Raw genomic sequence first — 576,716 nt, forward strand, 5'->3', positions numbered from 1 at the left:
TTTTGATTTGTTGATGAAACTGATTAATTTCCTTCTAATAGTCGTATTATTTTTAGCATTTCTATTTCCCCAATTTTCTTAAGCATTTGAATTCTATGAACTTTGTGAAATGACTGGAAGGTACTAAAGACAAAGCATGGTAAAAGGTTAGCTTCCATCATCCAAATAGTTGGTACAAGATTATTTGTGGACCATCCCAAAATGAGGCTATATTAGAAAACAAGGGGGAATAAAGACGAAGATAAAAGACTAAATATTCAGAACTTTTGGTTGCATTGACAGAAAAACCAAATAAAACTGACATAAACAGCACAATGTATTATCAACCCACCATCGGCTATCTCATAGAAACTAAAGATGTGACTTAGGAGCAGTCAGAATCTAGGGTTTGAACAGTCAGGATCCTCTGATTCTCTGGATGTTCCGTCATTTGGCCAGAAGTCCCCTTCTGGAATAACCAAGATGGTTAACTGGGTTGATGTGATAACACAGCAGTTATCAGAAGACTATGTGAATGGTATGGGGAGAGTAGAACAGGAAGAAAATTCTGTTTTCAGAAGAGATTTGTATCAAATAAATCAGAGATGTCCACCTTATTGAAAAAATAGTGAAGAAGCTAGACAGCAAGAAAAAATGGCTTGTCAAGTTTCTTGACTGTTTATAAATAAATAAGATCAGTTTCAAGGGTAAAGTAACCCCCGCCCATTTAAAGGAAAATTTTCTTCATTTAAGGACATCCTTTGAAAGATGTACCAACAAATAGCAACCTGTAAGGCACCTGGCCTACTGTGCAATGCTTAACTACCGATCTTCACTGTGCACTCATCATATGCAAAGAACTTCTCTGGATTCTGAGCTATGGGAAAGAAGTTGCAAACATGACTAGGTACCTCCTTCAAGGAGTTTACATTTTAGAAATCTGGAGAAGGAAAAGTTTAAAGCAAGCAAGCTATCATTAACTAGGTCAACCTAACATAAGGACAGATTGCTATATCCCATATTTTCCTCTAAAAGAAAAAAAGAATTTGTGGTCTTAAAACATTACATGATGCACCAGATTCACAGCCTGAACTACATTTGAAGTCGGTCAGGTGTCCTCAATCATACCCTGCAGACTGATCACACACACTACCACCTGGATTAAGCTGACGATTTTCAAATGAAATCTTTTTCTGTGTCTTTGTTTCTCGCTGGCTTTTTAGAAAAAGACCAGAGAGGAAAGGAAACTGTAGGTTAGTTTTATAAGTATGCTTGTACATTCACCATCATCATTATCATCCACAAGCCTGGCTTTTAAAAGCCTGGGACTTCCCTGCTGGTCCAATGGCTAAGACTCCGAGCTCCCAATGCAGGGGTCCCAGGTTCAATCCCTGGTCAGGGAACTAGATCCCACATGCCCGCAACTAAGACCTGGCACAACCAAATAAATACATATTTAAAAAAAAAAAAAGTTTGGGAGGCAGAGGGGCGAAAAAGGAGCTGGTGAGAGGAGGTTTTGGCGGAGGATACCAGCAGGTGGCGCTTGTTCCCTCCTCCGAGATTAGAACTTTGAACTCACCCTAGAATCCTGTAGGAATCAAGGGCTACTTAGCCAGCGCGGTCAGTGCAAGTGACATGGATCATGCGGTACTTTAGATCCATCACCTTTCCGCATCACCACTTCAAACATAATCTCCCCCTCCATCAGGGGTTGAATTATTTTCTTATTTGACCCGCATCCTCTTCCCCTAGCTAAGTCCCTCACAAGGTCGCTGCTCAAGCCTTGGGTATAAAGCCTTAGAGAGTTGGAGCCGAAACTTCAGAAAGGAGGGGGACTTCATTAACCTCCCAACTTCCAACCTTCTTATGCTGTCAGGAGTTTCTGATGCCCCTGGTGTTGGTTTGGGCAGAAGGTGATTTCAACTGCAGACGGGACGTCAGCTCCCATGCCCCACAGGGGCTAGAAGCAGCTCACAAGGTCACCTTGACGAAACCTGTGCGCAGGCTCCAACCGGGACCGAGTTATTTTATAGTTGGGGTCACTGCCTTTCTGAGCCCTCCAGCTCCACCGAATTCCGGGCTCAGCCAGTCACAGCCAGCCCCTCTTCCTCACACGACAATGGGTTCTGTCCACCATAGAAACGACCTGCATCTTGAAAACTCCTTCCTTTCTGTGCCTGTATTTTCGGCCATTGCTCAGAAAACCCTCTGCTCCACTCCTAAGCTGTTCGCAGCGGCGTCCAGCCCCGGCGTTTACAGGAACGCAACCCTAGAGTCCGAAGGCTCTCCTTTTAAACCCAGCTCCGCCTCTGACTGCCTGGGTGACCTCAGACGGGTTTCTTCACTTCCTCTGTGGGCTGAGGGAAACAGTTTTTCCGCTCACGGGGTCCCCTGGATTCCTGAGATCACGAACGCCGACTATGGAGACCAGCGTCTGGCCCACTGGAGGTGCCCAAATGCTAGGGGCGGGGGTCGTCTGTTAGCCTGATCCTACCGTGAAACACTGCCTCTGGGGGTTGGGAGGGGACTTGAGGTCCAAGAATCCGAATAATTCGCAGAATTGAGATAGGCTCTCGCCTCCCCCGTGATCTCCCTGCGTTCAGCCCCAAGCGAGTACCCGGACAGCCCGGCGCGGGCGCGCGGCAGCAGCCGGGGCCCGCGCCCGGGGCGGCGGAGTCAGGCTCGGGGCTGGACTGACGGCTCCGCGGGAAGGCGGAGCAGAGAGCGGGCGGCGGAGGAGGGGAGAGCCGCCGGGAGGAGGGCGCAGGGGCGGGAGGAGATACATGCGCGCTGCCCGCCGCCGCCGCCGCCGCCGCCGCCGCAGTCCTTAGCTTCCCGGGGACAGGAAACCTTCGAGACCGCACTGCCACGGCCGCCTCCGCCTCTCGGCTCCCGGTTCCGCGCGCCTGCCACACCCTCCGCCCCTCCTCCGGCATCTCTCGGCGGAGCGCCGCGGGGACTCGGCCCCGGGCTGTTGTCTCCCGTTCCGGCGGGGGAAAGGTGTGACCTCCCCCCGCAGGAGCGGCGCGGCGCGGCGGGGCGGGGGGGCCCGGGAGAAGATGGCGACGCCGGGAAGCGAACCCCAGCCTTTCGTGCCTGCCCTGTCGGTGGCTACGCTGCACCCCCATCATCATCCCCACCACCACCACGGAGGAACCGGAGCCAGCGGCGGGGCCGCGGGAGGCGGCGGCGGCGGCGGCGGGGGCTTCAACCTGCCCTTGAACCGGGGGCTGGAGCGCGCGCTGGAGGAAGCGGCCAACTCCGGGGGCTTGAACCTCAGTGCCAGGAAACTGAAGGAATTTCCCAGGACCGCGGCCCCCGCGCATGACCTCTCGGACACGGTGCAGGCAGGTGAGAGAGGGCCGAGGGCGGGCGGTGGGTGTGGGTGTCTGGCGAGCTGTCGCGCCTTCCCCGACGCGGTGGCCAGTCTGAGATCTGGCCTGACCGGGGGGTCCAGCGGCCCGTGCTGTCCCGAGGCAGGGACCCGCGTGGGCGGTCCAGCCCGAGGAGAGCGGGGCTGCTCCGGGCCGCCGAGCCCGCGGGCGCGTGGGTCCCCCCCGCCGCGGCTGCGCCAGGGAAGTGGCAGCGGGGCTGGGACTTGCGGGCGCGCCGCGTGCGCGCAGTGGAAGTGGGAGGTTTCGGGCGGCTGCGGCCGCTTCCTGGGCCCGGCGCAGGGGCTGGGGACCCGGGCGCCGCGTCTGCGCCTCCGACCCGGGCAAAGCCCTCTTCGCGCCGAGGCGCCGCCCGTCCGGTTGGGAAGCCTCTAGACAAAGGTGGCGCGCCCTCCGCCGACCCGAGGGCACCGGCGCGGTGCCGCCGGGCCCCGCTCGGCGACACCACCGAGCGATCGGGCAACTTGTGTCCGCAGCTTCCTCTTCCTGCGTCTGTGCGAGGGGGGAGCGGCGGCTCTGGTCGCGAAACCGAATCGCAGCCGCTTCGCCGGGCTGTCGACTCGCTGGTTCTTTGCCTTCAGCTCACCACCGCCCACGCGGTTTGGTCCTGCCACCGAGGCTACCTCGTACTCAGTAATCCGATCTTTGCGGGGGCCCTGGAAGAGACGGCAGGGTATATTTAAAAAAAAAAAAAAGTAATTAAAGTGAGCCGGTTTCCATCCGTGAGCCCGACAAGTTGTAACTCGCGCCAATGAGCATACAGCGTTTTCAAGTTATGTCATGTGTTGACATATTTCTGAGAGGTCGGCTTTCCCTTTGGTAGTTGGAGTTAATGGAGCAGGATCTATAAACAGGAAGGAGGCTGGTGGAATGCGATTCGGGCCTTGGGGTCCTGATAGAACTGCCTGGGTTGCCCACCGTCTGGTTTCAGTTCCTTGGAGGAGGGTTTGTATCTTGGCGAGCGCCCAGCACTTCCCAGAGCAGTGGGTACCCCATTTGGGAACCACCGACCAGACCTCCTCGGTGTCATTGCTTGACGGGCCCGAGTGTCAGACCCCCAGGGGATCCTGGATGGCTTGACTGTCAGCTCCAGATCTCAGTTTCCTCTCTTGCGGGAAGATGGGAGTGGGGAGAGGGGGCAGACAGTGGCCTTTTGGAGCTAGATTCCAGCGCTCCCCTCTTTAATTCAATGCACATTTATTAAGAGTCCTGATGGATATTTAGACGAGTTCTGAGTTCACTAGAGGCAGAAAGCACTCTTTGGGGCCATTAAACTTTGTAATTTGGATCTGGGGATAGTCAGGAATGGGCAAAAAAGGAGGGAATTTCCAGAGTTGAGTTGTCAACAGCTGGGGAGGTTCTTGATCAGACCACTTAGATGCAGTTTCTGAAGTAGAAGTTATTCCAAGAATTGCCTGGATCATTAACTTAGAAAAAAAATCTGTTGTTAAGTTGGACTTCCCTTTTGCTGCAGATTGTAAGGTGAGCTATGGCAGGATTGGATATGACTGCCGAAAATGTAGCTGGCAGGATATTCATTTCATTGGATATGAAAATGGAGCCGGCAGGACCAGTAAAATTCTGTGTCTGTATGTTCAGAAGGTGGCACTGAATAATGTTCCTCTACTTCTGATGTTTGTTTCAAAGTTGGGTGAACTTGATGTGTCTGCCCTACTGGTGTTTTTTTAGAGAAGACCAGTGCTTTTAAAAGCAGAGACCACCTCTTTCAGTTCAGACCTAACTGTGTGAAGCATGGTGGCGTTTAAAACAAGATTTCCGTTTTCCTCTTTTTGCTTGTTTGTGGTGAGCTGTGGTTGTGAGTTCCGCAAGTTTTTAATTCGAAACCTCACTTGCACATGTTCCGTGTGCAGAAAATTCTAACTAGTTAAATCTTGGAGGCTTAACCTTAGTGACAGTGAACTGAAAATGTTAGTTCCTCAGTCGTGTCTGACTCTTTGAGACCCCAGGTACTGGGCCCACCAGGCTCCTCTGTCCATGGAGTTCTCCAGGCAAGAATACTGGAGTGGATAGCCATTCCCTTGTCCAGGGAATTTTCCCAACCCAGGGATCGAACCTGGGTCTCCTGCGTTGCAGGCAGTCTTTACCATCTGAGCCATCGGGGTTGACTCCCTATGGACAAAGGCAATGTTAGTTATGGGAGGAGGAATGTCACTGGAGTTTGTAGAAAGTTAGGAAAACTTATGAGGTAAAGAGTATTCAATGTAGACAGCTCATTTACGTGAAATTGCATTACCCAAATGTGTTAAAGAGTTGCTTTTGCAAAAACATTTTTGCCTCAGGTCAAAGCTGGGTGTAAACCAATTGTGTTCTGCCCTTTGCTCTGTTTACCCAGAGCACTGTTCCTTATTTGGAAGAGCAAAACTCGAAATAAAGCAAGAGTTAAAATTACCTCCAGCATGCCCAGTGCTGACAGTTCCTGCATATAAAGAGTTCTAGAAGAGTGGAGTGTCTGAGTAGTAACATATACAATAAAGACAGTGGATTCTCTGGGGTTCATACTTAGTTTACAGAACATCTCTTAAAATCAGAAGGGCACACAAAGATCCTTAAAGATCTGAGATGTAAAGTGGACTTTTTCATAAATTTTGTAAGACAGGGAGTGACAGAGAAAGCTTTATCTCCCCGTTCAGTTGTATAATTCAAGCCATTTGGTTTATGCCTTGTAAAAGTAACTCTTCTGGCAGCCACCCTAAGCAGAACTGCCCTCTTGGGCAATGTAGCTTATCTGGCCAGGAGTTGAAAACCCAGATGTAAACATAGAAATATAGAAGCCCAGGGCTGCTCAGTAGATGTTTAAGCTCTGTTAATCAAGTGCATACATCCCTTTCATAGGAAAAAAAAAAACAAAAAAACAACACTCTCAGGCCTTCCCGCTTACTTTGAGCCAATCAATTTACTCATATTTGAGTGCAGATAGTTTGGTTGTCAGGATCTAGACTTCTGGCCGGTGAGCTGGGGAAAGAAGGGCTGTGTGCTGGCACAGGTGACCCTGGCTGAATGGGAGAAGAGCCACGATGAGCTCTTGGACTGGGCTGTGCATCACCCTGCCGGGTCCTTGTGAGATGCCAGTTCAGATCCTCTTGCACAGCTGGGGAGAGTTGAGTTCATACATGCTCAAGGTCATCGCTCTACTTAGATGCTAAACCAGGGATGGAACCCTGATGATTTCACTCTAGCGTGTGTGTTCTTGACCATGGTGCTAGTGGTAAAGAATCTGCCTGCCAGTTCAGGAGACATAAGAGATGTGAGTTCAGTCTCTGGAGGAGGAAACAGCAACCCACTCCAGTATTCTTGACTGGGAAATCCCATGGACAGAGGAGCCTGGGGAGGGCTACAGTCCATAGGGTTGCAAAGAGTTGCACACGACTGGAGCGACTTGGCACATACACACACAGGGAAGGGGTGGGGAGGAGTAGAATCCAGGAGGTCACCTGGAGGTTCATTCAACCAACATTCGTTCTGCAAGTACCCACCAAGCACTTCTCAGCGCCAGGCACTGTTCTAGGCACCAAGGATACAGCAGGGACCAACAGAGACTCCCTTGACCCCTTTGATGGAGTTTTCATTCTCCTTGTGGATGAGGGAGGAGGTAATTGAAGAAATAGATTTTGAAGGATAAACTGGGAAGACTTACAGGAGACGTACGCTATCTTCGTTTAGAAATATACATGCTGCCTTGTTTTAAAGGTCACTTATAGTAGCTTGTAACAATAGCACAAATGGTAGTAATAAATACGAACTGAAGCAGAAAGTCAGGTCTGAGAAAAAAGTACACAAATACGTGCGTTGGGAAAGCAAACTTGTTGTTGTTGTTGTTCTAGTGCTGATTTATTAAATAGTGTCATTTGGGGATAAGGAGGTTCCAGAGGGTGTTTGTAGGACTGAAATGAAGTGAACTGAAAAGAGGAGTAAGAAAAGAAAGAGTCTGTCTCAGGCTGATTGCTGGAGGTCCTGGAAAATGACAAGGAAAATCTTGGATCCGAGGTACAGAACAGTGGTTGAAAGTTGGCCACATTAGGGAGAGAGTGGGGTGTGTTATTGCTGGTATCTTTTTTAGGGGTGGCTGGAAGCAGGAAAGGCGATATGGGAAATGCAGGGCTTGCCCAGGGAGGAATACAGACGAGAAAAGTACTCTGAGGTCCTGTATGTGCCAGTGGTGGTGGTGGAGAAGATGCAAAGAGTAAGACATGACAGGAGCACACGTGAGATGCAAAGTGATCTTTTTTTTTTTTTTTAAATAAAACCCCTGCATCTTCTTTTTTTTTTTAATATGTAATTTTTTATTTATGTGTTTATTTATTTTGGCTGTGCTGGTCTTTGCTGCTGCACGGGCTTTTCTCTAGTTGCAGCAAGTGGGGGCTCCCCTCCAGTTGCCGGTCGGGGGCGTCTCGTTGGTGGTGGCCTCTCTCGTGGCAGAGCACAGGTTCGAGGTCAGGCGGGCTCAGTCGTTTCGGCTCCCCGGCTCTAGAGCGCAGGTTCAACAGTTGTGACCCACCGGCTTGGTTGTTCCAAGGCATGTGGGATCGTCCCAGATCAGGGATCGAACCTGTGTCTCCTTCATTGGCAGGTGGATTTTTTTTTTTTTTTTTTTTTACCACTGAGCCACCAGAGATGCCCCCTATATTTTGCACCCTTTAATTTCAAAGCAAAATACGAAAAACATGATACACAGCCTTCAATCCCTCCTGTCAAATGTGGGAAGGAATAGGGCTTGAGGCCCTGGAGTCCTGCCTTAGACAGAAGGACGGAAATAAAACCACTGGACTTCAGCAGAGGGGAGCAGGTGGGCCACGCCGCCAGGGCTGCTGCTGCGGCGGCCACGGGAACCAGGAAGCCGTGGGGACCTCAAGGTGTGACGAGGGTGGGACAGATAGACATTGTCTGCAAAATTCAGAAAAAAAGGTCATTTTAGTTAAACTGGCTAGGAGAGACTCTCCTAGCCTGAGATGGGGTTTGCGTCAGGTTTTGTAGGCTGGTAAGATTTTGGATGGAAGTCCGCATGCACATTCTGTGGTTGGAAAGATGGTGTGAACGTGGGACGTGAGAACATGACAGCCTGAGATCTGCTGTGAATACAAGTGAGACGGGTGTTCAGGCCGGGACCTCTGGTCACGTCCTCTCACCCCGCCGTCCCCGTGCAATGGGGTGACGCGGCACAGGGCTCTTAGGACCCTGTAGGACACTGTGGATGGCTGGGGCCTGGGATATGTCAGCCTGTGGGACTAAGGCTGTCTGTCTGCAATACCACTCTCAAATATCTACAGAGGCAAATAATCTTCCCCGAGATTTGTGGCTTCTCTGCTGAAGCCTGAATCTCCCTGTCCCACTCCCATTCTGTCTCAACTGAATCCTTGGGATATTAGCTTCCTTTAGTCACTGGGATGCACCCAGGACTTGATGAAATCTATTTGGTCTCAAAAACTATTCCATAATTTTGGCCATAAAGATTTTTCATTATGAATGTAATGAAACTTGAAATCACACGTGCTTTTGTAGAACATTATGTTCTTTTGTAGTTATGCTTTGTTTCAAATTATGTTTCTGCTATTGAATTGACTAGTCACTGTGCTATAAGGATCATTTATAGTGGTAGTCACTCTCATTTAAATGGCTCTATTTATCACATATATTCTGACTATTAATACTTCAAAAACAAGGAGTCACAGCTTTTCCTCCCTATTATTATTGTTGTTGATCAGTTTCACTGTTGTTGTTTGATCACTAAGTTGTATCTGACTCTTTGCAACCCCATGGACTGTAGCCCGCCAGGCTCTTCTGTCCATGGGATTCTCCAGGCAAGAATACTGGAGTGGGTTGCTATTTCCTTCTCCAGGGGATCTTCCAGGACCAGGGACTGAACCCGTGTCTCCTGCATGGTCTCTAGTGGATTCTTTACCGCTGAGCCACCAGGGAAGCCCCGGTTTCACTGTGGTTTAGTTGCTCAGTCATGTCCAACTCTTTGTGACCTAATGGACTGTAGCTGCCAGGCTCCTCTGTCCGTGGGATTTCCCAGGCAAGAATACTGGAGTGGGCTGCCGTTTAGAGGACTTCTAGTAGTAAAAGCTGTTAGGCCTCCGACATCTCCGTGCACGTGGTGGCTCCGCACCGTACCCATATGTGCACGTCCACGTTTCTGTGTGTGGCAGAAACAGTCTCCACAAACACACCCGTATTCTCATTGCTTGCACTGTGGGCCGCTCCTTATTGAAAAGGCAGGAACACGACACTCGTGTTTCCAGAATAACAGCATACAACCATAGGCCGTAAAACCTCTGGGAATTTTTGAGCTGTGCCAGTTTATAAAGGTCAGCCCAGGGTTTGACCTTCATCATTGAAAGTATTCCACCGGCTAATTTGTTAGTCACTGGGACATCTTATTTGTTTTTTGATGAGTGTCAGTTATTAGGCAAAAATTTGGCACAACCCCACTATTTTAAAATTTTAACTTCAATTGTTGACTAAGAATTTTTTTTTTTTTTAGTTCTGTTGCAACTTAAATTTTTCATGCTGTGGTTCAGCAGTTCTTTGGTTTTAAGCATTTAAAGGGTGGATACCTTTTGAAATCCATGTGAGTGTTGATTGGTGCAGAGGTTAATTTCCTTTGCCCTTGCTGCCCTGCTGGTATGAACAAAGGCTTAGAAGTTGCTACTCAACTTCGTCATTACTTATCAATATTTAAACACAAGTTGCTTCCTTCTTTTGTGTGTACTTTTCTCTTTTTCCCCTTTTTCATATGTACCTATCTGTATCTGTCAACCTATATCCATAGATACAACTATTTACCTATACCTATAGGTGTATTTATATACCTGTATTAATCAGTATATATCTATATACTTGGACTTCCCTGGTGCTCAGATGGTAAAGAATCTGCATGCAGTGTGGAAGACTTGGGTTCAATCCCTGAGTTGAGAAGATCCCCTGGAGAAAGGAATGGCAACCCACTCCAGTATTCTTGACTGGGAAATCCCATGGACAGAGGAGCCTAGTGGGCCACAGTCCATGGGGTCGCAAAGAGTCAGACACGACTGAGCAACTCATACACACACACACGCAGATCTATGTACTTATATCTATATACATTTATATGTGTGTGACTTGCTTAGCCAAAAAAGAAAGCCCAACTATATTTACATATCCAATGCCTTTATTTATGTACAGTTTATAAGTAGTGTGGGGGCATTTACTATTGCTACAAATTTCTTGTTGTATGAAAGTTTTTTTGGCACCAAATTTTTCATTTGCTATATAAATTTCTTTGGCTAGAGATAAAAGGTATAAAGACTTTTTATATTTATGCTCGGCAGCATTTACTTTCTCTTAATATCTTCCCTGGCTCTGTGTTGAGTCTGCTTTTCCAGAGACTTGGCGATTTAAATGGCAGAAATGCTATGAACTCTGCTTAAGGTGCTTATGGGGGTCCTTGGTTGGGTCACGTGACTTAAACTTTTGTCTGTGCCTCATAGAATTCTGTTTGTGATGCTCCTTGCTAGATTTGGCTTAGCTTTTTGGAAAATTAGACTTCTGCCTTAGAAAGGCATCGGGGAAAACTGGCCTGGGCTTAGGTCTGGTACTGCCCACCACGATCACCGTTTGTGAGCTCTTTCAGTGATGATGTCACTTGTTGAAATTCAGATGATTTGGAGTTAACTGTGATGTTTATTTCAAATATAAAATTATGTGTATGCTCAGTCATGTCTGACTCTTTGCAGCCCCATGACTGTAGCCCGCCAGGCTCCTCTGTCCATGGGAGGATTTTCCAGGCAAGAACACTGGAGTGGGTTGCTATGGCCTTCTCCAGGGGATCTTCCCGACCTAGGGATTGAACCTGCATCTCTTGAGCCCTTTCAGATTCTTTACCAATAACACCCCCTGGGAAGTCCCTATCATAAAAGGCTTAAGGATGTAAGACCCCAAACCCAACTATATTTACATAGCTGATGTATAATTTATAGGATATCAATAGGCTTCTGTTTTATTGCTACTATTTTTCGTGCGTGGCGTGGAAGTTTTTTGCAGCAAAATTTTCAGTTGCTATGATATTTCAGATAAGTTTTTGTGTGTATGTGGTGTGAATTGTTTAACCAAAAAAAGAAAAAAGGCAAGAAAGAAAAGAAAGAAAAAAAATAAGAATGGTCAGGATTCCATGTAAGCCTTAGGCCTGCCAATAGAGACGCAAGCCTGAAGCACGTCTGTGTTCTCTTCATCTTAATTTCAGAGTTCAGTAGTATTGCTTCCATATACTGTAGTAAGAAGTCGTACATTTGGAAACCATCTGTTCCCACAAAGTAATTCAAAAATCGAGTGAGATTGTTTACATGGACAGAAAGTCGCAGAACTGTGAGAATTTGGCTTCTCTTGCAAGCAAGTAGAAGTGAGATGCCCTTCTCAAAGTCAGATTTCTGGGTGTGCTCCTACTTTTTCCTATCTGGGTCCTCCACTGGTCATAAAGGAGGGATACTGGGGCAAAAAAAAAAAAAAATTGGAGACAGGCAGTGTTTGGTTTGCATCATAGAAACGTTTTAATTTGGGGTTGCGGAGAAATTATTGCTCCTGTGTTCATAGGAGGTTGATACTGAGCCAGGTTAATTTATGGTACCTGGAACCCTTCCAGGCTGTTCCAGGGTCAGGCTTTATAATTTTGGAAATCTTCTTTGATACTTGCTTTCTTCCTTCTGCTGTGCTTCCTCAGTCTCTTTGCTGGAGGGGCCCTAAGACCTGTGACTTGAAGCAGAGTCGGTATCTCTGGCCCAGTGAGCCTTGAGGTTCCCCTTCAGTGTTCTCCCCAGAGGGGCAGAGGGAAGCCCCATCTTGGTTTTCTTAATCCTCTGGCTTCTCCTGTGGTCTTGCTTTTGACAGCGGACCTCTGCAGCTCTGCCCGTGGAGTTTTGCTACCCAAGGTATTCCTCTGATGTTCTTTTTTTTTTTTTTAATTCCATGCATTCATTTTATTGGCGCATAACTGCTTTACCGTGCGGTGCCGCTTCCTGCTGTATGCAGTGTGAATCAGGTCTGTGTACACACGTGCTCCCTGCCCCCGTCCCTCCCCTCGAGGTTGCCGCAGAGCCCTGGGGGGGGGCCCCCCGTGTGACACAGCGGCTTCCCCTTCGCTGCCCGGTGTGCTTGTCAGCGCTGCTGCCCCAGCCGTCCGCGCCCCATCCTCCTGTGCCCACACGTCCGTTTTCCACATCCTCTAACGCTCTTCCCTATTTTTTGACGTTGATGCTACACAGCCTTACAAGTAGCATCAATACACCTGACCTGGTTTCATCAGCCTGGCTCTGATGTGCCGCAGTTTCTCTCTGCAGGCAAAGGCCATGAGCTCCAAGATAGCACCTCCCCCTTGCAGACTGCCTGACTTGGCCTTCCTTTCCATTGCCTACGTTTCCCTTTTCCAGGTCATTTCCCTCGCTTCCCCCCCGCTCCCTCCCCACCTTCTGCCCTGGAAAAGTGTGAAAGTGAAGTCGCTCAGTCGTGTCCGACTCTTTGCAACCCCACGGGCTGTAGCCCACCAGGCTCCTCCGTCCGTGGGATTTTCCAGGCAAGAGTACTGGGGTGGGTTGCCATTTCCTTCTCCAGGGGATCTTCCCAACCCAGGGATCAAAACCAGGTCTCCCACATTGCAGGCAGACACTTTACTGCCTGAGCCATCAGGGAAGCCCTTCTGCCCTAGTTGAGTCTACTTAACCCTGCTCCCATTCTGGCCAGTCCCCAGCCTCCTCAGGACAGGGGCCTCCCTGGCAGCCCTTCCATGCAGATCTGAGCGCAGAATCAGGCGCAGCTTTAAGACACTTTGGCATTATTTCCTTGTGGTGCTTTTTTGTTAATTATTGCCTTCCTCTCTGGTGCTTTCCTCATGCTTAAACTCTTTCCTCCTTTGCTGGCCTGTGAGGTCTGGCTCAGCAGGGATTTTCCCTTGGTTTCGTGTGTGCCCTCCACACGAGGGACAGAAAGTGCTAGATCTCTTTCCTACTCACAGCCGTCTCTTAGTCCCTGCACTTTCAGTCTGTCATCTTGGATCTGCCACGATGCATTGTTTGCTGATCTGCTGCCGTTTTTTTGGCCTTTTTTTTTTTCCACACGGCATTTTTTTTGCTTCTCAGCCATCGTCCACTCTACTCATTGGCTCAGGCTGCTGTAACAAAATACCGCAGACTGGGTGTCTTAACAGAAATTTATTTCCTCACTGTTCTAGAGGCTGAAAGTCCAAAGTCGCGGTGTCGGTGGGGCTGCTTTCTCCCGAGGCATCGCTCCTTGGCTTGTTGATGGCCGCCCTGCCCCTGTGTTTGTGTGGCCCTGCCTCTGTCCTTGAGCATCCCTGCTGTCTCCTTGTGGGTCCGTATTTCCTCCTCCTGTGAAGACACTGGTCACACTGAATTAGGGCCCGCCCATAACCCACTCATAAAACCTTATGAGTGCGTATACGACTTGAGAGGCCTGATCTCCAAATAGATCATGTTCTGAGGATCTGGGGCTTTGATGCATGAATCTAGGGGAACACGATTCAGCCCAGCACACACTCCTCCTGGCCTGGATAAAGTGACTGTGCTGTGTAAGCCTGCCTTCCTGGTAGGCCTGGGCCAGGCCAGTCTTTTTCCCCATAGTAAATGTTTCTGAGTACCTGATGTGCTGTAAAAGGAAGGGGCCACACACACACTTAAAAATGGGTGACTCTGACTAAAGTCTGGGTCCCCCTCCTCCCCACCACCTCTCCCAAATTTAGAATCTTCTTTTGGGTGGTTGGTGGGTCCCTAGAGTTATTCTTTCTCAACAGCTAAGATTACTTTCTTCAACGTTTGCCAAGTGTTTGATAAGCCAGATTACATCCAGAGGTCGAGTTGTCATGACTTCTGAGAGGGACAGGTGGGAGTTTTATTGTATCAAATGTTGCTTGAAGTTAACAATTGAACTGAAAGTAAACAGGTCTTGAGCACCTAGCATGGATAGCAGCTGTGGATGATTAAAAAAAATAGAGACGTAGTTGTTGGTATAGATTTTGCAGAATTGGATGAGGATTAAAGTAACATTTGAAAGCACTGTTGTTGTTTCGTTGCTGAGTCGTGTCTGATTCTTTTTCGACCCAGTAGACTGCAGCCTACCCGGCTCCTCTGTCCACGGGACTTTCCAGGCAAGAATACTGGAGTGGCTTGGCATTTCTTTCTCCAGGGGGTCTTCCTGGCCTAGGGATCCAACGCAAGTCTCCTGAATTGCAGGTGGTTTCTTTACCCCTGAGCCATCTGGGAAGCCCCGAAAGTACTGTATTCTCAGTAACTGTCATTTTCTGAAAAAGCCTTTCAGTCCTTAGCCTAAGGGACTGTCTTCGCCTTTCTGTAGCTTAGAGGTTGAAAATCAACTCTCTTGAGCCTTAAAGACCAGGGTCCAAATCTTAGTATTGTCGATTATTAACTGTGTCACTCTGACTAGATAACTTAAACTCCGAGTATCAGTTTCTTGTGAACTGATGTCTTACCTATAAAATGGGAACAATGGGTCCTGAGTCATGTGTGAGGACAATGGTTATAACAACAATAGCAACACTATCGAGTGCTTTTCTGTGTCAGGCATTGCTCCATGTGCTTTATATGTAAATATATATATTAAATATATGTAATATATACATTTCCTCATTTAATTCTTGCTGAGCGTTCTGTTTTAACTGCAGTAGGAGCTCAATACCTCCTAACCTTCCCAACTGCCGGCTGGGTTCCACTCAACTTCTGATATCCAGTTGAAATCCATCTGCCTCTGAAATGCCTTTCTCTACCACTGTAGACGGAGGAGGGAGTTTCTAGATATCTAGAAATCACCCCTTCACATCTCTCCCTCATTTAATAGCTGAGGACACTGAGGCTCAGAGAGCTTAAGCCACTTGCCCAAGGTCACACAGCAGGGCGGTGGGCACCTCTCAGCCAGGAAGCTCCCTCCCTCCTTAGACTTCTCAGGTCAGCCCCACCCAGACCAGGCAGGAGGAAGGACCCTAGAAGAAAAAATAAGTACTGTGAAACCTTTAATAACACGTGGTCCAAAGCTGGGGAGAGTAAGATAGGAAACGAAGCGCGGTTACAGATTAACCGTGTTAGTTCAGGATTTTACGGCATGTGGTTTGGAGGACATGCTTGGGCTCCATGTAAATTGGATCCCAAAGTACTGACAGATGCATGGGGCAGTCCCACCCAGACTCAGGCCTGGAGGTCCACCGCCGCCTGTCAGAGCAAGACTTTTCTCAGCACTTGGAATCCATTTTCCTGTGGAAATAAAGTAGTAAGTGGTGGTTTGGTTCTCCCGCCAACCCTCCCTTTAACCCTGGCAGAGCTGGGCCTTTGTGTTGACCATGTTTCTTTGGAAAAATGCAGACTCCCTTCTGACATGGAATTCTGCATCAGAATGCGAAACTCTGGCCTCTTGGCGATCGCTCTCTCCCCTGAGGCCGTTCTGACCCAATGTCAGGAAGCCCACCTCCCTCCCAGGGCCCTTGGTCAGCGGGCCCAGCAGACTGGGCATCCCTTCCACCCGGTGCAGGGAGCTAGCTGTTGTGTTGTGCGTGCGTATTCAGTCGTGTCCCACTCTTTGCGAACCCGTGGATCGTACATAGCCCCCCAGGCTCCTCTGTCCATGGAATTGCCCAGGCAACAGTACTGGAGCGGGTTGTCATTTCCTTCTCCAGGGGAATCTTTCTGACCCAGGGATCGAACCCGCGTCTCATGGGTCTCCTGCACTGGTAGATGGATTCTTTACCCCTGAGCACCCTGGGAACCTCAGGTGGGCATAAGTCGGGGGTCAGCTCTGGGGCTTAGCGAGGCGTCCAGACCTGAGAGGAGCTGGTCTGGGAAATGCCCCCTGCAGGAGACGGCAGGGATGGAAATGCTTCTCTGCTTAGTTGGTGCATTTTTTACATATTATTCCCCCAAATTGTTTATTTTAGAATTTGAAGCAAATTACTGAGTCATGCTGAACTTCAGGTGGGTAATTTCTTTTCTTTTAATATTTATTTATTTGGGTGCATAGGGTCTTAGTTGTGCCATGCAGGATCTTTAGTTGTGGCACATGGGATCTAGTTCCCAGACTGGGAATCAAACCCAGGCCCCCGGCACTGGGAGTGTGGAGTCTTAGCCACTGGGCCACCTGGTAAGTCCCCAGGTTTGTAATTTGTTGACAGTGAAAATACTCTTTTCCAGATGCTCAATGTCACTCATTATCAGAGAAATGCAAATCACGACCACAATGAGGTACCATCTCATGTGGGTCAGAATGGCTGCTATCAAAAAGTCTACAAACAATAAATGCTGGAGAGGGTGTGGAGAAAAGGGAACCCTCTTACACTGTTGGTGGGAATGCAAACTAGTACAGCCGCTATGGAGAACAGTGTGGAGATTCCTTAAAAAACTGGAAATAGAACTGCCATACGACCCTGCAATCCCACTGCTGGGTATACACACCGAGGAAACCAGAACTGAAAGAGACACGTGTACCCCAATGTTCATCGCAACACTGTTTATAATAGCCAGGACATGGAAGCAACCTAGATGTCCATAGACAGATGAATGGATGAGAAAGTTGTGGTACATATACACCATGGAATATTACTTAGCTATTAAAAAGAACACATTTGAATCAGTTCTAATGAGGTGGATGAAACTGGAGCCTATTATACAGAGTGAGAAGAAAGTAAGTCAGAAAGAAAAACACCAATACAGTATATTAACACATATATATGGAATTTAGAAAGATGGTAATGATGACCCTATATGCGAGGCAGCAAAAGAGACACAGACTTTTGGACTCTGGGAGAAGGCGAGGGTGGGATGATTTGAGAGAACAGCATTGAAACATGTATATTATCACATGTGAACTAGATCGCCCGTCCAGGTTCAGTGCATGAGACAGGGTGCTCAGGGCTGGTGCACTGGGATGACCCAGAGGGAGAGGGGATGGGGAGGGAGGTGGGAGGGGGGTTCAGGATGGGGGTCACATGTACACCCATGGCTGATTCATGTCAGTGTATGGCAAAACCACTACAATATTGTAAAGTAATTAGCCTCCAATTAAAATAAATTAATTAATTTAAAAAAATACTCTTCTCCCCTCAGGGCTATTGTGAGGAGGTGAGATACAGTCCCCAGAGCAGAATTTGGGTTTGGCTTAAGTGAGTGATCAGTAGATGTCACTTGCTTTTGTAGATTCCCAAGGGTTGACGTGTCATAGTTTTTCTTCTGTAAGATAAATAACTGGTTGTCATCAGCCTGCCATTGGCATAGTGGCTAAGAGTACACAAAGCCGGCTCTCAGTCCTGGTTTCATAAGAACATGGCTGGTACTTAACTTCCCTGAGTCTCAGTTTCCTTGTCTTGCAATGAGGGATCATAATCATAGGATTATTGTGCGGAGGAAATGAATGAATATATGTGTAAAGTGCTCAGATCAATGCTTGGCACTGACATTTGCCATTATTATTATCATAGTCCGTTATCTTTAGAAAAGAGATTCAGTCTTCTAAAGGCCCAGAAAGACTAAATTCCTAGAAATATTGTGACATTAATAAAATGATTGCGATATCCAGAAAGCTTCAGTATACCTGGTTGCACTATGTATAAACATTATTTATATTCTTTTGACAGTCTTTGGGAGATGGTAGAGTAGGTACTGGCTCAGACTGTAAAGAATCTGCCTGCAGTGCAGGAGACCTGGGTTCAATTCTTGGGTTGGGAAGATCCCCTGGGGAAGGGAATGGCTACTCACTCCAGCATTCCTGCCTGGGAAATCCCCTGCAGGGCTACGGTCCATGGGGCCTCAAAGAGCTGGACAAGACCGAGCGACTTAGCACACAGAGAGTAGGTATTATTTATTCTTCCAGAGCTAAATATTCAGATCTTAGGTGTAAGGAAACCCGGGTAGATGGTGAAATGGTTTTCCTTGGGTTGTGTTACTAATAAGTGGTTGAGCCAAGACTATATCTTGTCAGTTTTTTATTTGTTTTCCATTCATTCCTCAAATACTTCTCCAAGGAGTGAGAACATGTCTGTGAGGATGCAGAGATTAAAGAATAAATATGTAGATTTCAACATGTCATTGCTTTTCTTACTTTCCTGGTGTCCAGCATTTGGTTTGAACTTTAATCTGAAGTCGTTACATCAAAGGCCTGCCGATAGGTTCAGTATCACCCTGAAGTTCCTGATAAGGGAACCAAAGGGGAGATGGCCTGGGTCCAGGGTCCTTCAGGCTATTTCCTCTTTCAGTCCTCCCAATGGCCTTGCAAGGCAGGTAGTCTCCTTGCAGCCCAGAAGGAACATCAGTTATGCAAATCTGAGTACGTTTGCAGAGCCAGTAGGGCCAAAGCTGAAGTTGGAGTCAGAACTCAGGATGAAGGGTCGGAGTCTCTTGCCATTAATAGGAGCAGAATCTGCCACCCCCAAAATAGGCCACTTTGGTGTATTGAGTATTTTGAACTTTGTTGTTGTTGTTCAGTTGCTAAGTCATGTCCGACTCTTTGCGACCCTATGGACTGGTAGCCCACCAGGCTCCTCGGTCCATGGGATTCTCCAGGCTAGAATACTGGAGCCGTTCCCTTCTCCAAGGGATCTTCCTGATTCAGAGACTGAACCCACGTCTCCTACATTGCAGGCAGATTCTTTACTTTCTGAGCCACCGTTTGCTCAAATTCATGTGCATGGAGTCAGTGACACTATCTAACCGTCTCATCCTCTGCTGCCCACTTATCCATTTGCCTTTTGTCTTTCCCAGCATCAGGATCTTTCCAATGAATTGGCTCTTTGCATCAGGTGGTCAAAGTATTAGAGCTTCAGCTTCAGCATCAGTTCTTCCCATGAATATTTAGAGTTGATTTCCTTTAGGATTGACTGGTTTGATCTCCTTGCAGTCCAAGGAACTCTCAAGAGTTTTCTCCAGCACCACAGTTTTTAACTAAAGTTACTTTAAAAACATTCTGGCCTCCTTTGTCTCCCTGAAAACTGGAACTAAATACCTTGTGTGAAAGAGATACCAAAGGAGACACAGAGATACCCTCCATACCAAAGAAGGAATAGCAGAATTCAGGGTGGAGATGGCTGTGTAAATAAACTTTACTTCTTCACTCGTTCCTACACCAAGTCCAAACTCATTTGTCTTGTCAATTTTTAACAGGTTTACTGTTTTTTGTTTTTTTTTTTGGTCTAAAATATATATAAAAGCTGTCTGTTTTGGTTACTTCTTTCAGTATCTTATATTTATGAGCTCCTGTATGTAGGAAATTAGTTTTTTCCCCATTGTTGGATAGCAGTTATTTACTAGGCCAACCAAGAACCTAGAAGGGAAGAAGGAATTAAGTTTTCTTCTCCTGTACTGTGATTTCTTGTAGAGTCACTGCATATTTAGAGCTGGAGGTATGGATCCGTAGATGAGAGTTTGCAATGAGAATCAAGCCCAGAGGATTTTGATAGGTAGTTCCTGGGGTAACTCAGAGACTGATGAGTCAGATTCCACTCCAGACTCATGTCTCCCGTTAAAAGGAGTGGATACAGAGGATCCAGGTGCATGCCTGGGGAGTTCTAGTCCTGATACTCACCGGTTTCCAGTGGCCAATTATCAGCTCCATTTCTAAGAACTGCTTTCCAGCAAGCACTGATACTCATTAAAAAAAATCCTCCAACATTTCTATTATTTAAAAATTTAAGTACACCTTCAGGTTTTTGGTTTTGTTATGAAATTTTGTTAAGACTTTATAGTCTGTAACTTAATTGAACAGCCTATTTAAAATTTACTTGATTTTATTCCCTCCAGTGAGAAATGAGTGAATAGCCATTGGGTGAGTCATCAAGTAATATACTTTCTAGAGCATTTCCTCTGCAATAGGAGTACTTACATTCTCAAAGTTGAGTTGATTTCTAAACGTGCATTTTGTTTTGTCATGAAGATCCTTCAATGCATTAATTAGTTGCTTTTATAATCTTATAAATGAAATAACACAGCAGCCCGTTTTGACTAAAATGGCAGCACAGCTTATGGCTAAATAACCAAAATTTTTTGTGTTAATGCAAATCTAATTCAAAGGAATCTGATTGTGCAATTGAAGGCAAACAGATCTTTCTTTGTTCAGTTCCCTTAGAGGTGAGGATGATAATCTCTGCATGCAATTTAAGGCAATTATGGGTAGTTTTCAGTCTTTAGAAAGCCTGGATAAATCAAAGTTAATTTTAGTTGTACCAGTCCTTCCAGTGGCTATCGTCTTGTAATAAACTTTCCGCCGTGGTTTGTTCAGATATTTGCAATGAATGCTTTCTTGCATCTGTGAAGTACTTTGAAGGGCACCGCGCTGTAACTTTATGAGTGTTAATGTGCCAAAGTCCGATCTATCTTATGAAATTCACTTGGCAGCTATGAAGACTTGCTGTTGCTCCCCCTTGCCCCCCTAACCCCTAAACTCCTTAGAATCAGTATGTTAATGAAGACTGGATATCTCAATATGAAATCTGCACAGTGGGAGTCCCAAGGTTATGTACCTTGGCAGTGCCCTTAATGTCTGCGTTTTTAGAGAGTGAATGACAGACAGGCTAGCCCAGCGCAGTGTTCCACCATCGGGCTGCCAGGGTCTTTCTAAGGGTGGTTCATGCTTTCAGTGTCTCAGAGGTCTCACGGGTTCTCTTTGAACCTTCCTCTTCTCTATCAGCCAGGTCTCCTTGTTTGTGATCTCTTAACACAATCAGGTTGGATAAGCCCCATCACCTTTTTTTTTTAATTGAATGAAAGATTCGTTAAACTCTGTAGTGCTTTACACTTTTCAAGTTTCATACCCATGACTTCATGTGATTCCATAATAACCCTTTTCTTCCCTACCCTTATATTCCCTCTCCCCAATGGGACTCTGCTTCTTTTTTGTTTTATTCACTAGTTTGTTGTATTTTTTAGATTCTCCATGTGATATCATATAGTGTTTGTCTTTCTCTGACTTATTTCACTTAGCATCATGCTCTTCAAGTCTATCCGTGTTGCTGCAAATGGCAAAATTCCATTCTTTTTTATGGCTGAGTAGTCTGTTGCTGACTTTCCTGCTGACTCAGTGGTAAGGAATCCTCCTGCCAATGCAGGAGACTTGAGTTTGATTCCTGGCTTGGGAAGATCCCCTGGAGAAGGAAATGGCAACCCACTCCAGTATTCTTGCCTGGGAAATCCCATGGACAGAGGAGCCTGGTGGGCTACAGTCCATGGATCACAGAGTCAGACACGACTTAGCGACTAAACAACAACAGTATTCTATTCTATATATATATATATATATATATATATATATATATATACCACATCTTCTTTATCCTTTCATCTATTGATGGACACTTAGGTTGCTTCCATACTTTGGCAGTTGTAAATAATGCCACTGTAAACATTGGGAACCCAGTCGCCTTTGGACAGAAGACTTCAGCTTTCAAACATATCACTTTGTATAGTTCTGTGCAACACTCATTTATCAAGAGAGCATTAAGTCACTGTGGACATCACAAGAGATGCTCTTATGGAATGCTCCTAATATCCTATAATCCAGGTTTTCTGGGGTCAGTCTGGTTGAGACCATTTGCCCTGGCTTGTATAATTAGTGCTAAGTCGCTTTCGCTTCAGTCATGTCGGACTCTGCAACCCTATGGAGAGCCTGCCAGGCTCCTCTGTCCATGGGTTTCTCCAGGCAAGAATACTGGAGTGGGTTGCCATGCCCTCCTCCAGGGGATCTTCCTGACCCAGGGATTGAAACCCACGTCTCTTACATCTCCTTCATTGGCAGGTGGGCTCTTCACCACTAGCACCACCTGGGAAGCCGCTTAAAGTATAATAGCACCTCCTTTTATGCATAATAGCACCTCCTCTTAATGCATCCTGATTTGGATGATAAATTATGTGATCACATTACTCATGGAACCATAGACACCGTGTTTTAAGATAAACTGAAATGGAGATGAGGTAAGTGACTTGCCCAGGCCCTCTGGTCACTGAGTTCAGATCAGGTTTAGGGTCTGAGTGGTTTATTCTGGTCATCTCCATCACCTGCTCAGACTGCTGCCCTTTGACGGAATGACAGTGCTTGGCTGGTTTCTCTTTTTTTTTTAAGTTTTTTTTTTTTTTTTTTGATGTGGGCCATTTTTTAAAAAAAGTCTTTTTTTGAATTTGTCACAGTTGCCTTCGCTTTTTGTGTTTTTGGTCTTTTGACCATGAGGCAATGAGATCCCAGCTCCCTGAACAGGGATCAGACCCTCACCCTCCTATTGCAACGCCAAGGCCCAACCACTGGACCGCTGGGGAAGTCCCTGGTTTCTCTTTTTAACTTTTACACCAGGGAACCCTCACAGGAAGGTCTTCGGCATTTGTTGTTAATCCTAGTGGGCAAAATACACACTCATTTTAGAATCATGAAATATAGCATACATAGGGAAGAGTCTATACAGAATGTAAGCGTGGCTTCACTAATGATAGTCAAATTGTCTTAGGGACAGAGCAGGTAGGAACCTGGGGGTAGGACTGGGGTGGGGACGTGATGATCTAGGGTGGTACAAGGGCTGATGCAAACAGTTTCTGTCTTGAGTTAGCAGCAAATGCACAGGTAAGTATGCATTTGTCAGAACTCATCGCACTCTGCACGTAAAAAGGTTGCGTTTTGTTATATACAAATTGTACCTCAATAAGGTAGACTAAAAATGCTTCTGTGTGCTCTTATCCAACTTGAGAAGCAGAACATCCAATTCCTCTTTAGCTCTCTACTTGCTGCACTGTCTCTGAATAACAATCTGTTGTTTTTTTTTAATTTTTTAAAAAATGTGGAACATTTTAAAAGTCTTTAATGGGCTTCCCTTGTAGCTCAGCTGGTAAAGAATCCGCCCGCAGTATGGGAGTCCTGGGTTCGATCCCTGGGTTGGGATGATCCCCTGGAGAAGGGAAAGGCTACCCACTCCAGTATTCTGGCCTGGAGAATTCCATAGGCTGTATAGCCCATGGGGTTGCAAAGAGTCAGACATGATTGATCAACTATCACTCACTCCCTCCCTTTCCTCTCTGCATGTGCCAAACAAAACACAACAGAAAACAGAACAATCAAAAAATCAGACTCGGGAGTTTCAGTCCCTGTCAGTCACCCCACACACAGTCTTAACACCTGCGTCATCTGTGTTGTCCCCAGCCACGGCCTCCCTCTCCCTGTTCACCCCTGGCTTTTATGTACTTTAGGCTTTTGGTGTAAGTGATTGAATTGATCCTTAATTGTTCTTTAACTTCATGTCCTTTCTCTCCAGTTATTGATAACAACAAGAAGAATGATAATAGCTTTTTTTTTTGAGTCAGGTATTAAGTATTTCTCTGATTTAATCCCTCGAGAAATCTTAGGATGTAAGTACATGCATTCTCCCTGTCTCACAGATTAGAAAATCGAGGCTCAGAAAAAATAGCCGCCTATAGCTACTAAGTGGAGAAAAGTGAAAAAAAGGGTTAGTTGCTCAGTCGTGTCTGACTCCTTGTGACCCCATGGACTGTAGTCCACCAGGCTCCTCTCTCCATGGAATTTCCCAGAATACTAGTGTGGGTAGCCTTTTCCTTCTCCAAGGGGATCTGCCAGACCCAGGGATCGAACCCAAGTCTCCTGCATTACAGGCTGATTCTTAACCATCTGAGTCACTAGGGAATCCCAGAAACTGGGATTCAAATCCAGTTTGACTTGTGTGGTCCCATTTTACCCTTTAGTGACCCCTAGAAAATTCCTTGACGAGCATAGAAAAGAAAGAAAATGGAGGACTTTTATTGTGCCTCTAGTATGGCATGTCCTACAGGTGGCTTACTGTATTATTCTCATGCTAAAAATTAGATATTGTGGTCTCCAAAAACTGAGGCTCAGTTTAAATAATTTCCTCAAGGTGAAAGAGCTAATAAGTGAGACGTCAAAATTAAAGCAGGTCTTTGGTCCCCTAGAAATACCACCTCTGTGCATGATGAACTCCTACTGTATGTCCTGTTTTTTATTCTCTGTAGGACCTAGCCTAGTGCTGGATGTTAGTGAAATTTTTTGATTAGATTGACCGAAAGCAGCATTTCCTTTTATTCTGTTGGAAGGGAGCATGTGAGAGAGAGTCCACTGGGGAAGAGTAGAACCTGCAAGGAATGTTCGTTTTAGAGAAGGGACAGTATGATAACAAAGGTGAGGCGGAATAGCTTCTCAAATGGCATGGTGCAACGGTAGAATTTTGTTTATCTCGGGAGACTGATTTTAAACCTTTCTGAATTTTACCCTAGTGGAGCAGGGTGGTCTGAAATTAAAGGACGGGAGAGAATGATATTGTATTTCTGTTCTGATTTGTTTTTTTCTTTTTTAAAAACAGGTTTATTTGAGATGTAACTCACATTACAAACAATTCCACTCATTTAAAGAGTGTAATCAGTGGTATTTGGCATATTCAGAGTTGTGAAGCCATGAGCACAACTTTCAAACAGCTTCATCACCTCCGAAGAAACCCTGTATCCACTCGTAGTCACTCTCCATTCCTCCCAAGTCCGTCCCCACCAGCCCGAGGCAACCCACCACATCTGTGATAGTGAATTTTGCCTCTTTTGGACATTTCGTAAAATGGAATCATACAGTATGTGTTCTTTTGGGACTGACTTCTTGCACTGAGCATCACGTTTTCAAGGTCATCCATGCTGTTGTAGTTAGCAGTACCTCATTCCTTTTTATTGTGGAATAATATTCTGTTATGTGCATACACCACACGGATAACATTCTTCAACTGATGGATACTTCACGTTTCCCACTTCTTTGCTATTGTGAGTAACACTGCTGTGAAGAGTTGTGTACAAGGTTTTGTTCAGAAGATCCTGTGTTGTTCGCTTTCTCTAATTCGCTGACTTCCTGCCCTTCTTAAGTACAGAATTAAACGCTAGTGGCCAACTACCCTGGTTTCTTTCACTGGTAGATTCAGAGACTATTGAAATTCTCCCTAGAGTTCATCTTTCAAATTAATTAACAATTAAAAAACTAAACAAGAAAGGATCCATTTATGTTCTAAAAATGTTACAATATGTTAGAATTTTGTTGATCAAAACACGCATCCTCTGACCACCCAGTACATCTTGTACATCTTATGGTTAGTTCTTGTTTGGTTGGGGCTTCCCCGGTGACTCAGATGGCAAAGAATCCGCCTGCAATGTGGGAGACCTGGGTTCGATCCCTGGGTCGGGAAGATCCCCTGCAGAGGGGAATGGCTAACGCTCTTCAGTTCTTGGTATTAATATAAGTAACCCAGCGTGTAGAGGACAGGTCTGCAGCAGATGTAGCTTCTGGCTCTTGGAGTTTGTCCTCCACGTTTGTTTTTGTCAGCAGTGTTTCTGCTTTCTGCTGACTGTGCTGCATGCCAAGGGCACAGTTGGTGGTGGTATTTGCAGAGATGTGTGTTAGTGTGAGGGACAGAGGAGACTCAAGTGTGGACTGTTGAGCGATGGGCACCCGATCTGCCCTCCACACATGGCCCTTTGTGCTCTCGGTAACTGGAGAAATGCTGGCTGTGTCGCTGGGTTTTCTCCAAGCCTGCTAGGGGTGGCATCTCCCAGGGCTGGATGTGAGCTGCTTAGAATTGTATGTGGTGGGCACACTCTTCCATAATGAACCGCCAAGGACTCACATCACCATGTCTTTGTCACTGGCTTCCATCTCTTTCTTGCTGTGACCATGCATGAGGTTTAAAACGATTATGGCTGTTTAGGCAAAGATCCAGGTCAAATCCCTGCTTTGTCAGTTACTAGTTGGGTGACTTGGGGCCAGTGCTGAGCTCTGATTTCTCATCTGTCAAGGGAAAATACTAAAACTTATCTCCTGGGGTTGCTGTGATGATTCAGAGAACAAATTCTCAACACGTGGTACTTGGCGTGTGTGTGTGTGTGTGACATTAGTAGTAGCTGTGTTTTGAGCTGTGGTGGCCCCACTGGAGGAGCTATTTTTAGACAAGAGTGATCTGCTCACTGCCTCCAGCCCCCATCCGAGCTGGGGACCTGCATCTGTCTCTGTCACTAGTCTGGGAACATACCTCTTGGCTAATACAACCTCTCTGCCAGTCCTCTGAGTCCTCTTTGCACCCCAGGCAGTGCCTCAGGGCTCCCTGCTGTATGCAGGGTGTCAGGGGTACCCCCAGCCTGCTGCTGGCTGCTAGTTGATGGAAGGACTTGGACTGTCTCGCACTTGGCTGCCTGGGCAGCTGCAGCTCCTCTGAGGCTGTGGTCCCCTGACCACGTACGTTTATCATCTTATATGAGCCATCTGGGGACTCAAGGCAGTACTCCTGTAAAGTCTGTGACTTTAATTTGAGAACCAGCGTGTGATGTGGCCTGGTGTCTTAGCTCTTGGTAAAGATAAAATGGGAGGGAAAGAGAAAGGGAGAGAGTGAGTGAGTGAGAGAGAGGGTGATGTAAAGGCCAATTCTGCTTAGAAATATGAGCATCTTAGGGTGAAGATGCTTGATCTGCAGGGATATAGTTTGGAAAATATATTTATGAGCATTATTTTCATTACATCGACTGAAGGAAAAGAGTGAAATCTTTCCAACCTTTGGGTCAGTGCAGGAGGCCGAAAGAGAAGGCGATGTTCCGGGACACTGAGTGTCCCAGTGAACTGAGGGTGAACCGAGGCAGGAAAACTTCGCAAGGACTTTAAAAGGCTTTTTAAGTTTTTTTTGTTTGTTTTGTTTTTTGCCGGGCCAAACAGCATTATGAGGTCTTAGTTCCGGGACCAGGGAATGAACCTGTATCCCCTGCACTGGATGCATGGAGTCTTAAACTTTGTAAAGTAAGAAATGCTGTGCTATTTTCTTCATTCATTCATCCAGCAAGTGTTTATTGTCCAGCACATGTGGGCTGCAGAGGACATGTGGGCTGGAGGGGCTGGCCCCTTCCTCTTGCTTATGTCCCTATGTGATGAGAACAGTGTCCCGCACCATGACTTGAACCTCACGGCCACGTTGAGGTTCCTGCTCTTCCACCTCCTGGTCTGGTGACCTCGGGCAAGTTCCATAATCCCTCTCTGCCCCGGTTTCCTCATCTGTAACTAGAAATGATAATAACACCTATTTCAGAGGGAGTGGAACATGTAAGTACTTAGAGCAGTGCCTGGCATGAGGAACAATCACTGTTAGCTATTATTTGATTCTTATTTATTTGTTCCCTTTTTTCTTATCATTCCCTCACTGTCATCAAGTGCAGGGAGAGACTGTATTTTTCTTTTTCTGTTGTAACTAGTGTCGCTAGTTCCCAGGATCCCTGAAATGAAGTGGAAGTGTTAGTCACTTAGTCATGTCTGACTCTTTGCGACCCCGGGACTGTTGCCCGCCAGCCTCCTCTGTCCATGTAATTCTCTAGGCAAGAATACTGGAGTGGGTTGCCATTTCCTTCTCTAGGGGATCTTCCGACCCAGGGATCAAACCCTGGGTCTCCTGCACTGTGGGCAGATTCTTTTCCAGCTGAGACACCAGGGAAGCCCCATATAACTATATATTGCAACCAATTGGAATTTATTGTGGCTACAGGTCCACGAGATTTCCCAGGCAAAAGCACTGGAGTGGGTTGCCCATGGTAGGAGCTTAGGAAATATTTGAGCTCAAGAAATGGAGTGAATGGATGAATGAATGAACACTGGGCTGGGCTGGGTGTTCCATCTACACTGGTGAACCACATATGGTGCTGGCCTTCATGGAGCTGGGGGTTAGTATAGTGAAGGGGAAACTGGAGATGTATAACAACAGATGGCGACGGGGCATGCCGGCTGAGGCCCAGGTGGACTATTTTGGATTATGTGGTCAGGGAGGAAGTAGCACCTTCAGACTATGTTGCATGTGGCACAGTGGTAAAGAATCCGCCTGCGATGCAGGAGACCCAGGTTCAATCTCTGGGTCTGGAAGATCCCCTGGAGGAGGGCATGGCAACCCACTCCAGTATTCTTGTCTGGAAAATCCCATGGACAGAGGATCTGGTATGCTACAGTTCATGGGGTCACAAAAAGTCAGACACGACTTAGGAACTGAGCATGCACGCACGCATGCATGGTTGACTAATAAACGGGACCTCTTTTTCCCTTCATCCATTTGGAGACCTAAAATAATCATTTGTGGGTTCCTTTCCTGGCTTTTAAAGCATTTGTACTCAATTATTCCCTCTCTTCAAACAGATAAACTATTATCTGCGTGTTCTAAAGTTCTTAAAAGGAAGGCAAACAAACTTTTATGATTTAAAAGATTTGAAAAAGTGAACCCATGTAGCTGAAAACTGATTATGAAACACTCACTCACTTGTTTACTTTTGGTTGCTTGGAATTAGTATATTTTTTTTTTCCTTCTATTTTGGTATACGGGATATTTGTTGGTTTTCCTTCATCTTTCCCTTGTCTGTTTGGATAAATTCAGCTAGCAAAATTCTTTCTAGGTGCAGTAATAGTAAAGATTTTGCTTAGTCTTAGGGTGAAGTTTACATTAGATATTTACAAGTACATTCTTTTTTTTTTTTAGAATTTAAAAATATTTATTTATTTTTGGCTGCGTTGGGTCTTTGCCGCTGTTCTACCTTTTTCTCTAGTTGTGGTGTGTGGGGGCTACTCTCTAGTTGCAGTGAGTGGGCTTTTCATTGTGGTGGCTTCTCTTGCTGCGGAGCTCAGGCTTTAGGCTTGCGGGCTTCGGTTGTTGTGGTGCGTGGATTTAGTTGCCCTGCAGCATGTGGAATCTTCCCAGACCAGGGATCAAACCCACGTGCCCTGCATTGGCAGGTGGATTCTTAGCCACTGAACCACTAGGAAAGCCCATAAGTACATTCTTGAATGTTAGTATTAAAGGTTCTTTTGGCCAGTGGATAGTGAGACAGCTGAAAAACATTAAACCAAAATATGCCTGATGGGCAGAAACCATCTTCTTTTATTAGATGGGAGTCCTCATTAGGGTGGACTCTTGCATTTCTGTCCTGCCTTAAGAATGACTGACTGTGGGCAGCAGAGAATCGGTAGAAGCGCTGGCTCCATGCTGCGTCTCCATCACCGCCAGCAAGAAGGACGGAATTCTCTGCTGCAGCCAGTACTTTTTTAGGTATGGAGGCTAGCTTCAGCTCTGCACCCCAAACTTTGGTGAAGACTGACCATCGTATGGCTTAGCTTCTTGCAAGCAGAAGAGGTGCATGCGGTTAGTTAAAGAAAGAACCATGCTGGGGAGGGCTTTTCATTCATCTGCTCTGCACACAGAAGGTTCTCTCTCCAAGCTGAAGGAGACATTGTTCTGTAGCAGAGACCTGCAAAACAGAAAGCTGTGCGTGTGTGTGTTTGGGAGGCGGGTACAGACCTGTCTCAGTCCCACGTGTAAAAATCATCAGGCAGGAATTTTCAAAGTTTTGCCCGGGCTGGTGGTTTTCACCTTCTTGTGTTGACTATCAGCAAAGTTTCTTGAACCCTGCCCAGTGCCTTGGAACAGTTGCAGATCAGTTTGTGCTCAGGGAGTCCATTTAAACTGAATTGAAAGAGTGGATCCATTTAAATGGAAAGATACAGAAACCATTGTCTGGTCTATATTTAGGTAAGTTTTTTTTTTATATATTTAGGTAAGTTTATATTTAGGTATTTATATTTTCTCTCTCTCTCTCTCTATTTACATTTTTCTTGAAATGCCTGCAGGAACCCCTTCTGGCTGAAATTAGAGAATGAAGCTGACTACTGAGCCCTTGAGCTCATGCCTCTGGTGAGATAGCAGGAAATCTGCTGGGGAGTTCAGAGGGCGTGAGGATAATTAGCAGAAGTTGAAGGAGGAAAACCCCTGTGATACAGAACAGTATGACATCCGAAAGTAACAAATATTTGACTTGGGAATGCACTTTTATTTTTGGCAGTGGATTTACCTCCCATGTTCAGCCTGGACAAACACTGGAATTAGTCCACATTCCTGAAGCACATGCTGATTGTGTGCTCAGTCGTTCACTTGTGTCCGACTCTGCAACCCTATGGACGATAGTCTGCCAGGCTCCTCTGTCCATGGGATTCTCCAGGCAAGAATACTAGAGTGGGCTGCCATGCCCTCCTCCAGGGGGTCTTCCCGACCCAGGGATCAAATCCCCCGTCTCCTTCGCAGGCAGATTCTTCACCACTGCCCACATGGAAGCCCACACGCTGATTTTGGCTGAAGTCTGAGGCATGCCAGCGACCAGGGGAAGGCCATCTGGGTTTTAGACATTTACCATGGACCTTGTGTTCATGTAACTTCTCCCTAAGCTGGAGAAATGAGAACTGAAAGGCATTTTCAGCGAGGTTCTCATACACAGCAGCCTGTTTTAATAATAGTGCTTCCTTAGTGTCGGCTTTAAATGAGAACATTGTTTTTCTTCTTCTGTAGGATTCAGGTTGTCAGTGTAAAACTTGTTAGAATTCCCCAGTGATCAGTCAGTTCAGTCGCTCAGTCGTGTCCGACTCTTTGCGACCCCCTGAACCACAGCACACCAGGCCTCCCTGTCCATCACCAACTCCAGAGTCCACCCAAACCCATGTCCATTGAGTCGGTGATGCCATCCAACCATCTCATCCTCTGTCGCCCCCTTCTCCTCCTGCCCTCAATCTTTCCCAGCATCAGGGTCTTTTCAGATGAATCAGCTCTTCGCATCAGGTGGCCAGAGTATTGGAGTTTCAGCTTCAACATCAGTCCTTCCAATGAACACCCAGGACTGATTTCCTTAGGATGGACTGGTTGGATCTCCTTGCAGTCCAAGGGACTCTCAAGAGTCTTCTCCAACACCACAGTTCAAAAGCATCAGTTCTTCAGTGCTCAGCTTTCTTTATAGTCCAACTCTCACATCCGTACATGACCACTGGAAAAACCACAGCCTTGACTAGACGGACCTTTGTTGGCAAAGTAATGTCTCTGCTTTTTAATATGCTGTCTAGGTTGGTCATCACTTTCTTTCCAAGGAGTAAGCGTCTTTTAATTTCATGGCTGCAGTCACCATCTGCAGTGATTTTGGAGCCCAGAAAAATAAAGTCAGCCACTGTTTCCACTGTTTCCCCATCTATTTGCCATGAAGTGATGCCATGATCTTGGTATCCATTTTCTGAATGTTGAGCTCCCCAGTGATAGATTACTTTAAATGCCCTTCTGATAACCTGGAAGTTGTGGTTGGTGTTGAACTCAACAGGAATCATTGCATTCTTTTATGCTTATTCTTTATATTTCGAGACCCAAGAGGGTTTTCACTACAAGGTCACAAGGCTGTGGTTGGTTAGTGCTCTGAGTTTTAAAAGGTTGTCAGGCTTCCCAGGTCACTCAGATGGTAAAGAATCTGCCTGCAATGTAGGAGACCTGGGTTTGATCCCTGGGTCGGGAAGATCCCCTGGAGGAGGGCATGGCAACCCACTCCAGTGTTCTTGCCTGGAGAATCCCATGACAGATGAACCTGGTTGACCACAGCCCATGGGGTCGCAAAGAGTCAGACACGACTGAGTGACTAACACTTTACTTTCAAGTTTGAAAAAGTTGGGGAGCAGCCTGCTTGTTCTCTACTTTCCCACAGCAGAATGAGAGGCTCCTTCACTGGTCCCATTGAGTTCTGTACTTACCCTTGATCATGTATATAAACATACATACCTCCCTTTGTTCCCCTTCTCTGTTTCTTTGTTCCAACACCCCAGCCAAGTGCCAGGCCCACATGGGCATTTGTGTAGGTTTTCTATTGCTTCATAAGAAGTTGCCACAAAAGCACAGTGGCTGAAAACAGCATGGGTTTATTATCTCATAGCCTCCCCGAGTCAGGAGCTAGGGCACGCTTTGCGAGGTCCTCTGCTCAGGGTCCGACAAGACTGTAATCAAGGCATTGGCTGAGGCTGCTCTCATCTGAGTCTCCAACTCGTCTTCCAGGTTCGTGAGGTTATTGGCAGAATTCCGTTCCTTGAGGTTGCAGAACTATGGAACTCATGGTGGCTTTTTTGTTTTTTTTTTTTTTAAAGAGAGGCCCTTCTTGGGTGGTCCAGTGACTAATACTCCATGCTCCCAATATTGGGGGTCCCTGTTTGTTCCCTAGTTGCGGAACTAGATTACACATGCTACAACTAAGAATTTGCATGCCATAACTAAAACAGATCCTGTGTGCAGCAATGAAGATTGAAGATCCCACATGCTGCAACTAGGAACCGGCCCAGCTGAAGAAATAAATACGAATAAATAAATAAATATTAGGGGAAAAAAGGGTCTAAGTCTTTCTTTTAAAGACATCACCTGATTAGGGCTAAATAGAAATAAATAAATAAATATTAGGGGGAAAAAAAGGGTCCAAGTCCCTGTTTTAAAGGCATCACCTGTTTAGGAAGAGGCCACTCCGGATTACCTTCCAGTCGATGAATTCAAAGTCAACTGTTGGGATCCTTAATTACTTTTGCAAAATCCCTTTGCTCAATAAATTAACATAATCCTGGGAGTGATATCCATCTTTTTCATGGGTCCTACCCACATTTGAAAGAAGAGGCTTATACAGGGTATATACATTCCAGGGCGGGCGGGGTAGATACCTTGGGGGCCACAGGTGGCATTAATGATAAAGAACCTGCCTGCCAATGCAGGAGACATAAGAGATGCGAGTTTGATTCCTGGGTTGGGAAAATTCCCTGGTGGAGAGCATGGCAAGCTGCTCTAGTATTCTTGCCTAGAGAATCTCTTGGACAGAGGAACCTGGCTGGCTACGGTCCATAGGGTTGCAAAGAGTCAGGCACGACTGAAACGACTTAGCACGCACACATCTTAAAGTTCTACCTGCCTGAATGCTCAATAATGTTGAAAGAATAAATGAATAAATTCTGATTGGTAGCACAGCAAGCAGCTTATGATAGAGTGAATGAGAAGGTACTGAATTCCTTATTGCAAAATGCAGTGGCAAGAAGTTTCGTTATTACTTGTGTGAGCTGTTTCCTGGGACTATATAAAGGCAGAAGGAGGAGAGAGGAAACAGCCAGAAAGGCAGGAAGGAAAAGGAGAGGAAGAAGGAAGCCACATCTTGGGCTGTTTTCAGAGGGCAGTCTCAGGAGCTCTATCCACCCTCCCGGCTGCTGACAATGATAGTGGGTCAGAGACCAAGGGCTGTGGGTCTCCCCTCGCTTCTGCTCCACGGTGCCATCCCTGTGGACGGAGAAGTGTGAAAGCACACTCAGTAGTTTCCAGAGATCAAGTCTCTGCCTTTTGCTGAAATGAAAACCTAGTGTGAGTCTTCCAGGGCTTCCCAGGTGCCAAAGAACCCACCTGCCACAGTGCGGGAGACAGAAGAGACATGAGTTTGATCCCTGGGTCGGGAAGATCCCCTGGAGGAGGGCATGGCAACCCATTCTAGTATTCTTGCCTAGAGAATCTCGGACATGACTCAAGTGACTTCATGCATGCACGTGAGCCTTTCTCTGATCCCCTCTAACTGCATGCACATGTTCTTCTTGTTGTTGTTTAGTTGCTAAGTTGTGTCCAACTCTTGTGACCCATGGATTGTAGCTTGCCAGACTCCTCCATCCATGGAATTTTCTAGACAAGAATACTGGAGTGGGTTGCCATTTCCTCCTCCAGGGAATCTTCCCAAGCCAGGCATCCAACCTGCATCTCCTGCATTGACAGGCCAATTCTTTATCATCTGAGCGACGGGGGAAGGCCATGCACATTCTGTATCCCCTTGGAATCCCCGGACTGTGAGATGCATTAGGTGTGGAAAGAAAGCCTTCCCTTCAGATCTCTGGGCTTCATTTCAGATCAGTTGGCTGTAAGAAATCACACTGAACTGTGGTCGTCTGTGTTTAATTTGGAAGAGCACGAAGGATGTGTGTTGTGTGGTGCCCACATGGTGTAAGAGTATCCATGACCTAATACCACTCTGCCCAGCCCTGGAAGCTTCCCTGCAGACAATGGCCCTGCTTCCCTGACAGTTCCCAGGCGTGGGTGCCACCTTGTGTAAACACGGCTGCTTTTAGTGCCTGCAGAAGCTAAAGGATGACACATTAATAACAGCTGGAGGATCTCATTCAAATTCAGAGGAAAATATATGAAGGCTAGAGTCTGGTAATCTCCAAACAGTCAGAGAGTCTTAGTCTCATCTGATTAACAATCGGATACATTTTGAGTGCTTTTCTGGATGGTAAGAACCAGCATTTCTGCTGGAAGGACCACATCATTCTTCTTCATGATAACCTACCCCTGTTTCTCAACTCTCCTTTCCCTTCCAACATTAATATGTCGGTCGTTTGGACTCCCTTGAGAACTGAAGTAGGTTGGTGGCCGGTCCCCATAAACTGGTGCAGAATTAGCAGTCACTCAGTTGGCTTTGGGAACGTCTGGAGTATGCAGTCAGATGCTAACATCCTGGGAGCTGGAAGCATAGGGCTTGGCCCTCCTGCCAGAAAGGGATCACACTCCTGGGGGTGGGGGAGTTCCCCAGGGAGAAGGGGTTGGCACTTTCACTTTTATTAGTGATTTTAATGGAGGGAGCCACACCGCACCCTCCCAACTCTGCAGGGACAAAACCCTAATGCCGGTGAAAATGCCCTTGTTCATGAGCATGCTGAGACATTTTTCCTAGGATGAAGGTGGGGGACTTGCTCTGTGCAGGAGAAGGACTGCGTTTTCAAGAATTTGTATGTAGAACTTAGAATAAAAAACAAAATACACCAAAGGACTGTTCTTTTGAAACCCTGGTCCGGTTGGCTCAGATGAACAGGAATGTCGTTGTATGCTTGCCTGCAGCATCTGATTATGGGCTGAGTTTGCAGCCTGAATGGCCACCTGATGTGAGCCTGCGGAGCACAACTTAACTGCCAGCCCTCATCAGTGTTCATTTCTTTAGCGCGTCAGAGAGATATTTATCACTATGGAAAGTGACTATACATTGTAGCCTCCTAGAACTCCATGGAACAAGATGTCAATCTCAGATGGATTGATATGCCCTATGTCTTTTTGCCTATGGTTATTTTTTTCTTTCTTGGTAACAGTTTTTTTCACATATGCCAACTTTTAGGTAGTGGGAAAGAAAATTATTTTCCCTTTCTGGCCAACTTTAGAGGGTAGGGGCGGCTCCTTTTCTGGGATTTATCATTATGGATCTGATGATGTGATCAATAAGGAGGTAATAATACCTCCATTGGCTAACAAAGTAGATAATTTGTACTTTCTTCCCTAAATTACCTTTTCACCACCTTCATATGTTTCACAGTTAATTTTTCTGTAGGTTCCGCCAAAGGCAGTTGCCTGCTAGTTTGTCCCTTTCGTACCGAAGCAATGTGAATATTGAAATAATTGTCAGTTAAAGAAGATCCAGTTTCAGAAACAGCTGTCCAGTTGTTCATCATCTGGCAACTTAAAATGCGAAAGTATGAGGTGCTTGATCTTAACATGCTTAGCATTAGAGGAGAGAATGTGGAGGCAAGGGAACCCTTTTGTACTATTGGTAATAGTACTATTTTTGTGCTATTTTTGTACTATTGGGAATGTAAATTGACGCATTCACTGTGGAGAACAGAATGGAGGTTCCTTAAAAAACTAAACACAGCGCTACCACATGACCCAGGAAACCCACAGAGAAAACCGCCATGCCAAAAGACACGTGCAACCCCGTGTTCATTGTAGCACTATTTACAACATCCAGGATCTGTGTCAACCTAAATGCCTATCAGTAGAGGACTGGAGAAAGAAGATGTGGTACATACACACAATGGAGCATTCCTGAACCATAAAACGGAGTGAAACTGGGTCATTTGTAGAGATGTGGCTGGACCTAGAGACCGTCATACAGGGTGATGTAAGTCAGAAAGAGGAAAACATGTTGACAAGTATGTTAATGCATGCATGTGGAATCTGGAAGAATGGTATAGATGATATTATTTGCAAAGCAGAAATAGAGACACAGACATAGAGCACAAACAAACATGGATACCAGGTGGGAAGAAGGAGGGCAAGGGATGAACTGGGATGTTGGGACTGAGGTGTATACATACATATATACACTACTGATACTATGTATAAAACAGATGAGAACCTAGTGTATAGCGCAGGGAACTCAGTGCTCTGTGGTGACCTGGATGGGAAGGAAATTCAAAAAGAGGGGATACACGTGTACATGTAGCTGGTTCACTTTGCTCTACAGCAGAAGCTGACATAACATTGGGAAACAACTGTATGCCAATAAAGATGAATAATAAAGAGTGTGGTAACATTGTTAATCTTGTGGGGCTTCAGGGTAATTTGAGAAGACTCACAGTCTATACCTGGGCAAGGCAGGTCTAGAAAGAGGCTTCACCAAGGAGTGAAACCTCTCAGGCAGGCGGGGTGGGCCAGCGAAGCTCCCGGAGCATTTTGGCATGGACATCTGTTTGCGTTTCTAACTCAAGGCCTTTTTATAGCATTTGTTCTTCTGCCAGGCCCTCCTCCAACTGCCTCCAATTTAAAAAAAAATCAAGTTCCATCTAACTGCCATTCTTGTTTGATTGTGAGTTAGCGCTGGAAAAGCTTTATAGAACTATTTTCAACAAAGAAGGAGTTTTAAAACTCATTCTATCACTTGTCATCAAATTATATGCTGACTCTAGACAGTATCTAAAGTTCTTAAATCATTGAAAGGGCTTCAGTTATTTCACTCTTTCTTATAGGGCTCTTCTCTTCTTACCTCTTTCCCAGAATTGTGTTTTTAGAGTGAAGAGATGAAATTATCCGAAGTGTAATTTGCAGTTTGCATCCTACGCGACAGTTGAAACAACACTAGCTAAACTGCTAAGAAAAAAAGCAACCCATGTCTTCTTGTAACGCCAGTGTTTACTGTTAGCATACCCTGCTTTCTGTTTCAGGGGGTACTAACATTGGAATTGGGGACTTTTTGGCCTGGCGCAAATCTGTAAAATTGGTAAATCACCTGTTACTTCGCATTTTGAAGTGGGGCTTGTTACACGAGCTTGTTTGTGAGACCAGAAAAAAAGTCCCTTCGTGTTTTGCTATTTTTGATTCTATAATGTGAGTTAATCAGTGCTGACATGGTGATAAAAGCTACTGTCGCCTGTCCAGCCTTCCTGATGTGCAGAGCGGATTGAGATGGAAAAGCTTAAATCTGTGGGAATGAGAGCAGAAGTGACATCTTTGGGGGCAAAGTTCTTTTTACCAAAAAAGAGCAGAATTCTGCAAACAGAATTGGTAAGAATTTTGTAGTTTTTAGCACTGGGTCAGTTCTGATGAAGCTCTAGGAAAGGGAATTTATGTACAAGGGCTGACTCTAGGCCTCTTTATTATTATTATTATTAATAGCAGCAGTAATATTTTCATGATACTTGGGGTCCTGAGGTATGTAGCTGGAATCCATCCTCGTGTTAATAGGTGCATCACTGGTAAGCATCTAATAAGCATGGGCTTTGCTTAATGAAGTAAAGGAAAACACAGCCCCCGTGGCACTCTTGTACCAGAAAGTGGGTTCATGTGTCAGCTCCCTGCTTCCCTGACGTTTGGAATCTTGCCGGTGGGGCTGTGTTTGCTTCTTTGGTCTCCTGATTCTCTCATTGTCTCAGTGAACCCCACTGCCGCTGGAGACCTTTTACTTCCTTCCCCGAAATCCCCATCCCAGCCTCCCAATCTTCTGGGGGCTGAATGGAATACAGTATTTTTTTTTTTTTTTTGGTGTGTGTGTGTTTTAGCTGTGCCATGCAGCATGCAAGATCTTAGTTCCCCAACCAGGGATCGAACCTGTGGTTCCTGCAGTGGAAGCAGGAGTCTTCACCACTGGACCACCAGGGAAGTCCTTGGAATACAGTGTTAACTGTGCCTCTGAAGCATCTGCAGTTCAGGAGAGGCAGGTTCCATCCCTGGGTCGGGAAGATCCCCTGGAGAAGGAAATGGCAACCCACTCCAGTATTCTTGCCTGGAGAATCCCGTGGACAGATGAGCCTGGTGGGCTACAGTCCATGGGCTCACAAAGAGTCAGACACGACTGAGTGACTAACACTTTTGACCTTAATTATTGACTTGTATTTTTGTTCCTGTTCCAACTAAGGTTTCTTGTTGTTTTAGTCACCTAGATTTTAAATTCCATGAAGTTGGGAAACTTGTTTTTCACATAATATGTTTTCCCTTTGTGGAAAAGGAAGACTAATTTCTAGGTATTCTGTAGAGATGATGTGGGTAGTGGCTAAGGATGTGACCTGTGAAATTTCCTTATTTTATGCAGATCTTGGCCTGGCTACTTGCTAGCTTGTGTGGCCTTGGGCATGTTCCTTAATAGCTCTGGGCCCTATTTTTCTGTTCTGCAAAATGAGGGTAACAAAGGGATGCTGGGAGACTTAAGTGAGACAATCCACCCAAAGTGCCTGACAGTCGACATTCAACATATTGGAACTCCTATTACTGTTTCTGTTAGTGGTTTTTTTTTTTTAATTAATAGCTTTTTAATAATAAAACTGACACATGTAGAACAGCACAACGATTTTCTGGATAGAGCAACTAAAATAGTGAAATAAATCAAAACCTTATTATTCAAAGAATAGTTGAAGAAAACAGATGTTAAGCGTAGAAAAAAGAAATACAGAAACTATGATAACTGTTTTCCAGTATCTTGGGGGAACACACTCCTTCCATTATAAATTTATTTTAACTATCAGATCGCATAAGGTCGGAAATGCATTACATTTGTTAGTAAAACTTAATCTATTCCTTTTTCTGAAGTATGTATGATTCTGAAATTTTAGGCAATGGAACTTGTACTCAAAGACATGAGAATAATAAAGATGCTTAAATTGTCATCTGTTCAATTCATCACTGGTGGAGTTCACATTTTAGTTATAGAGTGCCTTTCTTCCAGGGAACCGAAATTTCTTTACCCTCGTAGCCTCAGCTCTTCCCATAGTGTCCTGCTATGTTAATACTGTTTTTTTTTTTTTAACATTTAAGATCTTACTCCCCAGTGTATATTCCTTGGACCAGCCCCATTGGCATCACCTGGGAGCTCCCAGAGACATGCAGACTCAGTCCCCACCCCAGACCTCCGGCCTCAGAGTCTGTTTTTTGTTTTGTTTTGTCTTGGCCATGTGGCATGTGGAATCTTAGTTCCCCAACCGGGGATCGAACCCGTGCTCCCTGCAGTGGAAGCATGGAGTCCTAACCACAGGACCACCGGGGAATTCAGAGACTGTGTTTTTAACAAGAGCCCCTTATGATTCAAGTGCTTGTTAAAATCTGAAAAGCATCTCTCTAGACACCAAAGTTAACTGTTTGGAATCACATGGCAAGCAGATTTCCTGCCTAGTCAGGGTTTCGTAGCTTGTGCTGTTGAGAGAGCTGAGATACCCGGTCTTTCTCACAATGCCCTCTGCCGCCTTGGGGCTTCTGCGGGTTCCTATAGTTCATGTTTCTCTTGTTAGGCTTTGTAGCTATGCCCCTGTGTGTTTTTGCCCCTTAATATTTTGTCCCTTTGATTTCTTCATGTGCTTTTGAACTTTTAAGCTTTTTATTTCTTACTTTTAATACGGTATTTCAGTCAGGTGACAATTTTATGGTCAGAGCCCACATGGTACATATTTAATAATGTCTTATAAAGCACCACTTGTTATGAAAAAAAGCGGATGTTCTTGAGATGAGGCTATAGGTAAAATATGGATGGAATTTGTGCCTCATTTGGGAACTGATGGAGAAGTATATTTTGGTCTGCCATAAAAGCTCCTTCCTCGAACTTCCTCCGTACAACTAAGCCATGAAAAGCACAGAGAATTCGCAATTTGCTTCACTACTGAAAAGTAAAAGGAAATTTATGGGGTAATAGTGACATTGAGAAGAAGTAGTTCTTTAAGAGAACTGCATTTTTCATAGGTAACTGGAAACATTTCCAGCTTTTAAAACGAACAGATGTCTTTTTCTCTCATGATTAGTAAGGTTTTGGAAATGAGTAGGAACAACTTGGTAGCGTTCCTGACATATATTTCAAAACATTTTGGATCTACTTGTTAAGTACGGTGTTTTAAAAGGCGCTGGCACTTGTATTTCTGCTACTCATAAGAATACACTCAGCATTTCTTTTTTTTTCCAGCCTTTCTGTAATTTGCAACAGTTTTGTAGAAATGAGTGTGATCTGAAATGAGTGTTCTCGAATATGCTTTACCCACATAAGTAATTGTCGTTCTTTAGATTACATCTCTCTCTTCCTGGTTGTAACTGGATTTACTGGGGATAAGAATGAACATTGTCATTTTTCCCCCTAGGAATGATAAATGTAATTACAGTACTAAAAAAATCCTTTCCAGCTGAAGGAACAAACCATGAAGACTGTGGTTTAAGTCTTTGTAAATGTATTTTTCCCCCTTTTAAATCTAAACCATACATTTAGACTTGGTTGTGCTGTGCAGGTGTCCGATTTTAGAGTTTCCTTGACTTTGTGTTCTCCCAGTTCTCAGGCACGAATCAGTCCAGTCCTGGGGGAAAAACTGCACTTTAAAATTTATTTTGACTTTTCAATTTGAGTTTTCAAACCTTAAAAGTATTGTGCATTCTTCTCACCAGGATGACATGTTTATCGCCAGTCTAGCATCTAGAAATAGCTTGACTTAGAGGAGCTAAAAGTCAGTGGTCGCAAAAATAAAGAGATGGGAAGACAGAATGACAGACAGCGGGGAAGATCAGTGGGTATGACCACAGAGATGACACATTTTGCTAAACTCAACATTGTAATTGTTGCCCAGGACGGTCTGAGGAAGGGCCACACACAGGGTCCAAGGTCGCCAGTCGCATGTGGTCGGCAGCCAAGGACAGCTCCAGCAAAGGCCGAGGAGAACTCTGTTCATCTGTTTCTTCATTTGGCCAGCTTTGATTGAGTCCCTCCCTGGGCTTAGGAGTTATATTACAGCTCTGAGAGTAAGTGCTGGGGGTCAGGATAGTTCTTGCCATATTGTATGGTTTTGAGCAGGTTTTCCTAACTTCCAATCTTCCCAAGAAGCAGCCTTGGATCTCTCTTGGATGTTGTATATAATATGGTTTGTGTCAGCTTCAGCAGAGGGACTGTGGCTCTCACTGGGTCTAATTTCTTTATCAGGAAGATGAGGAGTTGGCCATTAAACGACGTCAGTAGTGGCTTCCAGCTCAGATCCTTGGGATGTCACGTGGCTTATTGAGGATAAAACAGCTCATGACAGATCCTGGAAGAGGCTTGCAAACGCAGGCCTTTCTTTACCCATCCAAGTTTCTGAAGTCATAAATTTCTAACAACAGCACCCTGAGGAAGCTGCCTGCTGAAGGTGAAGCTTCAGATCTCCATTTGCCCTGATTGTAGGCAGGAGTGACAAACCCACACGGTGTATTAAAAAGCAGAGACATCACTTTGCCTCATGCTGGGGAGGATTGGGGGCAGGAGGAGCAGTGGGTGACAGAGGATGAGGTGGTTGGATGGCATCACCGACTCAATGGACTTGAGTTTGAGCAAACTCCAGGAGATAGTGAAGGACAGGGAGGCCTAGTGTGCTGCAGTCCATGAGATTGCAAAGAGTTGAACATAACTTATTGACTGAATGATGAGAGAGAACTAGAAGTTTGGCCTTCAGCGCCATCTTAGTCCTTGGGTCTGTGTACCACACTTCCTTTGGTCAATGGAATGGTAATTCCTTGAAATGAAACACCATCCTCAAGTCTGCCCTGTGCCTTCACAAGAGCCAGATAGGTTGCACTGCCCATAGAATGTGCAGGTTGTAGTGCTGATTAAGTGAAAGCGTGTTGAGGCTGGCCAGGGATTTCTGGCATTGATGAATTAAAGCAGATTAGACAACCTTTCAGGACACTTTTAATAAACTTACAGTATGTTAAAGACATTTAAGAAGGATTGGAAGAAATTAAGAGAGTTGGAGCACATTATAGGTGCCTGAGAGAAAGTATTTCACTGAAGCCAAATTTTTGCTTGTCCTCAATTTGTGAATGGACCTCTTAGTATATTCTTTCTTTGGTAGTTTTGATTAGTTGGGAATTAGAGACAAATTTTGGGCTTCCCTGGTGGCTCAGTTGGTAAAGAGTCTGCTTGCAATGCCGGAGACCTGGGTTTGATCCCTGGGTCGGGAAGATCCCTTGGAGAAGGGCATGGCAACCTCTTCCAGTATTCTGGCCTGGAGAATCCTCATGGACAGAAGAGCCTGGTGGGCTACAGTCCATGGGGGCGCAAAGAGTCGGACACGACTGAGTGACTCAGAACAGCACAGAGACGCATTTTAGAGGAGTGCATCGTTACGGTCATTGTTTTATACCGGTCTTTTGGTGGTAAGTTTCAATAAATGACACTGGTTTTGTTAGTTAAAAGTTGAAACAAATCTGCTTTATTTTTAACGTCTGTGATAATAAAGACTCAAAACTATAACCTTAGCACAGATCAGAGAGCTGTGAGAAACAGTAAAAAATATATATATATCACTTTCATTATTAGGCATTGTGTGTGAAATTAATAATCTCTCTCCTTCCATATATGGGCTTCCCTGATTGCTCAGTTGGTAAAGAATCTGCCTGCAATGCAGGAGTCCCCGGTTCGATTCCTGGGTTGGGAAGATCTGCTGGAGAAGGGATAGGCTACCCACTCCAGTATTCTTGGGCGTCCCTGGTACCTCAGCTGTTAAAGAATCCGCCTGCAGTGTGGGAGACCTGGGTTTGATCCCTGGGTTGGGAAGATCCCCTGGAGAAGGGAAAGGTTACCCACTCTAGTATTCTGGCCTAGAGAATTTCATGGACTGTATAGTCCATGGGGTCGCAAAGAGTGAGATGTGACTGACAACTTTCACTTCACTTCACTCACCTCCTTCGCTGTGTCAATTGCTGAAATTAATCTTAGCATTTCAGTTTCATTTGTAGTACTACTGAGTAGTTAAGAAATGGTGGGGCTGTAATTATTAGTGCTATGGGGATATTTAAGTATAATTTGATATGAGGAAATTAAAGGTATGTGCAAACTTGAGGCTGTGTTTTTCTCTTTGGGGTGAATCTAGTCATATATCTCTGTTAGAATTGTAAATGCCGAGTTATTTGATCTTTCCTGGCTGACTTGTCTTGGAATAATTCACATTTACAACATGCTATGTATGAAAGCGTGAAAACCAGAACCATACAGTTTCACTAGCATCTGCAGTTATGAAATATTTTTTATGTACATAGTAAATCTGGGATTGATTATAGTAGATGAAAGTGGTAGATACTGAAAGTGGTAGCAACTTTCAGAGATAAATAAGTTACCTATTAGTCTGATTAAATGTTTTTGCTAGTTACATGATAAGTAATATATGTTTCCTTGTTATTTCTTCTGAGTTTCCTCAGAGATAGATTAACTTTCTTTTCACATATTTAAGGTCTTAGCAGCATTTTCCCCACTCCTGCCCCCCTAGATTTTTATTACAAAATATGTCAAACATAGAGAAATAGAAAAAACAGTACGTTGAACATACACTGAACTTGCCTAAGTTCCTTAATTGTTAACCATTGTTAACCATTATGCTGTATTTGCTTTATCTGTGTGTGTGTGTGTGTGTGTGTGTGTGTGTGTGTGAATGTATACATACATGCATATTTTTTGCTTAACAATTTAAGGCAAGTGGGTAGGCGAACATTATGATACTCACCCCCTATGTTCTTAAGTATCTATCTTCTAAAAATAAGGACATTCTCCTACATAACCATGGTAATATATTAAAATCTGAAAATTAACCATAATTATCTCGTGATTCTCGATAGCCAATCCATATTTACACCCCTCTCCCCCAGTTGTTTCCAGAATATCTTCTATGATTGTTTATTTTTTCCCTGAACTAAGATCCAGTCAACGTTCTTGCATTGCAGTGTTATGGCCCTAAGGGCTTATTTTTTCTAGTCTAGAAAAGCTCTCGTATTTTTTTCCTATGACACTGCCTTTTTTTTAAAGAGACCATGCCACTTGCCATGGAGAATGTTCCACACGGAGGATGTGTCTGATGGATTGTTTCACTGCGGGCCATTCAGTTTTCTTGCTCTCATATTTCCTGCAAACTGGGAAAAGGTTGAAGGTTATTATTTCTTTTAATCTTTTTTGGGGGTAGGGAAGTGATTAGGGGTTTCCCAGGTGGCACTAGTGGTAGGAACCCTCCCGCCAATGCAGGAGATGTAAGAGACTTGGGTTCAGTCCCAGGGTTGGGAAGATTCCCCTGGAGGAGGGAATGGCAACCCGCTCCAGCTTTCTCGCCTGAAGAATCCCATGGACAGAGGAGCCTGGCGGGCTGCAGTCCATAGTGTCGCACAGAGTCAGAAACGACTGAAGCGACTTAGCATCATGCATGGAGGAGATTAAGAAAACGTGAAGGTTGTCTGTTCAGAGGAAGTTTGCTTCACACCCAGGCCCCTGTGCTGTTGAGTAAAATGGAGAATAATGGCTTCATTGAAAGGTAACATATATGTTTCTAGTTTTCAGCTGCTCGCACGTGAAGTGATGTAGATGTGTTCATCAGTGGGTATCCTAGCTTCCAGGAGTTGATGTGTGTCTTCTCTGAGCAGAGTTTTCTGTTGCCTGTGGCATTTGATTTTCTGTCAGTGCTCTGCCAACTGTAGCTGTGAAAACACGTGGACTTAACTTTCACTTGCCCTGGTTAGATGACGTTCCTTCCTGCATGGACATTCCGATTGGCTCTGTGGCCTTAAAATGTCAAGTAAGCATCCTTTTCTGTGTGCCCTGAAACTCAGCCTGAGCTTTGCTATAAATGGCAAAGCTACTGAGGTGCTGTGGCTACAGGCCAAAGGCTGGAAATAATTTTAGGATCTAAAAACACAGTTTTCATATGAAAATGTTTATTTTACGGGCCGTTGATAAGCATGCATGTGTGCTGTTCAGTTTCATAATGAATTAGTTCCTTTTTTTTTCAGTTGTAAGAATAAACCTTCGTTAATATCTAATTTGTCGGAATGGAAATGATTCCAGTAGGGTTATGATGATTTCATTGTGACCTCCCTTCTGGAGAGGCATAATGAAATGGATACTTTAATCAAATTCGAAGGAAGATACATCTGAATGTGCACTTGATCAATAGGAAAGGTGGCTTTTGGTTTTCACTTTTAAATATTGTTTTCTCAGTGAGGGCTCCAGTCTAGGCCCCAGGTTCCAGAAGGCAGTTAAGAAGGGAGTCAGGATGTTACAGAGTTCTTAGTCTCCCAAACCTAATTAAATTGGAGTCCTTAGAAGCACGCGTCCATTTGGATTCATTTGGATGAGTGCTCCTAAGAGGGAATGTACAGAAAATTTAGAATATATTTATCATAAGTGAAATTCAGAATTAAGATTAGTAGTTTCATTCTTTATGCTAATGTGTGTTAATCAATGGACAGCTAAGCAAAACTCATTTGACAAGTTTTCATCTGGAATTTTTGCTTCAATGTCTGTTTCTTATGTATGAAGTCACAAAGCCATTTCATTTCCTTCTTATAAATTAGCAAGTGTATAATATATATATATAAAATTGAGTTCTTAGAGCTGAACGGGGCCAGAGCAAACAAGCAGTGCAAGACCCTTTCTTTTAGGCAAGTAATATATTAATTCCTGTTCCCAGGTAGGAATTTGAAAGCAAATGTTCTTTGAAAAAAATGAAGGAGCACAGGGGACTGCAGCCTGGGCTGTCTTCTTTTATTGCACTTTTTCTTCTCTAAGAATACTTTTATTTTCCATTCAGTCATAAGGCCAACATCAAGGAAAGTAATATTGACAATTTGAGAGATTAGAGGAGTTCAGTCATCTGTTTGCAGCATAGGTCTTCCCTGTGGAGTCCTTCTTGAACTTTGGATGGAATTGGGTGAAAAATGGCCCTGGTTTTCAAGGCTTCCCCAGCATCTCGTGGTATTTGAATCAAAAATAGAATCTTGTTTTAAAAACTGTCAGAATAGGCACAGTTCCCACCCAGCCGGGCTGTCCGTGGCTCAGTGCTTGTTTTGAATGCAGCAGTGCAGTGATGAGGCCCCTCAAAACTTTCGCCTGGTGTGCACCCACTGGATGGGCTTTTTTTTTTTTTGGTATTTTAAAAATTTTTTTAAAAAATTTTTGTTGGATGAATTTTTAAAGAGTATCATTGATTTTGTCAAAGCCTCACATAAATGGAGAATGAAGGTCTCCTGATTTGGGATTGCTAATTTATATTATAAACAGGAGTGTTTCTGTTTCAGAGTGAGCCACAGCTCAGAGGCAGCAGTTTTAGGGAGATTATATCCTCAGTTAATCACTTGGTGATATTGGTTTAGTCACTAAGTCATGTCTGACTCTTTGCGACCCCATGGACTGTAGCCCGCCAGGTTCCTCTGTCCATGGGATTTTCCAGGCAAGAATACTTTCCTCTGGGGGATCTTCCTTACCCAGGGATCGAACCTGGGTCTCCTGCATCGCAGGAGGATTCTCTAGTGACTGAGCCACAAGTTAATCACTTAGGGAGTTGAAAATATGATACCTGTGATGTGTCCCGGTGGTCCATGGCACTGCGTCCTTCTATCTCTTTCATTCCTGGCTTTACCCTTCCAATTCAGAACAGGCAGGACACGGGAGGGAAGAACTCTGTTACTTGCTCTGGACCTTGCCGGACATGAGGGTTCCCTGTGACAGTCATTGCAGGACTTTGGAGTCACTGTGATCTGGATATTTTAATCCTCAAAGTCTCATTTTCTTATCTATAAAATGAGATTAAATTGTTAGAGTATATCAAGCATTGAGCAAGTATGCTACAAATGGTATTTAACATTACTCTGTATTGACATTTGTCAAACTCAAACAGTCAGACTCAAAACCCCTCATTCGATCGCATCCTTCCTCTTCCCAATCCCTGGTCTTAGAGCTGAAGAACCTTTGGTGATTCTCTCCTGCCTGTGGGCTAAAGTCTAAACTCCCACCTAAAGTTCCCTCATCACCCGCGTTCTCATGCCCTCAGCCCCCCGCCCCACCATCCTAACGCTAACTCTAACCACTGATCCCTTCCCCTAACCCGCCATCCTGTCCCTCTCCAGTTGCCATCTGATCAAATTCCCTAGTCCTTTTTGAGACTTGTGCCCCCAAATAGCCTTTCTTGTTTCCTTCCAAATTGGAAATACTGCCATCCTTCTAACTCTATATTTATAGTTCTCTTAAAACCCTCGGAAAGTTTATTTAGAATTCAAGTCATTAGAAAAATTAAACAATGTTCTGGACTTCCATTTATGTAATATGAAAGTTTATCAATGTATTTTCAAACACTTTTTCAATGAGAATTGAAACAGCAATGTTTGTTTTTCCTTTAGGGCTTTACTTTACTTTAGGGGTTTGCTTTATTTACTTATTTTTTCATCCTCTTAAGACCTGAATTTGATGAGACAGGTATAGTTAAGTGGAAGATGCCATTCTTCAAACATTGCTGGGAATCTCAGTACTTGGTAGCTGACTAGGTCATGCTCAAAATAGAAAGGCAGAAATGAAAAATCTACCCAGAGAGTTGCTGGATCTTAGAGCCAGGAGGAACCAAAGTGACTTTCATGAATCATTATTGTGGTCTGAATCAAGCATAACCTCAGATGAGTGAGGCCGTGTTCTGAAGAAATCGGTTCTGCCTGTTGATCCGAATGGCTAGTTTTTCTGGTGCTGCCTTGTGAACCAGTGGGCACACCTCTGCTTTTGCAGGGGGCCCCTGAGTCCTGCTGCCCTGCCAGGAACATGAGCCTGGTGGGGACCGTTCTGTAGCTGGTGAGGCCCTGAGGTCAGGCTGGTGCCACCGCTGTATCAAGTCAGGGAGCATGGGATTTCCTTGCTGTGATTAGTGGCTCAGTCATGTCTGACTCTTTGCGACCCCATGGACTGTAGCCTGCCAGGCTCCTCTGTCCATGTGGATTCTCCAGGTAAGAATACTGGAGTGGGTTGCCATGCCCTCCTCCAGGGATCTTCCCAACCCAGGGACCGGACCCAGGTCTCCTGCATTGCAGGCGGATTCTTTACCAGCTGAGCCACAAGGGAAGCATGGGATTTCCTTGGGAAACCATGTAATTCCCAACCCCTATCAGCTTCTACTCCTGCCCTACTCACCTTGCTCTGATTTTGTACTTGTTTCTAGTTGTAGTTTTGGTTCAGTTGGCTCACCATAATGATTAGGTATTTTTGTCATCTATTATTGCACATACCTCATGTTATTGCTTTTGATTTATTTACAAATTGAAGGTTTATGGCAACCGTGCTTCGAGAAAAATCTATGAGCCCCATTTTTACCATTTGTTCCTTCGTGTTTTTGTGTCACATTTTGGTAATTCTTACTGTATTTGAAACTTTTCATTATTATGTTTGTTATGGTGATCGGTGATCTTTGATGTTAGTATTGCAAAAAGATTTTTACTCACTGAAGTCTCAGATAATGGTTATCATTTTTTAGCAGTAAATTATTTTTAATTAAGTTATGCACATTTTTAAGACAATGCTATTTCACACTTAATAGACTACTGGATAGTATAAACATAATTTTTGTGTGCACCAGGAAGACAAAAAACTTGTGACTTTTGTGGTAGTTGCTTCATTTTAGTTGTCTGGAATTGAACCCCACATGTCTCCTAGAAATACGCCTGTATAAAGCTAATTTTCATTTGACGTGGTAAAATATAAAGATATTATGAATTAAGTACTATAACTTCAAATGATACAGAATTTGGAATGCTAAGGTCATCATCATTATCTAACCCGCTTATAGTATTTACTATATGACAGGAACAGTTTTAAATGTTTTACATATTTAGTTTACCAGTTTAATTCGCACACTAATCCCATGAGGTCGTGGCTATTAGTATCTTCATGGAAGCACAGAGAGTTTAATTAACCTGACCAAGATCACGCAGCCAGTAAGTGGCGGCGTTGTCATTTAAACCTAGGCAGTCTGACTCCAGGAAGCAAGTCAAGACATTGATCGTCTTTCCTTTCTTACTGTAGTATAGTCTTACTGTTTGGCACTGGACCCCTCCTTCATTTTAGGGAAAAAAGTGGAAAATCTATATTTAACAGTTAAGCAAAATAAGCACAGGATGTAGTAAATTTCCAAGCTAATAGAAGAATATTTGCGGTTTTTAAGAAAGTTTTTAAGAAAGTCATAGGATGAGAATGGGACCCTTGTTATCTGATGCATGCTACTTACCCAGAGAAAAATTTAGTGAAGGGGTCCTTACGGAATAGCAAGTGATTTAAAAAAAATCTCCCCAGAGAAGTAAAGACCCTTTGATTTAAAACCACTATCGCGCTCTCTCCTTGAGGCTGAGAATGCTTAGGGCCGTGGGACAGGTAGACGAGAGCTGACTTCCAGCAGAGTTTACAGGAGAATTGAATATTTCAAGTTTCTCAAGTTGACTGAATTAGTCCATAGGACTTCATAAGTGACTGCTTCCCGTAGCTTTGATGAATAATAAAGTCACCAAATCATGCGGCTGCACATTCTAAAAAAGACATCCCTACTTTCAAGTTGGCACCTTTTAGAAATGAAACATATCTTGTCTGAAACGTGAAGAGTGCAATAAGATCAAATAACAAGGGTGTCATTTCGGAAGACCTGTTTGCCTTCAGATTCTGTGGCTACCCACAGCTGTGGCTACCTACTGCTTGTCCACAGCGGGCAAGAAAGTCTCATGAACAGATTTTATCTGAGTCCCATTCATACTGTTTCCAGTGCTGCTGCATTAACTTCCTCTAGCTTTACAGTTTCTGAGTTTTCTCCCAACCTTATTCTAAACTTGCAGTCTTCATTTAATTACAGTCTTCATGATGATTATTTTTAGGTTTGCTCCCCCCCTCCCCCACCCCAGTTCACTGCAGGTTTAACTTTATACCATCTCTGATCATTCCTAGTTGTGTTCTCTCATGTCCCCCAGTCTCCATAAGAACCACATAACCATATTCCCTTGTGGCAGATGGGAGAGAACAGAACAGTGGATTATACGTTTTCTCTCTCTGGGGAGCGAAGAGGATGACTAGGCCTGGTACCAGCTGTTAGGAGGAGCCGTAGTTTTCCTCGTGATTGTGCTGCCTATAAAACTGCCTCAGTTGTGTAATGCGCTCACTCCCTCTCGGAAGACCCGCTTTGTGTCTCCATCCCATTTCTGGATTCTGGTCCAGGTTGTGTCTGTCTGCACGTTGCACACTCGGGTTAGGTAGGAAACAACTGGGATCCGCTTTTAGATTCGAGTCAGCATTTTCACCTAGGACACGGGATGGCTATAAACCAACCCTTGTTGCTCTCTGAGGTTTATTACTGACATCCGTTCTGCCTGAACCATCCCCAGCTGGTGCCGAAGCCACATGTGCACTTGAAACGTCCACCTACCTTTTTGCTTTAGATGTAATGTTAGATTTTGTTTGTTTTTTAGTGGTGAACTCAGGAGAGAAAGCGGGGTTCCTGCTATGACCCAAGGTGAATTCCTATGTTCAAATTCTATATTTCTGGAGTGTTTTCACCTGACAGGAATTGACTCAAGGAAACAAAAAGAACAGGAAAGGCCCTAGGCTCATATTGGTTGACCCAGACATGGAATTTTGCTGGTGACCGGCAAAGTTGGCCATGTGAAAGCTAAACTATGGCTCAACATTTTTGTCTTTGAATATTTTATGTAGGAAAGGGGATGTTCAAGGTGGGAAAGTAAGAATAAGCACGTCTTTAAAATAGTAAGTCATAACTTTAATGCTGAAAAGCTTTTTCAAAGTGGATAGCCAATGGGGTCCTACTGTGCATTACAGGGAACTCCGCTCAGTGTTATGTGGCGGCCTGGATGGGAGGCTTGGGGGCGAATGGAAACGTGTGTGTATGGCTGAGTCCTTTTGCCGTCCACCTGAAACTGTCAGAACGTTGTCTGCTATACTGCTATACTCCAGTATAAAAGAAAAAGTTTAAAAAAGATTTTCTAGTTGTGATGTGAAAAAGTCTTTAAGCAACTTTAGAAAAGACTCTAAAAACCAGCCTAACTTCTGCCGTGAGGTTTGTCAAATCGTTGACTATTAGAAACAGGATGTCATTTTCTCCTTCTAGGCTTTTTGAGAGACTTCATCTTCTCCTGACCATTGATTTATTAGATTCCACACGAATAGAATGAAGGTGAATTTTGTTTGAAGACAAGACTTTAAAGAAGTAACAGGTTTTGAGATTTTTTAAAAGCAGAAGTTTTGGAGACTTGTGCTTCCTTTTTCAGTGTGACTGGAAGGAGGCGGAGCTGAGAACTGAATGGTGGTGATGGGGGTGGGGGTGTTGAAGTGAAAGTGAAAGTTGCTCACTTGTTTCCAACTCTTGGTGACCCATTCTCCAGGCCAGAATACTGGAGTGGGTAGCCTTTCCCTTCTCCAGGGGATCCTCCCAACCCAGGGATCGAACCAGGTCTCCGGCATTGTGGGCGGATTCTTTACCAGCTGAGTCACAAAGGAAGCCCAGGGATACTGGAGTGGGTAGCCCGTCCCTTCTCCAGGGGGATCTTCCCAACCCAGGAATCGAACCAGGTCTCCTGTATTGCAGGCAGATTCTTTACCAGCTGAGCCACAAGGGAAGCCCAGGAATACTGAAGTGGGTAGCCCATCCCTTCTCCAGGGGGATCTTCCCAACCCAGGAATCGAACCAGGTCTCCTGCATTGCAGGGCAGATTCTTTACCAGCTGAGCTATCAGGGAAGCCCAGGGGTATTGAGACAGAAACATGGGTTTCTTTCCTGAAGAAAACCTTGAGTTCTGACGTTTATTGGGCTGGTGAATTTTATACTTTCCCTGCGGCTCTGAAGAAATACTGTGACCCTCATGAATTCCCAGTGCACCTGGAATGTGTCTTATGCCCCCTGAAAATTTTCAGCCTCAGAGGCAGCACAGTTTGGTGTGGTCTGGTACGACGATGATCAGTTTAGAGTCATTACTTCTCTGGAGAGATAAAAAATCATGTGTTATTTCTCGAGGAGCCTGTATTAGTTCTGTCTGTTGTAGGTTTCCTTTTTTTTTTTTTTTGATGGAAGACATGTGGTGTGGCTGTGAAGAGTAAATAGGAAAAAACTGGGCATCTTTTAATCGTGGGTTTTATCTTAAGCATATGTATGGAAATGAAATATCCCAAACGACAGAGATATCTTTGTTGGAGTGTGAAAGAACGCCAGCGAATTCTAACTGGGAGTTATTTTCAGAGGAAACTTTGAAGCATGAATAGACAAAGGGAGTGATTTTGAGGGTGTGCCTGCTGGAGACAGTGGGAAATCCCGTTGTGGGCAGACAGGCGGCTGGTGATTGGATCAGAGTCCCTCAGACGTGGTGGCGGTAAATGCTGGTGGGCAGGCTGTTAGGTCCAGTGATCGGTGCTTTGCTTGGCCTGCTGAACTTGGGGGAACCAGGGGAGCATTGTCACTGCCTCTGGTAGGCAGTCACGTGTGTGAAGTATATGCAGCTCAGAACACCTGAATTTTCAGATGACTTTCAAATATATTTATTTATCTACTTGGCTGTGCCGGCTCTTAGTTGCAGCATGTGGGGTCTCTAGTTTCTGCATGCCAACTCTTAGTCATGGCATGCAGGACCTTGTTCCCAGACCAGGGATTGAATCCCAGGCCCCCTGCATTGGGAGTCCAGAGTCTTAGCCATTGAACCACAAGGGAAGTCCTTCAAATGACTTTTAAAAGGGCCACCATTAATATGTTGAAAGACTTTGTATTTATCACTATAAGTCTAGGAACATTCCTAAGTTGGCTGATACAGTTGTTATTGTTGTTTAGTTGCTTAGCTGTGTCCGACTCTTTCTGTGACCCCATGGACTGTATGTAGCCCGCCAGGCTTCTCTGTCCATGGGGATTCTCCAGGCAGGAACACTGAAGTGGGTTGCTGTTTTCTGCTCCAGGGGATCTTCCCAACCCAGGGATCGAATCCTCATCTCCTGTCCTGGCAGGTGGATTCTTTACCGGTGAGCCACCAGGGAAGCCTGGCTAATATAGTGGATGCTCCTTATTCAAGGATTCTGTCTTTGTGAATTCTCCTGCTTGCTGAGATTTATTTATTGTCCCCAAATCTGTACTCCAGAATAGTGCTGTTGGCTGTGAGTTCAGTGGTAAGGAATCAGCATCGTATATGAGATAAGATGTTTTTAAACCGAATCACATATAAAACAAGATCAGTTGACTAAAATGGGAGGACCAGAGATGTGGTATTCAAGGAGCCTAGTCCTTCTAAGTCCTCCAGTAACACCAGTTCCGTGTTTGGTAATTCAGTGTTCAAGGTGAGTTTTCTAGAACAGAACTACCACACATCCTGAGGGTTAGGTATCTGTAGGAGCTCGTCTCCTTCCCCTGCTGCCCTGTTTCTTCTAAATTTTATATGAATGAAATTAGATCTTAAGCCATATGACCTCATCAACAGCACCCGAAGTTCTGGGAACCTCGAGGAGGTTCTTTTTTTTCTCTTTTTTTTAAGTTTTTTTTTTTTTTTTGATGTGGACCATTTAGAAAAGCTTATGTATTTGTTTGGCTTTGTCAGATGTCAGTTGCATCATGCGGGAGCTTTCATTGTCAGACACAGACTCTCTAGTTGAGGTTCTTGGGTTCAGTAGTTACGGCACAGGGCTTAGTTGCTCTGAGGCATGTAGGAGTTCAGTTCCCCAACCAGAGAGCTAACCCGTGTCCCTGGCATTGCAAGGTGATTCTTAACCACTGGACCACCAGGGAAGTCCCTCTGCAAGGTTCTTGATACCATTTTATAGTTGGTCTGTCACTGCAAGTGTGGCTATATGTTGGTGTGCTGGTTCAGAACCACAGGTATGGTAAAGTCACAACAGAATTCCAACTTCACAGTTTTTGAGGCAGTTTCAAAGTCAGTGTCTAGTGCCTTCTTTCCTCCCCCAGTTTCCAGAAACACTGCTATTTCTTTATGTGTAAAATGGCCTCTTTTGAGCATCTCTGGGGTGGTTTCCTCTGGTCGTCTTGTAGCCGTGGTTCCCCAGTTCAGTGTACAATCAGAGTAAAAAGAGGCAAAACAGAAACTTCCCTGTCTAGGGGAGGGAGGTGGTTGCATATTTTTGGAAGTTTTTGCATCTGAATGGATGATATGCTACCAGCTCTTAAACCGATTTCAGAAAATTCAAGGGAAAAAGTTGTTTGCCTTTTTAGCTTCCCTAGGACTTTTTCTTTCATAGTCGCACACCCCATTCCCATCCCCGAAATAAAAAAGAAAAGACCCAAAACAACCCTTTTCTGTGTTTTGAGGAAATGGTTTTGCGAGGCTGTTTGGTTAGACAATGAATTAAAGACTCAGGACTTCCTGGATGGGCTTTTGGGAAGGGAAGTGTGTGCAGCTGTGAAGCCTGAGGTTCGCCTGCCTCAGGACACTTGAAAAGTTATTCTCTGCACCCAGAATCATGGATAATACTGTGGTGCACAAAGCCCCCAGAGATTATGTATATATATTTGTTTATTTATTTAAACTTTGTAAAATACATTTAAAAATTACCATCTTAACCATTTTAAGTGTACAGCTCAGCAGTGCTAAGTATATTCATGTTGTCATGCCACCAGTCTCCAAAATTCTTTTCATCTTGCAAAATTGAACCTCTGTACCCATTAAATACTAACTCTCCATTCTCCTTGGCTTCCCAGGTGGCTCAGTGGTAAAGAATCCACCTGCCAATGCAGGAGACACAAGAGACATGGGTTCCATCCCTGGGTCGGGAAGGTCCCCTGGAGAAGAAAGTGGCAGCCCACTCCAGTATTCTTGACTGGAAAATTCCATGGACAGAGGAGCCTGGCAGGCTATAATCCATGGGGTTGGAAAGAGTCAGACACGACTGAGCACATAAGCTCATACACACGCTCCCTTATCCCCACCCCTCTGACCTAAGAAATTACCATCTACTTTCTGTGTGAACCTGATTTCTCTCTAGATACCTCATACAAGTGAAATCATATAGTATTTTCTTGTGCCTGGCTTATTTCACGTAGCACAATGTCTTCGAGATTCATCCAAGTTGGAGCATGTGTCAGAATCTCCTTCATTTTTAAGACTGGGTAGTATTCTTGCCTGGAGAATCCCATGGACAGAGGTGCCTGGTGGGCTACAGTTCACGGGGTCTCAAAGAGTCGGACACGACTGAGCGACTTTATCTAACTAATATTCCCTTAGCTGGGTGCACTACATTTTGTTTATCTTTCATCTGTTGAAGGACACTTGAGTTGCTTCTACCTTTTGGGTCTTGTGAATCATGCTGCTTTGCATACGCGCGTACAAATATCTGTTTGAATCTCTGCTTTCGCTTCTTTGGATATATCCAGAAATAGAATTGCTGGGTCATAGAACAGTTCTGTTTTTAGCTTTCTGTGGAACCAGCATACTGTTTTCCATAGTGGCTGCACCCACCAGGGGTGCTCAGTTCTTCCAGTTTCTCAGCATCTCTGCCAGCATGTGTTACTTTCTGGTTTTGATCTGCGTTTCCCTCCTAGTTAGTGATGTGAGCATGTTTTCATGTGTGTGTTTGGCCACTTGTGTATCTTCATTGGAGAAATGTCCGTTTGCCCATTTCTTAATCGGTTTGTCGTGTGTGGTGTTGAATTGTGGTTTTCTTTTTTTAAATATATTCTGAATATTAACCCTTTGCAGATAAATGAATTTGGCATATCTTCTCTCATCTCCTGGGTTGCCTTTTTATTCTGTTAATAGTATACTTTGAAGTAAGAAAGTTTTCGGTTTTAATGAAGTACAATTTACCTATTTTTTTTTCTTTGGTTTCCAGTGATTTTGGTGTCATGTTGAAGAAATTATTGCCAAATCCAATGTCATGAAGATTTTCTCCTATGTAGGGTAAAAATGAGCCTGATAGAACTAGGTTACCTTATATTACTGTAGAACTGTGACTGATGCCTAGTAGATGTTCATTGAACTTCTATAAAACAAATGTCAGTGACCATGAAGTCAGTTGAGCTGTGTTGTCATGGAGATACATATTGAAGTTGGAAAAGATTTAGGATACTTTTTTTTTTTTAAACTCCTTGGCTATCTCAAAAACAAAAATGTTCACTTTAATTATTCAAAGGCAAACATTTAATAGATTTAAAAGAGAATTTTAGTAAACAGATCCCAGCTTTTCCCAAGGCTTCCCTGTGGCTCAGATGGTAAAGAATCTGCCTGCAATGCAGGAGACCTGGGTTGGATCCCTTGGACATGAAGATCCCCTGGAGAAGGGAATGGCTACCCATTCCAGTATTCTTGCCTAGAGAATCCCATGGACAGAGGAGCCTGGCGGGCCACATTGCATGGGGTCACACAGAGTCAGACATGACGGAGCGAATGATACACAGATGTATCCCAGTGGATACAAATGTAACCCAACGTTAAATGTGTTATGTTAAATGTGTTAGTTTTTTTAAATATAAATATGTTGGTGCTTTAAAAAATTACTCCATCCTGCTTCCCCACACTAGGACATTACCCATGTGAGGTTTATCTCTGTGGCATTCCCAGGGGGCCACCTTCATGCTTTTCAGCATGCATTGTCTGCTCCACCAGGCTCTTCAACGTAGAAACATAAACTTTTTTTTTCTAGTAATATCTTTATGGTTTGGGAGTGTGGCTTCCTGTCTTTTAAAATTTGATGTGATCCTTTGTGTATGCTTTCTAAACACCTGCATTTGAAATCTTTCAGGTGTTTTCCAATAGTTTTCTCAGATAGTTGGATTCCATCGAGCCAAGAATAATAGAAAGTCCAGACTGTGAACTGGATGGTCAGCCCTTCTAAGGAAGTATTTAATTCATTTTTGTTTGCCATTTCTTGGGTGCCTTTTGCTGCTCTTACACCAAGTTGAATTTTCCAAGCTGTCATTTTATGTCCTGACCAGTTTCAGACGCAAGTGAACCTAAAGTATTTGTTGTAGTACACACAGGTCTTCCTAAGGGTATACGTTTTCATTTTCTTTACGTAAAATGCCAGTCACTGAATTGATTTATCTCGTCATACACTTTGACAAACACGGAGCGCTGGCGTCGTAGACCTTTGCTATTCATATTCTATAGCAGTAGCCAGTCTTTCTGCGGGTGACTGACAGCCTGTTACTGTGGGATGCTGTCAGCCTTTTAAAGCAGTTCGATTGTCGACATCATGCTGGCTCTGGCCGTACATTCCGTTTTACCTGTGCAGGTGCTGCTCCACAGGAGATGGGACTCTCAGAGCAGATTGGGCTTTCCATAGAAACAGCTTTATACTTGGGGGCCAGGGCAGTGTTCCCAGAGGAAGACTCAGCAGGAAGGAGATCACATGTCAGCCCACTCTGGCCCTCCAAAGCACAGTTCCTGGCCACTAGGAATTGCATGCGCCACCTGCAATCATCTGTAATCACCTACGAGCATTTACTTCGCGGATGCTCTGAGCAGAGGTGCTGGGTCTGGTTTCTCTGTTATCCTTAGCACGGTGACTTGGGTGGAGAAAATGCATCAGCCTCATAGTAGAGTCTCTTCATTCTCCATCTTCTTTTTCTCCAGTGCTTTTTCTTCCTCCCTGCGGAAAACAGAATTATGTACAGGAAGAAATAATGTGGAATGACCTGGGGGGCGACTTGTTTGGGAGATGGAGACTGCTCATATGTGAAAGCTTATGTTTGAGGCATACTGGGGCAAAAGACCCTTATCAATTAAGAAAAAGTAAGATTAGAAACATTTTAAAATGCAGTAGTGAATACAGGCGGAGAAGGCAATGGCACCCCACTCCAGTACTCTTGCCTGGAAAATCCCATGGATGGAGGAGCCTGGTAGGCTGTGGTCCATGGGGTCGTTAAGAGTCGGACACGACTGAGCGACTTCACTTTCACTTCTCACTTTCACACATTGGAGAAGGAAATGGCAGCCCACTCCAGTGTTCTTGCCTGGAGAATCCCAGGGATGGGGAAGCCTGGTGGGCTGCCATCTATGGGATCACACAGAGTCGGACACGACTGAAGTGACTTAGCAGCAGCAGCAGCAGTGAATACAGGAGAATGGTTAATAGTTATCTCATCGGTTGTAGGTAAAGAGAGTCTTTTAAAAAGTTAAGTGACTTGTCCCTTAAGGTTGATTCAGTGTCCTGTTGCAATCTGAATTTTCTTATCCAATCCTTTTAAATCTAGGTGGGGCTTGGCTCCATATGAAGTGTCACAAAACCTTAAATGAATTAAGTCTTAGGTTAATAAGATTAATTGGATTTCCATAGCAGTGTTCAGGTGGCCCACCATCCGTACCTGTCAAGCCCAGCCCTGTGAAGATCCGGTAGGACTGTCGTGCTGTTTGGGGTTGGGCCATGGAGTAGCAGGTTCCCAGCAAGGTCACCAGGGCCTGAGACATTAGGGCCATAAGCTAGGCTTGCATCTTGGTGTCAGCACTGCTCCAACTCCTGAAATCCAGCTATGAGTCGGAGTTTTCATCTCCTCTCTTTTTTACTGGGAGGAAAGAGTCTGTTAGATAAACCTGGGAATTGATAGCTGGTGCGTTGTAGTTGGATTTGTAGGCTGGATGTTTTATGTTGATCAATTTGCACCATTGTCGTGTAAATCAGAGATGATGGATCCAGTTGTGGTTTAATGGTGACCGCTCTTGAATGTGGATTCAAAAGGCCAGAATTTGTGTCTTATTTCTTTCTGTTCTAGCTGTGTAGCCTCGAGGAAGGGTTAACCTCTTCACTCCTTAAAGGTGTCAGGAAGATGAAATGTGACTAGTACTGCTGAACCTATACTAGTTAATTTGCATCAAATGAATTTGGGGATCAAATTGAGTAGAGCCTGGATTCTGGATGTGAGAAGTCTTTGAAGATGAAGTAGTTTCATTGTGTAACTGAGAGTCAGAGAAATTTAAGTGTGTTTCCTCTGTTTACTCTGTCAGTGGTAGTGTCATGATTACCACCCAGAACACATTTACTCTGGGATGGGGTGTCCACTCAGGGTTAAGAGTGTGGGTCTTGGATTGGTCTACCAAGGATCTGAATTATTCCCTCAGTTTACTGTGTCTGGAACCTTAGAGAAGCTACTTACTTCTTGCACTTAGTCTTCCTATGAGGTTAAATAGAAGTAAGAATACTTATTTTTTAAAAGAAAATTTATATGCTTGTGATGAAGATTGAATGAGATAAGTTTATGCAAAGCTCTGAGCACTATGACGGCACCCAGAAGGCATTCAGTATCATTATTGTTTCTTTTTTTTCCCCATTTATTTTTATTAGTTGGAGGCTAATTACTTTACAGTATTGTAGTGGTTTTTGCCACACATTGACATGAATCAGCCATGGATTTACATGTGTTCCCCATCCTGAACCCCCCTCCCACCTCCCTCCCCATCCCATCCCTCTGGGTCATCCCAGTGCACCAGCCCCGAGCACTTGTCTCATTTATCCAACCTGGACTGGCCATCTGTTTCACACTTGATAATATACATGTTTTGATGGTGTTCTCTCAGATCATCCCACCCTCGCCTTCTCCCATAGAGTCCAAAAGTCTGTTCTGTACATCTGTGTCTCTTTTTCTGTCTTGCGTAAAGATTATCGTTACCATCTTTCTAAATTCCATATATATGCGTTAGTATACTGTATTGGTGTGTATCTTTCTGGCTTAACTCTGTATAATGGGCTCTAGTTTCATCCATCTCATTAGAACTGATTCAGATTTATTCTTTTTAATAGCTGAGTAATATTCCATTGTGTGTATGCACCACAGCTTTCTTATCCATTTGTCTGCTGATGGGCATCTAGGTTGCTTCCATGTCCTGGCTGTTATAAACAGTGCTGTGATGAACATTGGGGTACACGTGTCTCTTTCAGTTCTGGTTTCCTCGGTGTGTATCATTATTGTTTCTTAATCAAAGGACATTACTGTTGATCCCTCAGTGTGCTTCTCTGGATACTAGGCTGAAATTCTGCATTATGAGAAGGTTGGTTATTGATAGGCATTGCTCAGTACTTTAATAATAAGTAAGTAAATTTAAATAGAGTCTTACCTTGATGAATAAATGGCTGTTTTTGTTGTTGTTTTTTGACTGTCATTGGGGTGCACAGGCTTTGTCTCTAGCTGTGGATAGGCTTAGTTGTCCTGAGGAGTATGGGACCTTATTAATAGTTTCCCGACCAGGGATTGACCCCATGTCCTCTGCGTTGCAAGGTGGATTCTTAACCTCTGGACCACAGGGAAGTCCCTAAATGGCTGTCTTTTTAAAACAGAATGTCTGCATTCTGCAGCTCCATCTTTTAAATGATTTTGTACCTCTTGCACTTCCCATGGTGCAGGAGGCAGGAGGCTCCTTCTTTTTCATTATAGGCATCAAACAGAGATACGGACAATCTCCTGATTCCTCCTCTTTTGGCGTGGCTTTGTGTTTTGAGCTTGGCTGTGTCTGATCACTCAAGGAGGAACAAAGCCGCGCTGCGGAGATCTGAGGTGTTGGGAACCCATCCAGTTTCCTCCTCCTGACCCTGACTCAGGTCTTCCCTGAAATCTTCTGTCAATCCCATTCTCTATCAGCCGCCCTCCTTACATAACCCACATGGGTTTCTAAGTCTGAGGTCCGCAGAGGTGTTCTGTGTCTAGCAAGAGAATTTGGGGTGGAGGTGGGGGCCCATATGTGTCACCAAAGTGAGCAATTGGAATGGAAAGTGCTGGATGCTAACACTGAGAGAAAGCGTGAACGTGTTAGCTGCTCAGCTGTGTCCAGCTCTCTGCGACCCCGTGGACCACAGCCCGCCAGGCTCCTCTGTCCTTGGAATTCTCCAGGCAAGAATACTGGAGCGAGCAGCCATTCCCTTCTCCAGGTTATCTTCCTGACCCAGGGATTGAACCCAGGTCTTCCTCGCTGCAGGCAGATTTTTAACCATCTGACACACCAGGGAAGCCCAATGCTGAGTGCCATCAACAAATCTGAAAATTCGATCTGCCATAGACAACCTAGTTAATTGCCTTAGAAAACTTTTTAAGTATTGGTGAATTTTAAGCATTTGAAAACACTTCCTAATCTATTTCCAGCTTTTTAATCAGATGATTTGATATTCAAAGAGGTTATGTTCTGCAGACCCCAGTGCCTTGTTTGTTTTAAATAATTATAGGAAGCCCTTTAATTTCCATGAGATTGAGATTTTGGAGGCCAGGAGGGTACAGTGATTACGTCTAAAATCGTTTGACCTTGCAACTGTTGAAATCTTATTTATTTATTTTTCTAACCAGCTCATTGATCTTCCCTCCCCGTTTGTTTCATTGGCAGTAACTAATTTTTATTCTTTTATTGCAGACTACCATGAGAAGTAGTGAAAGGATTGGGGAAGGGGTTGCCAAATTTGGCAAAATAAATAAATAAATAAATTTCAGGACACCTCATCCTATTTGAATCTCATACAAACAACGAATTTTTCTGGTATAACTATGTCCCATGACAGAGTTAAATTTGAATTTTAGTGAAGCAAGGAAACATGTTTAGTTTAAGTATGTCCCATGAAATATTTGGGATATACTTAAACACTGAAAAATTTATTGCATCTAAACAAGAAATCGACCCATTTGTTTCTTAGTTAGGAAAGGCAGTTCGATAAGCCTCTGCACCCAGAAATGTGTGGAAGTCATAATCTCAACCTACCCTTTTCAAGTCTTAAGTCTTCTGAGTTTAAAGCACTTTTTTTTTTTTTTTTGCTCAGGAAAGTTGGAGTGACATAAAAAACACACGTGTCTGGAATTATCTCTGAGTCCTTTATAAACAAATGGCCAAGACTTGGGAGGGCACACCTTAGGTTACAGAATGTTTTCCTGGGCTGGGCTCCAAAGCTTCCTGACTCTGGAACAAGAATGGGTTCTTCCCATGCTACTTTATGTATTTATTTTACGGCATTCTTCTGCCTTTTATCCCTTCATAGCCACTTGGAAAACATATTTGGGTCCTGCAGGAGCAGACGTACAGAAATTGTGGAGTGTTTTTTGTTAGAGGCTCCATCTGCTGAGGATGAGGGACCCCTCCCCCCTTCTTCCCCCTCCTCCCCTCTCCCCCTCCTTTCTCCCATCCTCCTTCCTCTCCCGTCTCCCCTTCCTCCCTCCCCTCAGCCTTCTTTCTTTTTCTTTTTTAAAAATAATCATAAGAAAAAAAATAATCATAAGGATATTATTCCTCATTATGTGCTTGTAAAATTTTTATTGGAAATTTTTGACTGATTTCTAAACATCCTGATGGGGAAGTAGGGTATTTCTTCATGCGATAAATTCCTTAAGGAGAGATTTGAAGAGTTTTGACCTTTGAGTTTTTTTTTTTCTTTCAGTTTCCTTGCCGGCTAGAAAATCTTAAATTTCTGGTTAGGAGGCAAAAACAAAGCTATCACTGATGATAATGACTAAAACATGTGATTGGAATTCACATTTTAAGTTTAGTGAAGTGAAAGTCATTCAGTCCTGTCTGACTCTTTGCGACCCCATGGACTATACAGTTCATGGAATTCTCCAGGCCAGAATACTGGAGTGGGTAGCCTCTCCCTTCTCCAGGGGATCTTCCCAACCTAGGGATCCAATTGGGGTCTTCTGCATTGCAAATAGTCAAAGCTATGGTTTTTCCAGTAGTCATGTATGGATGTGAGTTGGACTCTAAAGAAAGCTGAGTGCCGAAGAATTGATGCTTTTGAACTGTGGTGTTGGAGAAGACTCTTGAGAGTCCCTTGGACTGCAAGGAGATCAAACCAGTCAATCCTAAAGGAAATCAGTCCTGAATATTCATTGGAAGGGCTGATGCTGAATCTGAAACTCCAATACTTTGGCCACCTGATGTGACGAACTGACTCCTTGCAGAAGACCCTGATGCTGGGAAAGATTGAAGGCAGGAGGAGAAGGGTACGACAGAGGATGAGATGGTTAGATGGCATCACCTACTCGACGGACATGAGTTTGAGTAAGCTCCGGGAGTTGGTGATGGACATGGAAGCCTGGCGTGCTGCAGTCCACGGGGTTGCAAAGAGTTGGACACAACTGAGCGACTGAACTGAACTCCTGCATTGCAGGAGGATTCTTTACCAACTGAGCTATCAGGGAAGCCCTATTTTAATAGTGACAATTCATTCATAAAATGTAAGATGTCAGAACTAGGAGGAATCTTACATTTGATCTAGTCTTAACACTTTCCTTATTAGAGGAAATAGAGACTCAGAGATGTGAAGTGACTTCCTGAAAGTCACACAGCAAAGTTAGTGGCAAAGATTGAGATTAGGTACCTGGGTTGCCTAACACGGCAGAGCTTTCTCCCAGCTGTTGAAGAAAAAGTTCAGCATTAAAATCAAAATACTCAAATGCCCAAACTCTGATTTTAACAGTTTTTTTTAGAAATCTTTCTGAAATACTTTATCTTCTGAAGTTGAAATGGACGGTGTAGCATGCACTTTAATCTTTTCTCAGTTTCACTGTTACCAACATTGTCTTTTGAACATCAGTTATTGTTTGTGTTTAACACCTAGATGCCCTTTGCTTCTGTGAATAAAGTCATCCCCCATAGCTGAGGTTTTGTTTTCATTAGCTTCAGTTACATGCAGTCAACTGGGATCCAAAAATATTAAATGGAAAACTCTAGAAATTAATAATTCTATTTTATTATTGTTACTTTATTATCATCATTATTGTTTTATTATTAATTATTGTTATTATTAGTTATTGTCCCTGCCTCGCAAGGTGGATTCTTAACCTCTGGACCACCGGGGAAGCCTTTGTACTTCTAATATGATATTTGCTACTTTAGCTTTTTCCCATGTACATCTTTTCTCTGTGAGGCATGGTCCTGTTATCTTATATCTTCCCCTTAGTGTCTGGTGCTGAGTTGTGGTGCTCAGTCTGTGCCCAGAGGTAAGTATTTGTCGAGTGACATCTATAGTGGCTTGTCATTGGCCATTATTACTTACCTTCTGGATGTCAGAGTTGTCTTGATAGTTGACGTTGTCTTCTGAGTGACTCCTGGGATGTAAGAAACTATGTGATACCCGTTAATTGGTCTAAATGTATAAAATGTTATCAGGCATTAGATAGGGCTTACTCACCATTTCTGGGTCTAGTGGGGGTGCTTCTGCATTTTAGAGGTAGAGTAACTGAGGCGAAGACAGGGAGTTTGAAGTGACTAAGGACATATAATGAAAAACATTGAGTCAAAAATACATCAACCTAATCTTATCCATGAGTAGGCAGAAATGATATTTTTCTTCGAATGAAAATCCCCAATGCCAAAGCCTTCATGAATAACACTGAGATGTAACTCATTAGTGTGGTAGGTCAAATAATGACATTCTCCTGCCCCCTGCTATCAACCCCCCATAGATGTGCAGGTCCTGATTCCAAAACTTGTGAATACTTTACCTTACGTGGCAAAAAGGACTTTGCAGATGTGATTAAGTTAAGAAGGTTGAGTTATAGAGGTTATGTTGGATTTTCCCAGTGAGCCCAGCATAATCACCAAGGTCTTTATTAAAGGGAAGTTGAGGGGGGGGTCAGTCAGAGGAGATGAGATGATGGGACAGAGGCAGGGGTTCGGGTAATGCAGGGCCATGAGCAGCTTCTAGAAGCTGGAAAAGACAAGGAATGAGCCAGGAATCCAGCTCTGCCAGTTCCTTCATTTGCGGGCCAGTAAAACCCATTTCAGATTTCTGACCCCCAGAACTGGGAACGGATACATGTGTGTTGTTTTAAGCTGCTGAGTTTGTGGCAGTTGTTACAGCAGCAGCCAGAAACGAATACAGTCGGCTTCAGAAGAAATTTGTAATTTCCCAATTCCTGTTGGGCTATGAGTGCCCCCAGATGCCTGGACGGAATGAAAAGAAGAGAATCTCACATGGTCCCAAGCTTGAAAACTTGATTTCTACATATTCTCAAAAGATCAAAGGAAGAGCTCTCACACAAACTCCCCCACACGCTCCGCAGCAACACACACACTCTTTCTTTCTTTCTCTCTCTCTGTCTCTCTCACACACACACATGCACACACGCACTTTAGAGGAAATGACTGAGAGAAGGAACGTATGTTTTAGTTGACGTTAATGGCTGAATGCCTCCATTGTGCAGATGCTGCCCAGATTCTGAAAGATGCTCTGGTAAAGGAGAGACCCAAACCCCAAACCTGTCATGCCCACTGTCAGCATTAGACATTTTCTGTCAGAAGTAACCCAACCCTTCCCTTTTAAAATGTCTGCTCTCCACACAGACATTTAAATGATGTTTGGCATGTTAAACACTTTTATCAGTATCATTTAAAGTAGGTTATGAAATGTCCTCAGATGCCTTAGGAAAATGATTGTCATTTCTTGTCTGCTAACCAGGTGAGCAATTTCTGTGCAAGTGAGGGGTGGGGTGAAAGGGCTCAAAGGCCTGGGGTTCCCAGAGAGGTGGGGTTCCCTTTCTAATGAAGAACTTTGGCTGTGGGAGAAGGCTACTAATTATTTGTTTTTTTTTAAAATATGCTTATTTATTTTTCAGCTTGTGTGGTCTAGTTCCCTGACCAGGGATTGAACATGGGCCCCCTGGACCACCAGGGAAGTCCAGCTACTAGTTAGTTTTGAAGCAGAGCTGAAGGCAGGGCCTTTTCTGTGCTTCTGGGGGCAGTCAAGAGATGAGGTACTAGTTTTATAGTCAGAGTGGAAGGTGATGAGTTACTTTCTGGGAGTTGCTGGTGGATATACTCTGACCATGTAGGGCATTAAAGAAGTCAGGGATTTGTGAAGAGGGGAGTCATAGACCACAGATGCTTTCCCAACGTTGCCAGAATGTGGGACCCAGTGGACATTTCATTCTTACTCTGAGTTCAAGTTTGTTTCCTGATCCTTTATTAAATTTGTTACAATAGTCCATCTGTTTTATGTTTTTTGGGTGTTTTTGGCCCTGAGGTATGTGGGATCTGAGCTCTCCAGATTGAACCCAGGGCCTGAACCTGCACTTCCTGCATTGGAAGGGGAAGTCTTAACCACTGGACCTCCAGGGCATTCCCCATATGCAGTGGATTTTTAAGGGCAGATTAGTTTCCCCCGTAATCTATCACAGTTGGTAATTCATGAAGTTATGGTCTAGTGACTTAAGTTCTTCAAGAAGTTACTACACATTGTATGTTGTTGTTCAGTCGCTAAGTCCTGTCTGACTCTCTGCGACCCCGTGGACTGCCGCACGCCAGGCTTCTCTGTCCTTCACTTGCTCCTGAAGTTTGCTCAGATTCATGTCCAGGGAGTCAGTGATGCCATCCAACCATCTCCCCGTCTGTCGTCCCCTTCTCCTCCTGCCTTCACTCTTTCCCAACATCAGAGTCTTTTCCAGTGAGTCTTTTCCCAACCAGAGTCTTTTCTTTGCATCAGGTGGCCCAAGTATTGGAGCTTCAGCTTCAGCATCAGTCCTTCCAATGAATATTTAGGGTTGATTTGCTTTAGGATGGACTGGTTTGATCTCCTTGTTGTCTAAGGGACTCTCAAGAGCCTTCTCCAGCACCACAGTTGGAATACGTGTGTCTTTTGAGCAAGATGGACAGAATGCAGTGTCCTTCTCTTTTTTGAACTTGCTGTCCCCCTCACTCACCCCACGAAAAGGAATGGTGTAGCATGTAATTGTGTGATCCCAGCCACGTAACCCTCGAGTGAACCAGGGAGAAGCAGCCTCTTCCCTGTGGTTTCTTAGTGTCCCCCGAGCCGCAGTGAGTTCAGGTTAGTTGTTGATGACCTTGACCTTGTCACCATAATTTAAAACAGGTCGATGACTTCTGCAAAGGGGGCACTGAGCCCTACCTTGTCTGCGAGGTTGGCCATTTGGTTGCATGCCCCACACTTGGGCATGCGCATAAGGTGTGAAGTCTGTGTGCCTTTCCTCATTTTTTTCTATCTTTCTTTTTAAAAAAAGATTTATTTATTGTTTTTAAATTTCTGACTATGCCGGGTCTCTGTTGATTCATGCAGGCTTTCTCTGTTGCAGTGAGCGGGGGCTATGCGCTAGTTGCAGTGTGAGGGCTTCTCACTGCGGAGGCATCTCTGGTTGTGGCTCCCAGACTCTAGAGCACAGGCTTAATAGTTGTGACACGTGGGCTTAGTTGCTCTGCGGCATATGGGAACTTCCCGGACCAGGGATCGAACCCGTGTCCTCTGCATTGGCGGGTGGGTTCTTAGCCACTGAGCCACCAAGGAAGCCCTCCCCATATCTTGATGTTTTTCTGGACTGGAGGTCTAGGTCTGTTGCCTTAAACAAGACAACTACACTCTTCATCCTTAGAGAGGGACGATTTTCCCGACAAGACCTGGACATCACTTTTCCCCAAGTTTTCATACTCCTTGTGTCCCCTTGCTATTCATAAGTAATCTTTAAGATTAAAAACTGCACCTTGAGAAAGCTGCAACAAGAGTAACAAGGGGGAAAAGTCATGTATTTTTATAAACACTCAGCTGCTGATCTTTTCTCTTTTATTTGAAGGTGAAAGCGTTACGTAAGGAAGGTCTCATAGAGAGTTTTAGAATTTCAGAATGAAAAGAGGTCTTAGATGAACTCACCAAATAGCCAATTAATTCATTCAACCAGAAAGACTTAGCGGACACCCACTGGGTGGATTCTGTGCTGGGAACTGTGCTTATTACACGTTGAACACCGCAGCGGTGGTCCCTGTCTCACGGAGCTCATACTTTAGGGGCTGATGGACAATATTCAAGTAATTGGGGAAGAAAAATCTCTAATCAGAAGCTTAAACAAACTCAGGCAGTCCACTGCAGGAGAGATTAGGGAGCTCTAAGAGCGTATGCGGGGAAGGGACCAGATCCAGTCTGGGGGGAGGGGGCGGTGGAGGTTTGAGCAGATTAAGAGGATGATCGGGGATTAATTGGAAGAAGGAGGAGGGAAGTGGGGTCTACCCAAAGGTTTGGCAGCCTGGGAGAGGGATCCTCTTGAAGTCTTAAACCAGTGTCCTTATAGAAGAAAGTCGAGTGAAGAAAGGAGAAAAAGTGATATTTTGTGAGCTGTGGTTGTCAGAATGTCCAGCAGTCAATTTAACAAGATGTCCATTTCTTTTCCCCTCTTGTTTACGGCTGCCAGTTAGACCTTTGTACTGTTCACTGGCTCCACAGTCACATCAAACAAAATAAGAAAGAGGAGGAAGTGACATGCTCACTTCTTAGGCTTTACTTTAAATCCTGGTATGGATTTATTTGGGAGGGAGTTTGAAATGGCAATCCAAAATGATCCCCACCTTGGGACATGCATAAAACTTAATTATTTGAACGTTGTTTTTAGCACTTTGCTGTATTCACTTTTTTTCCCCCATTGTTATATGTTCAAAGGCGTGCTTCCTAGGGTAGTAATTGATTTATTCTGCCACTTTTAGACTGTATCATTGTGTTGTTATTTTTTAATTTGTGAAAAGATATGGTCACCATATTTATATTTTTCTTTAAAATCTTTGACATTTTATTAATCTACCAAATCTCCATCCTGAGAAATAACACAATATCTTTCCTGATATGGGTTTATCTGACATGCTCTATGCCATTCACCACAGGCATTTAGGTATGCAGTGTTCACAGAATTGACTGGAAACAGCTTAGGAAAATGGCATGGAATATAATTTACCTCGTAAATCACTGATTCTGTTAACATACATGTTCAAGATGTGACTCTAAAACGTTATTTGGGAGGCAGTTTTTTTTAAAAAAAATTTTATTTTGTATGGGCGAATAGCTGGTTAGCAATGTTGTGATAGTTTTAGGTGACCAATGAAGGGACTCAGCCATAGATATACACTATAGATACCCACTTCCCCCCAAACTCTCCTCCCATCCAGGCTTCCTTGTAACACGGAGCAGAGTTCCCTGTGCTATATAGTAGGTCCTCGCTGGTTATCCATTTTAAACAGAGCAGTGTGTACCTGACCATCCCAAACTCCCTAGCTATCCCTTCCCTCATCCTTCCCCCCTGGGAAGCAGTTTTACAGCCAAAGATAGAACCCACTCTAGAGCTGCTAGGTCTAGGAGCCTTCGTTTTGGTCTCAGTTAACCACCTCATGCTTTAGGAAGTTTTAGGATAAGACTCTGGACCCACGGTCCTCTGCTGGCTTTGCCTCTCAGAGCCAGATTTACAGCTGTCCCCTAATGAAGTAGACCTCCAGCCTCTGAACACGCATGGAGGTCCTCCAGGGGCCTTACTGTAGAGACTATTTAGACTAATGTGCTCAGTTTTAGTACTTAGACCATTTAGACTAATGTGCTCAGTTGCTCAGTCTCGGGTGACTTTTTGCCACCCCATGGACTGTAGCCTGCTGGGCTCCTCGGTCCATGGAATTTTCCAGGGAAGAATACTGGAGTGGGTTGCCATTTCCACCTTTCGCAGCCTGCCCACATTGGTTTATCCTATTTGGTTTATCAAGCTACCATAGCTCCCTTCTTCAGCCTCCTTTGGCTGTTAGAGAATGAAATAAAATAAGTCTTTTAAGAAATAGCTTTTATGTTCCCTGCTTTTTAAAGTGAAGACCTTCATTAAAAATGTGTATTTTTCTAGAGCCTATTATGCAGAGTGAAGTAAGTCAGAAAGAGACAGATAAATATTGTATACTAACGCATATATATGGAATCTGGAAAGATGGTACCGAAGAACTTATTTGCAGGGCAGCAGTGGAGAGACGGACATAGAGAACATACTTACGGACGTGGGGAGAGGGGAGGAGACGGCGAGATGTGTGGAAAGAGTAGCATGGAAACTTACATTATCATACATAAAATAGATAGCCAATGGAATTTGCTCTATGTCTCAGGAAACTCAAACAGGGGCTCTGTATCAACCTAGAGGGGTGGGGAGGGAGATGGGAGGGAGGCTCAGGAGGGAGGGACTATACGTATACGTATGGCTGATTCATGTTGAGGTTTGACAGAAAGCAACAACATTCTTTAAAGCAATTATCCTTCAATGAAAAAATAAATTTTAAAAAATGTGTGTGTTTTATATACATGTTTATAAAGGTAGAGCAAGGCTTCCCTGGTAGTTCAGTTGGTAAAGAGTCTGCCTACAATGCAGGAGACATTGGTTCTATTCCTGGGTGGGGAAGACCCCCTGGAGAAGGGATAGGTTACCCTCTCCAGCATTCTTAGGCTTCCCTGGTGGCTCAGATGGTAAAGAGTCCGCCTGCAGTGCGGGAGACCTGGATTTGATCCCTGGGTTGGGAAGATCCCCTGGAGGAGGGCATGGCAACCCACTCCAGTATTCTTGCCTAGAGAATCCCATGGACAGAGGAGCCTGGTGGGCTACAGTCCGTGAGGTTGCCAAGAGCCGGATACAACTGAGTGACAAAGCATAGCATAAAGGTATGAACACATTAATGAGTCAAATAATTATGAACAGTTGTTTCTATCTTGTAGGGTTTTATTTTCACTTCTTAAAATATTTTATTTTTTAATTAAAAATGTCAAGAGTGAGCCTTTTATTTAATAAAGCACAGCTTTATCAGTTCATGACTTGCTCTTCTTTTTAAAAATATTTTAATTTATTTCTATTGAGGTATAATTGACATACAACAACACTATGTTTCTATTCTGTAGCTTTAAGCTGTATAAGAAAGAAGTCACTTGGCACACCATAATGCTTTGGAATTGGATCTGTTACGAAATTGGGCTCTGTGTGTACGTTCGTAAAAAGAGCCCACAGTTTTGTTGAAGCTCTCACCATGTAAGAAAGAGATGGGTCTGTATGTGTTGATTTTGAAGCACCGACTCTGCCAGAGACCAGGCAAATCACTCCAAAAACCACTCTGTTTTTAACCTTTGAGTTTTTTTGGAGAAAATGAATAGGCTAGCATGTTGGAACTGTTTGTTTTAAGTAGGTTTAGTTTTGTGTTTTCAAAGCAAGATCAGAGAAAAAGGAAAATTCTTTACCCCTTATGCATGGCTTCCTAGATAAGCAAATGATTTCTAAGAAACACTACAATATTGTTTTGAAGAATAAAGCTATTTCCTTATTCATCTTTAAGGCTGTGTATTTTTTGTTTGTTTATTTGGTCAATTAAGAACAGCAAGTTAAGGAAGAAAAAAGTTCATTTTTACCTATCATAGGTTTCAATGGCTAAGTAATTTGAAGGTGTCTGGTTAAGAGTATATATACATTGGTGGATCATACAAGTTGGTGAAAATCAGTATTTCCTACTCATTTCCAAGGCAATGTAATTTGCTATTTATGCACTTGTTCAATTATGAAGAATCATAATATAAGGAAGCCACTTTCATTTTAACCTATTGAAATCATACAGCATAATGTTTAAGTAATCTTAAGTTTTTCTGGTTAAGTGTATATACATGTATGTACATTGATGGATAAGGTAATTGTTAAAAGCCATTGAAAAGCTGCAGAAACCAGTTATTTGTGCATTAGTATTTCAGATCGGCATAATACATGTTGTCAGGTTTTCTGTATCCTTGGGTTGGGGGGAAGACACGTGAACCTCTACACTTTTTTATTAGTTATGTATTTTCTCTAGTTGTCGCAAGGGGGGCTACTCTTCAGTTGTGTGGGGTGTGGGCTTCTCGTTGTGGTGGCTTCTTTTATTGGGGAGCGCAGGCTCTAGGGTGTGTAGCCTTCGGTAGTTTTGGCACGTGGGCTTACTAGCTGTGGCTGTCAGGCTCTGGAACACAGGCTCAGTAGTCGTGGCGCATGGGCTTCATTGCTCCGCGGCATATGGGATCTTCTCGGGTCAGGGATCGAACCCATGTCTCCTGCGTTAGCAGGTGGATTCTTTACCACTGAGCCACCTAAATTAGGGAAGCTCCCTAAATTTTTACTTACCACTCTCTGCTCCTTCCCTCTCAGTCGTCTCTTCCCCCACCCCCATCATTTCTTCCTTGATAATAAAATGCCAACTTTGTTCAGACCTCTGCCCTCCATGCTCTTTAGGTAGGTGGTGTGATACCTGAGGGCTGAAACATGACTGGCCAGAGCTTTCATTGCTCGACTCTGTTCATTAGAATCGCTCTGGGAGCTTTAAATACAGATGCTTGGGCTCTGCCCAAGGAGATTCTGATTTACTGGTCTGGGGTAGGACATGTCTTAAGCCCTTTAAATGGGTTCTTTGTAACTTGTAGCTGAAAGCATTAGAATTGACACAGCATAAGTAAGGTAACCACAGAATTCATCATTCAACTCTGAAATGTTCCTCAATGTCCTCTGAATTCCTACCTCCCACTCTTAGGCTTTTGAAGTGGTTTGGGCCTAGCACACTTTTATTCCAGCGTGAAAACATTAGTGGGTTGTTTTGCTTCATCAACACTTTCTTAGGTAAACCAGGTTGTGTGTGTTTTAAGCTCTTGACACTGACTTCATTAATGACACCTTTGAGGTAACACAGTGTGATGGTTGTCGGTCACTGAATTCTGGGAAGCTGTTTCTGGTTCCAGAGAGATGAAGTTGATAAAGACCAGAGGGCAGAATATGAAAAGAGCTTAAAGATGATCTGTGAACAAATCATAAAACTAAAGTCATAAACATCTGCCAAACAAATCCACATAAGGAAAATATGTTTAAAAAAAAAGCAGTGCTGAATTCATAAAAGGCTAAATAAATAACCAAAATGTTCTTAGAAGGAAGAACATGCACAATGAAGAAAGCGTTTAAAAAAGAAAGTCTTGATAAAATCTGATCTCTGGTGGTAAATGCTATTTCTCAGTCACATCTAAAATTTTACCCTGAATTATGTGTTCTGGTCGACAGCTTTGTTCATTTTTTCCCTTGAAAATGAATAGTCAGTGCGTGCTAAGTTGCTTCAGTCATGTCTGCCTCTTTGCAACCCTGTGGACTGTAGCCTGCCAGGCTTCTCTGTCCACGGGATTCTCCAGGCAAGAATGCTGGAGTGGGTTGCCATGCCCTCCTCCAGGGGATCTTGTGGATTTTCCTTATTTCAACTCCCTTATGTGTTATTGTGTTAACTTTCCCTGCCACACTCAGATGAAAGGTATAATGGCATTCAAGATGAGTAATGATGTTAAGGAGAACTTCCTCTATTGTTTATCAGTGCAATTTCAAAACATTCTGTCCCAGGAAGAGATGACAGTGACTCAGAAAATCCTGTTGGAGTTGAATGATGTTGTAAGAAACCATTTGGAAATCACCGTCTGACATTTGGGCACCTGGGACTCTGACCTCATTCCATTGCCCCACTTCCTTATACATTTAATTTTGAGGGTGCCATTCTTTTTAGGGCTACGACTGGTTTCTTGTCCACACTGATGAATTCATTGCATAGCAATGAACTCAAGTTATCACTACTGATGGTTTGGTTCTTGCTCTTAGAAATGTTTCTTCCTTGGCTAAGTGGGCTCAAATGCACCTCTAGCAATTTTTGCTTTTTTAAAATCCAGCTTTCAATGTCCATCTATTCCTTCATCCAGACCTTCCTTGTGGGTATGTAGGGAGACTGGCTTTTGTCTTATTGTTTTCCAAGAATGAAAGGGGCTTCAGGCACAAGAGTTTCAGGAACGTTTTGGTTCCCAAGGCTGAATATTTTTCAGTTGTATCTTCTACAAGTATTTCTGATGTGTACAGACATGCCCAACTATGGTAGTCTGTGTGGACTGTCTTAAAAATGAATTATTATTATGAAGTGTTTGATGGAAAAACTTCCCAGGAACCCTTCTGCTTTGAATGCTGGTGAGAAGAACCCATTAGATGAAGCACACCAAACGTTGGTCCCTTTCCTCCCTTCCCTCTCTGTTGCACCTCCTGTGAGGCAACCCTGGTCCTAACGGTTTGTGAACAATTTGAGTAGCTCCCTCATATTTCTCTCCTGGAGTAATTAAACATCATTTCTTGGAAATGTAAACAAGAGACTTAGAATTCAGTTGCGGTAATGGATTTGGCAGAGGAATTGCGTGTTGGGAAAAGAAAAATATCCTGGAGTTTCAATTTTGCAGATAAGGAAACTGGCTTTATTTAGCCAATTGGAACAATACTGGACCTTGTACCCTGATGACAGACTTTCTCTTCCCAGAGTCTACCTGGGCTCAAGACCAACTTCCAAATAAAACTTGAAAGTAAATGGCACCAGACAGAAACCGAGCCCTGTAAACTAAGTTTTTATGCTACGGTTCCATAAAAATAATTTATTTGCCTTCAAAATGAGAACCATGGTCTGAGAGACAGCTTTGCCTCTGCCCTTAAGATGACAGCATCCTTCCACCTCCTGTCCTTGGTTGTAAGCCTGGCCTGTAAAAAAATAACAGGGAGAATGTGGGGCAAGTGCATATTGGGAGGGGACTGATGTTTATCTATTATTTAGTGAGCTTCTAAAAATGAAAGTTAAGTATAACTTCTTAAGTCACTTCCAGGTTCCTCCCAGAGAACTTTAAGTGGTACTGTATTGAAAAACAGAAGTGAACTATCATTTTTTAATTTATTTTTTAACTGGAGGAAAATTGCTTTACAATGTTGCGTTGGTTTCTGCTGAACAAAAACGTGAAACAACCATAATTATACATATATCCCCTCCCTCTTTAGCCTGCCTCCCTTCCCTCCCCCATCCCACCCTTCCGGGTCGTCACAGAGCTGGAGCTGAGCTCGCTGTGCTAGAGAGCAGCTTCCCACCAGCTCTCTGTTTTATACACGATAATGTGTATATGGCAGTGCTACTTTCTCCATTCGTCTCAGCCATAAAAAGGAACAAATTTGGGTCAGTGGTAGTGAGGTAGATGAACCTGAAGCCTATCATACAGGGTGAAATAAGTCAGGAAGAGAAAAAGAAATATCATATATTAAAGCTTATATGGAATCTAGAAAAATGGTACTGATAAACCTACTTGCAGGGAAGGAATGGAGATGTAGATGTAGAGACCTGTGGTCATTTTTTTTTTAATACCCCAGAATAAATCTCCTTTTCTGTTGTGAGAGCAAGTGATCTGAAATTTCTTGTTTTATACATGTTTTTCAGAGGTGGTGTCACGAAATGGTCAGACGGTCTGTTTCAGGTGAATAGCTTTCCAGGAGGGCTCCTAGGTGAGGGCATAGATGTCTTTGGGGTTGTTTGTATTAATACCTGAATGCTTTGGATGGGAAGTCAAGGGGTCATCCTCTCAGGCAGAGGACTGCGGAGAATTTAGACACAACTTTGGACCCAGGGCCAGGAGAACTTGGCTCTCATCCCAGGACCAGTGACCTACTAGCTGCGTGGGCAAGTCAGTGCGTTTGTCCAAGCCTCCCTGCTTCCTTCTGTGAAGTCAGGGTGTCGGCTCTTCTGTGTGGTCGCCTCCAACACTGTGTTTTTGTGATCTGGAGCTCACATTTGAAGCAGGAAGTCACAAAGGGTCATCTGAGCTGCATTCCTGTGCGGCTGGGGAGGCTGAGAGGGGCCGCCATGTGGCAGGGGCAGGGTCCTCGCAGGGCCAGTCTGGACTTCAGGTTCCCCAAAGGCTCCATAGTCTTAGATGTGCCTAACCCTCCTCTTTAAAAGACAGACTTCAAGCCTGCTCTCTGTTGCAGTTAGGTGGTCTTACTGTCTTAGACTTATTTACTCAGATTCTCCTTAGAAATTGATCATTTTAAGAAAGTTCCTTAAAGAAGATAAAAGCTCTCCTCCGAGATGGGCCCCAGAGATTTGTTTTTTCCAACCTGACAAATTGTCATTTTCTTCAGGGCAGCAATGGAGAAACAGACATAGAGAACAGACTTACAGACATGGGGAGAGGGGAGGAGAGGGTGAGATGTAGGAGAGAGTAACATGGAAACTTACAATGCCATATGTAAACTAGGTAGCCAATGGGAATCCTCTGTATGGCTCTGGGAACTCAAACGGGGGCTCTGTGACAATCTAGAAGGGTGGGATGGGGCCGGAGATGGGAGGGAGGTTCAGGACGGAGGGGACATGGGTGTACCTGTGGCTGATTCTTGTTGATGTGTGACAGAAAACCGCAAAATTCTGTAAAGCACTTATCCTTCAGCTAAACAAATGAATAAAGTTACAAAAAGATGTCATTTCCTCATATCATATTGGTCTATTCACTTATTCTTTCATTTTGTAGATAAAAAAAATTTGAAGTATAGTCAATTTACAGTGTTACGTTAGCTTCAAATATACAGCAAAGTGATTCAGTTTTGTACACACACCCACCCACACACACATTTTTTTTTATATTCTTTTCCATTATACAAGATATTGAATGTAGTTCCCTGTGCCATACAATAGGATCTTGTTGTTTATCTGTTTTTTATATAGCAGTGTATGTTAATCTCAGGGCTTCACAGGTGGCGCTAGTGGTAAAGAACACGCCTGCCAGTAAAGGAGACATAAGAGATGTGGGTTCAATCCCTGGGTGGGGAAGATGCCCTGGAGGAGGGCATGGCAGTCCGCTCCAGTATTCTTGTCTGGAGAATCCCATGGACAGAGGGGCCTGGTGAGCTATAGTCCACGGGATTGCAAAGAGTTGGAAAGGACTGAAGCGACTTAGCACTCGAGAATGTTAATCTCAAACTCCTAATTTACCTCTTCCCCCTTTTTCCCTTTGATTACCATAATTTTGTTTTCTGTGAGTCTGTTTCTGTTTTGTAAATAAGTTCATTTGTATCTTATTTTTTAGATTCCACATAGAAGTGATATCATATGATATTTTAAAAATATTTATTTAATAATAAATTGTTATTATTTAATAATAAATAAATATTTGGCTGCGGTGGGTCTTAGTTGCAGCATGTGGGATCTAGTTCCCTAGCCAGGGATCTAACCTTGGCTCCCTGCACTGGAAGTGTGGAGTCTTAGCTACTGGACCCACAGGGAAATCCCCCTCTTTTGATATTCATTAAGTATTTTTGAGAGTCTATGAAACTAGTTGGACATAAAGATAAATCAGACATAACCCCTCTCTTCTGGAAGCTTTATACCCTGCTAGTGACACCTCTGTATCCTATAGGCCATGTATATGAGTGTTGCTCTACTAAAATTGTGTGCGTGCCAAGTCACTTCAGTCCTGTCTTACTCTTTGTGACCGCATGGACTGTAGCCCACCAGACTCTTCTGTCATGGGATTCTCCAGGCAAGAATACTGCAGTGGGTTGCCATGTCCTCCTCCAGGGGATCTTCCTGACCCAGGGATTGAACCTGCATCTCCTGCAGCTCCTGAACTGCAGGTGGATTATTTACCACTGAGCTATGAGGAGGCCCAAATTATAGCTACTTCGAATTTTAGCAGAGCCTGGTGTATAGGAAAATTATTCTCTTGTGTTGGCTGCACTGAATTTTGCTTTGATATTTCCCCCTAAACTTAAAGAATAAAGACAAATTGTTGCCCAAATCATAAGTATAGAGGTGTCTTCTGCATTTGTGGTGGAGATGATGTTGAGGACATGGGACATGAGACTACAGCAGCCTTTCAGGAATGTCTCCCTGGGCATTTCTTCAAAGCCTATATTTAATAAAAAACAAAACAACGACAACAACAAAACTTAGTGTACCCTGAATACTTTATAGGGTTTCCCCCCTGTAACTGTTCATTTCCTATTTCATCAGTCATGCTTGTTTTTGTTTAATTTTAGTTTTGGCTATGAGGAGGTGCAGAGCTGAATTCCCCTAGTATACATGCAGAAACTCACTGCCTCTGTGGATCTTCCTCTATCATGTTTTCCCTGTGTGGGTTTTATTAATTTTATTGCATTGTTACTAGGTGAAATAATAACTGTTATATGTATGGTGTTTCACAGTTTACAGAGATGTTTGGGAAAATCTTAGCGGATTCTTGGGATTTTTAGCTTCATATCCTAAGTATCCATTTAAAATATTTTCTTCTGACTGCTTTTAGTTTAAGAAGTTGGGTTTGAAGCAGTGACCAAGTGTTCCCAGAGAATTAATTAAGGAATGAATTATTCAGCCAAACAGGCTTAAAATGAGGGCCCTGGTTTGAAAGACAGAGGCAAGGAGATGGTAATGTTATAGAAAAGATACGTCAGTATGGAAACCATCCTTGGGGTGATTTTTTTTCTTAAGAAAAAGATGACACACAAACAGCTTGGTGTTTGGTCAGAAGAAAGGAAAGCGAACATTTGGGTGAAGAAGGCTGTTGGATTGGCAGGAATTTTACTCCTATTTTTCCGTTGGAAGCTGGAGCAAATTGTGCGCCTTGTGGATTTCATGTGTTGAGAATTTTAGATAAAATAGATCCTTATGTTGAAACATTTCCTAAATCCTATACCCACATACTCAGGCCTGGTATTACTACTGGAAACACATTTTCCAGAGTGCTAGAATTGCATTTTATTTCTTTTAATATTAAATGAAATATATTTTTAAGAGAAAGAATACGTTTAGTTTCCTTTTGATTCAATAACAATTTAAATTATGAATGGAGATCCATGTAATTTTGGTGTCTGTGTTGGGTTGGTAAATTATTTGGTCTCAGTGATTCATTTCCACATTTTCAGATTTGACAGATACAAGGAGATACAGAGTGTGAACTCCTCACCAGATCTATCACCAGCCACCCAGTTCACCTCCTTCTAGGCAACCAGGTTACCACATTCTTGTATATCCTTACTTAGGCACAAACAAATGAGAAAGGTTATTATTATTTTTTCCTGTTTTTACACTAATGATGACATGCTGTTCACTCTTTTATGGTGTATGCATTTATGTTCAGTTAACTCCTACGGGAAAAAATGGCAAGTATAGAGTAAATTGCGAGTCTGTAATATTCTTCAGTAGGAACAGGTGCAGGACGCCAAGGACAGGGTTGTAATCATTACAGGAACCTTGCTCAGGTAACTCATCAGGTGTGGAGTGTGTCGCAGGGAAGTGATCTGTGGATAATCTGCCGTATTTTTCTAGAACAATGATGGGTTGTGCTGCTGGCTTGTTGCTGCAGGGACTTCTTGCTGTTGGTCAGTCGCTCAATCATGCACAACTCTGCGACCACACGCTCCGCACACCTGGCTTCCCTGTCCTTCACCGCCTCCCACAGTTTGTTCAAACTCATGTCCATCGAGTCGGCGATGCCATCCAACCATCTCATCCTCTGCCATCCCCTTCTCCTGCCCTCAGTCGTCCCCAGCATCAGGGTCTTTTCCAGTGAGTCGGCTCTTCCCATCAGGTGGCCCCAGGTTCCTGCATGGCAGGTAGTCTTACCATGTGAGCCACCAAGGGAAGGCCACGGAAGCTTACTTTTTGCCTAATTTTTGCCTTTGGAATTGGACATTTCTTTTCTCTTTCACACTGTAAACTTTTTATTTTGTGTTGGGATATGGCCCATTAACAATGTTGTGATAGTTTCAGGTGAACATGGAAGGGACTCAGTCATACGTCTACATGAATCCATTCTCCCCCAGACCCCGCTCCCATCCAGACTGGCACACAACAGCGAGTAGGCTTCCATGTGCCATAAGATAGGTCCTTGTTGGTTATCCATTTTGAATATAGCAGTGTTGGACTTGGACATTTCCGTGCCTCCTATTTAACTTTTATTTATGACTTTACGCAATTTGCACTCCCCCCCCCCCCCATTTTCCAGGGATATTGAGTAAATCATTAGTAGGTGATAACTTTTATTTATTTTGACTGCTGGGTCTTCATTGCTGTGTAGGCTTTTCTGTAGTTGTGGCGAGCAGGGGCTGCTCTCTAGTTGGGGTACGCAGGCTTCTCATTGTGGTGGTTTCTCTTGTTGCAAAGCACCGTCTCCAGGGTGCTTGGGCTCAGTAGCTGTGGTTTCTGGGCTCTTGATCACTGGCTTAGTAGTTGTGGTACCCGGCTTAGTTGCTCCCTAGCACATGGGATCTTTGTGGATCAGGAGTTGAGCTTGTGTCTCCTGCATGGGCAGGCACATTCCTTACCACAGAGCCATCAGAGAAGCCCCTTACTTTATATCACACGCTGAAATGTTGTGGGGAAACTTACTGTCTTTCCGGGCTTTTCTAAGAAATGGGTGATTCATTGGGTTCTGACTGCATTTAAGGGGAACTGGTTCTGGCATCGTGGGCTCTGAGAACAGCTTCTGTGTCCTGGTCAGCCATGCCCACACATGCTCCTTCTCCCCTAGACCTTCCTCTTCATGCTCTGCACCTCAGAACCCAAGAGATTTGGGGGGTCATTAGAGTAGAGCTACTTGTGAGCACATTTTCTTGGACCTAGCAGCCTTTTCACCCCGCTTCCTCAGCCCAGACAGAAGGTCTTCCAGGGTAAGTGCAGTCAATCAGATATTTCTCCACCTGCAAAATGGCCTCTGCCAGCCTGTGGGAGGCGCACCGCAGGTACGGTGTGGCCTCTGCACCTGTCCTTTTCCCACTTGGCCCCGAGTGGCTTCAGGGCCAGTGCTGCGCTCACCCCCAGGTTCCAGCCATGCACCTTGAGTGAATGGCGGCCAAGCTGACTCTCCAGAGGTCAGCTCTGAGTGTAGGCGGGTGAATGCCATACAAACAAGTTCGGACAAAAATTCTGTCTTCAGTTTGGAAGCCAAAGTAGGAAACCATAAAAGGTTATTGAGCAGGAGAGTGACAGGCTTCCATGTGCAACCTCTTTAGTTAATTCTCATGGCATTAGATGAGGGGAGAGGTTGGGGTGAGACTTTTGACAAAGTCTTGGTGAGCAGTGATGGAGCTCTGCAGTACGTACTTCCCATTGCTCTAACTAAATTTCTCAGGAAAAGATAAATCTTACATTAGATGTATACAATAAGTTTGATGTTATAATACCCTTCATAATATGAAGTTATAGAAAGCCTAGTATAGTAAGGGAATATACTAGTAAGGGAGTTAGTTACCACTTTATAATCAAAAAGGATAATATTTTTAAAATTAATTTATTTATTTTAATTGGAGGCTAATTACTTGACAATATTGTAGTGATTTTGCCATTGACATGAATCAGCCATGGGTGTACATGTGTCCCCCATCCTGAACCCCCCCTCCCACATTCCTCCCCATCCCATCCCTCAGGGTCGCAAAAAGGATATTATTTTTTAAATAATTGATACTTTTTACAGTGTCTTCTGATGGTAGAATAGGAAACTTACAAGTGGATGGGAGTGTTGCTTTGAGAAGTTTGCATTCATGAATCCTGCAGAACTTCATCTAATCCCTTCTATATACCTGGAGAGGGAAATGGCAGCCCACTGCAGTATTCTTGCCGGGAAAATCCCATGGACAGAGGAGCATGGTGGACAATAGTCCATGGGGTCACCAAAAAGTCGGACACAACTTGAGCAACTTTCATTTCACTTCACATCTTTATGCTCTTAGAAGCTGGAAGGGTTTAGAAGGTGGATAAGATGCAGGCTTATTTTACTTGTGTTCCAGACATTGGACTTGAAACGTAAAGCAAATGTTGCATTATTCTTCCTTAGGTAATAGAAATTTCCATTAAGTGTTGTGTATTGATCAGTCCTGAGTAAACTGAATTAAATGGAATGTGCTAACAGAAGCTGCTACTTAAAGAAGCCCTGTGATGGCAACTTCCCTGGCGATACAGTGGTTAAGACTGTGTGCACCTGATGCAGGGGCACGGGTTTGATCCCTGGTCAGGGAACTGAGATCCTGCATGGCATGCAGCCAAAATAAAAATAAACACTCTACAAAAAAATTAAGTAAAACGAAGAGGTGACGCTTTTGTGAAATAAAGAACTTTAAAACACTGAAATCTAAATAAGCACACTTTCACTTCTATGATTCTTCCCAAGGCAGGGTATCCTGTATCTTCAGTGTTGATTGAATTCTCGTTGGCCAACCATTTGCTTGGTTAAGAGAGTGTTTGTGTATTAGTCGCTCAGTTGTGTCCGACTCTTTGTGACTCCATGGACTGTAGCCTACCAGGAGCCTCTGGCCATGGGACTGTACAGGCAAGAATATTGGAGTGGGTTGCCATTGCCTTCCCCAGAAGAGAGTGTATCATTAACCAGCTCCGTGACACTGGAACCCTCCAAAGGATGTAAACCGTCCAACGCTGTACAATCTCAAACATTAAATAGATTTACATTCTCTTCAGCTTGGGTGGGTGTGATTTGCATCTTTCTTAACAGACAAGCATCTGCAAGTATTTTGCCTGCAGAAGCTCATTAAAAGTCAGTGCAAATGCTGCCAGTGTCTCTAGCAGCAGGCACCAACTTGCAGAACCCTTGTAAGTGGATCATGTTCCCAGGACCAGGGAAGATTCCACGCTTGCTTCATGCTGCCATGAAAGTTTCGTCCTGGAAGACATCCTGTGAGCACACCACTCAGGCAATGCTGATTTTTCATAAACCCCAGGGGAACTGTCAAAGAACCAGACAGCTTGTCACTTGAAAGGGAAATAAAAATTCTCAGGTTGTTAATTTGTTGAAATTAATTTATGCTATGAATTAAGCTAAGAAAATGTACTTCCGAATTTGAACAACCAGACAGCCTGCAGAAATTTCCAGCCATGTTCAGGAGCGCCATGGTAAAACTGGCATTTCTGTCAAGATCCTTTACCACTCCCTTTCATTTTTGTTAAAAAAAAAAAAAAAAAAAGTTTGCAATTAGTAATTTCAGTGAAGCCGCTTTCTTGTGTCGTATTGCTCATTGAGCCGAAGCCTTTTGGGAAAACAGAATTTGGAGAGAGACCCAGGGTGTCATAGCTGATCCCCCTGGCACGTGTCCCAGGGAAAGCGAGGCTGGAAGCTCTCAGTGTAGTTAAAAGATGCCGGTCTGTCATTTGCATCCATTGAAACTGAGCACGAGATTTTAGAGGGGGCTTTATATTCTACTTTCGCTGAGAGCAGCTGGTGAAGGGCTGCAGATTCTGTGTGAGCTGGGGACCTGTCATCTGGTGTGTTTCGTGCAATCCTGCCTCATCTTGGGAGCAATTTCTGGGACCTAATAATGATAGTAATGCATACTCTTGGGGAAGGGTAATGCTTGCGGTTATTTAGAATGTCCAGACCAAGTAGGGGCTTTGGCATAAAGGTGGTTAGTGGTGGGAGAAAGCAGATATTTAATAAAAGGATGGTGATGAGGAGAAGGCAAATCTTCTGGATAAGGAAAGCCACAAATACATGATTAAGAGCCTTTCAAAATGTTTATGAAGTGATAGCTTTTCAGTATCAGAAAGGCAAAGTGTCCAATCTTTAGCTTCCTTTATAAAAATCTATTTCATCCTTGGAGGGTGACTCCTTTTGTTGTTCAAAGTCAGCCTTTTTCTCCAGGGATATGTTTAATTAATCCCATCATCTTCCATTAGTGATTGTGCCAATTTGATCATTTTTTTCCTCTTCTGCTGCCCCACCCCCTCTCCTTGACTCCAAGAATAATTAATGCAACCAGGACTCTTTTTACCTTGCAATACATTTTCTGCAGGCTGAGTTTATTTAAGATTATAAGATAATCTGTGTGGGCGAAATAGAGCACACCATTGTAAGAGCTGCTTTCATTCGTTTTCGTTCTCTGATGTTGGGTTTGACTGCTGTGGAGTTTGAGGATGGATATGTTCTACATCTTATTAAAGAAAGCACTTTGAGAAGCCGCCAGGATCCACCAAACTGAGTTTCAGGATGACCTCCCCTTGGCAGTCCCTCAGTTTCTCCCCATTCCTAGCCCATCCCTGCTCCCTAAGACATGGCTGTTGCAGCTGATACATTTCCATTTTCAATGGAATTTTTCATTTTTTCCTTGGTAAGAGGACACAACTGCCTCTTAAAATGGTTTGGATATCAGGAGATCCACAGAGTTGGAAAATCTTGCAGGGAATCGGTGGAGCCTGAAGGGATTCTGCTGTAAGTAGTCCCAAACAGGTGCAGGACTGGGAGGGTGGCGGGGGGAAATTCCTTGCAAAGTTAGAATTCTGCTGCTTATCTTGGGGGCACAGTTTGTTTTAGCCAGCATGAAAGAAAAAAGAATGGAAAACACTGCTAACACCTTTGGAGTGACCTAGGGATATTATTGATGGGAAAAATCTCAATGTTGTGAGCCTAATACAGCCACTCCAAATCTGTGAATTGCTTTTTCAAGGAACAGTTTAACCTTTGTTGCAACAGCATTTACTTGTAGAGTGGAATGTTATAATAGGAAGATTTATTACAATCAGTGGTCTTCCTCCCACTGAAACTCTTCCTGTTACTTTCTTTTTATATTTATTTTTTTCATTTTGGCTGCTCTGGGTCTTTATTGTGGCACACAGGCTTAGTTGCCCCTTGGCATATGGGATCTTAGTTTGCCGACCAGGGATTCAGCCCACGTCCTCTGCATTGGAAAGTGGATTTTAAACCATCGGACCACTATGGAAGTCCTCCTATAACTTCCTTACTTAAAAGCCTTCAGTAGTGGACTTCTCTGGCAGTCTAGTGGTTAAGATTCTACACTTCCTGTGCAGGGAACATGGACCAGGGATTGAACCCAAGATCCCAGTTGCCTTGTAGCCAGAAAAACAAAAACTAAGAAACCTTCAGTATCTTCAACAGCCTCTAGGGCATCTTGACAATCTATTCACCCTCACGTTCGCCATTACCCCTGTTCTGACCGGGTTCTGGTCGTACCTGCTGGCTTTACCTGTCTGGATGCCCAGCCTTCTCCCTGCCCACATACACTCAGTGATACCCTGTTGGCACGTGGGGCTTAAGCTTAAGTATCTCCTCGTCCCCGTCTCCCTCAGTCCCTGTTAGGACTGCCTGCGTTCAAATGCCTCTCACATCTTCTGCTACCTCTGTGCTCCAGCACTCCACCACTCTGAACAGATCTCCCTGAAACAGCAGCTTAGATCAACAGCCATCATTTACTTTGCCCATCAACCTAGAGTGTTGACTGGGCACAGCTAGGGGGTTAGTGATGAGTCTGACGTGGTCACAGTCAGAGAGTGCTGGCTACTCACCAAAGAGGCTCTTTTGCTTGCAGGGCTGGTGCAGGGGCGGGGAAGGTCCCACCCATGGGGGCTGGAACTTCTGGGGAATCTAGGGCCTCTCTTTCTCAGTGTCGTTTCTCCACACGGCAGCCTCGGACAGTTAGATTTCTGTGGTGCACGCAGTCTCCTGGAGTCAGTGTCCCAAGAGAGCCTGGCAGAACCTGGCTGGCTTGAAATTCACGCAGAGTGACGTCTGCCACATTGAATTCATCAAGGGGGTCACAAAGGGGGCGGGGGTGCATAGATCCCATGTCTTAATGGGAGGAGTATCTTAGGACGAGGGAACATGCTTTTATTTTTAATTGTGAGAGAATATACATAGAATTTACTACCTCAACCATTTTTAAACATACACAGTTCAGTGATGGTAGGCACATTGACCTTGTTGAGCAGCCACATCCACCCACAGGGCTCCTATCTCAAAATCTGAAACTCTGTACCCGTTAAACTACCCAGCTGCCCACTTTCCTATCCCCCAGACCCTGGAAGCCACCATTCTGCTTTATGTTGCTATGAACTTGATGACTCTGAGTACGTCTCATGAGCGGAATCACATAGTAGTTGTCTTTCTGAGTCAGGCTGTTGTTACTTAGCACAGTGTCCTACAGGTTCATTCAAGTTGCAACGTGTGTTGGAATTTCCTTTCTAAGGCTGGTTGGTATTCCATTGTATGCATATACGGTGTATCGTTTATCCTCTGTTGATGGACACTTGGGCTGCTTCCACCTGTTGGCTCTTGTGAACAACGCTGTTATGAATATGGCTCTGCAATGCAGGACATGTTTTAAACTCACCAAGCTGTTATGGTTCATTCTGTCTTTTGAGGTCATTTTCTTTGGACTGGAAATACCTGAGAGCAGGAACACTGAGTGTCCGTCTTTAAATCCCTAGGGCACAGCATAGGCAACAGAAGTATTTGTCGGATGAGTAATGTATGGGTGGATAGATGGGTGGAAGGATTGGTGATAGCTACTCTAAGTGGAAGGTGGAAGGTTTTAATTTCCGAAGCCTGACAAGGGCCACATGGGGTCATACTGAAGATGGGGCCATCCCATAATGTGCCAAGTCCTATTCTGTTGTTTTGATAGACCTACTGGCTAGGGTCTGGCACAGAGTCAGCTTTTATTAAATACAGATTGAGTTGAGTTAAATTGCAATTGGGAAATGGGTGATGAACTCAAAAGGCTACGTTTTAATAATTTTTCATCATTATAGTCTTCCACTGTGCTTAATACATGGTCTTGTACTGAGAAATTTCCTGGGTAATTCAAGGAGTTGTAAAGCAGTCCTTTCCTTTGTTTGTTGGTTAGTTTCTACTTAATTTCGTTTTAAGCCTGGCAGCCTTGATAATGACTGCCAAACCGTGTGATGTTAGACTCAATTTTTATTAGATAAGTTTTTTTTGTGTGTGTGCTGACATGGATGGAAAAGAGCACATGTGTTACATACAAAATCAATAGCGACTCTTGCTTTTCTTTGTTTTCTTTCATTATTCGAATGCCCCTGTAAGTGGGTTTATGCAAAAAAAGAAAAGAAAAAAAAGAAATCCCCCCAAAACAAAAGTGAAAGTGATTGTAATATCCTGACTTTCTGTTTTATTGTAAATTAGATAACACAAGGCTTATCGTGATGGAGCAGGGCAAGCGCAGCCCTCAGCATGCAGCCATTGCTATGCATCGATGTTCAGCCGCTCGGTCGTGTCTAACTCTCTGCGACCCCACGGCCTGCAGCACGCCAGGTTTCCCTGTCCTTCACCACCTCCCGGAGTTTTTTCAGATCACCACCAGACACATCCACAGCTGAGTGTCGCTTCCGCTTTGGCTCAGCCGCTTCATTCTTTCTGGAGCTATTAGCAGTTGCCTTCTGCTCTTCCCAAGCAGCATATTGGACACCTTCTGACCTGGAGGGCTCATCTTCCTGTGTCGTTTCTTTTTGCCTCATCTTACTGTTCATACATTCTCACAGCCAGAATACCGAGGGGTTCGCCATTCCCTCCTCCAGTGGACCTCATTACTCCACACCATTACGGGGTAGTGGGTCCAGCCAGGACCCACTGCTGGTCCCCGCTCACTGGCAACCAGCTGTCAGAGATCCACTGTTAGTGGTCCTGTACCCTAGTGGGTCCCGACCGCTAACAACCAGCGGTGGAGAAACCACAGTGAGGGGGGATCAGACTACAGCCGAGTGGTGGTCGTGAGCTGGAGAGGGAGGTGAGGGCGGACCCTGCCATCTCCCTGAGGCCCTCCAGCTCACCCGACTTCCCGATGTTTTAGGGCAGTTTGGCCCCTGTTTGGCAGGGACTTGTGTTTTGGTAGCAGTACTTCCTTTAATTTCTTCATGTGTTCTTCGGATTAATGCTTGAGGAATTGGTTGGGAGTTTTCATTTACCTCACACATCTTTTATATGGACATGTGGTAAAATGAAATAAGCCTTGGATTTGGAGTCAGATGGGCTTAGGTTTGGGTTTTGATTCTGTCATTTACTTGTAAATATACTATTTGGAGTGCTTCCCAGGTGGTGCTAGTGGTAAAGAACTTGCCTGCCAATGCAGAAGTTGTAAGAGATGCAGGTTCCATCCCTGGGTCAGGAAGATCCTCTGGAGGAGGGAATGGCAACCCACTCCAGTGTTCTTGCCTGGAGAATCCCATGGACAGAGGAGCCAGGGGCGGGGGGTTGGGGGGTGGGCTATGGTCCATAAGATTACAAAGAATCTGACACGATTGATGTGAGTTTGTACACATACTATTTGGAAAAAGGGGGAAAGTAGAAATAATAATAGTTTCTCTTGGCCAATTGCAAAGATTCAGTTCAACTCAACTGGCTGGTATCTGAAAGTATATGTGTATATGTGAAATTTGAAAGTAATGTTTTGGATTTCAGCGTGCTTCTGCCTATACTGGTGTTTGTAAATGTAATGACAGGCCCATCTTTCTGGAAAGTAAGGTAGTGAGAAGGGATGGTTCTATTTCTGACTCTTTGCTTTTATCATGGAGCTTTAGATAAGGCTGGATTTTTATTTGACAGATGGGGAGATTGAGGCCCAGAGGATTGAATGAACCATGCAAGTCCTTGTAACATGTGAGAGGCAGAGCGGGGGAGCAGAGGAGTGAGAGGCAGAGTTTGTCCAGTGTTCTGTTGTATAGCTAGATTGCTGCCTGTCATACTGTTTTCCCAGTCTTCCCCTCCCCTTCTTCCCCCTTCTCAACCTGGTTCACCTTCCATTAGTGTAGGCACATGTGTACACACACACACACACACACACACACACACAGAGACACACACACACACACACACACACACAGACACACACACACACACGGCAAAGGTCTAGAAGGGTGTAGCCTCCAGTCTCCTTTCCAATGGGAACTGCCAACGCCATTCCTGGCTACCCATGCGCTATGGTTGTGGGTCACTTCTACAATAGCTTATTTTGAAGGGCTAATTCTATTAATAATTCTTTTTTTCTGGGTTTTCCTTTTCATTTGTAGTTTTGAGACCCATGTGATATCTTTGAAGTACCCGCATTATTTTCTCTTTCTCTCAGTGTCCATGGACCGAATGACCCATGCCAGGCATCTCAGTAAAAGCTTGATACACACATACCTGAAAACCTCCCATTCCACAAAATCACACATCGGAAAGAATATGGTTTACAGGAAATAGAGGGTCAGGGCACGTCTAAGACGCGGGTCTCCACATGCTCAGGCCGTGGGGGCATCTGGCATGGTGGGCCACTTGCGGCACGGTGGGCCACTTGCGGCATGGTGGGCCACTTGCGGCATGGAGCGTCAGCTTTGTGATACACTGTGTCCAGCTGCTGTCACCTCCAGGACCAATGCCGTGATGGGGCAAACCTGCATGAACAGCGTGACTCTTGTTTTATGCTGCAGCCAGCCCCCTATTGGCTGTCCATCCCATGTGACGGAAGATGTCGGGTAGTGACAGACAATACCTAGTGTTACTGATGCCACTGAACATCACTGAACATAGCCACTGGGTTACTCATAGAGTAATGAAGACTCTTGAGAGCCCCTTGCACTGCAAGATCAAACCAGTTAATCCTGAAGGAAATCAAGCCTGAATATTCATTGGAAGGACTGATGCTGAAGTTGAGCTCCAACACTTTGGCCACCTGCTGGAAGAGCCGACTCATTGGAAAAGACCCTGATGCTGGAAAGGTTAAAGGCAACAGGAGAAGCAGACGGCAGAGAAAGAGATGGTTAGATAGCATCACTGACTCAATGGACATGAACTTGAGCAACCTGCGCGAGATAGTGGAGGACAGAGGAGCCTGGCGTGCTACAGTCCATGGGGTCACAATGAGTTGGATATGACTTAGCAACTGAACAACAATGTTTACAAAATGTTTTGAATGTTTATTCATTTTGGACATGTCAGTGGCCTCCATTAAATATCCCCGAACACCAGAAAGTAAATATATCTCATTGGGTTTTCTCAAGAAATGTAATGCAATGTTCCTGGTAAACTATGGACACAAAAAATGGCCAAAGGCTACAGTGCAGAGCTTCTTGTGGCTTTTGAACCTGTGGTAAAATCAATGAGCTGAACTGCAAACTGTGAGGCCAGGATAGGATCCTTTATAGGAACAAAAAGACATCTTTCCCCATTTAATAAAACAGTGTGATGACAACTGTCTTCTCAGGACCTGTAGCCCATGTCTGTCTTTTACTTTTCGTAGCTCACTTGCTATTTTTATTAATCCTGTGGACATGTATTTTGTGTTATCTTGCACTCCAGTCATCATAAGATGACCCGTTTGTCTAATACTGCCTCTCTGGAGCCCCACCGTTTGATGAGAGCTCCACCCAGAAGTCTGTTCTATTTTTGCGTTCATTTGTTCTCTGCTTGGCTTCTGTGTACATTAAGGAGTTGGGAGTGGGAAAGGACCACATTGTCAAATGGAAAGTATACTCAGCACTGAGGCTTTGAATGCATGGGGAGAGGAGCGTTTTGACTTTCCTTCCTTTGTCAAGTGCTGTTGAACTGATACTCAGAACAATGATGAGAAAGTTCTAATTAACTCAGTATTTGAAACATGGTAAGATAAATGAGATGGGCAGTTCTTTACAGAAGACTTTTATGAACTTCATTCTGAAATTGCAAGCTTTGGGGAGTTCTGGTTTTCTCTGGTTTTCTGTGGCTGCCTTCCAGTTCTGCTCCCTAGGTTTGGGAATCTTTCTGTCCAAAGGCCACTGGGAGACCTCAGCACTGGGATCAGTTCCCTTCCTTCCTCTCTCTGAACTCTATTTTAGATCTGTAGTCAAGTTTTGAGGCTTTTTGCAAGCTTTCAACTCTGAGGTATTTTGGAAAACTGTAATTGTGTTTGTTCTCCGCTGTATGCGTGTGGTTTCTTAAAACACGAGTGTGATTATTTTCTGCATCCTTTCCATAGCAAACACTTCCCCCTAAACTACAGGTTTCAAAAGTGGGTTCTCCCTTGCAGTGCTCTCACTGAGAAACTGTCTCCATGACCAACAACTTGATACAATTTTGAGGCTTTATAAAAGGTGGCTTCCAACCTTGTGTTGGGATTTGCTCCTCAACAGGAGTTAGACCTGCCCAAAGCATTGTATTTTCCAGCAAGCCATGCAGTGCTATTGAGTGATTATGAAACTTAATTTGATGATGATCAGGGTGGTCTTTAAAATAGCACTTTGGGTAGTTTTTATCGTAAAATAACAATTTGTGGAAGACCATTAGCATGGAGCCTGGACTCTGAATCCCAGCTTTGCAACTTTTTTTTTTTTTCCCTAGTACTTTTATTGTTTCTTTTTCTTACTAAAATTTCAATCTACCTGGAATTTATTTTGGTATGAGGAGTCAAGTTTGGCTATTTATTCTCTTTTAAATAATATCTGATGTTGGGGGTAAAATATTACATAATACAGAGTTGACCATTTTAACCATTGTTCGATATACCATTCAGTGGCGTGAAGTACATTCACAGCTTTGTAGCCGTGTGTTACAGGTCAAGTTATTTTACTTCTTTTTGCCTCAGTTTCTTTATCTGCTAGTAGGTATCCCTGTCTCTATCCCTATGTACTGTCCCTACATCCCCATTAAACGTTTCCCTTAAATTACATTTTTTGGAGGCTACTTGGTTTGCGGTGCGAATCAACCACACGCACACATCCACTCCCTTTAGATCTCACTCTCACCAGATCACCACCGTGTGTCAGGTGCGGTTCCCCGCGTTCTGCAGTATGTTCTCCTTAGTCATCTCTTGTGTACGCAGTGTCAGCAGTGTGTCTGCGTCTTTCTCAACCTCACAATCCCTCCCGGCCATCCTCTCCCCCGTGGTATCCACATTTTGGTTCTCTGGCTCTGTGTCTCTCTTTCTGCTTCACACATAAGATCATCTACACTATTTTTCTAGGTTCCACATACGTGTGTTGTTGTTTTCTTTCTGGCTTACTTCACTCTGTACAACAGTCTCTAGATCCATCCACATCCCTACAGATGACCCAGTTTTGTCCCTTTTTGTGGCTGAGTGATATTCCGTTATATATGCACCACATCTTCTTTCCATGCCCCTGTGGATGGACATTTAGGTTGCTTCCATGTCCTGGTTACTGTAAATAGCTCTGGTATGAACAGTGAGGTGCATGTATCTTTTTGAATTATGTTTTTTTTCTGTGAGGTTTTTATGAGATGATAAGTTCATAGAAAACACTTGATGTGCCTGGGAGACAGCAAGTGCTGCGTAATGATTAGTGGTCATGGTGACTTGTGGTAACTGGCAGGGTCTGAGTGTGCTGGTCGGAACTAGTGCCATATGTGTGGTGGACTTATACAAATGTTTAATGAGGCAGTTTTTGCTCACTGACTCAGTGTGAAGACTAGAGCATTCTCACTGCAAACGCTGGATAATTTTACATCATTTTAGTGTCCACTGTAGCATGGGACTAACGGGTAGTTTGAACTTCAGGAGGACAAAAGGATTTTCTCAGATCTGGATTTCAAATTGTTTGCAAAGCCATTAATAGTGAAAAGATAAAATCTATTTTGTCATCAAGTTTAAGGCATAATTCAAGAGAGTTAGAGAGGGTAGACGTCTGAATCTATTCCATGCACACTAGCTCTTTTCAGAACCTTTGATAAAAGCTCTTGCTTTAAAAATTAGATGTGAGCAACAATTGTTTGTTATGCCTGAACTCTAGATGAAGTAAATCATGTGACCAAAATGAGAGGAGAAAGAGAAGTCACAAGAAAATAAGTGTGTTGTTTGCATTTAAGTCTTTCAGAAACCATATATTGGAAAATAATATACCAGTTTAACATATTTAACATACTTTCTTAAATAGTGTAAACTGTATTTCTGTTATAGTTGCTAATAAGTGATCAGGTGAAACAGTTTCTGTTTTATTATCAACAAGCCTATTACTTATTAGTTCAGCAAGAAGCTTCCAGCTAGATCTGTAAAAAAGGATACAGAAACCATCTGAAACAAACTATTTCTAGACTTAAAAACTCCATGTTCTTACAATGGAATATACTATATTCAGACACCGTCACAAAAATGCCTTTCTTATCAGTGCTGCCCTAGCTAAATGTGAACTTTAAAAATTGGAAATCAGGCACTTTGTAGACAGTTCGTGCTTTGTTTTATATATTTTAGCATTAAGGAAAAAAATTGCCCAAGGAAGTGTTTCTGGAAGGAGTCAAACTTCTCAATTCCCTTGGTGTGTAGCCTACAGTATTTTTGTTGTTTTAGGAATTGATCGTGACTCTGAGTATAACTGAAAGGATACTCATTTCTAAAGCATGGATCCTGATTACTTCCTAAAAAGTGAGTGATAATATAGCAATTAGATGCTGTCATCATATTACACACGCTTGGTCACGGTGTCAGTACAAAACCATCATTATCACTGAACTGTGTAATAATTTGTAGTGGAAATAACACTGGATTTTGGTTTGGTAAGTCTGAGTTCCAGAATTCATCATGGCCCCTGAGCCATGGGACCAAGCCATTAGGTTTCAAGAAGCTGTGATGGGAAAGAGCAAGGCATTGGCTTTATGGAAGCAGCTGCTAGAAAGTCCTTTGCTAGCTCATTTTCTTTCCTCAGTTTTCATGTTTTTCCTAGGATGATGTCATATATGAACACCCCTTATTTACATGCTGATGTCTTCCAATCTACATTTTAACCAAGACCTGTATCATGGGCTCCAGACCCAAAATCTCATGGCCAGCAGACCACTCTACTTGCTTGCTCCATAGATAACATTAAATCAGTGTATCGAAAACTAAACTCATCAATGGCTCTCCTCTCCCACCATTGCCCACAAATCTAGTTTTTCCTCCCTGCATTCCTTTTCAAGTAGCATGCTTCCGGGCATTTCCCCAAGCCAGAGACCTCAAGATGCCCTCAGCTTTTCTTTCTCTCTACTTTTTATATTTAACAGATCACTAAGCTCTGCCAATTCTACCTCTTAAATTCTCCCTGATCCATTCCCTCGTGATGATGATGACGATGGTGATGTTCATTCTTCCATTGCAGATGACTTCACCTTACTCCGGGCCCTTCTCATTTCTCACCTGGATTTTTGTGTCCACTCTCTCTAACTGCTGTTTCCATGCATGCCTGCTGAGCATCAACCCCATGTACCAAAGCCGTGATGCCAGTGACAGTTCCTCAGCGAGCTACCCCATCCCTCCTTTCTTCACCTGGGCAGCACCTGTTAGTCTGGAGTGAATTATCCGTTCTGCCCCCAGTGGTCTCCCAGACACCATCCAGAGACTCAGCTTACAGGTCAACGCCTCTCTGAAGTCTTTCTCAGCCTGTGGTTAAATACCAATACTGATTTATTTAACCATACTGATAAATATAGATCTTGTGTATGTATTGTACATTTTCATTGTACGTTTTTCTTTGATTTCTCTTCTTCCCCTGTTGGACTGTATACTTGAGGTTATGAATTGAGTCCTAAGTTCATGTCGCTCTATACACTAGCTGCATAATGTGCCGAGCTTATAGAGACCTCCTACAAATGACAGATTGAGGGTGGATGGTCTTCCTTGCGGCGGGAAGGCTTAGGGAAGATGCCGTTTAGCCTTGGGACTGCCCCTACCTCCTGGCTCACCCCTGCCAGCATCTGGGACTTACTGCTGAGTAAGCTCACCTGTGGGGGCTTTCCTTGGCTCTCCTCGCTTAGATCCCTCACTTGTATTATGGGATCAGAGCTACAGATGATAAGTCAATGCTGTTTTTTCGTTTCTAGACGACTTTTTTGATAGGCAAAGGTACTAAGGTCGGACATGACCAGAGGGACACAGGCAGTGTGCGCCTTCTCTCAGGCATCTGCTCGCACCGTGGTGATCCCAGCCACCCCACTCTCAGCTCATGGCCAGCCTTCAAATCGCCCAGCACTTACTCTGCGTTTGTCTGGTTTGGCCACTTTCCCTCTCTCCTATTGACTGCTGCATACTGCACCTCTCCTAAAACCTTGAACATCTCCTGCTTCTTCCCTCCCGGCTGGGGTTGGCGGCAGTCGTTACGGGACTTCACTGGCTGCCCACCACCCCGTCCACTCAGATATCTGCGTCTGTGCCTCAGTCGGCTGCCTTCTCTCCTCTCCTGGAGAGGAACCGTCCATGTCCCCGTGGAAGGCTACCAGCTCTGCCTTCTGAAGATCACCCTCGTGAGCCCCACTGGGTTCCCTGCTGTCCCTGCCGTATGCCCCCCTTCTCTTCTGTTCGCTGTTCATCCTGGAAAAGGTGCCTCCCCCGGATGTTCCCATGGCTTCCTGTCTTCATTCCTTCAGCTGTTCGCTCAGTCACTTTATTTGTGAATTCTTCCTGATCATCCTGTTCAAATTTGCAGTCCCCTGCCTCATACTTCCTTTTTCCTTATTCAACTTTATTGTTTTCTTTAGCATGAACCACCATCTAACATGCTATATATTATCCTTGCTAGTTTTGTGTAGATCACCCCTCTAGAATGTAAGCTCTAGAGGGCAGGAATTTTGCCAGTGTTCACTGCTGTTTGCCCACCATGCAGAACTATTCCTGGCACGGGTGCTCAAAAGTTATTTTTTGAGTGGTTCTGTCAAGAAGAAGCTTTCTGAAACAGAAAAGCACAATAAATTGTCTGTTTCCCTCTCTTAAAACTATAGGCTTCATCTGAAACTTCAAGGTTTTGTTTTATCCAAAAGATAACAAAGCTGAATTTAAAATTCCCCCAAACATTGTGTCTGTTTTTAAAGAAGGACATGAAAATAGCTTCTCTGAACATTTTTGTACACATAAAATGTCATTAGTGATTAAAAAAACCAGTATTTCTATTATGTATAAGAAGGTTAGTATGGATTTTCAAATGGACTGGTACATAAGATTGGCTTTCTTATAGAATATTGCATTTAAATATTATAGTAACTTTAGATTATCTGAATCATATCTACTTAAAAACATCACTGGTGATATCTTTAAGGTTTTTTTGGTCAAAAATAAAGTTTGTGGTAATGATTCCTTCTTTGACCTTGTAAGCAATATGGTGAAACTGGCTTACCACTTGTGGATAGCTTTTAAAATTTTGCTGCATTTGAGATTAATCACCATTGATATAATTGACACCATATGATACAAACTTTGAATTCTGTATGATTTCTGTTTTAAAGTGATGGCTATTACCCACACTCTACTTGATGTTTAACACAAGTATTTGGGGAACTTGAATAATGGATTATCTGGCTAGTGGACCTGTACTTTAGAATTAATAAAAGGAAAAATTCATTTCTTTATCTTAGAACTCTTTAAAAATGTACTAAATGGTGTTTTTTTTTTTCTTTTTATTGCCATTTAGAAAGTCTCTTGGAAGGTCAATAATTTTATCTTTGATAAAGATCTTACATGGTCTCATGCCTGAGATTATTTATAGCACTGTAAAAAATGATATTTGATTTGCCTCTAAAAGGGTTCCTTTTAATGAGAGACCAAATCAATAATATATGTGAAAGGGCTGGTAAACTATAAAAACATTCCATCCTCTCTACTTTTGGTGGGGGTAATGTTAACTTTCTTAATGTTTTTATTTGCTATTTTTAAAATTTACAGTAAAATAATCTGGGACTTCCCTGGCAGTCCAGTGGTTAAGACTGTGTGCTTCCAATGCAGGGGGCACAGGTTTGATCCCTGGTCGAGGAACTAAGATCCCAGAAGCTGTGTTGCATGGCCAAGAAAATATTAAATAATAATATCATCATCATCTAATTATTGGTGATTATGGTCATCTGACATTCACAACTGAGCACACACACACACAGACTCTTTTACCGTATATTTGATTTCTAAAGCTAACAAATGTAAAAATTCTGGAAAAAATTTATGATGAGGTCATTTTTATTATAAAGGGCTTTCTTTCCACCAAGTAACACTTCTTTTATGGTTGAAAGTTTTAATGTTTATGTAATCAAGTCACAACAGTGCATTGTTTCGTTCTTGGTAGTGAACCTGGAATGACTGTGAGTTCCAGCCAGGCTGAGGCCGTGGAGTTCACGGGGGGCTGCTCCGTGTTCCTCCCTGCTCCCTGCTCTGGTCACAGCAAGTCCAGTCCTTTCCTTTAACTCCACTGTAATCATGTGAGTTTGATCCATGAGGGCCCTTGGGACTCACCTTCTTTGCATCCCCATATTACTCATCTTGCAGCACTTGTCAGATCCCTTAATCACCAGTAACTAGTTTTTCTGCAGTTACCGTGTGACAGAGGCTGGCTGGTGAGTGATTGTCATCAGCCGCTCAGCTTTAGTCCAGCAGCAATCATGTGCTTTACCGAAGGGCCCCTTGAGCTCCAGAACCTCCCAGGGAAAGTTCCAGAGATTCTGTTCTCCCCCTTGCCATTCCAGAGAACCCAAGGTCTCCTCACAGCACCTGAGCAACTGCCCTGACTCTGACCTGCCAGGGGCCTGGCCCACACTATCTCCAGCTCCCCAGAGCCCCTTGCTGTGTCTCCCTTGGGCTCCCCTGCACCCTGGGGGACCCCATTCCTGGGAAAGTCTGTGACTGTGTCTCTTCTCCTCATGTCTGCCTCGAGATTAACCATCAGGCTCTGTGTCTCTGTTCCTTTCTGCTCTGCGAGATTGTTAAAGCCGAAGCCATGCCCTAATTTATTTCTTTGCTGACCTGTCATCTGTTGAGTTCCAGGCACTGCAGTTCACTCTTCTTTCCAGCGTTTATGAGGTCCAGGTGTACCCAGCAGGTACAGTGGTTGGCGCTGTGATGAGTGAGGGTATCTGATCGAGCTAGAGGACACTGTTAGGTAAGGTGGCTGCCGAGTCAGTGGTACTTGGTCATCAGTCCCTGGGTTGGGAAGTTCCCCTGGGGGAGGACTTGGCAACCCACTCCAGTATTCTTGTCTGGAGTCCCATGGCCAGAGAAGACTGGCAGACTGTAGTCCCTGGGGTCCCAGAGTCGGACACCACTGAGCTCCCACATGCTAACAGCATTTATAATGGAGATGTGCTGTCTGTCCCTGTGAGAGTCCCCAGAGCTGTCCCTTTTACTTATGCTCCCACCTGGTAGGGTTAGTAATTTCTGTTATTTTGGGAAATTTCAGGTTCCAGGATAATGTTTGTATTTTGTGATCATTTTTAAAAGCGTTCATTTTTTAAAAATTGTAATAACAACATGTCACATGAAATTTACCCTGTTAACTGTGTTTAATTGTCCACTTCAGTGGCAGTAGGTACATCCACGGTGGTGTTTACCGTCACCATCATCCATCCACAGAGCTCTTTTCACCTTGCGAGACTGAAACTCTCTCCCTACCACACAATTCTGCCTTTCCCCAGCTTTTGGCAACCATCATTCTACTTTCTGTCTGAGTTTGACTCTGTTAGGAACCTTTTCTAAATGGAGTCATACAGTATTTGTCTTTTGGTGACTGGCTTATTTCACTTAGCATAATCTCAAGGATTACCCATGTGGTAGCATGGGGTAAACTTTCCTCCCTTTTAAAAGTTGAATACTGTTCCATTGTATGTATAGTCGCATTTTACTTTTCTATTCATCCCTTGGTGAAGATTTGAATTAATTCCAACTTTTGACTATTGCAAATAATGCTACTTAAAGCATTCATGTTTCATAAGAAAATTAGTGTTTTCCCTTTAAATTGGTATTTCTCATTTTAAAGATGAGCTGTTTTTATTATGTCTCAGAGCCAAAATTCTCTTAAAGGAAGTGGGAAATGATTCATTAGCTAAACAGAATCACTAGGGAATGGGTCATTTCACAGAAGCTGTAACCATTTAAGATGTTTTGTTTTGAGTAATTTTACATGAAAATATTTTAAAAAATAGACACTGCCCTGCTCTCTTGAACATTTTAAAGTTAGTTTAATTTTCAAGTGTGTTAACTAGTCCCAGATTATTCAACATTGAGAGTATTATTTTGGTGCTAAAACTACATTGTGCTCTAATATATAGAAGGGTTTTGACCATTACATTTATAATTTTTAAGTTTAAAATACTTAAATTTTAAAATGTGCATGTATATTTTACTCTTTGTTAATTTTTTTTTTGTTGTTGTTGTTAGAAGCACACTTTCTTACGACTGCTTTTCTTTGTAGAATCTATTTGTTGCTTCTAAAACTCAGTGGTGCTAAAGAGGCATTAATATCATTTGTTAGAATTATGTTTAAGAGTAAACAGCCTCTGAGTGAGCCTTTTAGAGATAAAGTGAAATGATTATACTTTGGGACAGGAACCCTTCCCCCCACCGATTCTATCTATGGTGGTCTTTTACAATTTTATTTCATAATTTTTTTGGGCAATGCTTTGGATAGGAGAGGTACCATAAAGAAATCAATTTTTACTATCAACATTTCAACAATGCATTTGTTCTATAAAAGGCCGTGCATGTGTGCTGAGTCACTTCAGTCGTGTCTGACTCTTTGTGACCCCATGGACTATAGCCCACCGGGCTCCTCTGTCCATGGGGATTCTCCAGGCAAAAATACTGGAGAGGGTTGCCATGCCCTCCTCCAGGGGATCTTCCCCAACCAGGGATCAAACCTGCATCTCTTATGTCTTCCGCATTGGCAGGTGGGTTCTTTACCCATTAGCACTGCTTGGGAAACCCTTGTATGTAATTACCTCTTCAGTATTCTGTGGGCTTAAATAGGTATCCACCGTTAATAAATTCACCAGACCAAGAGTCTGGATCTGTCATATTTTTTTTGGCATTTACCAAAACTAGCTTCTATTTCTTATTTCCTTCTTCTGCTTGGGAAGGGTAATGTTCAAACCAACTTACAAATTTTTCACTCATAATGCACCATTGTTTTTGTCTATTGTTTCATCTCTGATTTATTGTTATGAAGCGTTTGTACATATGGGGTACTTCTTGTGCTTGTCGGCTAGATTTTAAACTCCTTTCCAGCCCAGGCCATTTTTTCTTGCTAGAAATACTGTATTCGGAACCCAGCATTAGCTAACATAATGACAGAGACTATTCTTAGAGTCCCTCCCTCTGTGTGCATGCTGCCATAAGGATTTGCGTGTATCATCTCATTTAATCCTTCCAGTAACTCAGCGAAGCCAAAACTAGTACCATCCTCATGTTACAGGCGAAGAAACTGAGGCATAGAGAAATTAAGTAATCATTTCCAAGTGCACACAGTAAGTGGTGGAATCAGGGTTTGAGCTCAAGCTGTCTGACCTAAGAATCTCCTTTCCTGCTACCTTCATTCCATGAATATTTATTAAACTCTTACTGTATACCAGTGAACAATGCAAAGATCCCAGCCTTCACAGAACTTACATTCTGGTTGAGGAAGAGAGAAAGTGAACAACAAAAATACATGAATAAGTGGTATGCTATGTTAGAAGGCTATCCAAGCGCTAAGACAGAAAGGAAAATGTGGAATGGAGGAAGGGGAGGTAAGACAGACAGGCTGACGTTTTAAGCAGATAATCAGGGAAAACTTCATGGTTCATACGGAGGAATTGTTGAACAATTCTCTAGTGTTTTGACAAGATACTTTTTTTTTAATTGATCTCTTAGAGATGTAGCCTGAGACCTTGACTGACTCACTCAAAACTTCCATGAATCCGTTTACTAGTTCTGCCTGTTTAACCCTGGAGGTGACATGTGGTCTCATCTCCAGAGTCAAGGACGAGGCAGCCCATGGACTCTGCTTCACTGCCTGCAGCAGGTCTTACTCCAGAGCACTCCCAAGTGTGCAGGAGTCTGGGGAGTGGGCTGTGGGTGCTGAATCGTGGGGCCGGGTGGGGTGTCTGTGCTGGAGTGGGGAGGGAGGCGTGATTAGACCCCTGGGACATTGTGCACTGGTTCTTTAGAGAAGGATATAGCTGAGATTCTTCTAGAGAGACCCCTGCCTGCCTAGGGGAGAATGGATACAGATTGTCCAGACAGGGCAAGTGGCCCCAGACTATCCTTCCATCCAAGGATTGTCTCTGAACTGTGGACCCAGCGAGGGGCTGAGCAAGAGGGTGAAGATGGCCTGGCCCAGAGGGTCCCTTCAGTATTAGGAAGACAGTGGGCCCCGTATGCTTGTCTGTGGGTCAGGGAGTTAGATTGATGTGTGAAGGACACACACTCCCCCAGTTGTTGAGGCATCATGATAGGTGCTAATGTGCCAGAATTAAACTTCCCTTCCCGTTGCTTGTGTTCAGTCTGTCAGCCGTGCCCGACTCCTTGCGACCCCCATGGACTGTAACCCGCCAGGCTCCTCTGCCCCTGGCATTTTCCAGGCAAGAATTCTGGAGTGGGTTGCCCACTCCCTTCTCCAGGGGATCATCCCAACCCAGGGATCAAACTCATGTCTCTTGCGTCTCCTGCATTGGCAGGCAGATTCTTTACCACTAGCGCCGCCTGGGAAGAAGCCATGCTCACGTATTTACTCTTCAGCTTAAAAGATGGATCATTTGGTTTTTCTGGACGTGGGCATGATTGGACTCCAACAGGCCTTTCCTTCAGACCAGAAAGCACAGACGTTGCAAATGAGGTTCCCAGCTGTCCTGGTCTGTCAGCCTTCTGCTCGTGGCCGTGGTGGCTGATAACTCAGGATGTTGTTGTTGGAGGGGTGCGGCCGGCGTGTGTGGGGGGGCCATCCAGCCCCTCCCAAGGCAGCACTTTCCTTTTTTTATACAAAAACAACACCGTGCCTCCGAGGGTGCTGACTGCACACCAGATTCCATTGACTGTTTTCCTACGCTCCTCTGCTTATTTTTATTCATTCGGCTACTTTATTTTAGGGTTTCGCAGAGCTTGTTTTGGCCAGGGCGAAACTTATTGTTTTATTTCTGGCTGCCCTGCTCTGATGTGAACGCTTCAATTAAGAAGCGGACGCGGGGAGGACGTGGTTCTGGGGTTCCGGTTTGCTGCCCCGGCTGTTTGCCCAGAGCTGCAGTCGACCCCGCTCCCCAGGGCAAGGCGAGGCCCCTGGGCCGGTTTCCAGCAAGGATGGGCTGAATCCGGCTCGCGATGGGCAACCAGGCCCTGATGACACAGGCTCATCTCACTGGAGAAGATATTAGGACCTGGTCAAAGACCACTTACTGCTAGTCCAGAGCTTTGACATCACTTCATGCCTCCTCACCAGGTATCAGAAATGGATTATTTTTTTAAAGAAAAAAATGGATCTGTTTTTATTATTATTTTTAAAATTAAAGATTCCCCACAAGAACAACTGACCTTCCCTAACTGCAGTCCTGCGAGGCTGAATCAGCAATGTTTGAGAACCAGCCTTTGGTGTCCTGCCTGCTGGTGTAGTTCTTGCCTCTGCTACTTACTAGCTCTGTGTCCTGAGGCAAATTACATAACCTCTCTGGGCCTCAGTATCCACACACAGTGGGGAGTGATCACCGCACTTGCTTTCCTAGGTGATGCTGAAGACTCAACAAGGGAAAAAACCTGATTTTCTATGATCATAGCCAACTGATGATATGTAAAACTCCATTGCAGATTGGATTTTTGTTGCTCCAATCGTATCCGGAACTAGTTGAGCTGGAATCAAGCTGAATTGGTGCGGTTTTCTTTCCCAAGACTGTTGTCTAAATCAGACTCTTCCCAGACCCAACTGCTTGCCCCTAGGAGAGCGCCACCTGTTGGTGGGTCTTGGTTTAGCTAGGAAGCTGAGAAGGTGGAGCACCTGGTTTCCCTCCGGATTGTTGTTCAGTCGTTCAGTTGTGTCTGACTCTTTGCGACCCCATGGACTGTAGCACGCCAGGCTTCCCTGTCCTTCACCATCTCCCGGAGCTTGCTCAAACTCATGTCCATCGACTCAGTGATGCCATCCAACCATCTCATCCTCTGTCGTCGCCTCTGCCTTCAATCTTTCCGTAAAAGTGAGAAGTGAAGTCACTCAGTCATGTCCGACTCTTTGCAACCCCATGGACTGTGGCCTACCATGTTCCTCCAACCATGGGATTTTCCAGGCAAGAGTACTGGAGTAGGTTGCCATTTCCTTCTCTAGAGGATCTTCCCAACACAGGGATCGAACCTGGGTCTCCCACATTGTAGTCAGGTGCTTTACCCTCTGAGCCACCTGGGAAGTCTTTCCTAGAGTCAGGGTCTTTTCTAATGGGTCGGCTCTTTGCATCAGGTCGCCAGAGTATTGGAGCTTCAGCTTCAGCATCAGTCCTTCCAATGAATATTCAGAGTTGATTTCCTTTGGGATGGACTGGTTTGATCTCCTTGCAGTCCAAGGGACTCTCAAAAGTCTTCTCCAACTCCACAGTTCAAAAGCATCAGTTCTTCGGTGCTCAGCTTTCTTTATGGTCCAGCTCTCACATCCATACATGACTACTGGAAAAACTATAGCTTTGACTAGACGGACCTTTGTTGGAAAAGTAATGTCTCTGCTTTTTATTACGCTGTCTAGGTTTTTTATAGCTTGTCTTCCAAGGAGCAAGTGTCTTTTAATTTCATGGCTGCAGTCACCATCTTCAGTGATTTTGGAACCCAAGAAAATAAAGTCTGAAAATAAAGGGATAGTGGAGATCAGCTAGCCATCCAGGGATGCCCGAATCACACCCTGATACTTCTGGCCATGGACCCCAGGCTTCAGGATTTTTAAAAGCCTTCTAAGTGATCCCAGTATACTAACGTGGTTGAGAAATACTAGGAAGATATTCTATTTAGGAAAAGATTTCGTAAGTGGCTTCATTCATAGCTCCATGTATTTATAACAGTTAGAGCAGCACACAAGAAAAATAAACACAGATTCTTCATCCCTGTTTATCTCGAGTTTAAGAACTGACATATTTCTGTCATTCAGAACTTACTGGACTTCTCACAGCGCCTGATTCATTTGCCCAAGGTGGTTTGGGTTGTATTTCAAAATAAAGATACAAATTGCGTTCTTAACACTTGCCTGTTACCTGTGAAGTCTTATTCTTCCCGTCTGTCTGTAATTATTACTACAACTGCCCGACTCCTGGTTAGTTTCTCTCTGCCTCCAGCAAGGATCTGCCCTGTAAGAGTCCCAGTTAGAGACATGCACGTCTGTGTGGGCACCCTGAACTGTCTGCTCACGACTTTAATTACAGCTAAATCCTAGATTTCTTTCTCTTCTTCCTTCTTGTGTGTTTTGTTTTTGTTTGTTTGGTTTTGGTTCTTTGTTTTGTTTTTAAAGAGGGATCAGACCATATTTTATTTCTTTGCTTTCAGCTGAGAGGAAAATTTTTTAACAAATTTGTATGACATTTTCCCCCATTGTTTATAATCGGATTACCTACTCTGGATTATCAAAGTCAAAATGTCTTAATCCAGACTGACTTTCCCAGCCTTTCTGGGCATCTTTCCCATGGTGAGTTAGTGGGTGCCCAAGGGTACAAAATAATGTCTTCAGGAGCCTCGGTAAATCATAGGAAAGCAAACCTGTTTCTTTTTTTTTGTTGTTGTTCCTCTTTCTTCCAATAAGAAAGTTAGTTGAGAATTAGATGATATTCAGACCCAAGTAGGAAAAAGTAAGTGATGTATTTGAAAACTCATTCTAAACTCTTCAGTGAAACAGAGTATTTATGTAAGATTAGGATAATTGGCAATTTAAGCCAGTTTCTACTTACCGAGTTTCCTTTAACCACTTCTGGAATTTAGTCCATCAGATGACATTGTTTTCAGTACTTTCTTTTTTGAACGTAATGTTTCTAACTTTCTTGTCCTCTGGGTTTTTACACAGAACATGTTGACTTGATTTTTACTGTATTTTGGACAAATAAAAATGCAGTGAAGATTTAATGGCCATATCTTCCTAATAATCTAGCTGTGGGATACATGATCTGGCCATTACTCCAAGGAGAAAGGGTGGGCCCTTGTGGGGAACTCGGTCAGCCTTGGAGTTAGACATACTTAGGTGTGAATATGGTTACTGATTCCTGTGGCTTTGGGCAAGTCACAGAAGCTTTCTGAGCCTAGTTTCCTCATCTGTAGGTTGGTGGTGCTCCTTGCATTGGTGTAAATGAGTTACTAGACTCAAAGCTCCAGATATGGTGTCTGGCTCAGTGGGAGTGCTCAAGGGGTGATAACAAATCCGCCCGGATTTTACCTCTTTATATCTTTTTTTTTTTTTAAGCCCAATTAGAACCTTTTACCTTATGGTTGAGGGCTTGCCTCCTTTTATCTATCAAATTATGAACTTTAAAAAAAGTAGTCCTCTGTGTTTTTCTTTTCTGCAGAAGCCATGTACTTAGTAAATGTTGATGAATCCATCAATAATTTATCATCTGGATAGTGAATCTAAACAAATAGGAAAGGAAAACTTGTGGTTTTTCTGTATTTCAGTTTTGTTTTAATTTAAGCTAGGCAACTTTTTCTCTATAGGGATTGAAAGAGTCTAAGCTCCGTGGAGGTTTTGTTATTTCTTCCCTATTAATGCAGAAACTGGAACCCAGACCCAGGATGATAAGGGCATGTTACATAGGTAAATTCTCACTAACTCAGTGGACACGGAGGTCTGTTCATTTGGTCTGTTCATTGTAGGCTGGGCATTCATGTGCCCACTGTCAACACCTTATAACTTTATTTATAATCAATAATACTCTCAAAAGAAAGAATTGGAAAAATCCAGAATAGCTCAGTTAAAGGATTAGGGTGACCCTGTAGGCCAGATCCTGGACAGCTAATAGTTTTGCATGTGACTTTCCTATTGAAACTCTCAGAGACCTTAAAAGATGTTTATTGTAATGTGAATCATAGGAGAAAGGAAGGAAAGAAGTTAAGAGATGATCATATACTATTTCATGTTTCAGTCTTTATTTGATGACATGTTTAATTTAGAAAATACTTATATTTCTAGAATGAATCCCACTTGATCCTAGTATGTTACTCTTTTTAGGTAAGTCTTTAATTCTGTTGACTCATTTTAAATTTAGATTCACACATATATTTAGAAAGGAGATTCATATGTAGTTTCCTTGTTGTGTACTTTTTTGTTAGATGATGATATCAATATCATGTTACTATTTAAATAAGAATTTGAAAACTTTCCTTTCTATCACATGGTTTGAAATGGTTTAAATACGATCAGAGTTGTCCCTTAAAATTTTCCCAGATTTCTTCCTCTGAAGGCATCTAACCTGCTTTTGTTTATTTATGTGTTTGTCTACTGGAAGGTCAGTTGGGGAGGTAGATTTTTGTTTTGTGTTTCATGAGTACACACACCATGTAGTGTGATTCCTTCAGTAAATCTGAAATATTATTTACTGAACATCTTCAGTTCATACTGATTAAGTCCTGCCTAACTAAGGGCGAGGTGATTTGTTGTTGCTGAGTTACTGTTTTCAAGAGTGGCAGCTCTTTTTTGTATTCAGTGCTCTATGGCGTTTTACAGTCGTGTACACCACTCCTAGATTTGGACGTTAAGGACGATTCCGTATTTTTATTGTCGAGATGGTGATACTGTCAATTGTATGTTTATATTACTGTGTAGACCATTATTACTCTTTATTTAAAAATTTTCTTTATTCATTTATTTATTTGGCTTCATGGAGTCTTAGTTCAGCATGTAAACTCTTAGTTGCGGCATGTGGGATCTCGTTCGCTGACCAGGGCTGGAACCCGGGCCCCCCTGCATTGGGAGCGCAGAGTCTCAGCTAGGGGACCACCAGAGAAGTCCCCGTTGTTACCGTCTTTGGCCAAGGGAGCCAGTTTTACTGCAGATCATGTAGCAGACACGGCATCCATCCTTAACAGACAAGAGAGTTATCTTTCTAGTACATTGTAGGTACTCAGTAATTCTAGTGAATGAAATATTTGTTTAGAATCTACTATGTGTTTGTTTGGAAAAGGTATAAAAGACATGTTCTGAGAGACAATATGTTATGAATGCAAAATTGAATTAAATAGTTTAAATATTAAGGCAAACATGTGTATTCAGATATATTAAAGGATTTGATTTACATACTCATCTGGGTGAGAAACCATTTTCAGATGGAGAAAAAAGTAAATATTGATTCAGTTACCCTATACCTGGCCTGAATTTACAAACTGATGTAGAGATCTAAAACTGTTTAAGTAGTATTTTTGTTTTTCCATATGAATTGGGCTATAATGCTAGAAATGGGAATCACAACTTTGTAGTAACAGTGGTACAAAAAATAATGTTGATCTAAATTTAGATTATAATATTTATTTTAAAATGTGTTAAAGAAAAGGTATTGATAGTTGAAAAGATTGTGTTGGATTATGTTGAAGATTGACAAAATATTCTTTCCTTTTCTCTTAGATTTATCTAAAAACAGACTGGTTGAAGTTCCAATGGAATTGTGCCATTTTGTATCACTGGAAATTCTTAATCTGTATCATAATTGTATCAGAGTCATTCCGGAGGCCATCATTAATCTACAGATGCTGACTTACTTAAACTTAAGGTAGGTTGACACCTTTAGGTAATCAAATTTAATTTAAAAAAAAAAAAAAAGATTGCTTGCATCTCTGTCAGTTTTTTTTCTCTCTGATCTTTTCTGATCACACTTTGAAATAAATCACATGAAGATTATTGAAGAAATCTCTTTTATAATACGCTTGCAGTGCCGTTAATATTGTTTTTGGTGCTCGGCTTCTCAGTGTCAATAGGGCAAGATGTTTTGGCTTCTTAAGATAATTGATGCAGGATCATTTATACTTTTTGTCTGTTTGATACTTGGAAGGTTGTTGGTCTATTTTCTTCAGATATTGACGTAGATTTTGGAGGAGGAGGAGGGCTGCAGGAAGTGAGAAAGGATTGATGGTTGAGGCAAATTAGGGCCTTCCTGGTTTTGGAGGTTATTGGAACCACGGGGATTTGCCACCCAGAATTGAATGAACCTGTTCACCGTAGGTCACTGGAGAAAGTTGAGGAGGAGCACTGAGCCACTCTAGCAAGATACGACTTTGCTGTCTTTAGCCCATTGAGTTAGGCCAGTGTTTGCTGAGTCTGGGTCAGTGGTCTGTATTGACTCTGATTAAGCACAACACGGTGTAACCTATTAATGTGCTGATAGCCCTGAAGTTAAGAAAACTAAGAGTTTTAAGGCCTGGCTTTTAGACTTTTGCTGCTGGGACTGTCAGCTTTTCTGGCCTGGTTTTTGACTCCTGGATACTTAAATCCTGACTCACATCTGGGATGTCAGGAGAGGGGGGGAGCTGTTTTATCAAATCTGTCTCTACTATTAAAACAAAGTTGCAGAGTTCAAGCCTGAATAGATATCCCTCTTGTCAGTTGCATGATCTTACTGTGCAAAGGATAGCACCTGACTAGCAGGGTTTGTGCTATGTAACAAATATGCCAGCCTGCAAAGTGCAAGATTCCCAGTAAACCAGGTATAGTGTTAATTTATGTAGCCAAAAATGTCATTTATATTTTAGGGTTTTGTTTGTTTGTTTGGTTTGGTTTACCACTGATAGAAGTCTTCTGCAGCTTTCTTTGTTGTCAAAAATGGGTTTCCTTTGCATTTCATTAGGACTGTATATCTTTTCCCTTGGGAGTGAAAAATAAATCTTAGTCATGTTTTTAAGTGGCCTTTATTTCATTTCTGGTAAATAAGATGTAGGCTATTATTATTATTACTACTAGAGGCTGAACAGAGTCAACTTTCATTTTTTCCAGGTTTCTAGTTCATTTGAGTTTCCTTGTGTAACAACCATTTATGCCGTTTCTGCTGCAGCAGAATATTAATTACCTGGAATTGCCTGATGGAGCCAGCATAGTGATGTCTATAGATATGGCTTATCTCCCTAAAACATCTGTCTTCTAGTCCCAGCCCACATAGGGGAAATAGCCCAAGAGCATATGTAGTTGGGGTGTTTATGTTACTTACCTACTCCTGATACTTTCACCTCCAGCAACCTGCTTGCAACAAGTAAATAGATTTAACTTTGTATTAAATATATATATACACTGGGAAACCTTGGGGTATAGATGACATATTTCTTCTGGCATGATATAAACTATAAAATTCTACAAATACTAGGGAATCTAATCTCAGCGTTTATATTTTGCTTTAAAAGCAGTAATAAAATTATTTTTGATAGGATGGTTTTTATGTTGAGGCTAGTTGAAGGTAGAATAATGTTACTGTTCTCAGATGGTAGAAAGACTATATTGGAATATGAATCTCAGGAGTCTTTCAGTTAAGAACAGAGAGAATTTATTGGAACTGTTAATGGTTGAAGTTGTGTTTGGCATATTGTAAACAGAGTTTTGTGATGTATTTCTAGGTAAAAGAAAGGAATGAAATAAAGGGGTCATTAAGCCCCCAACTTTTTAAACTTTATTTTCTTCTTGTAATGGTTTCATTTCTCATTTGATTTAATTTCTCTAATTTTGGTCCCATTTATATGGTGGTGGTTTAGTCACTAAGTCGTGTCTGACTCTTGCAACCCCATAGACTGTAGCCTGCCAGGCTCCTCTGTCCATGGGATTCTCCAGGCGAGAATACTGAAGTGAGTTGCCATTTCCTTCCAGGGGATCTTTCCAACCCAGGAATCATTTATATAGGTCATTTTTGTTTTGTTTTGGTTTTCTTTGCTCACATTTCCTACTTTAATATTACCATCTTTTAAGACATATTCTCTAGTGTTGAATCATAACTCTTCAAAGGAATTGATAAATAAATGGAGGAAATTAAGAAAAATATATCTCTTACTTTTCAGAGATACTCTTAATATGTCAAGGTATATGAAAAATGTATGTGTCTCCTCTAAAATCTTTGAAAGTCTGGTGCTATATATACATATGTGATTATCTTTAGTGACTTCTATCACATTTACTTTAAGAATATAACCTAAAATAGCAACCTAGAGCAATTTTTAATGTGAGCAGGAGATGGTCATCTTTTCTATTTATTTATAAGGCCTTTAACTCTTGTTTGATTATTAGATTTTTGAAATGCAAATTCTAGGAATAAGACCCTTGGAGCTGAGCTTTTCTTTGTGGGAGTGATTTGAGGTAGAATGTTAAATTTGCCTAAATGGTTTATTTGTAGCTTGTGAAATCGTGGGTGGCTGTCACATCTGTTTATCTATAAATGTGTAATACAGTAATATCTAGAAAATGCCAATGGCATCTAGTAAATTGTAAGTCTTCTAAGAGATGTTGAGTAATAACATCCCATGATAGTAGTGTTGTCTGTGTGAGTTCTGCCTGTCTTCAAGCTACCATCTCCACTCCCAACCCCCACCACCCCGACTCTGAAGGCAGCTGGTAACCAGAAGGAATTTAGAATGTTGTGCTTGTCTGTGATCATGACAGATGTCCCCTTCACAACAACCAGGGTTGGGCACTGTGGCCTTTCCGTGTCTTTCTCATGAAAACTTAAGTCAACAAAATAAAATGAATGGGTGTGGTGAAGAGGCGTGGTAGAATTCTATTGACTCCTGGCCTTCAGAGAGAAGCTGCCAATCTACTTGCTAGGAAAAGAGGCAAGGAGCTCAGGATGCTGCAAAAAGTACTGCTTTGTGGGGGAGCTGCTGATCCCCTTTCAGTCCAGGTTTGTGTGTGTGTGTGATAATTACAAGTTGAATATTATGCCAGTGAAAAAAGCTCTTTTTTAACAGTCCATCTAATTGAGTGATTATTTTTTAGTTGAAGTATAGTTGATGTACAGTATTAGATGTACATGTGTACAACATAGTGAGACACAATTTTTAAAGGTTATGCTCCATTTATAGTTATTATAAAATATTGGTTATATTTCCTGTGTGGTACAATATATCCTCACAGCTTTTTTATTTTATTTTTAAAAATTTGTTTATTTGGCTGTGCTGGGTCTTAGTTGCAGCATACGGGATCTTTGTTGCCATGGGGTTCGTAGGCATGTGAGGTATAGTTTCTTGACTAGGGATTGAACCCACGCCCCCTGCATTGGGAGCTTGGAGTCTCAACCACTGGACCACTAGGGAAGTCATGCTTATTTATTTTATACGTAATATTGGGTTGGCCAAGAAGTTCGTTTGGGTTTCCCCGTAAGATGGTGCAGAAGAGCCTGAATGAGCTTTTTGGCCAACCCAATAGTTGGTACCTCTTAATCTTCTATTCTTGTATTGCCCCTCCCCTATTCCCTCTTCCACTGATAACCACTCGTTTGTTCTCCATATCTGTGAATCTCTTTCTTCTTCATTATGTTCACTAGTTTTAGATTCCACATATAAGTGGTATCATACAGCATCTGAAAAGATATATTCTAGATGGAAGCATTTAATCAAATCAAGCATTTAATCTAAACTGTAATTTAGATGTGTTGGGGAAGTCAGTATCCATTTCAGAAAATTAAGAAAATACTGTAAATTACTTTTGAGTGCACAATGTAGACTGGGTCAGATATAGCATGATCTGAAATAGCTTTAACGGATAGGCAAATTCAGCAGACTGTATCAATAAATAACCCCAAACACTTTCTTTTCCATGGTACACTTAGGATTTTTTCTCTTATTTTTATTAACTAGGAAGAAAGAGCTGCTCAAGAAAATAGTGCAGAGAAGCTGCTTTTCAAATTCCACAGATTTCATGTTTCTATGATTAACATTAAACATGGTCTCACTGTATTTTTAATTGTTTTCTTTTTTAAAATAAATCACATGGAAAAATTGTTGATTTTGTGTGTTCCAAAACAAGAGACATGTCCTGTGAAGCCACTTTGAATGTATGGGAACCATTCAAAATTGATGACACCCTCTGGGATGCATTGCATATTCCAGCCAAGTAAACAGCCATAAATATTTGATGGTGTTGGTGATGATGACAATAGAGGTGATGGTTGGCGGTGTGTCACTGCGTCTGTAGCTTCTTGGCTGGTAGGGTCTCTCAGTGACATTATCTTTAAATGTCAAATGGCTGTTTGGTGCCGGCAACCCAATTCCCATCTTAGACTAGAGATGGGTTTAATTAGTACATGGAAAGAAAACCTTTATTGTAAAACACAGTTAAAAACACTTCAGTGTTTCCTATTTTTGCTCTCGCCGTAGAAATGTCCTGTTTGTGGAAAACATTCATTTATTGCTGTTTATGTAGTGTGTGTTTGAAGAAACTGGGCTTTTAATCTTTCCTTCTTGGTGTTTACAGCAAAAGGTTGTGTTGATTTAATATATGTGCCACTGTGTCTTTTCCTGTTAAAAAGTGTCTTAATCCAATAAATGTGGCCAAGAACAATATAAGTGATTAAGCAAGACTTGTTCCTATATCGGAACAAACACTTTGAACCTGGGTTTCATGGGAAGACCTCACAAAGTGTAAAATCTATTTTAAGCAGTTGAAGAGTTTGTTGTTGATGAGACTTATGAAGAAAATGTACCTTAGAAATTCTTTAGAAAAAAACAGAGCAGAGAGGCTTTTGGCAAGTGTCTGGGTGTTGTGAATGAAACTAAGAAGAGGGAGCTTAGCCTCAAAGTTTCATCTCAGAGATTTGGGGGAACAGAAGCTGCCCCCAAAGGCACGTTCTCCACAGCATTTGATCATAGTGTTTCCAGAACTCTTGGTCAGTGGTTTTACTTTTCTGGGGTGAAACGCACAGAGCCAGGAGCTGGTTTATTCATTAGAAGCCCCTTTCTCTGCCAGCATCTTAGGCATTGCCTGTAAAGAAGGGGGCCGCCTCTTGAGCAGAATGTTATCACACCATACAAGGAATCTTTTTTGGCCGCTTTTTCTGAAGCCTGGCATCCTTTTTGGCTGCTAAGCAATGTGCAGAAAGAGCCAACTTCCTGATGGCTGTATATAACCTGTCTCCCCACATTCCTTTGGGGGCTCATTTGGAGAATAATCTTTAATCCTCAGACTGTAGCTCTCCATTTGAAGGACGTGGGGGAAGCAGCCTGCATGCTAGGTTTGCCTTAGAAAGCATAGATTTTATAATTTAAAAAAAAGAAAAAAAGAAAAAAAAGAAAGCATAGATTTTATAATTTTTGTTATGAACAAAAACTAATTTCATTGTTTCTAAGAATCTTAATTTTATCCCTGAGAAATAACAGCTTCTCCTTGCATTGACCTTTCTGAAGAAACTCTCAATTATAGGATAGTATTTTTGTTTTTCTAGAAACAGAGAAAATGCATGATGTCTTCTTAAACTGGAAAAAGGAGAGGAGTTTTGCTCATTCAAGCTTGTATCACTCTTTCTTTTATGAAGATAAGAGGAGTTTTTCTCATTCAGACTTGTATTGCTCTTTCTTTTATGAAAATCATATCTGGTTCAAAGGGGAAAGGAGAACATTTAGGTGTGAGTGTGTATGTATGTGTGTGTGTGTGTATGTGTGTGTGTGTCTGTGTGTGTCTGTGTGTGTATTTGGAACTGGCCTTTGGTAACTAGGTTGTGCTTTGTGAAATGACTGATCAGCAGGAAGGCACCAAAATAAAATGAACCATGTTGGAATTTGGAAGTATCTTAAAATTTGAAAATATTTTCCATAGACTGCTGGAGTAGAAAGTGGTCATCAGAGTCACCCATTGCAGGAACAGCAACTTCGGGTTTAAGCCTTGCCTTTTCTAATGTGCTTACTGGGCATTTGTTTTTAAGGTGGAACCTTCAGGCAACAGCCCTTAAAAATTTTAGTTCATATTTATAAATTATTGTGCCGGGAAAGTTATTAGCATTGGTAGTTAAAGGGCTTTATTAAATGTGAATATGTTCATAATAGGTATTTCTTATCAGACTCCATTCCTTTTAATATAGTCTAAACTTGGCAAGACTTCCAAAAGGGATTTTTCCATTCTACATATCACCTGATCACAGATGTGGTTTTAGATCAGTGTTTATATTAAAAAAAAAAGAACAGAGGAACACAAAAGGGGCATTATGGCTTATGATAGCTAGACTGCTGTCAGAATTTGTTGGGTTTGTTTTCAGTTCTGCTTCTAATCTTAATAAAATCTTTAAGATCTTTGTGCTGCAGATTTGCTTTCTGAAAATAGGATGAACTCTCACTCCCAATGCACTGTATAAATTTTCTTGTTTATGTTCATTCTCAACATTTTTTCTGCAAGCCCCAAATGAACATGCTGCAAATTACATTTCTATTTCTCATCAGATGGACGAAAGCTCTTTGAAACATTGCCATTTCATCAACAACAAGCTTACAGTTCCTCCAAGAACATTACAGTTTACCAAGTCTTATAACAAGTGTCATAGATGAAGAGAGGAAAAGGAAGAAAAACAGAATGTAAACACGTGAAAGGAGGTGTGGAAGTCTGGAAAAACTTTTAGCATTGTCATCATCATCACTTCCCCCCCATCACTTCTTAATAGCTAAATATGATTGAGCTGTTACACTGTCATATTTGAGCCCTTCAACAACTCTTCACTTGAGATAGAAAATAGGAAAGTGATGTATCCCTAAAACACATTATTTCATAAATAAGAATAGCGGGAATTAGGGAAGCGTATTTACAAAATTAAGTAGTGGCCTTTCCTATTTGCTCAGCACTTTCCCCGTTGTCATCTTGTTTAACTGTGCTCTGCTGCATTCCATGCCCTTTGGACCATTTCAGAATCATAAACATAGTTTATAAATTAAAACATAGTTAGAGAATTTTCCAGTAGGCCAACCTAAATATTTAAATAAGGAAATTAAAAATATTCATGCTACCATATCCATGCTTTAAAAAATTTTAATGCCTATAAATTTGTGCCTTTCTTTTTCCCTTAATTTTTTTTCAGAAGTTTCTTTTTGGTGTATGTTTTAAAATTTCAATGACCAACTCTATTGATATTTTCTTTTCCATGAATTTCTGATACTGTCATATTTCTTTTGGTCTACTTTCTAATAGCCTTAGTCTTTTTTTAATTTATGGAGTTTCTAGTTATTGTTCTTTTCTCATAGGAGCATTTAAGGTCATAGGTTTCTCTGTTTTAAGTGTTTTAGCACTAAAGTTTAGGTGATTCCTAGAAGTTTTGACATATACTATTTTAAAAAATCACTCCTAAATCATTTCTGATTTCCCGTGTTTCATTTTTGACCCATGAGTTTTCTATAGAATAGATTTTAATAGTTGTCTTTTAAAAATTGATTTTTAATTGCATTACATTTGGGGGATGTTTTGTTTGACATTGTTTCTTTAGGTTGGTTGATATTTGCTCTATAGCCCATGCATAGCCCATTTAATTTTGTAAATATTCCTCATGAACTTGGAAAGAATGTATGCTAAGTGTTGTGGACTGGATTCTAGTAAATCCACTAAGTGTAACTAACTGCTGCTTTTGCATCTCACTTATTTTAGGGGTTTACTCTTTTATAACATGCATTCTTCAGTAGTGCGTTCCGTGAGAGTAAGTGCAGTCTTTTTCTGAAATGACTTTCTTTACTCATTTTTAAGATTCAACTATTTGTACAAAATTTTCATTTGTACTAGTATAAAGTTTTAAGTTGACAGCTCTTTTCTATTGTGTTTCAAAGATATTAGATTTTCTGGCCTCTGTTTGACTATGTTTTAAGTTTGTAGAAAATCTTCTATATTTTTGCATTTGATTTCTTCTCATATCTTTGTCTTTGGTGTTTCTGCACTTCATGCTATGATATGTACAGGGATATATTATTTTGATTTATCTGACTGCACACTTAATTTTGCTTCCTAAGTCTAAAGATTCATGTCTTTCATCAATTCTAAAAAAAAAAGAAAAAAGTTATTACCTTTTTTAATACTGCACCTTCCTCTATTTCTCTATTACTTCTGTCTTTTTTATGTACTCCCTATTGGTTATATGTTAGACCTCTCATTCTCTCTTTCACATTTTTAGTTTCTTTATTAGTTCTCATTTGTTTATATTTGGGTAATATTTTTAAAGCATGAGTATGCCTTTAACATTGAGTGGAAGTGCAGTAACACTGTGAAAGCAGGGAAAATGGTAGTGCCATGAGATTCCTTAGTGGAAAAGAGCCTCAGTGATTGAGATGCATGGCATAAGAGCTGTGCCTTTGACTCATTAGCGAGCTCTTATGCACTCTCTTCTTCGTCCAGTGGTATACTTTGTTGGTTGCCTAAAAGCGAATTGATACCGTAAGTTCCCTACATGCAAAACTTCAAGTTACGAACTTTCCGGTGTAGGAACTCGCGTTCACATGTTCAGCCACAGAAGTCTGTTTGTGTGTCTGGTGTCCATTGTCCTGTGTGTGCGTCCTCTGCGGACGGTTGCGGTTTTGTGTCCTGTATTGTATAGAGTGCATAGTACTCTACCGTCTCCCACCTCCCCCCCTCCTCTAGCCCTACCTCTTCTTTCCCGTTTACTCGATGCCAGCCCCTGTATGCCAGCTATTGTACTCTGCTACTGTACTTTTCAAGGCACTGTGCTGTAAGGTGAAAAATGTTCTCTTTTTGTGCTTGTTTCTTGTGTATTATTTATGTGAAAGGTATTGCAAGCCTATTACAATGAGTACCATATAGCCAATTGTGTTAATTGGGTACCCAGGCTAACTTTATTGGTCTTATGAACAAATTGGACTTAGGAATGCACTTTTGGAATGCAACTCGTTCATTTATGGAGGACTCTGTGGTACTGGATTTCTTTGAGGTTTTTTTTTTTTTTTTTTTTTTATAAAACTTGATGAGAACTAGCTTTATTCCTTTTGGCTTTAAATTGAAGTTTGTGACAGTTTAACTTCCTAATCTTCAATCTTGTCTTTGTTGAACTCTGCCCCCTCTCCCCCCACCTTTTTTTAAATCTTGTCAGCATCCTCCATACCTTCTTCCCTGAAATTAGGGTTTTAAGGAAGTAGGTCCTGACTGCAGTCTGGAGGTCTAGTGGCCAACCCAGGGTTTCACTTGGTTCTCTTTGCGTTCTTACTTGCTTGTAGTAACAATTACAGTAACTGGACAAATAAAGTTTTTGTAAAAGTTGTTTTTGAGAAAAAGAGACACAGTATTGGTTTCCTTGACTTCCCAATCCAGATCTAAATGCATCACTTTATGTTCAAAAGTAATAAAACATATGCTATAGTGGCTAGAACATTGCAGAATACAATGTTAAAAATATTACCCTATTTCTGAAAGAAATGCTTGTGCTCTGAGAATTTAGGAAGGAGAAATGTTGATAAAATAACGTAGCCAAGAGTTTCAGCGTATGTAATAGTCTCAAATGACATTTTTTTCAGGGATGAGAAATAAAGTCAAGAATAAATATGTATTCTGTAGTTCTTTATCTAGAAAGAGTTGAGGGATTGGGTGCTTAGGGTTCAGGAGGACTCCTGATGAAGGGAGCAGTTTATTCTGTAAGGCTTTGTTTCGTCCTCTGTCATTTCTTGGAATACCTTTATACTCTGGAGCAGGTGGATTGTCAGAACAGATGCTATGAGATGATCTTCTCTGAACAGTGAGATCCGAATAGCTAGAAGATTTGGGTCATTTTGAGAGTTGGATCATGTGGAATTGTGTTATCTCTTAATCTCAGCTTATCTACCTTATCCTCCTGAAATCAGGCAATGTTTTTCTGAAATTCCATTTGGCAACTGGCAAACCTGCGCAGAAAGGGATGGGAAAATGATATAAGAAAATTGATCCATTCTACTGAGTAGTCTTTCTGTTCATAAAAAGAGAATAAGAGAACCAGAGAAAATCTGCCTGCCAAATTCCCTAGGAGAAAAGAAGTTACTTATTTCCAACCACAGTGAATGCCATTAGCTCCATTAGGGTATAAGTAGAAGGTGGTGGTTGTTTAGTTCCTGAGTTGTGTCAGACTCGTTGCGACCCTGTGGACTGAAGTTGGCCACTTTTTTCTCTCCATGGGAGTTTCTAGGCAAGAAAACTGGAATGGGTTGCAATTTCCTACTCCAGGAGATCTTTCAGACCCAGGGATCCAATCCGTGTCTCTTCCATTGGCAGGTGGATTCGTTAGCGCTGAGCCGCCACCATTTCCTAAAAGTATATTCTATGGAAAAGCTTCTGTTGGATGATAATAGGTACGCCTACTTAAAAAAAGTCCATGTATTGTGCTAGCAGAACTCTTCTTCCTTCTTTGGTGAAAATGAAAGTGTTAGTCACTCAGTTGTGCCCGACTCTTTGCAGCCCCATGGACTGCAGCCCACCAGGCTCCTCTGTCCATGGGATTTCCCAGGCAAGGATACTGGAGTAGTTTGCCATTTCCTTCTTCAAGGGATCGAACCCAGGTCTCCTGCACTGCAGGCAGATTCTTTACCAACTGAGCTAGAGGGAAGCCCCCTTCTTTGGCGAGGTTTGTGTATGAGCATCTCCTAGAAAGTGCTTTTCAGAACATCTGTTTCTAAACACTGATTTAGCAGAATGCTGTGTCACCTAGAGAACCCTTTAGGAACTGACCTCATGCCTAAAAAAGGATGAGGTTAAAAAGCGTGTGCCTTCATGATGTCTTGTTCAGAGCCCAAGGAATCTGTATGGACTGGATGTGTTGAACGGTAAGATGAAATGTGAGTAGAGAAGAGAAAGGCCCTGGGAAACACTAAAGCATACAGTGTGTTCACAGAGCTACCACCCAGGCTGATTTATTCTTTATTTAGTGCATTTTAAATATGTATGTATTTATTATTAATGATTAATTAAAATAGGCAATTCACTTTGAGAAACAAGTACTTAAAAGTGCACAGGATGAAAAGTGCATCATCACTAGTAGTCAGGTTTAAGATTGCTTCCTTCTCAGCTCCTTATTAAGACTCAACTTAATCTGGAGTGGGGTGGAGGGAATATTTTCAGTTTCTGAGAGCTCTGTATTACATAATGAGGAAAAGAATCACCTTGACCAAAAGTCTGTGGCAGCTGTGTCTTTAAATTGAATTGTCTGTACTGAGATTTTATTGGTGAAACACCACCAGAGTTCCTCTCGTTAAAACTAATCACTTGTTAAAGATAATTCTTTTTTTTTTTTTTTTATAACTTAGATATATTTATTTATATGTGTATATTTTATATTCCCACATATAATAATATATGGGGCATACTTATATGGACCATATAAACATATATGTATAAATGTGTGTGTATATACATGTGCATATGTATGGCTATATATTACATATTTTTGTTATATATCTTGTTTGGTTTAGTTGCTAAGTCATATCCAACTCTTTTATTAGCCCATGGACTGTAGTCCACCAGGCTCCTCTGTCCGTTGGATTCTCCAGGCAAGAACACTGGAGTGGGTTGCCATTTCCTTCTCCAAAAGATAATTCTTTAAAAAAAGAAAATCATAACTCTCTTACAAATGTAAAATGTACATCTGTGAAAGATTCTATTTAACCCAGTAATTGATGGAGAACTGATTGAATGTTATATTTTGTTTGAAGGAAAATTCAGTGCACACACACACACACACACACACACACACACGGACTTGCTGAAATGAATTGACAAATAGTTACAAAGCTGGTCAGTATCCAGAGGGCAGAAATCAGTTGCAGCGCCTCTGCACTCATCATGATTCATCTATATTTCTATGAACAGAAATGATTTGCACTATGATCATTTCTACAAACACAGAGTTGTAAAATAACTTGAAGACAGTGAAAGAGAGAGATCATCTGGAAGGATGTGCTAGACAAGACCCCCCACGTAGTTTATGTCTGTATCAAAATCACTTGCAGTTTTTTCTGACATGCCAAGTAATTTATATTACCACGTGCAAGAACTGTGTCACTCTGTGAACTATTTGAACAGGACTGTAGGTAGAAGAGGGGCTTTCCTGGTGGCTCAGCGGTAAAGAATCTGCCTGTCATGCAGGAGACACAGGAGATGCGAGTTCAATCCTCGGATCAGGAAGATCACCTGGAGGAGGAAATAACAACCCACTCCAGTATTCTTTTTTATTTATTAATTTATTCATTTTAATTGGAGGCTAATTACTTTACAATATTGTGGTGGTTTTTGAAAGATGGTAATGACAACCCTATATGCAAGACAGCAAAAGAGACACAGATGTAAAGAACAGACTTTTGGGCTCTGTAGGAGAAGGTGAGGGTGGGATGATTTGGGAGAATAGTATTGAAACATGTATATTACCACTCCCACTCCGGTATTCTTGCCTGGAGAATCCCATGGACAAAGGAGCCTGGTGGGCTCTACAGTTCAGAAGGTTGCAAAGAGTAGGACACAACTGAAGCGAATGAGCACGTATGCACTCATAGGTAGAAGAAAAAAATAAAGAGGTGTTCAGTAGGGATTGGGAAACGTCTTTCTCATCCTGTATTCTAGACTGTGAGAGGCCACTTGCGTGTAGTAGGGGAAGACGGAAGAGATCGTGAGAGTGTTTTGAAGGCAGCGTATTGCTTTCACTGTTGTTTGGCCAGTCATGTAAATGGGTGATCTTCAGGGAGTTTGAGAAAACTGATACTCTGGTGCATTAGTCTCAGTAAGAGACCCCGTGACCTCAGTATCAGGAGAGAACAGCCTCGGGGCCTTGGCAGAGGCAGCCTTTGAGCATCTGCCAGCGGTGCCCAAATCTGCAGACACTTGTTTCAAGAGTTATTGCCAGCAGTCTGGAATCCTTCTTTCCACCTCGCAGGATAAGATCCATGCAGGATGTCTCGCTTTCTTCATTCCTGGTGCTCGTTGCTCAGTCCCTTCAGTCGTGTCCAGCTCTCTGCAACCCCATGACTGCAACCCGCCAGGCTCCTCTGTCCATGGGATTCTCCAGGCAAGGATGCTGGAGTGGGTTGCCATGCCCTCCTCCAGGGGATCTTCCCAACTCAGGGATCAAACCCAGGTCTCCCACATTGCAGGTGGATTCTTTACTGTCTGAGCCACAAGAGTCACTAATTTTTTTTTTATTAGTGCACACAGGGAGGCCTGGCGTGCTGTGATTTTTGGGGTCGCAAAGAGTCAGACATGACTGAGCGACTGAACTGAACTGATATGTGGAATCAAGAAAACTGGTGTAGATAATCTCATTTACAAAGCAGAAATAGAGACAAGAGACATAGAGAACAAATGTATGGATGGCAAGGGGGAAAGAGGAGTGGTAGGAGGAATTGGGAAATTGGGATGACACAGAAGACACTTTTTTTTTTTTTTTTTAATTTTTTTTATTAGTTGGAGGCTAATTACTTCACAACATTTCAGTGGGTTTTGTCATACATTGACATGAATCAGCCATAGATTTACACTTATTCCCCATCCCGATCCCCCCTCCCACCTCCCTCTCCACCCGATTCCTCTGGGTCTTCCCAGTGCACCAGGCCGGAGCACTTGTCTCATGCATCCCACCTGGGCTGGTGATCTGTTTCACCATAGATAGTATACATGCTGTTCTTTTGAAACATCCCACCCTCACCTTCTCCCACAGAGTTCAAAAGTCTGTTCTGTATTTCTGTGTCTCTTTTTCTGTTTTGCATATAGGGTTATCGTTCCCATCTTTCTAAATTCCATATATATGTGTTAGTATGCTGTAATGTTCTTTATCTTTCTGGCTTACTTCACTCTGTATAAGGGGCTCCAGTTTCATCCATCTCATTAGGACTGGTTCAAATGAATTCTTTTTGACGGCTGAGTAAAATTCCATGGTGTATATGTACCACAGCTTCCTTATCCATTCATCTGCTGATGGGCATCTAGGTTGCTTCCATGTTCTGGCTATTATAAACAGTGCTGCGATGAACATTGGGGTGCATGTGTCTCTTTCAGATCTGGTTTCCTCAGTGTGTATGCCCAGAAGTGGGATTGCTGGGTCATATGGCAGTTCTATTTCCAGTTTTTTAAGGAATCTCCACACTGTTTTCCATAGTGGCTGTACTAGTTTGCATTCCCACCAACAGTGTAAGAGGGTTCCCTTTTCTCCACAGCCTCTCCAGCATTTATTGCTTGTAGACTTTTGGATAGCAGCCAACCTGACTGGTGTGTAATGGTACCTCATTGTGGTTTTGATTTGCATTTCTCTAATAATGAGTGATGTTGAGCACCTTTTCATGTGTTTGTTAGCCATCTGTATGTCTTCTTTGGAGAAATGTCTGTTTAGTTCTTTGGCCCACTTTTTGATTGGGTCATTTATTTTTCTGGAATTGAGCTGCAGGAGTTGCTTGTATATTTTTGAGATTAATCCTTTGTCTGTTTCTTCATTTGCTATTATTTTCTCCCAATCTGAGGGCTGTCTTTTCACCTTACTTATAGTTTCCTTTGTAGTGCAAAAGCTTTTAAGTTTCATTAGGTCCCACAAAGACAGAAATATAGACCAATGGAACAGAATAGAAAGCCCAGAGATAAATCCACGAACCTATGGACACCTTATCTTTGACAAAGGAGGCAAGGATATACAATGGAAAAAAGACAACCTCTTTAACAAGTGGTGCTGGGAAAACTGGTCAACCACTTGCAAAAGAATGAAACTAGAACACTTTCTAACACCATACACAAAAATAAACTCAAAATGGATTAAAGATCTAAATGTCAGACCAGAAACTATAAAACTCCTAGAGGAGAACATAGGCAAAACACTCTCCGACATAAACCACAGCAAGATCCTCTATGACCCACCTCCCAGAATACAGAAGACACTCTTGAGCGCTACAGTTCCTAGGTGGGTTGATAAGAAGTCTGGGATCCCTGAGGAGGGGAAAAGAGTCTGGGGTTCTCAAGGAAGAGGAAAGGACAAACTTTTTTTCTCTACATTCCTTAGTGTTAGTCCCATAAAACGATTTTTTTCTTCAAGTCTGAAACTGATGATTACACAACAAACAACTCAGTTTAAACTCTGTACTAGGGATTATACAACAGCGGTGTATCCTTCTTGAGGACAGTTTCTCCTTCCCGAAAACCTGCTGGCTAATCCTGATATTTTAGAATGCATATTATAGGAGCGGGTCTAGTAGGATCTTTCTGTTGTTAAGTTCTAATCCTGTTATCCTGAAATGTAAATTGTGGGAGTGGGCCTGATAAAATTTTCACAAACTTGAGACATTCTTTTGGTTTATTGTAAATAACTCCCTTGCTGACTCTAGCGAGGGGGGCATTCTCCGTCCCCCTTCTGATGTCTATGTCAGAAGCTTTCTGTGTTTCTTTTTCAGTTTAATAAAACTCTGCTACACAAAAGCTCTTGAGTGATCAAGCCTGGTCCCTGGTCCCGAAGCTCAATCTTCGGGAGATCACGAATCCCACATCGTTCACCGTGAGCTGTCTCTATTGATCCTATGTATAAAAGAGATAACTAATGAGAACGTGTGTAAAACACAGGGAGCTGCTCAATGCTCTGTAGTAACCTAAATGGGAAGGAAATCCAACAAGAAGGGGATACGTGTATGTGCTGTCCTCAGTCACTTTGGTCGTGTCCAACTGTTTGCGACCCCATGGACTGTAGCCTGCCAGGCTCATCTGTCCGTGGGATTCTCCAGGCAAGAATACTGGAGTGGGTTGCCATGCCCTCCTCCAGGGGGCCTTCCTGACCCAGGGATTGAACCCGTGTCCTCTGCACTGCCGGCGGATTCTTTACCCACGGAGCTGCCTGGGAAGCCTGGATATATGTATACATATCGCTGACCCACTTTGCTGTGGAGCGGGAACTGACGCAACATTGTAAAGCAGTAGAATTTTTGTTAAGAGTCACTAAATTTTTACCTTAAGTTTGAGAAACCCAGTAAGAAATATTTGTCGCTCCAACACTTTTAAAATAACCTGATCCACGTTGAAGTCGGAGGTAGGGGATCGCAGCTCAGAGGGATGTGGCCTGTCTTGGTGGGAGTTCAGCTTTAGGATTCCTGTGTATTTCACGTTTTATCGGTGCACTCCGGCAGCAGAGCACACAGTAGGGGTGCTGGATTCCTTTCCACACGTGACACCATGGCTGCTTCTCTCCTTGGTTTGGTCATGTGCTTTCCTGCCCACTCTTCTCCTTTCTGTCTCTCCTCTATTCCTGTGTCTGGATCTTCTTTCTCCTTCTGTACCTTAACGCTAGTATTCCCCGAAACTCCGCTTTTGGTCCCTAAATCTTGTCTCTTAGACCTCATGCCTTATGTGTGTGTCCAGTACATTCTCTGTCACTCTGACTTATTTTAACACTAGTCCTCATTTTCCCAGTTGACTAAAATCCAGTTTTTCTTAGATGCCTTTCGACGACTCAAAATTCAACATGTGCTAAACTGAGCCTGTTCTTTTCTTCCCCAAATCAGTGTATTTGGAACGTTGTTCCTGGTCGTGCTCCTACTGTTTCTCTCCAGCCCCCACCCCCAGCTCGGAATCTCAGAGGTGATCGCTGACCCTTTGCTCCATTGCTTTTTATATAAACCAGTTATTGACTCACCAGCCTAGCACCTCACTCCATCTGGCTTGGAATTCAGAGGGCTTCTCCTACTGCTTTCTTGGTTTGCCTTTATTATTTTTTTACTTTATTAATTTTAATTGGAGACTAATTACTTTACAGTATTGTAGTGGTTTTGCCATACATTGACGTGAATCAGCCATGGGTGCACATGTGTTCCCCATCCTGAGCCCCCCTCCCACCTCCCTCCCCATCCCATCCCTCTGGGTCATCCCAGTGCACCAGCCCCAAGCTCCCTGTCTCATGCATCCAACCTGGACTGGTGATCTGTTTCACATATGGTAATATACATGTTTCAATGCTATTCTCTCAAATCATCCCACCCTCGCCTTCTCCCACAGAGGCCAAAAGTCTGTTCTTTACATCTGTGTCTCTTTGCTGTGGTTTGCCTTTATTTTTTATTCCAAAGTAAAATGAGCAGAGGCTATATTGTGTTGAGGGAAGACCACAGACTTTGACCTGCAGCCCAACCCGCCTGATTTTATATCTTAGCACAGAGTGACTCATTAGTTAGACAACTTGAAGCAAGTGATTTAAATCCTCTGAATAACCTCAGTTTTGTGTCTGAAAAGTGTGTGCGTGTGTGCTCAATTGCTCAATCGTGTGTGACTCTTTGCGACCCCATACACTGCATTCTGCCAGGCTCTGTCTGTGGGATTCTCCAGGCAAGAATACTGGAGTGGGTTGCAGGGGATTTTCCTGACACAGGGATCAGACCCGTGTCTCCTGTATCTCCTGGGTTGGCAGGCGGATTCTTTACCACTGAACCACAGGGGAAGCCCCCCGTCTGAAGAGTAAGGGGATTTTATACTTTTATTATAGGATTATTTTGAATATAGATAAGATGATGGTTGTCCTGCCTAGCACAATGCCTTATCCATAAGAACCACCCAAGAAAAGTCCATTGAATTGTTGAATGAAGTTTGTAGCATGCTTTGTCTAATGGGTTCCAATGTGGGTTAAGAAAAATAGTAGTAAGAGGTCTGGTATTTGAGTAAAGTAAGTGGATTTTATAGTATTTTTAGTAATGAGGCTATGCTGCTGATTTATTGAGCATTAGAGCAGTTAAGTGGAACTGTATTATTATTGGCTGTCATGAGGGAAGCTTTCTGAAGGCTCAGTTCCTTGGAAGGATACATGGGAAGAAAAGGGTGTACAGAGACTTATATTCCTACATGTCTGCCTGTATCTCACATTCAGAAATGCCGGGAAATAGATAGAGAGGCACACGTCTTCAAATGATAAACAGAGATGTTCAAGCACTTAAAATTTTATTACGAATATGTTTTGTTAACTCGGTTTCCCCGGGTAAAAGTTGATCTGAGCAGCCAGTTCTCATTTAAATCAGTGTCAATAGCCTTTTCTTTTTTAATAGGGAAAAATATTAAAGTAAAAAAATATGTATTTCCTTGGTTTTGGTGTGGAGAGGCACAGAGGAGAAGGCAGGTAAATGAGGCACACCTTCTTGGGAACAGAAAGGTGGTGTCCATTCTGCGTGGGAGATGGTTCTCGAAAGTGGGAGAATTTTCTTCAGTGCCGATACATCTTTCCCAGCCACTTAGGGATCATTTTCCTGTTTGCCAGCGACAGTGCTTTACAGAAGGCTATGGCCTTTACAGTCTTAATAGTTAAAACCTCGAATCTACATTGTTGCCTCTGGAGGTGTTTGGCCAATTAATATTCTTGCTAGTGTTAGGTTGTGGAATTCTTTTTGAAATTCAGAGCTTCCTTGGTTTTGAACATTTAGCTCCATTTTAGAATGAAGGAAGGACATGATCAATATTATAGAGGAAACTTGAAGGAATAGTTTTAAGCCTTGTCATTTTAGAATTGAAGAACTTTTAGAAAAAAAGGAGAGGAAATAACGAGAAAGGGACAAGTTATCAATAACTGTACTCTGAAATCTAATTACAGACATTGGTAGTGGTTGCTAACCATTAGGGGTGTCAGAAACCAGAATATTTTAAGCAAGGGTTTATTTATACTCAAGAGGAGACTGATAGGCTGTTATTGTGGGAAACCAGTTCAGTTGCAGAAGCCAAATATGGTGCAGGTATGCACAGCAAAAATGCACAGTGAAATGCCTGGTGCAGCAATTTGCCTGAATTTTGAACTGCGTTAGTTGCTCATTTTTTTCTTCCTTTTCTTAGTTTTCTAAAGTTCACTTTTACCTTCTCAAAGCATGGCCCTTATTGTGGAGGGTGTGAAATGGATTGGTGTAGTGTTCAAGAGCTGGTTTAAGATTCACTTGAAATGATGACTCTGTTTCTCGTTTTGCAGCATTTTAAGTTTTCAAATGATTGTCATCCTCACGTGGTAGGTAGCGGAACTCCTTTCAAAGTTAGATGTAAATACAGACTCCCAGATTTTGTGCACATACAGAGTTTCACATTTCTATCTAAAAATACCATATAAAATACTATTAAAATTAAATTGTATTGGTAGAATTTATATTTTTAAAATTCAAGTTGACCAAGATATCTCCAGGCAACTTAAGGCCAGGATCTGGTTGTTGTTGGTCATTGTCTGAGGCATATGAGGATGGTGGGAATGAAGGGGGCGGGCTGGTCAAGAGGGGAAGTATTAAGTCACTTGGGGAAGTGAGGGTGAGAAATTTTGCTGTGGTGGGTTTTCAGAATGAACCAAGCAGGAAAAAGGAAATCGTTCTCTATGGGTATTGTTCACTGTTGTGTGGACATGAACACAATTAGCAGTCAAGTGTCATATGCACAACAGAAAAAAAAGTTACTCTGCCTTTCATGAAAGGGGAACAGGGTATGCAGAAAGAACACAAAATTAAGAGAGGTATTCTGTGCAAGAGGAAGCTTACTTGGCTCAAGTGAAATAACTGCTCTTTACTGCAGTTTAGGCACAGACAATGCATTCAGAAAAGCAGTTACACAGTGGCTCCTGCGTCCTTGTTTATTCCTTTCCTTCACTGAGACTCAGGTAGGGTGAGCCTGGGGCATTATCACCATGAAACCGACCCTGCTTTTTTGTGCCTTTTAGATGCCTACTGTGACATTTTCTTCATAGGTTTGTGATGGTTAGTGATTTCACATCATTATTTCTGTTCCTTTTTGGAATGTGCCTGTATTCAGGCTCAGTGGTGTCCGACTCTTTGTTGACCCCATAGATTGCAGCCCGCCAAGCTCCTCTGTCCATGGGATTTTTCAGGCAAGAACGCTGGAGTGGGTCACCATTTCCTTCTCCAGGGGATCTTGCCAATCCAGGAATCGAAACCGTGGCTCTTGTGTCTCCTGCATTAGCAGGTGGATTCTTTACCACTAGTTCTGCCTGGGAAGCCCTGGAAACCAAGTAGTAATTAGATATGATGATTCCTGGGTATTCATTTTTTTTCCAGAGAAATGACAGGATCTTAGAGAAGATGGGAGAGAAAAGGTCAGTTGTGTGATGACATGTTCTAGTCCTGGTTCTCCAGACTGAAACAAGTAACGGGTTTTTTTGGCATGAAATTTTATAGCTCAGCCTGGTTCTCCACAGCATGCCTTTGAATGGTCATCTTTAATTGGCTTACATTTTTAAAAAATAGAACAAGAATCCATATTTTACCAGTGGCTGAGATTTTAGCAATCAAGGAATAAAATACATGGCTAAAACCTAATTAAGTTATTTTTGGTCCCTCCCATTGCTTTATCACATTAGTGGTGCTGGGTATAGTTTAACCTTTATGTACAGATTTAGTGTTGGGCCAAGCACTTTTATATCCATAAACTAATACCTCATATTAGGTAAGTATTATTATCTATGTTTTATGGATTACAAAGCCAGAGAGGTTAAAGTTACAGAGACGATTATAGTAGAGATGAGACTTGAACCCAGGTTTTCTCCACGGTTAGTGACCTCTTTACCAATTGAATAGGTGAATCTGTTATACAGATCTTTCTATAAATTATTTTCTGTTAAGTGAAAATTCCATGTTTCATTTTTAAGTGAACCCGTCCACTTACAGAAAAAATATATTCCAGTAGAATAAAAAATGTATATGCTACCTGGTAATAAAATCACGTGTGTATAGCCATGTTTTTATCATCACATACATTAAGGAAAATAACTGATAAACCAATAACAAATAATGTCAAATACCAAAATTAAATCTGAACGTATTGATATTAATAAGGAAGGCCATAGTCAAAATGTTATTAAAATAAGACTCTAAAAGAAACCATACGGAAGTGACTTGATTTGTGAATTCTTTAATTTAGGAATTAAATGAAGGGAGTGATACTTGAAGCGAAATTTAGCCTGAAGACTTAGGCTATCAAAAACATGCAGATTATGGTGAGCTGCCTTTTTTCATCCTGAAACGGGGAAACAGATCACTAAGTCTGGGAAGAAGTCATTCAGTTGAGGAAGATGAAGGCGAAGCCTGAGTCACCGACTCGCAGAGCCCACCGCCTTCCTGCTCCCCCCGTCCCTCCTCACGCCATCGTCCGCCTTCATCGTCTCCATCTGGGACCCCAGGTCCACCCAGCCCGGACAGGGAGAGAGAGAGGAGATGCTGGGCGGCCCTGGCACTGCAGTGACAGCAAGGCCCAGGCCACCATGGCCGAGTCTGTAATTTCTACTTCTGCATAAGTGGCCCTCTTTTCCCCCCACTAATTTACTCTTTTGTAATGAGTGAGTTTAAAAAACCTTTTTTTTTTTAATATTGCTTTCAGATGTGACTCAAGGCAGGGTTTGAAAATAAATGTTGGCCATTACCTTATCAGATGCTGTTATGGCCTTATTTTTAAACCTCCTTTCCTCCGAGGGCCTGTTCAGAGTGCAGAGGGCTGCTGCAGACAAGTGGGGGCCGGGAGGGTGGGTTGTTGGCCTGAGGCACTTATTTGCTTGAGAAAAATTGCTGCCAGATGAGTGGTTTTTAGAAAGCTCCGGCTGCTGATGCGGTCTTTAGTAGGGAGGGGATTAAAGGGAGTGCAGTTTCTCCTTGTCTTTATAAATATTTGCTGGAGAGCTAATGGGTTTTTGTGTGCCTGTGTATTTCCTTTTTCTATTGGGGAAATTACCAGTAATACAGGAACATCCTGTGATAAAATATACGCAGTACAGGCTGAGAGAATGGATGGATGAAATAGAGGAAATGTGCCCCGGGCCTGTGGCATGCGTAGTATGACTAGTCCTGGCATCTTGATTTGCTTACAGGTGATTAACGACAGTATAAATAGAGGAATGTGTAGGGCATAAATAAATAGGCTCTTCCATCAGCTGCTTTTAGCAGAAAAACCATTCATCCCCATCAAAGAAACCACAAATGCTCTCCCAAGCCTAAATTTTATTTTCAATTAGTTACCCACCCTGGAAGAATGCCAGTGGGAATAATCCCATGTAACTCCAAATGCTCCTGTGTCTGAAGGAATAGAGCCTTCATCACATTGCTTAAATGGTATATAGATGCTCTGCCAGAGTAATACGTGCTAATCTGATTAGATGCCTGCATTGAGGTAGTGAGATGGGGAATACTGTAAATCTGAGTTTCCAGGCAGACAAACACAGGAAAGATCTCCAACTGTAATTGCTGATTCTGTGGAAAATAGAAGCGTAGAAACTTCTAAAAATACTTACCTTTGTTCTCCTTATCCTGTCTTCAAAGGGGAGTTAAAATATGGCTCCAAAATGCAAGGATTAGCTTACTATGTTTTAATTTACCAATCCTCACTATGTGAAATTATATATTAATAAATATTTTAAACCACAAATTGCATTCCAAAATATTTACTTGTTGCCTTTTAAGAAGGGGCTTCCCGGATGACTTGGTGGTACAAGATTCTGCCTGCAATGCAGTAGATGCAGTAGATGTAGGTTCGATCCTTGAGTCAGGAAGATCCCCTGGAGAAGGAAATGGCAACCCACCCCAGGATTCTTGCCCAGGAAAACGCCATGGACAGGAGCCTGACAGGCTACAATCCGTAGGATCACAAAGAGCCGGACACGACTAAGCAACTGTGTCCATGGACGTATGCCTTGTAATAAACAGGAGTTCTTTCCAGAAGGAGTGTGAAGAAAGCTTGAAGAAAGCTCTCACAGCAGGGCACGTGGAAGGCCCCCTCCTCTATCCAAAGGAGCCCTGCTGGGTTCCTGCAGGTGTGTGAGGGCAGCAGAAGGGCTCTGAGGGCAAGAATCACAGGCTGGCAGCCCTGGTGCCTTTGTCAGCTGCCCCCAGACAGCAGGAGAGAGTGTCATGGTGAGCCCACCACCCCTAGTCCAGCCTGTTATCCTAGCTGGGGGAGCTAAGAGCTCTCTGGTCCTTCTGGTGCCAGGATACAACCCCCCAGGCTCTCACTCTCCTCCCCTCTCTGCTGGACCCTCCTAGAGAAAGCCATGCCCCTCTCTGGAAACAGCTTTCTTTGCAGACGTGGGCAGTGGAGAGAAGATAGAGCTGTATGTTTTCTTGCTAAACCCTGGTTACCTGGCATCGGGCACCTGGTCAGGGTGGTCGCTGGCGGGCACCCAGATTGGAGAGGTTATTTTGACAGCACAACTCCTGCTTTTTCTGAGCGCATAAGTTAGAGACACCCTTTGACTAACCAGCTACCCACCCCCTCATACGGTAGACTGAGGAAGTAAAAGATTCAGTTGAAATATAACATATGGAAAACTGCACAAATCGTAAGTGTACATCTTAACGAATTTTCATAAGTAGAAACACCCATGTAACCAGTATCCTAGTGAAGTTTCCTTTTATAATGATTTCTTTCTTAATTATATGAAGCAATTTGTAGGAATTTTTGAAAAATACAGCAAAGTATAATAAAGAAAATACAACCCATGCATTGTACCTACTTCCCCTAAAATGATCACTGATTAACATTTTGGTGTGTTTCCAGCCTGTCTTTTCCTCTCTTACACACAAAGATATAGATGCATGTCCATAAACACACACATGGTCCTGCAACCTCTGAAACTTCGTACACGTCTGTGTGAATAAACACAGAAGCTCCAAATAATTGCAATAACATGCATAACCTCTGAAGCTTCATACATGTGTGTGGGAATACACACAGAAGTTCCAAATAATTGCAATAACATGACCTACAGATTTGTAGACACTTAACTATCTGGTGCTTGGCTTCCTCAGCAGAGTAGCCAGGATATAAGGGAAACGAAAAACCATCTCCTTACTCCATAGCAGGAGAAGAGCTGCTTATGAAGGAGGGGGTAAATAGATGGCTGACATATACTTATGGGTGATTCATAGGTTTTGTTTATTCAGTATTTTCCTTCTCTCTCCTAGCATTGATGATAGGAAGTGTAAAACCTTCTTAATGCAGAGCATTGAGTAGAGACCTTTTCATGCCGAGCAGGGGTGAGACCTGGACTCACATTTTTCCGGCTCCTCCGTGAAACAACCCCTTTTGGCTCCAACTTCACTTTTACCAAAAGGCCAACTTTCCTTTTTCTTTTTTTAATTAGCTTTCTCACAGATAGCCAAGCAGAATTTAACCACAGAGCTCTTGCTTTAACAAAAGGAAGCGGAATCAAAATGTTGGAAATGGGCCCGGTGGTTTTGTGAGTTGCAGCAAAATGATCTTCCCCATCATGACTAAGATGGATGCGATGGTGCTTCACTGCACTGGGCTGGGGGCTTTGGTGATCTCTGAGTCTCCCGCTAATGCTGTCGGGAAGGGAATGGTTGGCACCAGCTTCCCATTGCCGTTGGTGGTACAGCCTGTACTGTCCATCTGCTTTCGGGCTGGCCAAGTCTGCAGGGGGCTTGATAGGGTCCCTTGTGCTGAGAAAAGCTGCTTCCATCAGAACTGCCTGCCCTTCTCTTTTTTACGTATTTATTTAAAAATTTTTTGTTTTATTTTTGTTTTGGCTGCAATATGCAGAATGAGAGATCTTAGTTCACTAACCAGGGATCTAACCTGTGCCCTCTGTATTGGGAATGCAGAGTCTTAACCCCTGGACCACCAAGGAAGTTCCTGCCTATCGTCTTTTAATATCTTTTATATCCTTATGCACTGGGGATTTGAATTTTTACACATAGAGAAAGTTTATTGGATTTTTTATATTTTTTATATTTGCAAAATGTTTTCTTAGATCACAGCTTTCTTCTTGCTTGTTAAAAAGCATGTTCACAGGGGCATCCATGGTGGTCCAGTGGTTAAAATTTCACCCTCTAGTGCAGGGAGTGTGGGTTCGATCCCTAGTTGGGGAGCTTTGATCCCACAGGCTCCCTCCAAAAAAACAAAAAACAAAAGCAAAAAAAAAAAAAAAACACCCATAAAATAGAAGCAATCAATAGTGTAACAAATTCAGTAAAAGCTGAATTGTCCATATCAAGGGGAAAAAAATCTTAAAAAAGACAGCATGAGTTGAAAGACATTAAAAACAAATATGTTCACAAATAGTATGAAGTAGCCTGCATGTTTACCAAAGTTCTTATGTTTCTTTGCAGTCGGAATCAGCTGTCCGCCCTGCCGGCCTGCCTGTGTGGTCTCCCTCTCAAAGTCTTAATCGCAAGTAACAACAAACTTGGATCGCTGCCTGAAGAGATAGGTCAGCTCAAACAGTTAATGGAGTTGGTATGTTACTGATTTTTCAGATGCCCTTCTTGTTTGTTTGCTAATCATAACCCATCAAGGTAATCAGAAAGACTTTTTCTTACAGTGGGTCAAGGAGAAGATCATGTTGTTGGAGGTATATGATAAAGACATTAAGTGGAAAAGGGAATAATCATGGCTTTGCTGTGACAAGGAGTCCCTGAAATTTACAGGTTTCCTGTAGTTTACACTGCCTGAAGTTTGCAGGATTTACAGTTCCTCAGGTTCACAAATTATCCTATGGTAGTTAGGTCACTGTTTTTTCAGATTGGATAAGTAAGTTTGTAATAAAATATGGATACACTGGCAAAATAATCTGCAAATAAGTTAGTAGGCCACACTTTGTGAAGGTACATAATTAAGTCAGAAAGAACAGAGTGCTCTGATTCTGTAAGGATTTTAGTAACCATTGCCCCAAATTGATGTAACTTTAGAATGTGACCATAACCCCAGGGATAAGAAAGAAGAGCAAATTATAAATAGGCAGAGATGGGTTGTAAGTATGTACCTGAGGACAAGAGGTCATCTCCTTCACCACTAATTGAGTTACTGACCTTGTTCCTCAAAGGGGAAAAGAGCTAGTTCTTTCTTGACTTCCACTGAGCTAAGGTATCTTGGGTGAATGAAGAGGCAAGAATAAGCAACTGGGCTCACCCATAATCATCACAATTGATCCTCCAGCAAGCATCCTCCCATACTGTCCCTGTTGTTGTTTAGTCACTCAGTCATGTCTGACCCTGTCTCTGTGTTAAGCACAAAGCAGGATGTTCTGATTACAACCATGAGCAGGACACAGTACCTTCCTTGAAGTAGACTCCAATCTAGGACATTGATAGCCAATAACTTTTCTCTTACATGCCAGTTCCAGTTAATGTCTTTGAGGCCACCTGGCACATTGGGGTGATGGCGTATGGGGCCCAGATAGAGCATGCTGGGACTCCACGGTCAGGTGTGCGTCTGGGATTGGCTCAGAAAGGGACAGCACCCATGTCACTTACGTATCCACTTTGATTTTAGGGAAGAAGTGAGTAATTGCGATATAAAGGCAACAGAGCTGTACAAAGAGTGCCTTTTTCTGTGACAGCAGTATCTGACGTTCATGCCCACAAGCTCACATCAAGAGCTGGGATGAGTCCTAAGGATACAGGGGTCGTCACATCACCAGTACCACGACATTCGGTCAGGGATTATGAGTGACCAGCATAAGACACTGGAAAGGTGTTGAGAAGCATGGCAGCCATGGCAGCCGTTGGTTTTCTTACTCAGCTTTCCATACTTCTCTGTACGGTGGAGAGGTTGCCTCGCCCACAGATCCCAAGGTTGAATGTCCTTCAGCTAAAGCATTTAGCAGGACCTGCTAGCATGTTTCAGCCCTGGTTTCTGAGTGAGAGAGACGAGATCTGGGTCCGGTGTCCTCTCCTGACTCGGTCAGCGATGCCCAGGGCCTTCGGCCACACTGCTCGGACGTGGCTGCTTGACTGCCACCTAGAGGGATGATTCCCAAAGAAGACAGATGTTAATTTAGGCGGATACACTCCTCCTACAAAGTCGCTATTACAAGAAGTAAGTGCTTGGCCTAGGGACTGACTGATTCAGTCCTGGGTTGAGAATGGTTTAGACGGGAAGAGACCTTTGAGAGTCTGCTTACATAAGTCCATGTAAGGGACAGACTTGTGAGCATTTTCGAGCACATCACTCTTTCTGCAAGGACTGTTTCTTCCTTCTCTTCTTCACTTGGTCAATTTTTAGCCAAATTAGATTTCACTTCCTCCAAAAATCCTTCCCAGATTCTCCAAGCCAGAGTAGGATTCTCCTAAGGCCAGCACTCTCTACATGGCACTGAATTTTCATGGAACCGCATTTGTCTTCTCACTTGGCATTCTCTAGGCCAGTACCCACTAAACCCGGAAAGCTGCTTCAGCACCGGAACAGCGTGTTACTTGTTCTATCTCAGTGCTTGACACGAGATGTTATTGTTTAGTTGCCAGGTTGTGTCCGACTCTCTCTGACCCCATGGACTGATAACTTCCGGCTCCTCTTCATGCAATTTTCTGGGTGAAAATACTGGAGCGGGTTGCCATTTTCTTCTCCAGGGGATCTTCCTGACCCAGGGATCAAACCAACATCTCCTGCGTTGGCAGGATTCTTTACCACTGAGCCACAGGGAAGCCCCTGACACAAGACTGACATCCCCAAAACATGATTGCTAAGGGCTACTATTAGGTCGGGGAGAGTGGGCCACGAAGGTGGCTTGGGATAGATTGGGAAGACTCCCACATACCCTGCCAGTGAGGGGCGACTCTGTCTTTCAGTCCAATTTAATTCAGAAGTTTCCATATTAACCAATTCCAGAAAACAAAAAGTATACCAAATAACACTTTGGATGGAACGGAGAGTTATATGCCTTTAAAAACAAATGCTTCTTTTAGGAGTCTGAAACACCCAAATCTAAGTTTACTAGAATTTGGATTAGGTCTTGCCGATCCAGTGTGAATAAGGAGTTGGGTTTTTTGCACTGCTCAGGCTCCCATGGAGCGGATGGGTGGCACGTCGGTGAGGTCAGTGTTTGGCAGCCAGCCTGTGTTTCAGTCCCACTGCTCCCGGGCTTATGCCGACAGCATGCCTGCCCTCAGCTGTGGGCTACCGGCCTGCTCATCCACTAAGAGGGGCCGCACGTGTTGAGCCCTGGAGCCAGCCCCACACGGAGCATGGCTTTCCTTGGATACTCGTCAGCTGCTGGGCTGGCATGCGGCAGAGGTGGAAGAGCACCGTCTGCAGCCTCAGGGCACGTGAGTTGCTGGCTGGCCGTAAGGGGTGCTCTGGGCTTTTCTTTGCTCCCTGACAAGAGCCCAGCTCCAGAGAAGGCCACTCTGCTTCCTGGATCCGGCACCGTCATCAGCCCCCTCCTTGTGTCTTTTCTCCACTAGCAATAAACTGTTGAACCCCTGAGCCCTGGAATGTTAGAGCCATCAGGGTTTTTTTAAAAGACATCTAGTCCAAACTTTCAACATCTTGCAAAAGAAGAAATCCAAGGCAGAGAGATAGTGAGTGACGCCTGGAAGGTCACCCTGGCGAGCTGACTTACAACCCAAACAGAAATGCCCTCACCCAGCGCGGTCCCGTGAAGAGACTATGCAGGCAGCAAATGTCATTTTATTTTTTGTTTTTGCCTTTAAAAATATATATATTGAAAAGTAATTAGCCTCCAACTAATAAAAATAAATGAAAAAAATATATACATTGGGATATAGTTGATTTACTACTTTTTGCTGTATGGCAAAGTGAATCAGCTATACCTATATCCACTCTTTTTAAGGTTCTTTTCCTATATAGGTCATTACAGAGAACTGAGTGGAGTTTCCTGTGCCCTACAGTAGGTCCTTATTAGTTATCTATTTTATATATAGTAATGTGTACCTATCAGTCCCAGTCTTCCAGTTTATCCATCCTCCCCTTTCCCCCTTGGTAATCACTAGACTGTTCTTTACATGTGTGACTCTATTTCTGTTTTGTAAATAAGTTCACTTGTACCATTTTTTTTTAAAGATTCCACATATAAATGATATCATATGATATTTGTTCTTCTGCAAATGTCATTTTAAATGTTCTAGTAGCCACATTAAAAGAACAGAAGCAAGTGAAAGTCATCTTTACAACATATTTAATTAACCCTGGATAGCCAAAATATTGTTTCAACATCTCTACAATATAAAATGGATGAGATACTTTACAGTCTTTCTTTCATCCTAAGTTTTTAAGGTCAACTGTGTATTTTCCACCAGCACATCATAGGCTGGACTGGCCACACTTCTCTTGCCCAGTAGCCACACATGGCTCATGGTCACCCTTCATGGGCAACCCTGTATTCTGTGTTCTTTCTGCTCTATGAGCAAGCATGATCTTTGCAAAAAGCATTTATTTGCAAAGTTGATGAATATTTAATAAGTTGCCATTATTTAACCACAAAGGGTGACTGGCCTTGCTTAAGGTCACAGACTAAAAATGACTGGTTTCCGTCTGTTCTTATTTGTCTTTCATATCTTTTTGCTTAAAATAGTTCTGGTACTACAGGTAACCACGTCAGAGGATTTTTAGCTATCAGTTGGAAAAATAATTCCCTGGGGAGCCTGAAATAATTCTGGAATTGCATGGGAGTCTCCTGTTTTGTAGTTACATAACAACGAACTTACAAAAAAAAAAAAATTGGGGAGCTCCCCAAGCATTCAGGCTGCATGAAGCCACCTAAGTGCTGATAAAATCTCACAGTTTATTATCAGGCTCTGAACATTGTTTAACTATTTTGGAAGAAATATTTTGAAAATGTTCATGTTAGACTCAAAGAGTATGCTAAACTGAGTTGTAAACTCTTCTCTTCCAAGAGTCATCATTGGCTTAAAAGACAGAAATGATAGCCATCTGTAAGAAAGGAGGTGCCCTCTCTGATTTTTGAGGAGTTGGGAGTTGGAAAACAGTATCTTACTTTCCTGAATATATCAGTTACCTTAAGAACCTTAAAACATAAAGCATTGACATTTAGTGATTGTACAGAGATATGGATAAGCAATTTTTCCTCCTTCCCTGAAGACTTTCATTAAGAAGTACTTCTGAGATTTTTTTTTTTCTTAAATCCACAGGAGAGCCCAGGATGGATTAACACATCGTTTCAGGTGCTGGAAAACTTAGGGAGCCTGAGCCTAAACTCTATTGAGTTTGTGCCTCAAAGCGTCATTTCTAATGGGAATGATGTAGGACTTTTTGACCTCCTTGGACACTGCATTACGTCTGTACTGCTTGTCTCCTTGGAGCTGTAGCTGTCTGTGTTCCTTTGTTAAGTCTTTATATCTGCGTGTTCTTTCTATCAGGGACAGAGATACATGGCCCTGGCATTTACTGAGCACTTACGTTGTATGCAACACACTTCGCTGGGTATATGACATGTGTTCCATCATTCGATCCTGACAGTCGCCCAGCAAGGTGGATATCCTGTCTGCCTTTCACAGACAAGTTTGGGTTTCAGAATTACTTACCCAAAGGCATGGGGCTATGATGTGGTGAAGCTGGAGTGAAAACTGAAACCTTTCCATGGCACAGCGGTGGCTGAGCTCACCGGGCCTTCATCTGGATTGCAAACTTCTCATGGAGAGAAGCCGTGGTTTCTTTCTGTGGAGCTTCCCTGTTTCCACTTGCAGTGGTTTTCCCATTAAAGTTGTGGCAGGCCATGAACAGCAGGGAGAATGTTACAAAAACAGGGTGTGGTGCAAATGGACAGTGTCTGTGAGTTTCCTCCTTGAAGAACCACAAGCCAGGCACAAGGGTCAGTAGACTTCTCTTGAGTTGACTAAACATCATGTTATTCTTAAAGATCCTGCAAACTTGTCTTTTGTTGTGTTTTTGTTTTTTTGTTTTACTTGTCAAGTCATGCCTGAAGGGTAAGGTGTGTTAAATATTTGGTGAGAAATACCGTATGAAGCCATGTTATTAACAGATGGCTCTGAGGAAGACAGGCACACTAAGAACACAGTCGTTTGAGAACCTTTTATGGGGCCTTTGTCAAAGGTCACCATCTTCCCTAGTGGCTCAAACGGTAAAGCATCTGCCTACAATGTGGGAGATCTGGGTTCAATCCCTGGGTCGGGAAGATCTCCTGGAGAAGGAAATGGCAACCCACTCCAGTACTCTTGCTTGGAAAATCCCATGGACGGAGGAGCCTGGTAGGCTACAGTCCATGAGGTCTCAAAGATTCGGACACGACTGAGCGACTTCACTTTGCCTTTCACTTTAGGTCTCACTGGTTCTCTGATTGTGCTGACTCACGGGTCCACAGATGGTCCATCTCTCATTTGGTTTTTCTCAATCCTGTCTCCTCTCAACTCATGCTATGGGTGAAAATTGTGTCTTCCAGCGCTTAGCTTCACATAAGAGAACATAATATCACTGTTTTAGAAGCCCGCTTTTTCAACCCAAAAACTCACAGGGTCTGACTCGGGTAATAACTGACTAGAAGATGCATTTTCTGGCCCTGAGTAGACACACTATTGTTTGTTTGTTTTCTTTCCTCCTTTTTTGTGTGAAATATCTGGCTGTGTGGAGAGTTGGAATTCAAGGATAGAGTAGACACTGGATGTATTGAGCAGCTTATAAGGAAAATCTCTTCATTATTTTTATGTGTAGCATTCTGGTCTCTGAGGTAGATTTAACAGAGACAGGAATTCATGTCTACTCAAATCATAGGTCCTTTCATAGTTGCTGCAGATGCCTCCCAACCTCTCTGGTTTCTGTGAGAGAATTGGAGAACCAAGGCCTGTTCAAGGTCCCTTCTGTTGCTTTTACCTCTGCATTTCTTATGAAGAGCCAGGGGGTGAGGTGTGTGTTTGTGGGTATGTGGAAGGGTGTGAACTAGAGTTTTATACTAGAAAGAGACTCTCAGTAAGTGTTGAGAGGTAATAATTTATCATACCAGAGGTTGCTTGAAAAAATTTTGAATTTAAATGAGCATACCAATTTGTTTTAAAAAGTTCTTACTACAGGCTTTTAGATTTTTGATTGCTAAAAAATCAAAATTGACATTACTCCTAAGTCAGTTAAGCATCTGTCTTTCAACAAATTTTTTCATTATTTCTAATGTGGTAGAAGGATTTTCCTGACGTTGTAAGGAAATTAGAGTGATCTATAATCTCATCTCTTCTTTTTACATAGGAACAGAGAGGTTAAGATATTGACCTCAAGTTGCACAGTGGAAGTCACACAAAGGCATTTCCACAAAAGGATATGGTCACATGATGGGAGGCCACTAGTATTAATAGCTTGTATTTCCTGTTAGAATGTTCGCATTTTCTTCTGTTAAATAAAGAGCTAGATTTTAAAATATGACTTAAGCCATAGTATAGCAACAGTAAGATTTTGAAAACCCAAGAGTCAGGGGAAGATAGCTCATGAGAATACCAGATGCAGTTCTGCAGCGTAGTCTGGTCTCCCTGGAAACCTTCTCTAACCAAAAATCATCTTGACACACTTAATTATGTTGGCTTTCATTAGAAGTTACAACTTGAAAAAACAGGTCTAGTCTTTCTAAAAATGTTACATTCTGAAAATGAACCTTTCCTGCTTTAATAATCTTGAACCTATGCTAATGTTTTAAATCCTTGTCATTTTTGCATTCTGAAGGTAAGTTTGCGACTAGCAGTCAGTCAGCTAAAATGTATTAATCTGGAACATGCATTTAACCTTTTTAGAGACTTTTTTGTTAATTGCCCAGAAGGGTTGTGATGAATGAGAATCTTAACTTCTAAAGTCTTTCTTTGGGTTGCTTCAGAGCATTTTGATTAAACCAGCTGAAAATACATGTATTTTAAGTCATTGCTGAAGTTGTTTTTTTAATCTAAATGAGAAAATTGGCTGGCCCATAAAATGTAAGTTTGAGTGTTTATGTGATTATGTAATGCATAATGATTAGATTCATTTCTGTTTCAAAAAGAATAGAATTAGTAAATATTTATGATACACTTAAGATTTTTGCTTTTGGGCCTTTCTGTTTATTTACAATATTATAATGCTAAATATATGGTAATTTGGTTTCACTATAGCTTGCAATAATTATTCTGCAGGACATAGCTTAGGGCTAATAGACAATTCAGAAGGGATTCATGATTATCTAAAGAAGCTACTGGTTCTGGAACTCATAACTTGATAAATTATCACTATTGCAGCCATATGGGGCATTAATGTTGTTTATTTTTAAAATTTATTTATTAAATCATATCTTTTTAAAATGAACTCTCCCCCCTAAAAAAACAAAAACAAAAAAACATACTTTCTTTTAGACCAAATGGGGAAAGACATGTTCTAAAGTACCAAGCTATTCTAGGAATGTTGCTTTTTTACTTTCTAACCTGAAGTATCCTATCCAAAAACATCTAGACTATTTTCCTCTCTGTCCTCCTCCTCATTCCCCAACTAATTAAGACATAATTACCTATGTGGTTTTATTTTTGTGGCAAAATTCATAACCTCTTTAAAACTTGGCAGGGTTTAGTAGCTGAGAAGGAAGAGGTTAGCACAGTTTTTGCAGTATTGATCATACAAGAGTGAAAAGTCTTTATCTCGCTTTCCCCTCATTATTTTGGCAGAACAGGAAGTAACTGATGGCAGTGCAGAGTATTATTAAAATAATTTAACCTTCATCATATACCCTTCAAAATGTGAATGGACAATTGGACTTTGTGTTTCTAATGGTCTACAGATGTCCTGTCTTGTAAGTTAGAAGGAAAACCTTGTTGTTAACATTATGTGAAGTTCTTTAAAAAAATAAATTAAGAAAGCATTTTCCCTCCTAGTAAGTAAGTATTTAAATATAGCTGAGGGGAGTCTACTTTCTTTGATAAAGCCACTTAGAAATAAATGTTGGAAAAATTATCTATATTTAGGGAAAGTTAGGGAAACAGCAGACTCTAATTTCATGACTTAACCAGCAGTAATCAACAACGTGCAAAGTGAATATACTACACAGGAAAAAAATAGAATAAAAATGCATTTTATCTCAGAGTATTTCATAATGCTGCCTAAGTATATCTGTTTTCTCTTGGCTTGCCCCTCGCAACTCTCTTGTTTTAAGAGAAAGATTTTTAAAAAATTATGTGTTTGAAACTTCTCAAAATCATCAGTTTCACATTGAAAAATCTGCAGTTCCCATCTTCTGCAAAAGAATCTTTCTCATGCTATCAGTCACAGACTTAGAAAAAAAATTTCAGATGTCAACATAAATTCTCCTTAGAGGTGGGAAAATAATCTGACTGATTCTTCCTTCAGGATCATCAACAATCTGTGCCTGATCCTGAGTCCAACAAAATAATTTAATTTCATATATTTCTAGGGCTCACCTGTGTACCATTTGTGTGAGGGCTCTTAGATTTTAAAATGGTACTTCTTGCAAATTTGTAACTTGGTTGAAGCAAAGAAAGATAAAACTTCCACTGCGTGGGTCTGGTTATTGACTTCTATGGCTGCTGAGATGCTGTTGTAGTCGGGAGAAGATGGCATTTCACTTTTCACTTCTCATACATGGACGTATATTCAGAAAGGCAGAATAATTTATTGACTCAGTGAGGGGGTAAGAGTGACCGAGCCAGTCTCTGGACCTCCTAATTATGTAATTACTTCCTTAGACTTTTATGTCTCTCCAGATGTGCTTGTGGGTTTTTTTTTTTTTTTTTTTTTTTTTTTTTAACATTAAGGAAGCCTTTAATAAAATTTGGTGTGACTTTTCTGGGCCAGAAGCAATGCAGCAACAGCCAGCTCGGGGGTGATGCCATCGAACATCTAATGTTCTTAACCTGTCACATGCCAGCCCCCACCTCCACCCCAAGTCAGAGGGCTGAGTGCAGAACAGCGTGGCGGGCTGATTCCAGCGTGTGTGCCCAGACTTCATAGATCACAGCTTAAATGCCTTCAGTATGAGTGATGTTATTCCTTTTCATCAAGTGATATCCATGTAACACCTTCATGACCATGACAGATTGGCAGGTCACCTGAGGATATTGAGAAGAGATGGGACCAGAGGACAGCGATCCACTGTGTTCTGTGCAGCCCTGCTCTTACACAGAGCCTGGAGCTTTCAGGGAATTGGTCAATGAGTTCCTCTCATATAAGTGATTATGAAACGAGGCTTTGTTCCTTCTAAAAGGAGGAGCGAAGGGGGATTTTTTTTGTAGATTCAGCAGTGGTGTGGGATGTTTACGGACTTGATCTCATTGGGATCATTTGTAGTCCAAATATACCTATGGTTCTGTGACATCAAGCAGGACCTGCAAGAAATTTGGTGTGTATGTTGGGGCCTCCTGGGCTCCCAGCCAGAGACAGAATAAACTGCAGCATCATGGAGCATCAACATAAAGCAGCTTAAGACGTTTTATCCAATATTTATTGATCTTGTACTTTCTACCTGGCATTCTGCTTGGCACCAGGAGATCAAAGTGGCTAAGAAATAGTCTCTTCCATCTAGGAGCTTGTGGGCTTACAGGAGGAGGCAAACAATTGAGTGGTTTTGAGTTTTGGTACTTTATCCTAGAGTTTCTAAGGAGCTGCTGCAGATGTTTGAGCTGGTGGATGACACAGTGAAGTTCACACTCTGTAAATCTTCACTGTGTGAAAGATGAATCCAAGGAGGAGCTTGATGCTTGCAGACAACCGGGAGACCATTATAGTGTCTGGCTGAGAAATACTGCTGGTCTGGACTAAGGGGGTAGCTGGGGTGAGGGAGGGGGAGAGCAGGGCAGAGCTACCAGGAACAAGAGGAAGAGTGGGATTAGGGATGATAATACGATAGAAGATTGAAGATGTCATGGCCACCATTTTGCATGTGTCGAGGTTATTCTCATCAATGATTCAGTTTAGTTCAGTCACTCAGTCGTATCTGACTCTTTGCGACCTCATGGACTGCAGCACGCCAGGCTTCCCTGTCCATCACCAACTCCTGGAGCTTACTCAAACTCATGTCTATCACGTTGGTGATGCCATCCAACCATCTCATCCTCTGTTGTCCCCTTCTCCTCCCGCCTTCAATCTTTCCCAGCATCAGGGTCTTTTCCAATGAGTCAGTTCTTCGCATCAGGTGGCCAAAGAATTGGAGTTTTAGCTTTAGCACCAATGCTTCTAATGAATATTCACGGCTGATTTCCTTTAGGATTGACTGGTTTGATCTCCTTGCAGTCCAAGGGACTCTCAACAATTAAAATAAATAAATTAATTTTTAAAAAAAAGAGTCTTCTCCAACACCACAGTTCAAAAGCATCAATTCTTCTGCGCTCAGCTTTCTTTATAGTCCCAATTCTCACATTCATACACGACTATTGGAAAAACCATAGCTTTGACTAGACGGACCTTTGTTGATTACCAGTGGAGTATTATTTTTTCCAAGGCAGAGAAGACATAGTCTTCATCCTCCACAGTCTTGTTTGTAAATGTTTATAAACATGTTCCAGTCCAAAGTTTTCAGCCTTCTGATAAGAATTAAATTTAAAATAAATAATGTATTTAAACAATGCATTAATATACATAATTATACACTGTAAATTGTGAGCGTCTGGTGAGATAGGGTAGTGGCTGAACAGTGGGTTGGGAATTGGTTCTGAGTGTTTACTCTGCAAGTCTTGGACAATTGACAGAACTTTCCTGGGCCTCGTTTTTCTGATCTGTGCATATTAGGCCAGTAATACTGTCCCATGGATTTGTTGTGAGAATTAAGTAAGACTGAAGCACGTGAATGCAGCAGCCCGAGAATAGCTACAAAAGGCTGCTAACATGCCTCTTTTTACCTTTTCTCTCCCCAGAGGATGTTTTTAAAACATTGTACTTTCTTCTTTTTCTCTGTGCTAAGCCTCACTTGGCCTCAGACCTGGAGACCAATATAAAAATGTACCTGTATAGTTATTCTAATATTTAAATTCCTTAATGAGATTTCCCCTGAAATGCTTGATTTCCCAGCGAAAGGCCTTTATTCTTTCTCTTTTTGTTTGCGATGCAGGACGTCAGCTGCAACGAGATCACAGCTCTGCCTCAGCAGATAGGGCAATTGAAATCCCTACGAGAACTGAATGTCAGAAGAAATTACCTTAAGGTTTTACCACAAGGTAAAAAAAAAAATAGAGGGAAAAATGAATCAACAGAAGACTTTTATTATTTTTTAATAACCGTTGTGAAGGTAAATCCAGTCATGTTTGTGTGTACCTATTAATATTGATTATAACTTGAATTTCATGTGTAGATAACAGAGAAGTTACATTCACGTTGTAATTTTAGTCAAGGGTTTCAGTAACAAAATCATTCCCCCGCATAAAGCTGTGTGTGTGTGTGTGTGTGTGTGTGTGTGTGGTGTTTGCTCAGACTCCCATAACAAAGTACCAAGGACGTAGTAGACTTAAACAATGGAGATATATTTTCCTGCAGTTTGGAAGCTGTAAGTCTGAGATCATAGTGTTGGTCAGTTTTGTTTCTTTAGAGGCCTCTCTCCTTGACTCCCTGCATTTTCATGCCGACTTCCCACTGTGTGTGTCCTAACCTCCTCTTCTTGTGAGGACACCCATCATATTGGGTTAGGACCCTCCTTCCCTAATAACCCCATCAACTCACCTACCCTATAAGGGCCCTGCCTGCCTCCAAATACAGTTACATTCTGAGGAACCGGGGGGGTGGTCACGGTTCTGACATAGGAGTTTGGGGGTCACACAGTCCAGCTCCTATCAGGAGGCAACATGAGTAGCTGTTGGTGTGGACCTGTGATGTCCTCAACTGTCCGGCCAACACTTAGTTGCGGTGCTTGGTCCTGCAGATCCAGGGAGCACCTTGTGTCTCAGATCCACTCTGCAGGAGAGGGTGTGCCCCTGCTGAAGTGAAATTTGGACCCCTAGCTCTGGTTGTTTTCATGAATTTCTTGAAGCCTGGAGCAAGGATGGAGACTCAGGTCCCCAGAGACACAGCACGAACTCGGAGCCCTGCAGATAGCACCACCTAGGAGCCAGACTAGGGCAAACACTTCTCTGCATCTCTGGGCTTCCACATTGTGCCCTCTGATATGATGTTGTGTTGAAGTTCAAGTAAAAAGATACTCAGTAGAAAAAAAATGGTCAGTCAACTGTACTTCAATATAATAAAAATAAATAAAAAATTAAAGAGATACATTTATTCAGAAGTGTTAGGCCATTAAGAACTTTGATAAGGAGCCTTGTAGGTGGTGCTGGATCTGAATTTCACATTTTGGGATCCTCATTTGGCCCTGAATCAGGGAGGAGTTGATGAACACTGTAACATTGAATGCTTTCTCCAGAACATACTCTGGTTTTCCAAGATGACACTGGTTTCTGTCATTTTCATTTGAGCACACGAGGCATGCCCAATTTCAAATTTACATTTGCAAATATACCTCAAAGCTAAAGTGTATATTTGGAAACAGTCAGCATTTGGTTAATCTGACCCTCACACAGCTATTTTAGAACTGCCTGATTTTTATTATTCTGTTCCTGCTTCATGATCTTTGGCTTGAAATGCTTCGTTATTCAAAGCAAGAAAATGGAGCTCACGAAAGGGAGAGATCTTTATAAAATGTCATCTGCTTGAAGTGTATCTTCCATCTTCACCTTTCTCATCCTGACTAGTATTTTAAAGAAAGAAAATTAGAAACTTAGCATAAAGATTTATCACTTTATTACTTGACATGACTTGGCATAAAAACTGATTTTTCATTTTGTCATTATGCAGTTCTGCTTTTCAGTGGATGAAATTGTTTTCTTGGTTTGACCAAGTACGAAGGAAAAACTCTTTATTATATAGACAGCAAATCTGTAAGCATATAACCTTTCATAGCATTAAGGAAAACTTTCATTTAAACTTAAGCTGTTATGTTAATTATTGAGAAATCATTACAAATTATTGAACTCTTATTTTTTTTTAAATTTAATCATTTAACAGTTTTCTGTAATAGAAACATGAGGGAAGAAAGTGCATCTGTAAAATCAAGAGATTTGTTTCTGAAACTGTTCCTTGCGCTCTTAACTTAAAAGCATTCCTTCTAAAAAGATCGGTTACAAATTCCTATGCTTTCCATAATTCTGTTTTCTCAGATTCCATATTTTAATAAACACTAAGAGCTAAAACTTTAGTTTACTGGAAAATCTTTTTAAAAAAAATAATTTCCTGAATATCAAGTTTCTTTTTGCTTCACTCCAGAGAACTCCGTTAACAAAAGAGCATTGATAATGCTCTGAGGCAGTGAATTTAAAGACTTTTAGTATTTACTCATTTACTTTTCCTCTTTAGTATCCTTCCTCATATACTTTCAATCTGAGAAGGAGGGGAAAGGTTTGTGGCCTTATTGCCCAGATCCGTTTTATGGTGTTTTTCCTCATGCAGCCGGGAGACTCTTTCTTCGTACTTTCTGGGACCAGAACAGAGTATTAAGGCAGTCATTCATTGCTCCTTTTTGCAATGGAGAGAGAGAAGTGGGATTCATTGTTGTTCTTTGTTACCCCCCACCCCCCACCTTTCCTATTCTTTTGACCTTTTCTGAGCAGAGTTACTATTTTCTCTTCCCTTTTCTTGTTGTGAAACTATCTGGTTCTAGCGTTCCTAAACTAAGATGGTAATTGTGTCCCCAACGGGCACTAAAAGGAATAGTCATTATAAAAACCATCTTTTCTTTTAAGTCACCTTCTTTCCCCTTCTGCTATGTCTTCATAGTATGTCTTCATAGTATCTCATAATACTATGAGATGAGCTCTCTAGTCTTGCTTTAAAGTCTTCATTTTAAGTGGCAATTTGTTGAAGAGCAGAGTCTGGTTAAGCTATCCTGATTTGCCAGGCTAACTTGGCGAGAGTCGAGTCAACCATTGGAGAGATGGATTCATACTACTGGAAGTTACAGCAAAGAGATATTCTATTTATACATAGTCCCCCTAATTGTCAGCTCTGTTTTTAGAAACAAACTGTGAGGTGGAAAGAGCTCTTCCTTTAAGTTTCTTGATTCCATGCTGTCCCAGGGCTCACCTCCTGTCTACCTCCCACTGCTGTCCAAGCACTTCATCAAGGCAACCGGGACAAGTGAGGCCTGAGGAAAATCACTTATCCTGCTATTGGTTGGAGAGATGGGTCTGAGCAGAGAATTCCTTGGGGGCAATTAAAAAAATACACATCCAGCTTGAATTAGAATTCAAAAATTCTGATTAGAAAAGATGTATGCACCCTAATGTGTATAGCAGCTGCTGCTGCTAAGTCACTTCAGTCGTGTCCGACTCTGTGCGACCCCATAGACGGCAGCCCCCCAGGCTCCCCCATCCCCGGGATTCTCCAGGCAAGAGCACTGGAGTGGGTGTGCACAGAGGCACTATTTACTATAGCCAAGACATGGAAGCAGTCTAACTGTCCATCAACAGAGGAATGGGTAGAGAAGATGTGGTGCATTTATACAATGGAATATTACTCAGCCGTGAATAAGAATGAAATAATGTCATTTGCAGCACCATGGTTGAACCTAGAGATTAGTGAAGTCAGACAGGGAAATACAAATATCTTATGATATCACTTATATGTGGAATCTAAAAGAAGATACAAATGAATTTATTTACAGAACAGAAATAAACTCACAGACATAAAAAAGAAACTTAGGGTTACCAGAGGGGACAGGGGGAGGGATTAATTAGGAGTTTGGGACTAGCAGATACACACTATTATACCTGTGTGTGTATGCCCTGCTATATAGCACCAGGAACTATATTCAATATCTTGTAATAAACTATAAGGAAAAGAGTCTGAAAAAATACATACACATAGTAGTTGTTCAGTCACTAAGTCGTGTCTGACTCTTGGCGACCCCATGGACTGCAGCACGTCAGGCTCCCCTGCCCTCCACCATCTCCCAGAGTTTGCTCAAGTTCATGTCCGTTGTGTCAGTGCTATCTAACGAGTCTCAGCTTCTGCTGCCCCCTTCTGCTTTTGCCTCCAGTCTTTCCCAGCATCAGGGTCTTACACATACATACATATGTGTGTATAACCGAATCACTTTGCTGTACCCCTGAAACTAATACAAGCATTGTAAATCAACTGTATTCCAATAAAAAAACATACACATCCTGGGTTTCTCTTACACAACTGCCTGCCTATCATGGACCTGAGTTTGGGAGCTGCTGAGTAACGATCTTGTTCCACTGTCCTTGCATTTCAGTCTCATGACTCTTTTCTTTATTTATTTATTTTTTTAAATTTTTTTAATATTTTTATTAGTTGGAGGCTAATTACTTTACAACATTTCAGTGGGTTTTTTCATACATTGATATGAATCAGCCATAGATTTACACTTATTCCCCATCCCGATCCCCCCTCCCACCTCCCTCTCCACCCGACTCCTCTGGGTCTTCCCAGTGCACCAGGCCCGAGTACTTGTCTCATGCATCCCACCTGGGCTGGTGACCTGTTTCACCATAGATAGTATACATGCTGTTCTTTTGAAACATCCCACCCTCACATTCTCCCACAGAGTTCAAAAGTCTGTTCTGTATTTCTGTGTCTCTTTTTCTGTTTTGCATATAGGGTTATCGTTACCATCTTTCTAAATTCCATATATATGTGTTAGTATGCTGTAATGTTCTTTATCTTTCTGGTTTACTTCACTCTGTATAAGGGGCTTAATACAGAGCAATTCACTAAGGTATGAAAGAGGGAATGTCCCAGAGTAAGTTGACCACACCCAGAGTACGTTGACCTCAGAAAAGGGATTGGTTGCTAACTGAGCCTTTGTTGGTGGAACATGAAGTAGTCTAGCTGAGTAATGTGAAAACCCTCAGGCAGTACAGGGGGAGTGGAGGGATAGTGTTATTAGGAATACTTTCTCAAGGTCTCTGCCTTTGGTTCCTCTTCTTCCTATAGTCCCTGGCCTTCATCTGCTTGAGTATCTGAAAGCACCGCATATCACCCCTTACCAGATTTCATAACAAACGTGGTGAGGCCCGTTCTGAAATGAACCCTCTGTCGCCTCTCGTACAGAGATCTTAGTGATTTGCCCCGTGTCACCCTACATGTCTGGCATTGCTCAGCCTCTTTGCTCTATGGAATACATTGGAGTTCGTTTCTTGCAGCTGCCAATGTCGGTTGGAATGCTTGAAATTACTGAGTGTTTGCTATGCCGCTGGGTGGGGATTTTATGCTAAATATAATGTTGTGTCTTGTTTGTGGAGCTACAGAAGACTTCTTTTAAAGTAGTAGAATAAAGCCTGATCAAATCAGAATTACAGGGTCTGTTGCAAAATTCCAAATTTGATAGCATTTATTTTTTAAAGTGGTGTTAAACAATCATGAACATATTTCTAGTAACTCGTTCTGAGATTCTGCCAACCCACATACACAGAATACATAAGGATATGTTGTAATTAGCATGTTATTCATAAGCTAGCAAGCTGTTTGAAAACAGTTGGAAGTTAAAACATAAGCATATCTTGGTGTGGTGTGGCTTATGTGATTGTTTTGCTGGGAAAAAAGCCTTTTTATTGTTGTACATGTATAGCATTTGCAGCTCTTATCAGAACTAACAATAGATTAAAACTTTTGGGCCCCCAGTGAAAGCTTTCCTCTCTTCTTTAGTAAAATGTTATATTGAGCTGGCCAAAAAGTTTGTTTGGTTACTGAGTATGTTGTTCAATAAAGTTCTTGATGAAAATGAAAATCATGTCTTTTAGTTTTGCTTAAACCCAAACGGACTTTTTGGTCAATGCAATATAAACATAATGTATATTCCTCATGCACAACTTGATTTTAATTATGCTAAATGATATATCTCCTGATAAGCAGAAAAGTTTTGAATGTTTAGCCACTTAATCTTGTTGCTTTCTGAGTTTTTTTTTTCTTTTTTTTTTCTTGTTCTTTTAGAACTAGTAGATCTTCCCTTGGTAAAGTTTGACTTTTCCTGCAATAAAGTGCTCGTGATTCCCATTTGTTTTAGAGAGATGAAACAGCTGCAAGTATTACTGCTTGAGAATAACCCTCTGCAGTCTCCTCCAGCACAGGTGAGGGGTCTCTCAGCAAAGTTGCTGCTGCTGGGGGTGGGGGGTATACTATCAATAGCACCTAAGCAACTCTCAGCAGAACCGTTTTTTTTTTTTTTAATATTCTGCAGAATTAATGTATGAGACATGATCATAAACAGTCACAGTTTTTTAAAAACTGAAACCTCAGGTACATCTGACTACAATATGTCATCTTCTGTGACATCAGGTTGTTTACCAGCATTTGCCTCGCTGTTCTGGTCACTGCAACTCCAGAATTATGATATTTGATTATTTCACTTAACTCAGTTGCATTGATCATTTGTGCATGCGTTTGAAACTTTTTCTGGAGTGTATGGTTTATGAAAGGAGTAATAGATAAAGTTAGCTGAAAAATGGAGTTTGACCATTTTAAAATATTATTGTCAGTTATTTAGAGACAAGATTCAAGCTCAAATATTAAACTATGTGAGAACAAAATTAAATGTATGTGCTTTCAGAATTGGAACATTTCTAGGTCAGTCATATGGCATACATACTTTTTACACTATTTGTACATAAATATATTTCTGTTAAAATTTTGCAGTTTAGTGCAAAGAAACTAGAAATTTCTTGAGCACAGTCTCCTATTCAGGTAGAATTTGGAGGAGATGATTGCCTTTAAATCTTACCTGTTTTGGAGACGTCAAGTTTAGTGATTGTTGTTGACATATTACTTAAAGTGAAAATGCAAAAACTAAGACATATGGAATGAGATGTCTGATGTTTGCATTTTGTTTTGTCTTTAAAAAAGGAGCTACTTATTATTATTTTCCCCTTAGATTTGCACCAAGGGCAAAGTGCACATATTCAAGTATCTGAGCATCCAAGCATGCCAGATTAAGACAACAGACTCCCTTTATCTCCACACCATGGAAAGGCCACATTTACACCAGCACGTGGAAGACGGGTGAGTATGACCACCGTCGACTGGAAGCCCCATTTATAATTTGTTTAGCCCAACACACTCCCAGTAAATAACCCCCAAAATCCTTTTGTTTCACTCAACCAGTACAGTTTTATACATCAGAGTCTCAGCCACTTTTGGAATAAGAAAGGGAAAATTGATAATGTTGATAATATTTTGTCATCTTTCAATCTCATCTACCCTCTCCTAATTAATAATCAGTCCTTCTTGAGTGCTGCCTATGTGTGTGCGTACATGTATATACACACCTGTTTATGTATAGTCTTATAAATAAGATCTATAATATAAATGTGTAATATATTTTACTTATTAGTTCAAACAAATGTATCAAACTGAGACATGGTTTTCTAAGTTAATTTTTACAGTGCTTCTGGAACATTGTTAAGAAACAGTGCAGGCTTTATTTTTTTAATTGTCTTTTAAAAATGCACTGCGCATAGTTTTTGCCATTTTCTATTTAGAATGGAAACTTTAGAATCATTTCGTGTGTCCTTGACCATTTTGTGGCATAAATTGGGCCTTGAATTTTCAGAGAACAGAATTCTCACACTCAACACACTTGTAGACATGCAGGTTGTTTTTAAGATGTACTCATTGCAGAAATAATTCCTTAACTTTTTACTAAAAAGTAAATACAGTGACTTAAGATCTCAGCCTACCTTAATGGGACCATTATATAATGCTTAAAAGAAGTATTCATTATTTTATTGTTTTAAACATACTATCAAATTTATTTAGTCACTGGATAAAAGTTTGCAAAATTATTGAAAGTTAGGATATTTCATAACATGAAAGGTAAGAGCAACTGACAGATTTTGCTTTTAAATACTCTAGAATTAATAAAATAAGAAAATTGTTACCTGATTAAAAAAACAGGCCACTCAGGTAGAATGTAAATCCAGACACAAGGAATTCACTTTACATTATATTTAGACAGTACTGGGGCTTCCCTTGTGGTCCAGTGGTAAGACTCTGCTCTTCCAATGCAGGAGTTGCTGGTTCAATCCCCAGTCAGGGAACTAAGATCTCATGTGTCAGTGGTGAGGCCAAAAATAAATTAACTAATTAATTAAATTAAAAAATAGTCCAACAGACCGTTCAAGAATCTGATTTTCATTAGGGCCTTGTCTTGGTGGTGGTGGTTTAGACACTAAGTCGTGTCCGACTCTTGCAACCCCATGGACTGTAGCCCGCCAGGCTCCTCTGTCCATGAGATTTTCCAGGCAAGAATACTGGAGTGGGTTGCCATTTCCTTCTCCAGGGGATCTTCCCAACCCAGGCATCGAACCCGGCTCTCCTGCATTGCAGGCAGATTCTTCACCAACTGAGCTATGAGGGAAGCCCAAGTTGGGCCTTGTCTTAATATCCTTATAATATTCAACTGATTTGTTGCTTTTGGATAATAATAAAAATTTATATAGCAAAGTCATTATTTTGATATAAGTTGATGTATGTTGTTCTGAACTTTGTCATTTTGATTCTTTTCTAAATGAATTCAATATCGATGGCATATAACCCAGCAAGAAGGATTCTGATTCGGGCGTTGGGAGTGATAACGGAGACAAACGATTATCTGCCACAGAGGTAAAGTTCGGGATCAGATTCTTTTCCTTCTGTGCCTTTAGGTGTATCTGCCTGCATTCACTGGACTCTTGGATAAAGGGAATTGCCTGAGAACATGTGATAATGTTTGTGAAAGTTAGTTGAAATTTTCTAAGTGTTCTATAAATATTAACTGTTTTTAGCTTTTTCTGCATCTTTAGTATTTTGTAAATGTCTCAAGAATAGAGTCCCTGTCTCCTTCCCCTCCTCCCACCCCGCCTCACATTGTCTAGAATATTCTCGCATGCTTAATAAATATTATAAAATGACTAAGTGGTGTGCAAGTACCCAGGAAGTATTTTTATAAATATCAGTGTTTGTTTTTAAATGACAGAGTAACTTAGGAAAAGGCTGTTAATACGCCTGCATAAATGTTAAGCAATCAGATGTACATTGCATTCTACCCACAGGAAATGCATTTTTAAGTAGCCATAATTTTTACAGCAGTATTTGTTTTTCGGAAATTCTTAGATTGTGTTCTTTTCAGATAATACCAGATAAAAGCTTGCTGATTTGTGAGCTAAGAGGCCTCCCACACTAGAGCTTTGTAAAGTGGTTATAAATAACTTATTTAGAACATTTGTTACATATAATTTGTTAGGTTCCCAAACTCTTTCACTAATAAATCATCACGTGCGGTTTCTTGACCAGCAGAGCTAAGAGGGACAGCTGGGGTAGGGGTGGAGGTATCACGATGCCTTCACACACACACACACACACACACACACACACACATACACACATCCCATGATGCCTTCCCTTTTTGAGGGAACTTACTGAGGTGGACTGAGCCACACATACATATACACTCACACACTGAGTTTTTGTGGTTATTGAATTCTGAAACATTGCAATACTCTTTTAAGGGCTTCTCTGGTGGCTCAGTGATAAAGAATTGCCTGCCAACGCAGGAGATTCGGGTTTGATTCCTGGGTTGGGAAGATCCCCTGGGGAAGGAAATGGCAACCCACTCTAGTATTCTTGCCTGGAGAATTCCATGGACAGAGGAGCCTGGTGGGCTACAGTCCATGAGGTCGCAAAAGAGTCAAACACGACTTAGCGACTGATAATACTCTTTTAAGATGTGATTAGTAGCTCAATTACTCTTAAGAAATCTGAATTTTTACTCTTTGTATATATAAATCCAGGAAAATTGCCTTTTCCCTGTTCTCTTTAGGCATTTGAGATTTAATATGTAGCTAAGATATTTAAATTCATTTCCCACAAAGTATTTCATAAGGCAGTATTTTAAAAATTAGTATACCTTAATATTTTTCTAATATAGAATATTTCAAAAGGGAGAAGAGTTTATAGGCAGAAAAAGAAAGCCAATATCAATAAAATGAAATTACCCTCATGAACCTACATGAGTAGTTTACTGTGATTCCCTGGGGGAAAAAATATTCAGCACATTGCTTTATAAGTTTTATTTAATTCAGCTCCCTTAGCTGTATTAAAACTCATAAGTCCCCTGAAATAGTCCATTGTTTCAGAAATTACTCACCCGAGCTTATTTTCTATTAAATTAAAACAGACTCTGCTTTATCCTTTATCTGTCTTCTAAGGATAATTAAGTTCATTAATAAAACATTAAACAAAGAACTTCATTATCCTTTTGTTCCCACTTAGTATAAGTAGGATGCTAATATTCTAAAAGGAGGCCAAGGGTTTATTTTCTCCTTTTTAACTAGATGCATATCTTGGAATTTTGCTAAGTTTTTAAAGATGGGAGGAGGGTAGAAGGAAGGACTGCAGAAAGGATTATATTCAATAGAATAAAGTGTGCACATTTTCCCTTTGTCTTTTTGTCTTCCTATTTATTGCACATTTTAGTCTCATTACCTGAGAACACCTCCAAGAAAGGTGTGTTTTACATGGATAAAGGTTCTGAATTATTCTATGTAACTTTCTATTTTCAGTTTATTTGGCAAATATGTTATCATCTGTGGTCAATCTTGTTCCCTACTTAATATCTCCTTGTGGGGTTCAGAATTCATGCCTCATCCCCCTCTTTGGCTGTTGCCATTGTCTGATTGATTTCACATTTGTCACTCAGATTGATTTAGCATTTATCACTCAGATAAGCAAACAGAAAACAAATGTGAGACCCAGTAAAGAGCTGGGTAATGAATGAAATGCACGTTTGTTTTCTGCCAGTTTCTGGACAGTCTGTGCATGTGTCCAAAAGTAAGACGAACACTGTATGGTACAAGTCACAGCCTCGGGAGTTTAGGAGCAAGCCACAGTCACCTGAAACCTGCTCTGTGGGGTTCCTGATCCCTGTGATTGGGAAAGCTTTTCTCGAAATAGTGAAGCTAAAGTGGAGACATAGGAAAATACATGAGGCTTCATATTTCACATGTGACAGAATCATAGATTATCTGAATAAGCTTCATCAGTTAGTGTGGGAAACAAGACCCCAAGGGAGAACTAAGTCTGATTACTAAATAGAAGCATTATTCTGAAAATTGCACAGAACCCATGTTCCTTTTAAGTACTATATTTAAAGCAGCTTCTTATATATTTAAAACAGCTTCCTCTGCCTAAACAGGGAAATAAACTGAAGCTTGATGTTGTGTGTAAAGATGCACTGTAAATAAATGAGATGTTTCGGGGGCTGACTGCCTACTCTCTGTATTTGGCCCCATGAAACCTTAATGTACTTTTGGTAAATCAGTACTGTTGTCAGATCTCAGCGCACCATTACTATGATAGCAATCGATTAGACTTAGGGCTAGCTTGGTAGTGGATTTCCAGTTATTTCTTTGTTCGATCAGGTGTTATCCAGTCCTTCTCAGTGTCCTGACTCTTAGATTAGAAAATATCATTAGGAACCTGAGAAAAATTTCAGATCAAAACGTACGTACATAGAAGTATGTGTGTGTTAGCTTGATGAATTTTGAACAAGTGAGCACACTCAGACCAACAGTTCCTAGTTAGAGAAAGAGAGCTGTACCAGCCACCCAGGAAGACCCCCTCATGCACCCACCCCCCAACCCAGGAGCAGCCACTATCCAGACTTCAAACACCATAGATTAATTTTGCCCGTCTTTGAATTTATATATTAGTGGCATTATCCTTTGGTCTCTTTTACTCAGTACTATGTTTGTGAGAATCACAGTACTTTTTTTTTTTTTTTGATCACAAAACATTCTCTTAATCTGCCTTGATAACACTTCTCCCTTGAATGAGACAGTGCCTCGTTTTCTTTTCAGCCTTCTGATGAAGACACTGTTAGCCTCAATGTGCCAATGTCAAACATCATGGAAGAAGAACAAATCAAGGAGGACTCCTGCCATCGCATTAGCCCAGTTCAAGGTCTGAGAATGAAGGATGGGAAGAAAGTGCTTGTTTTGTTTTCAATGTTTGTTCATTTATTTGGCTATACTTGTCTTAGTTGCGACCCTGGGGATCTCCCATCTTTGTTGTGGCATGTAGGATTTCGTTGTGGCATATAAACTCTTAGTTGTGGCATCAGGATCCATTTCCCCTACCAGGGATCGAACCCTGGACTGCTGCACTGGGGACGTGGAGTCTCAGCCACTGACCACCAGGGAAGTCTGGTGAAAGTGCTTGTTTTTAAGTTCCAAATGCTATGTTTAAAATGTGTAGAAATATGGCAACAGTAATACAGTAGTTACTGTTTATTGAGCATTTCATCTGCACCAGGCAGTGGATAATCTGTGAAGGTGATCGCATTTAAAAATTTAAAACTCTGAGATGGATACTCTAAGCACTGTGTTCTATAGCTGAGGAAGTTCAGTTCAGTTCAGTCACTCAGTTGTGTCCAACTCTTTGCAACCCCATGGACTGCAGCACGCCAGGCTTCCCTGTCCTTCGCCATCTCCTGGAGTTTACTCAAACCCATGTCCATCAAGTCAGTGATGCTATCCAACCATCCCATCCTCTGTCGTCCCCTTCTCCTCCTGCCTTCAATCTTTCCCAGCATCAGGATCTTTTCCAATGAGTCGGTTCTTCGCATCAGGTGGCCAGAGGATTGGAGCTTCAGCTTCAGCATCAGTCCTTCCAATGAATATTCAGGAGTGATCTCCTTTAGGATGGACTGGTTGGATCTCCTTGCAGTCCAAGGGACTCTCAAGAGTCTTCTCCAACACCACAGTTAAAAAGCATCAATTCTTTGGCACTCAGCTTTTTTTATGGTCCAACTCTCACGTCCATACATGACTACTGGAAAAAACATAACTTTGACTAGATGGACACTTGTTGGCAAAGTAACGTCTCTGCTTTTTAATATGCTGTCTAGGTTAGTCATAGCTTTTCTTCCAAGGAGCAAGCGTCTTTTAATTTCATGGCTGCAGTCACCATCTGCAGTGATTTTGGAGCCCAAGGAAAGAAAGTCTGTCACTGTCTCCATTGTTTCCCCATCTATTTGCCATGAAGCAATGGGACCAGATGCCATGATCTTAGTTTTCTGAATGTTGAGTTTTAAACCACCTTTTTCACTCTCCTCTTTCACTTTCATCAAGAGGCTTTTAGTTCCTCTTCACTTTCTGCCATAAGGGTGGTGTCATCTGCACATCTGAGGTTATTAATGTTTCTCCCAGCAATCTTGATTCCAGCTTGTGCTTCATCCAGCCCAGCGTTTCTCATGATGTACTCTGTATATAAGTTAAATAAGCAGGGTGACAGTATACAGCCTTGACGTACTCCTTTCCCAGTTTGGAACCAATCTGTTGTTCCATGTCCAGTTCTAACTGTTCTCTCTGTTCTAGAAGTGGCCGTTTTTTGCTGGCTACAAGTCTTTGAGGTCTTCCCAGGTGGCACTAGTGGTAAAGAACTCACCTGCCAATGCAAGAGACATAAAACATGGGTTCAGTCTCGGTGGGAAAGATCTCCTGGAGGAAGGCATGGCGACCCACTCCAGTATTCTTGCCTGGAGAATCCCATGGACAGAGCAGCTTGGTGGGCTAGGACTCCATGGGGTCGCAAAGAGTCAAGAACGACTGAAGCAACTTAGCAGGCAGGCAGAAATCCTTGAAGGTGACGTGGTCCTACTTGGTTCTTTGCAGCATCCAGAGCAGCTAGAAGAGATGCACCTTTGCTCCTTCGTCCTGTCCTGCAGCATCTAGGGCACAGTCTGGTTGGATGAGCTCTGACAGACAGCGCTTTCCCCTCCATATCACCCTCATCATAGTCACTTTTTGTGTTATGATTTTGGGTCCTTATTTTTGTCCTTTCCCACACTTTCTTACCATGTTCACTAGTTTTTAAAATTCCTAGAATGTTTAGCATTATACCTGCCATTTAGTAGTTGCTCAGTAACTATTCACTGAATTTTGAATTTGAAATACTTACTTGTCACATGTTGTGGGGAGCACAGAAAGCCCACTTTTATATTTTTCTCTTCTCTCTTCCTTAAAATTACAGGAGATTTCATTTCTTTCATAAGAAACTAAGCCATAAAGGGGCCGTGACTTTTAAAAATTTTATTATTTGGAGGATAATTGTTTTACAGTGCTGTGTTAGTTCTGCTGCACAAGGAAGTGAATTAGCTATACGTGTGCATGTATCCCCTCCCTCTTGGACCTTCCTCCCACCCCAACCCATCCCACTGCTTCAGATCAAGAGGCCTTGACCATTAGATTTGGGGTTTTCTATTTCTTTTACTTTTATTCCCCTTCTTTCTTTTTTTCACCTGGTCCTCACATCCTATAGGGAAGATAAAACTTGGGTCATCATATACCTCCAGACGAGATTGCGGAGAAGATTGGGAAGCTAGATGGTGTATTTTAGAGTCATCTATGTTTTTTATTCATCTGTTTATTAAATCATGCTTTGTATCTCTCTTTTTATTTTCCTCATAGGGGAATTTCATCAGGAATTTCAACCAGCGCCTTCATTTGTGAGTGGCAGTGACAACTCAGAAGAACGAGACCAGTTTTCCCATGGAGCAGACGTGCTCCATTCGGAATTTATAAACTACATTAAGGCAAGTTGAGGGTCAACTGTTAGTAATTTTTTAACTTACTGAGTTCTGTTTGGCGCCTTAGAGTTTATGCTCAAGGTTTCCAATCCATCACCTTCAATCTCGGCTTCCTGCCACCTTCCTCAGGCCTATGTACCATCTTCTCAGTGCCTCGCATGTCTGTCTGCTGACATGAGGACCTGGTCCCTGCCATCCATACCTGTTTGTCTGTGTTTATGTATGATTTTCTTTTGCATTCGGAAATTACTAAGCTTTCCAGTAGTCAGTGCATCATAAAAGTCAGGAAATTTATCAGAATTGCTGTGACCATCCCGTAAAAGCTAAAACAAAGTTTCATGTGCTTTTCAATGTATTTTGCTGCTGCTGCTGCTGCTAAGTCGCTTCAGTTGTGTCTGACTCTTGCAACCCCATAGATGGCAGCCCACCAGGCTCCTCTGTCCCTGGGATTCTCCAGGCGAGAACACTGGAGTGGGTTGCCAGTTCCTTCTCTAATGCATGAAAGTGAAAAGTGAAAGTGAAGTCACTCAGTCGTGTCCAACTCTTCTCCAACCCATGGACTGTAGCCCACCAGGCTCCTCCATCCTTGGGATTTTCCAGGCAAGAGTACTGGAGTGGGTTGCCATTGCCTTCTCCACTTTCAATGTATCCTAGGAAAATGCTTTTCTTGGGAGTGTATTTATAGTAAAAGGAGAAAAAATGAAGACTTTTAAATTCTGGAAATGAATATGTTCCCTTTTTAGGAAGGTTACTCTGCGGTCACTTATTCCTGAGCAGGTTTAGTGGCACTGAGATGTTGAAAGGTTGGATGAAGTCTCTAAATTGTCAGACGAACTTTTATCAGAGGAATGGCAACAATGAGGGGAAAACCAGTCCTTTATAAAGTTGGTGGTTAAGGTTCCACTTTGTGACAGCATTACGTGCCTTGGTTTGTTCCTGTCTGTCCTTTGGCCTTGGTCATGGCACCCAGGGATCACAAGGATAATCCTTTTGCTTTAATTCAGATACCTTGTGGGTTGTGAGAGACGGTGGTCTCTGAGTTGCTGTGTTAATGTCAGGCCTGGGGTCTTTAGGTGCTGGTCCTTATTTCCTGAGGATGGTGTTAGGATGGCTGGGCTCTATCCAAACGAATGTCTCCAAGCATCACCTTCAAGGGAACTGGGAGAAAAACAGCTGAATGGTACCCTGTAGGAGGCTCTGGTTTGCTCAAAACAGACACAGTGATTCTGGCATATGACGTACATTTGTAGAAAACCTATTCGTTATTTTGTATATTTAATTCATCAGCTCTTATTTCAAATTATCTCACACGCACTGCCTCCTTCTGTCCTCCACCTCCTCTGATGTGGCTTCAGTGGAGCCTCATCATTGCTTACTCTGATGACAGCAGGAGTCCCCCAACCCCTCGCTGAGCATCCAGCATCCCAACCCCGCCAGGCATTCTCCTGAAGTGAAAGTCTCAGACTGTGACTCTGCAGCCGGCGGCCCTCACAAGACGCTCCCACTTCTGATGCCTGTCCGTCAACCCTGAGACAAGTCTGTCACCAAAACGTGGAAAATTGGGCTTTGGTCTTTCTTTTATGATCAGTTCAAGTTGAGAGTCTACTGGTGGAAGCCCTGAAAGAAAACAATTAAAGTGATAGTGGAAAAAAAAAGCATGTTGTTTCAGAAAAGCAAGTTTCCTAGATTTAGAGATTTCGGGTCCATGGAAATGGCCCATGGAAATGGGTCCTGTGGGTGGAGTGTAGGGGAACAAAGGTGAGTGTAGAAATCTACCGCAAATATTTGCCGAGTAAACACCCCTGCAGGAGGCGTCTCTTGGCAGGTGGGGAACTCTAAGAGTAAAGTGAAACCTAAATCTACAATGGAAAGCTGTGCACTGAAATCAGGCCCATTTTAGCCTCGACCTGCATCTCCTTTAAAGTGTGAGTGTGTTTGACCGCTCTCCTCTGTACTGAATTACTCAGCCCTCGACCATCAAGAGCTCTGTGTTTTATATATCGTGTCTCCTCCCCGTCACTGAAGTAGCATCTTGTGCTTTTGTAACCACAGTCGGTCCTCATTCACACAGTTCTGTTATATAGAGTCTCCTCAAACACTGAATTGTCTCATCCTGAACTGTTGCTCCCATGGGAGATACAGGGTCTTTTAGGTTCCTATGAACCTCTGGTCACACATTTTTGTTAGCTGGTTGGTACATAACCTGGTTTTATGTTTGTTCCTGCCTCAAGACACTTGATTTAATGTGGATTGTTGGTTTGTTAACATTGAACTTACAGCCAAGGAAGACCCTGTAACTCTTGCAGAAAGGAAGCTTACCTAACACAGGTGTTTTCTCTTTGAGGTACATCACAGCCTTCTCATGCTTAGGGCGATAAGACAGCACTCCGGTACTGCACGAGGGGGCATTTGTGATACTGAGTAGACTCTGAAAAGGACACTTTTTTTTCAGCCTGAAAGCTGAAACAAAAAAGCATGGATGACCTCACCTTGTTCAGCCTCAACTGCAGAAGTGTATGTCGGGGTTGGGGACTTCAGTTTTTCACCAGGCTTTGCGTGTGTCTGCACATCACCACAAGTATTGATTTTGGGGTGATAAATAGGTTTCAGAGAGTAGACAAATTCGTAAATACCAAGTCAGTGAATAAAGTTTGTCGACTGTATAGCCATCTAACTTAGCAAAAGTAACCCAGAATGTCCCTGTTTTGTGTACTGAAATAGATGTTTTATACATTTTTTTTGTTTTATATTGGCTACTTTTTATTGTGAAATTGAAACTTACAAGGAAATACCCATGGCTCCTATAGTTGAAACCCAATAGGAAGAGATAAGAACATGTTTTCTTGGTTATTTCTGGTTATATATTTTCACCCATAAATTTCACTGTCACTTGGATAGAGGTGTAGTAATTTATATATTGATTTTTACTATGCACAAAATGTGTAATCAATATAAAAAAAAGTCTAAGTGTTTCTCTTTTTTTTTTTTTTTAAAAAAAAAGAGTGTTTTTCAAGCCAGAGGTTGACATCAAGCAGCTAGATCCCTCCTTAGAGGAAGACTTGTTCTCCATGACACATCTGGAGAGTTGGCTGGGCCTGAGTTAGTTAATAATGTGTCAGAACTTTGACACAGAAAACAATCCTTCTGTCTGTTGTACCTTGCTTGCTAGGGGAATGTTCGCACTTTGGGATGGCTTCCGTTTTAGCTGTCAGCTGAGTTAAAGCAGCATTTCTCTGTGGTGGAGATCAAAGTGGAGAACAGTGCATGAAGTTCCAACAATGGGACAGGCCTTTTAAATACTCCCACCAGAGCGCTTCTTTGGGATCACAGGAGAGGGGTGCATTTCAGTGAAATCTGGATGTTTTACACATGAAAACTATCAGATGCAATTTGAGGCATTTTCTGTCTTAAGTCTTTTATGCTTCCCTTTTTCCTAATAGCACACGCAAGCGCTCACGCGCACACACACACACACATGCACACACACACAGTCCTCTCAGAAGCAATAGAATGCACATTTCCGTGTAACTGACAAGCTCAGTGGAGGAATCTGTCAACATCAGGAGGTGCTAAGAGGCAATGAGGAATCCAGTTGAGCTTTGCATTTCTGACTCTTAAGTTGTGATCCGGAGCCAGGTTCTCTTTTTTCTTTTTTTAAATTTTAACGTTTTGTTGTTGTTATTGTTGAGTTGCTAAGTCGTGTCTGACTCTGCGACCCCATGAACTGCAGCACACCAGGTTTCCATGTTTTTTATTTTTTAATTGTGGTAAAATGCATATGACCTAAAACTTACCATCTCAGCCATTTTTTTTAAGTATACAATCCAGTGGTAAGTATATTCACCTTGTTTTGTAACCATCTCCACCATCTATCTCCAAAATTCTTTTCATCTTGTAAAACGGAAGCTCTTTATCCATTAAACAGTAACTTCCCAATCTCTCTCCCCCCCCTCTCCCAACTGCCATTCTACCTTCTGTCTTTATGAATTGGACTATTCTAGGGACCTCAAGTATATGGAATCATAGTGTTTTTCTTTTTGTGATTGGTTTATTTCACTTAGCATGATGTCCTTAGGGACATCTACGTTGTAACATGTATCACAATTTCCTACCTTTTGAAGGCTGGACGATATACTACTCTATGTCTAGACCACATTTTCTCCCTTTATCCATCCACGGCCGCTTGGGTCGTTTCCACTTTTTGGCTGTTGTGAGCAGCGCTGCTATGAACATGGACGGAGGCAGGTTTAGACTCTTGACTGTCACAGCCAGTGGCTCTCAGAAGACCCATGTGTTCTGTCCATAGGAGAGGACTGAGGCCTGTGAGGAACTATTACGGATAGAAGAGGACGCGCACTGGCCATCCGAGGGGACGTGAGTACCCAGGGCTGGGGATGAGCCTCCATCCTGTAAAGAGCATGTTTCACGTGGAACAGCAGCTCTGTCGTGATAGCATCGTGGTCCACTTTTCTTTGGGCAAGCTGATAGCCCTGTCCAATATTGATCAGAAGGTGCAAGTTTATCCGCTGGTGCTTATTGTCATATTGGGACCACACAGTACTAGGTCATACCTCTTCCTTGGCCGTGAGTTTTATCAGATTTGAGGCTATGGGTAGAATGCGATTCAAGAAACGAGATAGAATTGCTGGACAGAAGATTTCAGCTTACTTTCCTTTGTCTGAACCAACCAACAGCTGGACCTAAAATGTTATATGGCCCTGTTCCCACTTCTTTCCCTGGAATCCTCAAGGCCTGAGAAAACCATATATTTTTGAGGTCTTGGTCTTAAGTCTAATAGTTGCACTAGCTAATGTTTATTAAATACCACATGCCAGGCACTGTCCTAAGTCCTTCACAGGTAGCAACTCATTTCCTCTTTACAACACCTCTATGGGATAAATTCTGTTTTTATCCCTCATTTTGCCAATGACAAAACTGAGGCATAGGAAGACTGATCATCTTGCCCCAGGGTTACAGAGGGCTAGGATTGAACCCAAGGAATCTTGCACCAGATGGACATCCCTTCCAGTCTATTGCATATAAAGATTTACTTGGCCAGCTTTATGCAGGAGGGCATGAGTAATCTGTCAAGACAGTGAGCCTTTTCCAGGGGGGTTGAGTTTGGACCATATGGCATAGGGTAGATTTTTGGTTCCCAGGATTTTGTTTTCCATGATCCAGCATATAGCCTGGATCTTCCATCAGACTTCATGAGGGTTTTCCCCTTAGTGAGAATGTACTCCATCATTCAAAGTTTCTTCACTTATAGAAAGACATTGACTTATGTTCTGTAGTGGAAAGCAGTAACCGTGGTCAAATCTCTCTTGCCTTTTAAAAATATTGCAGAGTTCCTTTCAAATTACTGTCTAATACAGACAGCTATTCATTGGATATGCTGAGGAGAAGGAGGACTAGCTTGATTATAGAATCATAGAATTATAGGGAAATGGATTTTATAGAGAAAGAGTTTTTAAACTATGTAAATCTTTGGAAACCCCATATTCAATCTTATATCTATTGTTCCTAACTCTGCCTGTAAATCAGTATCATCTGTAGACCTTAATAAAATGTTCAAGCCCTAGACAACCTGCTTGGGAGTATCAGTCTTGGCATTTTTTTTAAGCACCTTAGATGATTTTACTGCTTAAAGAGCCTGGACTGAGAACCATTCAGTTTGTCCACTGCCCTCCTGCTACAGTTGGGCAGGTGGGGGCCCAGGGTCATTGAGACTTCCAATGATGTGTTTTACAGCCAAGCTGGCTCCCCCACCCCAGTGACTCTGGAAGCCCACCCCACAGAGTTCTGACACATCTCCATTAAAATGCTGGGTTTGTCAAAATGATTTTTGTAATGTTAGGTGGATTTTTGTAAGTTTGCTCTTAAGAACCCACGTGCTATTCATGTTCTGGTGGTCATTTTCGGTCTTATGCTTGGTTTCACGCTGCAGAATAAGTGCATCCAAAGAGCAGGACATCGATATAGCAATGATTAAACAGCTGAGAGAAGCGGTGGATTTGCTGCAAGATCCCAACAGGTATGTGTGTCTTTCCTTGGCCCAGGTTCCATGGGTGCATAATGTACACTAATTTATTGAGTGCATTATCTCAGTTTTTTAAGTATCTATACACACAGTATGGGCTCACCACTAACCACTGGAAAAAAGAAAGTTAGTTTTAACTGTCAGTTTTCCCAAGATGCATAAATAAAAGAGTCAAACTTCTGGAGGGATTGAGATCCGTTACCTCCTGTTCGTCGTTTCTTGAAATTCATTCATCCTTCATGCAGTTCATTGGGTGATTTTTGTATAATGTTTAGACAACAGAAATAGTCAAAGTGCATATTTTATATTAATGAAGTTTAAACCCCTGGAATATAGAAATATAAGAGATTTTCTAAAAAAGGAAAATATTAATTTATCAAGTGTTACCATATTTATTTCTTTTTAAAAGTTTTTATTGACATTTAGTTGATTTACAATGTTGTGTTTAACTTCTGCTCTACAGCAATGTGACTCAGGCATCCATACATATGGTGCCAAGTGTGTGTTAACTAAATTATATATTTCCAAAGATTGGGGTGATAATTTTTTCATTGAATTAGTCATTATCAATAACAGGCACTATACGCAGTCAGTATAGTTTTTGATTTTTTAGCTGAAGATAATAGAATGCCCATGGACAAAATATTTTTCAGGACAGCAGTATACCTGGTATTGGGTGATAACTACCGTATTGATGGAGAAGTAGATCCAAAGGTTATCCCTGGTAAACTGTTCAGGGTTTGTGGGGATTTAAATGTGAAGATGATGTGGTCTTGTAATATGGTGGGTGTGGAAATCACACCAGGTTCTGGGAATTGATGGAAAGAGGTATTAGTGAGTCCCAGAGTGCCAGGGAGAGCATACCACCACTGTTGCCTGGCTCTGAAGGAGTACTCACAGGTCGAGCGAGCATGGCTGGAAATCTTCAGCAGTTGATTTGAAAAGCATTTTGATTCTGCTGACATTAGTTGAGTGCTTAGAGCGTGGAAAGATGTGCATTGTGCACCTTGGGGGACATAAGGATGAACAAGACACAGCTCTTCCCCCTAAGAACTCAAACCATCACTACACATGTTGCCTTGAGTAGTGATTTATAAGTGTAATGGCTTTAAGGGCTTGAAGTGAAGGAAGCAAGTGATAGAGTTAATGCCTGACTCCGGGTGGAAAAGGGGAGGTGACTCAGCCAGCCTTCTGAAGTCTAGAGTGTTTTACCTGGGTCTTTGACAGCTAGCACTTTCAAGGAGAAAGTGAATTCTGGACTGAATTAAAAGCTCATGCAAAGGCATGGAGGTCAAGAAGAGTGGAACAAACTTGGAAAAGCTCAAGCAGAAAAGGTGATCTCCCACACTGGCTGTGCCTCAGGAACATTTGTAGAAGTTTCAAAACACAGACACTGCCTGACACTGCAGTGGTGGGGGGGAGGGGGGGTCTGGCCGTTTTCTTTTTTTTTAAAAGTTCTGCTGGTGCTTCAGATATGCAGCCGGGAGTGGGACTTCCCAGGGGAGCTGTTTGGAGGGATGCGGGTGTGACTTCAAATTCGGGGTTGAGGAGCTGAGACTTTATTATATATGTAGAAGGAGGCAACGATGGCTTTAAAATGTGGTTATTTTGTTCATGCTCCCTCATGTTTGACTCAGAGTCTGGCTTATTTGTAAGCACCTAACCGCCGTGTGTTCCTTAAAAAGCTGAGTTTCACGTTCTAAATCAGAGCAGTCAGTGAGAAAGTAGGAAAGAGGGAGAAGAGAGCTTCTGTGTGTGTGTGTGTGTATGTAAGAGAGAGTTTGAGATAGAGAGAGAGAGAGACAGACAGAGTAATTATATGGAGTGGGGAAATACTATGGCTGGAGGAGAACATACCTTAGTCAGCCAGACACTGGTTGCAATCCCAGTTCTAACACTAGTTAATCTGGGTGAGTTATATAAGCTCTCTGTACCCCAGTTTTCTCATCTATAAGATGGGCTATAAGTACTTGTCTTTTACTGTTGTGAGGATTTGAAATAATAAACAAACTGCTGATGGAAAGGTCCACTGGCAGAACCGTTCTCCAGAAGGCAACTTTGTAGTTTGTAGCCATAGCCTAAAAATAGATATAAAGCTTTTGAATTAATTCCAAAATTGTATCCTAAGGGACAAAGAGACATGAACAGCAATTGAGAGAGGTGTTTTTCATAGCAAATATTTGGAAAAAAGGCAACGATCTAACAATTTGGAGATACTTAAATTATGGTCCTTAATAAGATGAAATATGCGACCAATTTTTTTTTTTAAACTTTTCAATGTATTTTAGGTTGCTCTACTATATAATGTTAACTTTAAAAAGTGTAAAAGTACATAAAGTTTGATCCCAATGATATAAATAGAATTAGTGGATAGTGAAAGTTGCTCAGTCATGTCTGCCTCTTTGCGACCCCATGAACTATACAGTCCATGGAATTCTCCAGGCTGGAATACTGGAGTGGGGCAGCTCTTGCCTTCTCCAGGGTATCTTCCCAACCCAGGGGATTGAATCCAGGTCTCCCGCATTACAGGCGGATTCTTTATTAACTGAGCCACCAGGGAAGCCCAGGAATACTGAAATGGGTAGCCTATCCCTTCTCCAGTGGATCTTCCTGACTCAGGAATTGAACCAGGGTCTCTTGCATTGCAAGCGGTTTCTTTACCAGCTGAGCTACCAGGGAAGACCCAGGTCCCATTAACAGTTAAAACTATAAACAAATATATCAAGATCAAAGTTTTCTCTGAGTGTTTCTAAATTATGGTTTTTATTTATACTTTAAACACTGGAGATACTCAGTAGCAGATACTGTGGTAGTTCTTTGGTGATTGTTTGAAGTGGGGGTGAGGATGGAGGGAAGCAGTCCACGGTGTTTTAGACCTGACCCCTCCTGTCTCCATCTGAGATGGGAACCATGGGGAACAGCCAGTTTGAGAAGGAGGGTATTGAACTCAGTTTAGGAACTGCTGCATAGAATCCAAGTGTGTGATACAGTGTGATACTGTCCATTCAGCTGCTAGATGTTTAGGTCTGGGGCTCCAAGACTTAGACTTAAAAGTTACTTTCAGGGACTTCCTTGGTGGTTCAGTGGTTAAGACTCCGAGCTCTTAAGGCAGGGGGCCAGGGTTGGATCCCTGGTCAGAGAATTGGATCCCACATGCTGCAACTAAGACCCCAGTGCAGCCAGATAAATTTTAAGAATAAATAAAGTACAATAAAAGTTACTTTCATAAGGTATGTTGTAATGGAAGCAGTATTATAAATGGATGGAGTTCCCAAGGGTGAGCCCGTCAATGGGAAAGGAATTTGAGTCCAAGATAGAGCCTTGAAGACGTGATATGACAGAGAGGAGACTCCCACGGGCTCAAACTTGATATTGTTTTAATATTTCTGCCTTCTTACACTTTGTATCACTTTTCCAGTCAACTTTGCTTACAAATTCGAGATGAATATGTGAGCCCCAAAGTGAAAAAGAAGGCTTCGTTTGGTGGACATAGCAGTGGCCAGGGAATGTGGGACTGGAGCCCAGAGTAAGATCGGGGTGACCTGGCGGGTGTGGCTCCCCGCTCTGGGCCTCTGTGGCGTCATCCTTCATGAGAAGCGGGGTGAACTGAGGATCTGGAGATACTGCCCCAGCCTCGAAAGGTCTGAGGCAATAAGTTGCCAAGGATGTCAAGCCAGTCGGCATTGCTGGTGGGTGTGGAGGAGCACAGCCTTGAGTAACCTTCCCAGGGATAGTTGATTTGCATCTTTGTGGATTGTTATTTTAAAATACATTATGTTGTAAAACTTTTTATGGATTTGACCTCCTCCCTAAAGTAATCGACTGCTTTGGCTGCTATAGATCTTTGTTGTGCGTCCTGAAATAGAAATTCTACTACTACAATTCTAACTTGATAATAATGTGTCTGTGAGCCGGTGTAATAGGGATAAAGAAAGAGCCCTGTTTTTGCTTCTGATAAAGAGAGGGCACTTCAAGAGGTCAGTTATTTCTAGCTGCTTGAATAATAGTCATAAAAAGTTTATATACACTTTAAGATTTCCCTTTGTCTCATTTCCTAGATCCAGATTGCTTTGTTTGTTTTAATCAAGTCACTGATCATAGGATTAAATTTTAGAGCTTTACCTTTCATGCAACCTTAACATCAAAAAATTTAGTTGAATATTGCTTTCCTGTTTTGCCTTTGTTGATTTCTTCTCTCAAGGATTTCTGATTGTTGGTTAGATACCATTTTCATTAGGATTGTATACTATGAATGCATACCCACCTTTTAAAATAGCTTTGTAACTTTTATATGACTTTTAGAAATTCCTGGTTTTATAGATCTTAAAAAAAATTCAGCTCTTAGAATTACAGAAATTCAGAAACTGTAAGACAATTTCAGATATAAAATGCATATCTTAAATTGCTTTTGAAATTTTTTATTTTAATATTCCTATTAAATGCCCTTGGTACATATACTGTAGTATAGTGTATGTACAGTATAATAGAGAGAAACTTTGCTTGTTTCAACAAACTGATTAAGTTTTTAATGAAATTTAGTGTGTGCTATGTATATATATATGGAATTTAAAAAGATGGTAATGATAACCCAATATGCAAAACAGAAAAAGAGACACAGATGTACAGAACAGACTTTTGGACTCTGTGGGAGAAGGCGAGGGTGGGATGTTCAGAGAGAACAGCATTGAAACAAGTATACTATCAAGGGTGAAACAGATCACCAGCCCAGGTTGGATGCATGAGACGGGTGCTCAGGGCTGGTGCACTGGGAAGACCCAGAGGGATGGGATGGGGAGGGAGGTGGGAGGGGGGATCGGGATGGGGAATACATGTAAATCCATGGCTGATTCATGTCAATGTGTGGCAAAAAACCTCTAGAATATTGTAAAGTAATTAGCCTCCAACTAATAAAAATAAATGAAAAAGAAAAAAGAAAAAAAAATTAGTGTGTGCTACCTATGACTCTTCTGGCCTTATCAGAAATTACTATTCTATTTCAAATAAGTTGGATTTTGATACCAAAGTAGATTGAAAATTATATTAAATATATATATATATATATAGTGTCATGGTGAGGAAACTACATAGTTTGAAATTTCTACCATGAACCTTTTATTACTCAATTCTAATGATAAACACAACTTTTAAGTATAACTAAAAGCAGTAGGATTTATTAAAGTTTAGTAATTTGGTAACACTTTTTCCCCCCCTACTCTTTAGATTAAGCACAGATATTACAGAGAGAAGCGTTGTAAACTTTTACCCTGTGGACCCGGCAGATGACTTGGAACTGCAAGACTCTGCGCTAAAGTATGTTGACCTTTCTATAACAGTATATTTTCTCTTTTTACATTGAAATATTTTTGCTTTAAATTATATTTATATCTTTTTATTCTGTAATTCCTACAGTGGTCAAATACAGTTGGAGGCGTCTCCAGAATGTGAGGTAAGGCTGCTCTTGGATGAACCAGAGTTCTGATGCGGTATTTTGCCGCGGAAGAGTGGCTCCCATATTCTATCAAGATGTATCATGGGGTAGAACATTCATTATAATACTTGGGCCACCTGATGCAAAGAGCCGACTCATTGGAAAAGACCCTGATGCTCGGAAAGATTAAGGGCAGGGGGAGAAGGGGGCAACAGAGGATGAGATGGTTGGATGGTATCACTGACTCAGTGGACATGAGTTTGAGCAAACTCCAGGAGACAGTGAAGGACAGAGGAGCCTGGTGTGCCGCAGTTCACGGGGTCACAAAGAGTCAGACACAACTGAGCGACTGAACAAGAACTTTCATTAGTGAGATCAGTATTCAAATTTGTTCAAGATCTGTTTTTCAAATTTTTTATACTTTTAGCTTCTTTAGTTTTCCTGCTTATCTATTATATTTCACCTCCCATTGAAGATGAGAGTTGACTGTTTCCATTGAATTCTCTAAATCTTTATGTCAGACAGTTTTAAGTCAGGCCATGGCAAATAAGGCCCACAGGGAATCCTGGCTCTGTCAGAAACTGGAGGTAGGACCAGCCAGGGTAAGCAGCCTATGAACTGACTGACCAGCTGAACGTAAACTGGGAAAGATAAAGAGTAAGTGATTTGAGGAATGTCTAGGAGGATTAAGAGACTAGCAAAGATAAACTGATGGGGGAGTTTGGGGACAGGGTAAGGGTAGGTTGGTAGCTATGTAGGGTAAAATTCAGGTGGCTGCAGAGAAAGCAGTTTTGACATAAAACTAGACATAAGCTTAGAAGGTCCCCCCAAAAAAGGGGGGAGAGAGAGAGGTCTGAGACGGTAACATGGGAGTAAAACATTGGTTATAGCCTGTTTCATCCCTTCTCACTGAATGGGTTTAGGATGGCTAATTTCAGTACAGCCAACTTACGTCCCTTGAGGTATCTGAACAGGTACCATAGTACAGCAGTCTCACACTCTTAACTAGCTAAGTCTCTGTGTTAAATAAGAAGGAAAAGAGCTATAGTTCAAAAACCCATGTTCCTAGAGAATATGGTTTCATGGTTGAGTGTAGTGATTTGGAATTACACTGAGTTTTCTTTCCATCTCAAAGGCTTGCTAACTATGGACTCCCGTGGGCTACCTCTCTAACTTCTTGATTTTCTGTAAGTTAGGATCCACCTTATAACCCAGGACACCTAACTTTAGCTGTGACTGTTCCTCCGCTCTGTCCTTGGAGTCACTGCACTCCCTCCTCCCCAAGAGGAGGGTCACTGGATGACCCAGTGGTGGGACATCAGGAAGCCTCTGTGTGAAGGCTCTCCTGCGTCTATTTCATGAGGCTGTCCTTTTGAGACATGCTCCTTTTGATTCTGTGCAGACTCACTTTTGTATTTAGATTTTTACTTGGAAATAATTATAAAAGGTTAAAAAATGACAGAACTCTGCAAAAAGTTACAAAAAAATTATAACCTTTTACCCACATTTTCTGTGATTAACATTTTACCACTTTTGTGGTATCTCTGTCTCTCTCTTCTTCCCCAGAGTTCTTTTTCTGAAAATCAAAGGATAAGTTTTGTACGTCAGAGTCCTTTTCCCTAAACATTTCAATGTACCTTTCCTAAGAGTAGGGATTTTATCTTATATAACTTGACTTCAGTTATCAACTTCATAAATTTACACTGATAAAATAGTTTCATCTAATCTGCTCTCCATATCCCAGATATTTAGATTGATCTAATGATGTTTTTCACAGCACTTTTTCCCCTTTAGTAGGATCCAGGTTAGAGGCAATATTTGTCAGGTACCTATAGTTTCCTTTATTCTGCCATAACCTGTCTTTGATTTTTTAATGACCTTAAAATTTTAAAGAATATAGTGCTCCTCTCTTTTAAAGAATGAACTGCCTCTTATTTTGTGGGACAGAAATCCTTCATATTTCCTCACGATGAGATTGAGTCTCCGTGCCTTGTCTGGGATGCTGCCCAGGTGACGTGGCGTCCTTCTCAGGGTATCACCTTCAGAGGCACATTTTATATGTCTGTGCTTCACTGGTGATCGTAATTTGATCACCCAGTTGACGTGGAACTTGATTTCTCCACCATTTAAGTATTGTTCTATTTCCCCTTGCAGCTAGTAGTCAGTGAAGAGATACTTTGAGACCATGTTAGAATCCTGCTGCAGACCCACTTTTTAAATCTTTTTTGGGGGGCTGTGCTGCATAGCACACAGAGATTCCCACTAAGATGTGGGATCTAGTTCCCTGTTGAGGGGTTGAACCCATGCCCCCTGCATTGGAAGTGCAGAGTCTTAACCACTGGGCCACCAGGGAAGACCCTGCAGAACCACATTTGATTCCAGTAAAATAGATACCCTCCTGTGTACATGATTTCGGGAGTATCAGGAAGACATCAAGCCTCTAGGAAAAAAAGATCTCCATTCCATCTCTGATTTATAGTATTAATTTGTTTGTTTTTGTTGTTTTTTTTTTTTCCTTTTTGATGAAACAAGGAGTCATGTTTGGTGTAAAGAATTCTTATTCCTTATCTTCCTTCTTTGGGCAATTCTCTGTCCATGACAGATATGTCTTCATGATTTTAAAAAGGGAGGGAGTATTTCTGGCTCTGGTGGAAAAAAAAAAAGAGTCACAAGAAGGAAGAATGGAAAAGAAAGTGGTGGATGAGCAAGGCCAGTGCTGATGATATGTGGAACTTAAATGGGCCCCTTCTTTATGGTCTGGTTATTTCTGTATTATTTCTTCCACCCGGTTCAGGAAGAAATCAATTTTGTAAGCAGAGTCTTGAATCAGTTAGCCAGTCTGTGTTGAGTCCTTGTGCTGGATGCAGCCTTGTTTTTAGTACCCAAGACTGGAATAGGAAAGAGATGAAGTTGCCCTCACTTTTAAGGCATTTTAAAAATTGTGGAGGAAAGAAGCCATGGATATTGAGAAAGCAGAGAAGACTGTGAGATGGCCCATAATCCTGGGTGTTTTAGGTACTCTGGGATAGTAGGAGAAGGGATAAGAGTTTAAGGAAAGAGAAATTAATCTAGATTTCAAGGGTAATTTGCATTTGGATGGGTCCCAGAAAGCTGTGCTGAGCAAGACAGCCTGGCCGTGATGGAATCAGCATAGAGCATAAACCAGACAGAAACACCATGAGAGAGGCTGGTGCTCAGTTACATTGGTGAGGCCAATAGTGAAATGGCTTGTAATTAGCACACCACATTCTCTGCCTTTTAACACACTTAGGTGACTGTCCCCATTAAGTTTGGGTAGCACTGGCATCCATCTAGGAAGAATTGAAAAGTATACTCTCATACATAAATAATGTCCAGTGGGGAAGGATATTGGAGGAACACAGGGAATATTAGAGAACAGAGTTTCTGATAGAGAATCAAAACTGCAAGTTACTTGTTAGCAGTTAAGACATTTAATTGGGTAGGGAAATCAATGACATTTTATGCTAAAAATATGTTATTCCCTTGAATTTGTCACAGTTGGGAATGTTTTTTAATAGCAGTCCTCAACAATAGGAATAGCCATCTTAAATTTATACTAGTTTGGTGATATGTGTGAACATGTTTTTATTAGTTATCAACAAAATTTTATAGGGTGGATCAGTGGGATTTTGTTGTTGTCGTTGGCCATGTCACAAGGCTTATGGTATCTTAGTTCCCTGACCAGGAATCCAACCTGGGCCTTCGACTGGAAGTGAGGGGTCCTAACCACTGCAGAGACGGGGAATTCCCTGGGGTTCTTGATTACCTTATAAAAAAGGCAGATCTGGGTAAAATAAACTACCAAGTTTTCTCGGTGTCAAAACAAACTGATGTTGAATTGGTAGTGTAAGACTTTGCTAGGTCCAGGCATGTTCGTTTATTAAAAAGCTCCCAGTGAGATTTTGTGTATTTGGGAACTACTGCCTTGGACCATTTCTGAAAACCCTTCTGTGCTGGGAGCCTGCAGGTTACTTGGTAACCTGGAAAGCTGATGTTCACAGGTACTTTGGGCTGAGCTCTTTGCTCTGGGAAATACCTTTTCTTAGTTTGTATGATATTTTAGATGTATTTTTCTGTGAATATAACTGCATGTTTTTAGAAAGTGTACAGTAAAAATGGCCTGCTTAACTACAAATTAATTCCATGTATTATGCATGTGTCCCTGTGTGCCAGCTTCATGATAGAAGTCAGACTCAGTTCTTGCCTCAAAAATTTTATAATCTGATGGAACATACCATGCATTTTTTCTCTTCCTTTAGGTGCAAAATGACCTAACATTACAGAGTAATGGGAGCGAGTATTCTCCCAATGAGGTACGTTTCCTGATGATTAATGAAAGCTGAGGTGTTTTGTGAAACCTGAATTGGAATATCTTTTACAAAAATCTGTAATCTGAGACTTGTGATTCGTGAGTTAATTGTATTGCAGAATCTCGGAGGGAATCTCTCATTAGCTCTCATAGCCTGATCCAGCCCTATCCATAAGTAAAAACTCATTTTATAAGATATATTTTGAAAATTAAATATAGTAGCATTTTTATGGAAAGCAGAGTGAAAATAGCTCAAATAGGCAACATTTAGAATGTCTCGTTAACCATAAATGATTCAGCATGGGGTTTCCATATAGCTGAGACATCTGCTCAGCATCATCTATTTCCTCATCTCATTGTGTTATGAGATTCTTTATCAGATGTGCCATGTGTGAGGTGCGTGTGTGTGTGTGTGTGCACGCGCGTGCCTGCACGTGAATGTACACATCTATTCTGGAGCAGAAAAGGATTACCAGTATCACACGATTATGAACTCTTTTATAATGAGCATATAAAAATTGAACAAATCTCCCCCCAAATAACATTCTGTCGATTCTACCACAAGAATTTGCAATGTGAAGATGCATCCATTATCATATTTTTTAGTCAGGACTTCCTCACAGCAGCCAGTGCCAGGAGGTCGTGGTTTTGTTACAATGCTTGATCCTGGAGAAGCATGCATAGTTCTGCTCCAGTTCTTTAAAAGGTGTCCTTTCCTTCTAATACCACAGATGAGAGAGAACTCCCCCGCCATCTCTCCGACCAGCACCAGCACAGCTCTGTTTGGCCTGAAACCTCGATCAGGTAAGTGGCAACCTCAGCATTCTTGCCCATGTGAAACAACTCCGGAGTTTCTCTTTAGCCTTTTGCGTGCCTATGTTCTAGTGGGAGCAGCCTTGTCAGCGCTGGTGAGTTTGCATCCTGGCATCAGAACCTCGCCACCGCTTGGGCAGGGAGATTTTCATTCTCCGTGTCAGTGTCTCTCCTCTTAAGGCTGTGTTGTCAGTAACAGATCATCTTACCTTCTTTTGAGTCAGAGCAAAGAGAGAAAAATGTTGGGGCGTGTAAGTGGTAAAGAAATACTTTGTGGATAAAATGGCCACCCCTTTGCCTCGGTGGTTGCTGGTACCTTGCTGAGTTAAGGATGGTGACTCTCTTTGTGAGACACCCCTCATTTGCTCTCTGGACCTTGGTAAGGTCTGTATGTTTACTCCTGTGACAAGCAGTCATTCCAAGACTCACATGAGTGGTCAGGAGAGATTTTAAAGACCTTTTCTGTTTATATTACCTACTTTATTTTAACTTATTATTAGTACATTCACAAATGTAAATTATAGCAGTGGGCAAAATAACTACTGATTTTAAAAAGGAGTATGTATAGAAAAATTTGGTTCTTCTGATATCTCATCCTATTTAAAGTTCTTGCACTGTCTACCTTCTTTTAGGTGCTTCTTTGTTTTAGTATTTTTGATTCTTAGGTCTTTTGCATATATTCTGTACCAATGCTTCAGTTAAGTGCTAAGAAGGCACTCAGATGCTTTAAGAAAAGGTAGTAAAGAACTTAAATATTCTTGGGCTTATTAGTAAAGCATTTTGGCAGCAGTTGCAGATACACATATTTGTAATTTTTTACCTGTAGGAAAAAAAAGATAATTCTTTTATAAAGGAATGTTTTTTCATTTTTGGAGGAAGTTGGTTGATGGGTAACGTGTGGCCAGGTATAATGGTTTCCTGGCATTTTGAATGGACCATAAGACAAGGCTATTTGAGAACATGCTTGGGGGTGTGGTGGGACTTAGGAGGTGTTTTATGGAGAGCCGAACTGTACTTGAAATTGGACTCAAATGACTGGCCTCACCATTTACAGACCTGAGTGTATGCAGCCAGATATGGGCTGGGCTTCAATTTGCAAGGTCTCAGGTTGTGCTGGGAGGAATACGGGCACCCATGCCTTGAGTGGTGATCTGCCAGGAATGTTCTCTGCACACCGAGGACCTCATATTTGGCTAGGCTTTCTCCTATCCCTATAAATTATAGGCAGTTTTAGACAATTTTAAAAGAGCAAATCAAAAGTTGAACGAATCTCCACAGAATAATATTCTTTTGAATGTGCATCTTTGTAGCTTAGTTGTAAAATTGTCTCCATGACTTTTCCAGTTCTTTTTATGGGGTCCAAATTCAGCTTATCAACTTTGTGCCTATACTGTTGAACCATTTCTGATTCTTTATAGTGGTGAAAACTAAGTGAAATATTCATTTTGAATAGCAGGAAACAAAGATAATTTCCTCTCCTAGCTTCCAACCTCTCTATAATGCTGACTAACCAGTGTGGAAATTGTTCTGGCTGTTGAAAGCTTTGTGGAGTTTGTTGTAAATAATACTGATTTTTCTTCAGGAAAATCAGATGGCATGTTGGAACTTTATGAAACTAGCATCATCTATTGGGAATGTTTAAATTTTTATTTATTAGGTTTAAAATATTACAGGATGTATTTTTCACATTTTCTGGAAAAATATATATATATAGTAATCTTAATTGAAGATCATATGACTGAAAAAGAGAAATTCTTTTTGACTAAGTAGCTTTGGATCTTTAAAAAATGATTTTTATGTTAAAATTAAGTATATGAATTCATGTGATTTCTGTGTTATAAATAAAAACAGACTGCTCAAATCAGCAAGTTGGAATAGAAATGTAGATTCTTTAAGTTGGCTGGTAGTTTTTTTCAAAAGAAATTTTTTTCTATGTTTTCCTCCAAGGAAAGACAAATGTATATATACCCAATAGTCATTCCTACAACCATGTCCATGTATTTTGCCAGCCTTGCCTTAAGATTGAATAAAAATTGTGTAGGTATTTCCTAAATATCAAAAACTACTATATGAATAGTTCGTGCCCCCAAAAGAGATGTTATTTCATAAATGACCAACTTAAAAGTTCTTTGAACTGGTTGATATCTATTGGTTAATTAGGTTTGTTGTTACAGAGACTCAACTAGTGTCCAGAATTGGTTTTATACTGATCAATATCTAAGAAAATATTGAGAGGTTATATCTGTGGTTCAAGGGTTGAGCAGAGTTGACTAGATTCAGCTATCATTATAGATGTCTTTAAAGAGAAATTTTACATTGCCTTGGGGAAAAAAAATTCACCAACTGTAAATGCTGATTCTATAATAGCTTTATTTGTAAATAATAGGCATATTTACACATATTAACTTTTGCATAGCCAGCTTTAATGGTGAGTCATATTTGTTAAAATTGTTATTTAGAAGGTCTTTGGAAAAGGTATCTGGTAGGGCTTTTGCTTTTTATCTGCATAATCAATGGGGCCCCCTTCTTTCCGCAGACCTGATTCATTAGTGCTCTTAAGTCTGTGGGCTTGAGAACTGTTAACGATGAATGATATTAACTGCATGCAAAGTATATGGTTGATAAGTACTAACACTCAGTTTTTTATCATTCTTTTTATTCCATGCGCCATCTTTCATTCTTCCGCTATATTGTACCTTTGAAATTAAATCCCATGATATGAAATTCGCTTCATTTCCATACACTCCTTATGCCATTTGTGAAATGCTGCCGCCCTTTTGGTTTTTCCGGGTCCTTGTGCAACCGTACGCCGACTGGCGCTCTCGCGCTCCTGCAGACCCAGCCCTCACTCTTCCTCCTATCTCCTTCAACAAACTTACACAGGCACAAACATGGGACGGCTCTAGCTACTGTGTTCCCTCTGAAGGAGACAGTGACAATGGTAGGTGGCTTTGTACCTATTCTTCAATGTGCTCATTAATAAGCCAGTGAATGAATATACTGAACATTCATTTCTGTGCAGCTGAAGATAGAATGTGTTCTCCTGCATGCCTGACTTAAGAGAGAATAGGAAACCTGGAAAGTCCAGAAAAATGCATGTGCATTGTTCTCTGGCAGTGTGTTCAACTATGTTTAATTATCTTGAACATTCTGAATTTTGGAAGGACTGTACAATAATTTCTTCTCTATTCTTTCTGCTTGGGTTTTTTTTTTTTTGGTGTGTTTGCTTGTTTATAAAAATTTGCGTTTTTGCACATTTGGATAATTTCTTCTGAACTAATGCTTTTGGAGTTTCATCTTTTATTATCCAGGCATTTGATAATGAGATTTTTAAAGTAATTAAGATATACTGTGACTGATCTGAAAGGAGTGCACTGAGAATGGTTAGAAGTAAGGAATTTCTAAAAATGAAGAGAAATCACTTGCTTTTTTCTACTTTGCAAATTCTTTGCACATTTTGACTTTTGATAACTTTAGCCCTTTCATCTATATAATAGCCAAGAGAACTCCCCTGGTGCCTCAGTCATAAAGAATCCACCTGCCAATGCAGGAGATGTGGGGTCTATCCCTGGGCCCGGAAGATCTCCTGGAAAAGGAATTGACAATGCACTCCAGTATTCTTGCCTGGGAAATCCCATGGACAGAGGACCCTGGCATGTTGCAGTCCATGGGGTTGCAAAAGAGTTGGACACGACTTAGCGACTAAACGACAACAAATATGCAAGAATGGTAACTTGGCTTGAGAATCAAATATGCAAAAAAAAATTGAGGACAGCTAGTTAGGATTAATGTGGATATTGTTTGGTCTCATGCCACTATATATCTAAAGTAGTCTAAAAGATGAAAATAAAATACATATAGTTATTTAGAGATCCTTACTACAGATATCTCAATCTCCATATTGGTCTGTTAGTTCAGATCTTAGGCATTTTACTCCAAGATACAAAGTAATTAAAAGTAATGTTAAATGAAATAGTATGATTTATAGGGAAGAAAAGTGACATGTGGGGTAAAACCACAGTGCAAACACAAGAAGATATATTTTCTGATAAGTTATTTTTTTAATCTAAGTATCAATATGTTATATGTAATGACTAGAAACCACATATGTAAAACATTTGTTGTGATTTCTGGTCAAAATTCAACCAAAAAATGCTTTTTCAGACTTCATTTCATAGAAGGATAATGTATATTTTGGCAGGTTAGTTACAAAAGGAATTTTATTATTTCATAGATTTCTAAAATTTCAAACCAAAAGCAAGTGTGATTAAGCAACAACAACAAGGAAACCAAAGTTCCTTCTTGTATCAGCCCACTTTAAATTCTGGAAATTGAGGAAGGCTAAATGGAAACTTTCTTGATAAACTATTCCTTTACTTAAAGGGGAGAGAATCATTTTCGTTTCTCAGAAAGCATGGCTATTTATGGATCTGATGATGTTTAAAGGAAATAAAGCCTAGAATGAAAGATTTATGTGTGATTTGGTATTTCCTTAGGAATGATATCTGAAAAAGACTTTCTAAAGCTGGGTAACATTTAGACATAGCTTCTGTCTTTATAAATGAACCAACTAAAACGAGAAAGGTGAGGTGACCTGCCTGGCTCACCCTGCTAGATGGAGGGGGAGCCGGGGCCATGCCCAAGGCTCCAGTCTCCTCTCCACCAACCTACCTTCACATTTACAGCTGTTTATTGAGGATTCTTTGTGCAAGATACTAAGCCAGATAAAGTCTTAAGATTTCCTTAGAAAATAATCATGGTGAAAATCTTCCTGAAAATAAAATAACCATGCAATACTTCTCTGATATTTTTTCTATGAGTGAAAATTCTAGGGATTCACATGTGGCTATTATAGTGTACCGCACACACACACACACACACGCATGCACACAAAATAACAAAGGGATTGTTTTCAGTATTAATCTACCTGGACCAGGCATTGGGTAGTTGTTATTTTCCCCTTTTTGCAATTTGTCTACAGTATGCCCTAGGGAAGGGATAGTTTTCTGTTAATTATCTGATAATTTTCTGGCAGCAGAAGTCTTCAAATATTTGTGTAGGTTCCCAAATCTAACCTTTCAAATAAAATCTTCATTCTCTTTGAGCTAAATGTTGCCTTCTGATTTGAATACATTTTCCAATGCATTTAAAATTTTTTTCAAACTTTAACCTTTTTATCTTGTATTGGCATAGAGCCGATTAACAATTTTATGGTAGTTTGAGGTGAACAGCGGGGCTCAGCCATGCATATACACGTATGCACTCTCCCCTAAACCCTGCTCCCATCCAGGTGCCGCCCAACAGTGACTGGAGTTGCGTGCGCTATACAGGAGGTCCTTGCTGGTTATCCATTTGGAATATAACAGTGTGTACATGACCTTCCCAAACTCCCTAACTATTCCTTCCCTCCCCCCCCAGCAACCATCAGTTCATTTTCTAAGTCTGTGAGTCTCCTTCTCTCTTTTTTAAAAATTTTAATTGGAGGCTAATTTCTTTATAATATTGTGGCGGTTTTTTCCATACATTCACATTCTCTTTCTGTTTTGTAAGTGTCTTTTTAATTAATGAAGAAACACTGTATGTATCCCCAAGTCTGTGAGCTAAAGTTGGAAGAGGGAAATAGCCTACTTTTATGTTGTTCTTCCTGGTTACTCTGAAACAGTAGATCCCATTCAGTGGCCCCTTGTGGCATTCCAAAGCTGATTACCCCATCAGTTTTGTTTCCTCATATTTGCTCCATAGCCCAATATCTGTGGTTATCTCAACCTGTGAAAATAAATGGCATCATATTCCCACTCTACCCAGCATAAGGCAACTTGCCTTTCATTTATGATTTTTATTAATTACTTTTGTAAAGTTGGCTTGTTTATGCCTTGTTCACTGTCATGCTTTGTGTTAAAATTCCCACTTTTTTAAATGACAATATTGAAATAAAATTATTTAAAGAAACACATTTGAAATAATAAATTGTTTCAAATATATGTCATTTGAAATTCCCGTATCTTCCCTAAACTCATTCTTCAAAGAAATAAAAATGACAAAGTGGCTAGGAAGTCCTCAGGAGTTTGAACTTCTACAGTCCTCAAAGTCCTGCCTCCTAAAGTGGATGGAGAAGGATGTGGACGTGTGTCTCTAGTCTGTCCGGCCCCTGGGGCTGGAGGGGGCAGCTCCACTTCAAGTTGTTCTTAACGTGAAAACTTCACTTCTGCTCCTTCTTTTGTGCCCCCTTACTACTCTACCGCTGTCTTTCCTTTCCCCCTTCATTTTGAAATTAAAATTGTTCCTACATTCCTTTGAAGTACTTTCTCTTTTTCATTTTCAACAAATTGGTGGGTGCTCACATTTATACTTAAAATTGATCTTTAAACTATCACTGGAAAGTGAATGAATGGATGGACATACCTGTCTTGGGCCAGTTTTCAGACATTTTCTGGAATTGTTTTTACCATAATCTTACACTTAGGCATTATTTTCCCCATTACAAAAATGAGGAAACTGAAGTTGGGAGGGGTTGCTTCAGTGGTTCTCAATCCTGGCTTTATATTAGAATCACCTGGGCATTTTTCAAACAATGGCTGCTTGTGCCCTACACTAAGAGACGCTAATTTATTTGGTGTACCATAGAGTCTTCGCACTGATTATTTTGCTGATTTGTTGTTCTGTTTAAGCAGGTAAAAACCCCTGGGTTAAATAAACTGCCCAGGACAATAGAGAGGAAATTTGAGCCTTCTGAGGGCAGAGAATTTATCTAATTCATTTTTAGGCACCAGAGGGAATAAATGAATGTATTAATCAGATTTCTGATTCACATTAACTGGATCTACAGCTCATGATACTTTTTCAAAGCCATCCTATTGCTGCCCTTGAATTGGTATGTCTTGAACATCACACCCTGTCCAGGTTTTTTAGTTTCCAAAGGGAAGTGGAGAGCTGAATTCCAAACCTCATGTGTCCACAGAGAAGAAATCTGGAGTTAAATTTAGATAATAAAGGTTAATAATATCCACTAATAATTTCTATGCAAAATGCTTTTCTTGTAATAAATAGCATTTCAGGGAATTTTTAGAGGAGTGGGCTTTCTTTGCTTAACTGAAAGATGCTTTTATAACATTAAAAAAAATAGTTTCTTGTGCACATCCTTAAATATCTGTTAAAAGTTGCTCAGTCGTGTCCAACTCTTTGCGACCCCATGGACTATAGCTTGCCAGGCTCCTCTGCCCATGGAATTCTCCAGGCAAGAATACTGGAGTGGGTAGCCGATCCCTTCTTCAGGGCATCTTCCCAACCTGGAGATCGAACCCAGGTCTCCCACATTGCAGGGGGATTCTTTACTGCCTGGGCCACCAAGGAAGCCCAAGAATACTGGAGTGGGTAGCCTGTCCCTTCTCCAGGGGCTCTTCCTGACCCAGGTATCGAACCAGGGTCTCCTGCATTGCAGCGGGTTCTTTACCAGCTGAGCTACCAGGGAAGTTCCAATATCTATTGAGTGCCTACTGTTTGTTAGGCATGATGCACTTTACTGTGGACACAGCTCTGAAAAAGACAGACTAAATCTCTGCCTTTGTGGAACTCTTTATTTTGCAGTCTAAGGCATTCAAACCTGGAAACTAAGCTTTAGGAGATTTTTCAGGTGACTGCTTATATCAGGGTAGGGTAATTCTGCCAAGGTACTCTCCAGATAGACTGATCTCTGTTTTCTTGCTTGTTTCTTTTTAAAAATGTTTTGATGTGGACCATTTTTTAAAGTCTTTTTTGAAGTTGCTACAATACTGCTTGTGTTGTTTATGTTTCATTTTTTTTTGACCGTGAGGCATGTGGGATCCTAGCTCCTCAACCAGCGATCGAACCCTTACCCCTTGCATAGGAAGGGGAAGTCTCAGTCGCTGGACCACCAGGAAAGTCCCAGATTGTCTGATCTTTGAATGAGGGAGCATTTGAAACACTTTTTTTTGTTTGTTTATTCATCAAACAAGCTGCTTTCCTGGACGGAGTAGAGGTTTAAATTGGAAACAGACAAACTCTGTATTAGAGTCCTATGGAGAAGAGCAGATCTATACTGTGAGACAAAAAGTGATGAGTGCCATGAGAGGCACAGATAAAAAATGTTGTGCATTCATAGCTGACAGACCATTCCCAGGTCAGGGATGAAGATGATGAAGAGAGTGAAGGAGGAAGTAGAGATAAGGGGAAAATAGTAGAATTTGACTTGTACCTGCAGAATGAATTTGATATTCTGCCTAAGCATGTTCATCATTCCCTGCAGAATTTTTGCTTAGAAATTTGTCTCTGTAGGTATGAGTATGAGCAAACCATCCTTTTCATTCTTTGAATGTTGTTTGATATATAGTAACTAAACAGCGAAGCAGGACTCATTTTTTCCCTGCATCTTAAATCTCCTATGTCCTTGCCTTTTCCTGCCCCTTAGGCATATATACATGTGTGTACACATGGGCTTCCCGGGTGGTTCAGTGGTCAAGAATCTGCCTGCCAAGGCAGGAGCCCCAGGAGACATGGTTCTATCCCTGGTCAGGGGGATCCCCTGGAGGAGGAAATGGCAAGTCACTCCAGGATTCTTGCCTGGAGAATCCCATGGACAGAGGAGCCTGGTGGTCTACAGTCCATGGGGTCGAAAAGAGTCGAATATAGCTGAGCACACACTCACACAAACACACACACTCACTCACTCATGTACACCCTCCCTCTGCTCTCTTGTCCCAGCTTTTTTTTCCTTCTTATTTACATTAATCAGTGTGGCATTTGCTTTGAAAAATATTTCCTATAACAGGGCATTAACTGTTATTCAAGTTAACTTTTATTCCCCTGAATTAAGTAGGTGAGTTCTTAAATGTAGTGATAGAAAATTAAGGAAAGCTAGAATAATTCCTCCATAGACCAATTTCCTGAAGCTTTGACCAAACTGGTCACTGTATTTATTATTTAAATATGACTTGAAAAGAAAAAAGAATTGTAGATAGTATAGTATATGTGCTGCTGAAGCGAGCACTTGTAGATAGTATAATCAGAGCTACCATAATGATCCTATTAAAGTTATTCTATCACAACAAACTTATGTGCTCTGTAGATTTATTATCAGTCTAAATAATTCATTTTAAATTCTCATATATTCTACAATAATTAATCTATTTAGAAAACTAGTAGTAGTCCAGTTTCCAATAGTTTTATGTACATTTGAAGTGTTCATTTTAAAAATAACAGTTCACATATGTTTTAACATTTTTTGACTGCTTATATTCATAAAGCAAATACCCAAGCATGCATTTTGTATTTTTTGAGATGTATGGGCATTTAAGATGAAAAGCAATACCAGGTATTTAAAACCCAGACCCCATTGCGTTATCTTGTTATCTCACATAGGGCTCTAACAGGGCATAGATACTTGAAGAGTGTGCTGTTAACCAAAAGCTCACAGTTAATTTAACTTCCTGATAACTTCGTATTCAGAATGAAGTCTGCCAGTAAAAACATATTGGAAATATTAAACATGCAGTATTAGATAAGATTGCCCCCAGAAAAAAAGCCGAAGGAAAATAAAACCTCCAAAGAAAACATCGGATTTGTTTAAACGGAGCTGCGGCTCCCCCTTGCGGACCAGCATGTGTATCACTCAACTAAGTCCACATTCCTTGACTTTTTTGGTAAATTTGGTTGATTTCTTTTCTTTGAGGGTGTGGATTTTTTCTGGACTTTCCATTGTAATGTATCTCTCTTCTGATCACTATGTTTAAGTGGGTATATTTTTTGGCGGGGCTCCGTATGGTGCAAAGGCAACTTTATCTCATCTCTCCCTGCTGGTTGGTCTACCCTGCTTCCTCGGCTTACCTTTCCTTTATTTTTGAAACAATTGGTCTCACTTCATGTGGGGTTTGGTTTTTGTGGGTCTTGGTGACAAGACTTTGGCTCTTTCCACCTGTGACTTCCTTAGGGGGCTTGAGACAAAAGCCCAGGCCTCAGGCTGACTTCTCTCTGAAGTTCCAGAAGGTGTTTTATGTACAGTGGTCATCCTGTTGCTCCATTAACTTCCGTAAGTCAAGGATTTCTTAAGATGTGTCAACTTTCTGGTCCCCTGTAGAGCACCAGAATGCTGATTCAAATATCCTAGAACTGATTTAGAAAGAAAATACCTAAATGTGAAAAGTATAGTGCAAGGCATTCCTTAAGGTGTTTTGATTCAAAGATACAAATTAGGATTAAAATGACATAGTTGTATGAATGTAGGATAATTGATTATATGGTGGACCCCAGTTTTTAATTCAAAGTATATTTGTAAACCATATTTAACAATAAATAAATTGAATTAGCTTTTAAAGTGGCTCATAGAAAATGTTAGAATAGAATAAACATTGCATAATCTTCTTATTCTATATTATTGAAGATATGGTGATTGAAGCAACTAGGATTACAGTATGTTGGTGCAGCCTTCTTTGTGGTATTGATTTTTAAAACTGGAGTTCTCTGCCCCAGATTTTCTGAAGCTCTGCCCCCCATCCTCCCATCCCCGCCTCTCCCAATCTGAAAATCTATGGGACACAGAGAACCAATGACAGCTCTTAACCACACTTTGCTCCCTCTAGGGTGCATGGAAAGTTGATAGTCTTAATAAGAATCTAAAGGAAGAGAAAGATTCAAGTTTAAATCTGCCCTGTGCTTTGTTATCCTAATATAAATTGCTAGAATCACTGCCCATATGTAGAATATTGCTTGCTTTCTTGATAGTCTTTAAGAGATGTTATCCTTCAAAGTTTGAGAGCATTCATTTTGTCTGCAGTCAGAGACTTAACTCCTTCCAGAGTTGCCACTGTGAGTTGCTATTCCTGGCAGGTTGTAATTTTAAGGACCTGCAGGCAGAGATGATCTCTTAACACCACCTCCCATCTTGACAGCTTTTCTAAAAGGAATCTATGGTCATCTCTGAAGAGCTGACTTAGGGATGCACTTTCAGTGACATGATAGACGCCAGAATTTCCCCTCCACACTCAGATAGGTAACGTTTGGGAGTGGATAGTGTGCATCATCACTTAGTTCTTAATCCAGGCTGATGAAAAAAAACCTCAGCCAGCAAAATCATTAACCTGTGCTTGTTTATAACATGTAAAGCAATTCTGGCTTATTACTTGAGGCAGAGTATTCAAGTTTAATGAAAGGATTGTGAAACCTGGAGTGTAGATGAAAGCTTGGAATGGAAGCAGTGGAAAAATTAGAGGAGGGGTCTGGAATAATACCAGGGATGACCAAGCCCTTTCCTGGATTCAGCTGATTGTTCGTCCACACAATGCAGAATAATTGAAAACATAATCTTCTCTAGAATATTTGAATCAAGCTTTTCATGTGAAGTCAGAATTTCCTGTTTTTGTGAGTGGTGAATGAATTATTTGGGATAAATAAACTATTTGATTCAAACATGAGCAGCCCGATATGGCATATAGAGTGTACTAGACACTCTGTAAAGGCTTTCCCCCCTTTCTCTTCTAGTGTTTCTAAGACCGCAGAGAAATTTGGAATCTATAGACCCACAGTTTACGATTCGGAGGAAAATGGAACAGATGAGAGAAGAAAAAGAACTGGTGGAACAGCTCCGAGAGGTACCGGGAAACACTGTATTACTGAATAATAATTTCCAGCATTAAAGTAGCATTCTGTATTTTTAAAAAGTAGATTTTGAAACACTTCAAACAGACCTCGTTTCAAATCTAGGCAGCTCGCCTACTGACTGTCTGCTACTGGGCAAGTCACTTAACATCTCTAAATTTGAGTTTTTTCATATATTAAAGCAGTAGCTCCCATCTACCTTCGTGGGATTTTGTGAGGAATCTATGAGATAATATAAGTAGAAATACTTAATACCTATGTATAAAAGTTAAAACTTTTAAAAATGCACTGTTATTAATTTATTTAATAAGATTACATGAATTTAAAGATGTTTATAGTTATCCCTACTAGCCAGAATTTTTGAATGTCATTTAATAGGCAAACCATTTGAGTTCCTACCAAGAGTGAAGTCTTGTCCTGGGTGCCAGGGGAGATTTTAAGCTTGGTGATGGCAGGAGCCATGGCTATCTTATCCCATGTTGTATTTCTACTCCCAGCACAGCTCCTAGTGGCAACTGTGTATATGTATATATTTGGCTACCCTCATGGTCTTTGTGTCTAGTCAGGAGGGTCTCACATAAGTGTGTAGAAGGTCAAACAGCAGGACAAGGATCAGTTACCAAAGAACTCACTGGTATTAGTTATTAAAGGCAGCATATCATGAATTACTACACAAGTTCTTTTATATTCAAAGAGAAGTACCATAGCCATTAGCTAGAAGAATATAGGAAGCTTCTTGAAGAGGTGGATTTTATACTATATCTTCTTTCACTAGCAAATGGTTATTGACTGCTGCTCTGTGCCAGGCCATATAGTCTAGGTGATGGAGAGAGAAAAGAACAAAAAGGTCTCTGCTTTCATGAAGCCTATAGTCTATTGAGAAGAGAGAATAAGTAAGAAGGAAACAAATATACACCTTCAAATAACAGTGAATTTTACACATGAGCAATGAATTCTATTAGTAAAATTAAAGCTAAATTTAAGGTAGGTCAGAATCTTTTTTTGTTGTAGATGATACTTTATATACGGTTATATAAAGTATATATATAGCAGGTAGTCGGGAGGAAAGAGATAAAAACCCAGAAACTCCTCACCACCACTTTAAGCCACTGTGGTTGACTCAGCAGTCACGTTGGGCAAGTCAGACCTCTGTCATTTGCCTCGAGAATTTGGATGTGCTGTAAACTTGGGAGGCGAACTTTCAGAGATATGTAAAAATAAGATGAGAAGTTGAGACAAGCCTCTCAAAGAGTGATATAATTTTATCTTAAAGCCTGGGTCATATTGATAGCTTATGTTTTAATTTAATTAGAGACTGAAAGCAAGCTTAGAAAAAAAATGAGGTGTCTAGACACAGGACAGTTCTGAAAGAGAATTATGCAACACTATTACATGCACTGATTTTCAAGTGCTTCACTTATTGCAAATCTCCAAATTAAGTCATCTTTTCTCACAGTGTTACCCAATTATGAGGAGCTTTGCTGTAAATCAGAAATTTGTATTTGAAGTTTAAAAAATTGATTTTCCTGCTTTTGAGGAGATGGAATAGATGTGCTTTTCCCCATTCCTTTCACTAAATACAACTAAAACCCTTGGCCATTTTATATAAAATAATCATAAGAGCACTCTGAAAGGTGGAGAGAATAATTCAGACCAGCTGGGTTCCTTGGGACTAGGAATGACTCGGTGGTGAGTCCAGTGGGTTTTCTTTTTTGCTTCATCTTTCTCGGACTTGGAGCTGAAGTAGCTGGAAACTGGAAATGCTCATGGGAACAGTTTTTTTTTTTTTTTTTAAAGTCCCAACAAAAGCTTGCTTACTTTACTCAGAGGACCAGAAGAAGGACAGCCTAGGGAGACAGAAAACTTTTAGACAATAAATGCTCTACTCCAGCTACAGAAAACCTGTGGCCCCAGTGCTACCCATGTCTGCAAAGATGGGATAGGCAGCTGACTTTCACCTCTGCTGGGATGATACCAGAGAAGGCCAAGTTGGGAGCCAGGAATGTCATCCCTACCAACTAAAAACAATCCCCTCCCCTCCCACAGTGTCAGTGGAAGCTGTACATGGGCAGCCTGGATTTCTATCCCAGTCCCAGTCAACTGACCCCAAGTGGCAATCTGCATTTACACAGTGATAGGAGAAGGCAATGGCACCCCACTCCAGGACTCTTGCCTGGAAAACCCCATGGACGGAGGAGCCTGGTGGGCTGCAGTCCATGGGGTCGTGAAGAGTTGGACACGACTGAGCGACTTCACTTCCCCTTTTCACTTTCCTGCATTGGAGAAGGAAATGGCAACCCACTCCAGTGTTCTTGCCTGGAGAATCCCAGGGATGGCGGAGCCTGGTGGGTTGCCGTCTATGGGGTCGCACAGAGTCGGACACGACTGAAGCGACTTAGCAGCAGCAGCACCCAGGTAGTGCCTTCCCATTCCCTGCCAGAGCAGTGTCCAAAATAGCTAGCCAGAAGAGAAAGTTTAAATAGGATCCAAAGTCTCATAACATGATACCAGAAATGTCCAGTTTTCAACCAGAAAAAAAAAATCACTCATTGTCCCAAGAACCAAAATGAATGTGGAAAGGTGATCAACAGCTGACAGCCCTGTGACGGCAGGGATGTTAGAATTATCCGACAAAGATCGTACGGCGCTCGCCGTGAAGGTTCTTCCACAAGCAGTGATGAACATGGTTGGAACAAAGGGAAAAAATTGAATGCTTTGGCAGAGGAATAGATAATGTTCGCAAAGAAACAAGACATGAAGAAGGACCAATGGAAATTTAAAACTGGGAAATACATTATCTGAAATGAGAAGCCCAGGGGATGGGCTCAACAGTGTCACAAAGAATAGGTGAACTGTCGGAAAGAACAAGAGGAATTGCCTAATCTGGGCAGCAGAGAGAGAAAAAACAGACTGAAACTAAATGAGCAGAGAGCCTCAGGGACCTTCGGGAGTTGCTGTAACAGATGATCTACATTCTGGTCCTGGGAGTCCTGGGAGGGGAGGAGAAGGGAGCAGGGACAAAGAGGTGCTTGGCGGTGGGAGGAAGTGGGTGTGACTGCCAAAGGGCAACATGAGGGCTCCTTGTAGTGAGGTGCATGTTCTGTCGATGTCAGGGTCCCAGTTGTGTACGTTTGCGGGGTGCTCCCTTAAGGAAACTGGGTACCTGAGATCTCTCTGTATTACTTCTTATAACTGCGTATGAATTTATAATGACCTCAAAATAAAACTTTGAATTTTTTTTTAAGAAGGGAGAAAAATGGCTTTTTGAATGAAAGCATAGTCCTAGAAAAACACCCGTAATCTCTCTTCTGCCCACTGCAGGCTGTCTGAGATACATTATCCGAAATAATAAGTTTGGGTTGGCTTGGGGTTTTTCATTTGTTTTTGTTTATATTTACTTCTTTTATTTACTTTTGTTAAAATATAGTTGACTTACAATATCATTTTGGTTTCATGTGTACCGCATATTGATTCACTATTTTTTTTACATTGCAAAACAGTCACCACTGATTTGGCTTTTATTTGTCAACTCATTCTGGTTTTCTATTTTAATTGCTAAGCCTGAGGCAATTTCGAACTCAAGAAGTGATTCCATTATTTTAAAAATTCAACTGATTAAAAATTTTTTTACATAACTGAATTAATTTTTCTACAGAGGGAATTTTATTTAATATCTTTTGAAAGGTTGTGTTTTCCAGGTGTTCTTATCCTTTATAGTGAAACTTAAACCCCAGTTCATAAATAGTCATAACTGTACTTTACCCTCAGTTGCCTGAGAGCAATTGATTTCCTTTTGATCTCTTTTCAGAGCATCGAGATGAGACTCAAGGTCAGCCTGCACGAAGACCTGGGGGCCGCCCTCATGGATGGCGTTGTCCTCTGCCATTTGGTCAACCACATCCGCCCGCGATCTGTCGCAAGCATCCATGTCCCTTCACCAGCAGTCGTAAGTAACACCATTTAAGGAAAACTAACTCTTACATAAAACAGACTCCGTTGGGACAGTATTGCTGGTTAAAGACACTGATGGGGATCACCAGGATCCTGTTCAAATTCTCTCTGTTGGGCCCCAGACAACTCAAAAGAGCAGAAAAGGAATAGCGTGTCTATTCTTTGTTTTTTTTTGGCCGTGCCGTAGGGCATGCAGGATTTTTAGTTCCCTGACTGGGGATCAAACCTGTGTCCCCTGCAGTGGAAGTGTGGAGCCGTAACTACTGGACTGCCAGAGAATTCCAGGGATAGCATTTCTGAATGAAGCAACATTTTTACTATAAAAAGGGAAAATATTTCAAGTAAATATGTAAATGAGAGAAAATTAACTACTTTCAAATATAAAGCAAATCACGTTAAAGAAATGACTGCTCTGCTTGCTAACTTTAAGACTGTAGAGACAGAGATTCATTCCTCACAAGCAGTTATTTAAGCAGTGAGAAGTCCTTTTGGAAAACTTTTTTTGGTTGGTGGGTTCTCTTCTAATGGAATCTTTTATTTTATAATTAGTGAGGATTTTAGGATCACTCTGAAAAGATGTAGGTGCTGCATAAATATCATTAGTAACCTGTCAGGCCAGAGGTTGGTTAGCTGTCATTAATTCAGTAATTCCTTGACTGCTAGCTGTGCTCAAGGGTCAGTTGGAGATACCAAGGAAACAGAAAAGATCAGAAGGAGTGAGTGAAAAAATTCCTTGTCTCACTGTTGAGGAGATAAAGCCAGCCCTGGGATTTTTTCCCTGCACTTCATGGGGCATGTTACCATCAAGAAGAGAGGAGTCAACGATAAGCTTGTCTTTGAAGCCCACTCAGGGTTCATTGGACAAGTAGAGAAGAACTTCTATCCACACTACTGCTATTAGATGAAGCAGAAGAGTTTAGGGGCTAAGGATGTAGTGTTGGGATTCCAATTCCACATCTGTATGAGCCACATGACTTTGGGAAAGTTAAGTGTTCATAAAAGGTCACACAAAGAGTGTGTAGAATGAAAGCCTCACGTGAAGCTGCCCACTCTCGGCCCCTCAAGGAAAGCGTCTCAGGGGCACTATTTGTCTCACTTTCTTTTCTCTTGGCAGCAGGAAAAATTAGGTGATGATCCCATTTCAACTCTCAGTTTTCTTTCTATACAGTTAAACATAATTTTTGCTTCCCAAAGACTGACCACATTTTGGCTTCAGAAAACACAGGGGGAAAAACAGACCAATTTGTCTTCTGACTTAAATCTGCTTTATCTGCCTTAGTTTGGGCAGTAAATTCTGTCCTGTAATCCAATATACAAAAGTTTTTAAGTCCAGACAGCTATAAAGTTTGAACTGTGTACCAAATTCTCATTCAGTAATTTTCCTCAAATTATAAGAAAGAAACTATCATTCTTCAGCTTCCAATTTAAATATACAGTTATTGTTTTATAATGCATAAGAGACACTATGAATCATGTATCTATACACATTTGTATATTTCGTCAATTCTTCAGGGAAAAAATGCTATATTCTTTGGTGGCCACTTTTTATCTTTTTCAAATAAAAAATTTTTAATTGAAAATGTTATGTGAAATAATGCCTGATTAGAGAAAAAGAGATAATGGAGAAATGCTGGAGGAAGATAAATAATGTCTTATCCCACTCCCTAAAGACAACCACTATTTACATCTTGGCTTTTATGCTCCTAGCATTCCTCCAACATAGAAGTGATTTTTGAATTGTGAGCTTCACATATATACTGTTTAGTAGTTTTTAAAATTTATGAAAACCTAAGTATTTCCCTGAGTCATTAAAACTCCTCGTAACCATGTATTTTAACAACTGTAAAATATTTTGTGCATAGTCAGCTCAGTTGTGTCTGACTCTTTGCGACCCCATGGACTGCAGCCCACCAGGCTCCTCTGTCCATGGGGATTCTCCAGGCAGGAATACTGGAGTGGGTTGCCATGCCCTGATTCAGGGATCTTCCCAACACAGGGATCAAACCCAGGTCTCCCGCATTGCAGGCGGATTCTTTAGTTTTCATTTTTAGAAATGTTTCTAAATTTAGTCCACTTCTTAGAAATTCTTCCCTGAGCATCTGGAGCCCCCACTGACCAGACCCAGCTGCGCTGTAGCCGTGGAGCCCGCTGCTGCCTCTCTTCTCTGCCTTCACTGTCCACTGCCGAGTTTGCACAAGCTGTTCATTCTAACCTGGAAGGCTGCTCCCCACCCTGCCTCTAAATTTCTTCACCTTGAGGCATCAGCAATTTTCTAATAAAACCTGTTGCTTTGGTGAGAAAGAGAGTCATTGGCCTGGTGAATCAACCCTTCATATAGAAATATATTTGCTCATGGGAAAAGGTGATGTTTAGGGTGTGCTTTTAAGTAAACTAAAGCAGGTTACACAACAGTATGATCTCATAAAAATAGTGTGTGTGTATCCACACGTATATATTCACATACATGTGCAGAAATTTTGCACATGTATGTATGCAAATGTGCAGAAATTCGACATATAAACACATATCTGTATGTGTACACACCTTTTATACACACACACATACATACACAGTATTTAGGAAAATAGAATCCAAATATTAACAGCTGTTCAGGTGGATGTTCCTGGATAATTTTTGTATTGTCTTCTATTTGTTTATGTATTATTCCTCTCCAATAAACATGTATTACTTGTGCCATTTAGAAAGCTTAAAATTTAACCTGTTATTTCAATTATGCCTCTTAATAACTAATTACTTCTGAATGTTGCATTTATAGCCTAAACTTAGCATGGCCAAATGCAGAAGAAACGTGGAAAACTTTTTGGAAGCATGCCGAAAATTAGGAGTACCAGAGGTAACATCAAGCTTAGTTCCAATAACTATGTTTTAGTAATGGTTTTATTTAATGTGTGTTTTTGAACCCACTGAATAGGTATACTCCTTTGTCCATCCCTTTTTGTGTCAGTCTTTCTTGAGGAATGAAACTGAATAAGTTATAAAATTTTAGTTTAAATTACTCTATTGTAGTGAAATAAAAACAGCTTAAAATGGTATGGTCAATTCTGAGGAAAAGGGGAACATTAAGGTTTTGAAATAAACGAGAAATTCCAAACTTTAAGAATGATTAGTCAGCATGATTCTCCAGAGAGCAGCAATTGCTGAGGCTTCTGTGAGCCTCCTTTGGGGTTACATAGGGTAGAATTTTGGAGATGATGTTTTTCCTTATCCAAAGTTCTTAAGCAGAGCAGACCTGGAGTTAACTTTTCACACCCTGTGGTTTTGGGGTATGTGGATCAAAATAATCAGTGTTAATTGAAAATATTATAATTATTGTTCTTATTATCATTAATCATTACCATTAATAATAGAAGTGTTTGTATATTATTTTATAGTTTGTTAACTGTTGCACTTATGTTTTCCCCTTTAGTCCACTAAAGTAACATAAAATGATTTCTTAGGGAGATAAAAGCCAGTCCACTCAATTTGGGTGTAATGTGACAGATTTTTCATCATTGTGATAGACAGAAATGGACAGAAATTACATTTCTTAAATGTTTCTTCCATTTTTTCTAATGTTCCAGGATAAAGTAACTACAAATGCTATCATGAGATAATGTTTTTGAGCATGTGAAGGAATTATATTTTCATGTAATTCTACTCAGAGATAACAGTTACTGGAATTAAGCCTTTTCCCCCCTTCCTTCTTTCCTTCCTATTTTTCAAGTTGGTGAGGTTTGAAGATGAGGGTTAGCAGTGGGCTTCTAATCTTATTTTAGGAAAAAGGGATAAATTTTAAAGCATCTTTAAATAAAAAATGTATCAATTAAAAGAAGCTTGCAAATTCATTTTTTAAAAGAGTGTAATCTTTATATAATGTACTAAATGCATTTATGATCTATCCAGATGTCTTTCAGCAATGTTAATCTGTGTGTCTATATTGTATGTGTATATTTTACTATTGCACATACATTCCTGGCTACAAATGTTTGTGAAATTCTCATACATGTACCTCTTTTAATAATTTGATTCCATCATGGGTTAATAAGATTTCCCATGTGTGAATCAAAATTATCATACCAAGTTTCAGACTGTAAATTATTCGTGTCTGTACTCAAAAGCACTGATGAGTTATCACCTAATTCCCTGTGATATTTTAAAACTCATCAGTGTTTTCTTGGCTTACAGTGATACAAAATGAAATGGGAATGCCCTTAATTATTTATTGTGGGTAAAGGTTGGTAATTATGGTTTCCTTTTAAAGTGAGGAAAAGGAAATTAAATTAGCATCAAAATGCAGAGAAAATTTTATCGTAATTTCTAAATTGTGCCGCTGGCACTAACAGGCAACTGATAATTCCTGAGATGATTGAACTGCAAGGAGTAAATCATCTTTTTTGCCAGTATTTCACTTAACTATGCTTAGTAAGAAATGCATCATTAAGGCTGTTTTTGAAATTATTTTTTTAAGATTTGAGATGATTTTCAAGTTCACATTGTATATGCGTGTGTATGTGATTGTGTATACATCTATCTATATCCATCCTAATGGATAATGCAACAGCATTTTACTGGTAACTGGAATTATAATACATTAAGTTCATTGCTACTAGAAAATGTCTGTTGGCTGGCTAGCAGTTGTACTTCTTTAATAAGATATGTTAAAGGGAGGGAGGAATATTCTGATGGAAAACCAGAAATGTGCCAATTGGAGAGCAATTGGCAAATCTTCTGTATACATAAAGGAACATGTTTTCATCTCTTGGAATGAATGAGGAATAAATTATTGGAAATAAGGAAATGTTTTCATCTAGTAATACGATACTAAGTTGGGGGAGGGTTGGAATGACTCCTTCCCACTTAGATAAGGGTCCTTCTTCCACTACTTAAGATTGTTGATGAATTGCAGTGTGTATGTGGTACACTGCAGTTCATGATTTATAGTGAAAAGGTAGTTATATCCCAAATCTAGTTGCACAAATTACCCCTTGCAATCAGGTATTTTAAAAGACTGGTATTTAAGAGCAGAGGAGCTTTAACGTTACGTTTTCTTTTTGGTTTCAAACTTAATACTTGGGTAAGAAAATATTCACTGATTTCCCAGTAGCTTAATGAATTCCTCCTAATGTGCAAGCTTGTCCTCTCTTCTCCATTCATAACTTATCTACATAAACATACCCGGAAGTCACAGAGATTGGGAATTCTGTATTTTTTAAGCTAAATATCTAATTGACAGTGATAAACCATCCTGGAGAGACTGAAAAGCCACAGCTGTGCTCTAGCCCGAGTTTGTTGCCCTTTGTAATAGAATTACGGTTTGAAACTACAAACCGGAGTCAGGGTCGGCAGCTTATTAACTTTTACTAGGTTCATCTGGGTGGAATGTGGTTGCTGAGAAGTTAAAACTATTGCACATAAAGCAATACAGTGGGAAGAAAGCAATTTTCAAGTTGTTCCCATTGTTATAGTTTATTATATTTTCTTTAGAAGTCTCCAGGGACACAGTCCCAGGTATCTGCCTTGGGGTTGGTCAGGTTCATGAAGCATTTTATTGTGTGTTCAGTGGAGTGGCTTACCTATAAATGTGGCTTATTCAAATTGGCTGCATTCAGAATTGCAGACAGTATAAGCAGCCCAGTATATCTCTGCAGAAGGTTAGAGTGTGTAGTAGATGTGTACGGTGACTCTGCTGCTGCTGCTGCTAAGTCGCTTCAGTCGTGTCCGACTCTGTGCGACCCCATAGACGGCAGCCCACCAGACTCCCCCGTCCCTGGGATTCTCCAGGCAAGAACACTGGAGTGGGTTGCCATTTCCTTCTCCAATGCATGAAAGTGAAAAGTGAAAGTGAAGTCGCTCAGTCGTGTCCGACTCTTAGCGACCCCATGGACTACAGCCCACCAGCCTCCTCCGTCCATGGGATTTTCCAGGCAAGAGTACTGGAGTGGGGCGCCATTGCCTTCTCCGGTATGGTGACTCTAGACCTCTGTTATTTGTTATGTTTGGATAAGGCTGGATATAGACGTTTCCTAGTCTAGGGCACAGTTAGGATTTGCTGATGCCACTGATAGGAGTTGACATCACAGAAAGTAGTTGGTGTTGGAGTTCTGGAGAAATTCTGTTAGGGCTACACCTGGCATTTTTGCCATCTCTGAGGGATTCTGGGATGAGGTAGAGGTTTGCTAGTGAGAATGCCAAGCAAAGATCCTTAAAAACAAATTGGAAATGGCCCTCCCTGGAAAGTTCCTTTCCTGGTGGAGGAGTTAATATTTCTTCAGGTAGTTCTTTCAGCCTGGGTCACTTCTCTTCCTGCTGCCCTGTGCCTTAGGTTTTGTTTTCTTCTGTTTGGGGCCAATTCCCCAACTAAAGAGACAGCACCTGGAAGGCGAGGCGTGAGGGTGAGTGCAGAGGATCTGCGAGCGAAGTGAGGGGCACGCGGGGTTTGGGATAAATCAGCCGCACCTGTGTCGTTAACTGGTCCTGTGCCTGTTGCAGACTAGAGCCATGAAAGCCATTCACTGAGAACTTCTTACACCTGCCTCATCTTCTTGAATGCTCACTGTTGAGGATTAGAAGTATTTTATTACCATGCAATGAAGAAAATGAGGTCCACAGAGGTTACACAATTTCCTAACCTCACATTTGCAGCTGGGATGCAGCAGAGCTGGCTTTTGAACCCAGGTCTGTTGGGTTCAAAAGCATCAAGCGCCTGCCTTCTTTCTGGCATACATGGAGGCTCTCTTTGATGCAAAGAGTTCCCTGCTCTGCAAACTGCAGGTGTTGGACTTAAGCAATAGATTAAGCCACATTCTCCAGAGCCCTGGATTCTTTCCAAGGCCCCACCCAGGAGGCGAGGGAAAGCCACATGGGGAGGTTACAGATCATAACTGCCGCCTTGCTTCAGCTACAGCAGTTTCTCCTTGGCCTGTGGCATATACTGACTTTCCAGTTAAGAGTTCCTTGGGGGACAAGTGTTCTGTTGCTAATTATAGTTTGAAAATCACTGAACCCTTAAGGTTTCTTTTAGCTAATAATCCATGGATGCTCTGCAGCCTCATGATTTCAAAATTGTTCCAGTTGCTTTCTGCCATCAGCTGCTCAGCTGTGGGAAAATTATCTCATGGAAATCTGGGAATTGGGAGATTTTGCTAGCTTCGTCCCAAAGACACCTGTAGTGTTGATGCCAGTCAGACCATGTGCTGTCTCTGACCTCTGGTGCAAGTGTTAACTTGATCTTGAACATACGCTTACCCTTGGTGGGCTTCCAAATTCTTTAGAATATATTCTCAATCACCAAAAATCTGTTCAATTAAGCCTCTGGGTAATGAGGTATTTTGTGAACATATTGAGGCTTTCTTTGCCTTTTCTGAGTCATCTTGGTCATTCCTGGTCTCTGACCTTGATGTGGAGAATTCACAGTTGGCTACTGGAGGGTTCCCAAGTTTATCCAAACTTTGGGCTATTTTAGGACTCCTACTGGTCTCAGGTCAAGAGAAATCTCTCATTTGTGAAGCATCAAAAGTACTAGAAAATATTTTTTTTTTCTTACCGGGTAATATTGCACCTTGATTTGGGCTGGGGGGGTGGGGGTGGGTAGAGAGGGAGACACTGAAATCTTTGTCTGAAGAGAGATCCTGTGGTTTCTTTGCCTGAGGGAAACAGCCTTGGCTTTTTCTGAGAGATATTGCCCTAGTCTCTCAGCCTGCTGGGAAGCACCCGTGTCTGTGTCTGAAGAGAGAAACGGTGGCCTTTCTTTGAGAAGGGTCACTTAAGTCTCTGAATGAGGGGAGATGCCCTGGTCTTTCCTGGGAGAAGTCTGAGGAGGAGACACCCTGGCCTTTCTCTGGGAAAAGCTACCCAGGTCTCTGAGGGGAGACAGCCTGGTCTTTCTTGGGAGAAGTTGCTCAGGTCTCTCTCACTGAAGGAGGGCTCCCAGGCTTTCACTGAGAGAAGTCACTCAGGTCTCTGAGAGGAGACGCCAGGTCTTTCTCTGGGAAAAGTCGCTCAGGTCTTTGAGGAGAGACGCCAGGTCTTTCTCTGGGAGAAGTCGCTCAGGTCTTTGAGGGGAGACGCCAGGTCTTTCTCTGGGAGAAGTTGCTCAGGTCTTTGAGGGGAGACGCCCTGGTCTTTCCTAAAGAAGTTGCTCAGGTCTCTGTCTGAGGGGAGACACCCTAGTTTTTCTTTGGGAGAAATTGCCCCAGGTCTCCCTATGAGGAGAGATGTCCTGGTATTTCTCTGAGAGAAGTCACTTAGGTCTCTGTCTGAGGGGAGACACCCTGGTCTTTGTCTGGGAGAAGTCGCCCAACTCATTGTCTGAGGGGAGTCACACTGGTTTTTCTCTGAGAGAAGTCACTTAGGTCTCTGTCTGAGGGGAGAAGCGTCCTTGTCTTTCTCTGGTAGAAATCACCTGGGTCTCTCTCTGAGGGAGACACCCTGGTCTTTCTCTGGGAGAAGTCGCCTGGCTGTCTGTCTGAGGGGAGATGCCCTGGTTTTTTCTCTGAAAGGAGTCACTTAGGTCTCTGATTAAACAGAGAAGCTCTGGTCTTTCCTGGGAGAAGTCATTCAAGTCTCTGACTGAGGGGAGAAGCCTTGGTCTTACTCTGGGAAAAGTTGCTCAGGTCTCTGAGGGGAGAAGCCCTGGTCTTTCTCTGGGAGAAGTTGCTCAGGTGTCTCTAAACGGAGTCACCCTGGCTTTTTTTATGGAAGGAGTGCTTGGGTTTCTGAGGGGACCTGCCCTGGTCTTTTCTCTGGGAGAGATCCCTTAGGGCTCTGAATTAGGAGAGAAGCCCTGGTCATTCCTGGGAGAAGTCACCCAGGCGTCTCTCTGAGTGGAGACACCCTGGTTTTTCTCTGGGAGAAGTTGCTTAGGTCTCTGAGGGGAGGCTCCCTGGTCATTCCTGGGAGAAGTCACCCAACTCTCTGCCCAGGTGATATGCCCTGGTTTTTCCCTGAGAGACGTCACCCAGGTCTCTACATGAGGGGAAATGTCCTGCTTTTTTTTTCTGGAAAGAGTCCCTCAGGTCTCTGAGGGGAGACACCCTGGTCTTTCCCTGGGAGAAGTCCCTTAGGTCTCTGAGGGGAGATGCCCTAGATTTTCTCTGGGAGAAGTGGCTCAGGTCTCTGACTGAGGGGAGACAGCCTGGCCTTTCTTAGGAGAAGTTGCTGAGGCCTCTGACTGAGGGGAGACACCCTGGTCTTTCCCTGGGAGAAGTCCCTTAGGTCTCTAACTGAGGGGAGACACCCTGGTTTTTCTCTGGGAGATGTGGCTCAGGTCTCTGACTGAAGGGAGACAAGCTGGTCTTTCTTAGGAGAAGTTGCTGAGGCCTCTGACTGAGGGGAGACACCCTGGTCTTTCTCTGGGAGAAACTGCTTGTGTCTCTGACAAGCGGAAAAACCCTGGTCATTCCTGGGAGAGGTTGCCCAACTCACTGTCTGAGGGGAGATGCCCTGGTCTTTCTCTGAGAGGAGTCTCTCAGGTGTCTCTGAGTGGAGATGTCCTGTTTTTTTTTTTTTTTTTAATTGAAGGAGTGCTCGGGTCTCTGACTGAGGGGAGACATCCTGGTCTTTCTCTGGGAGAAGTTGCTCAGGTCTCTGCTTGAGGGGAGAAGCCCTGGTCTTTTTCTGAGAGAAGTCACTCACATTTCTTCTGAGCAGAGAAGCCTTACTCTTTCTCTGGGTCAAGACACTCAGATCTCTGACTGAAAGGAGATGCCCTGTTCTTTTTCCGAGAGATCTCTACTGGGAGAGAACAGGTCTCTGTCATGTGTCTTTCCAAGGTGAGACTCCCTGATCTTTCTTGAGAAAAGTCACCACATTTTATGAGGGGATTGCCCTGGTCTTTTTCTGAGAGGAGTTGCCCAGGTTTCTGTCTGAGGAGGGAACCCTTGGTCCTGTTGAGAATGGACACCTTGTTCTCTGTCTCTCCAATTTAAATGAGAAACCTTGGCCTCCAACCTCTTTGTGGACCAAGGTCCTTCGTTTAACAGACTTGCTCTCTTTAGAGGAAGAAGGAACTTGGAATTAAATACACCTCGTTTTCTAGCTGCCTAGCCCTTCCTATTCATTACTAGCTCCAGGGAGGAAATAGGGAAGAGGATTAGGGCAGCAACTCCATGAACTGTACAGGGCCTCTGCCTGCCTGGGCAACGCAGAGGCCAGGGGTCCTTGCTGGACTGTGGGAGGTGGAATGTTTTCATTCCGTGTCCACAAGGCAAGTCACTTGGTGTCCGTCCTCTGCATCAACCAGATGAGTTAAAAATAAAATCCTAAAATACACTGAGAGGCTAATGATGACTGTGTTGATATGAATGGAATTATGATTGAATCTTCTTGTCAGGACCTTTCATATTTGTATTTTTTTACTTTTATATGAGGTATTATTTTTGAAAATAATTGTAAAACCTTTCCTACTTTACACCTGTTTTGAGGGTTTAGGACACTATACATATAAAACTGATCTGAAACTTTTAATTGAAACACATTTTATATATAGAAGCTACCTTTTTAGTTTGTTTTAATCTTAAAATAGGAGATAAGAGTTCCTTGGCCTCTTTGAGCCCAATGCCTCTTTTCTTCCCCAAATCAATGACTTTAGTGTCAATTTAAATCCCAACTAATAAACAGTTTTGAGGGGTGGTGAGATTGTTATTATAAGACTTATGTTTCTGTTTGCATTGATTATCTCTGAGGTTGGATAACCAGAGGTGCAGGTCCCTGATTATACACCTGATTATATTAAAATCAGTTTTTAAATTCATAATTTATTAAATAAAGCTAATCTCTAGCTTGGAAAACCAGTCATCCCTTAATAGTTAGTAGGTGTTTATCACCATTCATGTAAGAATCCTCTCCCACTGGGTGTCTCCCGAACAAAGTCTGGTCAGTGGTCTAACAGCCTTTCATATGTACATGGTTGAAAATAAATATTTTATTCCAAATGCTTAAAATTACATTTCTAGATAAATTATCATACCAATATTAGAATTACTCTCTAAGTGCATAAAATTGGTGATTAGTTCTCATATCTGGAGAAAACTCTGGAAACCTTTTCCTACTTCACTCTCTGGCAAATTATACCTTGTCAATTAAGACTTTAAATTTTCAGAATAACCATCAACATTCCTGTGCTATGATATGTTATTCAAAATACTTTGTGTTGATAAGTATACTGCCTTTAAAATTAAATATAAATAAACAGTATTGGAATTATTAAATTCTAAATTCTTAGAGTTTAGTCTGTTACACTCCGAATGCCTGTAAATTAAACCTTTTGCCAGATCCATCTACATATCTGTTTATATCTGTAGTATTTGGGGGAACCTGAGTTAATCTCTCATAGTAATTTTAGCCACATGTTACCTTGTATCAGAATCAGTTAACCTCTAGTAATGGTGATTTCTGTTCACTATAATGGAAATTAGTATTTGCACTTGCCTCTGGGGACTCTTGAGTGTATTAACTATGTTTTTCAAACACCTTGCAATAATTACTAGTGCTGTAAATATATGGTGAAATTTGACCTCTTTAAATTTCCTTCTCTTTTAGTGTTTATTTTAATTATAAGAAAAATAAAGCATAGTCTTTAAGTCCCTCTTATTAAGACTGAAATTGGGGAAGCACAAGGGTCAGAAAACTCCCAGGTTCTCCTGGCAATTTCAGCCCTGGTTCCCGTCATAGCATCCTTGAGGGACTGATTTGATGGCTGTGAGCTGTGTGACTTGGGTGGAAGCAGAGGCGCCCATACTCCACCCATTATGATTTTTGCCTGTCAGCCAATCTTAGACCCATGCCTTTTTCTTCAGAGATTGTGATTTAATTTAAACCACCCGCCACGGACTGGCTAAAAACAGCTCTACCCACCGTAATCTAAATAAAACCCAAAATCTGTGGTGTCATGAAAATTATTTCCAGAATGAGAAGAATGATCTGTGTTGCCTATCCATGTGAGAAGTGTACTGCTAAATAAATACACTGGAAACCATAGACGATCTGAGTTCTTTAATGGAGTTGCAGGGAAGCAGACCAGACATTTTCCATAAGGTTCTGGGAAATGTATTGAAATACATTCTGGAGATACATTACTGCTTTTACCCATGGAAATACCACTTTTGTGTCAATCACATTTCAGTGTGCAAATGCCTTCTGCCTTATGTTCGTTTTGTTCAGAGTTCACTGATTAAGCACAACGTTGCAATAGAAAATTATTATTGCAATAGGAAGCTACTTCTAGATGTTTCCCCATCTGTTAATTCTTGACTCCATCACTGTCCTAGTGAAATACATTCTATTAGTAGCCTGGTGGTTCAGACAGTAAAGAATCTGCCTGCAATGCGAGAGACCTGGGTTCAATCCCTGGGTCAGGAAGATCCCCTGGAGTAGGGAATGGCAACCCACTCCAGTGTTCTTGCCTGGAGAATCCCGTGGACAAAGGAGCCTGGTGAGCTACAGTACATGGGGTGGCAAAGAGTCAGACATGACTGAGCAAGTAACACACACATGTAGCTGTTTTAATTCTTGAGAAAATAGCAGTGCTCACTCGATTCCTCCTAATGCACTGAGAAAAGATGCATGATCTGAATAGATATAACATGGTTTGTTAATTTCCTTAAATGTCTTCTGTTAATAAATTAAGATTGGGAGGTTTATAATCTTATTCAACCCATTTACACTGAGTTTGCCTCCTTACCAGGGGACATCAAGCTAACTTCAGAATATATGAGAAAGACATAGTCTTTTAGAATCATCTTTCAGTTGCTCTGTGATTTGCCTCTGCTTAGCAGTGATGCTAGAACAGAGGGCAATGTTGTTGCAAAGTATATCATAAAATATATATTATATATATATTTAAATGCTTTGCCAAATTTGGACATAAAGCTGCATTTATGAAATATATCACAAATATTTTCAAATATTTTCTTTATTAATTTGGAAACAAAACCAGAACTTTGGTTTCATACCAACATATCAGTTATAATTTTTAAGTTGAAACTGGTCAGGAATTCAGGGTATTAGAAAACCATTTTTTTCTTGAGAGCAGTAGGCATCCAGAGGTCAACTCAAGACTCAGCACCTACTTTTTGTGTTTAGTTGAGAAAGAAAGAGTTCTGCCTCCTTGCATGGTGACTGTCACGTAGACAAAACCTGAAGGTCCGTGCCCCAACCATACCTGTTTAGTGGTGAAGAAATTTACATAATGATGCTATGTAGGAATGTACTATTATTTAACTGCAGGTCTAAGAAGCTCTGCTAGACTTTTGGTTTCTGTCAGTAGCAAAAATGTGAAATTTAATGTACTTTTGGGGCACATATAGGGATATAATTAGAACTAGCAATGCCCAGCGTTTATCAATAATTCTAAAAGAAAAACAAATTAGGTGCATGCATTACCTTTCAGAGAGAATACTTTAAATTCAGTCTTCATAGACCAGGATAAAAAATGCATTAAGAGAATGGTGAAGAAAGGGATTAAGTTTTAAAGTTTATATTTTTCCCTTTAGTAAGGTGAAGACCTAAATGTGTCCCAGGTGAAAAACTTAATTTTAATGCCATTGTTGACATATGAGAACACTTGAATATTAAAACTCTTTGAATACCAGAATGACATATAAATTACAAGAACATTCTGTTCCTCACTAGCAAGACTGGAGGTAAAGAATTTCTTTGTCCTGTTTGCATAGAAGTCCTTGGGTATGCTGCTTTTCTTTTGTAATTAATAAAAAAAAAAAATTTGGTGAAACGGTTTTTACCTACTTGAAATAAAGGGTTACTCTTGCCATTTGCTAGTAAGTAAAAATGTGTGCTTCTTTCCAGCCATTGTTCTGTGTATTTTTAATTGTATGCACTGTCTCTTTCTGTTCTGATGGCTGCCCTCGGAATAGGCTGACCTCTGCTCTCCGTATGACATCCTGCAGTTGGATTTTCGTCACATTCGAAAGACTGTTGACACTCTGCTGGCACTTGGGGAAAAACCCCCACAACCAACTTCTGCCCTCCGCTCCAGGGACCTTATAAGCTTCTGTCTTGTCCATATTCTATTTGTAGTGCTGATCTATATCACTTACCGCTGGAATGCTCTGCCTCCCTAACGCCTGCATGTGCATCCCTACGCTCTGGTCTGTCCCCTGCTCTGTGACAGGGTCCTTCCTCCCTCCGAGCCTTTGCCTTGCCAACTTCCATCCCTGTCATCTCTTCAGTAGTCTCTCAAGTTTTGAAGCTGAACGTTTATCCATCAGATTTTCCAGAAGCGCACACTTTATAGAATGCGGCTCCCATTAAATAGTTTCACTTGCTGAGAAGCAGTGAGGACTACGTGTGCCCACACCTCGCGTTTCCTTGTCCACGTAGTACCAGCAGCAGTGCTGGGCGGTGCCTCTTCTCACTCCCAGTCAGCTTTGCTGCCCTGGGTAGAGCCGAAGAAGTTTCTAGAACAGGAGCAAAGGGGATTTAGCGTATGAAAATCTTTCCACTGGGTCAGTGTTGAAGTTGAATCCTAATGCAGGATTGGGTTGTAGAGGGGCCGCCTTGCCAAGACAGAAAGCAAGCATTTGGGGTCCAATTTGGTCCATAAAAATCTTTAATAATAACCACTGTTGACCAAGTTGAAAATTACCATCTGGAAAATGATTGCTTTGCTGGCTGTCCATTTGGCTTCCTCCCTGCTTCCTGAAGCAGGAGCTGTGAAGGGCGTCAGGGAGGGTGACCCTCCACTTCCACCCTGAGAGCCCCTCTGCCCTGCTGCATGAGACTGTGCTGAAGGGTCGGTGGGGAGAAGGGGGCTCACACTGTCAGAGCGCCCCCTGGAGGATCCGCTGCACACCACTCTTTCTGTATATTTTTACTTCTTCCTTGTTTGGTCTACTCTGAGGCTCTTAGAGAGGACTTTCCAGAAGGGATTTCTATTTTTAAATAATATAATGGGTCATTTTGCTTTTTTTTTTTTCTACATCACATCATAACTTCAAGTCTAGAATGTGATGGATTTGACAGTATTTATTTCCAAATAAAGCCATGAGTCATGGAACATTCTTGGTCCTGGGGCTTGGGTTACTATGGTAGGAGCCAATGAGATTGCTTTTATTTTAGAAGAATGTGGTTTCTCCAGTGACTTGAAATTTCCATTTAACCGTTGATTTCCAGTGACATTAGCAAGATACTTTTATATTTAATAAATTTAAAGGATTATATGTTAATTATTATATCTGCTTTCAGAAAAATGTTAATCAGTTTGTAATTAAAGAAAAGGACATTGTGATCTTATCTAGACCAACATATTCCTGATTTGGGGATGTCATTTTATAATACGAGAAGGCCCTGCTCCAAGGTGAAGACAGACTCCCTAGTGCTTCAATTTACATCTGGCTGCCAAATATCTTTTCTTAGGTTGGGTGGAGGGGGAGAATGGAGTTCACTTCCTCAAGATAAATTTCTAATTTACTCAGATGGAAGCAGTCTTTATAGATGGCTACTAAGAAGATAATTTTATTTTTCTGAACATTTCCATGAATCTAGGGGACTTGAGAATGTGGAAAACTCACATAGTTAGAAGAATATATTTTATAAAGGTGCTTTGTTGGTAAATCAGATCAGATTTTCCAACAGGAGACAGTCTTTACTTGGTAATATCTTGAGTTAACTGAGCCTTTCCCTCCTGATTTTGTGTTGATTGGTGAAATACAGGGTGTGTGGAAGTTATCTAATTCACGTCAGTTGTGTAATAAGTAACCTGCAGATGTGCTGAATTGCCTTTGGTGCTGTCTTGTACTCATTAACCTGTAACACAATAAAATCCCTTTGTACAATGTCTAACGAGCACCATGAGCCATAAGTTGTTAATAAACACATTTTGGGTGATAAATCCGAGTTTTTATCGGCCCATCAATACATTCATCTGTGCACCCCCAGAGTTACACTCAGCACTTACGTCCAGCTCTGCCAGTGCATTGAGACTTCCCTTCCATAGTCATAGCTGTTGGTTTTTTTCTTCTTAATTAGGATGGGGATACAGAGGAAGAAGAGAGATGACTTACTGGGTGGCCACCTAAAAGAAAATTCTGTCAATAAAAACTAACCAGCACAATCCCATGAGAGCAGATTTAATTTTCAACGCTGACTTGACATCATTCTTTGGCTGCGTTCCTATCTCACTTCTGGCCTCTGAAGTAGTTCTTTGGATGCACTTTCATTTCTTGTGTCATTAATGCATCTGTACCCTAATGTGCTGCTCCTCTGGGGATCTGCTGGATGGTATTTTTTTCATCAAACAGTCTGGTAACAAGCAAAACAAAATTAATTTAGCCCTTTAGGCAAAACTTGGAATGAACTCTCTTGCCCATTACTGTTCATTTCTATTCAGAATATTATTAAACCTCCCTGTGGTTCTTCCCCCAGGTACTCACAGACCAGCTCACGTGCTAGCTTGGTGCCTGCCACTGCCATCTAACTAGGGATACTTGGTCAACCCACTTGTTATCTGAGAGGTGGTTGGGGATTTAGTTGTGATTTATATATGCATACTAAATCTTCCTTTCACGGGAAAGACTTTTTTTTTTTAGTATTTCCCTCTAATACCTGATAAAAATGATCAAGTATTTATTTACACATTCTTTTTGAAATAGAAACTTCTCTTTCTCCAGTTCTTCCAGTTGATGGCAACTTGCCACTTAGTGTCACAGATTTCCAAAATCTGTGACACTAAGTAAGTTCTATTAGTTCCTTCTACTTATGGATTTGTCCTTCCTAGGTAGCTCACTGTCCTTGGGGAGAAACACTTAAAAACAGTGCTGGTGAAAAGGGCCCCACAGAACTCAAGAACAAGACCACTGAGCAGGATTTTCATCACTGAGTAGATAAGTAAAGGCACTCACAAATAAAGGCCAATTGTTTGTGAGTAAGAAATTAAATTTAGTGTATGGTGGCTAGGGTTATGGCTCTAAATTCCATGCTGGTCTCTATCATAAGGAGAAAGGATGTTTTACCTACAGGGTAAACGTAATGGACAGTAAATTAAAATTTTATGATTTTGAAAGTGGTTCTGGATTAGGTGAAAAATATTTTAATGGGATTTTATCTCAGGAGATTAAGCTTTTTAAAACATGTATTGAATTTGTGCAATGCTATTTCTGTTTTATGTTTGGGTTTTTGGGCCACATGGCATGTGGGATCTTAGGTCCCTCACCAGGGATCAAACTCACACTCCCTGTATTGGAAAGTGAAATATTAACCACTGGATGGACTACCAGGGAAGTCCCAGGAGGTTAGGCTTTTAAAATTTGGCTTCACATTTTGAAATTAGTTCTCAATAAATAATCAGGTATATAGACTGTTTGCTTTTTTCCTTAAGAGTATCAGGATCCAGTTCTGTGGCTTTTCTCTGGATTTTGTTTATTACGATTGTGTTCATTCATTCATTCTTCAAATATTGAATGAAGATTGTGCAGTACCCCACCTTGGCAGTAAAAAGGGTGATCATGGCTTACGTGACCTTGTCTTCAAAAAAACTTACATTCTAGACTAGGAGTTGGCAAACTTTTTCTATAAAATGCCAGTAAATATTTTAGACTCTGTGGGCTAGACCCTCTCTTTAGGACTCCCCAGCTCAGCTGCTATAGTGTGAAAGCTGCCACAGATGACTCATAACTGTGTCTCAATAAAACTTTATTTACAAAAACAGACCACAGGCTGGACTGGCTTACAGGTTTTTGGACCCTATATAGCGGACCTAGTGGACAATTAAAGAGGAATTCAATATATAAGTTTCTGTGATAGGTCAGGTACAAGATTCTGTATGTGAAACATGGACAAGGGGGACTGACCCTGATGAGAGTGTGTGGTCTTTGAAGCCTTTCTAGAGCCATAATGTTTACACTGAAGCCTTAAAGATGTGTAGGAATAGCCAGGTGAAGGGGGGTATGGTTTAGAAGGGTGAGAGAAAGGGTAGGTAAGTATAGAAAACAAATATTCTAGACAGTAGCTGGGCCGGAAAACAGAGAACCAAATGAAGATTTGACAAGAAATTCTCTCGGCCTAGAAGAGGTTGACATGATCTGTATTTCACGTCGGAGGAAGCAGCCCCTCAGAGTTCTCACGTGGCAGAGCAGGAGCTGAAGTTCTCTTACCCATGCAGACAGTTTCAAGGTTCAATCAGTTTAGTGCTAGGACTTTACATTTTAGAAAGACTGAACCACGTGAAATGTGCTGCCTGGGTAACTTCGTTTTGTCTAACGGGTGGCCTGGCAGGAGGCAGCGTGCTTCTTGGGGAGCATAAGAAACTCAAGAAAGAGGAGAGGCGGGCAGGGACAGCGATCCGCCTGCTCCCACGAGGCGTTTTCTGCGAGAACAAGACGTCTGTCCCTCACTACAAAGGAAACTAAGTGAGCTAACCAGCAGAGCTAACGCCTTTCCTGTGTTGAGGGTTCTCTCATACCCACCTGATGCTGAACTTGGTGGGACCTGCCTAGAGAGAACTCCAAGGGGCCAGGGCCGTTTCCTGTCTCCTGGACACAGACGAACATACTCGTTTCTCAGTCAAGGACCTTGCGGGAAGCAACATGATGTCGTGGAAGGGGCCGCTGCCATAATATGAGACACAAGTTCAAATCCTACTTTACCTACTGTGTGTCTGTAGCGAAGTTAAGCTCTCTACATCTCCATTTTCTCCTCTGTAAAACAGAATATTGTTTTTATTGGGTTGGCCAAGAAGTTCGTTCAGTTCGTTCAGGTTTTTCCATACAGTGTTACAAAAAAACCCAATACCTCGCAGAGTTGTCAAAAAGAAGAAAGTAAAAAAGTGCTGTAAGTCTATACCACTGGGGCCAGACCTGTAGGAGGTACCCCAGAAGTCTTGCAGAGTTGGAGTTGAATCTTCATTTGGAGTTGAATCTTTATGGCTCACCTGCCTTTTTCAACCCTACTTGTTGTGACTCAGAAGAGGGATGGCTGAAGGGATAAGACTGAATAATTGTTTCATGATTGGAGAAACAATGCAAAGGATTTGACGAGTTTTTCAGAGGGGGTCAGAGTGTATATATGCAGAATACTACTTTATGATTCTGCTCTGTGCTTTAAAAAACAACAGCAAAGGAGCTCATGGGCATCCTAGAACAGTCTGCTACTACACTCTCAGTGGAAGCCACTCATCTCCTCTAACATGGAAATTTTAATGCATTTAAACCCAGTGTAAATGTTCACCTCTCTCTCTTTTAAGTGCATTACACAAGGTAAGGTGAAATCATTTCCCATCCAGCTGTAAATTCACAGCAGTTCCTTCCCATCCCAACTGCTATAGGGATTCTCTCCCTGTGGGATATGCAATGACAGGACTAATGTGACAGAAATGGCCTTCTGGCCACCCTTGAAGCTCCTTGGTGTTTCTCGGAGGCTCATCCTGTCAACCAGAACCTCAGGTTGTGATTCCCATCAGAGTTGTCCTCCCAGTTCTGGTGGTTTTTATAAGGTTTCTGTGATCTGATGCTTGACTTCTTAGGTACCTCCAACCCCATAATGTAATCTGAGGGTACCTCAGGGATTCTTAGGGAGTCTAAATGAAAAGAGAAAGCCAGACAGGATGCAAGGGGAACCTTTTATATCTTCTGTTTACTCCTTGTCACCTGCTGCAAGGGTGGAAGGGAAAATCTTGAACTCTGTGGGAGGACTTCGAACTCACTTGGTGTGTGACAACTCCAGTGTCCTGTTAGCAGGCGGCCAAGGCCTCATATCTTCCCATCCTGTTTCTCTGGAGCCCCAGCCCTTCCCAGGCATGACTTATAGCTTGGAAACTCAACTCTGCAGACCACTGGAGCTATCACTCACCCGTGGGACTGGGGCAGTCACTGATGGAGACGTAACAGCTCAGGACTCAGGACAGCCCCGTCAAAGCCATGTTGCACACAGAGGTTAGGCTTTGAGCAACTATTAGTTGTAGAACTCGAGAATGTTTGCTGCTAAACATAGGTGAACACTGAGGTCAAGACAAATAGGCAAAAATCTTCAAAATGCTTTGGGCAAATCCCTCGTTTTTAAACTTCTATTCATGTTCCTTCCTCAGTGCTCTATTGATTTCTTAGTGTTTTTTGCAATGCTTTGTGGAGTTTATGTGTCAATATAATCCCTTTGTAATTTGATACAGCTGATTTTTTTAGTTTGTTGTTTATCTTTTAATTGAGTGTTTGTTTTTTGATACACAGGAGCTTTACACTTTCAGGTGATCATTTTTATCTTTTGTGATTTTTATATCACATTTTCATCCCCATCTGTTTTTCAGAGAAAATATTAAATACGTATCTATATTTGATTGGAAGGAGTGTTTGGGGATTTTTTTTAACTCTTCAGCTCATCTCAAATTGATCTTGGCATCTGGTATAAAGTGAAGATTTATTTTTTCCCCAAGGAATTCCTTGCACCAGGAGCTTAACCATAATTAGTAGGCGTTTATAATTCCCTACTTGGATTCTGTGGAAACCATAAGAATGAGGAAAATACATTCCTGGTCCCTGTGGTACTAGTCTTAGCAATGAAATGAGATTCACAAGCCATGGCAAACAGGTGTTGGGAAAGGGTACACCCTGACCTCTGGCTGTGGCACCAGGAGGAATCCATTGTGGCCTAGTGCCCAGTGCATAACTCAGACAGAGCCTCCTATTCTTTCTCAAGTTGGCATTTGGCTACTAAGTTGGCGAGCAGCATAAGCTTGCCTCTACATCGAACACACCACTGGTGACAAGATAATCCTATTTGATACACACCAGCCACTGAAATACTGTTCAAATTGTGTTTTAAAGAATCAGCTGTTTTATACTGACAGATGGCCATTACTTAAGGCCCGGAGTCAGAGTTTGAGATACTCTGGAGTTTACTATAAGTTAGGGAAGTGGGAGCGATGGGGGATGCTAAGACTGCGAGATGAGAATCTACAGACTTTTCGAGGTTGTGGAACAGGTTCTTGCATGTGTCTTTTAAAGATCTTTTTTTTTTTTTTTTAAAACATTTTCTTTTTCAGTGGTACCTCCTCCCCCCTCCCCCACTTGTTAGCAGCCGGTTGTGAGCAGCAAAAAATATGGAACGCTTCACGAATTTGCGTGTCATCCTTGCGCAGGGGCCATGCTAATCTTCTCTGTATCGTTCCAATTTTAGTATATGTGCTGCCGAAGCGAGCACTTTTAAAGATCTTTTTAAGAGCAGAATGTCTGTCCTTGGGATAACTTACGGAGATTCCTGCATTGAGGCAACAGGAAGATCTGGTTCCTCCAGCAAGAGTCACGTGAAGGGAAGCAGTTCTGACTGGTGACCCCAGTTGGCTTCCAGTTAAACACTGCGTCCACCACCTGGGGCTTAATGCAGCTTTCAACTCTCCTTAAAAACAGTGGCCACTGAGACAGGAAAAAAGCGATAATATGCATATATTAATGCATGTATGTGAAATACAGAGACGTGGTACAGATGAACCTATTAATTGCAGGGCAGGAATAGAGACGTAGACGCAGAGAAGGGACGTGTGGACACTATGTGAAAGGGAAGGGTGGGATGAATTGGGAGATTAGGATTGACATAAACACTGCCATGTGTAAAATGGCCAGTGAGAGTCTGCCGTATAGCACGAGGAGCTCAGCTCAGCGCCCTGTGATGACCTAGAAGGTGGGAGGGAGGGGATATATACAGACATACAGCTGATTCAGTCTGTGGTACAGCAGAAACTAACAAAACACTGTAACGCAGTTACACTCCAGTTTGGAAAAAAAAAGTGGTTACTGGACTGTGGAGAACACTCCATCTTCGGGTACATGAGAGGGAGTGTTTGCTGTGGGGTCATTTCCCCGTCAAGGAGACAGTCTCTGGAAGGAGATTCCCTTGTATGGTATTAGCCCAGGGTCAAATGACAGAAGTGTAAAGTTATTTTGTCTTTGCTCTTTTGTAAACCATCAGTTTAGCATGCAGGGTGCCACACACAGGGAGTGAGTTGCCTTGAGTAGTATGTGCTGGACATTTCCCAAGAGCAAAAATACAGCGCGAGAAAGTAGCAGGACATTTGTGTCTTTGACAGTTTTATAAAAGAGTCTTCAAAGGGAGGCTATTAAGGCTGTGGTTAAAATTACTTATTTATAAGGCTGTTTGCATACTGTGAGAAAGGATGCCTCCATTCCAGAGATCATGGGAAATAAAATGAACTAACTCAGGGTTAATGGCCAGTTTAAAAAAAGATTTGTAAAGGTTTATGGTCAGTAGAACCTTGTGTGGTCTGTATAAATGAGTATTCAAGTTCCCTTAAAATGTGTGAGAGGCTGTCTGCAACTTTGCTTTATAAGAATATAAGCTAATATGTTCCTGGTGGGTGGTTTCCAACTGTATGTAGCTCAGTTATTTAGTGTCAAGGATTTTTAAAAATGTTTAGATCTTTTGCACATTTCAGGACAACTGGAAGTCTTTCTAGAACAACCCTCACTTGTAGAAAATCATTTTTTTCTTTGCCAACACAGAAAAGGTCTTGCAATGGGTTGAAAGCTAGGGAGAGAGCACAGTCCGAGGTGATCAAATAGGCAGACAACAGAGCTCGACTTAACTCCTATCAGTGGTGTCTCGAGGTTTTATCATTAGATTCCAGTCATCTAAAAATCATGCTTTGTTCTTCTTCCTTTTAGGAAAAGCTGTGTCTACCCCATCACATCCTTGAAGAGAAAGGCCTGGTCAAAGTGGGCATTACCGTTCAAGCGTTGCTAGATGTAACTGTAACGAAGGTTCTTTTCACATGAGACCAACTCCTCTCCTTTGCGTCGGTTCAGACGCTTTTCTGGTCAGAGACCCTGGACTCTGCTCTCAGCACCTGTCCCCTCCACCCGCCCACTCCCTGCTCCTCTTGACGGAAGGACATAAGAGAAGATTTCCCACCTTTTATGACTGACCCCGACATTAAGGTGAGACAGGTAATTACCTAAAACCCATGAGGGAGCTGGTTGTGAAGAGCGGAGCAGCACATCAATGCCTTCTACAGCCTCCTTCATCCCTTCCACGCTCACCCACTGCCATTACCAAGACACCAAGCCCAGCCCTTCTGCAGCAAGATGCATTTGTTTTTATTAAAACCAAACACATTGTGTATTTCGTGGGGGAGGGGGGTGGAGGGAATGGAACTCAATCAGGTTTTTCGCCACCAAATTTTTCAAGAAGTTTCTTGAGACCATTGCCTTTAAAAAAAGAACAAAACTATTTTCGACATACAAAATATTTATATAAATATTATTTATTAGTGAGTTGTTATTCATCCTTTGGATGCAAATTGTAAACTAGGAAACTATTTTATTACTGCTTTTTTGTGGTTAAACACTTTATTTTAATATTATAAATATTGAGTTATTTTCTATCCTCTTTGGTGTGCAAGTAGTTCTAGGTCTCCATAGTTATGTTTTCTGATGTATATGACTCAAAAAAAAAATTTAAGCAAAAAAAAAAAAAACAGGTGCTTCTGTGACAAGAACTGTTTTCTGGGGAGGCATTATTTACAGTTTGGTTTATGGAACATTGGTCTTATTTATATTTCTGCATTCCATCCAGCTTCCTACATTCCAGCAGCCCTGTTGTCCCCTGATATAATGAACTGACTGAAATCAAGAGAGCACCCCAAAGTTATTTGTAAATAGCTGTGATGGAAAAAAAGACATATTAAACTTGAATATAAAAATGTGAACAATTCTTTTTTTGGGTTCATACTTATTTTGCTATGCACAAAACATTCACGTTTTAACGCAAAGAAGTAACAAGTGTTGGCCTCATGTGTCTTGTCGTGTGATTTTGCACTGGAACCTGGGTAAAAGTCTAGCACCAAAAGGTAGGTAATAAGAAAGTGGTGTAGGAGAGTGGAGAGGAGAAAAAGATGATTCTGTAACCAAAAAGTTTTTTAAGGGCAGCTTTGTGGAAGAGTGATCAAGAAGTAACTTAAGATACAGAGGACCTAGGTCAGGAAACCAGCACTTTCTACAGCTGCCCATTTTAAAAGAGGCAACAATTCTGAGATGTAGACGTGCTTGTTTTATTGCAGCTTAGCTGGTGGCTTTCAAAGTAGCTCATGAAACACTGTAAGACTCACAAGGTCTGGTGTGAAACCACAGAAGTGAGTCAGTGAATTGGTGGGGCAGGTGGATGCAACACCAAGGTGGGCGCAGGAGAAGGTGAAGTAAGTAGTATTTGTGAGCCTCAAGGGCCCGGGAGGGAGCAAGTTCACAGAAAACAATGAGGTGAGAAAACCCAGCAGAGGAGAGGGATCCGTGTTGGTCTGAGGGAGACACGTAAGACTTCACAGACACACAACCTATTTCAGGCAGTTACATGCATGTGCACCCACCCTGCAGGTACAGATTTCCCAGGAATTTGTCTTTCAAAGCCTTGTGAATGCTGACTGCACCTTTGCTTCTGTGAAAAGCCATTGTTGAGTTTTTAGAGCAGCAGCAGTCACAAGTTGTAAGAAAAGACAGATGTGAACACAAAAGAGACCAGGAGGACAGTATGCGTTGAACACAGACACATCAGCCGATGCCAGGGCTGCCCTCCCGTCTGGGCAAGGGGGAGGGGGCGCTGAAAACAGTCGTTTGGATTGGCAGCTAGCAGTTACTTCCTATCAAATGTACTGTGCACTTTAACCTAATTTAAAATATATTTTAATGTTTTCCTGTACTGCACAAATACCTGTTTTGTCAAATAGCATAACAATGTAAAAAAAAAAAAAAAAAAAGAAACGAAAACACTTTGAACAAAGAGCGTATTCAATGTAAGCCACAGTCAAAGGTTGATGATAGAAATAGGAATTCAGATGACTGCACCTTGATGGGCATTGAGAATGCAGGGTCCTGAAGTATTTTTTTTACATGTATATATGGCAATATGAAACTCTGTAATCCTTGTTTTGAAAGATTTTTTTTCATAATTAAAATATTTCTTTTGATACTAATTTTCAGTATTTTCTTGCAGTTGGCTGTATAATACGAATGGCTTCAATATTTTGTAAAATGCTTTTTTTTTTTTTCCTCTTCAAAATGGAATCCTTTGTGTGGCTAAGATGTCTTCAAGATCTTTGTCCATTGCTTATATGTGCAATAAGATGTGCATGGCCGGCTGACAGTGCCCTAAGTGGACAGAATATGCACAGTGCAAATATCCTTCCTTTTATGATTTAACAGCCATTAAAACTTTGAATTTGTACAAACCATCTTCTGATTGACTTACCCATCAGATGCAGAAAAGAAATCCAGAGTGTCACTGATGAAACAGATGGTAGCAATCATCTAGTGTATATATTAATGTTTTTGTGTTATGTATTGTGAAATATAAATATAATATGCATCTATAGGATAGGACAGTCTTTATCCAAACTAAGATCTCCCCTGGAACCCACAGAACATACAGCGCTTAAGAGTTGCTGTGGTTGGGAGGGGCAGGTGAGGGAGGGCAGCTGGAGTCCATGTGTATCAGACCTCTCCACTTCCCCTTGGGTGGTGGCCCCAGAAGTGTCCTTGAGGAAGTCTGAAGGTTCAGTGCTGCTTGCTGTGAAACCCTGGGGTCTGGTCCTCCCTCCCAACTGTCTACTGAGGAATCGACCCTCAGGGAGTGCAGTGGCTTCCCATGAGTCCAGGTCGGTGTTACCGTTTTCCCCACACATCCAGCCTACCTCTGGGAGAAGAGCAGCTGTTTTGAGGAATTCAAGGGAAAACAGGGACAGATCATTTCTGCTTTCTTGCCCCAACCCACACACAAGAGCTGAGATCCACAACCTGAGCAGGGACAGCTGGGACCAGTCAGGGCCTCGACACTTAGGAACCATATCTACTGAGTCAAAAGAGCTATACCTGGCCTGTGAGGCTCTTGACTGGAAGTGCTGCTCCTGTACCCAAAGCTTAGCCATCTTGGTCTCTTGCACATTACAGGAGTCCAGTGCTTTGCAGATGCTTTGCGTTGTAATTTGACTGGAATGACTGTGAAGGACAAGGGGAAGGATGGAAGCGGGAGCACTGGGGGGAGCCTGGCAGGGCATGGTTGCATTAGGGTCACCCTTGGAGTTCAGCCACACAACACTGACCACAGCTGGGGACTGTCCCAGAGACTGAATTCCAGTCACCAGCTGTATCTGAGCACTTCCTGGTTTCTCCTGGGGTGAGATTAGGGCAGCAACGACGCCAGTGGGCTGGTTATCTATTCTATCTTCCACTGGAGGTCAGCTCGCAGAGATCAGGTCCCTTTGGCTGTGGGTAAGGCAGGATTCCCCTCTAAAGAGCTCTCTGTACTTCCCACACTCACATGCTAACGGGCCACCTAAATGGCCAGAATTTATGGAGTGGTTCCTGAGAGTCCAGTGTTTTTTCTGAAGTTTCAGTTCAGTCGCTCAGTCATATGCAACTCTTTGCGACCCCATGGTCAGCACGCCAGGCCTCCCTGTCCATCACCAACTCCCAGAGCTGGCTCAAATGCATGCCCATTGAGTTGGTGATACCATCCAACCATCTCATCCTCTGTTGTCCCCTTCTCCTCCAGCCTTCAATCTTTCCCAGCATCAGGGTCTTTTCCAGTGAGTTGGTTTTTCACATCAAGTGGCCAAAGTATTGGAGTTTTAGCTTAAGCATCAGTCCTTCCAATGAATATTCAGGATTGATTTCCTTCAGGATTGATTGGTTGGATCTCCTTGCAATCCAAGAGACTCTCAAGAGCTTTCTCCAACACCACAGTTCAAAAGCATCAAGTCTTCGGCGCTCAGCTTTCTTTATAGTCCAACTCTCACATCCATACATGACTACCGGGAAAACCATAGTTTGACTAGACAGACCTTTGTTGGTAAAGATCCTGAACTATAAACGTTCTGAACTATCAGTTCAGTTCAGTTCAGATCAGTTGCTCAGTCGTGTCTGACTCTTTGCGACCCCATGAATCACAGCACACCAGGCCTCCCTATCCATCACCAACTCCCGGAGTTTACTCAGACTCATGCCCATCAAGTCAGTGATGCCATCCAGCCATCTCATCCCCTGTCGCCCCCTTCTCCTCCTGCCCCCAATCCCTCCCAGCATCAGGGTCTTTTCCAATGAGTCAACTCTTCGCATGAGGTGGCCAAAGTACTGGAGTTTCAGCTTCAGCATCAGTCCTTCCAATGAACACCCAGGACTGATCTCCTTTAGGATGGACTGGTTGGATCTCCTTGCAGTCCAAGGGACTCTCAAGAGTCTTCTCCAACACCACAGTTCAAAAGCATCAATTTTTCGGCACTCAGCTTTCTTCCCAGTCCAACTCTCACATCCATACATGACCACTGGAAAAACCATAGCCTTGACCAGACGGACCTTTGTTGGCAAAGTAATGTCTCTGCTTTTTAATATGCTATCTAGGTTGGTCATAACTTTCCTTCCAAGGAGTAAGCGTCTTTTAATTTCATGGCTGCAGTCACCATCCACAGTGATTTTGGAGCCCAAAAAAATGAAGTCTGACACTGTTTCCACTGTTTCCCCATCTATTTCCCATGAGGTGATGGAACCAGATGCCATCATCTTAGTTTTCTGAATGTTAAGCTTTAAGCCAACTTTTTCACTCTCCTCTTTCACTTTCATTAAGAGGCTTTTTAGTTCCTCTTCACTCTCTGCCATAAGGGTGGTGTCATCTGCATATCTGAGGTTATTAATATTTCTCCCAGCAATCTTGATTCCAGCTTGTGCTTCTTCCAGACCAGCGTTTCTCATGATGTACTCTGCATATAAGTTAAATAAGCAGGGTGACAATATACAGCCTTGATATACTCCTTTTCCTATTTGGAACCAGTCTGTTGTTCCATGTCCAGTTCTAACTGTTGCTTCCTGACCTGCATACAGGTTTCTCAAGAGGCAGGTCAGGTGGTTTGGTATTCCCATCTCTTTCAGAATTTTCCACAGTTTATTGTGATCCACACAGTCAAAGGCTTTCGCATAGTCAATAAAGCAGAAATAGATGTTTTTCTGGAACTCTCTTGCTTTTTTGATGGTCCAGTGGATATTGGCAATTTGATCTCTGGCTCCTTGGCCTTTTCTAAAACCAGCTTGAACATCTGGAAGTTCTTGGTTCACGTATTGCTGAAGCCTGGCTTGGAGAATTTTGAGCATTACTTTACTAGCGTGTGAGATGAGTGTAATTGTGCGGTAGTTTGAGCATTCTTTGGCATTGCCTTTCTTAGGGATTGGAATGAAAACTGACCTTTTCCAGTCCTGTGGCCACTGCTAAGCTCCATTAAAACATGGCTGCTTGTCTATTTGGTTCTTAGCTGCTTCTCCATTGCCCAGTACAGTGCTAATCATGCAGTAGGCATTGGAGAGATGTCAGTTAGAAGAATCAATGAACTTTACATACATTATCTCAAAGTCTCTTACCAAAATGCAATAAGGGACTTGCAGTAGACACCCATGGTGAAATGAGTTGCTCAGTCTTTCCGACTCTGTGTGACCCCATGGGCTATACAGTCCATGGAATTCTCCAGGCCAGTATACTGGAGTGGGTAGCCTTTTCCTTCTCCAGGGGATCTTCCCAACCCAGGGATTGAACCCACGTCTCCCGCATTGCAGGTGGATTCTTTACCAGCTGAGCCACAAGGGAAGCCCAGGAAGACTGGAGTGATTAGGCTATCCCTTCCCCAGCAGATCTTTACAACCCAGGAATTGAACCGGGGTTTCCTGCATTGCAGATGGATTCTTTACCAACTGAGCTATGAGGGAAGCCCAGACGCCCATGGGGTTGTCCCCTAATACCACATGCTTCTAGGAGCTAACCTTGCCTTGTATACCATGAGGTTTTCTGTGTTTCTTTTTTTTTTTTTTGGGCTGCGCCCAAGTGACATGCAGGATCTTAGTTCCCAACCAGGATCAACGCATGCCCCCTGCAACAGGAGTGCAGAGCCCTAACCACTCTACTGCCCAGCCATTCCCTTGGGGGTTCTTACCTGACGCTGCCCACTGGCTCAGGGGCAGCCCCGTTGGTCACAGTTGACTAATAAGTCTCCTGCAGGACTCAGATTCTTTCCTGGTGACTGAAGACAGAAGACACACAACCTGGGAAACAGCTAGAGTATGAAGCTGACCTGCAGGGAGAAGTAACCAAAAAAGCCCTGCTGTTTGCATTCTTGATCCAGTAGTAAAGAGTTCAGTATTTCTGAAGCTTGAGTTGGCAAACCCCCCATGAATGTTTTCAAGAGGCAGTGACTTTGCATGGAATCATTTGAGTGCAAATTAACTAGCCGAAGCTGAGACTCAGAGTATTCAAATAACTCATTCAAGGTCACAGCAGGGGAGAGAGCAGGGCAAAGTCAAATTCAGCCATCTCAGGCCAATGTCCTTTTCTCCCTACGGAAGAACTTCCCAGCAGAGCTAACCCAGGTGAAGTTTCTAGAGTTAATAGAAAAAAAAAGTTCTCCACAATACCTAAGATGTTTGGAGATACAAAAGAAAGTATATTTATAAAATAAAACCTGGTAAGCTGAGCCTGTTGGGACCAGTGCAAAAGCTAGGTAAGACAGATTAAGGTCAGAACAAGAAGAACAGGAAAAAAAGATTTATAGATAAGCACAGTGAGAGGACACACACCTCACTTTGACCTGAGGTCTGGGAACAAATCTCCATTTTCCTCGCCATTTTTCTCTACCAATTTAATAAAACATTGCTATGACTTTTTAAAATTTGGGGATTCTTTCTGTTTATCAAAGTTATACATGTTCATCATAGAAACTTTGGAAAGTATAGAGAGGTTGGGGAAGCCCAGTAATCCCAGCTTAAGGGAACTGTTAAACTTTCAAAATATTTTCTTTGAGATATTCCTATGCATTTTTACAGAGTACCACCCTAAATACTGGTTCCCCCCCTCCCCTGCACCTTGTTAATGGTAGAGCATATGTGTTTTCCAGGATAGAATTGTTTCCTGAAAGAAACTATGGTCTCTAACAGGCATAACAGGATATTTTAGAGGCTTCCTCTAGAAGCACCTAGAAGCATGTCTAGAGCCTAGAAGCACGTGGTATTAGGCAGGCAATACCTAAAAGAAGCAGAAAGTGAAAGTTGCTCAGTTGTGTCTGACTCTTTGCGACCCCATGGTCGCAAAGTCCATGGAATTCTCCAGGCAAGAATACTAAAGTGGGTTGCCATTCTCTCCTACAGGGGATCTTCCTGACCCAGGGATCGATCCTGGGTCTCCTTCATGGCAGGCAGATTCTTTACCAGCTGAGCTACCAGGGAGTCCCCAAAGAAGTAGATGTACTTGGAAATAAGGGCACTTAGGTCTTTGGTGAAAGGGAGCCTGCAAGAAAAATGGGGAAGTACAGGGGGGTGGGGAGGGGAGGGAGTGCAAGAGGGAAGGGATATGTGTATACTAATAACTGATTCGCAGCAACAACCAACACAACATTGTAAAGCAACTATCCGCCAATTAAAAATAAACTTAAAGAGAAAGAGGTGATCACTAAGGATGCCTTCTAGAAAGTGGCCACTAGGGGGTGCGTCCTTAAACAGCTCCACAATGAGCTCCTTAACTCCACTCAATCCTGGAGGAAGCTTTGAGAAATGGTATGGAACACCTCCGGCCTTCCCTGGGGGCACTAGTGGTAAAGAAGGTGAAGGTGAAGTCGCTCAGTCGTGTCCGACTCTTTGCAACCCCATGGACTGTAGCCTACCAGGCTCTTCCATCCATGGGATTTTCCAGGCAAGAGTACTGGAGTGGGTTGCCATTTACCTGCAAATGCAGGAGATGTAAATGACTCAGGTTCAATCCCTGAGAAGATCCCCTGGAGGAGGACATGGCAACATACTCTAATACTCCTGTCTGGAGAATCCTATGGACAGAGGAGCCTGGCAGGTACAGTACACGGGGTGGCAAAGAGTTGGACACAACTGAAGCGACTAAGGACAGACAGACAGACAGACAATAGAACACCTCACACTTCAGAATTATCCCAGTCAAGCTCCCTGGAGGGAGCTGAAGTATTCATAGCCCAGAAAAACCTCCTCCAACAACATGCCTAGAAATGCTTCAAAAATAAATAATACACATTTAACTGCTGTTATTATTATAAGAAAATAAGGAAATCCGTAGAGAGAGCTGGAGCTCAGAGTGATAAGACAAAGGTGAAGCCGCGGCTGTACTGGGATCTTTTGTCCATCTTGATGATGACCAAGAAAAGATATTATTAATAGGTCTTCTGTGATGGAAATAAGTACATGGACCCATTCAGGGGTAACTCCTGAGTCAGATGTGAAATCTCTGCACAAAGCTAGTATCTGTATAAAGTTGCCTCTTCATTGAAAGGATGGGGGGAAAAAATCAGTCCGTCTGCAAAGGGAGAGGACAAGGAAACTAGCCATTACTGACAGAGAGTAGGTGGGAAATATTATCTCCTGTGACTTTGTCATCACAGCTCTCATCTTCCATAGGCTTAAGATTTGAGTTTTTACCACAGATACAGTCTGGGAAACCCCAAGATGAAGCATGCGTACTTAAAGTTTCTCAGATTTGTCACACTCCAGGACACCAGGGAGATAAAAAAGCAGTTCCTTACTGAAGGAAGGTTTCCACCACCAAGATCCTAATTCCTTGGGATTATACCCAACCATGCATGGGTTTACCATCCAAAGTGACCAAGTTAGCTCTGGAACTTGAAGCTTGAAAGCTTCTTCTGCAACTTACTTGCTGGCAAGTCTTGATCTGAACTGTCAGGAGACTATTTTTTTTTTTTTTTTTTTTTTACCGTTTATCCTCTTAGTATTCAGAAGAGAATAGATTTACGAGAGGCAATATATAAAGAGACGGTGATTGAGAACTTTCCAGAGTTGATAATGCATTCGAATGCTCAGATGGAGAAAGCATAGTGCATTTTAGGCAGGATAAGTAAAGACAAAGACAATCCTAAAAGTGAAGACAGCTTACCTACAAAAAAAAAGAAAAATCCAATTGGTTTGACAATATAGACTTCCTGATAGTAGAAGCCAACAGAAGCCAACAGACAGTGAGTAACCTCTTTAAAGTGCTAAGAGAAAATAAATATTCATAACTTGAGACAAAAAATGAATTACCATCAACTCACTTTCATCAAATTAAGTATTTCAGGGAGAAGAGAGGTCTAAAATTCAAAAAGGTATGGTTGACAAATAAATATAAAACTGCGTAAGCATATTTGAATAAGCACTGGCCATAGGACAATGACCACTGGTGTCTAATTTGGAGTAGGAGGTTGCTAAATAAAGGACAGTGGAAAGAAAGTGCCAGTTGGTTATTACAAAAGACAGGAAGGCATTATGGAAGTTCAAATACTCTAATTCCTTGTACTTCTTTGATGGAGGGTAGAGATGTTGATTTATTTTTAATTGTGTTAAATGTAAATGTGGACATATTAATGTAAGAAAAGAGTTTATTGCTTTTAAATCAGTAAAGAAGAAGCTATGAAGTTTAAAAATCCCTTCCAAAAGTCACAGGAAGGGAGTGGATTGGGAAGAAGACGCAAAAGAAGCAGAACAAGCAGAGTGGCCCCAAATAACAGAGTAGAAATAAACCCAAATATATCAGCAATTACAGTAAATACTAAAGAACTAGACAGCTAAAAGGCAGGTTAAAAATCCAACTATATGCTGTTTACAGACACCATGAAATATAAGGACGCAAATTGAAAATAAAAGGACCACACATTGATTTGTCTGTGTTCCATACATATAAATAAAAGGAAAGTCATTAAAGTTATATTAGTATCACTCGGTAAAGGCAGTTGAGGACAGTCATCTGAACAGCTAAGCAGAACCTTCCAGCAAGTGGTACTTGAAATCTGTGTCAATATATATCCAGGACAGCTGTGTTCAACCAAAAAGTCTTTGTGTTAAGAGGTACACATATTAATGGGCGGAGGACACTGTCCTGTCAGGCAGGTCTGGAGCTGAGGATCATTGCATTGAGCACAAGGTCATTCAGAAGATGGGACGAACATTCTCAGATGAGGACAAAGAGGCTTTTTCTGACTCAGAGAGGTGATGAGACCTAAGGAACAGGAGGCAATTGCCTGTAGAAAATCCATCTTATGACTCTCCTCTGCTTTTCAAATGCTGGACTTGAAGGTACAGCAACACTAAGGAAAAAATAAACTGCTGAGGGTTTAGAGAGGACTGCTGACTCGGTATTTCTGCAGGATCAAGTGGGGGTAAGGTGGGGGTGGGATTGGGGAGAAAGTGTAGGTAGGGGTAAGCTGCCTGTTCTCTGCGATTGGACCTACGTCAATAAAATTGGGCACTTGGCTGATAGATGCGCCCCAACAACTTTTGCTTTCCTTTGAGAGGTAAAAGAAAGTATCCGATCTCTTGGAATTTGAGTCCCACATAAGTATCTGCTGTAGTCACAGGAGCTGGGGGCAGGGAACAGAGAAGGAAGACACATCTGTCTGAGGAAGACACTGCAGAGCCTCTGGTGAGGATGAACGTGTAGACGTGAGTAGCGGACATGCCACCACACACATAGTTATTGCTTAGCTGGATACAACTCTGCTTGGAAAACAGTGTTGACGCTGTGTCCTTTGGCTCTCTTCCTACTTCCTGCTTCCGTTCTTCAAACTGCGGTCTCAAATCTCCTTTGGTCTGCTCTCGGCTTGTCTCTTCATTTACAGGGAAAATGAAGACCATCAGATGTGAACTGTTGAATCATTTCCTGTCTTGGAGGTGAAAATGACTGTCCACGCTTCCAAGGTTAAACGTCTGCTCCACGGCTGCGGGGGACTTTGTGTGGTTGGTCTCTGTCTCTGCGTGTCTCTCTCTCTTACTTCCTCCCCCCTGCATCTTCTCCAATCTCTCCTCTCTATCTATCGCGATTCAGCCACAAACTCCAGCCTCACCAGCCTGTGGAAAACAATTCCCTTGATTTCACCTTTCTGCTCAAAAAAACTGTCCAGTCTCTTGTCCTCCCAGACCCTTCGAGATTGTTCTTTGAAGGGTATTCTGTGAACAGTGCTGGCAAGCAAGCTCCATGAATATAGGAGTCTTTGTATACTGCTGGACGAGGCCAGGACAGTCTAAAATATAATAGGCACTTGATAAGCGTTTGTTGAATAAATGAACCAGCGCCCTCACTTTCCATTCATTTTCCCTCTTGTCCTCACCACTCCATTGAAAACACTCATAATAATGTCATGGATCCCACCCCAGTCGCTTGATCCAATGGCCTCTTTTCATTCCTTGCTCTAGTTGATTCTCTTGTAGCATTTGGGGTGTTGAGCCCTTGCTACTTGAAACCCAAGAGTTCTGTCCTGGTGCTATTTTTCTGTCTCAGAGTGTTCATTTTCCATTTTCTTCATAGGCTCCACCTTCTTTTTCTTTTCTCTTTTTTAAGGAGGAGTGTTGACACTCTTCGATTCCTGTGAAAGATATCTATCAGGTGGTTCCAACAGCAGCAGTGATGTATAAATCTACATATCTTCACAATTCTAGGACCTGCTTCCCCTCTGAGATCCAGAATAATGTAGCTCTGAGTATCTTCACTTGAATGTCTTTGTGGAAGTCACCCACTTGGAGGTTCTTCAACTTTAATGTATTTGAAATTGAACTCCCTACTATTAATACCTCCCCAAACCCCTTCTTCTTCTCATGTATCTCCCGATTCAATGGTCTCATCACCTGCTCAGTCTCCCAGGCTAGACCTGTAGGGTCATCACTAATGTGTCCCTGGCCCTTTCAGTTGGTCACTGAACAATGTAGATTCTTCCTCAGAAACATCTCTCAGCCCCAGCACCACCTGTTCACCCCTAGTGCCAGCCTCATCAACTCTTTCTGAGATGAGTAGTCAATGGTCCATTTGGTCTCCCTGTCTACCTCATCTTTACAACCTTCTCCTGTGACCATAATATGAAAAAAAGCACAAGTCTTAGCATGTCTCTTCCCTACTAGAAATACCTTCACTGCCTCACGGTTCCTTGTTCGCAGGTTTCAATGCCATGCACGCCTTTCCAGCCTGTTGGCAATTTATCACTTGGTGCAGCCCCGCCAGTCTCCCGTTACCACCAGGGTCTCTGACTTCGCTTCCTGGGCTACACATGCTGCTTAAGATGTCCTCTCACCTCTTCTTGACTTTGCAGAGTGCTACGCAGGCTTGATGACTGATGGTCAATGCCTTTCATTTCGGTGAACTTTCCCCTCCCCCTCCAGATGATGTCTTCCTCCTTGGTACTCCTGAAAAAAGAACTCGTTCTGCTGTAGTTGAAGGTTTGCTTCCCAATAATCCTCTTTTATCAAGCTCATATTAGACAAATAATAATTCAGTGGGGAAAGGGACATAATAAGACTCGCAATAATTTATTTGTTCTCTTATAGAAATCTTAATAACCAGAGTAGTCACAGATCCAAGTGATGAAGAAAATTAAATACAATAGCTGAAGTTTATTGAGTACTTGGGGCTTCCCAGGTGGCGCTAGTGGTAAAGAACCTGCCTGCCAGTGCAAGAGACGTAAGAGACACGGGTTCGGTCCCTGGCTTGGGAAGATCCCCTGGAGGAGGGCATGGCAACCCACTCCAGTATTCTTGCCTGGACAGTCCCCATGGACAGAGGAGCCTGGTGGGCTACAGTCAATGGATTGCGAAGAGTCAGACACAACTGAAGCAACTTAGCATGCACCCCAAATTGAGTAGTTACGACCTGACCGGCCCTGTTAAAGGTTTGTATTGGAAATCTCACAGCAACCCTGTAAGAAGCACCTACATAATCCCTCTGCCTTGACTTTGTGCAATGAGCCAGATCAGACTAACTGAATAAGGCTGGGCTGTTAGCAGAATTACCTTAGAATCTATATTTAAAAATCATTCCAACAGCTGGGACAGCCTCTCTGCACTATGCAGAAAGAAATGGGCTACATTATTCTACAGTGAATACAGGGAATTTCTATACTCCATCAGGTTTTCTTTGACTATAACTAAGAAAATGAGTTACTTGCTGTTTATTCTGGGAAACTATTTGTAGTGTATTGTCTGTTGTGCTTCTCCTAATCACAACACTAGGTGGCAGTGTTTTTACTGAAATGATTTGAGAAGAAACCAGGAAGGACTAGGTTTTAGTCTTCTGAGAATAAAAATTGTGCTTATGCAGCAATGACCAAAGACGCAATGCATCTTTAATCCACCACTGGGGCAGCCTGTGCTCAATATTATAACTCTGCATGCAGGGCTGAAACACACCTGTCTAGATTTCAGGAAGATTTCTGAAATACGATCTTGGAGGAAAAAAAAAAAAAGAAAGAAAGTCCTCTTACTCAGTTCCCTCCTCCAGAGCACATTTTCTCTTCATATTTGAATTTGTCCAGCAAACCCAATAAGATAAAAACGTTCACTGATTTAACTGGTTGAGGACATATTGCTATCGTCCCAAAGTGGAAGGGCCAGGCTTCTCATCGTCACCTACTGTCACTCATCAGGTATCACCCGTGGCGGAAGACGGACACCTGCTGCCAGAGAGGAGAAGGCATCAGTTCCCCTGGATTGGAGCCCTGGAATCAGGCCAAATAGAACATAATAGAATTCCTTTTATTATCTCTTTAAGACCAAAAGGACATTTTCTCCTGGACTGGCCAGGGCTACTAAAGGATGTGAAGAAGTATACAAACTATGTTTTCCTGGAGGGAGGTATTTTATTTTTAGAAAAACAAATTAATAGCACAGCAGATATTCTGTGCTGGTCCTCACAAATTCTTTTTTCACAAAAGTTTGCAGTTGGGGACTTCTGAGGGTCTCATACTTGCATAGGCATCCTCAGCATATGAACTATTATTTACAATTGCATATATTAATTTACCAATGCATTATGTATATTGTAAGGCATATAGAAAAATATAAATATACATTTTAATAGGAGGGAATGAAATGAAAATAAACAAAGGCAGAAGCTCTATTACATTCCTATGGGTGATCTCTAAGGAAAGGACACCTCACTCAAGAGTCCTCTGACACTAGTGCATTGGTTACTAATATCCAGGTGGGATGAGAATGATTTCATACGGGTATCTTATCTTGCTATGCTCCACGGTTCTGTGAGTTAGAGGGTGAAGGGGCTCTTGTCTACACATTTTCAGGTGAGGAATCAGACTTATAAGGATGAAATGAGCTGCCCAAGTTACCTTATGGAAGCAGGAGACATATCAGGTTAACTTCTTCTGAAAGTATCATTATAATAATTCTATCTTTAAAGTGTTTTTGAATCAGAACTTAAATCCTCAGGCCTGTAAAGAAAGTGAGAAGTGCATGGGACTTCCGTGGTGGCCCAGTGGTTAAGATTCCACCTTCCAATGTAGGGGACGTGGATTTGATCCCTGGTAGGGGAACTAAGATCCCAGATGCCACAGGGCAACCAAGCCCATGCTCTGCAACAAGAGAAGACTGTGTGCTGCAACTCGAGAAACGTGCTCACCACAAGGAGAAGCCTTTTTGCTGCCATGAAGACCCAGCACAGTCAAAAACACACACACATAAAGATGTTGACATGTATGGTGTAAGCACTGTTTTTTCTTCCTGGCTTTCAACATTTATTAAACATTAATGTTTAAAATTCATGTTTTCCAACTTAAAATATGCTATATGCATAAATAACTTGTTAGTAAAGTTGACCTCACCCATCAAAACTAAAGCCACTTTGTCTCTCATCCAGGGTGTATGTTCATCGTGGCCAAATACAAGAACGGCATTTTTTCTGATGAGAATATGTAAAAAAGCTGTTTGGATAATTTGAAATGTTTATGAACTCTTCAAAACAAAAACTCATGTCTAACTTGTCACAGTTTATTACACATATTAAAAATATTTTTTAAATGTCAGTTTGGAATTTTTCCACTGTAAGATTTCAATAAATAATTTTTATCTGAACTCCACTTGCATCTTCAAAATTCAGAGAGCTCACAAGCCATCACACATCACCGTCACTTCTAAGTGGTTTCTAAGTGAGATAACATTATTTGACTCCATAAGTGATGTGGCCACTGAAAACTGTATTCTCCCAAATAAACATCCTTGTATAACATCAAGAATTTCCTTTCTTTTTCATGCAGTAGTATATTTATGATCTCCACAACATGACTACTTAAGAGATTTTAACACAATCTTCATTAAGGTATAACACATATGAAAATGTGTATAAATCTTAAGTGTATGGCCTGATGAATTTGCCAAGTGAACATGCTCATATACTAAGCACCCAAATGAAGCAAGCATCACTAGTCCCCTGAAGGACCTTGCATGCTACCCTCTAATCACCTCTGCCTAGGGCCCTTATTCCTTCTGCTATAAGTAATCCCATCCTGACTTCTAACACCATAGATGAGATTTGCCTGGCTTGGACTCTTATATGCAATGGTACATAATGACATATACAGTTTATAATTTTGTACTTGGATTCTTCCACTCAAGATTGTGTTTGAGGGATTTCCCTGGTGGTCCAGTGGTTAAGACTCTGCACGTCCACTTCCAGGGGCACTGGTTCCAGCCTTGGTTGGGGAACTAAGATCCTATATATCATGTGGTATGGCAAAAAAAAAAAAAATTGTGTTTAATGTTTGAGACTCTGTGCTGCTGCATCTAATTTTAGTGTGTTTATCTCATTGTAGAATATTCCACTGTACAAATAGACAGGTTTTATGCATAGTATTGTAGATGGGCATGTGGGTTGTTTCCAGATTTGGGCTATTATGAGCAGTGCTGCTATGAACATTCTCATATAGGTTTTACATACATGTTTCTGCTGGGTACACCTCTGGTGGGATTGTTGGGAAGGGCTGTTATGTTGACTTAAAACTCAACTTTCAAAAAACTAAGATCATAGCATGTGGTCCCATCACTTCATGGCAAATAGATGGGAAAAAAATGGAAACAGTGATAGACTTTGCTTTCTTGGGCTCCAAAATCACTGTGGACAGTGACTGCAGCCACAAAATTAAAAGGTTCTTGCTCCTTGGAAGAAAAGCTCTGACAAACCTAGACAGCACATTAAGAAGCAGAGACATCAGTTTGCTGACAAAGGTCCATATAGTCAAAGCTATGGTTTTTCCAGTAGGCATGTATAGATGTGAGAGTTGGACCATAAAGAAGGCTGAGTGCTGAAGAACTAATGCTTCTGAATTGTAGTGCTGGAGAAAGTGAAAGTGAAGGTTGCTCAATCATGTCCGACTCTTTGCGACCCCAGGGACTGTAGCCTGCCAGGCTCCTCTGTCAATGGAATTCTCCAGGCCAGAGTACTGGAGTGGGTTGCCTATCCCTTCTCCAGGGAATCTTCCTGATCCAGGATTTGAACCAGGGTCTACTGCATTGCAGGCAGATTCTTTACTACCTGAGCTACCAGGGAAGCCCCTGGGAGAAGACCCTTTGAATCCTTTGGACAACAAGGAGGTCAAACCAATCAATCCTAAAGGAAATCAACTCTGAATAGTCATTGGAAGTACTGAGGCTGAAGCTGAAGCTCCAGTACTTTGGCCACCTGATGCGAACAGCTGACTCACTGGAAAAGACCCTGATGTTGGGAAAGATTGAGGGCAGGAGGAAAAGGGGGTGATAGTGGATGAGATGGTTGGATGGCATCATTGACTCAATGGACATGAGTTTGAGCAAACTCTGGGAGTTAGTGAAGGAAAGGGAAGACTGGTGTGCACAGTCCATGGGGTCACGAACAGTTGGATATGACTGAGTGGACATTATGCTGGATCTCAGCAGACTCTGCCAGTTACACTCCCATTAGCAGGTCACCGTACCGCCAGGCCAACACTTGCGATTTCTCCTAACTTTAGCCATTTAGGGAGGAGTATAGCAGCACTTCATTGTCTGCATTTCCCTGGTCTTATAAACACGTTTTCATGTATTTATTAACCGTACTTACATCCCATATTGATAAGTACCCAATGGAATCTTTTGCCCATTTTTCTGTTGGTTTATCTTTTAAATAATTAATTTATGGAGTTCTCTATATATTCTTCAAGTTCTGTCGGATACCCATTTTGCAAGCACCTCCACCCATTTCATGGCTTGCCTCTACTAGTAATGGTGGCTTCACTGTATTGTTTTGTTTCATAAAGGGAGATTCAAGAGGGCTTTTACATTTATAGTGATCCAGGAGATGAGTCAATTCCTTTGCCTCCTTCTGTCAGGTGACTCAGAAGCACACAAGACTAGTATTAGGAGTTCATTTTTAGGTTATTTGTTATTATAAAGTCATTGAAATGGTTCCTTATTATATGAGAGACTGGGAATTTTTTCTGGTAGGGGAAACATTATTCAGGTATATAAGAATTTAGGTATATATGTATATATATATATGCATTCATTCCTCCCCCAGGCCAGTATTTGTGGCACATAAAAGCAAGTTCAAATTTATTGGCTCCCTATATATCCTTAATGGTCAATTCTGTATTCTAATTGAAGGGCTTTTGTCGTTATTAGTTGCCATTGGCTATATCTTAGCAATTATTTACTGAGTATTTGAATGTTTTGCATTTACCCTGCAAAACAAAGTGATTATTTTCTTCTAATGTTGTGCCAATTTGTAAGATAATAGTCCCTAGTAATTCACTTAAATGCTAATCTAGCTATTGCTATGAAGGCATTTTTGCAGATATGATCAAACTGCCTAATTAACTGACTTTGAATGAGGAAGATTATCCTGGATTATCTGGTGGGCCTCATTCAGAAGGTATATAAAAGCAGGATTAAGGACTGAAGCTGAGAGAGAAGAAAGTCCAGCTGTGGACAGCAGCCTCAGCCCTGCCCATGGCGTCCCGGCTCCTGAAATTCCCTTCCTGATAGCACTTCATTGTCTGCATTTCCCTCCCCTCCCTTCCCTTCCAAGTCTTATGAATTTCAGACTTGGTTAGCCAACTCCCACAATGACACAGCAAATTCTTTGTAAAATGTCTCTTAATGTACATGTCTACCAGTAGTTCTGCTTCTCTGGTTAAATCCTCAACAAATACAAAGATCATAGGATCACACAATTGTTTTTCTTTATAAAGGAATTACCTACATGAAAAAATTTGTGAATTTAAAAATTTTCCTCATTAGAGGACATAAGTTTGTTCAGACTTAGAACCATTCGGGTGCAGTTCATTGTAGGGTTCAATCTTGCATACTGATATTTAAATAGTAATAATTCTAAAAAAGTTTAGTCTAATTCATATTTACATAGTCCTTATTTTATAACTTTAAAAACCTGATGTCTTCCTCTATTACCATGTAATATGCATTCTTCTTGAATGTTTAAAATGTATAACTTTTGTGCTCTTTAACAGAAAAGTATATTTCTTTTAAAACAACCAGAATTCACCTATCATGTTTCAAAAGTGTGTCCATTAAGTTCTCAAAGGAACATACTCTGGTACTCACAAAGAGAATAATTACTTTTCTTGGCTGAGTTTATCAAGCTACATTTCTGCATGTAATTAAAGGAAAATATCTTTCACAGTAACATATGAAACAAGCTTCCTTATCTAATTTCAGATCTAATCTAGTATTTAATTCTTGTCTCTTGAGAGAGGTCCAAAAAATGTCCACAAATCCATTTGACTCAACAGATAAGAAATATCATTGACTGGGTTCTGGAAATTTGACTTCTAATCTTAGCTCTCCCAGAAATAACTGTGTAATGATGGGAAATTCATTTAATCTTTCTGAGTCTATTTCTGTATTCACCAACTAACAAACAGTTATTCAATTCAGTGACCACTAGAAGCCAAGCAGTTTTTAGACACTAGATAGGAAACAATAGGAAAAAAGACAGTCCATGCCTCTGAATCATTTCCAAATGATCTTGAAAAAGCTGTTAAGTATCAAATACTTCCCAAGTGAACACTGGTAAAGTAACTTTTAAAATCAGAAGCAGGTGTGATATATTTATTCAGAGGGTGATTCAACTACAGAATGAAGCATTTTTAGCATTATGAAATCCAAAGTTTTAAAATCTCATTTCCTTGCAATTCTGTTTATTACATTTTTATAATCCTGAAGAGGTTTTCTTATCTGAAGTTTTTCATGCATTCAGGTATTTTGCATGATGTCTGATGTGATCAGCAATAAAGGTTGCAATAAAGTAGTAGCTATGATCATAACCCTAGAAGACAAAATAGAGAGATGATGTTTATCTAACATTCAGAAGTGAATAAAGGGACATTAAATATATCTTGCATGTCACTTAATTTGTTTGTAAATAATTACTATCACCATATGTGAACAGTTTCTAATCAAAGTAAAGCTTATTACCCTTTTACTTCAATATTTTCACTGAAAAAAGAACAGCAAAAATGTAAAAAGAAAAAGAAACATTCTGCATAGCCTAGTTTCTAGATACTGCCATTAATATATGCAAAGAAAAGAAATAACACATTAATTAAATGCACAGAGTAAACATGTGGTCATGTCAACACGGACAAAAAAGACTCAGAATTTAGAGAGCTTAGGAACACAGGCAAGACGTTTCAAATCCCAAAGGAAACACACTACCACTGATAAGAAAATGTTAAGATACAAAATAAGCACACATAAACAATACAGAGAAAGAACATGTGAACAGCCAAATGCCCTATCCTGGGAAGTTAAACAAGGCCATCATAAATCACATTAAAAATGTGACCTCTTGTGCAGTAAAAGCTGAGGAAAAAGGAATAATTCAATGCTGACATCTCTCAGCAATAAACCAAATTGGGTAAAAAGTCAGTAAACTTTTAAAAACTACCATGCAGCAGAGAGAAAATGTAATTGAGTTGAAACAGATTTCTATCTGGTCATATAAAATCGGAGACAGGTGATCAATGGCAGATGGAGAAGCAACCCTTCCTGAAGGTGTCCTCTGAGTACAAAGTAAGTACCTTTCAAGGGAGAAAGAAATTAAAAATAGGATGGGAAGAACTTAAGGATATTTAAATAAAATATTTAAATAAAACCCAGGTAACTTTTAGGACAGCCCTTACCCTGCCAGAGGCAATTAAAATATAAAATAGAATAAACCAGGAAAGATAAGAGTCTAAGAAAGTTTAACCTGATCAAGCGCATGGTCTGACTGGAAGAAAAAGGAATTTTTCTAAGCACTGAAGAAATAAAACTGGATCTAATAAAAAATATCACCTGCATTTCAGGGAACAAGGCAAAATCCCTAAGGTTTTGATGAATCAGTAAACGTTCTCAATCTCTAACTTCCAGCAGTATGCAAAGCGTATCTTGGGTACACCAGTTAATAAAGAGCTCTATGTTGTGAAGTGATTGGCCTCCAACTAATAAAAAAAAAAAAATAATTAAAAAAAAATAAAATAAAATAAAGAGCTCTACTTTAAAATCATCAAAGAAACTTAAAAGCAATCTGTTCTCTATTTTCAGTGGCCAAACTGTAGAAGTGAATCTGACAGGAATGTTGTCAAAATTAAGGCTGAGCCTTGGAATTACTTGGTTTCACATCACTCAAGGATTAGACCAGTCCCAGTTAATTAGTTAAATTTAGAGCTGAAGGACAGTTTCTCCTATAAAAAAAGTAGGAGACAAGCATTTGGCACCCATGTAATTCTTAACTTGTTAAGAGGTCAAATGTGCCCATGATTTTTAGGCCACAAAACCTGTGAAGCATAGTACCAAGTAGTACCTGCCAGTTTTCAGATAAAAAAATGGACCTGACCGAAAATAGGTATGCGTGTATGCTCATTCGTGTCCGACTCTTTGCGACCCCACAGACTGAGCCCCCTGTGCTCCTCTGTCAGTGAGGCTTTCCAGGCATGAATACTGGAGCGGGTCGCCATTTCCTACTCCAGGGGATCTTCCCGACCCAGGGATCGAACCAGTGTCTTTTGCGTCTACTTGCATCGGAAGGCAGATTCTTTACCACTGAGCCACCTGGGAAACCCTAACGATAAAGCAGACAAGTCCCTCAGACCTGAGGTAGTCTGAAGTCAACCGAAGTTGGCTTGAAAATCTGAAAAGTTGCCTCTCTGGAGCCACTGCCGAGGTATGTCCATTGTGCTGCACATTCAGCTAAAACAAACCTAAACTTAATCTGCTCCAGACTGGGCAGTTCACTCAAACTGCCCATGCTGGAAGGAAAGTGAACAGAAAACTGGGCCTGAGCTAAAAATTGTGACTGATGATTTCAATCCTTTCTCATCTTCAAATAAAAAAGGAAAAGCAATGGTCTGTCTTGACTCTTCATTAAGCATAGACAACTACATTTTTCAGTTGCTTGGGATATAGGCATTTTAGAAATAAATAAATTGACTTATTTTTGCCCCTCAAGAATTTCATCAGTGTTCTAACCCTGCTGCTTTTATAACAAACTCTAGAAATTTTTCAGTCTTTGTAGGAAGGCTGAAACTTTGCTGTTAGTGGTAACAACAAAATTTCCTGGCATAAACTCAAGGGATGCAGAAGAGGCAACCAACACCACTATTGCCAAGAAGTTAAAGTCATTTGGAAAAAAACACATTTTGTTATATCACTTATAGCTAGAGTTAATACAATTAAACACACTGTTATCTTTATAATCAAATTTCTCAAGGTTGATCATTGATCTAAAACATGTAATTCTGATGATAAATGTTCAAATTAATCTATTAATAAAAAAATTCTATTTTTAAATGATGGCTAGTCACAAGAAAGAAAAAAGGAATGTTGGGGAGCATGTGGAGAAATTAGAACCCTTGTGCACTGCTGATGGGAATGTAAAGTCGTATAGCTGCTATGGAATATAGTATGAAGGTTCCTCAAAAAATTAAAAACAGAATTACCACATGATCCAACAATTCTACTTCTGGGTATAATAACCAAAATAACTAAAAGCAGAATCTTCAGGAAACATTTACACATCCATGTTTATAGCAACATTATTCACAATAGCTAAGACTTGGAAGCAACCAACGTGGTTCATTGACAGATGACCGAATAAGCAAAATCTGGTATATGCATAGGATGAAATATTATTCATTGTTAAAAAGGAAGAAAATTCTGGCACATGATACAACATGGATGAACCTTAAGAGGACTATGCTAGTGAAATCAGCTAGTCACAAAAAGACAAATACTATGTGAGCCCACTTATGGGAAATCCTCAGAGCAGTCAGAGAGACAGGAAGTAAAATGGTGGCTGCTAAGGGATGGGGGCAGGGAGAATGGGGAGTTAGTGTTTAATGGGGACAGAGTTTCAGTGTTACAGGATGAAAAGAACTGGGGAGAGGAAGGATGGTGAGAGCTGCACAGCATTCTGAATGTATTTAACATCACCGAAATGGACACCTAAAAATAGTTAAGGTAGGAAATTTTATGTGGTATTGTGGTATTTTACCACAATAAAAAAAAAGCTGGAAAAAAAAAAACCCAAACAGGTGGACAGGATAGGAATGGTCTCTCATCTGGTCATATAAGGATAAAATGAGTTAATGCTGTGAAAACAGTTTGGAAGCTTACACATTGTGGCTCAGACGGTAAAGCGTCTGTCTGCAATGCTGGAGACCCGGGTTCGATCCCTGGGTCGGGAAGATCCCCTGGAGAAGGAAATGGCAACCCACTCTAGTACTCTTGCCTGGAAAATCCCATGGACAGAGGAGCCTGGTGGCTACAGGCTGTGGGGTCTCAAAGAGTCGGACACGACTGAGCGACCTGACACATTGATCTAGATAACACTTATCATCATAAGTTTTAGATCAATGTGTCTGGAATATTACCCATAAACATATTACCCATATACATGAATAAAAATGTTTTTAAAAAGCCTGGCCATGTATAATTTTCAGGGTTCATTTTTCATCTTGAAAGAAAAATTTTGTTTATATTATGTTCTGAAGTGTATGATTATGTAATTATTAAAAAATAAAGGCAGAATTTCTTTAATTACAACTATATTAGCATAGAGTTAGGTGAGTAGTGTATAGTCAAAAGTATTTTAGCCAAGGAAAAAGGAAAATCTACAAACCAACTGAAATTCAGTAATCATTCTTAAACAACGAGCAAGCAGCACAACAGACTGGTTAGTATCTAACTCAATATATAGTGCATATGTGTGTGTCAGACAAATAATACACAGCTTCCGAGGCTAAGATGTGTACTTAAAGTGAAGAGTAATTAAGGTGTAAGCTTGTCTTCTTATTTGACTGCAATAATAGCTGCATGTGTAAAGAAAGATACCCGATAACACTGATGATTAAGTACCATTTAAGCACCAAACTTTGAGCTATTTACTGATTTTACAGTAGGACAGAAAATTGTAAATACTTTTCACTGCCAAAAGCTTTCCTATTTTTTTGTAATCTGGTCTTAGATATCATTAATTTAATAGGGAGGTTTTCACTTTGTCTTATTGTAATTAGAAAATATCTTACTAGAGGTACCTTTTCAAATTCTAAAATAAAATTAAGAAAGGACTACGGAATCTTATTTTTTTAAGAGTGAGTTTAGAACAAGGTAAGGTTTCCTGGTACTTGCCTCTTGTAATCTGAAAACAACAGGGATTTTCTTTTCTGTACAGGCAGCTATGAAGTTATCAGGAAGTAACTGTCCATCGGAAAGGAACTCGTCCTCCTTCCCTTGATCAATTAGTATATCCAGCTGAGAACCTGGATAGGACTTCACAAGACAGGTAGCATCATAAGCCTATAAAAAGAGGAGAAATAATGAAAAATAAATTCACAAGTGCCAGAAAGATATTCTTCAGAATATCCTATACTAGAACTGAATAGAAATTTAAAGTCATTCAAGCTCTAAGGCTGATTAAGTTGGCTTGTCTGGTTTTTATTTATTAGGTCTTCAGAATTCTATTCTCATTAGAGCTTCTTCCTTACTTTCAAGCAGTCCTAGACCAACAGCAAAGGTTTTATATCTCAAGTATTCTTCATTGTGTAACCTTTTTTCTTCTAAATCATCAAGGTTATTAATCACCTCTCAACTCCAAAAACCCTGATTCTTTTTCTTTGTAAATCCTTTCACAAATTGACTATTTCTTCTAACTATCTCAAATAAGCAGTTTATTTTTGTTTCTGCTTTTTGACTAATTCCAGGCATAAATCTCTCTTTCACTATCTGTTGTAAACCACCAAATATCTACTATCTCCAGAAACTTTCAGGAAGACATGAATAATCTGAATCATGTTAACAACTCAAATTTAGTATCTGAGGAGCTGCTGCTAGTTACAATTTTCTATTTTACCATCCATCTTTAAATGTTGATCACTCATGTATATTCACTAACCACAACTTTTTATGCATTAATCAAGACAGACAAAAGATTTTCCCTTCTAAAGTATCATGCATTTTCAGACTTGCTTTCTTTAGTCTTAAAAGGAGAGTGAAAGGAGACATATAAAGTCCAATTAGTTTAAAGTTCTATGATTTCATAATTCTGCATAGTCTCCTTATTCCAAGAGTAAATTAAACGCTGGCCTAAACACTAATTAAGACGGTAAAATCTCCTGCCACTTGGAGAAAAAGGATACACATTTCTTTACAGGCTACCTCTCCCCTATTTCCCTCAGGCAGTTGGTCTTTCACTCAAATCTGCTATTAGACCATAAGGCCCCTGTGGACAGGAAAGGATCATCACCTTCTTGACAGGAGATTTCAAAACTCTACACAAACTCTGCATATGGTGAAAACTCAACATACTGATGCACAAGCATTGTCAATGCACTGTACTCCAAGTAACTAATAGTAACAATTTTTGGCATTCTTCCAATATAATCAAAACCGAGGCCTAAGCAAAACAAAACTTTAATGTAGTGACTAAGAGATTAACCTTCCAATTCTGTTAGAATTTCAAAGACCAAACTTAAGTAAAATAGGGGTCCATGTGTAAATGATTTTGAATAAACAGCAATGAAACAAAAAAGGTTTTTTTTCCCCCACTCAAGTATCTGCTACTTGCTAACAATCACATGGTGATCAGCTCATTTGCAAAATATTCAAATTCTTGGTAGGAGTTTTCAAATAGCCCATTTCTGCACAGTCTTGGAAAAAAGGGCCTGTTTTATTTTCATCCAGAAGCATCTGTTCCTATGCTTGAAAAAGCAATCTCGCTGTTGGAAATAGACTCATAAATGTACATTACACACACAGTATCTGTGTTTAAAGGCTGTTAAGCCTAGAATTAAAAATCTAAACCCGAGAGACACTAGATTTTGAAACAGATACAAAAAAACCCCCAGGCCTCCTGGTTCTTACCATGCAATCGGGCACACAGTTAGTAAGAGGTAAGTCTAAATTTAGTAATAGGGGGTATTTTTCGTAATGTTAATTTAGAAAATAAACATAAATGAATCATTAGCAGAAAAAAGATGTAGCCTCAGAATATCTGCCATAATTCAACACAATTTAAAAAAGATCCTTCATGGGTGTGGTTATTGTTATATGTATTCATTTTTGTTAATTATTTTTAGCTCTGGATGTTTGGGCTTCCCTGGTGGCTCAGATGGTAAAGAATCTGCTTGCAATGCAGGAGACCCTGGATCCTTACCTGAATAAGTTAGGAGTATAATGTCTGGAGTGCAGCTTTTCAACGAATTTGAAAACGTATAATGAGTATTAAGAGAGCCATCCAGTACCTACCTCCCATTTACTTTGATCTGTTCCCAAGTACCCGGTGAAGGCTTTTTTGCCCCAACGGCAGAGCACTGGGTTGCAGAGTGGCGCAAATGCTGACACAGACTTACGAACAAAAATAAAATAAAATTTACAAACAAGTTATATTTTTGTAAGTTCACGATGCACAGACATTTGCAACTTGCTTAAAAACTGACTTGCCATGAAAATCCCTGTGAATGATTTTTCTTCTGCTATATTACGAGCTTAGGTTATATGCCTCTCCAAGATCCATCATCCTTTGTATGTTCTGTTCAAAGAGCTAATAAAATATAATTGCTAAAGCAACAAATCAGTACATTACATTTTCATTAAATAAGGCACAAATGAAAGTTTGTGATGAATTTCTACTCAGTTTTTCCAGTTAAAACAATGGAAAATCAAAGTAAACTTTATGTGAGAATACTCTTGGTAAAAATATAAGTAAATGATAACATACTGCCACAATAACATTAGTCAAGACTAACTTTTAGAAAAAAAGAGCCTAGAAAACTATAGTTTGAATAGAAGCAATGAAAATTTCTTGATAATACCTCTAGTAGACCAATGAGAAAACACTGGGATACAAGGCCTATTCTTTTGAGTCTGTAGCATATATTGTATGGTCAATTTAATAGTCTTCCCCCACAATCTCTTGAAATTTCCAACACTAGAAAAGTTTAGTCCCAATACTAAAACAATAGTATATGATTTCAATCTCTGTAAGTTCCTAATACTATATTATTCAAGAGAAATATCTGTCACTAGAAGCTTAGGTAATCTTACTTTGTATTTTCCAGGATTCTTCAAAGCACAAATCAGAGCTCCGTGGCCCCCCATAGAGTGGCCGAACACAGACATCCTTTGGGGGTCCACTGGAAAATTGTCATTTATGAGTTGGGGAAGCTAGAGAGAATTTAATGGTGGGACACAAGATATGAGAGAAATAAGTTTAGACTCTTTCAAAGTTGTATTAAAAAAATCAATACTTCCAAATCACAGTCTTACAATGGTTTACACCATAAAGATTTTTTTTAAAATGCAGGATAGACAATGATGATTAATATATCACTGGAGAATATATGATACATCACCCTTAGAAAGCAAATTTAAGACGATAAGGCAGAAGAAACTTCAAAATGTTCTAAACTTTGATCCAATAATTTCACTTCCTGGAATCTTTTCTAAGGGAAAAGTTCTTATGGGTAAAAAAATTATACACAAAGATAATCAATGCAGTAATATATATGATGGTAAAAAACATATGTAAACATATAAATAGCTCCATTAGAAAAAAGTAAATCACTGCATATGATGGAATACTATCCAACTGCTAAAATTAGATCTAAACTGTTAAATTTAGATCAGAATATTCTAAAATATTTGTTTTATGTAACGAAAAAAGAACAAGATAAAAATGTTTCACAATTATATGAAAACTAGTCATAAAACAAGGTCTGGAATATACCAAAATATAGTTGTCTGGCAGAATTATGCATGATTAAAATTTTATACTATTATTTCTGAATTTTTATGATGTGGACATTAACAGTTAAAATCATATAAAATTTAGAAAAGTGCATAAACTGTACACAAATAAAAACAGAAGCAATGCTTTACCACTGATCTTTCTGATTATGGTTAATCCCTGTGAAATATGCCTGAATGAACCAACAGCCAGAGAAATGCAAAGTGTTTTCATATACTATTTGCTTTGTATAACCTGGTCAGTGTAAACAGGTATCAACATAATTATTAAATTCTTTAAAATTGTACTTAGTGAATTTATATTGTAGAAAATAGGAGTACAGTACCAATAAACTTTGGAATCTTTACAAAGATAATTAGTAAATATATACTAAATAGGCTTCCCAGGTGGCACTAGTGGCCAATGCAGGTGATGCCAGAGATGTGGGTTCAATCCCTGGGTTGGGAAGATCCCCTGGAGTAGGAAATGGCAACCTACTCCCGTATTCTTGCCTGGAAAATTCCACGGACTAAGAAGCCTGGTGGGCCACAGTCCATGGGCTGCAGAGTCGGGTATGACTGAGTGACTGACCAGATCACATCACATATACCAAATAGATTCAACAATACCATACCTTAGTTTAAAAGACTAGAAGGATCTTGTGTCCAAAAATCAAACTTTCACAGTCATCGATTAATAATTACAATGTAAATTAAATTACCTCCTTTGTTACGTAAGAGTACATTCTATAGTTAGTTTTCCAAAGATCTTCAGTAGCATCGACATAAAAGCCAGCACCCGTGCCAAAGTCCCAGCTGTCCTCCTCTCCTTTAATATTGCAGCCACCTAATTAAAGAAAAGTCTCGTGGTTCCATCTACTCTGTTAGTAATGGCCCACGTTTCATAATACACTTTAAAATGAGCCTGAATATTCATTTGTATCAGAGCTGTTCGCTGGACATTGTGAGCTCTCTGGCCTTTTGGGGCACATACTTCCTTGCCCTCTTGAGTGCGGTCCTGTGACTAATTCTAGACAAGGAGGCAGGAAAGGGAGGACGTGGTCCTCCAGGCTGGGTATTCACTGGCTTTCTCTGTTGATGTTAGAAGCTCCTAAGTGTCCTAAACATATCCTCACTCTGCTTTACCTCTCAAAGGGTTTCGACCTTCTTTTTATCTTTTGTAAATGTGTTGAGAGTTCTTCTCTGATGACCCTCCTCACTACCAACATTTCTTTGCTTCTCTGTACTACTGTGATCTCAGAAGGGAATGGGGACAAATGCTTGTGCTCAATTCGCTATCTTGAACTGACAGCGAAAATGTCTTCTTATATACTCTGGAATCATTCCATCCTGTTTCCCCTATTTATCCATCCCCCCAGTGGAATTTTCTTACATTCTTTTTTAATTAATTAGGTTTTATTTTATATACTTGCATGCAGTTTAAAGTCAACCACTAGGATTTCAAATAAAATCATAGTGATATGTAATTGGATGGAAATGACCTCTTTGTATGAGTTGGTCTGCTCATCCAGGAACATGGCACTTTCCCACTAATGATTACTAAGAATTTTTTATGGTTTTTACTTAAAAATAAACCTTATTTTAAAAGTTTATTCTGGAGACATTTTATATTTTTGATGCTCTTCTGCATTAAACATTTTATTACATTTCCTGTGAGACATGTCTTCCTTTTTGTATCATAGGGACTGTGAAAGGAAATGCACTGCTTCCCAAGGCCGGTCATTCAACTTCCAGATAGTTTTAGCTTCCATTTAAATTCCATTTCCTGACCCTTCCAGGGTCACAAAACAAGTTTCAACTGTCTGATGGATTGAATTCTCAAATACCTGATATTCTCATTTTTCTAATGTATAATCACTTGTATTAAAACTAATATTTGTTTAACTGCATGACTGTTTCATGACTAACAGAAATGAGAGAAGATAATTACTACATGCAAGACAGGCTACCCAAGGAACAAAAAAATTATTTCCTATGCATTGTAAGTTATTTTGGTACTAGTGCCAACATGAAAAAGATTAATTGAGTTGCTCAGTCTCTGTTTAAAACTGTCAACCTATAAAATGGGAACAGCAAAACTGTTAGTAAAATTCAGTGAGGAAAATATATAGTATAGTATTTTAGAGTCATGATGTTGCCTGAAAGATTAGTAAATAGAAAAAATACAAAATAAATTGCATATATGTTACTTTGCTTGTAACTTAGTCTTAAAGATTTATACTTTTACAAAGAATCTCTGGAATAAGAACACTTACGAGGGCTGGTATCTGGAGCAACGACGACAAGGCCATGTTCTGAAGCAGCTTGATGATAACCAGATTTTGATATAAAATTTTGTTCTGTGCAAGTTAAACCTAAAGATTGAAAATATGGTTATCTCATGCTATACTGTGAACGGCTTATAAACTTTAATTTTTTTACAACACAAGAAAATAAGCTCACTTACTATTAAAAAGGTTTGTTGTTTTTTTTAAAGAAATCATGCTGAAAAAGACACTAAAGTTTCTCTTCTCATAAAATTTGTAACAGTATCAATCTAAGAATTGTCTTAGGTTAAATGATCCCCTAGTTGTCTTTTCAAAGTCACCCACTAAAATTTCAATTACAGAAATCCTTTGCACTAGATGTGTTTGGGAATTCAGAATTTTTCAAACTGCAGAATGGCAATATGGTGCATAAACCAAATGTTATAACAACCCCAATGGCGTGTTATCAAGTATGCCAATACTATTCTTGCATCAAAACATAAATGTTCACAGTGAGATAATATTATGGTCATCATAATACTAAGAATATTTTTATATACAAGTAGTTCTCAGCAATAAAATTTAGACTAATCACCTTTGCGTTTCTCAGTGTACTAAGAGAACAATGGTCACCAAATATCTTCCTTAACTGAGTTTGAGTTTTTACAACTCTTCCTGCCATTTTTTCTAGCTCTGTGTTTTTTTAGTCATGTGATAGGAGAGATGACAATTCTCTTATTGCTGCTGCTGCTGCTAAGTCGCTTCAGCCGTGTCCGACTCTGTGCGACCCCATAGACAGAAGCCCACCAGGCTCCTCCGTCCCTGGGATTCTCCAGGCAAGAACACTGGAGTGGGATTCTCTTATTACGGGAGCCTAATACTGATATAATGATGTGAGAATGGCCAAGAATGAACTGGCAGTAGAAGCTTGAAGTTAAACACCACTTAACCCAATAGCCCTTTTCTAGTAGCCAATGCTAAATGTCCCAATATGCCTGATAATTAGCAACACTAAAACTTACTGATTTGCACGAAGCAGAATAAATTATCTATACGACATAGAAACTATAAACTATTTAACCCCCAACACCCAGCACAGAGAGTTATGAAACGGCTGCCCAATAAAGATGTGTTAAATTAATAATTATAAAATAGAAAGTTACAAGTATCATTGGATAAATGTTACTAGAGTTTATGGTTAAATAAACCGTTAGGATATATATTTTTTCACTAGTCATGGAAAGGGAACAAGGTCCTCGTTCGTTCTTCTCGGAATACCTGTCATAAACACTGGAGCCAGATCATGGTGGAGAATTGCCTAAAATACTCATAAAAGGTCAGCAATTTTAATTAAGTGTAAATTGAATAAAAATGCAAATTAAATGTAACCTTAATGTAAATGTGTTCGAAGGAGACAGGGTAATAGTGCAGGTTGCAAGAGTTTTGGATTTCAAACAGTATCTGGTTCTAAATGTCATTCAGCTCCTTCTTAACTAAGTTAACTTAAGTTACTTAACTATGCAAGCAACCAATATTCTGAGCCTCAGTTCTTCCATTTGAAAAATAATGGGGATGATATTGCCTATTTTTACCTCATAAGGTGGCTATGAGGATTAAATGTGATAATAATGTGTAAAGGGTCTTAAACTGTGTCTGAGACACAGTCCAGAGTGTTGCATTTGGGAAATGGAAATGTATTTAGAGATCAGAGAAAAAAAGTTTCTTTTTTTCGTTGTTAGTTAGAACACAAATTTCCTGATTAAGATAGTAGGGCGTGAACAGTAGACTCAGGGAAATGAAGATACTTCTACTAGTAGACTTATGCTCAAGCATGTGAAGATGGTTACTATTAATAATAGCTATTTGGTCAACTATACTTCTTTTATATGAAGAGCTGGTTTTTTTTTTTTTTGGTAACAATTTTATTGAGGTATAACTCACATGCCATACAATTCACTCCCTTAAAGTATACAGTTCAGAATAAAAATAGTTTGACTTCAGTTAATTTGTAACAACTGATGCTATCTTTCTGTCACTGTTTTCCTTCAATTAACTGGGATGTAAACCTTCCAGTATTCTTCTGTCATTTTTTCTCAAGTGCGCTGGTCAATCTCACCTTTTTCCAGAAAATCAAGCCTTAATTTCCAAGGTGTATACCTTCTTTAGCATCTCACTACAGAAAATGTCCTGTCATTTGATGTAAACAAATAAACAAACTATTTTCTATATTCATAAAGCTCAGATGATACATCTTGATAGATTTCAATTACAGTTAAGAAGTTAGGACCTTATTATTACAGTGCCTATTATACAATACCCTGGTACATCTGGCCTGGGTTATTCTTCTTTTAACAAGAGATATGAGTGAAACAGCTCTCACAAGAAACAAAATTCCAAAAGAATAGGAGAAAAGAATGAATACAGCTTTGGCCCATGAATCAGAAAACATGTTCACTCCTGTATGTGATTTTGAGTAATATATAATTTCCTGGTCATGCTTACATGATTCCTAAAGCATCTTTAGCTATACAAAACTACGTTTCTAAAACAAATATGGGATTTATTACTGCTTTTGGCAATACCCAGTGCTCTTCCGGCAAAACTGGTTTGCTTTCTCCAGTCAAAGAAATGAGATGCTGAGTTAAAATTATGTAAGTACTTAATTTTTACCTTTCAAAATTAAATATATTTCTCATTTTTAAAGTCGTAATTCGGACTTATCCTTGAGAATAAGGGAGGATTTATTAAATCAAAGTTATAAGAGGCAATTTTAAAGAAACAACAATAGAACTCTATGACATAATTTGGTTTTCTATGGGTCTCTTAAAATGTTTGCTTCTAAAGATGAAGTGCCGGTATCTTGTGAAAGAGCTCACAATCCACTGGACAGTCTTTGATATTCACCAGTGATTAAGAAGTCTTCTGTGATGTTCCAGATTGTTGCCAGCGAAGATCCGGGTCCAATTAAAACATTCTAGAGAACACTGTAAGAAGTTACTTGTCTGTGGTTTCTAATTACCATATCACAGGTGTCCTAATTTTACCTAACATTGTTCTATTTGAGTGGTAAAGTCTCTAAGAAACGTTTGGTTAGGCACAAACTAAATAACTTTTCTAAGTTTTTGCCAATGAGTCTAGAACTTTATATTTTCTGCTAACTTATGTGGTCTAACTGAAAAAGAAGTAGATTTCCCTGGTTGGCTCAGTGATAAAGAATCAACCTGCCAATGCAGGAGATGCAGGTTCGATCCCTAGGTCGGGAAGATCCTGTGGAGGAAATGGCAATCCACTCCAGAATTCTTGCCCAGAGATCCCATGGACAGAGGAGCCTGGCGGGCTACAGTCCATGGGGCCACAAAAGAGTCCAACACGGTTTAGCAATTACACAATAACAATACATACATGAAAAAGAAGTAATAAAACAAATGTAATTCAGTAGGCTTGAAATTATTCTCAGGATAAAGTAAGAGCAGACTATAGGCTCCTAAAGTCTTTTATAAATGACACCAAAAAGTCAAGATGGAAGAGTAAGATAAGCCAGGAAAAAAAGAAAAACTCCTTTACAAAACTCAAATGCATAACACTTACCAGACAGCCAATATAGCACAGGGCATTTTCCAGTTTCTGCCTTTGGTGGTAAATAGACAGCAAATTTCATTTTGCACTTCAGTTCAACACTATAATTTTAACAGACATCAAATAAAATAAAATAAAATAAAATTGCCCCTCATTGGTCAGAAAGAAATGTAAAACAAGTGATTTAATGTCCAGAATAAGTGATCTTGTCAACATTTTAGGGTGTGGCCCCCAGCCCTTAAAGAAAGAACAGGGCCAATTCAGCATATTAATCAACCTGAGCTTATGCTGTGCATAGTACACAGTCTTTTGGAGAAGAATGAATTAAAAGAATAAATGTAATACCCTCAATACAGCATGAAAATTTTTAAAAGAAAAATTGTTTCTAAAGAAATGTATGAAATAACAAATCTAGAGATCTTAAACTACATGTTTGCTCACAGACACTGAAATGGACCACATCCTTAATTCTCTTTTCATATAAATATGAAATTTATATGTAACTTTCAAGTAAATATCTTATTACTATCACCAATGTCAAAACTAGGTTAAGATAAACTTGATAAAAACCACAGGTTTTCCATGTAAACAGTTATTCATGCAACCGTGATCTTTCACGGGCTTATTTAAAGATTCAAAGAGGTGGAAGCAGAGAGAGATCTAAAATTGTATCCTCCTGTAGTTACCTGTCATGTTCAAAAACTTTCTGCAGTCCGCCAAAGCACTTGCTGCTGGAAACCTGTTTCAATGCCATTCTTCTCCTATTAGTGAAGAGGGATCTCATTAATTTCCAGAGAATTAGCTCTTAAAAAATTTGCAACAGAACTGTTTTCAGATAAAGTATCTAAACATACGACGGTCTGCCACCTCGAATTTTTTTCACATACTAATTTTCTGATTAATAGTATTATGAAAGTGACTAAGTTTATTATGTACACTTACACTTGTTATATTCACTTTGGAAAGTGTAAGTACTCTGGTATGTCATTACTAATTTATTAACAAGCTTCGTGGTGTGTATGTCTGTGGACTGCCCCAAATTCCTTTTAGAAAGCAAGAGAATATAAATAAGTTATTAACAGATTGCTTTAGCTTAGAAGGTTGAACATTGTTAATAGTTTGCTGTGAACTGTAACAAAAGAATCAAGGTATGACTGATTAAGGGCTGGTAAGAAAACGGGAGGAAAATGATGTAATAGTAATAGTGTTGATAATAATATGAAAGAACATGTATTCAACACTTACAGCATAGGCACTTTCCTATATGTTAAACCAGATCAAATTACTCATCCTAGCGGAGTATTTCAGAAAAGTGCTGCACAACCTTCACATCAGCATTTCTCCTTTTAAAACAAACCAGCCAGTAAAGCACATGGCTGTCCTAAGGGAATTAAAAGTAGTTTGTCAGGAAAAAATTCTGAAGTTTGGTTAACTCTTTTCTCTCCAAAACATCTTAAAGTTTTCATGAATGATTTTAAACTTAAATGTTAAAATACCACATATTACTAATTTTTAACAATAATACCAAAAGAACCCCCACAAAAAACTGGAACACCATCTTTTATGTATGGTTAAGCACCCGTTGAGCAAAGAAAAACCAGACTGATTCTGATCTGCATTTCTCAAGGAAGGATTCTCTTTCTCTCCTTATTATAAATCGGTAAATCATACACATTAAATAAAAAAATCCTCGGATCCCAGGAACAGGTATTACCACCTGGTGGTCCGCTGGGTGAAATACTCTACTGTATGCTAATCCAGCTGTGGTGCTACAGTCACTCTAAAAAGACATGTAAAAATAATCTTGGAAAGCTTACTTGGGAAATGTCTTTGCAAATGATTAGTTTCAACCTTACCTTTAGGTAATCTCCTCGATAAATCCAAATACTGAGCTTCAACGCTTGAAATGTGGGGTGTGACCCACAGAATTTGACCTCAGAGCCCCTCTTCTGCTCTGCTTTTCTGCTTCACCAGAGGGTTCTTAAATACTCTTTAAAAAAACTTTTGTTTTTCCAGAAAAGATTGACTAATTTCATAGCATTAGGGTATTACAATTACACACAGAGGAATTACCTTCTATTCAAAGGTTTATGCTTTTAATCTTCAAAAGGCCAATTTTTAGAAAAAATGATGTTATTAGTTACTGAATATTAACTTCAGCCATTCTTGTTCATGACTCTATCTTAAATAATGAATTAAAAGAGACAGAAGTACACTTTTAAAATATATGCACATGAAACCAAAGAATAAAATTTACCTGGTGGAATTATTCTGCAAGGAATTCCTATTTTTTAGACCTAGCAGGGACCATATCTGCTTTCCCAAAAACATGGTACACCGAGAATATATCTAGTACATGAAAGATATCTAAAAATTATTTGTTGAATTAATGAATACATTTTTAAACTTCTAGCTACCAATTATGTGAAAGTTTTACAAATTAACTTAATCTTTACCTCTATTATTTTTATACTTTACTATTCACCTATTTTAGTAACTCATCACTGGTCTATTTCTTCTACTCTTTGAATGCTCTTTTTAATTAAAATTCAAGTACTTTCCATTTGGGCAAAGAAAAGTGAAAATACTGTTTTTTAAATTGGTAGAATGAAATTTTTTTTTTAAAGCTTTTAAAGTTCCTCCCCGCCCCAACCATCCATTTTAGAAACTGTCTTCAATTATGAATTAAGAAAAAAGGCTCAATAAAAAAATCAAGACATAAGCTAAGAACTAGATATGATATACTTTGATATATATTAGGCGATTACATTTTTCACTAAAAATTTCCTATGCTAAACAGCATATTTTAAGCCAAGTTACTAGATTTTTTATATTCAAGTTCGAAAGTAATATATCAAAAATAAAATTTAATGTACCTGTCCAATTACTACTTGCTTTTTGGTCCGTAGCAAAGGGTAGATGATCCTGAAAAAGAGGCCAAATGACGTATAAATGGGACATACTTTTTACAACAAAGTTTATAGTCCACTACACATTCCCAATAGAGGTATCTTCCTTTCCTAAGGTAGATGACCGTCCATCCTGGGTGTGGCAGAATGGGAAGACCAGCTGATGGAACAGCATCATCGCTTTACCTAGGCCCAGAGTTTAAGTAACCTTAATACCTACTTTGCCACAAGCCCTCGTGTTTGGTTAAAAACTTTTTCTGGAATAAGATTCCAATGAAGAAAATTTTATTTTTTTTCTTTTTAAATAAACAGGAAAAAGTTTTAAACTGTAATTTGGAAGTATGAGATATGATCAACTGCTGAGAGTGATGAAAACAGGAGTGGAGACTAGAAAAGCAGAGGAAGAAAAGAGGAAGCCTAAACCCACCTGAGCTGCAGGTCAAACTTGTCATGCAGGTTGGATAAAGAAGGGAAGAGATATGAACTTAAGGACACTGGGCTGACTGGCTAGAAAACATGAGCTGGTGAGAAAACTGACTGGGCTTAGGAATGGTGGTGGAGTGAGTGCAACACAGGAACAAACAGAAATGCACGTAGCGATGCACACCAAGGGTCATTTGTCTGATAGATGTTTCACTTCAGTTCTAAGAAGAGATCTTGGGGGAGAAATGAAATTACAGAGTGCGATAGAATAATAAAAACACCCCTCTTTGAAACCCCAAAACAAAAACCAAAAAAAAAGAAAAAGAAAAAAAACCCAAAAAACCCACAGTGCCAGTTTTCCTATAAAGTCAATGAAATGTACCTCAATAATCTTCAGAGAACAAAGGTTCTCTCACTGCATGGTATCAACAGGTGGAACGCCAATTAGGTAAAAACTATTAAAGAGAAAGTTGTCTTTATTCACAAAGCATCTACTACTCCTCCAAAAGGCCAAACTGTCAGATCTTACTTTTGTTCCCTTTACTCATTGAGGCTAAATGTTATCTATCTCCAGAAATCTGTATTCTTTGTATTTTGCCCATTCTTTCCTTCTTCTCATGAGCCTCAAAAGTTTTCTACATATCTCTACCTGGATTTCCGTTCCCATTCTCTCATGGACTTTGATCCATTTCTCTGGCTGCAATGTGTTCCCACCCCACTGGCTCTTAATGACCTGCACAGGTCTCCCCAACATCACCCAATTATGGCACTGCTCACCAGCACTTCGTAAAAATCCCTTTCCTCAATGAACCTACGGGATCTGAATTCTCTTCCATTCTTTCTTCTCCCATCTCCCTTTCCTTTTTTGTTTATACTCTTTTCTTAACTCCCATCCCCTAAGTTTCAACTACATTTTTTGTGTGAAAGAATATAAATCTGCCTTTCTCCACTCATTCATCCTCCAACACTGGTGTCAGAATTTAAATTTCCTGTTGAACCCTTCTCACCTGATGTGCCTCTGGCTAGCAAAACTCAACACATCTGAAGTTAAGTTTAATCTCCTACCTTCAAACCACGTTTTTCTATTCCTCTTTCTGCTCTCTTTTCATTTATGGCCATCTTGCCCAACTCTGTCTGTAATGTCTTAAAGTTATCCCCTCTTTGAATTTCCATTACCACCATCCTAATTATGCACAAGAAGTTAAAACTTAGCTTCCTACTTTGTTTTCTTCTTGTATGTCTCACTAAAACCAATCCTGCGTAGAGGCCTAGGACTGTAATCCACTTACCTTAAGGCTCAATGGAGCCCTACACAAGTCACAGTCAGGTCTAATACGGTCTACTTGGAATTAATGATCATTTAAATTTATTTTTAATTTTATTTTAAAAATTGTGATAAAAAACATAAAGTTTTCTTTCTTAACCATTTTTAAGTGCATAGTTCAATAATGTTAAGTTATATAGTGTTAAGTATAGTCTGTCCATTTGAAAACATGGTTAGCTTGCTCTTATTAACTAGCAGATGACAATTGCTGGCCCACAGCTAGGATCCTGCTACAGGTGTAGAGAGTTAATCCCACCCAACCATCAGGCCAGTAGTTGAAAACCAGTAAGTCACTGAAATGGAACACACTGGCATTAATTATACGATTTTTTTCAAGCTTGATTCCATTAAAAGTTCACAAAATTCAAACTATGAACTGATAAAAAGATCAGGATGAATAAAACGCCATATCTACTTTGGTCATATTATTAACTGTGTACTAATCATAATCTCTTTTCCTTCATAAAACTTCACATGGCTTGCCCACATCTGAACTTTTAATGCACCCTGGGGAAAAAAAGAGCATTCATGAACTCCAGACACCTTAACTTAAATTATCTTCAATGGTCCCACACTATTTTTCTGGGCTTGTTTCTTTAATTTAGTCAAACTCAATCATTCTAGTATAGTCTGGATGTTTCTACTGGGGGCCATGGTACAGTGACTTTAGAGTAGGTTGTGGAGCCAGACGCTCCAGGTTCAAATTCTGGCTTCACTAGGTACTACTTCCCGGTAGTACTCTGGTAGTGGTAGTGACTGGGGGCAAACTTTCTATGCCTCATTTCCCCATCTATAAAATGGGGATATTAATAGGACCAGTACGAAAGGGTTGTTAATTCACGCACTTAAAATGCTGCTGGCTATGATTACGCACACTATTATTTCTGCAACCTCCAATGCCCTCCAAGGTCCGTGCAAATGTCGTCCCCCTGACCAGCCCATCAGAGATGACCGCCACGCCCCGAGACAACTCTGACAGCGCATTTACAACACGATCGAACTTCCCAAGAGCTTGAACTGCGTGCAGAGAAGCAGGTTCCCCCTCCCGTGGGGACTGCGAACGTCTGGGGTCTGCTTCCTCCATGAGTGGGGCCAGCGCCCCTCCCTCGGCCTCCAGCTCCGGCTGTTTGCGGCCGAGCCCAGAGGCCGCGTTCTCCGCGATCGCACCCACGCGACCTGCCGCAAGGGCCCAGGAGAGTCCGCCCCTACCGGAACCCGCAGTGTCACCCGTGCAACACGAGATCCTGGCGGCCCGAGGACGACCAGGCCTCTGCCCAAACCCAGGCTCACCTCCGGTGGCGGCGGGAAGAGCAGCTGCACCAGAAGGGAAGTGCCCGGCCTAAATATGGCCGCGGGCGCCACCGCCTCGGCCCAGCCCCCTCTGCGCCCCCCCACTCTGGGGTCCTGTTTCCAGAGTCTCTTCTCGGCCCCGCCCTCCCTTGGTCACGCCCCCAAAGCTCCGCCCCCTGTGTCCCCGCCCCTTCCCTCAGACTTCCCCCTCCCTCCACAGCGCTTGTGGGCCGCTTCTCGCTTTCCAGGACTTGCCTGGTGGGCGCTAGTGGTAAAGAACCCGCCTGCCAATGCAGGAGATGGAAGAGACGCGGGTTCTATCCCTGGGTCAGGAAGAGCCCGTGGAGGAGGTCGTGACAACCCACTCCAGTATGCTTGCCTGGAGAATCCCATGGACAGAGGAGCCTGGCGGGCTGCATACAGTCCATGGGGTCTCAAAGAATCAGACAGGACTGAAGCAGATTAGCTGGCAGCCCCCTATCCTAAGACGTCTCCCACGTCAAGGGGTCAAGGGTCAAGAACAGCCCTTTTCCCCGACCCCCGCCCTCCCCCTCTCCCTCCCTCAGACTGCTCCCGGAGGACGCAGGACAATGACCAGGCTTCAGTGAACCTGAACTCTGGCCCCACTTAACTCGGGTAAAATGTTTTCCTGTAGTCTTTTGAAGCTTTTTAGAAACCAGGAGATGATTTCAAGTCCCTTGCCCGCCACCATCCCAGTCTTTTCAGTTCACCTACTTGTTTGCTGGAAGGAAATAGGAGCCATTTAAAAATCTATGCTGGGAACATAGTAGGCGCTTCGCCAGTGTCCTGTTTTCTCCCTTCTCTCAATGTTAGATGAATTGAGCAATAATAGTTGCTGCTTGCTGATTTACAGCAAATACTTGCCTGACCTTTTGCTTCTGTTGCTTGTTTTTAACCAAATTGATTGTTAGTGTACTTTCCCCACTGAGGAAATTAAATATGATTACATAAAAAGCTTAAAAAAATTTTTTTTATCCAATAGTTAGACTGACAAATTTTAATGACATCTTCTAAAAGAAAAGACTGCCTCTTTGGGCATGCAACATGGCCAGTGGAACAGGACATCAAAAGGAGCCTGCGCTTAGTTTAATTGATTGCTATGCCACGTTGTTAATGAATTTTGAAAGCGCCCCCGTATTTCTGTTTTACACTAGCCACTGAGTGCAAATGATGTCTGAGAAGAGTGGTAGGTGAACTGTTGCTCACAAAAGAGTGCTAGTTGGAACTGTTGTTATAAGTATAGATGCCACACAGGAGATTACCCATCAGCATTTTTCCGGGTGGCTCAGGTCCCTTTGGCCATAGCGAGCTGTGAATTGAACTAATATGAGGGGCTGTGGATCCAGGGGAATTCAGGCTGAAGATAGTGTTTATTTAATCAAAATGATGTTTTCATTCTGAGAAAGCATTGAAATGAAAATATCAGTTTACTTTCTACTATTTTAAAATATAAATTACTGAAAAGGGAATTTTCTTCAAACTGAGTTTCACAACTAAAACAGAATACCCAAACTTGCAAGTTATTTAGAATGATAGGAAATATTTGGAAAAAGTTAAAGGGTATTTATTTGATAAATTGATTGCTGTGGGGTGCAGACTAACCTAAGAACTGTGACATGAAATCTTCTACTGAAAGTTTCTTGTGTTGATACAGTGTGATGATAACCACATGTGAAATTTAAAATATATTTTACTCAGCATGAATACAGTTATAATTTATAGCTTCAATAAGTTTCTCTTTCTTCTTTAATATTTATATATAATTTTATAATGTATAATTTACAGAGATATATGTATGCACCCACCACATTCACTGAAGCATTATTTAGAATAGCCAAGACATGGAAGCATCCTAAGCGTACATTGGTGGATGAATGGATGAAAAAGATGTGAGATTTTTATGTATACATGCACAATGGAATGTTATTCAGTCTTAAAAAAAGAAGAAAATATCAGTTGGTACAAGGTCAATGAACCCGAGGGCATTATGCTAAATGAATATATCAGACAGAGAAAGACAAATAGTGAATGATTTCATTTATGTGTCAAATCTTAAAAAAAACAAAACCGAGAGCTCCTGGATATTAAAAACAGATTTATGGTTGCCAGAGGTGGTGGAGGGGAGCGGGGAGGGCGCGGGTTCGGGGATGGAGGAGTGGGTATGAGCAAAATCACCCAGATTTCTAGACTTTCCAGACTTCCAGTTATGGAAAACGAGTCCTGGAAGGCAGTTCAAATGACAAGAGTAGAAAAAGCCTCAAATCACCTCCTCCGAGGAACACACATAGTCTACAGCTACTGAGGTTACAGTTCACTCTGAAAATGACCTGAAAATTATCCGAGCAACTCTTTCACATCAGCAAACATGTCCAGGCAGGTAGGAAAGGCTGAGACAGAGTCTCGCCCTAAACCCCACTCCTGCGTGGCAGCCCACAATCTGGAGGGGCCTCGCAGAACCTGACCTTGCAGAATCTGAGTTTCTGTCTGGGAGAAAGTGTTCATCTCCTGCTTCAGGCACCCCAGCCTTTAAGACCCGCATCTAAGAAATGATCTCCCGAATCGTCTGGCTTTGAAAACCACGAGACCCAAAAGGCTGTGCGAGCTGAGAAGCAGCCTCCAAAGGGCTGGCATGTTTGGGCTAACCTGCTCCAGGGCTCAGGGCAGAAGCAGCCCAGTGGTTGATAAGTTCTCAGGCTTTATGTGAAAGAGATTAATTTGCTAATCTTGAAATATCGCAGGTTGGCTTGGGGTGGGGGTGGGGGCAGGGCTTGTCAAGTACTCTCTTGGGCTGGGGTGCTGGCAGGGGCCATTTTCACGCTGTCCCTCTGTCTTGCTAAAGTTGGTGGGTGCCTTTTTTATTTTTATTTTTAACTTTGGATTTCTTTTGCTTTCTGGGGGGTGTGGAGGGCACTGTCTTCCAGCTCTTCCTGACACACTCCACAGTGGCAGCATCTTCTGGAAGGGAGCTTCTACACACATCTAGAGCCCTGGGTTTTGCGGCTGCAGCCCAGGGTATGCCCACTTGTCTCTGGAGGTCAGAGCAGCAGACTACCACCCCAGGGCACTGCTCACATAGACTGAAACACAACCGCAGTCTTTCTGAGGAAGAGGCTGCTTTGCGTGTCCTGGAGCTTGCCTTAAGGGCCAGGCCACATTTCTGTCTTCCTCTCCCTAACTATCTCAACATCCCCGAATTGACAACACTTTCATTTTACTTGTCTTTCTCTGATTTCAAAGGTTTCATAAAGTAAAAATGACCTATTTCCGCTTCCATGATTTCATTTCTTTTCATCCCAATGTTTAATAAATTTTAATTACATCAATATGTACAGTATTAATTATATTGATAATACAAGAATATACTTGAAAAGAGCACTTACAGATATAAAAATTAATAAAAATAAAATCACCAATAATCCTACTGTTTAAGAGAGAATTTCATTCAATTTTTCTGCTAGGTCATCTGGTCATTTAAAGTTTGAAAACACTTGCCTGCAAAACTTTTGTGCCTGATGACTTTTTGGAAGCAGTAGTGAAACCTTTTTCACTTTCTAACATGATTGTTTAGATTTTAAAATTCCTTTCAGGTAAATTTTGATAATTTATGGTTTCCAAAAAGTTAATCTCTTTTATCCAGATTTTATATTTTTTGTAGTATCTTTTTTGTAGTATTTTCTTCTTAAAAATAAAAATCTCCACACCTATGTTTATCATACTTTCCCCCTTGTTAGTACTGTTTGTGTTCATTCTCATTTAGCTTTGTTTTTTCATTCAGAGATGATTCTTTTTAGGTGGTCTTTCCAAAGAACAATACTTAGATTTGTGCATGAATTTTAAATGGAAATTTAAAATATATTCCTACAAGAGGGATTATTGGGTGAACTGTTTTAAGATTTTTAGTATTCTTGAGATACACTACAAAATTGGTTTCTAGAAAGCTCATAAGACTCATGTGCAGTGTTTATTTCTCCCTTTCACAGATTGGTCATAGTGACCAATTATACCTCAATAAAATTGGAAAAAAATAAAAATAAATAAAAAACAGACTAGGGTCATATCATATGATTGTTCTAAAATTACTTCATCTTTTCAATAGTAGTATAGTGCTCCATGGGAGAAGGAAATGGCAACCCACTCCAGTGTTCTTGCCTGGAGAATCCCGTGGACAGAGGAGCCTGGTGGGCTGCTGTCCATGGGGTCGCACAGAGTCGGACACGACTGAAGCGACTTAGCAGCAGCATAATGCTTCATTCTGTGGATATATCATATTTTATTCAACCAATGCCTTATTGCTCTGGTTATCAATACTGCATAAAAATGACTCTAAAACTTAGTCATGTGAAATACCATTTTGGTGCAGTCACTCTGTGGGTTAGGAATTCAGACAGAGCACAGTGGGGATGTCTTGTCTCTGACATATGATGTCTGGGGCCTCAGCTGGGGAGAACTAAGAGCTGAGGTGACTCAGTAACTGAGGAGTGAAATCATCAGTAGACATTTTTACTTACATGCCTGTTGGTTGACGCTGGCTCTTTACAAAGCACTTACCTCTCCATGTGGTCTGACTTCCTTACAGTATGACAATGAGAGTGTAGTTGGATTTTTACATGGTATCTGAGGGCTCTAACGCGGAGAGTCCCAAGAGAATCAGGCAGAAGCTGCACAGCCTTTTCTGTTGAATAGTAGTCACAAGCCTTCCTTGATTTCAGGAGAGGGGAATCTAGACCCATCTGTTGATGGGAGAAGAGTCAAAGAATTTGTGGGTATGTTTTAAAACCACCACACCTGTTACAAGCATGTAGACTGTCTGTGGTTTTGTTCATTACAACAACACAACAGTGAAGATGTACATATGTATATCTGTGTGCACATAACAAGGATTCCTGCAGAGTGTTTCCCACAAATTGGGCATGCACATTTAGAATTTTGATAAATGTACTTCATAACACTCCTATAAGAGATTACCAAATTTATGCAGCCTTCAGCACATGAAAGAGACTATTTCCTTATCCCTTTTCTAACACTAACTTATACTTGAACATATTTCCAAGAAAAAATATTTTTCTATGAAGGAGTTTTTAATGGATGACTAATTTTCCATATAATGTATTTTACCACTCTCATTGCATGTTTAGATTGTTCTTGATTTTTCATTACTATAAAGAACTTGATGATGTATATTTTGTAAGTAATTTGCCCACTTTTAAAAAATGAAATTTATTTATTTGGCAATGCTGGGTCTTAGTTGTGGCATGTGGAATCTAGTTCTCTCAAACCTGGGTCCCCTGAATTGGGAGCAAAGTTTTAGCCACTGGAGCACCAGGGGAGTCCCTGCGACTTTCTTGTTTCCTAAGGACAGAATCTTAGAAATGGAATCTTTAAGTCGAAATTTATTCTCCTTTTTAAGCCTCCTGATGTGAAGTGAAAGTGAAAGTGTTAGTTGCTCAGTCGTGTCTGATCCTTTGCAACCCCAAGGACTGTAGCCTGCCAGGCTGCTCTGTCCATGGGAATTCTCCAGGCAATAATACTGGAGTGCGTTGCCATTTCCTACACCAGGGGATCTTCACAGCCAAGGATCAAACCCGGGTCTCCCACATTGCAAGCAGATTCTTTACCATCTGAGCCACCAGGGAAGCCCTATGCTTCCTAATATGTATTGCCAAAATATCAAACATTTATGCCATTTTACACTCTCATCAATATGTTCCATCTCTTTATGCTCTTTTCGTTAGGCAGTGTTCTTCAACAGAGGGGCACTTTGCATTTTATAGTGTGTAACCTGAAGCACATTTCACTACAAATTCCCAATGTGAATTCAGAAATCACATAGAATAACTGTCTAGTTGTAATTCTGTATGAATGAGATGTTTTGATGAATGCAGTATCTCTTTGATGAGTACTTGTGTTTAAAAAAATTAGAAAACTCAATACCTAGACTACACTACTATATTTACATTTCAGAATGATGTTTTGACATTATTTTCTTAGGTAGATAGCTGAAATGAAAACATGTAACATTTGAGATGGCTTTATATAATATTTATAAAGCAGTTTAACACCCTCTTACACAGTCTCCTAAAAGTGTTTCTCTTAGCACTAGGGGTCTGAACAAAAATTTGCTTTCCCAGTAAACTACTCTACTTCTGTCCATCAGTAAGTGCTATGTATTGTATTTCCTTCTTTGTCCTGTTTTTTAGGATGTTCATAACTAAGTTTTATCCAACTACTATCACATTCTTTAATCAATATTTTTATAAATACAAATTTTATTTTCTTCTACTTTATTTTTATTTCTGTCTCTTTTTTGGAATGTTTGGCTCTTGCTACAACTAATATACCCTCAATAACTTTTAGAAGATGGAGAGGGAAGTTCTAGTTTTAAATCCGTTGATAAAAATTACATCTTTAATCATATAGATGATTTGGAGGTTGGGCTAGTTATGTATTAATTTTTGTATTAGTATGACCTCAGAGCAATTTAAAAATTAGAGTGTGAGTTATTTTGCTCTTCACCTTTCTGTGCCTAACAAAAGAATATAGAAGTTTAGAAATAATCAAAGTCTTTATTTTAGGCTTAATCTAATTTTGATTTCATAAACTGTATTTAATAAAACATCTAATGGATTCTTTTACAACTCAGAACTAGTGTAGAAGAGTTTTTAAAGCAATTTTATTGGAATATAATTGCTTTACAATGTTGTGTTAGTTTCTGCTTTACAATATAGTGGATCAACCATATGCATACATATGTCCCCTCCCTCTTCAGTCTCCCTCCCACCCTACCCCCATCCCACCCCTCTAGGTCATCACAGAGCACAGAGCTAAGCTTCCTGAACTATCCAGAAGGTTACCACTAGCTATCTCTTCTATACATGGTAGTGTATATATGTCGATTACAACTACACATTTTAATATCTTGCATTTATCACGGTGATAGATCTAGCATCCTTAGATTGACATTCTGAAATAATCTGTCTCCAATTCTGTAGTTCTGAAGCATTATTGTGTTTAGAATTTTATCTTTCTAGAAAGTACATGTATTAGCTTGAAGCAGACCAGGGTCTGCAAGAAAGGCAACATCAGTCCCACAGAATGAAACCCAAAGTGTTTGTAAATGACTGTTGCTTTCAGCCCAGACTAGTTCAGCTGGATTTAAGAAGACATAACCAGTATCTCTTGATTCTTTTAAATTCTAATTTTTTCCAGTCTTCCTCCAACTAAATTAACCTAGAACATGGAAGTCAGAAATGTTATACAAATGCTATAGAAACTTTATCTTGTGAGTAGGAAACAGGGGTAATGTGCCAGTTCTAAAAATGTTTTTGTTGGAATCAACAAGTGAAGAAGAGCAGAGTTTTAAAACTCTGAAAAAAGGAGTGAGTGGAGAATAAGAATAATAAGAGAATAAGATATGTTAATAGGAGAGATTTTTATAGAGTGAAACTTGATTCAAAATTAAAGAACTGAAAAAAAGCCAGGAGCATTTTGAACTTAATAGAAATGGTCAGGAAAACAGTGATAATTTTTTTTATTATATTTTGATAACCTGGTATACAAAAGACAATTCTTGCAAAGCTGACAAATTTTTGGAATTTTCATAAGCTAGTTATATAAAATCATAGGCTATGATGTTTCAGGAATATACTTAGGTGAAGTCAGAGCTTACATAACAATTTTTATCTCACTTTAAATTTTATCATCACTTGACAAAGCTTGATTAATGAACAGACTTTCTTTATAAATCTGGTTCCACATTTCTCCAAATGACATTGAGAAATTCTAACTCCTTAGAATTTTATTTAGATTTATGTTTCTAGGATTAAATATGAGAATGCTCGGCTAAATGAAGGACTTCACTGAATCTTTAAAGTATTAGTGTGAATTATGAAACTCCCACTTGGTGATACAGTACTGTTTTTGTCTTAGAGCATTCTGATAGATTTGTGTTGTCTGGAACACAGTTTGGGAAATAGCAATCTAGTTTACTATTGGTCATGTTCTTATTGAATTAGACCCCATTATCATCTTTCCATAGTTGTAATTCTTCTTTCCATCTTCTCTCTGTATTGTCATTGATTTCCGATTTAATTCCCTTGTAGTCAGAGACCATACTGTGAAAGACTTCAACCTTTTGAAATTTACTGAGACACTTTTATGACCCAGCATAGTGTCTATCTTCATTAATATTCCATCTGCACTTGAAACTGATATGTATCATATGGTTGTCAATTATACGGTTTCTAAATATTCATGCAGTCAAGTTAGTGGATAATGTTGCTCAGATATTACACATCTTTACTAATTTTTGTCTAGTCTTTAATGCGTCCTATTAATTATTCAGAAAAAAATTTAAAATATATATCTATGTTTGTGGAATAGTCCATTTTTTCCTCTAGTTCTGTCAGTTTTTGCTTCATGTATTTTGAAACCCTAGTATTAAGCATGGAAACCTTTCTTATTATTATACAATTTTGGTATTATTATTATACTTTCTTTATCATTATATAGTGTCTTTGTCTTTTAACTGGGATGTTTAGTCTATTTATATTTAATATAAGTATTGATATGATTGGATTTTGGTCTTTAGCTATTTATTTTCCATTTGTCCTATCTGTTTTTTTATTTCTCTAATTCTTCTTTGTAGATTTTTTAAAATCTTTGTTAAATATTTTTCAGTATTCCATTTTCAGTATTTAGTCAGTGTTTCTCTATTAGCTCTTCAGTTTTACCCTTTTATAGTTTTTAAGTGGCTTCTCTAGGAATCATAATATATATTCTCAATTTATCACAATCTACTTTGACTTAATATTATGGCACTTCATGAAAAAAAAGTGAGAATTTTGTAACCAGTATTATTCCATCTTCCCACTCCTCTTCCTTTTAACTCATTATTATTAATATTTTATCTACAGTACATACACTATAAGCCCCATGATATGACTACAAATGTATGAAATAGTATACATCCAAGGTTATTAACTGCAGCATTGTTTACAACACAAAAACAAAAGAAACAACCTAAATCTCTATCAGTTAAGGACTGGTTTAGTATTCTTTGGTACATCACAAAATGGGATACTATGCAGCCTGATATAAGAATGACAAGGTTCTTTTTGTACAAATGTAAAATGACCTCTAGTTCAAAGAAAAAACAAGCATAGATCAATGAATGTAATATGCTAGCTTTTGTATAAAAGTGAAAAATTACAAATAGGCATTTGTATGTGTATAAAGAAATACTGGGAGAATGCACAAATCTACTAAAGTGTACTAACTGTAAATAAATTATAGAGAATAGATACGAGGAAACAGGAAGCAGTGAGATTCCTAATTATATTCATTTGATTTTTGAAATACCTGAATATATTTACTATCAAATTAGTTTTAAAGCAAAATGAAAACATTTTGATTGTGTTTAGCTATAAAGCAAATACATCATTTATTTAAATGTTCTGTTCATTCATAGTTGAATCAAGGACTGTGACTAAAGATGACCTTGTGCTGCTTAAAGCATGTGCCATGCAGCTTTCCACTTGCTTTTCTATTTTAGATTAAAATGAGCATGTTCTCACATGCCCTCTCTTTCATCTTTGCTTTTAAATAACCCATCTTTGTATCCCAGCTTTTTATTCTCGCTTATTCTCTCTCAAAAGAAAATAAATGGTTGATTAAGGAAATGAATACAACCAATTATTGAAGGACATAGATTTACTTGGGGTTATGAAATTTTGTCAATTGCCAGGTCTTTTACTCCTCCGACTCTTTAACTTTTTTTGAATAAATTGTTCTTTTGTATATTAGGTTAGCAAAAGAGTAAATAAGTACTGAGAAACATGTCTTTTCTTATGACTAACTTAAATGGATTACTGAGAAGAATGCTAGTTTGTGTGCAAAGTCTTTCCCTCTGATCTCAGCCCTGCACCTGGCACTGTGAGCTCAGGTTATAATGGAGTCTTGCATCAGAGAAACATACAAGGTGAGCAAAGTCTGGGTTAAAGGAAAAAAAAAAAAGATTAAAGATTTGGGCCATCAAATGGTGGTGAAACATAAGATGGTGGTGGTTGGGCGAAAGACATTCACATCACCATTAAAATACCTAAGAATATGTTTAACCATAAATTGGCAAATTTCCACTTCCATGCAAGTGGAAAATACAAAATACTAAACACAAAACATTACTGAGAATATTTTTCTGAGAAGAAAACCAGATAATTTTCAAATTTATTGGCAAGTTTTGTGTAATGCCTATCAAAATTTGAAAAATATTCTTGTGGAACTTGGCAAATGATTCAAGATCCATCTGGAAGAATAAATCTATCACATTTAAAAAAATTCCCAAAACACAAAATGGATTAATAGGAATGATTAATACAAGAATGATTAGATAGGGATAAAACAAACATACTGACATGTAAATTATAGAATCCACATGATGCATATAGGGTGTTTAGCATGTAGTTCTTTGAACTGGTTTTGATGTTTGAAAATTTTCCAAATAAAATGAGAAAAAATCTGGCACAGCTCCCTATTCTTATCATATCAAGTCCAAATACCTGTGTCTGGCTTTTAAACTCAGAATTAAGAAGTTGTATGAATACCTGTCCAACTTCATTTTCTACTGCTTTGTATTAAGCCCTGTTCTGTAGCCAAACTGACTTCTTCACTATCCTTCAGTCCTGTTGCGATCATTTTCTTTTTCACACTTCTGTTTCTCTTGCCTACGATGTCCTAGTATCCCCTCTTCACCCACCCCAATCTTGCCAGACCTCCACCCAGGTCCTGCTGAATTCAGCCTACCACTGGCCCGCAGACCCTTATCTCCTGTTATCCTTATGATTCAATGCAAGCTCTTCAATGCCTCATGTTGTTTGCTCATTAAGTTCTGGTCTATTAGTCTGGTCTATTAGCACTACTAAAGTGTGCTAACTATGAACAAATTATAGGGTGTGGATATGTGCTTAGCTGTGAAACAGATATATCATTTATTTAAAAGTTCTGTTCATTCATAGTTGAATCAAGGACTATGACTAAAGGGAAAGATGGCCTTATACTGCTAAAAGTATGTGCCACATAACTCTCTACTTGTTTTTGTATTTTAGATGAAAATGAACATTTTCTCACATTCCCTCATCTCAAACTCATCTTGATGTTTCTTTGTGTTACTTAGCATCTAGCATAGTACTGAGATGACTGATCAAGAATTGCTAGCTGACTGATGAGTGGTCAAGCATCACAGCCATGAATTCAATCATTAATGAATCAGTTTCCTTTGTACCGTTTCCTCCTTTTCCTTGTCTTTGTACCTTTCCTTTTATTAAATATATAATAAAAGGAAAATTATATATGAAAAACAACTGAATTCTGCCTTTGAACTACTTGAGCATAGGAAAGGGTGTGGAGTGTGAAATGACTTACCAAACTGTTAATATTATCAATGGTGAGAAGTAGGAGAGCCTCAACATTTGTAAAGGAACTTTCCCATTTGGCTGTGTGTGTGGCTATGCATTTAAATGTTTTACAACAACAATATAGCCTTAAGTAACTTGCTTAAGTGTTTTAAAGGTTATGGCTAAGACTGACAACTTTTACTAAGGATATGTTTCTTTTCATTTAGGCAACATGGCTACCCAGGTGGTTCAGCAGTAAAGAATCCACCTGCTAGTGCAGGTTTGATCCCTGGGTCAGAAAGAGCCCCTGGAGAAAGAAATACCCACTCCAGTATTGTTGCCTGGAGAATTTCACGGACAGAGGGGCCTGGCAATCTACAGTCCAAATGGAGTCGCAAAGGGTCAGACAGGATTTAGTGACTAAAAAACAACCAACAATGTCATTTTAACATGAGCTTTGCAGAGATGCACGTTAATCAAGAGAAATAGTTGGCATCTACAGTTAGCAAGGGCACTGCAGAGTGCCATGGAAACATTTGATAAATAAAGCCCTAGAAAGGACAATGCAATCAAGAATGGAACAGTTAAATTTGTTATTGCCTCAAGAGGTTGATTGGGCTTCCCCAATGACTCAGACAGTAAAGAATCCGCCTGCAATGCAGGAGACCCAGGTTCAATCCCCTGGAGAAGGGAATGGCTACCCACTCCAGTATTCTTGCCTGAAGAATTCCATGGACAGAGGAGCCTGGTAGGCTACAGTCCAGGGGGACTGCAAAGTCATACACGACTGAGCAACTAACACTTTTCACTTTCACTCAGGAGACTGAAATGTAAGTACAATTGGGGGTAACAGATGTATGATTATAGATTGTGGTGCATTATTTTTAGAAGGCAGAAAAGTTTATTGATTGAGAAGAAAATAGTGGTCAAAGCATACTGTTAGAATGCTTGAAGGGAGAGAGGTATAGGCTGCCCCTCACCTTCTTTCAACAGCAGTCCTATAGTGCTGTATCATTTGATAAATTTGGCATAGATTTCCACATTTTTCACATTGATATGGAAGTACAACTAATTAGAATGCATGTGGTTCTGTGGACTCTTTTCCCTAGAATATTAAGCTTTCCTTTGCACAGAGGCTTTTCTGGTATTGAATATATTTTTTGAAGCATAACATATGTAAAAATAAGCTGAAAGATTTTTTTTTTGAAATTAAGATTTAGCTAAATGTGAGCACACGCATACAAAAATGTATTGCGGTTCAGAGGATTCAGTGCAATAATTATAGGAAATTGCATGATAAGCTCTAAAGCACTACAGTGATTTGAAGGCATGGCAGTTGTTTTCACTTAACTGCTTTGGAAGAGGTTTTAGATATTCCAGACACATAGATTCTTCCAGACACATAGATTTCTAGATACGTATAATGGTGCCTTTAAACACTGTTATAATAAATGAATAATTTGAATCGGAAAAGTCTTAAACTCCTATAGAATATTGCCTAATTTGGGGGGCTCCTTCTTTGTCATTCTGGATAGTGATAATCTTTATTGTCCTAAACCCAAACCAGAAATGAGTTGTTTTTTTTTTTTTTCTCCCTCCGCTAAATTCATAGATATGTCTTTGGGTGTCTTCTCTCTGCTGCTAGTATTTATGAATTTAGACTGTTTTGGTTTTGGAAAGGTGATCTGAACCCAATACATTCCATAACTTACATCTCCAACAGGTTCTAGACCAGCTCTCAGGAATCACATACTTTAAATTTCTGCAGTGAAACATATGAATAGTCACACCAAGCAGATAATTAAAAATTATGCTACCTCATTTCAGCTCAGGGTAGATTTTGCCACAGAAGACTTTAGATCAGGTCAGGTATTGCTACCAAATCTGTTATTAAGAAACATTTTTTAATGTCCAGAACTTTAGGGCTTTAGAATTGAGGATAAAGAATTTTGGAATTCAGGTTAAAAGGTGGTGAGCCTGTTGTATAATGGTTTCCTGAAGGCTTGGAGCTACCGTTCTCCCATCTCCACTTCACCCCTTTTATTAGCAAACAATTTCCACATTTTGTGCTTCTTCACCTCTGCTAACACTGCTTTTGGTAAAGCCCTGGGCTGTATAGTTGCAACCATCGGAGCCTCCACCTCCAACACTACTGGGTGTCCCACTGGCACCTGAGCGATCAGAGCTGCAAATTTGATTACGTTTTATCTCACTAATTCAATGGCCCCCCACTGCCCACAGGAGAGATTCTCAACATGAAAGTTTCCAGTTTAGGGCGTCCCTGATAGTTCAGTTGGTTAGTGGGCATCCCTGATAGCTCAGTTGGTAAAGAATCCGCCTGCAATGCAGGAGACCCTGATTTGATTCCTGGGTCAGGAAGATCCCCTGGAGAAGGGGATGGGCTTCCCACTCTAGTATTCTTGGGCTTCCCTTGTGGCTCAGCTGGTAAAGAATCCACCTGCAATGTGGGAGACCTGGGTTTGATTCCTGGGTTGGGATGATCCCCTGGAGAAGGGAAAGGCTACCCACTCCAGTATTCTGGCCTGGAGAATTTCATAGACTGTATAGTCCATGGGGTCACAAAGAGTCAGACACGACTGAGTGACTTTCACTTCACTTCACTTCACTTAGGTGTCTTTGGCCCAACCCCCATCTATAACGTTCCACTCATCTGTTGCTTCTCTCGGCCCTTCACTCTCAGGGTAAGACTTACAGTTCACTGGACTTCCTTACTTTCCCACCTTTGGGCTCATCTAATATTTAAGTGCCCTTCCTTGAGGTCAGCTTGGTGAATTCATCCATACTGTTTATGATGCAGATGAAACATGTCATCAGTGAAAGTTTCTCAGCCCTGCTGAATTAGAGCCTATCACCCCTTTCTTCACGTCACCAGTGTGGCTGGTGTTATGTTAGATAGATGCTGGCATAGCTCTGATGAAACTCTTGTGGATTTTATTGACCTGTCTGTGTTTCCAACTAGGCTCTGGTCTTCCTGAGGGCAGGGACCATGCCTCTATCATCTCTGTATTCTCAGCATCCAACTCAGTACATCAGTGTGTTTTTAACAGTTAATTGAAGGAATGGATAACTGATGTGCAGTCATACTTTCAGGTCAGTATTTTCTGAAAAGTATCTCAAGGACTAATTGTTGAAGAAACAAGTTCTTATACAAACTTTAAATTCCTGGGTCCAATCCTACGTGCATGCTAAATCACTTCAGTCGTGTCCGACTCTTTGCGACCCAATGATCTATAGCCCGCCAGGCTCCTCTGTCCATGGGATTCTCCAGGCAAGAATACTGGAGTGGGTTGCCATTTCCTTCTCCAGGGGATCCTCCCGACTCATGGATGGAACCTGTCTCTTAGGTCTCCTGCATTGGCAGGCAGGTTCTTTACCACTGGTGTCGCCTGGGAAGCCCTATACAATGACACTTGAGAAAAAAAAATCACCTATTTTTCTGAATAAAAAGAAATCTGTGCCTGATTTCCTCTGTCAGAGGCTGGTGAAAGTCCAGTTTTGTCACTGATGCTGGGGGACAAGAATCCTCTTCCTTTAGGAGAATCCAAAGGTCATAATTCAGAAAATGCAAAATGCTCGTGTCTGCGCTATGCAGTGGAGGCCGGCTGGGAGGTTCTCTTCCTCCGTGTCAGCATCAGGCCTGTGGTTCTTTCATCACAGCATCAGGCCTGCAGTTCTTTCATCAAGGCACCTGGTTTTCTGTTCTCTGCCCTTCAGCGGCAGCCTGACGGAGGCCTTACTTCTTCTCGCTTGTACAGGTGCTCATCCCTTTAGTTCCCCGAGTCTGAGGGAAACCTTGGCATAGGTCGTCACCCCCAACTGCAGTTTAAAGTGTTGGCCCCCAGCCTCTCTGCATCTGATGTGACATGCCTCAGTGGATTAAACAGCCCGGTGGACCAGCCCCCTCTGGAAAGGAGCCTCAGACCTTTAGAGACAGATGCAGGTAGAAAAGGAGATGCCTTCTTTTTAAGTCCACATTATTAAAAGAACCCCAAATTACAGTAGGTTGGTTTTCTTTTCCTTGATAACTCACCCTATTATATGAACACCAAGGGAAAACCAACAAGGGGATAGGTTAGTTTGACAGGCTGTCAGACCTCATCTGTAAATTTTGCGTATGGTTTTTAAACATATTTTTTTTTTGGCTGCATTGGATCTTCGTTGCAGCATGTAGGATCTAAATCCCTGACCAGGGAGTCAAACCTGGGCCCCATGCATTGGGAGCGTGGAGTCTTAGCCCCCGGGACCACCAGGGAAGTCCCATAGTTTGTTTGCTCTAAAGGTACCTTCAGCTTCATTTCTGTCCCTCTTTCTGTGGGATATAGTCAGGTAGGTCCTCCTAACAAGCAGTGACCTCTTTGTTCTTTAGCTAGTAATGTTCATGTCATCACATGTTCTGCAATAGGCAAAATCCCGTTCAAGGCTCTACCTCTAATTCTCACAACGCCACAAGACATTATCATCTCCATTTAACAGATGAGGCTTTCAGAGGTTGAGTAATTTCATTTTTTTCCTTCATTTTTCCAGTGTATTCACTGCAGAGGCAGACTTGGAAGCAATATCTATGTAACTCTTAAGCCTATGAAATTTCAAGCATTTTCCTAAATCTTTTACCATTTGATTTAAAATGCAACCTTCCCTTAATAGTCTTGCCATGCACTTTAAATCATTGCAAAATTCACTAACACAAGGTTCCCAAGCTCTGTTATGTAAATTCTTGTTTTTGTGAACCTAAGGAATTCATAATTCTCAGCCTCAAACAATTCTTGCTGCCAGGCAGGGGGAAATATTTTGTTAGCTTATTTTTCAGTTCAGTTCAGTTGTTCAGTCATGTCCGACTCTTTGCGACCCCGTGGACTGCAGCGTGCCAGGACTCCCTGTCCATCACCAGCTCCCAGAGCTGCTCAAACTCATGTCCATTGAGTCAGTGAGCTTAATTTTTACTAATGTCCTATAGTTAATTCTCTCATTTTCTCTCAGAGTTTTGGTTTATAGGTAATCACATCCATGCTCTTCTCTACTCACAGGTATAAATTTGGCATCTGGCTGAGGGCTGCAGCTCCATGCATCATTTTGTGACTTTCCTCTCTTAGGTAATTCTTCAAAACATCAGGGGACTAGATGGTTGGAGGACTATGTCAGCCCAATGACATGAATGTTTCTAATTCAGATACTAAATGACTTTCTCCTTTCTGAGGCTTGGCAGATTTTTCCTCCTGAATTGGCGTAATTTTCTTTAGATTGTAACATGGCTATTTTAATCAATGCACTATGATTGCTTGTTGAGGTCATCAAATCATGATTCCCAGGGCAAGTGTTGGAGAAGCATCATTGAGCTTATTTTATCTCCTGTCCATTGTATTTCTTGAACTTCATATTTAAGCTTCTGTATATTTTTAGCAATGACTCTTTTGCAGATGGTGCCATTAAAGAAAACTTGGCTGGCTCGCTTTTTGGTGACTTTCTTTAAAGTGTGAATGTTCTGTTGTTATAGATTAGGCGACAGAGGATGAGATGGTTGGATGGCATCACCGACTCAATGTACATGAGTTTGAGTAAACTCTGGGAGATGGTGCAGGACAGGGAAGCCTGGCGTGCTGCAGTCCATGGGGTTGAAAAGAGTTGGACATGACTGGGTTACTAAACAACAACAACAGATTGGAAATTGAAAATAGTTGTCCTGGAAGGAAACAAAAAGTGAAGTAAGAAATGGGAGTGCTGTTTGAAAGAGACAACAACCCTTAGCAGAGTCAATAGATTCTCTCTTTTTTTTGGAGAAGTTTTGACCAGACACAGTACTGACACTTCTTAGATCCTTGAGTGAAAACTTTTCTTCTGTCCAGGGATCCAGCAGGGAAACACTCTGCCCCACCCACCACAGCTGGTTGGATTGGGGCATCTGGCCAAACTCTGGTGAGAAGCCTGTAAGAGAGGCTCAGAACAAAATCTCTGCCCCGACAGGGAGAACCTCGACCAACCCGCTCACCCTCTCTTAGAAATCTGAACAGAGGAGTATGGAAAAGACTAAGTAATAAGTGGCAGGTGTAGAGGACAGATGTGGTCATGGTAGAGCATGAGTGAGGATGTGAAAAGGAAGGAGAAAATGAAGGAAGCAGGAGCTGGAGAAGAAAGAGGGGCACAGAGAGGAACAGCCTGGGAGAAAGCAGCTGAATCCCATGGAGATGTGGGGGAACTCGGCCCTGTGTAACCTCAGGCAGCCCTAGGTTTGGCACAGAGCTGGCTGTGTTTTTCTTTCTGGGCTTCTGAGTGGCCTCTTTGACATCAGTGATTCCTGCTTGCGCATTCCTGTGTTTATCCTGACCATAAATTCCTTTATTGATGGAGGAACTTGATGGAGATTTTTCAACAAATTAGCAGGTCTAACACTCATTTTAAATAGTATCTTCCCCCTTCAGGTTTTATTTGTTAGTGCAAGAAATAGAATGGATAGATAAGAAAGTTATTTCGGGGCGTAATTTTACTGAATGAAAGGCATAGGGTTTATTTGTTTTCCCCTTTAAGAGGAACTTAATGTTATATTCTGCAGGCATGAAGGTGAACCAAGAGAACAAACAACAACCCACCTATCATGATAGTATCATGTAAGATCAAGAACCATCATTTATAGAGAGAACTAATCTTGTTGATGGTGAACTGTCCTTATGGGTTAAAATTATGTTTATTCAGCAAAGTCTAATTTAACCTGTATTGTAAGTTAGGTACTTTGGGAAAAACTCTGCCTTTGCAAGGTTCAGTTCAGTTCAGTTCACTTCCTCAGTTGTGTCTGACTCTTTGCAACCCCATGGACTGCAGCATGCCAGGCTTCCCTGTCCATCACCAACTCCCGGAACTTGCTTCAAGTCTCAAGGTTAGAGTTCTGTTAAGCTTCATTTTTCAGTTTAACTTAGGCCAGGCAGATTCAGGCCTGATGGTGATGTGCTCCTGTATTATTGTTTTTTTTTTTTTTAAGTTTTTATTTTACTTTATTTTTTTGGCTGCACTGTGTGGCATGTGAGATCTTAGTTCCTCAACCAGGAACTGAACCCATGCTCCCTGCAGTGAAAGCACTGAGCCCTAACCACTGGACAACCAGGGAATTCCCACTCTTGCATTTTTGAATTAGGGACGAAATAGAGCAAATAACTGAGAATATGCATATTGATTCAAAGTCTGACTCAGTTAGTTACTATGGATGAGCTGGGGCATGTCGCTTAATCTCCAGTTTCCTTATACACAAAATGCAGATGATGGTAGTATTAAGCATATAGTTTTGACCTTATGAGAATTAAATAAAATGATATATTAAAGGCCTAACACAATACTTGGCTTTCAATTAGGGCTCAAATACATAGTTATGAAGTTTGTAGTCTGTATTGTTGTTCAGTCGCTAAGTCATGTCGAACTCTTGCAACCCCATGAACTATAACCAGGCTCCTCTGTCCACGGGATTTCCCAGGCAAGAATCTGGAGTGAGTTGCCATTTTCTTCTCCAGGGGATCTTCCTGACTCAGGGATCGAACCCACATCTCCTGTCTAGGCAGGCGGATTCTTTATCACTGAGCCAGCAAGAAAGCCCATAGTATTAGATGTAATTATTTTTATTGTTCTTGAATGGTGTAATTCAGAGATTGGTTAACCATGGTCAGTGAGATTTGTCTGGACCACACCCTGTTTCTGTAAATACAGTCTTTCTGGAAGACAGCCTCATCCTCTCTTTTGCTTATTGTCTGTGGCTGCTTTAACGTTACAACAGCAGAGTTGAATGGCTATGACAGTTTATATGGCCTACAAAACCTAAAATATATACTATTTGACTCTTTACTGAAAATGTTTTCTGATCTTCAGCATAGTAGAAACAGAAAACAGTACAAACTTAAGTCATACAGATCTGCTCTTGAATTCTGCTCCTTGGTTTGGTGAAATTGAGTTAATTTTCCTCTCAGACTCAGTTTCCTCATTGGTTATGATGAGATAAATAGATGGTTGTCAGAATGTAAATAAATATTTACATCTGTATCTTCTTTCTGCTTTTCTCTCCTATAGTAAGGAAGGTAGGCTGAAGGTTCTGGGTTTAATTTCATTGTTTTCCCCAAAAATGTCAAAACATTGCTAATTTATCATTTATAGACACACCTACCTATCTACCTATAAGTGAGTAGTAGTACTTTATTTGAATTCTTAGAACCAAGAAGGACTGCTCAAAGCCATGAGCAATAGAAGCTGTTACTAAATTTAAATAAAAAGTATTCTTCTCCAAGGGGAAAATAGTTTGTCTTTCAAAGTCATTAAAACAAATTTCTTAAAGAACATAGATAAGTACACTCATAGGTTTAATATTTTATTTATATACTTAATATAAATTGAGATAACTTGCTATTTGCATCATGATTATGATTTGAACTCCTTTTGAGTGGTCTTAATGGGTTTCTGGACTTGATCTGATCTATCTAGTGAATGGGTAGTGAACCAACTGTGAGTAATAGCTTCTACCTTCTACTTCAGACAATTTCAGGGATGAATTAACCATAGTTGAGTCCTCTGGTGATTATATTTGAAGGCTAAGTATAACATACATTTTCATGCAAATCACTCTTCTTTCTCTTCAGTCTTGAAAATGTTTAGTTTTCCTAAATGTGTCATACTCAAATCATTCATGAATAACTATTTTCTGTTTTCCTGCTAATTTAGAAAAAAACCATCATCTCATTTTTAGAAATTAAATACTTGTAGATATGTCTCATTTTAGAGATCAAAGAGGCAAATTCAAATTATTAAATGTGTGCATGCTGAGCAAATTAGTTTTAATTTTTATCATTGTTTTAAATTTTTTTCCTTTTCTTTAAAAAAAAATTCTTCTTCATTTGCTTTTCTATGTTGACTTGATTCCCATCTTTCGGATATTCTTTTTTTATACACTCTATTGTGAACCATGAGTCTTCTAATGTAGATTTTAGGAGTGGAAACTGCAGATAGTGATATAGAACATTTTATCTAATTTTACTTTTTTCCCCTTTAAAACTAATTTCCAAATGCTGTTTAGCACTTCTGCCAATGGTGGTGGCATTGCTTCAGGGGACCTCTGTCAGATGCAGTCTCACGAGAGGCATCCCTGGGTAGCAGTGTCAAGTTATCCACATGTTATTTAGGCCAGTTTTTGACAAAGTTAGTAAGTTCCACAAAATCAACATAAATTTTATAAAGAAGGCAGGATCATTCTTGAAACGTCTTATTTCTATTATTTTTTTGAAAAAGTGTTTCCATTCCTAGTCTTATCATACTTAGTGATGTCTTAGATATAACTTGCCCATAGTAGACCTCGCTAATAAGCCTGTTGAGTTTGCAACACTGGTATCTGAACTTGATTTAAATATTTATTTAGTGGTATAACCAAATAAGGCACATAGTCCGTAAACCAATGGACCCTTCTTAGATCCATTGTTCATATAAGGAGAAAAGTAGAGATTGGGAGGCCTGAATCCCATAGCTGACTTGGATGCTACTTGGTCAGGTGACCTTGGATAATTTATTTAAATTTTCTGACTCTTCATCACCACTTCCGCTAATAAAGAGCCTCAACTGCATGGTGTCTGGGCTCCTCTAGCTCTTAAATATATTGACTATGTTTCTTTCTGTTCTTTCCATTTCAATAGTTTTGATTGACCACTTAGGCTGAATAAATAGAACTCATACAAAAAATTGAGCTAAACAAATGGAACTTATACAAAGAATTTCTCTTTTACATATCCAGACTGTAGAGTGCTTTTTTTTTTTCTAGGTCTTCTACAGCTCCTGTAGGAATGATAATGACTGTCCATAACTGTCTTGGCAGAGTTGAAAAGAATTATCTGCAGCGTGCTTCTGAGACCGATTCTGTATGAAACATGCATGCTGGTTGGAGGGTCTCAGAAATAAATTTAGATGTGATCATGTAGTATGAAGATATCTTTATTTTAAAATTGTTACTGACTATAATGATACCATTTTCTACTGAGGAAACATAATGATTTTTGAAAGTGAAAGTCACTCAGTCATGTCTGACTCTTTGCGACCCCATGAACTATATAGTCCAAGGAATACTCCTGGCCAGAACACTGGCCAGAGTGGGTAGCCTTTCCCTTCTCCAGGGGATCTTCCCAATCCAGGGCTCAAACCTGGGTCTCCCTCATTATAGGCAGATTCTTTACCAACTGAGCCACCAGGGAAGCTAACCATGATTAATTACCAACTGAATAAAACCCTTGATCAGGTGTCTTTGGTTCACCTTTGATTTCAGTTACCTGCATTGAGGAGTTCCAAGTTGTCTCCTACTGCTGGTGGAATTGGGTCCTAATTGTCTAGAGTATCCTTGATACCATACCCTTAATTAGACTTTTACATCTTCCTTATTTCTTTCTGCTTCCTGGCATCATTTCCCACAAAAACAGCCTGCATCCCAGTCCTTGTCTCAGCTCTGCACTTGGGGGGGTCACCTCAACTAAGACAAGATCATCTGAATAGTAGCATATTATTACCTTTCAATGTCTGAAATCTATGTAAGATAGGAAGTACAAATCGTACTCTTCTCTAGAAGCCAGAATAAACACTCTTTTAAGACCTCATAATCTTAATTATAAATAAAAACTTAAATGACCTGGGCTCATTTTCAACAAAAATCTAGCTTTTAAAAAAGAGAGCTTCTCTGCATTATGCATTCTACATCTGTTTGGCCTTTGAAATTTTAACCCTTCAAGGACTTGAATAGTGGGAACATTTGTTTTTCAGGGAGCCTAGGGGCTGTTTAAAAGAGCAACTTGATATCTTGAAACAGCTAGAAACTACAAAAGAGGGGCCGACTTTGAGAAAAAAGGCCACAGCAGAAATCCTTCCTATTGATATCAGACCCTTGGTCTCATATCTTAGAAACTCCTGAAATCATTAACTTGACTTTTCTCATAAGATCCCCATATAAAAGTTAAAGCTGTCTTTTATTTGAAATTCATCTAAAGAATTTAAGAAACTGTGTGAATTGTGGGTTCCAGAATATTCCTTGTGCAGGAAGTTATGCCTTAGTTCATCAAAGCCTTGACTGGATTCCCTAGCACTCAGAGAAGCATAGCCTTAGACTCTGCAAAGATCATTGACTCTAAGTATTCATTATACCCTTGAGGGAAAAGAGGCATCAACTAAGACCAAGGACAGATATTAGCAGCAGATGTAGGTTTTCTGTCTCAGGCTTCCTCTCCAGTGGAATCACAGCAAGTCCTGAGGTTCTAACTGGATGTGAAAACTCCCTGTAACATTGTTGGCTCAGGTGGACATCTGGTGTTAAATATCAGAGACAAATAACAGAATCAAGACTGATGGGAATACCACCAAGGGAAAATGGGAAAGCTATTTGTTTTTGCAAACTGACTACAAAATGATGAAATTTAGCATTTAAAAAATGATAAAAATTAACAAAGAAGTTCTGTTCTATTGCATATTTACTGTGAGAAAAGGAGTATTTCCTGTCATGTCAATAAACAAGGATGTCATCCTCATCAGTGATTGCAGCCTTCCACCGTAAGCTGGTGAGCCCTGAGGAAACTCAGGAAGGAAAGAATACAAGCCATCTAGCAGCCATCAGACTGCAGCTACTCCCTATGTTGAGCCCTGAGGAAATTTCAGATGTGAAAACACAGGATACTGGCCCCAGATAGCTGAGGTGTGTACCAGAGGAATGATTTCAGTGAGCCCAGACTCTTGCATCTTCTAATACATAGAAAAGCGCTAAATTCCTTAACTTGACATATCTGCTTTCTTTGACAGTAATTTTTTGATGTTCCTGGTTACCTGCCCTTTGTTGCAAAACTCCTATACATCCTAACTCTTCCCCTCACCTCCTTGAAGCAGTTTCTCGTGGCTATCTGAAATGAGGTACTCTGGGGTGCAGTCTTCATTCTGCCCCAAGTGAAACTTAACCCACAACTCTCATGTTGTGTGAATTGTTTTCAACAACTGGGGAAAATATCCATTAAGAGAAAGCTTAGTCATATTATACTGTTCTCAGTTTAGAATGGCACAGTTAAAGTCCCAGATGTTTCTTTCAAAACCATTGTTGTTACTGTGGATTAAAGCTCAGCATTAAGTTATAAAAGTTTATATAAATTATGAAGTGTCTGAAGGCACCTGTTTTTCTGTGGATCATTTGAACAATACCGGGAGGATGTTTCTTGCCCTCAGATTTCTTCCCGCATTGTCTCTCTTGTGTTTAAAATTTTTGCCTTTGGTTTATCCTCATGGTGGGCAGCTGAAGGGATCTGTGAGAGACAATGAGTTATCAGCTTGAGTTACTTATTTGTTGTTGTTTAGTTGCTCGGTCATGTCTGACTCTTTGCAACCCCATGGATGGTAGCCTGCCAGGCTCCTCTGCTATGGGATTTCCCAGGCAAGAAAACTGGAGTGGGTTGCCATCGTCTCCTCCAGGGGATCTTCCTGACCCAGGGATCGACCCCATATCTCCTGCATTGGCAGGTGGATTCCTTACCATCGAGCCACCTGGGAAGCCTGAATTCCTTGTTAGAATTACTTTCTAGCGCTCCAGAAAAGAGGAGAAACTAGAGGGAATGGCGCATAATGTAAATAAGTTATGATGTAAATAGAAAAAAACCAGTGAAGGGAATTCTCCGCTATGGTAAGAACAAAACAGAAACAAATAGTTGTCAAAAATGAGAAGCATTCAAAAAAAGGACAGTAGAAGCTGTTGAATAATAATGTTGCTTAGCCCCCAGTTTTGTCTAGAATTTGCTCTGATGGCTAATAATGTATAGAGGCTTTTTTCTTTTTAATAACAACACATCTACAACATTTATAAGTATTTCATAGGTTATCACACACAGTCATAGCCATGATCTCATTTAAGCAACGTGGTTAGTTAGCCAAGACAAGTACTAGTAGTTCCACTTTAGAGACAATGAAATTGAGGCCCAGGGAATGACTTGTCCACGTTCAAATAATCAGTGCACAGAGAGTTAAGGTGGGAACTCGCATCTTTCGGTTCTAAGTCCAGTGTTCTTTCTCCTACACCAAACTGAGCAGGGGACAGAGTTTCTGCTTCAGGGTCAGATGACCCAGGCTGGCACTCATCACTTTTGTTGCCAGCTCTGTGACCTTAAGGCACGTCACTAACCTCTCTGAATCTCAGTTTCTCCATCTGTGAAAGAGAGGGAGTAATAATACACACCTGTAGGCTTGTGATGTTTCCATCAGGTGAAGCAAGTGAAGCAAACAACTTACTGCCTGGCAGTGAGATAGGTTCTCAATACATGGAGCTGGAAATACCTGGAAAAGATCCTTGCTGTCCCAACTTCCCTTTCCCTACATTTAGAGGTGAATGATGAATCAGAGCAAATTTCCTGTCTATTCAATGATACAGCATCTCTACTTTAAATAATTCTTGAAACTAGCTTGTGTGAAAATGTGTGTGTGTGTGTGTGTGTGTATGTACCTATGAATGTCTTTGGGTACACCTGTATATGCGTACCCACAGGTGGGACCGGATATGGTGATGGAACATGGAGCATTTGTCTGCTACAGATAACTAGAAACTGGGCCGTCACCATAAATCTAACTCAAGCGGGAGGGTCCTAGCTCTTGTGACTGAGCTCCAGAAGCATAGGCTTTGTACTCTCAGAATGCCTGGATGGTACCTGGAGCTCCAAGCCTGATCACTTGCGAGGTTTCAGGCAACTCTGTTTAGCAGATACAGCTATAGACTCACAAAACTGCCTTTATTTTTGAGTATAGTTTATTTACAATTATTTATTCTTTCTCAAAATCGATTTAGCCTTGATTAAAATCATAACATAAAATAATCTTCACTCTGTGTGTTCCATATGGCATGGAATAATTTAACACTTTATAAATATGTTTCATTGATGCACAAGTGGAGAGGCACCCTTTGCAAAAGCAGTTACAGTGACTTAGTTGAATTTTTCTATGGTAGCACTTCAAAAAATGACCATGAGATGGTGCTGTGCCCAAGTAGATTAAGCATATTTTAAACAGGTTTCTCTAACTATGACACTTAATTCTTTTCTTCAAATGTGGAAGAATCTACCATTCAACTTAAAGTAAAATAAGATTGGTCACTCTACTTTAATATTGACTAGGAATGAGTCTTTTAATCACAAATCCATAAATAAGTCAAGGACTGTTTCACTGGAGTAAGAGGTATGTTAAAAAGCCTTACTGGGAATTGCCTGGGGGTCCAATGGTTAGGATTGCTGTGCTTTTGCTGCCAAGGGTGTGGGTCCAATCCCTGTTCAGGGAGCTAAGATCCTGCAAGCTGTGTGATGGGGCGGGGGGAAAAAAAAAAAAAAAAAACCCCACCCAAAAAACTTAGTAATCCGAAAATCCCCAGACTTAACAAAGAGCCCAAAATTACCATTTTATTTAGGATCAATCAAGTATGTAAAAGGAACATTGCTTTCATCACCCTCATAGAATTGTGTTAGTCTTCCCACAAAATTAGGTAAACTTCCAGTTTATTTAAAGAGCTGACACCTCTGTTACATTTTAATCTGCTTTGACAGCAATGGACGATCATAGAAATGTTAGAACATGAAATTCACATTTAAATTGACATGACACAAACATGCACATGTGTATATACTAAATGTTTTCAGTAATGACTCTTGCTTTCCTCCATATAAATATATAAATATTGAATAAAGTGCATGGGAACATGTCTGTACAAGTATACAGATACATGTTTGTCTATATACACTTGAAAGAATAATTATGGAGAGAAAAACATACACATTTGTAATATATATGTAGTCAAAAGACATATCAGACAGTATTTATGTTCATTCTGACCAAGATTGAGTATATGGGTGTAGAATCTGTAGTCTTTACTATATAATGAGATGTGCAGAGTTATAAACTAAGGCAAAATACATTAGAGCAGAGACTTTTAAACCTTTGTATCAGTTAGTATGGTATAATCATTAAAATAGTTCAGTTCAAATGGAGCCTAGGTATTAGCAGCTTACCATAAATTCTAGCTTTGAAAAAGACACCTTTCAATGTACTTAAAAGGACATAATTATTAATAGGATAGCCCTAGATGCATTTCCAAACTACACAATGGTATTTCCCACATTCTTTATTTTCAAATAGAGCTTTTTTTCCCCAAATGTCGTAGAGCAGAAAACTATTTTTGATTCATAGAGAGGCTTCAGTATTGTAATAACATATCTAACATCTGTTCCAATAAGAAAGTGCAGTTTAACTTAGAGTAATATAATATCAAGGTGAATTAACTGCTGTTCATCTCTGTCTCTTTAGCAAACTTTCCTACAAAATATTACATTACCACTTTTTTAGGGGTAGGGAGTCCAGCGTCAGTGAGTAATAAATGAGCTTGTTTTTCGGAAAGTGGAGCAAAAATTTCGCTCAATATTTGGTAGTCAGAGCTGGGGTCAAGGTTGAAGTGCGTATTCCTAAATTAATTTGCAGATTTTGACCTTCAGTGGTATTTTCTCCCCTCCTTCATTTGGTGGGTATTCATGGGCAGCCAGTCAGGAAACTAACTGAGAAGACGATCCTCAGAGCAGAAACAAACCTGTTTCTGAGCCAGATGAGAAGGAAATAAATTGAACTGGTTCTCTAAGTGTCTGTTAATTACTATTTTTGATAAGGACCATTGTAATTAGGTTATTTTTCTTTAAAGGCAAAGATCTTGTTTTAATTATTTTTATAACTTCATACCTAGGGTATTTCGTCACACGTAGTGTACACTCAATCACCAGTTGTGAATCCAAAACTGAGCAGTTTTAGTAAATAACATACATTGATCTGAAAGCATTGATTTACCTAATGGATGCCAACAGGAGGGTCACTGCATTTTACAGAGTTGTCCTAAGACCCCACGGACTGGCATGCTGCAGCCCACGGAGTCACAAAGAGTCGGACAAGACTGGGCAACTGAACAAACAAACCTAAGACTCTACGGCTGTCAGTAGCCAAAAAACCTGAGTTTGTTCCTCAATCCTGACAGTTACATCAATACTGCTTTACTGCTCAGAGGAGCGCATGCACGATGCAGTCATTAAAGGGCAAGATACCAAACACTTCTACGGTGCTGCTTAGGAGAAGCGAGTTCTAGAAATGTATCTGGTAATGTCTGATTATCCTTTTGATAGGTTCACCTAGTAGAGCAAACACCAAACAAGACTACATTGGAAATTCAGAATAAAGCACAAGTAGTAGAAGAGAAAGCAGCAATAGTTACTAAAAAACATTTAAAATCTTGTTCACTTCTGAGAATTAACTTGAAGTGCAGCAAATGCCAGCAGCTCTGTGAATATTTGAAAATGGCATCTATGGAAAAGCAGGAATGAAAAAGTTGTCAAGTATTTCTTTTAAGTATCATAGCAATACAGATTTCACAACACTGTCCTTAGTGTCTTTTTGTTGTTGTCATTCAAAATATGTATCATGGTAAGTTTTAAAGAGAATTTTTCTTTATGTAAGAGGCCATTATATGTAACCAATATTTCACTATTTAGAGCTATTTTTATTTACAGCAAAAGGTACCCAACTCATGCCATCAATTAACAACATAGCAGCAAGGTTTCCACTTGAAAATAGAAGATAATTTAGATTTATTTATGGCCTCATTGTAAATATACAATAAAAGCTAATTACTTTAAAGACACATCATTTACAATGTTAAAAATAATATCGTAAAGCTCACAGCTGAAATGCTGTCAGAATATTTTTGAAGTGCACGTTTTGTGGCATTGAACCCTGCTTTTCATTGACAGAATAAAATGAGGCATGTAGATATTATTGTTGGTTCCACTAGACTGGCCTAATTTTCTGCAGTCTCCCAGTTTTTTCCCCTCCCAGAGAGGGAAAGCGGACTCCGTGTTGCCCTCCATGGTTGCTATGGCAACCAGCCCATCAGACACAGCTAACCTTTTCATTCACTGTGTTGCTACTGTCTGCAGGAGCATCTTCTGAATGCTCTTTTCCTAGAGCAACCATAGTGCAGTCATTATCTGTCATCTTGTCATCTTTCTTCGAATTCTCTTTTGGTCCCATTTGGAGTTGACTGGACTTGTAGGCCAAGGCCGGAATAGTGTTCACTAAAATTAACTGCAATGGTTTTTTATTTTCCTTGTACTGACACTGAATATACCTGGAAAAGGCCGACCTATAGGTCTTATTGAACAGTGTATACACCAGCGGGTTGACTGCTGAGGAGAGGTAACCGATCCAAACGAACACGTTGAGCAGGGCTTCAATGACATCCCTGTTGCAGGACTCTTTGCAGATGACAGCCATTATGTTGGTGATGAAGAAGGGGCACCACATCACCACAAACAGGAAGAAGACGATGCCCAGCACCTTGCAAGCCTTCTGCTCGTTGCTGATGGACTGCATAGTCCTCCTGCCATAGGAGCCTGGCTCCCTGTGGATGGACCGCTGGAAGAGCTTTTCCGAAGACAGGGAGCTCTGAGGCAGGAAGCTGAAAGAAGCTAATTTGGTCCGTGTTCCAGGATCACTCACACACAAAGTGGCTTCTTTCTGGAGCGACTTGATGGTGAGAAAGTAGGTGATCACCATGATGGTTAAGGGAATGAAAAAGGCCACGAAAGAGCCAATGAGGACAAAGTTCTCATCCGCGAGTAAGCAACTCCCCTCCTTAAAGACTTTGGAATCATCCTGGAGCCCAAAGACTGGTATTGGCATGGATATACCTGGAGATGGACAGAAAATGAGCCACGATTATTAAGGAAGTGAGTATATGAAGGCAAGAGCATTACTGCCTAGTGGTGGCTGTTAGAACAATTCTATATCAGCGTTGTTTAAAAGCTTAAGATATACTTTCAAAGAGAATTAAAATTCCCTTGGACTTACTTATCTGTTTTATTAAGTATACATTACATAGTTCCTTATATTTATATTGTCCTACATAGACAATCCTTTACTTCTAAAGAAATGGCAATAAGTTAGCTTTTCTTATTCTATGTTTTTCTGATTATAACATTATACTTATTGATTGAAGAAGAAACAGGCTGAGACTGAGATATTAACTGAAGAAGAAACAGACTAAGACAAAAAAAAAATGACCAATGATGCCATCACTCAGAGATAATCATCATTAACAATTTGATGATGTTTATTTTAGATACACATACACACACCATGCACACACATTTAAAAACAAATTCAGATTCTATTTCATGTACAATTCTATAACTCTGTTTTTCACCTTATGCATCACGAGCATGATTTATACAAATAACTTCATAAAATTAAAAACTTAATGTATTTCTTTCTAGAAAATTAGGAAAATGAAAAAAAAAAGTAACAAGTTACGAATAATAACATGTATTCTTGCCAGTTGGGGCACCCATAATTTGTTTTTTCCATAGTTTTAGTTTTCCATTTACATGCATATGTAAATGTATATATATGCAGGCAATATTTTATGTATAGCTTTAAATCTCCTTTAATGTTAAATCATAAAACTGCATCTATTTTTAAGCATTTTTGAAAAATATGATTTTCCAATGTGAATTTAAAGTAACTTTAACCTGTTTTGATTCTTTTTTTTTTTTAAAGCTTTTTATTATGGTAAACTTCTGACATATACAAACACCACAACACAAAATCCAGCACAATGAGCCCATCACCCAGCTTCAACAATGGTCAGCTGGAGGCCGGTCTTGTTTCACCCATATCCCCACCTGCTGCAACCCTCCCATGTTATTTTGAAACAAATCCCAGACATCATATCTTTCAATATGTAAATATTTTAGTGTGTGTTTATAAAAGCCATGCACTCTTAAAAATCCTGATATTATCATGATACCATTCCCATTCCTACATAGAAATTTAATATTTCTCTAATAGTATTAAAGACAGAGTGGGTATCCACATTCATAGTGTCCCATAAAAGTTATTATATATTTTTTATAATAATTTTATAAGTAAAGCATTCAGAAGGGTGGATTACAAACAAATTAGCAGCCACGGGCTTTTCTTATTGACAAATATAAGATTTGGGGACAGAATGAGCCAAATATATGGGAATTTGAGTCCATGGTCAAGTTGCCTTGTCACTCAAACTTGGGGAACTTTTAGAGTTGTTAGGCTCAGGCAGAGGAGGAGCAGAGGGGATAAAGGCAACAGTTGGCCTCTAATGATGCTAGTTTCTCTCCCATGATGTTACGACCAGATGGCCACCACCATCACTGTACAATTTTGGGGAAGTGGGAATGTCTTCCTTTACTGGTCTGGGAATGGTCAGGCCCGGAAATCATGTGTTTGTCATAAAGGAAGAATCAGGATGATGCAGAAAGAATCAAATATTCTTTTTTTCTCTCTTTTTCTTAGTTGTTTTATTTTTGGCTGTGCTGGGTCTTCATTGCTTTGCCTGGGCTTTCTCTGGTTGCAGCGGGCGGGGGCTACTCTTTGTTGCGGTGCACAGGCTTCTCATTTCAGGGCCTCCCTTGCTGTGGAGCGCAGGCTCTAGGTGAGTGGGCTTCAGTAGTTGGGGCACACAGATTCGGTAGTTGTGGCTCATCGACCCTAGAGCGCCAGCTCAGTAGTTGTACACGGGCTTAGTTGCTCTGCATATATGGAATCTTCCCGGAACAGGGATGTAGCCCGTGTTGCTGGCTTTGGCAGGCGGATTCCCATCCACTGCGCCACCAGGGAAGTCCTCAAATGCTCTTTATAACTTAGTTTAAGGTTGCTTCCTTCGTGAAGGGTAGAAACCACAGCAGCACCCCGGAGAAAGTCAGCAAAAAGTTTCTATCTCCTGCCCATGTTTTCGGCTCCTTCAGAACTGTATAACAGGGGGTGCCCTGGTCCTTGCTTCTGACCACCATTTAGAGTCTAAAAAGCAGTCACAAACCAGCCAACAACAGTTTCATTCTCTCACTATCCATGAAAAACTTCCGTTGAGTTCATCTCCATCCAACCAGGGATCGGACTGTCCTAACCTCACGTCACCTCACACTGGCCATCCTTGCAAGGAGGGTACATCAGCTTGAGTTATTGCAATGCTGGATGCAAATCTTCCTCAGTGACATTGGCCCTTATGGTCACAGGCTGAACTGACAGTACCTGCGACTTGTCTGTGCAAGGCCATCCCAGGATTCTTGGAAGGTGGAGATAAATGACATCAGAACTATTCTTAAGGACACTCGATGTGCTTGATGACTCTTCATTTCCTTCATTCCTCTCTGTCCCTGGCCTGTTTCTGGGAACATGCTGTGGGCCAAGAAGAGATGGAAGAAATGTGGCTCCAACAGGAACATCCTCTGAGATTTTGGATACCTACCAGTTTTGCTTATCCTTCAAAAAACTCTTTTTTAGAAAAAAATACTTATTTTTAATTGGAGGATAATGGCTTTACAATATTGTGTTGCTCTCTGTCATACATCAACGTGAATCAGCCATAGGCATACGTATGTCCCCTCCCTCTTGAACCTCCCTCCCACCTCCCACCCCATCCTACCCCTCTAGATCGTCACAGGGCGTCGGGTTTGCGCGCTCTGTGCCATGCAGCAAATTCCCACGGCGATCTATTTTACACTTGGTAATGTATGTGTTCCATGCTACTCCCTCAATTCGTCTGACCCTCTTTCCCTCACTGTGTCCACAAGTCTGTTCTCTCTGTCTGTGTCTCCATTGCTCCCCTGCAAGTTGAGATGCAGTTTCTACGAAGAGTGTTTTGTTTTTCTAGGTGTTTGCACTATCTATAGGAGGTGTTTCCTGTATTAATCTACATGATCTTTGTTAGTGTAGTTGTTCACTACTTAGAATGGATGCAACCAACATGCTTCCATGGATGTGGTGAGGATAACATGAACCAAAGATGCAGAGTACCCAGGATAGTGTTCAGTGCAAAGTAGATGTCCTACCAATGGGATGTAAACACAACAGCAGGCTTTCCCCAGGATTATTCAGATTAAATACATTCACTTGATTCTTCTCTAATTTTGTCATATTTTGCTTTGCTTGTATATTCTGAACTTCAGTGTATGAAAAAGTGAAAGCTGCTCAGTAGTATCCGATTCTTTGTGACTTCTTGGACTATATAGTCCATGGAATTCTCCAGGCCAGAATACTGGAGTGGGTAGCCTTTCCCTTCTCCAGGGGATCTCCCCAACCCAGGGGTTGAACCTAGGTCTCCCGCATTGCAGGTGGATTCTTTACCAGCTGAGCTACCAGGGAACCCCAAGACTACTGGAGAGGGTAACCTATCTCTTCTTCAGCAGATTTTCCCGACCCAGGAATTGAACCAGGGTCTTCTGCATTGCAGGCGGATTCTTTACCAACTGAGCTATCAAGGAAGCCCACTTTAATGTATAGTAGATCTTAAATCTAAAGAAGTTAAAAAGACTTTCGGCTATTGGCTCTATAGTTAATAAATAATGATGTAATTATTATCTTCTGCCAGGGTGACAAAGGGTCTCAATCAATTTTAATTTTGTCCAGCTAGAACTGTTGATTGCTTCTCTGATGTGATGAATTACAGCCATTATGATTTGTCATAATACACAAACAAAATACCAACCATCCAAAAAAAGTGTATGGTTTTGTTATTCAACTCTTAGCTGTGCATTTTCCTGATTAATACAGAGGAAGTCACCATCTTGAGAGCCTCTTGACCTATTTGTTTGTGACCTGGTAATTTATGTAAGTGGCAGTTCTCAATTAACCAGAATATAGGATTGCTTGAGACCAAATTCTTCAATCATTTGGAATTCAGATGTGTGTCCTTGTTTGGGGAGAAGACATTTTCTCTCTCTCTCTCTCTCTCATACACACACCCTTCCAGAATAGCCCAACTTCTGTGGTCAGGGAGGGAGAGGAATGATCACAGAAGCCGAGATTCCCCCATTAGCTGTCTGGGGTGAAGAGCTACTGTAAAGTGGGTGGGGCAAGAGGCACATGTAAGTCATCCACTCGGGGGACCTTGGTTAGGAGGGACAGAATGAAGCTGCTTAGGTCTTTAAATGGCCATTCCTCTTTACAAGAAACAAAAACACCTTGAATGTTCTCATGTACCATTCTTTTCAGGGCCTCACTCATAGTAGATGGTAAACAAGGGTTTAGGGAGAAACTAACTATACAGTTAAAGTAATAGTCTGTAAAAGAGGGGGAGGAATTTTACGTCAAAGAAGCAGAACACTCAGAGAGACTTTGTGGATACAATAAACAATTCAAAATCGCTCCTACCGAGAGAGGAAGCTGCTGGCAGACAGCCAAGACTGTGGTCAGAGCCATCTACAGTGCTTTAATTTTCTGGTTGCTTTGTTTGATAATAGCTGCTTTTGAAGACCTGAGATCTCCTCTCACTTGAAATTTCTGCACATAACGCATTTTCCTTTATGAACAAACAGACAGTAGTTTGAGCTACTCTGCATTTTAATATATTTTTCTGAGGAGTGGAAAACAGCAAACGAAATTCAGTATCAGTATCAGATCCTCCTTGCGCATTGCTTATTTCTTTTTATTAAGACTAAGACAATGAAGTGAATAGGAACCTTAGACACCCAGGAACATGAAGGCTTTGGTTGGTGATCTTTCTTTTAGGGTAACCCTGTTTAGAATCTGCATGTTAAGTTTGCCCCTCTGGTTAACATCTTACCACAGTCAGGGTGAATGGCCTCAACACTGCAGCACTGACTGTGAAAAGCAAGCTTTATTCTCAGTCCCAGATTTTTATACTTTAATATCTTGGGACTGAAGGTATTTCTGAGACAGTGTTTCCTTGTGAAATAAGGAGCAGAGATTCTCTGATAGGGAGCCAGTGGGAATGCCCAGGGCCTCAAAGACCAAATTTTGGTTCATAGGTTTCTTCCTCCTGGTACTACTCTTCCTTTGCATTTTAACACATGATGAGTTTTTTTTTTTTTAAGTAACAGGAATGGATTTACTAGCAGTTTGACATAAAGCACCACAAATGAAAACTGCAGGCTATTCATTATACAGTAGGGAGAGAGAGGTTGAATATATAGGCCAACCTGGGCTGGTACTTACCATCCTTCTGGTACAGAGCTTCTAATATAGCTCTGAGTCTGCTCAAGAGTTGCTGAATTCCTTATAAATTGATGATCTGCTGACAAAGGCAGGTGTACATAATAGTGAAAGCCAGATATGCGTATCAGTTACCCAGGAAATTGTATGTTTCTTCTTAGATAAATTCTGAATTTCTCTTTTTCTGCCCCTAAATAATCTTATTTATTTATTTATTTTTGGCTGTGCTTGGTCTTAACTGCTGCTTGGGCTTTTCCCTACTTGTAGCATGCAGGGGCTACACCCTAGTTGCCATACACGAGTACATTGTGGTGGCTTCTCTTGCGGTTGGCAGAGCACAGGCTCCGAGGCTCCTGGGCTTCAGTAGTTGCAGCACGTGGACTCAGCAATTGTGGTTCCTGGGCTCTGGAGCACAGGTTCAACAGTTGGGGCATGTGGGATCCTCACAGGTCAGGGATCGAACCCATGTCTCCTGCGTTGGCAGGCAGATTTCCTTACCACTGAGCCACCAGGGAAGCCCCCTGCATATCTCTAATAATAAACTAGCTTTTCAAAGTAGTTTTACAGTTATTCATTTACTCAAAATTGATTTTATTTTTACAAAATTGTAAAAATGTCATCCACACTGCCCTATAGGCAGATAAACATTTTGCTTTATAGAAAAACTGAGGTTTAGCAAGCTTAGGTACTTTGTTTAGAATCACACAGCAATTTAGGGGCAAAATCAAGACCCAGTCTTAGGTTTTTCAGTTCTTACGGTTGATTTTTTTTACTTGCTTATTTGTTCCTTTTATGGTAGTTATAACAGTCTATGACTGTATCAGAGGTTCTTAACATTGGTTGTAGGAACACAGTGATAGCCTAAAATTTGCAAAATGTGTGTATATGTAGATTGTTTTAGAGAAGATAGAGCCTTCATCAGATTATCAGAAAAGTTTCTGCTCCCAAGGCTGTTAATAACCCCTGAATTGTATCAGTGCCCTACCTACAGAATACACACACAATCCCCAATGGTCCTCTGTACCTTGATGCTTTCTTTTTCATTCTTTAATCTCAAAGTCGAAACTTTCTCTAATGAGACATTATCTTTGAGGCCAGACAGATATTTTAAAACTGAAATCCTTATAATCAACACCTAGTTTCTTTTTTATATTGCAGTTATTCTCAACCTCATGTGCATATTAGAATTACCTGGGGAGCTTTTGAAAATTTCTTTGCCTGGGCTCCATTCCCAGAAGTTCTGACGTTAGTACTTTGAACAATACTAATGCTCAGGTCCTGCTGGGACATTATTATTAAAACAAAAGAACACCTAGCTGATCTTAATCTACAACCGGTGTCAAGAACCCAAGATGTATAGGATTAAAAGTGCAGTAAAAAGTGATGATCATGAAATAAAAACCAAATCAAGTAAAATTTAACAATTCTGCCCTTTGCCTTCATTAAATAAATCTATTAATTTTCCAGCAGACTCAGGCCAACTTCCTGCAGCAAACAGCAAGGCAACGTGGAGAATTGATGGAGAGGAAAAGAAACCTGCCCTTTATCCCTCCATCTTGAGCAGTAGTTAATTGGGGGAGAAAAGTGTTGAGTGAGGTTATTATGTTAAGCCCCAAGTCTTTGTTGCGATTCTTTAACTATTATGACTAAATGTCCAAAAAGCCTTTCAAGCTTGTATTCTGCCCCAGTCCATATACAATTCTTGCAACAAATGCTCCAAGTCTGCTTGCGGTACATGCAGTTTTGCACTCACCGCCCAAGCTGGTGGCCTTGGTTCCCTGTCCTTGCTTCCTAGAAAGGTGACCTCTTGCTCTTCTGACCCTCACTCCTTTTCCATTGTGTTTATAGCCCAGAAGTTGTGCTTTTTTAAATTTAATTTTTATTTTATGTTGGTGTACAGTTGATTTAGGGCTTCCCAGGTGGTTCAGTGGTAAAGTATCTGCCTGCCAATGCAAGAGACGTGAGTTCGATCCCTGGGTCGGGAAGATCCCCTGGAGCTGGAAATGGCAACCCACTCCAGTATCCTTGCCTGTGAAGAAATCCCATGGACAGAGGAGCCTGGTGGGCTATAGTTCATCGGGTTCAAAGAGTCAGACACAACTGGGCAACTAAGCAACCACCACATAGTAACTAAGTATACAGCTAAAGTGCTTTAGTTATACATATACATATGTCCATTCCTTTTCAGATTCTTCTCCTGTGTAGGTTATTACAGAATACTGAGTAGCAGTCCCCGTGCTATACAGTAGGTCCTTATTGATGATCTGTTCTATATCATCGTGTATATATAGTAGTGTATATATGTTAATCCCAAACTCTTGATTTACCCCCCACCATCACCCCCAATGAAGTTGTGCTTTAAATGTGATCATCTTGCACTGAAAGATCAAGAGATTGCATTCTGACTTGTTGAAGGTGTATTTTCAGCTGTGGATAGGATACCTGGAAGTCCATCCAGGTACCTCATCCCAGGCAGATCAGTATCTATCCACCACTTTCTTCACCTGACCATATGTCATGAAGCCCAGATAGAATCTGAATGATATGATGGAATTTGAAAAAAATGATCAGAGTCCCATTTTCCTGGTGAAATCACAACAGAGAAACTTTTCAAATTCTTTCATTCAACTTGTCATCTGTATTGATAATAATAAGTGGACATCACATTAGCCATCAATGGAAAAGTGTCATTTTCTAGACTGCATATTTAGCCATGTGCTCAAGAGCAAAGGTTTATTTACAAAATTTCATCTCTGCCCAACACGCGTCTTTGAAGAACTATATCTTTTCTTCCATGTGTTTAAAAAGGGATAGATTTTGGAGTGATCCCTCCTGAAAGCTTGAAAAATGAATCTCACATGTGACAACTCATTTCAGGGCCTCTGGGCTTAGAAGGCGTGTGCAGAAACAGTGTCCCTAATGCTTGAGCCCACTCTATGAGATCTCTGTGATCTGGTTTTAATGTCATTATTCACCTTTCTGGATTCTGACACAGCCATGTGGTGTTCTCTGTCCTCTTTACGTCATATCTTGAACTGCTCAGGAGGGTATTACATGCGGCTTGACTCTTCAGCTAGTAGGTCTGCCTGCTCCCACCTGCGTTTCCTTCCAGTGGCATACCTGGGGCATGGCGGTGTCCCGCTGCTGGAGCAAGTGGTCCCATTCTGTGTACCTGCAGTACTTCGGAGGGTTACCTCTTAATCCAAGCTCACCTTGTGGAAATACAGAAGTGCATAGCAGGAGAGACTCCTGAGGGCACAGGCCTTGGAAAGAAGCGCATTGTAGGAGAGAAATACTGAGAATATCTGGGGATGCAGAGCAGAGAGGAATGTGGTATCTATAGCCCATTGGGTTGTTCCTAAAAGCCTTGAGCACCTTGGGGGAAGGAAGATGCTCTGTACGCAGAATCTAGGAGGTACGGTCTCACTTCTCCATTTTGCCCCAGATCAGTTCCAATCAGTTCCAATGCCACTCCCTCCCCTGAAATGCTCTGCCAGCTCCTGGGGGGCTCTAGAATTTCTCTGTAGCAAGGACCTGGGATGGCAGTTGACAAGGCGACTTGTCTTATGGCTACATTTGTTTTTACTTTGACTGTATGATGAGTTGGGGGTGATCTGGAGTCTGTAGATGGAGATCATGTTCCCAGACCATAGTCTACATTTCTTTTAAGACATATCTCATGACACCATCCTTTCAAGACACCCCTGGTAAAAAGCCTTCCTCTAATTATTTTTCTCTAAGATAAGAACCCATTTCCTTTACTCTATAGACATTTATGTATGCATGCGTGCTCAATTGCTTCAGCTGTGTCCAACTCTTTGCGACCCCTTGGACTGTAGCCTGGCAGGCTCCTCTGTCCATTTGATTCTCTAGCCAAGAATACTTGAGTGGATTGCCTTGCCCTCCTCCAGTGGGTCATCCTGACTCAGGGATCGGACTCAGGTCTCTGCATCTCCAGCATTGCTATAGACCTTCATCACCTCCATAAATCATTTATATTGAGCTCACCCACCCTTCTAATGCCTTAGAATTTTTCTCTAGAATTGCCATTTCAACCATGAAATGATCATCTCATTATGATAATCGATTATGTGACATCGATTCTTTTACTTATTGCAGGTTCCTCCAGTAGCTAATGCAGCGCTGCTCATACTTGGGTCTGGGCAAATGCTTGTGGGACTGATTGAGTAAGTGAATGTAAAGAGGAGAGAAGATGAGGAATTACAAAGGTAAATTATAATAATACTTCTTATAGACATAATTTGAATTTACTGGGTTATTTCATAATGTTATCCTTCATTTTTGCCAGAAAAATACAATAAATGAGCTTACCAGTTAGCCACCTAGGGCAGAGAGAGGGAAATCAGATAATTATGGGATCCTTAACTTGTGTATACTTTCTGAGAAAACTACATAGAGGATTAACCTGCATATGAGCTGACCATCTGAACAGCTAAAATCACAGGGAAAAGATGCTGTGAAATGCAGTGTCTGAGGAAGAATCAGGAGACCTGGGTTTATTCCTGTCTGTTCTGATTCATAACCTAGATCTAGGGTTGTTGTTTTTCTCAAAGTTCTCCGTCAGGTAAATTACACAGGTACATATTAGGAAACTAGAGACAGTGAGGAAAACACAGAATAAGGCATCACAAGACACAGGTTTGCATCCTAACTCTGTCAGTCACACGCTGGGTGACCTTAGACTGCTTAATTGTAAAGCCTCCCTCTGTAAGGTGGAGATAATAAAAAGAAGACTTCCCTAACTAACTTACCTATAGGGTCTTGGTGAGAAAACAACAAGGTAATGTGTCTGAATTATCTTGTAAACTTTTAAGATGGCAGTTATTATAATGTCCTTGGCACTATGCTTGACTCTGTGAGTACCACAGAAGAACTTTAAGAACCTTTGTGAAGCCTAAGATCTTGCAGGGAAAACGAAATAGACACAGGTGATCTAGAAAGACAGCAGTGCAATATTTAAAATGGGTAACCCACAAAGTCCTACTGTGTAGCACAGGGAACTCTACTCAATATTATGTGGCAGCCTGGATGGGAGGGGAGTTTGCGTGAGAATGGATACATGTATCTGTATGACTGAGTCCCTTTGCTATCCACTTGAAACTATCACAATATCGTTATTTGGCTATGTGTATGCACTCAGTCGTGTCCGACCCTGCAACCCCATGAACCGTAGCCTGCCAGGCTCCTCTGTCCACGGAATTTTCCAGGCAAGAATACTTGAGGTTATTTGGCTATACTCCAATGAAAATAAAAAGTTAAAAAAATAAAATTAAATAAATAAACAAGAAGATAGCAGTGTAGGATAGAATGAGACCAAGAGGAGAAATAGGTGATGTGGACAAACACTCCTACACGATGTCAGAATGTGATGGTCATTGGGGGTTAGCGTCTCTGGGAAAGAGTTGTGTAGGAGACTGTGTGGTTAAGCTGGGTTTCGTGGGTGAACAGACTCTGGACAGGGGTCAAGTCCGAAGGTAGAGGGGCAGGTATACTATTGCTGAAGGTATACTTCAGCAAAAGGTATACTATTGCTGACCAGGCAGGGCTGTCGTCCACCTGCCAGGGTGCACTTGCCAGTGCTGAGTTCAGCTGTGCTTGGCATGCAACTGTAGACTCAGGAGCAAGGGCACGTTTTTATCAGTGACAAGAAGCAGCTCCTTTCTCTGTGATAGCAGCCTATTTTAGTCATTCATCCAGTGATCAAAGATTAATTGAACATATGGAGAACTAGGTACTTTAGGAACTGACAGGAAGAAGGTGCTTAAGTCTATAATCACTGCAGTTCAAGACTTCTGCCTGTCATTCATGAACTCATCAATCCAAATCAAGACTAGGGAGGAAGAGCATACAGAGGCATAAGCAGAAAATCTAGGTTTAGCCCTGGCATCAAATTGTTAAAATGCAGACAAGGTAAATCTTGATATATTTTTAAGGTAGGTATAATGCAGGATGGTTCCAAATAGGAAAAGGAGTATGTCACGGCTGTATATTGTCCCTCTGCTTATTTAACTTATATGCAGAGTACATCATGAGAAACGCTGGGCTGGAAGAAGCACAGCTGGAACCAAGATTGCCGGGAGAAATAACCTTAGATATGCAGATGACACCACCCTTATGGCAGAAAGTGAAGAGGAACTAAAAAGCCTCTTGATGAAAGTGAAAGAGGAGAGTGAAAAAGTTGGCTTAAAGCTCAACACTCAGAAAACTAAGATCATGGCATCTGGTTCCATCACCTCATGGGAAATAGATGGGGAAACAGTGGAAAGTGTCAGACTTTATTTTTTTGGGCTCCAAAATCACTGCAGATGGTGATTGCAGCCATGAAATTAAAAGATGCTTACTCCTTGGAAGGAAAGTTATGACTAACCTTCATAGCATATTAAAATGCAGAGACATTACTTTGCCAGCAAAGGTCCGCCTAGTCAAGGCTATAGTTTTTCCAGTGGTCATGTATGGATGTGAGAGTTGGACTGTGAAGAAAGCTGAGCACCGAAGAATTGATGCTTTTGAACTGTGGTGTTGGAGAAGACTCTTGAGAGTCCCTTGGACTGCAAGGAGATCCAACCAGTCCATCCTAAAGGAGATCAGTCCTGGGTGTTCATTGGAAGGACTGATGTTGAAGCTGAAACTCCAGTACTCTGGCCACCTCATGCGAAGAGTTGACTCATTGGAAAAGACCCTAATGCTGGGAAGGATTGAGGGCAGGAGGAGAAGGGGACGACAGGGGATGAGATGGCTGGATGGCATCACCAACTCGATGGACATGAGTTTGGGTAAACTCTGGGAGTTGGTGATTGACAGGGAGGCCTGGCGTGCTGCAATTCATGGGGTCACAAAGAGTTGGACACGACTGAGCGACTGAACTGAACTGAACCGAATGCAGGATGGTGGGCTTCCCAGGTGGATAAGTGGTAAAGAATCTGCCTGCCAATGCAGGAGATGCAGGTTTGATCCCTGGGTAGGGAAGATACCATGGAGAAGGAAATGACAACCCCCTCCAATATTCTTGCCTGGAAAATCCCATGGACAGAGGAACCTGGTGGGCTACAGTCCACGGGGTCACAAAAGAGTCAGATGCCACTTTGCGAGTTACCAACAACAACAACAATGCAGGATGGCAGTTGGCAAATATTCTGGTCTCAAGACTCTTTCACATGTTGAAAAATTATTAGGGACTCCAAAGAGGTTTTGTTTCTGTGGGTTATATCTATAAATACTTGTTGTGTTAGAAAAGAAAGCTGAGAACACTTAAAATAATACTTTACCAATCCATTTTAAAACAAAACTAATAACTCATTACATATTAACATAAATAACATTTTTATGAAAAATAATTATGTTTTCCAGAAGAAAACAGTGAGAAGAATGGCACTGTTTTGCAGTTTTGGAAATTTCTTTTATGTCTGACTTAATGAAAGACAGCTGGATTCTCACATATGCTTCTGCTTCAGCCTGTTACATCACATGGCATGTATCCTTTGGAAAATTCCACTGCACCCTCATAAAACAATGAAAGGGAAAAGAGAAAACGACACCTTATTTTCCCCAACTTTATCAAGATATATGACATATACCACTGTGTAAGTGTAAGGTCTATAATGTGATGATTTGATACACATGCACTTTGCAAAATGTTTACCACAATAAGGTTGGTTAACATATCCTTTATCTCATGAAACTATCATTTTTTTTTTGTTGGTACAGTAAGAACAGTAAAGCTTTGTGCTCTTAGTAACTTTCAAATATACAATATGGTATTGTTAACTACAGTCACCATGCTGTACCTTAGGTCCCCAGAACTTATTCATCTTATAACTGGAAGTTTGTACTCTCATTTCCCCCAACCCTCAGCCCCTGGTAATGATCATTCTGATCTGTTTGTAAAAGTTCAGTGATTTTAGATCCTACATGTAAGTGAGATCATACACTATGTGTCTTTCTCTGCCAGACATTCACTTAGCATAATGCCTTCAAGGTCCATCCATGTTGTCACAGAAGGCAGGATTTCATCTTTTTTATGGCTGAGCAATATTCCCTCTGTATCTATACACACCGCATTTTCTTTATCCATTCATCAATGGACCCTTAAGTGTTTCCATATCTTGGCTATTGTGAATAATGCTGCAAACAACATGGGGGTATAGACATTTCTTCAAGACAGTGATCTCGTTTCTTTTGGATATAACGATAACAATGTTGAAGATGATGATGATGTTGGTGATGATAATAGTATTAGCTTGCTAGACTTCCTGAAAGTGTCCCAGAGATCCCTGGAACCCACACTGAAAACCACTGATAGAGAAGAAAAAGCCACCAACTTCGACTCAGAAAACAGGATCCCCTGTGGCCTTAAGCAAACCACTTAATCCATCTGAGCTTTTTCTCCCATAAAAGGGGGGATTATTTAATAGTATCCCCATTAAAGAATTCTCATGAGGACTATAAATGAGAGTTGCTGTACTCTTGGTAGTAAATATTAGGTCTTAACTTGTTAAGTCTTGTTCTGTCTAGCAGACAGAAATAACAGAAAAATGTTCAACAGCCTTTCTTAATGTACAGAGTCCTTCATTCTATCTGAAAATCTCTGCCGTGGCTGAAACACCAAGGTTTCATTGCAGACCTGGTGTGATGAGGAAACTTCTGCTGTTTTCCTTGTCCACTGAGTGTCAGAGCTTCCTGCTTCGTCAATGTCACATCTCTACCAGGGACTCAGTTCTGCTGCCACTGGGAACCTGACGCCTCAGCTACCTCCATGCTGGCAAAGACATTCTGTTTTTTTCACTTTGCTCTTATCCATATCACAGTTTTGCCAAATGCTGCTCTTTGGAGGAACCTTGGCCATGAGTCAATGTCTGACCGGCAAGGAAGGCTGGGAATTTGAGTTCTGCCTCTTGGGAATTTCTCCAAATACAGAAAGGTTTGTTGGAAGAGATGACCAGCTATGACTATGCCAGATACCCATTTCACCGGACCTAGCTATGGTGCGATTTGCAGCTGTTGTCACTGGGCTAGGGGCAGGGAAATGTCTTTTTCAAAGATGACAGTGCTGGAATTCCTGGCCTTTTGCTACTTTCCTTTTCCTTCCTGTGATTGTCCTCGCTCTCTGTCATCCCTGCAGTCAGCATATGCTCAAATACTTAATACATAGATCAATCTGGAAGTTACATACCAATAGGTGTGAACTTGAATGTGTAGGGGACTGGTGTAGTCATATAACTGAGTTCTGTGTTGGAGTATAAGAGGATGGAAGAGTGGTGCTTGGTAAGCTGAACAGTGTCTAAGGATGATCAGGTTCAATTAAGAAAAAGACACACTGTGCAAGCCAAACAAAACATCTGTGCGCCAGACCAATTTTTAATTATTCAATTAGCTTGGCACAGGTTTGGAGCTTTAAAAAGTTTTCTTTTTTTTGCATTGTGTATTCGCCCTGCCCCGATAGCTGCTGCATCTCCTGTTGGTGGGAAAAAAAGTTTTAAAGTGTTTTTAAGTGGATCCTTCTTTACACACATCTCTCATAGGTTTCTCATCTTGCCATGTTCTTGGGGTCACTGTCCATATACTGATAAACTGACATTGTTTCTGCCAGAAGCCTCAGACACATTTTAATTTGGTTATTAAGTCCTCTGATCAAGCAGGGTCTTTCTCAGTGTGGGTGGCAGACACACTCCCCTTGGACACAGATCAATGCAATAGCCACACAGATAGATAAACTCTTGTTCTGACAGTGTCCCTGGAGGAGGGGGACACAGAAAGTCACCAACTAGTGACCCCCTTTTCTAACTTAAGCTACCCTTCTGTATCTCCCTCCTGTCTTAGCCACTCTCTCCTTGAACTGCTAGGTTTGTAGAGCTTTGTAGCTTCCCATTCTTTTATCAAAAACCCATCAGGGAAGATCCCCTGGAGGAGGAAATGACAATCCACTTTAGTATTCTTGCCTGGGAAATCCCTAGGACAGAGTAACCTGGTGGGCTATGGTCCACCACGTCAGAAAGAGTCAGACACGACTGAAGTGACTGAGCATGCAGGCATGCACTGGTTGGCCAAGACCTCTAAACTTCCCATCCGGTTTAAGGAAGCCTGAGATGAAGAACTTTGGGTTTTGATTTCTCCCAGACTGTATTTTCAGTGAGTGATAATAAAATTGCTACTCAGTAAGATTTCATTTATTCTAACTTCTACAAAGTTATGTTGTTCAGTTGCTAAGTTGTGTCCAACTCTTTGCAACCCCATGGACTGCAACACGCCAGGCTTCCCTGTCCTTCACTATCTCCCCAAGTTTGCTCAATCTCATGTCTATTGTGTCGAAGATGCCATCCAACCATCTCACCCTCTGTCACCCCCTTCTCCTCCTGCCTTCAATCATTTCCAGTATCAGGGTCTTTTCCAATGAATCAGCTCTTTGCATCAGGTGGTCAAAGTATTGGAGCTTCAGCTTCAGCATCAGTCCTTCCAGTGAATATTCAGGTTGATTTCCTTTGGGATTGACTGGTTTGATCTCCTTGCTGTCCAAGGGATTCTCAAGAGTCCACACCATAATTTGAAAGCATCAATTCTTTGGCACTAAGCTGTCTTTATGGTCCAAGATGTTACATGTTAAAACTGAAACTCTTAGAATAAGTCAGACCAGAAGAATAGTCTCATATAGATAACTTCCATACCATGGAAACAGGGACTTCTGAAAAATTGCTCAGTTGTCCTCTTAGTTTTGGGCTTCCCTGACAGCTCAGTTGGTAAAGAATCCGCCAGCAATGCAGGAGACCCTGGTTCAATTCCTGGGTCAGGAAGATCTGCTGGAGAAGGGACAGGCTACCCACTCCAGTATTCTTGGGCCTCCTTTGTGGCTTAGCTGGTAAAGAATCTGCCTGCAATGTGAGAGACCTGGATTCAAACCCTGTGTTGGGACGATCCCCTGGAGAAGGGAAAGGCTACCCACTCCAGTATTCTGGCCTGGAGAATTCCACGGACTGTATAGAACATGGGGTCACAAAGAGTCAGACAAGACTGAGCAACTTTCATTTTCACTTCTCCACTTAGTTTGAAAGGGTAGGATGGTTTCAGACTAAGTGGGTGAGAGACCCTCCTTTTAACAACCTTTTGGACATGTGGAATAGTGGTGGATCTGGCCAAGTAAACTGTGAACTTCTTAATTATATGTTCATCACTTTTCTAAACTTTGTGACAGTAGCAGAGACATGGTTTAACTAACTCCAGCCCACTAAAGATTTGCACTGAAACATTTTGTGGGGGACAGAATAATGATGCCCTGAAACGTTCACATCTAACTCCTGGAACCTGAATATGTTGTTTCACAGTGAAAGGGAGTTAAGGTTGCAGGTGAGCATTAAGGATGCCAGTCAGCTGACCTTCAGCCAGGGTGAGAGTCCCGGTTCATTCAGGTGGGCTCACTGTAATCACAGGAGCCTTTAAAGTGGAAGAGAGGGGGGGGAGGGTCAGATCAGAGCGATCAGGTCTTTGAAGAAGGCCTCCGTTGGCCTCTGGAAGCTGGAAGGGTTGAGGTGATACTTTGTCCCCGAGCTCCCTGAAGGAATGTGGCCCTGCTGATGCCTTGACTTGGTCCGGTAAGACCTATTTTAGACTTCTACCTGAAACTGGAAGTAATATATTCATGTGTTTCTTTAAAAATCTGACCAAAGTGTTGCTCAGTTGTGACAATTGTTACTGCTGCCCCAGAAAAGGATACACGTTGCCTGGAGTGGTTCCTGCTCGGATATTTGGGTATTGCTGCAGGTCGGCACATTCAGGGAGACGGTCGGGGGTGGGAAGCTCTCCAGGTTATGAACACAGCCTTTGTGCACAGCCCTCCCTGCCCTCAGTGTTTTAGTGGCATTGCTTTGGTGCGTTTGGAGCAGGATTCAACTGATGAATCCTTCAAAACTTCATGAGTTTTGGTGCTCATCTAGGCTCCTGTGTTAATTTTTAAACTCTCCTGTGCGGAAGAAAACTATTCCAGAATATGAAGAGCGGCCTTGCTTTTCACCTTTATTTATGCTATTAAAGTGCCATTCGCAGCTGTGGTCATGGGGGGTGAAATAAACAGGCAGGAGGCTGGGGTTGGGAAGCTGTACCTTCTGTCCTGGGTCCTTCCTCTTCCTCAGACTAGCCATGGGTGTGATGGATTTTGCTCTCCCTGACAACAGCTTTGTCAAGTCCCTCCAATCCTTTTGATCTTTGAATTGAAACTGTGGGTTTAATTTAGGGGAAAACTAGAATCTTAAGTTGTGTGATTAACAATGTCAAATTATCCCAATATGAACACATTACATATCTTTTTAACTGGTTGTCTTATTATTTTCTCATAATAGTGTAAGGCTTTTTTATTTTTTCATAAAGTTCTTAAGGATTCTTATGTTACTGCTTTTTTTTTTTTTGGCCCATATCCATCTGCGTGGTTGCTGTTGTTCCTTTGGTATGCTATGTTACCTCTGAATTATTGAGTAAAGGTTGGGGGACGCAGTCCCTTTATAGGATTGCTTCTCATAGGCCGAAGTATCTTTTGTTTGAGTCTGTGCTGCACCTGATGGAGACACCAGGAGAGGGGGTTACACAGCTCACGCCCTAGCCCATACGCCTCCTGGTGATTTCAGTTGGGGAGGAAGAAGGACTTTAGTGCAGAGAATCTCTAGTATTAAAATGTGTGCCCAAAGTCCCCCTGTTTGTCCATATCCTGCCTGGGTGCCTCTAACAGCACCTGCGTGGGCTGCTGACCTTGCTCACGCTTCCCTGGCCCTCGGGCTGGGAGGAGCAGGAGGAGAGAAAGCTCAGGGACCAGCTGACCGCTCCCCTGCTTCTCCCGTGCTCTCGTTCAATGTTCTCAACCTTGGGGCACGTTAAAAACATCTCAGAGCTTTAAAACACTGACACCCCGGCTGAGCCTATAGTCTGACTTCGAGCCCCAGGTGAGGCCTGGGACAGAAGATTTTAAAACCCCACAGGTGATTCTCATGTGCTGTGGAGGCCAGGCTCTGCAGCCCCAGCCCTGGTTGGCCCGAACAAGCCCACTGGCTGGAGAAGGCGCCGGCGGAGGTTGCAGTTTCTTTGCTTTGCCTGGTCACCAGGGAAGCAGCCCCTGCCCAGGGTGGTGGGGAGACCCTAAGGGGGGCCTCTGCCCCGTCTGTGGCTCTGGCTGCTTTCCTGTCTAGATCATGTGTCTCCCATGTGTGGACCTGATAACCTGTTTTCCTAAAGGTTTGCCATAGCTTCTATGCTAGTCCTCAGATTCATGAATAACCTTCGTCTGTTAGGCTGAGAAGAGAGTCTCCAGTTTCAAAGGGTCTGCCTTTGTAACAGCACCTTGAGGCTCTTCTTTACTTTTACACCTGGAAGAACAAAGGGGAACCAGCCTGAGAGACTAAGCTAGATGGGCTGTGGTCATCAGGACCACGTGTATTTTCCTATCAGATTTGGGGGGGGGGGTGGTATCTCAGGACTCTGGATACAGTGTCAAGTCTGGGATTTGATTCATTTTTCTTTTTATTTTGGCTGTGCTGAGTCTTCGTTGCTGCCTGAACATTTCTCTAGTTGCAGCCAAGGTGAGAGGGGGCTACTCTCCGGTTGTGGTGTGTGGGCTTCTCATTGCAGTGGCTTCTCTTGTTGCGGAGCTCAGGCTGCAGGGCACATGGACCTCAGTAGTTGGGGTGTACGGGCTTAGTTGCCCTACAGTATGTGGGATCTCCCTGGCCGGATCGAACCCATGTCTCCTGCATTGGCAGGTGGATTCTTTACCACTGAGCCCCCAGAGGAGTCCTGGGATTTGAATCTTACCTAACAAGTTTATCCCTCAGAGTTGTGAGGATTTAATGAGAAAAAGTGGAAAGACCCTCCCTCCCCGGCAGTGTCATCTTTCAGGAGATGGCCACAGATGTCAGCTGAACTTGAACTCCTGGGTGTGACGAGGACAGAAACATTAACTAATGTGTTAAAGGAGGATCAGTGCTCTGAGAATAAGAGAATCCTCGAGTAGGTGGTGTTACAAATGGCTTAGGTGTTTCTCGGTGGCTGTGAGTCATACCTTTAGTGTTCGCTTTTGTTAGGATTGCTTATTAGATTTTGTTAGAATTTAGTTAATTAGACTTTTTCGTTAGCTTACAAGAAGGCACATAATAGAACTTGCAGAACTATTTAGAAGCAAAATAGAAATAAGCTATTTAGCTTATTTCAGGCTTGTACTGGCTCGAGGCAGACGCTGCTAGAGTTGACTTTTATTGTCAGGACTTCCAATAAGTGGTGGTTTTTCTTTTCTTTTTTTGAACCTCTATTAGAATAAAATATCACTATTCCAGGTCTGACCCTACTTCAGCTCTATCTAGGCTTTGTCCAGGGATTTTATGGTATACATCACTAATAAGAGAAGTCAGCAGAGACTCCTAGGTTCAGGTATGTGATCATAAAATTAACATTAGATAACACTCTAGGGAAAAATAGATCAGGGCCTCTGGTCAAGTGATCATAGATTACCTTCTGCCTCCCTGCCGCTCCCCCACCTGCTGCCACCTGCCCCTGTTATAAGGTTATGAGTTAAAGAGTGTTTCTGGGAAATAAGCTGAAGTCCTAATTTGCAGTATTTGTGAACATGACCTTCTTTGAAAATAGACTTCCTTGATGATCAAGTTCAAAGAAGGTCATTAGAATAAGCCCTATGTCTAATCCTGTATGTCTGACCTTATGGAAAGGGGAAGTTAGGATGCAGAGACAGACACAGGGATGAAGCTACATGAAGGTTAAGGTAAAGATTGGGTGGGACATCTACCAAAACAAAGAATAAATGTGATTATCAGCAAACCACCAGAAGCTGGGAGAGAGGCATAGAACAGACTCTCCCCCACGGCCTTCGAAAGGAGCCAGTCCCTGCCCAGGCCTTTATTTTGGACTGCTAGCCTCCAGAACTGTGAAACAAATGTATTTAAGTCACCAGTTTGTGGCACTTTGGTATGGCAGCCTAGAAAAGTAATATACCCCTTTACCTTCACTCTGCCTCCTGGGAGCAGTGATGCTATGGATTGGCTAGGTTCAGGACACTCATTGAATTATTAGGTTGAAGCCTGAAAATGTTGCTATTTAGCCATCTTTGATCTTCAGAAAGGTCAGTGTCACATGATCCAACATAGAACATTCTTTTTGTGTTTGTGTGTGTGAGACCCCTAAATAAACCTCATTAGGGTGGTATGGAAGGTTGTCTTTCCCTTGTCTGGAATGGGAAGGGGCTCCCTACTGTGGGTATCCTGGCCACTTTTTTCTTTGGCTTTTTCCTTATGATATTGGTTGCTCTCTATTCCATATAGACAGACAAACTATAACTGGGTACAGAACCGCAAAGCTTGTTTTCCCTAAAAACATCTGAAGTTGGAGACCTTTTAGTGTTCTGAAGGGCCTATGAAAATTATAAGATGATCCAAAATTATAAAAAATGATCCAAAATACAAATATGTAACCTTTCAAAATAAACACCTAGTGTCTATACAATGTAACCTCTAACTATCAGTGCTGAGCTGGCTACCTAGCTGCATTAATATGCCACACTGAACAAAACTGACATATTTAAGATTATGTGGATGGAGTCTCTAAAAATAAGTCACCAAAAGTCTTAAACAACCCTGGGCTCTGGGGAACAAGGGTCTTTCCTCTAGTCACCATCGTCTTATTCCTACAACTTGTTCCTTGCTGGTATATTTCTTGACATTCAAGATAAGAGATTGGACTTTAGGGCAAAAGAGGGTAGAACAAAGCAATCTTTTGTCCTGCTTCATCTCTGGTTATAAATTTCTCTTGGAAAAATGATAGTGTTCTGAGTAATGGGTTAAGAACAAGACTCAGGCATTTGTGTCCTACCAATATGATTCTTATCCTCCTTGTAAAAGTACTCAATTTGAATTGTTCTTCTCTATAAAAATCTCTCATTAAAATAAAACAGTAATCCCTCATGGCTTTCTAATCAACCTAATATGTGATTTAGAAAGGACTTGAAATAAAGTTGTACCTAGTGTTTGCATTTATCGTCCAGTGAACTCTTAATAAACCTTATTACTTAACCTCTCTTTTTCCCAATCAAGACAGATAGGAAGTAAAGATGTAAGAATGTTACTTCAGTCACTATGAACCTTGTGAAACTGAAGGTAAAAATTGCAGGGTTCTGAACAGAAATGAGTCTTCTAAATGGATGTGGGGCTTGGCTATCCTTCAGCCTTAGTAATATAGATCTTTTATGTGAATACAGGGGCTTCCCTGATAGCTCAGTTGGTAAAGAATCTGATTCCTGGGTTGGGAAGATCCACTGGAGAAGGGATAGGCTACCCACTCCAATATTTTTGGGCTTCCCTTGTGGCTTGGGTTAGGTTTAGGGTGAATGCAGATCTTATAAATACCTTAAAATTGGTAAAAGGTAAGATCAGCTTGCCTTTCTCTAGTAGAACCTCTTCAACTCTTAGTACAAAGTATTGGGGTGAATGGGGCTTGTATGGTGGTTCATATGGAAGCACTCAGAAAGTATTGGGTTGGTCAAAAAGTTGCTTGGGTTTTTCACAAGACGGCATGGAAAAACCCAAACGAACTTTTTGGTCAACCCAATACTTACATCCTGGGATCAGGGTTTCTTATAAAAAGGCTTGTAACTTAGGTTAAAGGGCTATCATTATTTAATGACTTATCATTTATGCAGAAAATACTTTTCAAATATCTCCTAAGTGTCAGGCATGATGCTGAGCCGCAAGGATACCCCCTTGGTTGAAGCAGTCCCCGCTATGAGTTTACAGTTCAGTAGGAAGAATTACTAACAATGCTAAGAACTTCTAGGGTGGCAGAAGTTTTGGGGTACAACAGGGAGCACAGAGAGACACTTAGATTTGGGGATCAGATCAAGAAAGCTTTCTGCAGAAAGTGATCAAAAGACTTGAGACCTCAGAAAGAAGGCTTTATCCAGACAAACTGAATACATTTCCTAGAGACAGGAAAGCACTGCATGTAATAAGAAGTGAAAGTAATTCAATATGAGGTAAGGATCCTCCAGGGAGAGATGAGCCTGAAGAGGTATGCAAGAGTCACAGTTGGAAGGGCCTTGTGAGCCATTTGGAGAAGTTTTAACTTCATCCTGAGGGCAACACACAGCCATTAAATGACTTAAGGCAGAGAATGGAAATGATGGGATGAAAGGTTTGGCAGTGTGGAAAATGGATTAGAAGGGAACTAGCTCAGTATGGCATCACCGACTCAACGGACATGAGTTTGAGTCAACTTTTTGGTGATGGACAGGGAGGCCTGGCATGCTGCAGTCTGTGGGGTTGCAAAGAATTGGACAGGACTGAGCAAGTGAACTGAAATCCAGTAAAGAGGCTGGTGTCGAACACAAGGTGAGAAGTGAGCAGTGGGGACAAAGAAAGTGGGGGATTAATGAAACATTAAAAGAATCGGTAGATCATAGTGACTAGGTGTGGATGTGAGGACAGAAAGACAAATGAAGACTGAAGGTTTTTAGCTCTGTGGGGGTGGTACCTACCCCTCACGGAATATGAACTAGAAAAGAACAAGTTTTAGGGAGAGAGTGATGTCAGTTTTGGATGCAATGACTTGGAGACAGAGTACAACCAAGAGGAACTGCTTGGTAAACAGGCAGGACTCTGGACAAGGAAGGTGCTAAGGATTCCTCCAGGACCAGAGCCTCAGGTGTCAGGGGAGGATCTTAGCAAGAAGGGAGTACTGAGTTGAGACTTGAAGGATGAAGAGCTGTGGTCATAATAAAGAGGTGGAAGATGCCCAGACAGGGGGAGCATCTTAGAGAAAGAGACCAGAACCCAGTGAGGAGTTGCAGGTAACACAGTGGGGTTGAGATGGAGTAGAAAGGCAGCAAATAATTCTTAATTTTTTCTTTTTTTAAGATTTTTTTGTTTTGGATGTGGACCATTTTTAAAGTCTTCACTGAATTGGTTACAATGCTGCTTCTGTTTTATGTTTTCTTGGCCCTGAGACATACGGGATCTTAGCTCCCCAATCTGGTATTAAACCCGCACCCCCTGCATTGGAAGGTGAAGTCAGAACTCCTGGACCACCAGGCAAGTCCCAGGAAGTAATTCTTGATGGGCTTTCCATGTCATACCTGATGCACGATGAACCAGGAAGGAGCCAATCAGAGTCTAGGCAGGGAAGAGACCTGGTAGATCTGTGCTTTACAAATTAGACTGGGCACTAACGCAAGCATGAACTGGAAATGGGAATAAGTTGGGCCACTTTAGACAATATAGCACTATTCCCGTCAAAGTTAGAGTCCTGAATGAATGCCAAGGCACGGGGGATGGAGGAAAAAGGAATGAAATCAGGCAACACCAAAGTGACAAAAGACCTAGCTCTGGGCTCTGGGAGGCAAGGAAAATGGCAAGAATGATGTTCAGGCATCTGACTTGGCCACTTCATAAGCTAGACAAGATGGGTGATGGGAAAAAGTAACTTGAGAAAAGCAGGACAGATGGACCTTAACCCTTCGGTTTTCATTCTGCTGAACTCATGAATTATTAAAAGACTGGGATTTTTGTTCACTACGAAAAACAGTTATAACTTCTGTCTGCAGTAAAGAACTTGCAGTGATATCATATTATCCTTTTCTATCAATATTAAGGATCAGGAATTATTTCACTCTGAAAAACTGCTTTTCTCCAAGGAGACAGCAGTACTCAACATATGGGGAAAAAGAAAATATTACTATAACTTGGCATTTGCAGGCATTTTTCTCTCCCAAATAATTACACAAATTTCTGCAACAAGGTTTTTAATAATTTGTCCAAAGCCTCAAGATATTACTATGTGGCTACTTATTTTCCAAGTTTCAGCTGAAATAAAAACACTCAGAAAAGTATTTCCTGAACATCTCTCTAAATGGTCACCATTATTACTGTTGTGATGTTGATACTATGTCCTGTTCATTGATAGCCCTTTTATCTTCTTCAGATTATATTTTGTTTACATATTTGTCTTTCACTGTACTATAGGGTCCTTGGTTGGTATCTGTGTCATATAGAGTAGTAAGGATTTTGACTGTTCCCCTGACTGGATTTCTAATTGGAGGTCTAAGTCTACTTGATGTTGCTCTGTAATACATGGAAACCTCCATACTAATTAAGAAGAGATTCCCCAAGACTTGCCTGGTGGTTCAGTGGTTAACACTCTGCACTTCCAATGCAGGGGTGAGGGTTTGATCCCTGGTTGGTGAACTAAGATCCCACATGCTACACAATGTAGCCCCTCCCCACACGAAAAAGAGATCCTCAATGGTAACATGAACAAATGAAAGCAAAACCATGGTGTTAACTGGGCTTCCCAGGTGGTGCAGGTGGTAAAGACTCCATCTGCCAATGCAGGAGATGTAAGAGGCTCGGGTTCAATCCCTTGGTCGGGAGGATCCCCTGGAGGAGGGCACTGCAACCCACTCCAGTATCCTCACCTAGAGAATCCTAGGAACAGAGGAGCCTGGTGGGCTACAGTCCATAGGGTCACAAAAAGTTGGGTAGGACTGAAGCGAATTAGCACATAAACACATGGGGTTAATTATGGAAAAGTGGCAGGAAGATCTGTGGGTGTGCATTTGTGTGTTAGGGCCTGAGATGGGACAAGGAAGGATTGCCAAATAATCTTTTGTTTTCTTTTGGATGAAGGAAAGCTCTTTGCTTCTAAAGAGGAAAAGACTTATTGAAAGAAGTCCCACTTAAAACTATGTTGTTTCTGTGACCATATTCTTAAGTGGAGAGATCTGAGTGAGCCTTTCTCCAGCAGAAGCTGGCTTAATTGGATTCCAACTGGGGAGAATGAATTCTTAATCAGAACATATTTTATTTGCTTAAAATGAATATTGTTTCAGTTACCCCCTATTTGTCAACAAAGTGGTCATTAACAGCTATCAGTGGCTGACCTTGACAGATTCCATTACTGAAATAATGAAGTCTGATGGGTTACTATTATTAACATTTGCTAATGGTTTCACATTTGCTGAGCAAGAGATGGGAGTGAAATAGAGCTGCTTACTCAGGCAGGTTGACCACCGGGGGGGATGGCAGGAAGTAGTGAAAACACAGGGAGCTTGATGAAAAATGAATGGCTCCCAGGAAGCATTTCTACAAATGAATGCAAATTCAGATATATATCTTTTAATCACCATGTTGAAAAGGTTGATTACTTAAAATTAGACTCACCAGATGTTTTTGTGGTAGGCAGAAGTGGGAAACTAAGCAGGGGGAAAAAGAATTTATCCTTTTAAAAGGTCCTAGTTATTTCCTAACAGCTGGTAGGTAACTGAACCGAGATGACAAATGAAGAAAGCAACCAGGTTCAAAGTGAAATGGAGGAAAAAGGCTTAGAAGCAAGAAAAAGAGAATAAGATGAAATCTGATGGAGTGTTAGCATTTTTGAAACTTGGAGCTTAGGCTCTCAAAGGATAGGATTTTATTTTTTTCTTCTAAGCAGCTTCCTTCTCACTTGACATGCTTCTAGACTGTGATAAATGTCCTTCCCTTGTCCCCAAAACCATTATTAAATTTTCTTTACCTCCAGACACAGGACCCAGCAACAAATATCCACACAGCTCCTTCCACCAATCCTTGGGGCTCCCCTGTCAGCTTTGGGCCAAGGAGTAAACTTGCTCTTGTGATACAGTTTGGGAGACATTGGGAAGGAAGGTCTCAAAGTCTCTCCTACTTTCCCTAGATTTTCCCATCACAGATTCATTTCTTTGTTGAGCATCTCAATCTTTCTGGTACTCTCTACTTAAAATGCACCCATTTCTGGAAGGGCTGATAACTGAGAACCTATTAGCTATTTTCAACTAAAACTTTATCCCAAATAGAAGTCCTACGGATGCTGAAGCAGGTGGAATGAATTATTTTGGGGAAATTACTGTTTTCCCTTCAAGAGCTACTTTTCAGCAGTGGAGAAGCCTGTTAGTGCCCTCCACCAATTCTGAATAGAAGCCTCCTTCTCTGGTTTAATCTGTGTTGCCAAAACTTCCTGGATCACTAATGACCTAATGGAAGTCAGTTTGTCTTGTGCCTTTACACAGTGCCAAAGAGCCCAAGATAATGAATACTGGATATGTGTAGGGGCAACTTCTTTTAGAAGGAAAAAATATTGTCTTGCGGTTGTTGTTTAGTTGCTCAGTCTTATCTGAATTTTTGTGACCCCATGGCTTGCAGCACGCCAGACTTCCCTGTCATTCACTATTTCCTGGAGTTTGCTCAAACTCATGTCCATTGAGTTGGTGATGCCATCCTCTGTCGCCCCCTGTCTTTCCTAGCATCAGGGTCTTTTCCAATGAGTCAGTTTTTCGCATCAGGTGGCCAAAGTATTTGAGCTTCAGCTTTAGCATCTGTCCTTTCAATGAATATTCAGGACTGATTTTCTTTAGGATTGACTGGTTTGATCTCCTTGCAGTCTAAGGTACTCTCAAGAGTCTTCTCCAACACAACAGTTCAAAAGCATCAATTCTTCAGTGCTCAGCTTTCTTTATGGTCCAACTCGCACATCCATACATGACTACTGGAAAAACCGTAGCTTTGACTAGACACACCTTTGTTGGCAAAGTAGTATCTTTGCTTTTTAATATGCTATCTAGGTTGGTCATAACTTTTCTTCCAAGGAGCAAGCATCTTTAAATTTCATGGCTGCAGTGACCAACTGCAGTGATTTTGGAGCCCCCCCCAAATAAAGTCTGTCACTGTTGTTAGTGGCTTCTAGCAAACGAAGCCTTCCTAAAACAAAACATCTGTTGGGTCAGATAACTCTAAGAGCTTCCTCTAATTGGTGAGAAATTCAGTGGTAAAGTACACTGCTTTACAAAATTTGGAGCCTGACAAAGAGTAGGAATTGAAGTGAAGGATGGGTGGTATTTCAGTCCTGAAGTCAGAGAGTCTGTTAATTGGGGAAAGAGCAGGCAAGTCCTAAGGGAAACACAAAACAAGTGGGGTGCAGTGAGGGTGGAGAAATGGGCAGAAGGGCACATTTAAGCATTTAAACCTAGAGAAAATATTTCAAAGTCATCCACAGGGTGATGGGAAGCCATTGAAAAGTTATCAAAGATCTTTATTTACATAACTCCTATCAGAATTTTGTTGAATAAGGCATCAAACTTGTGGTGGTTTGAGCATTCAAGTGTTCACCTACAAATTAACTGGGCTAATAGGTGCACAGATTAATGAGTATGTAAAAAATTTGACACTTTTCTGGCCACTTGATTAACATGAAGGCACTTTATGAGAATGAACTGCAGAGTACATGAATAACAGCTGGAAATGTCCTTCAAGTAAATGACGGTGTGACCCTTTCTTGAGGATGAATCTTACCAAGTATTGAAACCAGCGTTTTAATAAAGCAGTAGAGGGTGTTAGTATTCCTAAGTTATAACAGAAGTTGCTGAGAGCATATGATTGTTACATGTAACTTCTTCAATAGCACAACAAAGGAGGCAGAGACCTATAGTAGGGTAACACTGTCAAGGAAAGTTAAGTTCTTTGCTTGGCTCATTGTATTACTTTCTGTATTTGAAAGCCCTATGTTGGACTATGTAGAAAAATACTGATACTACTTATAAAATGACATTTGATCCACAAAGAAAACAAGTTACTGGTGGAAATATTGTTTAGAATGCTTCTAAGCACTTGGTCATCTCTGTGTAAATGACTTAAATCTCTAATTTACACAAATTTTTCAACTTATTCCTCAAATAAAATATTAAGGACCCCTGTACTGATACTCTTTGGTATAACCCTGTTTTACCATGTACATTTGAGAGTAAACATTTCTTTTAAAAATTCTGTAATTTAAGTTCTTCAATTATGACTTATCTTCCCAACAGTCAAGTAAGGTCACATTATGAATGGCTATACAACTTTGAGTCAGTATATTACTTGTATAGACTTTAAGGGCAAATACAAATTAAAATCAAAAGGATAAATTCTTATTAAAAATAAGGCGAAAGACATTCCCTTTCCTTCCCTTAAAGCATTTTCTTTTGTACAGTTGTAAATTCTTTCTCTGGCTCTGAGCTTTAAATCTTTTACAAAGCCTCTTGCAAGTCTTACAACTAGGAATGTCTTTAAGGACCAGGGAGCCAATCCTTTGAAATGCCATCAAGGGACATAGGGCCTTAAAATAGCAATAGATTAGTCTAGTGGCTATTTTATAGACAACTCAGAATTACTGGATTCCAGGCAAGATTTTTTGGGGTTGGCCAAAAAGCTGGTTCAGGTTTTACTGTAAAACATAGTGAAAAACCTGAATGAACTTTTTGGTGAACCCAGTATTTTGGGGTCATTTACCTAGAGTATATTTATATACACACATACCTGTACTGATGCAGGAGGGGCAGGGGATAAATCTGCAATATGGAATGCTGATCAGCATTTCTCACTGACCGGAGGAGGCAGAGATCAGTTGAAGCACACCTAAAAGGTGTTAGCAGCAAAGGGAGCATGTAGAAGCTCAGAAGGAGGTAAGCTTTCCCAGGCTTCCTCTAGCCATCTCATGAGACCTTTATGCTGTCTACACTTCATTATTAAGTTCTGCTATCTTTATCTTGCCCCACATGCTGGAACTCCTAAGAGGATTCATTTGTGAGAGGTTTATAAATTGCTTTGTAGATTAAAATTCTCTATAAAGTGTTGATGACTACAGGCAGTCCTGACTTGGAGAGATTAGACTTCTGACAGTTCCCATTTCCAGGGTTCAGCATCTGTGTTCTTTACCCAGGAGGCTGGCTCCTGTAGATACAGTGGGATCAGGTGATCCACTTCCTGATCTGCTTACCTGTGAAGCTGACCCCATCCTTCAGCCTTAGCCTGGCCTCACAGTTCTCCTTCTCTGCCTCCCTCCTTTTTCTGAGGTCTCTCAGGTCTTAAAGCTATCCTGGACCTGCCTAGAGGTCTTAGCATAGGATGAGGCTGAGGAAAGAAAGTGTTGTACAGTGGGAGTGGTCATGAACGTCAGTTCAGAAGACCTGCATTTGACCAGTCCTGCCTTGTTAGTGAGGAGGGCAGGGCAGCCCACTCCAGTATTCTTGCCTGGAGAATTCCATGGACAGAGGAGCCTGGCAGGCTATAGTCCATGGGATCACAAAGAGTTGGACATGACTGAGCGACTAAGCACAGCACAGTACAGAAACCCAGACTAGGTACTTAGTCTCTTTGAGCTGGAGAAGACTCTTGAGAGTCCCTTGGACAGCAAGGAGATCAAACCAGTCAATCCTAAAGGAAATCAACTCTGAATGTTGATTGGAAGGACTGATGCCAAAGCTCCAATACTTAGGCCATCTGATGCGAAGAGCCGGCTCATTGGAAAAGACCCTGTTGCTGGGAAAGATTGAGGGCAGGAGGAGAAGGGGGCCGCAAAGGATGAGATGGTTGGATGGCATCACTGACTCAATGGACATGAGTCTGAGAAAACCCTGGGAGATAGGGAAGGACAGGGAAGCTTGGGGTGCTGCAGTCCTTGGGGTTGCAAAGAATCAGACATGACTGAATGATTGAACAACTGAACACCATCTATGGGCTAGGTATAGTGTGTGGGGTTGGAGATTCATCAGTGAACTAGACTACAAACCCCTACCCTCATGGGGCATACATTTTAGGTGAAGATAAAACATAAGTAAATACATTAAAAAGGCAATAAAATAAGGTGGTGTGGAGAGAAAGCTGGGTAAAATGGATGGAGAATAGATAAGAAAGAATGGGATAACCTCTCTGGGTAGATCAGGGTAGGTCTTGCAAGAAACAAGCATTTGAGCAAAGGCTTAAGAGGCAATAGAACATGTACCTATCTTGGGAAGAACTTTCCAAATTGAGTCTATACACAGGAAAACAGGAAACTAAAAACTAGTTCTTGACCCTTGCCTGGAACTAATAACAATGACAACAGCTACTCTTTAAATGCTGACTCTGTGCTAGGCATGTAGTAGACAAAGTTAGCTAGCAGATATCTTGCATCTAAAATAACTACTCTACAGGTGACCTTCATCCTGGAAAGTGAAGGCTAACCACCAAATCTCAACAAATTGCCAGTCTCAGGGAAGGGGCCATTTTCAATTTGAATGTATCTTATTCTGCAATCTACCACTTATAAATTTATATCAACACAACATAATGGGATATAAATGTATATACAGTGTATTATAAAATTGTGCAAGGCAATTCTCCGTGGAACTTTGAGCTGCTCTTCCTCAGGAATATCTTATCAAGGATGTTTGAATAGTGAACAGCCTTGGATGACAGAGATAGCGTATCCATCTGAAGCAAGGGGAAGGTTGCTTACAGCTTATCGTAAAGGATTTGGGTTTGCTGAATGCAGATTCCTTACTCATAATGTAGTGTAATGTGTGTGGTTGTTAGTGGTTCCATTGCCCTGTGTGAAACAAGGCTCAGGCAACCAGTTCAAGAAAACGATGATACTCTGCCTATTATTGCCAGGAACCGCTGATCCAAAAGTCTCATGTCATCTGCCAGCATCTGTGAAACTGGCAGGTAAACCTGTGACTGATACCTTGCAAGTAAAGTAAAATCTTAAGATGCACCCATTAGGCATCACATGTAATTTCTGAATGAATTAGAGACCTTGGTAGAACAATGGAATAGTTAAGGGAATGTGAGAACTGATGATAAAGCTTATACACAAATTGATTTCCTGAAGTCTAAATTTTAACTTTTTCCTGACTGAAGTAAAAAATATCCAGAAAAAGTAAGAAATAAAAAAGATAGTTCATCAATTGTCTTGGCACTGCTGCAAAAAGATGGTCAGTTCTTAAGTAGTTGGTTTCCTTAGGCAGCTGGGAACCTAGTCAGTCTGTTAAATTCACCATTTAATGTCATCAGTGGACATTCTGCTTCCACATTCAAATATCTTTTCTTTCCATCTCTGTAAAGTTATGGGGATGTCTTTTCCCTAAGGAGGTCAGACTTCAGGGAGCACATAATACTTGAATTATCTGAAAGTTCAGCATTCTTGAATGTGCAAAGCTGCCAGAGCTGGGTCAGAGAGGCATGCTGAATGGAATTACTGAAGGGTCTGTGCAGCTGGAAAAGGAGCCTGAAGATGAAATGGAAGGCAAAACTCAGACAGCTTGGTATTGAGATTTAATGTTTGTACAAGGTCTTTGAGGGTGAAGGCATTGCTACGAACAATGCTGTTCAGAAGATGTATTTGGAGGAATTGACCATATGACTGAAAGGATAGTTCTACTCGAATTGCAGACTAGCATTTCCCTAAAATATCATCACTGGAATTTTTTTCCCTTTAAACGAGGAAATCACATCTTTAAAGATGTGTAGTTACTATACTTCTTTGAAAGAATCTGCTCACAGGGAGAATACCTTAAAGTCCTTATATTTGGCTGGGTTTCTATTTTATCCATTACACAGAATTTTTAGTATTTATCTTCAAGCACTTCCCCAAGGAAGTCTAGGGTGGCTATTCATCATTGAACTATCCAAAAGGACTTATAAACCACGTCTATATTCACTAACAACTGGAAGATTGCCATTTAAAAGGTGGAAAAATTGTCAGCTATTTATATTGCTACACAGAAGTTTCAATACTTGTTTTAAAATATCATGAGAAATTACAGGAAAATAACTTTTTGCAAGTCTTTATTTTTACTCTCAGATAACTATTGGATTACTATTTGACAGTAGTACTTGTGGTGATAAAGTCATCTAAAGGAATGTGAAGGAGTAAAAATGGAGACGAGACTAAGAGGATAGTGATGATACCACAAGCACAAGCAACTGAAGAAAAAAATTGGACTTCATCAAAATCCCATGCATCAAAGAACACTATCAAGAAAGTAAAGAGACAACCCATAGAATGTGAAAAAATATTTGCAAACTGTATTTGACAAAGGTTTAATAACCGGAATATATAAAGAACTCCTAAAACTCAAACATTCTAATTAAAATGGACAAAAGACTTAAACAGACATTTCTTCAAAGAAGATATGCAAAGGTCAATAGGTATGTGAAATAACACTTGTCATTAAGGAAAGGCAGATCAAAGCCACAATGAGATAAAATTTTACAACTACTTGGAAGGCTATTATAAACAAAAAATAAGCTTTGGTAATGATGCAGAGAAACTGGAATCCTTGTACATTACTGATAGGAATGTAAAATGGTGCAGTTACTGTGGAAAACTGTTTGGCAGTCCCTCAAAAAGCTAAACATAAAATTGTCATATGACCCAGCAATTACACTCTGCAGTAAATGGTACTCAAACAGATCTCTGTATGCCAATGTGCATTACAGCATTATTCACAAAACCTGAACGATAGAAACAACCCAACTGTCTAACACATAAATCAAACAAAATGTATATGTAATGACTGTTTAGCTATAAAAAAGAATCAAGTTCCAATAGGTGCTGTAATATAGGTGAGACCTGAAAAGGTGCTAAGTGAAATGAGCCAGACAAAAGAGAGTAAATAACATTTCACTTATATCTAGAATGGATAAATCGTAGACAAACCAGGGGCTGAGCAGGAGGGAATGGTGAATAATTACTCAACACTCAGGGTCTCTGTCTGTGGGGATTAGTCTAGAAATAAATAATGGTAATGGTGGCATGAGATTATGACTATAACACTCCTAAATTATATTCTTAAAATGGCAAATTTGTTAACTATCATTTGTTTAAATGTACATGCCTTTTATTTGTTACTTTTAAATTTATCTTCTAAATGGGTCAAAGGTTTGTTTAAACTGAAAAAGTAAATTTATTGGGACCAAAGGAAGTATATCTGAGGTAATTTACAGGCAAGTGAAAGTAAAAGGACAAACAGACTACTATAAGGATGGAATAAGATACACTATATGCCAAACCACTGTTTTGAATACTTCTTTATCAGTCAAAACTAGAAACAGAATTGGGGAAATGGCTGATAGATTTTAAAACTGCAACATGAGGGAATAAGTTGTAGCCACTAAAATCTTAATTTTGAAGCCTATATGGAAAAATAAAAGTACATTAATACAACATTATGTGAAATGTCAGAATATAGTTATATAGTATGTATAATATTATCTTTGCTAAAATACATTTTATGTGGGAATCAAAACAAAAAGTTCTAGGAATAAAATATTTCTAATGCTGTTGCTTTGTTTTTTTTTTTTTTTGAAAAAAGAGAAAATGAAATATATTGGTGGGCTCAATACTTTGCATCTCTAGTAATTAGATATTGTGCAAAGTAATGTTGGTGGTTTGAACTAGATCCCCTTATCCTGGAGCTGTATCAATTATATTCAATTTTAATCTGAAGACTTAAATGTAAATTGGGCTAAAATTAATGACTAGAGTTAAACCAGGGGTTTAAAGGTGATGTAAGTTAAATTCCAGTTAAACATTGCTTGGGATCTCACTGAATACTCTCATTTAATGCCAAGACTTCAGGGATCCTTTGACATGACTATATAGTTAGGAATTCAGTAGTCAAAACTCATTTTACAAGTGAGGAAATACACACTGCCTGTATTCTGACAAAAGTCAAAGTTGGACAGTAGCCAGGCTGTCTGAGTCTTCATACTCTTCTCATATCTTGTGCTGAACTGTGCGTGACGCTGTATTATAACCCGAGGAGCTCAGTGCTGGAAGATGTATTTTCAAAATGTTGTTTTGTCACTGAGTCACGTCTGACTCTCTTGCGACCCCATGGACTGTAGCTCTCCAGGCTCCTCTGTCCGTGGGATTCTCCAGGGAAGAATACTGGAGTGGGTTCCCATTTCCTTCTCCAGGGGATCTTCCTGACCCAGGGATCGAATCCACATCTCCTGCATTTGCAGGTAGGTTCTTTACCACTGAACCACCAGGGAAGCCCATTAAAAAGTTGTTAGATTACTGCTATTAATATTACACTAACCAAACCCATATCATCCTTTCTCTCCTCCAACTTTCAGTATATTTTACATTGTGAGAATTATTTCAGCTTACCAGTAATTGGACTTTTCTGCATGCTAGAAGCTTAATGTAGAAAAAGCTTCCTAAAGAACTATAAACGCAACCTGATTCATATTTCATATCTTGTGAGAAATTGGTTAAAATCCCATAAACTAGACAGGTCCATTTTTACCTGAAAAACAAAAATCAATCACAAAACCTTATCTGCTTTCATGCCTACTATTTACTCAGTTCTACTTGACGGTAGATTAAAAGAGAACCTCTTCTGGTCCATCAGTCCCCTTCTGGCCTTATTCAGGCTGCTGAGTTGCTTACTGGGTTGCTAAATAATCCATTGTCTACCCTGCATTCAACCATTATGGAAAAAGAAAAACAAGCAAATCATTCCGAAAATAGACATTTTAGCATTACTCTTTTGATGTAGTCTGTAATTTAGATTATTCACCAAAATCCAACTCTACTTCAAAATAGAGTGTTAATAGACTCTGCAGGTAGGCAAATGGACAAGAGTTGCAGATAACACCACCTGTCTTGGTGAGGCCAATCAGAGGTTTCAGTGTCTTTCTCTGTATCTTGACACCCAACTTGTTCTGAGCGTAATTCTGAAGGTTGCGTAGAATCCCTTGGAACCAGAACAAAAGCCTCTTTGTTCAGTGGCTTGCTGACAATTTTAGGTATTGAGATCTAACAGTAGAAAATGGAATTATAGAGCCGGAAAGGCTTATCAAAATGTAATTTAATTCTAGACAGATCCCACATAAGTCTTATGATTTCAAAAGAACTCCAGGGAAATTATTTCAGTTGTATCTTCAATTGTTTCCTCTTCAATTCTGGTAAAGTTCATGATGTACAATGATTGCTTTAAAGTATCATGGTGCTCTTTGAGGTGTGAGACAGTTCCTGTGACTTTGACCAACTTGGAATGAAAACTACTCTTAAATTTAGACTTTTAAATCCAAGATAATGTAAGAGATTATGAAGAACCAAGGCCAGCACACCTGGCTTGAAGAAATCAGAATGGGCTCGTTAATGGTTAGCTTTGCCAGCATGTATCAAGTGCCTCCTATGCTAGCGATGAGTGAATCAAAGACAGCAAGGACCATGTGTGTGCAAGGTCAAAACCCAGCATGACCTACTGCATGGGTCAACGGCTCTGTGTCCCACTATTGTAGCATTGGTTCCTTGGAAACAAATGTACATAAAATGTATGTGTCTGAAATCTTAAAGTGCATATGTCAGGCACTCCATGAGAATATACATCAAAAAATCTATCCCAGTTCTAAACTCGTAGTTCAGGGGGTCCCTCTTCAGCTCAGTCGCTCAGTCATGTCCGACTCTTTGTGACCCCATGGACTGCAGCACACCAGGCCTCACTGTTCATCATCAACTCCTGGAGTTTACTCAAAACTCATGCCCATTGAGTTGGTGATGCCATCCAACTATCTCATCCTCTGTTGTCCCCTTTTCATCCTGCCTTCAATCTTTCCCAGCATCAGGGTCTTTTCCAATGAGTTAACTCTTCACATGAGGTGGCCATAAGTACTGGAGTTTCAGCTTCAGCATCAGTCCTTCCAATGAACACCCAGGACTCATCTCCTTTAGGATGGACTGGTTGGATCTCCTTGCAGTCCAAGGGACTCTCCAACACCACAGTTCAAAAGCATCAATTCTTCAGCGCTCAGCTTTCTTTATAGTCCAACTCTCACCATACATGACTACTGGAAAAACCATAGCCTTGATTAGACAGACTTTTGTTGGCAAAGTAAGGTCTCTGCTTTTTAATATGCTGTCTAGGTTGGTCATAGCTTATCTTCCAAGGAATAAGGCACTAAGGTGCCTCTTAGTGTACACCAATCCTTGGGTTGCTTCTTACTATCTACTAAATCAGATTATCTGGGAGTGACCCTGAGAATATGCACTGTCCTATGACTCTAACTCAATTCCATTGTTTCCTTATAGAAAAGCCATCCTTCACAAAAATGTGTTCTCATCCAAGGATGAAATGGCTCATTATTTTTGTGTTATAGGTCATTATTTTTGTGTCTTTCATCTTGTTTCAGAAACATAACATGGTTATGATGGATGCTTAGAGAACCATTTCACTGTTTAGTCTCCATCTTTGAGTCTTTCACTTCAGTTTTTCTCTAACACTCTTAGGAATGGTTTAGCCAAATGTGAAGAAAACAGGCAGATGAGCAAGTTCTGGTTAAGAATATTCATTGAAAAAAGGGTGGTTGGTGGGGTGTTCATTCTGAATGCCATATCTGGAATCCAAAGTTCTCCACTCCCCGGAGGACATCCCCTAGGAACACTCCTCCTATAATGGCTTTCACTTTTATGAGCTACATAAGCAGTCAAAAATGAAAACATCATTAATGTAATGAAGCTATTTCTTAAATTAATAAGGCTCTCTCCTGAGTTTAAAGCACCAAGTTATAGAAAAGACAAAAGTGTGACTTTCAGCTTTTGCTTGAAGTTAGAACATGAAATTCTCTTGGTATGTGTGTTTCATTCTTAGCTTCTATGGCTAGCCTTGGCAAATCTGTTTCTATGGAAACAGACATTAAATCAGCGAAAATACTAGAGAAGCTGCTATGGAGATGTTCTTGTAAATTTTCATGTGTCATCCTTTGCCAGGTGAGGCCCCCTATGCAAAACAGGCTTGGGTGAACATGTTAAAGATGACTTGCAATCAGGAAAACTACAAAGGCTTCTAGGCAACCCTGTTTCTCTTCCTCTCTCTTTTCCTATCCTCTCCTTTCTCCTCTTTCTCTCCTTTCTTTGCTCATTCATTCATTTTATTTATTCAATCAACAAGTATAAACGAGCTCCTATATGAGGTTAAATCCAAAGACTTTTTCCCCCCATTTTCTATGGGTCAGATGGATGGCTTTTCGAAACAAAACCAACAGGAATACAACCTCGCCTTTAAGTACCTGGGGAGAATATCTGTTATACACACTGATAGATGGGCAGGGTTGGGGTTTTTGCATACCAACCATCCAAAGCTTGATGGCTCAATTTGCATCTAAGAACAATGATGCCTGAAAAGCATGGAGCCACAACGGAACGCTGGCAGAGTCCTGTATAAGAAGGTGTTGGAGAGTTGGTAGCTGGGAAACATAATAAGCATCTCTCCTTTCTCTTTAAGTAGACACAACGCAGGTACATGTTTGTGGTACACCATGGGCATCTACCAGGGGCTCAGAAGCCAGTGCCTAGACAAAATAAGCAGTGTGCCAAACAGAGACCGTAAATGGAGATCAGATTTCCTCCAGACAGGCTTGAATAGCTTTCAAGGAATAAAGCAAAAATTTAATGAGCAACAGCCCTTACCCAACAGGTAGGCTAATTGCTGTATTAGAGAAAAAAAAAGAACACCCCTGAATGGACAGATTTTGGTTTTTCTATCAACTGGGTGGTTGTCAAAGCTTCTACATCAAATGTAGAAACAAGATAGTTTCTTTGAATATAACACACAGTGGGCATTAACTTGGTCATGTTTTAACCATTCGAGGACAGCCTGTAAACACAGTCTCCCATCAAACCTTTACAACGGTCCATCTGGGAGTTAAAAAGGAATAGGAATATGAAAAAGAAGCCATTCCATAGAAAATAGGGAGATGTAGGAGAGAAAGTAATTTGTTTTGGAAAATGTTTTAAAAAATTGAGACAATAACTTATCATAAAGGTTCTTATGGGCATACTCTAATAGAAATTGAGCAAGAAGTTTCTATCCACCTCTATACCCCACTGTAGCAAGCAGTCCTAACTCTTGAAATCAGCCTTCATTAAAAAAATGAGAAATATGAGGATAGACTAGAAACTAAGTTTAGGGAGACATTTTAAAGTGCCAGCATTCTTCATGCTTCCTGATTCTGTGGCCAAAACAAAGGCCATTCCCCTTCATTAAGCAAGAGAGTGAAATGCAGGGGAATATTAGAAAGTGCCACCTTCTAGAATGAAAACCAAGAAGGATTATAATAAAATGATGAAACTCTTCATCTGCAGAAGTCTTCCCATAAGCAACTCTCTAGAAGAAAGGCTTGAAAATGTTTCCGATAAAAACATATCTCCCTGTCTATCTGAGAGTCCAGATAGACTCTCTCTTAGCCAGCACCTGTAACATGACTAAGGCCAGCAAGTGCTAATCTTAGAGCTCAACATTAATGCATAATGAACTATTTGGATGACTGAGATGAAATACTGAAAGAGGCTGAGAGCTAAGAAACCTTCAGCCTTCTTTCAGTGCTGCCCAGGGGAAAGCTGCTCTGATTCAAGATGACTGGTCTGGCTTATTTAAAGACTGACAACCCTGGAGGTGGGGGGCTTCTCTAGCGGTCAGTGGTAAAGAATCCGCCTGCCAATGCAGGAGACATGGGTTTGATCCCCGGATCTGGAAGTTCCCTGGAGAAGGAAAGGGCAACCCACTCCAGTATTCTTGCCTGGAGAATTCCATGGACAGAGGCGCCTGGCAAGCTACAGTCCCCAGGGTCACAAAAGAGTCGGACATGACTTAGAGACTAAAGAATAACAACAATCCCTAGAGTGGAAAAGGGTAATTCATCAGTGTTCATTATAAAACTATCCTTCAAAGGTTGTCTGCACTCATAGATCTCAACCCTTTTGTTTGTCAAGCGATATCATGTCTTTCTCCTGTGTTACTCTCTTTCTGGAGAGTTCTGTCTCATTCTCCACTTTCCCAACTTTCCTCCCTTCTTCAAAGCTCAACTCAAATTTCTATTTTTATACAATATTCTCTCGTCCTCAAATGCTGCTGAGTTCTTTGCATTTTTATTATAATGGCAGTTCTGTTTTCTGTTACAGTTCTTGCTCCATTAGACTAAAAACCCTTCGTATGCTTATATTTTGATTCACAACAAACAAACAAAAAAGCTTGAAATTGTATGCATCAGACCCTTTGCTAGGTGCTTGTAGGTTTGTTCAGGCCTCACTAGGTCCCTTCCTCGCTTATCCTGCCTCTGGCTCACTGTGGACCCTCCCTTACTTCACATTGCTATTTTGTATGGCCGTCTGAGAGGCTTACCCAGCCAGGAAGGAGACTCCCAAGCAGGTGAATGGGTCCAGGAAGATGGGAATATATTACTGATGTATCAAAGAAGTCAGTTTATTTGAATTGGACTCATGTTAGTCAGCTTCCCCAGAGTGGCCTAATTCTGGGGTAAAGAAAGAGAAAATATGAACTTGCAAAGGTGATGTTTGGACTGCAGAATGTGGAGGCCCCAGTGATGTTCAGCTGCAGTGATGAGATTCTGCCTGAGAGATCCTTGAGGCCTCCAAGAGATATGTTACTTACCTTCTTGTTACTATTTTAAAAAAGCAGCCAATGAAAAACTACACTGAGGTGCTATGTTGATTCTGGCAAGAGAGAACCTGACTTCGAAGGAGGAGAATTGTCCCACGCTTTCCAAACAGGCCACAAAATCTCAAGCCAAAGTTCATCAACTGGTGGGGGAAAAGATTCAACAACTTTCTTACAGACTCTATTAATCAGGCCTTTATAATAACTACCGCATGGTAGGTATTAAGTAGAAAAATAAAAGTAGCAGTTTAATTGGATATTAATGTTAGGCTTTCATAAAGTATGGGGGAAGCAATCTAAAAATAGGTTGAAAATAGGTTTTTGAAATCAAGCATACACTAAATTTCTTAAAGGTACCCTCAGTCTGACTCTCTAAATTAATTTTTGTGTGCAAGTGTGGAAAGGCATTATCTATTATGTAACTTGGGCTGGAGATTAAATATATATATTTTCATCTCTTCTTTGGTAACTCACCATCTAGCAAGGGAATAAACAGGTGATTAAACTTTGTGAAAAGATACTACATATAAAGGCTGTGGAAGAATCAAAGCAGAGCAAATACCTAATCCTTGGAGAGAAGGGAGAAATGAAAAAGGCTTCCCAGAGAAGGCGGGACCAACAGAGAAGCAGAAATTAGCTGAGCGAGGAGGTGAGAAGGTGTTTGAAGAAGGTGAAATGACAGGGTAATTACGGGCAATTTATTGTGGCTGGAGGATAAAATGTGAGGCCAAGTATGGTAGGAGGTAGAATAGAGGTGTGGGAGGGACCAGACTTACGGGCCTTTGTGTCTCTTATGTAAGGATCTGTAATCTACAGTCAGCAAAGCCATTCCTTCGGGAGCAAGCAAGCCAAAGGGTTTCCAACAGGAGAGTGATTTGGTCAAATCTTTATTTCACAGGGTGACTTTGGTGACAAGGTGGAGAGTGACAGCTTCACCAAAAACCACACAAAACAGACAAACTCAAAACCCTGTGAACAGGGAGATGTGTGCGGTATCACAGGACAGGGGGCAGGGCTGAATGAAAGGAGAAGCAGCTGATGTATGAAACGACTAGCAAGTCAAAGCCAAGGGGGGAGCCAACTGCTTAGATGTGGAGCAATTTTAGGTATCTAGTAATCAAGTAGATGTTAATGCCATATTCTGAACTAGCGGTTTCAGGAGGAGGAATGGCAGGCAGTGAGCACAGCTTTTGATCTGGTAAGACTGAGGCCCCCGTGGGATTTTCTGGCTTGAAGCCCTCATCACACAGTTGGATGCCAGGGTCTGAAGTTCTGGGGAGCACTTTGGGCTAGAATATAGATTTGTTAGTCCCTCAGTATTCTGCTAATAGGTGAATCTATGGAAAAGGAAGGGACCCAGGAAAACAAGGAGAATCAAAAAAAATGAGAAGGTGGAGAATAGATCTATAGAGAACACTTCCATATAAGGAATAAGAGAAAAAGGAGACTATACAAGCAACAGATCAGAGAGGGAGGGGAAGATTCTGAAGGAGAGTTTTGAAGAGATGTCAATACAGAGTTAAATGCATGAAAGGGTTGTAGATAAAGAATGGTCTATCTATATATAAATAAAACTTGGATCAAGATATTATCTAAGCTCACATGTCCATGTGTCTATATTTCCTCCTAAAATTCCATTTAATGATTAAAAAAAGATAAAGCACATTGATCAGAATAAACTATAATGACCCATGAAAATATCATCTTAGTATTTCACAAATGATTGAGGCATTTCTGGAAGAGAGACAGCGGGTGGGGCTAGGTTTAGAAGAAGAAGCTGAAGAAAGGGCCGAAACAAAGAAACTGCAGCAGAGGTCAACAGGATCTGGAGGGTATAGCCGGAAATGCAAGCGGAGTCGGAGGATATACCAGTGGGAGGGGACTTGGGGGGTTTGGCCAGATGGTACTCCCTCTCCTGCTTATGCCCTGCACCGAGCAATCACCGTGAGGTTCAAGGTCAGCACAGTGCCTGTGGGTGCTGGTCTGGAGAGGCAGGGAGGGGTGAAGGACAACTTCATTCTATAGTCAGAGCTGTTTGACTTTCTCACATTGAGGATGCATTCATGTGTTACTTGAGTATGATATTAAAATAGAAACAGACTTTTGGATTGGATTGTGAATTAGGTGACCTTGAAGAACAGTACAAAGGAGAAAGGTTAAAGCCGGATGTTGCGTGGGGGTGTGAATGAGAGGTGACAAAATGGAGCAAGTGAGCAGAACCTTTAGAGGAAATTGATTCAGAGAGAGGGAGATGGGGAGGAGTCAGAGGTTCTGGTGGGAGGGATAGGACATAGAGACAAAGTGTGGAAGAACTGGGCTATTCTGGGGACGCCCATTTGGAAACTGAAAACTTGAATTAGAAAGTGGGAGTAGAAGAGGAATTGTGCTTGATGGCCCCTTCTTGGGTTGAAAGGGAATAAGATCGTCTGCTCAGAGCATGGTACCCAGGGTTTATAAGACTTGAATAGGAAAAAGATTTGAATACATCCACTAAAGATAAACCAAAGGACTGAAAACAATGAGAGTCCAGGCAAGCATGGAGACCGCGGGTGGGTGGTGCCCGATTCACAGAGTGTAATTTTCCAGCAACAGTAAAGGTTGGGAGTCCAGGGCTGGGGTTTTGTCAGGTCACTGAAGGAAGAAGTACCAGGGCACAAAGGGTGAAAGTGATAACAAATTGATCAGATGATCTGTTACCCTTCCTGACTTGGTAAAGATTTCCTACCTGCTGGCCCAAAAGGAAGTGATAGATTTGGAGGAAGCAGATGCCTCCATAACTTGCAAATTCCTGATGCAGCCCAAGGGCAGGAGGGGGCAATCTATGGATACTAGTTCTCTGCTGTAAGTGGCCAGAAGCTATAAAAGTCCCAATTCTGTGCCCCCCCTCCTCTAACTGTTCCACCTTAGAAGAATGATGAGCAAAAAGCCAAGAAACTCAGTCTACGATGAAGGTCCAATCCATAAAGGCTAAAAGTGTTTCTTTTTCATCAGATCATTTCTTAATTTTCCCCACCAGTTTCCAGTGGCTGTGGAGAATGCATGCTACCGAATTCTGTTTTATTCGGTACATAGTCCCATGGCTATGACCAGAATCTGCCATGCATATAGAAGTCATCTGTCCCTCTGGCAGATTCTAAACTACTCGGGCTGTTAAACCTCCTCTTATCCATGGAGGGCAGTGTGCTGAAGGACAACCAAGGACATGTCTTCTAAGAGCCCAGTCTTTTTGTGATGCGACATTCCAATAAATTGATCGGGTGATCTGCCATTGTTCCTGACTTAGTGAAGATTCCTACCTGTTGACCCCAAAGGGAAGGATCGATTTGGAGGAAGTATATGAGAAGTACGAGATGAGGCTGTCTGCTGGGGGAGATGTCATTGAATTCTCACACCTGTGTCTGGAAAGGGAAAAGAGTGCTTCACTTGGGGGTCAAGACAAGGAGGTGGACAGCGTGGTGGCCCTGCAGAGGCTCTGTTTCAGGGCAGAGACAGTGTGGCGGGCTCCTTGGCAGCTCTCTGGTGCTGCAGCGCCCTAAGGAAGGACGGCAGCCCCTCTGGGCTGCGAGCATCGCTGCTCCTGGACGCTGACCTACTCCCCTGCAGGCTGGGGCAGCACCCAGAGCTTCCCTGTGGATCTCTGATGTGTTAATGCATTGCGGCGGGAGTGAAAAGAGGGGAGGCGATCTCACCTGGGAGAGAAATCAGAAGATAGAGAAAACTGAGGGAAAGGCAAGTTAGACGAATTCTTCAACAGTTTCCTTTTGTATTGGGTTGACCAAAAGTTCATTCGGGTTAACATCATACGGAAAATCTCAAATGAACTTCTTGGCCAGCCTAGTGTCTTGGTAGATGCTCACCTACAATGTGATCTCTACGCAGTGGGAGAGACAGCCAGTTCCTAGGCTGACTCCTGGCAGCAAGGGGCTTGGGCATAAACCTATAATGTCTCAGAGGAGAGAACCCCAAGTGGGGTCCCCAGGTACATCTGTTTCTGACAGTAGAGCTAGGGGTGTACCCCACTATGAAGGGCAACAGAACACTATCTGGTTTTGAGCCTATTTTATTCTGCTGATTTATTTTGTATTTTTCCAAGCCTTTCCCCACCCCCAGAAGATACGGTATGATAGGAAAACTCGACATACACATTTCACTATCATTCCTCTTGGACGTAGATATGCATGTAATTTTTTAAAACCTAAGTGCTAAAATTTTTGGTAGTTACCTGTATGTACTTTCACCTAATTCCAAATGGAATTTGAGGCTGTTTACAAACACACACTAAGTAAGACCAGAAGCATACAGATATGCCAGCAAAAAGGTCTAGAAAATTGATTTACAAAATTGTATGCAGCTCTAATAAAATTTTCTTTTCTGGGACTAGATAGAAGTTGATTTCTAATAAACACTCAGACTCAAAAAAGCAAGGGAAAATTTTAGTCAGGAAAAATCTGAAAAAGAGCAATGAGGGAATATTAGTTTTAAGAGATAATAAAGTCCATGTTTCATCTCAACAATTAAAAGAATGCTGTAAGTGAATGAACAGACTGGTCAACAGAACATAAAGTTCAGAAATAAACCCAAATATACATATATAAGAACTGAGTATATGATAAAGGTGGCATATCAAATCAATGGGCAAATAAGTGGTATAATAAGTAGCTGGTATAAAAAGCAGTGTAGAAATAATAAAATTAAGCCACAGGTTAAATTCCAAATGGATCAAAGACTTAAATGTATTTAAAAAAAAAGCCATAAAAATAATGGAAGAAAATATGGAATAATTCCTCTTATAACTTTGTAGTGGGAAAAGCAATTTTAGTAACAATTCGAAATTCAGAAGCCATAAAGGAGAAAGAACATCTATAAATAAATCATATATATAAGTATGTGAGGGGAAAAACCACCGTAAGTAATGGCAAGTGACAACCTACTGGGAATATGTAGATAAATGTGAAAACATGGACAAATAGCTTATTCTCTTATTTTATGTTAGGAAAAGTCCAAGAATCTTACAGAAAGGAGTTCAAAGGATGTTGGAAGCATTTAACATGAGACAAATGCTGTATTTATTCAATTATTAAAGCAACCTCACAATGTAGGTACTGTTATTGTGATTTGCTCACAAGAAACCGAAGGTCCGGAGAGGTTGAGCAACTTGCCCAAGGTTACATGGCTTATAGGAGACATAATGAGATAGTTGGCTCCAGACTTTTTGCTCATAACCACCAAGTTCTATAGCCAAAACTACAGGCAACCAACCACAGCAAACTTAATATAAATTTGCTCAAAACATAAAAAGATGCTCAAATACTATATAATCAGATAAATACAAATTAAAACTGTAGTGAGATGTAGCATTTTCATTGTCCCTCAAAGCTGATTCATTCATCTACGTTGTCTAGGAATGTAAGTGAATGAACAGACTGGTCAACAGATCAGTTTTGGCCTGCCTGAAAGCATGAGGTTGGATCCAATGACCCAAACATTTAGTCTAGGATTCTATGTGTGGTGTCCCAGTTTGTGAAGGTGAAGGACTGAATAAATTGACACAGCTTGTCTCTTCTATTATGAAAGTAATAGTGCATAAAATACAAGGTCATGCTTAGCCTTGAGGGAGAAAAAAAAATCTTATTTACACTCATGATACTTCAAAATTACTCATGAGCTGCAAATACAATTCTAAAATGAAATAAGCGCAAGAAAAAAAAATTAAGTTGGTGTCTTTGCTTGGTTGTCAGGATATGACAACGTGAAAATAATCATTTTCACGTTTTCTATCCGATACAGACTTTCACCTGCTAAAGACAGTCAGTGAATAAACATCTATTTTCTTCTCTCATGCAGCATTAGCAAGGCAATCATCATGAGGAAGAGGTTTGCTCATTTTATATATTGTAGTTGAAGTCACAGTTCCCTCTGATCAAGGGAATTGGGTTTATAAAGGCAAAATGAAATTCAGAGAAGCTCAGGATCATTCTTAATCTAATGCTTCAATCTTGTCTGTCATCGCTTCTTTACTCAGAGAAACTCACAAATAGAAAATGCAATCAATTTGTAATTACGTTCACTGTTCCTCAGAGTTAGATAGAGGCCTTGGCAAAAGTAAACTGACCAAGCTGGTCACTGTAAGGAGCGGGGGAGAAGCAGCCAATCTCAGAGATACCTAGAGCAAGAAAACCGGAGTCAGCTCTGATGTGGCTACCAAGCTTGCCATCTGTTAGATCCTTGCAAACTTTGAGGGTCAGCATGGGAAATGGCAACCTATTCCAGTGTTCTTGTCTGGGAAAGGAAGAAAGGAAAGGAATGGCAACCCACTCTCGTATTCTTGCCTAGGAAATCCTGTGGACAGAGGAGCCTGGCAGGCTACAGTCCATGGGGTTGCAAAGAGTTGGACACAACTTAGCAACTAAAGACCACCACCACCTCTCACAGAGCCCTCTCTCCTATGATGCAGGTGTAACTGTTTCATTCGTGGACCCATAGATCAGTGGTCCCCAACCCTTTTGGCACCAGGGATCAGTTTTGTGAAAGACAGTTTTTCCACGAACTTGGGGAAGGGATGGTTTGGGGATAATTCAAGCACATCACATTTACTGTGCACTTTATTTCTATTATTATTACATCGGCTCCACCTCAGAACATCAGGCATTAGATCCTGGAGGTTGGGGACCCCTGATCTAAAACACTTTATCATCATATTTGTGTGAAAAATTATACAGAAATACGTGAGGGAAAATATAACAATTCTGCCATTCTTCCTAATTTTACCTTCTTGGCAAGCGCGAAGTCTTTTAATAGTTTCTCAGTGCTATTAATGATGTGTAAACATCTCCATGTATTATTACTATTATCTTACCAGAATGGGTCCAGACCATGCATGCCACCTGCTTTCTGCACTTAACTTCACAGACATTCCTCCAGTTGAATCTCCAATAACCCCAACTCAAGATTTTTAAGAGCTTTGCAGAATATTCCATAATTTAAAATAATATATTCAACCATGACCTAGCTTTTCTGCTATTCCCTCAAATTGTCATAGATTCTTACATGTACTTTTGTTTTTCTGTAGAACAGATCCTCTCAAGTGAGGCTGGTAGGCCAAATTTTAATAACTTTTGCTAGATTGTTCAAGAACAAACAACTTATAGTCACACAAACTGAATATGGATACACAGGGCACCATATCCAAAACTGCAGTGGGTGTTTTCACTCATTTTAATTTTGCCAATCAAATGGGTAAAAAGTGATATTGCATTATTGTTTTAAACTATATTTCCATGACTCTTAAAAAGGCTGAGTGTTTTTCATGCGTTTTGTCCATTTTAACTTAGGTTTCTGTGAATTGCCTGTTCATACAGTTTATTTTTTCCCTGTTGAATTGCTTGTCTTTTCACTTTTTTTCAAAATGTGGGTGCTCTTTGGTCTGTTAGCTAGACATTGAAAGTTTGCTTTTGACTTTGTTGATATTGATTTTAGCCATATAAAATGTACTATTTCTCATGTATTAAGCTATGCCTATATCGATCTTTATGGTTTATGCATTTTTTGACTTGCTTAAAAAGGATCTATTGTGCCATTAGCTTCCTGTCAATGTATGGCAAAAACCACCACAATATTGTAAAGTAATTAGCCTTCAATTTAAATAAGTAAATAAAATAACGGAAAAATCTATGATTGGGACTCAGGGCATATGAGGAAATAAAAATTTAGTGGCGTTACTGTTTATTTTACATATATTAATAGTAATAGAGATGTCAGTATAATGATTGTTTGAGATAAGACTACAGGTGGTACTAGTGGTAAAGAATCTGCCTGCCAAAGCAGGAGACAGACGCAAGAAATGCAGGTTCGATCCCTGGGTTGGGAAGATCACCTGGAAGAGGAAATGGCAACCCACTCCAGCATTCTTGCCTGGAAAATTCCGCAGGCAGAGGAGCCTGGTGGGCTACTGTCCATGGGGCCGCAAAGAGTTGGACACGACTCAGCTTTTATAGTCAAAAAAGGAATGGAAAAGCCAAGAAGAAATTCAAACTAACTGGGATGGGGTGAAAGAAACAAAACATTGTGCAAGTCAGCAAACATATGAAATGAGGAAGAAAATTAACTATTACAAAGAAAGGTACATGATGAGTATAAAATGGGAGGAATAAAACCAATTTTGTCAGTAAATGTAGGCAGACTGAATTTCATTATCAAAAGGCAGAGAATCAGTTTTTATTTTAAAAAGTCCATCTGTAAGTTATCTGTGAAAATAAGTATGTTAAACAAAAGAACAAAGATATTAAAAATGAAGGAGTGAGAAAAGATACATTGGAAAGATTCAAACGAGGAGGAGGAGGTACGGTATACTAGTGTCAAATAAAGCAAAATTCAAGGCCTCAATCCTTGTCTTGGGAGGGGTTGGGAGGTCAAAAATTGGGAGTTGGGGCTGTCAAAGTAGTCGGGATTTCAGGGGTTATGATCTGGAGTGAAAGGAAGAGGAAAAAAGGAACGTGATGGTATGAACCTTCTTTCCCTTTAAGGCATTTTCCAACTTGTTGGGAGGACAGATTGAGAGGTAAAGACACATACACACTACTCGATATAAAACAGGCAACCAATGAGGACCTATTGTATAGCACAGGGAACTCTGCTCATTCTCTGTAATGGCCGATATGGGGAAAGAATCTCAAAGAGTGGATGTATGTACAGCCATTTCACTTTGCTGTACTGCAGAAAGTAACACAATATTGTAAATCAATAATACTCCAATAAAAAACAGAAGGGTTAGCAGCAGCCTCATGGTGCCAAGGTAACAAAAACTAGAGTTGAGAGCTCTTGAAAATGGAGACTGAAGTCCTGTTCATCTGAGGTCATGAAGGAATATATCCTAGTATCAGGGTAAAATGAAAATAGACCAGTGCTCACAAAAACTCATCCTAAACCTGGCTGGATTTAGGAGACCTAACTGCTAAAGGTAATGGACCCCTCTCTGAAGAATGACAACATCAACACAGTATCCACATATTTTTTTTCCAGTGTCGATATTTAATAAAATTACCAGGCTTAGCAGCTGACAGAACCTAATAGAAAAAGACTCTAGAAAATAGAAATTCCCAAGTAACTCAGACACCCAGATACCTGTGATGAATATTTAAGAAAACACGGAGTTATTCCAGAGTACTTGCGTGTGTGTGTGCTGTCATGTCCCACTCTTTGCGACCCCATGGACTGTAGCCCACCAGGCTCCTCTGTCCATGGGATTCTCCAGGCAAGAATACTGGAGTGGGTTGCCATGTCCTCCTCCAGGGGATCTTCCCGACCCAGGGATTGAACCCACATCTCTTGAGTCTCCTGCATTGGCAGGCAGGTTTTTTTTTTTTTTTTTTTTTAAACCACTGGCACCACCTACATACTAGAATCTACAAAAAAGAATCAAGTGGGAATTCTAAAAACTAAACATGCTAGTACCAAATTAAGAATACAAACATAGGCTTAACAGTCAATTAGAAATAGCTGGTGAGGGGATTAACAACCCAGGAGAAGAAAAATCAGTAAAATGATCCAGACTAAAGTGAGAATTGAAAAGTGAAAAATGCAGAAAAGCGTTTAAGAGTCATGTGTGTGTGCTCAGCTGTGTCCAGCTCCTTGCAGCCCCATGGACTGTAGCCCGCCAGGCTCTTCTGCCCAGGGAATTTTCCAGGTAAGAATACTGGAGTGGGTTGCCATTTCCTCCTCCAGGGGATCTTCCCAACTCAGATCTAAGCCATGTGCCTTGTGTCTCCTGTATTGCAGGACTCTTTACTACTGAGCTACCGGGAAAGCCCCTTAAGAGTCATAAACATGAGTAAAAGTTCTATCATACGAGAAATTGGAATCTGAGAAGTTAGTGGAGGATGGGAGAGAGAATGGACCAGAAGCAATATTTGAAAAGATAATTTGACCAAGATTTCACCCAAACTGATGAAAGGCATTGAGCTACAAATTTAAGAATCAGTATAAACACCACATAGGATAAGAGCAAAACTAACTCACACTGAGGGACATCATAGTCAAATTGTTAAAATACAAAGATAAAAAAATCCTATAGCTGCAAAGGGTGGTAAGAGGTGGTAGATTATAAACACGTCTGACAGCAAAAGTTCTTACTAAGAAACAATATAAACTAGAACTTGAGAACATCATCCATTACTTGCTGAAAAAATATAACTCCCAAATTTGAATTCTATACTTGAACAAAAATATGCTTCAAATGAAGGTGAAATAAAAATGTTTGTTATAAAAACAATAAAGCTGAAATAAACCTATGTGATATTCTGAAAGAAATTCTTCAGGAATTAGGACTATAAACCCAGGTAGAATCACAGAAGTGACAGAAGCAATAAATAGCAACAGAAAGGGTCAATATGTGAAAAACAAATTCTAAGTGAACAGAACATTTATGATGACTTACAGGTTTTAAAAAGATAAATAGAAAATAGGAAAAACAATACAAATGATAGGGTAAACTGACTTAAATATGCTAAGGTTTTTGAATCATTTAGGAAGTGATAAAGTAATTGCATTAGCCTCTTTTAAGGGAAAAATGAATGTTATAATCACTAAAAGGATTTAGAAGACTGAGATAACAGTTCTATAAAGGGTAATAATGAATTGACAATTCTTAATTAGTGCAAAAGGAGGCAAAAATGGAAAGCATCTGGAACATAGGGAAAATGGGAAATAAAAAGAAAATCAAGGTGGTAAATTTAAATCCAAATATATGTGGGTTACATTAAATACAAATAAATAGTCCAATTAAAAGACAGACTGAATAAAAGCAAAACTTTATATGCTTCTTACAAGCAATGTACTTAATATTTATATGAAGTCAAAAAGGAGTTTGGCAGTAACAGGATAGAATAGAATATATCTAGAAAATAAGACCCTAGAATTAAAGCTGGCATAGTTATACTAATTTCAGATGAAGCAGACTTTAAAACAAGAAGCATTGCATTTAGTGATAATGAATCAATACAAAAGACAAACTTTGCATGCAGCTAATAACCCAAAACAAGGTAGAAAATGTAGATAAAATATTTAAAGAGGTTTGTGATATAGTTAAAGATACCATTTTAACAGCCACCAGGATGAGAAAGATTTAGAATTAAATTCTATATAACCTTTAAAACACATTCCTCTTAAATATTTCAAGATCTTAAGAAAAAAAAGAAATCTCCCAAATTTAATAAAGCCACCAAAAGAAATCTTATAAGAATAAGAAACCAAATAATCAAATCATACAAATCAACTTCATTTATGAATATATTCCAGGCAAGCAAGAGCAGTTTGATATTCAAATCTGAAAGAAAACTAAATATATCAATAAATTGAAGGGGAAAAACTGATATTGGTAGATGCTGAAAAGACGTTAATACTTGGTAGAAGAAAGCACGTTAGACCATGCACAAAATTTCCAGCCTAAGGATTTAAATGTGCAACAACAAAAATCAATGCAAATGGAAACATTAAAAAAATAATTCAGGAGAATATTTATGCTACATTAAAATTCCATGCACAGTGGAGCTCGGTGGGCTACAGTCCATGGGGTTGCAAAGTCAGACACAATTGAGTATGTGTACACCTTCACTAGGACTGACTTTTTTTTAAAAACCTTTACCAACTCCTCAGCCATACCTCTTACAGATTTCTGGTACAGAGCCTAGGTAACCTCAGGGTTTCTTGTATTTTCTTATCTGCCTTCTCTGACCACATGGTCAGGGACCGCAAAATGTGCATCCAAGGACATAGTAGCTATGCAATAAAAGTTTGGCCAAATGGATGAAGGACGGCTCCTGACTGTCTCCTTCAAAACCCATTCCAGCCCCTGACTCCTGGGGCGATGGCTGGGAGGAGCAGGAAGCAGATTGTGTTTGGGGCAGTAGTAAGAGTGTTGGCTTTCAAACAGAATTGCCCTGGGGTGACTCCCAGTTATGAGCTATGTCATCCTGTGCAACTTATTTCTCTGCAGTTTATCCCCTGAAAGGTGCTTCGAACACTACTGTGTCTCTGGACGCTGTGCAGAAATAGCCCTTCCTACTAGGGCTTCCCAGGTGGCACTGGTAAAGAATCCACCTGCCAATGCAGGAGATGCAAGAGACGTGGGTTTGATCCCTGGTTCAGGAAGATCCCCTGGAGTAGGAAATGGCAACCTGCTTCAGTATTCTTGCCTGGGAAACCCCATAGCAGAGGAGCCTGATGGGCCATAAGCCCGAAGGTCGCAAAGAGTTGGACACGACTAAGTGACGGAGTACACTCACACACACAGAGGCTATTATTAAGCTTAGCTGAGACGTGGTCAGGGGAGGCAGTGTGGCTGAGGGTAAAAGACTGGGTGATGTTCCCAGCATGTCTCTCACCATTGGAACAGTGTCCAAGCATAGAGCTAGAGTCAATTAGAAAATAACTTGGCTTGTTTCATTTGTTATTCTTGCCCCTCTTTTTTTTTTTTTCTTTTTTAAATCCCAAGTAAGTTGTTAGGTTAAATTGCATTGCTTTTACCCCTTAATAAAGCTAACAACAATTTTCCCCCAATAATTGAAATTATCAAGGAGATTCGGTGAAATATACATTTATATCCACCATCTGGGCTTCCCTTGTGGCTCAGCTGGTAAAGAATCTGCCTGTAATTCAGGGGACCTGGGTTCAGTCCCTGTGTTGGGAAGTCCCCTGGGGAAGGGAAAGGATATGCATTCCAGTCTTCTGGCCTGGAGAATTCCATGAACTGTACAGTCCATGGGGTCACAAAGAGTTGGACACGACTGAGCAACTTTCACTTTCAAAGATGAACCTTGCTATAAGTAGATACTGTACCTTGAAACATTAGTTAATGACAGTTTGAAAGCCATTATAATTACTAATGTACATGCTAATTGTGCAGAACATGAAGACAAATGTCCAGTTTCTTTAGTAGCGGTGCAAAATACCATGCAATATTTAGCCCAGGCCTTTATAATATTTCACTAAATTCTTTCCCCTGTTTGGCTAATTGCAGCTCCCTCTGCAGCTGTCTGTCTCAGGCCTCAATCCTGGCTGTACCTTGGAGTCATCTGGCCCTGCCGCGGACCAGTGAAATCAGTAGCTCCCCAGGGCTTTTACATGCAGCTGAGATTGAGCACCACCAATCCTTCATTCTCCTGATCCTAGTAGGATGAGTTCAAGATTGCACAGGCCCAGAAACTGCAAGCATATTTTGGGAGCAACATCTGTCTTCTCAGGAGAGAATTTATCAAGTTCAGCAGTGATGGCAGGGTTTGGTGCTGGAAGCTTAGAGTCCTAGCCCTGACACTAGCTGGAGAGGCAACCCACTAAGCCACACACCTTTTTCTGCCCTGTTTCCTCAGTCCTTCAAATAAACACGAAATAAGACCTCCCACTCTGCTTCAGACTGTATTGTGACATTTAAAATGCAAAATAGTTAGGACTTCTAAAAATGCTGAAGTCACACCAGTGTAGTTTGTTAGTGTTCCCATCATGTTAGTCGCTCAGTCATGTCCGACTTGTTGTGACTCCATGGACTGTAGTCCGCCAGGCTCCTCCGTCCATGGGATTTCCCAGGCAAGAATACTGAAATCGGTTGCCATACCCTCCTCCAGAGGATCTGCCCAATCCAGGGATCGAACCCAGGGATTGAACCCGGGTCTCCTGAGTCTCCTTCACCGCAGGCAGATTCTTTACTGTTTGAGCCACCATGGGTGATCCCTTAAGTCAATTAAATAAGTTCCCATCATAATTGAGCACAATCTTTGCTATTCACTAGCTTTGGCCATTTCACTTTTTGAACCTATTTCCTCATCCATAGAATGGAGTTACCTACTCTGCAGATGATGTATTTAACAGCAAGGCAAACCATAGGACCTGAAAAACACAAGCTGTCCTATTATTGCGCTTGCTATCTCTGTGGTAAAGAATCTGCCTGCCAATGTAGGAGACACAGGAGAACTCGGCTTTGATCCCTGGGTTGGGATGATCGCCTGGAGAAGGAAATGACAGCCACTCCAGTATTCTTGCCTGGGAAATGTCTTGAACCTGGCAGGCTATAGGAATGGGACCGCAAAGAGTTGGACATGACTGAGTGACTCAACAATAATTCCTTTGCATGTTTTATCATTACAAAACCATGAGTGGACTCACACAAGTCCTTGATGTCAAGCCTGCCAACAAACCCCATAGTTTCTCATGTGAGTAGACACTGGCGGCCATGTGGCCCTGGTGGGATTGTGGTTTCCACGTGGCAACTTTAAAAGATTAAAATCCCAGGGAGTCTTTGGTTGGGAACCAAGCCAGCTGAGGTGACAGGTGCAAGGCACTTTGCTGCCTGGGAGCTGTCTCTGGCTTCCACTACCTGGGCTTTCCTGACTGTTAGGTGTCTGGCAGAAAATCAATGCTGGCAACAGGTGAAGGTCTGTAATCAACCTAAGTGAAGTGGGTTGAAATCTTCTGGCATGTTGTATCATAACAGGATGAGGGAGGGTTACAGAGGTGCTGGGTTCTCTTTGACTAAGTCCGGCCACCATCTGTCACCCTTACCTCTCTCTCTGAGTTATGGTACCTGGTACCTTTTTCTACCCCCAGAAACTGTGCATTCTCCAGTACTGGGCTCTGTTTTCTTATGGTGACCACAAGTCCAGTGATTATAAACATTGAGGTCTCTGGGAAACTCAAGATTTAGAAATTCAGACACTTGAATTTTGTGAATTTGAAAGTGTAAGATGGGAAAAGTTTTTGAAGACGGCTATAGCACAGTTGCTTCCCTGGTGACTCAGTGGTAAAGAATCCACCTGCGATGCAGGAGACGTAGGTTCAATACCTGGGTTGGGAAGATCTCCTTGGAGAAGAAAGTAGCAACTCACTCCATTATTCTTGTCTGGGAAATCCCATGGACAGAAGAGCCTGGCAGACTACAGTCCATGGGGTTGCAAAAGAGTTGGACACGACTTGGTGCTGAGCACACACATAGCACAGTTATTCTCAGTTTTGAGTCTGTCAGTGTATATGTATATTCTTACTTGTGCAAAACAATACAAATTTATATTGTCAGCCAGTGACATTAACAGATTTTTCTTTTCTAAAGCAAAGCTGAGAATCACTATGCTATGACATATCTTGCAGCAAATAGAACAATTGATTGAGAATGTCAGGGTTCAGCGCAAAAACAAACAAAAAACCACAACAGAAGTCTACTTAGAAGGCATGAGCTGTCATTTGACATGAGAGTATGAAATACTGTTCCACTTACCCACTGATATAGTCCAAACAGCAATTATTTTCAGAAACGCCTTGGTTCTGGAGTTGAACCGGCTGTGATGGATGGGGTTCTGAATGGCAACATAGCGGTCCAGGGATATGGCACAGAGATGCATGATGGAGGCCGTGGAGAAGAGCACATCCAGGTAAATCCAAACAGCACAGAGCTTGCTGGGCAGAGGCCACCGGTACCCTGGGATGCAGAAGGTTATCATTCGTGAGTGACCTTGAACTTCTCTGGCGTATGAAATTTACTCTGCTTGAATAGTTTTCATCCTGGGAAAAGGCACGGTTAACAGCAAAAGGCAATACGAGATATTTTCAGTACTTCAAAGCAGCCTGATGTCAACTGTACTTAAGCAGAGCAAGACTGCACTGGTTGAACGCATGATTTGAAAACTCATGGCTGGAATCATGCTGGTGTGTTGTAAACTCAGGCTGTGTCTCTTCAGGGTTTCTCTCCTTCTGTCTCCTCTACCTAACAATATCTACTTTTCTTTTTGTTTTTAATGACTTAGGTCGGGAGTTATGATGTACTTTGGGTTCCTCTATCAAAGAACCCTGGGGAATACCATGGACAGGGCAGCCTGGTCAAAGAATCCTATTAGCTACTTATTTATTGACTTACTTTTTTTCAGACTGTAGGTTCCCTGAGGTTAGACCCTCTCTTAGCCATTGTTACAACTGTTGAGTCTTGCACACTGATGGCATTTAGTAGTCTGCCAAAACTGCTATTGGTGTGAATGAAGAAATGATTAAAAATCCAGACTGGGCATGCGTGCATACTAAGTTTCTTCAGTCGTGTCCGGCTCTGTGAGACCCTGTGGACTATAGCCCGCCAGGCCCCTCTCTCCAGGGGATTCTCCAGGCAAGAACACTGGAGTGGGTTGCCATGCCCTTCTCCACAGACTGGTATATGCCTTCATGAAAATGAAGCTTCCCTAACAATGCTTTGGGGATTAAACTCAAACTGGGGGACGTGAGGCAGGGCAGGAGGATGAAGACAACGGTGAAGAAAAGCATAGTATTCTCAGAACTGTTTCAGAGAAGTGATGCTTAAACTTCAAGGAGCCTCAGAATCTCTGAGGTGGTTTCTTACAATGAGCCACTGGAGCCCACCTCCAGGTGTTCTAATTCTATGCATCTGCGGTGGGGCAGGAAGAATTGCATTTCTAACCATTTCCCAGCTGGTACTGTTGCTACCCGTCCAGGAACCACACTTGGGCAACCACAGCCTGGGGCAGTGGTTCTCACCCCGGGGGTGCACATTAGAATCAGCTGAACAGCTTTTTTGGGGATCCTGATACCCAGGAGGGTGGGCGGAAGTTGGACCTCAACTTTAAATTGACTTAAAGCTACCCCTAGGATCCACTGTGAGATGCAGGGCAGGAAGTCACCTGCTATATTAAAAAGATAGGGTATGCCTGAGGAACACACAGTCTCCTGTATCTGTTTGTTTTAGAGGGAGATCAAACGGTTATATGAACCTTAGTTTTGATGACAATCTAAGCCATGGTGTTAGATCTGCGCACATGTTAAGAAGGAAAATTATGAAGACCATCTTTCCCCACGCTCTGGACCCACAAAGCTGAACAAACTCTCTGTTCACAAACCATCTCTACCAAGATGCCACCACTGATGTTTAGAAAAGTAAAAGTGCAAGAGTCAAGTCTGACTTGGTGGCTTTCATGCTTCATGCAGAGAACTTGAGCTCGAAGGAGAGCCCAGTGCTTGGGAGGAAGCCACCCTCTGCCTGGTCGGAACTGATGCTGACCATGGGAGGAGTTGTCTCTGCAAGGAGGCAGCGGCGGAGTAGTCTAGGTTTCCGTGGTGAGGATAAGGAGGGGGCATTTCTGCGGAGTCCTGGGGACCAGCCAAGGGAGAAGCGTGTCTCTCGACGGGAATCAACTGCGCACAGAGCCGCGGCCACCAGGGGGCGCCCTTGCACCCCGAGCCGGCGGCGCCCGGCTGGACTCGACTTACTAACCTGGCTGCCGGCTGCCAGCCCCACTTGCCGCTCTAGGGTACCCCCGCTCCCCGCCTCCCACCCGGGCTTGGGTTCCCGGATGGGCCCTCTGGGAGTCATCTCCCACTCCTGGAGTTTGCCTTCCACGTGGCAGGGTCTTAGGAAGCGGGAACCTCTCCCGGATGTCTGGGAAATGACAAGCGAATTTAATCAGATCATCCTTGTGTGACATTTTGAGTCGTCAAGCGGGGGCTGGCCTTCCAAGGAGCGCTGTGGACCCTGTGCAAACCCGACGCCCACGCTCCCTTGCTCACCTCCTTCCTCCTCCATACTCCTTGGGGATGGATTGATACACATATTTTAGCTCTTAAGACATAGCCAGAAAAATCCCTTCTGAAAATGCCCATAACATGTTTCTAGCTCTGGGTGACGGGCTGGCGTGCTGTGTCGGCAATCTCAATAGTCTCCCCTCCTCTTCCACTTTTAAAGGGAGAAATCTGGCTGTATTACTCATAATTTGGAAAGAATATCACATTCTGCTTCCCGCTGAAGCCGTCCCAGTGTTTGCTGACTTGCTGAGAGGTTTGACTCTTTCAAACTCCACTGAGAAGAAAGCAAGATGAATCTCTTCCCATGTGTTTCCCACCCTCCTCCAAACAATTCAGGAGGAGTTTATGCACATGCATTTTTAAAGAGCTGAGGGGTAGAATTCAAAGGCACACCTCCAAATTAATGCTTCTTCAGGCAGGGAACAATTAAAACTAGTGTAAGTCATTTATTCTAATGGAGACGCTGCATATTTTAACATTAAACCCAGTGCACCACTAATGTTCTCTCTGTAAATGTTCCAAGGGAACTGGGAAGGTTTTACCACTCCATTAGAAGTGCTGAAAACAGTGGGACCAAGATCAAACTGGCCTGTCTTGAAGGCTGGGATATTTCGTTGGGAATATAAAGGCTTGAAAACCAAGTGGATTCAGATATGACAGATGCTATTGCTTTAGGACTGTCTTGGGACCTTTATAATTCTACATAAAATGTACGTGCTTTTAAGCACAACACTTTATCTCCCTATGTAAACTGTATATGTTTCAAAGCACAAAACTCTCCAATGATCACAGAGTACAGGTTGTCTGATCTTTTAAAATGTGATCTCATCTTAAAATTTAAGTAGTGTAACGTGGTAGCCCCTCCTCCATAAACAAAGCCTTATGCTTAGTTGGTCCCCTGAGCCCGGACTCATCTGCTAATGACATGCACGCATTTTGTTACCCGTGTGGGTACAGCTAGGAAGCTAATGCCACTCACCATAGAGGATGGTTAACATGGACACGGGCATGACCAGGAAACCCAGCAGCATATCAGCTATGGCGAGTGACATCAGGAAATAGTTGGTGGCATTCTGCAGCTTTTTCTCTAGGGACACTGCCATGATGACGAGTATGTTTCCGGCAATGGTTAGTATAATCACTACCGCTGTCAACAGAGCAGACCAGTTCTTTTCCTGGAGATGAAGTAAGGAGAAGCAGGGTGGTGAGAGACAGCCCTCACAGGAAAGATTGGTTCGATTTTCTGAGTCCACGGTCCAGTTAAATGCATCCGAAGTGTTACCTTCTCCGGAGTTAAAGTCAGTATTGTAGAGCCTTGTGTCAGCATGTAATTGCATTAAGGAGTTCGTAGTTGAGCTCAAAGAAGTGTTTTCTTCACAGAGAATATCCATTTCTAAGCCGGAACTTGTAGCAGATGAAGTGTAAGAAAAACCTCACCGGTTACAGGCTCTGGTCACCATTCAGCATTATGTCCCCAAGCTCTGTCACCGCGAGGCTGGCGTATGTGCTGGGCTCCATCGGTTAGCGTTTCTTCTTCCATTATTACAATAGTAGCTAAAGAACTGCGGCGGCTTCTTTATAGTGCTTTCCTTCACAATTTCAGTAGAGTCCTCGGTCTAGCTTCTTTTCTTTTTTTCTCTCCAAAGCAAGATCAAAAAAGCAGCATGGACTTTTAAGAGAGAGGTTGCTGAGTTTTGAGGAGTCAGGGAGAAAAATGTGGTCCTGGCCAAAAAAAAAAAAAAAAAAAAAAAGGAAAAGTTTTGTTAACTACCAGGACTGTCATTTAGCTCTATCTCACTCCATTGGTTACACTGATCATACTAGTTTAGCCACAGCAGCATTAAAATAGCATTCGATCCCAAACAGTGGGGCTGCAGGCAGCCTACAGTACGGCAGGCTATTAAAAACACATCCAGGGTTAATTCCGTAGTAAGTATAGTGGTACTTTGGGTTAGAGTTGTCAGTCTTGGGCTGCATTGCCCCGGCTGCCAGTGAGGAATTTCAGCTTGTATTCTGTGGCTTAGTTAATCAAAGAAAAGAAAAAAAAAAAAAAGTCTCAAGGATCAGCAGACAACTTTCCACACTGGGAATTCTCATCGAAACAATTCCATGGCGGCCAAGCAGCCTTTCAAGTCAGAAAGAAAATGACACAACCGTAAAATACAGCAAGCCGGTGAGCAGGGCAACTTACACGGGTCCTCAGGGTCCGCCCGGGAGACACGCGTGGCTCATCTGTGACTCGCTGCATCTCTCCTGGTGATCAAGCCGGCAGAGAGAGCCCCTTCTCCCCAAGCGGCCACTGCCAGCATCATAGTAATTCGATTTCTGTTTTGCTGACTTCAAAACTGTCTGGGAGAGTCGAGCCAGTGCCAGCGTTGCCAGGTCCGCGGCGGCTCCCTCTGCCCCCGCCCGGCTGGGTGCTCCCTCCCTCCCGCGGCGCTCGCGGGGCCGGGCGCGCGGAGACACGGTCCCCGGGCCGCTCAGAGCCGCGCGGACCGCATCGCGCGGTACCCGTGGGCAGAGCCGCCCGCCCCAGGGGCGCCTGCTTCCCCGGCAAGGGACTTGCGCCCACCGCCGCCCGGTTCACTCCGGCGGCCCTCCCTCTATGTGTCAGAAACTGCAAGGTAGCAACAGTCAGGGAGGGCGGACCATTTTTTTTTTTTTTTCATTTGCTACATGTTAACAGTGGGAACTTTTCTTTCTTTCTTTTTTTAATGAGAGAAACAGGAGAAATCGCCTTTGGTACAGATTCCTAAGGCAGGTAAGCCCCACTGTGATATTGTTTAGGGTGAAGGGTGAAGAGAGAATGTAAATAAAGGCTGAGAATGGTAGTTCCTCGGAGCGCTGGTGCTTCGAGGCAGAGAGCTTATTCCTGAAGTGGAATTACTGACATCCGCGATTTGGGCTCAGAATGGCTAGCAGATTTTTGGTAATAATGCTGAGAAGCTATTAGTACTATTTTTTTTTTTCTTCAAAATTTTAAACACACCATTCACCTAGCTTATTTTCTTCAGCAGAAATATATCCCCTAGAAGTAATCCAATACCTCACATGAGGAAGGGAATAAGTTTTTCCAGAGATAACACCAACGGCAGTCACCTTTACTTGTAAGAAAGCCCCTTCTCAGATTTTCAAAGGAGGTAGATATGTCAGGAATCTCTGTGTATGTATGTTATTTTTACAGATGGGAAAATGAATTCTTTCCTGAGCAGTTGAGGTTTTCTAGGTTTCTGTTCATCTTTTTATTCTTTACATTTTCCTTAGTCAAATACACCTCCTGTCTCATTTCTTCAACATGTTTTTGGCCAAATCGGTACCGTCACGGTGGATTTGCCTCAGATATTTAGTTGCCCAGCAGGTCCTTTTATCTCTAGCCTGGAAGACCTTGACCTGAGCATCTTTACTGCTCCCCTCCCATTCTGCTCCCACCTCTTCGTGCATATTTCCATCCTTCCACTTGGTTAAAGAATCACCATCTCTCAGACAACTGGCTATTTTCCACATCTCTTCCCTCCTTTTCACTGCCTGATCTTAAGAAGTCTCCAGGGCCACCTCTGTGTACATATATCTCAAATCTCTTCTCCAGCCTACAAACCTCACTTCTTTGGTTAAAGGCTGTATCATGTTCTCCTGGGCTGCCCTGGTAGCTCAGACAGTAAAGAATCTGCCTGCAATGTGGGAGACTGGGGTTCAATACTTGGGTGAGGAAGAGTCCCTGGAGAAGGAAATGGCAACCCCCTCCTGTATTCTTGCCTGGAGAATCCCATGGACAGTGGAGCCTGGTGGGCCACAGTCCATGGGGTCTCAAACAGTCAGACAGGACTGAGCGATGAACACTTTCACTTTCTCATTGTCTCCTGGGCTGGAGCAGGAATCCACCCCTCCCTGCCCTCCCTGTCTTCCGGGACTCCTCTGCTTCCCCTGTAGGGGTGGGGTGGGGTGGGGGGTGATGGCCACGTGTTGTAGAGCCAGCTGCGGAGAGAGCACAGGCTTTTGAATCAGAGTTCCCCAGGCTTGAACCACAGCTGTTACTCACAAGGAGTAGAAGCCCAGACAGTCAAGTTGCTTCATTTGATTGTAATAAAACTAAAATGTGATAAGGAGTAGAAATATTTAGCCTATGTCTGGCTGCTCTGGAAGAATGTTAACCATTTTAATTCTTATTAATATTCTCACTGATATTACTAAACATGGCATTTTGTGCCAACATTCCTTCAGTCTCCATAGGGCACGTGGCTTCTGTCTGTGCCCATGCCCCCCTGCTCCCACTTTTTGGGCTGGGACTCTTGTTCACCTCCCACCAGCAGCCTACATGCAGATGAGTTTGTCAATTTCTGATGATTTTTAAGCATTTTTACTCTAGTTCACTGTGTCTGGAATACTCCCCCCACCACTTTTGTGTCCATTTTGCAAACTGCTACTCAGCTTTCAAGGTTCAGTTCCAATGTTCTGTCCTCTGTGAATCTACCTCTGAGGATTGATGTGAGGGTTGAGATTTATGTTATTGCCTGGAACATTTTACACCTTCAGTAAAGGTTAGTTGCTATTGTTACTATTGTTGTTTAGCTTACTGTTACAAAGCTTTCCATGGTATTCTTTCCCCATGGAGGCAGAGACTATAGCACCTTCTATTTGAACATGTCTCACATTGCCTGCAAGCGCTGGAAGGGCAAAGACTATGTTTTTGTTATTCATGGTATAAATAGTTGGTGCTTAGATGTGTTTGTGGAACGAATGAATGATTTATAGTCACTTGTTTACATGTCTGTCGTCTTTATTAGATGGTGAATATCTTATTCATCTCTGTACCTTCAGTACCAAACATAATGTCCCCTAATGGGATGTCCTTGGTAGATGCATTATTAAGGAATAAATGAACTGATTCAGGGAGAAAATTCTAACTCCTTTCTCATTGTTTTGTCCAACGGGATACTAAATTAATTTTATTTATAAAAGGCAAAGGAAGCAACAAGGTCCTACTGTGTAGCATAAGGAACTATATTTAATATCATATAATAAACCATGATGGAAAATAATATGAAAGAGAATGCATATTTACATACATATATATGTATGTATTATATATGTATGTATATATGTATATGTATGCATATGTGTATATATATAACTGAATCACTTTGCTGTACATCAGAAACTAACACAACATTTTAAATCAATTATACATCAATTTAAAAATTAAAGTATAAAATTGAATCACTTTGAAAATCACAAATGAAAAGAAAGGCAAAGGAGAATATGATATATTAAAAAAAAAAACACTTTAGTGTTGGAAAGTGACTCTAAAGCTTTTTGATGCTAAATCTTGTTATAGTGAGTGCTGTGTTATCAGTCTTAAAGAAAGCTGATGTTCTCAGACCATTATTCTGCCTGAAAAAAGTTAGGCTTCCAGTCATGGTAAAGGTAGTCATGTGAGTTTCTTGATATATAGTTTATATTATGGGGGAATTCTATTAGTAACCATCTGAGATAATTTGTAGTTTCTATTGCAGTTTCATGAATTCTTGTCAAGGACAAAACAATGTGGGCAGAAATCTCAATCCTTGGCTCCTGGTACTTAAACAGAGATTGTTCATTAATAGCACAAGAATTAGACTTGGTCAGGATGGTTTCTTGCAGATCAGACTCCCCTTTGGGCCTGGTGAAAAGGGTGCGCCCTGGCGGCTGTTGTGGACACTGTGATGTGTGCCTCATTTTTCCCCTCAGGACTAAGGCTCTCACTCTATGTGCTGCCCGAAGTGTTGGTAGCTGTCAGCTCTCAGCTGATCCCTCCCCTGTGAAAATCACTCTCAAGGAGGCCACCTTGTCCATAGCTGTGCCCCTCTCCTGGGGCCGCCAGCAAACAGTGATTGGTCTGTTGTGAGGGTACAAAAGTCTGACCCTCTTGCCTCAAGGCTGGACAGCCCTTAATGGCCTCCCCTGTTTCAGAGTGCCCCACCTTTGTTGTGGCTTCATCACAGTTCAAGCCCTCCCCCTGTCTGGCCCTGCTTCCCTACAGCTGTTGGTCTGGGGCTTTCCCTAGTGAATCTACACACAAGGGTTCCTCAGGAGCCCAACCGAAGACTTCCATTTTTAAACTTGTGTTTCAGTGCCTTTATGCCACTTCAGGATGACTTGCATGTTTTACAGAGACAGAAAGATAAGCATTGTCTATATCGATGAATGCTTTCTTGCTACTAACTTGGAGTTCTTCAATAGATACTATTTTTAGGTAGTAAAGATAGGGTTAACACTCTAATTATTGCCAGAAGGAATTGGAGGTCACTAATATAAAATTGAAATTTATTACTTTGGGCAGAATTACTCCAGTACTTAATTGCACTTTCTCTAAGTGTGCGTTTTGCAACTAGTTTAATTCTAGGGGATTCACTGAAAAATGTTGATTTTTTGTTTTCAGTGACTGACATTGTATTCATAGCCCTTGTTTGAATTTTTCCAGGCTAAAGTTACCGGGTTCTGAAATATTAGTGCCTTATTAATGTTAATATATGTAAGAAAAAATAAAGTTCTTTGAGCAATTGAGTATGGAACATACAATATCCTGTAGCCTCATCTTAGGAATTTACAGTGCATGCGCTAAGTCACTTCAGATGGGTCTGACTCTTTGCAAGTCCGTGGACTGTAGCCCACAAGGCTCCTCTGTCCATGGGATTCTCCAGGCAAGAATACTGGAGTGGGTTGCCATTTTCTCCTCCAGGGAATCTTCCTGACCCAGGGATCGAACCTGGGTCTCCCACATTGCAGGCAGATTCTTTACCACTGAGCAGTGCATAGAAGCATGTTAAAGGCTCTGAGAGATCCTGCTGTGAAGGCATTTGTTTTCTATTTTTTCCCACTCCCCTTCCAACCCCCAGAGTACTCACTGCAGGAAACTTCTATGTGTTTAAATTGCATTATGTTTTGCATTCATTAAATTGTTAAGATCTTAAATGGTTTAATGCATTTTGATAAATATATACATTCATGTAACCGCTACTCAAATCAAGATCTCTACCATTTCCATCATGATGTAAGTTCCCTTATGCCCTTTTTGGACCTTCATTTAAATGGAAGCATGTAGTACGTGCTCATTTGGTGTATGTCTTATTTTGCTTAACCGTATGACCGTAAGAGTCATTCATATTGCTGTGTGAGTATACTGATTTTTTTTTAGTAGATTGCAGTCTGGGAAACTTAAATGGCCTGGATGTCTGGGGTATCAGTCACTTGTTTTTATTCAAAGAAGCATTGGACTAACTCGCTCCTTCTTTTGTCTGTCCTTTTATGCTTTATTTTTAAAGACAGTGGCCACTTTAACCTCCACTTAGTTGTATCTGATTTTGTTCTGAATTGGCAGCATAGAATTTGTTTATTCCATGTTCTTCCTTCACAATATGCCCCTGAGATTTCTATTACTCAAATCTTACTAACCGTCTAAGAATGAGAAAAAAAAAAAATTCACAGATTTCCCAAGTGGTATGTAATCCATCATTTCCTTTGGATGTTCCAGTTTTGAGGTTTGGAACAAGCCAGGCCCCCTGACCACCGCACACTTGGAAAGCAGTGTCCTGCATCACCTTCTGTTAATGCCAGTGGCATGTGTGAAAAGACACAACTACTTGAAATTAGCTAATGACCCTGTCGTCTGTCTTCAGTTTGCCAACAGTGGTGTCTAGTTTTAATAATATTCATTAATTTCACAGATAAAAACTAAGTGCTGTGTCAGACAGTTTAAGGAGCTAATACTGTGAAGATGGACAGTATTTCTGCCTTAATTCATTCACTTAAGGAGTTTTTGGTGGTGGTAAGCATAAGTACAGAGTTGAGGTATAAGCTTGGCTGTCTGGGGTATGTTGATGGTACTTGAGGTCTGAGGCTATGTGAGATCGGCCAGAGAGTGAATGGGATTATGAAAGCAGAGACGTCTGAGGACTGAGCCCTGGATTACTCCAGTCGGGGAGGTGTAGAGGGACAGTCAAGAGGGCTGCATCTTTGTTGGGGAGTCCAGGGGAGCTTAGATCTAATCCTATTTTCCAGTTTCTGGAGGACACCTGTGTTCCTTGGCTTCTGTAGCCCCTTCTTCCATCTTTAAAGCTAGAGACTAGAAGCTTATTTCTTCTCATGCTCTCACTTCCCTGGCTCTCTGAAGCTGAGAAAGAGTCTCCACTTTTAAGGACTTGTATGATTAGATTGGGCTCACCTAGAAAAATGCACACTACTCTCCCCGTCTCAAGGCCCTTAGCCTTAAGCACATCTGTGAAGTTGTGCTTACCATTTTAAGGTATCGTAGTTACAGGTTTGGAGGATTGAGGCATGGACATCTCTGGGGGTCATTACTCAACCCACATCATGGTCCTTTAAAGAGCAAAGGTTATGACAGAGAAGAACAGAAGCCTTGGACCAAGCATGCCAACATTTATACTCTAAATCTTAAGGGTTTGAAGGATTCAGAAAAAAAAATCCCTTTGAGAAGTGGTAAGACAAGCAGGAGATTCCCACATCATAGAATCCAACAGAGGAAAGTGTCTCAAGAAAAAGAAAAAGGCCAACTCTTAACTATACTCCGATATAAAATAAAAATTAAAAAAAAAAAAAAAGAGGCCAAGAGAAGTCTACTATCTTGAGATGCCTGTTTAGATGAAGGCATTGAAGAATCCACTGAATTTGGCAACACGGGTTGGTTGGTGACCTTAATAAGAAGTAAGAACAGTTTCACTGAAAATGTTAAACTATACAAGAGTGATGTGGTGATGGTGAGCGGATTTTGTCCTGAGAGTGTGAGGTGGAAGGGTACAAATAGTAAGTTATATAATGTCTACAAGTGATAGGTATTAGAAGAAAATAAAGGCTGGGATAGGGACTGGAATAGATTTGTAATAGTAGGTGGTCAGAGAAGGCTTTATGGGAAGTTTGTATTTGATTGATGACTGGAATAGAATCATTCGGGCAGATATGTGGGGAGTGGGTAAAGATTGTTCAGCAAGGTTTTCTTTCAAGCGAAGACCTTGAGGTGGCGGGGCAAGCCTGGGATAGGTGAGAAAAAGCAAGGAGGCCGGTGTGGTTAGAGTAGCGTGGGTGGGCTGGGAGTTCTGTGGAGAACCTTACACAGGCCAGAGAAAGGATTCGCCTCATCCTCGAGTGACCTGGGAGGTTGTTTGATGTGGGTGGGAGTATGCCACGCTCTGAGATACATTTAAATTGATCAGTCTGGCTGCTTTGGGAGCAGAATGAGATGAGGGCTAGGTAGTGGGTAGGAGGGAAGCAGGATGTCCATTTCACGTGAGAGGATGGTGGCTTGGACTAGGGGAGTGGTAATGGGTCTGTGAGAAATGGTCAGATTCTGTGTATATTTTGATGACAGTGTCAAGAGTACTTGCTGATGGGTAGACAGGATGTGGCACATGAGAAAGAGAGGTGACTAGGTTTTTAGATCTGGGCAGCTGGAAGGATGGAATTGCCCTTCATTGAAGTGCTTCAAGGGCGAGCAAGTTTTGGGTGAATATCAGATCAGTTTTGGATGTGTTAAACTTAAGATGTCTTGTGACCAACAAGTGACTATACTGTATACAAGGGTCTAGATAGATGAGGCTGCAGTGTAAATTAGGAAATTGTCAGTGTATAGATGATGGTGAAAGGCATGAGATAGGGTGAGATTTTCCAAACATCTGAGCAGACGAAGAAGCAGTTGGACAGTTGAATCTAGGGATACCTCAATGTTTAGAGGTGAGTGAGAACCAGTCAGGGAGGCTAGGGTGTAGGTGTGGTGAGGAAGGAGGAAAAACAGAAATATTCTCTTCCCTTAGTCTTAGGAGCCAAGGGAAGGAGATATTTCAGGAAGGAGAGAAGGCAAAGGAAAGAGCATTTAGCTTTAAGAGTAGTCATATAGTTGAAGAGCATTTCATTACGTGGGAAGTTAGTCATGTGTCAAATAAGAGCAGGATAAAAATTCCATAGAGTGTGATCTCAGCTTTAAAAAATACATATGCATGATCCTAGACTGAAAGGAAATGCATGAAAGCATTCATAATAATCATCTAGGTCAAGAGTTAGAGTCACTTTTTCTTGTTTATGTTTACTTTGGATTTTATAAATTCTCTGAAGCGTGTATGTGTTAGGTTTATAAACAAAATGGTTTAAAAATATTTAATTAAAGGTCATAAGAAGAGAACCAGGAATGATCTTATGTTCTGAACATGACTGAGATACACTGGCTTAAAGGTAAGATGTTAAAGAAAAATAGCTTCTCTTTTAAGCATGGCAATTGTATTATTCAAGATTATTATTGGTAAATGGGAGAAATCCAAGACAAAGAAGCTCAAAGGAGATTTTTATGTAACTGAAAAGTCTAGGAATGGAACTGATACTTCAGGCATGGCTGGATCCAGGGTCTAAAAAGATGCAGACTATTTCTGTCTCTGAAATCTGTTTTCCTCTCAGTTGACCTGATTCTCTTCAGCTACACCTAACTTCCTTCATGCAACTGGGAAAGATGGTTGTTGGCGGTTCTGAATTTACATAATTTGTGATTTAACTTTGTGACATCCCTATGTTACCTGCAGGAAGGACCCTGATTGGACCTGCATGGGTCACATGCCCACCTCTGAACCAGTCATGGTGACTAGGGGAATGAAAAGTGAGAGTCACTCAGTCATGTCCAACTCTTTGTGACCCCGTGGACTATGCAGTCCATGGAATTCTCCAGGTCAGAATACTGGAGTGGGTAGCTGTTCCCTTCTCTAGGGGCTCTTCCCTACCAACAGATTGAATCCAGGTCTTCTGCACTGCAGGCAAATTCTTTTGGTTGGGGGAATGGGGCCCTTGAATTGGTGGCCAGTCTGGGACCTGTACCTGCCCATACCTGTGGGGAGAGATGAGGGGAAAGTGATTGACTGTTTCATGGGGACTGTATGGAATGGACCCTTTTGTCAAATAAAGATTTCTTGCCCAGACTAGTAAAACAATGACTATCCACTGTTAGTGGAAGGTAATACTTGGCTTATTCATTTTTTTTTTTTTTTTTTGCTATCTGTTTTTATTTCATCAGATTGGCTCTGGTGCCCAAGTCATACTTAGGTACTTTAAGAGGCATTGCAAGTATTTCAGATCACGAGGAGGCCACTTGGTATATTCTCATTGGAGAGACAAACAGTACTCCAGTCAGTCAGTGTCCGAAAAGTGTAAGTTTGTTTCCTGATATATCTACTTTACTACCGGGCATATCCAAGAGTTGGGAAGAATGAATATATTATTACTTAGGTGCTCACTATAGAGCAAAAGGATAACCTCTTTCTTAAAAAAAAAGACAGGAAAGCTATTGTGAGGCAGTATTTTTGCTAGTCCCAAAGAATTGCCCTCATACAATTTTACATATGTCTGTTGGTTGAATCTCAAAGATGTTTGAGCAGGATTCCAAATTTTGTCTCAACTGTGGGCATAGACACCCAGTTAGATGTCTGTGGTATGTGCCGAAGGAATATTCCAGGCAAATTTACTTCTTATTCATAACTAGGGAATGCAGTGAGCCAGACTAAACCACGTGGGTTGTGAGGGTTAATTTGTTGGGTCAGAGCCATGCCTAACAGCCTCTTGGACAGTTCTTCTGTATTCCACTCAAGTTCTAGAAAAGGCAGTGGGGAGTGGGGAGATGGATGGTTAAGGTACTTTCCAGGAAACAGAAACCCTTAGGGTCAATTTTCCCAAACTAGTGCTATGAGAAAAACAGCCTGTGAGAGGAAATACACTGATCTAAAAAGCAAATAATCAGAGCTCACTGCTTGGAATAGATTGTTTAACCTCTTTGTTCCTCTCAATGAAGGCTGTATCTTTTATTAAATAGCACTTATGGCCTAATTGTGACCTTGGTCTTGACCCAGATTGGAGCTCTCCCTTCTTTGTGTTGAGTGGACATGTGGTAGAAAGGGAGTCTTGAATTTTGATGGGATTAAATGAGTGGATCATACACTGGGTTCATCAGTTCCAGTGGGTTCAATAGCCCTAGATCAGTCAATATGAAGTATTGACTTCCTCAGAAGTATAACAGTATAGCAGAAAAGGCAAGTTTTCACCTTCATGAGGTCACTTTTTAAAGCCAAGTTATTGTTCCCTCTCTTTGCCTGATATTGATAATTCAGGCAGTTACACTCCTCAGGGCCTTTTATAAAATATCTGCTAGGGCCCCATAAACTCCTGAAATGGAAAAGAACATTACCTCAATGTAGTTTCTCCTAAGGCCACACTACACACGGAGATACAATAACTCTTTCTATTCTATTTTCCATCTCAAGTTACGCTGGACTGTTTTCCAGGATAAAGCATGCTATAAGTAACTTCAGTCATTTCCGACTCTTTGTGACCCTATGGATTGTAGCCCACCAGGTTTCCCTGTCCATGGAATTTCCCAGGCAAGAATACTGGAGTGGGTTGTCATTTCCTCCTCCAGGATATCTTCCTCATCCAGGGACCAAACCCACGTCTCCCGTGTCTCCTGCATTGGCAGGTAGATTCTCTTCCACTGAGCCACTTGGGAAGCCTAGATGATATATATGTATATATATTAAAATTTTAATTATATGTATAACTTTTAAAAAGTTTAGGCAATAGAATTCTAGTGAAGGATACACTATGATTCATTTGACCGGTCTCTTCTCGTTAAACAGGCTAAATCATGTCTTAGTATTGAAAATATTAAATTTCAAAGATACCACCAAATACCTATCTAAAATAATATACTAACATATTTCTACAAACAATTTATTAATGTTTTCCCCACATCCAACACAGGGTTCTTTAAATTGGCAGCTCGAACATTTTCACATTTTATGAACCACTATTGGGCTCTAATAAAACGACTCACTATAAAAGAGAATTATTCTAATGAAGGTGAATATATTCTAATGAATATATTCACATATTCTCTGTGAATATAATGTCTATGAAGTATTGCTACTTACGAAAAATTTCTTTTCATTTATGTGTTAACTTTCAAGGCCTAAGAAATATAACAGTTTTTGGAAGCCACAATCTTATCCACTTAAAACGCTGACTTCTCCATGGAGTATCTTTATCCCTCAGTTGGAGATTCTCTGCTTTTACCATTTCCATCAATGTTCATTTTAACTGCATTTTAGGAACTTGGTTCCACATAATTTCTCTACAAAGATCAAGTGCTTTCCTCTAGATAATTTGCCATAAAGAAAAGTCAAAGGCTGTAATGTATTTGGAGAAAATAACTTCACGTACGAATGCACCGTGAAAATGTAACACACGCAGGCCTTGTGCAGAGCCGTGCCTGTGAACAAAGCCTTTATAGCTCTTCTTACTTTAAGTGTATGTGTACCTGGGAGACGTAAGAGATGCGGGCTCAGTCCCTGGGTTGGGAAGACCCCCTGAAGGAGGGCATAGCAACCCACTCTAGTATTCTTGCCTGGAGAATCCCATGGGCAGAAGAGTCTGGTGGGCTACAGTCCATAGGGTTGCTCTGATTCAGACACGACTGAAGTGATTTAGCATGCACACACATGTGCCTTTACTTATCAGCTTTACATAATATCTATGAGGGAAGAGAAAATCAGCATGCTTATGTTGCTTCTTACCTTCTTTCTGACTTTTCCAATTTTGTTAATTATATCATTTCTAAATGATTCTGGGGCCCAATAACATTAAATCCATTTTGTGATCATAGTCCTCACACCTGTTCCAGGCTTAGTCCTACAGTTTGCTGGGGTGAATGCTTACTAACATCTATTTTTGCCATTGCTGTCTAGTTATCTCTTGGTTGATTGAAGATTGTTCTCTAGTGGATTCTTAAAAAACGAGTCATGGAACTGTATTCCCCAAGTGTTTAATAGTGTAAAAACATGACTCTGTCTTTACACTTTGGTCTAAAATTCTTGTCGCATTTTCTTTCCTTGAGAACATGATGTGTGTATTTATATGTGTGTGTTAATTTGCTTCAGTCATGTCTGACTCTTTTGCAACCCCATGGACTGTAGCCAGCCAGACTCCTCTGTTCACTGGATTCTCCAGGCAAGAATGCTGGAGTGGATTTCCATGCCCTCCTGCAGGGGATCTTCCTGACCCAGGGATCGAACCCATGTCTCTTAAGTGTCCTGCATTAGCAGGCAGGTTCTTTACTACTTAGTGCCACACGTGGGAGCCCATGTGTGTGAGAATATATGTGCATTTGTATCAATGAGATACATAACCATTTTCAGGTATGACTGACATATAAAAAGCCATACATATTTAATATATACAACTTGATAAGTCTGGTGATCAGTACCCATCTGTGAAACCATTAGCCATATCTGTGTTTATGACATAGATATGGTGATAAACATATACATGAACATATCTATCACATTCAAAATTTCCCCCTGCCCACTTATCTTTTTTATGGTGATAAGGATGCTTAAGATCTACCCTCTTTACAAATTTTTAAGTATGCAACAGAGTTGTTAACTCTAGGCACTGTGTAGTACAGTAGGACCTATCTCTAGGACCTATTCACGTTGTATAACTGAAATTTTGTACCCCTCAACTAATACCTCCCCATTTTCCTCTCCTCCCCATTTCCTGCCAAATGCCATTCTACTTTCTTCTGTGTTTGGCTGTTTTAGATTCCTTATGTAAGTGGTATCATCTAGTGTTTGTCCTAGATCTGGCTGATTTCATGTAACACAATGTCCTCTGGTCCATTGCATGTGTGCACGCTCAGTCACTTCAGCCACATCCTTGTGACCCTGTGGACTGTAGCCCTCTAGGTTCCTCTGTCCATGGGATTCTCCAGGCAGGAATACTGGAGTGGGTTGCCATGCCCTCCTCCAGGGGATCTTCCCGAGCCAGGGGTTGAACAAGAAGCCCCCTCCACCTTCTGCATTGCAGGCGGATTCTTTACCACTGAGCCACTGGGGAAGCCTCAGTGGCCATGCATGCTGTCACAAATAGCAGCGTTTCCTTCTTTTGAAAAGTTGAGTAATATTCCATTGTATGTGAACCTCACATTTTCCTTATTCATTCATCAGTGAGCATTTATTTCCTTTGCTTTCATGTTTTTGGCTGCTGTAGGAGGGCTTTGTACATACTGTCTTCCTGTCTTCTGGGGTTGAGTATGACTGTGTAGGAATACGAGGTTAATGAGGCTGTTTCCCCTTTCTGTCTTCTGCTTTCGGGCTTGATGTTTTCGCCTTGCTAGCATGTAAAATGAACGCAGTTGTCCAGTTTGAGCATTCTTTGGCGTTGCCCTTCTTTGGGACTGGAATGAAAACTGACCTTTTCCAGTCCTCTGGCCACTGTTGAGTTTTCCCAATTTGCTGGCATATTGAGTGCAGCACTTTAATGGCACCATCTTTTAGGATTTCAAATAGCTCACCTGGAATTCCATCATCCCCACTAGCTCTGTTCATAGTAGTACTTCCTGAGGCCAGTCAATGCACCAAGCCTAACAGTACACTAGCTCTTGTCAAATTTGATACCGACTTGCCTTATTTAAATGGAAACATGCTAGTGCCAATTGCCATGAAGTTCAAAATCTTTTAATATACAGGTCTTCTTTTTTCCCTTGCTGCATTGGAGTTTGGCTCCTGGAGTTTGACCATCACTTCTTCCTTCAATGTTCATTGACACTTATCACAGTGACACTCAACTGTATCAGGATCACAGCTCCTGGTTGTTAAAAACTGTGTCACAGCCGATATTCTTTCAGGCAGCACAATATATACACATTATATACACAATATTGTGTATATATACACAATATATACACATCTGTCTGGTAGCTTAGTCACCACCTACCATTTGTTTTCCCACCCTAGAAAAGCATATACTGTTAGAAATGTTCAGAAATCCTCTGGAATTGTCTAATTCTATCTTGGCATGGACATTCTTTGTAGTACACTTGTCCACACTGATGTTGAGTTAGACTACTGGTTATGTACTCTTCCTGCATTTAAGAATAACAGCAGATGTCTTCTTTAAATTTATTTTTAATTGAAGGATAATTGCTTTACAATATTGGTTTGATTTCTGCCGTACATCAACATGAGTCAGCCATAGGTATACATATGTTCCCTCCCTCTGGAACCTTCCAACCATCTCCCACCCCTCTAGGTTGTTACAGAGCCCCAGCTTGGGTTCCCCGAGTCATACCGCAAATTCCCATTGACTGTCTATTTTATATATGGTGGTGTATATGCTACCATGCTGCTCTCTCCATTTATCTCACCCTCTCCTTCCTCCCATTGGCCCTTGTCTGAAAGTCTGTCTCTGTCTGCATCTCCATTGCTGCCCTGCAAATAGGTTTATCAGTACCATCTTTCTAGATTCCATATGTATGCATTAATGTATGATACTTGTTTTTCCCTTTCTGACTTACTTCACTCTGCATAATAGGCTCTAGGTTCATCCACCTCATCAGAACTGACTCAAGTGCATTCCTTTTTATGGTTGAGTAGTATATTCCATTGTATATATATATGTCCCACAGCTTCTTTATCCATTCATCCAGCAGATGTCTTTGAAACTTATAGTCATATCTTGTTCTAAAACCAAGGAAGAGAAATAAATGCTTATAGAACCATGTGACAAGTACTATGCGTTACATATTTGTTATATAGTCCCGGCAGCAACTCTGCAAGAGAGGTGAAGAAAGAGTCTATGACACAGATGCCCCTCAGAAGTCAAGAGGTATGTCCAAGTTTAATCTCATAGGCCAGTGCTGGTGTTGGAATCTTAAACTGTGTCTCCATTTTTCTTAATCTATTGCATCATATTTTCTTTGACTATATATTTTGGATTTTATTATGTCTTGGCTTTTAAATTTTAAGCTTTCTCATGCCTGCTGTTTCTTTTGCTGTGGACATTTTAGTTTTATTTTGCCTTTATTATATTGCTATATAATATATTACAGCCAAGTTCACATATTGTCAGTGTGCAGCTTGATGCATTTTTCCTTAAATGAACATACCCAGGTGTCCAGCACTCACATTGAGAGATAGCAAATTTCCAGCATATAAGAAATCCCCTTTATTTTCCCTTTCAGTCACTCCATCCACTTCTAACAGCAAAATGAGTTTTATCAATTATTAAATTTTATGTTGGTAGAATTATGCAGTATGTAGTATTTTGCTGGCAACTTTTATTCAACATCTTTTTTGTGAGATTCATCCTTGTTGCATGTAGTTCTTGATTGATTTATGCCAGTCATTGTGTGACTTACTCATCCTGTTGTTACTAGGTTAAGACCACAACTTACTCATTCTGTTGTTACTAGGGTTTTGGTTAGTATCTAGTTTGGGGCTACTATGAATTATTATTTGGCTAGTCAATGCCTTTTTGGTAAATAAGTGTTTTCTGTTGAACATGTGTTTAGGGGCAGAATTGCTGAGAATTTTTTGGTATATAAATGCTCACTAAACATTTACTAAAACGTTTTGGGAAATGTACAAAAAATTTAATATCCTATCAACTGAGATATTGGTATAAAAAAGATTTTCATACCCATACATGAAAAAAAATTCACATGATCTTGCTTCCACTTTTTTTTAAAATTTTTTTTTATTTTATTTATTTATTTATTTATTTTTTTGTCATACATTGATATGAATCAGCCATAGATTTACACGTATTCCCCATCCCGATCCCCCCTCCCACCTCCCTCTCCACCTGATTCCTCTGGGTCTTCCCAGTGCACCAGGCCCGAGCACTTGTCTCATGCATCCCACCTGGGCTGGTGATCTGTTTCACCATAAATAGTATACATGCTGTTCTTTTGAAATATCCCACCCTCACATTCTCCCACAGAGTTCAAAAGTCTGTTCTGAATTTCTGTGTCTCTTTTTCCGTTTTGCATATAGGGTTATCGTTACCATCTTTCTAAATTCCATATATATGTGTTAGTATGCTGTAATGTTCTTTATCTTTCTGGCTTACTTCACTCTGTATAAGGGGCTCCAGTTTCATCCATCTCATTAGGACTGATTCAAATGAATTCTTTTTAACGGCTGAGTAATATTCCATGGTGTATATGTACCACAGCTTCCTTATCCATTCATCTGCTGATGGGCATCTAGGTTGCTTCCATGTCCTGGCTATTATAAACAGTGCTGTGATGAACATTGGGGTGCACGTGTCTCTTTCAGATCTGGTTTCCTCAGTGTGTATGCCCAGAAGTGGGATTGCTGGGTCATATGGCAGTTCTATTTCCAGTTTTTTAAGAAATCTCCACACTGTTTTCCATAGCGTTGCCTCCACTTTAAATGAACAACAAACACACTATTTTCATGAGCAAAAGTCATCAAAATAAAAATTTTCGTCAAAATACAAAGAACAAAAAAAGATGTAAGTTCTAGTTTCAGTTCCTTTCTTTGTAGTTCAAATACCAATAAAATCAGTACTATAGTGTGTAGGTGGAGAGGACCCTGAGTTATTTTTTTAAAGGAACAATTTTAGTAGGGATTCTCAGTCACTGGTATGTTCAACAAATATCTATGGAGATTTTTCAAAATGCTTATACCTGCATACTACCTTAGGAATTTAGATTCAGGTCATCTGGAATGAGGCCAAATTTTCTTCATTAAAAAAGAACCAAAAACTCCATAGAAATACTTGTGCAGCAGAAGCTGAGAATCATTGACATTTTCTAATGTTAGAACAATGGTAAATACTCCCTAGATACCTTTTCTATATTTTATACAAGGGTATCTGTGCATTCATTATAACCTAATGGTACTATATACATATTATACAGTCACAATACTTATACTTTGCTAATTGTTCTCTGGTTTTAGCTTTCATTGTTTTGAAAGAAGAATAAATTACTTTAACCCTATTCAGCTCTATCTAGTATTTACTTCAAGCAGGCTGTGTGTTTGCTTTCAAGGGATTTGCAGTTTCCATACAATTATCTTACCAGATCAAGGAATTCAGTAGTTTCTGTTTAATTATAAAAGTAACCCTATTTTCCCAGTTAAGAAAAAAACCACAGTTAGATATAGAAAATAAGAATAAAATTTCCACTTGTTCACCCACCACCTCTCCTGCTCACCCACCACCTCAACCACCATCTTTTTCCTCCCTTTTTCTAAGCATTCAGGAGGTGTTTGACTTTTCTTGGCAGCAGTGTTGTATTCTGGCTTGTGACCTTAGGCTGGTTCATCTTTCTGAGCCTCCATTTCCTCTTCTACCCCATAGGATTATTGTGAGGATTATGTGTGATGGCAGCTGTGGAGTACCAAATAGAATACATGGTGTGTGGTGGGCCTTCAATAAATGAAACCGAGAGGATTAGAATTATGATAGCTGTTAATCTGCTTCCATAACAAAGCACTTTTATGAGGTAAGAAAGGAAGGCGCTGTGTATGATACACTCAGATAGCATTGCTCATCTTATTAAAATGTCTGTTCATTTGAATCCTTACTTGCACAGGAGCAGAAGCAAGTTGGAAACTTGTCCCACTCACAGAAAATGTCAGGGATAATGGTTTTATAATTTGCTGAGTTAAAATGTCACACTGCCTGAAGGTAACATTTCTGGGGTCCAGACTTCTCTTAAGATTAGAGTATATGATGAAGTTCCATCCTGGTATTCATAGTGTGTGTGACCATAATGCAATTTTGGTTCATATCTCCCTATTTAAAAAGCACTTTTAGTGTCATGGGGCTTCCCTGGTGGCTTAGGTGATAAAGAGTCTGCCTGCAGTGTGGAAGACCCGGGTTCAACCCGTGGGTTGGGAAGATCCTCTGGAGAAAGAGATGGTAACCCACTCCAGTATTCTTGTCTGGAAAATCCCATGGACAGAGGAGCCTGGCAGACTACAGTCCACGGAATCGCAGAGTTGGACATGACTGAGCGACTTCACTTTCACTTTCTTTTAGTGTCATAGTACAAGGTCTCTAATTTCTAAAATATTGTATTGCTTTTTGGTTTGAATTTTTGATTCTCAATAGGACTAGTTCATGATAGGACACAGGCCCCTGCTTACTTTTTGCTTTCATAAAACAAGCTATGAGATAGGTCAATGTGATTAGATTTATACACAAAGTCATCAATACAACCTCAGCAGTCTCACTTTGAATAGAGTAATTTTTGCTGCTTACCTTTGCATATCCCAGAATGCTTACTCATGGACAGTCAGTTCACTGACCCACTGCAGATGTGGTCCCCTTATTGTCTGTGAGAGTCTTAAAAACTGGTTATATTTAGTAGATCAAGCTTAATGTGTAAGAGTGTGAGGAACAGAACTGTGTTAAATAAGTGTATACCTGGGTGGGTGAGCCCCTTGCAGTGTATAGCTAACATGTTCTGAAACAGTTATGGCAGCTAGTTTTTGTCAATCTGGATTTCATGAGAGAGAGGGATAATTGCTATTTTAAATAAACCTGAGAAAAATGCTTCTGAGAGGATTATGTCTTACATTGAATCATTTCTCTCTCTCTCTTTTTTATTTTTAAGACAGGATTAGAATCATCTTTTGCATTTATTTGTGGGCACATTGAGAACATAAGAATGATCATAAGCCTAAGCGCATAACAATTAGGCTTAGGCTAATTGGACAATTCCATATAGCCCAGTAGTATAAATTGTTGGCCACTCATGCTATTCAGCCTGGAGAAGGGCATGGCAACCCACTCCAGTGTTCTTGCTTGGAGAATCCCATGGACAGAGGAGCCTGGCAGACTACAGTCCACAGGGTCTAAAAGAGTTGGACACGACTGAGCGGCTTCCACTTCATGCTATCCAGCTTGAAAAGATATGTCCTCCAAACAATCATGTTTCCCTTAAATATTCTTCTCTCATTTTTATAATTATTGAAGATGAGCTAATGATAAATAGTGAGGTAGAATCAAAACAGCTTGGTTCAACTACTGGAAAAATAATAGATTTTCCCATTGAAATTGAACATCTCAGTGCCATTAGATACTTATATCATAGGTTAATTGTTCAGTTGCTAAGTTGTGTCCGACTCTTTGGGACCCCATGGACTGTAGCACACCAGACTTCCCAGTCCTTCACCATCTCCCAGAATTTGCTCAAACTCATGTCCATTGAGTTGGTGATGCCATCCAACCATCTCATTCTATATCATAGGTTAATTACTCTGGGCAAGTGCATGGTTACAATTATAATCAATAATGCTAAGTAGCTGATTGTGTTAGTTGGGTACCAAGGCCAGCTTGTTTGGACTTAGAAAAATGTGCTAGGAGCAGAACTTGTTTGTATGTAGGGGATTTACTGTCATAAGAGTATTTCCCATGTCCTTCTAGTTCAAGATCCTTGGGGGATGTGTGCGTGCTCAAGTTGTGTTTGACTCTTTGTGACTCTGTAGCCTGCCAGGCTCCTCTGTCCATGGGATTCTCCAGGCAAGAATACTGGAGTAGGTTGCCATTTCCTACTTCAAGGGATATATCTGACCCATGGATCGAACCTGAATCTATCTCCTACATCTCTTGCGTTGGCAGGCAGATTCTTTACCACTGCAACACCTATTTCTAAAGATGACAGTTATGTTTACCAAATGGGGACCACAGTTTACTTTTTGGTGTGCAAAGTAGAGTGGTTATTATTTAAAGCTTTTCTGTCTTCCTAGGCTATTGCTTTCCTGATCCTTTGGCTCGAGAGAGGCTCTGGTTGAGGCATTTTTTTTGTTTGTTTGTTTATTACTGTTGGTGTTTCCAGGTTGCTTGCTGTTCTCTCCAGCACTGGTTTGGGTTACATGAGAGCAAAAGAAAACCCAGAAACTCAACCACCTGTGTGTTCCACTGTTAGGTTTCATGGGCCCTCGGCATTCTGCCACCCACTTTCTACCTTTCAGAGTATTATGTTCATTTTAAATATGACATCTAGGGATTTTACCTATGCTTAGTGGAAGGAATAGGAAAAAATATGTCTACTCTTTGTTCTTGGAAGTGAAAATTTTCTTGCTGGAATTTTTGAAGACCGTCTCAGATTTATAGGCAGAGACCATCTGAATGGTCTGTTTGGGGATCAGTTGTCCACATCTGTTCTGCTTATCTTTAGGAAGGTCAGCAGTCCTGTGGCTCATTACCTACTCAGTTGGGATAGTGAAAGCAGGCTGCTATTCTGGGAGATGATTTCTCTCTATCTATCTATGTATATATGTGTATATATATATACTCTTAAGGTTTTTAAGAACTATTACCTTATTCCTTATGTGTTCCCTTCCTGAGAAGAGATGACAGTTATTTAGTTCTGCAATATTTGGGCAGTCTGAGAACTGTGTATAAATGAACACATTCAATATGGGAGAGGCATGAGGTATTGAATATTTCTTTTTGATTATAATAGAGAAACTTTAAACTATAAATAAATCATGAATATCAATAATCTTTAATAATAAATGAGGAAGAAATACCATATAACCATCTTTGTACATCTTTGAAACTATCAAATTCCATATGCATCACTTCAACATATTAGTTCTAAAATACAATCTATTAATCATCGCCTCCTCCGGCAGAAGATGTTCATTACATATTCCTGACAAATTTCAACTGTCATCTTCCTGTCAGGAGTTTGACATTCTCTACAGTGTTTGCTGTGTCTTTTGAACAGTATTGAAAAATCAGTTAGATTCCTGCAAATGTAATTAGATTTTATCTGTCTGATAAAAATGCTCTAATTGAAAAGAAGGATGTTTTCTGTAACCTCTTTCCAGTTCCAGTTACTCTGACAGCTCTTCATTCTCTCCTCCCCTCCCACCTCCCAGTTTCTCTTAAACAGCCTCCGGCATTTTCCTCATTTGTTAACTATTTATTAATGGCCTCCCACTAGCCAGACAGTGCTCTTGGTGCTGGGTATACTTGTGTGAATTGTTGTTGTTTAGTCACTAATTCATGTTCACCTCTTTTGTGACCCTCTGGACTATAGCCTGCCAAGGCTCCTCTGTCCATGGGACTCTCCAGGCAAGAATGCTGGAGTAGGTTGCCGTTTCCTTCTCCAGGGGATCTTCCTGACCCAGGGATGGAACCTGTTTGTCCTGCATTGGCAGGTGGATTCTTTCCTGCTGAGCCATACTTATGTGAACAGGATTCAGTTATGGTTCTCCCTTATAGAGCTTCCATTCTATCTGGGAAGGCAGATCACCATAGACACACTAATATGTAAATGTTGGGCCAGGTGATGGTGACTGCCCAGGAGAACAGTGGAATAGTGTTAGAGGATAGACAGCAGTGGGGAGTATTTTAGATGGTATTCTTTGGAAAGATCTTTCTGAGGAGGTTATGTTAGAGCTAAGAGCTGAATAACCAGGAGAATCCTGGGAAACTGGGAAAAGAGCTTTCCAGAAAGAAAGTATTAATGGCTCAGTGGTGTCCGACTCTTTGTGACCCCATGGACTGCATCCTGCCAGGCTTCTCTGTCCATGGAATTCTCTAGGCAAGAGTTCTAGAGTGGGTAGCGATTTCCTTCTCCAGGGGATCTTCTCAACCTAGGGATCGAACCTGGGTCTCCTGCATTGCAAGCAGTCTTTACCATCTGAGCTAACAGGGGAGAGGGACAAGCAATTGTGAAGATCCTAGATGTATGATTGACTAGGGATACTTGGGGAACAACAGACAGTCCAGTGGAGCTAGAGTGAAGGGAGTGAGGGGAAAACTGGTGGGATATGAAGGTGAAGAAACAGGCAACTATCAGATTATGTAGGGCTCTGCAAGTCCTGGTAAGAAGTGTGGAGCCTAAGAACACAAGAATGCTTTGAGCTGGATAGAAAATTGACTGAAGGAAGCAAGAGTAGAAGAAGAAAGTCTAGGTGGAGATTGCTGCAATAATCTAGGCTTGAGCCAACTGGTGTTGGTGAATGTGATAAGGTGTCACTGGATTTGGGATATATTATGAAGGTAGACCCAGTGGGACTTGCCGATGGTGTGAAAGTGAGGTATGAGAGAAAAATAGGAGTCAAGGATAACTCTGAAGTTTTTGACCCATGTAACTAAGATGGAGTTGCCATCTGCTGATATGTGAAAAATTATGGGAGAAACATATATTGATATGGAGAGCAAATGTTAAATTTGTTAAATCAAGGTTCTTCTTAGACACTCAAATAGAAATATTAAGTAGTTGAATATATGAGCCTGGAATTGGAGTATAAATTTGAGATTCCTCATTATTTACATGATCTTTGAAGTCATAGGATTGGGAGAAAAATGCCTAAGGAGTAAATTGAGATGAAGAGAAAGAAAATGCCTGAGCTCCAAGGTGCTCCAGAGAGAAGTCAGTAAGAGAAGTGGGGGGCAGCGGGCTAGCTGGCAAAGGAAACTGGGGGAGGAGCAGCCACTGAGATGGAGGGAAACCCAGGACAGAAAAGTGCTGTGAAGTCCACGAGAGGAAGGTCTTCCAAGATGACCAGGGAGCACCAAATGCTGCGGAGGCATGACCAAAGAGAGGATTGGGAATTGAGAATCTCAAAATTAGCGCTATTTTATGACCTTGTTGGTAAGAGGTTGGTCTGGGATGTGAGTGGGATGGAAGTCTGACATAGATAGAAAAGAGAGTAAGAGGTGAGGGGAGGAAACATGAGGTTGGTCAGATCATATGGGGCTCTGCAGGTCCTGGCGAGGAGCTTGGGACTATAAAGAAGAGTCGAGAAACTTGTGAGTAGTTGGCAGAGCAGGGGGGGGTTGGCGGGGGGTGGGGGAGGCTGTCTCTCTCCCTCTTTTTTTTTGAGATTGTTAGGAAATTTCTTTATTCAAAAAGTAAATCAAGATAACTGAGGGAAGAAGAAGCAAAAGTCCTCATCACAAGTGTGTCTCAGCAAGTCAACTGGGGTCAGCCAGCCCTGGGGTCTGTGGTCGGCAGAATAATAGCCCCTAGACATGTCCATGTCCCAAAGTCTAGAATCTGGGAATATATTAAATGGTGAAGGGGAAGTAAACTACAGATGAAACTAAGGTCTTTAACCAGGTGACCTTGAGACAGGGAGGTTATCTGGATTATCTGGGTGGATCCAGATAATTTCAGGGTACTTAAATTGTAGGTGGGCCCACTTTTGATGGAAACTTGGCAGTGTGCTTGTAGGATAGGAATGATTCCATAGCAAGGGCACTGAAAGTGTTATGAAAGAAGAGATAGTTGTAGCTATATTAAATCCATTCTATGTAAAGTAGGATAACATGGGGATTAAGATAGGATAGAATAGAATGGAAGTACAACAAAATAAAAGCAGATTAGAGTGGCATAGAAAAGAATAAATGAATAAAATCTTTTATTTGCATTGTAAACTTAGATTTTTTTTTTTACTTTTTTGTCCCCCCATCTCTTAACACATGCTTTCTAGTTTAACCAAACACAGGATTGATCATGTGATGGGAACATGTGTTTTTGACTGCCCAGTGCCCATCTTTCAGTGAGGACACTGTTCTTTCTTAAGCCCAGGATTCTGATGGACCTTGTACACTGCCTGCTGACCTTGGGGTGATCACAGGACCCAGCCAGGCTGATCATGGGACCCCTGTGTCTCTCATTACTGGATGAGAGGATATCGGATACAAGAGGACTAAAGTGGAATCTTGTGAGGTTTTAAATATTGATCCTAGGAGACAGAATGTCTCTTGCTTTTGAGGAATACCTGTAAGCATCTAATAGGAAAGAATGAGATGAATATATAAAAAGAAATGGAGACAAGCAGAGCTCAGAGGTGAAGTAAGAGTGTGAACAACATCACTCAAGCCTCCAGATCTATCTGGGTTTAAGAGCATCCTCCCTTAAAGTTGTTGGTTTCCTGAGCCAATAATTCCCTCTTTAGGCTTAAAGTCATTTGATTTTGAGTTTCTGCCAGTTGCATCTGCTAGACTCCTAACACTGTTTCATATTATATCACATAGTTAACAAATGACATATTTTTAAAAACGCCAAGGGTATCAGATGATCAGAATGGTAATAAAAAACAATGTACTGGTTCTCATATAGGAGTTCCATTTCTGCTTGGAATAGGGGTGGATATGCTAAGAGAGGAAACCAGCTGAGAAATATGTCTGTTATGTATTTTTCCTTGAGTTTCTTCCCTCAGATTATTATTTTCACTCACCTCTAAAAGAAATGATACTGTCAATGCTGGCTGCCATGTGCATGGGTTTTGGTACAGTGCTAAGATGCCTGTAAAGTAATTGAGTCTGCAGGACTATGAGAGCAGACTGTGTCTGCTTAGTGAATGAACTCACTTTCATCCTGGGAACCTATCGTGTTACATTCTCATGAATATAAAGGAAAATCTCTCAATTGTAACAAGAAACTCTACCTCTACATTTTACTGCAGCGTTTTAAGAACATTTTACTGCAGCATTTGAATAGACAGACTGGCAATAATGCTGAAATGAGGAAGAGATCCATTGTTTGTTGATCAGTCACTAAATATTGTTGATCAGTCACTAAGTCGTGCTTGACACTTTGACCCCATGAACTACAGCATACCAGGCTTCCCTGTCCTTCACTATCTCCAGGAGTTTTTCTCAAATTCATGTCCACTGAGTCAGTGATGCTATTTAGCCATCTCATCCTCTGCCACCCTCGTCTCCTTTTCTCCATTTTTCACTAGGAATTGCTTATTTCCATTCATGCAGTGTGTACTTCCTTGCTTCCCTGGTGGCTCAGATGTTAAAGAGTCTGCCTACAATGCAGGAGACCTGAGTTTGATTCCTGGGTGAGGAAGATCCCCTGGAAGGGAGAGGGCATGGCCACTACTCCAGTATTCTTGCCTAGAGAATACCGTGGACAGAGAAACCTTGTGGGCTTGTTGGGGTCCATGGGGTCACACAGAGTCAGACATGACCGAATGACTGACATTTTCTTTCACAATGTGTACAAGCCCACTCGAGGGGGGCAAACTTTGCTTCTGTGTTCTCAGTAGACATTCAAGGTAACTGGCTTCTAAGCAATGGCCCCGTGTTTCCTCAACAGAAAAGGGAGATCATGAGAGTGTCAATAGAAGTGCATTCTCTGACCCACTCTACACCCATAAAATCAGCCCCTCCTCCCTGAGGTCTGGGGTTGCGGACACCTTACCTGTGTGAGGTAACTGGGTGGCCATGTGGGGTGACCGTACCCTGCCTACCTTAGGCTGTGGTGCAGAAGGGAGGCTGAGGGTCCAAGTGGCTCCTGGTCTCTTCCATGTCTGACATTGACAAGACACTTCTCCTCAACCCAGGCTGTGTTTTCTCTTGAAGAAGAGCTGTTGGTCTCCTCAATTTTCTACAAACACCCTGAGGACTTTCTTTCATGCTCATTCTGTTCTGTAGCTCCCCTCCATAAAAATTGGTGTATACGGCTGGGTGATCGGGTAGTCTGAATAGCGCACTCTATAAATGTGCAGAGTATCTTCTTGGAAAACACCTAATTGTCCTTGGACCAAACTTGTTTTTTTGGTAGCAGAGGAAGGATGGCTTCACTGGGAGGTGGGCCTACTTTTCTTGAATCTGGGCTGGCCTGCGCTGTCTCAACCAATAGAGTTTGGGGAAGTGACCCCATACCAGCTCTGGGTCTGGTCATCATTTCTACTTGTCTCTTAAAATGCTCATTTTTAGGCCCCTGGGCCACATGTATTGGGTTGGCCAAATGTTCGTTCAAGCTTATTCAATCATATGGAAAAACCCAAATGAACTTTTTGGCCAATCCAACACATAGTCAGACTGCCCTGCCGAAGGGACCTCAGAGAGGCTCTGAGGATGCATGAAGGTGAGGACACCTCACCTAGCCGATTACCAATGAATGATCCGCAGTAATGCCATCACAGTGCAGAAGAGATGCTCAGATAGGCTTTCTCCAAATTCCTGACCCACAAAACTGTGAGGTTGATACAAAAAGTTTGTTTAAGCCCCCGAGTTTGGGTTACAGTGTTAGGCAGTGCTAGGTAGAAAAGCAGAATGGCTTCTTTTTTATTTTGGTATTTTTAAAATTTTTATTGGAGTATAGTTGCTTTACAACTTTGTGTTAATTTTTACTGGACAGCAAAGTGAATCAGCTATATGTATACATATATCCCTTCTTTTTGAATTTCCTTTCCATTTAGTTAACCTGAGGGCACTCAGCCCCATGTGCTATACAGTAGGTCCTTATTATTTACCTGGTTTATACATAGCATCAATAGTGTATATCTGTCAATCCCAGTCTCCTGATTTATGCCCCCTCTCCCCACTCCCTTCCTTGGTATTCATACATTTTTTCTCTACATCTGTGTCTCTGTTTCTGCTTTGCAAATAAGTTAACCTGTACCATATTTCTAGACTCCACATATAAGCAATATTATTCAATACTTGTTTTTCTCTCGCTGACTTACTTCACTCTGTATCAAAGTCTCTTGTTGATCTTTGTCTTTTTTGTTTGTTTTTTAGCATTATATCCAAAAAAATCATTGCCAAGACCAATATTAAGGAGATTTTCCTCCTGTGTTTTCTTGTAGGAATTTTATAGTTTCAAGTCTTTAAGTTTTCAATCTATTTCAGTTAATTTTTGTGGGTGACGTAAGATAGGAATCCAATTTTGTTTATCTGCATGATACTTCTCTCATGTTATTTTGAATAATACTTTTGACATTTTTACCACCTAATCCTTTAAATGCCACTTGATATCTTGCCAGAGGAATGGAGGCTTTTGTGGATCTGAGAGCACGTGTGGCTTCCCATGTCCTGCGTGTGTGGCATGCTCAGTTGCTTCAGCTGTGTCTGACTGACTAACTGCGACCCCACGGACTATAGCCTGCCAGACTCCTCTGTCCATGGGATTTTCCAGGCAAGAATACTGGAGTGGGTCGCCATGCCCTCCTCCAGGGGATCTTCCTGACCCAGGGATCAAATCGGTGTCTCCTGTGTTGCCTGCATTGCAGGCAGATTCTTTACCACTGAGCCGCCAGTAAGCCCCTTCTAATGCCCTAATGCCACAAAACATTATGTGATTTCCAAAAATTCGTGCTACCTTGAAGATTAAATACTCCATAACTATTCAGTGGTACACACATAACTCAGGTCTTACTTATTCATGCCTATGTTCTTCCTGAGAAGGTTTTTAATGGTACCTGGTCTTGCCAGTGGATCCTTTGTCTGCTTGCTAATTGGCCCCAGCAATAGTTGTTTTCAAGCAATCCTGTCTCAGCAGGTGGAAGAGGGTGGGGATCTTGAATTAGCCAAGACATATCTGCCTTGTCTCTCTCCTTCCCTAAACTCTCCATTTCTTAGGGATCTGTGCTCCTGTAGAGGTTGGGTTACACACAATGTCCTACCTGTAAACTGATCCAAGACTAAGCTGGTATGGTAACGGGTACTGTGATGCATGTGTCTGACGGACCATCTGGAACACTCAATAACTTATAGCACATTTCCCCAACTGTTGTGATGATGGTGCTACAACCGCTCAGCAATTTCTATTCAACTTGTAAGTGGTGCCCAGGGATCATGATGACTTGATTCAAGCTAATTTCTGGGTATTCTGCATTTATCTGCTTGAGAGTCACAGTGGTGATGTATTTTTGGTTCATGGACTTCTAAGAAAGAGGCATAGCTTAGGAATTATATCTTAGCCACCTACCCCCAGGTCCCTGATAGACACAATTTTTTAGGAATGGGGCCTGACAATTCAACAGAGAGATTCTTAAAGCCAGTCTGGTACCCTTTCAGTGGAAAAATTTTACAGGCGATTTATGATAAAGAAGAACAATAATCTTGAAGCAGGAAAGTACAATTCCAGCAATAGGGAAGACTGGGAATAGGAAATGTTAAAATGCTATTATGTCCATAGTCAAGAGCACAGATAGGCTGAGAAGACTGAAAAAAACAGCTAAAAATTAGAGCTTTGAATATAAATGTAAGGTGGAAATTAAACTGTGTCACTTAGATTAAATTTTCTAAGCTACAAATTACTCATCTGTGAAATAGAGTAATGGTACTGGCTACCTTACAGAGGTGTTGAGAGAATTAAGAGAGATGATGCCTGTAAAGTGTTTTGATTTGTGCTTGGCACATAATAAATATAAATGTTAAGATTTATTCCTGTTATAATTATATCAAAGCTGATTTGCTAGACACAATCTAATTATATGGGGACTTGGTTGTAGTGGAATATTAGCATCTGTGAATATAAAGACAAATTCAGGTTTTGGAGTATTTAGGAGACATTGGTAATCATTTACTAAAATTGATGGGTTTAAGTATGAGAAGGGTCTTTTGAAATGAAAGAAGGTGAAAGGTCATGAAATTTGGAAACATGGTTGAAGTTTGTGCCGTTTACTAGTTACACACACGGGCATGTTACTTAGCCTCTGAGCTATAATTTATTCCTTTATAAAATAGAAATTTTAATAATATCCATACACAGAAAATAAAATTTATTAAGCATTGATAAATATAATTTTATAAGTTAAAAGATAATATTATGGACAGGTACAAAATTAAATAAATAAATACACAATAAATAAACTTAGGAAGACTATCCTCAAGCAAAGAATCTGTTTTGTATGCTAAAACTTAGCTTCCCTTTGAAACTCTTATAGAGAGGAAGCCAGTGGAATATATGAGCAGTTATTATATGGAAGTTAAAAGGAAGACCTTGAGCTAGATGGCCAAATGAATGCTTCCATACTTAACTGAAATACTATATATAACTTGATGTAAACTTCTGACTTATTTGCAGTACATGTGGAATTTATTCTTTCAACACTTATTGTGTTTCTACTATATACACTACACTAATGGTAGGAAAAATTTCATAGAAAAAAATAATACTTAAAGGCAAGATGATTTTCACCAGATTAAGACTTAAGTACTTGCTATATGCCAGATATTATGCTGTTTGCCCAGCATTTAATTGTCCCAACAATGTTTTATGTTAAGTACTATGGAAACAGAACATAGAGGTTGAAATAATGTGCCCAAGGTCACACAACTAATGGAGCGCAGAGTCAGAAGTGACTCCACAGTCCATGCCTTTAACCTTGTCACTGTTTGATGACACCTCAGACTAGAAGCCCCCTTGGTCCACTTGAATTTTATCCTACATTTTTCCTTCATAGCATTTGTCAATTTGGGTCATCTTTACATGAAGAATTAAACTATCCTCAGTGCCTAGTAAGGTCCAGCACATAGTAAATATTAAAAAATGAAAGTGAAGTCACTCAGTCGTGTCCAACTCTTTGCGACCCCATGGACTGTAGCCCACCAGGCTCCTCCATTCATGGGATTTTACAGGCAATAGTACTGGAGTGGGTTGCCATTTCCTTCTCCAGGGGATCTTCCCAACCCAGGGATCGAACCTGGGTCTCCCGCATTGTAGACAGATGCTTTACCGTCTGAGCCACCAGGGAAGTTAATATATTTATATATATTAGTTGAATGAACCAGGTTAACAAAAGGGAAAGGCATTCCAGGCAGAGGAAATAGTGTGGCAAAATCCTGGAGGCATGAAATGACATGGGTATTCTGGAAATAATAATAAATATCCATTGTTGATCACAAATCATATGGTAAGCAAATTGTTAGTGTATCACATATATGGATTCTCCCAAAAGCCCTTCAAAATAGGTATTATTATTATTATTCCCATTTTATACATGAAACCAAAGTTTGAATAGAGGACATAACTCATTCAGGATCACTAATTCAATTTTCAATAGTAAGTGGTGAATTTGGGTTTGGTTCAAATGAAGGTCCGTGTTAATCTCAAGCACAGTTCATTATATGGTGGTATCTCCCTGGTGGTAGTTCAGAATGGCATCAGTAAGAGACAGATTTATTCTTTAGAATCTAAAGCTCTCAGAAAACTTGGAAATTTATAAAGTATTTAATTCCCATAGGCTCTATTATCAGTTAAAATATAAACCACAGAGTAGCTTACACATATGTATAGTATATGTATATCTTTAATTACTTCTCTTTTTCTGGACACTGAAATATTTATTTGCATTATTTTTGGTATATATAGGTAACGTGAACTGTTTTATCTAATATTTTAACTTAGTGTCTCATGTTCAAATGTTGAAGTTACTGTGTTGGGGCAGATTCTGATACAATTTCTATTGAAGTCTTTTGGATAAGTTCTCCCTGTGAGTAAGAAGTGGGGCCTCTCAAAATCAGGTTGATACCCCTGACATCGTACATCTGTGGAAGGCAAATCATCAGAACTTGAAAGACACATACAAAAAGGTAGAAGAGAGAATGACCATCTTCACTGTTATTTCCTTGGACTTTTCAGCATCAAGGTGTGCTTGTGGGGATTCCTGGCATGTAGGGGAAAAATGACCCATGATGTGTGAAAGCAGACAGTGAGATGACTTAGAATACCCCTTGTTGAAACTGATGTACCTTGGATTTAAACTATATCACATTGGTTCTCAACTCAGGCTGTCCTTAGCATCATCTTGGAGCTCTTTAAAAAAATACTGATGTCTGGGTCATGCCATATTCTAGACCAATGGTTCTCAAGTTGGGCTGTGCATTGGAATTCTCTGGGGAGTTTTAAAAGCTACCGATGCCTGGAATATACCCCAGGGTTCTGATTTAATTGGTTTGTTGTAAGGCCTGGGTGTTAGGAGTTCTAAAATCTCCCCAGGTGGTTCTAATGTGCTGCCAAGTTTGAGGGTGATTATCATAAACTGAATGATATAAACTGAATGATTCAGTTTTGATTATCAGAATGAATCAGAATCTCTAGAGGTTATCAAGTTCAGTGATTCTTGTACTTATAAAATAATTATATCAATAATTCTCAAAATAAGGATTCCTGGGCTCTACCCCCAGATATTCTGACTCAGTATGTCTGGGGTGGGAGTCCATGAATTTGCATTCATAGAAGACTCCCAAGTGATGCTGCTGGTTCAATGGCCACCCTGTGAGCATTTCTGATCTAGTTTTATGGTACTCCTGGTGTCATTTTATTCCCAATTTTTAACTAAAATCTTGTGTAAATGTTTCAGCATTGATTCAGTTTTACTTAAGGGTGTAAGAAAAGGGTCCTATGTTAGGACATTGTTGTTTTTCAATAGTTGCTATGTTGTGTCTGACTCTTTTGCCATCCCGTGGACTGTAGCCCACCTGGCTTCTCTGTCCGTGGGGTTTTTCTTGCAAGAATACTGGTGTGGGTTGCCATTTCCTCCTCCAGGGGATCTTCCTGACCCAGGAATCGAACCTACATCGCCTGTATTTGCAGGTGTGTTCTTTACCACTGAACCACCCAGGAAGCCCATGTTGTGACCTAGGTAGGAATATCAAACAGGAGTGGCAGGCCCCCTTGGAGCAGCTATAAGTAATAAGAAGGTAAATCTCTGGGTGAGCGGAATAGTCATGCAGTTCAGATAATCAGTGTTCTCTCTTCCACCTCATATTCTTTCCCATTATCAATGGAGGATCTGGGCTTTGATATTTTTAAAAAGGTGTGATGATTTTACCTATGGTAAACAATAAGACATGTTAAGATTACAGATAAAAATGACTGCAGTTTAAAGAAAATACATTAGAACGTAGAGCTCAAGAGTCTTTTGCTCCTTTAAAATATGCACCTTGGGAGAACAACCACATGTTTGAATGAGGGTGCAAATGCACCCAATTGTTTGTTATTTCAGAGATGCTTTCAGAACTTAGTTGACAGATTTTGGAGTCTCTTTAAGATTTGATCAGTAGCAATTTTTACCGAAAGTATTTTTAAGAAAAAAATTTAAACGTGCAGAAAAGTAGACTGACTAGTATGAGTTTCCATATATTCAACATCAAGGTATGTTATCATAACTTTTTCCATATTGCTTTATCTATAGCTTTTTCTTTTTTCTATTTCTGAAGTGTTAGAAGTCAAATGTAAGACATCATGTCATTTTATACCTTCATGCTTCAGTATACATCTCTAAAAAGGACATATTTAAATATAACTACAGTGCCATTGTCTTAATAAAATGTTAATTCCTTAAGATTATGCCATACCATCATTTCAAAGGTGCAAAGAAGCCTCTGTGCAATTTTCCTTCAAGTCAGAATCCAAGAAAGATCTATTCATTGGCTGTTATGTATCCTAAGACTCTTTTCCTTTATATTGACCCCATCCTTATTTTTCATTTTCATGACATTTTGATTAGTTGCAACACCTGGTCAATGACTTGTCAACAGAAACCTCTAGAAGTTCCTAATTTTAGAATAGTTTTGTTTGCTTCATTGTGGTGTCATGTAATGTGTTTGTCTAGCTCCTGTTTTTTGTGTTTGCTTTTTAAATATTTTATTTTTAATTAGAAAATAAGTGCTTTACAGTGTTTGTACTTACATGAAATCGTGTTGTGTGTGGTTGTGTTCTGCCATACAACAACGTGAGTCAGCCATAAGCATGCACCTATCTTCCCTCTTGAGCCTCCCTCCCGCTGCACCTCTATCCCACCCCACCCCTCCAGGTCATCACAGAGCCCTGAGCTGAGCTCCCCGTGCTATGCAGCAGCTTCCTACTTGCTGTCTTTTTTATACATGGTAATATGTGTATTTTAACGCTACTCCCTGTATTCGTTTTTTTTTTTTTTTTTTTTTTGCTGTGTTTGTTTTGTTTTGCTTTGCTTTGATAAATTAGCATTAGCTTTAGACACTTGATTTGGTTCTGGCTCCACATCTTTGGCAAGAATACTTCACAGGAAGGATGCTATGTGCTTCTGTTCCATCACATAAGACAGCGATGTCTGGTTGTTTTAACCCTGCAGTCCTGACCCCTCCACTGTGAAGCTCCCCATCAACTCTCCATCAAGGTTTCTTTCCATTGATGGTTTGCTCGGCTCAGTTATTTTACTTAGGGACTATAAAAGTGTGATTTTCTAAATCTGTTTTTCCTTCCTACATGATTTAGCTAGAGTATTTTGATTAAAGAAACAGCTTTCCATCATCAATTAAGACTACTTAGTTATCCTGTTCACTTAAGTTAAGGTAGAATGACTAATTCTTTCCTCTTATTTTCTAATTGTTAACTTTCAGAATAAGAAATTATTGACCCAGTTACTTCCAAAATTGTTAAATGAAGTTTTTTGGTCTTTCCCTTTACCTATCTTAACATTAATGTTATCAGTTCATGAATTTTAAAAAGTCCATTGTTTTCCAATCAATTGCACTCATTTCTTTATGGAAACTTTCTAATTAGCTCCTTACCGTCTTGATATAACCCAGGTGTCTTTGATACATTCTAACTGGCACAAAATGTCCCAATAAATGTGGTAAATATCTGACACATATTTGCCAGTAAACTTTGTTGCATATAATGAAAAACAGATCTTGGTGATACCAGTTTTGTTTAAAGTAAGCAAGCAAACAAGAAAATCTAATATATAACCATAAAGTAAAAATAACGAAGTTTTTTCATGGTTAGTAAATTTATTTTAGAGGTTTTTCAAAAGGCAGAAACGGATCTTTAGAAAAATTTTATAGAATTTAAGACCCAGACCTTTTAATTATATATACTGTTTTGGTGAAGGGATGTCTGTATGGGTTGTAAGGGGAAAAAAAAAAAGTATCCTAGTGACTCTGGTAGGAGAGTTTTAACTATTAGTCCTTTCCATTAAATTTCTTTTATTGTGTTTTTAAGTTCTAGAATTTCAGATTTTCTTTATCTGCTTATTTGCAGACTTTCTATTTTTTTCATTTGTTTCAGGAGTATTTAGACTTGCTTGCTGGAGCATTTGTATAACAGCTCCTCAAAGTCTGTCAGATAGATCTAATATCCATCTCATCTTGATGTTGATGTCCGTAGATTTTCTTTCCCATGTGAAGTGGAGATGGGACTTTTTTGGTCCTTCATATGCTCAGTAATTCGGGATTAAATCTGGCACATTTTGAATATTAGGTTGTGAGATTATGGATCTTGTTAAATCCTACAGTGGATGTTGAAAAAAAATTTTTTTTTGGATGCCTAATCAGGTGTAATTTGAAAGTTTAAAACTGCCTTCATCGCACTGTAGTTCTAACGTCAACTCAGCTTTCAAAGCCTTTGCAGTGTTATTTGAATGTGTGCCATGAGTGAATCAGCCAGTGACAAGCCTGGGGCCAGTTCTCAAAACATTTTATTTTCTGATTATATGTACACAGGTCAGAGGTGTTCCTAGGAATTAATAAACTTCATGAAGTCGCTGTCATATGCTTCTTCACCACTACAATCTCTTCAGTACTTTGTAGCTTTCTGGGGATCTCCTTTTCGGACTTTTGGCCAGAAATCTGTGGCTTTAGTTATCCTGGTTGGAATGGATGTCCACTGCTGCATCCACATAGGGGAACACATGATGGGGTTTGCAAATACAGGGGAGACAATGGCAAACTCACCACTGGTTTGGTGGTACTCTGAGTTGTAGTCTTTTTCACTAACCCACTTGCCACTACTTTTTAGTCTCCTGATCATTTCCTTGTATATTCTGTCCAGGTTTTAAAACTGATTTCAATGGAAGAGACAGCGAAGAGTTTGTTCACTCCATCTTACCCAGAGCCAGAAACTTTTGCTTAGAATTTAAAGATTGACTGTTTTTTCCCCTAAAGGACCAGATAGTAAATATTTTAGGCTTGTTGGTCACACAATTCCTGTTGCCCTATCAACTCTTCTGTTACAAAAGCAACCGTAAACAATACACAAATGAATGGTATGACTGTGTCCCAGTAAGACTCTATTTTAAAATAGGTGTCTGGCCTGCGGACCATGGTTTGCCAGTCTCTGTTTTAGATGATGAATTCAGGGCTTACTGAGTGGAGGATGTTTATCCAGTAGGGATGTGGAACAGCCATAGGAAATATAAAACGTTTTCTTTTATCATTTCGATGTTGAAATCTAGCGTGGATGGTAAGTCTCAAGAGTTACTAGCTATTTTATTTTGATTCACTTGAAAACTGTGATGTTCCCATCTATGTATCATACCCCACTAGGCATTTAAATGCTTAAGAATTACTACCTGAGTTATAGGCTAAGTTGCAGTCTTACACTCTTCTTGCCAATGTCTATGTCTTTGTTCAATGTCGATTTCATAGTACAAGACTGACATTTCTACTAACTCATGTAGACATAGCAACACAGTATTTTTGCTATTTACCATAGCAAAGCTTGTTGATCTTAGTCTGGGTTAATCGGAAACATTCTCTTTCACAATTGTTCCCAGGCCAACACAACTCAATTAGAAGTACATTTTGACCAAAGAAACTCAACTAGTGATCAAGTGTGGAAGCAAATGTGTATGAGGGTCTACTTGGGTTGCCTCTCAGGCCTGAATATTATCCCACTTACTATCACCAAGAGAACTTCTGAGATCCCAAGAACCAAGGAGAATTGGCAGAGATGTATTGTCTTGATTTCAAGAGGAGATCTGTCAGGATAAATGTAGTTTTCAATTTTATATCTCAGACTAAAGTCTTGTCAATCTTGTGCCAGGCAGGCATCTGTAGAGATTCTGAGACTTCCACTTGCCTAAGAATTTCACATCTAGTGGAAGCTGATAGGAGGCTGTGGTCTGGGGTTTTCATTGATTTGTCTAATAGACCTCTCTTCTAACCCTACTTTCAGCAACTCTTATTTGAGGAGCTTTGCCTTACTCTCTTCTTTGAGGAGCTGATAATAAGAACAGAAAGGATAGAAAGAAGAAATGAAGGAAGGAAAGAAGAATAGGAGAAACCAGCATTTATTGTAAAAAGAATAGTTTAATACTTTCATATAAAAGCATATCATTTAATCTCCACACCCACTCGGTAGAAGGTGTGGGCTGAGATGACTCATGAAGGGACTTGGTGATGCTCCTCAGAGCCCTTGACCCTGGAGAGGGCCCCAGCAGTTCCTTGATCTTCTGGCAGAAGCTGTAGGGTTAGTAAATGGATTTTTCTTTTGCTATAGTCTAGGTGCCCTTTAAACTGCTGCGAGTTTTTTTTTGTTTGTTTGTTTGCTTGTTTTGCTATGTCGCAGCTGCTCAGGCCCCTCATCTATATCCCCCCCTACCGCAGGTTGGAGTAGGTTTCCCACGGATACCATGTCTGTCTTCTCTACACGTGGTCCTTCGATGTGCGGTAGCTGTTCAGCCCTCAGATCTTCTTCAGGACGAGTTGTTCTATGTGTGGGTATAGATTCAATCTGCGTATGGGAGGAGGTAAGCTCAGGGGCTTCCTATGATGCCATCTTGCCCTGTCCCCTTTTTAAATTTGTTATACTAGAAGCTCTCATAGATATTTAGGAGGGAGATTCAATTCTATAATGAAAGAAATTTCTGCTGTGGAATCATCTTCTTACCCTGTACTTTGTAATACTCTGTCCTTCGTGAAAACGTAACATCCTTCACTAGTATTACTCATAGAAAGGAGATGGAAGAGAGGCAGGATTTAAAATACTTAGAGATACCTTATACACTGAGAGAGGTCATAATTCAACACCCCCTAGCGGTACATTGTGGAAGAGAAGCCCCTGCTGCAGGTGTTCCAGCATTACTGTTAGAAAGCTCTTCCTCCTCAATAGAATGAGATGAGCGGTATTAATATGCAATGGTCCCAAACACATGAAGGTTAGCTACCTACCCAAAAAGTATCTTGCTGCTAAGTCACTTCAGTCGTGTCCGACTCTGTGCAACCCCATAGACGGCAGCCTACCAGGCTCCCTCGTCCCTGGGATTCTCCAGGCAAGAACAGTGGAGTGGTTTGTCATTTCCTTTTCCAATGCAGGAAAGTGAAAAGTGAAAGTGAAGTTGCTCAGTCGTGTCCGACTGTTAGCGACCCCATGGACCACAGCCTACCAGGCTTCTCCGTCCATGGGATTTTCCAGGCAAGAGTACTGGAGTGGGGTGCCGTTGTCTTCTGCGAAAAGTATCTTAGGAGAGGCAATTAAGACAAAGAAGGAAGAGCATATGGGTCTTTTGAAGATGGTATAAAGAGGCAGAGCTTGTATAAGAACTTAAATTTGAGACTTGAAATTTTGGTTAGGATGAATTCTGGGTACTTTTATTTTTAAGGTCATATTTTTTTTAAGGTCATATTTTTAAGGTCACATTCCGAGATGGTACCAAAGAAAAAAAAAGTGGACTTTGACTACCCCAATTTAGGTGTCACTCCTACAAAGAGTCATATTTTCAGGGACTCCAATGGCCTGCTTTGACTTTTAAGACTGAATTTTCTTAAGGTTCTAAGGTCCTTCTTGACTGGTACTGAGGCATAGCAGAGAGAGACAATAGCTAACAGCAACATCAACTTTGGGGCATTTTCATTGGGTCTAAATCTTCCTTCCTCATCCTAGGATATTACTTACTGTAAGACCACTTTGACTTTAGTAATAGCTTTTTAAAGTAAAAATGAAGCATTAAATATGTGGACAGATTTTTAGAATTAAAACAGTTACAAATATGGTTTTTAAAAGTGAAATATGATATTTGATGACATTTCATGGCTGTGTGGCTTAGTTACATACAAATGAAAGGATGTTCAGAGATATTCAGTATCTTTCTCAAGATTGTCTAACTAGTTAGGCAATATTTGCTTGAACCTATCTATGTTTACTCTCTCCACTGACTCATCCGAAATGGCAGTGCATCTCACAATCATTTGGGGGAGTTGTTAAAATGTGTATATTCCTGACTCTAGTAAATCTCCAGTAAATCTGAGTGCCTGGGTGTGTGTTTCAGCACACGTACTTTTTAAAATTTATTTTTAATTGGAGGAAAGTTGCTTTACAATGTTGTGTTGCTTTCTGCCGTACAGCAGCGTGGATCAGCCATAAGTGTGTGTATGTATATATATACATATATATATATATATATATCCCCTCCCTCCTAAGCCTCCCTCCCACCCCTTCATCCCACCCCTCTATGTTGTCACAGAGCAACAAGCTGATCTCTCTGTGTTATATGGTGGCTTCTCACTAGCTAGCTATTTTACACATGGTAGTGTATTTATGTCAATTCTACTTTCTCAATTTGTCCCACCCTCCCCTTCCATCCGTGCCCATGAGTCTGTTCTCTATGTCTGCATCTCTATTCCTGCCCTGCAAATAGGTTCATCAGTACCATTTTTCTAGATTCCATCTATATGCTTTAATATACAATATTTGTTTTTCTCTTTTTGACTTATTTCAGTTTGTGTAACAGTCTGTAGGTTCATCTACCTCACTACAACTGACTCAGCTTCCTTCCTTTTTATGGTTGGGTTATATTCCATTGTTTAGGTACTGCAACTTCTTTATCCATTCATCTCTCAGTTGACATATTGATTGGTTCCATGTCCTGGCTATGTGAAGCTGCAATGAACATTGGGGTACATCACATGTACTTTTGTATGTGTGTGTGTGTGTGTGTGTGTGTGTAAAATCTTACCAGATGATTCTGAGTAAGAACTCTGGTAAGAACTATGCTAATCCAAGCTGACTGTTAGGTGGAGAATCTTAAATGAATGACTTATTTATAGTTACTCAAAGGATAGATTTTGAGAACAAATGCATTTTGCTTTTAACAAGCAAACTTCTACGTATTTTGTGAACCTACTAGTTACAGTTTGATTTTTATGTAGAAGAATTCTGCTTGAAACATACTTGGACATCTACTTAAAAATTTATTAGGATCCTATTAGGATAGAGTGTTTGTTTTGATCTGAAAAAAAGTCTTTTCTGAAAAAGCATTGTCTGTTTGAGAATGATAGCTTACGGTGAATGGTGTAGGATTTATGATCTCAGAAGAAGATTTAACTTCGGGACCAGGGACCAGGCTTGAACACTCAAGAGCTTTTGTATAGCAGAGTTTTATTAAAGTATAAAAAGGGACAGAACTTTTCTGACATAGACATCGGAAGGGGGACAGAGAGTGCCCCCCTGCTAGTCTTTAGCAAGGGAGCTATAGACTTTTTAAGTTAGTTATTACAATAAGTCAAAAGAATGTCTCAAGGTTGTAGAAATTTTACTGGACCCACTCCCATAATTTACATTTTAAGATAACAGGATTAGCCAGAAGGTTTTCAGGAAGGAGAAACTGTCCTCAGGCAGGATATATTGTTGTTATATAATCCTTAGTACAGAGTTTAAACTGAGTTGTTTGTTGGTCAATCATCGGTTCTGGGCTTAAAGAAGAAAACATTCTATGTGACTAAGACTAAGGAATGTAGAGAGAAAAAAAAATGTTTGTCTTTTCCTCCTCCTTGAGAATTCTAGACCCCTATCTCTGCTTCAAGAGCCCCAGACCCCTTTCTCCTCCTTGGGAACCCCAGACTTCTTACCCACCTGCCTAGGAATTGGCTCTCTCAAGAAGCTGGCCCTTCTTCAGGATCCACCCCCAGATTTCAACCATTCCTAAATTTCATGCAAGGATTATTTACTTTTACTTACTTTATTTTCATAATTCCTACAAATTCATGTTTTCAACAAGCAAGTATTTACTCCATTATTATACTTCAAATTTGATTAACAATGAAAATAAAAAATCACACAGCAGAATCCAGAAGGTAGGTACGGACTATTGACTATAATGACCTTGGATTTCTGCTGTATTTTAAATATCTACCATCTATCTCCCTTGGAGAATATGACTCCTGATTAGAAAAGAGTGGCTCATTAATCATGCAGGCAGATTTGATAGTAAATCTTGAAATCTTTACAATAACAACAAAAACCTTGTTATACACCTTTGTGGAGACATTTCTAAAGAATGAAACCCCTGTTTCAACATATGCTTTTTTGAGAGCCTCAAAGGGTCAGGACTGATGCTGACCTTGGTTTGGCATTGAATATGTGTAGGTAAGGCTCTTTTATGAGAGCCTATTGAAGGATCTCCATAGTGAAACTGGTCCCTCTTTTCCTTGAATGCAGTTTTTAAACTGCTAAATTCTGTGCCTGTAGCAATTTCTGGCTGGTTTTCAAGAAAAACCCAGGGAATCACAAATTACAAAGTAACCAGTCTTGTACAAGAGTTTAACAACTTGGCCTCATGTAGTCTTTGTATTAAATATATTAGAAATTAAAATAAACAAATTAGGTAGCAGATATTAAAATTTCATTGCTCTCAGCATGTATGGAGGTAGAGGTTGTGGAGTCACTTGCTTAGTGTTTTCAGTCTAGATTAAGCTGGCTTTTTCAGTTACTTCATACAGCTTTTTAGAATCCTAATATTAAGTGTCAGGAATAATGAGGTTCTAGTTTTTTTAAAGAAAATTATGTTTATCCCTATTAAATCTAATAATGAGATCTTTGCAAATAATTCAGACAGCAGAGCTGTCAATCATCAGAGCTTCTAATAGGAAAAATACTTGTCCTGTGCAGTGGTGTGGTGAGCTTGCGGGGGAAGTGGGACATTTACATAATCTTGAGCCTAATGTCTCATGTCTGCTGAGACAAAGTGGCTTCTAACCTCTCCGAATACTTGTACTCTCAAATCACAGTAGTTTTTTTCATTTCTATTGATCATTAGTAAGTGAATGCATTGTTGTTGTTGTGGTTTAGTTGTGAAGTCATGTCCAATTCTTTTGCAACCATATGAACTGTAGCCCGCCAGACTCCTCTGAGATTTTCCAGGCAAGAATACCAGATTGGGTGGCCATTTCCTTCTCTAGGGGATCTTCCCCAACCCAGGGATCAAACCCACATCTCTTGCATTGGCAAGCAGGTTCTTTACCACTGAGCCACCAGGGAAGCCCAGATAAATGCATAAAGAATAATAAAGTTAGAAAATCACCGTCTTGGTACTTCCAGCAGAAGTATATCATTAGTTGTTTAAGCTGACGGTCAAAGGTTGGGATCAGGAAATTCACATGGTCTTGAAATATCCCTTAGATAACTTGCTTTTGTTTTTTGACCTTTAAAAATACTGAGATGTAATTGACATACAGCATTGTGTAATTTTAAGGTATACAATGTATCTATTTGATATATTTACCAGGGCTTCCCCAGTGGCTCAGCAGTAAAGAATCTGCCTGCAATGCAGGAGATGCAGGTCAACCCCTGGGTCGGGAGGGCATGGCAACCCACTCCAGTATTCTTGTCGGGGTAATCCCATGGAGGAGCCTGGCAGGCTACAGTCCGTGTGGTCTCAAAGAGCTGGACAGGACTGGAGCACTAAGCACAAGCACCCACGATATATTTATATATATATATAAATATAAAGCTTGTATTCCTGGATCTAAAGTTTGTATTACAGCTCTAAGGTCTGTAATACTAGATTGTTACTACCTGTATTATGATATCGTGTATTAGATCTTCAGAACTTACTGCTGGTTTCAAGTTTGTACCTTTAAACATTTCTTACATTTCCCCAGACCTCCAGTCCCTGATAACCACAATTCTACTCTGTATGAGTTCACCTTTTTTAGATTCCTTACATAAGTGAGATCATACAGTACTTGTCTTTCTTTGCCTGACTTTTGTCACTTAGTATAATGCCTTCAACATCCATTCTCATGGTCACACTGTCAGAATTTCCTTCTTTCTCAGGGCTGAATAATACTCCATTATGTATGTAAGTATACATTACATCTTAATCCATTCATCTGTGGATGGACACGTAGGCTCTTGTGTTTGTACCTTGGCTATTGAGAATAACACTGCAATGAATATGGGAGTGCTGGTATCGCTTTCAGCTACTGGTTTCAATTCTTTAGAATGTATATTCCAGGCATGGGATCACAAGATCATATGATAGTTGAATTTTTAATTTTTTGAGGCAACCTGATACTGTTTTACACTGTCACTTAACCAATTTCCATTCTCATCAACAGTTTACAAGGGCTCTCTATTTTCTACATTCTTACCAGGAATTTTTTTACCTCCTATCTTCTTGATAAAAGCCATCTTACCAGGTATGAGGAGATATCTCATTGTTTTTGATGACTAGTGATGCTGAGCATCTTTGCATATTGGACATTTATATGTAATCTTTGGAAACATGTCTTCAGGTTTTTTGCCTTTTTTGTAATCAGATTACTTGCTTTTTGTGTTACTGAGTTATGAGTTATTAATATTTCTTTATTTTAATATTAAGCCCTTATCACATGTATAGTTTGTAAATATTTTCTCCCATTCTGTAGGTTGCCTTTTCAATTCATTGTTTTCTTTGCTACACAGAAGCTCTTCAATTTAGTCCCACTTATTGCAGTCTTTGTTGCTTGTGATTGCGGTGTCTTATCCAAGAAATCCTTGCTAAAGCCAGTGTCAAGAATCTTTTTCCCTGTGTTTTCCAGCAGTTATACAATTTTATGTTTTATGTTTAGATAGTATGTTTTGAATTTTTGTTAGTGGTGTAAAATAGAGGACCAGTATTATTCTTTTGTATCTGGAATGTGAAGTCAAGTGGGCCTTAGAAAGCATCACTACGAACAAAGCTAGTGGATGTGATGCAATTCCAGTTGAGCTATTTCAAATCCTGAAAGATGATACTGTGAATGTGCTGCACTCAATATGCCAGCAAATTTGGAAAACTCAGCAGTGGCCAAAGGACTGGAAAAGGTCAGTTTTCATCCCAATCCCTAAGAAAGGCAATCCCAAAGAATGCTCAAACTACCGCACAGTTGCACTCATCTCACACACTAGTAAAGTAATGCTCAAAATTCTCCAAGCCAGGCTTCAGCAATATGTGAACTGAGAACTTCCAGATGTTCAACCTGGTTTTAGAAAAGGCCGAGGAACCAGAGATCAAATTGCCAATATCCGCTGGACCATTGAAAAAGCAAGAGAGTTCCAGAAAAACATCTATTTCTGCTTTATTGACTACGCCAAAGCCTTTGACTGTGTGGATCACAATAAACTGTGGAAAATTCTGAAAGAGATGGGAATACCAGACCACCTGACCTGCCTCTTGAGAAACCTGTATACAGGTCAGGAAGCAACAGTTAGAGCTGGACATGGAACAACAGACTGGTTCCAAATAGGGAAAGGAGTACATCAAGGCTGCATATTGTCACCCTGCTTATTTAACTTATATGCAGAGTATATCATGAGAAACGCCGGGCTGGAAGAAGCACAAGCTGGAATCAGGATTGCTGGGAGAAATATCAATAACCTCAGATATGCAGATGACACCACCCTTATGGCAGAGAGTGAAGAGGAACTAAAGAGCCTCTTGATGAAAGTGAAAGAGGAGAGTGAAAAAGTTGGCTTCAAGCTTAACATTCAGAAAACTAAGATCATGGCATCTGGTCCCATCACCTCATGGGAAATAGATGGGGAGACAGTGGAAACAGTGTCAGACTTCATTTTTTTGGGCTCCAAAATCACTGTGGATGGTGACTGCAGCCATGAAATTAAGAGACACTTACTCCTTGGAAAGAAAGTTATGACCAACCTAGATAGCATATTAAAAAGCAGAGACATTACTTTGCCAACAAAGGTCCGTCTGGTCAAGGCTATGGTTTTTCCAGTGGTCATGTATGGATGTGAGAGTTGGACTGTGAAGAAAGCTGAGCACCGAAGAACTGATGCTTTTGAACTGTGGTGTTGGAGAAGACTCTTGAGAGTCCCTTGGACAGCGAGGAGATTGAACCAGTCCATCCTAAAGGAGATCAGTCCTGGGTGTTCATTGGAAGGACTGATGCTGAAGCTGAAACTCCAGTACTTTGGCCACCTCATGTGAAGAGCTGACTCATTGGAAAAGACCCTGATGCTGGGGGGGATTGGGGGCAGGAGGAGAAGGGGGCGACAGAGGATGAGATGGCTGGATGGCATCACCGACTCTATGGGCGTGAGTTTGGATAAACTCCAGGAGTTTGTGATGGACAGGGAGGCCTGGCATGCTGCGATTCATGGGGTCGCAAAGAGCCGGACATGACTGAGCAACTGAACTGAATTGAACTGATCCCATTTTCCCAGGATTATTTATTGAAGAAACTGTCCTTTTCCTTCATTGTGTGGTCTTGGAACCCTTGTTAAAAATTAGTTATTCAGTTCCTTATTCAGTTCCAATTCAGAACCTTATTCTGTTCCGTTTAGTCACTCAGTTGTGTCCAACTCTTTGTGACCCCATGGACTGCAGCACGCCAGGCCTCCCTGTCCATCACCAGGTCCCGGAGTTTACTCAAACTCATGTCCATTGAGTCAGTGATGCCATCCAACCATCTCATCCTCTGTTGTACCCTTCTCCTCCTGCCTTCAATCTTTCCCAGCATCAGAGTCTTTTCAAATGAGTCAGTTCTTGCATCAGGTGGCCAAAATATTCGAGCTTCAGCTTCAGCATCAGTCCTTCCAATGAATATTCAGGACTGATTTCCTTTAGGGTGGACTGGTTAGATCTCCTTGCATCCTGGAATGCAAAGTCAAGTGGGCCTTAGGAAACATCACTACTAACAAAGCTAGTAGAGGTGATGGAATTCCAGTTGAGCTATTTCAAATCCTAAAAGATGATGCTGTGAAAGTGTTGCACTCAATATGCCAGTAAATTTGGAAAACTCAGCAGTGGCCACAGAACTGGAAGAGGTCAGTTTTCATTTCAATCCCAAAGAAAGGCAATACCAAAGAATGCTCATACTACCGCACAATTGCACTCATCTCCCACGCTAGTAAAGTGATGCTCAAAATTCTCCAAGCCAGCCTTCAGCAGTACAGGAACTATGAACTTCCAGATGTTCAAGCTGGTTTTAGAAAAGGCAGAGGAACCGGAGATTAAAATGCCAACATCCATTGGATCATTGAAAAAGCAAGAGAGTTCTAGAAAAACATCTACTTCTTAGTGACTATGTCAAAGCCTTTGACTGTGTGGATCACAACAAACTGTGGGAAATTCTTAAAGAGAAGGGAATACCAGACCACCTGCCTGCCTCCTGAGAAGTCTGTGTGAAGCAGCAATTAGAACTGGACATGGAACAACAGACTGGTTCCAAATTGGGAAAGGAGTATGTCAAGGCTGTATATTGTCACCCTGCTTATTCAACTTACATGCAGAGTACATCATGAGAAATGCTGGACTGGATGAAGCACAAGCTGGAATCAAGATTGCCGGGAGTTCACCATATATGTATTGTTTATGTCTAGGCTCTCTATTCTATTCCCCTGCCTTCTGTGCCTACTTATATACCAGTACCATACTGTTTTGATCACTTTGTAATAAGGCTTAAAATCTAGAAATGTGATGGGCTCAGCTTTGTGCTTTTTCAGGATTGGTTTGAATATATTAATACAAGGTCTTCTGTGATTTTAAACTTTAGAGTAATCTTTTTCTATTTCTGTAAGGAATGCTGTGGGGATTTTGAGTAGGATTGCATTAAATATGTAGTTCACTTTGGGTAGTATACATGTTTGCAACATCAATTCTTCCAATCCAAGAACATGGGATCTATTTCCATTTATTTGTATCTTCTTCAATCTTTCCATCAATGTATTACAGTTTTTGTTGTACACATGTTTCACCTCCTTGGTTAAACATATTTCCAAGTGTTTCATTGATTTTTAGTGCTGTTATAACTGGGATTGCTTCCTTAATTTCTCATTCAGGTAGTTTACTCTTACTGTATAGAAATGCAACTGATTTTTGTATGTTGATTTTGTACCCTGCAACTTTGCTGAATTGATTTATTCTAACAGTTTTTTTTTTTAAATGAAGTCTTTAGAGTTTTCTCTATATAAAATCATATCAGCTACAAACAGGCAATTTTACTTTTTCCTTTTGATATGAATGCCTTTTATTTCTCTTGTCTAATTACTTTGGGTAGGATTTCCAGTACTCTATTGAATAGAAATGGCAAAAAGTGGTATTCTATGCCTTGTACCTGATCTTAGAGGAAAGGATTTTAACTTTTCACCACTGAGCACAATGTTAACTGTGGCATTGTTGTATATGGCCTTGATTATGCTAAGTAATTTTCCTTCTATGCTCGACTTCCTTCTTACCCAACTTATTGTTTTTTGTCATGAAAGGATGTTCAATTTTGCCAAATATTTTTTTTGTGTCAGTTGAGATGATCATATGATTCTTACCTTTGGTCTGTTAATGTGGTGTATTACATGTATTGATTTGTGTATGTTGAGCTATCTTGAGATAAATCATGCTTGATAATAATGAATGATTCTTTTTAATGTGCTGTTGCATTCAGTTTGCTAATACCTAGTTGAGAATTAGATAACATGATTTACAGAGGCAGAAGTGAATCTTTCTTTGCGTTGGAGAACATATGCCTGTGATTCACTTAACCAAATGATCAAATTAATGTTCCTTATTGTGAGACAATGATTATTATGTGTCCTGATTTAGTGAAATAAGTATATGATAGCACCCCTGTAACTTTTTTTTGCAAATATATATATATATATATATATATTAGCTGAATCTTTTAGTCAGTGGATTCATCAATCAGACAAGTTAATTACATGACATATTCTATTACAAGACCATTGACCTGGCCTCTGGCAAAAGCTCAATGCCATAAGAAAAAGGGTACACTTCTGTATTAAAAGATACTGAAAGAAAAACAACCATTCATTTTCTGAATCTTGTTTAGATCCCGGGTCAGAGGAAAAGCCCTAACTTTTAAAATATTTTTAGGAATTGGTAAAATTTAAATTCATTGTCTCTCTTCACCTCCCTTCCTGCCTCCTTCTCTTCAATAGATATGAGAATCATATTGTGGTTGTAGAATTGATACCTCCTTAATTTTAATCTTAAGAGACATTAGAGTATTTAGAGGTGAAGAAGTGAAATCTGAAATTCACTTACAAATACATCAGGAAAATGAAAAAAAAAGTCATAGATGAGCACCCGAGAGAGTGAGAGAGAATGGGACTGTATTGCCAGTAATGTTACAAATGGGTGAATCTACATGAAGGGCAGATGGCTGTTCATGTGCTATGCTTCCAACTGCTGTGTAGCTTTGAAATTGTTCAAAATAAAAAGTAGGGGAAAATCTGCTTATTTATTTGAACATACATGAAAGTCTCATAAATGTTAGAGAAAGCCGAGTTCAATAATTTTTGAAATAATTTGAATTTTATTAAATATAAAATCAACTACTTATATTTGAACAGTCAGAACATTTTGTGTAGATGACATCTTCTTTCAGCCTATAAGCATTTGCTTGCTAACATGTAAGATACACAGATCTCTTAAAATAACTATAAACTTGCTCAAGTTCAACTCTCATAGGTACCTGTCTCCTTGGAAAGAAATCTGTTAGAGATTTCTCTAAGGAAACCTCTATAGAGGTTGTGTGTGTTTGGTCACTCAGTTGTGTCCAACTATTTGTGACCCCATGAACTGTAGCCCACCAGGCTCCTCTGTCCATTGGATTTCCCAGGCAAGAATACTGGAATGGGTTGCCATTTCCTTCTCCAGGAGACCTTTCTGACCAAAGGATCAAACTTGCGTCTCCTGCATTGGCAGGTGGATTCTTTACCACTGAGCCACCTGGGAAGCCCATCTATAGAGGTTAGCTTCCTTGTAATCAAAGTTAATCTGATCTCTGTGCCAAGCATAAAGCTATCTTCATTTCAGAAATAAAAATTATACCATGTGCAGCTGCTTTGAAAGATTCTGTTCATTCTTGGGCTGATTGAGGGATATTGTTCATTCATGGGCTGATTGTATCTGCGTTGCTTGGACCGGCTGCTCTGCTTCTGATGTCTGTCCTGTGGACTTTTCCACTTCTCTGGAGAAAAACACCATAAACCCTTTAGATCTGTGTAAAATCAAAGTTGGTTTGATATATTTATCTTTCCATAGGTATCCTGTTTGCTTTCCAACATCTGGATCTCTTACTGTAACAGGGGCACATTTTACTTTTTTTTCCCCTTATATTAACTTAATATGTGTATTAATTAACTTGCTATGAGATTGACCTCTCCTTCTCTGTTGCTTATTTTTATATACGATCAGTTTTGTTAAACTTTTAGAAAGCCATTCTTTCAAGATAACTTCTCTAACTTTATGCTCCACAGCTAACCCATCTAACTCTTTAATGTAGGGTTACAAAGTCCCAGGTGGTACTAGTGGTAGAGAATCCACCTGCCAAGGCAAGAGATATGGGTTTGATCCCTGGGTCAGAAAGATCCTCTGGAGAATGTAATAGCAACCCACTCCAGTAGTCTTTCCTGGAGAACACCATGGACAAAGGAGCCTGGTGGGCTATAGTCCCTGAGGTTACAAAGAGTTGGACATGACTGACTGCACCCACACAAAGTATCGTGGGTCTTCTTGATCTCCTGGTTCTGTTCTCATGTCCAGCTTCTATGTGAGCACCTCCTTCGTTTTTCTCCATTGACCTTGTGTCTTTCAATTGGATTTTGTTCCTAGCACTTCATGCTCAGTGTTGGACTTTGTCCTGTAAGGGAGTTTAGGCAGTTGACTTTGAGTCCAAGGGATACAGACTGCTCCAGTCTCTTCAAAACTTTCCACAGGGCCCACACCCTCACCCACCACTAGACTATGCAAAATTCACCCAGTGCCGGCTGCTGTTCTCACATTGGCCTTCTGGAATTTCCAGTGGGTTTCTGCTGGCTATTTTAGGACTGTAGTCTTAGACTGTGGAGGATATCCAGTTCTTTCTTATGCTTTCTATGATGCAGATGCTCTATGTATCTTATAGCTACTAAAAGTTTGTTTATACCAGCCCATACTATGGGGTGTATGAAGACACTTTGTCACCTAAGTTTGTTGGAGATGTTGATCATCTCTTTGTTTTCTGGCTACTTGCCTGCTTTTATATAGTAGAATTTAGTTAGTTTAGTTGCTCAGCTGTGTCTGACTCTTAGCAACCCTGTGGACTGCAGCACACTAGATTTCCCTGTCCATCACCAACTCCTGGAGCTTACTCAAACTCATGTCCATCGAGTTGGTGATGCCATCCAACCATTTCATCCTCTGTCGTCCCCTTCTCCTGCCCTCAATCTTCCTCAGCAGCAGAGTCTCTTCCAGTGAGTCAATTCTTTGCATCAGGTGGCCAAAGCATTGGAGTTTCAGCTTCAGCATCAGTCCCTCCAGTGAATATTCAGGACTGATTTCCTTTAGGATGGACTCTCCTTTAGGTTTGATCTCCTTATAGTCCAAGGGACCGTCAAGAGTCCTCTCCAATGCCACAGTTCGAAAGCATCAACTCTTTGGCACTCAGCCCTCTTCATAGTCCAACTCTCACATCCATGCATGACCACTGGAGAAACCACAGCCTTAACTAGACAGACCCGTGTTGGCAAAGCAATGTCTCTGCTCTTTAATATGTTGTCTGGATTGTCTAGATTGCCTTTTTTCCAAGGATTAAGTTTTTAAGTTTATGGCTGCAGTCATCATCTGCAGTGATTTTGGAGCCCCCAAATATAAAGTCTCTCACTGTTTCCATTGTTTCCCCATCTATCCACCATGAAGTTGTGGGACCATATGCCATGATCTCAGTCTTCTAAATGGTAGAATTATTCTTCTTAAGAAGAATTTAAGAAAAACTAATCTGCCACTGCCACCGTCTTCCCTGAATCAAATTTTATTACATTCATGAATACAAAATGAAGCAGTACATCATCATCCATGGCATTACTTTCAACAAATAGATGATTTTGAAATAAATATTTTTGTGATCGAAGTCCATAAAATTTTCCTTTGAGTGGGAATGATTTATCTACCATCATTATCCATGGACTCATGAAATTGACTTGAGTTATTTTGTGAACATGTTTCATGTTTTTCTCTATTCCTCCAACCTCTACTGCTCTACATTTTTTCAAAGAAGAAAGATTAAGAATGATAATTCTTGGTCTAGAGCCACAGACATGGATTTCCCACTATTATACTATAATCCTGCTTTACAGAATCATGAACCATACTCTATTTCCTAATTCTTTTTACTTCTGAGTTATACTTTGTTTAAAAAATTACTCATATGACTCTACTTTTGGTTTGTTATATGTAAATATTCTCTGAATGTATAAGCAATGGAGAGTCTTAAACTTTTATCCTAAGGTGTTTGTTTTTTTTTTTTTAACGAGATCTTAAGTCAGTGTAGAAACAAATCCTAGTGGTTGATGAAATAGCATATTATAAGGAAAGGTGGCAATGAAAATACAATACATTAAATTGGAAAAATTAACTTGAAGTCATACTTTTAAGATAAATACATGTTCCTGCTCAGACACTTCAAAAAAAAAAGCCCAATAGTGTTTGTCTTTTGCCCGTCATCATTTTTATACTGTAACCCTAGTGTCCAGATTTTGTTTGATGTCCAATTTTGTCCTCTGCATAGAAGGGACCAGATCTCATGGAGGTGTTTGATTTCCTCCTCAAGCCAGGAAAGAAATCAATCTATGTGTGGAATATTCTGCTGTCAGAAAGCAAAAATGCTTTAGGAGATGTAAGGGTCAGTAAAAGAGTGAGGAGATCTACTTAAGAGGACTCAGGAACAGTAACCCTTAGAAATTTGCATCAAATAATAGTAATAGTTGTAAATTCATGGCTTTTTACAGATGCTAATTTCTAACACCCTGAGTAAAAAAGGTTGATGTTAAGTGTGCAAAGAATAGTTATCATATAAAAGGAGCACAGATATATTTGGATAGTTTTAAAGTTTTTATTTTTTACAGTGGGAAATATTACTATGTGTGGTATTTTTAAATTAAATGTGTGTGTGCATACATGTACATGTGCGCACATACACACACACACTTGTTTCTGTGTAAAGAGGAAAGGAATCCAGTCTAAAGTAGGAGCTCTACCAAGAAAAGGAAGTAGTGATCAGCACTGTGGTCATACGAAATGACCAGCAAATTAATATAAAAGTTAAACAGACTTGTTGATCAAGAAGATGGAAATTTCAAACATTCATTTCTACTAAAGTAGCCTAATCTCTAATAGCCTAATCTCTTGAGTCTAACAGCTCAAGAAGTGAGATATTCATAGAGATTAAACCCTAGATGGCTCTAGTAATTAAAATTTTAAAGATTCTAGAAAAAATATGTACTTTTAATAATAATGCAAATAGACTAGATTCATATATCATAGAGACAGGCCAAGGGATTAGGGACCAAGAAATCCAAAAGTTGAAGAACACATCATTTTCAGAAAAGGCACCAACTTAAAATAAATGAAACTTAAAACATTTATTACATAGAAAGACTTAGCTTATGATACTCAGTGTTGCTTCTTTGAATCCCTGTAGTCATTACAGTCAGATCAAGGTCCCAAGGCAGAGTTTCCTAGCCAACAACTAGAATCTGCAACCTTGATTTGTGTGACTATGATCTTTTTCTTTTGTGTCTGGTTAGATTAACAAAACTCTTAAGAGCATCTGAAAATAGCACTAACAATGTGTCAGAGTATGGGGCAAGAAGAAATGAAGTTAAGTATTTTTTTTCAGCATTTTGATAACTAGCTTTAATGTTAAGGTATTATAAATTTTGGAATCACTGAACTTCAGTTATTTGCTATTTTATATACTTTAATACCTTCAAAGGAATCAACCATATTAAATCTATAATTACAGTTTAAGGGAATTTAATTAATCACATTTCTAACTGATGTCCAAGTGTTCAGTAAAACAATTTTGAAAGTTTTTAAAATCATAGATGAATAAATTGGACTCACTAAATGAGGTACTATCTAAGTGGGTATTCCTCTCCTTAAATAAAAACCCCCTTGGTCATAATTATGATTGGTTCTTTATAAAGGAGGTTTTTAATTTTAAACATATCTTTTCTTGTCTATGAAACTTTAACTTGCCTTTCAAATTCTTTTCATCCTGCATTAAGAAGCTGCAGCAATGAAGCGAGACCAGTGTTATGACTCACTCCACAGTGATTGATCATGGTGTCCACCACCAGCCCTTGGCCATCTATTTCTGTCATTGCTGAAATGGAAGCAGAAGAGATCAAACACAGTGAACAAGTAGGTTGTGTAGAGGCAGAACTGACTTGCTGAGTAGTAGATCTGAAGACTGAGCTTTGTAGCAGGATCTTAAATAATAGCCTGAAGGAGAGAGAAATGAGGCACAGGATGGTACTGTTGAAGTATTTGAAGCAGGTGGTGTTATTTCGTCTTTGGCCCCTTCTTTTGGGGGAGCTCTTCCTTTTTCTCTATCCTCCCCATGTGCTTCTACAGTTAATAGCCCATTATCTCCTCCCTATAGAATTGAGCACGTGTCATTTAAGACACGCTGGAGTTGTACACTCTCTTGGGCACAGAAACTCATTAAAGAAGGCAGCAGGGGTCGGGACCATGATTCAAAATTCCTTCAGAGTTTGTTTGTAATGTGGCAGAGATTCTTCGGGATCCTTTCTAATCCTCAGCCTCCACTTTGGTCTTGATTTGAGGAGGATGGTCCTGGCTGGTGATAGTGTTCATGATCTCTGACTCATGAAAGAGCCCATCCATGGTTGAAAGGTAGAATGAGGGTTTTGCTAAAGAAGAGCAAGATGGGACTAGAGAAGCAAGATGCTGATGGTTTGAGTCTCTGCTCCTAGCACCTGAGATCTGAGCAGCGGTCCTAGGCTTTGTTGTACTTATTCCAGTTGCAGGAGTGTGCTGGCTGTCAGTTACTTCTCAGCTCTAAACCTACTATTTGTTTGTCCTAATGTTTGGTAATGGATATAGGCTTTGTCAACTGCATTTGTTGTTCAGTCACTAAGTCGTGTCCAACTCTCTGTGACCCTATGGACTGCAGCACACTAGTCTTCCCTGTCCTTCACTCTCTCCCAGAGTTTGCTCAGATTCAGGTCCATTGAGTCGGTGATACCATCTAACCATCTCATCCTCTGCATCCCTCTTCTCCTTTGGCCTTCAATCTTTCCCAGCATCAGGGTCTTTTCCAGTGAGTCGCCTCTTTGCATCAAGTGGCCAAAGTATTGGCGCTCCAGCGTCAGTCCTTCCAATGAATATTCAGGGTTGATTTCCTTTAGGATGGACTGGTTTGATCACTTTGCTGTCCAAGGAACTCTCAAGAGTCTTCTCCAGTACCACAATTCAAAGGCATCAATTCTTTGGCACTCAGCCTTCTTTATGGTCCAACTCTCACACCCATACATGCAGACTGGAAAAACCATAGCTTTGGCTATACGGCTGCATTTATCCTTTACCAACTGGCTTGATGTTAAGCTCTGCCAATAGATGGTGCTGTGGAAAGGACAGCAAGACAATATGAGAAGGACCTTTTCCTTCTGTTGCCTCTTTTTCTCCTGTGACATCAAGCAGATCAGAGCTCAGTGGGTCTCTTGCCTATGGTTGTGGCGAATAAACTGGAGCCTGTTTCTTCACCTTGGTTAGTGCCTACGTGTTTCTGCAGCCACCAGTTCCTTCTCAAATGTCAGAATCTCTCTCTTGCAGGGAGAAGACCCCTCCTTTAAGTTTCTAAGTTTCACTTAGAGCTTATCAGTGGCCACAGCTTTCTGAAGTTGCTACCCTTTTATACCTTAATATTTTCTTTTACATCTTTCAGTAATTAACTACCTACTACCCAGCTTACAATTCTTGGTATTAATATTGTCCTTGTTCAAATTACTGGTATGTTTTTTTGTCTTCTAATTAGACCCCAATGAATATGGCAAGCTGTCTGAGTTTATTACTCTCTAATAAGTACTAGTTTTGCTTAAGGGAACTCAATTTGGGTTCCTTCTCTTGTTCCAGCTCTTCAGTTATTATTTGGACTCTATTCAATAAATCATCAAAAAATATGTGAGGCAGTAGGCCAAGCACTGTATCAGGGGCTTGGGATATAAAGAGGAGTATGCTAACCTACTGTCAAGACACTAGACTATCATTTACAAAATAGTTATGATATACAAGGTATTGGGTGGACAGACAGGTAAACAAATGATTAAGATACAATGTGATAAGTGTTAAAGATGTGAACAAGATGAAGAAGCATGGAGGAAGGAGTGATCAGTTTTATAGGAGGAATGGACATGTGGACACTAGATGGGAAGGGAGTAGTGGGACAAACTGGGAAAGTAGTATCAACAGATATACATGACCAGGTGTAAAATAAACAGCCAGTGGGAAGTGGCTATATAGCACAGGGAGCTCAGCTCTGCTCTGTGATGACCTGGAGGGGTGGGATGGGGAGCGGGAGGGGGGCTCACAAGGGGGGGGTATGTATACACATAGCTGATTTATTTTATTGTACAGCAGAAATGAACACATTTTGTAAAACAATTATACTCCAATAATAAAAAAAAAATAGATTGAGGAACTAAGTGGTCAAGGAAAGATTGGCAGAGGAGCCAAAGATTTTTGCAGGAACTTAAAGGAAGAATAGGAGAAGGCAATGGCACCCCACTCCAGTACTCTTGCCTGGAAAATCCCATGGATGGAGGAGCCTGGTAGGGTGTGGTCCATGGGGTCGCTAAGAGTCGGACATGACTGAGCAACTTCACTTTTCACTTTCACTCATTGGAGAAGGAAATGGCAACCCACTCCAGTATTCTTGCCTGGAGAATCCCAGGGACGGGGGAGCCTGGTGGGCTGCCATCTATGGGGTCGCACAGAGTCGGATACGACTGAAGCGATTTAGCAAAGGAAGAATAAGTATTTACTCAGGAGCGAAGTAGAAGGGGGAATAACACAAACCAAGATCTGGACTTGCTGAGCCTGTTCAGGGAATTATAGTTGATCATTGGCTATAAGCGGGTGTAAGAGAAGAAAGCTGAGGGCTGTGGTTTTCTAGGTAGCTAGGAAAGGAACATGTTGATTATATTAAGGAGTTTGGGTGTATTCTATCCATAGCTGAACATGTAAGTTTTTCCTTTATACTATGTACTTGGGGCTACCCTGGTGACACAGGTATGTACATATAGGAAAAAAACAAGTGTATATAAATATATATATATATTTATATATACACACACACAGACACACATGCCATATGTGCTGTCACTTCAGTCGTGTCCAACTCTTTGAGACCCTATGGACTGTAGCCCGCCAGGCTCCTATGTCCATAGGATTCTCCCGGCAAGAACACTGGAATGGGTTGCCCGCCCTCCTCCATAAATATTCGCACAATCTGTGGTTTCAGGCATCCCCTGGGGGGTTTCTTGGAATGTATCCCCTGTGGATGGGGGGAACTATTGTATTTCAATGTACCTAGATTCACTTTTCTATACACACAATGTGCATAAGAATAGCATTCGCTCTATAAAATGTAAGAATATAACAATGCATGTGATCACTTGGCACAGGGCCTAGTACACGTGCCGTGTGTGCTTAGTCACCCAGTCGTGTCTGACTCTGTGACCCCATGGACTGTAGCCCCCCAGGCTCCTCTGTCCATGGGATTCTCCAGGCAAGAACACTGGAGTGGGCTGCCATGCCCTCCTCCAGGGGATCTTCCCGACCCAGGGATGGAACCCAGGTCTCCCGCACTGCAGGCAGATTCTCTGCTGTCTGAATCAGCAGGGTAGGTGATAAAGTTTAATTTCTGAATTAGGCACATTGAGAATAGAACAATTATAAAAATTAGTTTAAGTAGTTTTAGGGCTTCCCTGATGTTTCAGCTGGTCAAGAATCTGCCTGCAATGCAGGAGACCTGGGTTCAGTCCCTGGGTCGAGCAGATGCCCTGGAGAAGGGAATGGCAACCCACTCCAGTATTCTTGCCTGGAGAATTCCATGGACATATATGTATATATACTTGTTTATTCCTATGTGTACATATTTGTGATAAAGTTTAATTTCTAAATTAGGCACAGTAAGAGAGTAACAACAGTAATTTCAAATAGAACAATTACAATATGGTATAGTAAAGTTATGTGAATGTGGTGTTTATCTCTGTCAAAGTATCTTCTTGTACAAATTTAGTGCATTTTCCATCTTAACTAGGCACTTGTCACACACCACAGGTGTAACTTTGCAGTTTGAGGTGTGCCAGCAAAACCAGCTTGAATTTTTTTTTCGCTTTTTCACAGTTTCACAGAAGATTCATTCTTAGCATAGATCTTAGCAATCTCAGCACAGGATTCTTTTCTTTCCTTTTTCAGTCTAGAACTTTCACCTCTTCACTGATAGGAAGCACTTTTATAGCTTCTCTTTGGCATGTTTGAAGTCCCAGCATCACCAATCTTGGACTTTGGGGCCGTCATTAAGTGAGATAATTGGTACTTGAACATGAAAGCTGCAGAACCTAGAGAGTCCGTCTGAGAAGCAGACGGCTGCTGAGTGACTGATGGGTGGGATAAGCGGGACGAATGGACGATTCACCCCAGCTGGGACAGAACAGGGCGGTACAGGGTTTCATCTCGCTACTCTGAGTGGTGCACAATTTAAATCTTATGAATTATTTATTTCTGAAATTTTCCATTTAATATTTTCCCATTGTGGTTGACCCTGGGTAACTGGGAAAGTTAGAAAAAATGAAGCTGCGGCTCAGGGGGACCACTGTAACTTTATTGTGTGCATATGACCACGCAATAGTAAATGGGGAGGGTTTATCACCCAAATATATGAACATCAAAGTGTAGCTTTTTGCCACTAAGCTGTACCGTTTCCACAGACTATAAATACTTAATGAAGCTATTTTTATGACTGGAACTCACATGATGTATTGTCCATGGCCCTCTATTTCAGTGGTGTGCCAGAGATAGCTTGTACCAGTTTGCAGGCGCCAACTGTGCTCATCCTTTTCCAAATCTAATCGGTGACTTGGGTCAGCAGGTTGAAATCTGCCATGGCAGTGATATTTACACCATGGAAATAGGCAAGCACTGCAGATCAGTTTCTTTTCTGTAAAATGGGTTGTTAAATATATAGCATCACTGCTGTTCCAAACTCTTGGATTTTTTACTATACAGAAGACATGGACCTATTGTTTTCCCATCTATTTTGCTTTCTTGTAAATTGAATGATATTTGATCCAATAGTTAAAAATTGTTCTGGTTCTTAAATTGCATTAATCCACACGGTATCTTCATAGTAAGCTGATGTTTTATGAGATTAAACTCAGAACATTCACCAAGAACTCTATTTAAGCACCAATTTCATCACTATTTTTGTTGTGATTACTCTTACTTATGGATTTTTATCACTTTTTCTAAAATTTATTAGTCAACTTGGATTGCCATTGCCATTCTTTTTCTGCTTCAAGTATGTACGTGTATATACCTCATTTCAGGGACTGGGATTATACTTACTTTCCTTTATTTGTTTTCTATTTCAACTTGTCAAGGAGAAGTCTTCCTGGGCAGGCCATGGTATAGTCATTAAAATAGAAATCCAAAGTAGGAAGCCTCTTCTGGAGCATAATTCTATCTCAACTAAATTGAATGCATAATTGGAAGCATAGGGTTGAGTGTGAGCTGGCCCAGTGCTGCCATCTTTCTTCTAAGAGCATCATCTTTTCCACCCTCACTTTTTTGGGGACACTTTTCCTTAGTAGATTTCAACATGATGATTCTTCCTAAGATAGCCTCATAGCATCTCAGATTTCCATTATATATTTTCTCTGTGGATTAAATCAGGGGTACCCCAACTTCTAGGACCTAATGTCTAATGATCTGAGGTGGAGCTGATGTAATAATAATAGAAATAAAGTGCACAATAGATGTAATACACTTGAATCATCCTCAAACCATTCTCCTATCCTGGTCTGTAGAAAAAAAAACTGTCTTCCATGAAACTTGTCCCTGGTGCCAAAAAGGATGGGGACCCCTGGATTAAATCACCACTCATTCAGAACTGGGTCCACCTGTTCTATTATTATTCTAATTGAATGATGTTACATCAATACTTACCATGTTGTTTTAGGAGTGACTCTCAAAGCTAACTGATAAAAGGAAAGGAGATGAGCTGTGGGAAATTTTCCAAAAGTGACTTGGAGTACACTAAATTTAGAGTGTATGTTGCAATAGCCACCTAGGTAGTGACTATCATACCATGCAATAATCCATGTCTGATTGATTGCTTTGGCTCAACATTTTTAGAAAAACATGTTCAGCATAAATCACTTATATGCATTTTTTTTTTTTTTTTTACTAAATAAAGACAATGATTATTTTGTCAAGATCAGGTATCCTCAAATACTTGTTTCAAAGAGAGAAAAATAACTTATTGAGTTCAGAGCTGTCTGGTCCCTTACCAGCTCTGAAAATACTGCTTTTGTGATCTTTCAAAGCTCTAATGTCTTTAGGACAACACTAAAAAATGTAGACTGTATACCACCAACAAATCAAAAATATAAAAATATAGACCATACACCATTAACAAATAAAAATATTTACAGACCTCTTCCTACACAGGAGGGAGGAAAGAAAACCTGTCTGTAGAGGCCAAAATGTACTGAAGTGGAGGTGAGGAGAGGAATGGCAAAAAAAGAAATAGACTCTACGATTTTGTAATGTCTTGGGGGAGGAAGAAAGGCCCCTGTGTGGTACACGGAGAACGGGATGGGAGCTGAGAAATACCCAGGGCAACTTAATGAGGTCGTCTTAGTCCCAGAAGAGGCTAGAAGAATCAGAATGAATTGGATAAAATAGTCATTCCTCCTTGAATGTTATAGCACCAATTTATCAATAAAAGTTACAGTTCACTTGTTAAAGCTGGACTAATTTATATAAATGTTATAACTTAAAGCTTCCCAGGTGGCTCAGTGGTAAAAAATTCACCTGCAATTCAGGAGGCACAGGAGATGTGGATTCAATCCCTGGGTTGGGAAGATTCCCTGGAGGAGGAAATGGCAACCCACTCCAGTATTCTTGCCTGGGAAATCCCAAGGACAGAGGAGCCTGGCAGGCTATAGTCCTTGGGGTCCCAAAGAGTCGGACACAACTGAACACCACACCATGACGATGATGATCTTAAATACCTGTGACCCCAGAATATCACGATATTTAACAACTAATAATGCATAGCGTGTGATCCGTCAGGACCCTGGTCACAATGCTGGAGCCACCCTGTGCAGCCAGGTGTTGGCACTTTCCTTTTGGGATCATGGAGATGTCAAAATGCTTCCAAAGGAGGGGCTAATGTTGGGAAAAGTGGGAACTCAGGAGGTGCTGGGCAGCGGTTACAGCCTAACTTTACAGGGACATATTTCAGTATGACTAAATGTGAGCATCAATCAGTATGGCTTTACTAATACGTACCAGTTGGAAATTAATGGGTCCCAACTCAAAAATTCCATCTCTAGGATTTTTCTCAGAGGAAATGAGCCCAAATGTTGAAAATACTACATGCATCATGATAGCCACTGTGAGAACTCATAGATTGTAGAGCAACTGGGAATAACCTGTATATTCCATAGAGGGATATTTAAGTTTTGACGTACTTAATCAATAGAATATTATGCAGTTTATAAAATGATCATTGCGAAAGGTTTACAATAGCAAACAATTCTGTAATACAATGTTGAGCTATAACACTGTGTTTTTGTGACGCACATATGTATTTAAAACATGCATATGGGTACAGTAGCAACCATATTTTCTGTTGCTTGCTGTCTGGGGTTCTATTAAGCATGGACTCAATGGAAACTCCAAAACCTTTTTCACATACACTTGTGTTAAACCAAATCTTTTCAAACTTTTGCAATGGGTTAAAAAATAATAATTTAGGGACAGAATTTTAAGTTGATCTTTATGAAAGTTTGTCTTGCATGTTTAAGCCCACTGTTCAGACTGTCCATATTCTATTAGCATAGGTATTCTGCCACTAGAGGCCAAAGCCCAGGAGTCACTCTGGTTAGCTCTCTTGTCTTTATCCCCTGATTATGTCTTTATCAGCAGCATCTTCAAAATCTATCTTGAATCTGCCCTCTCTCCCAGCTTCCACTATACCATTCTATTCTAAACTGCTCCCACCTCCTGTCTTGATGCTTATGATAGTCTACCAGCTTCCATTCCCACCCCATCTAGAGAGCCCACAAGCTGTTTTCCACATACCAGCTAGGGTGAGCCTTCTGGCACATCCACCAGATCTCTTATGCTCTGGCTAAAAATCGTCAAATGGCTTTCTACATCTCTTAGAATAAAATTCAGATTCCTGCCAAGGTCTGTGTCTCCTGCCTGACTTGGCCCTTGTCTGCACCTCTAAGCTCTTTTTTGCTGTTCTCCCATCACATGTGAAACCCCTTCAGCCAGTTGCTCTGGTTTCTTCCCTAAAGTACATCAAACTCATCCGACCTCTAGGCATGTGCCCAGTTTATTCTTTCTGTCTGAAAACCTTGCCTCCAGAAACTTCAGCCCCAGACTCCTCCTTATCATTCAGGTCTTAGACAAGTTAGTTGGTATTTCTACATGTGTTAAAACTTGTAGGTATGTAAGGGCTTCCCAGGTGGCGCTAGTGGTAAGGAACCTGCCTGCCAATGCAGGAGATGCAGGTTTGACCCTGCGTTGGGGAAGATTCCCTGGAGGAGGGCATGGCAACCCACGCCAGTATTCTTGCCTGGAGAATCCCATGAACAGAGGAGCCTGGCAGGGTTGCAAAGGGTTGGACACGACTGAAGCAACTTAGCACACATGCATCATGTAGGTATTTAATATGCAGGACTCTTTACACTGTGCAAATGTTATGAAATATCTCCTTTTAATGGGAAGAAATTGGAGATAGCATGAAAACTTGCTCCTCATTGGCTTGATCTGTGTATTTTTTTTTTTTTCTGATACCTTTCTTCTGTGACTTCTCATTTTAAGAACAGTTGGAAGGTAGGCAAATTGTTCTTTGAGTATTATGGTTGCATTTGTCAATAAGCATTTGTTTACTGCAGGACTTTAAGCCATTTAAAAAGAGGTCAGACTGTGTGTATAATAGTAGAGACAAAAGAGGAATGAAATGTATGTAGCTGCCTGAATTTTCTCATTGCTAAGCTTCCAGCAGAGAAAGCTTGAGATGCATGCTCTCCTGTCTGAGAAGCTGCTAGAATGGTGAGCATGGTAGAACCTGGAGCAAAGATAGTGGATACATTTATAAATTTGCATCTGTGATTGTATATTTTCAGTTTAAATATGTGTACCATTGTTGCTTTGATCATGCTAATCAGCATTGTAGTTGTTACTTTAATCATACTAAATTTCAGATGAGAATAATTTTGAGAAGTCATTTTTCCTTAATGTTTTGAAGTACAAAATAGACATTTAAATTTGTTGGTAAAAGTTGAAAATGACCTTTAAAATGAACGTGTGTGCATGCTAAATTGCTTCAGTTCAGTTCAGTCGCTCAGTCGTGTCTGACTCTTTGCGACCCCATGAACCGCAGCACGCCAGGCCTCCCTGTCCATCACCAACTCCCAGAGTCCACCCAAACCCATGTCCATTGTGTCAGTGATGCCATCCAACCATCTCATCTTCTGTCACCCCCTTCTCCTCCTGCCCTCAATCTTTCCCAGCATCAGGGTCTTTTCAAAAGGGTCAGCTCTCCACATCAGGTGGCCAAAGTATTGGAGTTTCAGCTTCAACATCAGTCCTTCCAATGGACACCCAGGACTGATCTCCTTTAGGATGGACTGGTTGGATCTCCTTGCAGTCCAAGGGACTCTCAAGAGTCTTCTCCAACACCACAGTTCAAAAGCATCAATTCTTTGGCACTGAACTTTGTTTATAGTCCAACTCTCACATCCATACATGACTACTGGAAAAATCATAGCCTTGACTAGACGGACCTTTGTTGGCAAAGTAATATCTCTGCTTCTTAATATGCTGTCTAGGTTGGTCATAACTTTCCTTCCAAGGGGCAAGCATCTTTTAATTTCATGGCTGCAATCACCATCTGCAGTGATTTTGGAGTCCCCCAAAATAAAGTCAGCCACTGTTTCCACTGTTTTCCCATATATTTCCCATGAAGTGATGGGACTGGATTCCATGACCTTAGGTTTCTGAATGTTGAGCTTTAAGCCAACTTTCCCACTCTCTTCTTTCAGTTTCATCAAGAGGCTCTTTAGTTCTTCTTCACTCTCTGCCATAAGGGTGATGTCATCTGCATATCTGATATTATTGATATTTCTCCCGGCAATTTTGATTCCAGCTTGTGCTTCTTCTAGCCCAGCGTTTCTCATGATGTACTCTGCATATAAGTTAAACAAGCAGGGTGACAATATATAGCCTTGACGTACTCCTTTTCCTATTTGGAACCAGTCTGTTGTTCCATGTCCAGTTCTGACTGTTGCTTCCTGACCTGCATACAGGTTTCTCAAGAGGCAGGTCAGGTGGTCTGGTATTCCCATCTCTTTCAGAATTTTCCACAGTTTATTGTGATCCACACAGTCAAAGGCTTTGGTGTAGTCAATAAAGCAGAAGTAGACATTTTTCTGGAACTCTCTTGCTTTTTTGATGATCCAGTGGATGGTGGCAATTTGATCTCTGGTTCCTCTGCCTTTTCTAAAACCAGCTTGGACATCTGGAAGTTCACAGTTCACGTATTGCTGAAGCCTGCTTTGGAGAATTTTGAGCATTACTGTACTAGCATGTGAGATGAGTGCAATTGTGCGGTAGTTTGAAATTGCTTCAGTCATGTCCAACTCTTTGTGACCTTATGGACTGTAGCCCGCCAGGCTCCTCTGTCCGTGGGATTGTCCCGACAAGAATACTGGAGTGGGTTCCCAGACTCTCATCCAGGGGATCTTCCTGACCCAGGGATTGAACTTGTGTCTCTGGCACTACCTCACTGCAGACGGATTCTTTACCACTAACCTACCAAGGAAGCACTTTAAAATGGGAGGCAGATTTAAGTCTCTACTCATCATAATTAAGTTTAAAATGGGAGGCAAATTTAATTCTGATGAGTAGAGACTTATTGGATATTGTGACATCAATATCATAAAGTGTGTGGGAAGAATAAAAATGATTTTGCATGTGACTGATAATTTATTATCAACAAAATAGATTGTGATAGCTATGTTTTATGTAAGTCCTATTGTAACCACAGAAAATATTTATGGAAGATTCAAAAAAGAAAATAAGAATGGATCAAAGCATGACACTACAAAATAGCCATGAAGAACCAGGAAATACAGCAAGAGAGACAAAGAGGAACATGAGAAATACAAGACAGAAAACGATTATCAAAATGACAATAATATACCTCCCTCTCAGTAATTACTTTAAATGTAAATGAATTAAACTCCCTAATCAAAATATAGAGTGACCGAATGAATTAAAAAATACCTATATGCTAAATCACTTTGTTTTTTTAATTTTTAATTTATTTTAATTGAGGTATAATTGATTTACAATATTGTGCTGGTTTTAGATGTACAACAAGATGATTCAGTTATTTTTTTAGATTACATTCCATTATAGGTTTTTACAAGATATAATTCCCTGCAAGTGCATGCATATACAGTTGTGTCCAAGTCTTTTGCGACCCCATGGACTATAGCCTGCCAGGCTCCTCTGTCTGTGCTGTATAGTAAATCCCTATTGGTTATCTATTTTATATATAGTATTTATATCTGTTAATCCCATACTCCTAATTTTCCCCTACCTTCCCCTTTGATAATCATAAGTTTTCTATGTCTGTCTGTCTTTGTCTTGTATACAGATTCATTAGTAGTAGTTTTTAGATTCCACATATAAGTGATAGTATTTGTCTTTGACTCTCTTCACTAAGATATTCTCCAGGTCCATTCATGTTGTTGCAAATGGCAATATTTTATTCTTTTTTATGACTTTGTAATATTCCATGTGTATATATACACCACATCTTCTTAAGCCAGTAATCTTTGATTAGTGGTTGGGTTGTTTCCATGTTTTGGACATTGCAAATCATACTACTAGGAATATTGGGGTACATGCCTAAATCACTTTAGATTTAAGGACACACATAAGCAGGAAGTAATAGGATGGGAAAATAATTCCTTGCAAGTGGTAACGAAAAGTGAGCAGAAGTAGTTGTAATTATATCCAATGAAATAGACTTTAAGTCAAAACCATCACAAGAGACAAATAAGTACTTTACATACTAATAGTCAATCTACCAGGGAAACTATAACATGTATAATAAATATGTAAGCACTCAATCTCAGAGCACCCAAATACAAGAAGCAAATATTAGCAAGAGTAAAGGGAGAAAGAGACAGTGACATAATAGTAAAAAAATATTCAAAATCTCACTTTCAAGAAAGAATAGAACATCCAGACAGAAGATGAGAAAACAGAGGACTTGAGCAATGTTATAAACCAAATGGACCAGGCAGATATACTTGGTATGATTTTAATCTTCTTAAATTTCTTAAGACTGGTTTTTGAACTATGTGTAATATTTACCCAAAGGCAACAGATGACACATTCTTAAGAACACACAGAATATTCTCTAGGATAGATCGTAAGTTAGGTCACAAACCAGTCTTAAGAAATTTAAGAAGGTTAAAATCATACCAAGTATATTTTCCTACCATAGTGTGATGTAACTACCAATCAATAACCGAAGAAAAAAGGGAAAATTCACAGATAAGTGAAAATTAAACAGCATGTTCTTGGACAACCAGTGGGTCAAGTAAAAAATGGACAGGCAAATTAGGAAATATCTTCAGACAAAGGAAAACAAAAATACAATGAAGCAAACCATATGAAAGTGGCAAAAACAGTAGAAGTTGGGTTCCTTTTAGAATGATAAATGCCTACATTAAAAAGACAAGACTTCCCTGGCAGTCCAGTGGTTGACTTCACCTTCCAATGCAGAGGGTACATGTTCAGTCCTTGGTCAGAGAGCTAAGATCCCACATGCCTTGTGGCCAGAAAACCAAAGTGTAAAGCAGATGTAATGTAACAAGTTCAATATAGACTTTAAAAATGTTCCTTATTAAAAAATATATATATAGATGAAGGACATTTGAAAAAATTGCACACATCCTAACGTTACACCTCAGGGAACTAGAAAGAGAACAAGCTAAGCCCAAATTTAGCAGGAAGATAGAAATGATAAAGATTGGAGCAGAAATAAAGAGTAGAAAAACAAACAAACAAACAAAAAAAAGAGTAATGAGTTGGTTTATTAAAGAGATAAGCAAATTGACAAACTATTAGCTAGACTAACCAAGAAAAAAAGACTCCAAATCAGAGATGAAAGAGGAGATATAAGGATGTCATGGAAATAAAATGGATTGTGAGACTGCTATAAACAATTATACCACAACAGATGGGATAACCTAAAAGAAATGGATAAATTCCTGGAAACAACCTACCAAGACTGAATTGTAAAGAAATGAAAAATCTCAACATACCTGTAACTAGTAAGGAGATTGAATCAGTAAACAAAAACCTCCCAGTGAGAAAGGGCTATAGCCTAATGGCTTAGCCATCAGGAATTTTGGAGAATTCTTCCAAAAATTTAAAGGATAATGAAAGCCAATCCTTTTCAAACTCTTCCAAAAAGTTGAAGAGGAAGAAAGACTTCCAGACTAACTTTTTGAGGTTGGCATTACCCTGATGCCAAAGTCAGACAAAGACACTACAAAAAATACACGACTACAGGACAATTCCTTGGAGGACATGGCAACCCACTCCAGTATTCTTTCTGAGACAATTCTGTGAACACAGAAGCCTGGTGGGCTACAGTTTGTGGGGTCACAAAGAGTTGGACATGACTTAGCTACTGAGTGCACATGCACAAGGTGATATCCCTGGTGAATATAGACGTAAAAATTCTCAACAAGATGCTAGCAAGCCAAATTCAACAGTACATTAAATGGATTGTACAACGTGAGCAGTGGGATTTATCCCTGGGATATAAGAATGGTTCAATGTTTAAAAAAAAAAATCAGCATGATATACCACATAAAGATAAGGAAGGATAAAAATTACACGACTTAGACATAAGTCCTGAAACTATGATACTCCTACAAGAAAACTATAAAATCTTGATAACATCATCTTTGCAAAGATTTCTTAGAAATAACACCAAAAGCACAGGGAACATAAGCAAAAATAGACAAGTGGGAGTATATCAAACTAAAAAAAAAAAACTTCTGCACAGCAAAGGAAACATTCAAAAGAGTGAAGAATATTTGCAAATCATCTGTTTTGTTTGTTTGTTGAGTTGCTAAGTCGTGTCCAACTCTTTGCAACCCCATAGATTGTAGTCTGCCAGTCTCCTCTGCCCAGGGGACTTTCCAGGCAAGAACACTGGAATGGGTTGCCATTTCCTTCTCCAGGGGATCTTCCTGACTCAAGGATCAAACCCACATCTCTTGCATTGGCAGGCGAATTCTTTACCACTGAGCCATCAGGGAAGTGGGATTAATGTACAAAATAGGGAACTCATATAACTCAACAGCAAAACACTCCCCAAAACCCAATTTAAAAATGGGTTTTAAATTGAACTGAACAGATGTTTTAAATAGAAACTGAATAGATATTTCTTCAAAGAAGACATGTGGATGGCCAATAGGCATGTGGAAAGATGCTCAGTATCACTAATCATTAGAGGAATGCAAATGAAACCAAAAGACACCACTTTACATGTGTTAGGATGGCTATAGTATAGTTTTGAAAAGCAGGTGGAGAGGATGTGGAGAAAAGGGAACCCTTGTACACTGTTACTGGGGATGAAAAGTGGTGCATATGCTGTGGAAAACAACATGAAGGTTAAAAAAAGAATTAAAATTAGAGCTACCATATGATCCTCCAATTCCCTTCTGGGTATTTATCCAAAATAATTGAAAATAGGATCTTGAATAGATATTTACACCCATGTTTATTTTAGCATTGTTCACAATAGCCAAGAGGTGCAAGCAACCTAAATGTCTAGCAGAAGATGAATGGGTTAAAAAAAATGGCCTATATACACAATGGAATATTATTCAACTTTAAAAACAAAAGAAATCCTATCACATGATACAACATGGATGAGCCTTGAGGACACCATACTAAGTGAAAGAAGCCTGTTACAGAAGGACAAATACTACGTGATTCAACTTTAATGAAGTATCTAAAGTGGTCAAACTAGAAACATAAAGTAGAATGGTGGATGCCAGCAGCTAGAGATGATGATGAGTCTGAGGGGCCGTGGAGTTCAGTGGAGGTAGGTTTCAGCCACACAAGAGGAGAAAGTTCTAGAGATCTTCAGTACAGCAATGTGCATGTAAGTAACAAGACTACCCTGCACAGTTGCAAATTTAAGAGGGTAGATTTCAGGTTGTGTTTTTACCACAGTTAAATAGAGTGAGAACACAGTATCAAAGATCTATCATCTTTGTCCCTCTTCCTATTCTCTCTGTTACCAGATTTCTAGGAAAACCAAGGAATCAAAGGAACGAAATTGGAAACATGTTCAATTTGGGGCCTGAAGATTGAAATCTTGGGTATGACCAGATTTCTTGGTGTCCCTGGTTTAGGAAAACCTGTGATGAATTTAATAACTTGTGATACTAGTGTTCATGTGGTTAGTGATTTCAGTTTTAAAGCAAATAATTTTGCTCTTTAAAATATGTAGAATTTTAAAATATAATATTACACTAATATATGGAAATACAATATAGAGCATTATACATCTTGGGTTGACCAAAAAGTTCATCTGGGTTTTTCTATAAGATGTAACAGAAAAATCTGGACAAACTTTTTGGCCAACCTAGTATATATAGCAGTGTATACTTGGCATGCTTGCTAAGTCACTTTGGTCATGCTTGACTGCAATAAGATCATCTATAACAGCATTGTGAAGCACACATACACCAATAAAAATTAATTTAAAAATAAAAAAGTAAAATTTAAGGCATTAAAATGGGTATAATAATAGTGCCATTGGAAATTAAAAAAATAAAGAAGAAGTGCTCTTCCTCCTTACTTTGGGGATGGAGGAAGGGTGATTGGTTTTGAGATGGGAAGGGGAGCTTTAGGAGACACATCACCAGAACATACCTGGTCCCTGAGCATTCCTAGCCAGGTGTGTTCACCACCCATTGCCCTGAGGAGCCGCAGCGTGGCAGGACAGATGTTGCCTCTGGGTACTGGGAAATGTGTCTCTAGTCCCATGCTCTGCTACCAGCCAGCTGAGGCACCTGGGAGCAGTTCCCAAACCTGGATTGCTCATCAGTAAAATGAGGAAATCAATCTGTCTGACTTCTAGATTGATTTCCTTGTCTTTTCATCACGGTGCCAGTTTTCAATATATTTCTTCCTTTTCAGACTACACCCTGATTTTTTTTACATTTATTTTTATTAGTTGGAGGCTAATTACTTTACAATATTTTAGTGGTTTTTGTCATACATTGACATGAATCAGCTGTGGATTTACATGTATTCCCCATCCCGATCCCCCCTCCCCACTCCCTCTCTACCTGATCCCTCTGGGTCTTCCCAGTGCACCAGGCCCAAGCACTTGTCTCATGCATCCAACCTGGGCTGGTGATCTGTTTCACCCTAGATAATATACATGTTTTGATGCTGTTCTCTCAAAACATCCCATCCTCGCCTTCTCCCACAGAGTCCAAAAGTCTGTTCTGTACATCTGTGTCTCTTTTCCTGTTTTGCATATAGGGTTATCGTTACCATCATTCTAAATTCCATATATATGCGTTAGTATCCTGTATTGGTCTTTATCTTTCTGGCTTACTTCACTCTGTATAATGGGCTCCAGTTTCATCCATCTCATTAGAACTGATTCAAATGAATTCTTTTTAATGGCTGAGTAATATTCCATCATGTATATGTACCACAGCTTCCTTATCCATTCATCTGCTGATGGGCATCTAGGTTGCTTCCATGTCCTGGCTATTATAAACAGTGCTGCGATGAACATTGGGGTGCACGTGTCTCTTTCAGATCTGGTTTCCTCGGATACACCCTGATTTTGACTTAGTACCAATGGTGGCCAGACTTGGGTCTGTCCCCAGACTGAACTTCTGATCTTTTGTCAGTTCTGTAAAACTCGGGAGACTCTTTCCTCTGGTTGCAGTGTCTGAGGTAACAGATTTGGCCAGGAGGAAGAAGGGAACTGAGCTGTGATGAGCTGCTGTCAGCAGCATCCCGTCACTTGGGTATCCGGCTGTGTCTGTGGGAGACACTGGGTGAGTGCTGGTGATAGAACAGTCTTTTGCAGAGCATCCAAGATGAATCCTTAGGAGAGAAGATTCTGTCATTTAACCGCTCTCTTCAGCCAAATATTCCTCATGATGTAATTTGTTAGCATCCGTTGTTGGTTGTTGTCAGGTTATCACACCATTGTATGTCAGAGTGCGTCTTACAGCGATGGGCAAGGACAAAAGGACCCTGTATGGAGTCTGGCAGAAATGCAGTGCATCTGAGCCCATGAACTATGACATCATCATTAAAAATCCCCAAACACTTACCAAGTGCATACTGTGAACTAGGCTTTGTGCAAGATGCCGTTGCTTATATTCACTCCTTATTTTGAATATATGTTCCGTTCTCTTTTCTGCTGCAGGTTTTTTGCCTTACATTCCAATGTCCTGATCTATGTCTTGTCTGCCTTGTTTTCATTTTCCAGATTCTGACTCATAGCCACCTCCTCACAGTGCCTCTGCTTCACTTCTGCCTCCGTGGCCTTTTCTGTATTCTCAGTTTTATTTGCTGGTTTGACACACAAGCACATTTACCCCCAGGAAGGTCCTCAGGCTTGAGAATTCTTCGAGGGTAGTAATAGGAACTGTCTGTTGTGGGTCGTGCCTTCTGTGTCAGAAAAGTCCTGCTGAAGCGTGTGGCATGTTGTTACCTCACACCTATTAATCAGCTGGAAAGTGTTTACTGAGTATGTTCTCAGGCACCGAGTTTATTGTCACAGTGATATCATTTCAGATTAAATATGCATTCATATCTTAAAAAGCTTGAAAGTCTTCTCTCTCCTGAAAAAATAACAATGACATCAAAGAGCTAACTTTCGAAATCTCTCAATGAGTTTATCATCATATCATATCTTAATTTTCCCCCTTGGAAACTGTGAAATCATGACATTTCTGTAACCCGTGGCCTTTTTTCTTGGTGATCATAAATGTAAAGCCAAGATTAAAGCTGAAAACTGAGATTTAGTTTGTGGATTGGAGTTAATTAGTATGAAATTAATTTTAGTCTTCTGGTAGACTTGAGAGAAATGTAATCATTTGTTAAACAGAGCTTGAATGATGGTATTTTCCATGCTGTTTTAGAATAAGGTACAAATGATAATAGCATTTATTATTATGTTGCTTTTTATAGTTACTAAGTGTTTTCACAGCTATAACCTCTGTTAGATATGCTTTCTGTTTTCAAAAAGCTTACACTGAATAATTTGGGAGAGAAAAACTAAAATATGGAACTGCTAGAGAATGATTAAGTGATAATGAATAAGAATCTAAATATCATAGAGCAGAGAAAGGTCAGTAGAGGTCGAATAAATCCCATTAGATGAGAATCAGCCTACTGCTTCCTCAGGTCAGCTTTGTAAAACATGTGTTACTTGAACTTCCCTAGATTCAGACCATAGAACTGTTATCCTAGCTCAGGAATCCTAGATTTATAAGAATGGCAGGGGTTGCTTACACTCTCCAGATAACAGAATGCGCTTGTGCCTAATCACCTTTGATTGATTCACTCATTTTATAAGCCAGAGACACGTACAATTGTGAGATAAAATGGTTGCTGGAAGAAACACGGAACAATACATTCTTTCATCCTTAGGGAAAAACATATGAATTGTTCCTCTTGCTTTATGTGAATTTGTTTCTGTTTGCCTTCACTATGATGCTGGATTCTCCCAAAAGAACCACTTGAAGATCTTGCAATTTGTTAGATTTCCCATCAGTTTCCTAACTGCAAAGGCTCATTACCTCAAGTTATACCATTTATCCCCCATGAGAAATGTGTGCAGCAGGAGGAGAATTCAGACTCAGGATTAGCACAAGTTTGCATTAGGAAAAATGGGGATTCATTTCTAAGCTCTTTTTGCTTGAACTTCATTCTGTTAGGAAGCTCTGCTCTGAGTCCATTGATACTATGGCAGGCACGCCTCTTGCTACAGCTCAAGGGGTCTAGGGAGCAAAGGGCCCTAGAAAGGGCTCACACTTGTAACGCTGGTTATCACATATGCCTAAGATTAATTGGGAAAGCAACACTGTGTTCATTAAGCATCTTTAGGAATGTCATGTGGTTATTCTTGCCTGATTTCAACTCTTGTCATACCTATGTAGTGAGTTGAGTTGTATTCTCCACAAAGGACACATTGAAGTTCTAACCCCACAGACCTCCCTGACCCCGAAGGTACCTTATTTGGCAATTTCATCTTTGTAGAGGTAATCAAGTTGAAGTCATTGGATGCACACTACAACATACGTCCTTATAAAGACAGAAAATTTAGACACTGAGACCATGAGAAGATGAAGGCTGATCTCACAGTAATGCACGTATAAGTCAAGGAATGCCAAAAATTGTCATCAAGGCAATAGAAAATAGCACAGAGACATGAAACAGATTGTCCCTCTAAATACTCAGGAGGAACCAGCCCTGTCAACACCTTGATCCTGGACTTCTAAACTCCAGAACTGAGGCATGCCTTTCTATTGTAAAAGCTACCCAGTTTGTGATAGCAAATTAATACACCCCGTAGATGAAGCTAAGGATGCTAAGAACATGCTATACTGTTCTGATAACTGACCACTTCTGGAGATACACGTTCACTGTTCTCAGTGTTAGCTGCTCACTTGAGTTCGACTCTTTGTGACTGCATGGCCTGTGGCCCACAAGGCTCCTCTGTCCATGGGATTCTCCAGGCAAGAATAAGAACAGAATAAGATAATACTTAGCATTTATTATGATGTTGCTTTCTATAGTCACTAAGTGTTTTCACAGCTGTTTTCCCAGGGGAATTGACCCAACCCAGGGATCAAACTCAGGTCTCCTGCATTGCAGACAGATTCTTCACCATCTGAGCCACTAGGGAAGCTTAACATGTTCACTAAGTATTAATATGTTAGCTTTCCAAACTATCATAGATGATCATTTTGTCAAATGTTATCCCTCTACAATGTGGGTCACCATATTCCTGATACCAGTTTCTGCTTTCATTCAGGGTAGGTTATGCTGCTGTAACTAACAGCTCTGAAAGCTGATGGTAATGGCCTATCTTCCCATGTGCCTCATATCCATCACAGGCTGTGCTCTCTGCTCTTCTTGTTCAGGAATCCAGACTGATGGAAAGCTGATTTTAATGTAGATTAGCACAGACATCGAAAGGAAAAGAGTACCTAAAGCTCTTCTACTGATGACTAAATGTTGCTCTTATTGATAGCAGATTAACCAGAATGGTGGCTCAGATGGTAAAGAGTCTGCCTGCAGTGCTTGAGACCTGGGTTCAATCTCTGGGTTGGGAAGAGCCCCTGGAGAGGGGAATGGCTACCCACTCTAGTATTCTTGTCTGGAGAATCTCATGGACAGAGAAGCCTGGTGGGCTACAGTCCATGGGGTTCCAAAGGGTCAGACATAACTGAACAACTAACACTTTCACTTTACCACCAACTGGGGATTAAGGCATCAGAGGCAGAAGATACTGCAAAGTATAGTGGAGAACATTGCCTGACAGTAAGACAATATCTCTTCTTCCCCATCTCTTCTTTCCCAAACCAGTGTCTTTGGCAAATGAATTTTTTTTTCTCCAGGGTTTCCCACCCTGCCATATTCTTAGTGCCTGCCCTTTGATCTGAAATAGAGTAAACTTTTATACAAGAACATTTCATTTTCCCCCCTCCAATCTGACTATTCATAACCTATTTAAAATTGATTTATAGTCTTACTGTCTTCAAATTAATTCCAGGCATAAGGCAGGAGAAGGTCATCTTCCTCACAATTTTTACAGCTTATCAGGGTTTTTCCCCTGCCTGGTTTAAAGGGACAGCTTCAATTTCACTGCATTGCTGCTGCTGCTTTCACATGTATTCACCCAGGTCAGTTGTTGATCTGGATTATCACACTTTTTTTCTGCTTGAGATCATCTACTCTGAGGGCCACCAAAGCCATGAAGGCAAAGATGTATAGCCCCTCCGCTCCACGTTGCTATGCTAATTGGTCTGAGAGTTGTCGGTGGGAACCAGATATACTTCCTCCTCCTCCTAGTTATTGTTATTGTCACAACTGACTCTTTGACAGACCTCATGGACTGTAACCTGCCAGGCTCCTCTGTCCATGGGATTTCCCAGGCAAAAATACTGAAGTGAAGATTCCCTTCTCTAGGGGACCTTCCCTACCCAGGGATCGAACCCAAGTTTCCTCCGTTGGCAGGTGGATTATTTACTGCTGAGCCATGAGGGAAGCCCACTCCTTGTCCTAAGGCACTTTGATAATCAGCCTCAGTCTTATTGCTCCTCTGAGACAGAGAAAGCTGCCGTGAAAGTACCAGCCAGTGCCTGGGCTGAGTTCTGCATTCTAGGAATGGCTTGATTTGCTGTAAGGAGATTCTATTATGGTTTGCTCCACTTCTCTGGGCTTCCATCTAGCCTCTCTGTCTGCTCCTACTCACTCTAGTTCTTACATTGTGATAATCTCAGGGAATCATGGTCTTTATCCTTTGCTAAATGTCTAGGTTTAAAAAATCCTTACACTGAATTTTACTGTGTTTTGAGGTGTCTACTCCTCCCTTATGGGGCTGTTATGCAGTCATCTTGTGCCCCCAAATTGTCTTCTTTATTTCTTAGTCTTCCTTAATAATTAAGCATCTTGGATTAGTGGCTTTTGTCCCCCAGTTAAGTGAGGGTTCTACCTTTTGGTCTGGAAATATTTACTTTGTATCTGGTATTGACAGAAAGTTTTTTGAAAATGCTTTATATATTGGGTTGGCCAAAAAGTTCATTTGGGTTTTCCATAAGATGTTACAGAAAAATCTGAATGAACATTTTGGCCAAAATAATACTTCCTTCTTTACTGTTTAGAGAGTATTAAGTAAGTATTTTTTGATATTTTAGATTAGAATTGGTAGTGAGGCTGAGATAATCTATTCTAGTTCTTATATCTGCCCTTTTCTAGAGGACAGAGAAATTATCAGGTAAATCCAAGCTCTTTAGTAAGGTCACTAGTGTGTGAATCCCGACTCAGCCACATACTGACTTATGTCTGGGGCAAGCCACTTAACTTTTCTATTTCCTCATCTGTAAAATGGCCATGTCAATGATAACAAACTATCACAGGATTTTCCTAGACTCTTATGAGATTATGCTTCCCAGGTGACTTCCCGGGTTCTATAGTAAAGAACCCGACTACCAATGCAGAAGACATAAGAGATTTGGGTTCAATCCCTGGGTTGTGAAGATCCCCTGGAGGAGGACATGGCAACCCACTCCAGTATTCTTGCCTAGAGAATCCCATGGACAGAGGAGCCTGGTGGGTTACAGTCCATGGGGTTGCAAACAGTCGGACACAACTGAAGTTATCCCCATCCCCCATTTTCACATTCGCCATTTGATTTGTAAAGAACCTAACGTGGTACCTAAAACATAGATGTGGATATTAATAAAATACTTACTGAGTATCTTCCACATGCCAGGAATTGCATTTTATATACACTGTCTCTCATGATTGTCATGCAGCTTTGCTAAAATGTCTAAAATTTACTGATGAGGAAATGGAAGTACCCATGATCATAAAGCTAGTAACTTGCGGAGCTGGGGTTTGCATTTCTATCTGACTCCAGAGGGTCAGCCTGTTGCTGCTATGTGGCAATGCCTCTAGATCACTGCTTCTTGTGGTCGTTGTACCCTTCTGTAAAATGGATTCTCTCAAGGGCTCCTGTAATGTATGAGGCTGGCTTATTACTATATTTCCTGAACAGCAGGGCTGTTCCGTGTGAGGTTTCTCTCATCAAGTGTTAGGTACTGCGTGCTTGCCGTCTCAAACTTCATATGCTGAAGCCCCAACCCCAATGGGATGGTATTAGGAGCTGGGGTCTTTGGAAGGTAATTAGGTTTAAAAGAGGTTATGAGGATGGAGCTCCCATAATGGGATTAGTGCCCTATAAGAAGAAGGAGAAGGAGAAGGAAAAAAAATGAAGAGAAAGAGACTTAAGAGTTATCTCTTTTGGTCACATGAGGATATAACCAGAAGGTGACCATTTGCAAGCCAGGAAGAGGGGTCTCACAAGGAACCTAATTTGCTAGCACCTTGATTTTGGACTTCTAGGTCCAGAACTGTTGTTTTTCACACTCAATCTATGCTGTTTTTGTTATAGCAGCTGGACTGGCTAAAACAATCTCCCTCAGGAGTATCCTCTTGTAACTTCTGCTATAACATTTCCTCTACTCTAGTCGAGTATCTTATCTGTTTTCCTTACCTATTCTATGTTCTGTCCACTCAAAACAATTATTTTGATGGCAACCCGTCAGATAAATTTCATTTCATTATAGTAGGAATTTTCACCTATTTTTTAATCCTCAAAAAACCATACCATGCTATTCCCATTTTATTGTCCAAAAACCTGCAGCAGTTAATGGAGTTAGGACCTGGTAGAACCAGTGTGTCCAAATCTATAGGTTAATTTAGTAGTTGGGACCAAGATTATTAACTGGAAATATGGGATTGGGGACCTGACACGTCTGAATGTAGTGAAGGGCCTGCAGTAGTAGAGTGGGAGACACAGGTGTTCAGGGTGTGGTGGCCACTTAAATGATCAACCGAGGTTATCAGGAGGGAGGCGCCTATGAAGCGCTGGCTTGGGCAGACCTGGAGGCATCCCTCACAGCAGAGTTCTGATGCACAAGGAGTACTGGCCAGTGGGCTGGATCCTTCTTCCTGGGGTCCAAAGCTTCAAGGAAGACAACTTACAGCCTCAAAGTTTTAATTTCCATCACTCTTTCCCCTACGGTTATATTGTGCATGTGCATAATTTAGTCACTAACCTACAGATTATCAAGATAAGATTGTTCCTAGACTAGAGGAGAACTACATGGGATGGGTACAGAGATTAATAAGACCATAGATCTTTTTGAAAGGGTTTAAGAAGTAAGAGTTTATGATACTTATTTTTCTCTTTCTGACTTACTTCTCTTTATATGATACCCTCTGGATCCATCATGTCTCTACAAACTACCCAATTTCATTTCTTTTAATGGCTGAGTAATACTCCATAATATATCTATATATCTATACATCCACATATCTATACACACTCATATATACACACACATACACAAGTATATACATACATGCACTGATCTTCTTTATCCATTTCTCTGTTGATAGACATTTGGGATACTTCCATGTCCTCACTATTGCAGACTTTCAGGGTACTTCCTTGTCCTCACTAGTGTAAATAGTGTTGCTATGAACAACTATTTAAATTTGGGAGGGAGTATATGTATAGCTGATTGATTTTGCTGCAGAGTAGAAGCTAACACAACATTGTAAAGCAACTATACTCCAATAAAAACTAATTTTAAAAAAGAGGTAAGCATCATTTTACTCATCTAAGGCAAAGTTGCATAAAGTTAAGCAAAAGCATTGTTTTGCTTTGTTATTATTTGGAAGTTTAGTTATGAGAAAGTGTGAAAGGACATCGACCTGTCAAAGGAACAGACTGTGATTGATACTTGAGGTTGGCTCACTCCAGGCCGTTCTCACTCCATTGGCTTGTTTTTCTCTATCACAGAGGCTAGAAAACTAAAAAACCATTTCTCTGATTCCCTTTCTGCTTACAGTGCAGAAAAGTGGTTTAGGTTCTACAAAACGAATGAAGCTGTGTAAGACTAGGATACAGACAGGAACCGCTGTGGCCATGAGCAGGGAGGATGTGAAGTGGTGGTGGGTCTGAGTGTGTAAGGTCGCCACGGCCAAGCTTCTGGGGTTAGTCCAGTGGTGATACCGGTAGAGAATTGCTAGCTGTTCTCTTGGGCTGAGCAACAACAAGCTCCAATGTGTCAAAGTGTGTAGCAAGTATGTTTGGTGCTCCAGAACCCACAGAGATTCTGTCAGTTCAAAATTCTTTTACAAATTCCCTGTCTGCTTACATTTCCCAGAATGGACTTTGTTACTTTCAACTGCGCACTAGTAGGTACACTATATCTTCTTATTCCAATTTCCTAGTCTTTCTGCTTCATTACAGCTTTTTCCCCATAAGAAAATATACAGCCAGGTGGATTTGGTTGGTCACAGAAGTATTACTTTAAGATAAAGTAAAATAGACTTCCAGAGTACATGGGGACACTTTGTGACAACTAATTTTTAAAGTTTTTCACTCTTGAAGGTTTTAAATTAATTTCTAGAGTCAAGACAACTTTAACAGATTGTTGTCACTGGTTATTGGTATGATTCCCTTTAAAAAACGATGAACTATGTTTCCATAATGAAAAATTTGAGTTGTTGTTCTTTCATTAACTGAAGTCTGACATGTTATTTATTACACTTTTAAAGACAGTGAATTTATGGATTCCCTAAGGGTTTTAGAAATGCCAACTAATCCTCAGGTTTGTTAGTATTTTCTTACATTGATTACCTGACTATCCATAATGATAGCTTTATGGCTATTTTTAGAATAAGTTAGAGTTGTGGATACATGGAGCATGAACTTTTCCCCTTCTCTGGTGAAGCCAACTGTGTTGAAATTTCAGGATGAATTAGTATTATAATTCACATGTGCTCAGCTTGGAGAGCTTAGAAACAAAAACTCAAGGGGAAAAAGGAGGAAATCCAGTCTGTGTGGCATATGATCTAATTCCTAAGGATGTATCAAAGAAGTATGATCAAATCAGTTTGCTTTGAACCTTTAAGAATGTCTAATTTGGTAAATGTGGTAGTCTGAGTCAAGCTCTGGTAGCCAAGGAAATAAAGTTCAGGTGGGTGGTTGTGGTCTGGTTCATTCTGTTCTAAGTCCAATCTCATTCTGCTTGCCACACAACAGGCCAGTAAATCCAAGAGATGAGGTGTTGAGGCAGGGAATTGGACTTTATTTGGAAAACTGGCAGATTGAGAAGACAGCAGACTGATGTCTCAAAATAACCATCTTATGGGGTCTGGATGCCATGTTCTTTCTTAGAACAGGGTGGGAGGTGAGGAAATAAAGAAAAAAGCCATTAATCTTGAAATATCTACTGGAATGGCCAACCTCAGGGAGAAATTGTTATCATTCAGTCTCTCAGTTGTGTCTGAGCCATGGACTGCAGCGTGCCAGGCTTCCCTGTCCTTCACTATCTTCCAGAGTTTGCTCAAACTAATGTCCACTGAGTCAGTGATGCCATTTAACCACCTTGTCCTCTGTTGTCCCCTTCTCCTCCTGCCTTAAATCTTTCCCAGCATCAGGGTCTTTTCCAACGAGTTGGCTCTTTGCATCAGGTGGCCAGAGTATTGGAGCTTCAGCATCAGTCCTTCCAATGAATATTCATAATTGATTTCTTTTAGGATTGACTGATTTGATCTACTTGCAGTCCAATGGACTCTCAGGAGTCTTCTCCAACACCACAGTTCAAAAGCATCAATTCTTTGGCACTCAGCTTTCTTTCTAGTCCAACTCTCACATCCATACATGACCACTGGCAAAACCATAGCTTTGGCTAGATGGGCTTTTGTTGGCAAAGTAATGTGTCTGATTTTAAATATGCTGTCTGGGTTTTTCATAGCTTTTCTTCCAAGGAGCAAGCATCTTTTAATTTCATGGCTGCAGTCACCATCTGCAGTGATTTTGGAGCCCCCCCCCCAAAAATAAAGTCTCTCACTATTTCCATTGTTTCCCCATCTATTTGCCATGAAGTGTTGGGACTGGATGCCATGATCTTAGTTTTCTGAATGCTGAATCTTAAGCCAGCTTTTTCACTCTCCTCTTTCACTTTAATCAAGCAGCTCTTCAGTTCCTCTTCACTTTCTGCCACAAGGGTGGTGTCATCTGCATATCTGAGGTTACTGATATTTCTCCTGGCAATCTTAATTCCAGCTTGTGCTTTATCCAGTCTGGCATTTTTCATCATGTACTCTGCATATAAGCTAAACAAGCAAGGTGACCATATACAGCCTTGACGTACTGCTTTCTCAATTTGGAACCAGTCCATTGTTCATGTCTAGTTCTAACTGTTGCTTCTTGACCTACATACAGGTTTCTTAGGAGGCAGGTAAGGTGCACAGCGTTCTGAACAAAGGCACTTTGGTATAACATTCCAGCATAGGGGCAGAGTTCCCCAAGGCAGGCCATTATGTATGGAGAGTATTGTTTTAGTGAAGAAAAGCAATGGGAAGCAAAGGTTAGAGTAAAAGAAACAGATCCAATATGGAGTCATAATTGGCTCTTCTCTGTAACGGTTCCTGGAAAGACCTTAATTAGTGCCTACCATTATTAAGTGCAGCATCCAACCTTTAGCAGAAGGGAGTTATCAGAAGCAGTTCAAGTCAGAAGGGCTCTAATCAGGTGGACTACAGTTAGGGCATAGTTATAATATCAGACAAACAGAAGTTCTGAGTGAGGAAGCCAAGCCAGATGCTCAAAGTGAGCTGTTGGGCCAGTGTTGAGCAAGTACGTGCATGCATGTGTGTGTGTGCATGAGCATGTATGCCCCTGTGAAGGTTTGGAAGAGGAAGAAGTGAAAGGGATGAGTCATGAAGCCACCCATGATTTGTGAGTTTTACCTGAGGCACCTGGGAACCTAAATCCATGGCAGTGAGACTATAAACTCCCACTATTTAGGGTGAGGCGGTTACTTCCTGCCACAGCACTGTTATTTCAGGAAGAAGGGAGCTGCGGTCATGGCGTAAGGAAGCCTAGTGTGAGAGACGCTATGCCGACAGGGACTGACTGATGGGTAACGGAGGCGTTGAGCTTTGGAACTGGAAACAAGGCAATTAATTTTCATGTCCCCTATGAACAAGACATTAGTGGTCACTTTTGGGCCAATTATGTTGGCCATCATATTTTAACAGTGGCAGTTACAGCCAATTTAATAAGTAAGTTTTTGTGAGTAATTTAACATTTCAGCAATGGAAAGACCATTCTGAGGGGGAAATATAGCTACTGTCTCTAAATAGCATTCACTGCTCTGCAAACGCAAATCAGTTAATACACAGACATCTAACAACAGAGAAATTGTTGTTCCATATTTTTCAAGTGACAATTTAATTAGGTATTGAAAATGGAAAAACAGAAACACTGTTTGCTATGAAAGGTGACGATGAATAAGCTGGCTTAAATTTTGGCGTTAAATTTTATTCATTCTTATCACTAGTTCCTGAGTTCCAACTCATTATTAAATATAATCTACTTCCTCTTTTTTTCTCTCCATCATCCCCATCCGGTATTTCCACATTTGCCATTTGATTTATGCTCTCTTTGCTTGGTTTCTCTTTTCTGTGAGATTCCAGTTCTTTCTCTCACCAACCCACCCATCAATTTAAGCTTAGAAAAGAACTGTTTGGTTCTTGGTACTCCTTTGTTTAAAAGAAAAAAAATGTTCCTACCTTCCTTTTTTACCAATTCCATATTTCTTAGACTTGTATTCAAAGCTCTCCACAAGTCTATCCTTCATCTGCTTTTTTCAGTTGGAGTTCTTTTATTTGAACATTTTATTTGAGATTTACTCATTGTCTCTTGAATGTATTTTTTTTTCCTCAGAGAAAATGGAAAGATCTATCTATTTCCCATATATAGGTATGAAAATATATAGGCCTTATTTTCCTTGTAATTTTGTCTACACCAGTCAGCCTACTTAGATGCTTATACTTTATTGTTCTCATTAATTTACATACAGTTAAGGAAGAGTACTATTTTAATCTCAGGATAAACACCCTTAAAACTCAGGCAGAATTTGGTCCTCTGTCTTGGCCTGAATTGTGTCCCTCCTAAAGTCATATTGTATTGAAGTCCCAATCTCTGGGAATGTAACTATGTTTAGAGATAGGGCCTTTAAAGAGGGGTGGCGTTGAAATGAGGTCCAGGACACAGGACTGGTGCTCTCGTAAGAAGAGATCAGGACGCATTAGGGCGCATAGTAGGAAGATGATATGAAGACCTGGGGGAAAGACCCCAGGCCTCTGTGACAGCCCCTGACGTCCCCCTGCAGCAACCATGGGCAGGGGGGCTGAATTCTTCCCTCCCACGTTCCCCCTCGGGGTCTCTCACTGCAACTCGCTGACCTCTTTGAGTAACTGCTTGCCAAATTTATCAGCTCTCCTGATCCCTTTTCTATAATTATTTAGTGACTGAGATTAATCTTCATATCTGAAACTCAAGCATGATCACTTGGCTTTGTCATTCCCAAACTCCCAAGGCCCATTTCAGGGCCCCTTCCCCGAGCAGTCTTCCTCCCATGTCTTCATTTCTTTTTTAAAACTTCCACCCATCTAGTCAATCAACATTTACTGAGCTCTTTTTCTTTTTTTGGTGATATTTATTTGGCTGGTGTTCAGCCTCGTTGCAGCATGTGGCTTCTCTAGTTGGGGCAGGCAGGCTCCGGAGCACGCGGGCTCAGTAGTTATACCACAGCAGGGGCATGTGGGGTCTTAGTTCCCGGACCAGGGATCAAACCTGAGCTCCCTGCATTGGAAGGCAGATTTTTAACCACTGGCCCACCAGGGAAGTCTCCCCATGTCTTCATTACACTTACTATTTATTGGGATTAGTTGCCCCTTTTCCATTCTCTCCTAATTTCCCGTGTGTGTCCCTCCCATTGTGTTTATCATGTCAGATCCCAGAATCAGCCATGGACAGCCTCAGTTCTTACCCCGTTGTTGTCCTTGAGGCAGATTCAGTACTTCAGTGCATTCCTAAAGTGATCCAGCTTCACACCAGTTAATGACAGATGGACAGTCTGCCGCAGGTGGAGTCGGAGCTGGAGTGTGAGCGGGGCCGGTGGGGCGATGTTTCTCTCCTACGGTTCTCCCTCAGGTTCACTTCAGCCGTCTGATGCCTCTTTAAAAGTCCCTACTGAACATGGCAATAGAGCTCTCACCTCTGAGTCACGTGTTTCACCCAAAAGAATGGAGGGTGAGGAGAGAAATTTAAACGTGCCAGTTACTGCCATGTTCATCAAAAGGTGAGTTTGGGTTACATATGAGGAGAGTTGCATTTACTTCAAAATAAAACGAGGCTGCATAAATACCAGAAGAGTTGTTTGGGGAACTTAGAAGAACCATAGCTTTTGTATGTACTTGTTTTACATATGCAGCTAGTGTCTTCTGCTAAATGGAATTGATAGTAAGTTCCTTTGTGATCCTGAACTATGTCTAACCTATGTTAAAAGCTATGCTTCATTCAGCTGGGGTTTCTTTAAAGTGAAGACAGAGTATTGAATCTTTCCTTTTTAGCTTTGGAAATGAGCACTGTTATTAAACTACACAAAGGTTATGGATCATCGGGGTAAATCAGATACTGGTTTGTACCTATGTTTGTGTTTCTTACATTTATCTGTGGCACTTTAGACTTAAATTTTTTTTTTCAGAATTTTTAAAAGTAATTATTGATAATTAGTACGAATGCCTCATTCTTTTAAAGTTTTCTTTATTAAAAGCAAGCTGAAATGATTTGGTTTGTTACATGGCTCAAGAATTTTCTTTATGTTTGATCTGGAGTAGGGAAATAGATGCACCTGATCTGAAAAGTTAGAAGAGTTCATATGTATTATGTCTACATGTGTGTGTGTGTGCTTAGTCACTCAGTCATGTCTGACTCTCTGCAACCCCATGGACTGTAGCCCGCCAGGCTCCTCTGTCCATGGGATTTCCCAGGCAACAGTACTGACATGGGTTGTCATTACCTCCTCCAGGGGATCTTACCGATCCAGAGATCGAACCCATGTCTCCTGCATCTCTGTCTCCTACATTGGTAGATGGATTCTTTACCACTGTGCCACCTGGGAAAACCATTATGTCTAGGAAAAAGGAAATGCCATTATTAAAACATTATAACACAAATGATCTTAGTTCTGCTCCCGTATACATTAAGTCTAATTATCCAGCAGAGTAACTTTAAAGAGACACTTACCAGGTGGGACAGGCAACTGCTTAGTAAAGTTTTCATGAATAATTGATTTGGGGGGTGGGGGAAGGTTTAGGGCTTAAAAGTGAAAAGGCAAAAGGATGTCATCCTGCAGAATATATCTGTGAGGACTGTTTGAAAGTTTTTTTTTTTTTTTGTTAAAGGAAGTTTCTATTTTATACCGGGCTGCCTGCTAAGGTTAAAATAAAACTAGGGGAGAGAGCGAGCCGTGGAGTCACCTAACCTAAGTCACTGCCACCCACAGGGCATTTCTATCTCCTTTCCCACTCAGGTGATAAATGTTTCAAGATTAAGCTATCCTCTAAAGGCTATTTCCTCTCAGAAGTTTCTAGGTCTAACTTAATTTCACTATGCAGAAATAATCTTTATTCGACCCACACATGATTCCTGGAAAACTATCTCCAATCTCTGGGCTTCCTTACATTTCAGGCACCATTTAAGTCAGTTGTATAATTAATTAGCTAATTTCTCTGAGTTTTACCTCAAAGTAGTTCTTTTCTCCAGGCTCATTCCTTGTAATTTTCTTCGAGTTTTTATATATGTTTAGCATGGATTCTTTAGTTTAAAAAGTCATGAGTGACACAAAGCATGCATTTTTTTTCTAGTGGCCCAGGATAAAATTAAGTAAAAAACACATTTGGAGCCATACTGGTGATCCTGGTTGGGGTTGTCCACTGTCTGATGGTCCAGGTGGGACCCCCATGTGATGGTTTAATCAAGTCACTCTGGTCCAGAATGAAAAAAGATGACATGTAGAGAATAATGCTACACTGCTACAGTATAGCTATAAAAATGGTCTGTTGAGAATTGCCTGTCGAGCCATGTCTTTGTAGGTCTTTGGGTTCCCATGGTGACAGGAGTGTCTGTCATGTTCCATGGTGACGGGAGTGTAGAACATGTCTGTCGAATGTTTCGATATCTTTTTGCATCATTCTGTTTCTGATTCAGTGTTTGCTTCTCGAATCCAAAATTGGTCCAGTTACATCCTCGAGATGGTGGAAGTGATTAATGGCTGTGTTAACAAGGGCTAACCTATGCTCTGAACCTTAGTTTTGCTATCTGTAAAATGGACACCATAATGCCCATATCACTGTCATTTTGCACCAACCAGAAGTCAATCTCTTTCTTCTTCCACCTCTATCTTTTCTCTCTCTCTGTTAATAATATCATGCACTTCTCTATTGCCAAGTGTTTTATATATTCAATATTAGAAGTCAGGAGAAAAAGCATCTTCTGAACTTTCTGAAGCCAGAATTGCTCCTAGAGTTCATGCAGCCCAGTCTCTAAGCAGTTTGTTTGCTCAGATGTGTCTGACTCTTTCTGACCCCATGGACTGTAGCCCACCAGGCTCCTTTGTCCATGGAATTTTCCAGGCAAGGTTACTGGAGTGGGTTGCCATTTCCTCCTTCAGGGGATCTTCCTCTATAAAAAAAATGTAAGTTACCCTAAATCAGTGTGTAAGTTCTATACAGGAGGCCCAATATCAATCCCACAAAAGAAATACTCTGCCTGCCTGGCCCTCCCTTCCTCAACTGGGACTGAACATGGAGTCCCAGGGTGACCCCACAGGCCTAAGCCCCAGGGATTCTTGGGGCTTTGGTAAACCTTCCATACAGGGTGGAGGGTCAGAGGATGCCCTAAGAAGAAGAAGTGGGTTTGGGCTTGGGGTGCTGTGCCAGGATGACTGCCATTTGTCCCTGACATCAGAGAAGACCTAGAGAGTTTAAAGGGCAGTCCTCCAAGTCATAGGGACACGTGACTTGTGGACCCCGAGGCAGGGTCCCCTTCTTCCAGAGCTTAAGGGAATGCTCTCTGAATCTATGGTGATTTTCAAATGTTTCAATCCCAGTTATGTTTCCAAAACTCTGCATTGGGGCTGTGCATTTCACTAAACTCTGCCTTCTCTATTTAGTATTCACCATATACAATTTATAATACAGGGGGCTAAGAAATTATTTAAACCTGTTTGAATTTCCAAAATCCTAGAGAGAAAAAGTAAATTGGGTTACATCCCAGTGTAAGATTCAAACAAAGCCTCACTGTTTTATAGTTTTTCCTGCTCAGGAAATAAAAGTTTTACTCTGGAAGTTCTTGGCTTGGCATCTCAGATCCCCCTCCCCATTTTTTTGTGAACAAGAGGTTTTATGGGGCGTTTCTACAGGAATATAAAGCATCTGACTTTTACAGCTTAAACATCTGTGCTGGTACAATCTGTTGGTTGATAGTTTATCATTCATAGGATCTCACACACTAGCAAAGTAATGCTCAAAATCCTCCAAGCCAGGCTTCAACAGTACATGAACTGGGAACTTCCAGATGTTTGAGCTGGATTTAGAAAAGGCAAAGGAACCAAAGATCAAATTGCCAACATCTGTTGGATCATCGAAAAAGCAAGAGAGTTCTAGAAAAACATCTACTTCTGCTTTATTGACTATGCCAAAGCCTTTGACTATGTGGATCACAACAAACTGTGGAAAATTCTTCAAGAGATGGGAATACCAGACCACCTGACCTGCCTTCTGAGAAATCTTTATGCAGGTCAAGAAACAACACTTAGAACTGGACATGGACTGGTTCCAAATTGGGAAAGGAGTACCTCAAGGCTATATATTGTCACCCTGCTTGTTTAACTTATATGCAGAGTACTTCATGAGAAATGCCAGGCTGGATGAAGCACAAGCTGGAATCAAGATTGCCAGGAAAATTATCAATAACCTCAGATACGCAGATGACAACATCCTTGTGGCAGAAAGTGAAGAACTAAAGAGCCTCTTGATGAAAGTGAAAGAGGAGAGTGAAAAAGTTGGCTTAAAGCTCAACATTCAGAAAACTAAGATCATTGCATCTGGTCCCATCACTTCATGGCAAATAGATGGGGAAACAATGGAAACAGTGAAAGACTTCATTTTGGGGGGCTCCAAAATCACTGCAGATGGTGTCTGTAGCCATGAAATTAAAATGTCTGCTCTTTGGAGGAAAAGCTATGACCAACTTAGAAAACCTATTAAAAAGCAGAGACATTACTTTGCCAACAAAGGTCTGTCTAGGCAAAGCTATGGTTTTTCCAGTATTCATGTGTGGATGTGAGAGTTGGACTATAAAGAAACTGAGCGCCGAAGGATTGATGCTTTGGAACTGTGGTGTTGGAGAAGACTCTTGAGAGCCCCTTGGACTGTATGGAGATCCAACCAGTCCATCCTAAAGGAAATCAGTCATGAATATTCATTGGAAGGACTGATGTTGAAGCTGAAACTCCAGTACTTTGGCCACCTGATGCAAAGAGCTGACTCATTTGAAATGACCTGGATGCTGGGAAAGATTGAAGGCAGGAGGAGAAGGGGACGACAGAGGAGGAGATGGTTGGATGGCATCACCGACTCAATGGACATGAGTTTGAGTAAGCTCCGGGAGTTGGTGATGGATAGGGAGGCCTGGGGTGCTGTGGTCCGTGGGGTTGTGAAGAGTTGGACACGACTGAGCGACTGAACTGAACTGTGTAGCAGTAGTTTATACTTTTCCTTGTATGGCATTTCATTCTATAAATGTATCACAATGCTTTCATTAACTTACAGTTGATGGACCTTAGGGTTGTAACCAGGTTTGGGCTATTACAGATAAAACTAATCTGAGTGCTTCAGTGGATGTCTTCTAGTGAACAAACACTCAAAAGCTGGGTCTGAGTATCAGCACTTCCAAAGAACACATCTGAAGCATAGACACATCCCTAATATCCTGAGTGCTCTCATAAAATTCCAAACACCTACAGTTTAGCTCTTCAAGCTTTTTTGTTTTTTGATATAAGAAGAGAAATAATGAAACATGCATTTCATCATCATCATGTGGATCACCACCGTTGCCCAGCTCTACACATCTCTCACTTAAAGTCAGGGAATACAGCCTCACTAACAGAAAATCACACAGCATATGAACCAAAGAGGGTTGGAGGTAATGAAACTTTCTGGATATGAGGTTAGGACCGACAGAATCCAGGAGAATATCCAGTAGCCTCCCATCATAATTGGTCATGATTGTTACTGAAGTGTGCATCAGGTACATTAGAAAGTGCCTTTGATTCAAGTTTTCACTCCTTGACCTCACTGGGAATTTTAGGACTGAATCCATTGTTGACTTGGGGTGGTGAGTAGAGAAGGAGAATTGCTCATACAACTTTCATTGAGGTAGCAGCTTAATGAAACCTGAGTTTTGGAAAGTCTTTTTTACTTTAACAACTTATGCATTTAGTTATTTGTTAAAAGATACACATTTTCTACAATATATAATAAAATGCATTCTGAATTCTGCCCTTCTTCAAGGGGCGTAGGGTTTATTTGAGGATATGAAGCACATATATAAAAAAAATTATACTTTAAAAGAGAAGGTGATGGATTTTTGCTTTTTGTTCATATGTATTTATCCCTCAGACGGATTTTCTTGAAGGTAAGAGCATGAGTTATCTTGGAACTGATGCCTGAATCCTTTCTAAGCAGGAGATAATCTGTTTCCTAATGCCCAACTCATTTCATTCCAACAGTTCTTAATACATTTAGCAATCTAATATGTGCCAGGTACTATGCTAGGCACTAGAGATAAAACAGAAACAAAAGACAGTGTCTCTGAGGGCAGATAGCTTATCTTGAAAAAGGAAGTATTTGCATAGGTCTTGAAGTATGAAAACAATTTCTGAAGATTTAGCAACTAAACAAAAGAATATTTTCTTTTGGCAGAAATAACATTGGGGGCAAAGACATGAAAACAAGACACTCTGATGCAGTATAGAGAACAATTAATAGCTCAGAATGACTAGAAAATGGAATGAATAAAAGAGAACATAAGGTGTTGGGGTCATGATAAAGAAATCTCTTTGCTGCTTGGATTCTGAACCATTTGAGAAACAGGTAAAGACGGAGTTTGACTGGCAAATAGCTTAGTGTAAGAAACAATGGACCTGAATTAAATCCTTGGATTGGCTAGGTTTACTCTCACTGTTAAAGACGGAACTTGACCAGGACAGGCCTACCTCTGCAAGACTCAGACTCTGGTTAATTTACAGTTATGCTATGCAGGGAGGCTTCTCTCAAGAGGCAAAATTATTAGGTCAAGCTTCCCCAACTATCAGGTTAGCTAGCAAGGCCGTTCAGGTTTTTCCATAATATCTTATGGAAAGAATGAGCTTGTTTGGCCAGCCCACTATTGTTCCCAAATTTATCAATTAGAAAAGTCACTTCACTTAGCCAACGTTAGCAAAGTGTAAGGGTGAAGAGGGTCAGAGTTACACTAATTAAGCTGTCTCTGCAAGAAATAAACAGCAATAAGAGGGAAGTGTTGCTTTCCATAAGCATCCTTCTCCCTTCTTGGAGCTCTGTGGGTTAGAATGGGAAGTTCCTCGTGCTTAGGAAAGGAAATCTGAAGTTTAGCAGGACAGCCTTGCTTGTACCTGCCTGAAACTTTTACACTACTATCCACCATTGTGTCTCTGAGTATCCTCCTGGACTGCTGGTGAGCAGATGATATTCTGCTTCCAGAATCTGAAATGAATCAGCATATTAATTAAATACCTCAAGTTACTCCTTTCTCCAGACTGAACATTTCCTTCCTATTCTGTATTCCATCCACATTAGCCTGGCCACATTATCTAGCACAGCTTATCAAAAGTCTGTAACGTGACCAAGTGACAATGTTAAGATTTCATATAATAGACTTTATAAATACTCTCTCTGATGTAAAATGTTGGCAAGATGGAATTTCCCCAAATCAGAATGTGAAAGCCCCACATCATATTCTTGTGTCTTTGTGAGTTAAAAGTGAAAAGTCTATTTTATAGATGGAAAAACTGAATTGAATCAAAGTTATACAGTCTGTTCAAATACAGAGTCAGACTCTAGCTTTAGCATGGAGGTTTTATCAAGTAATCTCATTGTTCCTGAGTAGTTCCTACTGTGGATGTGCCTTTTCTACATTTAAATATTTGGCTTTACTTGTTAGGGTGCTTTCACCCAAGGAGTTACAGAGGGGTTTTAATATAGAAAAGCCTGATTTATGGCCATGTGTATGCACAGACCTTGACTTTCCTGCTTAGAATCATCCCTTTAATCAAGTCACAAAGGAACTCAGAGACCTTCAGAGGTTAGAGGTGAAAAGATCTTAAATTTGGGAAAAAATAAAATGGATGATCTTTCCAATTTTATGGCATTTCTTTCCCTCCCCTCTGCCTACCCAGTGAAATTGTCCACCAGAGAAAAGGAGATCAATTCTAGAGTCATCTCCACTCTAATAGGCAGGGTGGAATCACTCATTCATTTATTCAACAAACTATATACCATCTACATGACACTCTTGTAAATTTTGAGCTGTATCAGTGATCAAGACAAAACTTCCTGCCTTCGTAAAGCTTACAGCCGAGTGTGGAGGGGCAGACAAACAAGTAAGCCTGTAGTATGTCAGGTGCTGAGAAGTGGTGTGGAGAGAAGAAAGAGGGTAGTGAGTGCTGGGGTAGGACTGATGTTGTGTCTGATATTGTGTCTCTGCCTGAGTCATCTCCAGAAATAACATCTGGGACCTGAGAAAAGACCTGGGAGTCAGGATGCCCTCTAGGTGGCTGATACAAACGGAGAGAAAGGAAATGAATCAGATTAATCCTGGGGATCCTAAAGCAGATGGCTATCTGGATCTGTGGCTACAAGGGTGGGGACTGGGCGGGGGTCTTGCTAAAATCATGTGACTATCTCAGGATTCTTTGGAATGAGGTCCAACTCTTTAAAAGTTCTCCTTTGCCTTTATTTTTTTTTAGTGAAACTGTGTTAAGAATGGTTCTTGTGTGCGTGTGCATGCTCAGTTGTGTCCGAATCATGGAGTAGCTTCCTCTGTCATGAAATTGTCCAGGCAGGAATACTGGAGTGGGTTGCCATTTCCTATTCCAGAGGATCTTCCCGGCCCAGGGATCAAACATGCATCTCCTGTGTCTCCTGCATTGGCAGACAGATTCTTTACCACTGCACCACCTGGGAATTGTCACACAAAACAACCTGCAATCAGCAAATCTTGTCTTAAATTACTTTTAAAATGCAGTAAATCAGAAGAAATTGGAACAGATATGGAACACTATTATTCCTGATTATATCGTACCTTTCAATTCTAAGATGATGTTATCTATTAGGCTCCAAGGGAGATACATCCTTTCAGAAGAGTCTCTTTGTGTTTTATTACTAACTTATCTTCAGTGATAGCTGTTAGGAGGGAGAATGCAGTGAGAGGAGTATTGCCACCTTTTAACCTTATGGCTTTTTTTCCTCCTCAGAAGGTAAAACTGAATAATGTCATGGAGTGGATATGATTCTAATGGCTTTGCCATTGTTGCCACTGCTCTGAATTACAGAAGACAGGAATGCTCTGCAGGACCATCTAAATTCCAGCACCTAAACTTTTACAGTACAAAGCCTCTAATCTCATTTGCAGATTTGAAATGTATTTGGTCCTTCTTCTTAATTAAACTCTTAGAAATAATGAGAAAGGGACAGGTGCAGATAGAACAACACCTGGAATTCTCACCTGCTTTTTTTGTTGGTTCTGTTCTGTTGCATGTGCTAAGCCACTTCAGTCATGTTCTACTCCGTGGACTGTAGCCCGTCAGGCTCCTCTGTCCATGGGATTTTCCAGGCAAGAATACTGGAGTGGGTGGCCATTTCCTCCTCCAGGGATCTTCCTGACCCAGAGGTCTCTTACATCTATCTGCATTGGCAGGCGGGTTCTTTACCACTAGTGCCACTTGGGTTTGCCAAAATATTTATTTGGGCTTTTCTGTAACATCTTATGCAACCCTTTGGCCAACCCACTACATCTGGGTGAAAAAGACCTCTTTTGACTCTCAGGTACTGCCATGTTGGTTAATCAGAGAAACTAACTTCTCTGGTGGAGTATGGTGATGATCTTAAAGAGCTGGCCCCCTTTCATAGTTGAGTTCATATCTTTTATACTTTTATACATCCTTCCAACCTGGAGGTGATAAAGGATGATGATTATAACTCTGATAAGGCTCCTGATAAATCATCATTAGCATCATAATAACATTTATTGAGCATTTAATATGTGCCAAGAAATTTTCTAAAAGCTCTACATATATAAAGTTGAATAAGAACTGTTATTACTTCTATTCAAGATGAGAAGAGTGAAGCATAGTTAAGCAAGTTATCAAAGGCCACCCAGCTAAGAAGTGAAGGAGCTCGGATTTTTAGGCAGGTGGTCTAGCTAAAGAGTTCCTTCTAAATTCTATATTACATGGCTTCTTGAAAATTCAGAGTCAATGTTAGAAATAATAGTATGTGTTTCAATATATGAATTAATGTTATAGTGGGGACAAACTTGCTCACCTTTAACTCAATATTTAAAGACAGAGCAACAGTTTACTTCTAAATTTTTCTAATTTTAATTTTCCCACTTACTAACAACCTACTGTGGACCAGAAGATTTACTGATAACATAGATGGTTGATTAACACATTTTTTAATGTCAAAATGTGTATATCTACATATATTTTATGCATTCATGGCATACCTAACTTTACAAAAAAATTCTGTATTTTTAGGCTTTGTGGTTTGAGAGCTTTTTTAAACTGTTTCAACTCTCCAAAATACTTTCCAGGATATTTATTGAAAGAGTCTGCATGTGGATCGTGCAGTTCAAGCTTGTGTTCTTGAAGGGTCAATTGCGCTTTGCTCTTTATCTTGCATGTGCGTAGTCTGTGACAGTATACATCAGGAATTGAAGCTATCTAGCCAAGTTAAACTTAGAGAACATTGTGTTAGAAGGCAGGGAGGAGTTGGAGATGGGGGGGAAGGAAGAAAGGAGAGTAAAGGCAGGAAAGGAAAAAAGAAGCCTCCTGCCAGTCAGCAGAGCCCTTGAAGTGCTTGGACTGGCACAGCGAACTCTGGGTCTTCTCTAGACTCTTTAGATGAGTGCAGCCCTGTCTTCAATCGATGGCCCTTGGGCTGCATCTACTCTTCTGCCCAAACTTGGGCAAAGGGCTGGAGCCTACCTTAAGTTTGTGGTTCTAGCCATTGATCTCTATGTCCATCTTGATGACCCAGCACACTATGGCTTCTTTTATCTTTCCCCAGGCTCCTGCCTACCCACTGGCCCTTTCAGCACATTCATATCTGCTCTCTGGGGCACATGGGCCCTTCTTTCCCTGTGTACCTTACAGAGCTCATGGGAAACAAGGACTATTCATCAGCTCACATCAGAGCTTTTTACTTACCTCCCATCACATTGCTGCTGCGTTAATCTGTGCCATTTGATGATGGCCATGAACAAGGCTTCCCCTAGCATGCCCAGGGAGTGTGCCCCCAGGGACAATGTGTTTGAAATGTCTTTCTTCTACCCTGAGGTTTCCCATTGCCTTCTCCCCTTGAGGTTTGACATCAAGAGGGATCAAGGGAATGAAAGCCTTTGTTTTTGATCTTTTCACTTTTATAGTGTCCCTCTTTCCTCTGGCAGTTCTCTGATCTGGAAGAAGCAAACTTTAAGCTATCATTTTATCTATGTAATTTTCTCCTGATATCCTATGCAAAAGTTCATGTTAGTTCAGTTCAGTCACTCAGTCATGTCCGACTCTTTGCAACCCCATGGACTGCAGCACACCAGGCTTCCCTGTCCATCACCAACTCCCGGAGCTTACTCAAATTCATGTCCATCAAGTCTGTGATGCCATCCAACCAGCTCATCGTCTGTCATCCCCTTCTCCACTTGCAATCTTTCTCAGCATTAGGGTCTTTTCCAATGAGTCAGCTCTTTGCATCAGGTGGCCAAAGTATTGGAGTTACAGCTTCAACATCAGTCCTTCCAATGAATATTCACGACTGATTTCATTTAGGATGGACTGGTTGGATCTCCTTGCAGTCCAAGGGACTCTCAAGACTCTTCTCCAACACCACAGCTCAAAAGCATCAATTCTTCAGTGCTCAGTTTCTTTATAGTCCAACTCTCACATCCACACATGACCACTGGAAAAACCATAGCTTTGACTATACGGACCTTTGTTGGCAAAGTAATGTCTCTGCTTTTTAATATGCTGTCTAGGTTGCTCACAGCTTTTCTTCCAAGGAGCAAGCATCTTTTTATTCCATGGGTGTAGACACCATCTGCAGTGATATTGGAGCCCCCCAAAATAAATCTGTCATTGTTTCCATTGTTTCCCCATCTATTTGCCATGAAGTGATGTGACCAGATGCCATGATCTTAGTTTTCTGAATGTTGAGCTTTAAGCCAACTTTTTCACTCTCCTCTTTCACTTTCATCAAGAGGCTCTTTAGTTCTTTGCTTTCTGCCATAAGGGTGGTGTCATCTGCGTATCTGAGGTTATTGATAATTTTTCCGGCAATCTTGATTCTAGCTTGTGCTTCATCCAACCCGGCATGTCACACGATGTACTCTGCATAGAAGTTAAATAAGCAGGGTGACAGTATGTAGCCTTGACATACTCCTTTCCTGATTTGGAACCAGTCTGTTGTTCCATGTTCAGTTCTAAGTGTTGCTTCTTGACCTGCATACAGATTTCTCAGGAGTCAGGTAAGGTGGTCTAGCATTCCCATCTCTTTAAGAATTTTCCACATATTGTTTTGATCCACACAGTCAAAGTCTTTGGTGTAATCAATAAAGCAGAAGTAGATGTTTTTCTGGAAGTCTCTTGCTTTTTCTACAATCCAACGGATGTTGGCAATTTGATCTCTGGTTCCTCTGTCTTTTCTAAATCCAGCTTTAACATCTGGAAGTTCACAGTTCAGGTACTGTTGAACCCTGGCTTGGACAATTTTGAGCGTTACTTTGCTAGTGTGTGAAATGAGTGCAATTGTGCGGTCATTTGAACATTCTTTGGCATTGCCTTTCTTTGGGATTGGAATGAAAATTTACCTTTTCCATTCCTGTGGCCACTGCTGAGTTTTCCAAATTTACTGGCATATTGAGTGCAGCACTTTCACAGCATCATCTTTTAGGATCTGAAATAGCTCAGCTGGAATTCCATCACCTCCACTAGCTTTCTTCGTAGTGATGCTTCCTAAGGCCCACTTGACTTCGCATTCCAGGATGTCTGGCTCTAGGTGAGTGATCACACCATTGTGATTATCTGGGTCATGAAGATCTTTTTTGTATTGTTCTTCTGTGTATTCTTGCTACCTCTTCTTAATATCTTCTTCTGTTATGTCCATATGATTTCTGTCCTTTATTGTGCCTATCTTTCCATGCAATGTTCCCTTGATATCTCTAATTTTCTTGAAGAGATCTCTGTCTTTCCCATTCTACTGTTTTCCTCTACTTTCTAGCCTTGATCACTGAGGGAGAAGTTCTTATCTCTCCTTACTATTCTTTGGAACTCTGCATTCAAATGGGTATATCTTTCCTTTTCTCCTTTGCCTTTAGCTTCTCTTCTTTTCTCAGCTATTTGTAAGGCCTCCTCAGACAACCTTTTTGCATTTCTTTTTTTTGGGACTGGTCTTGGTCACTGCCTCCTGTACAATGTCATGAGCCTACATCCATAGTTCTTCAGGCACTCTATCAGATCTAATTCCTTGAATCTATTTGTCACTTCCACTGTATAATTGTAAGGGATTTGATTTAGATCATACTTGAATGGTCTAGTGGTTTTCCCTACTTTCTTCCATTTAAGTCTGAATTTGGCAATAAGTAGTTCATGATCTGAGCCACAGTCAGCTCCTGGTTTTGTTTTTGCTGACTGTATACAGCTTTACCCTATGTATAAAGATAAACTTAATCATCTGTTCCTCTAGGCTTATCTATTAAGATGAGATAAAAGCAGTTAGAAAATTATCTTTCTCTCCAGACAGTGTCTAGGGTCACTGTCTCTCCAAACAGTGTTAGTCTCTCATCTTGCTTGCAAATTCAGAAATCATTGTGTAAATTTTACAAGATAAATATGAATCTCATCATTCCATGGAATCCCTGTTGTAGAAATCTTTATCCTCCACCACTACTCCTGTTGCTGCCTCTGTTGCTCAGGCAGGTAGTTGACTCAGGTTAACTAGAGAGATCATTTCCTGGTTGTCAAACTATTCTCTCTCAGAACCTAAGATGTCTAGTTCTACTAGGATTTGTACTGGTAAGATTCTACAAAGCACTTTTCTCTTTTACCAATCAGGGCGCCAGAAGGAGACGAAAAGAAAGTGAAAGTGTTAGTCATTCAGTCGTGTCCGGCTGTTTGTGACCCCATGGACTGTAGCCCACCAGGCTCCTCTGTCCATGGGATTCTCCAGGCAAGAATACTGGAGTGGGTTGCCATTTCCTTCTCTAGGGGACCTTCCAGATCCAGGGATCGAACCCGCATCTCTTGCATATTTGGCATTGGCAGGCGGATTCTTTATCACTAGGGCCTCCTGGGACTTTGTAGAAGGAGACTGGAAGACTGGAAAGGGAGGAGAGACTTACTCCTTCCTGTTTGCTTCCTGTTTCATCACATGGCCCAGCAATGGCCTCTAACATGGGCAACGGCAGTTAGTTCCACTTGTGAGTTTCTCTCCACACCCCCAGAACCAGCATTATTTGTTCCTCCTCCTCAGAGGTCTGAATCCTGGCTCCTGAGCCTTCTTCTGAGCTTCAATTATCTTTTCTTTGTTCCTCCAGCCCTACAGGGGGTAGCTGCTTCCTGCAATGACTATTTTCCTGTTACTTCTGTATGTGTTCCTTCTTTGCCCTCTCAATTCCTTAACACACATATAGCAAATTCATCTCTGTTAAACTATACTACTAGTTTTTAGATTGATCTTCCTCACTGGATCTGATTGAAAGGTTATATATACAGAAGTGCATTAGAGAAAATCACATTAATATATTTTAGAGTAAGAATGCCACTCTAATATTGTAGAACGATGGAGAAATTTTTATTTACCAGAGTTATTTCTGGTGGCAGCATGGCATTTTGGAGGAAGAATTTCCTGATAAATATATTTAGCATGTGTGGTAAGTCCCCATTCCAGATAGAATTTTAAATATTAGATCAGTGATCCTCATGAGCGGCATTTAATTTTTTTTTTTTTTTTTCTGATCACTCTGATGACTTTTCATGTGCTTGAGTGGAATTGCTCTGTGTATCTTAGGAGCAAGAAGAGAAGAGCATAAGCATGAAAGAGAGAGGAGGAGAAACTGCCAGATGGTAGCTGGGTGACAAGGGATGTATCAATAGGAACTTAGAAATGTCTTAATAGAAAAATTTGAGCTATTAGTTGAAGGGTGTTTGTGTGACCTTCTCCAAATTTTTCTCTACAAAATACACAATAAAGCTTATGTTGCCACCTGTTGCTTGTGCTTCAGTGTACTTTTTTGGTAAGAAAACTTTCAGTGCTAAGCTCAACACTGAAACTTGTGGGGAGCTAAAGTGGGGATATCATCATCTAGTTGCTATGATCTAGAGGCAGATTGAAGCAATGACCAATGCCTAGACTGAATCTATCCAGACCTGAGTATGGATCCCAATTCCACTTATTAACTGCATGGGTTGGGCAATACTACCCAGTTGCTCTGAGTCCTGTTTTTTTTCTAATCTGTAAAATGGAACAATAATAATAATATCAACTTCATATGGTGGTTGAGAAGATCATGTGAAAGAAATGTATTTAAAGTGCCTGGTATATAAAAAATGCTCAAAAATGTTGTTATAGCATTTCAAGTCTGACTTAAATGCCATTTCTTCAGTAAAGCCTTCTCTCAAATCACTTTTCCTCCATCTCCCAACAGAATAATCCAATCTACTTATTTGATTCACTTATAATCTATTATAGCAGCAATCCATAGTGGTTCAGAGGTAAAGAATCCGCCTGCCAATGCAGGAGATGAGGATTTGATCCCTGGTCAGGGAAGATCTCCTAGAGAAGGAAATGGCAACCCACCCCAGTTGTTCCTGGGGTGGAGAATTCTGGCCTGGAGAATTCCATGGACAGAGGAGCCTGGCAGGCTACAGTCGGTGGGGTCACAAAAGAGTCAGATACAATTTAGCAACTAAACCCCCACCATAGTGTCTTATTTATCTGTTTTTCCTGTCAGATCCTGAGTCCCTTATAGTCAGACTTCCTATCTTTGTTTCTTTAACACCTATAACAGCTTCCTGGAATATGATTTGAAAATTAATGAATATTTGAAAAGGGTGAGTTTTCAGAAATTGTTTCCTAGGAAAGTTTCCGAAAAGGAACCTTTATGTAATGAAAGACTTCTTGATGTCCTAGAAAACAAGGGGTCTCCTCTGTATCCTGTTTTCTTTAATGTGGAATAACATGGAAGTGCTCCACTGCTGTATGTCCTGTCCAAAAGTGAGGAGATAGATGAGGAAGTCTGGAAAACTTCACGAGACATGTGGCTATGAAATTAACCACTTATAGATGAGAAGAGAGGATGCGTGTACAGAGATACAGGGATTTCCAGGCAGAGAGAAGCCTGTGAGGCAGGAGGGGAAATCAGGTGAAGGCAGGCTCAAGATTGGTGAGTCAGTGCCTGTGACTGGGTGACACTGCGGGAGTGTAATTACTGCAGAAGATAATGCTAGGAAAAGTCGGTACCTTATTCTGGAAATTTTCCAATGCCTGTCCAAGGAGTTTGCATTTTTCCCCTATGGTTTAGAGAGCTATTCACTGCTTTTCAGTAGGGTCATGCCATGATGTGATGTGTGTTTAAAAAGATCATGTTGGAAGCAGCGTGGGTAGAACTGATGATAAAGGGAATGGAAGGAAGGGCAGAAGGAGAAATAAACTCCACGGCAGGAGATAAGGAAGGTGGGCAGGAGCTGAGGTGGGAGCTTGGGGTGCAAAGGAAGGATACCTGGGAAAACACTGCAGAGGTTGAGATGGAAGAAAAAAAATCCCCAAAGGGAGGAAGCAAATAAAGATGACAGAATTTCAGTCTGAGAAACGGGGAGGAGGGTGGTCCTTTTAACAGGAATAGTGAAGGCAAGAGAGATTAAAAGATGAAGAGAGTGGCTTTTTCAGATACAGTGCTTTTGCAGCACCAGGAACACATATATGATAAGGTCATGCCAGTGAAATGATCATGCATGTTCCGGCTAGGTGATTTCACTTGGAGGACATCTACACAGGAGGATGAAACTGTGGGAATGGGTGACCCAGAGTGATGGCATTGGAACCTTTATAAATGAAATATACAGGTTTCATAACCAGATGAAGAAACACGGATGGAGACATTTCTTGGGACAAATTGTTATCAAAGGACATCATGAGTTTCTTTTAAAATGGAGAAAGAAGGCTTAATTATCCTTCATATTAAGACACAATTTTCATTCTTCCTTTCCCTCCCTGTGGTAAGAATTTTAATTACATGACATCATTGTTGTCAAATGTCGGAATCTTTCATTAGAATGTTGAGGGAGGAGAGAAGAAGTGACTTGTTTTTGTTTTGAAGTTTGAGAAAGACACTATAGAAGAACTGGGACTGGAGGGAATGGCTTAGAGGATAAGGCAGAAATATCCCTGAGTTTGTCAAGATGTCTGGAAACATAATTATTTAATCCTGTGCAATGTCATTTTACTCTCCTACAAAATGGACACTGAACCATATTGTTTCCCCAGACAAACACTGAATGGAAAAATTGCCCTTTTTCCCCCCCTTCATGCTGATTCAGATGAGACACATCCCTAAGACAGCAAGCCCCTAAGTATTTGCACTGGTTTCTTGATTGTGTCCATCCCATCTGCCACCCTGAAAACTGAGCAGTTCTACCTTAAACGAAACTTTGCTATCTGTGCACTCTGTACTCTTGATTCCTTCTGGGTGATATTAAAAAAGAAAGGTTCCCCCCCTATAATTAAACAGCAGTAGATCACTTCCAATGAACTATTTTGTTGTTCAGTCACTCACTCATGTCTGACTCTCTGTAACCGCATGGACCGTATCATACCAGGCTTCCCTGTCCTTCACCATCTCCCAGAGCTTGCTCCAACTCAGTCCATTGAGTCAGTGATGCCATCCAACCATCTCTTCCTCTGTCGTCCCCTTTTCTTCCTGCCTTCAATCTTTCCTAGCTTCAAGGTCTTTCCCAATGAGTCAGGTCTTCGCATCAAGTGGCCAAAGTATTGGGGCTTCAGCTTCAGCATCAGTTCTTCCAATGAATACTCAAGAGTTGATTTCCTTTAGGATTGACTGGTTTGATCTCCTTGCAGTTCAAGGGACTCTCAACAATCTTCTCCAACACCACTGTTCAAAAGCATCATTTCTTCAGCGCTCAGCCTTCTTTATGGTCCAACTCTCACATCTCTCACATCCATACAATATTTTTGGAAAAACCATAGCTTTGATTACAGGGACCTTTGTCAGGAAACTAACATCCTCTTGGATAATTCTCCCCCTTGAGGGCAGGTGGAATCTATGAGGTGCTTCTAACCAGTAGAATACAGCAAAGGTCCTTGTTGGTTATCTATTTTAATTATAGCACGGTGTACATGTCCATCCAAAACTCTGCAACTATCCCTCCTCTGGCAACCATTAAGTTTGTTCTCTAAGTCCATAGGTCTGTTCTGTAAACAAGCTCATTTGAATGATTTCTTTTTAGATTCCACATATGAGGTCTGTCATACAATATTTCTGCTTCTCTGTCTGACTTACTTCACTTGGTATGACAATCTCCAGGTCCATCCATGTTGTTGCAAATGACATTATTTAAAATTTCTCAGAACTTGACTCTGTCATGCACATTCATTGTATTCTAAGGAGAGTGAGTCAGTGTTACTGGATAAAACATTATTTGAGCAGTGAAACAGAAGCTCTTCAGTTTATGAATTGTTATTTTATCCGGCTCTGGTGAGAGGCATAAAGCTATGGACCAGAACAGTCAGTCCTGCCACCAGGGACAGATGATACTGATTGCCTGGCCAGTGCCATTATGAGTTTGGGAAGAAATGGCCTTCTGGGTAGGCTTGGCTTTTAAGCTTTCTGGAGACAGGGCATCAGTGTCTCCTTAAGTTTGCAGATGTAGTCTCGGGGCCCCAGAAGAAATGAGGGAGGTGGTTTCTCCATCACCAGCAAGTCCACCCCATCATCTGCTAACAGTGCACGACTCAGGCAGACCACGTACTCTGCCGGGGCCCAGTTGTTTATATGCCCAGTGAACATAAGCAGCCTTACCTGGAAGAGAAGAGGTAGTTTGGCTGATGACCTGATGACTCTTTCAAAGCCATAAGATCTACTATTCACTGTAGCATTTTCAGTGGCTTAATGCTTCCAAAGCTTACAAAAATAGCATGTGTCTATTCATATATATGTGTGTATATATAAGAATTTTCAAAATTCAACTGTAAAATTACAATCCAATTAGAGAATAGACAAAACACAGGAACAGACATTTTACCACACAGGGTATACAGATGGTAAATAAGCACATGAAAAGACATTCAACATTATTAAACACTTGAGAAATACAAATTAAAGCCATAATGAGATATCACTACATGCCTGGATAAATGGATCAATTCCATTAGCCCCATAAATGAAAATATTATACATGTTGCTGGGTATAAGTCTCTGAATAGTTAGTTGCTTAAGAACTAGACAGTCTACAGAAATTCCTCTTTAAACCACTGTGTATCCAGCAATATAGTATAGCTCTAGTATATCTGTATCTGTCTATTTGTTTTTAGGCCACACCTCATGGTGTGTGGGATCTACGTTCCCCAGCCAGGGATCAAACCCACATCCTCTGCAGTGAAACAGGTGTCCTAACCACTGGACGACCAGAGACTTATTGTCTATGGAAAGGCTTTATGATACATTTGTTAAGAGACAAAAATGGTCACAAATGGTAGTTTCTACTTTGTTAAAAGTTAACATTGATTTTAGAAATATGTATCAGGATATTAATAAATATTAAGAGTAGTTATCAGTGACAGGTAGAATTATGAGAAGTTTTGTTTTCTTTGTATTTTGATTTTTCTATAAAGGAGGTGTCTTGTTTGTATGATAAGAATTATTAAATTAAAAGAAAATTCCTAGTCAAAAAAAGCTAAAAACTTAATGACATAGTAACACCAAATTCTGGCAAAGATGTAAAGAAATTAGATTTCTCATACATGCTAGTAGACATTTAGAGCAGTACAGCCACTCTCAAGAAGTTTGGCCATTGTTTATAAGAGTAAACATTTGATTACTGTATGACCCAGCAACTGTACTCTTGGGCATTTAGCCCAGAGAAATATTACTGAGTGATAAAAATGAACGCACTAGTGAAACAACCAACAATGTGGGTCTATTTTCAAGGGAATTATGCTGAATCTAAAAGCCAATTGTATAACATTCTAGGGATGATAATATTAGAGAACCAGAAGACAGATTAGTGCTGGCAGGGGTTGGGGGTTAGGTGGTTGGCATTATAAAAGAAGACATCTGTGGTGACTTAAATGGGAAGGAAACCCAAGGAAGAAGATATATATGTATACATGTAGCTGGTTCACTTTGCTGTAGAGTGGAAACATAACATTGTAAAGCAACTATACTCCAATTAAAAAATAGAATAATTCATTAAAAAAAATCAGAAGATGTGGTGGATACACAAACCTATGCATGTTATAGAGTTTTATAGAATTTGATATGCACATGCACACCGTTGAACACAAGGAAAATCGGAATTAGTCTGGTAGATTGTAACAATTCCCATATCCCTCTTATATCGTTTTATAGTTTTGCAAGATGTGGAAACTGTGTGAAGGGTATACAGAATTTCTGTGTTATTTCTTACAATTGCATGTGAATCTCTATCTATAAATTTAATAACTATCAGAGTCCTGTGTACCCTTTAGTAAGTAAAAACTAAAAGCATCAACAGGCGTTTATATGTCCCTTACATATACTCATTGTATGTCCCTATGTTCACCATGCCCTGTGTTAGAGATCCCTTCAGTTTGATGATATAATCAGAGAAGCTTCCCTGGTGGCTCAGACGATTAAAGCATCTACCTGCAATGCGGGAGACCTGGGTTCGATCCCTGAGTTGGGAAGATCCCCTGGAGAAGGAAATGGCAACCCACTCTAGTACTCTTGCCTGGACAATCCCAAGGATGGAGGAACCTGGTAGTCTACAGTCCATGGGGTCGCAAAGAGTCAGACACGACTGAGCAACTTCACTTCACTTCACTTCAGTGTTCTTAGAAAGTGTCTTTTGGCCAAATTGGCCCATTTGGACAGCTAAGAAATCACTAAGTATTGATATTTTCTCTGTTGTTCTCATTTAACATAACAATGACAAATATTGATTTGACTCTATTGACATTTAAATGATGTCATAACTAGCTGGTCACCAGGGGAAGTAAGTTGGGGTAGACTTTAGTCCAAATAAAGAATCAACGTTCTTAACAAAATTAGAAATGCCATTTATAGCACGGTATTCTGCAATCCCTTCATAGTTCCAGCCTGTATTTCTAAAAACCCATGTCTTCTGATGGGAGTATGTGTGGTCATACAGGTAAGGCTTGCTACCATCACCTTTGCTGCTAACTGGGAGTCGCTATTCTGGGAGGTCACCTGACCTTTTATGCAGCTTGGTATATACACATTAAGAATATTGGAGATACTGAAATAAGTACTTCTGTCTTCAGAAGTAAAATAAATGTTCATTTTGGATCACTGTAAAATGCTTTCAGAGTTTACCTGTCTTTCTCCATTAGATATTAATGAAATGTTCTAAACAGGCTTCTGAAATGATCATTCCAATCTGATGATTAATAGAAGTATTCGTGTGTGCCAGTATGTTTTCTTCTGTCCAAAGAACTATGCTATTAATAACTCCATCTAACACAATTTAGAATCAACATTTGTTGGAAACAAAAATAATTGTCATGTACTTTGTGCTGGTTCATATTTTGCATAATAGCTGTCAAATGGCAGCCTCTTGTGAACAAACTTGTTGTGAGATTAATTTTCCCAGTGATTAAAGATCTCAGACAGTTGGAGCTGGGGTAGCAACACATGCTAATGACAAGGACATGGACTTAACCATCAGCTTTCACCAAAGTGTGTTATGCATGGGTTAATTTAAGACATATTTTATTTCTTTTCTTTACAGAGTTGAGCTGTGCAAATTAGTTTGAAAATTGCCATGGGCAGATACAGAGCTTTTGAGATCACATGTACTCTGTTCACGTGATTTCATCCTTCATCATGGTAAAGGCAAGAATAATGTGGTCGTTGACATCCATGGAGCACCTTGCATCCAGAGACCCCAAAGCACTTTCCTATTTGATCTTGCATCAGTGCAGAGTTTGGCATTGTTAATGGTGATTTCTTTTGTGCTCCTTCATCCCTCTGCTTTTGATTACTTTTCCTTATTACTTACTTTGTTGTTGTTTTATTTCTACTCTTAAAGGCTGATGTTCCCTGGGCCCTTTAACTCTTACCATTTAAAATCTAGGGGATAGAGTTTCCGGAACTGGAGATATTTTGATGATTTTATTTGGAGAGTCAGGATGTGAGATAGTGAGGTTTGAATGAGTAGTGGAGGCTACAGTGTGGCTGAAGTTTCTTATCTCTGGGGACATTTTTTGGGTTGTTGTTGTTGAGTTTGCTTCCAGAACTTTATTAGCTCCTAAATAAAAGAGTAAAAGAAATATGCATACATGTTAAGAGTAGCTCCAGTTTATCGAGTATATTTTATTTGTCTACATTATTTTGATTACTTTTATAGGCATTTTTAATCTTTGAATTCTCATCACAACTTTATAAAGAAGTATTTTTATCTTAATTTTACAAGGAAGTTGTTCTCACTGCAGCCAATTAATTAAGAAGAATACAATGCTTTGATTACTCGTTTTCTAGGTTTTGTATTGAACACTCACAAATGCATGTGTCATGGGCATGGATTTTACTTTGCAATACTAGAGTGAGAAATGGCCTGTTGCTTTCTCTTAAATTAGTTGAATCTGCTGCCTGCGTGTATGCATGCGTGGTAAGTTGCTCAGTCGTGTCCGACTCTACAACTCTATGGACTGTAGCCCCCAGGCTCCTCTGTCCATGGAGTTCTCCAGACAAGATTATGGAGTGGGTTGCCATGCCCTCTACCAGGGGATCTTTCTGACCCAGAGATTGTCCCTGTATCTTGTCTCCTGTGTTGGCATTACCTCTAGCGCCACCTGGGAAGCACTAAATCTACTTCACTGGAGGAAAATTCAGTTTCCATTGTGGGGAGAGAAAAGGGCCAGGGAAACCCTTTACCTCTCTCATGATGTATGAGAATCTGAGGTCCTTTACTGTACAGACTCTATGAAAAGGATCCAGCGTTCTTTAACTCACAGTGACCACTGCCTTTCTAGGACATTTTTTTACCTGTTGCTGGCAAGTCTAGAATTGAATCCAGGGATGGACTGGCTTTCAGCCAGTTTCTAGCAACTCGCCAACCTCCCTTACCCCTTTCAGCTTCCCTTGGGTTAAACTATTAAATATGATGGCATTCATTTTCCCTGGCTCAGTGCCTGGAGCCCCTTCAGAAAGAGGAATTATCACTTTCTCCAGTTGCTCCCCTGTTCTTAGCTCAGGGACTTTGAAAGCTGGCATCGGGAGCCTTTTTCTGGCTGCCAACTAATCAAAAAAGACAGCGCTGGAGGAAGAGGCTCTGCTCACCATGGCCTGCTTCTCCTCTCTGTCCCACTTTTAATTGAATGTCAGGTATTGAAAGCACTAGGGAAATACACTCCCTGACAAAGGAATTAGATGGCCAGCAAGTAAATTTGGGAATGTTCAGTTATTTGTTAAATCGAGTGAGCAACAGAACATCAAAAGCCCTAAGCGTGATCAAGCATCTATGAATCAGAGCTAAGGAAGTTAAATTGCTTCTGTTTCTCTGAAGAATGAAAAGGGACCCAAAACACCATCTCTCGTAGTGCAGAGCCAAGGGCTGAACCAGTACAGCACAGAGCAAACTAGACAGAAAAATCATGGACAATAGGACACAGATTGTAGGTCTCTGGTTTGCAGAAAGAAGATAAGAAGACGACCAGCATGAATTGTGACTCATTAAAGAGGGGGAGAGAACCAAGAATGGAATTTGTATTTACAAATTTGCCAGGGGAAAGAGCTGCTATTGAAGTGACATTTACAAATGAGGAGTTGGGTGATGACCAAAGGGGCTTAGATGTTAGATTAAAAAGTGTGGCTAGAAGCAAATATAGCATAAGAGTTTAATATCTATTGATGAAGAGCACAGAATATCTATTGAGGAAAGAAACAAAAGCAGTTACTTGGAAGATTGTGACCCTAAATGATTAGATCAACATGCATAGATCCAAGAAAGCGGAATGAAGGAAACAAAATTTCATGGTCTAATTGAGAAAATAATTTTGAAACTGGCAATTTTAGAAAAGTCAAACAGCAAAAACACATCACCTGTGTGTCTAAGTGTGATTAACAGGCCAAGCTTAAAACAACAAGGAAAAACTCAACATCTAGATCAAAGTTAAGTTATAAATATAACATCTTTGTAGTAGAACTACAAATTTTCTTCTTAAAATAATGAGTCTTTGAGTTGGCCTAACTGACTTCCATATGAAATTGCCTAATCTTACTTATCAAATTAACATACTTTCTTGTGGCCATGTCCAGATGTTGAAAAGCAGACAGTGGTCCAAGTGCAAGCACATGATAAGAGTGTCTATTTTGTGGCAAGAAGTAGTTGTCAAATTGATGAATTCCAAGTCTGTTCTTAGTCATTTCATTAATAATCTGGACAAAATGGACTATGAGTTTTGGATGGACCTGAATTTTTAGTACAAGCATGGGTCCTGGATAACCTTGGGGGAAGTTATATAATGTCACTGAGCCACTTTCCAAACGGTAAGATGATGATAACGACGACTGTCTCATCACACTTGTCTCTAGGGGATGTCAAAAAATGGGAAACCATATGCAAAATGGATAATACAGTAGACACTCAATGCACACAGCTTCCTCTTTTTCATCTGCTCTTCTATTATAGCCTACCCTTGCTGGGTATGCCACTTTATGTTTGTGTGTATTGTCGTCTTCTCTTTTGTACAAGTCATCATCCTTTGGTTCATCATCACACCCACTTTTCTCTTTGCTCCACTTACACTACTAACAATATTAATGCGGCTTGCTGCTCCTAGACGTGCATTCCTGATATTCTTCCATTAGTTTAACACCAGAATTAAGCACCTCTGAAATGCATTAAGGCATTTAAATTCCATCTTCTCAGGTAGTGGTTCCCACCCTTGGTTACGTATTAGAATTATCTGAAGAGCTTTAACAAAACCTGATCTGCAGGCAGGTTGCTCTCCAGACCAATTAAATTAGATCCTGGGGTGTTGGACCTGAGAATCAGTTTTAAGACTCCCTAGGTTATTCTAATATTTAGTCAAGGTTGAGAATCTCTGTTCTAATCTTTGAGAAGGTACTTCATCTGGAAAATTGATGAGAATGCCATTTATGTCATCACTGGGTTCAGCTGTCAATCAAGGCAGTATCAGGGTGTGTGCTAGCTGAGGTGAGGGAAATCTCAGGCCGAATTCCTCCACCTCCCCCTTGATTCTGTTCCACTCTTACCTTCTATTGATGGTGTTGACGGTTTAGTCACTAAGTCATGTCTGACTCTTACTTTTGTGACCTCAGGGACTGTAGCCTGCCAGGCTTCCCTGTCCATGGGGTTTCCCAGGCCAGAATACTGGAGTGGGTTGCCATTTCCTTCTCCAGGGTTACCCTCTATTATGCTGGGACAAAAGACAAGTCGTGTTTATAATGCAAAAAATAAGAGCATCTAGTACCGTGCCTTCATTCTAGAGCTGAGGGAACTGCAGCACAAAGAGGAGAAGCAACCTACCTCAAATCCCAAGTTGGTATTGGAGCAATATGCAAACAGTGGTGTTTATGCTTAGTGTCAAGGGAGAAATTGCATGTTAAGCTTATTTTGACTTAACAATAAATAGAAAACATTCCTTCTCTTTAATTTTAACCAGTTTTTTTCTCCTGCTATCCATGCTGCACCTCAGGGAGTAGTAAATGTTGTTGTTCAGATGCTCAGTCGTGTCTAGCTCTTTGCAACTCCATGGACTGCAGCACACTAGACTTCCCTGTCCTTCTCTGTCTCCTGGAGTTGGCTCAAACTCATGTCCATTGAGTTGGTGATGCCATCCAACCGTCTCATCCTCTGTCGCCCCCTTCTCCTCCTGCCTTCAACCTTTCCCATCATCAGAGTCTTTTCCAATGAGTCAGCTCTTCACATCAGGTGGTCAAAGTATTGGAGTTTCAGCAACAGCCCTTGCAATGAATATTCAGGGTTGATTTCCTTTACAATTGATTGGTTTGATCTCCTTGCTGTCCAAGGGACTCTCTTTCTCTCTCTCTATTTATTTATTTATTTATTTTTTGTAAGATTTCTGTAAAAGGTCCCATTCACTGCTGGGTGATGTGTATGGATGTTGAATAAACATTAATAAATGAATTAGTGCAGAATTAAGTATCCAAGTTAATTTCAATGACAAGGAAGGGCCTGAGAGGATCTAAAATCTCAGAGACACTGAGGTCTTTTAGAGATGAACCTGGGCCCTGGGACGTGATATTGATCGCAAAAGAGAGATCTTTGGTTTATATGTTCTGCTTCTGAATCTTTCTGAAAAGAGACCACTCAGCTCATCTGCATTTTTCTGCAGGGAGTATCACTAGAAACTCAAACTCCTTGTTAAAGAAAAATCTCACCAGACAGAGTCACATGGGCGGAAAACTTTATTCAAGACTCTTGGAATAGGGAGAGAGGCGGAACTCAACTACTCTGAAAGGTTGGAGAATTTTTAAGACCTGCTATGAGCTAGTTCCAATTGACTAAAGAAGGTAGGATGGGGTTGAATCAGTATGATTAGGTCTTCTGATCAAGATCCCATCCACAGGTCTAGCTAAAGCATCATAAACTTCCCACGCAGAACTTGTCATTGGCCTGGCGACTGTCAGTCCCTTGCTACACATTAGAATCCTCTGGGGAGGTTTTAATAAAATGTTGTCAATGCTTGGGTCCCACCATCTGAGAGCCTGATTTAATTGATCTGGGCTGACTCGGATTCTATGTTTTGTTTGTGTGTGTGTGTTTTTAAATTTTACTGAAGAATAGTTGATTTCCAATGCAGACCCTATATTGTTTCAAAGCTCCATGAGAAATTCCAGTGCAGCCAGAGTTGAGGGCTTCCCTGGTGGCTCAGACTGTGAAGAATCCGCCTGCAATGTGGGAGACCCGGGTTCAATCTCTGGGTTGGGAAGATCCCCTAGAGACGGGAATGGCTATTCTTGCCTGGAGAATCCCCATGGTCGGGGGAGCCTGGCGGGCTACAGTCCATGGGGTTGCAAAGAGTCAGACATGACTGAGCGACTAAGCACACACAGCCGCGGTTGAAGATCGCTGAAAGGGGCCAAACCTCTCATTTAGTTTGTGAAATAGAAATGGGGCCAGAAGGGAAGGGATGATTGTCCATCGTCCAAACTGACTTTGACATCAGTTACAGCCTCCCCAGGTTCAGCACTCAGATTTCTATCAGTGCTTTCAATTCAGTGCTTTCCTTCAATTTTCTCCACACTTAACCACATTTAGAGTTGAAATAAATGTCCAGTATCCCTACAATCTGTGTCTGATTGGTGGTTTCAGAATAAAACCTTAGCGTGCCTGGGGATGTCTCTTATGTGATCAGGTGACTGTCTCACTTGTGCCAGACATTATATCAGAGTGCTTCTGTGCCTTGTACTACTTAACAGAAGACAATGTTTTTGTTTGCTTGTTTGTTTTAATGCTAACATATTTTGAGCATCTGAGTCCTGAAGCAAAGCCCATTGCTCTTAAGGCTATTTGTAAATAGATTCTTGTTTCTAGTTATATCTCCCACCATTCTTGAGAGGTATATCTAAGTGACACTTATTAATATGTAAAAAGAAAAGGAATAAATTCTGCATATATCACTATAAAACTGAGTTATACATAATTAATTCTGAATAAACTAAAAATGGTGCTTCAAATGACAAATCTCTTAAAGTTGGGAGTGTTAGCTAAAGAGAGCATTTACAAATCATGGCATTTTATGAAGTTATGGATGATTGAATAGAGGGTCATAGAAAGAACTGAACTTAGGAATCAGACTGATGTAGTTCTCAATTTGGCTCTTTGGCAGCGGTGTGATTTGGCTGAATTAGTCTTTTGGAGGGTCAGTTTTCTCATTTTCAAAAGAGAAATAATTATTATTTCATAGGGTTGCCATGAGAATTAAAGCATGCCAAACATATGTAAGCACTTTATATAATGGGCTTTTTTTTTTTCTGTTTTGCATTTTGAAAATGTCTACTATTAAATGCTCTCTGAATTGGACTATTACCTAGAGCTTAAAAACAATACAGTGGTTTCTTGGGTTGTAAAGTCAAATTATGTACCTTTCTCTTTACAAATGTAGAAAACTTTTTAATATTTCCTCGAGCATGTTTCAGAGCTTGGTATTGTAGTTATGATTATTATTCATCTCCAGCAAATATATCTTATTCTAGAAACCTATTTGGAATTTCTCCTTGTCTGTCCAACTCAGTCTTATTCCTTTCAGAAGAAAGATCTCTCCTTTCATTGTCCATAAATGCAGCATATTTATCAGAAAAATAGATGCAATCAGATGAGAACTACTTCACTTTCTCAGTGCCAATTTTATGAAGCCCACTTTCTCTGTTCCTGCAGAGCGTCCCCCGACCCCCTTGGAATAGAAGTGTTTGTTCTTTCTGCTGAGGTCAGCCAGCCTCTCCACACCCCTCTCTCCTCTTCCCAGAACTGTTCTTGCTGTGGTGTCCTCTTCCTCTCCTACCACCGTTTTCTCCCTCTTTACTGGACTGCTGCTATCAGCATGCAGTTATGCCTTAGTAATATTTGTATGAATGTTGTTCTCAGCTCCACATGTTCCTCCTGCTGCTGCCCTCTATCCTAGCAAACTCCCCACAAAGCTTGTTCTTCCTCCTGTCTTTGTGTTTTCAGTTACATTTTCCTGCCAACCAGACCAATGTGGCTTTTCCTTCCACCCCTCCCTGGAAGTGGCTCTTATGGAGGACCCCAGCTATGTCAGCGTGCAAAGCCGGTGGGTAATTCCACCTTCGTTAATGAGCATATACTGAATAGCACAGGGAACTTCACTTAATGCTCTGTGGTGATCTGAATGGGACTGAAATGCCAAAGGGAGGGGATGTATGTATATGTACGGCTGATTCACTTTGCTAAACAGAAATTAACACAACATTACTCAGAGTAGAGGGTCTCTAGGTAGCATTGATGCTGTAAACCTTGAAGGACCAAGAAGTGCTCCTCCTTTTTTAAATTAATTTTATTGGAGTATAGTTGCTTTACAATGTTGTGTTAATTTTCTGTTGTGTCAATGTTGTGTTAATTTCTGTTTAGCAAAGTGAATCAGCCGTACATATACATACATCCCCTCCCTTCGGGATTTCAGTCCCGTTCAGATCACCACAGAGCATTAAGTGAAGTTCCCTGTGCTATGCAGTATATGCTCATGAATTACCCATATTATTTATAGTATTAATAGTGTATATGTGTCCATCCCAATCTTTACTTTCTACGTCCTTGTCCTTCTGTGATTCCATATCTCCATTTTCCTTCTCACTCTCCAGCAGCTCCTTCTCATCTTTCTCACTAGCTTCTCTTCCTAGACTGCACTACTATTAATAAATCTTGGAATATTCCAAATGTCTTTTCTTCTGTGAGTCATATCTAACATCCAGACATTTGCTCACAATGAGTCCTCTTTCCCCCTTAAACTCTCTCTCTCTCTCCTTCTTTGCCTTTCTCCCTCTCTCCCTTCTTAATTGAGTAGCCTCTTTTTTTTTTTTTTCCCCCCTGGGCTCTAGGCTAGATTGTGGAGATACAAAATGAATAAGATAAATTCTGTCTTCAAGCAATTTGGTGTTTACTAACAAAAGTTAGACATGGAAAGAAATAATTAAAAATGAAGAATTAGAATTGCTATGAGAGGACTGTGGGTAGGTCCTGAAGGAATATGAAGGACAGAGTGGGTAGGGGGTGGGGGCAATTCATACAGGATTTCCTCTTTGGAATAGGAATGGCTCACTGCATTCTTATTTGACACCCATAACTCACAGTGGCGGGGCGGTGGGGTGGGGGGTGGGGATAACCTGAAGGTCACACATAAATTTTTTTGAAATGTGATTTTTCAGGTAAAAGAGAAAAATGCAGCCATCTCATACTATCTGAGTTTTAAAATATTAATAAGAAGCAAGACATTTTAAAATTAAAATAATGTAAATTCCTCAACCTGTTAATTTTGTTTTTGTTTTCATTAAAGTGGTACGGATGAAAATTTCATCTTCTTACTCCTCCAGTCAACACACATACACCCTTTACTCATCTTCCTGTATCTAATTTTTAGTTTGATCTATGTTCAGTTTGTATGTTATTGTGATTGTGACATTTCTTCACAACTTGGTCATGTGGTATACTGTATTTCCCTTTTTCCTTGGTTTTTAACAATTGCATTCTGGTTTACTTGCTTTTTAGGGGTTTATTACTTATCTACCTCAGGACTACTCTGCTTGAAACGTAAATCTGTCCTGTTTGTGCTCACAGACAAACACCCTGTAAACTCAGTCTTCACAGTCACATCCTGCACGGTGCGTGCTAAGTCACTTCAGTCGTGTCCAACTCTTTATAACCCCACAGACTGTAACCCACCAGGCTCCTCTGTCCATGTGATTCTCCAGGCAAGAATGCTGGTGTGGGTTGCCATGCCCTTTCCTGGAGGATCTTCCCGACCCAGGGCTGGAACCCCTATCTCCTGCGTCTACAGCATTGCAGGCGAATTCTTTACTGCGGCGCCACCAGGGCACCCAGCATCCTGCATGGAGCCCTGTGCATTTCTGCTCTGACCAGCACTGGAGCCGCTCTGGACCTGTCGCACAACTCTAGTCCTGGGATCTCTCTAACCATTATCCCAGAGATTATCTTTGTCGCTCTTCTGTGTTGATGGCCCTGGGTTCTGTAGTCCGCATTGTTTTTTCTTTCTTTATATTCCTGTTATAGCAAAGTTCATCTAGCAGATTCCTAAGAAAGAATGCAGAAGGTAAATTTTGAGGGTTTTTTTTTTTTTTTAATCCTCACAATTAGTAGTTTTCTTTTCACAGAAAATTAGATGAATAATTTTTCTTGAATACTGAAATCATTGTTCAGTTGTGTCCTAGTTTCTGGGGTCATCTTGAATAGACCAACGTCCTTCTGATTCCTCTTTGTCTAGAACCTAACTTTAAAGAATGGACTCTGTGAAACCTTCCCCTTAGACTCTGAATTCCACTAGGAAAGGGCTTGTTTGGATTTGCTCTTTTCTCTTGAGCTAGACACTCAGTGGGGTCTTCATTCGAGTTCATATATGTCAGTTCTGGAAAATTTTTCTGAATCCTTTCTTTGGTTTATTTGTATTGATTCTTTTTGTTTTTTATTTATGGAATTCTTTTATTGATATGCTGAGCTTTCTAGGCTGATTCTCTCATTTTCTTTCTTTTTTTTTTTTTTTTTTACTCTTTTGAGCCACTTTCTGAGGGATTTCTGCAACTTTCTAACCCTTCTCTGGGCGTTTTTTTTTCTTTCTGTTATTGCATTTTTAACTTCCAAGAGCTCTCTTTTGTCTGAGAATATCACAGATTTGTAGTATTCTATTCTTTTTTTCAGAGCGGTAAGATTTTTCTTTCCCTTGTCTGAGCGAAAAGGATCTTTGGTTTGTTTTCTTTTCACTGCAAGGTCTGTGTTTCTTTCAGTTTCCTTTTCCCTGGTGGATTCAACCTCTGCCATGTGAGAGGCCTTATTCAAATATCTGGTGTTCTCAGGCTCACCTGTCTTATTTAAGGGTGAGGGACTGAAAATCCTGATTCTAAGCACCGTGTGTGTGTTTTGGGGGTAGGGGTTCCTATACATTGTTTTTTGGTGGTGGCGATCACTCATCCCTCTGTATCATTAGGTTTTTCCTTGTAGGTTGATTATGTTTTCTTGAAAAGACTTTCAGTTACCTTTGGAAGGTAAATGTCTGGTTGACTGTCTTCTGAGATCTGAGCTGGGGAGCGGCTGGGGATCTCACCATTTGGTGAGTAGATTTTCATTCAGTCTAACAAGTTTGGGTTTTATATTTTTGTTCCTAACTCTGCCTGGTACTCCTGAAAATCCCCTCAGTTTATCATATTCATAGAATCAATTTTCTCTCTTTCATTGAGATTGAAGGGTGTTGTTAGTCGCTCAGTCATGTCTGACTCTTTGTGACCCCATGGACTATAACCTGCCAGGCTCCTCTGTCCATGGAATTTTCCAGGAATCCTGGAAGTGGATTGTCACTTCTTTCTCCAGGGGATCTTCCCGATGCAGGGATCAAACCCGGGTCTCCTGCATTGAATGTGGATTCTTTACAATCTGAGCCACTACGGAAACCCCTTCTTTGAGATTGAAGAGGGTATCTGTTTTCTTTCTAGACAGACTTTTCAACCAGTCAGCTCTACCTTCACCCAGTCCTTTCAGGGGTACCAGGTGACTTCCATTTCTGGATACCCAGGAACTGTAGTGTATGCTGGTTACTTTGAGAGCCTCCCCAGTACCAAACTGGTCTTTGGGTTTGCAGGTTTGCAAAGTCATTTACTGCTCACTCATCTGGTTTCTTGGAGAAGGCAATGGCGACCCACTCCAGTACTCTTGCCTGGAAAATCCCATGGATGGAGGAGCCTGGTAGGCTGCAGTCCATGGGGTCGCTAAGAGTCAGACACGACTGAGTGACTTCACTTTCACTTTTCACTTTCATGCGTTGGAGAAGGAAATGGTAACCCACTCCAGTGTTCTTGCCTGGAGAATCCAGGGACAGAGGAACCTGGTGGGCTGCCGTCTATGAGGTTGCACAGAGTCGGACACAACTGAAGTGACTTCGCAGCAGCAGCAGCAGCATCTGGTTTCTAGCTTCTAAAATCTTGTTGACATTTGTCTCTTTGTTCTCTTTGCCCTTGAGGATTTATGCCTTTGGGGGGAAAAAGTCTGTATTTTCATTTTGGAGGTATGCAGGAACATATTTAATCTGAGTTAAAAACATAAGCTCATAGTTTATTTGGCATGTAAAGAATGTGTTGGTCTTTCATCTCTCTTTTTATCTCTAATCACCATAAGTAAGATGTCCTATCTATGAGTTAGTGTATAAGTCTAATAACTACCATTTCCCCAAAGAATCAAATGTTTGCATATGCCATTGCGCCAAAATCTTTAACCTTTCTTATATAAACCATGTCAGTTTGTATATCTCTTATAAATTTTTTATTGAGGTAGAGTTTATTCACAATATTATATGCTTCAAGTGTATAGCATAATGACTCGTGATTTTTAAAGGTTGTACTCCATTTACAGTTATTATAAAATATTAGCTTCTATTCCCTACACTGTACAATATATTCCTTGTAGCTTATTTTATACATAGTAGTTTATATCTCTAAATTCCCTACCCCTATCTTGCCCCTTGTAAATCTCATAATTAATTTCTTTTTCACATTCCCACCAGCAGTGCAAGAAGGCTCCTTTTTCTCCACACCCTCTCTAGCATTTATTCTTTGTAGATTTTTTTTTATGATGGCCATTCTGACTGGTGTGAGGTGATACCTCATAGGGGTTTTCATTTGTATATCTCTAATAATTAACAATGCTGTGTATCCCTTCATTTGCCTTTTGGCCATCTGTATGTCTTCTCTGGAGAAATGTCTATTTAGGTCTTCTGCCTATTTTTGGACTGGATTGTAAACAGATAGCTAGTGGGAAGCTGCTATAGCACAGGGGGCTCATCTTGGTGGTCTGTGATGATCTAGAGGGTGGGATGAAGGTGGTGGGAGGGAGGTCCGAGAGGGTGGGGATGTATGGATACATGTAGCCGATTCACTTTGTTGTGTAACAGATCCAAACACAACACTGTAAAGCAATTTTACTGTGATAATTTTTTTTTAAAATAGTTTTATAAATTTAGCAAGTTCCCTAGCCTTCCTGAGGCTCACTTTTGCCACCTGTTAAATGGAGATGATATTATACTCATCTCAAAGGGTTATGTGAGAGAGAAAGAAAAGTAGAATTAAGGCAAGTGAAACATTGTTGGGAAATAATGATCTGTCAATAAATGTTGGGTTACTATTATTACCAATGAAAAGTGATCATTTGCTTTGAATTCACATATTTAATTTGAACCTTGGGATAGAGAAAAAGAGTCCTTTCTTTGCTATTCAGGTTTTGGATATTTATCCTGTTCTTTTATGTCATGTCTTTGGGGTTAGAGACAGGGATGATCCAACCTAAAAAATAGCCTGATAAGTCTGTGGAATTGATATTTATAATTCAATCACCCATTGTTACACAGTTGAAGAGGAAACCAAAATTGTCTTTATAGGAATACGTTCCTCTGTTCAAGTGTGCTCTTAAAAAATGGTTGTTTTCTAACATCTCACTGGCCACAACATGAGCATCTATTCCACGTGCATTGTGAAAATAAAGAAGAGCCTTGTTGAATGTCAAATACTGTAAGCACTTGAAAGTTTAATGCAAATGGGATGGAGATCAGTTGCAAAGTGAAATCTCAAATACTGGTGGGGTGAGTTTAGATTTTATAACATCCATGAAGGTGATTAATCACATGAAAAGCCACTGTGAGTTGAAAATGTAGTAGACTTACACTATTTAACAATTGAAGAGAAACAAAGGTCATGAAGCGATGGATTTAAAAATAATGATTTGGGTATCAGAGGCTTAAGTGGCCCTTGAGAAAATTAGATTCTTTTTTGTGTGCATGAAACGTGTTTCTTTATGATCATCTATAAGAATCAAGTATGAATTGATTAGCATACTTGTATTTGAAAAGTAAAAAAAAAAAAGTCATGTTTCAAACATTCATTTTTCTCTTTCTAAGAATTAATGCCCTGTTATGGTTATAACATAAATAAATGTGTTAACTGTAAGAGACAATAAATATATTTCCATAATTTTAGGGTTTTGTTTTTAGGGTATGCTGCTGCTGCTGCTATGTCGCTTCAGTCATGTCCGACTCTGTGCGACCCCATAGACGGCAGCCCACCAGGCTCCCCCGTCCCTGGGATTCTCCAGGCAAGAACACTGGAGTGGGCTGCCATTTCCTTCTCCAATGCATGAAAGTGAAAAGGGAAAGTGAAGTCGCTCAGTCATGTCTGACCCCTAGCGACCCCATGGACTGCAGCCTACCAGGCTCCTCCGTCCATGGGATTTTCCAGGCAAGAGTACTGGAGTGGGTTGCCATTGCCTTCTCCATTTAGGGTATAGTCTCAAACAAACTCTAATATCTTTGTTTTCCATGTATTCACATTTAAAAAAAAGAAAAAAATCTTTGTGAAATATCTACCATTACTTAGGTAAGCTTCCTATACATTTCTTAGAGGCTATCAGATAGGTCAGAAACTTCTCATTCCCAATTCTTTCACATGATTTACCCAAGTGCCAATTGCTAAGAGTGCAGAAAAAAAAAAAAAAAAAAAGATGCAGTTTGCACTTGTTCTTCTGGATATTTAAGCACCCTCTTCCTGCACTTGCAATTTACATTATCCTCAAATAGTTTTTCATCCCTGTCTGAACATGCCAATTAATATTCTAGCTATTATTGTATCCACCTCAAAAAAAGTTTCCATCAAGCCCAAATTAAGTTACTGAAAATATGAAGTAAAAAAAAAGTAAACCTTAACAAAGAGAAAATTCCTACTGTGAGAAGAAAAAAATATGCTCTGTCTGACATCAAATTTTACTGTTTCCTTGTAGGAATGTCAATTTCTACTTTAGCTCTGGTCAAGTGTATGAAATAAATCTTTTCAGATTTTTGATATTAAGTGCTTCAACATTTACCAAGGAAAAGGAGAAAACAGCTGTTGTGATAAGGTTTCTGTTCAGATTAGTCCATAGAAAGGAGAAGAAGGCAGAAATGTTTAAAGCTATGTTGATTTTTGGAAGCTCGGCAGTATTTGTTTATGGCATGTGTGTGTGCTTAGTCATGTCCAACTCTTTGCGATCTCATGGACTGTAGCCTACCAGGCTCCTTTGTGCATTAAACTTTCCAGGCAAGAATAGTGGATTGGGTTGTCATTTCCTACTGTAGGGGATCTTCCTGACCCAGGAGTTGAACCCTTGTCTCTTGGGTCTCCTGCATTTGCAGGCAGATTCTTTACCAGCTGAGCCATGGCAGGCCAAGGTAATATGATGTGTTTTTAATCAAGGAAGTGGTGTCTTGGTAGATTTCTAAAATTAACTGCTCTACCTCTGTGTTCATTGCAGTCCTGTTTTGATCCTTCCGGAATCTAACTCTGTAAACTTCTCTAGTCATTTGGCTTTTCCCATGTCCTGCTCTGGCCTCTTCTTTTATTCCTATGTTCTCATTCTTGGTTGTTCCACCTACTCTTATAGTAATAGCTCACACATTGAGGCAGATGATCCCCAAATTTGTATTTGTAGCCCTGGCTTATCTTCCAAGCTTGGCCTCACATTTCTAAATATCTGCTAGACATTTGCACCTAAATGTACTACCTGCACCTCAAATTCAAACTGTCTTAAACTTTTCTTCCAGCTGTCTTTTTTTAAAAAAAATGGTAGCCATCCATGTTCTTCCAACCACGCACCCTTAAAACATGAAAAATATGCTTGGATCTTCTTTATCTTTCTTTATCTTCCTGTTGTCACCAAATTCCGCCAATTCCTCCTACCTTTTTTTTTTTTTGGCTGCAACTCAGCTTGTGGGATCCACACTCCCTGACCAGGAATTGAATCCATGTTCCTTGTGTTGGGAGCACCGTCTTAATAACAGGACTTCCAGGGAGTCCAACTCCTCTTTAAAGTTACTCAGTTCAATTCTACAAACTCATCTACTGGAAGCATCTTATTAGGCACACCTCTGCGCTAAAAGCTATGGTATCAGCAGCATAACACATCATCAACATGATGTAAGTTCTGTGCTCAGGGACCTTGTAATCTAGTAGTGGAGATAAGCTATAGATGTGTATTTCACTCTCAAGACTGTCACATTAATTTTCATATATATACATATATATATAATTTTCTTCTCTCCTGCTCCAAAATCACCAGTGTTTATTTTCTTCTGGGTGAAGCTCATATTCTTAATTCTGACTTCCCTCAGACTCTAATAATAACTTGCATTACTTGGTTAGCTTACTCTGTGCCAAGGACTATTCTAAGTACTGTTTAAATATTTAATCCTCACATCTGTAAGGCAGATATTACTATTATCTCTTTACAGACCAGGAAACTCAGACACAGTGATTAAATAACTTGCCCAAGGTCACACAGCTTGTAAATAAAAGATCCAAGGGTTGAACCCTGGAGTCTGGCTCCAAAGACGAGTCTCTGGACCCTGCTGCCCTAATGCCTGCCCTATACCACTTGTCTCGGTTTTTTCTCAGCACAAATGACAGGGAAGGACCCTGACCCCCCAAAAGCCAATCTACTGGCTGGACTGTCACTTGTAATTTGTGAGTCTTGGCTTAAATAGATGAACCGGACCTCTTAGAAGTTTTTCTCTTGAGACTTGAAACAGAAAATACTGACTAATGCCGCTTCCACTGATGCTTAAAATATAGGACTCTCATTCTCTTCTTGTGTTGCTAGTTTGGGAATACTTTTGAATTGAAATTTTTAAGTTGATATTAAAATGGCTTTTAATTCACATCATTTCATGTAAAATGCATTTTTGATGCTTCTATGGAAAATTAAATTCAGTTTAAATATTTGTGTCAAATCTGTTTTTCTTTCCAAACATTCTACCTTTTTAATATTCTTTGATGCATTTTCTCTGGTAGCTTGTCAGCTTCACTTTTTTAGTTTTAGCAATTAGTATCTCAACTTTAATATTTGAGGTGTTTGTTTTGACATATCTGTGTTATTTTCTCACTAGTTCAGATTTATTGATCCAGAATAGCAACCTTTTCTGGAGTTTTCAATTGTCCTCACCACCTATCTGATTTTACCTTTTGCTTTATTGAATTTCTGCAAACTTTTATCGATTACTCATGTCGCGGTTTACCTTGTCAGTACTTCACATTTGCCCATATGGTTTTGGCTAATTTCCATCTCCTTTAGATGCTTTTAAATATCATTTTTCTATTTGCTTAAACTTTGAGCTCAGTCACTCAGTCAATGTCCGACTCTTTATGACCCCATGGACTGCAGCACTCCAGGCTCCCTTGTCCATCACCAACTCCTGGAGCCTCCTCAAACTCATGTCCATTGAGTCAGTGATGCCATCCAACCATCTCATCCTCTGTCGTCCCATTCTCCCCCTGCCTTCAATCTTTCCCAGCATCAGAGTCTTTTCCAATGAGTCAGTTCTTTGCATCAGGTGGCCAAAGTATTGGAGTTTCAGCTTCAGCATCAGTCCTTCCAATGAATATTCAGGACTGATTTCCTTTAGGATGGACTGGTTTGATCTCCTTGCTGTTCAAGGGACTCTCAAGAGTCTTCTCCAGCAACACAGTTCAAAAACATCGCCTTTTCAGCACTTATGGTCCAACTCTCACATCCATACATGACTACTGGGAAAAACATAACTCTGAGTAGAGGGACCTTTGTCAGTAAAGTAATGTCTCCACTTTTTAATATGCTATATGGGTTGGTCATAGCTTTTCTTCCAAGGAGCAAGCATCTTTTAGTTTCATGGCTGCAGTCACTGTCTGCGGTGATTTTGGAGCCCAAGAAAATGAAGTCTGTCACTGTTTCCATTGTTTCCCCATCTATTTGCATGAAGTGATAGGACTGGATGCCATGATCTTAGTTTTTTGAATGCTTAAACTTTTTTTTTTTTCATTTATTTTTATTAGTTGGAGGCTAATTACTTTACAATATTGTAGTGGTTTTTGCCATACTGAATGCTCAAACTTTAAATTATGGTTTTCTCAAGCTATATGCCCAGTAGTGGGATTACTGGGTCATATGATAGTTCTATTTTTAGTTTTTTAAGGAACTTCCCATACTGTTCTCCATAGTAGCTGTATCAATTTACATTCCCACCAACAGTGCAAGAAGTTTCCCTTTTCTCTACATTCTTTCCAGCATTTATTGTTTGTAGGTTTTTTGATGGTGGCCATTTTGATCAGTGTGAGGTGGTACTTCATTATAGTTTTGATCTTCACTTCTCTAATAATTAGTGATGTTGAGCATTTTTCCTGTGCCTTTTAGCCAACTGTATATCTTCTTTGGCGAAATATCTACTTAGGTCTCCCACCCATTTTTTTATTGGGTTGTTTGGGTTTTTTTTTGACATGGAGCTTCATGAGTTGTTTGTATATTTTGGAGATTAATCCTTTGTCAGTTTTTTTCATTTGCAAATATTTTCTCCAGCTCTGAGGGCTGTCTTTTCATCTTGTTTGAGCTGAAGTTCCACAAGGGCGCTCACTCAAACCCATTTGATATAGTTCTGTACTTTTAAATGCATAACAAAATGACACAGCCATACATATATACATGTACCCACTCTCCCTTAATCTACCCCCATCCAGGTTGCCACATAACATTGAGCAGATTTCCCTGTGCTATACAGTAGGTCCTTGTTGGTTATCAACTTTATTATTATTACTTTTAAAATGGTTTTGCATTTTTTAATAAACATTTCTTCTGAACACAAAAATTAAAAAAAAAGATTATAACTATTCTTAGTTTTCTTTTGCAAATTCTTGACACAGGCCATTTTCAATAATTATAAATTTAAAATTAAGTTTAATTAAAATTAGATTTCAACTTAAATAAGATACAACTCAGAATTGTAATTTCAGTTAGAAATATTTTGAATATTTTAATCTAAATCACAGGAATATCTCAAAATGGGCATTAGTGTTTCAAGTTAAAGTTATATTCAACAGCATCTGAAAAGAATAAGAATTAGGCCATATAATCCTGTAGGAAAAATTACTGTAAGTTTAAAAACATAGTATGAAATAATGATGTTGTGGTTGTTACTAATAAAATATACCTTTCTAATTTTTCTCTATTTCAATGGTGCAATCTCAAAAAAAAAAAAAAAAAAAACCAGAATGATCTCTGTTCCTTTCCAAGGCAAACCATTCAATATCATAGTAACCCAAGTCTATGTCCCATAATGCTGAAGAAGCTGAAGTTGAACTGTTCTATGAAGATATACAGACCTTCTAGAACTAACACCCAAAAAAGATGTCCTTTTCTTTTTTTTAACATTTATTTATTTTAATTGAAGGCTGATTACATATTGTAGTGGTTTTTGCCATACATTGACATGACTCAGCCATGGGTGTTCATATGTTCCCCATCCCTCAGAGTCATTCCAGTGCGCCAGCCCTGAGCACCCTGTCTCAGGCATCGAACCTGGACTGGTGATCTATTTCACATATGGTAATATACATGCTTCAATAATATTCTCTCAAATCATCCCACCCTTGCCTTCTCCCACAGAGTCCAACAGTCTGTTCTTAAATCTATGTCTCTTTTGCTGTCTCACATATAGGGTCATTGTTACCATCTTTCTAAATTCCATATATATATATATATACATTAATATACTGTATTGGTGTTTTTCTTTCTGATGTACTTCACTCTGTATAATTGGCTCCAGTTTTATCCATAATAGGGGATTGGAATGCAAAAGTAGGAAGTCAAGAAACACCTGTAGTAAGAGGCAAATTTGGCCTTGGAATACAGAATGAAGCTGGACAAAGGCTAATAGAGTTCTGCTAAGAGAATGCACTGGTCATAACAAACACCCTGTTCCAGCAACACAAGAGAAGACTCTACACATGGACATCACCAGATGGTCAATACTGAAATCAAATTGATTACATTCTTTGCAGCCAAAGATGCAGTCAGCAAAAAAAAAAAAAAAAAAGACTGGGAGCTGACTGTGGCTCAAATCATGAACTCCTTATTGCAAAATTCAGACTTATGAAGACAGTAAGGAAAACCAATAGACCATTCAGGTATGACCTAAATCAAATCCCATATGAGTATACAGTGGAAGTGAGAAATAGATTGAGAGGATTAGATCTGAGAGACAAAGTGCCTGAAGAAATATGGATGGAGGTTCGTGACATTGTACAGGAGGCAGAGATCAAGACCAGTCCCAAGAAAAAGAAATGCAAAAAGGCAAAATGGTTGTCTGAGGGGGCATTACAAATAGCTGAGAAAGGAAGAGAAACAAAAGGCAAAGGAGAAAAGGAAAGATATATCCATCTGAATGCAGAGTTCCAAAGAATAGCAAGGGAGAGATAAGAAAGCCTTCCTCAGTGATCAGTGCAGAGAAATAGAGGAAAACAATAGAATGGGAAAGACTAGAGGTCTCTTCAAGAAAATTAGAGACACCAAGGGAACATTTCATGCAAAGATGGGCTCATAAAGGACAGAAATGGTATGGACCTAACAGAAGCAGAAGATATTAAGAAGAGGTGGCAAGAATACACAGAAGAACTATACAAAGTAAAAATTCTTCATGACCTAGATAATCACAATGGTGTGATCACTTACCTAGAGCCAGACATCCTGGAATGTGAAGTCAAGTGGGCCTTAGGAAATATCACTACAAACAAAGCTAGTGGAGGTGATGGAATTCCAGTTGAGCTGTTTCAAATCCTAAAAGATGAAGCTGTGAAAGTGCTGCACTCAATATGCCAGCAAATTTGGAAAAATCAGCAGTGGCCACAGGACTGGAAAAAGTGTTTTCATTCCAATCCCAAAGAAAGGCAGTGCCAAAGAATGTTCAAACTCCTGCACAATTGCACTCATCTCACAAGCTAGCAAAATAATGCTCAAAATTCTCCAAGCCAGGCTTCAGCAGTACATGAACTGTGAACTTCCAGATGTTCAAGTTGGATTTAGAAAAGGCAGAGGAACCAGAGATCAAATTACCAACATCTGCTGGATCATCAATAAAGCAAGAGAGTTCCAGAAAAACATCTACTTTGGCTTTATTGACTCCGCCAAAGCCTTCAACTGTGTGGATCACAAGAAACTGTGGAAAATTCTTCATGAGATGGGAATACCAGACCACCTGACCTGCCTCCTGAGAAATCTGTATGCAGGTCAAGAAGCAACAGTTAGAACCGGACATGGAAAAAGAGACTGTTTCCAAATTGGGAAAAGAGTATGTCAAGGCTGTTTATTGTCACCCTGATTATTTAATTGATATGCAGAGTACATCATGCAAAATGCTGGGTTGGATGAAGCACAAGGTGGAATCAAGATTGCTAGGGGAAATATCAGTAGCCGCAAATATGCAGATGACACCACCATTATGGCAGAAAGGGAAGAAGAACTAAAGAGTCTCGTGATGAAAGTGAAAGAGGAAAGTGAAAAAGCTAGCTTAAAACTCAACATTCAGAAAACAAAAATCATGGCATCCAGTCCCATCACTTCTTGGCAAATAGATGGGGAAACAATGGAAACTGTGAGAGACTTTATTTTGGGGGGCTTTAAAATTACTGCAGATGATGACTGCAACCTTGAAATTAAAAGACACTTGCTCCTTGGAAGAAAACCTATAAGCAACCTAGACAGCATATTTAAAAGTAGAGACATTACGTTGCCATCAAAGGTCCATCTAGTCAAAGCTATGGTTTTTCCAGTGGTCGTGTATGGATGTGAGAGTTGAACTATAAAGAAACTGAGCGCCGAAAAATTGATGCTTTTGAACTGTGGTGTTGGAGAAGACTCTTGAGAGTCCCTTGGGCATCAAGGAGATCCAACCAGTCAATCCTAAAGAAAATCTGCCCTGAATATTCGTTGGAAGGACTGATGCTGAAGCTCCAATGCTTTGGCCACCTGACGTGAAAAATTGAGTCATTGGAAAGACCCTGATGCTGGGAAAGACTGAAGGCAGGAGGAGAGGGTATAACAGAGGATGAGATGGCTGGATGGCATGACCGACTTCTTGGATGTGAATTCGAGCAAGCTCCAGAATTTGGTGATGGACAGTGAAGCCTGGAGTGCTGCAGTCCATGGCGTCACAAAGAGTTGGACACGACTGAGCAACTGAACTGAACTATTTTGCTAGAACTTTTGTTAAAGTTCTAGTTCAATATGTCCAATAAAAACTGAACACTTGTTAAAGCTATTGAAGTATTCTTGTTAAATTTCTTAAACATTCTGGTACAAAAGTTATAACACTTTAATCCGTTCAGAAAATTAATTTTTTCCCAAGCTGGACGCTAGATTGAATAGTTTCCTGGAAATTTATTTTTAAGTTTAAATTGCCCTTCACACTGAAGGTGGTGGTCCAATCTCAGTGTCATTTTCCTTATTAGCATTTCAGTAGAGTTTGTCATAATTAACTTTTCTTCATTTAAAAACACTTTTTTTGGTTGTTGTTCTTTGTCAGCATCTAATGGCATGGAGTGATGGATGTAAAACTTCCATGGAGATCCCACTAGACAGTTCGGAATTAAAAAAAAAAGAATTGGAATATGGTTGCTTTACAACAGAGTATTGATTTGTACTGTACAACAGTGTGACTCAGCTCCTTGTGTACACATCTCCCCTCCCTCTGCAGGCAGCCTCCCACACCCCACCCCTCTGGGTCATCACAGAGCACTGAGCTGAGGTCCCTGTGCTGCAAAACAGCTTCCCGCTAGCTGTTTTACACATGGGAGTGTGTATATGTCAACACTGCTTTCCCAGTTTATCTCACCCCCCTTCCTCACGTGTCCACTCTATGTCTGTGTCTCTGTTCCCACCCTGCAAATAGATTCATCTCTACCATTATCCTAGATTCCACACATATGCATTAATATATGATACTTGTTGTTTCTCTTTTGGCTTACTTTATTCTGTATGATAGTCTCTAGGTTCATCCTCATCTCTACAAATAACTCAATTTCATGTCCTTTTTATGGCAGAGTACCACCATACAGTAGTCTGATTCCTTTCTACTCCCTGGGTTTCCTGCTCTTGCATCTAGATATTGGCTCTTGTTAACATCTAGATATTACAGTCTTTTCTCTGCCCTCACAGCTTTCCTTTGAGATCTCGAACAGTTCCATGATTTTAAGTAACCCCTCTTGCTGCTCTCTCCTGAGCTGATATCTCTAGTCCTGCTCTGGTCCCTTGACCTCCAGATTCTAGACCCAATTTTTGTCCGCTTAGGTTCTTAGCAGGCCTTTCAGCTTCAACATACTGAAAAGAGAACAATTAATTCTCTATCCCTCTGGTCCAGAGCACTACCAGTCTCCACCTTAGTGTCTAGTTCACTGGACCCTGCTTCAAATCCTGCTCCTCTAAGGTCTGTCTCCCCAGAGTAGCCAGAGTAGCCATCTCTGAAAGTGTACTCCAGGCTCCATCCTCTGCATTTTTAATCTCTGCTCTTCCACGTCTCACAGGGCCTCTGTGACCTGGTCCCTGCCTCTCTCTCTATCTCTACCTCCTTTTTCTTCCTATGTCCACCATGGGATTCCAGCCACACAGGAGCCTTCTCGTTGTTTCCAGAACATTCCAGGCTCATTTGCATCTCTGAACCTTTCTCCTTGCTCTTCCCTCTGCCAGCAGCACAGTTTTCACCAACATTCTTTTAAAAAAAGAACAAACTTAATTTTGTATTGGAGTATAGCCGATAAACAATGATATGATAGGGACTCAGCCATACATAAACATGTATCCATTCTCCCCCCAACTGCCCTCCCATCCCGGCTGCCATGTAACACTGGGCAGCGTTCCATGGTTTCTACAGTAGGCCCTTGTTGTCACCAGCATTATTTTCATTATTTAGAACTTTGTGCAAATGCAGTATCCCCAGTGAGGCCTTGTCTGATCCTCCTGCGTATAGTAGGACTCAGTCCCACTTTCTATACCTTAAGCCTGTCTTATTTTCTTCATTGCCCTCATTCCTCTCATTCCTATCTGTGATTACTTGGCTCTCTCACTAACCCTCATGAAGGCAGGGACTTTGACTTTCTCAGAGCTTTCTTAGTACAATACCTTGTACACGGCATGTGTTCAGTAAACATTTGCTGAGAATGGACACAGGTGAGAAATAAATTGCTTTTTCTTGGCGTTTTGAAACTTAAAAAGAAAATTGCTGGCGTATAGTCGCTTTACAGAGTCGTGTCAGTTTCTACTATATAGCAAGGTGAGTCAGGTAGCATATACATATGTCCCCTCCTTTTTGGATTTCTTTCCCATTTGGGTCACCGCAGAGCATTGAATACCTGCTATATAGTAGGTTCTCACTGGTCCTCTATACTATATATAATATCAATAGTATATATAAGTCAATCCCAATCTCCCAATTCATCCCACCCCACATGTGGTATGTGGTTACCAGGCATGCTACTGGGGAAGCCTATACACACACACGGACACACACACAATGAAACATTTTGTTCAACCATGAAAAGGAATGAAATTGGGTCATTTGCAGAGATGGATCTAGTGACTGTCATATAGAGTGAAGTAAGTCAGAAAGAGAAAAACATATTGTATATTAATGCATATATGTAGAATCTGAAAAAAAATAATTATCTTATTTACAAAGCAGAAATAGAGACACAGATGTAGAGAACAGATGTATGGATACCAAGGGGACTTTGTGAAACTTTGATAAAAATGACAATCCTTAGGCTAACAGCTGTAGTTCTCACATGTAACCAGTGTCCTTATGGCTTTAACTATGTCATAGCTGTTTCCAACATCAGGTATATATCATACTGCTGCCAGGAAAGCTACAGTCAAAATTTGTATGGAATATAGTTAAGCTAGTTTAACTGTAAACCAGTTAACTGTAAGCTGTAAACCACCTGTACTAGAGGACCGCCTAACTGTACTCTTTAGTCCTAAGCATTGGTCTCTTTAGTCCAGAGTCAAGCTTTTGGTTCCCTGAAAAGGCAATTCTCATGAGTAAATAATTCCTGAGCTGAATCACCTTATTTAGAGAAATAATAAAAACACCAGGAAGAAAATTAGAAGTGTCATTCTAGATCCAGAAATCTCCCTAAGGAAGAGGGTTTGAGCTGGAGTTGAAAACAAGCTATTCAAATGAAATCCACAGGATATTAGCATTCAGTGGGATTAGCATAGTTCTGACATGCGTTCAGGAGAGCTTGATTGTGTATGCTGGTTCATAGCAAATGCACATTAATGGGTGGCGGATTTTATGGCGTGGCCTTCAGACAAAGCATGACTGATGGTGTCAGTGTTCTGCCAGGATTTATCCTTGCCCTTGGACTGCACCCGATCTTACATTCTGTCCCAGAGCTCATTCACTGCACACAGAACCTTCATCTCTAATCCTCGGGAGAGATGAAGATGCCTCACAGGTCAGAAAAGTGCTGAATGGAGCTGTTGATGTAATGTTTGAAGGGTGACCAGGGTATTAGAATGATGTCTTAACACAACATATTCAAACCTGACTACTTGTTTTCTCAGACATTTTTTTTTTTTTTGAAAGAGGGGCAGAAATGCCAGAACAAGCAGTAGCTTGCTTCCGTGCCAGTCTGTATGATCAAGCACCTTCCACTTGGCATGGGTGTATGAAAGGGCATGCGGTTAAATGATAGGTACCAAGGAAAGCAAAGATGCATTGAAAGCTTAGAAACTTCTATTTAAGATAATAGACTTTGTCCATTTTAGTGCATTTGTGTTATTTGTTTATATGATTTCTGGAAGAATATTTTGTCTCGTATCCTCTTAGAACTTGCCCTTTATTCTTTGCTCATGGCAACACTGCATTTGTCCAAGATATTAGCATCTTCAGAGCATCTACACTGTATCATCTTTACCAATCGCTTGATGATCCATTTGTCTTGATTTCAAGTCAAGGGGCCAATATACAAGCAATTCAGAGTTTTGATACTCTAGATTTGGCTTCTGTGAGATTTATGAATAGAAAAAAAAGACTGCACTGCCTCTTCTACTCATCTGTAGCAGACAGAGGAGGGAATATTATATAATCTCTCCTGATCACCCTACACAAATCAACCAAATGTCCATTCCAGAGAGTTACAATCCAAGTGACAAAAGCACTGCTGATGAGTATTTAGTAGAAAGAGAACAATAAGGAAAAGAGGGGGCAGGAAAACATTTTTACATGATGGACAAGCAGCCAATCAGGGCATTTTTCTACCAGAAAACTCTCTAGTAGAGTACAGGGTAAGAAGAGAGCTTTTTGGTATCTCATCTTTTCGTGCTATAGCCTGCCTGCCTGCCCGCCCAACCCTCATCCCACTACCCCTTCTCTTTGGGGCCGGAGAGTCAAGAGGACTTTTAAGGGCAGTCCTAAGAAGATAAGAATTGAGGGGAAGATGAGGAATAGCCCTGCAGTCCATCTGGTAATGGTGCAGTGGAGAAGGAGGTAGGAGTTTGATCTGATTTGTTTGAGACCCTGTTAACTTTGATCCCATTAGCTGGTAAAACTATGGTCTTCATTTGAAGAAAGGGTGTGTGATATTATGGTGTGTTGGGCAGACAGTTTAGAATCAGGTCTCAATTTGAGTGTATATGTATATTGTTTACTCACTGTACTGTATTTGGAGCAAGTCATTTAACTATCAATCTCGGTTTTCTCATCTGTAAATAGAAAATGGGATGGCTTTAGACCAGGCAACTCTGATTATTTCTTTCTGCATTTTGCCTTCTTGGTGGGTAGGGAAGTTTTCATTTCAGTGGTGTCTTAAGGTATATACCAGACACCCATTATGGTCTCTAATTTGAATATGGACATGAGTCTCGTCCTTGATTTTTCTTGGGAGATATGAAGCAGGTGGTGAATCTTAAAAAAAAAAAAAAAAAAAAAAATTGAAAGAAAGGAAGAAAGAGAGAGCAGTAGAGAGAAAGAGACACACACTGTCCCCAACTGTTGAATATCTTCTTCTTGCAGCACCAGAGGCTGAGACATATACACTGGTGATTATAAACAGAAACAAGAGTGCTGGTTTAATGTATCCCTGGTGTCCTCTACATTAAGTCAACAGCTTGCCTTGGAATCAAACAGGTCCTTTTAAACCAACTGGGTTTCTTGTTATGTAGCTGGTAGGAACTAAAGAGTCTAATGGTTTCTGTTTTCCCATCAGAGAGCATTGAAGAGAGCATTACCCACCTTCATTACAGTGAGGCTCACATGTGGAAATTTCAGAAATCTTTTATTAGAGATGACCGTTTTTGGCCAAGCTGGAAAAAGAGGAATTAGATTTACGGTACTGCCTAAAAAAACTAAAAGACTCAGACAAAATATAAAGCAATAGTTTTGAAGACACTGGATATTAGCCCTTGAGTGTGATCTCAGATCACATTGGACATGATGTGATCCCTACGAAATGAGAAACAAGTGAGGTATACTCTATGACTGCCCTGAACACTGCCCTTAGAGAGCTTCCAGTCCATGGGGCAAGGAGGAGGAACGCAGGAGAACTCCTTGAGTTGAGTTAGACGGGGCTGAGAGTCAGGGGAGAACAAGGCAGCTATAGTTTGTAGGACAAAGCAGAGGGGAGAAGAGAGCTGTGGAGAAAACTCCAGAGACCTGCAGAGGCTCCTCCTGGGGTGTGTAGCAGAGAAGGATCAGTACATACACAGGAGAAAACTGCTCAAGGTTGGAGAAAGAACCTCCAAAAAGAATGAGAAGTGACAGAGCCTGGAGCTTACCCAGTGCCAAGAATTATGCCTGTTTCCACCAGTCAGCCTAGAAAAGCCCATAATTCCTGGGGGTATTGGCTAGAGAAATCAGAAGAATCTTACTTCGGCGATGGGGTGCGATCAACCCTAGACTCAACTGCTCTTGCCTTGTTGAGCAAAAAAGTAAAATAATATTCAAAAGGATCAAACTGTTTCCAAGAAAGTTAGCTATATCTCAGAACAAACTTCAAGAATATTTATAAGGATATTAAAATATTTTGTACCTAAAAGGTAACATTCACAATGGCTGGAATCCAATAAAAAATTACAAAGTATGCAAAATCCAAAACACACACAATAAAGTAGAAATATAGTAGTTGAGATGTGAAACTAAAAAGAAAAAGAAAAAAGAAAAAGCATGCTCCAGGAAATCAATTTCTTTTGCTTTCTCCTTTCTCAACCAGCCAGTGTACCAGCTATTGGAACAACTTTGAGAGTGTAGGTTTTTCGTGGAAATGTCTGGCTTTGTCTTTGCTTGTTCTGTATGTCTTCCATATTGAACAAATAACAGTTACATTTAACAGGCAATTGAAAGAGTTATTTTTTATATTTATGCAGAGAATTATTTGACCTCTACAGAATCGCATTTTTAAATTTTTCAGGCAGTGATCAATGAAAGTTACTGAAACTCTTTTTTTTTAATTTTAAAAAAATTTTTATTTATTTATTTTTCACTTATTTTTATTAGTTGGAGGCTAATTACTTTACAATATTTTAGTGGTTTTTGTCATACATTGACATGAATCAGCCATGGATTTACATGTATTCCCCATCCCGATCCCCCCTCCCACCTCTCTCTCCACCCGATTCCTCTGGGTCTTCCCAGTGCACCAGGCCCGAGCACTTGTCTCATGCATCCAGTCTGGGCTGGTGATCTGCTTCACCCTAGATAATATGCATGTTTCGATGCTGTTCTCTCGAAACATCCCACCCTCACCTTCTCCCACAGAGTCCAAAATTCTGTTCTGTACATCTGTGTCTCTTTTTCTGTTTTGCATATAGGGTTATCGTTACCATCTTTCTAAATTCCATATATATGCATTAGTATCCTGTATTGGTCTTTATCTTTCTGGCTTACTTCACTCTGTATAATGGGCTCCAGTTTCATCCATCTCATTAGAACTGATTCAAATGAATTCTTTTTAATGGCTGAGTAATATTCCATGGTGTATATGTACCACAGCTTCCTCATCCATTCATCTGCTGATGGGCATCTAGGTTGCTTCCATGTCCTGGCTATTATAAACAGTGCTGCGATGAACATTGGGGTGCACATGTCTCTTTCAGATCTGGTTTCCTCAGTGTGTATGCCCAGAAGTGTGATTGCTGGGTCATACGGCAGTTCTAATTCCAGTTTTTTAAGAAATCTCCACACTGTTCTCCATAGCGGCTGTACTAGTTTGCATTCCCACTAACAGTGTAAGAGGGTTCCCTTTTCTCCACACCCTCTCTAGCATTTATTGCTTGTAGACTTTTGGATAGCAGCCATCCTGACTGGTGTGTAATGGTACCTCATTGTGGTTTTGATTTGCATTTCTCTGATAATGAGTGATGTGGAGCATCTTTTCATGTGTTTGTTAGCCATCTGTATGTCTTCTTTGGAGAAATGTCTGTTTAGTTCTTTGGCCCATTTTTTTATTGGGTCATTTATTTTTCTGGAATTGAGCTGTAGGAGTTCTTATATATTTTTGAGATTAATCCTTTGTCTGCTTCTTCATTTGCTATTATTTTCTCCCAATCTGAGGTCTGTCTTTTTACCTTACTTATAGTTTCCTTTGTAGTGCAAAAGCTTTTAAGTTTCATTAGGTCCCATTTGTTTATTTTTGCTTTTATTTCCAATATTCTGGGAGGTGGGTCATAGAGGATCCTGCTGTGATTTATGTCAGAGAGTGTTTTGCCTATGTTCTCCTCTAGGAGTTTTAAAGTTTCTGGTCTTACATTTAGATCTTTAATACATTTTGAGTTTATTTTTGTGTATGGTGTTAGAAAGTGTTCTAGTTTCCTTCTTTTACAAGTGGTTGACCAGTTTTCCCAGCACAACTTGTTAAAGAGGTTGTCTTTTTTCCATTGTATATTCTTGCCTCCTTTGTCGAAGATAAGGTGTCCATAGGTTCGTGGATTTATCTCTGGGCTTTCTATTCTGTTCCATTGATCTATATTTCTGTCTTTGTGCCAGTACCATACTGTCTTGATGACTGTGACTTTGTAGTATAGTCTGAAGTCAGGCAGGTTGATTCCTCCAGTTCCATTCTTCTTTCTCAAGATTACTTTGGCTATTCGAGGTTTTTTGTATTTCCATACAAATTGTGAAATTATTTGTTCTAGTTCTGTGAAACTCTTATCTAATTTCATTCTTTAAAGTCTTCCTTGGGCATTGGGATAAAACCCAATCCAAGAAAACAAACAAAAAATGTTTTGAGTTTGTAGTAACAGAACTATAGTAACTTGCCTCAAACACTGTGCTCACCCTTGTTGTTCTGTAAGTCTGTTGCTTTTCAGCAGAGTGATCAACTATTGTGTCTTAGATTAAAGCAGTGGAAACAAAGCCTAAAATCTGCCCTCCATTCCCAAACTCAGGCACAACTTTCAAAAATTTAATCAACCAGGAAGTTCTCAGTGTTTCAATCGGGGCTTTCAAACTTCAGATGACCTTAGGGTGTTTTTGTTGTTACTGCTTTTTTTTCTTTTTCCTCACCACTCTTTTCCATCTCCCTATGAACTCTCTTTCTTATTCTGTTTCCTAGTTCTGCCTTTGAGATAGTGACACCACTAAGAAGGGATCTCCTGCCCTCTATGTTCTAGTTAATTCTTTTCAAAAGAACAGGTTGATCTAGTTCTCTTCTCTTTGACTCTGGAAACTGCTCTATTCACATGTCTTTCTGATTGATTCCTGACAACAACCAGGTCCTGGTAGGTGACTGCGTTTGTACACAGAATTGAGAAGGAGCCCCAAACAGGAGTGGGTTGACTCAACTCTTTTCTGGTCATGTGAACAAATAAGCCGTCTGATATTAGGGAGAGCCTTTTATGTGTCTTACCTAGAGCTTTGATTGATACCTAAAGAGTTGGTGTGTTTCAGGAAAAAAACAAAAAATCAGTATAAGAGCAAGAACACATATGTCCCATTATTGCTTGCTTTGGGAGAAACTGCCTGTGATACCTGAACAGAAAATAAACACAAATTCAGGTGTTACCGGAAGGGGACTCCTTCCAGCGCCCTAGAGTGGGCTCTCCTCTAACACTCAGAAATGAACTGTCTGAGGAAACACACGTACTTACAAACCCAAGTACTTTATCGGGGAGGGGCATCTGGGCCGAGAGCAGCGGGGTAAGGGAACCTAAGAGAACTGCTCTCTGCCAAGTGGCTCACAGTCTAAGATTTTATGGTGGTGGTGTTAGCCTTCTGGGTTGTCTCTGGCCAATCATCTTGCTTGTGTTCATATTCGCGCTGACTCAGGGTCCTTCCTGGCGGCACGTGCATCTCTCAGCCAAGATGGATCCCGTGTGAGGGTTTCTGGGAGATTGGCAGGACTTATTATGGGCTGGCATCTCCTCCCTCCTCCTGGCCCCATCCAAATTCTCCTAGTTGGTTTTTGGCAGCAACACCACGTTCCTTATCAGAACTTCCTGCTGCGAGACAACTCATGTAAGAGGTTATTATCATGCCTGGCCAAGGCACGTGGTTTTGGTCAATGGCTGCCTAACAGCGTGGGCTTCCCTGGTGTCTTAGACAGTAAAGAATCTGCCTGCAATGCGGGAGACCTAGGTTCGATCCCTGGGTTGGGAAGATCCCCTGGAGAAGGGAATGGCAACCCACTCCAGTATTCTTGCCTGGAGAATTCCGTGGCAGAGGAGCCTGGTGGACTACTGTCCATGGGGTCGAAAAGAGTCGAACATGGCTGTGTGACTTGGCTGAAGAACAACAGCAAGGCTATTGGCAATATGTTCCTAAATGATTGAAGGGACAGAGTTAAGGTCAAAATAAGTTGGCCTAAATTCAGAGATAAGGTGATTTATCTTATCAGAGATTACGGTGACTAAGGTGTAACTTGGGACTTCCCAAGTGACTCACTAAGGAATCTGCCTGCAATGCAGGAGACTGGGGTTTGATCCCTGGGTTGGGGAGATCCCCTAAAGGAGGGCATGGCAACTCACTCCAGTATTCTTTCATCGAGAGTCCCATGGACAGAGGAGGCTGAGGGGCTGTAGTTCATAGGGTCGCAAAGAGATGTGACTGAAGCGACTTAGCACATGCACAAGGTGTGACTTAGCATGCACACAAGGTGACTAAGGAAGAATGCTTAGTTGTTTAAAGTGCCAGCTCTGAGTCAAAATGCCTGGGTTCAGTGTCAGCCTCCGTTATTGCTTGCTTTGGGTGAAATGCCTTCATTTCTTTTTTACCTGAGCTTCCTGATTGTTAAGACTGTGGTGAAAATGGTGCCAATTTCATAGAGACGTATGTAGGGCAATTTGGAACATTGACTTACATGTAGACGAGATCTTATAGGTAATAGGTAATATAGAAAACTGGATTGCTTGAGGTAGGGTGAATTGATGTCCTCTTTCTGAAAAGCTTCCTCTGAAGTAGAGATGAGAAATAAAACAAAGCTAAGACTTGGTCAGTGTGTGATTCCATTTCTGCCTTGATTTTGCTCATGAAGCAGCTTAATTTCTTCTATCCAGTTACCAGAGTTTAATAGCCCAGTTGAATGAAATGTCGATGGTGTAGAGGTAACTATCCTTTTTTCTTTTTAATGATTTTTTATTATTTAATTTTTCATTGGAGTATAATTGCTTTACCATGCTGTCTTAGTTTCTACTGTAAAACAACATGAATCAGCTATAAGTACATATGTATATATATAAGTATATATATATGTATATAAGTATATATGTATATATATCGTCTCCCTCTTGAGCCTTCCTCTCACTGTCCCCTCATCCCACCTTTCTAGGTCATTACAAATAAAAAACATAGGAGGTCTGGTTAAATTTGAATTTCAGACAAACAATAAGTTTTTCGTGAAACCAAGTCCCATAAAATATTTGGAACATGCTCATACTAAAAGAATTTTTTATTACTAAGGGAAAAATCAAACTTAGCTAAAGTGTTAGTATCTCAGTTGTGTCTAACTCTTTGAGCCCCATGGACAGAGGACCCTGGCCTGGCAGGCTCCTCTGTTCATCGGATTCTCCAGGCAAGACTACTAGAGTGGGTTGCCATTTCCTTCTCCAGGGGATCTTCCCAATCCAGGGATCAAACCCGAGTCTCCTGCATTGCAGGCAGGTTCTTTAAGGTCTGAGCCACTTGGGAAGCTTAAATAGGCCTCCTGCATTTTATCTGGCAACATTAATAGGTGCAGCTAGAGACTCTGGGCTGTTTTTCTGCAGCTTGATGAAGTCAGCATGTTTATTGCTGTTGCTCAGTTGTGTCCGACTCTTTGCAACCCCATGGACTGCAATACACCAGGCTTGTGCTTTGAGAGGCTGACTTAACACAGTCCTATCTCTTTCATTCTAAAACATATTTTGTTCTTGTTTCTGCCCACATCCAAAATTAAAAAAAAAAATTGTAGACATTTAAAATATTTTATAGTTATAAAGTGTGACAGACTCTGAGCTCTATTTTGATTTTTGGCAAATTGTAAGATTTAGGAGGAGACATTGATAAGTTTGCCCCAGGGAAATTGATGGTTTATACTCTGAATTTTATTAAATGTTTTTGTATAAATTAAAGGAAACTCATGTTTACATAATTTGTGGTCCTATTTGCATCATCAATGTGTTTAAGATGAGGATTTTGTACAGTCCTCCTGTTTAGAATCCTCCCACTTTCTGGACACAGTCATGGAAGATCACTTTATTTGCCTAAAAAGGAACTATTATCTCTTAGTGAAAAAGAAAGTCAACACCCCAGAGAGATGGCCTATTGAAAGAAAAACTGCTGAGTACCTGGGCATAGTAGTAGCATTCGTTATTCTACTGGCAATTCTTTGGAGAAATGCTTTAATTTGGGAGTGTCAGAGAAAAGTTAGGGAGTAGAAAGATGATCTTAGTTATGTACTTATGGAATTTCTTAACATTTTGCTGAGTCATCAGACATAGAGAACAGACTTATGAATACCAGGGGGAAGGAGAGGGTGGGATGGATTGGGAGACTAGCATAGAAACATATACATCACCATTTGTAAAATAGATCGCAAGTGGGAATTTGCTGAGTGACATGGGGAGCTCAAGCCAGGACTCTGTGACAACCTAGAGGGGTGGGATGGGGTGGGAGATGGAAGTGGGATTCAGGAGGGAGGGGACATATGTATACCTGTGCTGATCCATGTTGATGTGTGGCAGAGGCCAACACAATATTGTAAAGCAATTATTTCAACCACCCTGCCCCCCCCAAATATGTTTAAAAAAATGACATTAAAAGTTTGTCTTTATTCCAATAGTTGCACCTCAGAGATTAGGATATTTTTCAAAATATTTCTTCTCCCAGTGATGCCCTTGGAAGGCATGTGGGTCTCTATTGTTCGCACCTCTTTGTCTTACCTGGGGTTTTAAACCTTGGGTCAGCCCTGCTTCCAACAAGTGAAACTCTCTTCATCAAAACCTGTGTTTGCATCAGAAGATGATACCTCTGTGTAAGTTCAAGGGAATAAATTAGCTCCTTTTTTGTACTTGGACTTATTTCTGAAATCTAGCACAACACCCACAAGATGGAGAAAATAGACTGGTTGAGGGAGTGGGGCCGACAAAGGAGAACAGCTTGGTTACAAGGTCGACATCCTTGCTTGGGTGTGGTGTGCAACAAGACAACCTCTGAAACCCTCTGGCACAACCCTGGGCAAAGCAGGGAAGTTGGCTTTTTTTTTTTTTTTTCTTTTTTAATGGAACAAAACAAAGATAAAACAGGAGATTTGACAATTAAATTCTCTGAGCTTTTCTTAAGAGACAAAACAAAGCCATGAAAAGTCGTAATTAAAACATTTGCCCCCACCCCCCACCCCACTGCATTTTTTTTCCTTGACAAGGTCTTGGGTCACTGTATTTAGTAGCAGGCCAAAAAAATACTGTGTCACAGTCTGTGGTCAGTCTCAAGGGTCATCTTGTATTTTGATGAGACCGGAATGAAACAGGGAAAATGGATGCAGGGGGGGTCCATCCCCAGGTCCACCACTTTGTGCACACCTGTGGCACCAGAAGGCTTTCCCCAGTGGCTCAGTGCTAAAGGATCTGCCTGCCAGTACAGGAGACGCAAGAGGTGTGGGTTCCATCCCTGGGTCAGGAAGATCCCCTGGAGGAGGGAATGGCAGCCCGCTCCAGGATTCTTGCCTGGAGAATCTCATGGACAGAGAAGCCTGGTGGGCTACAGTCCATGGGGTGGCAAAGAGTCAGACATGACTGAGCAGGCACGTGGCACCAGAAAGGTAGCACTGGCTGTATTTTTCAGTTATGCAGGGCTTCCTGGAATGTCAGGGAATGTAATAGAGGTATCAAATTGGAGAAAAGTTGAGTTATTTAAAACTCAAATGTGGGCTTGTGGGGTAATTCTTATTCTCTTTCTCTCTCTCTTTTTTTCTTCTTATGTTGAGAAATTCAAGGCAAGAAACAGGAAAGCAAGGCTCTTAGGATGCTGAGCTTGCGTTTTGACCTCTCCTGTAAACGCTGCTCGAGGCTGGTCTTGTGCTGTAATAGCGTCCAGCCTGTTGGGGGAGGAGCGCTTCTTCTGAGCTCTGCCTCCTGATGTAGTCTTTCCTGTAGATAACAGCGTCACTAGCAGTGCCATCAGCCTGATTCTACCCCACCATGCAAGTTCTCTGGAGGGCGATGTGATGATGTCAGTGGGGACTTGAGATGGAGAAAACAGGCCTGGCCACTTCAGTGTCTTCCTTTCCTTCTTTTCCTTGGAAGCAGATCTCAGTCAGTACATCTGTCCTTGTCGATGTGATCAGTTTCACAGTCAAGGTTAAGATCTATGGTTACAGCCTGGGAGGGGAAGGCTGTATGTTTTGGGCACTTGGTATAAGGAAACCCACCTCCTTCCTATCTTCTCCAAGATCATCTTTGTTAGAATAAAGGTGTTATGTATGTGCTAAGTTGCTTCAGTCCTGCCCCACTCTTTGTGACCCTATGGACTGAAGCCCACCAGGCTCCTCTGTCCCTGGGATTCTCCAGGCAAAAATACTGGAGTGGGTTGCCATTCCCTCCTCCAGGGGATCTTCCTGACCCAGGAATCGAACCCACATCCCTTATGTCTCCTGCATTGGCAGGCAGGTTCTTTACCAACAGTGCCACCAGGGAGCCAAAAGGTTGTCTATTTTTTCTGCTTGCCTTACTATATTGTTTTCTTTCTTTCTCTTTTTTTAAGATTGTTTTAAAGATTTTCTTCCTTTTTTTTATGTGTGTGTGTGTGTGGACCGTTTTTAAAGACTATTGAATTTGTTATTTTTTTTTCCTTTTTTTTAAAAATTATTTGGAGGCTAATTACTTCACAACATTTCAGTGGGTTTTGTCATACATTGATATGAATCAACCATAGAGTTACACGTATTCCCCATCCCGATCCCCCCTCCCACCTTCCTCTCCACCCGAATTTGTTAAAATATTGTTTCTGTTTTTTATGTTTTGGTTTTTTGGCTTCAAGGCACATGGGATCTTAGCTCTGCAATCAGGGATCAAACCCTCACCCCCTGCATTGGAAGGCGAAGTCTTACCCACTGGACCACCAGGGAAGTCGCAACTTTATTTATCAATTGGTTCAGAACCCCTCTTAGGATGAGAGAGATCATTTATTAAGCTCCTTTGTGCCTCAACATGGTTGTTCAATCCAGTGACAAGGACCCAGAGAGCAGGCCAAGAGTGACGTGCAATTCAGAAGTTGGGTAACCAAGCATGCAACTTGGTGGTGTGTGTAGAAAGGCTACTAGGGCTGGGAGACTTTACCCTAGAGCTGGAGAGGAGGTGGAAAAGATAAAGACCTCCCTCTGAACCCAGTGATCAGAATGACACATAGACAATTCCTGAAAACAAATATTCTTTTAAAAGTTTATTTATTTATTTATTTAGCAGCACCAGGTATTAGTTGCATGTGGGCTCTTTAGTTGCAGCATGTGGGAGCTAGTTCCCTGATCAGAGACTGAACCCAGCCCCCTTGCATTGGGAGCTCAGAGTCTTAGCCCCTGGACCACCAGGGAGGTCCCTAATCACTCCCCTTTGTCATACACTTTGCATTAGACTGAACAGTAAAAATAGCTCACATTTGTGAGAAGGTATGCAATTAATTATTGACATGTATTTTCATTTAATCTTTAACTCCAGCCTATATGATAGGTGGTGCCTCCTGGGTGGTGCTAGTTGGTAAAGAACCTGCCTGCCAATGCAGGAGACGTAAGAGATGTGGGTTTGATTCCTGGGTCAGGAAGATCCCCTGGAGGAGGGCATGGCAACCCACTCCTGTATGCTTGCCTAGAGAATCCCAAGGACAGAGGAACCTGGCGGGCTATAGTCCATAGAGTTGCAAGAGTCAGATATGACTGAAGTGACTTAGCTTGCACACATGTACACACACACACAAGATAGGTGTTATTGTTGCTCATTTTACAGATGAGGAAATGCAATCAAAGAGGTTAGGAAACTCAAGCAAGATCACAAATAGCATCTATTTAATACCTGGTGAATGATAGAGCCAATACCTACAACAATTGGACGGGCTCTAGACTACTCAGGTACACCAGCCCTCATGGGAACTCCACATCTGTAATTTACATTTGACTACGCTGTTTTATCCAATTTTTTCCCAAGGGTTACGAAAGGTGGTTCACTTATAGATCGAAATTGTAATGCTTGCTAAGTCCTTATTATTTCTTCCTGAACACTCTTTGGCATCTTTTGTCAGTGCAGGAGCTAGAGAGCTCCCTGCAGAGAAATTACAAGAGAATTGAAATTCAAAGGGAAAAAGCAAACCAAGCCAGAGACATTGTGGGGCAGGACAAGAAAACTGAAATAGAAAAGCCATCAACCAGCAGCTTGAAATTTATGCATTATATGCAGAACCTGGAGACAGAGTTGGGAAAAACCCTGAAGAGAAGACGTATATCACAGAGTCCTATAGTGCAGTGAGAATCAGCCTGAGCTGCTTTTTGGAAAGAAAGAGACAACAATATTTTGTTTCATAATGTTTTATCAGAACAGCTTCAGAAACAGATTGAAAAATTTCTGGAGCAACAGCAGCATGAAAATAGGATACCAGTTTCTGCAGCATGTGTGTGCTTTGCAGTAAAGGATTCATGGAAAACACAGCTGTGTTTTAGATCCATGTGGCTAGAAAGCAAAACTTGAAGATTTTGCTGCTGGGAAATTGCATGCCATTTTACACATGTTGAGAAAAAGTAGGCAGTATGTGGTGTGCGTGCTGAGATCTGCTGAGAGGATGATATGATGAAGATGCAGCCTTGGAGGGTTAGTGCTACCAGTTTGAAGCTTGGCTAATTTTTTTAAAAGAGATGTGAAAGTGAAAGTCGCCCAGGTGTGTCCAACTCTTTGCGACCCTATGGGCTATACAGTCCATGGAATTCTCCAGGCCAGAATACTGGAGTGGGTAGCTGTTCCCTTCTCCAGGGGATCTTCCCAACCCAGAGATTGAACCCAGATCTCCCACACTGCAGGTGGATTCTTTACCAGCTGAGCCCCCAAGGAAGTCCCCCTGCCCCACCAAGAAAAAGATATGATTCACTCCTTTTAAGTAATTAGATTATCAAAATATTCTACAAGGCTATTTATTACTTTGATTTGAAATGTGTTCCTCTTAAGGAAGTACAGTTGCCCCTTGGGGCTCCTGGGTGTCACTAGGTTAAAGAACCCTGCTTGACTGTGCAAGAGATGTGAGAGGCTCGGGTCCAATCCCTGGGTCGGGACGATACCCTGGAGGAGGAAATGGCCACCCACTCCAGTACTCTTGCCTGGAGAATCCCATAGACAGAGGAGCCTGGCGGGCTACCGTCCATGGGATCCCAGAGGGTCGGACAGGACGAAAGTGACTTAGCACACACACTTGGTATCTGCAGGACAATTCTTCCCCTGCAGATACTAAAGTCCATGGATGCTCAAGTCTCTTATGTAAAATGACAGTTTTTGCATATAACCTATTCACAGCTCCCATGCTTTATTTCGCCCCCCCCCTTTTTATTTTACTGGAGTATAGGTGCTTTACAATGTCGTGCAGATTCTGCCACACAGCAAAGTGAATCAATCACGTGTATACATATATTCCCTCCTCCTTGGATTTCCTTACCACTTAGGTCACCAAAGATCATCAAGTAGGGTTCCCTGTGCTATACAGTCAGTTCTCATAGTTAACTATTTTGTACGTTGTTGTTGTTCAGTCCCTAAGTTGTGTCTGAATCTTTGGGACCCCATGGACTGCAGCATACCAGACTTCTGTGTCCTTCGCTATCTCCTGGAGTTTAATTTTATACCTAGTAGTGTATATATGAAACCTGGCTGATTTTGATTGTTAACTACTTGATATTTGGAAAATCTTTGAGAGAAATTTGCTTGGGACATGGTCAGAAATTGTTAGAGATTTGGGAAGGTGACCAGAAAGATCACAAAGTCCATCTTTGCTATAAACTTTATGAAAAGAAAGCAAAAATGCAGGGAAAGCTAACTCAAAAGCCAGATATCTGCTTGGAGGATGCATGCAGATTCGTTGTCATTCAAAGACATGAGCTAGATTTCATCTTTGCCATAGGAAGTTTCGTTATAACTAGAGTAGATATTGCAAATGTCTTTAAACAAAACTAGAATTGAGGATATCACAAAGAAGCTAACAGACACTTCCTAAAAGGCACATGTGGGAATAAACCCAAAACTAACTTTCCAGTCTCTGGAAATAATCTTTGATGGAGGTGGTGTCAGTAATGATGGCCTCACTGCTCAGCAGTAGAATGAAGTTAACCTCAGCATCAGGGAAATTACAGCCAAGTTTAACCACTCAATCCTAAAGGAAATCAGTCCTGAATACTCACTGGAAGGACTGATGTTGTAGCTCCAATACTTTGGCCACCTGATGAGAAGAGCTGACTCATTGGAAAAGACCCTGATGCTGGGGAAGATTGAAGACAAAAGGAGAAGAGGATGGCAGAGGATGAGATGGTTGGATAGCATCACTGATTCAATGGACATAAATTTAGGCAAACTCCAGGAGATAGTAGAGGACAGAGGAGCCTGGTGTGCTGCAGTTCATGGGGTCACAAAGAGTCAGAAATGACTGAGCAACTGAACAAAAAAAACATTGCCTGTGAAACTAAGCCATGCTGGGAACCAGCTGAAGAAGTGTCTATAGCTGGTGGTTTGGCAAGGTTTTTTCTGAAAGGTGGGAAAGAAGAATTTAAATTTGAATGTTGTCAGGTTAGTGTGTTGAGAAATAAAGATTTAGAAATGAGTGCTGTTTTTACAGGAATCAGGTGAAAGGATATATTCAACACATTGCAAATAAATCACCTGCATTGATGAGTCACAAGTAATACCTTACAGAACCTCAGGAGCAGCTGAAGCCAGGCCAGAGTCCAGATCAGATGCTCAAAAGAGTGAGGTCATTTTTTGGCCGTGGTCTAGGACTTCTCACCTTGCCCTTTAAATAAATATTGGCTTTGCTGAAAGGTCCAACTAGACAGATCCTAACATGAGGGATCTCACCTGTGTGAAAAAGTCACAGAGAAAGTCACTTGAGGTCTTCTTATGGAGACAACTGCTAAGCAAGGGGCTGGAAAACAGCAAACGATGCTTAGAGATGAGCCAGGGACTTGGGATGCCCTAGAGATTGAGCAGGGCATAAAGAAGATCAGAGGAAAACAGACAGATCGGAGGAAGTTTGGGGGCTAATGTAAGCACTGAACAAAGAGCAGCCTTTTCAACCTCAGTTTCTCCTTCCCTACTGGTATTGAGAAAATTCATTTGGATAAATAAGTTCATCTTCTTATATGCAAATATCTTAATGGCTGGTGTATTGGTTTGTGTCCCTTAAAAACAGATCCTAACAAAAATTTGAGTGCAAGTAGTTTACTTGAAAGATATAAAGTATATACTATAAGGAAAGTGGAGGAGTGAGACAGAGGAGGTAAATCAACCAGTAAGGGGTGCATCATGATATGCCTTAGCTCTCTAGCTTGAGGAGGGTAGAGCTGGGGTATTTATACCACTGATTTCCAGCACTGAAGGCTGCTCCAAGCTGGTGTTAATTCTCTAGCACTTCTGGCCTGATTCATGCACAACGCAGCCTTCCACAGTTCTGGACACAGCCCCAGGTACAGAAAAGCTATGTGAGGAACCAGGGATGTGGACACTGGCAGCATCTAGTTTCAATGGATTAAACTTATTAGTCATCCTCAATAGAGTGTGAATTACTTGAATCCAAGTCCTCTATTTTTTTTTCCCCCCTAGATGTTAGCCTGAAAATTTTGATGGGCTTGTGCGGAAAGTGGATAATTTATGGGTTGACAGCCAGGACAGGCGGCCAGAGTTTGAGTTACCTCTTGGCCTGTGATTCAGTGCCTTATTCCCAGTAGCTATCCAATAGCTGGTAGTTGCATTGTACTGAAAGGGAGGGAGGGAAGATCATTCAAAGACACACTTCAACAGTTCGATGATTTTTTCGAGTCTACAAGCTACTCTAGATTCTTCACTAAGATACATACACTTGGAATTTTATAATTGGCAGCATTTGGAAAACAGGATGTTTGATAAATATTGAATAATAACAATGAGATAATATGTGTATTTCCTACCATCTGGGAATTTTCACACTAGCCTTCAGTTTTTCATGTTCTTATTCATCCTCTTCTATTTAATTATACTCATTGTACCAACATAAATAATTCCTTTCACTGAAGGAGGTTATTAAATCTTCTCATTCTTTATTTTTAACCTTCAAATAAGAATTATATGATTTCATATTCTTGGAGTGATTCCCTTTCTTTTTATTTTTACTTTTGAAACATTTTCATGTTTCATGTCAATTACTTTGAGGAATTAATGTTACTGTTTTGATTCCTTGTTAGCAAGTAGTAGACATAATCATGGTAAATGACGATTAATTTTTTAAATAATCAATAGCTTCATTCTTTAGTCCCTGTACTGTGCACAATACAGTTGTCTTGGAATTTATGATGATACTCAATTTTTTAAGTTCTTCAGGTTCTCAATCAATTGTGAACCCTTTGAAGTCTAATTGTTTAATTTTTAAAAAAATTCTTTGTCAGTGAAATCCATCATGGGTCTTAAAGACATGTGTTTTTATTTATTTGTTTCCCAATTATTTTTATTAGTTGGAGGCTAATTACTTTACAATATTGTAGTGGTTTTTGCCATACATTGACATGAATCAGCCATGGATTTACATGTGTTCCCCATCCTGAACTCCCCTCCCACCTCCCTCCCCATCCCATCCCTCTGGGTCATCCCAGTGCACCAGCCCCGAGCACTAAGACATGTGTTTTTAAAGTGTGCACAACAGATTAGGAAAAACCTTCAACTAACACTCCTCCTATTTTATGGCTGGACGTAAAATCAGACATAATTGCGTAACTGACTAGCTGTCATTACCTGGCAGGTCATGTGAGTGTGTTCAGTCGTTCAGTCATGTTCTGACTCTTGGCAACCTCATGGACTGTAGCCCGCTGGTTTGGCCATGGGATTTTCCCAGCAAGAATACTGGAGTGGGATGCCATTTTGTCCTCCAGGGGTTCTTCCTGACCCAGGGATTGAACCCACATCTCCTGCATTGGCAGGCTGGTTCTTTACCTGAGTCACCTGGGAAGGCTGCCTGGCATACCACTTGGCAATAAATTCAAAGGACTCTCTGAGACTTTGGTCGTGGTGATGGTGGTGCTGACAGGGATGTTAGGAAGGACTGGGGAATGGGGCAGAGAGGACATGAAGGTGAACATTGGGCAGAAATTGTGAGGAACAAGCTAAAGTCAGTGAATGATGTTTTACTGCATGAGCAGTAGTTTGCTGAGGGTCCTGGGGAAATTTAGAAAAAAGTGGCGATGGAGGAGGTTCATAGACATGTGAGCTATATTAGAAGTCCCACAACATTTGAAGCTTGCTTCCATCTCAGGACCTGTGTCCTGGCTAAGAAAGCATCACATCTAAGACCCAGAGACACAGGGCCTGTGTAATACAGTACAAAGGCTGGGCCAGATTCAAAGAGAGTCACTCTGCCTTTCCTTCTGGGTTAGGAAGCACCAAATAACAACCAGCAGAGCCTGTGCAAGTGAAAGTGCCAGTCACTCAATCATGTCTGACTCTGTGCGACCCCATGGACTGTAGCCCGCCAGGCTCCTCTGTCCATGGGATTCTCCCCACAAGAACGCTGGAGTGGGTAGCCATTCCCTTCTCCAGAAGATCTTCCCAACCCAGGAATCAAACCCAGGTCTCCTGCATTGCAGGAAGATTCTTTATCATCTGAGCCACCAGGGAAGCCCTATATAACCTGAGGAGTTGTCTACCTGTCTGTAGGTATTTGAGTGCATCACCTCTGCTTCTCTTCACTTGAGCAGTCTGGCTGAGGATTTTAGTGCAGTTTTCTCAGTCTGCTCCACAGCTTTCTTGTCTATAGATTTCAGTTCAGTTCAATTCAGTCGCTCAGTCATGTCCGACTCTTTTCAACCCCATGGACCACAGCACGCCAGGTCTCCTTGTTTATCACCAACTCCCGGAGTTTACTCAAACTCATGTCCATCAAGTTGGTGGTGCCATCCAGCCAATAGATTTGATGACCCATAAGATCTTTATCTGCTTGTCTCTTCCTCGCCATTTCAATCTCAGCTCAGATGTCATCTCTTTATGCAGTCCTTTCCCAACCCACTTATGGGTCCACTTCTCCCTGACACAAATACCCCATCACTTTCTATCTCATTGTTCTATTTTGTTTTCTTCATTATAATTATTGTATGAAGTTACATCATTATTTATTCATTTTTATGTTTATTATCTCTCTCTCTTCATTGGAGTATAAGCTCCATACAGGTAGAGATTCTGTTTTGTTCACAACTGAATGCATGGTAGATAGGTGCATGTGCTTGCTACGTAGAAAGCAGTCTGTAAGAATTCACCGAGTGAATAAATCCTCATAAAACCAAGAAGTGCCATGGGACCCAACAATACCCTAATATAAAATAAAAATGAACAACAACAACAGCAAAAGAATGCTATGGGGAAAAGAGATGGTTTCTCAAGTTCTTCTAGGAGTTCATTTTGATTTACAAAATTCCCTCTTCATTCTACTCCAAGAGTGAGGCATTTTACTAGACATGGTTTTAGGTCTTGTCTATAATGTGTGGCATTTATAAAAACCTCTCCTTTTCTGATCGTCTCAGAATTTCTTGAACCAAGGCTAGTATGCTGCTTTTGAAACTTAAAACCCATTCACATTTTATTTACCAGGGGGAACTTAATTTCCTATTTACTTTACAAAATGTTACAGACAAAATAGATATGGGAGAGTGGCAGAGATGAACTAACATCCCCAACCAGACCGATAAAGTGAAGGTAAGGAAGGGTGGTTTAGACTCACGTGTTTACAGAGGACAGGTAGACAACTCAAAGGAGGAACCTGGGTACCAGGATGAGGGGCTTTTGCATTTTCCCAGCCACAACCCTATGGGCTGGAGGCCTGTGTTCCCACATTTCCTTAAGCAAAGGCAGTTATCTCAATTCTTCTGGAATTTTTACCTCAATTTTAAATGTGGAATATAAAATAAAAAAATACCATGCAGGACAAATAAAACCTAAGAATCCTAGATAGCCAGTACACTCTCAGTTGCTGTTATTGTTTAGTTGCTCAGTTGTATTTGACTCTTTTGGGACCCTGTGGACTAGAGCGCACCAGGCTTCTCTGTCCATGGTACTTTCTGGGCAAGAATACTGGAGTGGGTTACCACTTCCTTTTCCAGGGGATTTTTCCTGACCCAAAGGATCAAACCTGAGTCTTCTGCTTGGCAGGTGGATTCTTTACTACTGAGCCACACGCTCCCAGGCTAGGAGCTAAAAGAAAGCCTTTCGGCCAATTTCTAGAATTGTAGTGACTGTTTTAAGAAAAATAATTCTTTTTAGCTAATGGGAGATATGGGAAAGAATTCTGGAGTGTTCCTATTTGTGTATATAATACACAATCACTTAGTTTTATAATATAAAGCTTCTAAAATTTTAAGCAGTGTCTCTCAAAAGATCTACAGTTAAGGACTGATTTTTTAAAAAAATGTCCTATCTGTCATAGTCTGACATTTTGTAACATACAATATAAATGAATTACTTGATAGACAATCCTGTGCTTGGATGTCATGGTAATTTCAAACTCCTATAAGAGTTTCAAAAGATATATTCTCAATTTCTTTACTTGTCTCCTTACAGGTCAGTAAGTAGCAGTTGGCAGATTAGGATAACAATTTGGGTAGTAACTAGCATGCTTGAAGGCAAGAACATCACAGATATTCTTCCCCATGTTTTACAGTTTCTTGTACCTCTGTCTTATCTTTGGATTCTGAGCTCCTTAATGGCAGACTTTCTGTGTTTTTTAATTTCATTTCTGAGCATAACTCGATGCCTGGCATGTAGTAAGTGCTCAGTGAATGTGTGCTGAGTGAATAAATTTACTAAGATAGGTGAGGACCTTAACAAGAAAATTGTGCATTTTGTAGATAATAAATCTTGTATCTTCAGTTTCTCATACTTTTCTGCAATAGAATTTGATACAATCAACATTCTCAGACTTGATGTGCCCACTTGTGCCCACGGAAAGAAGCCCTTCTAGGGTCTCGTTTTCTGTTTACCTTTATTTACTTATTCGTTTATTTAGCTGCACCACTCAGCATACGGGACCTTAGTTCCCTAACAAGATTTCGAACTTGCATCCCTTTTCTAAAGAACTAAAATGCCTCCTGGACCATGTAAGTTCCTTGAGACTGCCTTATTTCAATGAAAATTTCGAGCTGCTTAATTTATTGCATACCAAGCTTCTTTGACTGAGGCTGAAGCTGAAACTCCAATACTTTGGCCACCTGATGCGAACAACTGACTTATTTGAAAAGACCCTGATGCTGGGAAAGATTGAAGGCGGGAGGAGAAGGGGACGACAGAGAATGAGATGGCTGGTTGGCATCAGCCACTCAACAGAACATGAGTTTGTGCAAGCTCTGGGAGATGGCGAGGGACAGGGAGACCTAGTGTGCTGCAGTCCATGGGGTTGCAAAGAGTCAGACATGACTGAGCAACTGAACTGAAGCTTCTTCTCTGAGAACTGGGAATTTATCTATAATCGGACCCTTTCTATAATGTGACTTCCACTGTATGCCAAGTCAGTTTGTAAATATGTGATGCTCTGCTCAGATGCCATGGGGCCTAACTGTTCAAATACATCTCTAAAACACATGTTAGTTGTAAATGGAGAAATAGCTTTTAGAAACAGGAACAGAGAGAAAGAGTCTACTCCTCTCATTTCTTCTGTTTCCAAGATGGAGCTTTCTCCACCTTCTCTGTCCCCGTGCTCCTCCCGTTGCCTGCATTTCATCCAGATAACCACAGGCTCCAAATGCTTCAAGGAGGAGCTTCCCTCAATTCCCTTGGATAATTGTCTGGCATGCACTGGTTTAGGGGATGTTGTAAAAGCTAAAGGCAAGAGAAGGAAGGCAGGGATGACATGCGGAGATTTAATTGCTGCTTCCTTGAATAAAGACACTTCGTTTGGGCTGGAAGCCCTTGCTGTAGGATTTTGGCTCCCATAGGCTGCTGCTGGCTGTGATAACGACCGAGGTCCTTTGAACCAGCCTCTCCAGGGATCAGTCCACAGCTGGGAAGTGACTTCCTGATTTTGTGAAATGATTGATCATAACAGTCAATGTTTCTTAATGACCTTGTCAATATGTACCTCTTTTGACTGAAAAATTAATAAGAGATATAAACTTTTTGTTTGTTCACGCCTCTGGGGAAGATGATGAATATCTTCAAGTCATCTGAAGTGAGTGGAATAGAGGTTCACGTACTTAGCAAAATCAGCAATAAATAGATCCCAACTGAGCTTCTTTATACATTTGTGTTTGCCCTTAAATAGTTCTCTTCATGGCCTCAAATAGGATTTTAATGATAGAATCGCAGAAACACCAGCTGGTGAAATTGACAGAAATCTGCCTTCCCTTCTTTGGAAGACTGAAGATGCCAACACATGTTCTTGCAATATTATTTGGTCTGCTTTTGAAGTCAGGACTTAATCTGGAAACAGAACACAGACACATCTTAATGCATCCATTGACATATCTCCTCTGACTCTGATCCTCCTGGCTCTTTTCTAAGGACCCTTGTGATTACATCAGACCCACTCTTGATGACTTCTACTCTTGATGCCCACTTCTTGATACCCTTCCCACTTCAAGACCCTTAATCACACCCACAAGTCCCTTTTGCCAGGTAGCATAACCTGGATGTGGACATCTTCGGGGACACCATTATTCAGCCTGTTACAGTCCGTTGTTGTGAAAACCAGGGCAGTAGGGAAGAAGTGTGTGCTTAACTCGCCTCTGGGCCTTTCTGTCTGGCTGAGTCACTGCCTCCATCAAGCTTGATCTGCTAGTGACCTCCGCTCCTATCTGACACCAGAATACTGAATGCTTCCGCCTGGCTTCACTGTCTGTGCTCCAAAGCTGTAATGGCCACTTTCAGGGTCATAACTGAGATTGACCTGCCTGGAGTCACTGTGCCTTCTACTGTATGACAACAGCCGTACGGCCCAGTGCTTTAGAAGTTTATATGAATTATTTAAATTTTTCAAATGACACCCCCCCAAATAGATATTGACATTTCTGTTTTACAAAACAAGAACTGAAGCTCAAAAAAGGTAAGTTATTTGCTCAAAAAATATAGCCGGAAAGGGGTAGATCTGGTATTTAAAACTAGTTCTTTGATTTCAAACCCATGTGTTTTCTTTTATTTTTTCTTTTTCTTACTGCTTTCCCACCTTTCATCAGAGGGAATCCTCAGGCTCCATCCCAGCATCACCAGTGGGCTCTTTCCTGTTCCTTATTCATTATCACTCTGTGTTCTGTGTGGCTGAAGACCCTTCTAGTCTCAAACCAATGACTGAGAGCAGTAGTGAATCACACAACGTGCTTGGCCTCTTACACTTTATTCCTCCATTTCTGTTGCAACATAGCTTAAGAGAGAGCTTCTCCCAAAGCAGCTCGAGCCTGCGACTGGATGAGACAATGCAATGCCTTCTGGGAAACCTCCAGGAAGCCCACCCCACTGTCCCTGGGAAATACGATGGCCATTTCTTCCCAGGCAATGAGCAACTCCAGTTCCAGGGTAACTGAGATGATCATCACAGGCAAGGCACACTGGAATCTAATGGAAAGAACAAGGACAGTTTCTCATGAAGTTATGACTAAATATAGAGAAATAGTCCAACCACTCACTGGGGCTTTATCATGTAAATATCCCATTTTATGCACACAGCCTAACACAGTACCTGAAACAAAAGGATAGTACTTAGTATATTTGATAAATTCAGCCCCAGTACTCACTTATGTCAAAACTGACACTGGTCACCATTTCATGCCTCAGTACTAAAAGTATAGACTGGACTGCCTTGTGCTTTTAGCAGAATTGCTTTCAAATGTATTGCCATCATTACTAGTATTTGCATATACTAAGAAGTTGGTGTGTGCAATGTATTAGAGAGGCACCCAAAATACCTACAGGTGATTCTATACCACAATTTACATCAGATGCAATAAAAGTCTCTCATTGGTTGTATTCTTAGTAAGACCACATTTGAGACTGTTAGCTTTAATATATGTTCTATCTTGGAAGCAATAATACTATACAAGCCTGTATCCAGCAGTGATGAGGAGATTCCTTCTATGATTGCTGCAGCTAAGTCATTGCAGACTTGTCCAACTCTGTGCAAACCCATGGACTATAGTCTGACAGGCTTCTCTGTCCATAGGATTCTCCAGGCAAGAATACTGGAGTGGGTTTCTATGCCCTTCTCCAGGGGATCTTCCTGACCCAGGGATCGAACCTGCATCTCTTACATCTCCTGCATTAGCATGTGGGTTCTTTACCACTAGTGCCACCTGGGAAGCCCCTCTATGATTGAGTTAGCTTAAAAAATAATTATCAAAAATTTCAGGTTGCTAAGAGTAGATGACCAGGCAAATTTGCATTCACATGGGTCAATGGCATAACCTCTGTCTGAGTTCTAATATTCACTAATGATGTGATATTTGAGAACATTAGCCTGGGTTTGTGGTTAATGTGTTTAGTTTCCTCAAAGGCTCAAATAGTTGAGAAGACCTAACTAAAATGAGGAAGTAGTGTTAGCTTTCTTTGACCCATATGTTTGATATTTTATGTATTTGATTTATTTTGTGTTTTGAAAGTTGTGCAACATTTTAAAAATGTATTCTTATCATATTTGTACATTTAAAGAGTTAACTATGAAAGATTTAAGATGAAAAGTAGTTTTTTCCCCTCCTTCCTCAGATATGTCCTCTTTAAATATTTTTAACTTACACTTCAGAATTTCCCTCCATGTCTATAAATAATATGCTTGGATTACTCTTTTTTTCTTTAAATCAATTACTGATATTTTCTATTGAATTGTTACTTTGGAAGATGAAGAATTAGCTAGTTTTCTTTCCACTGTGTTGCTCTTACAGGCACACTTACCTGTCCCCACTCTATTGTCTCAGAATAGCAAGATTATAGTTTTGGTTAGATTTTATTATTGTGCATGCTAAGTCACTTCAGTTGTATCCAACTCTTTGCAACTCCATGGACTGTAGCCTGCCAGGCTCCTCTGTCTATGGGATTCTCCAGGGAAGAATGCTGGAGTGGAATGCCGTGCCCTCCTCCAGAGGATCTTCTCTGACCCAGGGATCGACCCCATGTCTCCTATGTCTCCCGCACTGACAGATGGACTCTTTACTGCTAGCACCACCTGGGCAGTCCTATATTCATTTGGAACTGAGTCAATTAGGAGGGTATGGTTGTATTTCCTTTCATGCATTGCCTTTTGTTTTCTCTGGAGTTAACAATTACCTATGTTTACTTATTAGCCTAATTTTCTATTTATGTAACATTAATCCCAAACTTTCTAACAGTTGTGTAAATCTGTCCTCATACCTGCATTCTCTTTTTATAGACCTCAGCGTCTGATCTGCGCTTTACTGGACTGCTTGTTCTCTGCACCAGGGGCACAGGTGTGTTATCGTGGAAATCTTTTGTCATTATCATCCCGAGTATTCCCAGTATTCTCTTTGCTTGTCTTCTGTTGAATCTTCTGTTTCCTGTAAACCTTAACTTTTTATTTGTTTTTTAGAATGTATTTTAAGGACATATTTGGATGTAGTTTAAGGACTTAAATGTAGCTTAAGGATTTATTTGGATGGAACACACATTTCGATAGTTTCCTGGGAATGGATGTATGAAGAAAACTTTTCTGGGGTTTCACATTTCTATAAAAGTCTCTGTTCTACTCTTACACTTGATGAGAGTTTGGCTATAAATATTTGTGTTTCAAAATTTTGAAGGCACTGGTCCATTTTCTTTTAGATTACAGAGTTTAATATAATTTAAATTAGGTTATAATTTGAGAAATCTGAGGTTTCTCTGCTTTCTGATCATTTGAGTGTGACCTATTTTTCTCCCAGAAGTCTTGTGTGATGGCTCTGAAATGATTCAGAAATGTCTACAATGAAGTAGGCTTGGATGAGTCTACATTTATTCATTTGTTTGTGCACTTGATGAGACTTTTCAATCTGAAACTTACGTCTGAAAAATTCTCTGGAATCATTTTCATAATTGTATCCTTTCCATGTTTCCTCTTTCTGAAACTTCTTATATGTAAATACTGGATGATCTGCAACTGATGGAATGCAGAATCAGATCTGAGAATTCAGCTGCCTTTCATTAACTCAAATACTAAAGAGAATTGAAAAAATGTACAGTCACTACTGTCAGTGATTATTTTTTGTTTTGGAAAATGTAATTATTTTTTAAAAAATACATTACTTATGTTTTTATATTGGTTATATATTATATAATGTTTTGTTAAATCAATAAATATTGAAAATGTATCCATTTTAATTTCTGATATAAATACTGATAGATATGATCTATGTAAGCGAAAGCTTTTGGGGATTCTCAATAATTCTTTTAAAGTATTAGGGAGAGGGATCCTTAGAACAGAAGGTTTGAGAGCTGCTGGTTTAAATGTTCCTTATTAGGTTATCATATTCTTATTTAATGGATACCATGTTTCTCTTGTCTTGGAGGATATGGATGATAGATGTTTTTGAAATTTCCTTCTTTTCAGATAGTCTCTGTTTCTGTTAAGTTGTTTTCCTCTGTTTGTGTCTTTTGGTATCTATCTTGAGAATTTCCCAAGATCTCTGGCCATCTCTTGTTGTCTTCACGTAAGAGTGGGACCTCGAAAAGATGACTGAAAGCTTGGCACATTGGGCAGAATTTTCTTTGATGTCCTTTGCTTTAGGGTCACCAGGGACGGGGGAGCCTGGTGGGCTGCCGTCTATGGGATTGCACAGAGTCGGATACGACTGAAGCGTCTTAGCAGCAGCTCTTGAGGAGAATGGAATGGCAACTCACTCCAGTATTCTTGCCTGGGAAATCCCATGGATAGAGGAGCCTGGCGGGCTACAGTCCATGAGGTCACAGAGAATGGGACATTAGTGAGCAACAGAGCAGCAGCTGTTGAGGAAATGCCAGATGTGGATGTTGGTATCTTTAGATATTTCTTGTTGGACCAAACTAATTTCCCAGAGAAGATTCACGCAACCTCTTGCCTGGAGAGTAAGGACAGGGCCGCCGTAGTCCTGGGAGCCAGTACAGAAATTGATTTGAGAGATCTCAGCAGTCATTATGCAAAGTTTGCTAAACTCTCCTCTTTGCAGTAGGGGGTCCCCAGTTTCTTCTGTGCGTGTATTCCCCTCAGTCCAGAGACGCTGTGCTTCACTCACCTCAGAGACTAAATCTCTAGCATTCTGCCGTACTGAGGGAGGGAGCAGTCACCCAGCCACATGAAGGGAGTATAAGATATACAGAATCTAATGCTTCTCATATGTCTTTGGACCAATCTTTCTCATCGTGGCATCCTTTGGAGCACTACCTTAGGAGGGCTTGAATTCTTAGCCTTTCGAGAATCTACTGTGTCAATCAGATTACTTCTTTGCTTTCCGCATTGCTGAAAGAATGCGGAATTTTGCTCTTTCAATTCTGCCAAGCGAGTTGCTACTAGTTCATTTGATTTCAAGTTTCCAAAATTCTCTTGTTATTATTGCTTCTCTTTTTTTCTTTGTCATGTGAGTTTATGCTTGTTTTTTTTTTTTTTTAAATCCATTGTATATAACTCTTCTAGGATTTGCTAATTTATAGCAAAATTGGTTGGGTGTGTCAAATGTACCATTTTTACACAAACCAGGCCCAGTTTCTATATGGGCTTAGGCACATGTCCAGTGTTTATTTTTATGAATGTTCCATTCTGAAGATTCAGTAATTATGTTACATTCTGTTGCCAAAGCTGTCTTTTAGCACTCTGTTCAGTTTATTTTTAGCAAAGTTCAGATACACTGACAAGTCTAATATTAAAAATCCTGAAGGCTTTTTTTTTCCCTTTTAGTATCAAGGCCTTACATGGATATATTTGATTTCAACAAAATCAATTTTAAGAAAGAGGATGTTGCTTTTTTAAAAAAATAACAGTCCTACAACAATAAATGTTTTATCTCTTTAGATATTAATATTAGGTCGATGTTGGCTGTGTCATTTTCTACAGGAGATGACGTTCTCCTGTAGAAAATGATATAAAAATCAGATTAGCTGAATATCCTATAGGAATATTTTTGATATTACCATTAAAACTCATTAATATTTATTGAACTCTGTGATTCTGGGGCTCTGTGTCATACCCTAGTAGTATTTAAGGAGTCTGTCACTATTTCAGGTTTCTTCGAGACCATTTAAGGCACAGTAAGTGCGAGAATCATTTTTAGAAAAATGACTAACCAAAATCTACCACTAGGAAGAAAAAATTGGCAATGCTCCCTAGCTTGGTGATGAGTCTTTAAAAAGATCTTTGCATTTCCTACTTATTTAAGTGGCTCAGGAAATGAGATACTCCTCACTTCAGAGTCTTGTAGCCAGAATGGTCTGATCTGTTCTAGAGATATGTTTCTAGAACCATAAGTCACCCCCACCCCAGGTTAGGGACTGTTCCTCCTTGGACAGATTGAGTCCCTTATATACTCAGGGCAGCAGACGCAATTCAAGCTGGAAGCAAGAAGGAAAAAATAAAAGTAAATAATACTTTAGCATTGGGGATGCTGGGGAGGATTTTATTTTGACAATTTTATTTCGTCTTCTTGTCATTCTTCTATTGGCATTCACCGTGGCTAAAATTGAAATAAACATTTCTATGTGGCGTTCGGTCCATAGTCTTAATGCTGTAGTAATAATGTGAGGACTTGACTGCTTCGAGTCAACACAGGGACACAAATGTCAGTGTACCTGACAAGAAACAGATGGCAGGTGAGGAGTCAGAGATGCGTGGTGAAATGATGAGGAAAAGTCAGGGACAGGACCTGGAAGTTTTTGGTTAAAATAAGCAGCACTGAATTTTTAGATGATTAATTTAGTAGGTCTGAGGGGGAGCCCAGAACCCTGAATTTATCATATATCCATAGGTGATTCTTAGGGAGTTAGTAGTTCATAATTTTTGGAGAAGGCAATGGCACCCCACTCCAGTACTCTTGCCTGGAAAATCCCATGGATGGGGGAGCCTGGTAGGCTGCAGTCCATGGGGTCATGAAGAGTTGGACATGACTGAGCAACTTCACTTTCACTTTTCACTTTCATGCATTGGAGAAGGAAATGGCAACCCACTCCAGTGTTCTTGCCTGGAGAATCCCAGGGATGGGGTCACACAGAGTCGGAAATGACTGAAGTGACTTAGCAGTAGCAGCAGTTCATAATTTTAAAGGCCATTTTTAAGACCTTTACAGGCTCTTCTACTACTGTTGAAATCCCTGACTTTCATTTAGAACGAAAAATCATTAATATTATATATGTGTGACATATATATTTATAAATGCTTATATTTTGTAAAGACTTATGGTTTTGCTTTTGAAGTTATTTAGCTACAGTAACTCATTTCATTTATAATGAGCTGTCATTTCTCTGCAGTCATTTTGCATTCTTGGAAATGATTAAGAAGTCAAAACTAACCTACAGATTGTTTTCATATGTAATGATTTTTTAAATGAATATTAAATTTAATAATGGATGAATCTGGCAAAATGATAGGTCTTACAGATATCTAATAAAATTTTTATTAATTTCAATTTTTTAGGTTTTATTTAACAGTTTTGAGCTGATAACTCACTTTCAAATATATTCAGTTCTGAAAAGGTTATAGGTCCAAGGCAATGTGTCTGTAATATCTGAAGATAATACAGCTTGATGCTGAGGTAGGGTTTGATCCTGGCATAGGTGCTAGGACACAATTAGATGAGTCCAAGGCATAGAAATTTTTTATCGAAAGAGCATGAAGTAACACAGATTTGGATGTTAGAATCAATAACTAACTGGAGAAGAAGATTAAAACAGACACAGCAATGATCTTCATGTATCTCACAATTATTGATTGAGAAAAAGACTTAATTGTTATCATCCATAAGCCAGACTTAGGATCAATATGTGTAATTTATGGGGAGATGAATTTTGGTTCAATATAAAGAAGAGTTTCTAGGATTTAAGAGTCCCAGTGATGGAATGAGTGGATTTAGAAGACAACAGACTCCTTTTACAGGTTCAGGCTGCATATCCATCTGCAAAAGTATTGTAAATTTTTGATTGATGGCTAGCTTAGATGACCAAAGGTCCTCTCAAACTCAAATCCTGAGAGAAGCTTTAGAAATGTACATGTATTGTCAATAGATGGATAATAGATTGTATTTGAATATAATCCCTGAGTTCACCTTGATGTCCACCTAAAATCCGTAAGTCTTTGGCAGATGTAAAGATACATTTTGTCTCTAAATAAATTCATTTCAGCAGCTCTTTCATTTCCTTTAAGATTTTTAATTAGGTGTTTGCTAAAGAAAGTAAGCTGCTAAAGCAAAACAGTCCATCATATTTGACATGAGGCTTGAAAAAGTAGAAGAGTTGCACAGTGGGGTATAAGTGCAATGAACAGTAGCACTTCCTTAAAAGAAGACTTTCCCTTTGGAGACAAGACATCTTATTTTTGTTTTGTTTGTTTTTCAATTGTAATAATTCTTTATTTGTTCATAATATTTCTATTGAATTAAAAATAAAAACTTCACAAACTTCTCTGAGCATATTAATGGCACTGTTTTTGTTATCTGATTAGCACAGAGTCGGGGACTTGACTTAGCAGCTTTAGAGTGTTCTGCACCAAGGGTGGGGAGGGAGGTGGGAGGGGGTTCAGGATGGAGGGGACACATGTATACCTATGGCCGATTCATATTGATGTATGGCAAAAACCATCACAATATTATAATTATCCTCCAATTAAAGGAAATAATTTTTTAGATGATTAAAAAAATAAAGACAACAGACAACTTTCAGGTGACATGTTGATATAATGTCCTACAAACAGCTATCACATCAGCAAGGAAAACAAAATGATCTAGATATAACAGTTTCTTGTGCTAAAAAAAAAAAAATAAGCTAAAAATTTGGACTGGTAGAAAGCTCACCAAGATTTTAAGAAACTAAAGATTTTTTAAAGCCACTTGCAATGGGTAGTTGTCTGTCTGGAAAGGGGAAAGTAGCTAATCAAATCTAGCACTTGTTTGCTTATTATTTAAAGCATCTTGTTCTAAGGATTTTCACCTACTTTTCTTTAGATCTTGGCCCTTAGAAATTTTAGGATCTTAAATCTAGAGATTATAGTCCCTACCTTTAAAAAAGAGTCTATATGTATTTATTTGATCCTGGCAGTAGACATGAGGTTTCTTGATCAGAGAACAGGCCAGTTACTTACTTACGGAACCTCTGTGACAGTTCCCAGGGCTCAGTCCGTCATGGGCCACACGGTAAGGAAGGATGTCACCTGCACATGTGATGGATTCATGCCACTGGAGAGGAGCCCTCCAAAGTATGACTTTGGGAGTTTATAATAGGAACAAACTTGCCCCGTCTTTCCCTCGGAGAGAGAGGGAAACACTTTTGAGCTTTTATTCTGTGGGATTTAAATAAATCCTCTCTAGAGACATGAACCCAGGTCCCTAGGTCTATTACTCTTTGGAATATAAACAAATAGCTCCTGGGGAAATAGACCAGAAATTCTCTCCAGATATCTCTGTCTTTAAGTTCTAAGACTTGTTCACCATTTAGCATCCTTAAACCTAGGTTGCCAGCAGTCTGATCAGGGGGTCCTGGCCATGCAGAAACATGAAAATAACAGTTGTACCTAATGCTAACAGACCCATAGTATAACTTATATGTCCCATGAGATCCCATGTATCGTTTCTCACATTGTTTATTATGGAATTTCTTTCTCACAAAAATTTAAAAGCAGCATTGGGTATTTGTATACTTATTCAGAGTTCTTAAGGTCTTTTACATTTAGCTATTGTTATGGGCTGACTGAGTGTGTTAGTCACTTAGTCATGTCCAACTCTACAATCCCATGGACCATAGCCCCCCGACTCTGTCCATGGAATTCTCCAGGCAGGATTACTGGAGTGGATAGTCATTCCCTTCTCCAGGAGTTCTTCCTGACCTAGGGATCAGACCCAGGTCTCTTGCATTGCAAGCAGATTCTTTACCATCTGAGCCACCAGGAAAGATGGGCTGACTGATTCCCCTTCAAAATCTGTTTGTTGAACGTTCAACGCTCAGTACCTCTGAATGTAATTGTGCTTAGAGAGAGAGCCTTCAAGGAGGCAAAATGAGGTCATACAGGTGGGCTGTAATCAATGTGACTGTGTCTGGAGATAGGGCCCTCAAAGGGATGATGAAGTTTAACTGAGGTCATTAGCGGGGAGCCCTAATCCAATAGGACTGGTGTCCTTGTAAAGAGAAAGAGAGACACCCGGGTGTGCATGTGCAGAGAAAAGGTGAAGTAAGGACACAGCAAGAAGTCGGTCACCTGCCAGCCAAGGACAGAGGCTGCCAGAGAAACCGAATCTCCCTCTACCTTGATCTTGGACTTGCAGCCTCCAGCACTGTGTGAAAACCAGTTTCTGTTGTTTAAGCCATGATTCTGTGGTATCTTATTATGGCAGCCCTAGTAAACTAGTACAGATTTTATTCACTTATTTTTTGCTGATAGTTGTTCAGTTCCTTAGCTATGTCCGAATCTTTTGTGACCCCATGGACTGTAGCCTCCCAGACTCCTCTATGAGATTTTTTCAAGAAAGAATATTGGAGTTGGTTGCCATTTCCTTCTCCAGGGATCTTCCTGACCCAGGGATTGAACTCACATCTCCTGCATTGCAGGCAAATTTTTTGCCACTGAGTAGTGAGATCCAACCAAGATGACTTAAAGAAACTGTCTCTTTGGCACCAGATTTCCAGGAAATCTTGTTCCTACCTTGATTACTACCGCTAAATCTTTGAAGATCCCTAAGTTCAAAATAACCCAGAATCAAGGGGAAAGCGAAACAATTGAGAGCTGCTGAAATTACAAATAACACTGTAACATATTATTGACATAAGTATAATTGGCAAAAGGAGAAGGGGGCAGTAGAGGATGAGATGGTTAGATAGCATCACTGACTCAATGGACATGAATTTGAACAAACTCCAGAAGATAGTGGAGGACAGAGGAGACTGTTGTGCTACAGTCCATGGGGTTGCAAAGAGCCAGACACAACTTAGAGACTGATCAACAACAATAAATAACCAGCACATTTAAATGAACGTTTTATTTCATTAAGATGAGTTACCAAGCATGTGAAGATAATGTACCATAAAGCCATGTTTAGCTGCAGATGCTTAGCAAATCTATTATTACCAATTTACAACGTTTCTCTCAGAACTTCACTTTCCCACCCTCTTCAATGACGACTTCATATTTCAAGTCTCTCCTCACACTTTGCATCTAGCCCCACTTACCTCTTTATCTAATGACCATGTCATCTCTTAAATCTACACATGTGAAGGCGTCTTGACTTATCTCTCCTTTCCTCCTGAATCCACAGTCAGCACACCTGCTCTGGATCCCTTCCATTTTCATCATCCCAAAGGCTTTCTTACTTTAGGAATATATTCCCTTTTCTGTATATTCAGTTTCTTTCTCTCTATCATATCATTGCAATCACATCAGCCCCTTCATTAACACAGTTTCCATTCCATTAGTCTCTATTACATAAATGCTCATAAATGTCTACACATTTTCACTCCTAGTCACCATCTTTTTTTTTTTAAACTTTTTATTCACTATTGGAGTATAGCCTATTAATAATGTTGTGAAAGTTTTAGGTGCACACCAGAGTGACTCAGCCATACATACACATGTATCCATTCTCCCCTTCCCATCCAGGCTGCCACATAACATTGAGCAGAGTTCCCTCTGCCATACGGTAGGTCCTTGATGGTTATCCATTTTAAATATAGCAGTGTGTACATGTCCATCCAAACTTTCTCACTCTCCCTCCCCTGCATTCTTCCCCTGGCAACCATAAGTTCATTCTCTAAGTTTGTGAGTCTCTTTCTGCTTTATAAGTTCATTTGTATCATTTATTTTTAGATTCTGTGTATAAGGGATATTTCTCTTTCTCTGTCTTACTTCACTCAGTATGACAATCTCTGGGTCCATCCATGTTGCTGCAAAAGGCATTATTTCATTTTTAAAATCACTAATACTCCATTGTATATATGTACCACATCTTCCTCATCCATTCCTCTATGAATGGACATTTAAGTTGTTTCTATGTCTTGACTATTGTAATCCACATCTTTTTTTTGAATCCTTTAACACCCACCGGTCTTGCTGCTTTTTATATTTAGAATTTTTTTCAGTTACTAGATACTTCCACATTTCAAAATCCTCAAAGTTCATATTTTGCATAATCTAACAGTAAGTCTCATCGAAGTTGATCTCTTCCAACTTTGAGACCATCTCTTTGGTTTCCACTTACCTCACTGTATATCCTTTCTGTCTCCTTTCCTTATCTCCTCCTATCATTACTGGGCTTTTGTACAACTCAATACAGAGACCCGTTTACCTTCTACTCTCTCCCTAGATAATGTCATTCATTATCAAGGCTTTAGCTGCCATTTGTATTTTGACAGATATGAAAGTATCTTCATTGAAGGCATCTCCTTGATGCTGATTATGTTCACATAGATATTTCATATTCATTTAAATTTCACACTTCACCTTTGCTTAAATAGTTCATAAATACCTTTCCTTTCCCCGGTTCCTCTTTCAGTCTAGTAAATAATCCACCCAGTTGATCAAACTAGAATCTTGGGGAATACCTCAAGCCATAATTATGTAATTGGAGTTTCTGCTAAGGGTTTATTTTACATACTTTTAATTAAAATTATGTTTAGAACAATTTCCAAGCATTGAATCACAACTTCATATTAAATATAGAATAAAAGGACAAAATCATACTCTTTAACGACCTTTGCCTTTGACACCTTCGTGCCGCCTCTCTCTTTCCTCTGTCTCTCTTTGGTCCAGATCTGCATCTAGGAAAATAAATTAATCCTGCATCTTTACAGAATCTTTTGGTAGAAGTAACCAGTTCACAAGCCCGACTGTGGGCTTACCCACACTGCCTTATTAAAAATATATCACTAATCAAAAGTGTTATACTCTTCTGTTAGGTTTGGGAACAGTAAGGTTTCCCTTTTTTTATGTTTTTCAGTGATAAAGCACTGTAAGAAATGAACCTGTACCAATAAGTGGTATGGTAGGCAAGTCCAAAGTTGAACCATTGGTTTTTTCATGCTGTTTCCACAAAATCTGTTCATTACCCCACTGGGATGAGTCACGTATTATTCATTGTGGATAATGGAATTCACCTCAGGCATTTATCAGTGTTGTTGCCTGTCTGAGCACCTGTCCTGTTTGATGCTAGATGAAATGTTGCCCCTGAATTATTTTGAAGACCTTGGCTATCTACTTAGAGCAGGAAAATTGGAGCATTTCAGCTGTGTGAGACCTTAGCAAATACTTTGACATAATACATGAGACTTCAGTTCTGGCATGGTATTATTTTTTTAGTTATTTAGAGCTTAAAGTAATAAATGTTACCTGTGATGATAGTTTTGGTTTTTAAATTCTCTTTAAATAGTAATGAAGAAATCGGTAACCTTTTCTTTAATGTTTTATGTCAAATGTTTATTAATGTTTCAGTGCTTATGTCTTGCATACAAAGTATAAATGCTTTCCTTCTTCTTCTAGTCAATATCTAAAGAACTTTTGATTATAAAAATGTTAAAAATCAAAATTATTGTCATAAGTAATGTGTGACTCTTCAGTTTTTAATCAATTGAAGTCTAGAATCCAATTCTAGAATTGTAGCAAGCATTTCAGCTTGGTAATCATTGGTTGAGCACTTCCTGTGTGGCTGGCACTGATACAAGTAACTCGACAAGGTCAGCGTTAATGGCATGAAGGATGAAGATGCAGCCCACCTGCTGGCTCGCTTGGCAGGCATTGCTAATTTTTAACTATAATCTTTCAAAATGAATTCAGAGGCTGTCTTCTTTGCAGTCAGTTTCAATATAGGTCACTTTCATGCCGGGCACATCATATTTACAGTTTCAGTTTTAGCAGGGTCAAGATTTGTGCAGGATCTGAGATTTTTCTCCTACTTGCAAGCTAATAGATAATCTTGTTACCTTTTCATGGAAGCTAGCAAGAGACATGAAACTCCCAGGTCAGAGACAAAGGTCTTTATTACTGAAGGTACACCATGCGGCATGAGCATCAGTGTTTTTTGTTTTTTGTTTAGAATCAGTATATTTTATGCTCATTTCCTCAGACCCAATCCTCATAAGAAAAAAGGCAGATGATACCTGCACAGTAGTTGTGTTAGAACTCTAAGCCTAGGGGATACATGGGAAATAAGCCTGCTTGCCCTTTGTGTCAGGGGGAGAAATTATTTCTGTTTTTCAGGGCTGTTGCTACACAAAGATCTTTGAAAAGGTAGACTTTAACAAAGGGTAGTCTGTGCCTTTACTTGTAAGACATGTAGAAACACAGAAGACCCATGGAAAATTGTCTCCCAACAAACAGAATGTTTTGTCTCTTAAAGTATAAATGATAAACTCAGGATCTCAGCCTCTTCAAGCTATTCTATATCACATGTTCTTCTCCAGAAGACAGAAAGATAATTAAAATGTACTTTAATAGTTGAATCAAGGCACTCTGTATACGAAAGCAATCTAAGCAACCAATTTAATATGGAGCAATCAAAGTTAATAATCTTTAGTTTTCATTTGGCACACAGGTACTGTACCTGAATTGGGGCCAGGTGTCTTTTTAGTACTAAAATTAATGAGCATAAAGTCCATTTGAACAGTTTTGATTGTTCTTCTTTTTGACCGGTCCTGCCATGAAATGTAGATCTCAGTCTTGCTCTCTTGAAAAATTTGTCAAATTAGTATCTTTTTTGTTAGTTTATTACAGACTTTTCCCAATATATACAAAAATACAGAAAAGAGTATAATGAACCATATGTATACATCATTCAATTTAATCAATTTGTCAACTCATGGCCAATCTTGTTTTCTTTCTCTGTCTCACTTTATTATTTTAAAGAGATCTCAGACATCACATCATTTTATTTGGTTTATGTCTTAAAAGGAGATATTTTGGTTGCTCTTTTTGCCCATTGCATTGTGATAAGTTGATTCTGACATCTTTGCATATTTGCAAACCTGTCTGCACAATTGTTTATTTGAATCTTGTTTGGGGGCTAGATATATAGGTATGTTATACTGTATTTTTGCCATATTTTTATTCTTTAACTGCACTGTCTTACTCATGAGGATGGGAGTCCCAATATGATCAAATTTGAACACTGAAGGAAGAGGATCTAAAGCTTGAATTTTTCCTTTTGATAAAGACAAATCCTAGTTTTGGATAATTTCTTTATAACTCAGCAAAGATGTTGGTATGCCTTTCTCTCATGAGATATATGGCCATGAAAATTCCTTTAGACCTGCTAGGATGACTGGTACCTCTGAAAATTCCAATAACCTTCCTTAATTAATCAGTTCATCCAAGCCATGAATCAATCTTTATGTTTCCGTCTGAGCCTTTTCCTGTTTATCTACAGCTTTAGGAATGGGTTGCCAGAAGATGAAAGTAGAGCTCAGGCTTCAAAGTAGAGCTGGCCTCATATTCTATAGAGGCTTAGGTCTGTATGTTGTGATAAAAAGAGATGCTAGTAGAACTTCTGACTTGGTACAATTCTTTATGACAAGCTCTCAGAAGTACAAAGCAAGGCTTCCTTTCAACTTTAGAGCAGTCTCCTGGGAGACGGTGACTTGTCTGTTAAAATTTAAGTGCTAATTCTTGCAGTGAAGACACAGACATAGAGAACAGATTTATAGACACGGGGTGGTGGGGAGGAAGGAAAGGGTGGGATGTATGGAGAGAGTGACATGAAACATATATTACCATATGTAAAATAGATAGCTGATGGGAATTTGTTGTGTGACTCAGGGAATTCAAACCAGGGCTCTGTAACAACCTAGAGGAGTGGGACGGGGAGGGAGGTAGGAGGGAGGGGACATAGGTCTACCTATGGCTGATTCATGTTGATGTTTGGCAGAAACCAACATAATACTGTAAAGTAATTATCTTTCAATTAAAAAATTTTTTTAAAAAAGAATGAAAGTGGGGACATCAGAGATAGTTAAATGATAATAAAAGAATATCATGAAAAAAATTTAGGTGCCATTTTTTTACATAGGATTATTTTAAATTTGTGGTTCAAATGTTATTATCCTATAGCCCCCGTAATACATGAGCTAACTTTATGGTGGTTAAGTGGGACAGGAGATGGTGATGCAAAAAGGAAGCAATCTTCCTTTAAGGGATGAGGTAGTTGATTGTATCCATCATGATAAACTTAATAAATCTACTGTATAGAAAAAAAAAATTCTCACAGATTGGAATTGCTAAATGAGAGGACAGAACCAAGGAAGCTGGAAAGGTGAAAGAAAAATAGAGTGTTTGGCAAGGGGTTGGGGGTTCAGGACTCAGGTCTGGAGTGGTGACAATTTAATGGCATCTGCCTTAAGGAATCGGATAATTTTTAGGGATGGAAGAAAATCACTGCCACTGCAACCTTGTGCAAAGGCACTGGCATGTAGCTATCAGAGGACTGAAAACAAAATGAAAGAACATTGGTGAACTTGCTTTGTTCAGTGTGCATTTATTCCTATTGCTGTTTGGTTGGGTTTTTAAAGCAGTTCTTTTTGGAGAGTGCAAATTTTTTTCTTGTGAAGCAAGATAAGTATTGACTAGATACACAGCAACTTTTACAGTGTATCTAGTCAATAAGGAAATTTTTTTCCTTTGGTTTTCAACACATTTGCACATGCATGACTGTAGAACTTTTAGGAAGAAAATCCAAGATTATTTCATATGTACAGTACAGTGACACTTATAGATAACTTAATTTCCTCTTTTTGGTATCAATGTAGGTAAGCATTTTAAGAAAATAACTCTATGTTTATACTTATGTCTGATAATATGTGATCTGTGGCAATCTTTTTGTGAATCTATCATGTTATATTTAATTTTTTTCTTAGTTCTCGCCACACAAAATATTCTATAAACATTTTTCATAAAAAAATCAACAATTACCAGTTAATAATTTTGCATGTGACAATTTTATCTTTTATTCCTCTTCACAGGAAAACACAACACGATCTTTAAATAGAATATTAAAAGATCCCTTTTCAGAGAGCACCAGCCGTGTTTCTCCAATAGCTTCTAATAATACTAAGTAGGGGAGAACAGTGCACTGAATCACAGTCTCACAGTGTTATACAATCGCTTAAGGTCAGTTACATAAGGAAATAGACAAATAAGGCAAAAGCAAACTTCTGCATTTGTGAAAGGAAAAAAAAAAAAAACAAGGTACACAGAATGGAAATGGCAATCGGTTCAGAGTTGGCTGCATCCAGGATCTTATTCATCACTCGTCAGCTTTTCAGGTTGCTTGTTGCAGTAAGGTTTTTTAGGTTATTTATACCTTTCGATTGCAGAGGGAATGTGAGGAGAAATTTCCAGTAATTAAACACAATCTTATTGATTTCTTAAGACCTTTTTCTTCAGGCATTTACTAGGTCTCAAGATCTTGAGATAACTGACTTCCAAGGACTGGGAGCAGAAAGCCCAGACGTGAAAGGATCAGCTTTGATAATCTCCTCTCCCCCAGCATTACATAAGGAGGGAACTGGTGGGGCAGGGTACTTGAACTTAGAAAGTCTGGGCTGGGGCCCTAGCCTGCTCTGATTCATCCTGTGATTTTTGACAAATCACTGTGTTCTCTCAACCTCAGATTCTGCTCCTTTACAACATGTGAACAGTATCACAGGCTCAAATCAAAGGGCTGTGGGGAAGGTAAAATGAGATAACCCATGTGAAAATGCTTTATAACCTCTAGAGTGCATACAGATAGGATAGGTTTTGTTCTAAAATTTGAGTTTTGTTCTAATGAGGCACGCAAGTAAAGGCTTCCCTGGAGAAAGACAGTTGGGATGGTCATGGATTTTAACATAATCTTTTAAGTTCTGCCCTTGAATGTGATCTTCTCACTTGCTAAAGGGATTAAGGGATGCACTTACAGGGATGTATTTTTTTCAACAACTTGTATACAGTTTTCAAAAGACCTTAGCAATTTACTCTCTGTTCCAGCTCTTCAACAACCTGAAAGAAAAAAACCTATGACCCTTTGTCCTCCAAGCCAAACATAGGCTATGTCACAGACCTCCAGTTGGCCCTCAATATCTATGGGTTCTGCATCTGTGGGTTCAACTCACTGTGGATCCAAACTAACTTTTAATATCACAGAAAGTTCCAAAAAGCAAAACTTGAATATGCCACACTCCAGCAACTATTTACATAGCATTTGTGTTGTATTTACAACTATTTACATAGCTTTTGCATTATATTAGGGATTATGAGTAATCTAGAAATGATTTCAAGTAAACAGGAGGATATATGTAGGTTATATGTAAATATTATGCCTTAAAATTTTTTTTTTTAATATGGACCATTCTTTAAAAATATCTAATGAATTTGTTGTAACATTGCTTTTGTTGTTTATGTTCCGGTTTTTTGGCTTGAGGCATGTGGTATCTTAGCTCCATGACCAAGGATCAAACACACATCCCTTGTATTAGAAGGTAAAGTCTTAAGCTTGGACTGCAGAGGAAATCCCAATACTTTGCCTTTTTCTATAATGGACTTAAGCACCTCTGGATTTCAGTATCTGCAGAGTGTCCTGGAATCACCCCCACACTTTCCCCCACCCCCAGTGGAACTTCTGTACTCCTGTTTCATCAAATTATCAGAAATACTCACACAATCCAATTGTGCACACAATCCAGTGGCATCTGGAGGAAACACATAAAGGGCTCTTTGGGGTAGTACTTAATCTTGTCCTGGTTGTGTTAAAGTCATGCATTTGGTTCAGAATTCAAGAGAATATAGGGGGCGGTGGAGAAACCAAGAGATTCAGAGATTCCTATAATTATTTATTAATCCTTCTTTTACCCAGAGATGTGTGGATCCAACAGAGCCTGAAAAGCAAGGCCACTCTATAAGGCATCGTGGTCTATTTCCATCTTCAGAGAGGTGGGAGGGAAGCTTTAAAAGGTAAAGTGGCATATTTCTTCATTGGACAGGTTAGTGAAGACTTGACCTCTTATCCATTGTTTCCCCATCTATTTGCCATGAAGTGATGGGACCAGATGCCATGATCTTTGTTTTCTGAATGTTGAGTTTTAAGCCAACTTTTTCACTCTCCTCTTTTGCTTTCATCAAGAGGCTCTTTAGTTCCTCTTCACTTTCTGCCATAAGGGTGGTGTCATCTGCCTATCTGAGATTATTGATATTTCTCCCGGCAATCTTAATTCTAGCTTGTGCTTCATCCAGCGTAGCATTTCTCATGATGTACTCTGCATATAAGTTAAATAAGCAGAGTGACAATATACAACCTTGATGTACTCCTTTCCCAATTTGGAACCAGCCTGTTGTTCCATGTCCAGTTCTAACCATTGCTTCTTGACCTTCATACAGATTTCTTAGGAGGCAGGTCAGGTGGTCTGGTATTCCCATCTCTTTCAGAATTTTCCAGTTTGTTGTGATCCACACAGTCAAAAGCTTTGGCATAGTCAATGAAGCAGAAGTAGATGTTTTTCTGGAACTCTCTTGCTTTTTTGCTGATCCAGTGGATGTTGGCAATTTGATCTCTGGTTCCTCTGCTTTTTCTAAATCCAGCTTGAACATCTGGAATTTCATGGTTCAGGTCCTCCTGAAGCCTGGCTTGAAGAATTTTGAGCATTACCTTGCTAGCGTGCAAGATGAGTGCAACTGTGTCATAGTTTGAGCATTCTTTGGCATTGCCTTTCTTTGGGATTGGAATGAAAACAGACATTTTCAGGTCCTGTGGCCACTGCTGAGTTTTCCAAATTTGCTGGCATATTGAGTTCAGCACTTTCACAGCTTCATCTTTTAGGATTTGAAATGGCTCAACTGGAATTCCATCACCTCCACTAACTTTGTTTGTAGTGATGCTTCCTAAGGCCCACTTGACTTCTCATTCCGGGATGTCTGGCTCTTGGTGAGTGATCACACCATCGTGGTTATCTGGGTCATAAAGATCTTTTTTGTATAGTTCTTCTGTGTATTCTTGCCACCTCTTCTTAATACCTTCTGCTTCTGTTAGGTTCATGGCATTTCTGTCCTTTATTGTGCCCATCTTTGCATGAAATGTTCCCTTGGTATCTCTAATTTTCTTGAAGAGATCTCTGGTCTTCCCCATTCTATTGTTTTCCTCTATTTCTTTGCATTGATCGCTGAGGAAGGCTTTCTTATCTCTCCTGGCTATTCTTTGGAACTCTGAATTCAAATGGTATATCTTTCCTTTTCTCCTTTGCCTTTTGCATCTCTTCTTTTCTCAGCTATTTTCCAGTAGTCATGTATGGATGTGAGAGTTGGGCTATAAAGAAAGCTGAGCACCGAAGAATTGATTCTTTTGAACTGTGGTGTTGGAGAAGTCTCTTGAGAGTCCGTTGGACTGCAAGGAGATCCAACCAGTCCATCCTAAAGGAAATCCGTCCTAAATATTCATTGGAAGGCCTGATGCTGAATCTGAAGCTCCAATACTTTGGCTACCTGATGCGAAGAACTGACTCATTTGAAAAGACCCTGGTGCTGGGAAAGATTGAAGGCAGGAGGAGAAGGGGAAAGCAGAGGATGAGATAGTTGGATGGCATCGCCGACTGAATGGACATGAGTTTGAGTAAGCTCTGGGAGTTGGTGATGGACAGGGAAGCCTGGCGTGCTGCAGTCCATGGGGTAGCAAAAAGTCAGACCCGACTGAGTGACTAAACTGACTAACTGACCTCTTATTTAAACTTGTATCTGGCAAATCTGAAATGGAAAGGTTTTATTTCCATTATAGCAAATTATATTTAGCAAATATTATATATTTGCTATATATATATTATATATAGCAAATTATATAGCAAAAAATGCTATAATTTGAGGCATGATACAAACAAGATCCCCCACTTGGTAACGAGCAGCTAAGGATTCATGTAGGAAGCATTTGGCCTGAATTATGCTAATAGTGACAACAATCCTCTCACTTTGCATGTATAAACAGGCACTGCTTAAGTCTAATCGAGACATCAGAACCATGTTGCCAAGCATATGGCCTTTCAGGTACTGGACCAACATCCCATTAAGTCTTTGAGGGTTCACAGGATGGAGTCACTCTTGACTTGGTTTACTTTCATCCTTAACTCTCTGTGAAAAATAATTCTAGGAAAGCAAATAAATGGAAGGCTGGCTTTTGATCTCAGTCTGTATTCTCATTCTAGTTGCAAATTTGCATCACTGGTTTCACATTACAGAGTTAAATGATTTTCTCCTTTTGTCAGGCCGAAATATTAATACTGGCATTTCCTGGCATGGCATATAAGTAATCTAATGAACACAATTAATACAGGCACACGGACAGCACCGCCACATCTCTGCTTCCACCAAAAGCTGCATTTCCCAATGAATAAACCATGATTAGCCTATACTGAATGAATGTGTTCCAGCTAGTACAGATCTCAGCAAATGTAAATGCCACAGCACATCCAACCACACATACATGTATTAGGAAAGTGTCACTGTCTTTGGGGACGGGGGTGGGAACCAGCTGTCAGCTGTGTCATCATCTCTGGCTTCTGCTGGGACAGCTGAATGGACATGTTTAGCATCCTGGCCTGGGGGCATCAGTGAGGAAAAGCAAAAGAGGCAGGACTTTGGGGACAGAATGGTTTGGGTTTGAATCTTGACTTTCTTATTTACTATACATGATACAACTCCACTGGGCCTCCTTTTAGTCTGTGAAATAGAAATACAATACTTCCATGAGATGAAAGTGAGCCTGAAAGGTAAAGTGCCTAGGAACATGTATGACCCAGAAATGACACTCAGTATGTTGTGGGAAGGGGGATCCCTCCCAGGGTCTGGAAAGGGGTTCCTGTCTAACACTTGGAAATGAATGGTCTGAGGAGGCACGTGCTGACAAAGTAAGAGACTTTATTGGGAAGGGGCGCCTGGGTGGAGAGCAGTAGGGTAAAGGAACCCAGGGGGACCACTCTGCCAGGAGGCTCACAGTCTCAGACTTTTATGGTGATGGGATTAGTTTCTGGATTGTCTCTGGCCAATCGTTCTAATTCAGGGTCATTTCTGGTGACATACGCATCACTTAACCAAGACGGATTCCAGCGAGGAGGATTCTGGGAGGTGGAAGACATACGGCATCTCCTTTTAACCTTTCCTGAACTCTTCTGGTTGGTGGTGGCTTGTTAGTTCTGTGTTTCTTACCAGGACCTCCTGTCATAAAATAATCCACACAAATGGCTACTGTGGTGCCTGGCCAGTGTGGGCAGTTTCAGTCAGTGTGTTTCCCCTAATGACTGTACATGGCTTCCCTTCTCTTTGAACATGTCACTAGAGGAAGAGGAATGGGAGTACCTGAGGTAGCTGAAGGTTAGTCTATCCACTGAGGTATCATAGTCTCCTCTCTTTGTCACAGGAGAGTGGACCCTGGGATCTGAGTTTGAGCCATCCCTGTGGGTCCACTCCAGTCCTCTTCCTCCATTTTCCATTCCAACTGGAAACTCACTATCGGGTAACATCAGGGCCTACAATATCAGGAATCCTAGGAGCCCCTATAAATGCAGGTGCATTGTTTACCATCCTTTGTTGGCCAGGGAAAAATCCTTCATTAGTTCTTTTCAAAAAACTTGGCCTGAAAGAGAACTCAAGGGAATTTTCAGGAAGGGGAGATTGATATTTGAGTTTGGCACCATCTTGCTTCTCTTCATGATTCCCTTTCCAGCACAACTTGTGCTATTTTTTGGCATTGTAAAGTCACCCCACTGCTGCAAACTAACTTTAAATGCTTCAAAAGCAACCTGCTCTCCTCCTAATGTCCCCCAAGCACCTTCAATTTATTCTGATCTCAGGTAGATTTTAATAGGAAAGCAAACTGATTATACTAAGTCACGATTTGACTCAGTCAATGTTTATTGTCATTTATCCTTGGGACTGTGTTTGGTCCTAGGGATAGAACAATGAACAAAATAGTTCAATGAACAATGAACAAAATTTACCCCTGCCTTCAAGGAGGGCACAATCTAGGGATCAGAGCCCCATGTGGAAAGAACCAACATAATCGCAGGAGCTGTTAATAAGTACCATCATAAAGGAGGTAGATGCCAGAGACCATGCCAAGAGCCTTCCAGCGCATTACCTTATTTAATCCTCACAGTGTCCATGAGAGAGAGGTTTAACACCTCCACATTTATGGATTAAGAAATACCCAGACAAAGATTTTGAGTAAAACAACATATCTTAATGGCACAGCAGAGAAAGGAGTGATTTGCTTTGCCTGGGGAGTAGGAAAAGTTTCACAGAAAAAGTGGCATTTGACATTAACTGAGGATTAGAATGAGACATCTGGCTGTGAGTGAGACATTCAATGAAGAAGGGTTCAGCACTGAAAGATGTAAGTGGGTTGCCTCCCTCCTTAAAAAAAAAAAACAACAACAAAACACTCAGAAATGCCCAGTCAAACAGAATGAGACTAACCACGTGGGGAGAGGTCTTCAAATCAAGTAACCCTGACTCAGTTGCCCTTGAGATTTACTGTTACTAGAATATTTGTCATCTTATCTTTACTACCAGCTATGGCCAGAGGGTGGACATGGACCTTTGCACAGGGAATCAACTCGCAGAACTTAACCAAATATTGCTGGAGGATGAATATAAAGCAGGAAGTTGAAGAGTTGAAGAGCGTGGTAAGTGACCAAGCGTTGATTTTCCAATCCTACTATAGATTCTTCATTACCTGCCGGGCCTCCCTGGTCTTGACCAGTGCCCCTGTCTTGCAGTTTCTGAGAGAAAGGAGGAGCCTAATTTTAATAGGCAACAATTAACAAACATAAATTGTCTAGTTGCATAGACCACACTCCCTCTAATGTCTTCTAGTACTTTTCTTTTAGTTTACCCCATCTCTTCAAAACCTCTGGCCTGTTGTTTCAGTGGAGTTGAATGAACTCTCTCTCTTTTATGGCAATAGTTTTGAATTGTCTTCTTTGCCTGTTTAACTCTGTCTAGTGCAAATTTTCTTTGATAACGCTCACACATGAGGCAACCTGAAATTCCAGGTAAGACAACCATCATGTAAACTTTACAAGCAATGCATACTCCATTTAGGAAATTAAAACGCAGTGTGATTGGGCTCCTGGTGGAGTATAAGAATGAGTTTCCTTTGTACGGTTTCTTTTTTTTGGTGGGGTGGTGGTGGGGGGAGCATTGAAATTGTGAGCTTTGGAGCCATGAACGAATGTTATTTACTTCAGAAACCACACTGTTAGCTTCTGAGGTAAACAATATTTACTCAGTCATTAGACTGAAAATGCAATTGATGCCTTTCAATTCTGTAATCACCTATAAACAAAGCAAAGAATACTTAACTGTGGTTACATAATAATGTTTTCAACCTTGATAATGTGAAGTGTGGAGGTGGGAAAAGGGAAGGAGGCAAGTAAGGATGAGGATGGCGGTATGAATATAGCTGATGGAAAAAACAGAAGTAAACACATTTTCAGTTCAGTTCAGTCGCTCAGTCATGTCCGACTCTTTGTGACCCCATGGATGCACGCCAGGCCTCCCTGTCCATCAAAAACTAAAAAAAAATCTAATAAGATTGGATTATATTGGGGAATGGGAAGAAGATACAAATTTTAAACATACTAAATACAGTTATAGAGTAACTGATAATTTTTAAAGTTAATAAAGTGAAAAGTGAAGTTGCTCAGTCGTGTCTGGCTCTTTGCGACCCCATGGACTGTAGCCCATCAGGTTCCTCCGTCCATGGAATTTTCCAGGCTAGAGTACTGGAGTGGATTGCCATCTCCTTCTCCAGGGGATCTTCCTGACCCAGGAATTGAACCTGGATCTCCTACATTGCAGGCAGACTCTTTACCATCTGAGCCACAAGGGAAGCTAATGTATGACTTTGGTCTTTAAAATGTAAGTATGGTATATGAAAACAGAAGAACTAAAATCAGAAATTAGATTATTGCCTCTGAAAAGGATTTTAGGGGTGAAGATTTTAGTATAATGGAAGAGCTTTGTTTTATTATGAACATTTTTGTGCTATTTAAAATTTTTAACCATTCCATTTATTATTTTGATAAAATACTACATTTGTGTATTCATTCTTCAGATTATCTCTTTGTCTGCCTTATGCTAGGTCTTTTCTTTCATGAAACTCTTGCCCCAAGGCATCCTCAGAATCTCCCGGGTCCTGTTCCTCTTTGAACAGTCCTCAAAGTCCTTATGTCTCTCTCCTATTCTTGGTGAAGTTAGTCCTTTCTTTTCCCCACAAGTGCCTCCCATTCAGCAAACAAAGAACCCATCTGGTACCAGAATCCACCCTTCCTGGAGGGCAGAGGGAATTATCAATAACGAAGGCAACAAAAGATGCCAGAACTAAAATTTCTTGTCACAATTTTTTCTTTTTAACAATCATAACTTGAAAGCCTCATTGTCATGATAATCCTTAGAGCATTTGAAGATTGCTAATCAGCTAATCGGCTGCCCTGTTCACCTCAGTTATCTTTTTTCCCTGAAATCCTCTTTTCTTTAAGCTAAATGGTCTTCAGGTTTTCAACTCTTTGTCACAGGCTTCTTTAAACTCTTTGTCGTATTCTGGAAACTCCTGTGTTTTCTTTTGGACAGGTGTCTGTTGATCTCCTGTTTAATGGTTGGCTTCCAGGATGGAATGGAACACTCTCAATATCACACAGAAATACATGGGAGAGGATGGGCCAACCCCTTTCTTGGATTCAAGGAATTCTTGGGTGGTTTTCCGACTATAAAATTAAATGCCCATTTTTATGTGGCTAAAGCGGTTACACTGAGCTAATTCCAGTTGTCTGGAGTGGATGCTTATTGGGGAGTGAGTCTTGTGTGATTCCTACCAAATATTATTTTTTTGTAGCAGGGCAATGCACGTTTGCTGATATAAGGGATGATATTCTTAAGAGAAGCAATGGGAGGTATAATTTTATAGAATGGCATCACTTTCGAGCCCCCTTCTTGTGTTAGCTTATTGCCTGATAATAATTATATCTTTATTTACTTCCTGAAATCCACTGACTCTAACCGACAGTTGCAAGGGTGTACTCCATTTAAGGGCTATCTGTTAGTTGGCAATGGGGAAACTGGTAGGTGCTAAGGCATCATGGATTTATAGGGAAAAAGGGATTCACTCTAAGCTAATAAAGGGTGACTGGGTGGTTATGCTTGGTTGTTGATCTCCAATTAGTGGCTTGGCACTACTTAGAAGGAGGGCAGAAGAATGAAACGAAATGATGTCAAGATGGATGGTCTAGGGACTTCCCTAGCAGCCGAGTGGCTGAGACTCCTTTGTCAGATTACATACTGTGCAGGAAATCATATTTTCTAAAAAAATGTAACATTAAATTGGTATCATCAACTTTAATCAGAATGTTTCTAGGAATTGTTAATATTTCTGTTAAAAATCTTAAGAGTTGTGATCTTAGAATATTAAAAACATAAAAATTATTGAGCCATTTATGAAAATAATACTAGCTAACACTAGTTAAGCACACAGTATGTGCCAGAAACAGCTTTTTTAAATGTATTCACTTTTAAAACAGTTTTATTGGAGTATAGTTGATTCAAAATGTGGTGTTAGTTTCAGGTGTACAACATAGTGATTCAATTATACATATACACATATTCTTTTACAGATTCTTTTCTGATATAGGTTATTGCAGAATATTAAGTAGAGTTCTCCGTGCTATACAATAGGTCTCTGTTGATTATCTATCAATATTTTATATAAAATAGTGTGTGTATGTTAATCCAAAGCTTCTAATTTATACCCCTCCACACTTTTCCCTTTTGGGAAATCTAAATCTGTGAGTCTGTTTCTGCTTTCTAAATTAGTTCATATGTTATTTTAGTTGTGGTTCGGGTGCGGATTGGAAAAGAATTTGAAGACATGAGAGAGAATGAGAGGGAAATAAAGTTTATTAGAGTGGGAGATGCTGTTAGAACAGCGGGTCAGCTCAAAGGCGAACTGATGTTGAATAGGGGTCCTTAGTCCACTTTTATACCCAGGGTACAAGGAGTGGGATAGAAGTCTTGCAGATCATTTGCTGATTTGATGAGGCATGTGTATGGGTGGGAAAAGAGTAGGGCATATGGGTTAGGATGGGAGACAGGCTACACTGTTCATTAATAGTTACAACATGGGTGAGGGAAGGATGATAAGGGTCCGGTTTTCCCGTTCCTGCATTTCAAGGCCCTCCTTGGTTTTATCTGCTCTTTCGTCCTTGGGTCACCACAATTTAAAAAAATTATATTCCTCATAAGAGTGATATCATATGATATCTGTCCTTCTCTAACTTACTTCACTTACTATGATAACCTCTAAGTCCATTTATGTTGCTGCAAAGGTATTATTTCATTCTTTTTATCACTGAGTACTATTCCATTGTATTTATATACCACATCTTCTGTATTCATTCCTCTGTTGATCAGCATTTAAGTTGCTTCCATTTTCTTGGCTATTGTAGATAGTGCTGCAGTGAACACTGGGGTGCAAGTATCTTTTTGAGCTGTGGTTCTCTCTGGACATACGCCCGGAGCGGAGTGGGTCTGCCGGATCATACAGTAGTTATATTTTTAGTCTTTTGTGGAACCTCCATTCTGTTCTCTGTAGTGGTTATAGCAATTTACAATCCAACCATCTGTGCAGGAGGGTACCAGGAACTGTTTCAAGTCCTCCAGTTATATACAGTCATCACCTCCTTAAAATCACTCTACAAGTTAGAACTATGATTATGTGCATTTTACTGATGAGGAATCCACAGTCTAGAGAATCACAGCATCTTTTCCAAGTCACACCAAAAGTAAGTAGAACAGGACTTGACTCCATGCCCTCTTGTCAGTGCCCAAGTTCTTGGTCATCTGGTTGTACTCTCTTTCAAGAAAAACGCTGAGGAACTATAGGAAATTGTTAATGAAACATTAAAAGACATTATAAAAGAGATCAAATAGATGATCAGTTGAGATCACAGTCTTTGAAGATGAAGATAGAAAAGAACTCTGAAACCAGATTGGGAATCTGAAGAAAACTCAATACAAAGTAGAAAACTTCAATGTTCTGCTCAGTATGAAAGATCCTAACATAGAAATATGGGTCACAGTTAAATCACTGCCATCAATAGGTTGCTTTTTCAGGAGATTGCTGATTATGTTTATAATGGAATATATAAGATGTATACAAAACTAAAAGACATTAATAAAAATTATTAGCTAATAAGGTCTTCTAGAAGGGTATACAGTATGTTGGGTACAACAGGTTTGTTTTTTTTTTTTCATTATTCACTGAAGAATGTTAGTTCTTCTATTACAAATTCTCCCTTCACCCACACAAATACAATAGCAATGCCTGGAAAGCTCATTAAGATAAATAGTAAACTGTAAAAATAAGAAACTAAAAGTACTGGTGGTTTGGGGAAAAAAAGTTGACATGGATTAAGAAGACCTGGATACGATAAGGTGAACAGTCACCTGGTCTGCCCATGACTGGAATGCTGGGAAAATCTCATAGTCTAAGGCTAACTGGGATGGTGGTCCTAGCTAGGTCTGCTTTCATGAATTGTAAACCTTGCAACAGCAGACAAATCCCTGAGCCTTTCTAATCCCACTCTGCTCATCTATGAAGTGAGTCATCCCACCACCTAATGGGGTTGTGTGGGCAGACGTGCTGCTGGGTGGAAGCAGAGTGCTAGGCACAGTGAGGGGGCCCTAAGTGTGGCGTTCCTGCTGTGTCACTACACTTGTCCATAACACTTAAAAATTCGTGTGTAAATGCCTACATGTTATTCTCCTTTGCAGCTATCTACCAGTAGAGGCTGACATAGAGTTTGCGATCAGGAAACCACGTTGGATGAACAAATGGGTCAGGGACAAGTTGTCACAGTGTCCACATCTCTCTCTTCCTCCTCTGGTACCCCTACCCCTCTGCAGCATCTTCCTGTGTCATTCTCCACCCCCCCTCCCCTCCCCCACAATTCTTAGTTTACCGGTCCACACCAAATGGGAGATGGGTGAGAGGTGCTTTGGAGACTAAGATGATAAAAGAAATTCTGGATCTGTGGGTCGAAGGTAGGTGGGGGGCAGGGCATCACTCCCGTTTGTCGTTGTTGTTGTTGTTGAGTCAGCAAGTCCTGTCTGACTCTCTTGCGACCCCATGGACTATAACCCGCCAGATTCCTTGTCCATGGGATTTGCCAGGCAAGAATACTGGAGTGGATTGCCAATTCCTTCTCCAGGGGATCTCTCTGACCCAGGGATGGAACCCACATCTCCTGCATTGGCAGGTGGACTCTTTCCCATTGAGCCACCAGGGAAGTCCCCATCACAGCCTTTACATGGGGTCTACTTATACTAGCTCTGCCGCTTCTTTTGAGGATGAAATATGCTAAAAGCACATAGGTTTTGGAGACTTTTTAAGTGGTTGGATTATATTACTTGGTAGAGATGAGGATGTCAATGTAAATATTTACCACTTTACTGCATCTTGTTCCTGATTTTGTAAAACTGAGTATTCCTAGTCAATAAAAAAGAAGGTGGCGGGGGAAGCTGATTGATTTGAGGAAGAAAGAAATGATTTATTTTAAGTGAGCATTAGAGCTAGGATTTGAATAATGCATTTTAAAATTGCAGGGTTGAAGCTATGCACTAACACATAAAGAGAATGATAGCAGTAATTTCGCAAATGTCATGTGAAGGAACCGAAGGAACCAGTGGAGCGCAAACACTCCTGACCTGAATGTCCGGCTTGTGTTTGTATTTGCAAACCTGAGGATAATATGAATGTCTCTACTGAGGCAGTGTGACTATGCATTTAGTTATCCTTATGGTAGAATGCTCATATTTAAAGTTTTAAAGGCCTATATTAATATGTGAGAATTTTGATCAGAGAAACTGTGCTTATACACCATGAATATTTGTGCCTACTTCCTAGCTTAATGCTCTCTTTCTTTGGCAGTAGGAGTTTCACTTATGGAAATATCACTATTTGACTTTGTAAATATCTACTGTCAATAATAATAGTTTTAAAAGGACTTAACTATGAAGGAGAGACTTTATATCATGTACTGGGAAATTACATTAAGGAAACACAAGTCATACAGTTTAGATTTTGGAAAACAGACATCACACACACATATAGAGCAGAGTTAAGCAGATGAAAGCATTCCTTGTTAGATTCTCAAGGTATCTCTTAGAACTCAGGGGCATCCAAGCAACCAGATTTCAGGAAAGTCTACCTCTGAAATCTGCTCAATCATCTTAGAAAAGGATGCTGTTAGTCATAAGAGAACAGGTGAGAATGTGGGTATTTCAGTGTGGAGCCACCAAAGTTACTACGAAAATATTAACTCAGATGAGCAAATAAACTGTGAATACAAGATTCCTGGGTTTGAATCCATTCTGATTCTTCCTACATGAAGCCCATTTGAAAAAAAAACATTAAAAAAAATAAATAAAGGAAAATCACTTATTTTGTTATTTCCCCAAATAGACTTTTTCTCTGAAGAACATTTTGCTGAAAATAAAATTTATTACCTACACATGGTTTCCTGCAGCAAGTTCTATCAAACCATGAAGTGAAATTATTATTATTTAGCACTGTGGCCTGTTGTAGTAGCAGTGTGTTCACACATTTTAATAAAACAACTCACCCTCAGAGTTCCTCATATCTACATGTCTTCCAATAAAGTGAGGAATTATAGTCAATAGGAATTTCTAGTTGTAGTGGGGATATTAAAGTCATGTATGTAAGTTAGAGATGATGGTGTCTCACACCAGGGTGCTGGCAGTGGATGGTGAGAAGTGGTGGGATTCCAGATAAATTTGGAAGTAGAGTTCATGGATTAGATGGGTGGTATGTAAGAAAGTAGTCACCAAGAATGATTGCAAGATTTTGGACTTAAATACTGGAAGTCTGAGTTTCCTTTCACTGAGAAGAGGAAGGCTGTGCTATGCGGTAGGTGTTTGGTGGCTCCTAGTGGGAGGAGGTCAGAGTTTTAGTTTTAGACATGAAAGTGTGTTAGTTGCTCAGTCATGTCTAACTCTTTGTGATCCCAAGGAGTGAAGCCCACCAGGTTTCTCTGTCCACGGCAATCTCCAGGCAAGAATACTGGAGTGGGTGGTCATTTGAAAGTATTAGCAAGTAGTCATACAAAATGTATTCATCACCCTTTAATGCTCCTAAAAAATGCTACTGGAGATAAAATCCATTAAAATGTAGGAAAGGCAAATGTGGAGACCTAATACTGACTAATTGAACAACAGCTACTTAGGGGATTAAGTGGATGCCATACTAATAAGGAATCAGATATATGTGAGGGTGCTGCAGCTCTGTAGGATAGGTTTTAATTAGAAATTTAAAAAAAACAAAACACTTATGTTCTCAATGCCTGTCTGCTACTTTACATAAGATGCATTATTTATACTGTCTGTATATTGAAGTGTGATGAAGGAATCTAGTGAGAGAAGTTAGTCATAAGAAGAATGACTATAGTACTGTTTCTTTACCTTGATACAGAATGTTTCCTAGGGTATCGTAGACCGGCTTACCTCTCTGTTCAGCTGCAATTAATTACACTGACGATTTTTATTTAATGCTCCTTCTCTCCTGAAAAATCAATATCCATGACCATTAGTCTCCAAGTTGTTTTCAGAGACATTTTAGAGTCCATTAGCATGCAAATGAAAAGGAGTAATCCCACACTGGATATTTTAAGAATTAAGGGGCTTTTAAAAATTGTTTGCTTTTTTAGATACAGTCACATTCAAGACACAACTCTAAGTGTTAGCAGCACTTCTATTGGGTATTTTGAGAACTGTTTCCTTGTGGGTGACAGCAGAGAAAACATCAGTTGGGAGGTAGATGAAGAACTGCTGGTCCGGGGAACTTTGCAGGGGTAGGCAGGCAGCTGGGGTGGGGGCTGCAGGGCATGGGCGTGGAGAAGCTGTGAGGAGGAGATGAGGCGAGATAGCAGATAATGTTTTGGAAGGCAGAAGAGGCAAGCAGAAAAGATGGGAACAAAGGTTGCAGGAAAGCTTCCCACAGTTAGTGGCCATGTTACTGAGAGTGGGGTCTGGCTGCTCACCACTCAAAAATCAATCCTGGAAAGGCAAGGTTGGTGGAAGGGAAAGTTTGCTTTATTTCAGAGACCAGCAACCAGGGTGGGGGCTGGAGCAGACTGGAGTCCACCGTCCACCCCCTCCATGACAATATCAGTAGGCAGGAGCTTGTGAATGTGTACGCTCCTGTGTGTTTGCACTATATATTTTAAAATATTTTTATTGGAGTGTAGTTGATTTGCAATATTGTGTTAGTTTCAGGTGTACACCAAAGTGACTCAGTTCAACATATATACACATCCACTCTTTTTTAGATTCTTTTCCCTTATTGGCCATTACAGAGGTAGAAGGAGGGGTCTACATGCCGAAACAGCACAGTCAACCCTGAAGGTCATCTTGAAATTGTTCATGTAGTGGTCTGACCAGCATCATCTTGACTGTTTTAAGTAGAGTTAGTCTTCAGGTCCAGGGTCAGCTTTTCCTCAACTTCCTTGAGGTCAGTTTTCAGAATTGTGACAGCTCTATGCCTAATCCTAACTTCTTTCACCTGGGGGAGTATCTATGACAGTTGGTATGAAACAGCTCGCAAGATATGGCTCAGAATGTTATCCATAGCCCTTGTGGAGGAACTAAAAGTCCTTGACTTTGCTTAATGACTAAACTATTATCCTTTGGTCTTGACTGCTTTCCCTTGCTTCTGCATTTTCTCACTTCTCTGATTAAACTTTTTCCTTGGCTAAAGTTTTTCTTCAAAGAGCAGTTGGAGGACATGGTGAGGAAGGATCACTGGATCGTGTTCCGTTTCAGCCATACACCTTAGTATGGTTGAGATTTGGTTCGAATCGTTGGCCTACAGATGATGCGAGGAGATTATTGCATGTTTAAGATGAATGAGACAAATGTTGTTTAAGCACCACTTGGCTGTTAGGCAGAGTCCCAGAAATTAGGAGTTGATACCCTTTGGGCCATCATTTAGCCCAACACAGTGAGTTTGTGAATTTGATTCTTAGAGAGGTATCTTTTTGCAGTGGGCTGACCTCTGAGTTGGAGACAAACAGTGGTTGATTCCTTAGGGACTAAAGACCACCTTGCTGGGCTGAGTGGGTGACGACCTGCTGACCTTTCTTCCTCCTCAGGCCACACAGCTTTCTGCTTCACTGCATGTCCCCAAGGTTCCTCTGTTCTGAATTTCTATAGGAAGCACTTTCCTTGCAGAACAAATATGCTAGAACCTAACGAGCAATTGAAGGGAAGCAGAATGCAACATAATGGCAAGAGACAGTCGCGAACAGGCCACAGGGGAAGATAAGCGCCTCATGATGGAGCCAGGAGAGCATACATCAAATACATTTAGAACCAACAATAAAAATATGAGTCAGATCTCATGGAAACTGTTGGTTGTTTTGCCTTGATAAGAAGTGTTATCATAGCTGACACCTACTGAGTGCTACTTGCCAGGCACTGTCCTGAGCGTTTAAAAGCATTCATTCACCTGATCCTTAGAAAATCTTCTAAATAGATAACGTTGTTTTAATTTTGTATGGGGAAACTGCAGAATCCCCTGTGGTGCAGTTAGTAAAGAATCTGTTTGCAATGGAGGAGATGTGGGTTCGATCTCTAGGTCGGGAAGACCCCTTGGAGGAAGAACTGGCAACCCACTCCAGTATTCTTGCCTGGAAAATTCCATGGATGGAGGAGCCTGGTGGGCTACAGTACGTGGGGTCACAAGAGTCAATCACAACTGAGCGACTAAACCACCACCATGGGGAAACTGAGGCACAGAGGAGTCAGTTAACTCACCCAGGATCACTTAGCCTGTAAGCAGGACTTGCGATACGAACTGAAGGAATGTAGTCTCAGAGAACCAGTGCCCTTGACCTCAGTGCTACCACCTATCATCTAGTTTTTTTCCCTGTGTACCTTTATTTGTTTTTTCTTTCCTGCTAAATTACACCTCTTTAGGGCCAAAAGTTTTGCAAACCAGGTGCCAGCAGCCGGAGTGGCATGTATGCACAGTGATTTACGTTCTGTGCCATCTGCAGGGCTGACTGATGCTCTTTTTGGTTTTATTTGTCACTGCTGCTGCAAGGAAGCAACCTGAATATCACAAAAGAGAAATCTGGGGCTAATAAGTGAAAGCTTTGCAAACAGCAATATCAACATTCCTGCAGGGAGGAACAGCCTCTGTTGCATTTGTGGTGTGTTTTGTCAGCTTTGGTGTATGGCTTCAGGACTTTTGATAAAAGAGGTCCTGTGATGGAAGATGTGGCTTCATATATGGGTCACGTTTCACATCAGACTTTCAGAGCATGAATGAATGTTGACAGAGTTAGAAATAAACAATATTGAAGCTTTCATCTAAACTTCATCTCCATGTAAAGATTATTTTGAATAAAATTTTTGAAGAATATAAATCTAGAGAAGCAAATTTTTTCTAAGGTGCATCTGGGTAGAGAGGGTTAGAGGATGCCAGGACAAAAGAAATACATGCTAAAAATTGAGATGAGTTAGGTAGTTTGGGCAGATAGAATTAGGTTTTATTTCTCTGAAAGGTCCAATTGAGCTGCCACCGTAATGAAATGATTCACAAGGATATAGAAATAATGAAAGGAGCATCAGTAAGCCAATCACCCAGATGACAATGGTTCCATAGCTGAAGTTGTAGTAAAATGGGAGAAAAATTTTGGTGAATTCTGTCTTTTAAGGATCCAGGACATTCTGAACATGAAATCTTATCTGATAGCTGCATGAACTGTATTCTCACAGCAATATCAAATATAACTCTCAATCCCATGGGAGGAATAATAGCAGCATTATAACCAAAGGGAAAATAGGATCTCAATGTGGATAAATGCTATATTCTATTTTACCTGTTTAATCAAAGATAGTATAGGGTTGGGCTTCCCTGCTGACTCAGCGGTAAAGAGCCAGCCTGCCAGTGCAGGAGATACAGGAGATGTGGGTTTGATCCCTCGGTTGGGAAGATTTTCTGGAGAAGGAAATGGCAACCTGCACCAGAATTCTTGCCTGGGAAATCCCCTGGACAGAGGAGCCTGGAGGGCTTTAGTCCATGGGGTTGTAAAGAGTTGGACACAACTTAGCGATGAAACAACAACAAAATATAGCGTTAGCCAAAAATTTTATTCAGATTTTTCCATAAGACATAATGGAAAAACCCAAGTGAAGTTTTGGCCAACCCCATTGTAGGTCTAGGCAGTTACACTCCTGCCAGTCTCCCAGGTTCTCTGTGCTTGGAGGGACCTCAGATGGTGAGTGGGTATATCAGAAGGATTCCTCGCCTCCTCTTCCCTCAGGCTTTTGCTTGAGACATAGTCGAAGGAGCCCTAGCTCCTGAACAGAGACTGAAAACCACCAGCCTCAGGCTAATTCCAAATGCCTTCCCCAGCACTGAGCATCTCCATGATCTGTGTGTCCTATCTCCTACTCATTCTCTTCAACTTCTTACTTCAAAGTTGTTCTACATTTTTTTTTCCTAATTAAACTTTACTTGGGCATCATTTGCCCCCCCCCCTTTTTTTCCCTCACAACTTTCTCTTTTTATGAGAATGTAGCATGAAGCAAGGTGATATGGTGCAGGCAACTTTCAAGCTGACAGCCTCTCTCAAGGAATTGACTTTAAAACCATGAAGAAGTTTTTGACTCGATCCCTACCTAGGAGACTTGCACCTTTATCAGGCTTTTCTACTTCTAATCCTCAAGGCTTTTGAACCTGATTTTAGACTTGGTAACTATGTTGTCTACATATAACTTTGCTTTAAACTACATTTCCAAATGAAGCAGAATGTCATGAGAAAAGGGGGACAGATGCCTGAACATACTTGAATTACGAAAAAAGGGGGAACAAATTTTGAGTCTTGAAAAATGAGAGGACTGTTGCTGTTTAGTTGCTAAATTGTGTCCTGCTCTTTTGCAACCCCATGGACTGTAGCCCACCACCCTCCTCTGTTCATGAGATTTTCCAGGCAAAAGTACTGGAGTGGGTAGCCATTTCCTTCTCTAGGGGATCATCCTGACCCAAGGATTGAACATGTATCTCCTGCATTGGCTGCTGCTGCTGCCAAGTCGCTTCAGTCGTGTCCGACTCTGTGCGACCCCATAGATGGCAGCCCACCAGGCTCCGCCGTCCCTGGGATTCTCCAGGCAAGAACACTGGAGTGGGCTGCCATTTCCTTCTCCAGTGCATGAAAGTGAAAAGTGAAAGTGAAGTCGCTCAGTCGTGTCTGACTCTTCGTGACCCCATGGACTGCAGCCCACCAGACTCCTCTGCCCATGGGATTTTCCAGGCAAAAATACTGGCGTGGGTAGCCATTTCCTTCTCCAGGGGATCATCCTGACCCAAAGATAGAACATGTGTCTCCTGCATTGGCAGGCGGGTTCTTTACCAATGAGTCACCAGGGAAGCCTAGAGAAAAACTAGGTGATGGGAAATACAGCTTATGATGATACCTGAATGCTGTATGATGGCATTTAGAATTTAGACTTGGTAACTATTATGCTGGTATAGGCTTTTTTTTTTCTTTCTGATTCTTCTTTTCTGTTCATTATTAATAGTTTTATTAATTTAATGCTTAACTAATGCTGGATTTTTAACTCTGAAATTAAGACATGTAGATGAGCTGAGCCTGTATTTTCATAAAATATATTACACTCAACAATGGATAAATCAGCCTGTGGATATTTACTAATTTAGATAAACACTGAAAGCAAGCCCACAGTAGCCTTACAAGCAATGTGTCAGATTTGGTTCAGCCAGCCCAAATGTACCATGGCGAGGGCATCATATCCATATACCGAGTCATCCCACACTGCCTACCTGCCCATCTCCCATCCTCCTGACCAACTTCATGTCTTTCTCAGCTCCTGCCTCAGACTATCTCCTAATTCTGATGGCTCATTGGTTATGCCTATCTCCATCATCTCAACTTCCGAACAGCCAGATTGTCAAGTGGCCATAGGTGATCCTTTCATTTGTCAAGCCCTGTACTACTACACCTACTCCTTCCCAATGGACATCTTAGACAGCTGATGCTGGACTCTGCTCAGTTCCAATGTTCTCATAAAACTTAACTGAGCCAAAGATCACTGAAATTGGAAAATGGGCAGACAGAGGCATAAGTGTATAGGTAGCTGAAACCAAGTGTCAGGACTTTAAAATAAGGACATAATAACCACTTCAGATCAAGTGTGCATGTGTGTTTCTATAAAATATCAGGAATTCAGGCTGATGCTAAGATGTTAGGAACTCCATCAAATATGCAAAGCTTGACTTCCTGGCTGACTTGCCATCATAAGAATATACAGTAAATTCCCTACGTATGAACCTCCAAGTTGTGAACTTTGAAAGATGCAAATATGTGTCTGGTTCCAGCAAGGAACCAGAACCTGTGCCATCAATGTCAGGCATGAGCAAAATTGCAGCTTGCCGTCTGTCTCCTATTGCTGACGATCCTAAGGCTCTGCCATCACCCCCCTCCTCCCCCTCCTCCAGTCAGTGACTCTTCTTGCCTGTTCCCTCGATGCCAGCCCCTATGTGCCAGCTATTGTACTACTGTACTTTTTAAGGTACTGTACTGTAAGATTAAAAATGTGTTATTTTGTGTGTTTGTTTTTTACATATTATTTGTATGAAAAATATCATAAACCTATTACAGTACAGTACTATATGGGCTTCCCTGGTGGCTCAGATGGTAAAGAATCTGCCTGCAATGCAGCAGACATGGGTTTGATCCCTGGGTTGGGAAGATCCCCTAGAGAAGGGAATGGTTACCCACTCCAGTATTCTTGCCTGGAGAATTCCATGGACAGAGGAGCCTGGCGGGCTATAGTCTCTGGGGTTGCAAAGAGTTGTACATGGCTGAGAGACTTTCATTTCATCATACTATATAGCCAATTGTGTCAGTGGGGTACCTAGGCTAACTCTGTTGGCCTTATGAACAAATTGAACTTACATGCTCTCAGAACAGAACTTGTCTGTATGTAGGGGACTTACTGTATACATCTTTGAAGATCTTTATTACCTGCATATATGCTAAATATTGCTTTTCCTTCCTTGGCTGACACTGCATGTTTGCTTTCTTCCCTGATTATGAATTCAGCTCACCCAGCTTCCCAGTAGGCAGAGGCATAGCCACAATATTAACTCTGGCCCATGGGGAGCAGCTGGGGAGGACCTGTGGCCGCTTAACAGATGGCTGGAGCCAGCTTTCAATTTCAATTCCAACAAGGGCATCAGGAATCACCTCTTGGGAAAGTGTTAGAACAAACTTTTACTATTTTGTGTTTTCAACTGGGCATCTATCAAAGTTTATGATGTTCCCCACAGGAGTCAGTAAGAGCTGGCCTGTGCTGTGTGCACTTTGCAGTGGCCTTCCCTTTCTGTGATCATCACTGCTACAGAAGCCATTATCAGAATTTAGGGGTGAGGTGGTTTCTGGAGGTATGAAGAATGTTGGCCTCATGTGCTTGTGCTGATAACAGAGGCATGAGGAAAAAGGAAAACCACCATCCTAAAATACCAACCCCAGCATTCTGAAGACACTTCGAGTTGCTTTCTTTTGCATTACTCATATTTCTCCACTGAAACACAAATGACCTTGAAGTACAATACATTCAGTATAAAAATCATTCTTTAGCTCCTTTCCTTGGGTACAGATGATGGAGAGAAGCACCCTTTATTTGTAGGTCAGATTCTATGAACAGTTTACACGTTTAGCAAACTTTACCAATTGTAAAAGTTTTTACATACATTGCCTTATTTGCTTCTTAGTACAGTTATTCATTGCAGTTATTTAACAGGGCTTCCCTGGTAGCTCAGATGGTAAAGAATCTGCCTGCAATACAGGAGACTCAGGTTCAGTCCCTGGGTCAGGAAGATCCCCTGCAGAAGGAAATGGCAACCCACTCCAGTATTCTTGCCTGGAGAATTCCATGGGCAGAGAAGCCTGGAGTGCTGCAGTCCATGGGGTTGCAAAGAGTCAGATACAACTGAGCAATTAACACTTTTCACAATTATTTATGACAAGTGGGGCTGGGTTAACTATTTCTACTTTACACATGATTTATCCCTGTATTCAAATTCTTCAAATTTTCAGAAGCAAAGTTGCACACTGAGGTAAATTCACAGCCTTGAGTGTGTGTGTGTGCTAAGTTGCTTCAGTCATGTCCCACTCTTTGCGACCCCATGGACTGTAGCCCACCAGGTTCCTTTGTCCGTGGGATTCTCCAGGCAAGAGTACTGGAGTGGATTGCCATTTCCTTCTCCAGGGGATCTTTCTGACCCATGGATCGAATCTATGTCACTTATGTCTCCAGCATTGGCAGGCAGGTTCTTTACCACTCACGCCTACCTCTTGTGTAGAGAAAACTGAGTTCTTACCTACTATATCTTTTCCTGTGTCTCTCCTTTACCTTCACAGAAAAGGCTGGACCCTGACACTTCTGGTCACCCAATGTATATGTCTTCTATCACAGCAAGCATTTTTCTGCAGTACCAGCTGGGTGTCCTCCAACTTAGCTCAATTTTAACACTGTCTGGTGATGGTGTCAGGTTTCCCACAAGATTCCCCCCCACCTTCCTTCAGATGTCAATTACAAGTAGTAGGCTTCCCGGTTGGGCTTCCCAGGTGGCTCAGTGGTAAAAAAAATCCTCCTGCCAATGCACGAGATGCAAGTTGGATCCCTGGGTTGGGAAGATCCCCTGGAGAAGGAAATGGCAACCCACTCCAGTGTTCTTGCCTGGAAAATCCCATGAACAGAGGAGCCTGGAGGGTATGGTTCATGGGTTTGCAAAAAGTCAGATATGACTGAGTAACTTAGCACACACACACAGGTCTCCATGTTACTTAGATTTTCTACATGTAGCCACAATATTTCTAATGTAGCTACAAATCAGAGGTTCCTATGACAGCTTCCTCAGTTTTGATTAATTTGGTAGAATGACTCATAGGGCAGAGGGAAATATTTGCTTACCTTATCCAGTTTATTGAAGGACATGATGAAGGATCCAGCTGAGGAGATGCATATAGCAAGGTCTGGGAGGGTCTAGCTGGCAGGAGCCTCTGTTCCTGTGGAGTTGGGGTGAGTCACTCTCCTGGTCTGAATGTGTTCACCAGTCTGGAAGTTCCTCAAGCCTCATGCTATTGGGATATTACGGAGACACATCACATAAGCACAATCCACGATTAACTCCATTTTCAGTCCCCCCTCCCTCTCTGAAGATGGGGATGGGGTTGATGATTCATGGCTTGGTCTTTCTGTCAACCAACCCCCAGTCCACCCAGCAGTCCCTCAAGGTCACTCAATAGAACAAAAGATGCTCCGGGTACTCTTATCTCTTAGGAAGTTATAAATTCCAGGAGTTCTGTGCCAGGAACTTGAGGCAGAGAGCCATGTGTTTATATATTTTCTCTTATCTGACAACCCTAAATCCCACAGGAAAAGGAGATACAAGATTCAAATCTGGGTCTTCTGACCCCAGAGCTTTTGTTTTCTCTCTTTAGCCTAGTTGAAAATTTGGGGTAAGAAAGAAGCAGAGGTCCAGAGCAAAGAAAAGTGTATGAGGGGCTCATGGAGGCAGGGCCAGGGTGTGGGAAAGGGTTCTGTAGGTCTCTGGGAGCTGATTAGAGGGCAGTGAGCCCAGGTGAGAAGGGAGACCACAGCGAGATGGAACGCTCATGTGTCTAGCAGTGGTGAACCCAGTGTTCAGAGAAATCCCTCCTTGTGCATAACACCTAAAGATTCTTGATAAGATATTTTTAAACCAAGCCTTTAAGTGCATGAAAGTACTATGTTTACATGAGGGGAGGGGCCAGGTGGTGAATAGCAGGAGGAAGCCAGTAATGAAGAGGAAATATTAATCCAGAGAATTAAGTAGTATCACCACCAGCCTGTTTCCTGGGGGAAATCACTTCTTCCTCATAACTGAGACTCTGGGACTGAAAGCGTGGGTGCCTTGGAGATAGGTGATCATGCTTGGGACCTGAACAGATGCAAAGCTGGATTAAAGACTTATATACAAGGCAGAGGCCACCAAAGGATGATAGTGAATATGAAAATATAGCTCTTCAGAGGCAGTAGAAAAATAATTTCCCTTGATCCCTGATACAAATCAGTCTTCACATGAGCTTGAAGCTAAAGGTCACAGTAACTGTAGTCAGAAGCCAAAGTCCCAAACTAACAGTGGTCCCAGGTTGACAGGCTTCAGGTACTTGACAGAAGCAAACTAAAAGCTTTTCCAAAGAAGGATGCTTTCAGACTGGGCAGGTTGCAGAAGAACTCCCACAAACTGAGCTCCAAGAAACAGAGGCTCTCAATTAAAATCTCTAATAAGCGAGGAGCTGAGCCACCCTTAATAAGAATCAGCAGAAATGCACTGCCAATAAGCAATAGAATAAAACAGATTAAGACCTGCAGGGGTGGTTGATATTGAAACTTTCAGAAACAAATTAAAAATAGATATGTTTTACGTAATTAAAGAAATGAGGTATTAAAAAAAGGATGAGGTATTGAAAGTATGTAGAAAAACAAGATTATTAAAAATAACCAAGAACATTAAAAAGGAACTATGAATTTCACATAAAAATTACAGTAACTGAAATTACAAACCTAAGGTTTGTCACACAGCTGGAAAGAAATTTGTGACATAACTTATGTGAACCCATGGGTATATGTATTAAAAGCTAAATATTGGCTACAAAAGGAAGTTATTATATGTATAGAATAAGAACATGCATATCAATATGGATCCACATGGACTCATGTAAATATAGCTTATTTTGCTAAATCTTATTCAACTTTATTATATATCTTAAGTTTATATGTATATAAAATTATATAGATATATACAGTGATAACATTGACTAGGAAAAAGAGTAACAACACAAAATTTATGATGGGGATGAGGATACATCTTGAATTTGAGAAGTATCAAATATTGAAATTTGAATACATTGGTTGTGCTCTCTTTTGGGATCTTGGTTGGAGGTAAATAGGTATATTTAATTATGTTTTATGGTGATATCATTTACACATAACATTCTATTAGTTTAGGTGTACAACATAATGATTCAATATTTGTACATATTGCACAATGATCACCATAATGTGTAGTTATCATTAAGCACCATACATGATTATGTTTTTTCTTGTGATGAGAATTTTAAGATCTACTGTCTTAGCAATTTTTAAATACACAACACAGTATTATTAACTATAGTCACCATTCTGTATATTACCTCCCCAGGGCTTATTTTATGATTACAAGTTTGTGCCTTTTTAACTACCTTCTCCATTTTGCTCACCTGCCAACCTCTGCCAACCACTAATCAATTCTCTGTATGTATCAGTCCATTTTTAAAAAGGATTCCATATAAGTGGAATCATACAGTATTTGTATATACATATTGTTGCTCTTCAGTTACTCAGTCATGTCCGATTCTTTGCAACCCCTTGGACTGCAGCAGGCCAGGCTTCCCTATCCTTCACCATCTCCCAAAGCTTGCTCAAACTCAGGTCCATTGAGTCAGTGATGCCATCCAACTATCTTGTCCTCTGTCATCCCCTTCTCCTCCTGCCCTCAATGTTTCCAAGCATCAGGGTCTATTCTAATGAGTTGGCTCTTCTTATCAGGTGGCCAAAGTATTGGAGCTTCAGCAGCAGTCTGTCTGATAAATATTCAGAATTGATTTCCTTTAGGATTGACTGGTTTGATCTCTTTGTTGTCCAAGGGACTCTCAAGAGTCTTCTCCATGGGTGGAAAGCATGGTTCAAAAGCATCAATTCTTCGGTGCTCTCTTTATGGTCCAACTCTCACATCCATACATTTGGAAAAACCATAGGTTTTAGATGGACCTTTGTCAGCAAAGTAGCATCTCTGCTTTTTTAATATGCTGTCTAGCTTTGTCATAGCTTTTCTTCCAAGGAGCAAGCATCTTTTAACTTCATGTCTGCAGTCACCAACTGCAGTGATTTTGGAGCCCAGGAAAATTAAGTCTGTCACTGTTTCCATTGTCTCCCCACCTATTTGCCATAAAGCGATGGGACCGGATGCCATGATCTTAGTTTTTTGAATGTTGAGTTTTAAGCCAGCTTTTTCATTCTGTTCTTTCACTTTCATCAAGAGGCTTTTTAGTTCCTTTTCACTTTCTGCCATAAGGGTGGTATCATCTGCATATCTGAGGTTGTTGATATTTCTCCCTGCAACATTGATTCTGGCTTGTGCTTCATACACACACACACACACACACACACATATATAAATAACATGTTCACATGTACTTTTAAATAACTTATACTTATAAACATGTACTTATAAATAACATGTGTACATGTTATTTATATATGTGTGTGTGTGTGTACATATATAAGTACATACAGATAAAAGTGAGATCACACTATTTGTCTTTCTCTGTCTGACTTATTTCACTTAGCATAATGTTTTAAATTCCATCTATGTTGTAAAAAATGGCAGGATTTTCATCCTTTCTATGACCATATAATATGCCATTGTGTGTGTACACATATAAAGTATATATACATATATATATGTATATATACACCACATTTTTTTATCCATTCATCCATCAATAGATATTTTAGTGGTTTCCACATCTTGGCTGTTGTAAATAATGTTGCAGTGACTATGGTGGTGCAGATATCTTTTTGAGTTAGCACCCAAAGAAAAAGAAGACACTAAGGAGTAAAATTATTGGATCATATTGTAGTTCTATTTTTAATTTTTTGAGAAACCTCATACTGGTTTTTATAGTGGCAACACAAATTTACATTTCTGCCAACAATGCATGAGGGTCCCCTTTTTCCACATCCTCATCGAGACTTGGTATTTCTTTTCTTTTTCATGGTAGCTATTCTGACAGGTGTGGTTTTGATCTGCATTTCTTTGATGATTGTTGATGTAGAGTGCCTTTTCATACACCTGTTGGCCATCTGTGTGTCTTTTCTTGAAAAATGTTTATTCAGGTCTTCTGTCCATTTTTAAATCATATTGGATTTCTTTTTTGCTATTGAGTTATGTGAATTCTTTATATATTTTGGATATTAACCCATTATCAGATTCACAGGTGGCAAACATTTTCCTCCATTTGATAGGTTGCCTTTTATTTTGCTAATGGTTTCCTTTGCTATGCAGGAATTATGTAGTTTAATATGGTCCTATTGGTTTTTCACTTTTGGTATCAAATCCAAAAAAATCATCTCCAAGACCAATGTCAAGAAGCTTATTGCCTATATTTCTAGATGTTTCATGGTTTCAGTTCTTATGTTCAAGTCTTTGATCCATTTTGAGTTAATTTTTTGTGTGGTGTGATAGGGGTTCAATTTAATTCTTTTGCCCAGTATCATACTGTTTTGGTTATTATAGCTTTATAGTATAGTTTTAAATCCTGGTGTATAATACCTCCAGTTTTATTCTTTTTCAAGATATTTGGGGTATTTTATGGTTACATACAAAGTTTAGGGTTGCTTCATTTCTGTGAAAAATGCCATTGGAATTTTGATAGGGATTACATTGTATCTGCAGATTGCTTTTGATAGTATTTACATTTTAACAGTATTAATTCTTCCAATCCATGAGCATGGAATATCTGCATTTATTTGTGTCTTTTTCAGTTTCCTTCATAAATGCTATATAGTTATAATTACAGTTCATTTCATCATTATTCTGTAACTATGCATGTGAAAAGTGAAAAAGTTAGTTGCTCAGTTGTGTCTGACTCTTTCCGACCCCATGGACTGTAGACTGCCAGGCTCCTCTGTCCATGGAATTTCCCAGGCAAGAATATTGGAGTGGGTTTCCATTCCCTTTTCCAGGGGATCTTCTAGACCCAGGGATCGAACCCAGGTCTCCTGAATTGGCAGGTAGATTCTTTACCTGCCACTGAGACAACTATGCACATATATACATATATATATATATATAAATTCTTAAAAAATCTTATATTTATCACCTAAGAACAGACATTTAAAAAATGATCCAGGTTGGAGGTGAGAAAAATCTGAAATTGAAGTTGAGTGGGTATTGATCAATTATTACAATTCATTGCATGCCTCTATGGTGCCAGGCACGTTCCTCATATATTTTTTTAATCCTTGCAGCACCCTAAAATAAGTGTTATTATAAAAGTGGGTGTTAGTTATCAAAGGAAATTTATATTCACAAAGTTGATGTACTTACCTAAAAGTGTTAGATTCAGAACTAGGTCTATCTGGTTGCAAAGCCAGCTCTCTTTCTCCTGAGCCTGGCTGCATTCCACATAGCTCTATCTTGCTTGGAAATGACTGGGAGGGAGACGTGGGCTGTTCTCTCTCTATTCCAACTCCTGTAACCTGCAACGTCCTCTGTGTGGAAAGCTCAGTTGGGGAGAGGTGAAACTTTCTATTCTGCTGCAAAAGGTTCAAGGCCTGTTCAAGGTTTGATCACTCATACAGAAGAACTGGGGCTCCTCATGTGGTTCCATCAAAATCAGAGAGGGTTCCACTTAGGGTTCCAATCATATGCAATACCAGGCATTGGTCAAAGAATAAATACAACATGACTACATTTTTTTACGAAAATAAATGCTTTGAGCACTTCATAATGGTCTCCTCTGCATAAGATCAGAACATGTTTGAGTGTGGGGGGAAAGAGCAAAGTGGGAAAAAATTGACAAAGGGAAAAAGGACAAGGAGAGTTATAAAACTGGATGAGAGGAAAGAAAATACGATTATGGGAGTCAAATAGATTCATTTTTTATCAAAATATCAGTTCAACCCTATGTTTTGCTTCCTGTCTAAAAATGATTAATAATGTGAATGTATCTTGGTAATAATAATAATATGAACTTATAACTACTAGAGTTGATCTGGAAGTAATCTTATTGATCATCCATCCCAACCATCCTATTTTATAGAGGAGAAAACTGAGGCTCAGGACCTCATCACGGTCGCACAGCTATTGAGTATATGTCAAACAGGACGGGTGAGTGGGGAATGCAAAGTGGGAACTAGCACCCAGGATTCTACCGTGGCATCTACTGACTCATCTACAACTTGCTTCCACTAGTGAGAGAAAATGTCTGCTGATCACTTGGACTTTGGTCCTGAACATTTTCTAGGAATGGAGGCCACAGCACCCATTCCCCAACACAATCTGCCTTTTGCTAGTTGATCAGCCTGGATGTAAATAGAAAGAGCCTGGGCCAGGCCCTATGCTGAATTTCTCCACTGCCTTTGAGATAAAAGAGTTATAATGCTGAGAGTATTGAGCCTATGTAGTGAATTGATTTCTACAATCCACGAACAAACTGAATTCAAACTTTCAAGACCCCAAGTGACCCCTCAGTGTGGCTATAACAAAGTCCCTAGGAAACCAGGGAAGAGTCGGACCCGGAGTTCTCCACACAGCACAGGTGCACTATCAACTTTGTAGCCACATGTCACTGGTGAGCAGGGCTATTTTTTTGTGGATTATATTTTTGGCTGACATATACAAGGTGAACATGCTTTCAAGACAACCCTGCTTTGAATTACTTAATACTGAAAAATCTAATCACTGGTGACAGAGAATCCTAGGACAGTGATTTTCTGATTTGGCTTGGTAGCAGCTGCTTTGTTTGCAAGAGTGTAATACATTATGTAGGTAACAAAATGCTGTTTATTCAAGTTTTCATCAAGAAATCCTTTTGTTTATATAGAACTCTCACCAAAATTATCTCCCTACCCTACCATCCCATCTCCTCTCTGAAAAATAAACTTAATGTGTTGTCTCTTAACTAGACATTTGAAGACAAAGCCAATACTTTTATGTGGCCCATACTTCACATTTAAAGTAGCAGAAAAGGTGAGCAAGAAGCACAGACTTTATTTTCCTGACATAAGTACCTAATTCTCTTCCCTGCTGGAAAGTTCAAACCCATTATTCCTGCATTCCTGGTCCCCTGAGGCGGGTGGACAGGGAGCTGAGGTTTCCCATGTCCAGAGCTTTGGGGAAACCCTGCGATCAAAGGCATCAGTCTTTGATGGATCACCCGCCGCCCTGGGTCACACGCACTTCCCGACTGCAGCCACTCTGGCTCCTGTGCCCTGCTCCACCTTCAAGAATTTCTGGACCTGGAGGTGGACCATAGTTCATGACTTTTTGCTTTTTTGCCACCTCCCCACAGGGGAAGTTTCCTGAAAGTAGGACATCTTTCCTGCTGTTAGAGACCACAGAACTCTGTGTCTTTCTCAGATCTGAAGAACCTCTCCTCCCAGCCTTGCTGGGTGTCAAAGGCATCTTTTCTTTCTGCTTCCCTGCAGGGAGCCACCGAGGAAAGACAGTGAAATGAGCTGGGAGGGAAAACTTGAGGCAGGAAACGCACAGTTTAATAGTGTAGTAAATCATCCTCTCATAATAATATCTTGTGTGTGAGTTAGGATTTTCCCTTTTTGAGAATTTTTTTAAAATTCCACAGAAGGAAATCAAGGGTGAAATTGTTTTATATTCTATATGGAAAACAAAAATGTGTGTGTGTGTGTGAAATACATACTTACAGATAGTACATATACACACACAGATTTGCAAGTGTGTATATATATATACATATATATATATACACACACACACATAAGATGAATATACACACATATATAAACACAATATATATATACTATACATATATTCACTGTGTCCACTATATACATAACACAAGTATATATAAGATATATGCATACATACACATAAGGTATATGTATGATATATACACACACATGATATATACACACACACACACATTTTATTTGTGTGTGAATGTTTGTATCCATTAGAGACAGTTCAGGTCAGTTCAGTTCAGTCACTCAGTCGTGTCCGACTCTTTGTGACCCCGTGAATCACAGCACGCCAGGCCTCCCTGTCCATCACAAACTCCCGGAGTTTACTCAAACTCATGCCCATCGAGTCGGTGATGCCATCCAGCCATCTCATCCTCTGTTGTCCCCTTCTCCTCCTGCCCTCAATTCCTCCCAGCATCAGGGTCTTTTCCAATGAGTCAACTTTTCGCATGAGGTGGCCAAAGTATTGGAGTTTCAGCTTCAGCATCAGTCCTTCCAATGAACACCCAGGACTTATCTCCTTCAGGATGGACTGGTTGGATCTCCTTGCAGTCCAAGGGATTAGAGACAGTAATCCCTACCAAATTAGGATAATTTATTTTATATTTGTCTTTTCAATACAGTTGAAATCCTGAGTTCTATCATTTGTAAAATGAAACGTAAATAATATCTGAAAATATCATTCTTCTTGCCACCTCAGTTTCCTTTCATTATTCCATTTTTATTTTAAGTTTTGACCAGCTATACTATTTTTAATGTATGTACAGATGTGTTTATTTATTCCTGTTGTAAAAATTTGCTTTTGACAGAAGTATTGGCCACAAACATTTGATGTTTCCCTCAGTGGGAGTGGGGGGCTGTGATTTGGGTGGCATGGTTTTATGTGTAGAGCTGTCTGTCAATGGGCTTAGTGGGGGCACACTCCTGAAGAGTAAGATGGAAAAAAAAACTTGATGCCTGAGAACAAGGAGAAATCCAGGGAAGGCAGTGAAGGAAACAGAGGAAGTTTGAAAGACACATCGGGTTGAGACAGGCAACGCTGATGGAGAAGCCAGGAGTAGAGTTGCATCTTGTGTCCTTGTTGTTCAGTCGCTCAGTCACGGCCAGCTCTTTGTAACCCCATGGAGTGCAACACTCCAGGCCTCCCTGTCCTTCACCATCTCCTGGAGCTTGCTCAAACTCACGTCCATCGAGTCGGTGACGCCTCCAGCCGTCTCATCGTCTGCTGTCCCCTTCTTCTCCTGCCCTCAATCTTTCTTAGCATCAGGGTCTTTTCCAATGAGTCAGCTCTTTGCATCAGGTGGCCAAAGTATTGGAGCTTCAGCATCAGTACTTCCAATGAATATTAAGGACTGATTTCCTTTAGAATTGACTGGTTGGATCTCCTTGCAGTCCAAGGGACTCTCAAGAGTCTTCTCCAACACCACAGTTCAAAAACATCAATTCTTCAGCACTCAGCCTTCATTATGGTCCAACACTCACATCCATGCATGACTACTGGAAAAACCATAGCTTTGACTAGATGGACCTTTGTTGGCAAAGTAATGTCTCTGCTTCATAATACACTGTCTAGGTTTGTCATAGTTTTGCTTCTGAGGAGCAAGTGTCTTTTAACTTCATGGCTGCAGTCACCATTTGCAGTGATTTTGGAGCCCAAGAAAATAAAGTCTGTCACTGTTTCTATTGTTTCCCCATCTATTTGCCATGAAGTGATGGGACCACATGCCATGATCTTAGTTTTTTGAATGTTGAGTTTTAAGCCAGCTATTTCACTCTCCTCTTTTACTTTCATCAAGAGGCTCTTCAGTTCCTCTTGGTTTTCTGTCATAAGGGTGGTATCATCTGCATATCTGAGGTTGTTAATATTTCTCCCAGCAATCTTGATTCCAACTTGTGCTTCATCCAGCCCAGCATTTCTCATGATGAGTTAAATGAGCAGGGTGACAATACCTTGATGTACTCCTTTCCCAACTTGGAACCAGTCCATTGTTCCATGTCCAGTTCTAACTGTTGCTTCTTGACACTCCATACAGATTTCTCAGGAGGCAGGTAAAGTGTTCTGGTATTTCCATTTCTTGAAGAATTTTCCAGTTTGCTGTGATCCACACAGTCAAAAGCTTTAGTCAGTGAAGTAGCAGATGAGGAAACAGGGCTCCAAGAAGGGATGTGATGTAGTCAAGACCACACAGTTCATGAGCAGTGAGCCACTTTCAGAACCCAGATGAAGCTGCCCCTTTGGCTCCATTTGAAATATGTTTTCAGCAAGGATTCCCTGGCTTTTATCTTAAGGATAATGAAGTCATTTCTTGGATTGAGGTGAGGAAAAAGGCTTACTACTTATTTAACTGTCAGCACTTAGGGATTCAGGTTTTCTAGAGGTTTATCATGCTGGAGAAGTACCAGTAAATGAAAGTGATTAATCATTGCCTAGATTATGTAAGTGACTCCCAGGGGAGGAAAAAAAAGTGTTGAAAGAGCAAGCGGGATTGTCTTTAATTCATGTCATCTGCTGGAAACATTTCTGTTTTCTGGAATCTCTTATTATTGTCGCATACATTTCTCTCAGTTTGGAGGAAACCTGAGGCTTTGTTTTTCTCCCCCAAGATTGATTCTCTCTCAAGTAGACTTCATTAAACCATGTATTGAATTGCATTCCTGAATCCTCTGAGTTCTGCTTTAAGTAGATTCCCATTGTAAAGCCAGTTTTATTGTTCTTTGTAGTTACCTCCTGAACCCCACCATTGATATTGTCACGGAGGGCACAATGATCATTTGATATTAATTGACTGAACTTTATATAAGCTTCTATTTTCCACTGTGGACTGAAACATAACAGTTAACTTATTGGAGAATTGCCATCAAGAAAGAAAAATTGTTAGAAGTAATGAAATAGCAGAGTTTCGATATGAATGTGTACACCCTATTATATCACATGCATTTAAATTCCCTGGTATCATCTGTCCACTTGCTGGATGACTATTCCCCAATACTGTCTGTGTCTCATGAATTAATAGAAGCCAATCACCCTTTCCACTCGTGTAGAAATTGCAATTTTCTGCGTATTAAGAGACTGTTCTGCCTCTGCAGAAACAGGAAAAAATTAAACCCTAAACCAAATGGATCAGAGCAATACTAACAAGTCTAGCATTATTCTAATTTCTAGAACTGAGGAGTCCTGAGAACATTTTTGGATTCCTCACATTAACACAGAGTTCATGACCCAGCCAGGTCACAGAGTACAGCTTTGAAGAAATAAAGGTTCTGACGAGAAGAGAAAGGGAATTGGGGAGATCCTAATGATTTAAATTCACATGTAAAAGAGCTATTCATCAATATTCCAAAGTCCTTGGGAATTCCCTGGAGGTCCAGTGGTTAGGACTCTGTGCGGTCTGCTGAGGACTTGGGTTCGATCCCTGGTTGGAGAACTAGGATCCCATAAGCTGCATGGAGTGGCCAAAAAAACCCAAGGTCCTTGAATCAAGCTTTTCTTGGCTTGGGGATGGGTAGTTCCCCCATGACCTATGTAAGCATCCGCAAGCCAGCGGCTCAATCTTTTTGTGCTGTATGTAGTTTCTTCACCAGTGAGATGGGACTAGTGAAAGAGCTTGCTTCACAGGATCCTAGGGGTTAATGAGTTAGGACAGATCAAGCACTTAGAACAAGGCCTAATGGGCAAGAAAGAAGAAAAACCAATGCTGGCTCTGTTTTGGGCAAACCACTAACCTGGTAATCTGGTGCCTTTTGTTGATCTCTCCAATAGCCAGAAAGCTCGCTGCCTCACAGGTGACATCAGCAAGCCCCATTCTTTCCCAGGGCTCAGTTTCATTCCCTTTAAATAAACTGGCTGAGAATATCACCATTTCCTCAAATGTTTAGTTATAGTGAAATTAATTTAATTGTTCTGACCAGCATTTTTTGTTTAAGTGAAACAATAGAATAGACAGTATCAGAAAACACTGTATGTACTAAGCCTTGTTTTGTGATGCTTTTGTCTACATATATTCTGGAAGGGGTGCTAGATGGAAATGAAAATTTTTTTACTGGTCATGCTCAAAATTTCGAAGTTACTGGAGTATATGATACCCGAAGTTTCCTTTTCTCTTGGGTGGTTTCATATTCTGTTAAGAAGCAAAAGTCAGGGACAGCAGAGGGCCCTGGAGATGGATCCCAGAGGCTTTGCTGGGCATGGCCCTTCCTTGCTGAACTGATTTCTCTGAACCTCAGTCTTCTCTTTTGCAAATGTGGGTGGCAGTATCTGTCTCTTCTAGGCCTATTACAGGCCTTCCCTGGTGGCTCAGTTGGTAAAGAACTTGCCTGCAATGCAGGAGACCCAATTCAATCCCTGGGTCAGAAAGATCCCCCCTGGATCTGGAAAGGAAATGGCAACGCACTCCAGTATTCTTGCCTGGAGAATCCCATGGACAGAGGAGCCTAGCAGGTTACAGTCTGTGGGGTCACAAGAGTTGAACACAAATTAGCGAACTAAACCACCACCACCAGGTCTGTTACAAGGAAAAGATGAGCTAATGGATTGTAATTTAAGTGTTGTTATAAAATATACATTGTATTATGATTTCCATTATTGATTTTGATCACAGGAAAGTGTCTTACCTTATGACCCTTCTTTCTGCATCACCAGTTTCCTTCACTTAATGTCTTTATTCACATTAGTCCCTTTGCTTGAAATATCTGCCACATTTTTACTGTCTTACTCATCCTTTAAAACTTAACTCAGGCACTATCTCCTATATAGCATCTTCTCTAAGCTCCTGGATTGTATTTCAGTGCCCCACATCATCCCAAATGTATATCTCTCTTTTACTTTTTCATTTTAAAGTAAAAAAGTTAACGTATCTACCACCTCCACTAGATCATCACACGTCCCAATTTCTTATTTGCTGCTTAATTTCCAAACCTTAGCCCTATATCTGCATGTACTGGGCACTCTGTAAAATATTTGTTAAGCTAAACAGAACTTCCCCCTTTTCCTTCTTCTGTATCTTCCTGTTGATTCACTTTCATTCCTACATCCTTTTCCAACATAGTAGTTTCATTTTTCCTACCTCTTACCCCGTTTCTAGCTTGTACCTGGCATAAATAATAGCTAATTGGATAGAAACGATCATTAATACCTCTTGGCCTTCATTGCTGCAGCATCTTCGGGGGAGGCTGTTATGAAAGCATCTTCAGAAAGGAGAAGCAATGATTGTGGAAGAGACATAGCAGCCAGGGAGGCTTCCCAGGTGGCTCAGAGGTAAAGAATCCACCTGCCAATGCAGTAGATGCGGGTTCCATCCCTGGGTCAGGAAGGTCCCCTGGAGGAGAAAATGGCAACCCTCTCCAGTATTCTTGCTTGGAAAATTCCATGGACAGAGGAGCCTGGCGGGCTATAGTCCATGAGGTTGCAAAGAGCTGGACTTGACTGAGTGACTGAGCATGCACACATAATAGCCAGAGGAGAAAGAGGATGGGGTCAAGTTATTTATATCTTGTGACATTTAGCTAGAAGACTACACATGAATACACAAGTCAGGGAGAAAGCTTGGAGCATGGAGGTGGTTAGAAGAAGGTCAGTCTGGGCCATCCACTTGCACCTTTTCCTCACGTGTCTATAGCTCAGTGGACACAGAAGGTATGGGGCTCATCATGACCCCCCAATTATGCTCCTTGTTCTGCACATAGAAGAAGGGAGACCCCAACAGCCTGTTGACCCTCAGTTATGACCAAGCCTCCCTGACTTGAAAAGTTTGATTCCTGACCCAATATATGCATGATTCACAAAGCCATTTCCAGGCAGCCATGATAGTGTGACATAGAACTCAATACAGCCCGGGCACAAGGACAGAGGCTATTACAAACTCTGAGTCAGATCAGATGCTTACATCCCTCTCTGGCTGTTGTATGTCTCCTCGCTTGTCACTGCCAGGAGGCTGGGTTGATTTATCAGGTCAAAGAGGTAACAGTCACCTTCTCAGGGCCGTTAGCTGATTCCTGTGAGTGAACCAGTTAGGAAAAAAAAAACATCTGGTTTGTCTCCCTTGCATTTATCTGTTTATTCATGCATAGAGGTTTTGTTCCAGGGATAACTGAAGCATGTAATATTCAGAATTCTAATAAATTGAAAATTGCTTCTGCTGAGATTTCAACAAGTTATTTTCCTGCTGGAGTGCGGTCAAGACTTTTCTTTCACAGAATATTTAAAGTGGCTTCCCCTCTGTCCGATACACTGTAGACAGTTTTATGTGTTATACCATCTAAGTATGTTTTTTCAAATCTTCAGGACATCCAATTTGCCATTTAGTGTATATCACCAATTACAATGGCTTGTCTGCCAACTCTCTAAAAGCAGTAATAACAAGAAAGATACAACATGGTGACTTTCCTCTTGAAGGAGGCTTCACTTATTTACAGATGGCCTAAGCTGACAGCTAATGCCTTGCTGTCATTCAATCAAAGTCATATCTGGACTCCTCCTGCCTGTTTGCAAAGCGTTGTCACATGTGTTATCTCATTTAATCCTCCTAACGGTGATAAGCCCTTGTGAGAGTAGCAGTATTTCCAGTTTACGGAAGAATGGACATTGCCTTAAAGATCATTAGTATACCCAAGCAGAGGATTTAGACAGAGACAGGGCCAATACCTGGGTCATCTGACGTAAGTCAGTGGCCTCTCCTTCACCCTGTAACCTGTGCCTCACTTCTGGGGGGCTTCCCTTTGTCTCGAGTCAACTTCCTTCATGAGCTCCAGTTTTGTGTCCCCTTTGAAGTATCTCCATGGGCGGACTTTAACCACCTTCTTCTTGGCTAGTGATCACCTAGGAGTGTGCATGGGACCAGAGTTCAAGGCACGGCAACATAATTGGAGGTTTGTGGGGGCCTCTCCAGACTTCTCTTTAATAGGAGAGAAGAGAAGAATGAACAAATCTCTCTCCCCCACCACCCTTTTTGGTTCTGCTTTGGGATGTTGTCTATGCCATTTGGAGTTGTTGCCCAGGCAACTTGTGACTGAGTAGGAAGACATTATTGGCATAAACTATATACTCTGCATGTTCTCACTTGTGTCTGACCCTTTGGGACCTCCATGGAAGGAAGCCTTCCAGGCTTCTCTGTTCATAGGATTTCCCAGTCAAGAATACTGGAGTGGGTTTGGGATACCATTTCCTCCTCCAAGGGATCTTCCTGCCCAAGGATTGAACCTGGGCTTCCTTTGTCTCCTGCATTGCAGACAGATTCTTTACCACTGAACCGTCAGGGAAGCCCTGTTGGCACAAAGGGGATGGCTTTCTGAAAGGATGGAAAGTAACTGGATGTGTAATGATAACAGTGAATTCCTAAATCGACCACATCTACCGCTGGACTTTTTGTTAAGTAAACAAATGTGTTTCTGTCTTAATTTCCTTAATTGAATTTTCTATTGCTTGCTCCTGGCTACATTCTAACTTTCTAACTGCAGCTTTTCTTTATCTGCACTGTTCTTAGGGCACCAGTGAATAAAGTGTCTAACATGTTTGAGGCTTGTCCCATCACTCCCAACTCCACCAGGTGCCTGACTTATCATCAAGACCTGTGCTAGCCCTGATCAGCTATCAGCTGCTCATAGAATATATGACACTCTATAGCCCAGTGGTCCCCGACCTTTTTGGCACCAGAGGCTGGTTTCATGGGGCTTCCCAGGTGGCTCAGTGGTAAAGAATCGGACACGACTTAGTGACTAAACAACTGGTTTCATAGAAGACAGTCTTTTCATGGATGGGGTAGGGGGATAGTTTTGGGATGATTCAAGAGCATTACACTTATTGTGCATTTCATGTCTATTATTACTATATCAGCTCCATCTCAGATGATCAGGCATTAGATCCCAGATGTTGGGGCCCCCTGCTCTATGCCAAGTGTAGTCTTAACTGCTCAGTTATGTTTCCTTGGTCACCTCTGCCTGCCTGACCCTATGCTTTCAGCTTCCCCAGATTAGTATTTGTTTCACCTTAGCCTTCTTCCCTGCCCCTTCCCCACCCCTTTCAAGCTTTTAGCTCCTTTCTCACCCTTGATTGATTGTTTATACTCTGCTCTGCCCTCTGACATTTGGGTACATTTGATTATAGCCTGAGAGTTTTGTTGTGATCCCTTGGTTGTTAGTATGTGAGATTCATTGCCTTCTTTTAACTAAATATTTCTTGATCATCTAGTATGCTGTATACTGACTTAGGAGTCAGTCATATTTAATCCTTAAAAGAAGTCTGTGAAATAGGCATTATCTACATTTCCCTTAGTAAAACTATCAGAGTATAGGTAACCAATCCAAGATCAAATCTCTAGAAATAATGTATCCATGAATCTAACCAAAGTCCATGCCTTTTGACGATATGACATAGTATATGACAACTTCTTCCAACCTTCTTTTCTCTTCCTTGATCTTTCTGTAGTTGGTTTAACCTAGACACAGCTCTAACTACCAATTTCCCCTTCTCAATCTAAGAAAAGCATGGGAATGTCACATATGTCCATCCTGTAGTTATCTTTTCTCTGAAACGCGTTGGGTCCTCTCTGCTATATGTTCAGGCAAGGACAAGTAATTTTATTTAATTAATATGCATAATGAAGAGAAATAGTGACTCTTTTGCCTAAGTTACTTGAGTCATCATTTGATTTTTGGTATCAGCTACTATTTTAAAGAAGAAGAAGGCAATGGCAACCCACTCCAGAACTCTTGCCTGGAAAATCCCATGGATGGAGGAGTCTGGTAGGCTGCAGTCCTTGGGGTCGCTAAGAGTCGGACATGACTGAGCAACTTCACTTTCACTTTCACTATTTTAAAAAGCACTAGCCTAGATTTAACTTAATGAAAGTGTCAGCTGTGTGTTTCTTGAACAGACAGATCCATTTGGAGAAACATTTGGTCTAAATTTGATCTGATTTAAAAGTATGAGTTTATATAATGATATTCATCATACTTTTATTTATAATCAAAATTTTGTCAGTAATGTAAATGTTCATTGCTAAAGGCTTAGCTAAATAATGTATGACATACATGAAGGAATACCATTATAGCTCTTAAGTACTTTATTTTAGGAAATATGTTATGACATACGAAGATATAATGAAATGTTAAAAAGTCAAGATCTAAATTGCATACACTATAGGGCTTTGCATTCATAATGAATTTACAAGTTTATGTGCATAGAATAAAAGACCAAATGAAAATACTACCAAGATGTTTTCTGTGATAAGATGCTGTTTATCTTAATTACCTTCTTTATACTTTTTTGTATTGTCTAAAATGCCTGCAAAGAATATGTTTTAATTGTAAAAGAAAATCATGATTTTCTTTAGAAAAAGTGATTTATTCATGAATCTGCATTAATGTTCCTTAGTTTCCCATCAAATGAAGTTGAAAATTAATTTGATTTCTAAAAAACCCCAAAATAAAAAATCCCACTCACACACAACTTTCAACAGTGTTCCTGTTGCCTATAACACAGTGCAATTATTTCTTTAAAAAGTAATACATTTTCATATTATAGTGAATGGAGGGGACAGTGAAGTTTCTGCCAGGTTCGTGCTATTTGTGGACTTGCTCTGGGTTATTCCATGTCAAAGACAGAACTAGGACTTGCCATTCTTCCTTTAACTGCAGTATAATATAGTCGGGCTACATCAGAAGCAACTAACCAATGAGCAGTATCACTTTATACAGTGTCAAATCCAGAGAGGTAAATGAAGCCGGGCGATTTGACAGAAATTTGCTTGGGGAAGGGGACATGGGAGATTGACTGCATTTGGTTGGCTAGCTGGGAATACTCTCTGGGGAGGTGATAATGGTCCTTGAAAACTTACACATAAGGTCTCACCCAGGTAAAGATCTGAGGGCAGAGCATTGTGGTGAGGGAGTAACAAACACAGAAGCTGACAGGCAGGAAAGACCTTGTCAAGGTCAATAAGCAAAATAATAAACAGGCCAAGGGCATGTGGATGAAGCTTAGAGAGGAAGGGGAGTAGAGGACATGATGAGGTTAGAGGTGTGGGTGAGTCCCACATCCTATGGAGCCCAGCAAGGGATTTTCTTTTGTGTGCAATGCTTTCATATTGTGATAAAAGTCAATACACAGAATAGTGTAATAGAGCTTGGACATTCACATTAACAGGGCCTGCCAGGCTCAGGGTCTAAAAAGAAATTGAGCTGTGCCAAAGAGAAATTAGACTTGACAGAGATGACAGTTTTAATAAAATGGGAAAGTATAAATATCAAGTGATGTCTCACAGTCTTACCGGTGGGGGAGTTGTGGCGTGCTAATGGGGAACGAAAAAAGTTTAAGAACAGTATTGCTGCTGCTGCTGCTAAGTCCCTTCAGTCGTGTCCGACTCTGTGCAACCCCATAGACGGCAGCCCGCCAGGCTCCCCCGTCCCTGGGAACAGTATTGCAGGCTGATTATTCATTTTTGAGTTCATTTTTAAGGAAAATGCAACCAGTATGTCCTGATAACCATGGCGACAATGACTATGATAATTCAGATAACTATTATTTCTTGATTTATGAAAGCAGAATCAAGGGAATCATCTGCTTACATTACGCCGTATGTATTTATGGTCAGCATGGCTAACTCATGCTTTCAGGTGGTTCAATTACTATTGAGGGTACAACTCCAAATTTATGTTTATAATTTAGAATATCTTGATTTTCAAAAGTAGCTTTCAATTTTTTGTAAGATGTTACTTTTTTTAAGAGCAGTTTTAGGCTCATAGCAAAGTTGAAGAGATGGTACAGAGATTTTTCTGTAGAACCCCTTCTCCCATGCATGCATAGCCTCCCCTATTACCAACATCCTCTACCAGTGTGGTGTCTTTGTTGAAATTGATGAACCTACAATGACACATCATACCTACCCAAATTTTATGGTTTACATTAAAGTTCACTTGATGTTTTACTTTCTATGGGCATGGACAAATATGTTTTGATGTGTATCTATCATTATGATATCATACCGAGTATATTCACTGCTCTAAAAATACCCTGTGCCTTGTCTATCCATCTTCACCCACCCAACTTCCCATCCTTGGAAAATACTGATTGTTTCACTGTCATCATAGTTTTGCCTTTTCCAGAATATCATATAGTGGAAACCATACAGTATGAAGTCTTCTCACATTGGCTTCTTTTATTTATACATTTAAATATGCATTTAAATTCCCTCTATGTCTTTTCATGATTTGATAGTTCATTTGTTTTCTTAGCACTGAATGCTACTCCATTATCTGTATGTACCACCTGCTGAAGGACATATGGTTGCTTCCAAGTTTTGGCAATTATGAATAAAATGGTACAAACATTCCTGCATAGATTTTGTGTGGATATGTTTTCAACTCCCTTGGGTAAATACCAAGGAGCCCAATTGTAGGATCATATGGTAAGAGTATGTTTAGTTTTGTAAGAAACTAAGTATTTTCCAAAGTGACTATGCTGTTTTGCATTTCCACCAGCAATGAGAGTTCCTCTTGCTCCATATCTTGATCAGGTTTTAATATTGTCAGTATTTTGGATTTTGATCATTTTAATAAGTATGTAGTGGTTATCTTGTCATTTTAATTTGCATTTCTGATGACGTGATGTAGAGTATTTTTTCCTATACTCACTTGCCATCTATACATCTTCTTTTTCAAGATCCTTGCCTTGTTGTTTATCTTTAGTTTTTAATTGGATTGGTTGTTTTCTTATTGTTGAGAATTAAGAGTTTTTTGGTACATTTTCAATAACAGTCCTTCATATGGTGTTTTTTTTTTGTTTGCAAATATCTTCTCTCAGTTGGTGACTTGTCTTCTCATTCTCCTGACATAGTCTCCTGAAGAGCAGTAGGCATTAATTTTATCGAATTCCAGCTTATCAATTATTTCTTTAACAGATGTAGCTTCAAGCTTATCACAGAAAGTTTTCTGTACCTCTGTGTATGGACAAAGCCTAAGTACTATTTTGAAGAAATACATAATCAATAGCCCTTGTTTGAAGAGAATTCCTCAATCTAAAATACATTATGTATATGCTTTCAGCTTTCACTTTAAATCAAACAAGCCTCATAAGCAGTCTGAAAATCAAATATCTTCAATATTTCAAAACATGCTAGCATTATACTTAGCTTCATCTTACAAATAATTTCTAAGAAAAGGCTAAGGTTGGATCTGTAAGAGTCAATTGCCTGGATGAAGAAAGTTTGAAAAAACTGTATTTGACTTCAGAAGGCAAGAGGGCGATTCAAACCAGAAAGTAAAATACAAACTTTTTGACTGAATGAATATTGATAAATATATAGACAAATGTAATAAATAAGAAAAGATAAATATAATTGGGAATATGTCATTCTGTGGCGTTTGTCTGTATGGGCAACTGGCTTTTCTTTGGTGCCATTTGTTAGATTTTGTACCTTTTGAACTGTCAATGTGACATCACTGGCATAGATTAAAAACTTTTTGAGTCTTTTGAGACTATAAATACTTGATCACAGATTCAGCAGGAAGAACACAAACATGACTGAAACTCGATCAAATCAACATTCAATGGAGACTTCCCTTTGAATATATTTGGTTGACAGCTTAATACTTTGCGAGAATGACCTTCATATCCTGCTAGATATGTAATTTCCCCAAACTAATTCCATTATATTATGGCTGTCCATGTAGTAAACTGGCAGCTACCTCTGTGATTTTTAAAAAGAACATTTTTTTAAAAAAAGAACATTTAATATATTACCTGCAATACTTAGCCAATAGATTTCATTAGTCATCAAGAAAGGGAATGCCTGAGTAGCTTCAAGAGGTTTGTTTCCTTGTTTTTTACTTAGGCTGTATTTTATGCACTAGTTTTTCACTAACTACATTTTTTTGGTCCTAAACAATGTAGTTGTTTAGAAGTCCAAAAAACTATTTAAATAAATTGGCTAAAAATTTATGTCCTGAGAATGAAGACTTCTCCAAATTATCCATATTGTGGACACTGTATTTCAGATGACTAGTCTAGACTTTTAAATATGTACCTCTTTTATGGTATATCAATGGGGAAGAGGTCACATAGGTTTTTTTGCTTTGTTTTGTTTTAGCATTTAGTGTGTTTGAATTGCTTCCCAATTGTATTGTTTTATAGTAATTTTCGATGTTAAGGTATGTTTTTACGTTCTGTTAATTCTACAAAGACAGTTTAAGCTATTTTAAGACAAGTCACACCTGCTGTGGTAATATTGTTGACGTCTTCTGCAAGACAGTCTCCTGTTTTATTAGCTTGGCCTTCCTCTGAAAGTGTCCTCACATTATCTACGTAGTATCTGTGTAGGTACATTGTCTTTAAATAGCCCCAGACTTTGGGGGATATCACCACTTAGAAATTTGACCTTCCTAGGCACCAACACAGAACTGGTATATGTCTGTCATTTCTCTGGTCCTCTGGAGTCACTTTAACATCCACAAGTCTATCATCCTGTGTTTGTTATTGTTATTTAATTGCTCAGTTGTGTCCGACTCTTTTGCGACCCCATGGACTGTAGCCCACTGGACTCCTCTGTCCTTGGGATTTCCCAGGCAAGAATACTGGAGTGGGTTGCCATTTCCTTCTCCAGAGGATCATCCTGACGGACCCAGGGATTAAACCCACATCTCCTGCGTTGACAGGCGGGTTCTTTACCACTGAGCCACCAGGGAAACCTGCATCCTATGTTAAGCATCAGGAAAATAAGTTCAGGAAATCATGGAATTTCAGGTTTGGAAGGGGTTTTAAAGGTCATTTTCAGAAACTCCTAATTCTGGAAGCTGCATAAATAATGTAGAGGGGCCCAAGGTTGTTTAAGTGGAAGATCCACCTTGCCTTGTCTGACCTAGCCATCTGGAATTGAAGACTATAGGGGCCCAGATCAAAGGACCAACTTATTAGCATGTAGAAAGGTGGTGAAGGTAACACTAGTGACCTAGCAAATAAAATCCTTATTCAAAATGGCTTTAATTAGAGAACATGCACAGTGGTACTACACATGGAGTTTCTTTGATTCTGGAGATAGAATGGGGAAAGTATTTATACAATCAGCTGGGCTTTGAAGTCACACCTAGTTTCAAATTCTATCACTTAATTAGCTGTATCATCCTAAAGAGATAACTGATTGCTTTGTGTCTTTGTTTCTTCTTTTTCATAGAGTTGTCATAAAAATTAAAATAGTTAATAAGCACAAGGCCCCTGACGTGGTATCCGAGCAAGTGTTCAATATATTAAAGGTTTTACATTATTCTTAATCTCATTTCATTTCTGAAAATACAGACTATTCTCGTTATGTGTGGTAATTATATTCTATACAATCACCATGAATGCTGTATTAGCAAATATTGAATCATTGTCTTCCAGCAAAACACAGAGTTGGATTCCTACAAACCTCTGACCACATTTTTATCAGCTAATCAATATGTAACTTTGTTTTATGTGGGTTTCTGTTTTAAGAAACCTTATTTTGTGTGTGTGTATGTGTATGTGTTAAATGGGGTCCCTGGGGGCTCAGTGGTAAAGAATTCACATGCCAGGCAGATATGGGTTCAAGATCCCCTGGGGAAGGAAATGACAACCTACTCCAGTGTTCTTGCCTGGAAATTTCCATGAAGAAGGAGTTTTGAGAGCTATAGTCCAGAGGTCATAAAGAAGTCAGACACAACTTAGTGACTGAGCACACACACACACACATGTGTTAGACTTTACACAAGTGTTAGGTCAGATTCATTCAGGACTGAGTTATAGTGCTGTTGGCCCTGAGTTCAAAATTGAATAATGTCTATATAATATAGGGTAATTAATAATTATGTGTGTGTGTTGCTCAGTCATGTCTGACTGTTCATGACCACATGGACTGTAGCTTGCCAAGTTCCTTTGTTTATGGGATTCTCCAGGCAAGAATACTGGGATGGGTTACCAATCCCTCCTGTAGGGGATCTTCCCAACCCAGGAATCGAACCTGGGTCTCCCACGTTGCAGACAGATATTTTATCATCTGAGCCACCAGGAAGCCCAATTAATAATTATAACACATAATATATCCCATAATGTATACTATGTATTTTAATATATATAATGTTATAACTTACATTTAATTAACATTGAACTCATGGCCAACAGCACTGTAACTCATGCCTGAAGAAGCTTATTTGACACATGTGTTTTCACTATCATGTGCATCCAGCCTTCTTGCTTTTAGGAATACTAGAGAGCACTTCAGCACTGTACTTGGTGGACAGTTTAGAAGGCAGCATCACCAACAAAAAGCACAAACGTGTGAGAAGCGTGGCGCTAAACAGTGCAAAAAGGACACTTGCTTATATAATGAGAGCTGAAACCTCCTGTTGCACCTCAGCTTGGCCAAGAACTTGGGTGCTGTGGGTGGGGTGTACGGGACCACTTAAAGTTTTCACTACTCTGTACATGTGTGTGTCCACACATGGCCATGCCAAAACTGCCAGTATTGATTTGGGGGTTATAAATATATTTTAGTGAGTTGATATATCACAAATATGGGATTTTCAAATAATGAGGACCAACTGTAATAGTTCTTTCTGCTTACACGAATGGGTTCTTGCACTGAATTCTGAAAATATAAATGTAAAGATCAGAGTGTAAAGACACCAGTTTTCAGGTGTGTCTTGTTTAATTAAAATCTACACTTCTGCTCTTATCTCCTCCTCCTCCCACATGCATTCTGCCCTGGGACCGTGTGCTGTTTGAAATCCCTGAGCACGGCAGGGTCTTTTCCGGCTCTGGGCTCTTCTCCATAGGGTTCCCCCCGTCTATGATGGGACAGAGTTTCTGTGTCGGCAGGCCCTGGGGGCCCGCAGCCTGGACGTGACTGCCCAGCCGCTCACCATGCCTGGGATCTGGGGCAGGGGGTTTACCCTCCTGGCTACAGGTTCGTCGGCTATAAAATCGAGATGGAGAAAGCATTTACCTATAAGGATACTGTGAAAATTAATGGAATCATGTTCATTAAACACTCCACACAATGCCTGGCATATCCTCCAGTCCTCTATTTCTCTGTCTGGTAGGATTCTTTAAGCCTGCCTCCGTGTCACTTCCTGCCTCCAGGTCACTTCCTCTGTGCACACCTTGAAGATTCCCCAGGCACAGCCCAACCATTTTTCCTCTTGTTCCCAACTCACTTTTGCCCATAATATCAGCCAGTAAGTTCATTCAGGGTATTCTGTAAGATGCTATGGAAAAACCTGAGTGAATTTTTTGACCAACTCAATAGTTACTAAGACACTTGCGGAGAGTGACAGCTGACAAGCCTCCTTCTCTGTAAGCTCTGTGTGGGAAGAGACGGGACCTTTCAATCTTGGTTTTAGCAGTGCCCATGAGGAAGTGAGATACATAGTAGGTGTTCAGTAGTGCTTGCTGAATACTCGCTGAGTGATTAAACAAACACACATAATTATAAATAGAACTCATGAAAACTAATGGCTCAAAAAATTGGAAGGAAAATGTTGGGCAGATATAACATATGTGCTTTTTAAAAAATGAAACCTAAGACCTTGTATAATATGTTAACTTAGGCCTAAACAGATACAACAAATTATGTATTCTGTATTTCAACTCTCCAGACTAGAGTTTCTCAAAATGTGGTTGTAATCACCTGGGAAATGTACTAATTAGGTAGATTCCTATAATCTATTACAGAGCTGCTGAATATGCATGATGTTTAACAAGCTTCTCAGGTGATGTTTGATACCCATTGTGTGTGGTGGCTGGTCAAACTTTTCAGGATAATCTCATGAACCCTGGGATTCAATAGCATTTAAATGCCTTGGTGAGGGGCAGGAGCCATGTGTGTTTTGCTCAATATCATACTGTGTTATCTGGAACAAGGTATGATGTAGAAATAACACAATAGTTTCTGGTTTAAAAAGTAAATGAATTATGCAGGTGAAAGCCAAGTTCAGAGTCCTCAGTAAGCACTGTGGGTTGTATTACTCAAACAGGGGCCCCAGAGCTTACAGGTTATCAAACTTTACTGTGGTTATCAATCACCTGGAAAGTCTGTTTTAAAAGAATCAGTAAGATTTACTCTCTGGTTTTTCATTGTTGTTGTTCAATAGCTAAGTTGTGTCTGACTCTTTCCGACCCCATGAACTGCAGCACGCCAGGCTTCCCTGTCCCTTATAATCTCCCTGAGTTTGCTCAAACTCATGTCCACTGATTCAGTGATGCCATCCAACCATCTCATCCTCTGTTGCCACCTTCTTCTCCTGCCCTCAATCCTTCCCAGCATCAGGGTCTTTTCCAGTAAGTCAGTTCTTCGCATCAGGTCACTGAAGTGTTGGAGCTTCAGCTTCAGCATCAGTCCTTCCAATGAGTATTCAGGGTTGATTTCCTTTGGGATTGACTTATTTGATCTCCTTGCTGTCCAAGGGACTCTCAAGAGTCTTCTCCAGCATGGTAGTTTGAAAGCATTGAGATGAAGTCTGGAGGGGGACTTGGTGTGGTGCTGTTTGGAGTAATTTTGACTTGATTTTTAGCCTGAAAATTTTTTTAACATAATTATACATGATCCCAATGTGATCCCCCCTTTGATAAATAGAGTGTATCATTCAAGCAGTGGTCTGATGACTGAAATCTATGGTAAACAAGGCTTTGGTATGTGGTTTAGCTGTGGGATGTGTAGATATCAATGCACAGAAGAGTTTCTATGTAATATTTGATACTTGATTTAATTAAAATTGTAAACAGTGTTGACCACAGGATACTGGGAGCTCAGTAGTGTTTTTGCAATAAACACACAACAACCATCATGTGTTCAGGTTATGTTTAGAGGAAGAAGTGTCACTTAGCCTCTCTTCTCTTCTGGAACTACAGGAGAAATGAGACAGGGGAAATGTGAATCCTGCTCACCCTCTTCTGTACATACAATATTTGATTCATGAAAAACAACGTTGGCACCATGATCTCTCAAAATGATTCCCACATCGTTGGAGACTGTAATTGCTACGTATTATAAAGTTCTGTTGGCTTTTCTCTTTTGTGAAGTTTGTTTTTATGTCTTTTACAAGGCTTCTGGTAATGAATCATCCACTATGTCTTCATTACTAAAAGCCGCACCCACCTGCTGCTCCACTTGCAACTTTCTAGCAGCTGGATGCCTGCAGGTGATGCGGAGGGACTAGAGTTTCTGTACTGACTGCAATGGGGTGGGAGAAGCAGAAAAACCCAAGTTCACATTTTCTGCCTCTGGCTTGTACTTCGCACAGGGTAATTCACATGCACTTCTGCCTTTATTTTATCTGCAGCTTGAAGGTAGGTGCATTTAAAAATAATCTCTAAGAAGCTCTTCCGCTTGATGAATTTAGAAAGGTTAATTACACTTACAACGTTTCTTTGAAGTGGATAGGGTGAACCATTGCATTTGGTTTACTGATTAGTGTCGTAGTAAGTTGCTTCATTAGAGTTGGGCTGTAATAATATTTTATTGCATGTTGTTCTGCCCTCCTCTTGGGCCATTTTGACCATTATCCCCTTGAGAGTCAAATGACCTAGTGGGATTGGTAGTAGGTGGCAGCAAGACAGGAGAGAGAACCTGGAGCAGGCATTAGAACATCTGGATTCCAGCTCTGGCTTCATTATTGATCAGCAGGGTCAGCTTGATCAAGACAGATTCAGGGACACTCAATTTCTTTTGCCTTATTTTAAACAACAGGAATAACAGCTATCTTGCCTCACCCAGCATTGCTGAGGACCACAGGAGAGATGTAAAAGGGTTCATTTTAAAGAGGAAAGGCATTAATAAATACAAGCTACAATTAGAGCAAATATTATTTCCATGATTTTTTGTTGTTCTGATGAGGAGACTGAGCTGCAAAAGAATTAGTAAGAAAAATCATCAGTTCATTAGGGAAAAACTATGAGTTGATTCATGATAAAATTTTTTATGCTGCGTATTTGCTGAGAAGGTTACAACTTTTTCTCTCATATTATTTCCCATTAGTGAGTACCTGATATTTTTATGGTAGTTAAATTTTTCCACTCATGTGCATAGATAATTTTTTTAATGCTTATAGGAGACTAAAGGAAGAAACATTCATGTTTTTAAATGCGAATTTTGTTTATAAATGAAAACTACAGGCTCTTTTTTCTTAACTGTTTCCTATTAAAGGAAAAAAATGAATTATTTAACATTTTTTCTACCTGGGCACATAAGCTTTCCTTCAGCTTGTTAGTGAGACTGTGTAGCCAGGGTGACCATGCTTATTGAAGAAGATGATCTGTCTGGAGGGACTATGATGTCTCACTACTCTATATTCTGCTACTGTTTTGTTTTTCTTCAGAGGTCATTTTATTTGCTTGTTTGTTTGAAAAGTTATACATGTTCACGGCAAAAGTCTCAAAAAATCCAAATAGAACCTGAGTGAAAAAATTTTTCACTCCCTTTCAATCTATTCACTTAGTTTCTTTCTCAAAGGACTGTCCTTGACTAACTCCAGAGAGAGTCCATGAGTATATAAATGTGTTTGTACATCTTTTTCAGAAAATCACAAATGATGGCATAACACATACACTGTAAAATGTATTTTACTTAGCAATATTTTCCTGTGGTTACCTTTCACTTCCTGTCCAACTTCGTTTCCCCTAAAGGTACTAATTGGTTATCTAGATAACCATCATGGTGTAATCACCCACCTAGAGCCAGACACATCCTAGAGTCCGAAGTCAGGTGGGCCTTAGGAAGCATCACAACAAAGATAGAAACAAAGATAGGTGATGGAATTCCAGCTGAGCTATTTTAAGTTCTATAAAGATAATGCTGTTAAAGTGCTGCACTCAATATGCCAGCAAATTTGGAAAGCTCAGCAGTGGTCACAGGACTGGAAAAGGTCAGTTTCCATTCCAATCCCAAAGAAGGGCAATACGAAAGAACGTTCAAACAGCTGCACAATTGCACTCATCTCACATGATGGCAAAGTAAGGCTCAAAATTCTCCAACTGAGGCTTCAACAGTATGTGAAACGAGAATTTCCAGATGTTCAAGCTGGATTTAGAAAAGGCAGAGGAACCAAAGATCAAATTGCCAACATCCATTGGATGATCAAAAAACCAAGAGAGTTCCAGAAAAACATCTACTTCAGCTTTATCGACTATGCCAAAGCCTTTGACTGTGTGGATCACAATAAACTGTGGAAAATCCTGAAAGAAATGGGAATACCAGGTCACCTGATCTGCACCACCACCTCCTGAGAAATCTGTATGCATGTCAAGAAGCAACAGTTAGAACCTGATGTAGAACAATGGACTGGTTCCAAATTGGGAAAGGAGTATGTCAAGGCTGTATACTGTCACCCTGCTTATTTAACTTATATGCAGAGTACATCATGCAAAATGCTGGACTGGATGAAGCATAAGCTGGAATCAAGGTTTCCAGGAGAAATATCAGTAACCTCAGATATGCAGATGGCACCACTATTACGGCAGAAAGTGAAGAGGGACTAAAGAGCCTCTTGATGAAAGTGAAAGAGGAGAGTGAAAAAGCTGGCTTGAAACTCAACATTCAATGAAATAAGATCATGGCATCTGGTTCCATCACTTCATGGTAAATAGATGGGGAAACAGTGGAAACAGTGACAGCCTTTATTTTCTTGAGCTCCAAAATCACTGCAGATGGTGACTGCAGCCATTGAAAGTAAAAGATGCTTGCTCCTTGGAAGAAAAGTTATGACCAACCTAGACAGCATATTAAAAAGCAGAGATATTACTTTGCCAACAAAGAAGGTCCGTCTAGTCAAAGCTATGGCTTTTCTGGTAGTTATGTATAGATATGAGAGTTAGACCATGAAGAAAGCTGAGCACTGAAAAACTGATGCTTTTGAACTGTGGTAATGGAGAAGACTCTTGAGAATCCCTTGGACTACAAGGAGATCCAACCAGTCAATCCTAAAGGAAATCTGTCCTTAATATTCATTGGAAGGACTGATGTTGAAGCTGAAGCTCCAATACTTTGGCCACCTGATGCAAAGAACTGACTCATTGGAAAAGACCCTGATGCTGGGAAAGATTGAAGGCAGGAGGAGAAGTGGACGACAGAGGATGAGATGGTTGAATGGCATTGATCACTTGATAAACGTGAGTTTGTGCAAGCTCCGGGAGTTGGTGATAGACAGGGAAGCCTGGTGTGCTGCAGTCCCTTTGGTAGCAAAGAGTTGGACATACTTGAGTTGCTGAACTGAGCTGAGTAATTGTCTTGATTTCATGTTTGTTTTCTTTACTTAGTACTGATTCAACGCTAAGTAGCTACATGTGCTATTTATCTACTCAGTCCATCAAATAGCCTACTGATGTTGCCTCCTAAAGAAGTTTCTCCTGATGTGTTCCTTGATGAACTGCTTGTCATCAGTACCTGGTACAAGCTCTCATCCTGAGATCTTCTGTCACTGTCATCCTGAGGATTTCATTGCCTCTTTTCTGTGTGGGAGTCTCTGTGTCCTACTTCTCCATTCTTTCTACTTCTTGGTTTACTCCATCACTTTGGTGAAGTGTGGTCTTCAGTACTCTCCAGAGGAGGAAGATATAGGACATAACTTTTCCTGAGGTCTTGAGTATCTGAAAATATCTTTATTCTGTGTTTACATTTGACTGATGGTGCAATTGAGAATTAAGGATCTGGTGTGCAGAAGAGTTAGCATATTTAGCCTGATCATGCTATCCTTAGAAAGCCTGCTTGCAAGGTTGTCCCTTGTCTGGGGTCTGGAAACTTGGATTATAAACTGTTCCCTACACTGATATAAACATTCCTTGAATGATAAGAGTGCTTTCCTATGTCTTAGTTTTTTGTGCAAGCAACATAGTTTATGCTGAACACCTTTCTTTTGGGAGTGTGGAATTTTGGTACATTCTGGGCAAAGGATGTCTATAATGCTGCTATTGCTGCTTAGTCGCTAAGTCCTATCTGACTCTTTGCAACCCCATGACTGTAGCCCACAAGGCTCTTCTGTCCAAGGAATGGTTTTCCATTTCCTTCTCCAGCAGACCTTCCCGACCCAGGGATCAAACCCCAGTCTCCTGCTGGGCAGGCAGATTCTTTTTCTACTGAGCTACCTGGGAAGTCCCCCTATATGACCATTTAATAAAAATCTCAGACATTGCATCTCTAGAGCTTTTCTGGTAGACATCAGATATGATGTCACACAGGTGGAAGAGATCAGAATTGCTGGAAGAGTGAAGCACTTCATTTGTGACTCCACTGAGGGAGGACTCCTGGAAGTTTGAGCCTGGTATCCTCAGGACTTAACCAAATGTGCCAATCCCTTTGCTGAATTTCTCTTGCCTCCTTCTGTTCTTACAAACCACAGCAGTGACTACAACCATATCCTGTGAGTTCTCCCAGGGAATCATTAAACATGGGGGTTTGGTCTTGGGGACCCCCTTGATATAGTTAGAAACTGCTTTCCTTCTGAATTTGTTGGACATCCACTACCTTTTAGTTTCCATATTGTTGAGAAGTCAGAAGTCAGTCCTAGTTCTGACCTTTATGTGTGATGTGACTCCCTTCCTTTTTGCTCTCAAGTCTTTTAGAATCTTTACTGTCCTCTGTTGTAAAATGCTGAAATGTCATGACGTGCTGTGGTGTTTAATTTCATCTGATCAGCTGGTGGCCTAATGAATCCTTTTAATCTCTGAACATTGTCATTTCTTTATGAAAAATTTTTCATAAATTACTCTTGGATGATTTCCTTGCTTTTACTTTCTCAGTCTTCTATTTATGGATTCCCATTATTTGGATGTTGTACCTCTCATCTAGTCTTCTAATATTCTTGCTTTTTTCCTCTCCTATTTTCCATATCTTTGACTAATTTCATGTAAGTTTCTTTCATTTTTATCTTCTAAATAGATTATGGCATTTTTCATTTCTTCTCTAGAATCTTAATTTTTAAGAGCTCATTTTACTCTCTGAATGTTCTTTTTTAATACCATTTTATTCTTTTCTTCCTGAGTAGTATTAGTTATAGTTATTTTGAAACTATTGCTCCCTAGGAGGATCTCTGTTTCTGCCTGGAGCACTACAGTTACATGATTCTTTTGGTTATTTTCATGTCATGGGTTTTCTTTCAGTTCAATTCAGTCGCTCAGTCATGTCCGACTCTTTGAGACCTATGGACTAGAGCACTCAAGGTTTCCCTGTCCATCACCAACTCCCAGAGCCTATTCAAACTCATGTCCATCACGTCGGTGATGCCATCCAACCATCTCATCCTCTGTTGTCCCCTTCTCCTCCCGTCTTCAATCTTTCCCAGCATCAGGGTCTTTTCAAATGAGTCGATTCTTCACATCAGGTGGCCAAAGTATTGGAGTTTCAGCTTCAGCATCAGTCCTTCCAATGAACACGCAGGACTGATCTCCTTTAGGATGGACTGGTTGGATCTCCTTGCAGTCCAAGGGACTCTCAAGAGTCTTCTCCAACACCACAGTTCAAAAGCATCAGTTCTTCAGCACTCAGCTTTCTTCACAGTCCAACTCTCACATCCATACATGACTACTGGAAAAATCATAGCTTTGACTAGATGGACCTTCGTTGGCAAAATGTCTCTACTTTTTAATATGCTGTCTAGGTTGCTATACCTTTTCTTCCAAGGAGCAAATGTCTTTTAATTTCATGGCTGCATACACCATCTGCACTGATTTTGGAGCCCCAAGAAAATAAAGTCTGTCACTGTTTCCATTGTTTCCCCATCTATTTGCCATGAAGTGATGGGACTGGATGCCATGATCTTCATTTTCTGAATATTGAGTTCTAAGCCAACTTTTTCACTCTCCTCTTTCACTTTCATCAACAGGCTCTTTAGTTTTTCTTCACTTTTTGCCATAGGGTGGTGTCATCTGTGTATCTGAGGTTATTGATATTTCTCCCGGCAGTCTTGATTCCGGCTTTTGCTTCATGTAGTCTGGCATTTTGCATGCTATCCTCTGCATATAATTTAAATAAGCAAAGTGACAATATACAGCCTTGACGCACTCCTTTCCCTATTTGGAACCAGTCTGTTGTTCCATGTCCATTTCTAACTGTTGCTTCTTGACATGCATACAAATTTCTCAGGAGGCCTGGTATTCCAAACTCTTTAAGAATTTTCTGCAGTTTGTTGTGATCCACACAGTCAAAGGCTTTATCATAGTCAATAAAGCAAAAGTAGATGTTTTTCTGTAATTCTCTTGCTTTTTTCATGATCCAGCAGATATTGGCAATTTGATCTCTGGTTCCTCTGCCTTTTCGAAATCCAGCTTGAACATCTGGAAGTTCATGGTTCCTGTACTATTGAAGCCTGGGTTGGAGAATTTTGAGCACTACTTTGCTGGTGTGTGAGATGGGTGCAGTTGTGCAGTAGGTTGAGCATTCTTTGGCATTGCCTTTATTTGGGATTGGAATGAAAACTGACCTTTTCCAGTCCTTTGGCCACTGCTGAGTTTTCCAGATTTGCTGGCATATTGAGTGCAGCACTTTTATTTTCTTTAGGTGTTTGCTAATCCTTGACTCTCTCTTCATATTTAAGATTTGGCCAATAAAAATCTAAATTTGATGGAATTCCCTGGCAGTCCAGTGGTTAGGACTCTACACTTTCATCGCCACATGTGAAGGTTCAAACCCTGGCTGGGGAACCAAGATCCTGCAAACTGTGCAACAGCAACAATGAAAAAAAATCTATTTGAAATCTCTGAATGCATGGGTTTCACTTTTAACTCTAATTGTGGGTTTCACTGTAGACCTATCTGGCCAGGCAATTTCCTTGAAATGTCTGCTGTTGAGAAATTCTTTAGAATTTTAGGCTGCTTAGAATCCTTGGACAAGGAGCTGAATGACAGAAGAAAGTGTGCATAGTCTCATTCTGGAAGTAAAAATTCAGTTACTTACCCTGTGGTCAGTATGATGTTTTCATCCTCAGTTCTACTTGGACTCTCCAATCCAAAAACTGTCTTACCGTTTCTAGAGGTCCCAAGTAACTCTGGTATTGAAAATGAGAAATACTTGGGGATTTGACTGATTTTTAAGTAGACTACAACTTACTCCTCTTTCATTATCACCAGTATCCCCTCTTGCAGAGGTAATTGGTGTTGTCAGCTTCTGAAACTTCTGGGGTTTCTATTTGGTGGTACAGATCAGGTTAATGCTTAGCTTTCTTCACTATTGCGTGCTGTTGAGTCACTGCTTTTCCTACCAAAGAAAAGTTTCCTTAATCACCTGCCTACTAGCTACAAACTTTTCTTCCTATTTCTTCTATCATTCTCTGTACTTATAAATTTATGCCTTAAAAAAATGTCCTTATAGTTGTTTTGGAAGGATTTGGGAAAAGAAAGAAAGTAAATATATGCTTAAAAGGCTATATTAACCCAGAATTTCTTAGACCCTTAAAGTATGTTTTACATCTTTATATCTGTAGTGCCTAAAATGTTATTTGATAAATATTAGGTCCTCAACATGTTTTAATTGTGTGTATGCTTATGTAAATATATATACATTATATCTGAATAGCATATATATCATATGTGCATATTTGTTACCAATGAAAGAAATACAACTAGATAAATTTAAGCCTAAAAGATTATTTATTGTCCTATATAATAAGAAATTCAGGTATGAATCTTACTTTCAGCACAAATGGGTCTAAGAGCTCTACTGGAATAATCAGCTCTCTTGTACTTTCATGCTGTTTCAGAAACTCTCTGCATGTGCTTTTATCTGTGTTTTGGCCTTTTTCTTCCCTTAACAGACATAGAGCAGGCAGGATGATTCATAGCTTTTAGCTCCATGATTCTTCGGGCCCTAAATTGAAAAATCCCAGAGACGAACTTTTACTGGTCTGGCTTTAGTCACGCATCTACTCCTGAACCAATCTGTGTGGCTAGAAGGATGGAATGTATCAGAGTTTAACAAACTATGGCCCATGGGCTAAATCAGTGTACCACCTGAGGTTTTATTGTTTAGTTTTTCATACCACAAGGTAGGAATGGCCTTTGCATTTTTAAATGGTTAAAAACATACCCATATAGTATGTTCCATTTTGCCTTTGTTCCTTTGTTCCTCAAAGTCTAAAATATTTACCCTGTGATATGCTATGAATGTCTGAGTCTGGGTATGGATCACATACAATGGCCCTGACTAGAGGAATGAGATAACAATGATTGTCAGCCTCATTAGAGCCACTGTTTATAGTGGAAGAGCAGCAGCTTCCCAAATAAAGAATACATCCCGAATAAGCCAAAACTCACAAACATCCATATGCGTGGGTAATAATTCATCCCTGAGCATGAAGAATTATTTCTGTTAATGTTACAAACCCAAACACATATTCATGTAGATGCTATGTAATTAAAACCATTTCTCTTCATTCTTCCAACAACTTGGCAGCTATTATAGTTGTAGCACTGTGGGGAGAACCTTAATTTATCTCTATTACTAAGACTGAAAGACTGTCCACTGGTCTAGGAGGAGGGTGTTGTTTAAGTTTGGTTGGAACATTATTCATTTGCATCAGTTTTCAAGCTCAGTACTGAGAGAGAGAGAGAACTAGCCATTTGATCTAGATCAATTCAATGGTTAATTTATTATTTATTTAACAAACATTTCTTAACACTGATACAGGGCCAAGCACTGGGTGTACAATGGGAAACAAAATGCAGTTTCTCTCTACAAGGAATTATGGTGTAATGGAACATTTGAAGCAGACATAACTTTTTCAGTGTGGTTTTCCAAGCCCTTCTTCAACTAGCTTCACCTCACTGATTTATGCAGATCTCCCTACTACAATTTACTCCAAACATGCATTTCAGTTGGGTCAGTAAATGACCCCTATTAGGGCATAATCACCCCTATCTGTAAGCTTGGTTTCCTTTCCAGAATTGTGTGTGTGTGTGTCTGTGTGTCTGTGCAGTCGCTTCAGTCCATGTCTGACTCTTTGTGACCACATGGACCACCAGGTTTCTCTGTCAATAGGATTCCCCAGGAAAGAATACTAAAGTGGGTTGCCATTCCCTCCTCCAGGGAATCTTCCTGACCCAGGAGTTGAACCTGTGACTCCTATACTGCAGGCAGATTCTTTATTGCTGAGCCACTGGGGAAGCCCCTTTCCACAAATGCTTCTTCATAAATCCAATGAGTATTTCCTTTAATTCCCAACCTAAGGCTAATTTGCTTTTTAGCATATCCTACCTATAATTTGCTTCATTGCTCAGTTGTAAAGAATCTGCCTGAAATGTGGAAGATCTGGATTTGATTCCTGTGTCAGAAAGATCCCCTGGAGAAGGAAATGGCAACCCACTCCAGTATTCTTGCCTGGAGAATCCCATGGGCAAAGGAACCTGGCAGGTTACAGTCCATGGGGTTGCAAGAGTTGGACACAACTTAGCAACTAAACCACCACCTATAATTTACAAATTTCTATAGCTCCTATAGTCCATACATATAACCCAAGTCTAGATAATATGCCATCCCTATAATTATATGTTAGGTTTTCATTACAACAGCTTGAGGGTTAAGCTCATACAGTCTCTGTATTTAAGTCTCGAATAAAATTCAGTGTTTCACCTTTAAATAAATAGATTGACTTTGTCTGATATTTGAGGATGAAGATGACAAAAAGATCATATCCAATTACATGACTCAGTAACAGTTAAAATTTTAATTCATTCACTAGAGATATCCATTTAGAAGTAATAAATACATTTTCATTTACTCTTAGGCCATTTAAAATCTACTCCAAAGGCAAAATACTATATAGCCTTTGAACAAAGCTATTCATTATCAGCATTATTTTTAATAGCAGTTGAAATGTCCATTAACAGGGAACTGGTTCAGTGATTCTGGTTCATTAACCCAATGAAGTACTATGCAGCCGAGAAAAGGTATAGATAAGACATCAGGATACTAATATGCCCTGATATCCAAAATATACTGTTAAGGCAGCATGGAAAGAGTGCTATCTTTGTGTAAGAAATAGGAAGTCAATTTGGGTGTATATTAATATATGAATTTACTTATTAAAAAGAGCAAAAAGATAATGCAAAGTTAATAAGTATGGTTACTTATTATCTTCATTAACATCTATTTCTGCTTTATTGACTACGCCAAAGCCTTTGACTGTGTGGATCACAACAAACTGTGGAAAATCCTGAAAGAGATGGGAATACCAGACCACCTGACCTGCCTCTTGAGAAACCTGTATGCAGGTCAGGAAGCAACAGTTAGAACTGGGCATGGAACAACAGACTGGTTCCCAATAGGAAAAGGAGTACATCAAGGTTGTATATTGCCACCCTGCTTATTTAACTTATATGTACATCATGAGAAATGTTGGGCTGGAAGAAGCACAAGCTGGAATCAAGATTGCTGGGAGAAATATCAATAACCTCAGATATGCAGATGACACCACCCTTATGGCAGAAAGTGAAGAGGAAGTAAAAAGCCTCTTGATGAAAGTGAAAGAGGAGAGTGAAAAAGTTGGCTTAAAGCTCAACATTCAGAAAACTAAGATCATGGCATCTAGTCCCATCATCTCGTGGGCAATAGATGGGGAAACAGTGGAAGCAGTGTCAGACTTTATTTTTGGGGGCTCCAAAATTACTGCAGATGGTGATTGCAGCCATGAAATTAAAAGACGCTTACTCCTTGGAAGGAAAGTTATGACCAACCTAGATAGCATATTAAAAAACAGAGACATTACTTTGCCAACAAAGGTCCATCTGGTCAAGGCTGTGGTTTTTCCAGTGGTCATGTATGGATGTGAGAGTTGGACTGTGAAGAAAGCTGAGCACTGAAAAATTGATGCTTTTGAACTGTGGTGTTGGAGAAGACTCTTGAGAGTCCCCTGGACTGCAAGGAGATCCAACCAGTCCATCCTAAAGGAGATCAGTCCTAGGTGTTCATTGGAAGGACTGATGCTGAAGCTGAAACTCCAATACTTTGGCCACCTCATGTGAAGAGTTGACTCATTGGAAAAGACCCTGATGCTGGGAGGGATTGGGGGCAGGAGGAGAAGGAGATGACAGAGGATGAGATGGCTGGATGGCATCACCGACTCTATGGGCATGAGTTTGAGTAAACTCCGGGAGTTGGTGATGGACAGGGAGGCCTGGTGTGCTGCGATTCATGGGGTCACAAAGAGTTGGACACGACTGAGCGACAGAACTGAACTGAACCAAACGTCCACCACGTTGTGGTCTCAGGTCAAACAACAGGGAAGGAACACAGCTTATTAACAGAAAATTTGATTAAAGATTTACTGACCATGGCCCCACCCATCAGAACAAGACCCAGTTCCCCCCCCCCCCCAGTCTCTCCCATCATAAGTCTTTTATGCTTATCTCTCAGAGCACAGACAGAATGAAAACCACAATCACAGAAAATGAATCAAATGGATCACATGGACCACAGCCCCATCTAACTTAATGAAACTCTGAGCCATGCTGTGTAGGGCCACCCAAGATGGATGGGTCTTGGTGGAGAGTTCTGACAAAATGTGTCCATTGGAGAAGGCAATGGCAAACGACTTCAGAATTCTTGCCTTGAGAACCCCATGAACAGTATGAAAAAGCAAAAAGATATGACACTGAAAGATGAACTTTCCAGGTCAGTAGGTGCCCAATATGTGACTGGAGAAGAGTGGAGAAATAACCCCAGAATGAATGAAGCCAAAGCAAAAACAACACTGAGCTGTGGATGTGACAGGTGATGAAAGTGTCAAGGGAGTGTGTAATTTCCTCTGTTCTGCCTTGTCACAACAAAAATCTGAAGCATCGGAGCAGTGTTACAGCCCTCAGATGAACCAGAGTTACAGCTCAGTTTTATTTAGAAAGTAAAGGAAAATACATCCACAAGGCATGAGGGCATGCGGACCCAAAATGCAAAGAGAAGAGAGAAGCCTGGCCCAATTTTGGGTCCTCTTTTTATACGCTTTTCCTCCTCCCCCTGGGCCAGCCCTATGTAAATTGAGCTAGACAGGAGTGCTGTTTGTTCCACCTGAGATCCTCACTCTGGTCCTCGGGCCTTCCTCTGTTCTATTTTTGCAGGCTTTTCCCTTCCTTATCTTTTAGCAACTGCCATTTTGGACTCCTTTTTCCTATTCTAACTACCTAACAGAAGTAAAGTCCTATGCTGTAAAGAACAATATTGCATAGGAACCTGGAATGTTAGGTCCATGAATCAAAGCAAATTGGAACTGGTCAAACAGGAGATGGCAAGAGTGAACATCAGCATTTTAGGAATCAGTGAACTAAAATGGACTGGAATGGGTGAATTTAATTCAGATGACCATTTTGTCTACTACTGTGGGCAAGAATCCCTTAGAAGAAATGGAGTAGGCATCATAGTAAATGAAAGTGTCCAAAATGCAGTACTTGGGTGCAATCTCAAAGACGACAGAATGATCTCTGTTCGTTTCTAAGGCAAACCATTCAATATCACAGTAATCCAAGTCTATGCCCCACCCAATAATGCTAAAGAAGCTGAAGGTGAATGGTTCTATGAAGACCTACAAGACCTTCTAGAACTAACATCCAAAAAAGATGTCCTGTTCATTACAGGGGACTTGAATGCAAAAGTAAGAAGTCAAGAGATACCTGGAGTAACAGGCAAATTTGACCTTGGTGTACAGAATGAAGCAGGGCAAAGGATAACAGAGTTTTGCCAAGAGAACACACTGGTTATAGCAAACACCATCTTCCAACAATACAAAAGAAGACTCTACATGTGGACATCACCAGATGGTCAATACCGAAATCAGATTGATTATATTCTTTGCAGCCAAAGATGGAGAAGCTCTATACAGTCAGCAACAACAAGACCAGGAGCTGACTGTGGCTCAGACCATGAACTCCTTATTGCAAAATTTAGACTTAAGTTGAAGAAAGTAGGTAAAATCACTAGACCATTCAGGTGTGACCTAAATCAAATCCCTTATGACTATACAGTGGAAGTGAGAAATAGATTCAAGGGATTAGATCTGATAGAGTGCCTGAATAACTATGGACAGAGATTCATGACACTGTACAGGAGGCAGTGATCAAAAACACCTGCAAGAAAAAGAAATGCAAAAAGGCAAAATGGTTGTCTGAGGAGGCCTTACAAATAGCTGAGAAAAGAAGAGATGCGAAAGGCAAAGGAGAAAAAGGAAAGATATTCCCATTTGAATGCAGAGTTCCAAAGAATAGCAATGAGAGATAAGAAAGCCTTCCTAAGTGATCAATGAAAAGAAATAGAGGAAAACAATAGAATGGGAAAGACTAGAGATATCTTTAAGAAATTTAGAGATACAAAGGGAACATTTCATGCAAAAATGGGCCCAATAAAGGACAGAAATGGTATGGACATAATGGAAGCAGAAGACATTAAGAAGAGGTGGCAAGAATACACAGAAGGACAATACAAAAAAGATCTTCATAACCCAGATAATCACGATGATATTATCACTCACCTAGAGCCAGACATCCTGGAATGCGAAGTCAAGTGGGCCTTAGGAAGCATCACTGAGAACAAAGCTAGTGGAGGTGATGGAATTCCAGCTGAGCTGTTTCAAATCCTAAAAGATGATGCTATTAAAGGGCTGCACTCAACATGCCAGCAAATTTGGAAAACTCAGCAGTGTCCACAGGACTGGAAAAGGTCAGTTTTCATTCCAAACCCAAAGAAAGGCAATGCCAAAGAATGCTCAAACTTATGCACAATTGCACTCACACGCTAGCAAAGTAATGCTCAAAATTCTCCAATCCAGGCTTCAACAGTACATGAACCATGAACTTCCAGATGTTCAAGCTGGATTTAGAAAAGGCAAAGGAGCTAGAGATCAAACAGTGAACATGGTTGGATCATCTAAAAAGTAAAAGAGTTACAGAAAAACATGTACTTTTGCTTTACTGACTATGCCAAAGCCTTTGACACTGTGGATCAAAACAAAGTGTGGAGAATTTTTAGAGATAGATATACCAGACCACCTTACCTGCCTCCTGAGAAATCTGTATACAGGTCAAGAAGCAACAGTTGGAAATGGACAGGGAAAAACAGACGGATTCTAAATAGGGAAAGGAGTATGTCAAGGCTGTATATTGTAAGCCTGCTTATTTAACTTATATGCAGAGTACATCATGTGAAATGCCAGGCTTCATGAAGCACTAGCTGGAATCAAGATTGTTGGGAGAAATAACAATAACCTCAGATACACAGATGACACCACCCTTATGGCAGAAAGTGAAGAGGAACTAAAAAGCCTCTTGATGAAAGTGAAAGAGGAGAGTGAAAAAGTTGGCTTAGAACTCAACATTCAGAAAACAAAGATCATGGCATCCAGTTTTATCACTTCATAGCAAATAGATGGGGAAACAATGGAAACAGTGTCAGACTTTATTTTTTTGGGTTCCAAAATCACTGCAGATGGTGATTGCAGCCATGAAATTAAAACACTCTTGCTCCTTGGAAGAAAAGTTATGATCAACCTAGACAGCATATTAAAAAGTAGAGACATTACTTTGCCAACAAAGGTCCATCTAAAAGCTATGATTTTTCTGCTAGTCATGTATATATGTGAGAGTTGGACCATGGAGAAACCTGAGTGCTGAAGAATTGATGCTTTTGAACTGTGGTGTTGGAGAAGACTCTTGAGAGTCCCTTGGACTGCAAGAAGATGAAATCAGTCAATCCTAAAGGAAATCAGTCCTGAATATTCGTTGGAACGACTGATTCTGAAGCTGAAACTCCAATACTTTGGCCACCTGATGCAAAGAACTGACTTACTGGAAAAGACACTGATGCTTGGAAAGACTGAAGGCAGGAGGAGAAGGGGACAACAGAGGATGAGATTGTTGGGTGGCATCACCGACTTGATGGATAGGCGGTTTAGCCATCTCTGGGAGTTGGTGATGGACAGGGAAGCCTGGTGTGCTGCTGCCCATGGGGTCATTAAGAGTTGGACACAACTGAGTGATTGAGCTGAACTGAACTGAGCCTGTATGAGGAAGAAGGTAACCAGGTAGAGGAAAAAAGATGCTAGTGAGTCTTCAATGAATATCCCTCATTATATATAATAGCTTTCCGTTTTGGAACCCCATAAAAGTTTTTCCATAATTAAAAGAAATTAAACTCAGAAGAGAAAAGCAATCCCTTAATACTAGGAGGGGGGAAAAATAAGGAAATAAGTCTAACAGTATCAAGTTGGTGACATAGATACAGAGAAATAATCACTTCAACTGAGTTTAAGGCATAGTTATTTTAGTTGAATGTCTTTATTGGGATTTATTTCAGGGAGAAAACAAGTTGACATAAACTGCACTCAGTTAACATTAATAATAATCATATTGTTATTTTGAAACTGCTATAGAAATAATATATAATTATATGAACTTATGTTAGGACCTTTAGGAACTAAGACTTTTCAGGAAAGAAAAAAAAGGTAAAAGTATAAAGTCAAAGAATTCAAGTAAAAGTTCTGTGTTATTAAATTTGAAATAGAAATAGCAGTATGAACTTGTAATTTATTTTGTCTAATATGCATGTTTCCTGACTCTTTGTCCATTAAAAACCCTAGAAGCAATGATAGGTTTGCAATCAACACCCAAAGCAATGAGCTTTCTTATCACCCAGATTGTAGTTTCTAATATAATTTTCCACTGCAAGGGAGCACGACTCCTTGAAAAAATGGCTCAATTCCAGACCTGAAATAGGAGAAGAGCAAAATGAGTTTGAGATACCTTATTATGTTAGGAAAGGAAAAATGTTATCAAAGATTAATGGTTATTTCAATAGAACACAGAAACAACCTAAGGGGACTCTCATTGGCTCAGGATGGGACAAATTTAAGCATTAAAAACATAATAACTGCAACTGGGTAAAGCACATTCAGCATGAAATTCCGTAAGTTCTTCATAAAATAACTCACAGGACAGCATTGAGTTCAGTGTTGCTGGGGTATCAACTTTGAAAAGTGGTCAATAGAATGAAAGAATTATGGTTTGCTCCTATCTTTCCTGCAGCACATACAATCTTTTTGGTATAATGCTTGTCTGTAATGCCCAAATTGGTTCAGACAGAGTAGATAAAAAATAAAATCACAAAAATGCAAAAAAAAAAAAAAATGCAAAATACGTAAATATTTTGCAAGGCGAATGTCTTGAACTACCAAATTGCACCCACTGTGTGCAATCATTGCATCTTAGAAGAGCATAGTGGCTTGTGGAAGTATATACAAAATCTATACTCTTGTATCATATTCTCTTATTTCAGTTACTCATATGCATTGCTCTACATGTGTGAAACATGTTCTCCAGAGTTTGAAAACTTAGTATAGAATCCAAATCATAGGTAAATATTCTGGTATAAGAATCCAGGCCCTGAATGAAAAAAGTAAACCTCATGTATTGAAGAGAAGCTTGAAATAACAAAGTGTTTTAAAATAAGAGAATAGGTGTTACTGAGATAATCTAAAGGAATTCACTAATTGTGCACCCTAAGAACAGTTCTTTGAAAGTAAAGGGAAAAATAGATCTGAATGCATAGTAGATAAAAGAAAAACAGTGATCTTCTTTCACGGGGCCTGAGAAGCACTTACAGTGGGCTGTAAAATAAAGAAGAGGTTGCTCAGTATTACAGGATATTGCTTAGAGGCACCCATTCTCATTTTACAAAGCTGCAGCTTTGTAAAAGGGAGAAACTTGGTAAAACAACAAAATCCAAATTTCTATTTTAAGTCAATGTAAAAAAAAAATTCATCACCAGCACCAACCACACACACGCACAAAACAGGACAATGAGCTACAGCCTCTGATCTCATTATATTTTGTTCAAAGAAGAATGCATTTTCTTCTCCATAAACTAAAAGTTACAGCATTTGAACACATCCACTTTTGCCAAGCAAACTTGATGTCTACTGTTAAGGTAAAGTTCATTGTTGACTACAGTATTTCTTTCTTTATTCAGTTCAGTACAGTTCAGTCACTCAGTTGTGTCCGACTATTTGTGACCCCATGAGCCGCAGCATGCTAGGCCTCCCTGTCCATTACCAACTCCTGGAGTTTATCCAAACCCATGTCCATTGAGTCAGTGATGCCATCCAACCATCTCATCCTCTGTCATCCCCTTCTCCTTCGGCCTTCACTCTTTCCCAGCATCAGGGTCGTTTCAGATGAGTCAGCTCTTCGTATCAGGTGGCCAAAGTATTGGAGTTTCAGCTTCAACATCAGTCCTTCCAATGAACACCCAGGACTGATCTCCTTTAGGATGGACTGGTTGGATCTCCTTGCAGCCCAAGGGGCTCTCCAGAGTCTTCTCCAACACAACAGTTCAAAAGCATCAATTCTTTGTGCTCAGCTTTCTTTATAGTCCAACTTTCACATCTATACATGACCACTGGAAAAACCATAGCCTTGACCAGATGGACCTTTGTTGACAAAGTAATGTCTCTGCTTTTTAATATGCTGTCTAGGTTGGTCATAACTTTCCTTCCAAGGAGTAAGCATCTTTTAATTTCATGGCTGCAATCACCATCTACAGTGATTTTAGAGCCCCCCCAAAATAAAGTCTGACACTGTTTCCACAGTTTCCCCATCTATTTGCCGTGAAGTGATGGGACTGGATGTCATGATCTTAGTTTTCTGAATGTTGAGCTTTAAGCCAACTTCTTCACTCTCGTCTTTCACTTTCATCAAGAGGCTTTTTAGTTCCTCTTCACTTTCTGCCATAAGGGTGGTGTCATCTGCATATCTGAGGTTATTGATGTTTCTCCCAGCAATCTTGATTCCAGCTTGTGCTTCCTCCAGCCCAGCGTTTCTCATGATGTACTCTGCATATAAGTTAAATAAGCAGGGTGACAATATATAGCCTTGACGTACTCTTTCTTTATTAGGGATTAAATATTTTAAACTGTGTCACACATTTGAGATTTATTTATATTATATTCTTCCCTGGTGGCTCAGACAGTAAAGTGTCTGCCTGCAATGCAGGAGACCCAGGTTTGATCCCTGGGTTGGGAAGATCCTCTGGAGGAGGAAGAGGCAACCCACTCCAGTACTCTTGCCTGGAAAATCCCATGGACAGAGGACCCTGGTAGGCCACAGTCCATGGGGTCGCAAAGAGTTGGACACAACTGAGCGACTTCATTTTCTTTCTTTTCTTTCTTTATATTATATTGCTTATGAGAATATTCAAGTTCATGTTCAGCCTCAGCCTTATTTTCCTATAAATCCTGTAATACCTAATTGACAAAATCATATTGACAAAAACCTGGGAAGCCCCAGGTTGCACTAGCAGTAAAGAAACAGCCTGCCAATGCAGGAGATGTGTAACATGTGGGTTCGATCCCTGGGTCAGAAAGATCCCCTGGAGGAGGGCATGACAATCTACTCCCATATTCTTGCCTGGAGAATCCTATGAACAGAGGAGTCTGGCAGGCCACAGTCCATAGGGTTGCAAAGAGTCGGATATGACTGAAGTGACTTAGCATGCACATACCATTTTATAGGGGAAATGACTATAGTTGATGAAAGATATTCTTTATAGAATTCCAACTAATAAATGAAGAGGAAATGATTTGTGACCACTGGTCAAAACGTTAAACAGTAATCATCCGTAGCTGCTAAAACCACTTGCTGAGATGTCAGTGAGAGCTTTTAAGTGTTGAAATGTTATAATGGAGTCAGACAGACACCACTTGAACATAATAATCAATTTTAGAATCACACAAGGGAGATAATAGGTATTATGAGCCTTCTTATGACATACAGACATGAAACACCTGCACTAAAAATAAATAAATCTGGATATAACCTAGGTCTTTAGGTCTAACAATTTATAATAATAATTAATAATACTATGGGAGACATAATAATAATTATAAACATATACATATAATATGTACATATTATAATACATATAATAATACTATGGGAGATAGAGGAAAACATTAACCACAAGCCCAAGAGGGGAATCATCCAAATCCAGAGTGTAGGACCCTGAACAAGACAACCAGTCTGGTTTCTCCAGCAAACGAATGGTTTGTAAAAATAAAAGCAAAATAGAGTAACTTCTCTCAAAGAGTCCCAAGAGGTATGACAAACACATGCAATTTATGGAATAAACCAACAGGAAGAGAGTGTTTCAGACAAATAGGGAAATGTAACTATGGATTGGATACAAAATAATACTAAAGAATTACAGTTAATTTTTAGCTGTTATAATGGCTTGGAAATGATGTTAAGCATTCTAATTGGAAAAGCATATTGAAGTATATAGAGGGGAAATGACATAGTTTCCAGATTAAAATAGTAATCCCCAAATACTCCATCTATGGTTTAGATGTGAAAAGACAGAGATTTTTTTCTGACATATTAGCACCAAGAAAAATCTGGGTAATATTAAAATCATATATTTTAACAGGATCATCTAAAAGATATGGACAGGATAAAGCTTTAAAGAACTGATTTCTAGAGAAAAGAGCCTTATAAATGTTCAAACTCTTGAAAAAGCTCCCCTAGCTGGCATTTGGAAGTCGGAGTGATTGGTGGTGGCAGTGACAGGTCCCTGGGGGTGGCAGCATTAGAGATGGGGCTAAGTCAGGCTTAAACTTAACCCCCTAAAGCTGAAGCTCAGCCACAGATCAAACTGACACTCAGTGAAATCCAGCTTATCTCATCTTAGTCACTAGATGCCCAGCTCTCTGGGAAAACAAAGCCACACAACAGTATTTCTCAATCTTCATTGTTTTTCTACACATAATGTGTGGTCATCAGTCAAAAATCACTAGACATAAAAAGAATCAAGAATATAGGACCCAGATTTAATTGGTGAGCAGGGAAGAGAAAGGAAGCAATCCATAGGTGAAACAGATATTAGAACAAGCAGATGAAGATTTTAAAATAATTATGACAAATGTCCAAGGATTTTCAGGTAAACATGGAAAGAATGGGTCAACAGGTCAGTAGAAAAATGCAAACTATTAAAAGTCACGTAGAGATCTCGGGTATGTAAAACAAGAATATGAAATAGGAAGTACATTGGTTTTAAGATCAAAATAAATACTGAAGAAAGTATGAGAGAAATTGAAAATAGCCTAATACAGATTACATGAAATGAAACACATGAGGGAAGAAAAAGATAAAGAAGGCCATGTTGGATGTCAATGGGTCAATGTGTAAGTGGTCTAACATACATATATTTGTAAATCTTAGAACTTTAAGAAGTAAATGAATCAGGAAAAGTAGTTGAAATATCAACTAACATTTTTCCAACATTGATGAAAAACATATCTTTACATAAGATTATATATTAATAATAAGTGATACCATATTTAGTCTTATGGTGACAGATAAGGAATGCTCTCATTACTAAGCTGTCATGTTTTAATGTCTGTATCTTTATCCTTGTAGCATCTGTACTTAAATTATTTTCTAATATCAGGGTGGGACAGACAGTTGGATTTTCTTCTATAACCAAATGAAAAGTATGCTAGTTATGAGTTGCTCTTGACCATGATTGGTGATCAAATGTCTTTTTTCAGTATTGTACATTCTTGATCTATGAAAACACTGAACCAAGATAGTAGTATAAATGTACAAGTGTAGGAGTAAATTAAACCTTAAAAAAACATGCATACATTTAGAAATCTCAGAACCATAAAAAATTGAATAAAAACATATTTGAAGCTAAGTCAGCTGAAAAATTCCCCAAATTGGCGAAAACCATCAAAGAAATCTACATATCATAAAATCTACTAGCTGTAATAACTGGACTCAAAAAGAAAAGGTCTTAGGATATAATGTCAATGTAAAAAAATCCATTATATTTCTATTTATTAGTAAAAACAATTAGAAAATAAAATTCAGAAATTAGGACTGCTTACAAAAGTATGTTGTAATTACTTGCTGAGTTGCATACAACTCTTTTACAACCCCATGGACTGTAAACTGCCATGCTCCTTTGTCCATGTGATTTTCCAGGCAAGAATACTGGAGTGGGTTGCCATTTTCTTCTCTAGGGAATCTTCCCTATTCAGGGATTGAACCCCATCACCTGCACTGGCAGGTGGATTCTTTACTACTGAGCCCCAAAGGAAGCCCTACAAAAGTATAAATAACTATAAATATCTAGAGATAAATATTCTTCACTGAAAACTACAGCATTTGTTGAGAGAAATTAAGCTCTCTCCATGTATATAAATGAAGAAATACATCATGCTAACAGATTGGAGGATTTAATATTTCCTTCCAATCTACAGATTCTGTAAAATATCAATTAAAAATGCCAGAGTTTTTCATGAAAACTGTCAAGCTGATACTGCAATCTGTATGCAAAAGGAAATGTTCTAGAATAACAAAAGAATACAGTTGGAGTCCTTCTATTTCCTGAGTTTAAGATAAGATAACCAAGACAGTGTAGTTCTGGAGTAAGGATAAACAGATGGATGCAACAGCATTAAAATCCCAAAATACAACCACATATATACTCAAATATTTGAAAAAGGCATAAATGCAATTCAACAAAGAAAGGGCAGTTTTTTCAATAGATGCTGTATAACCAACTGGATATCTGTGTGGAAAAATCCTGTTGCATGATATACAAAAATTATCATCAAATGGATTACAGTCTTAGATGTAAAAGCCAAAATTATAGAGCTTCCAGCAGAAAATGTAAGAAAAATCTTAGCAAACTGGAAATTGGGCAAAGGTTTTTTATATGGAATTCCAAAAGCTCTAACTATAAAAGAAAAATGATAAGCAGGAGTTAAACAAATGTTAGACCTTCTGTTCTCAAAAGATACTGTTAATTAAAACTTCCAGTTTCTAGTCCAATATGTAAAAAGCTTGGAAGTTGTCACAATAAGAAAAAAACTGAACAAACTGAAAATCAACAACTCTTCTTAGATCCATCAGAGAATTGAAGTCACAAAGCAAAGAGTGGCAAACATAAAGAATCAGAGGTTACCAGGAGCAGAACACTTCCCTGGAGCCAGAAATTGGTAGGAATAAGGGATAACTGACCAATTGCTGGAGACTGAGCGTGAACTAATTTAAGAGAATACAATTTCTGAGGGTGCGACCTTTATTGTTGTTTAGTTGCTGAGTTGTGTCCAACTCTTTGCACTCCATGGATCCTTTGTCCGTGGGGTTTCCCAGGCAAGAATACTGGAGTGGGTTGCCATTTCCTTCTCTAGGGGATCTTCCTGACCCAGGAACCAGACATGTGGCTCCTGCTTGGCAGGTGAATTCTTCACCACTGAGCCACATGGGAGCCCAGTGCAGTCTTAGGGGCTGAGTTTTACTACC

General features: G+C 40.7%; 3 protein-coding genes and 1 non-coding gene across 11 annotated transcripts; 1 reads left to right on the forward strand and 3 right to left on the reverse strand.

The window, feature by feature from the left end:
* The first annotated feature begins 2,389 nt into the window (after window positions 1-2,389).
* On the forward strand, window positions 2,390-215,426 carry LRCH1 (leucine rich repeats and calponin homology domain containing 1). 2 transcript variants are annotated; one of them, XM_043892448.1, is made up of 20 exons: window positions 2,390-3,330; window positions 106,795-106,939; window positions 132,159-132,285; window positions 143,822-143,927; window positions 149,707-149,843; window positions 150,644-150,771; window positions 152,310-152,373; window positions 155,607-155,709; window positions 158,217-158,341; window positions 162,642-162,709; window positions 164,283-164,369; window positions 169,596-169,685; window positions 169,785-169,821; window positions 174,084-174,137; window positions 174,865-174,937; window positions 177,783-177,887; window positions 186,437-186,546; window positions 190,362-190,499; window positions 193,281-193,358; window positions 204,376-207,551. In XM_043892448.1, exons 1-20 carry the CDS (start codon window positions 3,039-3,041, stop codon window positions 204,580-204,582), a joined length of 2,274 nt encoding a protein of 757 aa, XP_043748383.1. In that variant the 5' UTR covers window positions 2,390-3,038; the 3' UTR covers window positions 204,583-207,551. The 2 variants fall into 2 exon arrangements, with proteins under 2 accessions (XP_043748383.1, XP_043748382.1); XM_043892447.1 differs by lacking the exons at window positions 177,783-177,887; window positions 204,376-207,551 and adding an exon at window positions 213,127-215,426.
* Window positions 211,542-211,648, reverse strand: LOC122687175. Its single transcript, XR_006339068.1, has one exon. It is a non-coding gene; the product is annotated as a U6 spliceosomal RNA (small nuclear RNA).
* Window positions 215,427-232,329: 16,903 nt separating the features above from the next.
* Window positions 232,330-252,400, reverse strand: ESD (esterase D). 7 transcript variants are annotated; one of them, XM_043892080.1, is made up of 12 exons: window positions 252,288-252,304; window positions 249,678-249,906; window positions 249,218-249,266; window positions 247,587-247,722; window positions 247,028-247,102; window positions 246,354-246,442; window positions 242,775-242,873; window positions 241,221-241,345; window positions 239,818-239,937; window positions 239,020-239,118; window positions 236,905-237,072; window positions 232,330-232,561 (listed from the first exon to the last, which is right to left on the reverse strand). In XM_043892080.1, exons 4-12 carry the CDS (start codon window positions 247,589-247,591, stop codon window positions 232,481-232,483), a joined length of 861 nt encoding a protein of 286 aa, XP_043748015.1. In that variant the 5' UTR covers window positions 247,592-247,722; window positions 249,218-249,266; window positions 249,678-249,906; window positions 252,288-252,304; the 3' UTR covers window positions 232,330-232,480. The 7 variants fall into 7 exon arrangements, with proteins under 7 accessions (XP_043748015.1, XP_043748014.1, XP_043748016.1 ...); XM_043892079.1 differs by lacking the exon at window positions 249,678-249,906 and having other exon boundaries at window positions 252,288-252,400; XM_043892081.1 differs by lacking the exons at window positions 249,678-249,906; window positions 252,288-252,304 and adding an exon at window positions 250,056-250,129.
* Window positions 252,401-278,101: 25,701 nt separating this feature from the next.
* On the reverse strand, window positions 278,102-340,892 carry HTR2A (5-hydroxytryptamine receptor 2A). Its single transcript, XM_043892250.1, has 4 exons — window positions 340,756-340,892; window positions 339,544-340,286; window positions 336,262-336,462; window positions 278,102-281,442 (listed from the first exon to the last, which is right to left on the reverse strand). Exons 2-4 carry the CDS (start codon window positions 339,953-339,955, stop codon window positions 280,643-280,645), a joined length of 1,413 nt encoding a protein of 470 aa, XP_043748185.1. The 5' UTR covers window positions 339,956-340,286; window positions 340,756-340,892; the 3' UTR covers window positions 278,102-280,642.
* Window positions 340,893-576,716: the final 235,824 nt, after the last annotated feature.

Source organism: Cervus elaphus, chromosome 30 (assembly GCF_910594005.1).
Source record: "Cervus elaphus chromosome 30, mCerEla1.1, whole genome shotgun sequence".
NCBI lineage: Eukaryota > Metazoa > Chordata > Mammalia > Artiodactyla > Cervidae > Cervus > Cervus elaphus.

Excerpts from the sequence above, each read along its gene's own strand:
- LRCH1 (XM_043892448.1), top strand. The coding sequence starts at position 3,039 with ATGGCGACGCCGGGAAGCGAACCCCAGCCTTTCGTGCCTGCCCTGTCG. Across the intron at positions 155,710-158,216 it reads TCGCATTAGCCCAGTTCAAG|GGGAATTTCATCAGGAATTT; the intron begins GTCTGAGAATGA and ends TTTTCCTCATAG. Across the intron at positions 169,822-174,083 it reads AGGCGTCTCCAGAATGTGAG|GTGCAAAATGACCTAACATT; the intron begins GTAAGGCTGCTC and ends CTCTTCCTTTAG.
- ESD (XM_043892079.1), bottom strand. Across the intron at positions 246,443-247,027 it reads AAAGTTTTTGAACATGACAG|TGTTGAACTGAAGTGCAAAA; the intron begins GTAACTACAGGA and ends TTAAAATTATAG. Across the intron at positions 237,073-239,019 it reads CAGATCAAAGTAAATGGGAG|GCTTATGATGCTACCTGTCT; the intron begins GTAGGTACTGGA and ends CTCTTTTTATAG.
- HTR2A (XM_043892250.1), bottom strand. The coding sequence starts at position 339,955 with ATGGATATTCTCTGTGAAGAAAACACTTCTTTGAGCTCAACTACGAAC. Across the intron at positions 336,463-339,543 it reads CATGTTAACCATCCTCTATG|GGTACCGGTGGCCTCTGCCC; the intron begins GTGAGTGGCATT and ends TCTGCATCCCAG. Across the intron at positions 281,443-336,261 it reads TGTTTGGACTATATCAGTGG|GTATATCCATGCCAATACCA; the intron begins GTAAGTGGAACA and ends GTCCATCTCCAG.